This window comes from Microcaecilia unicolor, chromosome 1 (genome assembly GCF_901765095.1).
Source record: "Microcaecilia unicolor chromosome 1, aMicUni1.1, whole genome shotgun sequence".
NCBI lineage: Eukaryota > Metazoa > Chordata > Amphibia > Gymnophiona > Siphonopidae > Microcaecilia > Microcaecilia unicolor.
In genome coordinates this window covers 662,269,626-662,846,341 of record NC_044031.1, presented here as the reverse complement: position 1 = coordinate 662,846,341, position 576,716 = coordinate 662,269,626, and the positions used below count along the sequence as shown (strand labels likewise).

The window sequence follows — 576,716 nt, the reverse complement described above, 5'->3', positions numbered from 1 at the left end:
TCCCACCTATTTGCAGGCTCAATGTGGCTTACATAATACCGTCAAAGGTGTTTGCCCAGTCAGTTGATAACAAGTACAAGGTTGAAAAGTGATCGTATGAGGTATATGTGGAGGGTCGGGAGGGATGAAGATTGCGTGTTGTCCAGTATGGTCAAAGTCATGCTGTGTTGCTGGGTGAAGAGGTTTACGTGGGGTTGTTGGGGTAGGCCTTTTTGAAGAGGTTGGTTTTTAGTGATTTCCTGAAGTTCAGGTGGTCGTGGATTGTTTTCAGGGCTTTTGGGAGGCCATTCCGTAGTTGTGCACTTATGTAGGAGAAGTCAGATGTGTAAGTTGTTGGACCTACGGACAAGCCTAATACCTTTCCTGGTAGTCTCTTCCATCCCAGTTCCTGCCGAAGTCCTGACGGCCACCTGAACCTAGGGGCTCAACCTCTGGGGAATGGTGGTCATCACAGGTGAAGCCCTGGGCCGTTCTGACTGCCTGTTCTAGGATTAATTCCTCATCTTCGGGCCTGGTACCTTGCTCTAGGATCAGCATAAGGCTCACTTCCAGAGACTGTTCCCAGGAACTAGTGACTGACCGTGTGCCATTTACTGTCCCATTAAAAAAATGGGACAGTAAATGATCGTGTGCTAATATTAAAAGTAGCACATGGCTATTTACTGCCTGAGCCCTTACTGTCACCTATTTTCTTGGCAGCAAGGGCTCACACACTACTGGCAATGTGGCTGTGCTGCCGTTTACCACCGGAACACCATCTGCGGTAGAAAATAGAAAATTATTTTCTACTTTGGGAAACTGAGTGTGCTAACTTTGGAACTATTGCTGGGCGCCCGTGCTACACTAGTGGTAGGGTTGATTTGATGCATGCTACCCACAAGGTAGCCCTACTGCAGCTTAGTAATCAAGCAAAACCTTAAGCTGTTGCAGAAAATTTCTCCAGCACCTTCACCAAGAAGGTCTATAGTTGGAGGATATGGCAGGATCCAATAAAGGATGTTTCAACACTGCCTGCACCAAGTAATGCTTCCATTCTGAAGGCACTGATCCTGAATTCTGATATCATCAGCAAGAAAAATGGCAAAGACTGAGCCTAGGAAGTTTAAGTCACTGAGAGGGAATAGGGTCCATGGCACAGATAGTAATATATTATCCTGGACTGTAAGGGAAGCTGAAACGAATGCCAGTCCCAGCACTGAAAGCCATTCTCTGCAATCAACTCACCAGTTACTGGAGTGTTATGCTTAACAGAGCTACTATCTGACCCCTCCCCCTACAGCTGGGGTAACTGCCAGATATTTCCCTAAAGAGTGACCATAACTGTAGAAAAAGAGAGTCTCAGAGTAGCACTGTATGAACACGAGACACTAAGTCCATTATTGTTGGCCCGGAGAGTGCAGGTGTGTCAGAACGAGCATGCAAAAAGGGTGAAGCAATTGAAAACAACTTCTTAGCAGGATTGTCAATACGGTTAATCAAGGATGAAAAGTAAGTTCTTTTCACTTGCCGAAGCTGATCATCATAAAACTGCTGTTGTACCTTGACCAGATAATGAGCAGTTAGTGTACTGTACACCATTTATGCCAAAAAGCCATTCCAGTCATTAATAGCTTGAAAAGGGAAGCAAAGAGCCAGATGGTCAAATCTGCAAGTGACACAGGGGTCCTTTTTCCAAGGCGCACTGAAAAATGGCCTGCGCTAGTGTAGGTGCTTGTTTTGGACGTGCGCCGGTCCATTTTTCAGCGCGCCTGCAAAAAGGCCTTTTTTTGGGCCAAAAATGGATGTGCGGCAAAATAAAAATGGGTGCACATCCGTTTTGGGCCTGAGACCTTACTGCCACCCATTGACTTAGCGGTAAGGTCTCACGTGTTAACCGGGCAGTAATCATCAGTGCGTACACTTCCGATTACTGCCCGGTTAGTGCCATGCGGTAGAAAATAAAAAAATATTTTCTGGCACGCGTATAGGACACGCATAAAAAATAGAATTACCACCCGGGGCACACGGTAGCCAGGCGGTAGTTCCATATTGACGTGCGTTGGACGCGTGTAGGCACCTACGCACCTTAGTAAAAGGGCCCCATAATGTTTGATTCCCTATTAAAAGTTACTATTAAGCAAATGGACTTCGGAGTCATTGTGGACAGTGCTTTGAAATTCTCAGTTCAGTATGTGGTAATAAACATAAAGATAAAAAAGGAATAGAAAATAAAGAGAGAATATAATAATGCTCTCATATAAACGCATGGTACAATGTTCTTTCTGTTAGCACCAGAGCGAGGGAACAGTCCATAGAACTAACTTGTAGCAATTTTAAACAAATTCAAGAAAGTATGTTACAGTCTGCACATAGTTAAACTTTTGAATTTGCTACCAGAGAATGTGGTCAAAGCTAGCAATTTAAGTCAATATTGAAATCGATAAAACCGGCCAGAAACTGCTCCTAGTCCGTTAAATCAGCTGTTTGGGGCTAACTGCTAATTTTCAGTGGCACTTAACTAGTTAATACCACTGAGAATAACTGCTTAGAACCGAACTGAAAACCGGTGTTCTGGAATTTTCTGGCCTTTTCTTTTGGGTCTGCTTATTTCTGTTTGTGTTCCTGTAAGTTTCCACTGATAGTTACAAGACAGGAATTTCTGGCTGACCACAAACTGACAAAACCATTGCCATCACATCCCAACCAACTGTCTTGTTACAAACAAACTGACCAGACCCCCCCCCCCCCACCCAGTTATCATGACATCCCAACTGTTTGTTACTGAGCAGAGGTGTGGCAAGGACACTAAGGCCCTATCACAGGTCTCCTATGTACTTCAGGATTGCTGATTGGGTGATATATGAGGTGGTCCTTTGTGATGGGAAGGGTATATAAGTAGAAAAAAGGGGGGGATCCACTCCTTCCACAATAACGCAAGCAAAACAAACACAGGGTGGAAGAAAGCCAAGTCAAAGTGACCAGCCCAAACATAGAAGTAAGAGCTCCAAACAAAGTTAATTGGGACCCTACACATGCTTTGCTAGCACTCAAAGTCGCTTTGGTGTTTAGCAGAGGACTCATCAATTGACCCCTGAAGAAGGCTTTCCGCTGAAACACGGACCGTGTAGGGTCCCAATAAACTTTGTTTGGAGCTCTTACTTCTATGTTTGGGCTGGTCACTTGGACTTGGCTTTCTTCCACCCTGTGTTTGTTTTGCTAAGGGTATACAAGTAACTGCTCATTTAAAGAGACTCTGAAATAGTCCGGATGGCAAGAGAGTTTCATATCCTTGTCACAGTCTATTTCCAGGGGGGGTACTCTTCTCCCCCCTGATACAAATTAGTTCTCTATAGCTAAGATTCTCTCTTTCTCTCTGTTCTATGACCTTTGTAAGTTTGTATGACAGTGAGGAATAAAACTTTCCTTCCTATTGTTAGACTCTGTTCTGTAAAACTACTAATGCCAAGAGCCAATAGTATTTCTTGTGCTGTTGCTAGTGAGAAATAAAGATTCCTTTTCTTCTTCTAACTTAGCCTGAGCTTTTTATAAGAATAGCATGACCAAACGCATAGCCTAATACAAAACCAGTTATTTTGGGGGTGTTCTGGGGCCGGTTAAGTGCATTAGGCAGCTCTGGAAACCTGGAAATTCAATGCTGGTGCCCAGATATGACCTGGCTTTGAATTTCTGGATTTAACACCAGCAGCGGTCAGCAAAACACTGATCACCACTGGCTGAATGTTAGGCCCTTAGTTGATATTAAACAAGTTTCAAAGTGCAGACTCACCCCCTAATTCTATAACTGAGTTCCCATATTTATACGTCACTTGCATACATAAATGCACAGAATACTTGCACTTTAGCAGGTAAGTGAACACGTCCATGGGTACATGGCAGCAGATCAGGTAATTGCTATTCTGTACGGGTACATGTAAGTGGCATAGCATGTAAATTCAAGAGGGTATTCACATGGAAGGGGCATGGGTGATGCTGCCACTTACAAACGCAAATTTACAGATGCCCCCAGTTATGCAAGGTCTATCGTTGGTGTAATTGCAGACGCATAAATATTAGGCACGCAGATGCTGGGTTATACTAGTACTAGCCGTTAAACCCGTTAAAACGGGCGAGTATTGGTATGGGGGTTTTCAAGGCCCCCTCCCCCCACCTCGCTGCTGCAAGGCCCCCTGCCCTCCCTCCTTCCCTGCCAACTCCAAGGCCCCCCTCCATCCCTCCCTCCCAGCTCCAAGGCCCCCTGCCCTCCCTCCCAGCTCCAAGGGCCCCATTCCCTCCCAGCTCCAAGGGCCCCCCTCCCCCCAGCTCCAGGGGACCAGTGCACTGTGAGGGGGACCAGTGCACTACGAATGCTGGCTCCTCCCATGACCAAATGCCTTGGATTTGGTCATTTTTGAGATGGGCGCCCTCAGTTTCCATTATCGCCAAAAACCGGGGACAACCATCTCTAAGGTCAATTATCTCAACATTTAGGTCGACCATCTCTAAGGTCGACCTAAATGTTGAGATTTGGGTGTCCCCGACCGTATTATCGAAATGAAAGATGAACGCCCATCTTGTTTCGATAATATGGGTTTCCCCGCCCCTTCGCTGGGACGTCCTTAGAGATGGGTGCCCTTAGAGATGGTCGTCCCTGTTCGATTATGCCCCTCCACGTCACCCAGATTTGCGCCCGCTATATATACCTATCAGAATGGAAGGGAGATGTCTCTCTTAACCTGGAATATTGGTTGGTGTATTCTGCTGCTCTTTGACATCTCAGTACATGGTCAATCCTCATTCATTCTCTACATTTGTGGACTAGTGTACACTTTGGTGTTAGCTTATTTCTTTAGAAGATATTTGTCTGGTTTAAAAAAAAAAATTTGCCAAGGTTCTCTTTTCTGTAGCAAGTGTGATTAAAGTTAAAATTTCAATAAATATAAAGTAAATAAAAGCAAAAATCCTCATTCATTTTCAAACTACCAACTCTTGTGCCCTCACTTACCTCTCTATTGCCCCATTCTTCACCTAGTTAACTTCTGGTCCTCTCTCCCTAACACCTTCTTCACCACTCAAAGCACCTGCCTTCCCAATCCTCTCTTCACAGTCCCCAGTGTCATCATGCTTGGCCAGATGAGATAATGTACGTAAAATTATATAAAATTACATCAGACAGAATGGCATCCTCCTTATCTCCTTCACTGGATTCTGAAAGAAATTGGAAGATATGGGATAACTGCCAGGTCCCAAATAATAAAGAAGAGATGAGGCAGTTCTGGATTTTTAAAAAGCTACTCCTAATCAATATTTTTATAGCCATAGAAGGGGTATACAGATATATTTCCTGCTCTATGCAACTTGTAGTCTGACACTGCGGACAGATGGATACTGAGGTACGAATGATAGAGCTGCCTCAGTAGATTGAGGCTTATCTAAGATGTAAAGGAATGACCAGGTCAGGTTTAGGGAATAGAGTTAGGGAAGAGTGTGTGCAGGTAGGACCGTTTGCTCCTGCTAGTTCAGGTGAATTGCATGCAGAAATTGTTTCTATGGATAGAATGTAGTCAAGATGTTTCATAAGCATGCTTTTTCTTATTTCTTATTCCCATTACCCTTTAACAGATGGTTAGGTTGCAGTCGGATCTATATATAAAATCTGTGATAGAAACTTTTGTGAAATAATATCAGAGCAAAAATAACTGCAACTGGGGAGTAACTACTACAGTATTAAGGATAATACTTAAGACAAGGGTCATCACAGATGAGTTTCCCATTCCTGGGGATAGGGCTCACTTTAATGAGCAAAGGTCTCCACCCATCAAAATCTTTCATGAGAAAAATAACCTATGGGGTGGGAAGTCTATGAATACTAGTCACAACAGTTTAACAATTCACTTCCTTATCTGAAATAAACATTACAGCTATTAGACAGCAATCCCAAAAGCCTAAAGGGTCCTTTTACCAAGCTGCAGTAAGTACTAGTGAGTGCTTCCTGCAGCTTAAAAGGGCTTACCGCGGGGCATGCTCAGGATTCCTGTGGTAAGTTCTGGGTTAGCATGTGCACACCACGTGCTAAAGATCATTTTTACTGTGGAGGGGGCACGACAGGGTGCGGAGAGTGGATGTTTTTGTGGTAATCAGTTAGCACAACTACATGTCATGTACTGATTAGCGTGTGATTAGCACATGGGCCCTTACCATTTACAAAATAGGTGGTGGTAAGGGCTATGCGTTAATCTTTTTTAATGGCCATGCGCTATTGGCAGCATTAGTGGATGGCTATTAATACAAAAATCGGTCACTCTACTGCTGCGCTAAAAATAGCCTTAATGGGCGGGAATGACCCACATAAGGGTGTGCTAAGGCCACTTTTTAGTTCTGATTTGTAAAAGGGCCCCTAAAAGTTCAAGATTACAATGTCCAGCTGCAGATATCTCAGTCAAAGTGGCCAAAATCCCCGGAGTGACTCACCTGTTCCTTCTCATCTGGAATCAAATGGTCACCTACGCTTCATATATAAGCTTGTAAAGTGACTGGGCATTATCTTTCGATCTGATGCAGTCTTGTGTTTGTGAGTTCACCTTCATTCTGTGATCTTTATTTCCAGCTGACCACTGTTCCCTCTAAGGTGGGCGGGAGTCCTCCAACTGCATGGCTGCCAGTGGGGGGCGGTGCTTCAATATGGCGTCTTCCATCACTAGGGAAGGCAAGTTCCCTGGAGTCCTGCAAAGCTTACCTGTCTCTTATTATTGAAAATGTGATAGTGAAACAGCGCCCTATACTGGCGGGACTGTAGGTGGAGGACTCCCGCTCAGCTTAGAGGGAACAGTGCAACTGACCCATAAGCATTCCATATTCCATGGGCAGGACACTAACCCTGGGATTCTATATATGGTGACTAAAGTTGTGCGTGAAAATCAGTGCACTCTGCTGATTTGCACACGCAACTTGATTAATGAGCCAATCAGTGCCAATAATTGGCTGCTAACAGATTGCATTCTATAACGATCCATGTGTAAATCCTAGGATGAGTATTTTTCTTGGGGGGTGGCATTTTGGGGGTGTTCCTATGAATTACATGCATTTACACCTATTTTAAGCACTGGCATTTCTGCCTGTTTTCAGCAGGTGTAAGTGCAGGCGACTTACGTTAGGGGCGGATTTGGCACTTAAGCTCTATTCTACAAAGTGTGGGTATTCTTTATGGACTACCGCTTGGTGCATAATTTTTTCCATGCAATTTACTGACTCTAGTTCTAAGAGTGGTGCGAATATACCATAGAACTGCAACTGCAAGGAAAAGACAAGCACTCAAGGAAATACGACAAAAAAATGCAAGGACATGAAAAACTCTAGAATCTGAAGAAAAGGCAAAAACAATAAATCAGATTTGGAGCTATGGAAAGCCCATAAAGCAGCTGATTTTCAGAAGCCACGTCCCATTATGTTATCTGTCGATTTATTGCGGCTTCTAAGCCACTTCTTTTTATGTAGAATGTATTGGAGTCTGTGAGCTGGCATTGGCCTGAGAGTATAAAACTGACAGGATGCAGTAACCAAGTGTGAAAACTGTCAGCAAACCAGCAGCCTGTGAAATTAACATGATATCCAAAGCGTCAATGTTTATTTACTGAAAGGGGTTGGAATGCTGAGCTGGGAGGGAGGGGGGGAGGAGCTGGAGGGGTTGGCATGAACAAGATGAGTTCAGGGATCTGAGAAACTGCTTTATCAATCTCCAAGCCTTAAGGGATACTTTGAGCTAGACTTGGTTTTATGCTCCTGACCTTAAGCATTCTGATATTTTATTCTACCTACTTCATGCAAATAGAATGCTGGATGACAAAGCTCTGATTGTTACTTTTAATGCTTTAAAAATCGTATTTACTGCCAAGTGGCCTCAAGGTCACATCTAGGTGGTTTACAAAACATCCATAATTCAAATCACATTTTCTAAAAACATGCAACATAAAACTAGATTAGAAAAAGAAAACTATCCTGTGCAAAACACCCCTCCCATTTCAAAGCAATGGGAACAGCCAGGTATTCATCAATTTATGAAACCTCCCATAAATTCAGCTCCATCCTGATTTCTCATGGCAGACTGTTCCATCATGGTGGTCCTGTCACTGAGAACATTCTGTTAAGTAAGTGCACCTGTCTTACTTCCTTCATTTTTGGAACCACCAGGTGGTTCTTGTGACTACACCTTAAGCATCTACTTGGACAGCTAATATGGTCCAACACCAGTACCATAAATTTAATGCAGGGTTCTACTAGGAACCAATGCTGCTCTCTTAATAACAGTTAACTTTTTCCAATGATCATCCTTGCAACTGAGTTTTGTACCATTTGCAGCAGTCACAACAACATGCTATAATAATTAGCCAACAACATACTGTAATAATCAAGGACTGATTAGTGCCCTTTGAAAAGAAGACGTGAATGCAGCCTTAACGTTCATCTGTAATGTTCCCCAGACTCTCACAAAGAGCTACTATTGACCAGTCCCAAATACAACTTCTAGGACAATAAGACACGGAGAATCAATAAATAAACCATGATATGAACATCTCAAGGTTCAGGGAGAGGGGTAAAGAAACACCAACATTGGTTGGAATACACCAAGGCACCTGGAGAGGGCTAAAGTCTGGTGTTCATTGGATGATGGGGAGGGGTACGCTATCCTCATTGATTTGGCCTTTAGGATTGAGTGAGCAGGTCAGCATTCTAGATACCTTCAATACTCAAGGCATAGGTGTCTACATTTCAATATGATTGTGGGTGCCAAACACAATACAAATTATACCTCCATGGACACAATGAAGGAGCTTGCTCAATAAAGGGGTGCTGATCCTATGACTCGTGACATGAGGTACTTGAGTGCATTAAATATACTAACATTGGATAGCACTTAGTAATTGGAAGCTAGAAGGTACTGCAATCTTTTCCTCTAGGTACCAGGGAGGGAAGAAGACCCCAAGGCACCACAGAAACGGTAAACAACACCTGCAACTGTAGATCAAATACCAAAGACAACAAGAAATATGTAATGCAGGCAAAGGAAGAAAGATGACCATCTAAGTACAAAGACTCTGATCGCCCAGGATACAAACTGATGGCTTGGTTGGGAGGATCAGAATGTTGTAACACTTGGGTCATGTATAAGCAATGTTAGGAAAATGCAGTGATGGCAGAGAATGGATAAGAACAAAACATACTAGGAGAAATAATAAATCATCAATACCCCACCAATACATAATATATAATTAGATATTTTAAACAATAAATGAATCAAATATAAACTATGAAATAATAATGAACAAAACTATAGTGGATATAAACACAATACTGGTGTTAAGAAGTGCTCAGTCAGTTCACACGTCAATCATAAAAATAGTGACTGGCTGAGTAGAGAACCATCATTGCACCACTTACGTTCTCATATGTGCAGACTTTGTGTGACTGTTGCACTACATCAAAACAAAGAGTTCTACCTATAGCTTATGTGACCACATTCAAGCTCCTAAGGTGTTAATATAGGCAACAGTAAAAATCATAATGTCCAAAACTAGCATATATATGAGCATTCAAAATTATTTATGGTTTTTACCATTGCCCATATTAACATCTTAGGAGCTTGCAAGTGCATTGTGGTTATATAATCTAAATCAGTCTTTTCATAGTTCTCTTTTTTATATTTGTACCCCACGCTTTCCCACTCATGGCAGGCTCAATGTGGCTTACATGGGGCAATGGAGGGTTAAGTGACTTGCCCAGAGTCACAAGGAGCTGCCTGTGCCTGAAGTGGGAATTGAACTCAGTTCCTCAGGACCAAAGTCCACCACCCTAACCACTAGGCCACTCCTCAAGTTAGTACGCTGGTTTGTTTTCTATTGTAATAATCTCTACCAGAGAGTTAGTTGGGAATTATATCGACATAGGCGCCCCATATAAGAGGCTTGGGGAGGCTAAGCCTCCCCAGCCCAATCGTGGACTTCCGTTTGCGATGCAGCCCGCCCCACGCGTTTTGACCTTTTATTTCCATGGCAGCAAAGTCAATGAAGAAAAAGACTACAGGCTCGCCGCCAGCTTCTCCCTTCTCTCTGCACACTGTGTCCTGCCTTCTGCGGTGATACATTTCCTGTTTCCACGCGGGTGGGACACTGTGTGCAGAGAGAAGGGAGAAGCTGGCAGCGAGCCTTTAGTGTCTTTTTCTTCATTGACGTCGCTGCTACGGAGCGTATGGAAGTAAGCTCCGCCCCCTTTAGCCTCCCCAAACATTTGGGCTACCGACCATCTATGTATATCGAGTAGTCTGGGGAAACCTCAGCCAGTCAGGTGTTCAGGATATCCATAATGAATATGTATGGAATAGATTTGCATGCCAAGGAGGCAGTGCATGCAAATTGATCTCATGAATGTTCATTGTGGATATCCTTAAAACCTGACAGGCTGGGGCTCCCCCAGGACAGGTTTGGAATCACTGCCTTAGATGAACCTTCAGCTTTGAGTCCCCTTCAATTAACTTCCAGGCCCCTAAAGTCCCTAACCCAGAATTTGAACATAAAACAGAACAATCCTAATTCATCAGCATATCTCTCATGATGAACAAAACACTCAGTGGAAATAAGGCAGTGGCAGGCTGTTGATCAGCTGGGCAGCAGCAGCTAAAGTGGCATGAAAAGACCATGGCAATAAAATTGGGACAGCGCACCACTATCACCTGAATAGCCCAAGTAGGGCATAATGTTCTCTCTTTCTTTCTCTCTTTTTAATTCTTTGGTATTTTTTTTCTTTTTCCATTTTTTCTTTTTTTTGGGGGGACAAAACTCAATAGCAGGACAGCTAACAATACAGCAGGACAATGTCACTTAACCAAGTTAGACTGTTTCAAATTATACTTTTTGCAGCTAAATATTGACATCTTAAAATTCAGAACTAGATCAAGGGTTTTCTGATGGCTTAGAGGGCAATATTCAAGGCATTAAGTGCCTAGTTGCATTGGGGTGAAAGTCTGCCCCTCAACCCCCCTTTCATCACAAAAAGCATATATATTTAACTTCACAAATTCTTGGCAGTCCCAGAGGGATAATCAGGGGTAGGATACCCACAATAAATACTCATAAGATAGATTTTTATACAGTGAAGGTAGTGCATGTAAATCTATCTCATGCTTATTTATTGTGGACTTCCTGGAAGCCTAATTCGCCTGGTGTGTCCTGAGGACTGGATTGGGAACCCCTGCTAGACACAGAGACAGTTGGCTTAAATTTTCAGTCTCAACCTAATCATCTAGATTTAGGAGTACTCACTGAAAATGTATCCCTTACGGAATTTTGGTCCTCAAGGGCCAGAAATAGTTCAAGTTTTCAGGGCATCTCTAATTAATACGCATTTAAGAATATCAACAACTGTTGCAAATTATTCCAAAATCTTTATTAAATCTTTTTCTTTTAACATTACTACATATCCCTTGTTATCTGAAAATCCCCAATCACATTCAAACCCATTCACTCTAATCAACCACATACACCTTTTATATAAAATCATTCAATCCTATACCAAGAGTACTTTAACTCTGGATGGTTATGACATCCCCAAGACTTCCTATATGCATAACTATACAATTAAGCAACTAATACATTTATGATGTCCCACTCATTTCTTCACTGTGCGGATTTACATCTGTAGTCCTACATCACATAGGTTCCTTCCTCATATATATTCCTTTGTAAAATTTCATAGTTCTCAACGGCACGATCTTTTCAATTGCTTCTGACTCCACTAAGTCTATACAAATGCATATACCGTATTTTTCGGACTATAAGATGCACTTTTTTCCCCAAAAATTTGGGAGGAAAATGGGGGGTGCGTCTTATAGTCTGAAGGTAGCGATTCCGGATCGCCCTCCCCTACTCACGTCAGCGATGTTCCCTGGTGGTCTAGTGACATCGGGGCAGGAAAGAGCCCCCTCTTTCCTGCCCAGCGCGCTGCTCTCCGTCCTCCTCCGTCCTCCTGTATGCTGCCTGACGGTCTCGGCGAGATTCAAAATGGCCGCAGAGACTCTCGGGAACATCGCTGACGTGAGTAGGGGAGGGCGATCCCGAACTCGGACAAGACGCACCGGAGCACCTAGGTTTTAGAGGAGGGAAAAAGGAAAAAAATTTTTTTTCCTATTTTCCTCCTCTAAAACCTAGGTGCGTCTTATGGTCCGGTGCGTCTTATAGTCCGAAAAATACGGTAGTTACTGTTGGTGGAGATACGTATGAAGGCCTAGACCAAGCAGTTTCAGTACTGCTAAATATCTAATATTTTAAACGGGCCCGCTGTTCCAGTATGGGAGAGGAAGCTGCCTCCCATGAATAGCCAGACCTTCACAAAACTGCCACCAGGAAATACTTCAAAAACATTCCTTTATTTTCCAAATTCATAAACAAAACTTCACTCCAGAGTAGAGACTTGCCTCTCAGGCAGGGCTGTTCTGCCTTGCTTAGTATGTCAGCTAATTACACAAAGACTTTGCCCCCTTCCCTGAGGGGAATGCAATAGTCCTTTGGAAATCCCTGCTTTTTTGGTCCCAGTCAGTAGCAAACAAATAGTACTTGTCCCACAAGCAGGATTTCCCCTCAAGACAGTGTTAATCACCAAGCAGCCTTTACTTTCAGGAGGTTCAATACTTTTGGGACTTCCTTCCACCCAAGGTATTTCAGCCTGCTTCAGTTCTTTAGGGACCTGTCTTGCCCAAGGATTTTCAGCCTGCACTGCTCCTCTCCTCCTGAACTGAACCCCTCTTCCCACCAGGCAGCCCTCCTTCATAAACAAGCCTTCCAACTTCAGAGGTTCTCACAATAATCCGGTTTCAAAACAGGGTAGTACTTCCCCCACCACTCAGGGTTTCCCCAAAAGAAAACCAGGCTTCTCTACTTAAGCAGGGTTTAAACCAAAATAAATTCCCAAAACCATGTATGTTCCAAACCTTCAGGGGCTGCCTTCCTCAGCTCTCAAGCTCCCATTCCGTTCTGCTTTCTTCCCCTGCTCAGGCTGATTAATTCCCTCTTCCATCCAATCCTCCTCCTGCTTCTCAGCCCACCCCTCCCTATTACAGGTGGGCAGCATGATATACAGATTGCTGGTCCCGGGAACTGGCTCCTTCATTCACCCTCCCTCTTGTGGTCAGAGACGGTATATGGCCAGCTTGCCTATCCCCTGGGATCTCACTGCTAGGACTGGAAATGCATTCTGGGATATGTAGTTCATGGTTCTGCTGCTTCACTCTATACATCGGGGATGTAGCCTTGTCACAATATCTAAGAATTAGTCTACAGACCATAAGAATTGAAGACTTTTTATTTTCTGTGGATTATTAAGCTAGAAGGCCAGGTGGAGCAAGTACCCCACCTCCTCACTACCTCCCTCTGAGCAGGCAACTGAAAGACAATGAGTCATTGCCATTCACTGTTTACCAGAGTGTTCAATTAGCCTTTGAGAGACTTTTAGGTTGCAGAATGAAGTTCCAGGTGACAAGGGGGCGGGGCTGACAGAGGAGAGAGACAGAAATCCTGCAGTCAGGACAAGATAGGAAAATGCTATTGCGGGGGGGGGGGGGGGGGGGGGGGGGAAAGGAGTTCTGAATCCTTTGAAGTAAAGATTGCTTTTATTGAGGATGTGCTGAAGATGTAACTTTTAAGGAAATGCAATATTATTTTATTAATATTTTTTATTATTATTATTTGCAGCATTTATACCCCGCTCTTTCCTGCTTGAATAGCAGGTTCAGTGCGGCTTACAATGAATAGGTACAGGTATTACAGAGATAACACAATATATGGATACAATGTCTTACAGAGATAAGCAAATTGTACAGAAAATGATAAGATGACGAAATATGGGGGCAGGATTAAGGTATGGTTAATGTTAGTGGTGTGGATTAGTAGTGTGGTTTAGGTACTAAAATTAAGTTGGGTCATTCGGGTAGGCTCGTTGGAAGAGGTGTGTTTTCAGCAACTTTCGGAAGGGTAGAAGTTCGTTGGTTGCTTGTATGTGTCTTGGTATGGCGTTCCAGAGTTGACTGCCTATCACGGAGAAGTTGGAAGCATAGTAGGTTTTGTATTTGAGGCCTTTGCAATTGGGAAGGTGAAGGTTGAGATATGTTCGAAAGGATTTGGACCCGTTCCTGTCTGGGAGGTCAATTAGTTTGGTCATGTAGCTTGGAGATTCTCCGTGAAGGATCTTGTGGGTCAGTGTGTGTACTTTGAAGTGTATTCGCTTTTTGATAGGGAGCCAGTGTAATTTTTCGCGGAGTGGTATTGCACTTTCAAATCTTGATTTACCAAAAATGAGTCTGGCTGCCGTGTTTTGGGTAGTTTGGAGTTTTTTCAGGATTTGGGCTGTACAACCAATGAAGATGCTGTTGCAGTAATCGGCGTGGGTGAGTACTGTGGATTCTACCAAATTGCGGAAAGTTTTTTGGGGAAGGAATGGTTTTACTCTTTTCAGTACCCACATCATGTTGAACATCTTTTTCGTTATTTCTTTTACGTGAGTTTCTAGAGTTAGATGGTTGTCCAACGTTACTCCTAGGATTTTTAGATTGTCAGATATCAGGATTGTAACATCGGGAGTGATCAGAGTGGTTGGGAGCAGAGTGGAGTGTTTTGATGAGAGGATTAAGCATTGAGTTTTCTTTATTTAATTTCATTTTGAAGGCATTGGCCCAGGAGGCTAATATGTTCATGCCAGTAATTATTTTTTCAGAGATTTCTGCAAAGTTGGATTTGAAAGGGATGAACATGGTGACGTCATCTGCATAGATGAAGGGGTTTAGACCAGCTTTGGATAGGGATTTAGTCAGAGGAATCATCATAAGATTGAAGAGGATCGGGGATAAAGGCGATCCTTGGGGGACTCTGCATTGTGAGGACCACGCGGATGATATAGATGAGGTTGATTTGACTTGATAGGTTCTAGTGGTGATGAAACGTTTTATCCATTTAATGATGTTTCCGCCGATCCCTAGTTTGTCCAGTAGATTTGTGAGAATATCGTGGTTTACCATCTCAAATACGCTGGAAAGGTCAAACTGTAGAAGAAGTATGTTTTTCTCAAATGAAATTTCTTGCTTGAATTTGGTTATTAAGGTGAGTAGTACTGTTTCCGTGCTGTGTGCAGGTCGAAAACATATATTTTTATGTGCCTTTTGGGCAATTGTAAGAAACAAATGGCATATCTGCATGACGTATGATGTGTTCCTGGGAACCAGTTCTTTGTACTACAGCCTATATAACTGCCTGGTCTGGAAGACAAAGGGGAGTCGATGAAAATCTTCCTCAGTCTATCTCAATAGATTAAGGAATATGCGACCATCTCCATGGCTCCTCCATTTTTTATGTTTCTTCAATACCCTGCTTCTTATGTGCTACTCCTAACTTTCTATTATTTCTTATTTTTCATGTTCTTGGGTAAGAATAACACTTTGGTAAATGTGAGAAGCTTCTCTTGTTGTTTTTGGTACTTATCAAGCTGGAGGGTCTAAGAAATCAGTTGGGGGAATTTGTATGGGAAGGGTGTCGGGTTGCTGGTTCTGAGACCCAACACCAACAGGCCCAAACATTACTCAACCCACAGATGTAGAATGTACTTCAAATTATAAAATGACATTGGTCCATACTGGGGATACACGAAATTTTTCGCAATATGCCTCGGTTTGCGTTTTCTCGTGGCATTAATTTGGGAGAGCAATTAACCCATTGTAGCAATGGTGAGATCATGGGATCTGAAGATTGTGGCCATGTGAGATGTAATTACTGTGTGTACTGTGATTATGCTATGCAAGTAAAGGAAGTTGCAATCCCACATTCAGATAAAATATATCAACTACAAGGATGTACTAATTGTGACACCATGAATTGTGTATATGGGATTAAATGCCCGTGTGATTTATGGTATATTGGTCTAACCACCAGGAGAATTAAACTTAGAATAGTTCAACACTTGAGCAATCTTAGCACTAGTCGTTTGGAAGCACCTCTTGTTTCCCATTGGTTGGATCAAAAACATGAAATACGTGATCTTCAATTTGTCATTCTTAGTCAGATTAAACCTGAGAGGGGAGGCAACATACCTTTAATGTTATTAAAGAAAGAACAGCGTTTAATATTCCTCTGGAATACAGTGAGTCCAAATGGTTTAAATAAGGAAATTGAGTGGCTGAACGTGTAGGGTGGTATTTAAACCCTGTTATCCTGAAGCACGGTATGCGCATGTGTGGGCGTTCTTGGAGACGTCACCACCGGCACATCTGATGCTGTTGAGTGCTCGACAACCTGGCTGAGCCAGTAAATATTTTGTAGTTTGTTTTTATGGGGTGGTATTGGTTTAGAATGAGTATGAAGTTATATTGTTGTCTGTTGTAGATTTTTGACCCCTGAAGACGCTTTATAAGCGAAACACGATCGTGTAGGGTCTGAACAAGATTGCCTCAATGGACAAAGGAAAGGAGTTGTTGTAAGGGCGTGAAGTAGTGCCCTACAAAGACAAATTTATACGCAGAAATACAGAATATCTATTCCGAGATGAGTATGGATACCTAATGGGCATCCGCGTTCGATTGTGCCCCTCCATGTTACTCATGTTACTATAATGCTTTTGTATCACTCCATGGTGCGACTGCACCTTGAGTATTGTGTTTAGTTCTGGTCACTGTATCTCAAAAAGATATAGCAGAATTAGAAAAGGTTCAAAGAAGAGCAACCAAAATGATAAAAGAGATTGTACTCCTCTTGTAAGTAGAAAGGCTAAAGATGTTAGGGCTCTTCAGCTTGAAAAAGAGACAGATGAGGGGAGATATGATTGAGGTCTACAAAACCCTGAGTGGTGTAGAATGAGTAGAAGTAATTCGATTTTTTACTCATTCCAAAGGTACAGAGACTAGGGGACACTTAAGGAAGTTACATGGAAATACTTTTATTTTTTCACTCAGTGAATAGTTAAGCTCTGGAACTCTTTGCCGGATAATGTGGTAATGGTTAGCTCATCTGGGTTTAAAAAAGGTTTGGACAGGTTTCTGGAGGAAAAGTCCATAATCTGCTATTGAGACAGACACAGAGGGGCATAATCGAACGATGCCGGCCATCTATAGTAAAAAGGCCCGTTTCTGTCAGAAATGAAATGGGAGCTAGCAAGGTTTTCCTCGGAGTGTATGTTTGAGAGAGAGTGTGTGTGAGAGATGGAGAGTGTGATAGACAGAGAGTGTGTCAGAGAGAGTGTATGTGAGAGACAGAGAGTGAGTGTGTGCCCACTCCCCCCTCCCTTTATGGTCTGAGGTCCCCCTTCCACCTCCACCTCTCTAGTCTCAGGACCCCCCTCATCCCCTCCCTCCCTCCAGCCACCCATGTCCAGCGAACCTCCTCTCCCCCTGCCCCCCCTGCAGCCACCCATGTCCAGCGACCCTCCTCTCCCCCTGCCCACCCTGCAGCCACCCATGTCCAGCGACCCTCCTCTCCCCTGCCCCCCCTCCACCCACCCAGGCTGACGTCACTCACAGCTGATTCCCAGGCAAGGGGAGGAGTAGGGAAACACACAGAGCAAGTGGCAGGGAGCAGTGCATCAAACAACGACCCTCCTCTCCCCTGCCCCCCCTCCAGCCACCCATGTCATGTGACCCTCCTCTCCCCCTGCCCACCCTGCAGCCACCCATGTCCAGCGACCCTCCTCTCCCCTGCCCCCCCTCCACCCATCCAGGCTGATGTCACTCACAGCTGATTCCCAGGCAAGGGGAGGAGTAGGGAAACACACGGAGCAAGTGGCAAGGAGCGGTGCATCAAACAATGACCCTCCTCTCCCCTGCCCCACCTCCAGCCACCCATGTCATGTGACCCTCCTCTCCCCTTGCCCCCCTGCAGCCACCCATGTCCAGCGACCCTCCTCTCCCCTGCCCCCCTCCAGCCACCCATGTCCAATGACCCTGCTCTCTCACCTGCCCCTCCTTCATCCACCAGGTTGTGTAACCAATTCTGCGGGGCAGGCAGGAAAGATCCATCTCCACTTCCACCGAATTATGGAACACCTTGCCGAGAGCTGTTCAACAACAAACCAGAACCGTCTCATTTGTTGAGACCTGAGGGTCTAGATGTTTATTTTCCTTTAATGATCTCTGTGTTTTCACAAGTGTGTTGTTATTACAACTTGTATATTGTTTAAATAATAATAAATAAATAAATACATAAAAAAGCAAACTCAAACATATCACCATCATGGAGTACCGATTGCGGAATACCCCAGGGTTCACCTCTCTCACCCATATTATTTAATCTGATGATGATCTCCCGTGCTCATGCCCTATACAAGCATAATCTTAATCCTTTTCTGTATGCGGACAATGTCACCATTTACATACCATTCAACTCTAATCCAACAGAAATCACTGTTGCAATAAAGACTAGTTTAAGCTTAATGGATGCCTGGGCATTGGCATTCAAACTCAAACTCAACAAGGAAAAAACTCATTCTCCTCACCACAAAACAAACCTCCCTTCATCCATAAAAACCCCGGAGCATACTCTCCCAATATCGGACAAACTGAAGATCCCTGGAATTACTATTGACACCAATCTAACCCTGGAGAGCCAAGCCTCTGCCACCACAAAGAAAATGTTCCATGCAATGTGGAAACTCAAACGAATCAAACAATTCTTCCAAAGGGAAACTTTCCGTAACATAATTCAAACAATGGTACTATCACATGTTGACTACTGTAACGCTATTATCCCCTATGCTTTTCAATATTGCTTCAGAGCCTTTTTGGAAACCATTTTGTCTCAATCAACATGTACCTTCCAGTATATTAAATTCCTTACAAAATAACATTATTATTTCTTCTTCCTGTATTTGTCTTTTACAGTTAGACAAATTCATGGACATTCTGTATGATCTCAATATTTATTCAATGGTCTGGAATAATTCGACAATTTTAATAAATGAAAAACCAATACATTGGAAGGAATGGATGAATAGAGGAATTTGGTCCCTTGATCGAGTCTTGATTGATAATAAATTAAAATCATTCCCAATGCTACAAACACAATTTGGATTGTGTCCAAATCAACACTATCGGTGGATACAATTCCAGCACTTTATGGAGTTCATTATGGAGTTCATTATGTACTATCCAACCTTCCATATATCAATTTATTATCCCAGTTCACCAAAAAGGGCATGTGGCATCTCAACTTTATTCATTTCTAATACAATCCACTTTAAAAGAAAAGATAGGTCTGCGTTCAGTATGGGAATCTGACTTGCAATGTTCATTTACTAACCATTAATGGAATACCTTTTGGGCTAAAACAAGCAAACCCTTTGCTTCCTCAACCTTCCTTCAATCGCTTTTTTTTCTACATCATAGAGTCTTATGGACTCCTCAAAAAATGAAGGTTGCAGGTTTGTTGAAAGATAATTTATGTTGGTCATGTAATGAACATCAAAGTACTCTTCTCCATTTAATCTTTGAATGCTATGATACAAATCATTTTTGGTCCAAAGTATGGCAAATTATCTCATCTCTATTTAATTTCACTGAAATTCTAACCCCTACAAAGATAATACTTGGGTCAATAACATTGGCTCACTCTTTGGATGGGTATGATTCTAAACTCTTTGACATGTTGATAGCAATAACTCTCAAATATATTCTATCCAACTGGAAGAATAATTCACAACTTAACATACATTTTTGGTGAATAATGTTTTACTAATTCATAAATATTGTACAGCCTATACTGGTCATTTCCAGATGTCTAATAACAAAGTTTGGTTAACATTGCAGCAATATATTTGGAATCAAATACTGCTAGTTAGTCATCTGAGCACAATAATCTGATCCCCTTTTCCCCTTTCTTCCCTTTCTTAATTTTCCCCTCTGTCCTTAGTTTTTCCCTCCAAATTATCATTTATTTTTGTATCTCTTCCATTTTGAATACCTGTTGTATACTTAATTCAAATTTATGAACTATAACAGTAGTTATATGTTTGTTATCATATGGTTCTTCTTATGGAATGGAAGTTACATTGTATTTTGTAATGAATTTTGATGGATGTTACACTTAAAAACTAATAAAAATAATACAAATGAAAAAAAAGAGAAAAGAAAATGTTCCATGCAATGTGGAAACTCAAACGGATCAAACAATTCTTCCTAAGGGAAACTTTCCGTAACATAATTCAAACAATGGTACTATCACATGTTGACTACTGTAACACCGTATATGCGGGACGCAAAGAACAGATCTTAAGGAAATTCCAGACCGCGCAGAACACGGCAGCTAGACTCATTTTCAGAAAGACAAGATTTGAAAGTGCTAAACGGCTCCCAGACATAATAGACCATACAAAAAAAAAAAAAAAAAAACAACAAAAAACCCCAACAAAACAGACTAAAATCAAAACAGACCATGACAAAAAAACCCTCCCCAAAAAAACCCCACAACAAAACAACCCAAGACAAAGTAGACTCTTAATCAAGTTGGATTATATTTTCAAGCAGATTTATGGTTCTCACTAGATACCAAGTGTGGATAGTGAAGTCAAGCCGTAGGCAGGTGCTAGGACTTTCAAGTGACAAGCCGTGGACTTTCTCAGTAATTTATGGCTCCTCCACTTCTTTGTACCCTTCAAATTCGTACCATTCAAAAATAAATCTATTTCATCAGGCCCTTTTGTCAGGAGTCTATTTTGTCAGGGACTTTTATGTCGGGAACTTTTTTTGTTTGGAGCTTTTTTGTCTGGTTTCTTTTGTCTGGTTTCTTTTGACCAGGTGCCGTGCTAAACCCCTAAGCGAAATACTGCACTGGCTACCAATCAAGGAACGAATAGCCTTCAAAATTTGCAGTCTGGTCCACAAAATAATCCATGGTCTTGCCCCAACCTACATGACCGAACTTATCGACTTACCAACTAGTAACATCATCGAATCATCAAGAACGTTTCTAAACCTGCATTACCCAAACTGTAAAGGACTAAAATACAAATCAACATATGCATCCAGCTTTTCCTACATTTGCACCCAGCTCTGGAACGCATTACCTAGAAACATCAGAACTGTGAACACCCATCTAAAATTCTGAAAAGACCTCAAGACTCACCTCTTCCGGAAAGCCTACCCAGCAGACCCGAACTAATTCATGAACAATGCATCACCTCTATCAAACTAAGAAATGAACAATACCCCTTCCACATAATCCTATTACTTCAAACTGTACGAATTTTACCACTCCAGTTATAATTAAGTGTACTTCTACCCATATCCTACTCTGTATTGCTCACTAGAAGTTGTAGTCCCATCCCCGGAGACTTATCAGCCTCATTTTGACTACTTCTCTCTATATGCTACTATATATTCGTCCCAGATTTGTATTCTCTTTACCGGAAACTTATCAGCTTCCTTGCACCTACTGTTACTCTATTTTCCACTCTGTATATATTCTCGGAGTTGGTACTCTCCTCTCCGGAACCTGTAAGTCACATTGAGCCTACTGCTATGCGGGAAAATGTGGGATACAAATGTAATAAATAAAATTATAGGTTAGGTTGAGTGGAAGAGGATTAGAGGTTTTGGTGCTAGGATCAGTGATGTATTAGAAGGCAGAAGAAGCGGGTGAGTTGAAGATTGGTTTTGCCTTTTTCTAAGTACCGGGGGCAATGTTGACAGTTTTTTATTTTATTGTTGTAAAATGTCTCTACCTGGATTTCAGTTTTGGTTCTAAAAGCTTCTTTAAGCCAAACAGTTTCTGATAACAGTGAAATCCAATCTTAACCAGGTGGCTCCCGGTCATTAGGGACAGTTTGAGTCAGTCTGGGTTTTAAACTGACATACCACTGAGTTATGGAACTTGTAGCCTTGTATTTCTTAAGACAGTCATAACAAATCCCATAATTCACCAGGACAGACAGTAGAAAATAACACAAATTGGTATAAACCTGTCTCTGATGACCAGAAGCCATCTGGAAACACTGTTGCACAGCACAGAAGGATGCCTGGAGAAACCAGAGATAATAAAGAAGGAATGGTGAACTCCCAGTGCTCCCTGGATAGCACCAGGAAGTGGGTAAAAGGTTTTAATTGGCTGCGTCAATAAGGAAAAGCTTCTAAATTAAAGGAAATGATGCGTTTTCTCCCTAATGATCATGCAATTCATCCACTTGTGCAGCATCTGAACTGGATAAAAGTTTCTCTGAAATGATTTAATTTGTTTAGAGCAGCAGTCCATGTTGGCTGAAATTTCTTTCGGCTGGTTAGAACTCTTCCCCTGTGTACAGAGTACCACTATGCAGCAATACATATGCTAAACTAAGAATAACTTCAGGAAAATGCCCCAATAACTTCTATGGTTTGTTCCTGCCTTGTTCTTTACAGCACATGGCAATTACAGAGTATATAGTGGGCTCGGGCGTAGTTTGACTGATTCATTGAGGGGGGGAGGAGAAGGCAAGGCTTGGCACATTAGCATATCATTTGCATATACACATCTCGTACATATTCATTATGGTTATTCAAAACACATCAAGACAGAGACGAGCAAAGGCGGAGCGAAAGGACGCAAGACCAAGAAATGAGCACGGTAATTAACTTATCTAAATATGTTCTTTCTCAAAACCATTTGGAAGTATTAAATAAGGGGCTCTCTTTTGTCCCTTATTCGGCATACGATGCGTTTGACAACAGACAAGGACTTTATAATTTTTTTAGAGAGTTGAGACTGCGTTTATTTTTTGGTATTCCTCAGATTAATGAGGATGAGGGCAGGTTTTTGCCCCATACAGGAGTAAAATCTCGCTGGCTACCGCCGGGTCCCCCAGACCCCTCCATTATGGCATTTCAGAAACTGGTACTTAAAGAACTAGAAAGAATGGAGGCGGTTAAGGCGCCTCATAGATACAATCTTACGCTGGATCAATATTTGAGCATTCAACAGTTGGCTAATAATGAACAAATTGTGATAGTTCGGGCCGACAAGGGAGGGTCCACGGTGGTCTTAGATAAACAAAAATATATAGAGGAAGGGTTGCGCCAACTCCAGCAGGGGGAGTTTTATGATAGTTTAAATTATGATCCTACTAAATACCTTAAAGATTTAATTGTGGTTTATGTGGGGAGAGCGGTGATGGATGGAATACTCTCGGTAAAGGAACAGCGGTTCCTTTGCCATCCCAACCCGAAAATTCCTTATATATATTTTGTCCCGAAGGTTCACATGTCCATGGTGGACCCTCCGGGTCGGCCCATAGTGTGCACTAGGGATTCAGTATTGGAACCCCTTTCCAAATTTGTTGACAGATTTCTCCAGCCCTTGGTCAGTAAAGAGGCTTCATATGTCCGTGATTCTACGGACTTTATACATTCCCTGGAACAGATAAGGGACCTAGGTTTGATGATGGATGATATTCTCTTGGTAGGTCTGGATGTAGTAGCCTTGTACACAAATCTGCCCCAGGATGGGGTTATTGAGGTAGCCTGGTCTTTTCTGGAACAGTGTGATATCCCTAAGAATAAGAAATTGACTTTCCGTCAATTCTTAGTTTGGGTTATTGGGTTTAATTACTTTCAATTTGAGAAGACCTTTTACGTCCAAAAGAGAGGTATAGCCATGGGGGCTACGGTTGCGCCCTCATTGGCTTGCCTCTATATGACAGACTTTGAGGAGAAACACGTCTATTCCTCTCCATGGCATGATAATATCGTGCTTTGGCGTCGATATATAGACGATGTAATATTGTTATGGAAGGGCTCTGAAGAAGATTTGGGTGAATTCATAGGCGTCTTGAATAGGGTGGACCCATGTGTCAAGTTTACGGCATGTGTCTCCAGGGAGGCTATTGAATTTTTAGATATCAAGATCAGTAAAACAGATTTTGGTAATCTATCTACCTCCATTTATAGGAAAAGTACCAACAGGAACACCCTTTTACATTATTCAAGTTTTCATCATGCTGCTTTGAGAAGGGGTGTTCCTGTCGGACAATACCTGAGGTTGCGAAGGTTATGCTCCTCTCTGGAAGATTTTAAAAGGCAGGCGCAAAGTATGACAGAGAGATTTATTCAACGAGGGTATCCCCTATCGGTGCTAAGGCGGGCATATAAACGTGCCCGGTATGCCCAGAGGGACTGGCTTTTTGTCCCGAAACAGAAGTCAATGGTCAGACCACTTGTGTGTGTTCTTCCTTTTTCCCATCGTGCCCCGGCCATTGGGCAGGCGATTCACAAATTCTGGCATATCCTGAGTGTCCATCCAGTATTTAAAGAACACCCCAAAATGGCTTATAGCCGGAAATCTAATTTAGGGGAACTTTTGAAACGACCCAGGGAGATGAAATATGGGGGGCATCACTCCCCGTGTAATAATTGTGTATATTGTAAGCATGCTATTGCTACGAATGCTATAAAAATTCCTGGGTCCAATAGATTTTTTTATCTTCGTTCTCTAACTAACTGTAGTAGTGAATGTATTGTTTATTGCATAGTGTGTCCGTGCAATAAATACTATATTGGTCAAACCAGGAGGAAATTAAAGAACAGGCTAGCTGAACATATAAGCAATGTTAGGATTTTAAGGGGTGATGCCCCCTTGGTTGCTCACTGGGTTGAACACAAGCACACAATAGAAGATATTAAATGTGTAGTATTGGTACAGGTTCCTTTATCAGATCGGGGAGGGAATGTTAGTGAGGTTCTGTTTAATATCGAACAGCGCTTTATTTTCCAATGGAGAACCGTGGCGCCTTTAGGTTTAAATCTTGAGGTGGAATGGATTTATGTCTCTTACGTATCTAAGGGGTGTGGCTTGGTGGGCTATATTAGGTATGCCAGGATGAGTGGTTAAATGAGCGTCGTCATTTCCTGTCTACTTAGAGTTGGGAAACAGCCCGCTGGGTAAGTTGCCAATTGAATAAATATTATTAGTGGTTGATTAAAAGTGAGTTAAATGTGTTTAGAAGGAGTTGTAAGAAAGTTTGTTGGGGTTATGTTATATAGGAAATTATGTGTGTCTTTTTAGGTTGTTGGTTGCGGTTCTCCTGAGGAAGCCAAGAGCGAAATGCGGTCTCGCATTGAGAACCGAAAGTGAGAACATGTTTTGATTAAGGACACGCTGAAGGTGCTCTCAGTAGCTGGATCCCTTAATCACTGACGGTCTTAACACACAGAGGATTATATTCATGGAAGTTTAAAATTTGAAGCTCCTTAATATCGAGGAGGGTTGCCAGCAGTTGAAGTTTGTTGGAGCAGGCCTTCTGACTGACGTAGTACCATATTGGTTGCTATGTCGAATATTTAAAAGGACAGTCATCAAGGACAGTCACTTGAGCCTGGTGGTTATAGAATTTGGAATATGTAGCAGAAAATGTTTATGAAATCTGTATCTGCTTGTATCTAGTTGTGTATAATTTCACATCTGCTGGGATATGGTTTATGTATGAGTGTGAATGACCGGGATTAGGTGGGGGAGATCTTTAGGAATACTGTGGGTACTGTGGGGTTATATGTTTTATATTATTTATGTTGATATTTATATTTATATATTAAAGAAATTGAAATATTTTGGCAATGTAGGACTGATTGAACAACAGGGAGTACGTGGGATATTTGGTATTCAAAACACACACACACACAGACACAGACACAGACAGACAGACAGACACACACACACACACACACACACACACACATGTGTCAGACTAAAACCCTGAATATCAAAAGTCATGGGATAGGAGGTAGTGTCCTATTGTGGATTAAAAACTGAGTTAAATGGTCAGTATTCTCCATGGAGAAGGGTAGATAGTGAGGTTCCCCAGGGGTCTATGCTGGGACCACTGGTTTTTAACATATTTATAAATGATCTGGAGATGGGAGTAACTAGTGAAGTAATTAAATTTGCTGATGACACAAAGTTATTCAAAGTTGTTAAATCATGAGAGGATTGTGAAAAATTACAAGAGGACCTTACAAGACTAGGAGACTGGGCATCTTAAATGGCAGATGACGTTTAATGTGAACAAGTGCAGCAATGCACGTGGAAAGAGGAACTTGAATTATAGCTACGTAATGCAAAGTTCCACGTTAGGAGTCACCGACCAAGAAAGTTCTAGGCGTTGTCGTTGATGATACATTGAAACCTTCTGCTCAGTGTGCTGCGGCGGCTAAGAAAGCAAATAGAATGTTAGGTATTATTAAGAAAGGAATGGAAAACAAAAATGAGGATGTTATAAAGCCTTTGTATCGGTCCATGGTGCGACCGCACCTCAAATATTATGTTCAATTCTGGTCACCGCATCTGAAAAAAGATTTAGTGGAATTAGAAAGGTACAGCGAAGGGCGATGAAAATGATAAAGGGGATGGGACGACTCCCTATGAGGAAAGGCTAAAGCATCTAGGGCTCTTCAGTTTGAAGAAAACACGGCTGAGAGGAGATATGATAGAGGTTTATAGAATAATGAGTGAAGTGGAACGGGTAGACGTGAATCGTTTGTTTACTCTTTCCAAAAATACTAGCACTAGGGGGCATATGATGAAGCTACAAAGTAGCAAATTTAAAAAGAATCAGAGAAAGTTTTTCTTCACTCAACATGTAACTAAACTCTGGAATTCGCTGCCAGAGAGTATGGTAAAGTCGGTTAGCTTAGCGGGGTTTAAAAAAAGGTTTGGACGGCTTTCTAAAGGAAAAGTCCATAGACCATTATTAAAATGGACTTGGGGAAAATCCACTGCTTATTTCTGGGATAAGCAGCATAACATGTATTGAACTTTTTCGGGATCTTGCCAGGCATTTGTGACCTGGATTAGCCACTGTTGGAAACAGGATGCTGGGCTTGATGGACCTTTGGTCTGTCCCAGTGTGGCAATACTTATGTACTTATGTACTAAAAGAGTAAAGATACATTTGTTTGTTTGTTTTTTAACTGAAATGAGCCATCAGTATGGGAAATTTCTCTCATTATGCTCCCTCTCACATTCACACAAATTAGTAAGAGAAGAGTGCACTTTCCCTCTCTACTACTACTATTACTACTACTTAACATTTCTAGAGCGCTACTAGGGTTACGCAGCACTGTACAGTTTAACAAGAAGGATAGTACCTGCTCAAAGGAGCTTACTCTTTCTCCATAGGCCTGATACCAGAACCCTCCCTTTTTCTCCTTCTCCAAATCCCAGCTTTTTCTCTTTCCCTCTCTTCCTCCTTACCTGCAATTCCCCATACTATGCCATATGAATAAAAATATATCTCCCCTCCATCCACCACACCAAACAAGCAGCACTTTTTTCCTGGGGTCATCATCAGGCAGCAACCCCCCCCCCCCCCCCCCCCCATACACACACACCTTTCAGGCAGCACTTTTTTTTCTACCCTCCTCCCCCAGATGCAACACTTACCCCTCAGGCATAACTTTGTTCTTCTTGGCTCTCTGTACTGACGGCACATGCCCCAAGGGGTGGCTCACAGCAACCTGCTGACTGAGGTGAGGGATGAGGTGGCATCCCCCAGGCACCCAAAACAGGAAGAAGGGTGAGGAGGTCCCCTCATTCTAGTCAGGCAGTTGTCCCAAGAAAATAAAAAGTACAATTTATATTCCCAAGCTCTAAAAAAAAACCCAAAAAAACTGCCACCACTGATTATACTCAACAGAATTATTTCAGTTAAATTATGCTGCCTGCAATAATATATACATTGTCACAGGGTTAAATGCAAACATATATTCTGCAGCCATAGGAGCATTCCTCATGCAACAATGAGTGCAGAGCTGAACTAGAGTATTTCCCCATAGAATTCACCATACATAATAAAATCTGATTATGGCTTCATCTCAATATCACCAACATAATCCATTTCCATTAGCAGACATTTTGGGCCCGATATTCAGCTGGTGGCAGTCAGTGTTTTGCTGACCTCTGCCGGCTTTATTCCCAGGTATTCAATGCCAGGCCATGTCCAGGCACCAGCATTGAATATCCAGGCACACGGGGCCGATAAAACATAGCTGGTTATTTATTTATTTATTTATTGCATTTGTATCCCACATTTTCCCACTGGGGTTAAGTGTGATATTCAGCACTTAGCTGGCTAGGATGAACCGCATGACAATAGGATTGTGTTTTATTCAGTCCTATTTATGAGGTTACCCTAGATAGCTAAGGGGTCCTTTTACTGAGGTGCCCTAAAAAATGGCCTGTGGTAGTGTAGGCACGGGTTTTGGGCCCGCTCAGATCCATTTTTCAGCATGCCTGTAAAAAAAGGCCTTAAAAATGTTTTTTTGCTGAAAATGGACATGCGGCAAAATAAAAATTGGCGCACGTCCATTTTGAGTCTGAGACCTTACCGCCAGCCATTGACTTAGCAGTAAGGTCTCATGCGTTAACTGGGTGGTAATGACTTATGTGCGTCAAATGCCACTTGACGCGTGTAGCTGACACACACCAGAAAATAAAAATTATTTTTTGGCCGCGTGGCTAAAATGAAATTACCACAAAGTAACTCCAAATTGGCGTACATTGGGCGCCCATAGGTGCTTACGCAGCTTAGTAAAAGGGTCCCTAAGTGTTTTAACCCCTTTACAACTTACCATATACAAATACTAAAATTGTGATCATCACCTCAGGAACAGCATATGTTCGTTACACTGCTAGACGGTTGTTTAAAGCAGACGGGTTTTTGTTCGCATCATGACTCTACATACAAGATGTGATGAACACATTGAGCATCCTTATTTGTGTAACAACTATGGCCGCCAAACCAAAAGCCTGCTTTCAAATAGGGCCAGAAACTTTATGAAATAACACAAAACATTACAAAAAGACACTTAAAACCTATACAGAAAACTTAACACACCACAACAGCCCTAAAACCTATGAAGGACAGTGCTATAAATATTACCCTGCAACTGGGAAACTGAAACAAGCAGGGCTATTAACACATTCCTACACAGACACTGCATGCTTGCAGAATCCTTCACCTCAGTCGCACATGCAGAATATGGACAGACCCTCATGTGATACAAAATAGGGAACCACAAAAAACATGCAGATAAAAACTGAAATCAAGACCCCCAAGAAAGCCAGACTTTATAAGCAGTGCAAATACTGGTAAAAGAGAAACAGAAAAATATTTTCTCCTGTACTCTGCAAAATACAAAAATAGAAACAAAATGTACATTTCACAAAGCAGGCACATCTCAGTTCCTAAAAAGTATGAAATAAAAATAATTTTTTCCTTTTCTACCTTTGTCGTCTGAGTATTTTATTTTTCTAATTAGGCTGGTTCCAATTTCTTCTACTCTCCATGTGTCAGTCTTCTCCTAAATTCTTTTCCAGGTTGGCTTTTCCATTTCATCTCTTGCCTAGTCTTCTTCCATCCCTTCTCTACCTCTGTCTGGCACTGATCTATTTTATGTTTTTTTTTCCACTTTTCGCTTCTCTGTGTTTATCTCCCTTTCTCTCACCCTCTAATCCTTAGTCTCCATTTCATTTCTCATCTATCTACTGGCTTTTACTATTTCCCTCTCATTCCCTCTCCAGCACTCTCATTGCCACCTCTGTCTCTCCCTTCCCCGGTTTCTAACCCCTCCTCCCATCTTTCATCCCTTAGTCCTCATTCCCATCCTGTACTCTCCCTTTTAGCCCTCATCTACTCTCCACTGCATTTCATCATCCTATCAGTCCCAGCTCCATCCCTTTTTCTCTTTCCTTCCCTTGCTCCAAGGCTATTCTTATATCTCTTACCCTATATCCCATGTCCTATTGCCTCTCTTTCACCATCTTTTGACCCCATTTCCACCCTCACTCAACCCCTTCAGAAACTCATCCCATACCCCTCCGTAGTACCCCCATCCCTTTTCAATGTCTCTCATCCTTTCTCCAATCTTCCAGGTCATTCATTTTATGTCTCAGTCTTTCCCCACATGATCCCCTTTTCTTGCCCCTCTTCTCTTATTCCTCATTTTACACCCTCACTCGTTCTCCCAACCCATAAATATACCCCCACTGATACCTAAAACTGCCAAGTATTCACTATCCCTTCAAAATTCTCACTCCATCTCTCCTATCCATAATTCTCTGCTCCTCAAAACTCTCCCATTCTATCACTAAGTCCCACTGGCGTAGCGGCCCACCCAATAGTAGCATACCTACAATGGGGCTAGCAGGGGATCTCCAAGCCCCACCAGCCAATAACTCCCAACAAGTTTCCCTCCTGCGTACCTTTTAAATAGCAGATCTTCACAAGCAACAGCTTTCCCTCTAACACAACTTCTTGTTTTTGCATAGGCAGGAGTATGTCAGAGGGAAGGCTGTGGGGCCATCGCGAACAGTATGTATCAGTTGCTGCTCACTGCCAGCATATATCTTCTACTTAAAAAGTATGCTGGAAGGTAGGGTTTGAGAGACCATTGGGCTCATTTTTGAAAGAGAAGGGCACCCATCTTTCGACACAAATCGGGAGATGGGCGTCCTTCTCCGAGGGTCGCCCAAATCGGCATAATCAAAAGTCGATTTTGGGCGCCCTCAACTGCTTTCCGTTGTGGGGATGACCAAAATTCCAGGGGCGTGTCAGAAGCATAGCGAAGGCGGGACTGGGGCGTGTTTAACACATGGGTGTCCTCAGCTGATAATGGAAAAAAGAAGGGCGTCCCTGGTGAACACTTGGCTGACTTTACTTGGTCTTTTTTTTTACACCAAGCCACAAAAATGTGCCCTAAATGACCAGATGACCACCGGAGGTAATCGGGGTTGACCTCCCCCTACTTCCCCAGTGGTCACTAACCCCCCTCCCACCCTAAAAAAATGTAAAATATTTTTCCAGCCTCTATGCCAGCCTAAAATATCATACCCAGCTCCATGACAGCAGTATGCAGGTCCCTGGAGCAGTTTTAGTGGGTACTGCAGTGCACTTCAGGCAGGCGGACCCAGGCCCATCCTCCCCTACCTGTTAAACTTGTGGTGGTAAATGTGAGCCCTCCAAAGCCCACCCGAAACCCACTGTACCCACATCTAGGTGCCCCCCTTCATCCCTAAGGGCTATGGTGTCCTGGCATGTCAGGGGGACCAGTGCACTATGAATGGTGGCTCCTCCCACGACCAAAGGGCTTGAATTTGGTCGTCTCTGAGATGGGCGTCCTTGGGTTCCATTATAGCCGAAAATCGGGGACGACCATCTCTAAATTGTGCATGCAAATTGGCAACTTTTACAGAATTAGGGGGTTAGTGCATGACCTGCAATTTAATATTTTACCCCCCCCCCCACCCAAAAAAAATGCTGTGTTAACTCTGGGATTAGCACGTGGTAAAATTCCTCATTACCACAGTGTTAAACCCAAAGTCTAGCACATTTTAGTAAAAGGGCCCCTAAATTTAGTGTAAAAAGTAAGAAGCCATTATTCCCTAATGTTTATCAGAGTTGGGGAATATGGCTGCTGCTACTGAGGTGACCTCTGCTGAGCAAAGAGTAGTGCTGAAGGATAGTCTCAATGAAGCCTTTCCTCTCATGGTCGTCAAACATTCCAGATTTGTCTGCACTTACCATCTAGTGTTGAGGGATTCTTTTTATGAAAAAATAAGATGAGGTGTATTTGTACCATTGGTGTTATAGGAAAATAACCTTGATATATTTCCAGAAGCTATAATTTTGCACAGAATCTGGAAAATAAGACCATGGAACCTGTGAAATTTTTCATGTGCTGCACCTCTCTCACTCCCCAAATAGTTTGCTTGCTTGTTTTTCTTGTGCAAATGTTATTCATGTATTATTCACAATTGACATCAAAACCTTCTCTTTGGTTTGTATGTATTCTGCATTGTGCTTTTAAGCATGAGCTGTTACCTCATGGATTATTGCTGGTCCCTAGTCTTATTAACTTACACTTTTTCATATTGATATGTTTCAGCCACCTTCCAGCTCATAAGCCTACTGGCTTCTGAATTTGTTTACTCATGATTGCTTGGTTCCTTCATATTTCTGCTCAATCTGGATTGCATAAGCAAAGGTAACCCCCACCTTTAATGAGGTCACCCAGAACCTATGAGCATGACAAGCAGAGACAGACAAAATGCCCTTTCCCATTTTTCATTTGTCTTTGGGTAACAAGAAATGTAAGCAAAACATTTTCTTATTTGTTGTCTGGATGCCAATTTTGTTAAAAGCCTATAATTAATCTCTTCAGCTTTATTAGACTTTCACTGCAATTAACTCAACAGTCTTGTGTCGATCAAAATATGTTCCCTACAGAGAAAGGACAGTGGCCTAAGTTGTGCACTGACTATGAATTACATAAACATAGTTTAACTGCTACTTGCTGAAATCAATACTGGAATGAAAGACCAGTGGCTCAAAGAGATACAACCATGTAGATTCAAAATTCAAGATGGCTGCCAATAGGAGAAAAAACAAATATTACATTTCCAGTGAGATTGGAGAAACAGCATTTACATTAATACATATATTCAGTGCTGCTACACATTTAGACAAAGATGTTACATACACCTTATGAGAGGTGTTTTCCAGGGATCAGCGCTAGCAGCCATCCTTTATATGTCTGTATCTGTTCTGTATGTTCTTTTTTTTCATGAGTTGTAAATATTCTACTCAATTTATTTCGATTATATTATAATATTTTTCCAAGTAATAAGAAACTCAATATTTCACTCATGAGGATGAGAGATTGTATAATATGAGTGGTGCTGAATTTTTCAATTAAATACATTGGAGCCTTTGGGTTTGAATGCAGAACTCGAATGGTGGTCCCTGGTGTGATTGGTTATTTTGGTTTTGTGTTTTGACCAACTAGAGTTTATTTTGCTGATTACATAATTTTGATTTCAGTAGTGGTATAGACACTACTGCCGCCATTGCACTGCTGTGAGTAAGTGGAGTTACAGCATTGTGACAGTAAGTTTGTCTTCAATGGAGAAAATGTTTATGAAGAATTCATATGGTTTTGTGGAATCTGATTTTTGATTCTTTGGATTTTAGCGGACCTCTACCCTGACGAAGTGATCGAAACCAGGCCATGTAGGCAGAGGGTCTAATTTGTATCATTGAATGAAAATGTTTGCAAACTAAGGGACCCTTTTACAAAGGTGCGGTAGGGCTAACACGCGAGTAGCGCACGCCTAATCGGCACTACCACTGGGATAGTGCATGCGACCGGCAGTAATTCCGATTTTGGCATGCTCCGAATCCCGAGGTAGAAAATAATTTTCTATTTTCAAGCATAGAGGGCATTCCCGGCAGTAACCAGCAGCGCTCCCACGTTGGCGCATGTTGCATGGTTACTGAATGAGTAGCACATGAGCCCTTACTGCTATGTCAATGGGTGGCAGTAAGGGCTCAAGCTGTAAATAGGTACTCGCTAGATTTAATATGAGAGCAGGCCCATTTCCTGGCCCATTAAAAAATTGCCCTTATCTCAGCTGCATTAAAAAAATGGCCCAGCATGCGCCTCACAGACACGCCCACAAACCACAGTCCACTTTTTACCACGGCTTTGTAAAAGGACTCTACTATTTTAACAACTACTACAATAGTTTTATGTACTTTACATGAGAAGCAAGATTAAAGATATGAGTTTGATTGAAGATAAGGAGATAAAAAATGTAAAAAAAAACCTGAACCGATGAGGAATGGGCAACAATGCGTTTAAAGCCATTGATATGCATTTAGCTGACCGTGGTTCTGAGGTTCCAAAAACACTATATTAAAATAATTGTATTATATTGGTGACAGACATTGAGTATTTGGTTGCAGGAACTTATTTAGGAATTAGTAAATAGAATTTCGGAATTTATGCAGACATGCTAAGAGGTGGCCTGAACATGTGGGAAAATCACGCACTAAAAGTAGCACAGGCTACTTTTTAGCACGTCTTTTGTAAAAGGACTCCTTAGTTATGATATCCTGTGAAGCTTCTACAAATTAAGGGGCCCTTTCACTAAGCCACGGAAGGCACTAGAACGTGCTTACCACGTGCCATAAAGTACTGCCACGGGAGGTGCTGAGGCATCCCACGGTACTGTGCTGATCACCGTGCACTAATCTCACGGTAGCATGGGAGTCGTGTTTATCGGTGGAGTGTAGGCGTGCCTTCCGCTAATCAGATAGCACTGCCCGATTAGCATGGGAGCCCTTATTGCCTAGTAAATAGGTGGCAGTAAGGGTTCCCACACTCAGTGGCGTAGCTACGTGGAGCCATGGGGGCCTGGGCCCCCGTAGAGTTGGCCCTGGACCCCCCTGCCGATGACCCTCTCGACCCCCCCTCCCGCCGTCAACCCTCCCCCGCCGCCGCTGTTGCCGTGGGCTACCTTTGCTGGCGGGGGACCCCAACCCCCAACAGCCGAGGTCCTCTTCTTCCCGCGCAAGGCTTCGTTCTGTTTCTGACGTCCTGCACGTTATGTGCAGGACGTCAGAAACAGAATAAAGCCTTGCGCGGGAAGAAGAGGACCTCGGCTGGCGGGGATTGGGGTCCCCCGCCAGCAAAGGTAGGCTATGGCGGGGGAGGGTCGGTGGTAGGAGGGGGGTCGAGAGGGTCGTCGGCGGGGGGGGGGGTCAAAGTTTTTGTTGTTGGTGGTGGCGGCGGGTTGGCAATGGTGGGGGGGGTCGGCGGCGCTGGGGGGGGGGGGCTAAAATGTTCCCCCTAATCTTGGGCTCTGGACCCCCCTCCCGCCGAAGTCTGGCTACACCCTTGCCCACACTAATGGCCACATGCTAACTGGGAAATTAGTGAGTGGCTATTATGGGAAAAAAGACAAATGCAACCATTTTACAGCCACGCTAAAAGTGGCCTCATTGCATGGGAAACCCACATGCTAAAAGTAGCACGGGCCACTTTTTAGTGTAGCTTAGTAAAAGGGCCCCTAAGACATATCAAAACTATCAGGCGAGTTGGTTACATCCATTGCTTCCTTCTGATTCACCATCCTTGAGCTATGTGGCAAATAATAAAAATTACTAGTAACCAATGGCTCCATAGAAAATTGTAAACAATGTTTCAAGTACATTTTATCAAAATTACCATATAAAACAGTCCCAGCACTTTATATATTTTAGAGTATCTCCAAATATGTCACTGTATAGATATAACTTTTCTTTCTATAAATAGCTTTTTTTTGGATCCTCAGAAAACTTGGCATATACAATGCAACTCCATCTTTTTGTACAATCACAGCCCATTCGTCATCGGTCCAATCATTTTTTTATGCATTTTAAAATGCACTGTACTTTCAAAAACAGTCTCTTAAAAATTATTTTATAATACTTAGCTTAAAAATATTTCCATATAGATTATCAGGATGTTATCAAATTGGACCTACTGCCATCATGGCCAGGTTTCGAATTCTTCATCAGGGTAGAGGTCTGCTGAATCAGACATCAAAAATGTTTCACTAACAATCCAATAATATTGAAAATATAACAACTAATCTTCTATCAGTGACCACATACTCACAACAGAATAAGCATAGCACTGTTACAAGCAGCCAAAAGGGTGGCAGCATCTGACTGTCTCAATTAAAAGATATTTGTCACGTGATAGACATGGAGTATTTCTATTGGACCACCTCCATTTCAAAGGCCAACAAGGAAGTTTAAACCAGCAACACCATTCCAATTCAGAGTTAAGGCCATAGGGGTGCACAGGACGCAGCTGATAAATCCAGTGTTGCTCTTTATAATTGAGCATTTGTTCAGCAATCCCACCCAACAACAACAAACAAACATTTCTAAAGCGCTACTAGGGTTACGCAGCGCTGTACAATTCAAACATAGAAGGACAGTCCCTGCTCAAAGAGCTTACAATGTAAAAGACAAGAGAACAATCTAAAGACAAGTGAACAATCTAGAGGACGAGTGAACAGTTAATCTGATAGGGTGGATAGATTGGGGCATTTTATATTTCTCGAGCGGTTAGGCGCCGAAGGCAGCATTGAAGAGGTGAGTTTTAAGCAGAGATTTGAAGATGGGTAGGGAGGGGGCATGGCGTATGGGTAAAGGAAGATTATTCCAGGCATAGGGTTATACATAGGCACCCAGGCTGAACACATTTTAAGCGGCTCAAGGGGGCTAAATAATGTGTAACAGGAAAATGTAATAATCTAAGGTTCCTAGCTCTAGAAACATTTTCCATAACTTCCAACTACAAATGTAAAGCTAAGCTATCCTTGGTAGCAGACGTAGTCACTGCTTGCAGAGTTGTAATCCAAGTCATAATCTTATCTACTCATTACTTCATTGTAGGAATCCTTTTATCATGCTTTACCAATTTAACAGCTGCATCCTCAGTAAACCTACTCAGCTGCAGCAAATTGCCCTGTAAAACTTTCTCTATCCTTAGTACAGCAGACCAAACCTCTTTCAAGGAAATGCCTTCAGAAGAGGAAGAAGAAGCTATTGCAACCAAAGAATCATGAGTCAAGGAAACAGCTGATGTAAATTTAACTGGGATAGGCAAAGGAACTGTTCCTCCACTAGTTCCAGCTTCTAGGGGGGGGTTAATGTTCCTTCACAGATCCCTTGTAGCAGTAGGTTGGGAGGGGGGTGGTGGTTAGGTTCAAACACTTGATGAAGGTGAAACCTCGAGAGAGGAAAAAGTACTTGCTGGCCCCGATAGGGTACAGCCACCAATTTGGTGCACACATTGATCCATGAGTCTCTCCTCACCAGAGTTATTTTCATTACACTGGTCATTCTTCCCTTTTACTTCCCCATTTAATGAGGCAGAATAAAACGCTCCTCACTCCTTATGGCTCTGAAGGGGCTCCAAAAGGACGAGTCCTGCCACTTTGGTCCTGTCCCATCTTGCATGCACCCATGACCATACGCTCATAGCCTGCATTTGCGGTGGGGTCAGTCTGTTATAGTTGGAAAGAAAGCCATTGCTGTGATGTCACTAGCTGATACAGGTGATACAGCTGACCTCCAAGGTGCCTACAAACCCATACTTGTTTACAGCCTTCTGATGGCTCCTTGGTGTCCCTCAGTGGGATTAGCCAATTATAGTTGGAAAGAAAGCCCTTTTCTGTGATGTCACCAGCCAATATAACTGACCTCCAAAGTGCCTGAAAATCCACACTTGATCACAGCCCTCTGATGGCTCCCCAGAACACATACATAATTCATACATAATTCTAGGTGTAAGGCTGGTGTAAACTGTCATGCCTAGATATACATGTGTTCTCTGCCACTTGTGCTAGTATTCTGTAAAGAAAAGTACTGTAGTTGCATACTGTTCTTTTAGAGTAGGCTTAAAATAGGCACCATAACCATTTGCCTATAGAAGGCTCCCCGTTATAGAATTACCCCTTTATTTGCCACCCTTACTCCTGGATAATATTGAGGTGGCTAGACATACTTTCAGCCTGGTACTATGTGCATAGTTGCTGAAAATACTTACATATGATCCAGCTTTTACTCTGACGAGCTTTCTTATAAGTACGTCACTAGAAGTCAGATACTAGTAGATCTACATGTCTGTCTCTGTCTCTCTCCCACACAAATACACACTCAACATGTAATTAATCTCTGGAATTCGTTGCCAGAGAATGTGGTAAAGGCAGTTAGCTTAGCGGGGTTTAAGAAAGGTTTGGACAGCTTCCTAAAGGAAAAGTCCATAGACCATTATTAAAATGACTTAGGGGAAATCCACTGCTTATTTCTGGGATTTTTAGATTGTAAGCTCTATTGAGCAGGGACTGTCTCTCTGTGTCAGGTGTTCAGCGCTGCGTGCGTCTGGTAGCGCTATACAAATGCTAATAATAATAATAAGTAGCATTTATTTATTTATTTGTTACATTTGTATCCCACATTTTCCCACCTATTTGCAGGCTCAATGTGGCTTACATAGTACTGTAAAGGCGTTCGCCAGTTCTGGTATGAACAAATACAAAGTGATATTATGGTAGAAAAAGGTTCATCTGTGACAGACACATTAGAGAATCTTAGAGAGGAAGAGTTATTTTATGTCCATTACAAGCTTTGGTTTCGTTGTGTTGCAGGGATGCAGGCTCTTAAGTTAGGTCGGTGGGGTATGCCTTTTTGAACAGGTTTGTTTTTAGTGATTTCCGGAAGTTTAGATGGTCATAAAATATATTGAGCTTTTCTGGGATCTTGCCAGGTATTTGTGACCTGGATTGGCCACTGTTAGAAACAGGATGCTGTCTTGATGGACCTTTGGTGTGTCCCAGTGTGGCAACACTTATGTACTTATACACATGCTGTCATTACCAGTGTACTGCTGACATCTTTGGCTCTACTTTTTTTGAACTTGGAGCATTTCCTCAGTGCTACTGAATGATCCTCCATTTCTAGACCTGTCTGGTGATTTCTCTCTTTTTTTTTTTGATCCTAACATCTTCTGCTGCTTTCTTCTCTTTTCCCTAGATGATGGCTGTTCACAGCATGCATACACTTTCTATGGACAGAGTATCCTCATTCTCTCACTGAGAATGTAAAAAATTTGCTTTCATTTCTCAGGTCAGGGAATCTTCCTTCTTGTTTCACACCCCCCCCCCCCCCCTCACACTTCCCCCTCCATTCTCCTGTGTTTCCTCTTCCCTCCCCTTCCCCTCAGTCTCCCTTCCTCCTCCCCCCCCCCCCCCCCCCCCCCCCACTGACACTATTTACTAGGGAATGGCATTCATTTGAAATGAATGATATTTACCATTGAGAGCACAGACTATGCACTAGATTCTATATATATGGTGCCTGAAAAATTGGCGAACAAAATATTTCCACCTAGGTGTATTCTGTAAACTGCACCTAGATTTAGGCATGGTTTACAGAATACACCTAGTCGATTTATAGAAAATACCTAGCGGCCATGCCTGTGCCTAACTCTAGGCACGGTCCTTTGCGCCAAGTAAAACTTGGTGTAAATACCGGCACCTAAGTTAGGCACGAGCAGGTATATTCTATAACCATGCACGTAGATTTTCAGAATGTCCACAGTCCACGCATTCCACACCCATGGCCACACCCCTTTTTGGCAGTGCACAATAGAATTTACAAGCAACACGTTACAGAATATGCCTAGCAAGTTGATGCATTAATTCTACTTAATGCCGATTAGCATCAACAATTGCTTGTTAAGTGGCAATTATCAGCACTGATTGGCTTGTTAAGTAATTCAATTGCGAACACAAATCCAGAATATGACCAGATTTGCTTGTGCAATTTTGGTCACGCTGTATAGAATCCAGGGGTATACGCATAGAGGGGGAAATTCTATATATGGCGCTAAACATTAAGTGCTACTTTCATGCCAAATTTTAGGCATGAAAAAGCGTTCAGGGTCCCATGGCACCAATATTTTCTTCTGCTGTTGACCCTGTTCACCATCAGTTGATTGACCTTCTGTCTACCAAGCTGCTTCCTCATCCTTTCTTCTACTCTGCTTTTTGTATAGGTTTGTACATGCTTAATCTGCCTGTGTTTCATTTGTTACCCACTCCGATGATATAGAAATATGTATCCAAATAAAATGCTCTGATCATGCAAATCGGAATGCCTTGTTCACTTGGTCATAGGAGGGGCAATTTTTAAAGCTTTTTACTGAAATACAGAAAATGCCCTTCTTTCTACTCAACTAAAAGCATTTTTAGAGATGTTTTTTCTCATGGAGGAGAAGCCTAATGGTTAGTGCAGTGGCCTGAGAATCAAGAGAAACCAGGTTCAATTCCCACTGTAGCTCCTTATGACTCTGGGCAAGCCCTACCCACTTTTTTCTTATTATTTTTCTTTCAAAAGGATACCTTGTGCTTATTTTTTTAAGCTGGATTGAGTCAAATCCATCTCTTTTTAAGAATGACAGATTGCTGAATGAGAGCCGTTTTAGGTTTTAAAACAAAAGGATCAACTCTTCCTCCTTCTTTCCTCTTTGCTTTATAGGGTACATATAGACAAAAAGCTAAATTGTTTTAAGATTAACATACACAAGAAACTTTAGGGGATCTGTCTCGTTAGGCTATCAGTTCTGTCCATACAGGTAGAAGCCCATGAGCAGTGCCTGCAAGAGCTGGTTATTTAAAACAAACCTACAACATTGTATTTAGCAAAGTCATCTTTTTTTTTTTAATAGTGTTTGGGGTTTGGTTATGCAAAAAGGGGTGGGGTTTGAGTGGGGTAATATAAATAAGGCTGGGTTAAGGCAGATTCTTGTGGAACCTCTTTTTCATACCACTCCCACCGCTCATACAAAACTTGGCATCTTCCTGCTCATCTATATCCCTACCCCCTCATACAAGACCCAGCATCTCCCCTGCCCTTTCTTACCACCCCTACCGCTCTGAGGGTTGGGGATGGTATAGGAAAGGCAGGGAAGATGCAGGGCACAGGGCTTTGTATGAGGGTCCTCTCATACATAGCCCAGCATCTCTCCTGCCCTTCCATATCCCCTTCCCAGCCTGTCATCTCCCCTGCCCTTCTCTATACCCCCATATCCCAGCCTCTTATAACCCAGCATCAACCCTGCCCCTCTACTCCCCCATTTCCATATTAATTCTGCTTTTCTCTATCCTTCCCATCCCCACTGCCTTTCTTAAATCTCAATCCCCATCCCCAAAGCCCAACAATTCTAAAGTATAATTTTTTTTATTTTTTTTTAAACCTGGGCACTGTGGAGGAGACTGGAGAGGAGGCTTAAGGCAGTAACTAGCAGTGCCTGTGGGCCGTGGGGGAGGGGAGGCTTCAGCACCTGCGCAGCTCCTGAGCAAACTTAGCAAAAAAAAAAAAAAAAAAAAAAGAAACCCAGAGCAGCTGTTGATCTCTTGCCCTTCCTCTCCTGCCTTCCCCCCATGGCATGGTCTGTCAGTTCTCCTTCCTTTTAACCCCTATGGTCTGCCAGTTTTCTCCTTCTCCTTTCACTCTGTCCCCCCCCCCCCCCCCATAGTCTGTCAGCTCTCCCCTTTCCCTTTCCTACCTGCCCCCCATGGTCTGTAAGCTCTTCCTTTCCCCTTTCCCTCCTGCCCGCCCCATGGACTGTCAGCTCTCCTCTTTCCCTCCCCCTGCCCTCCATGGTCTGTTACCTGTCTCATTCCCTTCCCCTTCCTCCCTCATGGTCTTGCATCTCTTTCCTTCCTACACCACCGACGGTGTGGCAGTTCTTTTTCTCCCCCTCCCCCCTGCAGTTGCAGCACTTCTTGCTTCCTGCATCCTCTTTACTGTACTATTCACTGTCTTCCCGCTCTCTGCACCACTGACCTCTTTCAATTTTCCGGGTTGCCAGCAGCGTCAGTGAGGTAAGCACACTGCCTTCGGCAACCCTGGAAGCTTTTCCTCTGTTGCAGCATGATTCCGCGTATGCGGGACAGGAAATTGTGGCAGAGGGAAAGCTTCCAGGCGCCAAAGGCACTGTGCTTACCTCACTGACACTGCTGGCGACCTAGAAAATTGAAGGAGGGCAGTGATGCTGGGAGTGGGAAGGCAGCCACTAGTACCAGATCCTAGTTGCGACAACGGTGCTGTTGAGCAGTGCCTTTTTGATGTTGTTAGAAATTAGCAGTGACTGTTTTTGAACAGCAGACCCACAATTTGGATGGCTTTGTATTAAGTGAATCGAGCAGCTTAGGTGCTGAAACACAGCCCATGTCGGGTCTGATAATAAAGATTTACTTGCTATCCCAGCTGTGGAGGCCACCAGTGCTGTTTTGTTTTTTACTGTGTGCTCTGGTTTCCCTCTCTTTGCATGCTGCAAGGAAGGAAGCAAGAATACCAAAAAGACTAGGGGGTAGGGTCAGAGTATATAATTTGAGCTGAAGCCTGAACCTGGCAAGTCTCCCGGTGACTTGAAGAAATTGGTGACATGCAAAATTTGACCTATGAGAACAGGAGTTGCACTCAGACCCTACCCCCTAGTCTTTTTGGTATCCTTGCTTCCATCCTTGCAGCAAGAAGTTATTGGAAGCTTGACTTACATGTTACAATTACAAATACAAATGTAAACACGCGCACACAACTGGTAGGACAGAACACTGAATATTTTGCAGTTTTGTATTTGGTGATATGAAGTAGTTTCCTCTGGTGACTTTCCCCAGTGGTACCTACTATGAAAGAAATACATTCCACCTTCTGTTTGGTATCTGTCAGAAAACATTTCCTTTGTGTAGTGGACCTATAAGCTGCAATGTGGTGTCTGTGGCTAAAACTGCATTAAACTCCTCAAAATCCTTTTTCTAAGTGCTGGAATAAGAGTCCCCTGATAGTTGGCTGTAAAATTAGAACTAAGTCTCTGGCAGGCACACAACTCTCGCTTTGGAAAAGAAAGCAGGGAGGCTTTCACAGAGTATAAATAAAACTCTAATTTATTTGATCCTTCCCAAATGCCAAAATATATACAGTAAGAAGGTTATGAAAATGAGGAAGGAAACAGTCCATAATAATAAGGTAAGACTTGCAAAACTAATCAAAAATGCTCAGGGTCTCTTATTTATTTATTTTATTGCATTTGTATCCCACATTTTCCCACTTCTTTGCAGGCTCAATGTGGCTTACGATACATCTAGTGGAAATTTAATAGAAAAATAGGCATTTAGTGTTACAGAAAATTTTTGGTAACATGATAATGATAAGACATGATAATAGTATGACAAGCAGATATTATAAGACATTTCTAATTATGTGTGGAGATTTATGTATATTCACATTGGTTGATCTTCTGCTCTCGCCTCTGTTTGCGTGTATTTCTTTCATGCCTTATGAATGGATAGGTGTTGAACCCCTCTGCTCGTTTGTAATTGTCTCCTTACTCTTATGACTTTTATTAGCCTAATTTCAGCTTTATATAGGTTCTTATGAGGTAGTCAGTCTTTGGGGCATGGGATATACCCTGGTCTCTACTCCTTTTCACACTCCCTTCACACTCCTTACATACAGTGCGGTCTTTCAGTGCTCCAAGGATGTCTTTCTCTCCTCACTATGACTTGTTCCCAGTGCTTCATCTTAGGACTAGGCAGGTTAGGGTTTTACCCAGGACTTGGGCCCTACTTCTTATCTTATCTCCAGCTCTCACCTGAGCCACCCCCTCTCCAGCTTCAGTCCATTCCCCAACAGGACTGTGGGCTGGCTCCTTTTTCTGGATCCATATGGTAACCCTACCTCTCAAGCACCAGCAGTGTTTCACCTAACGTTACCCAAACCAGCTCTAGTGTCTTTCTTCTGCCGCACCTCTGTGGAAACAGGAAGTTACATCACAATGGAGCGGGGCATGGCAGAGGTAAAGCACCGGAGCTAGTGCAAGTAGCATTAGGTGAAACGCTGCTGGTGCTTGGGAGGAAACAGCTGCATTTAAAACTAGAATGGGTGTGTGTGTGTATGCCTGAGAGAGAAAGAGGGGTGCACGCAGATGGAGGGGAGGGGGCACCAAACCAAAAATTAGCTCAGGGTGCCATAGTCCCTTTAGCCGATTCTGATTTCCCCTGAATAGATCACTCCTTTATTAGTTCTGAAAGGAACTTGTCTGGAGAAGGGACCCATAATGTTCCTCCTGTTACTGCATAGGAAGGGCATGTGGAGGGCCTATATATATAGGCACCAAGAATGCACACAAATAGCCAGAATAGTGATATATACTCCATGTATATATCAGATAAACATAATTATGCATACATTCATAAACTCCAATATCATGGTTACACTCTATTCTATAAACAGGCATCTAAATGTGATGGCACATAGTTTGAAGGTGGGCATACACATGGGTGGAGTCTTGGTGAGATGTAAAATGGTAAATTATAGAATAATATAATGTATATACCTTTATTTGCATTGATGTACCGGTAGTATTTTAGGGGTTTGGTCTGGCATGTATTCAGAAATGTCTCTTCCAGCTCAGCCATAAAGAGGTTGGCATATTGGGGTGCTGTCCTGGTGCCCATCGCAGTGCCCATTATTTGTAGATAGATATCATTGTTAAAGCAGAAATAGTTGTGAGTTAAAATAAATTAGATTAGTTTTGTAATGGTTTCTGGTGAGTATTGATGGTCCATATACAAGAAACCCACAGACAAATGCAGCTACCTCCACAACTCCAGCTTCCACCCTTCACATACAAAAAGATCTATTATTTACAGCCAAGCCACAAGATACCACCGTATCTGCTCTGACCCAGGGGACAGAGACAGACACCTTGAAATCCTGACTGCATCCTTCGAACAGAAAGGCTACAACCCCAAAATAATCTCCAAGAATATTGCCTCCTCCCTCAAAACACCCAGGGAAAATCTGCTACAGTACAAAGAAAAAAAAGCCACAGACAGAATCCCCCTTTTAGTGACATACAACCCAGACCTGACAAAATTAAGAAAAATCATAAAAGATCTGCAGCCTCTACTCCAGGAGGATGAATTACTGAAAGAGATATTCCCATCCCCACCAGTGCTGGCCTTCCGACAGCCACCCAACTTAAAACACAAGCTAATTAGAAGTAAGCTCCCAACACAGACTCAAAAAGAAAAGAATGGCACACGTCCTTGCAATATATCCAGCTGCAAACTATGCTAAAACATTTCACAGGACCCCACGGTCATTCACAAAGGAAAAATATTCAACATTAAGGAATCTTTCACGTGCTCATATTACAATGTGGTATGTATCATTTATTGTAAAAAATGCAACGAAGGCTGCTACATTGGAGAAACAAGTCAGATGCTAAAGAAGAGATTTAATTTACATAGACACCACATGAAAAATGCTTGTACCAATGAAGATGTTACGCCTGTGGGGCAGCACTTTACAAAACCAGAACAGTGTACCAGTGATTTCCTGTCTCTCACCTATCCACCCCCATCCTGTTAGACTGTCACTGAAATGCTTTGATGTTTCACTTATATATACTGCCATCTACCAACATTTGCTTATTTCCAATCTGACGAAGAAGGGCAACCTTCGAAAGCTAATCAAGAAATGTATTAAGTTATGTCCAATAAAAAGGGTATCATCCTATTTTCTTTTCCATGTTTTATTTTGTTTTAGTTCTATAGAATATGGGGGTAAGCGCAAATTCTATAATGGCTGTTGTGTCTGCAACTGCTGTTAAGAACTTAAGAACAAAAGCGTTTGCCATACTGGGACAGACCGAAGGTCCATCAAGCCAGTATCCTGTTTCCAACAGTGGCCAACCCAGGTCACAAGTACCTGGCAAGATCCCAAAACAGTAGAATATATTTATGGTGCTTATCCTAGAAATAAGCAGTGGATTTTCCCCAAAGCCATGCTAATAATGGCTTATGGACTTTTCTTTTAGGAAGTTATCCAAACCTTTTTCAAACCCCACTAAGCTAACTGCTTTTACAACATTCTCTGGCAACGAATTCCAAAATTTAATTACACATTGAGTGAAGTAATATTTTAAAATTAGTACTTTGTAGCTTCATTGTATGCTCCCTAGTCCAAGTATTTTTGGACAGAGTAAGCAAGCGATTCACGTTTACCCATTCCACTCCACTCATTATTTTATAGACCTCTATTATAATTCCCCTCAGCCATCTTTTCTCCAAGCTGAACAGCCCTAGCTGCTTTTGCCTTTCCTCATAGGGGTACCCCATCCCCTTTATCATTTTTGTCACCCTTTTCTGTATCTTTTCTAGTTCCAATGTATCTTGTTTGAGATGTGGAGGGGCATAATCGAACGTCGCGGGCGAAATAGCTCGCCGGTGATCTATTTTGGCGGCGGTGCAACAGCTGGCCGGAACTGTATTATCAATAATATGGTTTAGCCCGGCCAAATGCCAGAGTTTGCCGGGTTTGAGATCTCTGGCTTTGTTTTTCAGTGATAATGGAAAAAAAATGCCGGCCATCTCAAACCCGGCGAAATCCAAGGCATTTGGTCGTGGGAGGAGCCAGCATTTGTAGTTCACTGGTCCCCCTGACATGCCAGGACACCAACCGGGCACCCTAGGGGGCACTGCAGTGGACTTCAGAAATTGATCTCAGGTACATAGCTCCCTTACCTTGGGTGCTGAGCCCCCACAACCCACTCCCCACAATTCTACACCATTACCATAGCCCTTATGGGTGAAGGAGGGCACCTACATGTGGGTACAGTGGGTTTTGGGGGGGGGTTTGGAAGGCTCAACACTTAGCACCACAAGCGTAACAGGTAGGGGGGGGTGGACCTGGGTCTGCCTGCCTGAAGTGCATTGCATCCATTAAAAACTGCTCCAGGGACTTGCATACTGCTGTCAGGGAGCTGAGTATGACATTTGAGGCTGGCATACAGGCTGGTCAAAAAAGGTTTTTATTTTTATTTTTTTAGTGTGGGAGGGGGTTGGTGACCACTGGGGGACTATGGGGAGGTCATCCCCCATTCCCTCTGGTGGTCATCTGATCAGTTGGGGCACATTTTTGAGGCTTGGTCGTGAAAATAAAAGGACCAAGTAAACCCGGCGAAATACTGCTTAACGCCGCTTTTTGTTTTTCCATTATCCGTGAGTCATGCCTATGCCCGCCCATGTCCTGCCTTCGCTAAGCTGCCAACACGCCCCCTTGAACTTTCACCGGCTCGGCGACAGGAAAGCGGCAATGGTGTCAAAAACGCTGCTTTCGATTATTCTGATTTCGCCGCTTTTGCGAGATCGCCAGCCATCTCCCGATATATGTCGGAAGGTCGCCGGCGATCACTTTCAAAAATAAGCCTGATAGTGACCAGAATTACACACAGTACTTGAGGTGCAATCGCACCATGGAGCAATATAAAGACATTATAAAATCCTAATTTTTGTTTACCATTCCTTTCCTAATAATACCGCAGAAGATATATCGTGGTGCTAATTCCCCTTACTGTCACTTCACCTGTGGGAAACTTGTCGGCATGGGAACCAAGCTGGAATTTGCCTGCATCCGAATAAGTACATTATGAAGCAGAATTGAAAAACCGGACAGAAAAGTGAGTGAAAAGCACTTTTTTAAATGGACATGCACATACTGCAATATTACCGCAGCCGCAGGATACCTCAGCACATCATGCAGTAAGCTTAGCACAGTTTTGTAAAAGGACCCCATATGGGGGTAATTCTATAACTGGGTGTCACATCTTAGGTCCCCCGATGGTGCGCACAGTTGTCATTATAAAATACGTGCATAACCCTGCATACCATGTAAAATGAGTTTATCTTGTTGGGCAGACTGGATGGACCGTACAGGTCTTTATCTGCCGTCATTTACTATGTTACTATGTACACAAAAAAATTAGGCACACTTAAACCAAATCAATAGCAGGCGTAACTGGGCACACTAACTGCTGCATAGCAAGTATATATATGTAGGGGCCCTTTTTGTAGCGCCATACCTTATGCTATGAGTTTCTTCTGTTGGGCAGACTGGATGGACTGTACTATATTAGTTTGAAAATGGGAGACACACCTATGTCCTGCCCGTGCTCTGCCTGTGTATACCCCCCCCCCCTGCAGTTATGCACACCTTTATAGCAGTCCTCAGGGGCCACCTGGCCATATCCACAATGAATTTGTACAACGGAGGTGACTCTATAAATGGTGCTCTCAATTTGGCACTGGAAAACAATTGGCGCTAAGCGCAATCGCCCTTTATAAAATCGTTCTTAGTACCGAATCCCGCACTTAACTTTGGGCGCTAGACTTACACCTGCTGAAACCTGGTGTAAATGTTGGCACCCAAGTTAGGTGAGCTGAGGCCCAGAAATGCCAAGTTATCCAGTTCCAGGCTGGAGATTCTGGGACAAGCCTGGATATCTGAGCAACCCATCTTGCTGCATTATGGGACTTGCAGCACTGATTTCAAGGGCATGATCAGGCACTACAAATTTCATAACTGCTCTGGGATCTTAGTTCAAAACCAGGACTATCCTAAAATCTCCAGCCTGGAACTGCGTAACTTGGCATCTGTGGAATACCTATTCCATAACTAGTTGCGTAGCTTTTCAGAATGCCACTGACATGCCATGGCCATGCCACCTTTCCAGTTACGTGCTAGCAGTGGCGTAGCCAAGGGTGAGCTTGATGGGCCCAGGTCCACCCACTTGGGGTTCAGGCCCACCCAGTAGCAGCATCCCTAAGATGTGGCTGGCAACGATCCCCAAGCCCCACCAGCTGAAAACTCCCAACAAGTGTCCCTCCTGCATACCTTGTAAGTAGCAGATCTTCGCCTGCAGTGAGCAGTGACATACATACTGCTCGCACCGGCCCCACAGCCTTCCCTCTGATGTATTTCTGCCTAGGTGGAAACAGGAAGTTGCATCAGAGGGAAGGGTGTGGGGCCAACGAGCAGTGTGTATTAGTTGCTGCTCGCTGCTGGTGAAAATCTGCTATTTAAAAGGTATACGGGAGAGGGGGGATGTTTGACAGACCATATGGCATTCAGGCGAGAGAAGGAGAGACCAAATCGCCTGTGGGACGGGGCGATGTTCTTCTGCCCACCCATCTTGGGCCCAGGCCCATCCAAAATTGGGTGTCTGGCTACGACCCTGCGTGCTAGTAGAGTTTGGTGACATGCCATATAGAATAGTGCACAGCCAGATGTAAAAGAGTAACATAGTAGATGAAGACAGATAAAGACCTGTCTGCCCAAAGAGATAAACTCATTATATAATTTATGAGGTGATAGAAGGTGATACATCATATGTATACCTGAACTTGATTTGTCCATGCTATTTTCAGGGCAAAGACTGTAGAAGTCTGCCTGGCACTGTCCTTGTTCAAAAACTTTTGAAGTTGTTATTGACGCCCTTGATAAGCTCCATCCCACATAAATTTTAATGAATGCCAATTAACATCAATAATTGGTTGTTAGCACACAATTATTGATAGTTAAATCCTCATCGTTCAATTGTGTGCACATCTTGGGTGTGCAATTCTGGGCTCCATATATAGAATCCAGGGAGAAATGTATTAGCCTGCAGTTCCTCCACTGCATGCAGATCTCTCTCATGCATATTTATTGTGGGTGTCCTGAAAACCTGACTGGCTAGGGCAAGTACTGGCAGAGTCTCCTTTTCACTTCTCAAATTCCTGGGTACTCTAATTGAAATGTAACAGAAGAATTGCACAGGGGGCTCCTTTAGCTGTTCTGTTCCTTCACACCAGAACCTGCTGTGCTCCCATCCATAGTAAAGAAATTGGAGAGGTAGGGAACATTGCTTCAGCTTTCTCTTTAATCACCAGGACAGGCAGTGTTAGGGCTTTCTGGCAGTTTTAGGCCATGCCATCTGTACATCCCTTTCTAGGTTTTGATTCACAGTTAGGTAATTAAGGTGCTTAGATTTGCAAAGGCATGGGCACATAATCCAGTGTACATTAGAAATTTAGGTTTTTAAAGACCATACACAAGCACAGAAGTACAGTTTTTATCCAGGTCCAATTTAGCAAGTGTGAACCTCACAAACCAAAAAGTTTTATACCCAACAGAAACCTGTGGGAGTCATGTAAGTGATGCTTTGAAGTTTCAGGGCTCCAGGGCTGATTTCCAACACCATATGGCATCATCACCGCCTTCTGAGAGTCAACACTAATTAAGTAGGAAAACGAATAATGACTTTTGTATTTTTCCCACATATTCTTTTCTGCAGTATGCAGAAGTAAATTCTTTAAACTCTTGGAAGAAGAAAGGGTATCAACTTTTCCTATTACCTTTAGCCAGGCTGCAAGAAAGGCTCAAAGCAGATTCTGGTCTTTCTAAACCTAGCTAAAGTTCAAGGATCCTCTTTTGCCCTTTCACGCCATCTGAAAGAGATCCCCAGCACTGTCAGTGACTTTAGGCTGGAAGGCTACAGAGGGAGAATGAATGATTCCTATAGGAATAGTTTTAGGGATGCACATGGGGTGAGGGAAGAGGATAGCAATCCCCTATTTTTTTTATACAGGTATCAATGTTGAATTGGTCTCCTCCCATCACTACCATACGACTTCTTTGCCCTTTGACACCCCCCTCCCAATGTCAGGAGGCAAATTACACCAATGGATGGGACACCCTTCTTCATTAATACAGAAGAGCAGGGACCAGTAACTCAGCTCCCAATCCAGTTTTGTAATTGCAATCCTGTCCTGATCCATAAAGGAGTGGAACCTACAAATTCATAAGAACATAAGTATTGCCGTACTGGGAAAGACCAAAGGTCCATCAAGCCCAGCATCCTGTTTCCAACAGTGGCCAATCCAGGTCAGAAATACCTGACAAGATCCCAAAAAAGTACAAAACATTCTATACCACTTATCCCAGAAATAGTGGATTTTCCCCGTCCTTTTAATAATGGTCTATGAACTTTTTCTTTAGGAAGCCATCCAAACCTTTTTTAAACTCCGCTAAGCTAACCGCCTTTACCACATTCTCTGGCAATGAATTCCAGAGTTTAATTACACGTTGAGTGAAGAAAACATTTCTCCGATTCGTTTTAAATTTACTACATTGTAGCTTCATCGCATGCCCCCTAGTCCTAGTATTTTTGGAAAGCGTAAACAGACGCTTCGCGTCTACCCGTTCAACTCCACTCATTATTTTATAGACCTCTTTCATATCTCCCCTCAGCCGCCTAATCTCCAAGCTGAAGGGCCCTAGCCGCTTTAGCCTTTCCTAAATTTACATGTGGAGCAAAATTATCCTATAATTATGCACGTAACTCACAACTATGCCCCCATCTGCCCTGAAACACCCATGACCCTCCCATTTCCATGCCCCTTTTTTTGGGCCACATGTAAATTGTATACATGGATCACATGCCTAACTTTAATTAAATCTAATTGGTGCTAATAATTGCTTGTTAAAAAGCCAATTATTGGTACTAATTGGCTCATTATTCTATTATTTTATTTTTTTTTTTAGTTACATTTGTACCCCGCGCTTTCCCACTCATGGCAGGCTCAATGCGGCTTACATATTATATACAGGTACTTATTTGTACCTGGGGCAATGGAGGGTTAAGTGACTTGCCCAGAGTCACAAGGAGCTGCCTGTGCCTGAAGTGGGAATTGAACTCAGTTCCCCAGTTCCCCAGGACCAGAGTCCACCACCCTAAGCACAAGGCCACTCCTCCACTTGTGCGTGTAAATTGGGGACACGCCTAAATTTGCATGTGTAATTTTTGGCAACTTTTATAAACGCAGGGTTTAGTGTGCATCGTCCAGATGCCTATCTTTAGGTGACCTGTAGAGAATTAGCCACCACGTGCCTTCTCATTAGCACTTCATTTAGCAACGTGCCAATTTACTGTACATTTGTTTTCAAAACTCTATATGGCTTAACCCCTGATTATATGCAACCTTTAATTGATCTCCCCCTTCACAATGCTCTCCCTGATTCAGTGGCGTAGCCAAGGGTGGGCCCAGGTGGGCCCAGGCTCACCCAATTTGAGCTCAGGCCCATCCAGTAGCAGCACACCTATGATGTTGCTGGCAGGGATCCCCAAGCCCCACCAGCCAAAAACCCCCAACAATTGCCCTCCTGAATACCTTGTAAATAGAAGATCTTGGCCTGCAGCGAGCAGTGACTGACACATACTGTTCACACCAGCCCCACAGCCTCCTCTTTGATGTATTCCTGCCTATGTGGAAACAGGAAGTTGCATCAGAGAGAAGGCTGTGGAGCCAACATGAGCAGTGCGTATTAGTTGCTGTTCGCTGCTGGTGAAAATCTGCTATTTAAAAGGTATGCAGGGAAGGTGGGATGTTTGAGAGACCATATCGCATGCAGGTGAGAGAGGGAAAGACCAAATCACTCGTGGGACAGGATGGAGTTCTGCCCACCTATCTTGGACCCAGGCCCACCCAAAATTGGGTGTCTGGCTACGCCCCTGCCCTGATTCAAGAGATTATGGAACCCTCCACTTTCCAGTTGCAAAAATGTGATCTACAAGTCAATCTACATGTCAGGATTTCCTTACCTCTGTACCAAATGGTGGAATTCCCTCCCAAAATTTATCAGATGGGAATCTAATTATTTGATATTCCGGAAATACCTAAAAGCCTCTGTTTAATCAATTTCTCATGGATGATCATAATTAATTTAGCCCCCTAATTGTACAGTTATTCAATTTCTCAGTTCCATTCTAATTGTTATTATACATGGATGACTATAAATTGTTACCTTTTTGCGTCTAGCATTCGTTTCCATATTACATATTGTAATCCTCATTTAAGGATCCTTTTACCAAACTGCGGTAAAAAAGGTAGCGGCAGGGGTCGTTTTTCCAGCGCGCCTGGACCCTTTTTACCACAGAAGCTAATAAGTCCCTAAAAAATGGCCATGCAGTAAGATTACTTTTACCGTGTGGCCATGTGGCGGGGAGCACTTCCCGCCACCCTTTGATGTGGCATTAAGAGCTCCCACGGTAACCCAGTGGTAACTAGACAGTGTGCAGCGCTGCCTAATTGCCGCTGGGTTAGCACCGTGGTAAAAATTACAAAATATTTTTCATTGTGACAGAAATGGCACCTTCTCAAGGCAGAGCTACCGTCGGAGGCCGCGTTGGGCCGGCGGTAGTTCCAGATTGCCATGCGGCAACCCTTTAGTACAAGGGCCCCTTACTTTGTTATTACAATAACTTGTTAGCCACATTGAACCTGATCTATTGGGATAATATGGCATATAAATGAAATAAATACATGAAGGGATCCTTTTACAGAGGTGTATTTTGGGAGCGCGCAGAATCATTTTTGAGCGCACGTGTAAAAAATGCCTTTTTTAAATTTGTGCTGAAAATGTATGTGCTGCAAAATGAAAATTGCCACGCGTCCATTTCAGGTCTGAGACCTTATTGCCAGCCATTGACCTAGCAGTAAAATCTCACGCAGTAACCGGGCGGTAATGACCTATGCGTGACAAATGTCACTTGGCGCACGTCTAATATGTGCATCCAAAAAATAAAAAATATTTTTTGGACGTGCATATCGGACTCACGCCAAAAATGAAATTACCGCAAGAGCCACGTGGTAGCCAGGTGGTAAGTCCATTTTGGCATGTGTTAGGCGTGCATAGACGCTTACGTGGCTTAGAGGGGCATAATCGACCAGAAACGCCTATCTCCATGGGCGTTAATCTCCGAGAACGGGTCCGTGAAGGGGCGGAGTGAACCGTATTTTTTAAAAAAAATAGACGCCCATGCTTTATTCGCCAAGGTGTGAGCTGGGCGTTTTTGCTTTTCACCGATAATGGAAAATGAAATCGCCCAGCTCAAAAACGAATAAATGCAAGGCATTTGTTCGTGGGAGGGGCCAGGATTCATAGTGCACTGGTCCCCCTCACATGCCAGGACACCAACCGGGCACCCTAGGGGGCACTTTTACAAAAACAAAAAAAAAGGTAAAAGAGCTCCCAGGTGCATAGCACCCTTCCCTTGGGTGTTGAGCCCCCCAAATCCCCCTCAAAACCCACTGCCCACAAGTCTACACCAGTACTATAGCCCTAAGCGGTGAAGGGGGGCACCTACATGTGGGTACAGGGGGTTTGGGGGGGGTTGGATGACTAGTAGCATTAAGCAGCACAATTGTAACAGGTAGGGGGGGGGATGGGCCTGGGTCCACCTGCCTGACGTCCACTGCACCCCCTAACAACTGTTCCAGGGACCTGCATACTGCTGCTTGGGAGGAGGGTATGACATTTGAGGGTGAAAGTAAAAAGTTGTGAAACATCATTTGTTGTGGTGGGAGGGGTTAGTGACCACTGGGGGAGTCAGGGGAGGTCATCCCCGACTCCCTCTGGGGGTCATCTGGTCATTTAGGGCACTTTTTGGGGCCTTATTCGTCAAAAAACAGGGTCCAGGAAAAGTGCCCTAAATTCTAGCTACAAACGCATCCATTATCGGCGAAGGGCGCCCATCTCTGTTCGGGTGATAACCACGCCCCAGTTCCGCCTTCACCACGCCTCCGACACTCCCCCGTCAACTTTGTCCGCATCCGCGACGGAGTGCAGTTGAAAGCGTCCAAAGTTCGGCTTTCGATTATGCCGCTTTATTTGTTTTTGTGAGAGGAACGCCCATCTCCCGATTTAGGTCGGAACTTGGGCGTTATTCTCGTTCGATTATAAGCAGGCTTGTAAACAGGCCCCAAAGTTAGTTGTGGTTTATACAATAATGCTTACACCTAGGAATTGGAGCTTAACTTTAGGTGCGGCCATTTGCACCAACTGAAACGTGGCATACACATTTAAACACACACACACACACACACACACACACACACACACACACACACACACACACACACATATTTGCTCTTAAGATACACATTAATCCTCTTTCTTCATCCCTTTCTCCTGGTGCTGTGCTGCTGTCATTCTTCAGATACACATTCAGTTTTGGGCTGACATTATCTTTCTTTTCTAGGAGCATCTAGTCACTATCCTGTAACCTGATGCTCCCAGGGAATCTCTCAAATAGGCTGGTGAATTAAAAACCTGACTCCCTCCCTCCCACCACCAGGAACATCCCCCTTGCAGTGTTGTCCAAGTTACTTTGTAAAAGTAATACATTACACTTACTATTCACTTGTTTAATTAAACGTATAAGTTAAATAACTGTGAAAAGTAATAAATTACAGGTACTTGTTACTTGTTTAATAAAAGTACTGTTAAGTTACTGTGACTATATAAAGTAATAAGAGAGATTATATTACTTGATAGTGGAAAAAGTAATGATTAGAGTCACTTTGACTACTGCAATGGGATTTACACTGGATGCAAAGAACACACCCTTAAGAAACTCCAGATGGCGCAAAATACGGCAGCGAGATTACTATTTGGTAAATCTCGGTTTGAAGCAGCGAAACCTCTGAGAGAGAAGCTCCACTGGCTCCCGATAAAGGAACGTATTGAATTCAAAATATGTGCTCTCACCCACAAGATCATATACGGGGATGCTTCAGTTTATATGTTCAGCCTGATTGACCTCCCTCCCTCCTAGAAATCCCATAAAGCCGTCTCACACTTATCTTAATCTCCACTATCCTAACTGCAGGAATCTCAGATACAAATTGCTCTTCGCCTCCATGTTTTGCTTTGTGAGCCCTCGTTTCTGGAATGCTCTACCATCATCATTAAAAGTGACTGCCGACCACACTCTTGTTTAAGAAATTCCTCAAGACTTTGTGACAGAGCCTACTCCACTGTTACTTAACTGCCTGCCGTCCCTCATTTGTTTCCCCTGTTGTTTTCCCCTCATGTTGATCACTATTCTCTGTTCCACCCTGAATTAGTATGTTGTTATTTCTTTAACTGTTGTTAGCCACATAGAGCCTGCTATGTTGGGAATATGTGGGATATAAATGTTCTAAATAAATAAATAAATAAATTCCATTATATTTTCATGAAAGTAATCATTACATTTGCTTGTTGCTTTTAAAAGTAATATATTACTGGTAATATATTATTTAGGGGTCCTTTTACTAAGGTGCACTGAAAAATGGCCTGCGATAGTGTAGGTGCATGTTTTGGATGCACGCAGATCCATTTTTCAGCGCATAAAAAAATGAAATTACCACTTGGGCCATGTGGTAGCCGGGTGGTAGTTACAAATTGGCTTAGTAAAAGGGCCCCTAAGTAATTTATTACTGCCCCCATGCAATATCCACTCACCTCCTTAAACCTGCCCCAGAACCTTCCAGGGGTCTCTATGATGTCTAGAGAAGGGAAGGGGGAGTGATCCCTGATTGCTCCTGCCCTGTTAGTGCCTGAGTTCAAAATGCACTGCTACTTGTCCTCTGGTACAGCCATTAGGGCTCAAGCTGTGCTCTTCCACTAAACACCAGTGAAACCCCCAGTACGTTTCAGGGGGAAGGGGGGGAGTGGATTGATACTGTGGCGAAAGGGTGTTCCTGCTGAGGAAGAGGGTCCAAAGGAAGGGGTACTCAATGAGTTATTTTCTTGCTGGTGAAGGATTGCATTTTGTAAAGGATATTAGATGCTGGGAAGATTTCTATTTCAGAAAATGTTTTAAGAGAGAGCACCTGATTTATGGCTCGCTCTTTTGTGTTGCTATGACCAGGATTGGGTGGTGTTCCTAGCTGTAGTATCACAAAAAGATTTTTACCATGTGAGTTATTAACCTGCAGTACTGAGGTACCACAGGTCAATGATTTGCATGGTTAATATCACCGTTCTAAATATAATATTTTACCACAGGTTTGTGACTGTCCCTGCTGCCATCCACAAGTTTATCTCCAAGTGCAGTCACTAGACAGGTTGTAGTCTTTGGAAGAAGCATGCTTTTCCCAACTGAAGGAGAAAGTGGACTGTTCTATTACCTTTTTCACTGGTTCTGGATAGCAGAAGTTTCTGAGAGAGCACTGTGGCCTATTTTTGTTTAAAGGGGAAAATACACATTTTTTGAAATAGCCAAGGAATTAGCAGTACATAATGGCTCAAAAGAAACAACTGCTAATTTTATGAAAGTGCATCAAATAATTCACACACTAGGTATGGAAACAGCTGAGAAGCATAACTTCAGATGGCACAAAGAACATGGCTTTATTAGGTTTATTAACAATAAATCAAAAATCTAAGCTTATGAAAACCAGTGCAGCAGCACTCCATTATTCATCAACACTTACATACAAGGAAAAACACAGATTTTCTGTCATGCAATTTGTTACTACCATGAATTACATTTGAAAATATGAGCTGAGTCATCACCAGTTGCAATATTTTTTTGGGAAGATTGAAGCCAAATTTGGTGATATGTTGTGGTACTGAGAAAGATTATGGTTAAGCCTCCTCAGAGAGTTACACCAATTCTTTTGAAACCTATCATGAAGAAAACAAATATATATATATATATATATATATATATATATATATATATATATATATATATATATATATATATGCAAGAAAAGTCAAAAGCAATGCCACAACCCTCACATCTTTGACAGACTGAACCATCCACTTGAATGTTCTTGTCCGTAAGCTCCAAAGGAAGAGGAAATGAGCATAAATGAACTGCTTTTGATGCAAAATCATTTGAAATCAAATTACACCTTTTAGAAACCAGTTAAGTGAAAACAATCTTTCACACTTCCTCTGGTGCAGAATCCTTTCAAATGATGTGACAGTTAAATTTAATTTTCCTTGGAAATGCTTTGTAGAATTGTTGTAAAATGAATTTCAAGATAGATTTGGTGATTTTCACAGCAATATACAATATGCAATGATTCTGATTATTTCAAAATCCTTCTGAAATGAACATTGAAGAATGCAATCTGCTGATTCAATTAGGCTTGATAGATTTGTAGGCAAATGATATATGTTCAAAGGGAAGCAGAGAAAAGACAATCTTGTTGAATTTCAGATACGAGGGTATTTGCCAGAGAAACAGTTTTGGTATTTGGTAATGGTTCTACTAGCAAAGAAATTTCTTGTGTGCTGGCTGTATGAGGACATGCTGGAATCACCCAACAGTTAGTACAGCTGCTTTGCACTTAATGCACATTCATTTTTACACAACTTTACCACACTTTAGTGAAAGGGCCTCATGGTGTTCAACTGCCATCAGACTCAACAGTATGTTTATGCCTTTCTATTAAAGGCATAAATTAATGATGACACTTCGGACTTTATTGAGCTAAACAGATGAAATGTGATGCAATCAGTGACATGGAAAAGTCAGGGGAGCAAAGAGTGTGAATCGAGTGGTCCTCAGATAAGAAAAGTAATTTTAAAAAAGACTGCCCTCGAGAATTACCTCGTAGCATTAGAAGTTCTTAATGAGTCATAAATCCATAAGTCTTTACTCAAGTGCTCCAGTCCAATGGCTGAGGCATCCATTCTCTCTCTAATTCTATAAAAGCCATTGTGTGCTTAAATCTGGGCATAAGTACATATATAAGTACATAAGTAATGCCACACTGGGAAAAGACCAAGGGTCCATCGAGCCCAGCATCCTGTCCACGACAGCGGCCAATCCAGGCCAAGGGCACCTGGCGAGCTTCCCAAACGTACAAACATTCTATACATGTTATTCCTGGAATTGTGGATTTTTCCCAAGTCCATTTAGTAGTGGTTTATGGACTTGTCCTTTAGGAAACCGTCTAACCCCTTTTTAAACTCTGCCAAGCTAACCGCCTTCACTACGTTCTCCGGCAATGAATTCCAGAGTTTAATTATGCGTTGGGTGAAGAAAACTTTTCTCTAATTTGTTTTAAATTTACTACACTGTAGTTCCATCGCATGCCCCCCTAGTCCTAGTATTTTTCGAAAGCGTGAACAGACGCTTCACATCCACCTGTTCCACTCCACTCATTATTTTATATACCTCTATCATGTCTCCCCTCAGCCGTCTCTTCTCCAAGCTGAAAAGCCCTAGCCTCCCCAGTTCTTCCTCATAGGGAAGTCGTCCCATCCCTGCCATCACCTTAGTCGCCCTTTCTCTGCACCTTTTCCAATTCTACCACATCTTTCTTGAGATGCGCGACCAGAATTGAATACAATACTCAAGGTGCAGTTGCACCATGGAGCGATACAATGGCATTATAACATCTTCACACCTTTTTTCCATACCTTTCCTAATAATACCCAACATTCTATTTGCTTTCCTAGCCGCAGCAGCACACTGAGCAGAAGGTTTCAGTGTATTATCGACGACGACACCCAGATCCCTTTCTTGGTCCGTAACTCCTAATGTGGAACCTTGCATGACGTAGCTATAATTACACACACATTTAATTAACCAGCTAATTAGTGCCAATAATTGGCTTGTTAACAAGCAATTATTGGCACTAATTAGATTTACACATGTAAATTTAGGCATGGGATCCACACCTAAATTTTATGTGTGAATAATTAAATGGGGCATGAAAATGGGAGGGTCATGGGTGGAATGGGGGCATTCCTAACATTTACGTGTGTTGTTATAGAGTAAAGGAGAATATGCGCCTAATTTAGGTGCTTACATTTTCACCACATTTCAGTTGGTGTAAATTGCTGTGCCAAAAGTTAGGCGAGATTCCCAGGCATAAGTGTTAGTCTATAAACCACGCCTAACTCTAGGCGCAGCTTACAAAACAACATTTTTTTCAGCACTGATTTCTGTGGTGCCATATAAAGAATTCACTCCTATTTGTGTATGCAAAATCTTTATAATTAAAGATAAGTTAGGGGGCAGTATTTAGATAACATTTATGAGATTGCAAAATCTTTATATACATTTCTTGATCATCATATGCTTTTATTGAATCCTTTCTCTCCGGCTGCTATATACTTTTAGTGTGTATGTTCACATTGTAAATGTTCAATATTTCTAGTCCACATTTTGTATTTTATCACCTGTTTGTTTTATATGTGATTTTATTTATTATTTTTTTAAAAATATTTATGTTTTTAGACTCCGGAGACAGGCCTGTGGCTGAAACACAGATCTGTGTCGAGTCTGTAAAATCTCCCTCATTTTGACCCAGCTGTCCCAGTCTACTACTACTACTATTTAGCATTTCTATAGCGCTACAAGGCATACGCAGCGCTGTACAAACATAGAAGAAAGACAGTCCCTGCTCAAAGAGCTTACAATCTAATAGACAAAAAATAAATAAAGTAAGCAAATCAAATCAATTAATGTGAACGGGAAGGAAGAGAGGAGGGTAGGTGGAGGCGAGTGGTTACAAGTGGTTACGAGTCAAAAGCAATGTTAAAGAGGTGGGTTTTCAGTCTAGATTTAAAGGTGGCCAAGGATGGGCAAGACGTAGGGGCTCAGGAAGTTTATTCCAGGCGTAGGGTGCAGCGAGATAGAAGGCGCGAAGTCTGGAGTTGGCAGTAGTGGAGAAGGGAACAGATAAGAAGGATTTATCCATGGAGCGGAGTGCACGGGAAGGGGTGTAGGGAAGGACGAGTGTGGAGAGATACTGGGGAGCAGCATAGTGAATACATTTATAGGTTAGTAGAAGAAGTTTGAACAGGATGCGAAAACGGATAGGGAGCCAGTGAAGGGTCTTGAGGAGAGGGGTAGTATGAGTAAAGCGACCCTGGCGGAAGATGAGACGGGCAGCAGAGTTTTGAACCGACTGGAGAGGGGAGAGGTGACTAAGTGGGAGGCCAGCAAGAAGCAGATTGCAGTAGTCTAAACGAGAGGTGACAAGGGTGTGGATGAGGGTTTTGGTAGAGTGCTCGGAAAGAAAGGGGCGGATTTTACGGATGTTGTAAAGAAAGAAACGACAGGTCTTGGCGGTCTGCTGGATATGAGCAGAGAAGGAGAGAGAAGAGTCAAAGATGACCCCAAGGTTTCGAGCTGAGGAGACAGGGAGAATGAGAGAGCCATCAACAGAAATAGAAAACGGGGGGAGCGGGGAGGTGGGTTTGGGGGGGGAAAATGAGAAGCTCGGTTTTGGTCATATTTAATTTCAGGTGGCGTTGAGACATCCAGGCAGCAATGTCAGACAAGCACGCTGAAACTTTGGTTTGGATGCAAGGTGAGATATCAGGGGTAGAAAGGTAGATTTGGGAGTCATCAGCATAGAGGTGGTAGGAAAAGCCATGGGATGAGATTAATGAACCAAGGGAAGAAGTGTAGATAGAAAAGAGGAGGGGACCAAGAACAGAACCCTGAGGTACACCGACAGGCAGAGGGATAGAAGTAGAAGAGGATCCACCAGAGTGAACACTAAAGGTGCGGAGGGAGAGGTAGGAAGAGAACCAGGAAAGGACAGAGCCCTGGAATCCAAGTGAGGACAGGGTATCGAGAAGTATGCTGTGATCGACAGTGTCAAAAGCAGCGGAAAGATCAAGAAGAATGAGGATGGAATATTGACCTCTGGATTTAGCCAGTAATAGGTCATTGGAGACTTTAGTAAGCGCAGTTTCAGTTGAGTGGAGAGGGCGAAAACCAGATTGTAATGGGTCAAGAATAGCATGTGAGGAGAGAAAATCAAGGCAGCGGCGGTGAACAGCACGCTCAAGTAATTTGGAGAGAAAAGGAAGGAGGGAGATGGGTCGGTAATTAGAGGGACAAGTGGGGTCAAGTGAAGGCTTCTTAAGGAGAGGTGTGACCACAGCATGTTTAAAGGAAGCAGGGACAGTCGCAGTGGAGAGTGAGAGGTTGAGAATGTGACAGATAAAAGGAATAAGAGTAGGAGAGATGGCATTAAGAAGGTGGGTGGGAATGGGATCAGAGGAACAGGTGGTACATTTTGAGGAAGAAAGGAGAAGTGTAGTTTCCTCAATAGTAACTTCAGGAAAGGAGGAAAGGGAATGAGGGGAAGGAGAGAGAGGGGAACGGACTAGTGGAGGAAGAGCTGGTGAGGTAGAGAAAGCAAGGTTTATCTTTTGAACCTTGTTGTGAAAGAATTCAGCAAGGGTCTGAGGAGATAATGAAGGGGGAGTTGGGGGAGGGGGCACCTTGAGGAGAGAGTTCAATGTGGTGAAGAGAAGTCGAGGATTAGAGCCAAGAGAGTTGGTCAGTTGGATATAATAATCCTGTTTGGCACGTAAGAGAGCAGATTGGAAGGAGGTCAGCATGAACTTAAAGTGTAAGAAATCAGCAAGGGCCCGAGATTTCCGCCAGAGGCGTTCGGCGGAGCGGGTACAGGAACGTAGGTAGCGGATATTAGAAGTCAGCCAAGGTTGGGGTTTTGTACGCCTTACAGGGCGGGTCATCAAAGGTGCAAGAGTGTCTAAGGCAGAGGATAGAGTATTGTTGTAAGAAGAAACAGCCTCGTTGACAGACGTGGATGGTGCCACAGTAGAGAGGAGGTTTGAAACATGGGAGGATAGAGATGAAGGGTCAATGTCGTGAAGATTCCTAGATAAATTAGATAGGATAGGACGGGACTGGGAGGGAGGAGATTTAAGTGTGAAAGTTATAAGATGGTGATCAGAGAGGGGAAGATCGGAGGCAAGGAAACTAGAGGGTGAACAGTTGGAGGAGAAGATGAGATCAAGACAGTGACCATTTTGATGAGTGGGGGAGGTGGAGCATAGTTGGAGATTAAAGGACGACGTTAAAGCGAGTAACTTGGAAATATAAGAGTTGGAAGGATCATTAGCAGGAATATTAAAGTCACCAAGGATGAGAGAGGGGGAGGAAGGATCATGGAAGAAGGCAAGCCAGGCATCAAAGTCACTGAGAAAGGATGAAAGGGACTTATCAGGGGGACGATAAATGACCGCTATTCGAAGAGGCAGAGGAGAGAAAAGGCGGATAGAGTGGACTTCAAAGGAGGAAAAACAGTGAGATTGAGGTGGAAGAAGGGGTTGAAATCTGGAGGAGGGAGAGAGAAGTAGTCCAACACCGCCCCCACGGCCAGCAGAGCGAGGAGTATGTGAAAATAGATAACCGCCATGGCACAGGGCTGCGACTGAAGCAGAGTCATCAGGGCAGAGCCAGGTTTCTGTTATGGCGAGCAGATGGAGGTGACGCGAGATAAAGAGGTCCTGGATATAGGGGAGTTTGTTACAGATAGAGCGGGCATTCCATAGGGCGCAAGAGAAGGGCAGAGAAGAGGAGGGGAGTAGAGGAATAGAGATGAGGTTAGAGAGGTCACGGTGAGATCTGTAGAGTTTGGATAATAGTTGGTGAGGAGGGCCAGGATTGGGATTGATGTCACCAGGTGAGAGTAAGAGAAGGAGTAAAAGAGAGCGGAGGAGAGTAGGAGAGGTGTGGCCACGAAGGCGTCGAAGGCGAGAGGTATTTAGGTGGAATGGGGAAGGCAAAATGGAGGGAAGAAAGAGACGGAGATTAAAAGCCAAGAGGGAGGAAGAGGGTAGGAGAGAAGGTGAGGTGATGAAGTCAATGGATGGGAAGTGAGTTCCTGTAGCGGAGAGAGGTAGGGGGTGAGGGAAAAGATTAGGAAGGGACAGAGCTAGGAAGAGAATGTGAATAGGGGCCATAAATGATTAAGGTACTTTAGCAACTGGAAAAAGATTAGATACAAAGAGAAAAATGCCCGGCGCGTGGCACCTAGAGCGGAGGCCCTGAGTGGATCGGGGTGGACCTGGGTGTCACCCCGGAGAAGGCTGTAAGGATATGCAGATGAGCTGCAAGTCCTCCACAGCACCTGAAAGGCAGCCGGTGGTAGAGGTGGGTACCTCTCAGCTGAGGAAAGGCTTACCAGGGGTTAGGCCGAAGCCAGCATTCCTCCCCCTGAGGGTCGCCTGATCCTAGCCAAAAAGCACCTGGGGAACTCTGGGCACTTGGAGAGAAGGCCCTGGGAAGATCGGGGTGGAACTGGAGTCACCCCGGATACAGCTATGAGGAAATGCAGAAGGGCTGCAAGTCCTCCACAGCACCTGGTGGGAGCGCTGGGCACCTAGAGCGGAGGCCCTGAGTGGATCGGGGTGGACCTGGGTGTCACCCCGGAGAAGGCTGTAAGGATATGCAGATGAGCTGCAAGTCCTCCACAGCACCTGAAAGGCAGCCGGTGGTAGAGGTGGGTACCTCTCAGCTGAGGAAAGGCTTACCAGGGGTTAGGCCGAAGCCAGCATTCCTCCCCCTGAGGGTCGCCTGATCCTAGCCAAAAAGCACCTGGGGAACTCTGGGCACTTGGAGAGAAGGCCCTGGGAAGATCGGGGTGGAACTGGAGTCACCCCGGATACAGCTATGAGGAAATGCAGAAGGGCTGCAAGTCCTCCACAGCACCTGGTGGGAGCGCTGGGCACCTAGAGCGGAGGCCCTGAGTGGATCGGGGTGGACCTGGGTGTCACCCCGGAGAAGGCTGTAAGGATATGCAGATGAGCTGCAAGTCCTCCACAGCACCTGAAAGGCAGCCGGTGGTAGAGGTGGGTACCTCTCAGCTGAGGAAAGGCTTACCAGGGGTTAGGCCGAAGCCAGCATTCCTCCCCCTGAGGGTCGCCTGATCCTTTTATGCTTCATTGTTCTTGTGGGACTTTGTTGTCCATCCACCTAGGTGAATTTTCTCTCCGAGGTAACCAAAGTTATTAATAAAAGTGTAATACAATTTGTATTCTTGAAACCAAGACAGATATAAAATTAGTGCACAGAAGCTTGAGGCAGGAGGCCCTTCTAGGGAGCACTTTTCAAACTGCCCACATTGAGACCAAACCCATAGGTACTTTCCTCCTGAATCCTATAGTGGTATCCACAGACCTTTGCACCTGTTTTGTGTTCAGTCCTGTGGTAATGAAAAATAATGCGTGTACATTTGAAAATGCAATCTACATCTTACTTTTCTGCCTTAGCCTAACCGTCCTCCTAAGGGAACACTGCCTCAAAGTGCAGCTAAAAGTAGTACATCTAAAGATTGCCCTCCCACACTGAGGGAAGGTAATCTTTAGATGGCTGATTAATATGAATAAAACAAGTTTTACCTCTATATATGTCTTTGCATATTGTTAGACAAATAGAGACTTCAGGATACCTGAAGGTCTCTCTCATGTTTATATTTATTCATTCTTGCTATAGCCTGACTGCAAAGCAGGTAACGAATATTAAAATAATGAGATAGAAAGGAATACCAACATTTAAAAGGGCAGGTACACCTAAGACATCTCCTGCCTGAGGGAAGAATGTTTAGTGTAACTGTCCCCTGGTCTCCAAGAGTTAAGACTAGCCCCATAGGGATATTTTATTAAGAGAAGGGGGAGGGGTGCTTTCAGGCCCTGTCTTTAGTTGTCAGCTATATCTTCAGTATACACTATTTCACAGAGCTTAACTTTCCACTAATCCCCAGCACACTGTGTGCTAAATGAAGGTAAACCTTTGAGATAAGCATCGACAAAAGTGGAGAAAATTGCTGAAAATAACTGGGATAGGCTGAAAATAGTGACTCTGTATCAACATGTGATAAAGAAACATTGACACTGTAAGTAATCAGAATTGCCATCAGTTTTGAGGGACTGAGCCAAAGCTAAACCCCACACAGCTCCATCTCCTTGGTGACTTTTTGAACCAAAGTGTTACAGAAAGGTTTAATAATATATATGAAGTCTTTATATCTGTGGCGACTTATAAGCTAGGAATGTTACAAGTGAGGCTTTACTGAATGTAAATCTTTATCATGATAATGGTTTTCTAAACCGTGGCTGTTCTAATCATGTTTTACTGCTTATCATGTAGCAAACTTAATATCCATTGTGACTCTCTAAGCCATGTGTACTGTTCTTTAAAACCGGTTATAGATCGAGTTGAATACACTTTTGAGGTTTTACCACATGCTGGAAACTATAAAATTACATGTTTTTCCCTGGAGGTTCTTGGATTTTTTTTCCCATCTCAGGAAATAATTTTTTCATTGAGACAACTGAGAAGCTGAATTTCTTGAGTTTTCTTCTGTCTAGTACATTTCATGATATATAATTCAGAAGGAAACACCCACAGAATAATCCACTTGAATGCTGATGATGTCAGGATCCCACTGTGGCACAAAGAAAACACAGCTGTAATACTGTACATAAGTACATAAGTATTGCCTTACTGGGACAGACCGAAGGTCCATCAAGACCAGTATCCGGTTTCCAACAGTGCCCAATCCAGGTGGAGGAGCATTTTTGAACAGGGACGACCATCTCTAAGGGCGCCCATCTCTAAGGACAGCGCTGTGAAGGGGCAGGGAATCCCGTATTATCGAAACAAGATGGGCGTCCATCTTTCGTTTCGATAATGTGGTCGGGGACGCCCAAATCTCAACATTTAGGTCGACCTAAGAGATGGTCAACCTAAATGTTGAGATCGTCGACCTTAGAGATGGGCGACCTCGGTTTTCGGTGATAATGGAAACCGAGGACGCCCATCTCAAAAACAACCAAATCCAAGCCCTTTGGTCATGGGAGGAGCCAGCATTTGTAGTGCACTGGTCCCCCTCACATGCCAGGACACCAACCGGGCACCCTAGGGGGTACTGCAGTGGACTTCAGAAATTGCTCCCAGGTGCTTAGCTCCCTTACGTTGTGTGCTGAGCCCCCCAACCCCCCCAAAACCCACTCCCCACAACTGTACACCACTACCATAGCCCTTAGGGATGAAGGGGGGCACCTAGATGTGGGTACAGTGGGTTTGTGGTGGGTTTTGGAGGGCTCACATTTACCACCACAAGTGTAACAGGTAAGGGGGGATGGGCCTGGGTCCACCTGCCTGAAGTGCACTGCACTCACTAAAAACTGCTCCAGGGACCTGCATTCTGCTGTCATGGAGCTGGGTATGACATTTGAGGCTGGCATAGAGGCTGGAAAATTTTTTTTTTATTTTTATTTTTTTGGGTGGGAGGGGGTTGGTGACCAATGGGAGAGTAAGGGGAGGTCATCCCTGATTCCCTCCGGTGGTCATCTGGCCATTTAGGCACTTTTTCGAGGCTTGGTCGTGAAAAAAATGGATCAAGTAAAGTCAGCCAAATGCTCATCAGGGATGCCCTTCTTTTTTCCATTATTGGCTGAGGACGCCCATCTCTTAAGCACACCCCCCGTCCTGCCTTTGGTACACTGCCAACACGCCCTCGGGAACTTTGGTCGTCCCCGCGACGGAAAGTAGTTGAGGATGCCCAAAATTGGCTTTCGATTATGCTGATTTGGGCGACCCTGAGAGAAGGACGCCCATCTCCCGATTTGTGTCGAAAGATGGGCACCCTTCTCTTTCGAAAATGCCCCTGCTAGACTTATAATTGTGATTGTTAAGTTTGTCAAGAAGATCAAAACTAGAAGTCCATGCATTAATTGGGTAATTGGCCTGGATTAGACTATTCCTTATGACTTAGAGTCAGGTAGACACTCTAGTAACATTCCATAAAAAACATTTGTGTCATCATTACAAAAGTGACACTTCTAGAATGTGTTAGGTGGAGTTCCAGGCTCTACCTCTCCAAAATGGTCTTCAAAATGATAAAGTTATGCTTGTCATATGCTGTTTGAATGTGAAATCCTTTTTTTCTTCTGGAAGAGCATCTCGACAGAGATACGAACCTTCAATTGAGGAGTGGCCTAGTGGTTAGGGTGGTGGATTTTGGTCCTGAGGAACTGGGTTCAATTCCCACTTCAGGCACAGGCAGCTCCTTGTGACCTTGGGCAAGTCACTTAACCCTCCATTGCCACATTGAGCCTGCCATGAGTGGGAAAGTGCAGGGTACAATTGTAACAACAACAAAAAAATAAAAATTTTAGTTTTCTCATAAGTCTACAACCCACTTTAAATTTACCTAAATACCAGGATACTTTATTTGATATTTTAATATCAATTACCATTCAACAAATTTTAAGCAAATAAAAGGACATATCATCTTTATATTCAGTTTTTTGATGGAATATGCTATGCTTTGCTTATAAATATGAAATAAAAGCATCTGGAAAAAAACCCCAAGAAAATATTTTAAGGAAATAAAACTATGGAAAGCTGTGGATGACAATCTTACTAATAACTTTAACTTTAATCCTTGACATCCCATTTGTATGCAATCTTCTTTTTGTTGGACTGACTTGGACTCCATTCATTTACTGTGTTTTCTTAAGAAGTTCTGTTTTTGTTGACTTATTCTGTGTGATTGTTTAAGCAAGAGTGATTTTTCTAATTGGCTTTGTTCACTGCAGATTGGCAAGGGAGGTTTTGGTGAGTTTATAAGTTGAAATCTATTAGAGGGTCTTTGCCTCCTTTCTGTCATATTGATAGTGGGAGAATAGGGTTCCTGAGACAGTGGGGTCCTTGGTGATGAGCAAGGTGTTGGACAAAGGAAAAGGGAAGGGCCTTTCACCAGTGTGGCATTTGCACGGGGAGAGAGGACTTACCACCAGAAGTATTTGTGGCAGCCTATGACCAATGTGGAGTTATACTGGGGGCAAAGACTTGGAGCTGGTGAGTTGGAAGCCTATGACCAATGATAAAGGTACCGTACTGGGGGAGAGGATATCTAGCAGTGCTTTTCTACATTCCAAAGGAGTTTTAGGGTAACACTGAGGAGTGTATTTGTGTTTTGGGGAAATTAATAGATTGTAGTCCCCATTGTCATAGCATCATCCAGGTCTTCTGCCTGCACAGATCATCTTCCCCTTAGGTTGAGCCTTCAGGTTGCTGACAGCAAGCAGGACCTACAATGGAACTAACCTGACTTACGGGACCCAATGAACCAATGAGACATCTTCCTAGGCAGGAAATGTAGGAATCTAGAATTGACTGACATAAATCAGAGGAGAAGAAATCCAGCATTGAAAATGTGGGCAACAACCAAGTCCTTGCAACTTGCAGTCTGAAAAATTAGAAACTGTGGGTCAATTTTTAAAGGGAGTAGAAGTAGCTCCTGCCTAGACAATTCTCACTGCCTAGGTCCATCCCAGATTTTCAGATATTCAGATACCTGAATAGTACTGAAAATCTGGACAGACCACCATGGCGCTATGGTATTTGATTAGTGCTGGGGCTGTCCAAGGGTGGAGTCAGGACAAATCCAGGACTTCTCCAGATATCTGGTTAACATAGGAAATAAAAAAGCACAAATTAATCAGATTTGGAAAAGATCTTTTTTCTGCATGTGACAATTAAGATTGATTAGATCCTATTTCCATAACTTTCATTTTATTCTCTTAGTCCAGATGTTTGTGTTATCTAATCTGGACTATTGTAACTCTTTATATTCCGGTTTGAGCAGTAAGCTATTACATAAATTACAACTATTACAGAACAAGGAAGTGTGGTTGATTTTTCGATTAAGAAAATATGATAGTGTTTCAATTACCTTTAAAGAGTCGTGCTCATACATGTATTATTTTTCAGATTACTTGTCTTGTTTTTCAGGTGTTGTATAGAAATACACCAGAATTGCTGATTCAATTTTTTCCCACTGCTTTTATATCTCTGCTTGAGTTTGAGATAGTCTGTTACAGAAATTTGCAGTCCATAAGAGCATACAGTTTAAACATCAGTTTAGCACCATGTTTTTCTTCCAGATGGTTGTTAGTTGGAATGAATTACCTGTTTCTATCCACTTGGAATCAGATTATATGTGATTGTGCAAGAAGTTGAAAATGTTCTTATTTGATAGGTTTTAATGGTTTTCCATTCCTGATTTTTAAAAAAAATTCTTTTCCTATATTGAATGTATGTTTTTATCGTTGTTATGCCTCAACTTTATGTGGGCTCTTTTATATTGTAAACCACCTAGAACCTCCTGCTGGTACCAGTGCAATCTATAATTCATAAATTAGATTAGATTAGATTAGACTGTCTTATGTTAATTGGGTAATGATACCCAGGTAATTCCTCATGGCTGCCCCAAACCCAGATATTTGGCACAGGTTGAGATTGGGTATAATTCAGCTAGGGGCAGCCAGTACTGAAAAATACACTGGCTTCCACCAGCTAAATATTGATTAGTATATATAATTTCCACTAATTCTCTGCAAACAGCTCATATAGACTTCCAAGCACCACTCTGTCTATCTTCTTCAATGGATTCCCTAAACTCATAAGATCCCAATAGGGAGTTCCTGCCTCCAACCAGCAGAAGACTCTGTGTGACTAATTGTTGGTCCTCTCACATTTGCTATTAGTCCTCCTAGCTCCCTGACCCACATTTCCGGCTGGTGGTCTTGTTACTGCATAAGATATATATCTTGTGAAATTTGTAATACAAATGTCTGCCATTAAAGGGAGGTGAGGTGGGGGGGGGGGGGGGGGGGGAGGAAGTGATGTCACGGTATCAAATGGAAGCCTGAGAAGCTAGCTCCCGCACTTCCCTGCTTTTATTAGCATCATCCACTGGCATTAACCCCTTTTTTTAATAGGTTTTTACCTACTTTGTGATACTACCTGTGAATTGGCTATTGAAATGAGCAAACTTCCATCGTTGCAGTGCAAAAAGGGAGAGTGCCATTCGGCGAGGCAGGTGGGAAAGGGCCTACCGTGCCACGTGTCTCCTGCCCCAGGGCGCTCCTGAGCTTATTGATAGATAATTTGGCCTTTACATTAGCCTCAATCTAGGCACCTAACAAAGCCCAGGGGAGGTTCTTTAACAAGCTTGTCGGGCATTTTGCATCTTGTCCCTCTGGTAAATTAATAGTAGGGGGGGATTTTAATGCTACATTTCATCCTGAATTGGATAGATCTGGCTCACCCTCCAGTGCGGACATTCAGATTTCCTCAGCTTTAAATAGGTTTGCTCTGGATCTCAGTATTTCTGATGTTTGGTGGGTGTCCTATCCTGTAGCCCGTGACTACTCTTTTTACTCACACTCTCATGACATTTATTCCCGAATTGATTATCTACTAGTAGATATATCTCTGACACATGCTGGGTGGGTTTCGGAAATTGGAGTTCTTACCTTATCTGATCATGCTGTGGTTTGGGTCTAGCTTCCCTCTCTTCGGGAGGAAGCTAAAGATAAGAGGTGGACTTTGAATACAAGTTTGCTAAAGGAGGAGGGGATTCTGGTGGGATATAGAACTATTTTGCAGGAGTACCTCAAAAATAACTTAAACTCTGGATCATCTCTGGGTGTTGTTTGGGGTGCCCTTAAGGCTGTCTCTAGGGGTTTCTTTTTGTAAAAAGCTAGCTTCTGGGCTAGGCAGCAGAGGGTAGAGGTGGCCAACTGCTTATCACAACTGACTCAGTTGGCTGAAAGCCATAAATCTACTCGCTCGGTTTCCACATTATGGGGTATTCAGGCTCTTCACTTGAAAATGGACCAGATATACTCCAATCAGTTACAATTTTTTCATGAACAACAGCAACAGAACCAATATATGTTTAGCAATAAACCAAGTCAGGCTTTAGCGGTTAAATTACGTCAACGTCAGGTGGATCACACAATTCTTAAGGTGAGGGATGGCAGAGGAAGCTCACTGACATCATCCTTACAGATTTGGCAGAGATTTCAGTCATTTTACCAAAATCTTTATACTTCTGACACTGCCACTACTCCGGAAGCGATAAACAACTATCTGTCTGCTTGCTCTTTCCCTACTGTAACAGCTGAACAAAAGGAGGTCCTTGATAGCCGGTTTTGGTGGTTGAGGTTAGTAAAGTCATCAAGCAACTCCCAGCTGGAAAGTCTCCTGGTTTGGATGGACTGCCTAATTACTACTACTACTACTATTTAGCAGGGACTGTCTTTCTTCTATGTTTGTGCAGCGCTGCGTACGCCTTGTAGCGCTATAGAAATGCTAAATAGTAGTAGTAGTAGTAGTTTAGCCTAATGATTTTTATAAAGCCTTTCATGGTCAGTTGGCGCCTATATTGACGGAGCTCCTTAATGAGGTTGTTGCAGGGGCAGACTTTTCTTCATCTATGATGGAGGCCTGGATTGCAGTTATTCCAAAACCTGGCAAGGACAAGACTGACTGTGTTTCTTACCATCCTATCTCGATACTAAACTCAGATGTTAAAATCTTGGCAAAAGTATTAGCTAATCGTTTGGCCAAAGACTTGCCTGATTTAATTCATCCAGACCAGACAGGTTTTATTCTTCATCGTCAGGCTATGGAAAATGTCCATCGTATGATCAATTTGATTCACGTATCGAGGAAGTGTGTGCTTCACATTTGTCTCCTGGGGTTGAATGCTGAAAAGGCATTTGATTGAGTTCATTGGCCTTTTAAGCACCAAGTGCTGGATGGCTTTGGATTTGGTCCATGCTTTCGTAGATGGGTACAAACTCTTTATGCCTCTCAGTGGGCTTGTGTTCGTATTAATGGCGGTAGCTCATCGATGTTTTCAATGTTTAGAGGCACCAGACAGGGTTGTCCACTTTCTCCAATGTTGTTTGCATTAGTTATGCAACCTCTTGTGGTTTCTCTGCGATCCGACCCCAATATCTCTGGAATCTTTGTAGGGACTAGAGAATATAAATTGGCTATGTTTGCCGATGATGTTCTTCTTTCTCTGACGAAACCGTTAATCTTCTTGCCTAACCTTATGAAACGTCTGTCTGCCTATTCCTTGGTCTCCGGCTTTAAACTAAATGTAAATAAGTTGGAGGCCTTAGCATTGGGAATTCCCTCACAGGTTTCGAGGTCCATTCAGCATTCTTTCTCTTTTAAATGGGTCTCTGGGGGTATCACTCACTTTGGGGTTACTATCACCCCTCTTCTTTCAGACTTGTTTTCTGCTAACTATTCTTCCCTATTGAAGGCCATATATAAGGGCCTGGAGCAGTGGGATACCTCAGATATATCCTGGTTTGGTAGTTTTGCAACGTTAAAAATGAACATATTGCCCCGTTTGATGTACCTAGATGGGTGTCTTTGGGTCTAACGACTCGAGGTCAATTATTTGATGAAGATCAATTGATCCCCTTTGATTCACTTGTAGATCAATATCCTATTCTACTACAGGAGGTTTTTGCCTACTCTCAGTTGAGACATTTCCTTTCGTCTGCGGCGGTCAAGGCTAAAATATTGCGGGAGGATTCTTTCATAGAGGATCTTTGTGAAGATTCAAAGACCACAAGGGATCTTATTACTTGTTTGTATGCTTACCAACATAAGCAAATGTGTCCATACCTTGCTCGTCGGGAGCGTTGGCATCATGAGCTGGGGGTGAATATTGATTTATGATGATTGGTCCTTTTTGGAGAATGGACTAATGAGTGTGTCTTTATCAGTTCCCTTCAAAGAAAGTGCAGTTAAAGTACTCTATAGATGGTACTTGACTCCTGTACGCTTACACCACATGTTTCCTAATGTATCACCATTGTGCTGGTGTGGATGTGGTCAGAGTGGTACCATGGGCCACATTTGGTGGTCCTGCCTTAAAGTGCAGGCCTACTGGAAAGCCATACAGCATAGACTGCAGAGTTGGTTTAGCAGACCTATTAAATGGTCTCCTGAATATTTCATATTCATCAAGAAACCCCCTGGTCTCACTCAGTCTCAGGCACTGTTGACCAGACATGCTATGTCTGCAGCAAGAGTAACATTGGCTATTCACTGGAAATCTTCAACTGTTCCTCCTTTGACTAAATGCTTAAACAAACTCTGGTACATTTGTGAAATGGAACGGCTGAGGGCAACTTGTTGTCGAACCCTGGCGAAATGGGAAGCTATATGGGAACCCTTTTTGAGACATTGCTCTTGTTAGAGGCGGGGGGGGGGGGGGGTGCGGGGGGGGGGGGAGTGTTTTTTTTTTTCCTTTTCTTTTCCTCTTAGGTTAGAGTTGGTCCTACAGTTATGGTGGGGTGGGCGAGTGGGACTATTTCACTATAAATCTAAAAGTGTGAAGTTAAAATGTGCTACCATGGGCCTTATTGAGGTCATTACATAATGTTGTTTATGAGGTGGTTAAGTTTAAGCTTCCTTGTACTTTTAGTGCGGGTAAATGAATATTCTTATTGCAGCTACCTATTTGTTCATTCTGCTGTTGTATTGTTACCTTCATGTTCAATAAAGACTTCTAAAATTTTTTTAAAAAAGGGAGGTGGGGCATGAAGGGGTGAGGGCAGAATGAGGGATATAAGTATGATGAAGAGATGATGGATGTTGGAAGAAAGGGTGCTAATTCAGATGGACATAGTAAGCTTACTTTGAGAGATAGACAAGGCAAATGAAAAATAAAGGAAAATGGGGAAAGCATGCAGAACATGACTTGTGTAAATTCTTTCCATTCCCTTTGCATCTATCTATCTATCTATCTATCTATCTATCTATCTATCTATCTATCTATCTATCTATCTATCTATCTATGCATGTTGTATTGTCTTTCTGTGTATCTCTGACCTTGAAGAGAGAGGGAAGGGACAGTTTGAATGGAGCAATATCTAAACATTTGGGTTGGAAAGAATAATAAAATGAAATCAAATATATCTAACCTTTAGCTATCACTGTCAAAAAGATTTTGAATGATAGATTTTACCATTTAACCACAGGGTGCCACTGTTCTATGACACAGGTATTGCTGTGCTTCTTCATCACTCATGATGAAGCTACGATAAAATGAGAAGAACGGTAAAAAAAAACTTAGAGGAGCGACTGAGAGGGTTAGAAACCTACAACAGGCATGGATGCTGCTCAAAAACACCGTCCTGGAGGCCCAGGCTAAACATATTCCACGTATCAGAAAAGGAGGATGGAAAACTAAATGACAGCAGGCATGGTTAAAAGATGAAGTAAAGGAGGCTATTGGAGCCAGTGGCGTAGGAAGGGGGGGGGGGGCGGTGGGGCGGTCCGCCCCGGGTGCACGCCGCTGGGGGGTGTCGGCGCCTCGCTGGTTCCTTGCTCTCTCTGCCCCAGAACAGGTTACTGCCTGTTCCGGGGCAGAGAGAGCAGGGAACCAGCGAGGCGCTGACACACCCCAGCGGCGTGCACTCGGCGGATTGGCTCTCCCGCCCGCCCCTCACCGCCTTCCAGGTATGTTCTCGGGGGGGGGGGGGTTGCGCTCCGGAGGGGGGAGGGTGCGCTGCGCTGCACCCGGGGGGGGGGGGGGGGCGCAGCAGCGACCCGCCCCGGGTGTCAGCTGCCCTCGCGACGCCACTGATTGGAGCTAATAAGGAATCCTTCAGAAAGTGGAAGAAGGAACCGAATGAAGAAAATAAGAAGCAGCATAAGGAATGTCAAGTCAGATGCAAAGTGCTGATAAGAAAGGCAAAGAGGGATTTTGAAAGAAAGATAGCGTTAGAGGCGAAAACTGATAGTAAAATTTTTTTTAGATACATTAAAAGCAGAAAGCCGGCAAAAGAATTGGTTGGCCCGCTGGATGACCGAGGTGTAAAAGGGGCAATCAAAGAAAACAAAGAAACAGCAGAAAAACTAAATGAGTTCTTTGCCTCGGTCTTCACCGAGGAAGATTTGGGAGGGTTACCGGTGCCAGACGGGGTATTCGAGGCTGACGAGTCGGAGAAACTTAATGAAATATCTGTAAACCTGGAAGACGTAATGGAGCAGTTCTGCAAACTGAAGAGTAGTAAATCTCCAGGACCGGATGAGCTGGCAGAGCTACTGTTAGTGATTTGTAATTTATCCTTAAGTAGAGGAGTGTGGTAGCCTTGGCAGCTTCCATCCTTCACATACAAAAAGATCCATCATTTACAGCCAAGCCACAAGATACCACCGTATCTGCTCTGACCCAGGGGACAGAGACAGACACCTTAAAAGCCTGACTGCATCCTTCAAACAGAAAGGCTACAACCCCAAAATAATCTCCAAGAATATTGCCTCCTCCCTCAAAACACCCAGGGAGAATCTGCTACAGTACAAGGAGAAAAAATCCACAGACAGAATCCCCCTTGTAGTGACATACAATCCAGAGCTGGAAAAACTGAGGAAAATCATAAGAGATCTACAACCTATACTCCAGGAGGATGAATTACTGAAAGAGATATTCCCATCCCCACCAGTACTGGCCTTCCGACAGCCACCCAACTTAAAACACAAGCTAATCAAAAGTAAACTTCCATCACAGACTGAAAAGGAAAAGAAGGGCACACGTCCCTGTAATTTATCCAGTTGCAAACTATGCCAAAATATTTCACAGGACCCCACAGTTATCCACAAAGGAAAGATATTCAACATAAAGGGATCTTTCACTTGCTCATCTTCCAATGTGGTATATATCATTCAGTGTAAAAAATGTAACGAAGGATGCTATATTGGAGAAACAGGCCAGATGCTTAAGACAAGATTCAATTTACATAGACATCACATGAACAATACAGCCAGTAGGGCCCCCACCCCGGTGGGACAGCACTTCACAGAACCAGGACACTGTACCAGTGATTTCACAGTGAGAATACTGAAAGGTAACTTTAAAACCATACAAGAACGTAAGACCTTTGAAGTCAGAATGATTGAATATTTTAACACCCAACAGAAAGGACTTAACAAGGATCTGGGGTTCCTAGCCCATTATAAACCATAAAGCTGTATGTCTCTGTTGATCACCCCACCCCTCACCTATCCACACCCATCCTGTTAGAATATCAATGATATGCTTTGATGTCCCCATGCATACCTCCTACCCACCCCCATCCTCCCACCCTGTCAGACTTGCATCATTGCACCTAAATGTTTGGCGTGGCTATTTATGCCGGGTCAATGTCAAGTTACATAGGCATGCCTAAGTATGCCATGCAATGCGTGCACCTTATACTTTTCCATTTTGTGCACATAAGTTGGAGATACACCCATGTCCCTCCCATGCTCCACCTACGTTATGCCCTCCATGCAGTTACATCCTATAGCACTTATATACTATCTTATTGAATAGTGCAAGGTGCATAGAACTGCATGCAACCAGTTACAGAACTACGTTTTAGGTGTCACTGTACATTGGCATCCATTGTGAAAGCTATATGGTTTAGTCACTAGGTTTCACAGTAGAATTTAAAACAAAGAAAATTAAATACACATCTGAATCACTAACAGCCTGATATTCAGCCGGTGGTGATTAACATTTTGAACACCGCCACCGGTGTTAAACCCAGAAATTCAATGCCAGCCCGGGCACCGGCATTGAATTTTCAGAGCCAGCTGACGCATAACCAGTTACGTGTAATTTTCAGCACTTAACTGGCTATGGATTACCGCATAAAGATAGGACTGACTTTTATGCGATCCTATTTATGCAGTTAACCTGGCTGGTTAAGTGCTAAATATCAGTACTTAACTGGCCAAGTGCTGACTCCATCCCTAGAACACCCCCAAAATAGCTGGTGATCAGTTCGGCAAAGAAAATGTTTATTTTCAGCAGCACTAACTAGGTAAGTGCCATTAAAAATTAATAGTTATTCACAAACAGGCAATCTAACCAGCCAGGAGCCATTTATGCACGGCTAAATCACTTTGAATATTGACCCCTATGAAACAGTTCAGTAAGAATAGGGGTATGGAAGAATTGGGGGGGGTGGGAAAACCTTTGTGAAACATGCCTTATAGAATTATTTCCAATTCCTTTTGCTTATATGTGTGTGTGTGTGTATTGCTTCTGCATATGTATTTTATGTCATCTTTCTTAGTCAGATCATGTAACAGCATATTTAAAGGATCATCACTGGTTTCCAATTAAGTTTCGTGTCCAGTTTAAAATTCTGATTCTAATGTTTCAAGCATTTCGTCAAGGTACTCCAGCTTATTTGTCTAGTTAGACGATTCCTTATTCTCCTGCACGAGTCGAGATCATTAAATGACCATGGCCTGGTGCTGCCAGGGCCCCGGAAAGCTCAGATGGTCATGCTGCTTTTTTCTGTGTTGCGCCATCGTTATGGAATTCTATGCCTCTGTCCCTGCGCAGTGAGACCTCTTTGAAAAAGTTTAAATCACTGCTAAAGACTTAGGGCCCTGTTTACTAAGACACGTTATAGGCGTATTAACATTTTTAATGTGCGTTAACCATGTACGTGCGTTAACTGTGTACACACCTACAATATCCCTATAGGCGCCTGCACGGTTAGTGCGCTCGCTAATTTTAGGTGCGTTAAAAATGTTAATGCGCCTTAGTAAACAGGGCCCTTAGTTATTTCAACAAGCATATTCAATTACAATTTGCTGAGCACAGGAATGTCCAATTTTGGCTCCTTTTTTACTGGAAGTATGTGTCTCCTTTGTTTTAACCCTATTATGTGTACTGCTTATGATTTTTTTTTTTTTTAGAATTTTGAACCACTTTGCCTTACTTGCCAGTTAAAGCGATATAGTAAGTTTGGAATAAATAAATAAAATAAATATGTCTGTGACCAGGAGAGTAAGAAATTAGAGTGAGTCAGTTTGGGAGGCGCAATTTTCTACTGTAACTCCTGTGTGCCAATGTATTGAAATTTATTTGCTAGAGAAGCTGGAACTACTTTTCTCATAGAAATGATTTGGGCCATATTTTTAGGGAGCTTACTTACCCGTGGGTGGGGTGGGGGTGCATCGGCGATCCACCCCGGGTGTCAGTCACCCTAGGAACGCCACTGATGTTCATCCACAAAGCATGCCAGAAATTTTCCGGCGCGCGGCGCTAACCGGGTGGTAATCACCATTACTGCCCGGTTAACGTGTGAGACTTTACCACTAGGTCAATTTTTATTTTGCCACACGTCCATTTTTGGCCCCCCAAAAAAGGCCTTTTTTGCAGGCACGCTGAAAAATGGACCCGCGCGCATCCAATACACGTATCTACAGCAGCGCAGGCCATTTTTAGGCGCACCTCAGTAAAAGGACCCCTTTGTCTCCTCATGACAGATTTGAATCAATAATTTTTGGGAGAGTGATTTTTTCCCTTAGACACACAACCATACATTCTTGACTTTTAAACATTTCTTTCTAACACCCATTGAGTTGGAAAGAATAAAAAAGAGGACAGAGAAGGTAAGGAGGTAATAGGAAATTTCCAGTGAGGCAATCAGTCTCACCAGGCCGCAGTCCCTCTCCCGTCTTTATATATTGTATGTGTTTTCAGTTGTTTTAGCAGCTGGTACTGTAGATTATCAAAATGCACTCCTGCTTCATATCTTTCTCCACTAAATATAATCTCCTACCCATTGGATTTGACCTTCATCTGGTTTTCTATTCTAATCAATCCTATTTTGTGATGTGCATACATACAGCCATCACCATATCAGAATACTGTATGTTGTAATTCATCTCGCACATTCACATCTTGGGCTCTGTTTCTCAAATCAGTCAGTAATGCTTGAAGAGTTTTCATAATTTTAATTTCCATTTTGAGGTCAGTGTAAAGTTGTGAGGCACATAATGAAATGGTACTGTGGGATGGCGAATTTTGTGCTGCTGCTGAGATTAAAACCCTAGTGCAGTGCAGAATCAAGAGATGCGCCTTAGAAGAAACAGCAACACGTGTGTGCACACGCACACACACGTCACCTGCACGATTGTGACCATGACACAGTTTCATGGGAGATCAGCCTCAAAGTGTACATATTAGTATTCTGTACATTCCTAGGGGGTTGTTTATTAACTGTTATCACACATTCGATTATTGTAATGCCTTATATGCTGGCTGTAAGGAGTACCTGTTGAAAAAAACTTCAAACAGCTCAAAACACTGCAGCCAGGTTCATATATAAAATCTCTCATTTTGAAAATGCCTCCCCTTTATTAATCAAATTACACTGGCTTCCCATCAAGGTGAGAATCACCTTCAAATTATGCAGCTTTATCTTTCAAATTTTCAATGGCACAGCTCCAGACTATATGGTACCATTAATAAACTTACTTCAAAGAAACACTTAATATGAGGCAAGAAACTATCTCAGACTACAACTCCCAAACTGCAAAAAAGTGATCTACAAAACTGTCCACTCTGCAGACTTCACTTACCTAGGAACCAAATGGTGGAACTCCTTACCGCTCAAAATAAGAAATGTACAGGAATATACTAGATTCCGCAAAATCCTCAAATCGTTCCTATTCAAACAAACCCTCACAAAAAAACAACCATATCTCAAACAATTAATTATTACCTGAATTAGTTATTACTCTATTTACCATTAACTTTCTCTTTGCTTCATGTACAATTTCTCATTCATAATAGATTTTCTAAATGTTAAACATCCATAGCTATCCCAGCATGTTTATGATATTGTATTGCAAAATTGGATTCTTACAGCAAATTACTTTCTTATGCATTATTCTTTGTTATGTATCCTATACTGTTTATTGTAAGCCACATTGAAAAACTTGTTTGGGATAATGTGAGATATAAATGTCACAAATAAATAAATAAATAAATAGATGGGTTGGTGAATAAGACTGAAAATACTATAATGCCTTTGTATCCCTCCATGGTGGGACGGCATCTTGAGTATTGCATTCAGTTCTGGTCGTCGTATCTCAAAAAAGATATAGCAGGATTAGAAAAGGTTCAAAGAAGAGCGACCAAAATGATAAAGGGGATGGCCGTCATCCTGCCCCTGTGAAATATGTTTTATGGGATCCTTCCCACTTGGTAGTCTTTCTGGCTATTAAGAGTGGGTGGGTGGGTGGGTGGGGGGGATCCCATGCATCCCTCTAGGAATTTCCAACATGTGAAGGGGGTAGTGCTTCAAATGCACTGCTAGTAATCATTTACATCCTTCTTCTTTGATCCTAAAAGTTTTTTTTTCCTCCTGAGGGATACTTTTTTTCCTTAATTCCTCCATGTGAATAGTATTGGAACTCCCCATTTTGGGGACTAGAGCTTGGAATATATGTATTTTTTCTTTCTTTCATTACCTTATAATTTGTCCTGATTGAAGGATAATTATGTATATTTTTTTTAGCTTTGATGTACAAGTTTAAAATTTTGCTTGATTGTAATTTTGAAATCTTATAAATAAAAACTTTAATAAGATTGTCCGTTAATACAAGTTATGGTCTCTAAAATGTAGATAGTACAGCCTAGTTCTGTGCATCCCCAAATACATGTGTATTAATAGTACATATTTATTTATTTATTTATTTATAACAGTTCTAGTCCGTACATCTACCATTCTGAGCGGAGAACAACTTACACTCATAATCATAATTCCACATACTATAAAATCACAAACAAACATAAAATCACACAAAACATAACAGAACTAAAAATTTCTGATTAACAAATAGTCAAAATAAAAATACCCACTAGGCAGAAATGTTAAATGCTTGCTGAAATAGAACAGTTTGTAATGCTTTTTCAAATTCATTCAAGCGTCTTAAAGCTCGAATCTCTTCAGGTTGAGAGTTCCATAGTATTGGGCCTGCAAAATAAAAAATCGAGTTTCTGTGTACCTCAAGCTAAACTTTCTTAAAAGATGGAACATCAAGTGCACTGGACAAAGCTGACCTCAAAGACCGAGATGGTTGGTGTAGATATAAACTAGCTGCAATCACAGGAGAGATTTTGTTAGTTATCTCTTTAAGGGGTATGTTTACTGAGGTGCGTTAGCATTTTTAATGTGCCTATAAATTTAAGGCACGTTATCGCTAACACGCCTATACATTTCAATGGGTGCACTAGTGTTTAACGCGCGTAAAGCATTTACGCGCATTAAAAACGCTAACGCGCCCATAGAACTGCTTAGTAAAGCTACCCCTAAATAATAATAGCAATATTTTATATTGCACCCTATACTCAGTCAAAGTACAATACAAATAAATAAGTGCAGGGGCAATGTGTTTGAATCATTTCAATCCTAAAAGGACACGAGCTGCTGTATTCTGTGCAATCTGTAGTGATCGTAGAGCATATTTTGGTAAACCAAGAAGCAAAGCCTTTGGTTGCAATTGTGAGGGTAGTAGACAAGTGTTCTGGGCAACAAAGGAGTGAGAAGCCCATCTCTGGTACTTCTTTTTGGTCAGAGAGAGGAGAAAACATGTCTAAAAAAAGTACCTCCAGGGGTTGCCAGGGAAGAGCATAACCAGCTTGTCTTACGTGGGATTTTGACATTAAACAGTACACAATATTCTCATTACTTCCATTACAACAATTATGGAAATGTACCTGCCAGTTGGCAGAGGAAGGCCTTTTGCTGGAAGATCACCAGGATGTGGTATTCTTGGAATATTTCCTGCCATCTCCCAGACATTCAGAGCAGTCTGCTGCTGTTCCAAACTGGCATCAGGCCACCGAATGAAACTTGACTTCAGCTGCTGCTGAAAAGGTGTGAAGCAAACCTATAAATTTATAAAAACCTAACTTTTAAAGAACAGAAGAGGGGTAATCACATCAGAGTCATTTAGTGGAACATAAAGGGGCACATGTGATAAAACTCACTATAAAATGATTTAGCATACAGCTCAGTATGTTCAGTAACATTTTTATATGCACATTACAACTCAATAAAAATTTCTGCATGCACATTTATTTTATGTATGTATTTATTTCAAATCATGTCTATTCCACAATCTTTAAATTAAAACAAGTAAAAACAAAGGAAAAGCGAACAAAAATGCATTGGCGTAGTTTGGGGCCTCCCCAAATGTTGAAGGTGCTAATTGCTGGACTGGTCCCCCTCCTCCACTGCCAATATGAATTCCTCATCCTTTGTGCAAGCCCTTCCCAAAATAAGGAGACAAACTGTCTCTATGCAAAAACATTATAAATAAAACGTTCTTTGAGACCTTCATTTTCAGTCACCCCCTCCTGGAAAAATAAGGACTTCACTTTTTCATGAAATAAGAATAATCGTTGATCAAAGCTCCAGGCGCACACCATTTCATAACATAGGCCTAGCTACAGAGAAGTCTCAGAAACGTCTCACTTAAATGTATGAAAAATATGAGGTTCAAGTGCTGCAAACCAATAATGCCAAAAACATAGGGGTCCTTTTACTATGGCACTGAAAAATGGTGCTGAAAAATGGCTTGTGGTACTGTAGGCGCAGGTTTTGGGCGCTCACTGATCCATTTTTTAGCGCACCTGTAAAAAAGGCCTTCTTTTGCTAAAAATGGACATGTGGCAAACTCAAAATTGATGCATGTCCATTTTGGGTCTGAGACCTTACCGCTAGCCTTTGACCTAGCAGTAAAGACTCATGTGGTAGCCGGGTGGTAACTCCATTGTGGCGTGCGTTGGGCACATGTAGACGCTTACGCGGCTTAGTAAAAGGGCCCCATAGAGTAGCATATATTGAGTCAGTATCTGTTTTTAGATTCTTTAATCAATTACAAGCAAGGGCCACAAACCTTTATGTAAGGAAAGTAAATAAAAGCAAGAGAAAAAGGAAACCGATATGGTTCTCCAAGCAAGTGGCTGAGAAAATAAAGGCTAAAGAGTTGGCGTTCCAGAAATACAAAAAAACTCAAGAAAAGGAACATGAGGAGGAATACCGGATGAAACTGAAAGAAGCCAAGAGAGAGCTATGTCTGGCGAAAGCGCAAACGGAAGAACAAATGGCTAGAAATGTAAGGAGGGGTGGCAAAATTTTCTTCAGGTATATTAGTGAAAGGAGAATGACTAAAAAGGGAATTGTGAGACTAAAAGATACTGCGAACCGCTATGTGGATAATAATGAAGAAAAAGCAAATTTGCTAAATAGATACTTCTGTTTTCACAGAAGAAAATCCTGGAGAAGGACCGCGATGGACTGGAAAAAGTACAAATGAGATTGAAGTGGATAGAGCACCGTTCACGGAAGAGAGTGTGTATGAACAACTTGAAAAGCTAAAGGTGGACAAAGCCATGGGACTGGATGGGATCCACCTTAGGATATTGAGGGAGCTCAGAGAGGTTCTGGCGGGTCCTCTTAAAGATTTGTTTAATATATCCTTGCAGACGGAAGAGGTTCCGAGTGGTGATAGGGAAGAAGCTGGAAACTACAGGCCGGTAAGCCTCACTTCGGTTATTGGAAAAGTAATGGAAGCGATGCTGAAGGAAAGGATAGTGAATTTCTTGGAAGCCAATAAGTAGCAAGATCCGAGACAACATGGTTTTACCAAAGGGAAATCGTGCCAAACGAATCTCATTGACTTCTTTGATTGGGTGACAGGAGAATTTAATCAGGGACAAGCTATGGACGTAATCTACTTAGATTTCAGCAAAGCTTTTGACACGGTTCCCCACAGGAGGCTCTTAAATAAACTGAATGGGCTGAAGATAGGACCCGAAGTGGTGAACTGGATTAGGAACTGGTTGACGGACAGACGCCAGAGGGTGGTGGTGAATGGAATTCACTCGGAGGAACGAAAGGTGAGTAGTGGAGTGCCTCAAGGATCGGTGCTGGGGCCGATTCTGTTCAATATATTTGTGAGTGACATTGCCGAAGAGTTAGAAGGTAAAGTTTGCCTATTTGCGGATGATACTAAGATCTGTAACTGAGTGGACACCCCGGAGGGAGTGGAAAACATGAAAAAGGACCTACGGAAGCTAGAAGAATGGTCTAAGGTTTGGCAATTAAAATTCAATGCAAAGAAATGCAAAGTGATGCACTTAGGGAGTAGAAATTCACGGGAGACGTATGTGTTAGGCGGGGAGAGTCTGATAGGTACAGATGGGGAGAGGGATCTTGGGGTGATAGTATCTGAGGATTTGAAGGCGATGAAACAGTGTGACAAGGCGGTGGCCCTAGCTAGAAGGCTGTTAGGCTGTATAGAGAGAGGTGTGACCAGCAGAAGAAAGGGGGTGTTGATGCCCCTGTATAAGTCGTTGGTGAGGCCCCACCTGGAGTATTGTGTTCAGTTTTAGAGGCCGTATCTTGTTAAGGATGTAAAAAGAATTGAAGCGGTGCAAAGAAAAGCTACGAGAATGGTATGGGATTTGCGTTACAAGATGTATGAGGAGAGACTTGCGGACCTGAACATGTATACTCTGGAGGAAAGGGGAAACAGGGGTGATATGATACAGACGTTCAAATATTTGAAAGGTATTAATCTGCAAACTAACCTTTTCCGGAGATGTGAAGGCAGTAGAACGAGAGGACATGAAATGAGATTGAAGGGGGGCAGACTCAAGAAAAATGTCAGGAAGTATTTTTTCACGGAGAGAGTAGTGGATGCTTGGAATGCCCTCCCGCGGGAGGTGGTGGAAACGAAAACGGTAACGGAATTCAAACATGCGTGGGATAAACATAAAGGAATCCTGCTCAGAAGGAATGGATCCTAAAGAGCTTAGACGAGATTGGGTGGCAAAGCTGGTGGCGGGAGACGGAGATGGTGCTGGGCAGACTTGTACGGTCTGTGCCAGAGCCGGTGGTGGGAGGCAGGATTGGTGGTTTGGAGGCGGGGATAGTGCTGGGCAGACTTACACGGTCTGTGCCAGAACCGGTGGTGGGAGGCGGGGCTGGTGGTTGGGAGGCGGGGATAGTGCTGGGCAGACTTATACGGTCTGTGCCCTGAAAAGGACAGGTACAAATCAAGGTAAGGTATTCACAAAAAGTAGCACATGTGAGTTTATCTTGTTGGGCAGACTGGATGGACCATGCAGGTCTTTTTCTGCCATCATCTACTATGTTACTATGTTAATAAAAAGTGGAAAAAATAAGTCTAAAACACTTCATATCATATTCAATATACCCAACATGTTTCAGCACCTAGTGCCTGCTTCAGGGGCAAATTCACAAGTATATATGGACAGACAATACGCTTAGGCAATCACCTAAAATGCTTATAGCTTATTTACCCCCTGGGAACCTGTTTTAAGTTTACATCAGGGGCTGGATACCCCTACTTGTGCAACATTATAAGTCCCTGAAACAGGAACTAAATGGAGTGGAGGAGTGGCCTAGTGGTTAGAGCACCAGTCTTGCAATCCAGAAGTGGCCATTTCAAATCCCACTGCTGCTCCTTGTGATCTTGGGCAAGTCACTTAACCCTTCATTGCCTCAGGTACAGGGCCGTGCCAACCCGGTAAGTGAGGTAAGCATGGTAGGGGGGCGCCGACCTCTGGAGGGCGCCGCCGCGCCATGCTTACCGCCACCACGTACCTCAGCTCCCGGACCCCGACAGCAGCGCTGGAGCCCGCCCACCCAACATCCCCTCGCATATCCTCCCCCGGGCAGTGGCGTAGCTAAAAATGGATTTAAAAAAAAAATGCAAGCAGGCACATTTTTTAAAATTTGTGCTTCCTCCCCTTCCTTTCCTCCCACCTACCGTTCCGCAACACGCCTCCCGAGTCCCAGCCCCTTCCCAAGCCTACCACCAACCACGTTCCGTTCTCCCTCTCATCCTCCCACCCCCGGGCCCCGACTGTCAAGTTTTCTCTTACTTTGTTGCAGCAATAAGAAGCTGATTTGAGCCCAGCCGGCGTCGGATCCTTCCCTCTGCTTTCGTCACTCACGAGTCCCACCCTTGCGCAAACAGGAAGTGTGTGAGCGAGAGCAGGACTCGGAGGAGTGAGGGAAGGATGTGGGCAGTGTGCTTTCGTCGTTGCTAAGGTAAAGTTTGACGGTCCGTGGAGGGAGGAGTGACAAAAGGGGCGCTGGACACAGGGGGAGAGAGAGGAGGGGGGGACAAAATGGCGCTGGACTTGGGGGAGAGAAAAAGGGGAAAACAAAGCGTTGGAGAGAGGGGGGAAACAGCGGTGCTCGGGGGGGGGGGGGGGTTGGAGAGAGGGAAAACAGCGATGCTGGACTGGGGGGGGGGGCTATCTAGACTTAACCCACAATGATAGTAAATGCTATTGAAAACAATAACAAAAAGATTAGAAATAAGGGACCGCCGATGTGTGGGTCCATCTGTAAGAAGGGAAGAGGAGATGTTAGACTATGGGGGAGGGAAGGGCAGGACTGTTCCCAACTATGAGTAGGTAGGAGAGCTGATGCTGAGCTATGGGGGAAGGGAAGGACAGGACTGATGTTGAGTTACAAGGAAGGGTGGGGAAAGGGGTAGGCAAGGGCAGGGCAGATGTTGGGGCATGAAGGGTAGGGAAGGGCAGAGCTGCAGAAATGCCAAGCTATTCAGTTCCAGGCTGGAGATTTTGGGGCAATCCTGGTTTTGAACTTATATCCCAAAACAGTGTGGGATTTATTTATTTATTTATTTTATTTTTGTTACATTTGTACCCCGTGCTTTCCCACTCATGGCAGGCTTCATTTGTAGTGCCCATTGAGTGCTTTGAGTCCCATAATGCAACAGCATAGAATGGGCAGAAATGCAGGACTGTCCCAAAATTTCCAGCCTGGAACTGGGTAACTGGAACTGTAAAGAGGCCCGGAGGGAGAGAAGAGAACGTGGCTGGAAACGGTAGGAGGAGAGAGAGAGGGAGAGCCAGAGAGGGAGAGAAAGAGGGGACATGGAAAAGAGCAGCAGAGAGCCAGGGACATGGAAAAAAAGCAGGCGAGAGCCAGAAAGAGAAGGGGAGAGAAAGAGGGGCCATGGAAAAGAGCAGGGGAGAGCCAGGGACATAGAAAAAAGCAGGGGAGAGCCAGGGACATGGAAAAAAAGCAGGGCAGAGCCAGAAAGAGATGGGGAGAGAAAGAGGGGCCATGGAAAAGAGCAGGGAAGAGCCAGGGACACAGAAAAAAGCAGGGGAGAGCCAGGGACATGGAAAAAAAGCAGGCGAGAGCCAGAAAGAGAAGGGGAGAGAAAGAGGGGCCATGGAAAAGAGCAGGGGAGAGCCAGGGACACAGAAAAAAGCAGGAGAGAGCCAGAAAGAGATGGGGAGAGAAAGAGGGGGCATGGAAAAGAACAGGGGAGAGCCAGGGACATGGAAAAGAGCAGGGGAGAGCTAGAGAGAAGATGCTGGATGGAAGGGGGTACAGAGAGAGAGAGAGAGAGAGAGAGAGAGAGAGAGAGAGAGAGAGAGAGAGATGAGTGGAAAGAGGGTACATGGGTAGGAGAGAGAGAGAAGCTGCTGGGGAGAAACTGGGGGAGACCCTAGCTGTCAGACTGAGAAAGGCTGGATGAAAGGAGGGAGAAAGGAAAAATGCTGGAATGAGGGGTCAGAATGAGGGAAGACGCTGGTAGGGAGGGAAAGAGGAAAGACACTGGAAGGATGGGGAGAGAGAGGACATGCTGAATGGAAAAGGGTCGAGAAAGAGAACTGTCTAGAAGGAAGGGGAGATAGAGGGAGACAATGGACGGAAGGATTGGGAGAGGGTAATGGGTGGAAGGATGGAGAGAGAAAGAGGGATGACACTGGATGGAAGGGTAGGAGAGAAAGAGGGAAGGTGCTGGACATGGGTGGATGGAGGGGAGGGCAGGTGGGAGAAGAGGGTTGCTGGACATGGATGGAGGGGAGGGAAGACAGGAAGGAGTTGCACATGGATGAAGGGGAGAAATTCTGGACATGGATGGAGGGGAAGGAAGACAGAGGAAGGCGATGCAGATGGATGGAGGGGAAGGGAGAGATAAGAAATGATCGACATGGATGGAGGGGAGGGAAGAGAGAGGAAGCAGATGAGATGAGGGAAAAGGGAGAAAACCTGCACATGGATGGAGAAAATAGGCAGAAGCTGGATCCACTGGACAATCAAGTCTGCAGAGGACCCAGCTTTTACTTACCAATGTAAGGCAAGAAAGGAGGAAAGTAAAGAAATAAATGGAAAGGAAGACCTGGAAATGGAGTTAAGAGGACAGATAGCAGCAGAATCAGGTACTGGGCCAGCATGATCAGAAAAACAAAGTCACCAGACAACAAAGGTAGAAAAAATCATTTTATTTTCATTATAGTGTTTGGAATATGTGCACTTTGATAATCAGGTTCTCAACGTTAAAAGTTTATATTTATTTATGGCATTTTATACTAGACGGGGGGGGGGGGGGGGGGGGGGGGCGCCAACTGATAGTCTGCAGGGGGGCACCAGAGACCCTAGGCACGGCCCTGCTCAGGTACAAACTTAGATTGTGAGCCCTCCTGGGACAGATAAATATCCAGTATACTTGAATGTAACTCACCTTGAGCTACTACTGAAAAAGGTGTGAGCAAAATCTAAATAATTAAATAGGTGCCAAAGCATACTGGACTTTGATATAAAGTGTTTTGGACTTATTTATTCCACTTTATATTAAGGTTGCTTTTAATTCCAAGTTTGGCATGCACCAAATCCTCTAGTAGAAATCATTTTCTACTTTTTACAACGGGGGCATTCCCGGCATTACTACTACTACTACTACTACTTATCATTTCTATAGCGCTACAAGGCATGCACAGCGCTGTACACCATACACAAAAAGACAGTCCCTGCTGTGCCCAAGTTGGTGTGTGCTGCATGGTTATCGTGTGGGTGTTGTGTGAGCCCTTACCGCTAGGTCAATGGGTGGAAGTAAGGGCTCAGGCCATAAATAGACGAGCAGTAGTTTTAATATTAACGCACGCCCATTTCCCGGCCCATTAAAAAATAGCCTTTTTCCCAGCTGCGGTAAAAAATGGCCCAGTGCGCGCCTAAAAGATGCACCCACACTACCGCAGGCTGCTTTTTACTGCAGCTTTGTAAAAGGACCCCTTAAAATCTAACCTCATTTTTATAGGAAGCCAGTTAAGTTTCACTAAACAAGGAATGGCCCTATCATACTTTAAGCCCCACCCCCAATCATCTTTGCAGCCACATTCTACTAGGGACCCTTTCACTAAAGGGTTGCTCGGCAACCCGGAACTACTGCCGACCCAACACGTGTACCAGCAGTAGTTCCACTCCCAGTGTGTTCCATTTCCGGTGCTAGCGAAAATATTTAACAGATATTTCCACAGGGGTTTACCCAGCAGTAATCAGGCAGCATCGCATGATGCCCGATTACGGTCAGGATAGTTCGGAAGCCCTTACTGCCACCTCAATGTGTGGCAGTAAGTCCTTCCCCCGACATGGCCACAGGGCAAGTGCAAAGTTACCACATAGCCATTTCTTTTTTCAGCCTTTTACCCACCGAAGTAAAAGGGGCCCTGCCACACAGCAAAAATGGCCACCACTACTAGATCGCCACTGTTACCACTCTTTGCTGACCAATGTGGTAACAGCGGTTAGCGTATCTGGGTTTAAAAAGGGTTTTGACAAATTCCTGGAGGAAATGTCCATAGTCTGCTATTGAGACAGACATGGGAAACAACTATTTGCCCTGGGATTTGTAGTATGGAGTGTTGCCACAATTTGGGATTCTGCCAGGTAATTGTGAACTGGCTTGGCCACTGTTTGGAAAACAGGATACTGGGCTAGATGGACCACTGGTCTAACCCAGTGTGGCTGCTCTTATGTTCTTATGAAATCCTGAAAACCAGGCTGGGCTGTGGACCTCAAGGACTAGATTTGAGGATGCTTGCCTTATTGTTTTCCTTGCTCTGCTTTTACATACAGTGGGGGAAATAAGTATTTGATCCCTTGCTGATTTTGTAAGTTTGCCCACTGACAAAGACATGAGCAGCCCATAATTGAAGGGTAGGTTATTGGTAACAGTGAGAGATAGCACATCACAAATTAAATCCGGAAAATCACATTGTGGAAAGTGTATGAATTTATTTGCATTCTGCAGAGGGAAATAAGTATTAATCCCTCTGGCAAACAAGACCTAATACTTGGTGGCAAAACCCTTGTTGGCAAGCACAGCGGTCAGACGTCTTCTGTAGTTGATGATGAGGTTTGCACACATGTCAGGAGGAATTTTGGTCCACTCCTCTTTGCAGATCATCTCTAAATCATTAAGAGTTCTGGGCTGTCGCTTGGCAACTCGCAGCTTCAGCTCCCTCCATAAGTTTTCAATGGGATTAAGGTCTGGTGACTGGCTAGGCCACTCCATGACCCTAATGTGCTTCTTCCTGAGCCACTCCTTTGTTGCCTTGGCTGTATGTTTTGGGTCATTGTCGTGCTGGAAGACCCAGCCACGACCCATTTTTAAGGCCCTGGCGGAGGGAAGGAGGTTGTCACTCAGAATTGTACGGTACATGGCCCCATCCATTCTCCCATTGATGCGGTGAAGTAGTCCTGTGCCCTTAGCAGAGAAACACCCCCAAAACATAACATTTCCACCTCCATGCTTGACAGTGGGGACGGTGTTCTTTGGGTCATAGGCAGCATTTCTCTTCCTCCAAACACGGCGAGTTGAGTTCATGCCAAAGAGCTCAATTTTTGTCTCATCTGACCACAGCACCTTCTCCCAGTCACTCTCGGCATCATCCAGGTGTTCACTGGCAAACTTCAGACGGGCCGTCACATGTGCCTTCCGGAGCAGGGGGACCTTGCGGGCACTGCAGGATTGCAATCCGTTATGTCGTAATGTGTTACCAATGGTTTTCGTGGTGACAGTGGTCCCAGCTGCCTTGAGATCATTGACAAGTTCCCCCCTTGTAGTTGTAGGCTGATTTCTAACCTTCCTCATGATCAAGGATACCCCACGAGGTGAGATTTTGCGTGGAGCCCCAGATCTTTGTCGATTGACAGTCATTTTGTACTTCTTCCATTTTCTTACTATGGCACCAACAGTTGTCTCCTTCTCGCCCAGCGTCTTACTGATGGTTTTGTAGCCCATTCCAGCCTTGTGCAGGTGTATGATCTTGTCCCTGACATCCTTAGACAGCTCCTTGCTCTTGGCCATTTTGTAGAGGTTAGAGTCTGACTGATTCACTGAGTCTGTGGACAGGTGTCTTTCATACAGGTGACCATTGCCGACAGCTGTCTGTCATGCAGGTAACGAGTTGATTTGGAGCATCTACCTGGTCTGTAGGGGCCAGATCTCTTACTGGTTGGTGGGGGATCAAATACTTATTTCCCTCTGCAGAATGCAAATAAATTCATATACTTTCCACAATGTGATTTTCCGGATTTAATTTGTGATGTGCTATCTCTCACTGTTACCAATAACCTACCCTTCAATTATGGGCTGCTCATGTCTTTGTCAGTGGGCAAACTTACAAAATCAGCAAGGGATCAAATACTTATTTCCCCCACTGTATTATATTCACCTTGGGAGAGCCCATTACATGAACATTTTTATACAGATCCTAATCAGCCTCCCTTAGAGATTTTTCCACTGCGTGAATATCCAGGGGATGATCAGCCCTCTGCCAGAGATCCTTTATCTTAGCTCTGCAGGGGAAAAGAATGGTAGAGGAAATTTTAAAGATATGTGGGCCACAGGCACTAATTAGGAGAACCTGTTTTGTAAGCTAAGCTCAGCACATGATTATTCAGTGACATCCACTCCTTCACCTTTGTGATAACAGTGCTTGCACCTTGCCCTGCAAACACTTGTGCTCTCTTCACTTTACCGTCACCCATTGAGGTGGCAGTAAGGGCTCCTGCATTAACCCAGCTGTAACCAGGCAGCATGCAGCACTGCCTGATTACTGCCGGGTACACTCCAGCATTACAAAATAAATACTTTTTGTAGCGACAGAAATGACGGCGCGCTAGGGGTGGGAAGTACCACCGGGCTGCTGCTGGTAGCCTGGCGGTACTTCCTGTATAGAGAGCGGTAAGCCCGCGTTGGGCTTACTGCCGCTTAGTAAAAGGAGCCTTGAATGTTCTTTTTCTTTAACATAAGCAGGAAGCAAGCAGCAGCATATGTTTAAAAGTTGTTGACTGGGCTCTGATTGGCCTGGAGTTTGAAATTGCCCAGTAGTGCTGACTGTTGCTTCAGTCATGGCCTGGAAGAAGAGGGAGACAGATCTCTTTGCTAAGGCTCTGTGAACAATTATATGTCCTGATCTTCCCAGGTGCTGTTTAGACAGTATATAGATGTTTAGTTAGTGTTATAATTGATCCATATTTCAATTACCTGCACATGTTTGTCCACTATTCCAAGTTCTGAGAATAAACACAATTGTTTGTTCGTTCTGCCTGTCTGAACTGATAAAGAATCCTGGTGGCTTGTGTGTTGGGTCTATGAGTGCTTTCTGGGAACCGTGGGACCACTGGGAATGTGGCCTTAGCAATCTAGAAATCACTGGGGATAATTTGAGCATGGGAGACTCACCCACAGTCGGTTGTGACCCAGTCAGTGGGAGGAGGTGGACCTGAGCTGTGCTGAGGATAGACCCTCTAAGTGGCTGCGGGTGGCCAGGCGTTTCGTCACACTCGCTATTCTGTAACACTGTGCACAACTTTTGTGAATGCCCATGACTCACCCATGCCCCCTTTTGAGTTACACGCAATCCAATTTAGGCACCCATTGTTACAGAGTAGCTCGTAACCAGATGGGTGCCCAAATCATAATTAGTGACAATTAAGTGCTTGTTAGCTCCAATAATTAATTAAATCATTGGAGCCCATTGACTAATTATTTTGGGCACCAATCTAGGATTTATGTCCAATTTTGAGTGCCAAAATTTGGGCAACCTTTATAGAATCCGGGGATAAGTGTGTAGGACTGTAGTCATTTGTCTTTGCTAGCTCAAAGCAGATTACTATGTGTGTGTTTTAACTCTGTGCCAGTGTCTTCATCAGCAGCAAGGCCTTTTACACTAACTAGTTTATTTATTTATTTATTAGGATTTATTTACCGCCTTTTTGAAGGAATTCACTCAAGGCAGTGTACAGTAAGAATAGATCAAACATGAGCAATAGGCAATTACAGCAGCAAAAATATTCAAATAACAATACAAAGTATGGCATAGTACACTACTTACAATGTCAATACAATACGTAATAGAACATTTTAACTGATAGTGAATGGTATATGCAAAGATGGAACATATAGATAGGTAAGAGAGTTAGCAGAATCAGAAAATAAGGTGACTAATTTAATGAAAAGTGCACATGAAGTCAGAGAGATGGTTAAATATCCCAGCTAGGATAGGAGTGGATAAACATGTCCTGCTGCAGTATGTGCAGCCCGTGTCACTCCATGTGTATGTGAGTGAGACTAACAAGTTAGTTACTTCTTCCATTAAAGGCCTGGTTGAACAGCAAAGCTTTCACCTGCTTCCTGAAGAAGAGATAATCTTGTGTTAAGGGAAGCCTTTCAGGCAGTGCATTCCAGACTGCGAGGGGGGGGGGGGGGGGGCTACACCAAAGAAGGCTGGCTTGCAGGTATCACATTGTGTAATGTCTTTTGGAGAGGGTGTGGTTAGTGATAGTCCTTGAGAGGACCTTAGTGTCATTGATAAGTCCTATATGTCCTTTTATGCCCTCCCTTATTTTAGAGTTGTTTATTAGTTTAAGGCAGACTCACCATTCTTTCTCTCACCACTCACAGAAAGCTAACATATTCATTTGGCAACCAAAATCAAAATCATATATTTTACATTTGAATTCCCCCTTTCCAGAGAACGTCAGGCTGAATAGAATTCTGCACTCACAGGTTTCTAATTTATGACCAGACTCTAGATTGTGTGATACTCGTTCACAGCTTCTGATCCATTATAGCAAATAATTCAGCTTTATGCATATCTCTCAGTAGTAATTATGACTGAAGCTGATTCCTTTCTTCCAGTTCTTCAGAGCAGATGTCTTCAAACAAAACAGCTTTGCTTTTATTAAACGTTTACTGCACTATAGCTTTATCACATCAGCTTTCAGTGCAGCACATTGAAATCAGTTTCCCAATCACAAAACTGGCTCAGCGACCAGGAAGTACAAGTGGGGAAAATAATGAAATAACCCCCTCCTTACAATTCCATTTGTTTCTTTCAAAAGTCCTCATTCAAATTCCAGCACAACTCAACACAACTAAGATGGCTGTACTTTTTAATATTTTTAAAAGTACTTGAATTCAACCTGTTTCACTGCTTATTAATACTGAACAGGTTTCAAATACTAACAATCCATTTTAATCTTATTCACATTTACTCTGTTCTTGTGAGGAATTTTCAAAGTACTGCAGATCCTTACCACTCACAAAAAAAAAACAAAAAAAAAATTCTTCTAATTTTTCTTTTTATTAGCTATTATATTCTGTCATCCATTTGTATTATATTTCTACTGAATTTCAACAAATTTCAATCAGTATTCAGTCAGGTTTCAAGACCTCACCAATCTGTATAAAAAAATAGTTTATCTCTCTCAAACTGACAGTTTTTATACATACAAGCACTGTCCATGCTTCTCACTCAAAAATCCCTCAAAATAGCTCAATTCTTATTTAGCCACCTCTCTCCTCTTCAATCTGTTCAAAATTCTGCTGCACGACTAATATTTCGCCAAAGTCGTTATGCCCATTTCAGCCCTCTCCTGAAGTCACTTCACTGGCTCCCTATCCGTTTCCATATAAAATTCAAGCTCCTCTTATTGACTTATAAGTGCATTCACTCTATAGCCCCTCACTACCTCTCCATCCTCATCTCTCCCTACACTCTTTCCCAGGAACCCGTTCACTAGGCAAATCTCTCCTAATTGCACCCTTCTCCTCCATCGCTAACTCCAGACTCCGTTCCTTTTATCTTGCCGCACCTTATGCCTGGAATAGGCTTCCTGAGCTGTTACATCTAGGTCCATCCCTGGCTGCCTTCAAATCCAGGCTTAAGGCCTACCTATTTGATGCTGTTTTTGACTCCTAACTTGTCACTTGCTCATAACCTTTATCTTGTCTTCCTCTCTTCAATAGTCCCTGTCCCTATGTGTCCTTCTGTCTGTCCTACCCTTATCCTTATTGGTCCTGTCTGTCTGTCTGTCCTGATTTAGATTGTAAGCTCTTTTGAGCAGGGGCTGTCTTTTCTTCATGTTCAATTGTGAAGCACTGCATACGACTGGTAGTGCTAGAAATGATTTATAGTAGTAGTATAGTAGTAGTAATTCAGAGGTCTCTCCGATTTAAAATAATAATAATAATAATAATAATTTTAAAAAATACCCACCTCTCTATCTTAGCTGCTTCCTCTGCTAAGCTGAGCTTCTAAGGGGTCCTTTTAATAAGCCGTGGTAGGGCTAATACACGGGTAGCGTGTGCCAAATCGACCTTACCGCCGGAGTAGTGTGGGCGCCCAGCGGTAATCCCAAAGTTGGTGCGTGCTATTTTCCGCTGTAATTTTCTACCATGGGTGGTGCGGGGTAATTGGTAGTGTGGCCACATTGGTGTGCGCTGCCTGATTACCGCATGAGTTGCGCATGAGCCCTTTCTGCCAAGTAAACAGGTGGTGTTAAGGGCTCAGGAAGTAAATAGCCGCATGCTACTTTTCATATTAGTGCACAGCCATTTACTGCCCCATTAAAAAAAAAAAGCCTTTTTCCCATCCATGGTAAAAAATGGCCCAGCACGTGCCAATATCACGCACCTAGGGTTACTATATGTCCGGATTTACCCAGACATGTCCTCTTTTTGAGAACATGTCCGGGCAACCGGGCGGGTTTTGCCAATCTGCCCGTTTGTCTGGATTTCTGGACAAACGGGCAGATTGCTAGCCTCCCCTCCCCTTAGTTACTACTGCCCTGGTGGTCTAGTGACCTCTTCCGCCTTCGGGGCAGGAAAGAACCCCCTCTTTCCTGCCCGGAGCACTGCCCTGCATGCATCCTTCCTATTGCTGATCTCAGTGCCGATTCAAAATGGCCGCCGAGAGTTGAAGTGACCTCGCGAGACGTCAACTCTCGGCGGCCATTTTGAATTGGCGCTGAGATCACCAACAGGAAGGATGCAGCGCTCCGGGCAGGAAAGAGGGGGCTCTTTCCTGCCCCGAAGAGGTCACTAGACCACCAGGGCAGTAGTAAGGTAAGGGGAGGGGGGTGACGGGGAGGGGGGGTGACAGGGTGTGTGACAGGGGGAGGGGAAATGTGACAGGAGGCGGAGCGAGGGCGTGAAAGGGGCGGAGAGAGGTGTGAAAAGGGGCGGGGCGGGTGTGTGGTGGGGGCGGGGATGTGTCCTCCTTTTGGGGAGACAAAATATGGTAACCCTACATGCACCCAAACTAGCACAGGCCACTTTTTACTGCAGCTTAGATAAAAAGGCCCCTAAATGATTTTCCCAGAACTGTGTCAGAGCTGTGCTGCTCGACACTCCACACGCATGAGCCTCTGCAGTTCCATCCACAGGCTGCAGCCACACAAACTATTCCTTCTTCACAGTTTCAGTACAAGTAAAAATATTCAGGTCGATACTCAAAACAACTTAACTGGCCAGAAACGGCTCAGGGCTAACAGATCATTTTCAGCAGCACATAACCACTGGAAATGTTCGGTTAGCTAAGGTAACCACATAAATAGTACTGCATAAAAGTCAGTCCTATCTTTAAGCGGTACCCCATAGTTGGTTACGTGATGAATATTGCACTTAACCAGCCGTGCTTTAGCTGGCTCCAAAAATCCGGAAATTTAACGCTGAAGCCCAGACATGGCCTGGCATTGAATTTCTGAACAGAACGCCGATGGTAGTTAGGAAAAAGCTGAGCACCACTGGCTAAATAGCACAACCCCAATGACCCATACTCATTCCACTCATACTCATTCCTTTATACACAATGGGCCCAATATTTTGGGATCTTGCCAGGTATTTGTGACCTGGATTGGCCACTGTTGGAAACAGGATGCTGGGCTTGATGGACCTTTGGTCTTTCCCAGTATGGCAATACTTATGCACTTATGTAATATTCATCTGGCAGTGGACAGCATGTTTGCTGTCCACTACCGGCTTTAAAACTGGATCTTCAATGCCAGGCCATATCCAGCAACCGGCATTGGATATCTGGGTTTATTTTGGCCTCTAAAAAGTTAACCGGCTATGCCAATATTCAACACTAATTTTTTTAGCAGTTAAAGATAGGCCTGCTATTTAAGCAGCCTATTTCACCACTCGACATAACCGGTTTAGCACTGAATATCCATGCCTTACCGGCTATGTCATGCAATATAGCCCTGGTGTACCTCAGGGCTCTGTCTTGGGATCTTTTCTTTTATGCATCTGTACTTCTCCCCTTAGTGCTCTGATCTCATCCCATGGTTTTCAGTATCACCTTTATTCTGATGACTCCCAGATTTACCTCTCCACACCAGAAATTTCAGCAGGAATCTAGGCCCAAATATCAGCTTGCCTGTCTGACATTGGTGCCTGGATGTCTCACTGCCATCAGTTACTAAACATGACCAAGACTGAGCTTCTTATCTTTCACCCTAAACCCACCTCTCCTCTTCCCCCATTCTCTGTCTCTATGGATAACATGTTCATCCTCTCTGTCTCATAAGCTCATAACAGGGGCGTAGCCAGACAACAGATTTTGGGTGGGCCTAGGCAAGAATTGGGTGGGCACCAAGTGTTCTGCCCCCCCCCCCCCCCCAAAAAAAAAAATTATCTCAGCTGGTGGGAAAACGCTTCTTTTCACCTTGGCAGCAGGCATGCACTGAAAATTGAGCATGCACAGGTGTCGGTGTCATGGAGAGTAGTGTTTTCGTTACCATCAGGGGGAAATCTTCAGCTGGCGGAGCTTGGGATTCCCACCAGTTACCACTAAACATGTGCTACTGTTGGGTGGGCCTGAGCCATAAATGGGTGGGCCCTGGCCCACCCAAGCCCACCTATGGCTACGCCACTGGCTCATAACCTTGGGGTCATCTTTGACTCCTCTCTCTCTCTCTATTTCTCTGCACATATCCAATAGGCTGCTAAAACCTGTCATTTCTTTCTCTATAATATCACCACAATTTGTCTCTTCCTTTCTGAACGCACTACCAAAACCCTTATCCACGCCAGGTGCATAGCTAGACCTCGGCGGGAGGGGGTCCAGAGCCCGAGGTGGGGGCACATTTTAGTCCGCCTCCCCCAGCCGCTGACCCTCCTCACTGCCACTGACCCTCCCCCGCCACTTTCGACCCCCCCCCCTCCCGCTGCTGCCACCGACCCTCCCCTGTCGCCGCCACCACCAGGTACCTTTGCTGGCGGGGGTCCCCAACCCCCGCCAGCCGAAGTCTTCTTTAGTGCCGGTCTCCGGCGTGTTTGCTGATCTGTTTCTTTGAGTCCTGATGTCTTGCACGTTACGTGTACACAGGATGTCGGGAGTCAGGACTCACAGAAAAAGATCAGCGAACGCGCCGGAGACCAGTGCTGAAGAAGACTTCGGCTGGTGGGGGTTGGAGACCCCCGCCAGCAAAGGTACCTGGCGGTGGTGGCGAAAAGGAAGAGACGAAAGTGGCAGGGGAGGGTTGGCAGCGGGGGGGGGGAGTCGAAAGTAGAGGGAGCCAGGGCTAAATCTGTGGGGGCCCATGCCCCCATGGCCCCACCTAGCTACGCCCCTGATCCATGCTCTTATCACCTCTCATTTAGACTACTGTAACCATCTCTCTACTCTTCAATTTGTTCAAAATTCTATTCAAAATTCTGCTGCATGACTTATATTCCACCAGTGTCGCTATGCTCATATTAGCCCTCTCCTCAAGTTACTTCATTGGCTCCTTATCCGTTTCTGCATACAGTTCAAACTTTTCTTATTGACTTACAAATGCATCCACTCTGCTGCTCCTCAGTACCTCTCCATTCTTATCTCTCCCTACACTTCTCCACAGGAATCTATTCATTGGGTAAATCTCTATTACCTGTACCCTTTCACCTCCACTGCCAACTCCAGACTCCGTTGGTTCATTTTATCTTGCTGCACCATACGCTTGGAATAGACTTCCTGAGTCAGTATGTTAAGCTCAAGCTCTGGCCATCTTCAAATCTAGGCTAAAGCCCACCTTTTTGATCCTGCTTTTAACTCTTAATCCCTATTCACTTGTTCAGTCTATTTTATCATTCCCACCTTAAGTATTTCCCTTATCCCTTATGTGTCCTGTTTATCTGTCCTGATTAGATTGTAAGCTCTATTTGTTTGGTTTTTTTTTGCTCTGACCTTGGGGTTTTTTTCAGGATTTTTTAGTATGCGGATGATGTACAGTTGTTTCTTCTTCTGGGGAATGACCCTGTAAGAGCTTTGAATAGGATGAATTTGGGTCTGTGAATAATATCGGAATGGTTTTCTGCCAACCTGCTTGTTCTTAATTTACAGAGGACTCAATTCCTCCATGTAGGGTGTCATGAACAGTCCTCTCATCACCTGAAATTTTGATTGGATTTGAGTTGTTTTCATTCCTCTCAATGTGTGAGAAAATTGGGATTTTAAATGAATGAAGATTAGTTTGGAATTACACATTTCACAGGTGTTGAGGACAGTTTATTGGTAGCTGAAAAATGGTTTGGTATAGTCCCTAATTATGCCACATCTTGATTTTTGTAACGGTCTTTATGTAAGTTTGGTGAAAAAAGAATCTGCAATGTCTACAAGCAGCAAAACAATTCTGATGCATGGATGATTCTGGAGTCTCATAATGGTGCTCTGCTAGCTCAGTTACCCTGGTTATCAATACTAGCATGGTCCCAATTCAAATTCACTACAGTGACTATGGTGTTCATTTTCAAAAGAGAAAAACATTTCAAAAGTGGCAGAAAACAGCAGATGGAAGTTTTTCTCACAAAAACATATAAGTCACGATTTTTGAAACTCAGAATTGGGATGTTGTACTCCTCAGTTCATCTACATTGCACGGGGGTGTGTCAGAGGCATGTTTTGGGCACGTCTTAGGTGGGCTTAAAATCTGGATGTTTTTTTAGTGATAATGGAACAGAAAAAACCATCCAGAACTACAAAGAAGTGCATTTTTTTTTTATCTAGACCAGTTTCAGTCATGAATAAGTCAGAAAAGGTGCCCTAACTGACCACTGGAGGGATAAAGGGATGACACCCATTAATCCCACAATGGTCACTGACTCCCCTCCCCCCCCACACCCCAATGATGTGAAAGTGATAGCAGATAACAGGCTGTATGACAGCTTCAGATACTATGACCATTCCTAAGAAGTCATCAAGCAAGAGGATGGCGTAGCTTAGTGGTTAGTGCAGTGGACAGTGAACAACAGGTCCCAGATTCAGTTTAACTCTTTTATTTCAGTACAGATATGTGAGCCCTCCTGGAACACAGAAATACCTCCCGTACCCAAATGTGTAAGTGACCTGCAAGCCTGAGGGCTTACTGGTGGACTGTTAAGTACTGTAGGTTTTCTCTGCCCCTGGATCCAACATTTCCTTTTTTCTCTCCTTCCCATCCTGTGGATCTCTCTATCCCTCTCCAGTGGTGTAGCAAGGGGGGCTGCCACCCGGGGTGGGGTGGTTCACCGTTGCACTCCCCCCAGATGCAGCACGATGACACCCCCCCTCCCGAACCAGTGCCTACCCTCCTCTGTCCAACCAGCTACCTACCTTTAAAAAAATATCAGAATCCGAGGCGAGGCGCAGCGCCTCGCACCTGCACATAAAAGAAATGTGGACCATCTCATCAGACCTTCTCTTGCTCTGTCTGTCCCGCCCTTGTGGAAATAGGAAGTTGTGTCAGTGGAGGGCGGGACAGATAGAGCGAGGGAAAGCCCGATGAGACGGTCCACATTTCTTTTACGTGCAGGTGCGAGGCGCTGTGCCTCGCCTTGGATTCCGATATTTTTTTAAAGGTAGGGAGCTGGTTGGACGGAGGAGGGTAGGCACTGGGTCGGGGGGAGGGGGTCGATGTGCCGAGGGGGGGTGTCATCGTGCTGCACCCGGGGGGGGGGGGAGCTGGCAGGAAGCACCCCCCCTGAGCTGACACCAGGGGCAGACCGCCCCTCCCGCCCCCCCTTGCTACGCCACTGTCCCTCTCTATACCTCTCTACTACTACTAATTATTTCTATAGCATTACTAGATGTATGCAGTGCTGTACACATTATATGTGGGCTCACAATCTAAGTTTTTTTTGTACCTGGGGCAATGGGGGAGTTAAGTGACTTGCCCAAGGTCACAAGGAGATGTAGTGGGAATTGAACCCAGGTTGCCTGGCTCAAAGTCTGCTGCACTAACCGTTAGCCTACTCCTCCCACCTCTCCCTGTCTGTCATTGTCCACCACCTCTCTCTGTCTCCCCCTCTCCCTTGTACCCAAGGTCCAATATCTCTCTCTCCCCATGCAGCATTTCTTCCTTTGCCCCCTCCCCTCCAACATTTCTCTCTCTCTGTCAAACACTCCCATACAACATATCTCCTTCCCTTCCGCTCACCCCTCTCTCCACTGCCATGACCAAAATTTCTTCCTCTCATATCCCCCTTCCCCCATGCAGAATCTCTCCCTCCCTCCCACCTGACCTCCCATGTCCAATTCTCCCTCTGTTTTCCCTTCCTCCTTCCCCAGCAGCAGATCTTCAGTCTGAACCTTCCCTCCACCTTAAAAGTGTCTCTCTTCAAAGGGTTTCCGGCAGCGGCAGTAGCAGTGATTCATACATGCTGCCTACAGCTGACCCAGAAGCCTTCCTTCTGCCACATCACTGCTGCTGAGTAGGCCTGTGCCCAAAGTGGGTGGTATTTACTCTGTCTTAGCTTCTTACATTCCTTTCTCTGTTTTAGCAAGTGGAAGGTTTTTATGGGGTCTGTTGTTATTGGACTTGGGCATATTGACTTTTATGGTGTATATTAGGGTGTGACAGGTCTCAGTGGGGTATATAAGTGGTTGTGTAACACGAGAGAGGGATACATTTCAGACTGTATTGGGTGTGGGGCTCCCTTTCTGAAGCATAATATAGCCAAATGCTTAAATGACGTTAATATCTATTGCTAACCATTTCCTTGGGCCTTAAAGTTCTCTGCTTTTTTTAATTCCAGCAGAAATAATAAACAGCAGCAGCAGCACCACAGTCCTTCCTCCTTCCTTTCCTCTCCCCACTCTTCCCTGCTCACATCGTCACAAATCGTTTATTAACATCTTTCTTTCTGTATGATTAAGCCTTATTTTTTTTTAGCTTTGATGAACTGCACATAAAATCCAAGGGATCAATATTCAAAGGATTTATGCTTCTGACTTTCAGAGTTATGCCCCTAAATTGGCCACTTTGAAAATTTACTAGGGCTGAGTGCCTAAATTTATGCTCAAAAGTTCACTAAACTCCTAAATTTAGGAGCATAAAAAGTGAGTGGCAACTGAGGCAAATTTAGGACAGTGTTTCTCAAATCTGTGCTGGGGCCTAGTGGACTGGTAGAGTAACTAGTGAGGTAGTTAAATTTGCTGACAACATAAAGTTATTCAAAGTTGTTAAATTGCAAGAGGATTGTGAAAAATGACAAGAGGACCTTACGAGACTGGGAGACTGGGCATCCAAATGGCAGATGACGTTAAATGTGAGCAACTGCAAAGTGATGCATGTGGGAAAGAGGAACCCAAACTATAGTTACGTGATGAAAGGTTCCACATTAGGAGACACCGACCAGGAAAGGAATCTAGGTGTCATCGTTGATGATACGTTGAAACCTTCTGCTCAGTGTTCGGCAGTGGCCAAGAAAGCAAATGGAATGTTAGATATTATTAGAAAAGGAATGGAAAACAAAAATGAGCACATTATAATGCTTTGTATCGCTCCATGGTATGACCACACCTCGAATACTGTGTGCAATTCTGGTTACCGCATCTCAAAAAAGATATAGTAGAATTAGAAAAGGTATAGAGAAGGGCAATGAAAATGATAAAAGGGATGGGAAGACTTCCCTATGAGGAAAGGCTAAAGTGGCTAGGGCTCTTCATCTTGGAGAAGAGATGGCTGAGGGGAGATGTGATAGAGGTCTATAAAATAATGAATGGAATGGAACGGGTAGACGTGAATTGATTGTTTACGCTTTCCAAAAATTTACATGTGTTGTTACGGAATACGCTTAGATTTCACTCGAACTCTAGGTGCACTATATGGGTAGTATATGACATCATTTGTAAACTATTGAAGACACATTCATGTGTGCAGGCATGGAGCTAATGTGTTTAAACTTTTTACTTTGACGCAAAATGTTTTATTTGAAATTGCAGAGACTACTTTTCTATGACTTATAATGGGGCTAATATGTTATGTTTTTAGTTGTATTTGTTTTGATTTGAATTTTATTTGTTATTACTTTGATTATGTATGTGATATTGTAATCTGCTTAGTTAGTTGTAGGCGGAATATAGAATCTGGCAGTCTGTGCACTGCATAATGCACTTAGGCATGCCATCTTACACCAGCCATAGATCGGACATTACTGGTCTCACCTAAATGAAGGCGTATCGATGCTGACATGCACTAATATTCAATAACAGAATCTTGGTACCAAGATGCCATTAGAAAATTGCTCAGCTGATGGTATCAAGTCAGCCATAACTTGAGGTGCCAAGTTCTAGAATTGCCTCCAGAGTGTGGTCACTGTGCTGGCTCTATCCATTTAGCGCCAAATTCTATAAATGGCGCCAAAAAATCAGCACTGAAAAAATAGCACTAAGTGCTATTCTATAAAGGGAGCTCAAATTTAGGCATTGTTCATAGAATAGTGAGTAGCACTGGGATCCATGACTTACTTTAGGCGTGAGGATTTACAGCAACTGAACTGTAGTGTAAATTCTCACTGCAAATCCCCCTTATTCTATAACAGTGCAGAAACGCCCATCTGCCCATGCCCCTCCCATGGCCACGCCCCTTTTATGAGCTGTGTGTAGAATTTACACGTGGATCCTGGAGTGTTAAACTAGGCGTAGAAATTTTAATTAATGACAATTGGCAATGATAATTGATAGGGCCCAATTACTAATGCTAATTGGCTCATTATTCAATTAAATTGCACATGCAAATTGGACAAATGCCCAAATTTATGTGCGCAACTTTATCGCCATTTATAGAATTCGAAGTTTAGCATAGTGCTGAGATTTAGCAGGTCTGAATTAAACAGATAGCAAATCCAGATAGCAGCAGCAGCAGCAGCATTTTGCCACTATCCACCCTCATTCTTCCCCTAACCCAGACCACAAATATACAGGCAGTATCTGGCTGTTTAGCTATTAAATGACCTGGTATTATGTGTATATTTAAAAAAATATATATATGGGTAACCTCCACCTACTCACTCACACAGCCAGTGGCTAGCACATAACTCCTTTTGAAAATGGGTCCATTTCTTTTTCTCTTTTTTTGAGTAAGACATACGGTCTATAATTAAAGTATCATCCAAATAGTAAATCAAACAAAATGAAAAAGAGAATGAATCTATGTTACAGTTTTCCATTTCTTTCTTTCATGGGGGGAAAATTACATAGCTGGGAAGAAAGTGGCACTGTGTGATCTGATGCCTTGTTTTTTGCCTTTCCCTTCTCCTTCTGGTTAATCAAACAGTGGAGTCACCAAAAAAAAAAAAGAAAAAAGATCTGGCTCACAAAGGCCCACAGATTAAAATGCCAGCAGGGAGAGTAATAAAAAGCACAGCTGGGGAGTGAGGGAGGAACAGAAAGCTTATGAACTTCAGTAAGGAAAGAATTGCAGCTAGACAGCCTGGCCTGTATCAATCTCTTTCCAGCTCTTTCTGTTTCACTCTGTTTCTCTTTTTCCTTTCTCTGTACCCTTCATTTGTACTCTTTCAAGTTTTCTGTTTTTCACCTTTTTGTCTTTTTTTTTCTCATTGCATTCCCACTTTTTTTTAAAGCACAAGGTTCCAGCCAGAGATGTAACAGCATTTTAGCACCTATGGCAGCACTTGTATATGTACTTTTCATGGCTTCCAACCTGACTCGCTATTCCTCTTTCCCTCTACCGTCTCCACTCTATTCCTCAGCCCTGTTTATTCTGTCCTGTCTGCACTCCAGTACCATAACTAGAATTGATGATTTTGGGCAGGGGGAGGGAAGACGCATGGTGAACCTGTAAGGGGATGTGGGGGAGAGTAGGTGGTGATGAACAGTAATCAAAGCAGCAGGATAGGTCAAGAAGGATGAGGATTGAGTACAGGCCTTGAATCTGACCATAATAGGTTACTGGAGACTTTAGCATGGGCTGTTTTTTTTGAATGGATAGGGCATAAACCAGATTGTACTAGATCAAGAATAGCTTGAGATGAAAGTCAAGACAATGATGGTTAACAGCACATTCAAGTAACTTGGATAAGAAAGGGAAGGACAATAGTTGGAAGCATGGGCATAGCCAGACCTCGCAGTGGTACAATTGATGGTACTAAGTCACCTGGACTACTGCAATGCACTTTACGCTGGATGTAAAGAATAGATTATCAAGAAACTCCAAACCACCCAAAACACCGCAGCCAGACTCATATTTGGAAAAACAAAATATGAAAGTGCAAAACCCCTAAGAGAGAAATTACACTGGCTCCCTCTTAAAGAACGTATCACGTTCAAGATTTGTGCGATAGTTCATAAAATCATTTACGGAGACATCCCGTCATAAATGCATGACCTAGTGGACCTCTCACCCAGAAATACCAAAAGATCTGCCCACACTTTTCTTCAACTACACTTCCCCAGTTGCAAAGGATTAAAATACAAACTAATCCATGCGTCCAGCTTTTCTTACATGAGCTCGCAGTTGTGGAATACACTACCAAAATACTTAAAAACAATTAATGAAATAACTAACTTTTGCAAATCGTTAAAAACCTATCTCTTCACTAAAGCTTACCACAAGAATCCATAACTAACCACAACATACCACCACGACTCCCTGACTATGACTGTCTTGTTTCTATAACTATTTGATTATATTGGCATGTTAACCTTGTTATTCTTGACAACTTTGTAACACCAATTGTAGATCTGTACCCTGAAATGGCTAAGAATTGTAAGCCACATTGAGCCTGCAAATAGGTGGGGAAATGTGGGATACAACAGTGGCGTAGCCAGACTGCCAATTTTGGGTGGGCCTGAACCCAAAGTGGGTGGGCACAAAATTTTCTCTCTACCCCCCTCCCCCAGCAAAATGTAGTCACACTCAAATACATTTGTCACACAGGGTAAAGTGCTGCTTTTCAGTGCATCAGATTTCAGACAATGTATTTAATAGCCTAATCCTTTTCAGTGAGCTTTCAGAGGCCAAAACCTCCTGCCTCAGGTCAGTATAATGCTGTTTACGGTATCCTCTCCTGACCTAAGGAAGGAAGTATTGGTCTCTGAAACTTTATTAACACCATATCACTTTATTCTAATTAAAAATACAATTATTTTCTTTACCTTTGTTGTATGGCCATTTACTTTTTCTCATTGTGTTGCTCCCAGTCTCTAGGTTCTGCTTTCCTTCGTTTTCGCTTAACTCTTCTGCCAGGGTTTCCTGGCCATTTGTCATTTTTCTCTCCTTTTTCTTTGCTTTCTTCAATATTTTTCTGCCTCTCTCTCTCTGTCCAGATTTAATTCATTCTTACTATCCATTCTTTAATTTCCTTCATCTACTTATGGCTATTCATCTTTTTCTCACCCTTGTTCTCCTCATGCCCCTTCCTCTTATTCTCCAGTCTTTCACTACTCTCCTTTTCCATCCAGCAGCTCTCTTCTTTCTCTCCCCCTCCTTCCAGTGTCTCCCCTCTCTCTCCCCATCCTTCCAGTAGTCTCCCCTCTTTCTTTCTGCATCCTTCCATCCAGTGTCACCTCTTTCTCCCTACCCTTCCATCCAGCGTCTTCCCTCTTTCTCTCCCCATCCTTCCACCCATCTACAGTGGTGGAAATAAGTATTTGCTCCCTTGCTGATTTTGTAAGTTTGTCCACTGACAAAGACATGAGCAGCCCATATTTGAAGGGTAGGTTATTGGTAACAGTGAGAGATAGCACATCACAAATTAAATCCGGAAAATCACATTGTGAAAGTATATGAATTTATTTGCATTCTGCAGAGGGAAATAAGTATTTGATCCCCCACCAACCAGTAAGAGATCTGGCCCCTACAGACCAGGTAGATGCTCCAAATCAACTCGTTACCTGCATGACAGACAGCTGTCGGCAATGGTCACCTGTATGAAAGACACCTGTCCACAGACTCAGTGAATCAGTCAGACTCTAACCTCTACAAAATGGCCAAGAGCAAGGAGCTGTCTAAGGATGTCAGGGACAAGATCATACACCTGCACAAGGCTGGAATGGGCTACAAAACCATCAGTAAGACGCTGGGCGAGAAGGAGACAACTGTTGGTGCCATAGTAAGAAAATGGAAGAAGTACAAAATGACTGTCAATCGACAAAGATCTGGGGGCTCCACGCAAATCTCACCTCGTGGGGTATCCTTGATCATGAGGAAGGTTAGAAATCAGCCTACAACTACAAGGGGGGAACTTGTCAATGATCTCAAGGCAGCTGGGACCACTGTCACCACGAAAAACCATTGGTAACACATTACGACATAACGGATTGCAATCCTGCAGTGCCCGCAAGGTCCCCCTGCTCCGGAAGGCACATGTGACGGCCCGTCTGAAGTTTGCCAGTGAACACCTGGATGATGCCGAGAGTGATTGGGAGAAGGTGCTGTGGTCAGATGAGACAAAAATTGAGCTCTTTGGCATGAACTCAACTCGCCGTGTTTGGAGGAAGAGAAATGCTGCCTATGACCCAAAGAACACCGTCCCCACTGTCAAGCATGGAGGTGGAAATGTTATGTTTTGGGGGTGTTTCTCTGCTAAGGGCACAGGACTACTTCACCGCATCAATGGAGAATGGATGGGGCCATGTACCGTACAATTCTGAGTGACAACCTCCTTCCCTCCGCCAGGGCCTTAAAAATGGGTCGTGGCTGGGTCTTCCAGCACGACAATGACCCAAAACATACAGCCAAGGCAACAAAGGAGTGGCTCAGGAAGAAGCACATTAGGGTCATGGAGTGGCCTAGCCAGTCACCAGACCTTAATCCCATTGAAAACTTATGGAGGGAGCTGAAGATGCGAGTTGCCAAGCGACAGCCCAGAACTCTTAATGATTTAGAGATGATCTGCAAAGAGGAGTGGACCAAAAATTCCTCCTGACATGTGTGCAAACCTCATCATCAACTACAGAAGACGTCTGACCGCTGTGCTTGCCAACAAGGGTTTTGCCACCAAGTATTAGGTCTTGTTGTGCCAGAGGGATAAATACTTATTTCCCTCTGCAGAATGCAAATAAATTCATATACTTTCCACAAGTGATTTTCCGGATTTAATTTGTGATGTGCTATCTCTCCACTGTACCAATAACCTACCTTCAATTATGGGCTGCCTCATGTCTTTGTCAGTGGGCAAACTTACAAAATCAGCAAGGGATCAAATACTTATTTACCACCACTGTTACCCTCTCTCCTGATCCTTCCATCTAATGCCTCTCTCTCCCCTCATTCCTAACCAGTGTCTATCTCTCTACCCTTTTCTGTTCAGTGTCCCTCTCTCTCCACATCCTTCCAGACTCGCCCCTTTCTCTCTGCATCCTTTCATCCATCTCCCCCTCTTTCTCTCCCCATCCTTCCATCCAGTGTCTCTCTTCCTATCCATCCGTTTTCCTCTTTCTCTGCCATCCTTCCATCCATTTTCCCTCCTTTCTCTGCCATCCTTCCGTCTGTTTTCCCTCTTCTCTCCTCCGATCCTTCCATTTCCCTCTTTCTCTGCATCCTCCCATCGTTTTTCCCTCTTTCTCTCCCCATCCTTCCGTTTTTCCCATCTTTCTCTGCCATCCTCCCATCCGTTTTTCCCCTCTTCTCTTCCCCATCTTCCGTTTTCCCTCTTTCTCTGCCATCCTCCCATCTGTTTTTCCCTCTTTCTCTCCCCATCCTTCCGTTTTTCCCTCTTTCTCTGCCATCCTCCCATACTGTTTTCCCTCTCTTCTCTCCCCATCCTTCTGTTTTTCCCTCTTTCTCCCCAGTCCCCATCCTGCCATCCGTTTTCCCTCTTTCTCTCCCCATCTTTCCGTTTTCCTTCTTTCTCCCCAGTCACCATCCTGCCATCGTTTTCCCTCTTTCTCCCCCAGTCCCCCATCCTGCCATCCGATTCAGGCCCCACCGATTCAGGCCCGCCAGCCCCAGCTACAAAGAAGAAGCGCTCAGCTGATTGAGCTGAGCGCCACACCAACGCTAAAGACGAGAAAAAATGTTTAAAAAAAAACGCGGCACCGCAAGCAGCCTCGAAGCATTGGCTGCTGGCTCTGCAGGCTCCTCCAGTCTCTTACGTCACTGGCCCTGTTTCGCTCCAGGGGCAGTGATGTAAGAGATGGGAGGAGCCTGCAGAGCCAGCAGCCAATGCTTCGAGGCTGCCTATGGTGCCGCGCTTTTTTTTTTTTTTTACATTTTTTTCTCGTTGTTAACGTTGGCGGGCGGCGCTCAGCATCAATCAGCTGAGCGCTTCTTCTTTTTGTAACGCCGGCCCTGCTGCTCAACAGGAAAAGCAGCAGTGGCCGGCAATGGGGGCAATGGGAGTGGGCGGGCCAGAGCTGAAATTGGGTGGGCCTGGGCCCACCCAGGCCCACCCGTAGCTATGCCCCTGGGATACAAGTGCAATAAATAATAATAATAATAATAGTATTTGTCTTTTTATCAGCTGTGACTCACTACGCTGAATTATCCTTGTGCCACTATAGATCCCTGGTCCATCCATACTTTGAATACTATGTGCAATTCTGGTCACCCTACCTCAAAAAGGATATATTGCAATTAGAAAAGGTCAAGAGAAGGACAATAAAAATGATAAACAGGATAGAACACCTCCATTATGAAAACAGGCTAAACAGTTTGGATATGGCCCAGTGAATTATGCACCAAAATTTCCAAAATTATGTGTCACCAAATTTAAAAATATACAAAATTCTCTGGGTTGCTTATAATGGTGTTGGTGTGCTGCAAAGGTTCTACCATTCCTGGGAGAAGTGTGATGTGCCTTTCCCTCTCTTGACCCCCCCCCCCCCCCCAAATCATAGTGGCCCAAGTGGACCCTTATACTTCCCGCCCCTTCCTTTGACCTCCTCCCCCTCAAAAACATCCATGGAGGTCCAAGTGACCTCCTTGCACCTAACCACCTTCAAAATGAAATCCGTGGTGGTTCAGTGGCTCCCTTGCATCTCCTGCATGTTTCTGAATTTGAGCTGACCGATGCCTGAGCTCTTGTGGGATCCTCATGGTCCTCAGAATATAGCAGAGGAGGTTTGAGCACCACATGGCACAAACTCACTGCAAGCCCTATGGAGCAAGAAGGAAATAAATAGCTCTTATGGAGGCAGTGCTAGGGGTAAGCACCCAGAGAAAATGGATGGGCAAGTGCCTCCTTGGGGGAAGAAAAGCAGGGAGTCACATTTAGAATTTATGGCAGCCCTACTGGCTTTTGGGTGTTACATTGAACAACACTACTATATTTTAGCCTGAGAATTGCTTGTCCTCTGGTAGCAGCTTAGAAAGACCAATAAAAAAAAATAAGCTCTCATTTGGTTTCTTATCTAAGGATTACATTGAAACTTTCCTTTCATATCAGAACTTTTATTTCTAGCCTGTCAGCCTGATCACTCCTGTGAACACATAAAGATTTAAGGTAGAAAATAACATGCTTGTTTTCTTTTGTGGTTTCTGCGGACCCAAATATTAATTTATTTTTCATTTAAATATCTTGGATTGGGGTCTCAGGTCTTTCCTACTTGCTTCATGTCATTCTCCTACAGTTGTGTTCTTTCTCTCCCCCCCCCCCCCCTCACCCTGGGTACTTAATTAAGTTCTTGCAGTACTGGGGAGATAGATTTTAGAAGTACGAAGAGGCTATAAACAGCGTCTCTTCCTGCAGGATGTGATTGGAAGATGCCGCAGTTATTAAGACTGAAGTATGTGATAGAATGCAAAAGAGAGCATCCTGTACTTGCACCTCTCAGCTACAGTGGAAATCAATTCTTTTAGAACTGGTTTTAAGACCTTTGGTGGATAGAGGGGAGGACATTTATAAAATGCATGTACTGCTGTGGACGCCACCAACATGCAAAAGAAAATGATGATTACAGACAACCAGGGAAATAAAAGAGAGCAAACTGAGAGACTTTATTGACTACCCAGAATGGTACTTGGTATGTGGAGGGTTGGGGAAACCTCTAGTATGACCATGAGTTTTAGGGGATCTCAACAGCCGAGTGGAGGAGTGGCCAAGTGGTTAGAACACCAATTTTGCAATCCAGAGGTGGCCAGTTCAAATCTCACTGCTGCTCCTTGTGATCTTGGGCAAGTCACTTAACTCTCCATTGCCTCAGGTACAAACTTAGATTGCGAGCCCTCCTGGGACAGAGGAATATCCAAAGTACCTGAATGTAACTCACCTTGAGCTACTAGTGCAAAAGGTGTGAGCAAAATCTAAATAAATAAACAAATTTTTGTCAAGCCCACTAGATCCTCACTAGTAATATGTATTGTACCATCAGTGGGTAGAAGTGAAGGTTTGGAGTTATTTTCATAATCCATCAGAACTGGGAAGGATTTTTCTAATAAAGAAACATTAGGATCACTAGGGGAATGAGGAAATAAAGGAGTTGCAGTATGTGACCAGGACAGGAAGCTGGCTTGAGCTGCATTTCTGAGAAGAATTGAGGAGGATGAAGATCAAGAACAGGAACAGGATCTACTGCGCTAGTGATCCATCCAAGAGAACTTGGTGTCAATGGCATACCAAGGGCAGGGCAGTGGAAGCAGTCCATCCTGGGTGCAGGCAATAAGGGGGTGCATGAATTGAACATGCACAAAAAGTGCACTGACAACTTCCCTGCCACTCAGATGGAATGAGGGGGAGGGGGACACTCAGGCAGAGGACTTCTTCCAGTGGCAGGACTTGGACATCCCTGCCAGTCAAGGTATTCATTTTAACATGGGGAAGGGCAGAGAGGGAAATTGTTTTGGTTGGTCTAAAAGGGTGTTAAAAAATGATCCAATCTAGGTGTCAAATATGCTAGGTATCCTACTGGTTGGTGTATCTGTATTTGCTGAGAAATCTGCAACAGTATGCAGAGAAGGATATCCACCCTACACTGGAGAATAGAAGAGCCAGACCAAGGAACTGTAGAGGTTTGTAGGTATTACAGGGAAAATCTGTAACAGAAAAAAAAACATCCTGTTTCTGCTCTCAGAGAAGTCCTTGGAAGACAAAAGAGGTCAAAGGGGCTTTAGGATCTCCAAGTACTGTATTTTGTATGCAAGGCAAATGCAAGGATGTTGGGTGCCCTAGGTGAACTTTCAGCCTTATGCCCCACCTATTCAATTAACTTTCAGGCCCCTAGCTTCCCCTCCCAAGATTGTACTAATTAAACTTAACAATCATGATCATCCAAACATGTCCCTCCCCTAACAATTCTATAAAAGCACAAAATTGGATGCCATATTTTCAAATATTAAAAACTTTGTTTTCTATTTTATGCATTTGGATTTAGTTCCCACTGTTTCGGACGTAGTGGAGGAGTGGCATAATGGTTAGGGCACCTGGTTTAAAACCTGGGGAACTGGGTTCAACTCCCACCACTACCTACTGAGTAGCAGTGGGTTAAGACTCCAGGGAACCAGGTTCAATTCCCTCTATAGCTCCATGTGATCCTAAACAAGTCACTTAGCCCTCCATTGCCCCAGATACAATATACTAGATTGTGAGCCCATTAGGGCAGTACCTGTAACAAATCCATTAGCGATAGTACTTGTAATGAAAAATTGTAAACTACTTAGGTCTAGGTAGTACTTAAAATAAATATTTCAAGAGAAGTTACATTTAGGTACAGTAGATTATTTCCCTGTCCCCAGAAGGCTCACAATCATAAATTTGTACCTGAGACAATAGAGGATTAAGAGACGTGTCCTAGATCACAAGGAACATCAGTGGGATCCAAACCCAGTGAGAGCCATTTTGAACCACTTTAAACATTCTGTACTACCTCTGGGACTTTGGTTACTCAATGTATATGTATGGTGGTGGTGATTGTATGTGAATGTACAGTATGACAGGTTGAACTGATCTAGGAGGATGGGCTGTGTTTGGGGGGAGGGAGAGTAAGGGGTGTATCATTTTTCAAGGGTTAATGTACATAAAGTGATTCTTCCTTTCCCGTGGTCTCAAGGTCCGCTATTGAGTTAGGTGTTGGTAGCTATTTACGTTTGGCAGTTTGATTTCTGTTAAATGCCCATTTGATATATTTATTAGCAAAGCAGCAATATATGGGGAACTGGGGAGGATGGGCATTTGCAACTGAGTTATGTGAACACTGAGGTAGATTCTGTTTAGGTCACCAGGATGATCCACACTAAGAGTGAATTCTATAAAGGCTGTTCCATACATTTTCATGCCTAATGTTTACACCTCAAACAAATCTGGTGTAAATGCTCGCTTGGTTAGGTGCTGAAATGGAAGTATTCTATAACTCCACATATAACTCCTGGGAATGTCCCTGACCTGCCTGTGCCCCTCCCTTGGCCATGTCCCCTTTGGAGTTGCACATGAGATATGCTGGGACCACTGCTTTTTAACATATTTGTAAATGATCTAGAGATTGGAGTAACTAGTGAGGTAATTAAATTTGCTGATGACACAAAGTTATTCAAAGTTGTTAAATCACAAGAGGATTGTGAAAAATTACAAAAGGACCTTACAAGACTGGGAGACTGGGCATCTAAATGGGAGATGACGTTTAATGTGAGCAACTGCAAAGTGATGCATGTGGGGAAAGAGGAACCTGAAATTTAGCTACGTCATGCAAGGTTCCACATTAGGAGTCACAATCCAAGAAAGGGATCTAGGAATCGTCGTTGATGATACATTCAAACCCTCTGTTCAGTATGTGGCGGCGGCTAAGAAAGCAAATAGAATGTTAGGTATTATTAGGAAAGGTATGGAAAACAAAAATGAGAATGTTATAATGCCTGTGTATCACTCCATGGTGTGACCACACCTCAAATATTGTGTTCAATTCCGGTCACCGCATGTCAAAAAAGATATAGTGGAATTAGTAAAAGTACAGAGAAGGGTGGCAAAAATGATAAAGGGGATTGGACAACTTCCTTATGAGGAAACCTTAAGCAATTAGGGCTCTTCAGTTTGGAGAAAAGACAGCTGAGGGGAGATATGATAGAAGTCTATAAAATAGTGGATTGGAACGAATAGATGTGAACCACTTGTTTACTGTTTCCAAAAATATTAGGACTAGGGGGCATGCAATGAAGCTACAAAGTAGTAAATTTAAAAAGAACTGGAGAAAATATTTCTTCACTCAATGTGTAATTAAACTCTGGAATTTGTTGCCAGAGAATGTAGTAAAAGTAGTTAACTTAGCGAGGTTTAAAAAATGTTTGGATAGCTTCCTTAAAGAAAAGTCCATAGACCGTTATTAAAATAGACTTGGGGAAAATCTACTGCTTATTTCTAGGATAAGCAGCATAAAATGTATTGTACTTTTTGGGATCTTGCCAGGTACTTGTGACCTGGATTGGCCACTGTACAGGATGCTGGGCTTGATGGACCTTTGGTCTGTCCCAGTATGGCAATACTTATGTACTTATGAGATAAATATAGCATGCAGATTATAGAATAGGTATGTCCTTGTTAAGATCAATTAATGATTGTTATCACCAATTTAGCCAATTACTTTAGGTGCAGATCTGCGATCAATGCCCTAAATTGCATTGCAGACTTTGGATGAACTATACAGAATTTTGTGTATGTCCAAGGTTCAATTTATTTGATATGCCGCTTCATGAGTACGCTTTCAGAGCAGTTCACAATATACAACATACAATATAAGTAACTTTGAAAGGAACTGCAATGGTTGACAGAATAGAGGAAAGTTAGGAAGAAGACTATGAACAGGGGCAGAGAGGAAAGCGAAGCAGGGGTGCAGCAGACCCAGCAACAAACCTACATAGCAGAGCTGCACCAATACCTCAAAACACTAAGCAGACTTGGACACAAAGGGCATGATACTCAGACTGCAGGAGTTAGTCTGGATAACTTCTGCAGTCGGTTCTCAGCCTGGATATGCAATGCTGGGCCATTTCCGGTGACAGGCATTGAATAACCGGTTTATTATTGGCTGGTTTGAACTTAACCAGCCAAGCCGATATTCAGCATTGGCTAGATATTCCACCTATTGACTCGGCCATATTTGGCCACCAAACATAGCTGGCCAGATGCTGAATATCGGTGGTGACCAGCTATGTCACTTAACATAGCCGGTCATCCAACTAGCCGCTGGGGGGGGGGGGGAGGATTCTATATATGGCACCTAAAAAATGTACATGGAAAACATTTCTGCCTAAGTGTATTCTATAAGTGGCACCTAGATTTAGGCACGACATATAGAATACACATAGTTGATATCCCTGCACCTAAAACTACGTGCCTCCATTTACACCAATGAAAACATGGCATAAATCTCAGAGTGTAGATTTAGGCGTAGAGGGCCATATTCTATAACTACGAACATAAATTTTGGAATGCCCATGAAACACCCATTTCCCCGCCCATAACCACGCTCCTTTTTGTTTGCGCACATTAGAAGGTAGGCAAAGTGTACGCTTAGCGAGTTGTGCATGTAAATTCTAATTATTGCCAATTAGTTCTCATTATTGATTCTTAAGTGCTGTTATCAATGCTAATTAGCATATTATGCTAATTAAGTTACGTGTGTTATAGAATCCACCTGGATTTCAGTGCGGATCTCTTGGCATGTTATATAGAATCCGGGAGTAAGTGTTGATATTCAGCTGAGATAGCCAACTATCTTGCGCTGAATATTAGCGCTTAGCTGGCTAAGTGCCATTTGACCGGCCAGGTTCCATTCCTGGCAAGTAAATTGGTTTTGAATATCGTGTGTGCGTGTGTGTGTGTGTGTGTGTGTGTGTGTGTGGTGTGTGTGTGTGTGTGTGGGTTAAGGTATCATTGAACAGAAAAGTCTTCATCCTATTTTGAAACTACCAACAGCACGTTCCAGGTGACCAAGGAATGAATGATGTTACTAAGTGCTAGTGTTCAGAAGGGATAACAAATGGGGTAAATCATATGGAATTTATAATAGCTAGACAGTATTTAACACAGTTTTTGACTGAAGATTGCCATTTGCAATCTTTTGAGGAGTTATGTAAAAAATATGGCCTTGCTTATCTAGACCTGGCTCATTACATGAGGAGTCTACCATGGGTGGCGGACCTATGTGAGGATGTACAGGAGACTATAAATGAAGCTCTTACATTAAGCTTTCAGAACCCAGTACCTCTGGCTTACCATCATAAATATTTACAAGTGACATCTGAAGATTTAAACTACTCCATAGTGGCGCAACAATGGACTCAAAACTTATCTGTGACATTTGCTCCAACTCATATCCAAAACTGTCTTCATTTGATTCAAAAACTCATTTGTAATGCCAGATTGTGGGAATTACAATACAAATTGACTCTCAGAGCATATATTTCTCCTCACAGAGCATATAAAGCAGTGTTCGCAGAAACCACGAGTTGCCCAAAGTGCCAGAAAACTCCAGAAACACCGGGACATATGTTCTGGCTATGTCCGGTAATCACATGCTTTTGGAAACACAACTTACAGTTTATAGACTCACAATGGACATATCAGCTAATTTTGTCCCCTCTGTTATTATTTGAGGATTACAAAATACCATCACCACGTCCTTCAGGTTTACTTGGATTTATATGGCGTGCAGTTCTGATAGTGAAAAATAACCATCCTACTATACTGGCGGGAGTCTTCATCTCCTATGCTATCTAACTGGAGATCTCAGATAATTATGCTTCTGGTATTGGAGTGCAAAGACATCACAGACATATCTTCAGCTCAGGGACAGAGTTTCCAAAGACAGTGGGAAAGATTCTGGACCACATTACAGCCCGCACTCCGTAGTAGAATACTAAATTAATGTTCCAGTGTTTTCCGTTCTTTACTTAAAGAGGGAGGGTTGGGAGTGTAGGGTGGGATGGGGTAGTTGGTGAGATTTTGCAGATTTTGTACTGTCTCTGTTCTCATTAATGTGACACTTTTGGGCAGGATGCCCATCTTTCAACATAAGTCAGAAGATGGACGTCCTTCTCACAGGGATATCCAAATCGGTATAATTGAGCTCGATTTAGGACGTCTCAAACTGCACTCCTTTGCAAGAATGGCCAAAGTTCAAGGGGGCGTGTTGGACGTGTAGCAAAGGCGGGACTTGGGCGTGCCTAACGGACGTCCTTGACCCATAATTGAAAAAAACAAGGACGTCCTTGATGAGAACTTGGACGTTTTCACCCGGTCATGTTTTTCTTACAACTAAGGCACAAAAGGTGCCAGAAATGACCGATGACCACCGGAAGGAATCGGGGATGACCTCCCCTTACTCCCCCAGTGGTCACTAACCTCCTCCCACTCTCAAAAAACATGTTTCAAAATATTACATGCCATTCTCATTGCCAGCCTCAAATGTCATAATCAGGTCCATGACAGCAGTATGCAGGTCCCAGGAGCAGTTTTAGTGGGTGCAGTGCACTTCAGACAGGTGGACCCAGCCCCATCCCCCCCTACCTGTTAGATTTGTGGAGGAAACAGCGAGCCCTCCAAAACCCACCAGAAACCCACTGTACTCACATCTAGGTGCCCCTTCACCTGTAAGGGCTATGGTAGTGGTGTACAGTTGGGGGTAGTGGGTTTTGGGGGGGGGGGTTGGGGGGCTCAGCACACAAGGTAAGGGAGCTATGTTCCTGGGAGCAATTTCTGAAGTCCACTGCAGTGCCCCCTAGGGTGCCCGGTTGGTGTCCTGGCATGACAGGGGGAACACTGCACTACAAATGCTGGCTCCTCCCATTACCAAATAGCTTTCATTTGGTTGTTTCTGACATGGACGTCTTTGGTTTCGAAGATTGCTGAAAATCAGAAACGTCCATGTCTAGGGACATCCAAATCTAGGGACGGCAAAATTTAAGGATTTGGACTTCCCTGATGGTATTTTCGAAATGAAAGATGGACGTCCATCTTGTTTCGAAAATACGGGTTTCCCCGCCCCTAGATTTCGCCATTTTGCAAGGACGTCCAAATCGAAACTTGGACGTCCCTTTCGAAAATGCCCCTCCACGATTCCTCATGCTTTTGTAATGTACTTTTACTCACTTAACTACTACTACTACTACTATTTAGCATTTCTATAGCGCTACAAGGCGTACGCAGCGCTGCAAACATAGAAGAAAGACAGTCCCTGCTCAAAGAGCTTACAATCTAATAGACAAGACCAATAAAAAAGATTTTCACAATAATAGCTAGCCTGGACTATGTTCAAGATAAATTCTTTAAACAACAAATTACTGTCTGATGTGACGCCCAAACCTTTGTGAATCAACTAATGAAATTTGAGTCCCAGACATAGAGATTGCAATCACAAAGGATGGTGGGTGTGTGTGACCAAAAACCATGAGCTTGACTTATCCGGATTGAGTTTAGCTTATGATTGTGTAGCCAGTCCATTACCTTATTTAATTTGACATTGAGATTATTCATTTCATGCTTACTGTTACTATGGAGAGTGCAAGCATCTGGATATCATCCACATAGATGAATGGGCTCAGGTCAAGCAATTGTATAATGGTCAAAAGAGGAGACAGGAAAATATTAAAGAGAGTAGGGGCAAGAATTACACCCCGAGGAACACCACATGTTAAGGAATAGGAGCTTGAAAGTTTATCTTTCCACTGGACTTTAAAGTGTCTGTCCAAGAGGTAGATCACCCATGGTTATCTCTAAGCATGAATGTATCACCTTGGTTATCAATGCTAATTCTGTCCAATAGTTATAGTCCAGGTGGATATTTAACTCTGTAGCATTGCCTGATCCAGAGTTCATTCAGCTACTATATAGCTGTACTCAGGAATTTTTATTTAGCTGAATGACAAAGGAGACCAACACTTTAGTGTGATCTAGAATGTCCATAAGGCACAGGGGAGCCTTATTTATCAGTTTCTCAGCTGATATGAACAAGCAAAGTTGAACAGCTCAGGCTTTTGGAGGCCTAGATGCATATCCTTGAATGTCAGCAGAAAAGAACTATAACTTAAAATTTAAGTACAATACTCTACTAAGCCAGCAGGGTCACCAGGACATCCTTTGTTATAATATGAAGTATTATTCAGGTTCCAATAAATCAGGTATATTGAAATCCCCTAATAGTAATACTTCCCCTTTTACAGCTATATTGTGGATATCTTTTGATTAAATCTTTGTCCACTTCTGCCTGTGAAGGAGGCCTGTATATCATTCCAATATAAATACATGCTCCATTCCTTCTTTCCAGATTAATCCACAGTGCATCATCCTTAACCCAGTAAGTCCTGTAATTCTGTTGCTTTAATATTAATAATGTCACTCCTCCTTTCTTTCTTCCTATCTTGACTTCCTGAATAGATTATAGCCTGGTATAACTATATCCCAGTCACGGTTCTCTGTAAACCACATCTCTGTGACCACCACTAGCTTGCTATACATACTGTATAGACCAATTCCTTATATCTTGATTAACTGTACAACAAATTTGCCTTTAGTTTAGCCACCCATTCATTTATCCCAACTGACTCTAAACCACACATCTATATATCTGCACTTGGCCCCTCAGCTATATGGTAAACTGTATTATAGAAAAGCATTAGTATCAAGCAAAGTCACTTAACCCTCCATTGCCTCAGGTACAAACTTAGATTGTGAGCCCTCCTGGGACAGAGAAATATCCAATGTATCTGAATGTAACTCACCTTGAGCTACTGCTGAAAAAGGTGTGAGCAAAATCTAAATAAATAAATGTTAATTGAATGTTCTAATTGTGTGCGTATTAGATATTCCATCACTATTATTTCTGTTATTTGAATTTCAGTGCTGTTAAATGTGTATATATATTTTTATCCTGTTTCATGGTATTCTTATTATTAGGTTTCAGTTTGCTGTTTTCAAGTTTCCTCTTTCATTGCATTTATGTTTATACTTGTACATTTTACTATTGTTATGCTGTTAACAGAATTGTAAGTTTGATGTTAAACTGTACCTATTGTATACCGCCTTGGGTGAATCTCTTCATAAAGGCAGCTAATAAATCCCAATAAATAAAAAATAATAAAAATAATAATAAATCTAAATCAGCCTCTAGATACCAAACTTTCCCATACTGCAGACATTAGTATATGTAGCTTTCCAGATCTTGCTCTTTTCCCTCTTGTTTCTATATAAGTATTTAAGTTTTACTTACCTGGAGGTTTTGTTCACCCATTCTCAACTATCCTAATTGAAAGCCCTTTTCAGTACAGTAGCCCATCTGCTGCAGGAGACACTTCATCCTTTCTTCAATAGGTGGTCATCATCTTTGTTCAGAGACCCTTTGCATATCATCCAAGGGTCCAGGAAGTTGAAACATTCTCGATGATACCACTAATGCAGCCATGTGTTCATCTCTACGATTACGAGCCTCTCTGCACTGGCCTTTATCTTCAGTAGGGAGGATCAATAAGAACACCACCTGTACACCTATATGATTCATCCTCTCTTCCAGAGCCATGAAGTCATGTTTGATACACCCAGGGAGATACCTATCAGTATTATTTGTGCCAGCATGGAAGAGCAGCATCATGTAATTGTCAGTATGCTTGATGAGTCATAATGGACAGGCTGCATGAATCTTGGTTTTGCCCTCCATTGTATATATGAACTTTATTTCCAGTTTTTCAAGAGTTATCATGAGGGTAAAGATAGCACTGACTGAGCATTTGTACAAACTGAAAAACACAAGTTAATGTTATTTTCTATGCAATCTCTTCTTAGCTCTCAGTTTTGAAATGGGAGGTGAACTGTGGGCTACGAATAAGATAGAAATTAAGATGAGTCACCATGTTTGCAGCTTGATATCTATAGAAACCTAGAAAACTAGCCCATCCAGGCCGTTTTCTCACCACCTGTATTAGGGATCTCAGCCTGGAATGGAGGAATAGCTTAGTGGTTAAGAAAGCAGGTTGTGAACCAGAGAATCTAGGGTCAAAATTTCATTTCTCCCACTGGAACTTTCTGTAACCTTGGGCAATCTACTTCATCCTCCATTGCCTCAGCTCCAGCCCTAAATTGTGAGTCCACTTAGACAGGGAGATAACTTGTGTACCTCAGTGTAACTTAGCTTGAGTGAAAACTGGGAAAAACCGAATTATAAAATTCAAATCTACCATGAAGGGATATTGGTCATACATACCTTGAAATCTTCGGCTTTCTCCAACACTTGATCATACAGCCTGATATTCAGAATGAGTTCAACAAAACAAAATAACATAAAACACACACTTGCTGGCACTAATCTAACCAATTCTATGGAAGGGCAGTCAGAAAATGTTATTTTTTTTCTTTTTCTTTAATTTTGAAATTAATGTTGTTAATAGTGCACTTTTTCTTAAAGTGCATGCTATATGCACATACCCACAGATTCTAGACATGGTGCTGAAATTTCTGCATGGTTCCATGATACATATGCAACTAACCCCCCTGTTTACTAAGCCGCACTAGCGGCAGCTGCGTGGCAATGCCGACACAGCCCATTGAAAGTGAATGGGCTGTGTTGGCATTAGCGCAAGGGGATAAATTAGTTCATGAGTCACTAACTATAAATTAACTGACCTTAACAATCAATTCTTAAAGTTAATTAGCACTCATTTGGATTTGCATATGCATTTGCCTAAGTATTCTATCATGTAACAAAGAGAGGGAATCAAGTACAAAAAAAGAAGACCAAGCAAAAAAACAGCACAAAGGGCCTTTAAAAACAAAAGGGAACACAGTTTTTTCATTAAAAAAAATCCTTTAATAGTGAACTTTGATTGAAGAGAGACCAGACACGGGCCGTATTTTGGTGCTACCACACCTGCGTCAGGGGTCTCCGGATAAGATGTAATGCGAAACTCACACAGCAGCAGCGTAAGTCATAATTAGTATTCTATCACACCAGGTGCCTATATTCCATAGCATGCAACTGAAAAGTTGGCATGGCCATGGGAGGGGCATAGTCAGGTCAGGAACATTCTGAAAATTTGTGTTCAGTGTTATGGAATTGGGCCATTTATGCCATGAGTCGGGTGCCAGCATTTACACCAGGTTTCAGCTGGCATAAATTCCGGCACTCAACTTTAGGCATGGGAATAAGCCAGTGGTTCCCAAACCTGGTCCTGGAGACACCCCAGCCAGTCAGGTTTTCAGAATACCCACAATGAATATTCATGAGAGAGATTTGCATGCACTTCCTCCACTGCAAGCAAATCTATCTCATGAATATTCATTGTGGATATACTGAAAACCTGAGTGGCTGGGATGCCTCCAGGACCAGGTTTGGGAACCACTGGAATAAGCTCTAAGTGCTATCCTTTAGGGCAGGGGTTTTCAACCCAGTCCTTGGGGCACATCTGTCCAGTCGAGATTTTCAGGATATTCCCATTAACTTCATTGGGGTTATCCTGAAAACCCTGACTGGCTGAGTGTGCCTCAAGGACTGGGTTGAAAATCTCTGCTTTAGGGGGCACTCATCTCAGAGCGCCCTTTATAGAATGGTGCTTAGCACCAATTTGTTCCAGCCTCGATTTTTGAGCGCCATTCATAGAATTCACTCCATAGTGTGCACTTTGCTTGACAGTGCACACGTGCACAAAACATAGAATACTTTGCCAAAATTGTCACAATCAATTTCTTAAAAGTTGTATTAAAGAATTTATAGAGACCTCAGCGGTACAACTCAAAAGACTTCTCAAATTTATCTCTTCAAGGATTATGCACTAAGGTCATCATCGGTGTTCTTGCTCCTGTATCTTTTAACTCTTACTACTATAAACATTCTTCTTAAAGCAAATAACTTGTAATAAAGAAGTGACTTGAAGGACAGTCCGACATGGCTCATGTTTCGCATAAATGCTGTTTCAAGGACATACCCCCATTTAATTTATCCACCTCCACTTGCTGACCAGCGTTACTCCATCTACAATGGTAGTTACTTACTAAAACAGGGGTGAAATCACAGGTAGGCAGGTAAACAGAATTAAGTGCTATTCTGTAACTTGGCTCTTTGTTGGCAAAGTGTTCTAGCATGTAACTGCAAGAGGGGCATTCACATGGGCAGACCATGGGTAGACCATGGGCGTGACACAAAGCAACACATACAACTTATAGAATGCTGTCACATTTAGATGCACACATTTACACCTGGTATCGACATGGCATATGTGAGTGCACCTAAACAGTGTGTGTAACTGCCAGCTTACACTAGTATAGTATAACAGATTTGCCATGAATTCTATAAAAATTCTATGTGCACATTTGCGCAGCACACAAGCTAATTAGTCCAAAAATTGGCTTGTTAACCACTGATTATTGGTGCTAATTAGATTTAATTGAAATATATGCATTTAAATTTAGGTGTAGGATCTGTGCCTAAATTTTACATGCAAGTTCAAAAAGGGAGCGCAGAAATGGGAGGGGCATGGGCGGTACAGTGGTTTTCCTAAGATTTACGCACATTGTTGTAGAATAAAGGGAGATACCTGCCTAATTTAGGTGCATACATTTGGCTTCATGTTTCAACTGGTGCAAATGGCCATACCTAAAGTTAGCTGCAATTCCCGGCATAAGCGCTATTCTATAAACCACACCTAACTTTAAACACAGTTTATAGAGTAGCGCATTTTCCGGTGCTGATTTTTTTTTTTGCGTCATATATACAATCCACCCCTTGGTGTGCAGAGCTATTGTTAGTAATATGTAATTTATCTTTAAAATCAAGCATGGTACCGGAAGATTGTAAGGTGGTCAATGTAATGACAATTTTTTAAAGGGTTCCAGAGGTGATCTGGGAAAAACCGGTGAGCCTGATGTCAGTGCCGGGTGAAATGGTAGAGACTATTGTAAAGAACAAAATTACAGAGCATATACATAAACACGGATTACTGAGAAAAAGCCAACATAGATTTAGTCAAGGGAAATCTTGCCTTACCAATCTACAACATTTCTTTGAAGGAGTGAATAAGCATGTGGATAAAGGTGAGCCAGTTGATATTGTGTATCTGGATTTTCAAAAGGTATTTGATAAAGTACCTCATGAAAGACTCCTGAATAAATTAGAAAGTCATGGGAAGGAGGTAATGTCCTATTGCACATTTAAAACTGGTTAAAAGATAGAAAACAGAAAGTAGGGATAAATGGTCAGTATTCTCAATGAAGAAGGGTAGATGGGTTCCCCAGGGGTCTGTGCTGAGACCGCTGCTTTTTCACATATTTATAAATGATCTAGAAATGGGAATAACTAATGAGGTAATTAAATTTGCTGATGACACAAAGTTATTCAAAGTTGTTAAATCACAAGAGGAATGTGAAAAATTGCAAGAGGACCTTATGAGACTGGGCATCCAAATGGCAAATGACTTTTAATGTGAGCAAGTGCAAAGTGATGCATGCGAGAAAGAGGAACCCAAACCATAGTTATGTGATGCAAGGTTCCACATTAGGAGTCACCACCCAGGAAAAGGATCTAGGTGTCGTTGATGATACGTTGAAACCCTCTGCTCAATGGCGGAAGCGGATAAGAAAGCAAATAGAATGTTAGGAATTGCTAGGAAAGGAATGGAAAACGAAACTGAGAATGTTATAATGCCTTTGGTGTCACCACACCTCGAATACTGTGTACAGTTCTGGTCACTGCATCTCAAAAAAATATATAGTGGAATTAGAAAAGGTACAGAGATGGGTGATGAAAATGATAAAGGGGATGGGATCACTTCACTTTGAGGAAAGGCTAATGCGGCTAGGGCTCTACAGCTTGGAGAAGAGATGGCTGAGGGGAGATATGATAGAGGTTTATAGAATACAGAGTGGAGTGTAACAGGTAGATGTGAATCGCTTGTTTACTCTTTCCAAAAATACTAGAACTAGGGGGCACACAATGAAGCTACTAAATTATAAATTTAAAATGAATCAGACAAAATATTTCTTCACTCAACGAGTAATTAAACTCTGGAATTTGTTGCCAGAGAATGTGGTAAAAACAGTTAGCTTAAAACTTCCTGTGCCCCTACGTCTTGCCCCATCCTTGGCCACCTTTAAATCTAGACTGAAAGCCCACCTCTTTAACATTGCTTTTGACTCGTAACCACTTGTAACCACTCGCCTCCACCTACCCTCCTCTCTTCCTTCCCGTTCACATTAATTGATTTGATTTGCTTACTTTATTTATTTTTTGTCTATTAGATTGTAAGCTCTTTGAGCAGGGACTGTCTTTCTTCTATGTTTGTGCAGCGCTGCGTACGCCTTGTAGCGCTATAGAAATGCTAAATAGTAGTAGTAGTAGTAGTAGCTTAGCAGGGCTTAAAAAAGGTTTGGATACGCCATTATTAAGATGGATTTGGGAAAATCCACTGCATATTCTAGGATAAGCATCATAAAATATGTTTTGCTGGGATCTTGCCAGGTATTTGGGCACTGTTGGAAACGGGTTACTGGGCTTGATGGACTTTTGATCTGTCCCAGTATGGCAATGCTTATGTTTTTATGTAGAATACTGGCTTAGTGCTCAGATTTTTGTTGCCTAACTTTTAATGCCCTTTAAAGAATTGCACTCTATATGCATATATGTTTCATTGACATTTCACACACAATTCATATCGCACTGTTACATTTCCAATAACACAATCAAAACATAAAAGACGTTTTTTGAACCATTCATCACAATCACTTTCATTTACCTCTAATATATTTGATTGGTTTGGTCCTAATTTGTGGAAATTCCATGTCAAAACCCACATTTTCATCATCTAGTTTATTTTCTTTCAAAATGGCACTCCAATTTCCTGTAATTACTTTTAAGTTTGATATTACGTTCTGAATTTCTAATGAACATTTCTTTACTTGCAACATTTTGTTTTAGTAATCTATTTCCATCAAAATCTTAAGCCAGATAGAGCACATAAGGACACATTAAAATGATTTCAAATATGTCTTCAGTCCATCAATTTCAAATCTGGTCTCAGCTGTAATGTTTAGACTTCCATTTCTTTAAGTGCGTTCAAAATACCTGGCAGATGTGCAGCTATAGGACATATGTTTTCAACTCTTGCTGACTAACAGGTATCAGATATTCTGTGTAATGACTCACTGTTGTTTTCATAAGTATTTCCCATCTTTGAGGACTTGAGCCGAATAGTGAATATAACTTTTTGATAACTCTGAAAAACATCATAATCTGAGGACTGCTTTCTGCTGTATGCTTTCCACAGAAATTTAGACTATGGCAAGCACAGGGTGAAAACTCAATCAACTGATTTATTCTTAATATGTGAACTTTATCAGCATTATAAACTCCTCTCATGTTGGTACCATTTTCATACACCTGCCCCCGACAATTGGAAACTGGAATCTTGTTTTCAGAGAACCTCAATAATTAGATTACTACTACTACTACTATTTAGCATTTCTATAGCGCTACAAAACGTACACAGCGCTGCACAAACATAGAAGAAAGACAGTCCCTGTTCAAAGAGCTTACAATCTAGTAGACAAAAAATAAAGCAAACAAATCAATTAATGTGTAGAGAAAAGAGGAGAGGAGGGTAGGTGGAGGCGAGTGGAAACTGTCTTGACCCGTCTTTTTACTGTTGTCTACAGACTCAAGAAATCTCTCTTCAATTTCATATAATCCAGTTTCCTCCTTCAAAAGAACATATCTTAAGATGAAACTAGTTTGTTCTAGGTGAGCAGAATTGGGAGTGGTATCAACAATAATAAAATAATATTTTGCCAAATATCTGTCCATTGAATTTTTTGTTCCTAACATGATCAGCACAGCACTCTAAAATTCATTCTAAATGTCAGCTGACAGACAGTGAACTTGCTTCCAAGAATGAGCTTCTTGTGATTCACTTTCTTGAGGTGATGCTCTAGAAAAAAAATCAAGTGACTTAACTTCAGAATGCCAAGAAAATTTCCATTTTTTGGATCTCCAATTAAATGACCATCTCCTCTAAATGCCAGACTTCTGTCTGCTAAGAAAAATATAACATCAATAAGTCTCAAACCTATCTGTTTCCAGAAATTTGTTTCACTCTCTATACCTTTCTGCAAATGATGCTCAATACTTCAACTAGTTTTCAGACCAGATTCTAGTGTATGCCACAACATAGCATCTTCTGTGTTCTAAACTTCCCTGATGTTCTAGAACATTCTCACATAAATTCTTTCATTTGAGATTTTTGTGGTAGACAGAAATTGATGACAATGTGGGACAAACATTTAGCCTGAGAGCTGATAAAATGCGACAAGGAAAACAGTACAATGTCTTCTTTGCTGGACTCCACACTAACCAGTTCTATGGTATAATTTCCTTATTTTATATCTTGCTTTCCAGGAGTGACATTGAAAATGGCTAATTTTATGAATCTCTAGGTATTAAGAAAGATGGGGGTGAGGCTGGGGACTTCTCTCTACTGCTTCTATTTCCTAGTTAGTGGGAATTTTTTTTGTAAGAGTTTCTGGATCAAACATGTTAATGCATATATTCGGTGGTATAGTGCTCCAGTTTGTCCTTCATCAACTAGACTTTGCAATTCACTTTCAAATGACAATTGAGTCTCTGTTTCTTCTCTTGCCTATATTGTTACTGATGTACATGAAGCACATGTTTGTCTATTTCTTGAACCTCCTTTATTGCAAATGAAAATCCTAAGCTCTGAAGACACTGCTGATCCTTTTTAGCTTCTTCGTTACATTTTTTATTCTCTTAATGTTTTTCACATCCTGATTTATGATGATAACTCATGTTGATACTGTAAGACTACCAATCTGGTACAACTTAATATTTTGGGCCATGAAAAATAGTTTGTACACTAAATTAAGAGGAGTTCAACTCAAAGTCTTCATGGAATACTATCATTAACTAATTTGTTCCCCTTAAAACTAATCACAGCACAGCACAAAACATTTCACTTCGAAATCGGAGGAAGAATTGAGCTTCAATGGTCAATGAAGAAATGACTTGACATGCTGCAAAATCATCGGTGACCGTCAGGTCAAATAATAAAATAAATGCAAACTACCCCAATGTGATAAAAGATGGATGCAGTACAATGGCCTCGATTCCAAGAAAGAAGCAAATTGAAAAAAAAAAAAAAAGCAAATCATATAAAAATCTCCTTTTCTCATAAGAAACTGTATGGACTATCTGGATTTCAATATGATTAGTTCATTTATCCTTGCAAAGGACTGCTAATCCTGCAGTAAAACCTTTCATTGAATTTCACTTTCTAAGAACCATTCAGGAACAATGTTTTCAACTCTCCAAATGTTCTGTTGTAGAATTTTTTTTGTTTACTATTTTAGCGGTGCTTCATTTAGTTGTCAACTGGGCCCCCTCTTGGAGGCGAAGCTCAGGAAATCTTGTCCCCCCTCCCCCACCTTTCTCATCGGGCCTGTCCAATGTTGTGGAATTCATTTCCTTCTGAATTCCAAGCTGAAATTTCTTTCACAAAATTAAAAACTGGTCTTTATTCACCTGAACCTTCATGCAGGATTAGCAGTCTGCAATGGTCCCACACAATCAACTTCAGCAAAAGAAACCCACCGCCTAAAAACTTTCAACTAAACTTTAAATGCAACAATTTTCAATAAGGCAGTTTTCAGTGAAACAATTCTCTCTAAATTATAGTCAATTTATAAATATATCTCTATATAATAAAAGGCACCTCCAACGTTCTGAAGCCTCAAGCTGGAAATTGAGGCACCAGAGATATCCGGTTTGCCCTGAGTGTCTGGCCTGCCCTCGCATCATAACGTCATGACGTCGAGGGCGGCGCTATGACAATCGGCCAAACGCCATCTCCCTGACCCTCGGCGGATATTTCCCACCTCCGGAGGGCTAATCGCCCGCACAACGTCGGAGAGAGGCAGGCGGGGACGCAAGCATCGGCGACACGCGATCTCACTCCCCTGTCCCCTCGGCAGCCATTTCCCAACTTCGCAGGACTCCCATCGCCCCGCACAAACTCGGAGACACGGAGGGAGCGACGCAGGCAGGCAGCCTGAACGTCGGACACACGCAGGGAGCCAGCCTGCCTGCCTGCCTGAACGTGCCAGGAAGGGAGACAGCTTCAGTCGGAGGGAGCGCCACAACCATGAAAGGCAGTGGAAGGGGGGGCACTCGAACCTCAACCTGCGAGGAGGGAAGAGGAAAGGGGGAGGGCAGGAAGGGGGGAGGGGGAAAAATGCCGGCAAACGGAGGGACCACCATCCTGAAAGCCCAAGGGAGGCGGGGACAACACCCTGAAGCTGGGATTCCCTCTCACACACACACTCACATTCTCACACAAACACACCACACACACTCTCTGTCACACTCATACATTCACTCTCTCTCACACACTCACTCTCACACACACTCTCTCAAACGTACACACTACGATACAGAAAAACGCCGCCACAGGGCCCACTGTCCTGCAGGCCGGGGGGGGGGGGCACGACCCTGAGGCTGGGAGGGGGGAGGGGGACAAGAAGGATATGGGAAAAGGAAACACAGGGGGGAGCGGGAAGGATGCCAACACACGCAGGGGGGACCCCTGTGGCACACTCTCTGTCTCGAACACACACTCTCACACAGACAGTCTCACTCTCTCACACACACACAGTCACAAATTTACTCTGTCTCTCACACACTCACTGTCAAACATACACACTTCCATGAAAACCTTGCTAGCGCCCGTTTCATTCCTCTCAGAAACGGGCCTTTTTTACTAGTATATATATAATTTATTTATTTTTTTGTAAATATTTTTGTATAGTAGACCTCAATGGCACTTAATGTGCAGTGGCGATTCATTTAAGAGCTAAAAATAACTCTTAACTCACCATTGCCTCTTAAACTGACCTCTTTAACTGATTTATCATATATAGATGGTCCCACACAAGCCAGATTGTTCGCCTGTTTTCCTCTATCTCTCTATTTATAGACCTCTATAGAGAGACTTGTATCTGTAACTACTCTGTTGTATCTTCTCTACTTTTCTATTTGAAAATGGTGTTCTTTTTTTGTTTCCAAATTAGCCTGCAAACCGTTTAGTTGTGGTAACACTGAAGGCGGTATAGCAAGTCTTCAACAAACAATAAACAATGTTGTCTGAATGCAGACCCAGGGAACTATCTTCCATTTCCTGCACCTCAGGAGTTACTGGGCACTTTGTCTAACATATTTCCATAACAACAACCAAAAATAGGTCAATGTCACAGAGCAGCACAGATAGGATGATGGCAGGGAAAAATCAGAGATGGAAAAAGAAACATAGAGACTTGCTGACCTGAACATGTATACCTTGGAGGAAAGGAGAAACAGGGGTGACATGATATAGACGTTCAAATATTTGAAAGGTATTAATCCGCAAACAAACATTTTCCGGAGATGGGAAGGTGGTAGAAGTAGAGGACATGAACTAAGGTTGAAGGGCGGCAGACTCAGGAGTAATGTCAGGAAGTATTTTTTCACAGAAAGGGAGGTAGATACGTGGAATGCCCTCCTGCGGGAGGTGGTGGAAATGAATACGGTAATGGAATTCAAACGTGCTTGGGATAAACACAAAGGAATCCTGTTTAGAAGGAATGGATCTACGGAATCTCAGTGGAGATTGTGTGGCAACACCAGTAATTGGGAAGCAAAACCAGTGCTGGGCAGACTTCTACAGTCTACGCCCTGATTGTAACTGAATAGATATGGAAAGTTCAAGAACAGTGCTGGGCAGATTTTTACGGTCTGTGCCCTGAGAAAGGCAAGGACAAATCAAACTGAGTATACTTATAAAGCATCACGTACCATGTAAAATGAGTTTATCTTGTTGGGCAGACTGGATGGACCATACAGGTCTTTATCTGCCATCATTTACGACAAGATGGAAAAACAAACAATGGGGTCCTTTTACAAAGGTGTGGTAAAAAATGGCCTGCGGTAGTGTAGGCACAGGTTTTGGGCACGCGCAGAATTATTTTTCAGCGCACCTACAAAAATTGCCTTTGAAAAATTTTTGCTGAAAATGGACATGCGGAAAAATCTAAATTGCCGCTTGTCCATTTTGGGTCTGAGACCTTACCGCCTGCCATAGACATAGTGGTAAAGAATTTGGGCGGTAATGACCTATGCGCGTCAGAGGCGACTTGGCGCGCGTCTGAATATGAAAAATATTTTTCAGTCGTGAGTAGCGGACGTGCACCAAAAATGAAATTACTGCAAGAGCCACGCGGTGGTCGGGCGGTAAGTCCATTTTGGCATGCGTTGGGTGCACGTTTAGCCTTACGTGGCTTAGTAAAAGGAGTCCAATGTGTTTTCCCCTCATCCTTCAGGCTCAGGAGGACAGGGCAGAGAGTTTTGCTGTGTATTGCATTTAGTCTCTGAGAAAAGCTTTGTTTTTCATTAAGCATCTTGTGACAAGGATGAGCCTGTATAGAAAGCCTTATGTAACTGTCTAGCAAGTTTCATTTTCTGCTGTTTAAACTTCACCTACCACACAAAATTGCTGAATTCTCCCTTCTTCACCCAGATTGCATTCTTGAAACTTGGAAAACAACAAGAAGTTAGCCAATTTATTGCAGCAGACTTTCTGCAAAATCTGATCCCTATCATTAGCAATCATTTCATAGCAAACAATTAACAGTGCCAAACAATCCATTACAGATTGATAAAGGGAGGCTGTATAAAATGCTTGTTTTGCTTCCAAAACTTCCTCACAAGAAACATTTACCAATTTCTTCCAGCTTTTCTACTTGCATCAGTAGGGTTCTTCACCCGTGTTTTCTGAAGCCTTTGTAAATCTCTTTCCTGTACTTTCAAAGTATCTGAAAACCAAAGTGTCTGTTTTGAAGCAGCAAAGAAAAGGAAATACACATCTCAATCATGAACTGGCCTAGCAGGCATGGGGGTATGGAAGTGATAGTGGTGGTGTCGGGTTCCTGGTGGGAAACGCACATGCAGCATGTCTCATAAAATAATTTCTAACAACTCTGCATACATGTAAATCTTTGTTCCTGTGTGTAAATATGTATCTATGTTTGTGTTGTCTGTGTATATGTGTCTATATTTCTTGTATATATGTTGGCGCATCTGTGTTGACTCTGTGTGTGTTTGTGACTAAGGGGGTCTTTTACAAATGTGTGTTAGTGTTTTTAGTGTGTGCTAAAAACGCTAGTGTGCCTTTGTAAAAGGATCCCTAAGAGAACAGAGGAGAGGGGAGGGGCAATTTCAAAGGAGTAATTCCCTAACTGCTCTGTTTCAATGTATCATAAGTACATAAGTATTGCCATACTGGGACAGACAGAAAGGCCATCAAGCCCAGCATCCTCTTTCCAATAGTGGCCAATCCAGGTCACAAGTTCTTAGCAAGATCCACAAAATGTGCAATATATTTTATGCTGCTTATCCTAGAAATAAGCAGTGGATTTTACCCAAGTCCATTTTAATAATGGTCTATGGAGCTGGCTACCCAGATATTGGTGGCTGGCAAGTTGGTGCTAGCAGCGGCATGGAAACAACAAACTCTGCCGGGACTCAGGACTGTTATAAGGAAACTGGACTACATTCACCTAATGTCTAAGCTAACGGCGATGCGACAAGGTCGCCTGGTAGTGTATCATCAAATATGGGACTCATATATTGAGTGGTCGGCGCAGCCGGACCCTGCCTTGCCAATTAACTAAGTGGGAGGAAGGGGGTAGAGGGAGGGGGAGGCGGTAAGGGGCATATAAGGGGATTACAGAGTAATAGAAACAAAACAAAAACTAATGTTGATGTAGCAGAGGGAAGTGGCGATACTGTTTGTTCACAATTATTTCTGTGCGATTTGTGTATGTTCAATAAATATAAATAAACATTAAAAAAAAAATAATGGTCTATGGGCTTTTCCTTTAGGAAGCCATCCAAACATTTTTTAAACACCACAAAGCTAACTGCTTTACTACATTCTCTGACAACGAATTCCAGATTTTAATTACACGTTGAGTGAAGAAACATTTTCTTCAATTTGTTTTAAATGTACTACTTTGTAGCTTCATTTCGTGCCCCCTAGTCCTAGTATTTTTGGAAAGAGTAAACAAACGATTCATGTCTACCCATTCCATTCCACTCATTATTTTATAGACCTCTCTCATATCTCCCCTCAGCTGTGTTTTCTCCAAGCTGAAGAGCCCTAGCCACTTTACCCTTTCCTCATAGGGAAGTCATCCCCTTCCCTTAATCATTTTCATCACCCTTCTCTGTACTTTTTCTAAGACTTATACGGTCTGTGCCGGGGCTGGTGGTTGGGCGGCGGGGATAGTGCTGGGCAGACTTATACGGTCTGTGTCAGAGCTGGTGGTGGGAGGCGGGACTGGTAGTTGGGAGGCAAGGATAGTGCTGGGCAGACTTATACAGTCTGTGCCAGAGCTGGTGGTGGGAGGCGGGGTTGGTGGTTGGGAGGTGGGGATAGGGCTGGCCAGATTTATACGGTCTGTGCCCTGAAGAGGACAGTACAAATAAAAAAGTAGCACATATGAATTTATCTTCTTGGGCAGACTGGATGGACCGTGCAGGTCTTTTTCTGCCGTCATCTACTATGTTACTATCCAGCTTATAATCGAACGAGAAAAACGCCCAAGTTCCGACCTAAATCGGGAGATGGGCGTTTATCTCACAAAAACGAATAACGCGGTATAATCAAAAGCCGAATTTGGGTCGCTTTCAACTGCACTCCGTCGCGGATGCGGACAAAGTGGACGGGGGCGTGTCGAAGGCGTGTCGAAGGCGGAACTGGGGCGTGGTTATCACCCGAACAGAGATGGGCGCCCTTCGCCGATAATGGATGCGTTTGTAGCTAGAATTTAGGGCACTTTTCCTGGACCCTGTTTTTTCACGAATAAGGCCCCAAAAAGTGCCCTAAATGACCAGATTACCCCCAGAGGGAATTGGGGATGACCTCCCCTGACTCCCCCAGTGGTCACTAACCCCCTCCCACCACAAAAAAATGATGTTTCACAACTTTTTATTTTCACCCTCAAATGTCATACCCTCCTCCCAGGCAGCAGTATGCAGGTCCCTGGAGCAGTTGTTAGGGGGTGCAGTGGACGTCAGGCAGGTGGACCCAGGCCCATCCCCCCTACCTGTTACAATTGTGCTGCTTAATGCTTATTAGTCGTCCAACCCCCCCAAACCCACTGTACCCACATGTAGGTGCCCCCCTTCACCCCTTAGGGCTATAGTAATGGTGTAGACTTGTGGGCAGTGGGTTTTGAGGGGGATTTGGGGGGGCTCAACACACAATGGAAGGGTGCTATGCACCTGGGAGCTCTTTTACCTGTTTTTTTGTTTTTGTAAAAGTGCCCCCTAGGGTGCCCGGTTGGTGTCCTGGCATGTGAGGGGGACCAGTGCACTACGAATCCTGGCCCCTCCCACGAACAAATGCCTTGGAGTTATTCGTTTTTGAGCTGGGCGCTTTCATTCTCCGTTATCGCTGAAAAGCAAAAACGCCCAGCTCACACATTGGCGAATAAAACATGGGCGTCTATTTTTTTCGTAAATACAGTTTGGTCCGCCCCTTCACGGACCCGTTCTCGGAGATTAACGCCCATGGAGATAGGCGTTTCTGTTCCATTATGCCCCTCTATGTAATTCCACTATATCTTTTTTAAGATACGGTGACCAGAATTGAACACAATATTCTGCTGTTGCTGGAAATTCATCTCTCATAGAAATGCATATTGCACCATTTTTTTTGAAACTTAGGGGGTCTTTTACAAAGCAGTGGTAAGCCCAACACGGGCTTACCTCACGCTAAATCAGAACTACCACTGGCCCAACGCGGCTGCTGGTGGTAGTTCCGGCTGGTGCGCGCACCATTTCTGACACTCTGGAAAATCTTTTCTCTACCGCAGTGCTAACCCTCAATGGGTAAGTGCTCCTTGCCACATGGTACAGATTATCTTACCGCATTGCCACTTTTTTTTTTTTGGGGGGGGGGGGGTGGCTTTCTACTCATTGCAGAAAAAAAGGCCCTGGCGTGCTGGAAAAATGGCCCCTGCTGCAGGGCCCTTTTTACTGCAGCTTAGTAACAGGATCCCTCAATTTTTCCTGGAATTTTCAGTCTGATTTATTTATTTTTTGTTACATTTGTACCCTGTGCTTTCCCACTCATGGCAGGCTCAATGTGGCTTACATATTATATACAGGTACTTATTTGTACCTGGGGCAATGGAGGGTTAAGTGACTTGCCAGAGTCACAAGGAGCTGCCTGTGCCTGAAGTGGGAATTGAACTCAGTTCTTCAGTTCCCCAGGACCAAGGTCCACCACCCTAACCACTAGGCCACTCCTCCATTCTTGAGCATGATTTGCCTTTGCACTGGTTTTCCTGTTACACCAAATTTATACCCATTCTATAAAGTTTTCAAAGAGTTATTTTGCTCCCAGAAAGGCAATTTTTGATCCCTTATGTATACTTTCTTTCCAGTCCATTGGGTTGGAAAAGTTAAAATATACCTGTAAGGTTCTGCATAAACCTGCTGATAAAAATGATATTATTAATAATAAAATAGAGCAGGAGAAAACAGCATACAGCAGGAGGTGCAGAGTAATGGAGAGACAGCATAGGAGTACATGAGAAACACAGGGAGAGGATTTATTATTATTATTATTATTTATTTATTAACATTTCAAGTACAGCTATCCAACATAATTAGTTATTTAATTCTGCTTAAACATTAAATATATCCATTAAGGTAACAACTCAAGTCCACAGCTATTGATCCAAGATTACACATAGTACAGTGAAAAGGACATTTTAAAAATAAGATTTAGCCCTGATATACTAGGAAAACCCCCTTTTTAAATTAGAACTATTTACCCCACGGTCTGTTTGCCTGCAAGAAAAACAGTGAGTTGGGAAGGATCAAAAAAGACATATTTTACATCTTGATGCCTAACTACACATTTACAGGGATATCACAAGTAAAATGTAGCTCCTATCTTAAGAACACCTGGTTTAAGTAAAAGAAATTGTCGATGTTTCTTTTGGGTTTCCTTTGTTACATCTGGGAAAATTTGAACTTTAAAACCCCAAAACGTTTTTTGTCTATTTTTGAAGAACAATTTCAACAGCCAGACTTTATCTGGCACAAGAGTAACAGTTACAAGCAATGTTGAAGGTGAAGTATTCTCGGTGTCCGAGGACTCCAGAATATCCGAAATATTCAAACGTGGATTATCCTGAACCAAGTCTTTTTGCTGACCCTCTAAAATTTTTCTTTTTTCTGGCAAGTAATACACTTGGGAAACAGAGGTATATTATCTTCAGAAACCCCTAAGATTTCTTTAATAAAACATTTTAACATCTCTCTAGGAGATATAGAAAAAATCTTTGGAAAATTCAAAATACGTACGTAAATTATTAGCTCTTGTTATGTTCCCCAATGTCTCTATCTTCCTACGGAAATCGATTGTATCTTTAATTATAACTTCTTGTATCTTCTGTATATTTAACTAAATAGTAGTTTTGTGGGGTGAGATACCCACGTCTGCCAACATGCACAACCGGTATATGGGGTTCTCTTAATAAACATAGTTGAACGGAAGTAAGCACATGAATGAAAGAAAGAAAATAGAAAATTGGACTGGTATGACAAATCTCATTCCTGTATTTTTCTTCCCATTGTAGATCCCTTTGGCCCGTGATCCTGAAGCAGAAACAGAGATTCGAAACGCTGGCCACCTTTGATCATGGTCAGGACCCTGGGAAGAACACAGAGACCTGTCAATTTAAGCTAAGTTTATTACTAAGCTAATTTCTTTACTCTGATAGCAGTAAGCAGTAAGCTACACAGAAGTTTTTGCCGATGATGAGGAAGTCCTGCTCCTTGAAGACATTTTAGAAGTCTAGGAGCTTCTCAAGGCTTTTCCTCCAGTAACAATCTGTGCGTCTTCTGTATATTTTACATTTCTTTCTCCTGTTTTTCAACTCGTCCCTTTAATTGCTTAAATTCAGAGTCAACTATTTCCAACTTTTTCTCTAGAGAGACAATTCATTTTTCTAATTTTTGAACTTGAGGGCATAGCTCCTTACCCAGGTTTACAGTTAGGACCCAAAGAGTGTCCAAGGTTACTTCAGCTGGTTTGCTAGTCAGAAAAGAAGAAAATTTTGAGGAAGGCATCAAGTCTTGTACCTGAGGACTTACTTCTTGCTCACTGTCTGCTGCAATCGGATCGCTCACATTAGATGAAATTCCTGCTGCATTAAGCTGTGGGTCCAGAAAAAACGTTGCTCCCTTATCCGACGCTGGCTGGTTAAGGGCCTCTCAGCGTCGGGTCTCCTCCATACTTCCTTGCAGTGAAGACCTTATCACTGACAGTGGCGAACTGCTGATTAGCTGCTGTGAGGGAGGAGCTCTACTGTCGGGGCTCAAGGTGACTTCCATCCCAGGAGACACCACTGGATATCTACTTTCTCCAGGCGTCTCAAGCAGGCTTCCTCCCGACCGAACTGGGTTTCCCGGCCTCACTACAAAGGACTGCATGGAAACGAAGACCTGCGGGGGCAGTCGCAGTGGGGCTCCAACCGCCGATTTTTCCCTATGGTAAAAAATTAGAATGAGGAGTAGTTATCAAGTTAGGTAAACATTGATCTAAACTACAAAAAGGTTTTAGAATATTTTAAATACAATGAATTAAACTCAGACCAATCAACCGGGGAAAAGGTGGACCAAAGTTGGTCTACTGGAATCTCAATCAGTTCTTCAGACTGTTTAACCTCATTAAGGGCCCCTTTTCCAAAGTGGCAGTAAGCCCAATGCAGGCTTACCGCTCGCTAAACAGGAAGTACCACCGGGCTAGCGCAGCAACCCATTGGTACTTCCCACCCCCAGTGCGTCATCATATCCGGCGCTACAAAAATATATTTATTTTTGTAGCACCGGGATATACTGGCAGTAATTGGGCAGTGCTACGTGCTTCCAGGTTACTGCCGGGTTAGCTTGGGAGCCCTTACCGCCACCTCAATGGGTGGCAGTAAGGGCTCCCCCCAGAAATGGCTGCACTGCAAGTACTTTACTTGCCACATGACTATTTCCTGCAGAAAGACCAGCCTTTTACCAGTTGAGGTAAAAGGGGACCTTGGCACGCATCAAAAACACACGCCGACACCAGCGCAAGCCTCCTTTTGCTGCAGCTTGGTAGAAGGGGCCCTAAAAGTCCTATTATTTGGAAATGAGATTCTCAGATTATTCAATTTAGACTGAAAATAAGGGAAGCAGTGGAAACATTAATCATAGAGGTACAAGAAGATTGAGAAGTATCTGTTAAAGTCCTAACAAAATGAAAAAGACACTTGGCATTCGAAACATAATTTTCTATATAAATAGAATAACAGGCTTTATGCTTAGCATTCAAGGAGATTTTATATTTGTGAATGGCAGGTTCCCACTCTTTATATACTACCATATCTACTGTTTGCTCCATTTCTGCTCTAAACTCCTACAATTCTGCTTCTGTGATAGTAATTAAGCATCTATACCTTAATAAAGAACATGCAGAGATACATCTTAACTCCAGAGACTTGGGGGGTCCTTTTACTTAGCTGCGGTAAGCACTAACGCATGCTTACCACAGCTAAAAATGCCTTATCATGGAGAATGCTCATAGTAATTTTGGGATTGGCTTGCGCTACCAATGCACTAAAAAATTTAAATGATTTTTTAGCACTGAGGGTGGGTCTAGGGGGCGGAGATTTGGCATACTCTGCACTAATCGGTTAGTGCAACTACATTGCCATGCACTAACCAATTAGTGCATGTTTAGCATGTGAGCTCCGCCTACCCAATAAGTGACAACAGAGGCTCACCTGCCAATGACTGTGCTAGCGATTCCCTTGCGGCAAATGAGAGGAGGCCAATAAGAATTGAATGGGTTTCTTCTCTTTTTCCGCACCGGGAATTGCTAGCGCAGCCTAGTAAAAGAGGCCCCTAGTGCATGGCCATTGATACAGAAAATAGAAAAAGCGGCCATTTTACCCCTGAGGTGAAAATGGCCTTAGCACATGGGGTTGACCTGCATAAGGATGTGCTAAGCCCACTTTTTTTTACTGCAGTTTGGTAAAAGGGCCCTTTGGAGAAGTTGACAGATAAATACCACAAGGTAATAGATTATGCTTTGGTTGTACACAAAAAGGTAGAGTTACCTGATGTGTGAAAAAAGTCACAAATATACTTATTTCACAAAGTACTGATCTTGAGGGGAGATCAGTCATGGCTATGTTAAACTGTCCTCATTTGGGTTCCAGGGTTCTGTCCTCTCCTGGTTCTCCTCCTATCTCTCCCACCGCACCTTCAGAGTACACTCTCATGGATCTTCCTCCACCCCCATCCCGTTCTCTGTTGGAGTCACCCAGGGATCTGTCCTTGGACCCCTTCTTTTTTCAATCTACACCTCTTCCCTGGGCTCACTGATCTCATCTCATGGTTTCCAGTATCATCTTTATGCTGATGACACCCAGCTATATCTCTCCACACCAGACATCACCGCGGAGACCCAGGCCAAGGTATCGGCCTGCTTATCTGACATTGCTGCATGGATGTCCAACCGCCACCTGAAACTGAACATGTCCAAGACCGAGCTTATCGTCTTTCCACCAAAACCCACTTCTCCTCTTCCTCCACTCTCTATCTCAGTTGATGGCACCCTCATCCTCCCCGTTTCATCTGCCCGCAACCTCTGAGTCATCTTCGACTCCTCCCTCTCCTTCTCTGCGCATATCCAGCAGATAGCCAAGACCTGTCGCTTCTTTCTCTTTAACATCAGCAAAATTCACCCTTTCCTCTCTGAACACACCACCCGTACTCTCGTCCACGCTCTCATTACCTCTCGCCTTGACTACTGCAACCTACTCCTTACTGGCCTCCCACTTAGAGGCATATTTTCAAAGCACTTTGGGAGGCTAAGTTCCATAGGTTTCTATGGAACTTTGGGAGGCTAAGTGCTTTGAAAATGAGCCTCATTTGCCATCTATCCCTCCTTCAATCTGTTCAGAACTCTGCTGCACGTCTTATATTCCGCCTGAACCGATATACTCATATCACCCCTCTTCTCAGGTCACTTCACTGGCTTCCAATCAGATACCGCATACAGTTCAAGCTTCTCCTTCTTACCTACAAATGCACTCAGTCTACAGCCCCTCATTACCTCTCTACCCTCATTTCCCCTTACGTTCCCGCCCGTAACCTCCGCTCACAGGACAAATCCCTCCTCTCAGTACCCTTCTCCACCACCGCCAACTCCAGGCTCCGCTCATTCTGCCTCGCCTCACCCTATGCTTGGAATAAACTTCCTGAGCCCTTATGCCATGCCCCCTCCCTGCCCATCTTCAAATCCTTGCTCAAAGCCCACCTCTTCAATGTTGCTTTCGGCACCTAACCTTTATACCTTTCAGGAAATCTAGACTGCCCCTATTTGACTGACTGTACATTTGTCCTTTAGATTGTGGGCTCCTTTGAGCAGGGACTGTCCTTCTGTGTTAGATTGTGCAGCGCTGCGTAACCCTAGTAGCGCTTTAGAAATGTCAAGTAGTAGTAGTAGTTGCTTAATGCCCCACAGAGGACTCACCTTCTTTCTATAAATCCATATCAGAACTAATTCTAGAAGATGGAGATACCCCTTTTGAAATGGGAGGTGATTTTTACTTAGTGCTAGACTTAATGTTAGATAAGACAAGATAGTCCAGATCTAGAGAGGTACCTGAATCTATCATAAAATAAACAGGGCAAGAAGACCACTGGAAACTGCAGCACCCAACGGACAGGTATAAGTGCCAACTCTGGGGTGCTAAATAAAACACAGATTATCCTTCCACGCACACAGTGAAGAAAGTTGCTCAGCGCCCACTGCACCCACAGAGCTGACACTTATGCGGACAGGGATTATACTAATAGACACTATTTAAAAGAATGACTGACTGGCAAGAGTGCATAACTAGCTATAAATATTTAGGAGTCCTTTCACTAAAGAGGGTTAGAATCTGGGCTTAGTGCATTTTAATGTGGGACTTTCCTGTGCACTAAGCACAGATTCAGTATAGCACTATTTTAAAACATTTTTCATTTTTTTTTGCAAGTTGTGTGCTAATATACCTCCCAATCCGCCCCTTACAAACTGTTAATGTGGACTACGCAATCTATAATCAATTGCACTATGCGCTCTGTATTCATTTACTCCAGAATCTGTAACCATCTCTCCAGAACCATGTAAGCCACATTGAACCTACCAATAGGTGGGAAAATGTGGGATAGAAATGTAATAAATAAATAAATATTGCCATTAGCATGTGGTACCTGCAAAAAGTTAATGCAGGAGCACGTTCCACCTCCTATTTAGGAGGTGGTATGCACTGTTCCCTCTAAGCTGAGCGGTAGTCCTCCAGTGTGTATGGGGGGGGAGGGGTTCACTATGACATTTTCAATAGTAAGTGACAGGCAAGCTCTGCAGGACTGTGGGGAACCTGCCTGACTCTAGTAAATGAAAACTCAATTTTGAAGCACCTCCGTCACTGGCTGCAATGCAGTTCAAGGACTCCTGCTCAGCTTAGAGGTAACAGTGATGGTAAGGACTCCTGTGTTGACTGTATTATCCAGCTGAATAACAATCCTATGTCCATTCTGTGTCCATGACACATCCCTCCAAATAAATAAATAAAAATAAAAGTACAGTGAGTGCACAGAAAAGGGGCTCATTGGGGTCATCTTTGACTTCTCTCTCTCCTTCTCTGCACATATTCAACAGACTGCTAATATCTCTCATTTCTATTTCTCTATAATATCACCAACATTTGTTATTTCCTTTCTGAGCACACTACCAGAGCCCTTTTCCACACTCTTTATCACTTTTCGCTTAGACTATTGCAACTTGCTTCTCACAGGTCTCCCACTTAGCCATCTCTCTCTTCTTCAATCTGTTCTGCTGCACGACTTATATTCTGCCAGTGTCGCTATGCTTATATTAGCCCTCTCCTCAAGTCACTTCACTGGCTCCCTATCCGTTTCTGCATACAGTTCAAACTCCTCTTATTGTCTTACAAGTGATTTAACTCTTCAGCTCCTCAGTACCTCTCCACTCTTATCTCTCCCTACATTCCTCCCCAGGAACTCCATTCATTGGGTAAATCTCTCTTATCTGCACCCTTCTCCTCCACTGCCAACTCCAGACTCTATTTCTTTTATCTTGCTGCACCATATGCCTAGAATAAACTTCCTGAGCCAGTACGTGAAGCTCCATCTCTGGCTGTCTTCAAATCTAAGCTAAAAGCCCACCTTTTTGATGCTGCTTTTAACTCCTAACCCTTACTCACTTGTTCAGTACCTATGTTTTTATCATCCCCACCTTAGTAATTCCTTTATCTCTTATTTGTCCTGTTTGTCTGTCCTAATTAGATTTTAAGCTCTGTCAAGCAGGGACTGTCTCTTTATGTCCAGTGTACAGCGCTGTGTACGACTAGTAGCGCTATAGAAATGATAAGTATTAGTAGTAGTGCTACAAAATTCTTTAAGACATTTTGCATTGAGTTTTCTTGTGCATTAAGGGATTCTTTTACTAAGTTGCATAAGCACTATCGCGTGCTTACCACAGGTTAAAAAAGTAATATTGTGAGGCGTGCTCAGGCATCCCACGGTAGTTTTAGGATCGGCGCACGCTACCCACACGCTAAAATATAGAACTTATTTTTTAGTGCTGGGTGTGTCTGGGGGTGAAGAGTAGGTGTGCTATACGCTATTTAGTTAGTGCAGCTACATCGCTGTGCACTAATTGATTAGCGCATGGTTAGTGCGTGAGCTCTTAACTGTCTACAAAATAAGTGTCAGTAAAGGTTCACGCGCTAATAGCCATTAATAGGAAAAATGGAAAATGGGGTCATTTTATCGCCACACTAAGAGTGGCCTCCTTAGGTGGGAAAGACCTTTGCTGGGGATAGCACTGCTTAGTAAAATTTATTTATTTATTTGTATCCCACATTTTCCCACCTATTTGTAGGCTCAATGTGGCTTACATAGTACTGGAGAGGCCTTTGCAGGCTCCGGTGTGAACAAATACAGGGTGATGTTGTGGTTAGATCCAGTTCATGTGGCACAGCCACATCAAGGAATCGGAGAACGGAGGAGTTGTGTTATGTCCATTACGTGCTTTAGTTTGGTTGTGTTGCAGAGATTAGGCATTTAAATTGGATCGGAGGGTATGCGTTTTTAAACAGTTTTAGTGATTTCCGGAAGTTTAGGTGGTTCTACGTTGTTTTCAAGGCTTTTGGTAATGCATTCCACAGTTGTGTGCTTATGTAGGAAAAACTAGATGCGTAAGTTGTTTTGTATTTAAGTCCTTTGCAGCTTGGGTAGTGCAGATTTAGATAAGATCGTGTTGATTCGGATGTATTTCTAATTGGTAAGTCGATCAAGTCTGTCATGTAACTCGGGGCTTCTCCGTAGATGATTTTGTGAACCAGGGTGCAGATTTTAGGGCATAACACCCTTTAGTAAAAGGGCTCCTTAATAAGGACCATCAGTCAATACACAAAGATAAAATGGCAGATGAATTTAAACTGATACACCAATGCTGTTAATCATGGGACATCACTTGGTCCTCCAAAAGCCCTCTGAGAATATAAACTTCTGTTTTTAGCACAACAACAAAAGTGCTAAATGAAGTCTTAAAAATGAAAACCGCGTATCTGCAATAGATGAATGGCACTCCCCTACTCAAGTCATTCAGACGTCAACAACTTAAAGGCTTCGGCGAACTTGCTGCTCACTTATGCAGTGCTTTAGAAACTCAAAAGCCTCAATAGGTCTACAGCAGGGATTATATCTGTACATACTATTCCCTACTTAACAATAAATATTTAAGAATAGACTTTACTGGCGTGCAAGAGCCTGATACCTAATATCTTAAGTACTGGCATTAGTTGCATTACATTCTCAGATCATGGGGCTATATCCTGCATAGTAGGAAGTCAAACTGGAAAAATGCCCCTGGGTCAGTGAAGGATAAATATATAGGCTTTTTGAGGGAGCTGGAATTGCAGCATGCAATTAGAGCTGCTACTGAGGCTTACTTTCAAGAAAACAATAATATTGATACATCTATCCTTAACTCATAGGATGCTTTCAAAGCCACAATAAGAGGAGTCACAATATCATAATCAATAGAGCATCATAGGAAACAGAATAGAAGATTACAACACATAGAAGCTGATATAAGACTCTTGGAGAAAACTCATGTACAACATAATGATAATACCTCCCTATTATAACTGCATAAGCTGAGGTAATGAGAGCCTAATTACTCAGTGCAGTTGTCAGCCCAGTATCAAAGGTTAAGGGAGAAAGACAATGCATTCAAACTATAACAGCGAAAGGAGGGCAATCAATATATACACGGTGTCTGGAAAAAAGCAGGACCCCTTGCATAGTTTCAAAGTACTTTGCAATTGTTTAAACATTTAATATGACCTCTGAAAACACATTAGGCCAACCTTTATTAGGAAACGCCCTTAGCAAATGCTTTGCACTGTATGCCTTATTTTTGTCCCATTTTTGCTAAAACGTATCTTAATGGGCACTTCCTGAATGTCATCATGTTGAAAACAGGGATCGTCCAGTTTTTACAGTAGCACCTGTCAATAAAAGTAATAACTTTTTAATAATCCTACATTTGTTTTTGGGTTATTTGGAAAAATGTTGGGGGGGGGTCCCGTTTTTTCCAGACACGGTATACAAGTACTGACATACTAGCGTGTTTTTGTAACTGCTACTCTGTATTATATGCAATAGTGACTGTCTAGATAGGGTTACCATATTTTGTCCCCCAAAAAGGAGGGCACATGCCCCACCCCACCACACCCCACCCACCCCCTTTCACGCCCTCGCTCCGCCCCCTGTCACATTTTCCCCTCTCCCCTGTCACACACCCTGTCACCCACTCCCCTTACCTTACTACTGCCCTGGTGGTCTAGTGGCCTCTTCGGGGCAGGAAAGAGCCCCCTCTTTCCTGCCCAGAGCACTGCCCTGCATGCATCCTTCCTGTTCCTGATCTCGGCGCCGATTCAAAGTGGCCGCCGAGTTGAAGTCTCGCGAGGTCACATCACCTCTTGGTGGCCATTTGAATCGGCGCCGAGATCAGGAACAGGAAGGATGCATGCAGGGCAGTGCTCCGGGCAGGAAAGAGGGGACTTTTTCCTGCCCCGAAGGCGGAAGAGGTCACTAGACCACCAGGGCAGTAGTAAGTAAGGGGAGGGGAGGCTAGCAATCTGCCCATTTGTCCGGATTTCTGGACAAACAGGCAGGCTGTCGGGCGGGCCGTCCTGGCCCACCCACCAGCCTGCCCGTTTGTCCAGAAATCCAGACAACAGGCAGATTGGCAAAACCCGCCCGGTTGCCCAGACATGTCCTCAAAAAGAGGACATATCTGGGTAAATCCGGACATATGGTAACCCTACGTCTAGAAAATATGTCCACATTTCTACAAAATGTACCTCATCCACTTCTATCTGAGGCTCAAAATACTGGACTAGAGGAGGGCCTTACAGCATAAGAAATCTTAACAGCAATTAAAGTGGTATGGAAATGGTAGACGTGACTCGCTTGTTTACTTTTTCCAAAAATACTAGGACTAGGGGACACACAATGAAGTTACAAAGTAGTAAGTTTAAAACAAATTGGAGAAAATGTTTCTTCACTCAACATGTAATTAAACTCTGGAATTCGTTGCCAGAGAATGTAGTAAAAGCCGTTAGCGGGGTTTAAAAAAGGTTTGGATAATTTCCTAAAAGAAATGCCCATAAACCATTATTAAGATGGACTTGGAGAAACTCCAGTGCTTATTTATAGGATAAGCAGCATAAATGTATTGTACTGTTTTGGGATCTTGCCAGGTACTTGTATCCTGGATTGGCCACAGTTGGAAACAGGATGCTGAGCTTGATGGACCTTCGGTCTGTGCCAGTATGGCAATGCTTATGTTCTTATGGATGAATTTCTAGTTCTATTTTATAGCATATTATCAAGTATGATTATTCCTAAATTCTTGCAACTATACAGTGCCTTAGATTAGAATACTTGGAAAAACTAAATGGTACATTTGCTGAGGCAGAAGTAGTGATCAATGGGAACTGAGCAAGGATCACTTATATTAAAAAAAAATGTATCGGACCAATTTCCTTCATAAATATAGACTGCAAAACAGGGCCATCGAGAGGGGGCGGGGGGGGGGGGGGGCAAGATTCCCCCATGCCTGGCCTCCAAAGTGGGGCCTGGTGCTAGGGTCTGTCTCTTTCCTGCTCCTGATGGGACCTGGGTGATCATGTCCCGACAGGAGCAGGAGACAGAAAACTCCAGTGCTGGGCCCCCCTTAGAGGCTGGGGAAGAGCACATACAGAGCTTTGGGGCCTCTGGTTTGGCTGGCAGGGATCCCCAAGCTCCATCAGCAGAAGGACTTCCTCCAGCGTTGTTCTCTGCCACATTGCCTGCCCTGCGGCTGCATTTCCCGACCCCCTCACATCGCGCATTGGGAAAGCAGCCGCAGGGCAGGCAATGCGGCAAAGAATAGCTCTGGAGGAAGGCTTTTGCTGGTGGGGTTTTGGGACCCCCGCAAGCCAAGGTATGTGGAGTTGCAGCAGGGGAAAGGGGCTTCCCCCCCCAATTTTTATGGTCTGGCTATGCAGCAGATATGGGGGGGGGGGGGGGGGAATCCAGCAGCGGTGGCCCTGCCCCGGGTCTGGCTCAGTCTCTCGGTGGCCCTGATGCAAAATGTACTCTAAGATCTTCACCTTGCTCCTTGCCAAAGTTTTACCAGCTATTTTAGGGAATGAACAAAAAAAAATCATCCTAAAGTGACTCTTGTCTGACAACACAGGATTGTTTGGCCCAGTGTGGAAAACAAACCAGCAGATCAGTATAATATCCCAAAAACTTTATTGAAGATACCGTATGTAAGATAATTGCCCAACATAGGCCGTGTTTCGCCCAACAATACGGCTGCGTCAGGGGCTAGTCTGTATCTTCCTTAAATAAGAACGGTCGTAAATTGCATATCAGGACAAGGATAAAAGGAAATTTCTTTACAAAAAACCAGCATGAACAGCACAAAACAGCATATCCTGTGATGTCGGCTAATGATCGGTCAATAGTCTGTTGTCAAAGGCAGATCGTCTGCCTTGTTGTTTTCTGGGACCCTCATTGTTTGGCCCAGTTACATAATATCATGGAGGTAGCATTCTCACTTGGGAGCCTTTTGAAAAATGTGCGGTAGGGCTACTGCACGGGGAGCGAGTGCCAAAACAGGGCTACTACAGGCTGTGTCCAGGTGCCCTGTGGTAGTTTTGTGTTTGCCATGTGGCGTTTCACACGCCAGAAAATATTTTTCGATTTTATAGCGCGGGGGCACGGTGCAGGTGTGCCCGGCAGTAATCAGCCATTACTATGCGCGCTCCGCTTACCACCAGGTTAGCGCATGAGCTCTTACTGCCTGCTAAATAGGTGGCAGTAAGGGCTCAGGCAGTAAATTGCAGCACGCCAATATTTTTATTTGTGCGGAACCATTTACAACTTCCATTTAAAATAATGGAAATTCTGGCTATGCTAAAAGTGGTATCTGCGTGCAGCAATTTCACACACCCACACTACTGCTGGCCACTTTTTACCGCAGCTTAGTAAAAGGCCCCTTGATGATGAAAAGGCTTTTGACAACATAGAAAAGGGAAATTTATTTAAGGCCTTAGAGTGGTTCAGAATTGTAGACCAATTTCTGCTTAAGATCAGAATTTTATACATGAGACCTATAGTCAAGATGTTAGTTAATGGATATTTGTCAGAGCCTGTTGTCTTACAGAAAAGGGATGCTCTCTATTCTTGCTGATCTGTAGTGTTGGCATTAAATCACTGATACGAACTGTTAAATCTATTCCAGCAGTATATGGTATCAAATATAAAGCAATAAAATAAAATTGATGTTTATGCACATAACTTCCTACTGTTGCATCCTGAAGCTCTTACAATTCGCCAATTTAGCACCTTCTCAGGATATAAGATGAATCTGATGAAATTAGAGGTGACGCCACTGAGTAAATATACTTACATCAACATAAAATATTTGAAATATTTGGTAGTCTGGTTGCCCCTATAGCTAGAAATGCAGATGCTTTCTGTGAAATCATTAAGGAAAAAACTGGGTTCTGGACACACCTATATATTTTATTTATTTATTTGTTGCATTTGTATCCCACATTTTCCTACCTTTTTGCAGGCTCAATCTGGCTTACAGTGTGCCGTAGTGGCGATCGCCATTTTCGGCATGAAAATACAATATGGAATTTGATTAAATACATAAATGATAAACAGCCTTATTTTCGAAAGTGATGGGCGCCCAGATTTCGACCCAAATCGGGAGATAGGTGCCCATCTCGCACAGGTGCCCAAATCGGTATAATCAAAAGACGATTTTGGGTGTCTTCAACTGCAATCTGTCGCGGAAACGGGCAAAGTTGACGGGGCGTGTTGGAGGCGTGGTGAAAGCGGGACTGGGACGTGTTTGTCGGCCAAGGAGAGATGGGCGCCTTCTGCTGATAATCGAAAAAAGAAAGGTGTTTTTAGAGCGAATTTGGGTCATTTTTTTGGACCCTTTTTTTCACGAACAAGTCCCAAAAAAGTGCCCAAAATGACCATATGACCACCGGAGGGAATCGGGGATGACCACCCCTGACTCCCCCAGTGGTTACTAACCCCCTCCCACCATAAAAAAACCCTCCATTGCCCCATGTAAGCCGCATTGAGCCTGCCATGAGTGGGAAAGCGTGGGATACAAATGTAACAAAAAAAAAACAAAACAACTTTAGCAACTTTTTTTTCCAGCCTGTATGCCAGCCTCAAATGCCATACCCAGCTCCATCACAGCAGTATGCAGGTCCCTGGAACAGTTGTTAGTGGGTTCAGTGGACTTCACCCAGGTGGACCCAGGCCCATCCCCCCTACCTGTTACACTTGTGGTGGTAAATGGGAGCCCTCCAAACCGCCCCCAAAACCCACTGTACCCACATGTAGGTGCCCCCCTTCAGCCATAAGGGCTATGGTAATGGTGTAGAGTTGTGGGCAGTGGGTTTTGAGGGGGATTTGAGGGGCTCAGAACCCAAGGCATGGGAGCTATGGATATGGGAGGTATTTAACTTTTTTTAAAATTGTTACAACTGCCTCCTAGGGTGCCCGGTTGGTGTCCTGGCATGTGAGGGGGACCAGTGCACTACGAATCCTGGCCCCTCCCACGACCCAATGCCTTCGATTTGTTCATTTTTGAGCTGGGTGCCTTCGGTTTCCATTATCGCTGAAAAACGAAACCGCCCAGCTCAAATCCGCACAAATCCAATGCATTTGCCGGGCACCAAGTATTATCGAAAAAAAAGATGGGTGCCCATTTCTTTCGAAAATATGGTCTGTCCCACCCCTTCACGTACCTGTTCTCGGACATAGACGCCCATGGAGATGGGTGTTCACGTTCGATTATGCCCCTCAAAGTAACTTATAGAGTAAGTTATATAATCAGATCATTTATGGCGTGTGAGATTCGTTGAAGAAACATTAATGTTCATTATTTACAGAGTGGTTTAAGCAATCAGGTATAGAGAGATCGGTTTTATGACTTGGTGGGGTCACTTAGGGGCCCTTTTTTATTAAGCAGTGGTAAAAAGTGGCCTGTGATAGTGTGGACGCATGAAATTGATGCGTGCTGACCCATTCTTTTACCGCAGCTGGAAAAAGGGGCTTTTTAAAATGGCAGTAAATGGCCTTGTGCTAAAATTAAAAGTAGCGGGCAGCTATTTACTGCCTGAGCACTTGCCGCCACTCATTGACCTATCAGTAAGGGCTCATGCGCTGCTCGCGTGGTAATCATGCAGCGTGCACTAATGTGGCCATGCTTCCAATTACCACCGGGAATGCCCCCTGCTGTAGAAATTAGAAAATTATTTTCTACTTCGGGAAACAGAGCACGCCAACTTCAGGATTACCACTGGGTGCCCGCACAACCCCGGCGCTAGTGCTGATTTGGTGCACGCTACCCGCGCATTAGCCCTACTGCTGCTTAGTAAAAGGGCCCCTTAGAGACAATAAAAATGGTTGTCCTTCTCAAGATATATAAATAAATCTTGAGAGTTCTCTAGTGGTCTGACTATAGCAAGTCTATGCTACAGGAGGAAAAAGCCTCACGAAGATCAAAAGTTGCTAAAAGCAATCAGAGCAGGAATGCTTCATCGTTGGCTTAAGAAGGGCATAAAAAAACCGCCTGGTAAACTCGAACTGTTTAATCCTACGTTGTGGGAGAGTACTTAGTTAAATAACTGCGGAAGTGTGTTAATCAGATCTCTATTCCGTAATAGTAGTGTGAAGAGTTACTTAGCTTCAAGCCAGTCTTCCTTGCTCCCCTCTTGTTCAAACTCTCAGACCATGACCTACGGTGGCCAGCGTTTCGTTGCCTGCTTCAGGGTTCACCGGTCAAGTTTAAAGTATATTATTATGGAATAGAGATTTGATTAACACACTTCCGCTGTTATTTAGCTAAGTACTCTCCCACAACGTAGGATTAAACAGTTCTAGTTTACCAGGTTTTTTATGCCCTTCTTAAGCCAGTGATGATGAAGCAGTCCTGCTCTGATTGCTTGTAGTGACTTTTGAGCTTCATGAGGCTTTTTCCTCCTGTAGCATAGATTTGCTATAGTCAGACCACTAGAGAACTCTCAAGATTTATTTATTCATATTGAATGTACACTACAGAGGGCTTTACCCTATTTTTTGGTTTAGTTTGTGTCCTTCTGAAGATGACATGTATTCTCCAAATTTTCCTAGTGTTTTTTTTTCCTGTAAGCACTTTATAAGCAGTTAGAAACTCTTTTTGTGTAAATTTTTATGGAAGGGTAAGTCTTCATGTGTAGGTGGCAATTTTAAAATTAGGCATAAATTAGATTCCTCTTTATGCAGGCAGCGAGTCTATTCTGTAACAGCACATGCTGTTATGCTAGTATTGCTAAAATTGTCATTATAACATACTAACATAAGTGCCTACATTTAGGCTGTAACATCGACATTAGGTCTATGGCTGGCATAAATATTAACATCTAAATGTGTTATTGAAGCAGGGCTACCAAGGTGGGGGGGGGGGGGGGGAATTATCTAGGCCCAGGCCTCCAAGGGGGGCCCAGCGATGGGGTTTCTCTCTCTCTCTCTCACGTTCCAAGTGAGCGGATCCCGACAAGAGCAGGAGAGAGAAAATTCCGGCGCCGCACCCCCCTTGGAGGCTGGGGAGGACCCAGAGTTTCCACAGAGCTACTTTTCTACCCATTGTTGAGCGGCTGCTTTTCCTCTCAGGCTCTCATGCTCGTTTGAAACCGAGCATGCCCTAAGAGGAAAACCAGCTGCAGGGGCAGGCAGTCAACGCTGGGGGAAGAAGATGTATTCTGCTGGCGGGACCTGGGATCCCCGCCAGCCAAGGTATTTCAGCAGCGGCAGTGATGGGGGGGGGGGGGGGGGCGGGCAGTAATGAACTGGGGGGGGGGGGGGAAGTAGCAGCAGTGATGGGGAGCGGCAGTGATTGGCAACTTGGGGGGGGCCGCAGTGGCTCTGCCCTGGGCCCAGTTCAGTCTTTCAGTGGCTCTGCATTGAAGTACGTAATTTATAGTGATCTAGAAGTTAAGCATGTAAATGTTGACCCTACCTCTACTCTGCTCATGCTCCGCCTCTGTGAATGTCCCTTATAAGCAAACAGTGTTTTACCACGTAATTATAAAATAGTGGTTGCGCACTCTACTGCCATTTACATGTGAAAATGCTAGTACTATATATACTCAAATATAAACTGAGCTTTTTTTGTCCCAAAATAAAGCTTAAAAATTGGGATCTCATTTTATATTTGAGTCTACTTCCCACTGGGTGACCTGCGTTTTACTCCTCCTCTCCACTCCGCTGTTACCAGCATTTCACTCCTCCTCTCCCTCCTTGTGGTGACTGGCATTGCTCTTACCTCTTTCAATAGCTGACACTGATGCTATGTGCTGTGCTGGTACGGGGCCTTGAGCATCTGCCAGTGACTCCTCTCTTGTAGGCTGACAGGCCTTGAGCATGTGTAGGTGCCCTGCTGTAGCTCTGGGTTTGCCGTGCACTGTTTCTCATGCTAGAAAAACTATTTTGTCTCCACGGCAAGTTTTTCTTCATAGTCTCTTTTAACCTTCTTTATCAATCCTTTTCATCTAGCTTGACACTGCTTATGTTGCTTATTTTCTTAATTCGGCTCCTTTTTCCATTATTTGACGGAGGTTCTTGCTGTAATAGCCTCTTTCACTTCACCTTATAACCATGTTGGCTGTCATTTTCTCTTTTCCACCTTTGTTAATTTATGGAATACATCTGGATTGGCCTTCCACGATGGTATTTTTAAATAACGTCCAGCCTGATTTAAGGTCCTAACCTTTGCAGCCGATCCTTGCAGCTTCTTTTTAATCATTTTCCTCATTTTATCATAGTTACCCTTTCGAAAATTGAATGCTGCTACAGTAGATTTCTTTAGTGACTTCATTCCAGATATTAGCTCAAATTTGATCATGTTATGATCACTGTTTCCTAGCAGATCCAACACCATGACCTCTTGTACCTTGCCTTGCATTCCACTAAGGACTAGATCTAAAATAGTTCTCCTTCTTGTCAGTTCTTGGACCAGTTTCTCCAAGAAGCAGTCATTTATTACATCTAAGAATTTTACCTCCCTAGCACTCCCTTATGTGGCATTTATCCAGTCAATATTGGAGTAATTGAAATCACCCATTATTATAATGTTGCCCAATTTGCCAGTTTTCTTATTTCTGTAAACATTTGTTCATCTGTTTGTTTGATCTGTCCTGGCAGACGGTAGTACAGCCCTACTAGTATACTCCTTCCCTTCACACATGGAATTTCTATCCACAAGGATTCCACACTGCTATCGGTTCCATGTAGAATATTTATTTTGCTTGAATCAATTCCCTCTTTAACATATAGCTCAACCTCCCCTCCAGTTTGATCCATTCTATCATTGCGATATAATTTGTACCCTGATAACACAGTGTCCCATTGATTGTTCTCCTTTCACCAGGTCTCTGGGTTGCCTATTCTATCTACCTCTTCATTTAGTGTTATATACTCCAACTCTCTTATTTTTTTAGGCTTCTAGCATTTGTACATAGACACTTCAAATTGTGTTTTTTCTATAGCTTCCTAGTCTCAGAAGGCCCTGCAAGCTCTATTATTACCCGCGGCCGAATACTTCAAGCCTGCAGTTCACCTCTGAGATCGGAGACAATTAAACTAACCTCACCTCCAAAGTCCTAGACCTTGGAGAGGAAAGAAAACTAAAAGGATTTTAGGACCCAGTAACCAGACAGATGGTAAGTACAAGTTACTAGTTGTTTATTTAAACCCAATTTGGGGTATGGAAAATGTGATATTGTTAACACATTAGGTTCTTTTGTTACATAAAAATATATTTAAATATAAACTAATAACAGAAATTTTCGTAACAGGTGCAGTGGTAGAACAACAACGAAACCAACAAATAAGTATTAACTAAAGTATCTTATTTGTTCTCTCTCAATCTATAAATTTCCTTTATAGTGTGTGTCTTAAGAATCAATTATTTTGAATTATGTGGAGGCATATTTTCAAAATGCTTAGACTTACAAAGTTCCACAATAACATATGTAACTTTGTAAGTCTAAGTGCTTTGAAAATGAGCCCCATTTGTCTTTTAGGTGTGAACACCCAGATTCAGTCTCTAGAACAGGTAAGTCAGATTAAACTCAGTGATCTTCTAATGTCCTTTTGCATAGGAGTGAAGACTTTTATCTTTGATCTTTCTTGGATTTTTTTTCTTTCTTCTCCTTGCTTGTATGTTGAAACTCAGGATCTTCTCTTCCAGTACAGGAACCTACTGCCTCACACTTTAAATGAAATCAACAACAAGAAAAAAAACTTCCTAACAGCAGGAATAGCACTAGCTGGGATTCAGGGATTACTGTGGCTTGCTAACTAACAAAATAAATAATAATTGCATAACCTTAAATAGTTTCTCTGTTCTTGTACTGAGTTCCCTAACTAAGGAAGGGCACTCTTCATTGGATCTTGCCCCACACCAACTTGGTCTCTCCAAACTCATGCAATCTTCCATACTAGTACACCAGCAGACCATGCAGAACACACATACTGCAAGCCCAACCTTAAGCTTGGAGACCAGTTTTCCTACTGGTTTAACTAGGATTAATCCACTTGATTAAACCAGTTTTACACAACCTTGCACAGGGTCTCTCCACCACAGTCTTAACTGCAAATTTTTTAAACAGCACAGAAACAAAAAAAAGTTTAGTTCTTTCTTTCTCTTGTTCAAACCCAACACCTTTCACCTTCAGCACACTTCACCTGCATTCAGTGTTTCAGCACTAAACACTGGCAGAGAAATTCCCTTTGAGATACTTAAACAGCACACACACACACACACACAAAAACATCAGTTTCAGAACTTTCTTTCTCTGCTCAAATCCAACACTTTTCACCTTCAACTCTCTTCACCTGCATTCAGGGATTCAAAGATCACAGAAAAAGTTACTTTCACATACTTTCTGTCTAGAAATCCTGTCATGCAGTCAGAGCTCTCATAAACACATCTTTCCTCTTCAGTGTCTTCAGCCCCTCCTCCACTTACTACTACTACTACTACTACTTAACATTCCTGGCAAGCAAGCTGTTGCCAAGGGAGATAGGGTCTCTGAGTCACCAGCTGATCTCTGCTAGCCAATAAGGTGTTAGAACACAGGGTGTTTCCCTCATGGACTCTAATTAACATTTTTTCACAGTCTCCATTTTGGAAAATAACTTTCCATAGAAAATAATAGAAAAGCTATATTTCAAGACAAAAACCCATCAAATTTCTACACAATCAGATCAAAATATCTTACAATCATTGGTGCCATCAAACTCTACATACAGTGCATTTTTTGTACATTTAAACACACATTTAAAGATATTTACAGACTTTTATTATAGATCTCTGTCAAAACTTCTATAAAACTAGAAATGTTCGGGGGGGGGGGGCGTGTCAAGATGGCGGCCTGAACACGCTTGCTCATCGATCTATATTGCTTGCTGGCATTTGCTTCAAAATTTTTCCTCTCAATATGCCTCATACCAAGAGAAAGGGGACAGTGAAGGGCCAAACGCCGTTGGCCAGAACTTCATCCCCGATTCAGCAGACAATAGATCGATATGCAATCGGAATCCCACTTACTGGACCCGAGCTGAGAGCCGAAAGAGGAGCGACGACTCTCTTGGGATTAGAAACATCATTATCATCTCCGGATAATAATCCTCCTCCGTGTCCAGCGCTTCTTGGGCAGAGAGCGGATGCCCAGGCTGAATCAAAAGTCAAAATCAGCCGGACCTCGAACAGCGCCGCACCCACCCAGACTGCCGGGGAAACGAACTTGGAGATTTTCTCTCCCACGGAGATTACTCTGGAGGCAATTTGGAAAGCTCTACAGGATTTAAACAAGGTGATCTTTAAAACTGCACAAAACACTTCTCAACTTGTAAGTAAAGTCGATTCTTTAACAATTTCATTAGAAAAGACTAAACAGGAATCATTAATGCAAACGGAACAAATGCAGCATGTGCTGAAAAATTTAAAAGCTACTACTGAGGTTTTGACAACTGATAAATCTATGATACATAGGAAGATAGAACAAATAGAGAACTTTAACAGATGTTTGAACCTGAGAATACTGAATTTTCCTTTTGTACTGGGAATGAGCTCAGTTGACCTTTTTAAAAACTACCTAGAGGAAATATTACTATATCCAGCTTCAGCTATACCTCCACTTAATAAGATGTATTACTTGCCGATACCTTTACAATCTGAAGTTAGGCCTAATGGTGCAGAACCAATATTCTCAAGGAATTTGCCTTTAAACCAACAAAATACACAAGGAATTCAGGATATTTCAGCACTACTAGAAGAATCAATTTCTGAAGTGGCACAACGTCGAACTTTAATAGTTTCATTTGTATTTGAACAAGACTTGAACTCTGTGATGAAGATATACTTCAAAAACTCTTTAAAAACATTTTGTGGTCAAAGAATTTGGATTTTCCCAGATGTTACTAAAACAACACAAGATAGAAGGAAAAAATTCTTGGCTCTTAGAGAAGAGACAAGGGTTTTGGGCATATCCCTGCAAGTGTCTAGTAAAATATATGGGTAATAAATATGTTTTTTTTAATCGGCCCATTTTAAAACATTCTTAGAAATGAAAAAGCTATCAATTAAACCAAAGGAGCAAGAGAAAGTCAACTGATTATTTAGAGAATGTAATGGGAATACAGGCCAGGCCATTTATTATTGTTGTTCTAGAATATTCTTATTTTGATCTCCTAGTCTATTTAATCACCCTCCTCACATTATTGTGGTCTAAAAAATTGAAAAAATTGATCTAAATATTACCTTGATATATTACTTTATTAAGTTGTACTCAATCTGTTCAATGTATTTCCATTGCATGTTTATCGTGTAAAGATTGTAAAACACATAAATAAAATAATAATTAAAAAAAACTAGAAATGTTCACTCAGATTAAATTCTGCATCACCCCACATACATGCCCAAGCGATGCCAACTCAAAAAAACCCAAATCCAATGCGGGGCAAACCGTAGACAGTGCAGCTCCACGCAGGAAGTCCAGAACCACTTCTGGAGTCACAGCACTGGCCACCAACAATCTCTGGGAGCCCGGAGCCTCCCCCGGACCCCAGGTAAAAATAAAAATTAAATAAATATAACCCACCGGGTTACATTTCCTTGCATCTACAAGCTGCTTTGAAGTTGACGTGGATAATTTGCATCCTTTACTCTGCTCTCCATTAAAGACTCCTGGCTTTCTTTCACCATTATTGAAACTTCTCTATTGGGGTTCCCTAAATGTCCTATTTCAATAGTATTATTCAAGGATACTCCACACTGAATCATGTGCTCCTGGGCAACTGTCAGCTCCCCCCACCCCCCATTTTAGTTTAAAAGCTGCTGTATCTTCTTTTTAAAAGTTAACACCAGCAGTCTGGCTCCTTACTGGACATAAACGTCCTAATTCTATAAAAAGCGCAAAAAATTATGCACACAAATTTGAGTGTATGCCCTATTTGTGTGCACAATTTAATTGAATAACAAGCAATTATTGGCACTAATTAGAACTAATTAAAGTGCACGTGCATAAGTTTAGGTGTGGAAATAGGAGGGTCATGGGTGGATTAGGACATTCCTTTCGGTGCCACCCAGGAAAGCTAAAAGATCATCCCGCACGTTCCTTAATCTTCACTTCCCCAGTTGCAAAGGCCTACAATATAAACTAACTCATGCGTCAAACCTTTCTTACCTGAATACACAGTTATGGAACGCACTGCCATGCAACTTAAAAACTATTTATATACTGTACTAACCAACTTTCATAAATCTCTGAAGACCCACCTCTTCAATAAGGCATACAACAAAGACCAACAAGTGTAAATGTAATACATCTCCACTTTATCTATAATCGGTACAATTCCTTTTCAGATATCTGCTTGTTTAATTCTTTATTATGTCATGTACCCTCTCGAAACACTGTCTACTTCCTGATCTATTATCCACTAAGCACGATACATTGTAAGATAGTTTAACTTTCTATTATGTAATGCTTGATCTTTATGTAACACTAATTGTCTATTTCTCTTCTATTATCCACCAAGAACAATACATTGTAAGCCACAATGAGCCTGCAAAAAGGTGGGAAAATGTGGGATACAAATACAATAAATAAATATAGAATAAGGTGGGATCAGTGCCTAATTTAGGCAAGAGAATTTGCACCACATTTCCATTGGTATAAATGTTTTTTTTAACCGGCCCATCTTAAAACATTCTTAGAAATGAAAAAGCTATCAATTAAACCAAAGGAGCAAGAGAAAGTCAACTGATTATTTAGAGAATGTAATGGGAATACAGGCCAGGCCATTTATTATTGTTGTTCTAGAATATTCTTATTTTGATCTCCTAGTCTATTTAATCACCCTCCTCACATTATTGTGGTCTAAAAAATTGAAAAAATTGATCTAAATATTACCTTGATATATTACTTTATTAAGTTGTACTCAATCTGTTCAATGTATTTCCATTGCATGTTTATCGTGTAAAGATTGTAAAACACATAAATAAAATAATAATTAAAAAAAAACTAGAAATGTTCACTCAGATTAAATTCTGCATCATCCCACATACATGCCCAAGCGATGCCCACTCAAAAAAAACCAAATCCAATTCTGTTCTATTATCCACCAAGAACAATACATTGTAAGCCACAATGAGCCTGCAAAAAGGTGGGAAAATGTGGGATACAAATACAATAAATAAATAAATATAGAATAAGGTGGGATCAGTGCCTAATTTAGGCAAGAGAATTTGCACCACATTTCCATTGGTATAAATGGTTGCACCTAGATGTAGTCGGGGTTCCTGGATATAAGCTCTATTCTGTAAACCATAAGCATGGTTTATAGAATATGGCTGAGCGTTTTTTTTTACCACCGATTTTTTTGGCACCATATATAGAATTTAGTCCAAAGTGGGCTATAAATGATAATATAGAATAGAAATGAGCAACCTATGTGAACAAATGAATGTTTAGTTGCTTCTGAACACCAGCAATGTTTCTACTTGGCAACATTCAAATGGCAAAGCATTCCTCAGTTGTGATCCGATTACCTGAAATGTGGAGGAATGGACATGGAGGTGGATTGTATGGTAGGATACATGGCCAAGGAGGTTTTTATCTGCTGAATGTAATGATCATGCTGGGTGGTAAAGATGCTGAGGATGCACTTTGTTGGTATGGGGATGAGTAAAGGGAAGATGCGGGATTTCCGTTCTGCATCTCAACTACAGACCTCTTACTTACAAGTGATATTACCCAAGCTTGTTCAGTGTGCTGCATTTCAGAATTTGCCCAAAGCCACTGAGGGTAGAGTAGGAACACCGGTCCCCATGGAGCTTGAAATATTATTGTCACTGGATGAAGCTTGGCCCCAGCTGCAGCATCTGAAGTAGTTCTGGAGTTGTAGACATAAACTAAAGATATCAAAAGGGAACTGGTTCCATCCAATAATCACACTTATATAATTACAGAGCACAGTTATCAATGTGTAAGCAAAAATCGTTCAAAAAAGGTGGAAAAACGCCTCAAGAAAAAACCCCTCCCACATATGTAAATGGGATAAGGGCTACTGTTTCATCATCATAGGCGATACAAAAAAACCTCCTCATTATTTTATTATTTTTTGAAAAATGTTTTTTTTATATTGCTGAACAAAAAATTGCTCTGCCAAATAGGCTATAAAGTTTTACTTAGCTTAGGCAGGCTAAAAGCTTTCTCCTCCCAGACCGTGATTAAACAGCAGCCCTTATCCCATTTACATATGTCGGAGGGGTTTTTTCTTGAGGCGTTTTTCCTCCTTTTTTTGAACGATTTTTGCTTACACATTGATAACTGTGTTCTGTAATTATATAAGTGTACTTCTGGAGTTGACAGAGCTGGCACGGTGTGCTTTGGAAAGTTAGCTTGCTACTCTCAGAGTGGAGCCCTTCTGTGTATCCAAAATCATTGGGATATCCCAAAATGGTGCAGTGGCACCAATTTTAGACACTGGTGGTCCTTTGAGTACATCTATTGGGGTTGGTTATGCTGTTAGTAGACCATAGAAATCTGCCCGGCATTAGTCTTATTTCCCATCCTCTGAAGCTGCCGTCAAAGCTCACTCCAGTTATGAGGTCATTTAAGTTTTGCTTTAATTGGATTACACCCTTTTTTTATATACTGATAATCTGTGTTTGTCCAATACATTCTTGAATTTTGTCACTTCTGTCTTCACAACCTCTTGTGGGAGGGCATTCCAGGCATTCTTCACCCTTTCTGTGAAAAAATATTTCCTCACATTGATCCTGTCTCCCATCCTGCGACCTCAAATCATGACCTCTAGTTCTACTGTTTGCCTATCTCTGAAAAAGATTAGTTTGCATATTAATACCTTTTAAGTGTATAAATGTCTGTATCATATTCCCCCTATTCCATCTTTCCTCTAGGGTATACAGATTGAAGTTTTCAAGTCTCTTCTCATATGTATTTGGCATAAACTCCTTATCATTTCTGTTGCCTTCTACTGAACCACCTCAAGACTTTTGATGTCCTTAGCAAGATTTGGCCTCCAAAATATATGTGTTACTTATCAAAAACTATAAGTTACAAGTGTATCTCCCAAATCTAAGGCAAAAAATGTATATCAACACTAAGGCTGGAGTTAAGTACACATGCTTAAGCACATATTCATGTTTATACCAAATTATGGGGTCCTTTTATAAAGGCACACTGAAAAATGGCTTGCGGTACTGTAGGCGTGGGTTTTGGGCATGCGCTGATCCATATTTTAGCGTGCCTGTAAAAAAAGGCCTTTTTATTTTTGCAAAGAATGGACGTCTGGCAAAATCAAAATTGCCGCGGGTCCATTTTGGGTCTGAGACCTTACCACCAGCCATTGACCTAGTGGTAAAGAATCTGGGTGGTAATGACCTACACGTGTCAAATGCCACTTGGCATGCATCCGTTATGTGTGGCCAAAAATAAAAAATATTTTTCAGATGCACGTATTGGACCCGCACCAAAAAAGAAATTGCCGCAAGAGCCACACGGTAGTTGAGCGGTAACTCCATTTTGGCGCACGTTGGGTGTGCATAGATGCTTACACGGCTTAGTAAAAGGGCCCTTATGTTAGCATTCTATAAAGGAAAGTAGGTGCTGATATGTGAATATGTGTGTGTTTGGGCTCTGAGGTGCTTGTGTTTGTGTGTTGCGTCATGTGGGGCTGGTTAGTTTTTTTTTTTCTTGTACGTTGGCTGGGGGTTTGCCTGCATCAGTGAATGATCAGATAGAAGAAAGGTAGCTAGTACATAAAAACAATACCCTCAGCAGTGAAAAAATGTCCTTCAGTAACGGTCATGTCTAAAGGATAAATGAGCAGTGGAAATTCAATGTGTTATAGAGTAGTTGCTACTCAATATAGTGCTTGTGGCAATAAAATTACCCTTAGAGAGAACAATCAAGGCTCAAAAATTAATTGTAGTGGTATTGCCATAATAGGAGGGATGCAAAAGTGTTCAGCTTTGAGTGTCTGCGGCAGTGAATAATTAGGCGGGTGGGAAGATCACGTCAAGAGTGCCTGTCTATTAGATTGTAAGCTCTTTGAGCAGGGACTGTCTTTCTTCTATGTTTGTGCAGCGCTGCGTATGCCTTGTAGCACTATAGAAATGCTAAATAGTAGTAGTAGTAGTAGTAGCTGCGCAGCATATGAGCTGTGTGATCGCTGGAGTAGATTTTAAATTTGGCCATCTGGCACTCTGGGCGGCTTGCGGAAGAACACTGTTTGGAGAAGAACACTTTGTTTTTTTCAGTAGTTTGGTGCTCCGATCAGCAAACTATTCATATTGTGGGGGGGGGGGGGGAAGACCTCTATATTCATAGTGTGTGAGGGAGGACCCCTATATTCATAGTGTGTATGGGAGGACCCTTATATTCATAGTGTAAGTGGGAGGACCCCTATATTCATAGTTGGGAGGGAGGACCCCCATATTCATAGCATATGGAGGAAGACCCCTATATTCATAGTGTGTAGGGGAGGATTCCTATATTCATAGTGTGAGTGAGAGGGCCCCTATATTCATAGTGTGTGTGAGAGGACCCCTATATTCATAGTGCTAGTGGGATGACCCCTATATTCATAGTGTGTGTGGGAGGACCCCTATATTCATAGTGTGATTGAGAGGACCCCTGTATTCATAGTGTGTGTGGGATGACCCCTATATTCATAGTGTGAGTGAGAGGACCCCTATATTCATAGTGAGTGGGGGAGAAGCCCTATATTCATAGTGTGTGTGTGGGAGGACCCCTATATTCATAGTGTGAGTGAGAGGATTCCTATATTCATAGTGTGTGGGGAAAGACCCCTATATTCATAGTGTGTGTGTGGGAGGATCCCTATATTCATAGTGTGAGTGAGAGGACCCCTATATTCATAGTGAGTGGGGGAGAACCCCTATATTCATAGTGAGTGGGAGAGGACTCCTATATTCATAGTGTGAGTGAGAGGACCCCTATATTCATAGTGAGTGGGGGAGAACCCCTATATTCATAGTGTGTGTGGGGGAGGACCCCTATATTCATAGTTTGAGTGAGAGGATTCCTATATTCAAGCATGTGGGGGAAGACCCCTATAGAATCAAGGAGGAGGTGATCCACCAAAGTGGATGAACACAAACTCCCACGAGAAATCAACAGATAGGGGGAAGTGGAAAGTGGACCAATGACTCAATGGAGATGGGATACTGTTGTACAAAGTACCACTTTATTCACAGACTCGACACAGACTCCTGAGGCAGGCCTGTGGCCGAAACACGGTACTGTGTCGAGTCTGTGAATAAAGTGGTACTTTGTACAACAGTATCCCGTCTCCCTGGAGTCATTGGTCCACTTCCCACTTCCCCCTATTGGAAGACCCCTATATTCATAGTGTGGATGGAAGGACCCCTGTATTCATAGTGTGTGGGGGAAGGGGGCAATAACCGATGCTGGAAATGGGAATCGTTTTCATTGTATTCAGCTAAAAGAGTACTGCTTGGACATCTGGTTAAGAGTCTCACATATTTTGAATTTGAATGAAAGCCTCCCTTTATAAAATTGCAATATGAGAAACAATTGAGTTGCTAACAATATTGTCGAAGGCAGGTGCACGTCTCATAGACTTGCTGATAAGAGTAGCTTTAAAATGAATTGTAAAGAAACAATGAATCAGTAGTGGAATATGTTTGCATTATAAATACAAAAGCAAGGCAGATGAGAAAAATAATTTAGGACTAGCAGTCAGTGAAGATGGGTAAAACATATCTATCTATCTATCTATCTATCTATCTATCTATCTATATCTACATATTTATATCTCTCTATATATCTCTGTATATCTATATCTATATATCTATCAGCATTGAGAAGTATATAACAAACTTTTAGACACTGTCTAAGACTATAGCCTATGTTATAATGCTTTGCGATTTATGTTGTTAGTGAAAAAACCTAATAAAGACATTTGAACCTAACATGAAATTATTTCTTTCTTATGCAAAACCCTTTCTTATAACAATCAGTATCTCAAATCACCTCTTGACACTACTGCTCTCTGATCAGTACCTCAATATTAACATCCTTGCCATAGGTTTTCATAATCACTTCTTTTAAATTGCAGCATTGAATTACAGTCATTCCTTTCAGCTTCTGGCAAATGATCCTTGCCAGTCAAAAATGCATTGAATTTTCAAAAGCTTCTGTGTTATCTCATTCCATAATCCTTTTAAGTAATAATACCAGCAAGGCTAACCAAGATGTCATTTGAAATGGGGACACAGGAATTTCCATGACTAGTGAAACTTCCATAATCATTAATGGAAAGAAAAGACACCTTTGGTGACATTTCAGATTTTCATGCAAAAGATCTTTTCAAATGTCAAGACATAATGTGTCACCCTCTATTGAAGTAATTTCCAGTCCATTATCAAAATTACTCATTTATCTGTTGTTAGCTAATCATGGCACTTGGATTTATCCTTTATAACCTCACCTGTATTTTAGAATAATTGACTCCTCGATGAAGCAGACAGTGAAACATGCTTGGGGACATTTTTTTTTAGACCTGCTTCTTTTTGTGTTATGCTTCTACACTTTCTATTTTAATATCAGGCAAAGATTAGCTTTTAAGAAAGCATGAACTCCGAGCCTCTTTCTACTGACTACTCAAACATGTTATTTTGATCTTTTATCTCAGCATTCTACCGTACTACAATATCTCCCATCGGTATATCAAGTGTCACAAGAACCTCCTTTGGTTAAGGAAGGAAATCATAGGAGCCAACTTTTTTAAATGATTGGGGTTGCTCAATTCATCACACATTACCATATCTGTATAAAGGAAAACAAATCATGACTCCAGGCTTCGTTCCTTTTCTCTCGCGGCACCTTATGCCTGGAATAGACTTCCTGGACCTATACGTCTAGCTTCATCTCTACCTGTTTTCAAATCTATGCTGAAAACCCACCTTTTCACTATTGCTTTTAGCTCCTAGCCACTACTCAAGTGCCCTCCCCCTTGTCCCTTCCTTCCTTCTCACCTTTACTTCCCTCACCCGTAACTGTCTCGTCTGTCTGTATTATTTAGATTATAAGCTCTTTTGAGCAGGGACTGTCTCTCTTTATGTCAGGTGTTCAGCGCTGCGTGTGTCTGGTAGCACTATACAAATGCTAATAATAATAATGATGCATTATGGACACAACTATCCAGGCTGTATTTAAGTATACAGCGCAGCAGGTACTGCACACATAGGGAGGACTTGTGCCAAAAAGAAATCTCACGCTGAGCGGAAGGCCACTGGACCTAAAGGCATGCATCAATATCAGTAGTAGTATACCTCACAGGCTTTTGTCAAAGCTAATTTGCATATTTTTGACAGGTGGCAATGCCCACTTCGGTTGTGTCAGCCAATCAGAAACGAGGACATGCCACATCTGCCCAAGCCCTGCTCTACCCCCTTTGATAATTTTACCAGATATGACATCATAGCCCCAACCATGCTCCACCCCTTTTGCATAAACCCAACCCTAGCCCAACTTTATTTGCATGGTCCTGCCCTGAACCCTGCCTCTTTTTGCATAACCCTGCCCTAAACTCTGCCCATTTCATTAACAATGCAGGATGTGATGTCTTAACCATGCCCCTTTTCTAAGATGGTGGTGAGCACTAGACACACTACATCACTTCCAATTTCACACTACTCGCCACCATCTTAGATGGGGTCATGTGACAGGAAGTGACATCAAACGCCTCCAACACCACCCTCTACAGCCTTGGAGGAATGTGTGCAGCTTAATTTTTTTTTCTCACATGAAAGAAAATAGTCTTTTTTTTTTGTTTTACTTTTAGCCTCAGACCACCTGAACATGGCCATACACACAGAAGTGAGTGTGATGTATTGGAACAGGTCTATACAATTCTTTAGGGTCATCACTCCACCCCCCCTCCATATTTCTTCTACTTCTACTTCCACAGCCCTCTCTGTCATTTTCGTAATTTCCTCTGTACAGGACATAGCCCTTTGGAAAACATACACATCCTGTGTGAAACAGGAAGTGACATGGTCAGTGCTTGCCACCATCTTGTAAAAGGGGTGTGGCTATGATGCCACCAAAAGGGGTGGGGTTATATAAGGGGTAGGGTTTAGGGCAGGGCCATGTACATAAAGCGGGGCTATGGGTAGGGTTATGCAAAAGGAATAGGATATGGGCGGGGCTACAAGGTCATATTTGGTGACATCATCAAAGGGGTAGGGGAGTGGGTGTGGCTTGGGTATATCATTGTTTCTGATTGGCTGACATGACCAGAAGTGGGCATGACCACCTGTCAAAAATATGCAAATTGGCTTTGATGAAAGCCGGTAAGGTATACTATTGATATCAATGCACTGTGTGCTAACCCCTGCTAAAGCTGTAATGATTTCATGGCTCAGCTGAGAAAGCTGGGTTAGGGCTGACTTTAGGCTAACCAGTGTTTTCTGCAAAAATGGAAACTGGCACCCTTTTGGTGGTGGCAGCTTTGGCACAATCTTCTCATCTTTACTATTAGTGGTGACTAGCACAATATCCGTTTTTCTCTCTCCTTTTACCAAACATCCCGTTCTTTGTCTTCCATTCTCTTCCAGCACCATTATCCCTACATTCCCCTCTTTTCCGAGTCCATATGATGTAAAAGGATATGGGGGTGGCACACCACTCTAGCAGTACCCCTTCATTCATGGTGCCCTGAAGAGCAAAATCTAGCCTACACTGAGTCAGCAGCAAAGAGTGGGAAGGAAAAGCCAGGGCATAGTAGCTGAGCTAGAAGGAAAACCAACCATGAAAACACAGTTTGGGAGCAGTGTAGCCTTTACCCACTTGCAGTGGCCACTTCTGACCAGTTAAATAGCATTGAATATCTGGGGGTTTATATCAGCAGATCCTTTTCTGAACTACTATGGAAATTGCACACATCCCAACATGGACATATCAATTCCAATGTCTACATTCTATCTAAAATGAAGCTGAACATATTTATGGATTAACATGCTAATAGTATTTATCCAGTACTGAAGCTCTTTTTTAAAAGCAGCGTTAGTAAGAACTTTAGTGTGTTGCTTGTTAAGCAGGGATGGGGTCATTAGTTTATAATAGTACTTAAGTAAAAAGTAAAAGTAGAAAGTCTTATCCAAAAAAATACTCAGTAAAAGTAATAAGGTAGAGCCTCTTAAAACTACTTTTTTTTATTACAAAGTAAGAAGTATTCTTAACAAGCTGGACACATAATTATTTTAGTCTTTATTTTATTTTTAATCAAATGCTGTCACCTTCCCCCCACAGTTCCCGGCCCGCAACCCAGCAGCTTTACTCTGTGCAGGTAGGTGTCTGAATCCTCTGGCATGTCATAGTTAAAGACTCACGTTGACCCTCTCAATGTCCATCCAACAGCTAAACAGTTTAGTGGCCACCAAGATTCTCTGTTGGAGCAGATTGACCTGTTGGTACCCTCTCCCTGATATTAACTGGATGAGTAACCCTCTTATATGCTCATTTATGCCCCTAGGTAACTCCCACACTTGTCCCAGCAACAGCAGCACCCTATCTTATCCTCCCAGGACCCCCGTCCCATGTATCTGCTGCACCCTCACCTCTCGTCCTGCACCTCTGTGAGTTGCTATAACTGGAAAATTTTGTTTAACCAGCAGCTGAGTCGGGGCAATACAGCATTGGACAGACCACAAAAATGACTACCTGCACAAACCAGATAGACACGGAGTAATACACCCTTAATGCACACATATCTAAAACCAAAAAACATGCAAATGGAAAGAGGGTATGGCATGGGTGTGTTTTGGGTGGGACTACAGCAAGCCTAAAAAATGAACATTTTTCCCCCATTTCAGAAGGGGAATGAACATCTATGTCCTAACAGACCAGCCTTTGGATTTATTCCTGCTACTGGATGTCTAAGTTTCATAAAAGTGCTTCTGTTCAGCAATGCTCCACTTACAGGGAATAGGGGAGGTCACCCCCTTAATCTCCCAGTGGTAGATGTCTCCCCTGACAGCCTCAGGACAAATTAACATTTATTTTTCTAAAGTTACTACAATAAATGGTTATGTTCAGGCACATAGGATTTATGTTGCAATGCCACAGCGTGAATGATTATGTACCTGTTTTGACTCATTGATATTAGTTTTTAATATGGTTGGTTCTTTTCACATGTAACCAGTGCATGAATGTCTATGTCACCATTTATTTTGGAACAGCTTCTATGTTGGCAGATTCTGTTCTAAAATACTAGTGACACTTGAGACATCCAACCTGGATATCTGAATTCTGATTTGCACACCCTTTCTAAAATACTTCTCTATCCTCCCCTGTTTACAAAGCTGTGCGGCAACACCAACACAGCCCATTCAAAGTAAATGAGCTATGTCAGCATTACAAAGCCAGAAGCTGCTAGCTTGGTTTTGTAAACAGGAGGGTATATGATTTTAGCATTTCAGCACATAGGCTCAAATGTATTGAAGATTGATATTTCATTTTAAAATACAAGCATGGCTGTATGACAACTGTTAACCTAGAATTATACAATGACAGATGTTTCCTCCTAACACAGTGATTTGGATTGGTACAAAGATATATCATTTATTACAATCACTCTTCTAATTAGCAGCTACCAGAACCTACCTATAATGCATTAGTCAATGCAGAGGCCATAAAAAGAAAACATGCTAATTAACACTCAGTTGTTCACATTTTTTCCTGCACTTTCTGTACCTGTGCTTGTCGGTTATATCATAAATTGTGATCCCTTTCGAATCGGGAGTTAGAGATTAGCACAAACGGAATGTTTAAAATTAGCATTAAGAAGACAGCCAATGTCTGGATAAAGATGCATTCACAACAGGGAAAGGAGAAAAAGACCTGTATTGCTCTCTTAGAAGGCAGCAAAAGGCAGAAACAGTAAGAACAAAGGAATTCACATTCAAAAAATAGAAGATTGCAAAGGTGTACTTCTCAGATGATATCATATGATATAATTTTTGAGTAGAGGAGTAGGGATCAGTGGCGTTCCTGGGGGGGCTGGCACCCGGGGCGGATCGCCGATGTGCCCCACCCCCCGGGTGCAGCGCCCCCCCCCAATGCAGCGCAGACCCCCCCACAGTGAAAGGACACCCCCGCGAAGGAACCCCCCCCGCCGGGTGCACGCCGCCGGGGGGTGCTGCGCGCGCCTGTCCTCTGTTATTCCATGCTTCTTCTCTGCCCTGGAACAGGAAGTAACCTGTTCCGGGGCAGAGAAGAAGCATGGAACAACGGAGGACAGGCGCGTGCGGCACCCCCCCCCCCCAGCGGCGTGCACCCGGGGCGGACCGCACCCACCGCCCCCCCCTAGGAACGCCACTGGTAGGGATGACAACAAGACTGATTTACTGTGGTATTCTATAACACTGCATGCAAATTTCTGGAACACCCCTGATCTACCCCAGTGGCATAGCTACATGGAGCCACAGGGACCTGGGTCCCCCCAAATTTCCTCTGGGCCCCTGATTTTGTTAGCGGGGGTCCCCAACCCATGCCAGCTGAAACCTTCTCCACCGCTGGTCTCTGGCGCCACTGCATTGCCTGCCCTGCTCTGTCTTCCCCTCACATCCAGCACGCTCCTTTTAGTGAAACTGAGCATGCTCAATTTCACTAAAAGGAGTGTGCAGGACATGAGGGGAAGACAGAGGAGAGCAAGCAATGTGGTGGCGCTGGAGACTGGTGCTGGACAAGGCTTCAGCTTGCTGGGGTTGGGAAAACCCGCCAGCCAAGGTATTTGCTGCAGCAGTGGGTGGGGAATCGCAGGGCAGCAGTGGGGGTGGGGGTGGGCAGCAGACCAAAATGTGCCCTCCCACCACGAGGTCTGGCTACGCCCCTGATCTACCCATGTCTGTCTCATGGCCACACCCCCTTTTGGGCATACAGTTTTATAGAATATTACATAGCAAGATGCACACACAAATCTAAATTGCTAACACCCAATTATTGATGTTAATTGGCTCATTACCAAATTTAGTTGCGTGCACATCTCAGAATCATGCACAAATTTGAGCATCCTTTACAGAATCTGGAGGTATAGCACATGCATGAGTCCTATGAAATAATGCTTAGAGTGCTTAATCACGTTAGTGCAACTTTTTGCACATGGACAGGGATAGGCCAATTATATGTAACTCACCTTGAACTACTAGTAACAAGTTGTGCAATAAATGTAAATTAAATAAATAGGCTGCTTACATCATACACACAACGTATTACAACAAAATTACAGACACTTAAGGTTATGTCTACTAAAGGGCGCTAGGAAATGGGCTTAACACATGAAAATGCGGGACTTGCCTACGCACTAAGGGTCCAATTCTATATATGGTGCCTAAAATTAACACTCGTTAGGCAGCCATGCCTAAGCGTGTTCTAAATACCAAGTGTAAATCTACATACCATATTTAGAATATGCTTAGGTGTAGTTTATGCGACTACATCTATGTGCATCCATTTACACTAACGAAAAGCTGGCGTAAATCCCTGCACATAGATTTACATGCACTGGCATATATTTTATAAAAATGCATGTAGATTTTGGAATGTCCATGAAATACCCATTTCCATGCCCCCTAACCACACCCTTTTTTGCCTGCATGAGTTAGAAATTACGCGCAGTACACTACAGAATACGCTTTTGTACTCATATAAATTCTAATTTTTGCCAATTAGTGCTCATTATTGCTTGTTAAGAGCTGTTAACAATGCTTAACAGCTTGTTAAAACAATTAATCTATGCACATAGTTATAGAATATGCTTAGATTTACATGCAGAACTGCACGCAACTCTATGTATGTTATATAGAATCAAGGGTTAAGCCCATTTCCATTGTGCACAGGAAGTAGGGCATTTTCAGGTATTTCTTTTCAGGTCATGCACTAATGTGTGCATAACCTGGAAAAAAATTGATGAGGGAGATCTTACCACTTCCTATTTAGGGGAAATAGGGGCTTCTGTGTTATGGACCCACTAACCACTTAGTACATAGAAATGTCAATGCACTAGCACTTTCATGCTCATTCTCTGCCCCCTTGACACTCCCACTCCAAAAAAATAAATACAAAATATAGATAATACATGCTTAGCATGTGCAAAAAGGTTACTTACCGAAAAATGCTTTAATGAGCTTTCTGGTAAGCATTTTCACATGTGCTAAGAGCTTCACATCCTTTGGTAGACATACCCTGTAGACAAACAAAACTAAAAACATATAACTAAAAGAAGAAATTAATATACAAAAGAATTCAAGTTCAGGAGAAAGGCATCCTATTAGCTTTTACAAAGCTAAGCTAGAAGCTGCCGTGTGGTAATGCCGACACAGTCCATTCACTTTGAATGGGATGTGTCGGCATTACCACACTGGCAGCTGCTAGCGTGGTTTTGTAAAAGTGGGGGGTGACAGTTTTAGAATATATGAGATTTTGGTTCCCATTTTCAAAGTAGATGGCCTCCCACTTAACCATCTATCCCCCCCCCTTCAATCAGTTCAGAACTCTGCTGCACGTCTTATCTTCCGCCTAGACCGATATGCTCATATCACCCCTCTCCTCAAGTCACTTCACTGGCTTCCGATCAGGTACCGCATACAGTTCAAGCTTCTCCTACTTACCTACAAATGCACTCAATCTGCAGCCCCTCATTACCTCTCTACCCTCATCTCCCCTTACACTCTTACCCGTAACCTCCGCTCACAGGACAAATCCCTCCTCTCAGTACCCTTCTCCACCACCGCCAACTCCAGGCTCCGCCCTTTCTGCCTCGCCTTACCCTATGCTTGGAATAAACTCCCTGAGCCCATTCGCCAAGCCCCCTCCCTGCCTATCTTCAAATCCTTGCTCAAAGCCTACCTCTTCAATGTCGCCTTCGGCACCTAACCATTATACTTCTATTCAGGAAATCTAGACTGCCCCAATTTGATTGACTGCACTTTTTGTCCTTTAGATTGTAAGCTCCTTTGAGCAGGGACTGTCCTCTGTGTTAAATTGTACAGCGCTGCGTAACCCTGGTAGCGCTTTAGAAATGTTAAGTAGTAGTATGGCTGTCTCAAATGGCTAAAAAGAAAAGTACATCTGCTGAAAACATCCAAATCACGATTTTCAAAAAGCAGAATTTAGATGTTTTACACTGAAGTTCATCCAAATTGTAAGGGGGTGTGTTGGAGGCACAATTTTTGGTAGGACTAGGGAGGACCTAAAATTAGGACATTTTTTTTAGCAATAATGGAATGGGAAGAAATGGCCAAGGCAAAAAAGAAGGACATTTTTATCTAGACCTGTTTCAATCACATCCAGGGTACAAAAAAGTGCCATGATTGAGGACCCCCCCCCCCAAGAAGTGAAAGTGACAATGGATACCAGGCTCTATGACAGCTTCAGATATTATGGCTACGATCACACTCTGTTTGCGGTTCTCCTCCAAAAGGTCTTTTATTAAGACCACTTTTTGTCAATGTCTTCTGGTAAATATGCTATTGGATGGTTTTATTCTCCAGATTGAATAGAAAGGAATCCTTAGGCAGTCCTTTTGGCCAAAACATAGTTCTATGTCGAGTCTCCTATCAATAAATATTCTATCAACAAATATTGTTTCATTAAAAATCTGGTCTGCTTGATTTGTCCGTGGAGTGCTTTGTCTTTTTCCCACTGTCCCTGTTGTCTTTAAGTCCAAATTAGTGCCAATTAACATCAATAATTGATTGTTAACAACTCATAAACTAATTAATTTGCACACACATCTGACCTGCATGCCCAAATTTTGGCTGACCTATATGAAATCAGGGTATTGTGCTTCTAGCACTTTTCTTTGTGAAGACACATATGCTGTGAATGCAAGTCTTGAAGAGGTTCATAATTTTTAACGGAAACACTAACTCAGCATCATTCACTGATCACAAGAGTTTAAATTGTATTCAAAACTGTACAGGAAGCCAGTGAAGATCTGACAGAACCATAATTATGTGGTTACATTTCCCAAGTCTTGTAATAACTTGAGTAATGGTGTTCAGTGACAATTGCAGGGGTTTAAGAGTTGCATCTGGAAGCCCAAAATAGATCAGATTACAATAATCTAAAACCTTGGCTTTCTGAGATTTCAGACTCAACTTCCTGTCTAGAATAACTTCCAAATAATACATTTCTTCATGATCAGCAGTTGGATGATTAGCCACTGTGATCCTTTCTGGAAGAGTGAAGGGCTGGTGAAACAGGAGTACAAGTGCTTCACTCTTCTTAAAGCCAACTGCTAAACCGTTTTCATCACACCAATCAAGAATGGGATGGAAATTGATAACAAGTTTTGTTGAACAAATGTTAGTTTGCATAGAAAAAGGAGAAAACAGCAACATGTCATTTCTATAGAGGTAGAATTCTATGTTCAACTCATGTGGTACCATATATATGTTAAATACAGTTGGGCCCGATATTCAGACCACGGGAGTTGGCCGGACCGACTCCCACAGTCGGTGCTGAACCGAGATATTCAATGCCGGGCCATTTCCTGTGACCACAGGATTAGACACCAGTCTCAACTTAACCAGCCAAGCTGATATTCAGTGCTGGCCTGTCAAGTTCAAACCAGACAAAGATAGGCCTGCTATTTCGGCAGCCAAATTTGGCCGCCAAACTCAGTCAGATATGCAATGAATATTAGCAGATAGCCAATTATATCATGTGATATAACTGATTATCCACTAAGCATTAACTGTCAATATTCAACGGAAGATAACCATCACTCTCCTGCTGAATATTGCTGGAAAGCTGGTAAAGTTCCATTTAACCGGCCAGGAGCCATTCCTGGCTGGTTAAATGGTTTTAAATACTGGAGACAGAACTGACCGTTGAGAAGCACTAAAATCTATTGAATACCAATGAGATGTCTTTTTCTCTACCCTTTTCTGCTGTTGCCTATCCTTTGAAAAAGGATACATAATTGCCCAACTATGGAACGGACTCCCAAGTACAGTGAGAACAATCCAGGACCACCTAAATATCAGAAAATCACTCAAGACTCATCTATTCAAAAAAGCCTATTCCAACGATCCAACATAAAACCCCAACACCCAGCAACACAACATAACTAATGATCGTACTGGACAATCTAATCTTCACCTCTTTTGACCCCATGATACTTGATCCAAACCCACCTCTTCTGTTCACAACATAACTTTGTATCTGTTACCAACCGAACCGGCAACAGCCTATACGGTACCATGTAAGCCACATTGAGCCTGCAAATAGGTGGGAAAATGTGGGATACAAATGTAACAAATAAATAAATAAATAAATAAATAAAAGAGTCACCTCAAAACTAGTGACCCTACTGGTGACTATTTTGCTGCAATGGCCCAATTTCACTGATGTGTAATAACATGACATAAAAGCTAAACACACATGAGCAGCAGGATGGGGTGGGTCACAGGACTATGGCCCCCACCAATATATTTTCCATATAGCCTCAGCAACTAAGGAGCCAACATATAGTTTGTTTGCCCCATCCAACCAAAAAGGTGCTCTGGGGGCTACATAAAGAACTTTGAGTAATATTTTATTACTGAGAACTGGATAATCTGAAAACAAACTGTACTGGCTGGGACTTCATTCAGCACTTCTGTAATTACTTCTAAATCTCCAGGGAACCTGGATGATGCATATTTCCAGGTCACCTAAAAATGTCCAAGGATGTAATTTTTGGAGGATGTTGTTACTGTGTCAGAGTTGTTAATGGAAGAACATTTACTGTGAAGTCTCCTGTCGATTTGATCCTGAAAATAACCTTAAACAGATTTTTGTCAGAGGTAGCTTTTATTATCTGGGGGTTGCTACCAACATAGAACTATTCTTACAGGTTTTTGAAGTCAGTTTCAAGCCTGAGCCTTACAGAACAAATAATTCCATCTACAGATGGGCCTGGTCAGGCCTGTGCAGTGAGTTTTTCAGTCAGTTGGTCCATGATCACATCTGATTGACCATGACTGTCAGGAACCCTAGAAGCCATGTTTAGCATTTGTCCCCAACAGGGTTACAAGTAGAAAAGTGACAAGTACCAAGTACTTCCTTATCCTTCATTACAATCGAAGTAAAGAAACCTAAAGGCAGACTACAATTCTAGAATTAATGAAGAACAGAGGGGCCAATCAGCTTCTACCATTCAGTCAATGCTTTTTTTTTTTTTTTTTTACATCACAAAGTGGTTTGAACTTCTCAAAAGATATCAGTTGCAGGTTTATCCTCTTCCAATATTTTCTGGTCCTGCAAAGGGTCTATAGGAACTTTTGTTGTGTAAACATGAAATTTTAGAATCAGATATGGAGGATAATTACCTAGATTTTAAAAAAAATTTCTGTTCCCTTATCTTTCAAGACTATTATTTTTGGCTCTTTAGCTTTGGAAATTACTCTGTCAAAAGTAGACACCAAATTTTTACATATCCTTTTGGCAACTGCAAAGAAACATTTTGCTTCATTGGAAGGACAACTCTGTTCTAAATGTGCATTTTTTTTGGTGGCACTCAAGATTACAAACACACAAATTTAAACTCTCATTGGCTGATAAATGGGGTACAGTCATTTAGGTCTCCAAAATGTGGTCTAGCTTAGGCAATTACATTTCAAATTCTTAAATGGCAATTTGTTACTCAATACCTACGTTATGTGCATACATTTATTTATTTATTTGTTACATTTGTATCCCACATTTTCCCACCTATTTGCAGGCTCAATGTGGCTTACAATAGTACCGTACAGGCAGTCGCCAATTCTGGTATAAACAATTACACAGTGATGATATGGTAGAATAGGGTTCATGTGGAACAAACAAACATATTAGGGAATCATATAGAGGAAGAGTTACGTTATGTCAATTACGTTCTTTGGTTTCATCGTGTTGCTGGGTTCAGGTATTAAGTAGGGTCGGTAGGGTATGCCTTTTTGAACAGGTCAGTTTTTAGTGATTTCCGGAAGTTTACGTTGTTTTCACGGCTTTTGGTAGTGCGTTCCAAATTTGTGTGCTTATGTAGGAAAAGCTGGATGCATAAGTTGATTTGTATTTGAGTCCTTTGCAGCTTGGGTAGTGGAGGTTTAGATATGTTTGTGTTGATCCGGTTGTATTTCTGATTGGTAGGTCGATGAGGTCTGTCATGTATCCCGGGGCCTCGCCGTAGATAGTCTTATGAACCAGGGTGCAGATTTTGAAAGCATAATTTATTTTCTGCTTGTGACTTTATGTCAGTATAATTGCTTTTACTGGGTTTTCTTATCCTGTTGTTTGCTTACTATATTTTAACAAATTTTACAATAAAATCTCTTGGATTAAAAAATAAAATAAAGAACAAAGGGCTCCTTTTACTAAATGGCGCTCATCCCAACACGGGCTTATTGCTCGCTATACAGGAAGTACCACTGGGCTACCGCAGCAGCCCTGTGGTACTTCCCATACCTAGCTTACCATCATTTCTGGCACTAGAAAAATGTATTTATTTGTGCAGCGCTGGAGTGAACCCAGCGGTAATCAGGCAGTGCCGTGCTGTGCAGTGCCAGCGGTAAAGGCTGCCCTAGAAATGGCCATGTGGCAACTGTTTTACTTGCCACACGGCCATTTCCTGTAGGAAAGCAAGACTTCCCTTTTACCATCTGTGCTAGAAGGGGACCTCGGTGCATGTGTAAAACACATGCCGATGCTAGCACAAGCCCCCTTTTGACACTGCTTGGTAAAAGTGGCCCAGAGTAATGTGATGAAGACTAGGAAAACATTGTGTAAGAATAATAACATAGTAACATAGTAGATGATGGCAGAAAAAGACCTGCATGGTCCATCCAGTCTGCCCAACAAGATAAACTCATATGTGCTACTTTTTGTGTATACCTTACCTTGATTTGTACCTGTCCTTTTCAGGGCACAGACCGTGTAAGTCTGCCCAGCACTATCCCCGCCTCCCAACCACCAGTCCCTCCTCCCACCACCGGCTCTGGCACAGACCGTATAAGTCTGCCCAGCATTATCCCCGCCTCCCAACCACCAGCCCCTCCTCCCACCACCGGCTCTGGCACAGACCGTATAAGTCTGCCCAGCACTATCCCCGCCTCCTGCCACCGGCTCTGCCACCCAATTTCGGCTAAGCTCCTTAGGATCCATTCCTTCTAAACAGGATTCCTTTATGTTTGTCCCACGCGTGTTTGAATTCTGTTACCGTTTTGATTTCCACCACCTCCCGCGGGAGGGCATTCCAAGCATCCACTACTCTCTCCGTGAAAAAATACTTCCTGACATTTTACCTTATTCTGGGACTTTGAAAGCATAGGAGACCTTCTTCTCTTTTTAAAATTCTAAACCATGGGGCTGGAACAAGTAGGTTGAGTGGATGCACATGTGAACAGCAGTATAATTTGCATCATTTCCGCTGATAGTGCCAGTTGCCAGAGGGAGAACTCCGGAGTTTGGATCACTCGTTGAGTTTGTCCTTTCCCGGTGAAGACCAACAAGTGTTTCTGAAGTCATATGTGTTAAGTGCAATGAAATGTGAAGGGTGGGAATTTTAATGTTGGACAGAGTGTTGAGAATGTTGTAGTTTAGTTTCCTGAGGACGCCAAGCTGTGAAATGTGACATTGCAAAGAGACTAAGACCTAAGGCAAAAATTGAAAATTACTGTGAGACTGAGCCAATACAATGGAATATTGCTTGTGCTGACATCAAGCCAGTCGTTTTCAGATGGATGTGACTGTGTGAAACTTGGGCTTTGGGTGACATCTTGCATTGGTATACTGCTTCCTAAGAAGGAGGTTGGAGCAACAATTGATATTTTATACATCGCACAAGCCTTGAAGATGAAAACTAGTATTTTGAGAAATTATTACATTGCAAGTGACATCGGACAAAATGTGTTGACATACTTTGGATTGTGATAATTGTGACTCAGTCAGCAGATAAGTAGAGAGTCTTAGAGCAGTGTTTGGTATGACTATTTAATAAAGATAAATTATGCTGAATAATTGTTCAATGATTAAGGGGGTCTTTTACTAAAGGTCAGCACATGCTATCTGCCACAGGACCCATTTTATTCCTGCATGCACTAATCTATAGTAAAATACCCTCTAAGTATTATTAAAATCTTTGTTTTGTGAACAAGCCCAGAGGGTATCTGTGAATTGTTTTTAATGTTGATACTGTATTGCACTGTACTTTTAGATCAGGGGCAGTAGAGCATCTTTTGGATTAGAGAAACCAAACAAACCTCCAGACCCATCTCCAAGTTCTCTAGATGTTGATGCTGAGTTGGACGAAATATCAGTTAGGCCATGGCCCCAGTGGCCCATCCCGTTCTGCTGCCTATAAATGTAGCAATGAGATTTTACACAGTGGATGTCAGTCGGCAAAACTGCTAACAGCTTTCATCTCTAAGGCACCAGGTTCACGTCAAGACAAATGAGAAGTAATTTTATAAAGACTAAAAGCTGATTTATGCATGTAAAAAGGCTTTTTATAAAATTACCTCAGGGATTACGTACATAAAAGTACACACAGTGAGAAGAAGGCACAGACTTTTATGCAACCTGCAACATAGGTGTGTTTAGGAATGGCATTTGGGCAGGGCACAGGCAGAGTCTTGATTTACACGTTATAAAATAGATGCATACACATAAACTGTAGATACGGATCCTGGTCCCAAGCATTTATCAATGTCCATGTCTTCAATCCAGGTGCAATTGCTGCTGGTTTAGCCCTATTATTTTTTTTAAGACAAATACATTGTAGACCCAATATAACACAGAAGATGGGGTGCAAAGATTTATAATATGTTTTAAGTAATTCCACTTTATATATACATTTTATGGTTATGTACTTTGATGCCCATAGGTGGACTGAGAGGCCATCAGGCTCATTTTTGAAAGAGAAGGACGCCCATCTTTCGACATAAATCGGAAGATAGACGTCCTTCTCCCAGGGTCGTCCAAATCAGCATAATCGAAAGCCGATTTTGAACATCCCTAACTGTTTTTCGTCGCAGGGATGGCCAAAGTTCACGGGGGCGTGTTGGAGGCATAACAAAGGCGGGATTTGGGCATGCCTAACACTTGGAAGTGCTTCACCCATAATCAAAAAAAAACAAGGACGTCGCTGACGAGCACTTGGACAACTTTACCTGGTCGTGTCTTTCTTACGACCAAGGCACAAAAAGGTGCCCAAAATGACCAGATGACCACCGGAGGGAATTGGGGATGACCTCCCCTTACTCCCCCAGTGGTCACTAACCCCCTCCCATCCTCAACAAACATCTTTAAAAATATTGATTGCCAACCTCTATGCCAGCCTCAGATGTCATACTCAGGTCCATCACAGCAGTATGCAGGTCCCTGGAGCAGTTTTAGTGGGTACTGCAGTGCACTTCAGGCAGGCAGACCCAGGCCCATCCCCCCCTACCTGTTACATTTGTGGAGGAAACAGTGAGCCCTCCAAAACCCACCACAAACCCACTGTACCCACATCTAGGTGCCCCCCTTCATCCGTAAGGGCTATTGTAGTGGTGTACAGTTGTGGGTAGTGAGTTTTTTTTGGTGGGGGGTACCTGGGAGCAATTTATGAAGTCCACTATAGTGCCCCCTAGGGTGCCCGGTTGGTGTACTGGCATATCCGGGGGACCAGTGCACTAGAAATGCTGGGTCCTCCCACGACCAAATGGCTTGCATTTGGCCATTTCTGAGATGGACGTCCTTGGTTTCGATTATCACTGAAAATCAGAAACGACCAAGTCTAGGGACGACCATCTCTAAGGACAACCAAATTTCAGGATTTGGGCGTCCCTGACCATATTATCAAAATGAAAGATGGATGTCCATCTTGTTTTGAAAATACAGGTTTCCCCGCCCCTGGATGGGGACGTTTTGCGAGGACGTCCTCATCAAAACTTGGATGTCCCTTTCGAAAATGTCCCTCCATGTGCTCTACCTCCTCGCATTTGCATCCACACCCGCACCCTTCCTCATCAAAACATATCTTTGCTGGTGAAGAGGTCTCCTGTGCGAGTCCCCCAAGCAGCCAGAGCAGTACTCAAGTTAGAGACTTTTAATATTTTGATGCTAATTAGTTTACATTTGAAACACATAGAACAAAAGCAAAAATTAGGATCCAAGCTCTGACTGTATTATAACCGATCCCGAATTCCTGCTCATCAACTTAGATCCCTTAATTCACACAGACTACTTATACCCAAACCCTAGGCATGTTAACATGAGGTTACTAGACACTCTGCCTTTTCTTGTTTGGCTTCTTCACTTTGGAATTGCCTCCCAATTGCTTTACGTTCTGAGATGTCATTTCAAAGATTTAAAGGCCTTCTAAAATTTTCAGCAAGCTTTTGACGTGGTTGTTGGTACACAGCTTGCAGATCTGAAGTGTGCATTGTCATTATGTATGGCCTTGTATGATTGGTCGTCTTCTGTCCTACGTATAATGGAGTTATTTTCAATCTTATTTTATTGTATGATTTTATTGTAAACTGCTTAGCTCCTTTTTTGTTATTTGGCGGTATATCAAGTTTTAATAACCATAAACATAAACTAATTTGTAGCATCATTACATACTCCCTAGTCCTAGTATTTTTGAAAAGAGTAAACAAGTGATTCACGTCTACCCATTCCATTCCACTCATTATTTTATAAACCTCTGTCATATCTCCCCTCAGCCGTCTTTTCTCCAAGCTGAAGAGCGCTAGCCACTTTAGCCTTTCCTCATAGGGAAGTCGTCCCATCCCCATTATCATTTTCATCGCCCTTCTCTGTAACTTTTCTAATTCCACTATATATGTGGCACATTAGTGAGTAACACAGTATTCTGTAAGCTACACGTATAAATGTTGGGCATCCATGCACCTCCCTTTGTGAATGCCACCTTGTGTTTATGCTCTAAACAAATGGTGCATTAAAGTTATGGAATACCGCTTAGGCCCCAACTAGTACAGTGCCCAGTGATGTGCCTCACCACAGTACTACTCATGGGCAGGCAGAGCCAGATATAGAAGACACAAGAGGCAGAGTACACTCAGTGGGAGTAAAGGGGGAGATTGACTGGAGCTGTATTTGTTTCACTCAGTGCATCTCATAAATAAACTTCTTTTCACAAGAGGCAGAGAACTCTGACAGTGTGGCTTGTCTCTTTCTTTCAACTTGTACAGACACTGCCAGACAGTGTCTAGTGGTGTGTTTGTCTGTCCACAGCATTACTCAGGAGAAGTGTGGCGGTGTGGCTCCACGGACAGGGCTGGAACTTTCTGAAATACAGCCACGCACAAGGGTTGTAAGTAAAACAACAGTTTTATTAAATTAATGATTTTCCAAGTCTGTTCTCTTCACAGGCTGGACACTTTAACCCAGTGGTGTGCTGGTAAATTTTTAACAACAGGCTCTCTCCCCGGTCCACTTCGGCGCCCCCCCCCCCATCCACCACTGTGCCCCACCATCCACCTCTGCGCCCCCCCCACCTTTCCCCCCCCCAAAATTGCAGAGCTGGCTATAGCCGGGGGGGGGGGGGGGGGAGGGGCAATGCATTACTCTCTCCAGGAAAAAAAATTAAATGATCCCAGGTTCCAATCCCATCCATGCCCAGCAATTCTCTCCCCTGCCCCCCTCTGCCCATCCATGCCCAGCAATTCTCTCCCCTGCCCCCCTCTGCCCATTCATGCCCAGCAATTCTCTCCCCTGCTTCCCTCTGCCCATCCATGCCCAGCAATTCTCTCCCCTGCCCCCCTCTGCCCATCCATGCCCAGCAATTCTCTCCCCTGCCTCCCTCTGCCCATCCATGCCCAGCAATTCTCCTCCCTCCCCTGCCCTCCAGCTCCCATCCATGTCTAGCGATGTCCTTCGCCCCCACCCTCCCCTCCCACTCCCATCCGTCAGTTTCAATTACCTCCCTCGAAGCGCCACATTATTTAAGGCCCTGCTACCCGTCTCCAGGTGCCTTCCCTGCTTGATTCTGAGGAGTTCACGCCCTTAGTCCCGCCATCGCGGAAAAAGGAAATGATGTCAGAATGACGTCAGAAGGCAGGACTAAGGGCGCAAACTCCTCAGAAGCAAGCAGGGAAGGCAGCTGGAGACGGGCAGCAGGGCTTTAAATAAGGCAGCGCTTCGAGGGAGGTAATTGAAACTGACGGGTGGGAGCGGCAGGGGAGGGTGGGGGCGAAGGACATCGCTAGACATGGATGGGAGTGGGAGGGGAAGTAAGCATGGCGCCCTCCTGCCATGCTTACCTTGTGCAATGGAGCTGGCTCGCCCCGAACAACAACCGGCTCGCAAGAGCTGTCAAAATTTAACAAGCGGCTCTTGCGAGCCGGTGCGAGCCGGTTCCAGCACACCACTGCTTTAACCAAACAATCACTTGAAGTTTTACTATAGTTCTTTTGAGACCTGTCCCTGACTGGCTCCACAGTTCAGTATACGCTACTTTCCCTCTTGCATCCGATCCCTGCAACCAGTCCCGGACATGGCTTTCACAGGTTCAATACACAGTCACTTCTCCTTAACTCCAAAATTCCTGTAGTCTCTCTCAGACACAGTTTCACAGGCTAGTCGACATTCACTCTCTCTTAAGGGTCTAAGGAAACTTGTCCTACAACAGTGAATCCTCTGCTTCTGGCAAACACACGGTAACGATCTCTGCTGAGGGCCACTCTTCTTCCCAAGGCTGTCCCCAGCTACTGCAGCCAACAGGAACTAGGGCCGCCAAGAGACTGGGCCGGGCCCGGGGCCCCGCTGACCCCCCCCTGAGGTCGTCGTCATTGCCACCCCCCTCCACCCGCCCCCCTCTGTCCACCACAGGGCCGAGCCCCCCAGAATTCAAATCATAGAGCCTCACCTTGACCTCGCTCCGTGTGAAAGAAGCGCAGCAGCGGCAGTCTGCAGGTCACCTACCTTCAGGCCTTCCCTCCCTGTGTCCCGCCCTCATGCAAGTTACATCAGACGAGGGCGGGACACAGGGAGGGAAGGCCCGAAGGGAGGCGATCTGCAGACTGCCACAGCTGCGTTTCTTTCACACGGAGCAAGGTCGAGGTGAGGCGCTATGATTTGAATTCAGGGGGGCCAGGCCCGGTGGTGGAGGGGGGCGGGTGGAGGGGACTGTGACGCCGGGTCCCCCTGCCTCTCCCCAATGGCGGCCCTGACAGGACCACCCTGGGAGTGGTTACATGCCGGCTGATATTCAGCCTGTGGGATGCAGGCTGGCTAGGTCCTACGATTGGCGCTGATCCTTGATATTCAATTCCGGGCTGTTCCCGGTGACCAGTATTGAATGTTCAGGTGTTTTTGACCAGTTTAAACTTAACAGGCCAAGTTAATATTCAGTGCTGGCCAGTTAAGTTTATAGCAGCCAAGGTAGGACTGCTATTTAGGTGGTCCTATTTGGCCGTTAAACTTAGCCGGCAATACGCTGAATATTCGTGGCTAGCCAATTATATTGTGCAATAAAGTCGGTTAGCTGCTATGAGCTAAGTGCTAATATTCAGCAGAGACAACCGGCTATGTCATGGTGAAATTAGCACTTAGCTAGTTAACTTTTATTTAACTGGCCAAGAGCTGTTCCTGGCTGGTTAAATAGCGCTGAATATTGGCCAGATGGTACACAGGTAAAATGATTGCTTTGGATGATGAGCCCCTGCAAGTTGTGGAGAATGTGGGTTTTAAGTGGTTGCACCATCTGTTCACCTCACATTACAAAGTGCCCAGCAGGAGAACATTTAGTAGGCAGGGGATCTCAACTCTGTTCACTGGGTGGGTACTGTGGGTGGGTACTGGTTGCTGCAGGACACTGGGTGAATAGTGGCAGCAGCAAGCTGGGCACTAGCAGCAGGCGTCAGGCAGAGCTCTGTGGCACCAGCAAACAGAAATTTCCATGAACGTCTGCCACAAATGTGCACCTTATTGAAAAAGATGCACACTCTGTTGAAAGAGTGCACGATCCTTCAAAAGATTGCACATTTTTAATGATATTGGCTTCTGAAATGAAAATGAAGGTAGATGAAACAAAACAAAACCAATAATGCTGCAAATGACAAGAGAAAAGAATCAAAATGAATATTTTCGGGCTGCCCATCCCTAGTAAGTGCCTACAGTGTTCACTGATCATAATATTTTTTTTTACACAAAACGAAAAATGCATGAAAGCAGTGGCAGAAGTTCAAATTTAGGGTCCTTCAAGAAAAACAAAAGAAAGGTCCCCCAGAGCAAAGGATTTCTACCTCAGAAGATTATAGGAGTGGTTATAAGTGGACTTCCTCCTTTGCGGGCACCCCCAACACTGCTTGGCAGTCCTTCTGTAGGCCTCTGGAGCCTCATTGTAGTTAATTATGAGTCTATAAGGATGAAATTGCTATATGCCGATCCCTTCAATTCTGATTGGCTGCTGCTTGGAAAACTTAATTCATCCTCTAACAACTGTCACATCCACTTCTGTTTCCGAGCTTGATTCTTCACTAGCTGTTCTCATTAGAATCCTAAACTTAAAAACTGGATTGATTTTTACTGTTTCGGCTCAGTTCTAGTAGTCATTATAATGCATGTTACCATAACCTTGCTAATAAATGTTGCTGGCTTCATAAATGCCTGCAGTTTATATGTACAGGAAGGACGTAGTCTGTTCTACATCAGAGGCAGTAGGCCATCATTTATTATAAGAATCAATGGTATAGTTTGCTTCCAGTCTGTGATTGCACAGTGCTATGTAGAATGGCATTCCATAATTTAAATTGTGTCATTGGGATTCACAGAACCATTTGAGCCTAGAGACTAGGATTATTTATTTTGTACTATCAAAGTTCAAAAGCACTGACCATTTTTACAAAAAGATAAGGAGCAATATTTTCAATTATTTTATTGACGTCTGTCATTATCTGGATAAATGGCTCAGTTAGGTCTCTTCACGGACATTTGGTGGCAATATACAAACTTAACTAAAAATTATCCAGACGATATTCAAAGCGGGTTAGCTAGTCGCTGACTGGTAAATCACTTGGTCACAGCTAGCCACTCACTTTCAGCTAAGTGCTGCTGAAATTTGCGGTTAGCGCCTAATTCAAAGCCGGCTATGTTGGGGGCTGATATTCAGTCCTTTAGCAGCCAGGTTTTGTGCATAAATGGGACCACATATAAGTCTATACTATATTTATGCGCTACTCCATGGCTGCTTAAGTGCTGAATTTATTTATTAGGATTTATTTACCTCCTTTTTTGAAGGAATTCACGCAAGACAGTGTGCAGTAAGAATAGATCAAACATGAGCAATAGGCAATTACAGCAGTAAAAATATTCAAATAACAATACAAAGAATGGCATGGTATACTACTTACAATGTCAACACAATATGTAATAGAACATTTTAATTGATAGTGAAGGGTAAAGCAAAGATGGAACATATAGATAGGTAAGAGAGTAAGAAGAGTTAGAAAGTAAGGTGACTAATTTAAAGAAAGTTGCATATGAGGTCAGAGAGATGGTATAACAAAACAGTGGGTAAAAAACCAGGATGTTCATGTTTCATGACATATGAATGCTCTAGCTGTTTTGTTCTTTATTTTCTCATTTGACATTTGCATAGTTTTCAGATTATATATGTATTATCATTTGTTTTTAGTGTTATATTCTTTTATATTTTGTTTATATATTGTTTTTATTTGTAGACTCCTGATGTAGGCCCTTTGGCCGAAACACAACGTTGTGTTGAGTCAATATACTGATCAATAAAGTTTGGTTCATCTTCACTCTGGAATTCCTGGTTTTTTACCTACTGTTTTGTTATATTGTGACTATCCGTGGGATTTCGTTGAGTTCTCCACGATCGTGGATTCTCTACTGGTCAGAGAGATGGTTACATATTATCTCAGCTAGGGTAGGAGTGGATAAACATGTCCTGCTGCAGTACGTACAGCCCATGTCACTCCTTGTGTGAGTGAGACTAACAATATCAACTTAAGGGGCTATGTGTTAACCAGCTCAAAAATAACTGGATATTCAAAGCTGAAGCCAGACAGGGCCTGGCTTTGAATATCCTGGAAACACTCACCACTGCCAGATGAATATTAGGTCCTATGGGATAAACATAAAGGAATCCTGTTCAGAAGGAATGGATCCTCAGAAGCTTAGCGGAGATTGGGTGGCAGAGCTGGTGGTGGGAGGTGGGGCTAGTGGTTGGGAGGCGGGGCTAGTGCTGGGCAGACTTCTACGGTCTGTGCCCTGAAAATGACAGATACAAATCAAGGTCAGGTATACACAAAAAGTAGCACATATGAGTTTATCTTGTTGGGCAGACTGGATGGACTGTGCAGGTCTTTCTCTGCCGTCATCTACTATGTTACTATCTTGCTTATTTTCGAAAGAGAAGGCCGGCCATCTTCTGACACAAATCGGGAGATAGCCGGCCAAATCAGTATAATCGAAAGCCAAGTTTGGCCGTCTTCAACTGCTTTCCGTTGCAGGGCCGGCCAAAGTTCAAGGGGGTGTGTTAGCAGTGAACTGAAGGCGGGACGGGGGCATGCTTACGAGATGACCGGCTTCAGCCGATAATGGAAAAAAGAAGGCCGGCTCTGACGAGCATTTGGTTGACTTTACTTGGTCCATTTATTTTTAGGACCAAGCCTCAAAAAGGTGCCCCAACTCACCAGATGACCACCGGAGAGAATCGGGAATGACCTCCCTGTACTCCCCCAGTGGTCACCAACCCCCTCCCACCCTAAAAAAAACCAAACATTTTTTGGCAGCCTCTATGCCAGCCTGAAATGTCATACCCAGCTCCATCACAGCAGTATGTAGGTCCCTGGAGCAGTTTTAGGGGGTACTGCAGTGCACTTCAGGCACATCCCCCTCCTACGTTTGGGGAGCGTGCCAGGTGCCCTTGACCTGGATTGGCCACTGTCGGTGACAGGATGCTGGGGTAGATGGACCTTTGGTCTTTCCCAGTATGGCACTACTTATGTACTTATGTACTTGTTACACTTGTGGTGGTAAGTGGGAGCCCTCCAAAACCCACCCGAAACCCACTGTACCCACATATAGGTGCCCCCCTTCACCCATAAGGGCTATGGTAGTGGTGTACAGTTGTGGGAAGTGGGTTTTAGGGGGGATTTGGGGGGGCTCAGCACCCAAGGGAAGGGAGCTATGTACCTGGGAGCAATTTATGAAGTCCACTGCAGTGCCCCCTAGGGTGCCTGGTTGGCGTCTTGGCATGTCAGGGGGGGCAGTGCACTATGAATGCTGGCCCCTCCCATGACCAAATGCCTTGGATTTGGCCAGGTTTGAGATGGCCAGCCTCGGTTTCCATTATCGGCGAAAAACGATGCTGGCCATCTCTGACATTTGGCCGGCCCCAATCGTATTATCGAAACAAAAGATGGCCGGCCATCTTTTTCGATAAAATGGTTGGTGACAGCTCTTTACAGCGCTGGCCATATAGATGGCCGCCCATATAGATGGCCGACCCCGTTCGATTATTCCCCTCTATGTTACTATGCTTATTGACTGCTTCAGCACTATGCCTCTCACTCTGCAATAGGTCATCTACATTTAAGTGCTTTTTATATGCTTAAATTAAGAGAATACTTCCATCCATGCAGATAAACGTACCTTTATTCATGTAAATGGCAGTAGCACACCCAAGCACTATTCAAGTCCACATTTTAGGAGTTTTGTTTAACATATTATGTCCTGGGAATCCCGGGTAAACTTGTTAAAAAAATGTTTCTGGATGATGAATAATTTAAGACGTATTTGGAAATACTTCACTTTAGAGTCATTTCAATTGGTAGTACAGGCTTTGGTTCTTACAAAACTTGATCATTGTAATATTATGTGTCTTGGTTGTACAAAGAATTTATTAAGGAGACTTAAGACCATTCAAAATACAGCAAGCCATCTTATATGTGGGTCAGGTAGATTTCATCGAGTCTCCCTATGTTATGAAAGACTTCACTAGTTCGCAGTAGAAGCAAAGGGGCCCTTATACTAAAGGGTTGGTGTGCAGCAACAGACTTGTTGCTCGCCAATCTGGAACAATTACCAGTGATCAAAGCATCAACTTCTAAGTACCGTACTCATCATTATTTAAATCTATTGTTCCTTCTTATAGAGGTTTGTGTTCAAAGAAATATTTTACAGCTTTATTCTCATACCAGGCCTCTCAGATTTGGAATTCTTTATCAATTTTGCTGAAATCTCAAACATGTTATTTAACTTTCTGTAAATTTTTAAAAACTAATCTATTTAGAAAATATGTGTTTTGTAGTTAGATATTGATGCTACGTTTGTTATCTTATGCTAATTAGTATTATTTTAAAATTGTGAGCTCCCAGTTTTCTAGACTGGTAATATTTTGTATTGCAAGGCACTCTGAACCTATTTCAATGTGTTGAGGGGAATATAACATTAATGTAGTGGGTAATTGTTAGACGGGCATTCACAGGGGAGGGGCATTTTTAAAATGTCAAATTTAGGTGCTTACATTTATGCAACCCATACAGCTGTCATAAATGTGCACATCTACATTTAAATGCAGTAATGCTGGGTTACGTCGACAGACATGGCCAGAAGGATGCTAGGCTGCATAGAGAGGGGTATAACCAGCAGAAGAAAGGAGGTGTTGATGCCCTTCTACAAGTCATTGGTGAGGCCCCACTTGGAGTATTGTGTTCAGTTTTGGAGGCCGAATCTTGCTAAAGATGAAAAAAGTCTGGAAGCGGTGCAAAGAAAAGCTACAAAAATGGTATGGGATTTGCATTGCAAACCGTATGAGGAGAGACTTGCCAACCTGAACATGTATACCTTGGAAGAAAGGAGAAACAGGGGTGACATGATACAGATGTTCAAATATTTAAAAGGTATTAATCCACAAACAAACCTTTTCCAGAGACGGGAAGGTGGTAGAACTAGAGGACATGAATTGAGGTTGAAGGGGGGCACACTCAGGAGTAATGTGAGGAAGTATTTTTTTCATGGAAAGGGTGGTGGATACATAGAATGCCCTCCTGCGGGAGATGAAAACGGTAATGGAATTCAAACATGCGTGGGATAAACACAAAGGAATCCTGTTTAGAAGGAATGGATCCACAGAATCTTAGCAGCGATTGGGTGGCAACACCGGTAATTGGGAAGCAAAACCAATGCTGGGCAGACTTCTACAGTCTACACCCTGATTGTGACTGAAAAGATATGCAAAACGTCCAAAGTCGGACTTAGACATTATATCTAAAATGCCCCTCCACATAACTTACTGGAGTTTCCCCTAGTCTTTGTATTTTTTTGTAAAAGTAATCAATTTGTGTTTACCCGTTTCACTCCACTCAGAATTTTCGAGACCTCCATCATATCCCCCCTCAGCTATCTCTTCTCTAAGATGAATTACCCTAACCTCTTTAGCCTTTCCTCATATGAGAGGAGTTCCATTCCCTTAATCATTTTGGTTGCCCTTCTTTGTACCTTCTCTAATTTGGCTTTATCTTTTTTGAGATGTGATGACCAGAACTGAACACAATACTTAAGATGAGGTCACAGCATGGAGTGATACAAAGGCATTTTAATATTCTTTGTTTTACTTTCTATTTATGTCCTAATAGTAACATATAGTAACATAGTAGATGATGGCAGAATAAGACCTGCACGGTGCATGCAGTCTGCCCAACAAGATAACTCATATGTGCTACTTTTTGTGTATACCCTACTTTGATTTGTACCTGTGCTCTTCAAGGCACAGACCGTATAAGTCTGCCCAGCACTATCCCCGCCTCCCAACCACCAGCCCCGCCTCCCGCCACCGGCTGTGGCACAGACCGTATAAGTCTGCCCAGCACTATCCCTGCCTCCCAACCACCAGCCCTGCCTCCCACCACCGGCTCTAATAATTCCTAACTTTCTATATGCTTTTTTGGCTACCACAGACTGAGCAAAACATTTCAAACCATTGTCCACAATGACACCTAAAACCTTTTCTTCTAAATCTTTCCTAGTGTAGAGCCTAGCATCAAGTACTTACAGTTTGAATTATTCTTCCCAATCACTTTGCATTTGTCCACATTAAATTTTATCTGCCATTTGGATGCCCAGTTTTCCAGTCATGTAAGGTCGTCTCTTGCAGTTTCTCACAGCCTATATATGATTTAACAACTTTGAATAGTTTTGTGTCACCTGCAAATCTGATCACCTCACTCATTGTTCCCATTTCCAGATCATTTATAAATATATTAAAAAGCGCTGATCCCAGGGAAGATCCCTATGGCAATCCATTATCATCCCACCAGGACCTTGCACTCTGCTGATAAAGGTCTTTTGGATATTCCTTCCTTTCAGCATATTAGATTGGATGAGTATCATGCAGCTCTTTTACGGTTTAACGGCCATCATTATGGAACGCATCACCACTGCAATCATGTTCTGGATCATTATTACTGTCTTTCCGTAAAAAACTACAGCTTATCTTTTCCAGCAAGTTTTCCCTATGAGATAAATTGGTGTATTTGTGATTGAGTTTAGCATGATGCTTTGATACACAGCAGATATTTTATAATAGTTTATGTTATTTAGCCTAGTTTGGCAGCATTTTTAAAATATAATATTTTAAGTTTTCTGGATTTTGTATTTTGATTTTGATTATACTAATACTACTAATGATTTCTATAGTGCTACTAGATGTATGCAGTGCTGTACACATTATATGCAGGTACTTTCTCTGTCCCTAGAGGGCTCACAATCTAAGTTTTGGTACTTGGGGCAATGGAGGGTTAAGGGGGTCTTTTAAACAGAACCACTACTAAGACAGCATCCCAAGTGGAAGAGTGGCCTAATGGTTAGTACTGCAGGTTTTGATCCTGGTAACCTGGGTTCAAGTCACACTGCAGCTCCTTGTGACACTGGGCAAGTCACAAGGGGCCTTTCACTAATTTTCTGTGACTATATTTAGTCATGGCTATTTATGCCAATGAAAACCTGGTGTAAATGCCAACGCCTAAATTACACGCAAAACGGGCAAATTCTATAACACTGCACGTAAATTGGCCATGCCCCTTTTCAGATCCACATCATAGAGTTTACGCACATCACTTTATAGAATATGCTTAGCCAGTTACGCGCATAAATTCTAATTAATGCCAATTAGTGTCAATAATTGCTTGTTAAGTGCAATCATCAGCACTGATTGCCTTGTTAAGCTAATTAAGTTGTGTGTGCAAATCCAGAATATGACCAGATTTGCACGCACAATTTAAGTCGCACTATATAGAATCCAGGGGTATGCACTAACCATGAATATTAATTAATTAATTAATTAATTAATTTGTTACATTTGTATCCCACATTTTCCCACCTATTTGCAGGCTCAATGTGGCTTACATAGTACCGGAGAGGCGTTTGCAGACTCCGGTGTGAACAAATACAAAGTGATGTTGTGGTAATGAAGAGTTCATGTGGAAGAGTCAGCGGAAGAGTTGTGTTATGTCCATTACGTACTTCACTTTTGTTGTGTTGCACAGATCAGGCATTTAGGTTGGATCGGTAGGGTTTGCCTTTTCAAACAGGTTAGTCTTTAGTAATTTCCGGAGGTTTAGGTGGTCGTATGTTGTTTTCAAGGCTTTTGGTAATGCGTTCCACAGTTGTGTGCTTATGTAGGAAAAACTGGATGCCTAAGTTGATTTATATTTAAGTCCTTTGCAGCTTGGGTAGTGCAGATTTAGATATGTTCGCCCCGCTGAATATTAGCAGTTAGCCGGTTAAATAGTGCTGGATATCAGCTGGACTGTGCACTAAAGTTAAAGAATACCACTTAACACCCAAATAGCTGTGTGTAAGTCATGTGTATAAGTGTGAGTATTCTAGAACTTACCTGCACACTTGACTTGTACATGTAGGGGCTAAGGTGTCCTTTTACTAAGGTGCGAAGAAAAGTGGCCTGCGGTGGTGTAGACAAGTGCATTAGACGCGCACAGGTTCATTTTTCAGGGCACTGCAAAACAGGCCTTTTTTTGACCGAAGATGGACGTGCGGCAAAATGAAAATTGGCGCGCGTCCATTTTGGGCCTGAGACCTTACCACCACCCATTCACTTAGCGGTAAGGTCTCACTCATTAACCGGGTCGTAATCGTCAGTGCACGTATGATGCCGATTACCGGCTGGTTAGCGCTGTGTGCTGGAAAATAAAATATATTTTCCGGCGTGCGTAATGGACGCATGTAAAAAATGAAATTACTGCCTAGGCCACGTGGTAGCTGGGAGGTAGTTCTGAATTGGCGCATATTGGGTGAGCCTAGGCGCCTACATGGCTTAGCAAAAGGGCCCCTTAATTATAGAATGAGGGGGGTTAGAGTATTTCTTTTAAAGGACACAATTTCTGGTCCTGGTAATTATCGTTTAAATGTATTTCCTTTCTCCTTACAAATTGCTTATTTTTAACAACCCCCGCCAGCCGAAGTCCCCTTCAGCACCGGTCTCCAAGTCCGGCTTGTTCGCTGATCTGGATTCTGTTTCTGTGAATCCTGATATCCTGCATGTTTCTACATGCAGGACGTCAGAACTCACAGAAACAGAATCCAGACCAGCAACGCGCCGGAGACCGGCGCTGAAGAGGACTTCGGCTGGCGGGGTTTCGGGACCCCCACCAGCAAAGGTACCTGACGGCGGTGGTGGGGGAGAGTTGGTGGCGGTGGGAGGGGGGATTGAATGTGGCGGGGGAGGGTCGGCGGTGGGGGGCTGAAAGCAGGGGGCCAGGGTTAAATCTGCGGGGGCCCATGCCCCCGTGGCCCCACCTAGCTGTGCCCCTGGTGTGTACGTGTGTGCCTCCGGCATATGGGCTTTTTTTTCTCCTCATTTTCTCTTCCTTGCCCCTTCACACTCTCTTCCTCAACCTCCCACCGTTTTGCACTCTCCTCTCCCATCTGCCTCCTCTTGCATTGTATTTTCTTGTCTATCATTCCCTCACCCTATTCCTTCTCCTCCTTGAACTCTTGCCATCCCTTCTCCCCTCCACTCTCATCCCTTTTATTCTCTCATCCACCTCCCTTTCTCCCATCCCTCTCAATCTCTCCCTTCTTTTCTCTTTCTCACTGCAATCTCTCTCCCCTCTCCACTCCCTCAGGCTCTCTCCTCTCCCCTTCTCTGTCCCCACACCACTCTCCTTATCTTTACGTGCTAGCCGGTGTTGGGATGATTCTGTCCCCACAACACTTCCCTTGTTTTTTTGCCAGAGGGGTTCAAAATTTCTAAGACACCAACCTTTCTACAACACCTACTTCTCTTCTGGTGGCGAGGTTTGACTTCTCCGCCATCCTGCTGATGTTTATTCCAAGCTCCTTCTGTCTCTTATTAGAATGTATAGGGCAAGGATGAACCCTCCCCAACAATTTTTTGCGTGAGTGAAATATATCTAATAGCACTCCCTTCTCTGATTATACAATGGGGTAAATATATAGCCAGTGCAGCCAGCGATGTTTGGCCACCGCCAATGCTATGCTCCAATATGTGTCGCTATGCTCATGTTAGCCCGTTCCTCAAGTCACTTCACTGGCTTCCTATCCATTTCCACATACAGTTCAAACTCCTCTTATTGACTTACAAGTGCATTCACTCTGCAGCTCCTCAGTACCTCTCCACTCTTATCTCTCCCTACACTCCTCTCAAGGAACTCCATTCACTGGGTAAATCTCTCTTATCTGCACCCTTCTCCTCCACTGCTAACTCCAGACTCCATTCATTTTATCTTGCTGCACCATGTGCCTGGAATAGACTTTCTAAGCCAGTACGTCAAGCTCCATCTCTGGCCGTCTTCAAATCTAGGCTAAAAGCCCACCTTTTTGATACTGCTTTTAACTCCTAACCCTTACTCACTTGTTCAGTATTCATGTTTTATCATTCCCACCTTAGTAATTCAGTTAGCTCTTATTTGTCCTGTTTGTCTGTCCTCATTAGATTGTAAGCTCTGTTGAGCAGGGACTGTTTCTTTATGTCCAGTGTACAGCGCTGCGTACATCTAGTAGTGCTATAGAAATGATAAGTAGTAGTAGTAGGGTTACCATATTTTGTCCCCCAAAAAGGAGAACACATGCCCTGCCCCAACCACACATCCCACCCCGCCCCTTTTACACCCTCACTCCACCCTCTGTCACATTTTCCCCTCCCCCCTGTCACATGCCCCGTCGTCCCCCTCCCTGTCACCCCCCTCCCCTTACCTTACTACTGCCCTGGTGGTCTAGTGACCTCTTCGAGGCAGGAAAGAGCCCCCTCTTTCCTACCCGGAGCGCTGCCTTGCATGCATCCTTCCTGTTGCTGATCCTTGGCGCTGATTCAAAATGGCCGCTGAGAGTTGAAGTCTCACGAGGTCACTTCAACTCTTGGCGGCCATTTTGAATTGGCGCCGAGGATCAGCAACAGGAAGAATGCATGCAGGGCAGCGCTCCGGGCAGGAAAGAGGGGGCTCTTTCCTGCCCCGAAGGCGGAAGAGGTCACTAGACCACCAGGGCACTAGTAAGTAAGGGGAGGGGAGGCTATCAATCTGCCCGTTTGTCCGGATTTCTGGACAAACGGGCAGGCTGGCGGGTGGGCCATCCTATGACGGCCCGCCCACCAGCCTGCCCGTTTGTCCAGAAATCCGGACAAATGGGCAGATTGGCAAAACCCACCCAGTTGCCCGGACATGCCCTCAAAAAGAGGACATGTCCGGGTAAATCCGGACATATGGTAACCCTAAGTAGTAGTGGTAGATATTCAGGGTCAGGACATGTCTGGGCACTGGCATTCAATATCTGGGTTTGTGCACCCACCTATCCCATCCTTTTAGGAGTGATATTCTGCACTTAACCACCTAAGTGAAACCGGATAAAGATAGGACTGAGTTTTATATGGTCCAATTTGTCTGGTTAACTTAAATGATTAAGTGCCGAGTATTGGCACTTAACCACATAAGGTACCAACTCTGCCCCCACCCACCCACCCACAAAGTAATCAATTATGGCATTAGTAACTAGTGGTGTGCAGCGCTGCATATGCCTTTTTAGCGCTATAGAAATGATAAGTAGTAGTAGTAGTAGTAGTGCTGATAGCCTGTAGCACTAACTGCACAGCCCCAAACAAGCAATTAAACCAGGAGCTTCCCCTTGCGGTTAAATTGCTTTGAATATTGACTTCAATATCACTAGTATGGGTAAGCTGCATCCAGTGGGGTGGTAGGTGCAGTCTGCCCCATGTGCAGTGAATAAGGTGACACATTGAGCAGTCAAGGAGCCACAGTCTACAGGCGCCCAGCTATCAGCTCTGCCCCCTCTGACATCAACTTCCTGTTCCAGGGCAGGGAGACTGAAAGAGCCAAAAAAACAGGTAAAAGTGGGATGTTTGAGCACGGAAATACAAATCCTGGAAACAAATGAGACTGAAAGAGCAGACATGCCCCCCTGAAATTTGGACAACCTGAAGAGAAAAATGTGTCAAATCTGAGTGTTGAAAATCACAACTTAGACACTTTTGCAAGAAAAACGTCCTTCTGCCGCTTTATGTTTTTCAGATGTTTTTCTCTTTTGAAAATGAGCACCCTAGGCTCCTAAGTTTGGCCAAAAAAGGGCTCAAATGTAGAAGCCTAAATCAGGAAGCTAAACTTAGGAGCTTAGCTTTTTTTGAAAATCATGCCTTAAAATATTAGCAGTTAGAGATCATCTAAGTGGCAGCAAAGTAATGACATTATTCCTTCTTTCTGTCATAAGAACATATATAAGAACATAAGAATAGCCATACTGGGTCAGACCAATGATTCATCTAGCCAGGTATCCTGCTTCCAGCAGTGGCCAAGCCAGGTCACAAATACCTGGCAGAAACCCAATTAGTAGTAACATTCCATGTAGAAACCCAAAGACTAGAAAGAGTCTGGAATCCTAAAGAGTAACCAGATTCTGGTATCCCAAGGAGTAGCAACATTCCATGCTACCAATCCCAGGGCAAGCAGTGGCTTACCCCATGTCTATCTCAATAACAGACTATGGACTTTTCCTCCAGGAACTTGTTCAAACCTTTTTTAAACCCAGATCTGCTAACCGCCGTTATCACATCCTCCAGCAATGAGTTCCAGAGCTTAACTATTCTTTGAGTGATAAAATATTTCCTCCTATTTGTTTTAAAAGTATTCCCATGCAATTTCATTGAGTGTCCCCTGGTCTTTGTACTTTTTGAATGAGTGAAAAATCGATTCGCCTCCACCTGCTCCACACCACTCAGAATTTTCTAGACCTCAGTCATATCCCCCTCAGTTGTCTCTTTTCCAAGCTGAAGAGCCCTAACTTCTTTAGCCATTCCTCATATGTGAGCAGTTCCATCCCCTGTAATACAAAAATATGGCAGCTGTTGGCAGATAAAACTTCTTACGTAAGTACATAAGTATTGCCACACTGGGACAGACCAAAGGTCAATTAAGCCCAGTATCCTGTTTCCAACACTGTCCAACCCAGGTCACAAATATCTGGCAAGATCCCTGAAAAGCTTCTTGATTCACCCAGTCTCTACAGCTGCCCTCACTCAACCAAGACCCTATTCAGTCTACAGTCATTCCATCAATTTCCCTTACCAATAGTTCTCCTACTTCTCCCAAATATACTACTACTACTACTACTTAACATTTCTAGAGCGCTACTAGGGTTACGCAGCGCTGTATAATTTAACAAAGAGAGACAGTCCCTGCTCAAAGAGCTTACAATCTAATAGACAAGTGAACGGTCGGTCCGATAGGGGCAGTCAAATTGGGGCAGTCTGGATTCACTGAATGGTAAGGGTTAGGTGCCGAACGCAGCATTGAAGAGGTGGGCTTTAAGCAAAGACTTGAAGACGGGCAGGGAGGGGGCTTGGCGTAAGAGTTCAGGAAGGTTGTTCCAAGCATAGGGTGAGGCGAGGCAGAATGAGCGGAGCCTGGAGTTGGCGGTGGTGGAGAAGGGTACTGAGAGGAGGGATTTATCCTGTGAACGGAGGTTACGGGCGGGAACGTAAGGGGAGATGAGGGTAGAAAGATAGTGAGGGGCAGCAGACCGAGTGCATTTGTAGGTAAGAAGGAGAAGCTTGAATTGAATGCGGTATCTGATCGGAAGCCAGTGAAGTGACCTGAGGAGAGGGGTGATATGAGTATATCGGTTCTGGCGGAATATGAGACGTGCAGCAGAGTTCTGAACAGATTGAAGGGGGGATAGATGCTTGGATTGACTAACTACACAGAAAAAGCAAAGTAGACCAATGTAATACACCAACAGGAAAGAATGCTCCCAGTTAAAGTTTGAAGAAATCATGGTAGCTTTCACCCAAAAATAATTCTTAATGCCCATGTGTTACACCTCACCTTGCAGATAGACACTACCTTATGGAATAGCACCTAGTGCACTGCGGTTCTTAACTGTGAATCAGTGGCACCTTTAATGTGCCTAAGTGATGCATAACTCTAAGCAGCAGCTTATAGAATTGCCTCCAGGGGAACAATGACCATTGAGACAAAAGGGCAGTGCCTGAGGGTCCACAGCAGTAGGGGGGCCCACTCCTCCCCTACCCTCCATCTATTTTAATAACTTTTGATAGGTAGGTAGAGGCCTATGACCCTTATTGCTTGGGGGCCCAGATCACTGTCAATCCATCCCTGATTGCCCCTATAGTATTCTATAAGTTACATGCATAAGTATGCGGCCTACCCATGTCCCTGTGTACACATATCTGTCAGAGGAGTGGCTTAGTGGTTAGAGCACTGGTCTTGACATCCAGAGGTGGCCGCTTCAAATCCCACTGCTACTCCTTGTGATCTTGGGCCAGTCACTTAACCCTCCATTGCCTCGGGTACAAACTTAGACTGTGAGCCCTCCAGGGACAGGGAAATACAGAGTGTACCTGAGCTACTACTGAAAAAGGTGAGAGCAAAATCTAAATAAATAAGCAAGACATGTGGATATGTACAGAATAGCACTCAGGTGGAATTTCAGTATCTGCGCATTTGTTCCACTATTCTAATGAAATGTGTACATAATTGGCAGATAATTGTGAGCATGTACAGAACTGACCTACTTATGCCCCACTTCTTCAGAATCATATATAAAGGAAATCCCCAAGAAAGGGAAACCCTACTTTCAAGGGGCAGATTGTCACTGTAAATGTGCTATCCCTTCAGACCATGTCCAAATGTATGACACAATCAAATTGATAGTCAGTGTCCTGTGAACAGCCTTTTGCTTAGACGCTCTCTGGCCAATATTCAGAACTATTTAACCAGGCAGGAATGGCTATGTGCTAATATTCAGTGTGAGATAACCAGTTATCTCTGCTAAATATTCAGTTAGCGCTTAGTGCCTAACCGGCTAGCCATGAATATTCATTACTTTGCCTGCTAACTTTAGCGGCCAAAGCAGACCGCCTAAATAGCTGTCCTATCTTTGGCTGCTATGAACTTAACCAGTCAGTGTTGAATATTGACATAGCTGGCAACCTGGATATTCAATGCCAGTCACTAGAAACAACCTGGCATTGAATATCTAGGCTCAGCACTGATTGCGGGACTTAGCCAGCCTGCCTCCCATGGGCTGAATATCAGACTATCAGCCCTTCTATGCAAACTAGTGCTTTTTATATTGAACATAAAAATATAAATGTTGCCATACTGGAACAGACCAAAGGTCCATCAAGCCCAGTATCCTGTTTCCAACAGTAGACAATACAATCACAAGTACCTGGCAAGATACCAGAACAGTAAAACAGATTTTATGCTGCTTATCCTATGAATAAGCAATGGATTTTCCCAAGTCCATCCTAATAATGGCTTATGGAATTTTCTTTTAGGAAATTAGCCAAACCTTTTTTAAATCCTGTAAGCTAACTGCTTTTACCACATTCTTTGATAACAAATTCCAAAGTTTAATTACATGTTGAATGAAGACACATTTTCTCTGTTTTGTTTTAAATTTACTACTTAGTAGCTTCCTTGTGTGCCCCCTAGTCCTAGTTTTTTTGGAAAGAGTAAACAAGCAATTCACGTCTACCCATTCCACTCCACTCAATATATATAGACCTGTATCATATCTCTCCTCCGCAGCCTTTGCATGGCTTTGATGTGTGGAATCTGAAGTGAGTCCTTTACATTTAGGTGTGAAGACTGTTTTTTATTTGTTAATGCTTTTATTCTTCTGCTCCTAGGTTGGTTCAGGCATCATCTCAATAGATGAGGTGACTGTGATGCAAGGAATTTTACCCTAGAGATGACTCATGTTTCTGAAGAACTGTGTTTGTGCCCAGTGAAAATTAATTTATAAACCCAAACTACTGTTGTTCTTATAGGTGCTGGAAAACAGGAGTTCTCCCCACTGCCTTTCTCTGGAAAGCCTCACCTTTGTGAGCTGTTTAACAAAAGATTCTAAAAACTTTTTGTTTTCCATATGCCTCCCTTTGTTGTGAAGCTTAGAACAAATTCCCAGTAATTCTGAAAGTTCAGCAATTAGCTGACAATGGGACCTCAGAGTCTTAGATGAGACCCTGGGCGCTTTCTTCTCTGGTAAATGGAATTTCTAAACTGCTTCCAAATGAACCTTTTCAATGCTGTAATGAGAGGCCTGACTGCACTAGACGGAGGAATCAATACGTATGTGGTTTTCTTTTCATTGTAATGCTGAAAATCAACAGCTAGAGCACAAAGGATTAGAATTCTCCTGCTGTTTAAAGTGACCACTACCAGTGATCAACAATCTGTCTATGCAATTCTGACTCATAATAACAAGATATATTCAGAGTTTCCTGTCTCTGCCATTGGACTTTAATAAGGGGGGAGGGGGAAAAGGGGGGGCGGAAGGGAAGCAAAGCAGGGGCATCCCATGGGAAGTGCAGAGGGAGGTGAAGCCACTGTAGAGACTCATGCGGAGGACTCATCCTTGTAAGTGAATAGGAGCTAAAATATGGGACAAAATGCGAGACCATATGCAAAAAATACAACGGTTCATTGGTAGGGCTGGCCTGAATTCAGATGAAAGCAGGCGCGTAGCCAGACCTCGCAGTGGGAGGGGGCCAGAGCCCGGGGTGGGGGGGTCACATTTTAGTTGGTGCCCCTCCACCACCTTGCTGCTCCACTGCTGCCTCACCGCTGCCCCCGCCACCCTGCTGCACCTCACAGCAGCAAATACCTTGGCTGGTGGGGGTCCCCAACTCTCGCCAGCTGAAGCCTTTTCCAGCACTGGTCTCTGGCACCACCTCATTCCCTGCCCTGCTCTCTCTTCCTCCTGACGTCCTGCACGTTCCTTTAAGTGAAACTGAGCATGCTCAATTTAACTGAAAGGAGCGTGCAGAACGTGAGGAGGGAGAGCAGGGCAAGGAACGCAGTGGTGCCAGAGACCAGCGCTGGACAAGGCTTCAGGTGTGTGTGTGTGGGGGGGAGGGGTTGGGGACCCCAGTCAGAAAAAAACAGATGAAATTTGGAGGGGCCCAGGCCCCCATGGCCCCACCTAGCTACGCCACTGGATGAAAGAGAGGAAGAGAGTCAGGAGGACAAGAAGGACAGAAGGGGTGATGGAGGAACAGGTGGGAATGGGAGATACTGAAAGAGAGGAGGATAGAGAAAGAAAAAGAGAGGGGAGTGTGTTAATAACAGGGTTGACAGAAGAAAATAAGAAATAGTGCTTGGAAAAACTGCGGGGGCAGGGAAGATGAAAAAAGGAATGAGGGTGATAAGAAGTTATCTAGATGATAAAAAGATAGAATCCTACTCAAATTTTTAACTCAGTTATGTTAAACATAAGCAATTTGTAAGGAGAAAGGAAATACATTTAAACGATAATTACCAGGACCAGCAATTGTGTCCTTAAAAAGAAATACTCTAACCCCCACCAGCAAAGGTACCTGGTGGTGGCGGGGGAGGGTTGGCAACGGCAAGAGGGGGGGGTCTAAATGGACGGGGAGGGGGGACTAAATGTGCCCCCTCACCTCAGGCTCTAGACTCCCCTTTTGCCGGTCTGGCTACACCCTTGGTACACACCCTGTTACACCCTGCCTCAAAATGAGTGGAGGAGTGGCCTAGTGGTTAGGGTGGTGGACTTTGGTCCTGGGGAACTGAGTTCGATTCCTGGCACAGGCAGCTCCTTGTGACTCTGGGCAAGTCACTTAACCCTCCATTGCCTGCCGCATTGAGCCTGCCATGAGTGGGAAAGTGTGGGGTACAAATGTAACTAAAATAAAAATAAAAACATGCCGCCACACCCTCTTACACACACACATCTCCAGTTCCTTCCAGCCAAAACTCAACCTCATTTCCAAAACCCTCCCACACACATATCTGTACAGATACACATCTATGTGCTCAGGATAGACACAAATATACAAACAATACACCCACACTCCTCATATAGCAACCACATAGTCACATAGGCCCTGCCACCCTTCTGAGACATTGATTTACACTGCTAATTAAAGGACCAGATTGTAAGCTCTTTTGAGCAGGGACTGTCTCTCTCCATGCTTGACTGTACAGCGCTGCGTAAGTCTGGTAGCGCTTTAGAAATGTTGAATAGTAGTAGCAGTAGTAGTTCCGGTTTTGAAGGCTCTGTTGCTTTGTATTGCTTGTTTTATGCTTTGTATCCCTCTCTATATTGCTGTGATTTACACTTTATTATGCACTTTTTAAAAAATAAGTACACACTTTTTAAAAAATAAGTACACACTTTTTAACTTGCATTTTTAGTTGCATTACTGTCTTTTTTTCTCACAGTATCAGTCATTACAGTCATCCATATATTTCTTTGGGCATCGCTAGCGTTTAGCATGCGGTAATGATTAGCACGTACTAAAACCACTAGCGCACCTTTGTAAAAGGACTCCTTTGTTTGTTGATGTATTTTATTATTTCATTATGGTTGGGGTTGTTCTTTTGGGAGTTTTTTTGTTTGTTTTTTCGGATTAAACTTTAAACTGTCTTGGATCTACTTCTTGGGGGGGGAGGGGGAATGTGCTAGATAAGCCTATAACTGAAACAGAATTTTGTATTAATGATAATAAGTTATGCAGACTTTGAGGTGGAAATGGACTTCCTGCTCATGTCTCCATTCATGTGAGGACTCAGGTAGCTTGCTTGAAAAGAGGTTTTTAGACTCAGGGCACGATGTAATAAAGTTCAAGAGACTTCGCACACAGCTTCTGCATACAAGGGTAAGACTATCCAATGCTAAAAAAAAGCTTTGAGCATGAGCAAATTCTACACAAACACACTTCCACTGACATCAATGCACAGCTCATTTAAATCCCACAGTAATAGCAGTATTAGCTATTAAACTGAGATACAACGAAATGGGTAAAAGCCATGAAGGCTACATACATGGTGGCCTCCCTCCTCTGTGTTCTGAGCATGGCTAGTCATCTCTTTATCTGGTCCAGATGAACAGGGTAAACATTAATGGGTCAATATTGAAAGTGATTTAAATAGCCAGGTCATTTAAATTGCTTATCCAGGGCTAACCACGGTTATTCAGCAGCAGTTAACCGGTTAGTACCACTGAATATCCACTGTTAGTGTCTAAACTAAAACTGGCTAATTTGTGGGCAGTCGAGAGCAGAGTTGGCACTTTTCTAGTTAAGTGCCAATATTCAACACTTAGCTGTAAGTGGCGGAGTGGCCTAATGGTTAGCGCAGCAGGCTTTGATCCTGGCAACCTGGGCTTGATTTCTACGTCAGCTCCTTGTGACCTTGACCAAGTCACTTAACCCTCCATTGCCCCAGGTTCTAAAAAACTTAGGGGCCCTTTAACTAAGCAGCATAAGCATCTACATGTGCCAAAATGGAGTTACTGTGAGGCTATTGCAGTAATTTCATTTTTGGTGCAAGTCCAAAAAATAATTTTTATTTTCGGACACGTGCCAAGTGGCATTTCATGTGTGAAGGTCATTACCGCTAGGTCAATGGCTGGCGGTAAGGTCTGAGACCCAAAATGGACATGTGACAATTTTCATTTTGCCACACATCCATTTTCGGCAAAAATGTTAAAAAGGCATTTTTTACACGAGTGCTGAAAAATAATTCTGCACGCTCCTAAAACACCCGTCTACACTACCGCAGACCATTTTTCTGCACACCTTAGTAAAAGGACCCCTTAGATTGTGAGCTCTCTAGGGATAGAGAAAGTATCTGCATATAATGTGTACAGCACTGCATACGTCTAGTAGCACTATAGAAATGATTAGTAGTAATAAGTACATAACTACTGCCATACTGGGACAGACCAAAGGTCCATCAAGCCCAGCATCCTGTTTCCAACAGTGGCCAATCCAGGTCACAAGTACCTGGCAAAAAACCCAAAAATATACAATACATTTTATGCTGCTTATCCTAGAAATAAACAGTGGATTTTCCCCAAGTCCATTTTAATACTACTACTACTACTATTTAGCATTTCTATAGCGCTACAAGGCGTACGCAGCGCTGCACAAACATAGAAGAAAGACAGTCCCTGCTCAAAGAGCTTACAATCTAACAGAAAAAAAAAAATAAAGTAAGCAAATCAAATCAATTAATGTGAACGGGAAGGAAGAGAGGAGGGTAGGTGGAGGCGAGTGGTTACAAGTGGTTACGAGTCAAAAGCAATGTTAAAGAGGTGGGCTTTCAGTCTAGATTTAAAGGTGGCCAAGGATGGGGCAAGATGTAGGGGCTCAGGAAGTTTATTCCATGCGTAGGGTGCAGCAAGACAGAAGGTGCGAAGTCTGGAGTTGGCAGTAGTGGAGAAGGCAGTAGTGGAGAAGGCTTCCATTAGGAAGCCATCCAAACATTTTTTAAACCCCGCTAAGCTAACTGCTTTTACTACATTCTCTGGCAACAAATTACAGAGTTTAATTACATGTTGAGTGAAGAAACATTTTCTCAGATTCATTTTAAATGTACTACTTTCCAGCTTAATTGCGTGCTCCCTAGTTCTAGTATTTTTCAAAAGAGTAAACAATCGATTCACGCCTACCTGTTCCACTCCACTCATCATTTTATAGACCTCTATCATAACTGCATAAAGGGGTCCTTTTACCAAACCTAGCTAAAAAGTGGCTGGCGCTGTTGTCAGCGCATGGGTTTTTCTGTGCGCTGCTGCCACTTTTAGTGCACTGGCTAAATGGCCGCATTTGTGGGGATTTTTGTAATGGCCTATTAGCGCTTGGCCATTACCACAGAAGCCCTTACCGCCACCTATTTAGGAGGCAGTAAGGGCACCCGTACTACTCCCATGCTAATCGGATAGCGCACAGTAGTGAGCCCATCTTACTCAATTAGCACAGGCATGCCTATTCTCCGCCCATGGGCACACCTCCCACACTGAAAAATAAAAAATATTTTCCAGTGCGGGATTAGCACGCATTAAGCACAACACTTCCACGGGATGCCTCAGCGCATCCCGCAGTAGTGCTCTTTTAGCGTGCAGTAGGCCCGCATTAGGCCTACTGTGCCTCAGTATTAGGGCCCTAAGCAGTCCTCTCCTTGGGGGTCTTTTACTAAGCAGCGGTAGCGTTTTAGCTCATGGTAGAAATCATCTGGCGGTAAAAGGGGTATCTCGGCATTTACCGCCAGCTGATATCTACTGCGAGCTAAAAACACTACTGCATCTTATTTATTATTTGTTATTAGGATTTATTTACCGCCTTTTTGAAGGAATTCACTCAAGGCGGTGTACTGTAAGAGTAGGTCAAACATGAGCAATAGGCAATTACAGCAGTAAAATTATTCAAATAACAATACAAAGTATGGTATGGTATATTACTTACAATGTCAACACAATACATAGTAATGTGGAGGGGAATAATCGAATGGCGCTGGCGAAATAGATTGCTGGCGATCTATTTTGATGGCGCTGCAAACAGCTGGCCGGAACCGTATTATCAAAAAAGATGGCCAGCCATCTTTTGTTTCGATAATACGGCTTGGACTGGCAAAATGTCAGAGGTCGTCGGGTTTGAGATGGCCGCTTTTGTTTTTCAGCGATAATGGAAACTAAAAGCGGCCATCTCAACCCCGGCTAAATTCAAGGCATTTGGTCATGGGAGGAGCCAGCATTTGTAGTGCACTGGTCCCCCTGACATGCCAGGATACCAACCGGGCACCCTAGGGGGCACTTCTAAAAATTAAAAAAATATATACAAATAGCTCCCAGGTGCATATCTCCCTTACCTTGGGTGCTGAGCCCCACAAATCCCCCCCAAAACCCACTCCCCACAACTCTACACCACTACCATAGCCCTTATGGGTGAAGGGGGCACCTACATGTGGGTAGAGTGGGTTTTGGGGGGGGGGGGTTTGGAGGACTCAACACTTACCACCACAAGTGTAACAGGTGGGGGGGGGGGATGGGCCTGGGTCCGCCTGCCTGATGTCCACTGCAACCATCAAAAACTGTTCCAGGCACCTGCATACTGCTGTCAGGGAGCTGGGTATGACATTTTGTCAGAGCTGGGTATGACATTTGAGACTGGCATACAGGCTGGCAAAAAAGGTTTTTATTTTAATTTTTTTTAGTGTGGGAGGGGGTTGGTTATCTGGTGAGTTGGAGCACCTTTTTGAGGCTTGGTCGTGAAAATAAAAGGACCAAGTAAAACCGGCGAAATACTCATTAACGCCGCTTTTGTTTTTTCCATTATGCACTGAAGCCGGCCATCTGTTAGCCACGCCCATGCCTGCCCATGTCCCGCCTTCGCTACGCCGCCAACACACCCCCTTGAACTTTCACCGGCTCGGCGACGGGAAAGCGGTGATTGTGTCAAAAAAGGGGGTTTCAATTATACCGATTTGGCCGCTTTTGCGAGATCGCCGGCCATCTCCCGATTTATGTCAGAAGATGCCCGGCAATCACTTTCGAAAATGAGCTGAATAGTAACATAGTAGATGAAGGCAGGAAAAGACCTGCACGGTCCATCCAGTCTGCCCAACAAGATAAACTCATATGTGCTACTTTCTGTGTATACCTTACCTTGATTTGTATTTGTCATTCTCAGGGCGCAGACCATAGAAGTCTGCCCAGCACTACCCCCACCTCCCAACCACCAGCCCCGCCTCCCACCACCGGCTCTGCCACCCAATCTCGGCTAAGATTCTGAGGATCCCTTCCTTCTGAACAGGATTCCTCTATGTTTATCCCACGCATGTTTGAACTCCGTTATCGTTTTCATCTCCACCACCTCCCGTGGGAGGATATTCTAAGCATCCACCACTCTCTCCGTGAAAAAATACTTCCTGACATTTTTCTTGAGTCTGCCCCCCCCTTCAATCTCATTTCATGCCCTCAGGAAAGAGGTACCCAATAGGGAAAATTAATACATAATTAATAGAGCATTATATTTGATAGTGAAGGGTAAAGCAAAGATGTAACATATAGATAGGTAAGAGAGTAAGAAAAGTTAGAAGGTAAGGTGACTGATTTAAAGAAAGTTGCACATGAGTATAGAGAGATGGTTTAATATTATCTCAGTTAGGGTAGGAGTAGATAAAAGAGTAAAGTAGTAAAAGAGCCCCTTTATGCAGTACTTTTACTACAGTATTTTTAATGGGAAATTTTCAAAGAGCCCACAGAGTTGCAAAGTATAAGCCTGATCTTTCATAGGTACATAAGTACATAAGCACCGCCATACTGGGAAAAGACCAAGGGTCCATCAAGCCCAGCATCCTGCCTCCGACAGCGGCCAATCCAGGCTTCAAGAACCCGGCAACCCCCCCCCCCCCCCCAAAAAAAAAAAATAATGTTCAATGGACTTTTCACCTCAGGAATCTGTCCAAACCCCCTTTAAATTCCGTAAGGCCAGCTGCTGTCACTACATTCTCCGGCAAGGAATTCCAGAGTCTAACTACACTCTGAGTAAAGAAAAATTTTCTCCTGTTTGTTTTAAATCTACCATATTCTAGCTTCATCTTGTGTCCCCTGGTTTTGTTGTTGTTTGAAAGTGTAAACGAACACTTCACATCTGTCCGCTCTACTCTGCTCATTATCTTGTAGACTTCTATCATATCACCCCTCAGCCGCCTTTTCTCCAAGCTGAAGAGCCCTAACCTTCTCAGCCAAAGGGGTGGTCCAATTTGGGATGGTCAACATTTGCAAGGTATTTTACTAAAGGCTTACTGAACCCACAGCCTTTTATAAAATACCTCTAAGATCACAGGAAATACACATGTAATTTGTGGCACATCATGTACTGGGGAACAGTCACTTTATAAAGAAAGCATATTCAGAAGTGCATCCCTGCTCGGGGCTTTGAAAGTATAAGCAGCAGCACATACACATGTAAAGGACTGCTTTTGCAGCCTGCATGGGTAAACGCCACACCTGTCACGCTCCCTTCAAAACTGTGCATACCATGGGTATATATGTATAAGTAGTGGGTTTTCTAAATTTGCTGCTTAGATAGGGCAATACACATATGTGAAGCCACTATTTATATATGCAAATGATGCATAACACCTCTCAAATGACCTCCTGTTTATGTGCGTTTACATGTGTTCTTGAAGATAATTTTCAAAGATAGACTGCCTGGGTTACTTCTCTGAAAATGAATTAGCCCCTGGTAGGCATGACGAAATTTTTATGTGTTTTGTACCTGCTATTTGTGTGGGCGGCTGGGGTAAAATAGTGCATGCGAATTTGCAAATCCCATACATGCCGTGTTTTCCTCCCTTGATCTAATCACATCTTTGTGAATATCTCTTTTAACCTAGCTAGCTGAATTTGCATTGTGGAAGCCTGGGTGCACTTTTAGCTAGCTACAGCCTGGACAATTTTCAGACAGGCCGATTTAGCTGGGTAAAAATTTGGCTTTGAGAATTAAGAGCGGTTTTATATCCTTTAAATCCACAGGAAAGAGGTGCCCAATAGGGAAAATTTAGCAAGCAGCAGGACCTTCCCAGTTATGGCTGAGTAAAAGCTTGCTATAGCCACAGCTAAACTGGATCCCTGTGATTCAACAATAGTGCCTCTAATAACTCAGTTTAAGACAGACTTCCCTATACCTATTCAGTAGGCTAGAGCTTCCTAAATTGTGAGGTCGGGGTCACAAACCTGCTTTTGGGGTCCTGGCCTAGGTGGGCTCTCCATAGGTACATCATTATTCAGTACCTCCATAGGGTCATACAATTTTATTTGGCCGCAATCGTGGGGTCACAGCCAGGCACAAAAAGATTGGGAAGCACTGTAGTAGGCATTAAATGAACTTATTTACTTGCAATTCTGACTTCATGCCACTAGAGGGAACTGAAGATTTTATAGAACATTCTGCATCTTCTGAAAATCCCCACTATATCTATTTAGAATTTGATCTTTTTTTCTGGTTTTAGATTGAATTGCTCGCCTTTCCATATCCAAGCTTGTGACAAATTACATATTGGCTACAATGGTCCCTTCCCTAGAGGGCTTACAATATATGCTTGTACCTGAGGCAATGGACAGTGAAGTGATTTGACCCCAATCAGAAGGAACGCTAGTAGGAAAAGCAGGATTTGAACCTTCTCAGCCTACTGTGTAGAGAAACAGCTAAGATGTTATCAGTTGTTCAATTATGATGCAATTAGACACAGATTGAAATATGTTAGATCAAAAATATACAGATGTTTACCTTATTAAGTGGTGATCTAGAAGAGAGTTTATAGTAAACATCCACACTCATCAACATACACATATATATACACATTTATACTATTTACAAATAGATAAGGTAAATTTGAAAAACTTTTTTTTTTGCCATATACAATGTAAACAGTCAAGTTCATATACCACCACAATGTCTTCATGGTCTTGCGGAAATAGGAAGTTACATCAGAGGAGGTCAGGACACAGTGAGGGAAGGCCCGACGACAAGGTGATCTGCTTCTTTCACAGGCAGATGCGAGGCACTGCAACACTGATTCTGAGATTTTTAAAATGTAGGGGGTCGGGTGGCAGAGAGAAGGGGGCTGTCGAGGGAGCTGAGGGTAGGCAAGTGGGGACTGGGTCGGGGGGGGGCTCAGATGGGAGAAGGGGGCTGGAGCTGGAACTAGGGACTGAGAAGGGGGCAGGAGAGAGAATGGGGCTATGCCTGGGGCAGGTGAGTCTGGGGCTGAAAAGGGGGGCAGATGAGAGAATAGGCAGGGGCTGAAAAGGGGGACCATATTGCATGGCAGGTGGATGAAGGGGACTGGAACTGGGGGCTGAAAAAGAAGGTAGGTGGGATAAGGGGGATAGTATTGGAACTGGGGGCTGAAAAGGGGCAGGGGCTGAAACTATGGAGACTAGGGGCTGAAAAGGGGACAGGGAGAAAGTGGCTGGGGCTGAAGCTGGGGACTGGTGGGAGAAAAGGGCTGGGGCTGAAACTAGGAGCTGAAACTGGGGACTGGTGGGATAGTGGGGCTGAAACTGGGGGCTGAAAAGAGGGGCAGGTGGGAGAAGTGGGCTGGGGCTGGAACTGGGGGCAGGCGGGATAATGGGGCTGGAACTGGGGGCTGAAAAGAGGGGGGACAGATCCTGGGTGGAAAGGAGAGAGGGGGAGGGCAGACCCTGGATGGGAGAGGGAGGGCAAACGGTGGATGGAAGGGGCAGAGAGAAAGGGCAGACAGTGGATGGAAGGGAGAGAAAGGGCAGACAGTGGATAGAAGGGAGAGAGAGAGCAGACAGTGGTTGGAAGGGGGAGAGAAAGAGGGAAGACAGGGGCAGATGGTGGATGGAAGGGGCAGAAATGGAGGGCAGACACTAGATGGAAGGGAGAGAGAGGTCAAATAGTGATTGGAAGGGGCAGAGAGAGAGGGCAGACAGTGGATGGAGGGGACAGGAGAGAGAGGACAGACACTGGATGGCAGGGGCAGGGAGAGAGAGAGAGAGAGAGAGAAGAAAAATACTGGACGGCAGGGAGACAGCGAAGGCTTCAGATCTCGCCACAGCATAGAAACTACACTTATCGCACTGATTGCCAACTTCAGAAGAAAAATCAGCCAGGGAAAGAATATACTACTACTGCAATTCTACATTTCCTCAGCCTTCGACAGGGTCGACCACTGCATCATAATCTGAATACTTGACAAAATCAGCATAAGTGGGGCTGTATTCAAATGGTTCAAGAGATTCCTGACCAAGAGATCTTACCAAGTCAAAATGAAAAATGAGCTTTCCTCTACCTGGATAGCAGAATCAGGAGTCCCACAGGGCTCCTCCATTTCTCTGATCCTATCCAACATCATGATGACCCCATTCTAAACTCATTCATCTACACTGACGATGTGACCATCTTTATTCCATTCGAAAATGACATCATAGTCATCACAGAGGAAATCAAAAAAGGCGTAAACACACTAGAAAACTGGGCCATCGCATTTAAGCTCAAACTCAACAGAGACAAGACCCAATTCCTCGTAGTAACTTCACCCTACAAACAAACTACCATACCCAATATAACCATAGACGGGACCACATACCCTCACTCAGACAGCCTAAAACTCCTGGGAGTGATCATCGATCAAAAACTAACTTTCGAACACCAGGTCACAAAGGTAGTATCAAACATCTTCCACACAATGTGGAAACTAAGGCGAATTAGAAACAATTTCCCCGCAAACGTAATCTAACTCATTGTACAATCCTTAGTTCTTACATACTTAGATTACTGCAATGCTATTTACTCAGGATGCAAGAAGCAACTCATAAAGAGACTCCAAATTGCCCAAAACACAATAGCCAGACTCATCTTTGGGAAGACACAATATGAAAGGGCCATCGCTCTACTACAAGCACTCCTCTGGCTCCCAATCAAAGCCCGAAAAACATTCAAACTCTGCACCATGGTCTGGCTCATAGTCCACAGCAAAGCACCTGAACACCTCTCATGCATGATAATCCTACCTCTCAAGAACACCCTGAAGGAGGCAAGGAATTAACTAACCCTTCACTATCCTATATGCCACAAGGTAATCTACAAGTCCGTTCACTCAGCGAACTTCCCCTACCAAAGCTCCAAAATGTGGAATGCCCTCCCCAAAGCACTACAGGATTCCTTTTACTAAGGTGCGCTGAAAAATGGACTGCGCTAGTGTAGGTGCGTGTTTTGGATGTGTGCAGATCCATTTTTCAGCGCACCTGTAAAAAAGGCCTTTTTTTGCTGAAAATGGACATGCGGCAAATTCAAAATTGGCGTGGTCCATTATGGGTCTGAGACATTACCGCCACCCATTCACTTAGCGGTAATGTCTCACACATTAACTGGATGGTAATCATCAATGCACATACAATGCCAATTACGCCAGGTTTTTGCCGTGCGCTGGAAAATATATATTCCGATGTGCGTAAAAAATGAAATTACTGCCTTGGCCACGCAGTAGCCGGGCGGTAACCCCAAATTGAAGCATGTTGTGCACGCATAGGCGCCAATGCGGCTTAGTAAAAGGGACCCTACAATCCTTAACTCCTCATACCAACTTTTGGAAACACCTCAAGACTTACTTGTTCAAAAAGTTTATATCCACAGAAAACAAAAACAAACAAGTTAGCTGACATTACCTCAACTCTCTCCAAGTCACCCATCTGCCCCCTCACTCCCTAAGACTTCCCATTCAATCCTCCATGCACCAATCTAGTCTCTCAATCTGAATTTCGATGGAACTCTATTAAAATCAGTGGTGTAGGAAGTGGGGGGGGGGGGCGGTGGGGCAGTCCGCCCCGGGTGCATGCCACTGGGGGCTGTCGGCGCCACTGGTTACCTGCTCTCTCTGCCCCGGAACAGGTTACTTCCTGTTCCGGGGCAGAGAGAGCAGGGAACCAACGGAGCCCACGCAGCTCCCAGTGACGACGTGCACTTGGCGGGGCGGAGCGCCAGTGGTAATAATGCACTCCGGGGGGGGGGGGGGTGCGCACACCAAGGGGGGGGGGGGGTGCGCAGCGACGACCCGCCCCGGGTGTCAGCCGCCCTCACTACGCCACTGATTAAAATGCAATTCTCTTGTTCCTATTCCCCCCTTTCCATCTTCTCAAAATCTATTTCTGTACCTGTACTAACTAAATTTGTAAGCCACATTGAAACAAACTTGTTCGGATTATGTGGAATATAAATACTGCTACACATAAAATAAATAAATATGGTATCTGATACTCGTCAGATGCCAATGTTTGGCCTTTAACAAAGGAGTCACATGATCCTATTTCCTTGTATGACAATTCAACCTGCTCTGACTGCACAAGTGATGGCATGTGGAAAACTGTGCAGTCCATGCCCATTCTCTGCCTGTAACCTGCCTTCTTCCTGCCCCTAACACCTAATGAAGTTAATTTGTGAATTAACGTTCACTGTCGTGCCAGTGAGGTAAAGGTTACTGCGCTCGTGCACTAACAACTAACTTGCACTAATTCACTAAGGGGCTCTTTTACTAATCGGTGGTAAAAGGGGGGGGGGGCTGTGCTAGCATCAGTGAGTGTTTTTGATGCGCGATGAGGCCCTTTTTACTGCAGCGGTTAAAAGGCTGTGTCTTATTTTTGAAAAGAAATGGCTGTGCGGTCTTACCGTTGACAAATATGACACTAGCACGTTCCATTTTTTCTTATATATGACAAAACGTGGTGATTTCTTTAGCCAGATACATTTCAAATTTGTAAGTTTGGAGCAACAAATTCCACCATTCCTGATGAGAAGCTAGATGTTGGAAACTATTCTGTATTATATGCATGAACTATTCTGTATGCTAACTATATCCTCAACTATACTCCCCCCTCCTTTTTTTCTTTTCTTTCTCTCCTTCTTCTCTCTTTCTCTCCCATAAACTCTTGTTCATGCACCTGACTACTTGTACTTTACTGCGTTATGTATTAGATCAGCATTGTTGCTTGTTGTTGCTTTCTCTTTTGTAACAAAATCAATAAACAAATATTTACAACAGGAAATGGCTGTGCGGTAAGTGAACCACTTACCATGGAACCATTTCAGGGGGAAGCACTTACTGCCGCCCATTGAGGTGGCGGTAAGGGCTTCTTTGCTAACCCAGCAGTAACTGGGTAGCGCACGGCACTGTCCGATTACCGCCGGGTAAACACCAGCGCTACAAAAATAGAAAATGGTGCGCGCTGGGGGTAGGAACTACCACTGGGCTGTTGCGCTAGTCCGGCAGTAGTTCCTGTTTGGTGCTCTGTAGGTTTGCGGTGGGTTTGCCGCTGCTTAGTAAAAGGACCCCTTACTGCTTAACATATTTTGGTTAAAAGTGTGCCTAAATGATCTGTCTTTAGGAGAGGGTAACACAGCGTGTAGCTTGGGCAGAACAAAGTACAAATTACCAGTAATTGCTTCAGTCTGCTCATCCCAGCAAGAGAAATATTTTATTTCGCATTTCTGATTGCACTGTGATTTTGTTTATTGAAAATTTAGAACACTGGAGAAATAAACCTTCTCAGCTAATGCATGGTTTTTTTCTGACAATGGAGTAAGAAAGTGCACCTGGGTTGATATTTAATGGCACTTGCGCAGTCGATGGTGGTGGGGGAGGGATGGGAGTTATGAAAGATCTGGGCCATCTGAGTGGATAATTTGGGCTGATTAAAAAGTTCTATGGCCAAATGTATCTGTCTGGAAAGAGAGCAGGATTTGGGGGCATTCTGGGGGCACCACTTAGGCATCTAACTTACACATCTAAGCAGTGATATTTGGCCACTAACCATATAAGCTAGACACTCGAGCAGCCTGCACAATTAGCAGGAATAGCTTTGATTATGTTTGACTTATTCTTGCTGTACACCGCCTTGAGTAAATTCCTTCAAAAAGGCAGTAAATAACTAAATAAATGTCTTATTCCTAGGGGCCATAGAGTGGAGGTGTAGCCTAGTGGTTAGTGCAGTGGCCTGAAAACCTGGAGAACTGGGTTGATTCCCACTGCAGCTTCTTGTGAGTCTGGGTACATCAAAATAAGTTCCTGTATATAATATTTGATTGTAACTACAAAAAGGCAGTGTATCAAGTCCCATCCTCACGTGGTACTTAATGCACACTAATGTCCATTAGTAAAAGGGCACATAATGTAGTCATATTTATTAAGTTTATATTTCCTTCTTTTTATTAGCTTTTTTTTTGCTTCTTTAATTCCATTGTATTTTCTTGTCACTTCTAATGATATGATTATATATTTGAAATTATAAACAAAGAATTTTTAAAAAATTAAAAGGCCCCTTAAATGGTTCAAGTTATATGAGTATATCCAGTGTCACTAGAGGTGTAGCTAGACATGATATTTTGGGTGGGCCTGAGTCAGAAGTGGGTGGGCATACAATTCCCTCCCTCCCGTACTTTCTGCCCCCACTACTGCTACTGCACCAGCAACCCACCAAAAATAAATACCTGAGCTGGTGGGGATCCCCAAGCTGCACCAGCTGCATAAGGTCCTCCGGTAGCCATAAGTACATAAGTATTGCCATACTGGGACGACCAAAGGTCCATCAAGCCCAGCATCCTGTTTCCAACAGTGGTCAATCCAGGTCACAAATACCTGGCAAGATCCCAAAAAAGTAAAAACATTTTATAATGCTTACCCCAGAAATAGTGGATTTTCTCCAAGTCCATTTAATAATGGTCTATGGACTTTTCCTTTAGGAAGCTGTCCAAACCTTTTTTAAACTCCGCTAAGCTAACCGCCTTTACCACATTCTCTGGCAATGAATTCCAGAGTTTAATTACATGGTGAGTCAAGAAATGTTTTCTCCGATTCGTTTTAAAGTTACTACATTGTAGCTTCATCGCATGCCCCCTAGTCCTAGTATTTTTGGAAAGCGGCATCCGGTGGCATTATCCACATATTGCCGCTGTGCCAGCTTTTCTTCTCCCGCACATGCTCAGTTTTTGCATATGCACAAATGCCAATTAAATCTAATTACTGCCAATAATTGCTTGTTAAAGTCAATTATTGGTGTTAATTAGCTTATTGTCTAATTAAATTGTGCATGTGAATTGGGCTTGTACAATTTTTGGCAATTTTTATAGAATTAGGGGGTAAGTCTGCATTATTCAGTTAGTCTGTGCTAATGCAAATGTGCCAGCTGGATAGCGTTTCCATGTCCATTTCCTGCCCATGATACACTCCCTCACAAAAATATTTTTTAAAATAATGCATGTGCAAACTGTCACTTTACTGCAAAACGCTTTAACGTATTTTGTGGAAAGCCTTTTTTCATGCACTAAATGCAAGTTAGAGCTTTAGTACAAGGGTCCCTAAAAAGAGTTCTTTTTAGAGAATGCGGATAGGGACCTGCAGTAACTGCCTGTGGGGAAGGTAACAAATCTTGTCCCCATGTCATTTTCTATGTTGAACTGGACTGCTATCTATGTTTGAATGATGCAGATGATGATATTTTGATTTTTTGGAAAAACAAGCAAACATGCTGGCCACAACTAGCAAAATTTGCGTGGGGGATCTTGTACATTCCTGCTACCAGCACATCTTCTAAGAAGACATTTTCTATTGTAGGAAGGACTGTGGAAGACAGGAGATATATACTGAATCCTAAGATTGTTGATGATGTATCCATCCACAGATTAAAAATAACTGTGCTTTATAGGCATATTTTTCTCCCACTAGGGCATACAAAAAGGTTGTATTTTGTACTCCTGGACATGTTAACATGGTGGATTAGGATTCCTTGGGGTAGTAGAATCAGCTATTGTTGGGGTTGGAAAGGTAAAGGGTGGTGGTGGGTTTATTATAGTTGCTCGTTGTTATTATTGTTTTCTATTTGTGATTTATAAACAAGAGTTGCATAGCATAGCTTCTGCAGTCAAGGACAGAGCCCATGGGGTTGTGACGGGGACAGGGACAGAATCTGCAAGGACAGGGCGGGGACAGAGACAGGGCCTGTGGGGACGGGACGGGGACGGAGATAGAATCTGCGGGGATGAGATGGGGACGGAGACAGAACCCACAGGGATGGGGTGGGAACGGGGAAACTTTGTCCCGTGTAATTCTCTCTTACTTGTCTTTTTGCTGCTATCCCCTCTTCCCCCTCCTCTTCAGCCGATACAACATGATAATGTCTAGCAAAGGTTTAATTTAAAATCAGGAACTTTTTCCTTTTGAATTTTCCTGTTCTGGGATCTCTAATTCCCTTTTATTGTGGTCTATTATTGGTAGTAGTCTTTTCCTTGAATTGTTTTTTTATTATATTACTAACGTTTCTGTATTTCTTTATTCACTTTGGGACCCTCTTACTAAGCTACATTAAAAAGTGGCCTTAGCATGTTCTTATGTGGGTGATTCTTCAGCACTACAGCCATTTTTTCCGTGTGGGTAAAATGGCTGATTTGTCTATTTCCAGCATTAATGGTGATGCATTAATTTTCCCATTAGTGTGTGAGTACTTAACTACAACTATTTTGCAGGTAGTAAGGGCTCACACAGTAACCACATGCTACTTGGTTAGCGCTACCACTAACATGCTACCGATTAGCATAGAACACACATACTCTCTGCTCCGATCAACCCCAGTCCTAAAAATAAATTTAATATTTAGAGAGTGGGAAGCATGTGCACAAGCAAAAATTACCATGGGATGCCTCAGCGCACCCCGCAGTAAGCACTTTTTTCCTGCAGCTTAGGAAAAGGGCCCCTTTATTAATATGATGTATTTAATCATTTGAAACTGAATAAAAATAAAAAAAAAATCAGAACCTGAAGGCTCATCAGAGTCAGGGTGAACCAGGGCCGCCGAGAGGGGGGGGGGGGGGGCAAAATTCCCCGGGCCCGGGCCTCCAAGAGGGACCCGGTGCCGGGGTCTCTCTCACCTGCTCCTGACAGGACCCGGGTGATCGTGTCCCAACAGGAGCAGGAGAGAGAAAACTCCAGTGCCAGGCCCCCCTTGGAGGTTGGAGAGGACCTAGAGGAAAAAACACAGCAGGCTGCTGTTCTTCACAGTCTGCCGCTTTGCCTTCCCCAGCGGCTGCTTTTCCCCTCAGGCCGCGCATGCGCAACCTGAGAGAAGCAGCCGCAGGGGAAGGCCATGCGGCAGAAGGAAGAAGAGCAGCGCTGGAGGTATGAACTCTTCTGCTGGCGGGGCCTTGGGATCCCCGCCAACCAAGGTATCTAGGGCGGGCAGCAGCAGCGATCGGGGAGGGTGGGGCAGCAGATCCTGGGGGGGCCGGCAGCGGCAATGATCATGGGGGTGCCCAGTGGCAGCAATGATGATGATGATCCTTGGGGGGGGGGGGGGCAATGGTGGCGGCCTTGCCCCGGGCCCAGCTCAGTCTCTTGGCGGCCCTGGGGTGAACAGAGAGAGATTCCTATAGAAATTACATTGTGAGAATCCAGTCTCATTTCCCAATGAAAACAGCTCAGCAAGGATCGTTCTACTGGCTCCATTTAAAGCATATTTCACTGGACTTAGAAAAAAGCAAGAGAAAAGCAACTGTGTTCACTGCCTTTTCTCCTTTAAAACACCTCTCCCATAATAAAAGCCACTTTACGAAAAATGGTCATTTTGGAGTCATAAAGGGGTCCTTCTCACTAAAGCTTAGGGGCCTTTTACAAAGGCACAGTAGGGCTACTGCGCAGGTAGCGTGTACCAATTCAGCCCTACCACCAGAGTAGCGTGTGAGCTCAACGGTAGTTCTGAAGTTGGCATGTACTGTTTCCCATGGTAGAAAATTATTTTCTATTTTCTACCATGGGGGACATTCCCGGCAGTAATTGGCAGTGCGGCCTCATTGCCGCACACTGCTCGATTACCACCGGGTTAGCGAGTGAGCTCTTACTGCCTTCTAAATAGGTGGCGGTAAAGGCCTCAGGCAGAAAATAGCCACGGGCTAATTTTAATGTTACCACACAGCCATTTACTGCCCCTTTTTAAAAAAGGCCTTCTTTCCACCATGCTAAAAAGCGGCCCAGCATGCGCCAATTTCACACGCCAAAACTAGCCCAGGACACTTTTTACCACAGTTTACTAAAAGTGCCCTTAGTGCGTGCTAATGTCCGTCAGCCTGTGCTGAGCTTTAGTGAAAGGGCCCCTACCTCACGTCCCTTGACCTTCTGGTCACAATATACCCTATAGATTTCCAAACCCTCCACTCTAGGGCTGTGACCTGCCCCAAGATACCCTCAACATCCTCTCCTTTCCAATTTCTGGGTGTCACGTGCTCTCGAGTTCCTCGGCATTCTTCTGAGCACTCACTGTAATTTAAAGGAAATATAGCACAGCTGCAGCATTGCTAGTAATCACTGAGATCATAGAAAATATCCCAGCAAAACCATCAGGGAAAGCAGGAACAGCTCAAGAGAAGCACATGCGGGGTGAGAGCAGGGTCAACATACGGAAAAAAAAAAACCTGATTTAATAAAATCAAACATACAAAAGAAAAACCCTCAGAGCGTTTTAGAAATCAGGATAGCATTAGAAAGGGAATAAAAGGCATGTGGGATTTTAAAATAAAAATCATTTTCCCTTCCTATCATCTTCAAGTACTGCAGCTGGAGTGCTGCACTGAATGGTACAGCATTAAAAGTTTGGCTTGCAGCCAGAATCAAATCTTTATTCTGCTCTTTCCCTTCCTTACTGATGGATAGAATGAGGAGTTAGTCTCAGGCTCCACCCAGCTTGCTTACCTTCAGTTGGACACCTTTAATAGTCAATGGTACCTGCTGCAGCGAACTCCTTTATGAATCTGTATGAAACTAGATCTGAAGTCCTATCTCTTATAAACAGAAGTGCCACTGGGTTTATTACCAGCAGAATATACCTGTTTGCGCTTCTTTTTTTTTTTTTTCTAATACTGATAAATGGATAGTAGGCTTCCTCCTGATATGAAGAAACTTTGAAAATAAAAAAATAGTATACTAACACAGGAAGCCTTCATTGAATAGCCTGAAAAGTGGTTATCCAAGAGGCTTTTTATCAAAGATAAAACAGAAAATGAGAAAATAAATCTATGTTGATGTGAGACCAGGAATCAGAAGTTGTTTTCGCATTCCAACCAACCGTAGCAAATTAGAAAACATTTTTTTTTCATTTTTTTTATTTCTGTTTTTTTTTCCATAAAAATCCACAAGTATTGAAACTGGTAAAGTTACAGAGTTCAGTTTTAACCCTGCTGCCGTCTGTTGTCATGGAATGCGCCTGATCTGCCCACCCATCTGTTCGTCAGCATCACATCCTGACAAAAGACAACATCCTGAAGAGGTCACCAGCATGTTATATCCCAGTACAAAGAAAGGGGAAAACAAAGTGATGGTGGGAAGGGAGCTTGAAAGGTGACGGGGAACAAGAGGTTAGTATGTTTGTATTCATTTTTTTAAAAAAATTATTATTTCTGTTTATTAATTGCTTCTGTTTACATCATTTTCATGTTGAATTTCCGAGGGGCATCAGCAGAGCTTATTCCTGCATCCGACTTGCGTGGAACATACTCAATTTCAATGTTGTGCTTTGTGTTACCTTTCCCCCTACTCCACAGAAACAGGAGCACCAAGCAGAACAACACTACCCCAAGGAATGAGATAAATCCCATGGTAGTGGCGATGATTAGAGTCTTGATGTCAAAGGGGAAAGGCACAGTGGCACGTGTACTGTTGGCATCACTTTCATTGGGTTGGTTGGACATGAAAGCAAAAGTTTTGTTTGGTTGGTGGGGCCAGTCTGGGGAGTAGCTTCGAACATGCAAGTGGGCAAGGACTGTATCATTTCCCCCAGCATTACTAGCAATGCATAGGTATGTGCCATGGTCTTGGATCTGGGCATAGCGCACCTCCAGGGTGCCATCAGGGAAGACAGTGAGGCGCCCATTGGTTTTGCTGGAGATTAGGTGCTTCCTTGGGGACTGCCACATGATAACAGGAGGTGGATCACCATCTGCCCGACAAACAAAATGCACTGTGTGCCCTTCATCCACATAGATCTGTTGTTGTTTTCGGTCTCGTATCTTCGCTCGGCGGCAGGTGAAATAGTTGGGAAGAAGCACATCAGGAAAATCTTTAAATTCTTTGCCCTGAACATACTCGGGGGTGTTACAGGTGGGCTGATGCTTGTTGAAGTTCAACCTCCAACGACGGCGGAAGACCCAAAGCAGTCGGCAATCACAGGCCAAGGGATTGTTATCCAAAATAAGTGTCTCAAGGTTTCCAACAGAATGGAAGGCTGACTCCTCTAAAGTGGTCAGGAGGTTACCTGACACATTAAGAATACGCAAGTGGTTAAGACCACGGAAGGCATAGGGCTCTACTGTAGTGAGCTGTCCACCAATTAGATGGATCTCCTGCAGTCTGAGCAGGTCATGTAGCATGGTTCCTTCAATGGTAATGATGGGATTATAGGACAAGTTAAGGAATCTGAGATATACTAAGTGCCTCATGGCCACATAAGGAATGGAAGTAAGATTACAATTGGCAATTGATAAGGAAGTCAGGTTGAGTCCATAAAGACAATTCGATGTCATGGTATCCAAATAGGGCCAGTGAGATATCTCAAGGATTTTAAGCCTGTACAGTCTCTTAAAGGAATAGTCCCTAATAGCATTAATGTTTAAATGGCGAAGCCTCAACACGATCAGACCATGCAAGTGAGACAGTGCCTCTGTTGGGATGGAGGTCAAGTTGCATTTCTCTAAGGTCAGCTGCTCCAAACTGTTGAGACCACTGAAGGCTCGCTGGGATATGTAGACCAGATCATTGTCTCCCACTTCCAAGGACTTCAGATTGTACAGATCCTGGAACATATAGTCCAAAAGTATAACAATCTTATTCTCACTAATGTCCAGCTTGGTAAGATTGCTCAGCCCAGTAAATACCCCCAGTGGGATCAGTTTGAGTCTGTTACTCCGCAGACCCAGAGTCCTAAGGTTAAGGAGATTGTAGAAAGCCCCAGGTTCAATGGTGCTGATGATGTTTTCATTCAGCTCCAACTCTTCCAAGTGAGGGTAGTTGGCAAATTCATCCTGGTTGAGAGTTTTGATCCGGTTTTTGCCCAAGTCCAATAGCCGTGTCTCAGTCGGAATGCCCTCAGGAACAGCCATAAATCTCTTTCGATGGCACAACACAGAACGCTCCTGGGCAGAGCACTCGCAACGTGGCGGGCAACCAGTGGCAGAACCCGATAGGATGGATCCCAGAACCAGAAGGAGGATAGGCTGCCAGCAGGCCAGGATTGGGTTATGCATGCTCACCTCTCCAGTGATCATCCTATATTTCACCTGCAGGTAAAACAAAAGCAGAGAAAAGACATATTAGTAACCCAAACATTAACAAGATGCTCGCTTTACTGAGAGAAACCAAGAATTATTAAATTGTCAAAGCTGCTACTGAATGAAAATGAAACGGGTGACCAAGATTAGACCTTTGTGGTCAACAAACCATTGTATGTACACTATCAAGCTTATTTTCGAAAGAGAAGGATGCCCATCTTTCGACACAAATCGGAAGATGGGCGTCCTTCTCCCAGGGTCGCCCAAATCGGCATAATCGAAAGCCGATTTTGAGCATCCCCAACTGCTTTTCATTGTGGGGTTGACCAAAGTTCCCGGGGGCATGTCAGAAGCGTAGCGAAGGCGGGACTGGGGCATGCTTAACACATGAGCGTCCTCAGCCGATAATGGAAAAAAGAAGGCCGTCCCTGACGAACACTTGGCCGACTTTACTTGGTCCATTTTTTCCTTGCAACCAACAGGCTTATTTTTGAAAGAGATCGCCGGCGATCTTCCGACACAAATCAGGAAATCGCCGGTGATCTCCTGAAACTGGCCAAATCGTATAATCGAAAGTCGATTTTGGCTGGCTTCAACTGCTTTCCGTCACAGAGCTGGCAAAATTTCAAGGGGGCGTGTCGGTAGGGTAGTGAAGGCAGGACAGGGGTGGGATGGGGCGTGCTCATGCAATGGCCCGCTTCGCCCGATAATGGAAAAAAAAGCCAGGCTTGATGAGTATTTCACCGCCTTTACTTGGTCCATTTTTTTTTCATGACCAAGCTTCAAAAAGGAGCCCCAAATGACCACAGGAGGGAATGGGGGATGACCTCCTGGGAGCAATTTTGAAGTCCCATGCAGTGCCCCCTAGGGTGCCCAGTTGGTGTCCTGGCATGTCAGGGGGACCAGTGCACTACAAATGCTGGCTCCTCCCACGACCAAATGGCTTGGATTTGTTCGTTTCTGAGATGAGCGTCCTCGGTTTCCATTATCGCTGAAAACCGGAGACGACCATCTCTAAGGACGACCATCTCTAAGGTTGACCTAAATGTTAAGATTTGGGTATCCCCAACTGCATTATTGAAATGAAAGATGGACGCCCATCTTGCTTCAATAATAGGGGTTTCCCCGCCTCTTCCCGTGGACGTCCTGCGAGGACACCCTCAGGAAAACTTGGGCGCCCCATTCGATTATGCCCCTCTATGTATTACTAGTAGCTAGCATTGGCATCCAGCCAGTGCATTAGTACTACAGGAGTAACATAACTCACATAGATGCATGCATTTAAATTAAGGACTGAACACATTTCTAGAGGGAAATACATTTATGGAAGACACAACAGAGCAGTGACTGTATTCTAGTATACCCTGGCCTTGGATAATTGTGAAATGTGAGACATGCCCAGCAGATTCCAAACTACCAGTTATTATGGAACAAAAACCAACAAATCTCTTTCTTACAGTCAGATTACAGTCAGAAACCAACCCTTTTGTGGAAAAATATGGGAACAAATGGAACTTTAGCTGTCAAAGAAGAAGACTTTTAAAATCTCTCAACAGAGACAATTGTCTCCCCCCCCCCCCCCCCAAGTATCACAGAGGCTTAAAAACAGAAACATGAAAACATTCATGGGTATCTGAAGTACTTTCAATGAGTGTTTTCCCTCAAGCACTGCAGGGACCATTCACCTTCACTGATGCAGTATCTTCTGATCACTCATGGGAATGTGCCAGTTTCATTATTTAAGGGTTTGCTCTCACACTCCACAATCCATGGACACTATATTTAGTGAATTGTTTAATCCAGGACTCCTTTAGAAAGACAGACTTTATCAATAGCCTTATGCTAGCCAGCAGCAAATATTCTAAACTGGAACTCCTTTAAGGAACTTAACCACTAGCTTGGATTTCTCTAAAGATGTGATTTCACTATAATCTTATAAGATATAATGCAGCCTAATGTTTAGTAAAATGTTTCCGCAGGGCAAACAAATCAAATGAAATCATATCTTGCAAAGCTTCCTTCATTCAGGAGAGACTTGATGACACCAGCTGCTTTCTTTGGCATAAACCCGTCCTGATCCAAGTGCCCTGAGAGATCTGGCTTTGGGGCACTGCTTATGCTAACAGGTTATTTAGCAGTCTGCTCAGATGCTGAGAAGGGAGCAGGTTCAACTTAACAAGGCTGGAGCTTGGAAGTGAGGTGCATACCAAAGAAAACCAGCCCGCAGCCTGACCAATGCAGAGCCTTAATGAGGTGCACAGGAAAGCAGAGTGCTCACACCGGCAAATGCATGCTCCAGAAGGATGGCAAACATCCCTGGCATCCCCAAGAGTGAATAAATTTCAGAGACTCAGAGGAGGAGGGAGGGAGAGTCAGAGGGAAGGCAGTGATTTAGGGAGAGAAATAAACATATATCGAGACTCAAACAGAGCAAGAGAGAAGACACACACACACACAAATTCAGAGTGAGAACAAAGGATTCACAGGGCAGTAGAAAGAAAATAAAATAGAGACAATTAGCAAAGGAAACGAGGACTTCCATTGCAGTTCAGCTAGCAAAGATCTGGGATTTCTGCCAGGCGAAGCTGCCCTAACACCAGCAACCTTGTAGAGAAAAATGAAAATTTCTATGTTCAGCTCCATTCAATTACTGAAGCTTTGCCACTTCATCATAACAAATAGCCATTATAGTTGGGGGCCGGTTGGCAAAGTGTCCACCAGTGTCTTTCCCTCTGTTGGAACTCTGTTCCTAGCAGCTGGTAGATAGATGACATGCATCTTCCATCAGCCCATGGGACATCTTCCCCTCTATCAGCAAACGATTGTGGTACAGAAATAAATTGGCATTTGTTTCTAGTTGTTATTTACACCTTCCTCATATTGCAATGTTCCTGTCACTTGTGTTTCCACTCCTCATTTTTTCAATTATTTCATGCACTTTTGGGTTTCTCAATTATCCATCCAAGCTGTGTCTCACCTCAGTCTTAGGAGAAGCGTAATTTGATTTTAATGTATGTTTTAACAGTGCAATTTATGTTTATGCAAGTAATTAATTTAAATCTGAAAATGTCTCTCATACCAAAGAGGACAAAATCAAACAGTCGCTCATGTATTGCTAGTAGCATAAAATAAATGTTTCCTAATTTTTGGTTCATTTTTTAGTGCTTTTAGGACCATGAAAGGCTGCAGATTGATAGCACTTGAAAATGCAAATCTTCTATTTGTCCAGAGAGCAGCTACATTTTGGGTGGCTTAGCTTCGCCAGCACTGTCTTGGAATAGACTAGACACAGGGTAAAACTCCCTATTCAGTAAACAAGACCATTCATTTCTAGGCCCTGCCACAGAAAGCATCTAGGCTGATATCAGAAAGGATATACAAACTAGAACTGAGATGTCCAGATCTGGACTTCTCAAGTTCTGCCATAAGTACATAAGTAATGCCATACTGGGAAAAGACCAAAGGTCCATCGAGCCCAGCATCCTGTCCCCGACAGCGGCCAATCCAGGTCAAGGGCATCTGGCAAGCTACCCAAACGTACAAACATTTTATACAAGTTATTCCCCAAATTGTGGATTTTTCCCAAGTCCATTTAGTAGCGGTCTATGGACTTGTCCTTTAGAAAACCGTCCAACCCCTTTTTAAACTCTGCCAAGCTAACCGCTTTCACTACGTTCCCCGGCAATGAATTCCAGAGTTTAATTATGCGTTGGGTGAAGAAAAAATTTCTCCTATTTGTTTTAAATTTACTACACTGTAGTTTCATCGCATGCCCCCTAGTCCTAGTATTTTTGGAAAGCGTGAACAGACGCTTCACATCCACCTGTTCCACTCATTTATTTATTGGGATTTATTAACTGCCTTTATGAAGAGATTCGTGCAACTTAGAGCCTATTCTAAAATACATGCCGGACGATTATCAACCAGCAGCGGCTGGCTAGGGGGCCCTTTTACTAAAGGGTTGCCGCGCGGTAACCCAGAACTACCACGAGTCTAACGTGACCGTTGATGATAGTTCCGCCTCTAGCGAGCACCATTTCCGGTGCTGCTGGATTAAACAAAAAAATACACTGCAGTGGGTTACCTAGCGGTAATCGGGCAGCGGTTACCGCCGGGGGTAGCAGGGGAGCCCTTACCGCCACCTCAGTGGGGGGTAAGTACTCCCCCTGCATGGCCACATGGAAGATGCAAGCTTACCGCATGGCCATGTGTTTTTTCAAGCTTTTTACCCACTGCTGTAAAAAGGGCCCTAGTGTGCAGCAAAAACAGCCATCACCACTACCTCAAAGCCCTTTTTAACCACAGCTTGGTAAAAGGGCCCCTAGATTAGCCCCCAATATTCAGTGCCAGGCCACGTCCGGGCACCGGCACTGAATATTGAGAGCTAATTTTAGGTGGGCTGGCCAATGGAGCTTATGTGGGCTCAGCTGAAATTCAGCCGGGGACGCATAAGACAGATATGCAGACCCTTGCTGAATACTGTCCTATATTTGGCTGCTTAGCTATGTTGGCAGCTGCATAATCCGGGATCCTCCATAACACTGCTCCCTATACTACCCTTGACCTCCCCTCTTTTTTTTGCAATGATCAGAGGCGATATTCAGCGGAACTGGCTGCTTTAGTGCTGCTGAATACTGGGGGTGATGACAGGTAATTTAAGAGGGCAGGAGCCTCTCCTGCTCTGAATATCAGCTGGATGGAGAAAAGGACAATTATCACCAGCTATATGTAACAGGACTATGCATTTTAGTATCATAAACATCTAAAATATCAATAGGTACAAATGGGCACTTAAACACCAATTGGGCTCATTTTTGAAAGAGAAGGACGCCCATCTTTCGACACAAATCAGAAGATGGGCGTCCTTCTCCCAGGGTCGTCCAAATCGGTATAATCGAAAGCAGATTTTGGACGTCCCCAACTGCTTTCCATTGCAGGGACGGCCAAAGTTCAAGGGGGAGTATTGGAGGCGTAGCAAAGTCGGGACTTGGGCGTGCCTAACACATGGACGTCCTCGACCCATAATGAGAAAAAAAGGGCGTCCCTGACGAGCATTTGGACAACTTTACCTGGTCGTGTTTTTCTCACCACCAAAGCACAAAAAGGTGGCTGAAATGACCAGATGACCACCGGAGAGAATCAGGGATGACCTCCCCTTACTCCCCCAGTGGTCACTAACCCCCTCCCACCCTCAAAAAATATCTTTCAAAATATTTTTTGCCAGCCTCAGATGTCATACTCAGGTCCATCACAGCAGTATGCAGGCCCCTGGACCAGTTTTAGTGGGTGCAGTGCACTTCAGGCAGGTGGACCCAGGCCCACCCCCCCCCCACCTTGTGGTGGTAAATGTGAGCCCTTCAAAACCCACCAGAAACCCACTGTACCCACATGTAGGTGCCTCCCTTCACCCCTGAGGGCTATGGTAGTGGTGTACAGTTGTGGGGAGCGGGTTTTGGGGGGGCTCAGCACACAAGGTAAGGGAGCTATGCCCGGTTGGTGTCTTGGCATGTCAGGGGGACCAGTGCACTACGAATGCTAGCTCCTCCCATGACAAAATGGCTTGGATTTAGTCGTTTCTGAGATGAGCATCCTCGGTTTCCATTATCGTTGAAAATTGGGGACGACCATGTCTAAGGACGACCATCTCTAAGGTCGACCTAAATTTCACGATTTGGGCGTCCCTGACCGTATTATGGAAACAAAAGATGGATGTCCATCTTGTTTCGATACTATGGATTCCCCGCCCCCTCGCCGGGACGTCCTGCGAGGACGTCCTCAGGAAAACTTGGCCGCCCCTCCACGTGACTGTTACTATGTCCCACCCGAAATATGCCTAGACCACACCCCCTTGCCAGATACATGTTTTTAAAATTGTAGACATGTATATGCTGGCTGTATATAATTGGAATTTATGCATGTCTAAAACCTGAATAGCGCTTCTAAAATAAGTACCATAGACTGATTGAAAAGTTTTAGTAGAGAAGCATTGCTCATAAGAGCAAAAATCTGTTTTAACCAAAATCTGCCTTGGATTTTGGATGTTTTATACAAAGCTACTTATACAGATGGATAATAATTTAACATCTAGGTGCAAAGCAACACAGTCAGGAATAAACTCCTAGAGCCTGATTCACTAATCTTTTACCCATAGATACAGAATGGGAGTAATGCCTCAGTGAATCAGGCCTTTGCTTAGCAAAAGAAAAACCAGCAGGAATCTTGGTGATTGGAATCAGAAAGAAAAGAAAGGCTTGCAGCGAAATAAAAAAAAAAATTGCAGTTGATGCTGAATAGGAAGGGAACATGATATGAACCAAGAAAATGGTAATTTGCTTATCATAAACATCATTCAACTACAGTTGTTTGCCCTCAACAACTCGTGCTTGTGTTTTGTAGGATTTTTTTTTTACTTTTTACATTTTTTACCAATTTTTAATAGAAATGTGAAAAGGCAGTCATTGAATGAATATAGTGGGAAATGGCATTGATCGGTGTGAATAAGAAACCATGCAAAGATTCTTGAAATCTAGCTTAGAATCCAAACTCCAGGATTCGAGATGTCTGCAACTACTGCTTCTGAGAATCCCCTACAGCCGCAAGGTCAATTGAAAAAACAAACAATTCCATGGGTAAAATATTGCTTTTATTTATTTGTTACATTTGTATCCCACATTTTCCCACCTATTTGCAGGCTCAATATGGCTTGCATGGTACCGTAATGGCGTTCGCCAGTTCCGGTATGAACAAATAACAAGGTGTTATTGTGGTAGAATAAGGTTCATGTATGGCTGATGTATTTGGGAACGTACGAAGGAAGAGGGAGGTTGGGGTGTGTCCATTACGATCTTTAGTTTTGTTCTGTTGCAGGTACTCTGGGTTTTATGTTGGGTCGGTGGGATATACTCACCTTATATGTTGGTAAATGAGGGATCCTTTTACTAAGCTGCAGTAAAAGGGGGCCTGTGCTAGTATCAGTGCATGTTTATGATGTGTGCGCCCCCTTTTACCACAGTGGGTAAAAGGCTGTCTTTTTCTGATGAAAAGAAATAGCCATGCGGTAAGTGAAACACTTACTGCGCAGCCATTTCGGGGCGGAGTCCTTACTGCCACCCATTGAGATGGCGGTAAGGGCTCCTGTGCTAACCCAGCGGTAACTGGGCGATTACCGTCAGTTAAGTTCCAGCGCTACAAAAATAGGATGTAGTTTTGTAGTTCTGGAAATGGCACCCACTAGGGGTGGGAACTACCACTAGGCTCCTGCGGTAGCCCGGATTGACAAATGGTAAGCCCATGGTGGGCTTACCGTGGCTTAGTAAAAAGGCCCCTAAATGTATACTGTTCATTCATGCACACTTCTACCCACTGTAGGGTGAGGTGTTCCCAAGTGGTGGGATTTGGAATGACATACAGTTTTATATTTTTAAAACTTAACCCTTCCAAGTATCAGAATGCAAACTTTTTCAGCCATGAGGGCAGTTAGAAAATGATTTTATCCCCTAAATCGTTGGTGTAGTTTGCCTACTTGGGTGGGGAGTGGGGGGAGGGCAAAAAGTGGTAAGGAAGTCATACAAGCAGTAGAAGAAGGGGACCGTTCACATCAACTACACGCTCACCCCAAACTACATATATGTCCCACATAATGAATCACAAACGTTTGACACAAGTAGGACTGCCTTCCAAAGGTCCATCAAGCCCAGCATCCTATTTCCAACAGTGGCCAATCCAGGTCATAAATACCTGGCAAGATCCCAAAAAAGTTCAATACATTTTATGCTGCTTATCCCAGAAATAAGCAATGAATTTTCCCCTAGTCATTTTAATAACGGTTTATGGACTTTTCCTTTAGGAAACCGTCCAAACCTTTTTTAAACCCCGCTAAGCTAACCACCTTTACCACATTCTCTGACAACGAATTCCAGAGTTTAATTACATATTGAGTGAAGAAAAAGTTTCTCTCATTTGTTTTAAATCTACTACTTTGTAGCTTCATTGCATGCCCCCTAGTCCTAGTAGTTTTGGAAAGAATAAACAAATGATTCATGTGGGAGTTAGACTTTGTCAAACAGAAGGGTTTTCAGTTTTTTGCAGAGACACATATAGTTCAATTTAGATCTGATCTTGTCAGGAAGAGAGTTCCATTCAGAGATGGCACGAAAGGAGAACATGGAGTTTGTTTGACGTTTATATTTTAAGTTTTTTACTTGAAGGAACTTCAGTAGCATTCTGTCTTTGATTCTAGTGGAATTGTACTGGCAGAATGAGATGAGTTGGGTCAGTAGTTCAGATGTGTTTCCGTAGAGTGCTTGAAAGACTAGGCAGATTGATTTGAAAGTGACAGAAGCTCTGACTTTTAACCAGTGTAGTTCTCTTAGATGGCCGGAGATGCTGTCAAATTTTCTTAGTCAAAATACCAGCCACACTGCTGTGTTCTGGATAAGTTGGAGCTTTCATAGTAGTTTGTTATTCAGATCAATGTATAAAGAGTTGCAATAGTCAAGGTTAGATAAGACTAGCATCTGGACTAATACTGAGAAGTGTGAGCGTTAGAAGTAGGATCTAAGCAACCGTAGTTGGCACAATTTGAAGAAGGATTTTTTTCATTGAGTGGAGGAGTGGCCTAGAGGTTAGAGCACAAGTCTTGCAATCCAGCGGTGGCCAGTTCAAATCCCACTGCTGCTCCTTGTGATCTTGGTCAAGTCACTTAACCCTCCATTGCCTCAGGTGCAAACTTAGATTGTGAGCCCTCCTGCGACAAAGAAATATCCAGTGTAACTCACCTTGAGCTACTACTGAAAAAGGTATGAGCAAAATCTAAATAAATAAAAACTGTCTGGTTAATTTTTGCTTCTAAGGTTAGTGAGGAGTCCAAGATGAAGCATAGAACTCTTGATTCTTTGGATACATTGAGATTCCATTGCGCAGTTTCAGGTTGGGTGGTATAATCGTAGTGTTATTGGAGAATGAGGGGAGGTTGGTTTTACTTCGGTTTAGTTAGAGCTTGGGCTCTGTGGACCAGATAGAAACTTTGTTCATTGCTTGGTGGAACTTACTGGGACCAGCATCAGTATATCATCTGCATATGAGAATATGTGTTTTCCGTCATTCCCTGACATTACTCCTGAGTCTGCACCCCTTCAACCTCAACTCATGTCCTCTAGTTCTACCACCTTCCCGTCTCTGGAAAAGGTTCGCTTGCGGATTAATATCTTTCAAATATTTGAACATCTGTATCATATCACCCCTGTTTCTCCTTTCCTCCAGGGTATACATGTTCAGGTCAGCAAGTCTCTCCTCATACGTCTTGTAACGTAAATCCCATACCATTTTTGTAGCTTTTCTTTGCACCGCTTCAATTCTTTTTACATCCTTAGCAAGATACGGCCTCCAAAACTGAACACAATACTCCAGGTGGGGCCTCACCAACGACTTGTACAGGGTCATCAACACCTCCTTTCTTCTGCTGGTTACACCTCTCTCTATACAGCCTAGCAACCTTCTGGCCACTGCCTTGTCACACTGTTTCGTTGCCTTCAGATTCTCAGATACTATCACCCCAAGATCCCTCTCCCTGTCTGTACATATCAGACTCTCACCGCCTAACACAAATATCTCCCGTGGATTTCTACTCCCTAAGTGCATCACAGTTGTTCACAAGTGTGAATAGATTTTTTGTATCTACTGATTCAGATCCTATCTCTGCGGAGTAATATGTCCTTTTTGCCTCGGTGCAATGGAATTTGTAGGATTGATGTGCTTCTTTCCAATTGGACAGTGGATGAGCCTCTTAATTTTCTCCAAGCTCATTCTAAGCACCTACATGACATCTTTAAGGCCCTCAGGAAATCCGTGAACCACAGGTTGGGTTTTGTGGATCTGACCGTTTGCAATTCCATTGACAGCTATGGTGTATATTACTCAGAAAAATGGCAAAAAACTTATTCAGACACCTGTAGTATGAAAACTAAACCTTCTCCCAGGTGTCCAGCCACATATATACGCAATACAACTTAAATAGAGGATTACCATTCAATGATATTTTATTCCTTTCATCAATTGACCTCAGCGATGTTCATTGCCAACAACAACTGTCTCATATGGCAATGTTAACAACATCCATCATCTTCCACAAGTCAGCTATAACATATTTTAGCTTTCATAATCACTTTGAGGCATATTTTCAAAGCACTTAGCCTCCCAAAGTTCCATAGAAACCTATGGAACTTAGCCTCCCAAAGTGCTTTGAAAATAAGCCTGTTTGTAACTTAATTATTTAACTTATCTTTTTTAATTCCATTTATCATCGAACCCAGGGGTTATGTTGTCCGACATATGTTTCACTCAAACCTGAGCTGCCTCAAGGACAATCCCCCTGAGAACTTTTTTAGCGCCAGCTCTGCTCTAACTCTTGAGCGAAACATATGTGGCTGGACACCTGGGAGAAGGTTTAGCTATGGTGAATAGGCACCTTTCAGTGACTGAATATCATTCGGCTTTCATCGATTGAGGATCCTTGAGTTGTGTACTGATCTCATCTGTGACTAGGTTCAACAACCTGGTGCAATCTATTCTACCCCTTGTGTTTATGGTGGTCCTTCCTTTTTTTAAATGTTTTTAAAGGTCATGCTGATGTGGATGTTGAAGTGGTCAAGATAGTGATCAGACCATGGAATGGCAGTCCAGTTGACATCCGAAAGAAGAGACGAGGGGTAGGTGGTAACTATGTCCAGGGTGTGACTCTTTTCATGTGTGGTAGTTGTTCGACCAAGGCATAGGTTTGCAGATGTTAGGAAGGATTTGAATCGGATGACCTTGGGGTCATCTTCTAGTTCGAGAGGTAAATTTAGGTCACTTACCATTAGCAGTCTGGGGAAATGTGTGAGGCAAGAGCTCAGTAGTTTGAATAGTTTTGCTTCTGTGTTGTGCCAGGGGCTTGGTGGTCTGTAGATTAATAGGAACCCAACAGTGTAGTGTGGAGAGACAGAGTCATCTTGAAGTTTACATAGAAGGTATTCTAGACTGGGGGTAGTGTTAGAGTCTATCCAAACTAAATTAAAGAAGCTTTTGTAGATTATAGCTAGGCATCCTCCTGGTCTATCAATCCTGGGGAAGTGGAGGGCCTTGTACCCAGGGGGCATAGATGCGGAAGTTCAGGGCTGTTTTGTTCTTTCAGCAAGGTCTCCATTAGAAGGACAAAGTTGAAGTCTGTAGTACAAAGGTTAGAACCCGCCTCATGTTTCTATAATTGGAGTAAAGCTTGGGATGGGCAAGCTGAAGATAGGCTCATATATAGTATCATAGTCTAATCTCATAGTCTAATTCTTCTCCTTTTTCTATTGTTTTCTATTTTCTTCTTCTCTTCAGGACAGTTTTCTTCTGTGCCTTATTATGCTTGGTTTTTTTTATCACTTATTTCTATGGTTGTAAAATTTTTAAATAGAAAATGAATGTTAAACAAGTAGGGAAAGCTTGAAGAACATGGATCAAGCAATTCTTTCTAACCTTTCTACATGTGTGTGTAACTGAGTTGTCTCCATGTTTGTCTCTGACCTGGAGAAGAGATGGGAGGGGCACTACCCAAACATGCTGTGGGTTGAAAAGAATAATCTGTTAATAGATTTCAAAGGATGGATTTCACAGTTTAAACATAAGATGCTATTATACCAAGGCAAGTGCTTCTCAACCACTGGTTAGCAATACGCACAACAGTGGAGGAGACCAAACAAAAGGGTTATTACAACAATGGTGTTCAAGAAAAGTATTTTATTGAAGCCTTCACAAATGACCTGATACGAATCGTGTTTCGGCCAGGTTGGCCTGCCTCAGGGGTTTAAACAGTGAGCAGTGTGGAAGTAATACCTTGCCAAACACTTATAGGTAAAGTCCAAAAAACAAGCAGTGTCTACACCAATATTGCTGCTCCACCAACAGTGCAGCTCCAAAAGAAACACTCCACTCTGTAGCAAAACAAAGATGTAAAGGGTAAGGTCCAGGCAAAGTTTTATATACACTAACAACAAGCACTGTTACAAAAAAGTAAATGTGACCATGTTGGATAAAACCATTTAGAACAGGGGTGATCAACCTCGACCCTTGCCCGGTCAAGTTTTCAGGATTTCTACAATGAATATGCATGAGATCTATTTGCATAGAATAAAGGTAGTGCATGCAAATAGATCTCATGTATATTCATTGGGGAAATCGTGAAAACCCAACTGGGTTGTGGCCCTTGAGAACCGAGGTTCGACACCCCTGATTTAGAGCAATGCAAGTGCTGAGAAGAGTATGAACAGTGAATCTGAGTGAATGAGGCAATGTCCAACGTACCCTGGTATAGGGATGAAGTTCATTCCTGTCATGTATAAATTTAAACAGAACCTCACACTGGCTGTGTAAAAACTCCTGTGAGGCACCACACACTGTATACCTTCTGGTCAGTCTTATAGATGGAGAAAAAAATCTTCAGTTTCACCACCCAGCCAGCCCCACGTAACAGGCTATAAGGCTTAAGTACGGCGTGTCATCATCTAGCTTAAAAACAAACTCCATCAGACTGACTGACCACTTCCTAACTGGCATTTGTGTGTGTCTAAACCAACTAATAAAACAGTTTCTTGTGCACTCCTAATTCCAAATTCCCACTAGTGCTTATGGTGCTTATATGAGATATAGCCAGGGACCCCGCAAGGAATCACTTAGCTTTTTCCAACTGCTGTCGTGTTCCGCTCATTTCGGTGGTCTCCGCTCTTCAACCCGACAGGGAGCCCCCGTATCACGAATGCTGCATCAGGGGTTATACTTCTATCTCGTATCCACAACTCAAAGCCTGTCTTCGCTCTGCTGCTTCCAAGAAACACTGCTAGCAGACACAAATGCCAGTTAGGAAGTGGTCAGTCAGTCTGATGGAGTTTCTTTTGAAGCTAGATGATGACACGCCGTACTTAAGCCTTATAGCCTGATACGTGGGGCTGGCTGGGTGGCGAAACCAGTGGCGCCTGAGGGGGCCGGGGCCCCCGCAGATTCACCCCAGGACCCCCCTCCCGGCGAACCCGCCTCCGCTGCTGCCTACCTTTACTTTTGCTGGCGGGGGATCCCACTCCCTGCCAGCCGACGTCTTCTCAGTCCTTCCTGCTCTTCAATTTGTTTGCTGACGTCCTGCACGTAATTGTACGTGCAGGACGTCAGACTCAGAGAACAGTTCTGTTCTCTGAGTCTGATGTCCTGCAGGACGTCAGCAAACAAATTGAAGATCAGAAAGTGACTGAGAAGAAAACGTCGGCTGGCGGGGACTGGGATCCCCCGCCAGCAAAAGTAAAGGTAGGCTGCGGCGGCGGCGGCGGGTTTGCGGCGGGAGGGCGGCAATGTCAGCGGTGGGGGGGCGGCACCGGGGGGAGGGCTAAAATGTGCCCCCTCCCCCTGGGCTCTGGACCCCTCCCCCATGGAAGGCTGGCTACGCCCCTGGGCGAAACTGAAGCTTTTTTTCTCCATCTATAAGACTGACCAGAAGGTATACAGTGTATGGTGCCTCACAGGAGGTTTTACACAGCCAGTGTGAGGTTGTGTTTGGATTTTCAGTTTAAATAAATTAAAGCTTGAATGTATAAATTTAACCCATTTGGAGATATTCCCCTTTGAGGAACTAGTAGCAGGCTGGCAGTATTGCAAAATATCAATGCAGTGTGTGCTAGAACAACAACAACAACAAAAAAAAAATTAAAAGGAGGTGAATGCACCCAGAATTGCAGTTCACATTCAATATAGCTTAATAAAGGTAGACTAAACCAGTTATTTAGTGACCTGGAGATATGAATTTACTTTAGAGTCACGAGGAGGTTTGTGAATGTGACATCTGCATCAGTTTGGTTAGCATCCATGCTTCCAGCTGTCATCAGGGACATCTGGTGCTCTGTCACTTTGTGGCTGAGTTAGAGCTGCTATACTTACAGCTCATTGGAAATCATCACGATTTCTTAGGATGTTAGCCATCTTCTTGTCATGCCTCCAAGTGTGATTGTGGCAATAGGATAATCACATACCTGTTAACAGAAGTTGACATGTTTAAGCTCATTTATTGTTGTTGTTTTAAAGGTTAAAGCACCTCTAAACCAGGTGAGAAATCTGGTATATTTTGGATGTTTTAAATCAAAATGGATTCTTTTCAAATTTATTAGGCTCTCTGTCTCACTTCCTTTACAGCACTCTTCTTGAAGCAAGCTACAAGCTAACGTAGTCTCTGGCTATGTTTATTCACCTTTCCAGGGCAGTAGTGGTGATGGGAGCTGCAGGTGCAGTCAGCACTGCGGCAGGATGAAGAGCTATGGCAGACAGACAGCCAAGGGCCACTGGGATTAGAGCTTCTGCACCTGAGGGAACTCTGCTGCATGGATCTTGTGACAGCGGGAGGATTGCAGCACTGAAGGCTGCCACAAACTACAGCCAACAGGAGCAGCCCAGGAGGATGCCACAGCAGAAAACTACCACAGGAGTGGAAGCAGCCATGCTCTGATGCTCCAGAAGGCTGCAGGGGAAGTTGGACTGCATTAGTGACTGGAGTTGAATCTGCTCCTGCAGGGAAGAAAGTTGCAGGGCCAGCGGAGAAAATGGAGCAGGAGAAGGCAACTGCAGCAGCATCGGAGGCAGAAGCCGCCATAATGGGTAGCCTGAACCCACAGGAAAGAAGAAGTCCAGCTGCTTAAAGAAGTCCCCTCCCCCTCCCAACCTCAGTGAAGAGGCAGTGCGTTAGAGCGTCTGTACCTAGCAAGCCCAGGAGAGGGATAGAGAAAAGTTCTCCTGGAAAAGCCAGGAAGAGGACCTGCGGAGCAGATCAATGGAAGAAAGATGAAAAGAAGCTCAAGTGCCAAGAAAGCAGCTGGAGAACAGAAGAAGTGGGATTGGAGATGACAGGAGACCCCTGAAGCACAAAAAGTCAGCCAGTCACCATGGAGCTGCAGAGCTGAGAAGCTGCAGAAGGACTGATGCATAAGAGCAGAGGTTCTCAACCTATAGTAGTCCTTGGGCCACACCAAGCCAGTCTGGGTTTTAAGATATCTACAATGAATATGCATGAGATAAATTTGCATGCATTGCCCCTATTGTTTGCAAATCTACCTCATGCACATTCTTTGTGGGTTTCCTGAAAACCTGATTGGCTGAGTGTAGCCCAAGAACTTGGTTGAGAACCCCACGTTAGAGAGCTGTGCACTGACGGCTGAGTGCATAAAATGCAAATATAATAACAACATTTGGTTTCCTGATGCAATAATTATCACACCAGACCAGGGGTTTCCAAGCCAGTCCTGGGGACCAACCAAGCCAATCTAGTTTTCAAGATAACCACAATGAATAAGCATGAGATAGGTTTGCGTACAATGGAAGCAGGACATGCAAGTTTATCTCATACATATTCATGTTGGGTATCCTGAAAACCTGACTGGCTGGGTGTGTCTCAAGGACTGGGTTGAGAACTCCAGGGAAGATACTATAGTGAACATGTCCAAGCAAAAAAAAAAAAAGAAGTATCAGCACACATCTGTCCAGGTGCTGGAATGCTACTCAACGTAGAAATATCACCATCCCAAAAACTGTTGTGAAATTTTTGCGATACTGATATTTATTTATGTGCAGAATAACATTATAGTATTTGCCCAGATGCAATTTTTTTTCTGCTCAGATTTATGCACAGAACAGTCACCCCCTCCCTTCCACTTTCATTTCATTCTGTCTTAAACAGCTGCAGGGCTGTTATGCTCACACCAAAAAAAAAGAAAAGAAAAAAAAGAAAGAGCTATTAAAACCTCACAGACACTGCTGTAGAAGAGGGAGCTAACCCTTCTATGCCTCCTCAGACCTGGCATTCAGGTTCCTGTATTGTGCTCACCTTAAAGTCGTCTGTGTACTTCGTTGCATCATGGCGGAATAGCTAATAGCCTCATTACCATTCATTTTAATATGCTGCGTGCTGGTTTCTAATGCGAGGTTTTGTTCTGGGTTAACTTCTGCACAAAACCTTTTTCTGAATTGTGCATCCTGAAAACCGTGTTTAGACATTGCACTAACCACGCACTTCTATCTGCCCTGGCTTTCTGTGTTGACCCGAGTGGAGAGCTCCAAAATGGGCCAAGCCTGAAAAAATACCCAGCCAGAGTAAGGAGCCTGACAGGGTGACCAGAACTGTGGTGACAGGCTCCGCCAATTAAGCTGCTAGATTTGAGCAGGGAAAGAAAGCCGGCAGCAGAAGTAGACAGCAAACCCACTGGGAAGTGCACTTATATCCCCAGTGTGGTATGGCACTTGTAGTCCCTGATTCTACCCATGGAAGTCACTGCTGCAGATCCACAAAGCACCAGGAGAGGATTGTCAGAAACGCAACACTGAACTAAAATGTCCCTACTGGAAGTGGGTAAGTTGGTAGGTTTGAAATACATAAACGCCTGGGTCATAAGACATGACCAGTTCATGATTTTAACATGTCTGCAGAAACATTTAAAACTTGAAAATATTAATCATCTTCCTTGCATATGACAATGTAATTTCTCTCAAGCTTAACTCTAAATAGCATTGCTTTTACCTGGAAAACTTTACTACCAAGATTGCGAGCTAACCTACTTAATTACATGAGAAAAGACATGCAAGGTCAGTGAAACCTTAAGAGTGTGCTCTGATGTTAGTGAGATTAGATCCAGTAAGAGGCGAACCCTAGAGAGTGGCCAGAGCTGAAGAAGAGGCAAAAGACAGTCAGTGAGACGTGAAGCCAGACCTCAGATTTCTTGGGGGAGGTGGGGGGCCTAAGCCCAAGGTGAAGGAGGTACAAAATGTGCCCCACCCACATCCCTGAGCTGGCAGGGGTCCCCAAGCCCCGCCAGAGGAAGCCCTCCTCCTCGGCCAAACCTTCCTGCCCCCCCGCCCAGGCACAGACTTGCATTTTGGGAAACTGAGCATGTGCGTATGAGGCAAAAACTGAGCATGCACAGGAAGCGGGTTTCCCTCGTGGATTCTCAATGTCACTAAAACCAAGCATGTGCCTCTAACTGCCTGGCTTTGCAAGGAGGAGGGCTTCTACTGGTGGGCCTTGGGAACTCCTGCCAGGTCAAACAAGCACACGCACCTCAATTTTTTTTGGGGGGGGGGGAAGTCAGTGGTCCAGGCCCCTAAGGCCCCCAGTGGCTATGCCACTGATGTGAGAGTGAACCAGAGACAGCTTAAGAGATGCTGTGGAAGGAGAGAGTCCAGAGCCAGGGACCAGACCTCAGTCAGATTGATCATATGTGATTGTCTTTGTGAAAATGTTGAGAATGACCGATTTTTCATGTCATACATCTATAAGCAGTCTAAAAAAGTTATGTGCTTGAACTTCTGTAACTTTTTAATATTTTCACATAATAGGATGGGGTTTAGACTGCTGCATTACAAATTGCTCTAACAGAATTCATTAATATGTCATTTTTAGTTTCTGGTGACTTTAGTTATCTTTTGCCATATAACTTCAATAAAAAATCCCTATCAAAACTTGTCACCAACATCACTATGATAGTTGCATAAGATCCACCTTGAACGTCACATTTTCCTCATCCAACAAATCGATAGTCTTATCTCTTTCAACTATAGGCATTCCTCAGTTCTTCCCAGGTAGACAGTAAATGTGCACAAGAGCAGGTATCTTTCCTAAAGGTAGCGTAACCACTTCTGTGAGATATTTCTGTAGTATAGCCCACACTGAAACATTCAATTCATGTGGAAAGTTCAAGAGTCAAAGGTTAACAGATTGATCAGCTTTCTCTCTCCTATAAAGATTCCATCAAAGTCCGTCAACTCATCTTCAACACTCAAATCAAGGCCATTCTTCATTCTATGCCCTTCATCTTATTTGCTTTGTTTGCTCCTTTCTCCCATCCTCCACTATTTGTACTCTCCTCCTTGCCCTGGTTATCACACATCTGGACTACTGCAACTCTCTCTACCCTGGCTTGCCACTATGCTCCATTAAATGCTTTCTATTTGTATAGTCTACAGCCATACGATTACTTCATAACGCTCACCTGTTCGACCATAATACTCCACTCCTTCACTTTGAACACTGTCTGCATTGCTCCTCTTGTATTCAGTTCAAACTTTTGACCCTCACTAACAAAGGCTGCTTTCCCAATGTCCCTGACTATTTACAACATCTACTTATTCCCTATGTTCCCCCTCGCACACTCTGATCTCCTCTTCCTACCTCTTCCTTCTGTCATTCGTCTGGATATCACTCATGTCTCTGCTTTCAGTTATATTGGTCCTATGCTCTAGAACTCACTCCCCCTGCAGATCTGCTCTGAACCCTCTTTTGATACTTTCAAAACTGCACTCAAAACTCATCTATTCAAACTGGCTTTTCCACCTTTTAGTTAGTTGTCTTCCTGTCTCTTTCCCTTATTTCATATCTTTCTTATCTATCTTTTTCTAGCTATCCATTGTTTTAGATTGTACCCCACTTACGGTGTATCAAATTAATAAATAATGATGATGATGATAACACTCCAAATCACATTTCCATAATTTCCAACTTAAAATGAACTGCATTCATATCAGACATTAAGGTGTGTGTGGGGGGGGGGGGGGGGATTTATCAGGTGAATTAGGGCTTTAAGTTGAATTACTTGGCCCTTAACGATACTTAAACAGCCCTGTTGCCACAGGTTATACTGTTACGAGATGCAAAAAAATCAAATACATGTTTTGCACCTCATTACTATGCAAATACCCTAATGCAACTTGCGGTAATATTCTGGAAGTCACATTAGGGCCCCAAACTCAAATTTTACCAACCAGGAGCATCAGGCTGGAAAAGCCAAGGCCCAATGCTCCTAGGCACTGCCCCCCTCAATGATTTAAGTATGCCTCCCCAACAAAGCCCACCCATTCTCCATAGGGGCTACATTTAAATATCATCAAGGTTCCGAGGGGTCTGGGGGGATCTTCAGGCAGGAGCAATACCAAGTCACTCCTGCCCAGTCCATACACTAGCCTCAAAATGGCATCCCTAGTGACACTCTTGTGCGACTACTGCTAGAGATGCCATTTTGAATCTGTACATAGACTGGGCAGAAGCGACTGGGCACTACTCCTGCATCAAGACCCCCCTCCGGGCTCCTGGAGAACTCCCCCTGGATCTACGAAGACCGCTCTGGACCACCAATGATTTTTAAAGGTAGCTCCTATGAGAGATGGACAGGTCTTGTGTGTGTGTGGGGGGGCCTAAATTGAAGGGGGGGCTTAAGCCTAGAGGAACACACATCTTCAGTCCTAGGAGCATTGGGCTGCAGCTTTGCAGCCCGATGCTCCCAGGCCAATGGGAATAATGCTACTTGTAAGGTGGCTCACGAGCAGCATTATTCTCTTACCCTGGGATTCAATAACTTGCAGTACCGGGATCCCACAAGTTGCTGAATCCTATGGGGAATCAAGGTGTTGTAAAGGCGAACTTTTACCACACCTTGAAGAATTCCCCTCTAAAGCAGTCTGAATAGTTTGTATCTGTTAAATAAAAGAGGTCACTCTTGCAACTTTGGTATTGTAATGCAAACATTTAATCCCTCAAGTGTGAGCATATGGTTCAATGATTTACACATTTATATTCCACTTTACCCAAGGTGGAGTACAAGAAAACACACATAATCCGCATACTAAAACAAAACAAATTAAAACCACAACAAGGCTCAAAATAAAATATTAAAACAAAATTTAATTAAAATCATCAAGAAAACAGTATCTGGTTATGTCAGAGAAAGGGGGAGGGAGGGGGGAAGAGACAGAGAATGATTGCCCAGACACTAATGAACCCAGCTAGTGCCAGAAAGCCATAATCAAAGGATAGTGCCTGACTGAAATACCAGGGCCAGCTAGGTCAGTGACATTTTCTGTTTGAGATCCACCTTTAAGGGCTGTTGAATTTCATGACACCCTCACAAAACAAATGATACAATAAACTTACCCAACCAAAACACATCTCAACTCCCAATTTTCAAGAACTTTGTCCTGTTTTATAATACGAATACGCAAAGCACGGATGCCTCGGATTTTAAACATCAGAATCAAGACCGATTGTGAAAGATGGTGAACTCTGGTTCCAGAGTGCTGTAAATAGGCCTGGCATTTATGATACGCAAAATATACAGTATCATCTGTATTCAAATATATATAGCTGGAATATTCACTAGGGAAACCTGCATTCTTGCTAGTTGGGAAAGCCTCTTCTCTGGTCAACATCAACTATGTGGGTTTAATGAAAACCACATGGTTTGTCTGCCTTTCCAACATCAGGAATTGAAAAAATAAAGGTAGTTTTGAAATAAACCCACAGAAATAAACTAGAGGTGAGTTAAAATAACTTGAATCAAATTAAGACCGACTCTTTGAAGGGGAACAGATAAATGATGCTGTCTTTTAAATTGCAGTAACATTTCAAGGTAATAAATATTTCAAGGACAGAGCAAACTTTAACGTTGCTAGCTGGGTTTCACTGACCTTACATGTCTGTTTTCATGTAATTAAGTAGGTCAGCTTGCAATCTTGGTTGTACAGTTTTCCAGGTAAAAGCAATGCTATTTAGAGTTAAGCTTGAGAAAAATTACATTTGCCACATGCAAAGAGGTGATTAAATATGTTCAAGTTTTAAATGTTTTTGCAGAAATGTTAAATTATGAACTGGTTATGTTTTATGATCTAGGCGTTTATGTATTCCGGAGGGAATTGGGGATCACCTCCCCTTACTCCCCCAGTGGTCACCAACCCCCCCACCCCCCAAAGAAAATTATAAACATTTTTATGCCAGCCTGAAATGTCATACCCAGCTCCATGACAGCACTATGCAGGTCCCTGGAACAGTTTTTATTGGGTACTGCAGTAGACTTCAGGCAGGCAGACCTAGGCCCATCCCTCCCTACATGTTACACTTGTGGTGGTAAATGGGAGCCCTCCAACCCCCCCAAAACCCACTGTACCCACATGTAGATGCCCCCCTTCACCCATAAGGGCTATGGTAGTGTTGTACAATTGTGGGGAGTGGGTTTGGGAGGGGTTTGGGTGGCTCAGCACACAAGGTAAGGGAGCTATGCACCTGGGAGCAATTTGTGAAGTCCACTGCAGCACCCCCTAGGGTGCCCGGTTGGTGTCCTGGCATGTGAGGGGACTACTGCACTATAAATGCTAGCTCCTCCCACGACCAAATGCCTTGGATTTGGCTGGGTTTGAGATGGCCGCCATTAGTTTCCATTATTGGCGGGAAACCAATGGCGGCGATCTCTAACGCCGGCCCAAATGTTGAGATTTGGCCAGCCCTGACAGTATTATCGAAACGAAAGATGGCCGGTCATCTTGTTTCGATAATACGGTCAGGTATGCCGCTTTATGGGGCCGGCCTTAGAGATGGCCGCCCATATAGATGGCCAGCCCCATTCGATTATGCCCCTCTATGCCACCTCAGTAAGGCCAACACACAATCTCTCCACTGCAAAACACTGTACACAAACTTGTGCAAAAACACACTCAGAACCTTACCATAATAGCGCTAACTTCCAGGACCCAAAGAGCTACAGCCTCATGTGTGAAAAGGAAGCACTATAAATATAACAAAAAAAGAAGAAAGGGCTAGATCAATGGTTCCAACAAAGGATATTTATTTTAAAAAATCTGCAAAATGACAATGATTCAAAATTCAGCAACATGACAATGACTTGAGTCATTATCATTTTACTGATTTTTAATAAATAACCTTCGTTGGAACCACTGGTCCACACCCTTCTTCTTTTCTGATTGTGTTTTGAGCTTTTTGACTAAGGTTTTTTTCCCCCTTTTCCTTTGAGCACTATAAATATTACATCAGGTCCAAAAACACCAATACACTACCTAGTGGAAAAAAAAGTAAAACAGGACTGCAACCAGATTTCTAGCAGAATATCACACCTTGGTCACACATGAAAAACACATGACTCAACAATGTGACAGATGGAACCAGAAACCTCAAGAAGTCAGACTTGGCATACAGCAATACAAGAAAAATTTAAACTGAAATGCAGAATATCATAGATGCACATTTTCTAAAGCTGACATATTCCAATTAATAAATTCAGAATAAAATACTTTTTTCTACCTTTGTTGTCTTGAATATTTTATTTTTCACTTTGGTCCCAGTGTCTCTTTTCTGCATTTCTGTTTTTTTTTTCTTGTCTTTGCAATGTCTCCTGTCAATTTGACATTTCTTCTTTCTCCATGTCAACCATTTTTCTTCTGCATCCTTATCCATCCTGTCCAACATCTCCCCTCTGTGTCTCTGTTCCTATCCTTCCTCTTGTTTCAGCATCTGCTCTTTGATTGCCTTGATCCAGCCCTTGTATTCAGCATGTCCCCTCTGTATGTCTATTTTGCCCTCTCCTGCATTCCCCTCTCTGTATCCCTCTCCCTGTGTCCAGCATAGCCCCTCTGTGTCCCTATTCCCATGTGTCCAGCAAGCCCCACCCCCTGTCCAGCATTGCCTCTCTGTGTCCATATCCTTTCTCCCTCCATGCCCAGCACCTCTTCTCTGTCTCCCTGTCCCTCCCCTCTCTCTTCCCTTCTTCCCACACCTCCCACCCTGGGACCAGTATCACTCCCTCTCTATTCTTCCCCTCACAGTTCAGTATGGCTCCCACCTGGGTCTCCAGTGTCTCTCCCTCTTTCTTCCATCCAGCATCTTTACCACTTTCTTCCTCTCCCCCAGAGGCATCGCAGTGATTGAAAGGAGTTGCCACACTTCTTTTCTGTGACACATCCTGCCCATGCGGAGCAGGAAGTTGCATCACAGGGGAGAACCTCGTTTAGAGGGTAAGAATGCGCCTATTTTAGAGACACACACATACCTCTGTGCCTTTATAAAATACTGCTGGTAAATCAGCATAAACTGTGGCTAGATTGAAGCTGTACACATTTATGCAGGCTCAAGAGCAGGCATAAATGCCAATATGTAAAGTGCATGCATCCTAAAGAAACTCAAGTAGAATCCACCCGCCACCACACTTTCTTTTTTACAGCTCCTGCACAATGGAAAACCCTTCTGTTGCCGATATGTTCTGAACTTTCCTTTAAGAACTTGCTTTGAAAACCTAGGTTTTCGAACAGGCTTTTCCTGGTTCTTGTTCTAAATACTGTCTCTCTCTCCTTTCCCTTTTTTCCTCTGTTTACCTTTCACCTTTGATGGATTGTGCTACTGTTGGGTGACACTGTCTGTCCTGTCAAATATTGAAGTTCTTTTCTGAATTTTTCTATTTTTAGCCTGTAAACCAGTCAGATCTGCAAGTTAGCTAGGGCGGGATTGTACGTGTAAATAAACTAAAAACTACACATACATATGTCTTTTACAAACAATCCCCCTGATTCTATAAATATCGCAAAAAATGATGCACACAATTTAATTGAATAATGAGGAAATTAGTGCCAATAATTGGCTTTTTACCAAGCAATTATTAGCACTAATTAGATTTAATTGGCATTTATGCAAGTAAATTTAGAAGCGGGATCCACATCTAAATTTTACATTCAATTTGAAAAAGGGGGCGCGGAAATGGGAGGCTCATGGGTGTAATGGGGTGTTCCTAAAATGTACGTGCATTGTTATAGAATAATGGGGATACATGCTTAATATAGGTGCAAACGTTTGCACTGAGTTTTACTTGATGCAAATGTCCATGCCTAAAATTAGGCACCACTCCTGGGCATAAGTGATATTCTATAAACCACAACTAACTTTAAGCGAGGCTTATTTTTTAGTACTTAAATGATAATGTCCATTTTATGTAATTGCTCTCTACGTGCGTTAATCACAACTGTGGCCGTCCTCTACTACTGAAAAGGTGTGAGCAAAATCCAAATCCAAATAAATCCAGACTCCACCCCAGGACATGTCTACTCACATAAAAGCATACGCTCTCTTGTCACCCTGGGCTAATTTTATAAAAAAAATTTAAAGGGAAGTTCTGTACATGGTACCGAATGTTAGGCTTTACTTCTGCACCAAATTTAAGCATTCTAATAGATGCAAGGCACTGAAATGAGACAAAACAGCAGATCTGCATGAAAACACCTTTCCATGCCCATTTATAGAACAGCACTTAAGTGTTTGCATGCAGATTTGCAAAGGGGAGCGGGCATGGGTGGGCTGGGGTGTTCCTTTAAAATGCACGCAGTGTTATAGAATTCGGGGTATCCATGCCCAACTTGTACACCAAGTTGGGCATGGATATTTTGGGCACAAGGAGTTAGTGTAACTCCTTGTAACCAAAGTTGAGTGCAAATCCTGCGCCATTCTATACAGGGTGCCGATCCTGGAATGCTCGTTATCAAATACCAATTTTTTTTTGCTCCGAATTTTGAGCACCATTTATAGAATTTCCCCCTTTATGTTTATAAAAAGGCGCCTTTAGGAAAGAAGAAAAAAAAACTTATTATATTTGAACCCTCTGCTTCTATCCTGATCTCTGCTCTGTTTTCCATTTGCCCCCTCAACAGTGATCTCCAGTTCTTTTTTCTCCTTTTTTCACTTTCTCCCCTTTTCCTTCCCAAACTAGTGGTGCCCTTCCCGTTGTTTCATCTATTGCAAACTCTCACTTGCATTTCAGTCATTTTTCTGCCCTAGGTGGCTGTTCATCTTGCCCCCCAATCCTGGGATTTGGTTGGCACTGAGTCTAGTTATTTTCTTGTGATGTAACAAAGTATTTCTCTTGATCATGCAGTCAAAGCTAGAACTGTGATACAAGTTACTGAAGCATTAAAGTGTCTGTTCTGTAGAGCACATTTAGGCTATGCTGATGCTGCAAGTTCTATAAACTACACGAAAAATATCATCACAGAATTCCAAAGTAAGCAAATAAGGACACCTGGTGATCATGAATTACAATCCTCCCTCTAGCAATGTTGTGCAAAGTGCCAGCAGGTGTCATCTTTGTTACCTGGTTTAGATGATCTCAGTAAGAAATTAAAAAATAAAATTGGAAATGTCAAACTTGTTAATAGTCTTGGTTTACTTTATTTTGCATGCAGGAGTCACGCAGTATAACACTGTAGAACACCAAGCTTTATTATACACCTAGACAATTCTTTTGTATGGCTTAGAGAGGCAACATATTGTGGAAGTACAAATTCCGACACTATACTGCACAGTGCAATGTGGTTCCTTTTGCACATGAAGTACAATGAAGCTGATGGGCTTATTGATATGTATTTTTATGTTATGTTTGATACTTTTGTTCAAATGTTGTAAATTTTTATATGATTTTTTTCCATTGGGAGTTGACTTATCCATGTTTTTGTGATTAGAGTCATTGATAAGTAATAGATTTCAAGGGAGGTAGTTGATTTTTCCCAATGAGAGTAGAGGCAGAAATTAGCCAGTCAATATTCAGTTGTCAGCGATCAGTATTTTTTTTTAGTGCTGATCAGCACCAACTAAATTAGACGCAGATATTCAATGCAGCCATGTCCAGGCTTATGCTGGCCGCCAGCAGTTAGGCAGGTCCCGGATGATATTTACACCACTTTCCCAACATCCTGTTCTGATTCCTCAACTCCTCTGTTCTAATACCCCTTCACCTCTCTTATTCCAATTGCCCTCAATCCCATCTGACCCCTCTTACTTCCCCATTACCTCTCCTCAGTTCCTCTCTCCACCCCATACCTCCCCTCCAGTTCTCATCCCTCTAATCCCTCCCCCACTCTCTTGGCTCATCTCTGGCAATCCCCTAGTGGTAGTACCACAAGACTACTTCTAGGGGGTCAGCATCAACATTTTGAACCAGGAGCCAGGCAGGGCAGGAGTGAAAGGAGACTGCTCCTGCCTCAACTCACTTGATTACCATGGATCACCTCTGGGTAAGTCCATGGCTAGGGATCTGAGGGGGTGAGAAAGGGTCTGATAGGTGGGACTGGGAGACTGGAACTGTGAGGTATTTATATTTATTTGCAGAGACTTGATATACCACCAATTACAATACAATGCTGCTAAGTGGTTTACACACACACACACACACATGAAAAAAAATAGAGGCAAAGAGAGGGAGAAAAAAAGAAGCTAGGGATGAAAGTGAAACAATAGGTAAGAGTGAAAGGGTGCAGAGGCAGGACACTTCACTGGGAAAGGGGAATAAAGGTTACTTACTGGTTCCATAGGTTTGCTGAAAAGTCAGGTTTTAATCAGTTTTTTGGAATTTGGGTAAGACGATTTGAGCCTGATATCCAGCAGCAGAGAGATCCACAAATGAGGACACGCATAACTAAAAGTAGTGTCATATGAGATGTCGAGTGAAAGGTATGGAGTGGATGTCCCAAAAAACAACAAGGCAAATGATCTGCAAAATCCAATATGGGAAAGAAAGCCAACAGATCAATGTCACAACAAAAAGATTTTATTGAAGATACCGTGTATGAACAAATCGCGATTTGTTCATACACGGTATCTTCAATAAAATCTTTTTGTTGTGACATTGATCTGCTGGCTTTCTTTCCCACAAGGTATGGAGTGGAGACAGAACTGGGGGAGAAGGTATGGAGGGATAGTGGAACTGGGGAGTGAGAATGAAACGGGGAATTGGATGAGTGGTATGGAGGGATTGAAAAGAGGGGAGAATGGAGGGGGGATCAGAATGGGGAGATCAAGAAGATTGGGGGTGGTGGGAATCAGATCGGCAACCAAGTAGCCGCAACCCAAAAGTTATGTGGGTGCTGGCTGATATTCAGTGCCATAACTATGTGGCAAAAGATAGGACAACATTTTCTGCAGTTCTCTCTGGCCACTTAGCTATATGGACACTGGCACTGAATGTGAACTGTGCCCCTACCATAAAAAGAAAATAAAAACCAACGCAGCACAATATGGAAGAACTATTCACACGCTTGAACAGGGAATTACGCTCAACTCTCTGCCATACCAAACCAGTTACCCTGAGACAGAGCTTGAATTTCAGAGGACAGTCCCTGATCACTTAAAAAAATTCCACCACTTAGAGGTGTATGGGACACCCCCTCACATAATTTTTAAAATTGCATCTTGCATATGTGTTTAGTGCTACTTTGAAATATAAAACCCCTAGGAATGCTATTTTATGTTATAAGTATTATATAAAAGGCACAGTACTCAACTTACAAACCAAACAAAGGTGGAAGTCACCAAAAACAGGAATGTCCAAGACTGTAAATTGAAGTCAATAGGCTAATAATAATAGTTTCCATCAAATTTATTCATCCATTTAATCATCATGAATGAATGTATTTCCATTCGTGTTTTTGGTGACTGCCGCCTTTGTTTGGTTTGTCTTTTGACTCCTTGTGGAAAATTTTTGTTTTTTTTTATGTGTGTGTGGTTAATACTCATCAAGCTTTTGATAAAATACGTTTGCAGTTTTAAATGGGTGGTCTTGGACATCCTGTTTAACTACCTAGCTGACGTTTACAAAGGTATTTTCACTGGCTCTAGCATGTGTATTAATCCCATTTTATAAGATACAGTTTGTGTTGGTAGAATTAAAATGTATCCACATATAAAAGAGGAAACAACACATGCAAATTAGACCCTAGTGGGCACATAGTAAAGCTCTCCTCCATCCAATAAAGGTAAACATTTAACACCAGCCTTGGTGCATACTCTTGAAGGGGGCACAGTTATCAGCAAGCACTGGGGATTACAAATAAAGCTGATATACAAGAGATGGCAATGTGTTTACACAAAGACCTTTGAACTACAACACATCTTCCTCCTGTCATGCCCCTTACCTGCTTCCAGACGTTTTCTAGGGTCCAGCAGCCTCCCGGGCCTGAAGAATCATTTCTAATTCCTGAACTCTGCACTTCCTTTTTATAGCCCTGCAAGATGGCGCTGACTGATGACATCACGTCCTGCCTATGTATTTAAGGAAGGTCTCTACACTCAACCACTGCCTCGACAACAGGTTTCCTGCAGACTTCTGTGTGCGTTGCCTTGTTCCAGTGTTCCTACCCTATGTAGCTCTAGCATTCCTGCCAGCCTGTGCCTGCCCTGCCTTGCTCAAACATTCCTGCCAGTCTGTGCCTGTCCTGCCTTTCTCCAGCATTCCTGCCAGTCTGTTCCTGTCCTGCCTTGCTCCAGCATTCCTGCCTGCCTATTCCCAACTTTGCTTGCTTGTAATCTACCTAAAACTTTGGTCTGTTCCAGACCTCATCTGTCTGCTATGGAGTATGACCCTTGCCACTCCTAGCTTGGGTTCACTGCAGCGCCCACTAGTGTCCTGGACTTTTGTCAAGCATCTATATCAGCAGCCATCAGTGAGGACCTATGCTGTACTTGTGCCGCACAGGTGGAGCCAACCTTGCTATGGCCCAAGGTCTCACTTTTCTCGAATTATGACACTACTACTACTACTTATCATTTCTATAGCACTACTAGACGTACACAGCACTTCTCTTTGGAAAACAAAAACAACACAGGGTAATTTTTAAGTTTCTACACAAGTGCACATTAACAGGCTTATTTTCGAAAGAGAAGGACGCCCATCTTTCGACACAAATCAGAAGATGGGCGTCCTTCTCCCAGGGTCGCCCAAATCGGCATAATCAAAAGTCAGTTTTGGGCATCCCCAACTGCTTTCCATTGCAGGGACAACCAAAGTTCTCGGGGGCATGTCAGAGGTGTAGCGATGGAGGGACTTGGGTGTGCCTAAAACATGGGCGTCCTCGACCCATAATTGAAAAAAAGGGCATCCCTGACAAGCACTTGGTCGACTTTACTTGGTCCTTTTTTTGTTACGACCCAAGCCACGAAAAGCTGCCCGAACTGACCAGATGACTACCGGACGGAATCGGGGATGACCTCCCCTTACTCCCCCAGTGGTCACTAACCTCCTCCCACCCTCAAAAAATAGTTTAAAAATATTTTGTGCCAGCCTCAAATGTCATACTCAGGTCCATCGCAGCAGTCTGCAGGTACCTGGAACAGTTTTATTGGGTGCAGTGCACTTCAGGCAGGCGGACCCAGGCCCATCCCCCCACCTGTTACACTTGTGGTGGTAAATGTGAGCCCTCCTAAACCGCCAGAAACCCACTATACCCACATCTAGGTGCCCCCTTCACCCGTAAGAGCTATGATAGTGGTGTACAGTTGTCGGTAGTGGGTTTTGGTTTTTTTTTGAGGAGGCTCAGCACACAAGGTAAGGGAGCTATGTACCTGGGAGCAATTTATGAAGTCCACTGCAGTGCCCCCTAGGGTGCCTGGTTGGTGTCCTGGCATGTCAGGGGGACCAGTACACTATGAATGCTGGCTCCTTCCATGACCAAAGGGCTTGCATCTGGTCATTTCTGAGATGGGCGTCCTTAGTTTCCATTATCGCTGAAAATCAGAAATGACCAAGTCTAAGGATGGCCATCTCTAGGGACGACCTAAATATCAAGAATTGGGTGTCCCTGACTGTATTATCAAAACAAAAGATGGGCACCCTTGTTTCGATAGTACGGGTTTCCACGCCTCTTCGCCGGGACGTCCTGCGATGATGTCCTCAGGAAAACTTGGGCACCCCTTTCGATTATGCCCTCTTAGTTGCACCACAAAAATGGCTTTTCAAAGAAAATGGTAACACATTACAACTGGGGTTCAAACACTGTACACTCCACTATGGAGATGATTTTGCAGACTAAGCATGAAGACTTCCTTGAGTGCTGACACTCTCTCCTCCTAATTTTATAAACGTGTGCACTCAAATTTCTAACTAGAATAGAAATTATAATAATTCACTAATTGGCTGTTAATTGGAGTTAACAGCCAATTATTGGCTATACTTAGACATAATTAGCACTAATTGGCACCAATTAACAGATACATATCTAACTGCTCTTAGTCACTATTCTATAAGTTGCATGCTCAAATTCCAGAGCACGCATCTTCAAGAGGGACGTAGACTTCTGAGGGGCTTGGGCAGGTCAGGCAGTTAAGTCATACAGATATTCTATTCTGCAGTTACCAAATTTTGGTTCAATGCAGATTACAATAAGAGAACTGGAAATAACAACCCAGGAGATTATAAGTCTTCAGATTCCAATCCTAGTTGCATATAAAAAGCCTAACAACAGCAATTCTAGATATCAAATGCAAACAATAATCCTAAATTTTGCCATATATACCATTGTACACTAATTTATAGATGTTAAGTATTTAGAAAACAAAAAAGTCTTAAGAGTCTCTCGGAAAACCAAATAATTAGCGTATGGATCTCCAATGGCAATTAATTCCATACTGAGACAGCTTGATAATACAGAGAAGAGTCAAATAATCTTCGCATAGGTTATAGAAATACTATCATTTACATGCCTAGCTACCTACAGATAGGCGTGAGTATTTATGTCAGCCATTCAGCATCTCACATTAGGCGCATAACTGTGGGCTTACACTAGTATTCTATAATGGCAGTTGCATGCACAACTGCCATTATACAATTTGTGCATAGCGCACATTATCCTGGTGCTTACATTTTGGCAACCTTTTGAGAATGTGTGCCCCTTTGTATGACTGCAGAGCTGCTAGATTCTTCTGGCCTGGGTCTTTCCTTCATTTACCACTAGGGCACAGGCTCCTACTGCATCTATATCTCCCCAGTACTTTTGCAGCCTTGTAGCAGCCATTTTCCATAACAATGCCTTCAGATTACCAATTCCAGGATACTATCAGGGCAAAGGATGCACCCACCCTCAATCCTATGGGCTGCTCATGGAGAGAAGATGGAATGCCAGCATACGCCAGATTCAGAGCTGGAAGATTTCCCCACTGGAAGGAATGTAATGGGACTGGGGAAGTTTGAGGGTTACAGATGGAATTATGGGGGGAATGGGGTAAAGGACAGGGTGACAGAGAACACTTTAAAATAAATTTGCATGTATTTGCACAACACAAATGAATTTCCGAGTATCCAATTCTCTATGCTGTAATATGCTTCAATATATACAAGGTGCACTGCTGCCAAGGATCAAAATAAAGGGTCATTACCATAGCTGTTTCACAGTATGTGATCATTGTTCTGCATGGTCTACTGCTGAGAGGATTCTCTCTACCTTAGACAGTTTCAAATAATAAGTATATCCGGTGATGCATAGCTAGAAATGTCTAAGTTGGATGTTTCAAATTATACCTGTGTGCATCTAGACATATATAGCCCAATATTCAAAAGCACTTTACTGAATAATGGCAGCTGCTATCTGTTAAGCTATCCAAGCTCTAAGCATGAAAGTTCAGTGGAAGTGAACATTCTTACAGACCATCCTGGCACTACCCAGATAGTGCTGGGGAAGTTTGGGCGATTCACCTAACTCTACGATAGCTGGTGATATTCAGCCACAATCGTCATAGTAATGAGGATAAAATATGGACAGCAAAAAAGACATTCTAATTTAAACTGCATATCCAGACAGTGAATCTTGCTGCAGATCCATACAGCTAGTGATGATCACTGCTTGAATATATTTATTCAGCACCACTGAATCTGTGGACAGCAGCACTGAATATATATGGGAACTTAACCAACATGGCTGAAGTTTAAAAAGAAACGCTGGCCGTGGTGCTTAAATGTTGACTCAATAGCCTGAACATTTACCCCCAAATATACAAATGGTGTTCAAAACTGCGTGCACAAATTTGGGTGTGCCCTAATTTGCAAACAGAATTTAATTGAATAATTATCCTATTAATGCCAATTATTGGATGCTAATAAATAATTATTGGTGCTAATAGGCAACAATTTGAATTTACATGAGCATCATGCTGGGCACTATTCTATAAAGATGCATGCGTAAATGTTTAGTGTGCAATTGAAAAAGGACATGGCATCTCTCCCCTTCCTTCCTCAACCCCCTTCCCCAAGTTTACCTTCTTTTTCCATTTCTAAAAGGCGGCAGCAGTGATTCCCATACGCTGCCCTGCTGCCAGCACTGGCCTCGTTTCTACTGTGGCTCACCTCTGAGGAAACAGGAAGTTACACCAGACAGACAGGATTAAGGGGGGGGGGGTCATGTCTTAATCCATCCAGTGGTCAGCTGGTCAGATAGGGCACCTTTTTTGTGACTTAGTTGTGGTTGAAACAGGGCCAGATAAAAACATCCCAATTTTTTGCACTAAACATTTTTATCTTTGTTCCATTATCTCAGAAGAAATGTCCAAATTCTGGGCCCACCCAAACATGCCCCTAACATGCCCCCTTGCGATTTAGACAAACTGTGGAGAAATCCATCCCAGTTGTGAGTTTCAAAAATTGCAACTTGAGCATTTTACCAAGAAAAATATCCATCTTGTGCTTTGTGCTATTTTTGAGGTGTTTTTCTCTTTTGAATATGAGCACCATAGGTACTTAGTTGATTTTATAACTAGGTACCTATCCAGCTTCCCAACAACCAACCTATTATAAAATTACCCTCTTAGAGCTAGATTCTATATATGGCACCATAAAAATCAGCGCCAACAAAAGCATTATTCTATAAACCACGCTTATAGCAAGGTGCAGTTTATAGAACAGCGCTTATGCCCAGGAATTGCTACTAAACTTTAGGCATGGCCATTTGTATTAACTGAAACATGGTACAAATATACATGCCAACATTAAGCACGCACCCTATCATTCTATAACAATGCGTGGTAATTTTAGGAATGCCCTTGTTACATCCATGACCCTCCCACTTCCGCGCCCCCGTTTTCAGATCACACATAAATTTTAGATGCAGATCCTGTGCCTAAATGTATGCACATAAATTCCAATTAAATCTTATTAGCACCAATAATTGCTTGTTAAAAAACAATTATTAGAGCTAATTAGCTCTTTATTCAATTAAATTGGATGCACAAATTGGGCACACATAGAAAATTGGCATGCATAGGTTTGGCAACTCTTATATAATTAGGGGGTTAGTGGCTGACTATTGAGTTTTCAGATCAACATTCAAAGGGAACTATCCAGATAACTGTGGATATTCAATAACACTATCCAGATAGTGTCGGTACATATCATCACAGGCTACCTTGGCAGAATGGTACCAGGTGGTGCATGCGCAGAACAAGCATAACTATTCAAATAATGTTAGACCAAAAACTCTCAGTCCTAACTGGAGAGTGGCTTGAATACTGCAACTATCCAGAGAGCTGCACTGTAAATTAGTGAATAATTTAAATGCCACAGCTGGCGTTTAATATAATTTCTGACTGTAGAGTTTAAATGTTTATGGATTTTTGGACAATAATTTTGGGTGTGTAACAATTTATACCTCCAAACTTATCCATTCCATTGGCTTAGTTAAAAAAATGCACTCACTTATGTGATGAGCTCCCTGACTGCAGAAATGTTTTTGAATATCAATCCCATAATTTCAGGTTTATGCTAATTCATTTTACAGTATGAAAATACACTCCAGATAGGAAAGGCAGCAAAACACAAATACGTTCCCTTGTTTCTGGCACAATAAGACAGAAAACTCATTTAGGTCAATACTGAGACTCCAAGGTCAGATTTTCAATTAAACACCAGCCATAGCATTGGAAGTTAGAGCCAGATATGCAGCACTAGCTGATATCCAGATATCGGAAATTATCATCCAGGAATGGTGATGATCATTGCCAGTGCCAAGGTAATGGTGATATTCAGTGCCACTATCCTGATATGAATCCAGATAATGTAGGCACAAAGAAACAACAGGGCAATGTGGTGGTAAGATCCAATGTAGTGGAAGAAAACAGCAGATCAGACAGGATCCTAAAAATAATTGCCACTCAAGAGTTAAAATATCAGCTAAAATTACTTTAAAAGTGGTGTAAAGATGATTAAACAGCAGCTTAGCTCTAGATAACAAAAGCAAACATTAACTTAAACCACTAAGAGGAGCATAATCGTAAGGGGCAGCCCATCTCTAAGGGCGCCCATCTCTGGGAACGGCTACGGGAAGGGGCAGTCCCAACCGTATTATCAAAAAAAGATGGGTGACCATCTTTTCTTTCGATAATACGGTTGGGGCAGGCCAAATGCCTAGGATTTGGGCGGATTTGAGATGGCCGGCCTCGGTTTTTGACGATAATGGAAACGGAAGGTGGCCATCTCAAAAACGAACACATCCAAGGCATTTGGTCGTGGGAGGGGCCAGGATTCATAGTGCACTGGTCCCCCTCACATGCCAGGACACCAACTGAGCACCCTAGGGGGCACTTTTAAAAACAAAACATTAAAATACCTCCCAGGTGCATAGCTCCCTTACCTTGGGTGCTGAGCCCTCCAAATCCTCCCCAAAACCCACTCCCCACAACTCTACACCATTACCATAGCACATATGGGTGAAGGGGAGCACCTAGATGTGGGTACAGTGGGTTTTGGGGCGGGGTTTGGAGGGCTCCCATTTACCACCACAAGTGTAACAGGTAAGGGGGGGGGGTTGGGCCTGGGTCCACCTGCCTGAAGTGCACTGCACCCACTAAAAACTGCTCCAGGGACCTGCATACTGTTGTGATGGAGCTGGGTATGATATTTGAGGCTGGCATACAGGCTGGCAAAAAAAGTTTTTAAAATTGTTTTTTTTGTGGGAGGGGGTTGGTGACCACTGGGGGAGTCAGGGGATGTCATCCCCGATTCCCTCCGGTGGTCATCTGGGGAGTTCGGGCACTTTTTTGGGACTTGGTCGTGAAAAAAAAAGGTCCAAAAAAAGTGGACCAAATTTTTGCTACAGCTGCCATTCTTTTTTTGATTATGGCCGAGGGCGGCCATCTCTTAAGCACGCCCCGGCACGCCCCTGTCCCACCTTCGCTACCCTTCTGACCCGCCTCCGGGAACTTTGTTCGTCTCTGCAACGGACTGCAGTTGGGGGCGCCCAAAATTGGCTTTTGATTATACCGATTTGGGTGCCCACAGGAGAAGGGCGGCCATCTCCCGATTTGGGTCGGAATATGGCCGCCCTTCTCTTTCGAAAATAAGCCTGTAAGTCTAAACAGGTCATGATACAAAATAATTAAGTTTCACTTTACTGTTTTCAAGTTTTACCTCATTTATTGTATTTATGTTTATTCTTGGTTATTTTACTATTGTTATGCTGTTAACAAAATTATAAGTTTTATGTTAAACTGTACTTACTGTACACCGACTTGGGTGAATCTCTTCATGAAGGAATTTAATAAATTCCAGTAAATAAATAAATAAATAAAAGCCTCAAACCACAAGGTACAGGCAAGTAATAAGTTAACCAACGGATAACACCAGCCATCATTCTAGTGTAGATCACCCTGGCTGCAATTCTACAGTAACAGTGCTCTCAGGGCTGCTGGTTAATACAGCTCCAATGGAATTCAAAGGTCTCTCATGTCAGTTTAAAAAAACTACCCTTATTTCACCGCATAGATGATTTAAAAAGTATCACAGGAATTCTGATAAATCTGTATCCGTATTTAAACAGGACACCAAATTTGAAAATAAGCATTTGTTCTGATATATACTAACATGTTTTTATTTTATTATTAGTTATTTTTGAGCCACTGATGCAGCCCTTGCATGGGCGAAACATGGCCTGTGTCGGGCTTTTCTGTTTGTATTCTATATATTATAGATTTCCTGTCTATCTGCTGTCTTCTACCTATAGATAATGTAGGACAGCTTTTTCCTTCTCTGAAGGGGCTCTGTTACTAAGGCGCGGTAAAAGGGCACTACCGCATGACATGCTGAGGTGTCAGTTTGGCCATCAGCACACACTACTCCCGTGTTTAAAATATTTTTTATTTTTTCTGCGGGAGGCGTGTCCAGGAGCAGAGAGTAGTTGTGCCTGCACTGATCGGAAGCGTGGCCACATTACTGCATGCTACCTGATTAGTGCAGGAATAGCATGGCAGCCCTTATCACCTCCTAAATTAATTAAACTCTGGAATTTGTTGCCAGAGAACTTTGTAAAAGCAGTTAGCTTAGCGGGATTTAAAAAAAGGTTTGGACAACTTCCTAAAAGAAAAGTCCATAAGCCACTATTAACATGGCCTTAGGGAAAATGCACTGCTTATTTCTAGGATAAGTAGCATAAAATGTATTGTACTGTTTTGGGATCTTGCCAGGTACTTACGACCGGGGTGGGCCACTGTTGGAAACAGGATACTGGGCTTGCTGGACCTTTGGTCTGTCCCAGCATGGCAAACGCTCTTATGTGGCCACAAAAAAAAAAACCCGACCATGGCCATTTTAAAGCCGTGCTACGAAGTGACTGCAGAGTGTAAAAAATCCACGTGCTAATTGAAGCACCAGCCACTTTCTACCATGACTTGGTAAAAGGACCCCTACGTTATACATATACCCTCAGATTCTATATAGGTTACCCATATTTGTGTGCGGATCCCAGATCTGCATGTAAACTAACCAATAATTGGTGTTAACAAGCCCTTAATTAGCAGTATTTAGGAGTTATGCGCAGATCTACCCTATATCCAATTCTATAACATATGCACCTACATTTCATAGTGTACAGCTCAAAAGGGGTGTGGCCATAGGAGGGGCATGGGTGGGTCTTGGTCATTCCTAGAAATTAAGAATATTACAGAATATCTGCATTTGCATGCCTAACTGCCATTAGTTGGGCATTAGGATTTACACCAGCCTTTGGCAGGTGGAAATACTCATGCCCAAAATTAGGTAAGAAAAGCTTACTAAGGGGTCCTTTTACTGAGCACGCTACCAGAACCCTCACCCACACTCTCATCACCTCTCGCTTAGACTACTGCAACTTGCTTCTCACAGGTCTTCCACTCAGTGCGAATTTGGGTCACTTTTTTTGGACCCTTTTTTGTCATGAACAAGTCCCAAAAAAGTGCCCTAAATGACCAGATGACCACCGGAGGGAATCGGGGATGACCACCCCTTACTCCCCCAGTGGTCACTAACCTCCTCCCACCCAAAACAAACAACTTTAAAAACTTTTTTTTTCCAGCCTGTATGCCAGCCTCAAATGTCATACCCAGCTCCATCACAGCAGTATGCAGGTCCCTGGAGCAGTTGTTAGTGGGTGCAGTGGACTTCAGGCAGGTAGACCCAGGCCCATCCCCCCCGACCTGTCACACTTGTGGTGGTAAATGGGAGCGCTCCAAACCGCCCCCAAAACCCACTGTACCCACATCCCCCCTTCAGCCATAAGTGCTATGGTAATGGTGTAGAGTTGTGGGGAGTGGGTTTTGGGGGGGATTTGGGGGGCTCAGCACCCAAAGGAAGGGAGCTATGGACTTCAAAGGTAGTTAACTCTTTTTTAATTGTTACAAGTGCCCCATAGGGTGTCCTGTTGGTGTCCTGGCATGTGAGGGGGACCAGTGCACTACAAATCCTGGCCCCTCCCACGACCCAATGCCTTGGATTTCTTCATTTTTGAGCTGGGTGCCTTCGGTTTCCATTATCGCTGAAAAACGATACCGCCCAGCTCAAATCCGCACAAATCCAATGCATTTGGCTGGCACAAACCGTATTATCGGAAAAAAGATGGACGCCCATTTTTTTTGAAAATACGGTTTGTCCTGCCCCTTCACGTACCCGTTCTCAGAGATAGACACCCATGGAGATGGGCGTTCGCGTTTGATTATGCCCCTCCACGTATTGCTGGAAGGACTGTGGAAGACAGAAGAGCTAGACTGAATCCTGAGATTGTTGATGACTTCTTATTCATCCACAGATTTAAAAAAATCATAACTGTGCTTCATAGGGCATATTTCTGCTCTCTAGGGCATACAGAATGGGTTGTATTTTATATCCCTAAACATTTTAACATGGTGTGGGCTAGGATTTCTCGGGGTAGTAGAAATCAGCTATTGTTGGGGTTGGAAGGGTAGAGGGTGGTGGTGAGGAGGGTTATTATAGCTGCTCACTGTTATTATTGTTTTCTATTTGTAATTTATAAACAACAGTTGCACAGCATATTGTTTCTTTTTATTCTTTAATAAAAACATTTAAACATAAAATCATAATTGTTCGAAGCTTCTGCAAATGAGGACTGAGCCCATGGGGATATGGCAGGGACAGGGACAGGACCTGTGGGGATTGGGTGGGGATGGAGACAGGGCCTGCGGGGATGGGGTGGGGACGAAGACAGAACCCACAGAAACGGGGCGGGGACGGGGACAAACTTTGTCCCCGTGTCATTCTCTAATTTGGTGTTTCCAAGACACTAGCTTTGTCAGATATAAACTGACACTTAATATTTATTATTTGTTTCTATTTTCAACAACTTTCTACGCTGCCTTTCAGGCAAACAAGCCCAGTTTATGTATGTGGATTAAGAATCCTATCACCTTATTTGATATGTTTGGCAAAATGGATATAGGACTAGAATTTTGGACAGGAGGGATCTCTGTTAAGCTTTTCTAATACGATAACCATATTAATAAAGTTGTCATTAGTGGTGAGAATTTTGCTGAATGTTTTGTAGAACTCAACAGGCATTCCATCTGGGCCTGGGGTTTTGATATCTAGTCTAGTAATAGGATCTCCTAAGTCCTTTCTTCCTCAGATAATTTGGGTCATCAAATTATCTATGAAACTCTTTTTTATTGTAAAGAGGGAATTCAGTTGTATTAAGACTCACTAATACTCTCTACATTGTTCTATTTGTCTGTATCCTTGGTTATCATAAAATGTTCACAGTTTTAATTGCTAAGATCCTATTTCTAGATTTCCTATGCCTAAAATAATTTGCTAGGATCCCACCTCCTTTGTTATTTTCTGAATAATACTTGACCTTATGAAGGAAAATTGATTTCCTAGCTCTTTGACTTGGGGGTTTTATTTCAGCCTCAGCAATTGTGTTAAAAGGTTTAAATTCTTACTATGAACATGGGCTTTGTGAACCTATTTTCTTTTTCAAACCACTATAATTCTTTTTTCCACTCTTTATTTCTTGTAGCACAGAAACTAATTATTTCATCATGTACGGTCGCCTTAAAAGCATTGGAGACTGTGACATATGAAATATTCTCAGTTTCACTCTGCAGAAACCTCTCTGTGGGGCATGCTGGATCAGATAATGGTAGGGAGAATGAGCTGTGAATCGGGATGCGGAAAAGATTGCTTTAAGCCAGTTGCTATTGTTATTTGATTGGGCATTTCTGGTAAGGTATCTAACTGCAAACAAATAAATAAATGACTTTAATCACTGAATTCACATTTTTTTTTAATACAGAGAAATTACATCTCCAAAGATGGGTTTTAACATGTGGTTGGACAATTGCATCTGAAGCAAAATAGCTGCGTGATCTGAAATGAAAATCGGATGAATCTTGACTTCAAGAATAAAGGGTATGGTATTACTGGAAACTAAAAAAATAATCTATTCTGGAATAAGCATAGTGAGGAAATAAAGTATAATCTTTATCTTCGAAATGGAATATTATCCATGCATCAGACAATTCACCATTACTCATGAGACTAATTAGTTTTGATTTAATAATTTACATTGGGATTGTATGCCAAGAAGATAATCTACAACTGGTTAAACTCACCTCCTATTAGTAAAAGAATTATAACCTAGTATGATGGAAATGATTTTACAATAGGCTACCCTACCTAAGACATAAGACATAAGCATCGCCACACTGGGACAGACCAAAGGTCCATCTAGCCCAGCACCCTGTTTCCAACAGTGGCCAATCCAGGACACAATCACCCGACAAGATCCATGGAGCAAAGCATTTTGTACTGCTTGTCCCAGGAATCGTGGATTTTTCCCTATGTTCCTTTAATAACATTCTATGGCCTTTACCTTTTTATTTTTTTAGCACTGTGGGCGTGTTGGGGGGGGGGGTGAAGAGTAGGCGTGTCCAGCGTTAAACATTGCCGCACGCCAACCAATTACCATACAGTGAGTGAGCTCTTTCCACCTAGTAAATAGGTGGTGGTAAGGTGGTCATTAATACAGAAAATTTTACAACTGTGCTAAAAGTGGCCTCAGCACACAGGAAAATCCACGCGCAAGTCATTGCACAGGCCATTTTTTAGTGTAGCTTATTTAAAAGGCCCCTCATTTGTTATTATTTGTGGAGCCTAACTCCAGGTACAAAGTAAGGGGTCCTTTTACAAAGCTGCTGCAAAGAACAAGGCACACCCATTAAGGGAGGCCACCCACAACCACCGAGCTGAAGGCCAGCGAAGACAGGGGAGGGGGGAGGGAGGAGAAAGAGGAGGAGGGAGAAGTGAGAGGGGCACGAGGGAGGCATTTCGAATCAGGAGACAGGAGAGGAGCAGCTAGGCTACAATGGTTACGCACAGACAGCAATGGGTACCAGCAGCTTGACAGCTAACAGTTACAAGTGTTGAAGTAACTACTGCTGCATAATGAGTTGTGTGGAAAGTTATAATGTTGATATTAATGTGGGGCTTGCAAGCTAGCAGCCTTATAATAAGCAAGCAACGTGGGCACAGCTTGTCACCTGGCTTAGACGGCTGGGGGGCCTAGAGCGTGGCCTTTCAACGGGAGGCATCCAAATGACAACGGGAGCCACAGGGGCTTGGGACGGCCGGACCTGTGGCTCAGAAGATGAAACTACGTTTAAGAGCTGTGTCTGTGTACCCGGGTAGAAATGTAGCCAAATGTTTATTTGAAGATGTAATGTATGGCGTTTAATTTGTAATGTTCAATGTTCCTGGCTGCGGCCAAAAAAATTCCAAATCGAACAAAGACATGGCGTACAGTCTAATATTGGGGGGGGGGGGGCACGGGATGGTATGTCTGAGTGTGTGCCGAATGCCCGCGTTGTAGGGGGCCTGCGCTGGCATCGGCGCATGTTTTTGATGTGTGCTGAGGCCCCCTTTTACCACAGCAGGTAAAAAGTAGATCTTTGGGTTTTTTCATGAAATGGCAGTGCAGCAAGTGAAGCACTTGCCGTGTGGCCATTTATTTTTTTTTGGGGGGGGGGGGGCACTTGAGGTGGCGGTAAGGGCTCCGGAGCTAACCCAGCGGTAACCAGGCAGTGGACGGCACTGCCCGATTACTTCCAGGTACACACCAACACTACAAAAATTGACATATTTTTTGCAGTGTGGGAAATAGCACGCGCTGGGGGAGGGAACTACTGCCGGGCTGCTGTGGTAGCCTGGCGGTACTTCCCTTTTAGCGAGCAGTAAATCCACGTTGGGCTTACCACCGCTTCGTAAAAGGGTCCCCAAGTCCCTTATTTTGTTTTCCTGTAGGAATTTGTGAATAGTTTAAATATGCTGAAAAGAACATTTAGATAAGTACATACGTACATAAGTATTGTCACACTGAGACAGACCAAAGGTCCATCAAACCCAGCATCCTGTTTCCAACAGTGGCCAATCCTGGTCACAAATACTTTGCAAGATCCCGAAAAAGTTCAATACATTTTATGTTGCTTATCCCAGAAATAGCAGTGGATTTTCCCCAAGTCCATTTTTATAATGGTCTATGGACTTTTCCTTTAGGAAGCCAGCCAGACCTTTTTTAAACCCTGCTAAGCTAACTGCCTTTACCATATTCTCTGGCAACGAATTCCAGAGTTTAATTACACATTGAGTGAAGAAATATTTTCTCCAGTTCGTATTAAATTTACTACTTTGTAGCTCCATCGCATTCCCCCTAGTCCTAGTATTTTTGGAAATGCATTGGGACCACGAGAAACCCTAGTTAGATTTTTCTATCATTTGTGTACAGTTTTCACAGTATTTTACTACAGCACAGTACACCAGTATTAGTGCATCAAACTGCATCAGAAGAACTTTATACCATCAAGTCATTTGATTTCACATGAGCAGTTTTTCTACCAATGACCTAGAAGCACAATTTTCCAATTGCACACTTTTTCCTCTTGCCTCTCTCCCCCCAACATGATGTACCTGCCTCTGTGGATACAGATAAACACATCTTTTCTGTTCATTACTATCTGAAACATTAAACGTAATGGTGGTAATATTCAGCCCATGGAGGTAAGCAGCTTGTAAGCCACTTCTAGACGTGGGTTGAATTTACCCTGGATATTCAATGATGGATGCGCAGGTATTAACTGAGACCTCTCGCCCAGAACATTTTGTGATATATAGTTTGAAAAGTCGTGGGTTATGCCTGTAGACTGTTATCTGAAGAAGTCTAGCAGTCCTCCTAAGACCCTTCTTCTCCACAGGAAAGGATAAAGGCTCCATCAAAGATCTCTGCACTGATTTTATCAGAGAAATAGCACCATTCCTTTTAATCTGGAGAAGAAGGCAGAGTCCAGGGCAGAAATGTTGGCCATCCTCCAATTTCTCAGCTTCGCTAAAAGAAAAGGTATGACAGGCATGAAGATCCCAAGTCATCAGGTGAGGGATAAAGTTGCACTAACATTGATATGATGACCTAAATCCTCTGGGTGTGGGGCAAAGAAAAATCAAGGGGCCTTTTTACTATGCCGCGTAGGCACCCACGTGCACCCAATGCGCACCAAATTGGAGTTACCGCCCGGGTTACCGCGTGGCCATTCTGGTTATTTCAATTTTGGCGCGGTTCATTACTCGCGTCTGAAAAATATTTTGTATTTTTTGATGTGTGGCAGCTACGAGCGTCAAGTGGAATTTGATGCGCATAGACAATTACTGCCTGGTTTCTGGGTGAGACCTTACCGCTAGATCAATGGCTTGCGGTAAGGTCTCATGCCCAAAATGGACCAGCGGCAATTTTCATTTTGCTGCATGTCCGTTTTCGGCAAAATTTTTTAAAAAAAGGCATTCCTTTGTAGGTGCGCTAAAAAAACAATTATGTGCACGCCCAAAACACGCGTCTATACTACCGCAAGCCATTTTCAATGCACCTTAGTAAAAGGAGCCTCAACAGAGTTAGCTCAGGATCTGAGTATTGCAGAAAAACGAACCTATTTCAGGAATGCATGAAGGAGTAATTGGGTATCCCCATATACAAGTTTACCCAGGAGAAAGTGACGGCAAGTGTTGCGTGCTGCTTGCCCCAAAACAGTAATGCCAAACACCACCCCGTCTCCTCCTTAGTGACTTGCGTATATTGCCATCCCTTGTCTGCCATCTCAGTGGAGGCATAGGCTGTGTTCTCAGCTTGGGAAATAGATTCCCTCTTTTCTGTAGAAGTCCTGCCTCTGCTAGCTGCAGTGCAAAATGGAGCACCCCCTCTTAAACCTAGCTCTAAAGGGTATGTCACTGTTTGAAAAACGGCCCATTAGCTTTCCTCTGCTAATGGACTTCTGACATTACATGCATTCTACATAATACACAGATCCCTCAAGCACTTTAAAATGCTTCCACACTTCTGATTATTTACAGGACTTCTCAGCTTTCTCAGACACTGCTGCTATAGCTGGAAGTGGTACTGAGAACAAACAGGAAGATTAAAGTTGAGGTATCCTTTACTTGCTATATCTGTGGAATTTTGTTGGCCTTACCAGTCACATGCTACAACTGGGTTCTTCATACCCTCCTCAGCTACAAAACCTTCCTTTAAAAAAAAAAAATAATGTATTAAGTTAATCCAATAAAAAAAGATATAATCTTACTTTCTTTTCTTTGTTTTATTTCTATTTATTACCTTTTTATTATTCAAAATCCCTCACGTGAAGATTCATCAGCTCCTATATCTGCCAAAACCCTTGCCATGCATTTCTGAGCAGGAAACAGGTTGCTTCTGCTACCTTACACTTTCCCTGCTGTTGGCCTCATGCCCCCCACTGATCTAAGCTGCCTATGCCTTCTTTTCCACTCTGTAAAGAAGGGAGCAGACAAATGGTCTTTCATATTTCCTCTGGAAGCTGCAGTTGTTAGTACTCTCCTCTTAAAAAAAAAATCTCTCTTCAGCTTGGCTGGTGGACTATAGGGTTTGGAGACCCTTACCATACCCTTAACCTACCTTAACCCTTAACATACCTCAATCATCATCTTCCCAATTGCAAAGGCCTCAAATACAAAACCTACTATGCATCCAACTTCTCCGTTATAGGCAGCCAACTCTGGAACGCAATACCTCGACACATCCGATCAACTTATGAACACCTACCCTTCCGAAAGCTGCTGAAAACTTACCTCTTCAAACAAGCCTACCCAAACAATCCAACTTAATTCTCAAACTAAACCCACAGCACTAGCACTACCCATACTCCAATCCTCTCCCCCACACCTCTTCCTATAGTCCTACTCTCTATAACTGGGTCATCTCTGTCTTACTTTGTACCATGCTTTGTGTTATCTCTGTGATACATTGTACCATACCTTGTAAGCCGCACTGAACCTGCTATCGAGCAGGAAAGAGCGGGGTATAAATTCTATAAATAAATAAATAAACTCTGTTGCTTTCCACTAGTGCTGCGGCTGGCCCAGGAACTCTTAAGAGCATCAACTCCCTCCTCTCTTCTTCTTCTACCACCATTTCCACATCTACCCCCTCCAAGAATTGTAGTCAATAAGAAGGGATTGTAAAATCTATGGCTCAACGATTGTGTACTTTAGAAATGATCTGGCCAGCAGTAGTCAGCATTTTTTAAATGCTGATTGTCACCGGCTAGATTAATCCCCAGTAATCAGTGCTGAGCCCTGTCCGGGGACCAGCACTGAATATTGGGGGCTAATTTTACATGGGTTGGCCACTGGAACTTATGTGGCGGACATTTGGTACCGGCAGTCGCAAGGGACAAGAGCAAGAGGGCTTTGCTCCTGCTCCCAACGCTCCCACTGGATCACCAGCCAGCTTATAATTGAAAAAGAAAAACGCCTATATTGCAACCCAAATCGGGAGATAGACGTTTATCTCACAAAAATGAATAAAGCGGTATACTCGAAAGCCGAATTTGGACGTTTTCAACTGCACTCCGTTGCAGATGCGGACAAAGTTGATGGGGGCGTGTCGAAGGCGTGTCGAAGGCGTGGTGAAGGCGGAACTGGGGCATGGTTATCGGGTGATCAGAGATGGGCGCCTTTCGCCGATAATGGAAGAAAAATATGCGTTTTTAGCGAGAATTTAGGGCACTTTTCCTGGACCCTGTTTTTCCACGAATAAGGCCCCAAAAAGTGCCCCAAATGACCAGATGACCACCGGAGGGAATCGGGGATGACCTCCCCTGACTCCCCCAGTGGTCACAAACCCCGTCCCACCACAAAATATGCCGTTTCACAACTTTTTATTTTCACCCTCAAATGTCATACCCACCTCCCTGGCAGCAGTATGCAGGTCACTGGAGAAGTTATTAGGGGGTGCAGTGGACTTCAGGCAGGTGGACCCAGGCCCATCCCCCCTCCACCTGTTACACTTGTGCTGGTAAATGGGAGCCCTCCAAACCCACTGTACCCACATGTAGGTGCCCCCCTTCACCCCTTAGGGCTATAGTAATGGTGTAGACTTGTGGGCGGTGGGTTTTGAGGGGGATTTGGGGGGCTCAACACCCAAGGGAAGGATGCTATGCACCTGGGAGCGCTTTTACCTTTTTATTTGTTTTTGTAAAAGTGCCCCCTAGGGTGCCCAGTTGGTGTCCTGGCATGTGAGGGGGACCAGTGCACTACGACTCCTGGCCCCTCCCACGAACAAATGCCTTGGATTTATTCGTTTTTGAGCTGGGCGCTTTCATTTTCCATTATCACTGAAAAACAAAAACGCCCAGCTCACAAATTGTCGAATAAAACATGGACGTCTATTTTTTTTCGAAAATACGGTTCGGTCCGCCCCTTCACGGACCCGTTCTCGGAGATAAACGCCCATGGAGATAGACGTTTTTGTTCAATTATGCCCCTCCAGGTAGCCTGGAGGGGACCTACCTAGACTACGGGGGGGGGGGGGGGGGGGGGGGGGGGGGGGTTGAGGGGAATGTCTGTTCTGGGGGGGATCTTCTTCAAGGTGCGAGTTGGGGTAAGGGGGGAAACAGGGGGCTTTGATGAGGGGCTGGGAGGGGGATTGAAGGACGTTTTTGAAGGTACAAAAAGTTATGCGGGTGCTGGCTAATATTCAGTGCCGGCACCCACATAGATAAACACTCAGTGTGTGTACTAGAGCATGACAGAGGGACAAAGTTTGTCCCCACCCCTGCCCTGTCCCAGTGGGTTCTGTTTCAGTCCATATCCCATCCCCACAGGCCCAGTCTCGGTCCCCGCAGGTTCTGTCCACATCCCTGTGGGTTCTGTTCTGCAGAAGCCTCGAACATTTATGATTTTATATTTAAATCTTTTTATTAAAGTATAAAAAGGAACAATATGCTGTGCAACTGTTGTGTATAAATTACAAATAGAAAACAATAATAACAATGAGCAGCTATAATAAACTCTCCCACCACCACCACCCTCTACCCTTCCAACCCCAACAATAGCTGATTTCTACTACCCCAAGGAATCCTAATCCACCCTGTTAAAACGTCCAGGGGTACAAAATACAACTCGTTCTGTATACCCTAGAGTTGAGAATTATGCCCTATGAAGCACTGTTATAATTTTTTAATCTGTGGATGAATAAGAAGTCATCAACAATCTCAGGATTCAGTCTAGTTCTGCTGTCTTCCACAGTCTTTCCTACAAAAGAAAATGTCTTCATAGAAGATGTGCTGGTAGCAGTAATGTACAGGATGCCCCATGCAAATTTTGCTAGTTGAGGTCAGCGTGTTTGCTTGTTTTTGCAAAAAAAATCAAAATATCGTTGCAGGTATCACTCAAACATAAGTAAAAGTCCAGTTCAGTAACAGGCTTCAAAGCAGAAAATGACATGGGGACAAAATTTGTCCCCATGGGCTCTGTCCCCATCCTCACGCCGTCCACATCCCCACCCCGGCTCTGCAAGTTCTGTCCTCGGCCCCGTCCCTATCCCTATGGTTACTGCAGGTCCACATCCCTGTGTCATTCTCTAGTTTGTACTCTACAAATATACCAATGAAACATACAAAACACACACATAACATGAGAATTCCATCCCTGCTCTGCCGAATGTATGCCCCTGGGAAAGCCTAAGCGCAGAGGGCTAGATTCTACATATGGCGTCTGAAAATTCTGCAAGGGGGAAAAAATATGCCTAGGTGTATTCTGTAAAGTGCACCTAAATTTTATAGAATAGGCTTAAATTCCTACATGGTATATAGAATAACGTTGCGGCCATTTATGCCATGTTTTACTTGGAGTAAATCCCGACACCTAAATTAGGCACAGAGCAGGTTTAATCTACAACAACACGCATAGATTTTAGAAATGTCCACGCCCTGCCCATGGCCATGCCCCCTTTTCAACTATGCGACTTAGAATTTAGGCACACCATGTTACAGAATATGCTTAGTGAGTTGTGCGCATAAATCTTAATTAATTCTAATTAATGCTGATAATTGCTTGTTAACATCCAATTATTAGCAGCACTTACAAGATAGTTCCTGGTTATCAGTGACACTGTGGCTTGTGGTGAAACAGTCCAGGGGCAGAGTCAGGGTGGACCCGGAAAGTAACTGGGTGCTGCCAGTTTTTAATGCTGGTACCCAGATAACCAGCTGGGCAAGAAGGACCACATAAAATGTAGTTTTAACTATGTCTGCTTAGTTATCTGGATACAGCCACTGAATTTTGGCGCACCTAGGTGACTTCAAGGAGCTGCCCACACCTGGATAAGGGCCCCACAAGGCTTCCCTATCCCCTGCCCGTTCCCCCAACCCCTTCCAACAGTCATAACAGTCTGATCACTAAAAACCAACCTGTTCAAAAAGGCATACCACAATGATGGATCCTAAATTCTAGATAACAAAACTTACACCAGAACTGGACAAAACTGAACCCTCGATGATTGCTTAATTTACTGTCACCATTGAACTTTAACGCAATACCACTTTATTTCTCAGTCCGGAAATGAACTCTCTATACCTGACTGCTTAAAGTACTCTGTCACTTACAAACTTTAATGCAATACCACTCTGTATTTCTCATTCCGATAATGGCGATTGCCACTACGGCATAATGTAAGCCACATTGAGCCTGCAAATAGGTGGGGAAATGTGGGATACAAATGCAACAAATAAATAAATAAAATTAACAGCTCTGATTATCTAGTTAACCAATTAAGTAATGTGCATTGTTATCGAATATGCTTCAATTTCCGTGAGATTGTGTAAATATAGATGCGCTCTTCAATGCAACTACTATTTCCACATTTATATGTCTGCAGTTTTACATGTACCTATTTCTGCACGTAAAACAAGCTTTAATGCAGAAAATAGTTGATAAATTACCCCCGTAGAGGGTAATTTTGTAACCACGCACCTAGGTTAATAGGGCAGGGAGCCACCTACTTTTAGCCTATTTTATACAGGCACATAGGCGCCCAATATTTAAAGCCCAGTTAAATCACCTGTGGTTGCCTAAGTGTTGATATTCAATGGCACTTATCTGGAAAGTGCTGCTGAATATCACAAGCTGCCCCTGCACTGTTGGGGTGTTCTATAGGTGGGGCTTTGGCAGAGCTTGAGAGGAGCTAGTACTTAGTGGTGATATACAGAACACTAACCAGTTAAGTGGCTAAAGTTAGGACAACAAAAAGGCCGCCCTAAGTTTAGCTTGCCAGCTAATCGGGCACCGAATATTGGCTGATACCTGGTTAACTTCTGGGTAGTATCACTGGAGCTTTTGGTCCCCTTCTCCTCCTCCTCCGTCCCAATCCCCCCCTCCTTCCTGTCCCTTGGGGACCGAAGCCCCAGCCTGAGGCCTCATTCCTTCCCTACCCTCCCATAGGCTCTCCCAGGCCTACCTCAGATGTCTCTGGTGGTCTATGTGTAGGGTATATGTGTCTTTATAAAATACTAATGTAAATCCTGCAGAAATAGTGTCTAGATTGTGGGTGTTGTAATGTCCACCTTCTCAAGAGCAGGCCAAAATCTTAGTGTGTAAAATGTGTGTGTAAATCACAACACTTAACCATGCTCTGTCCAAAATCCTCTCCTGAATGCACCCACTCTGCTAGTATGGGCTTACCTGCACCACAAGTACTTTTAGGCATAACCTAATTTTATAAGAGGCCTTTTAACTGTTAGAAAAGTTTATAAAATTACCTCCATAATGTTCAATTATGCACTTTTATAGAATAATGTTAGAAGGATTGATATTGGGGCAATCATGATTGTTGAGTTTCATTATCAAAAGCTCAGGAGCCTGAAAGATAATGGGTTGGAAGGAAGGGGTACAAGGTTGAACATACTCCTAGTGTGCCCAATACCCTTACACTGATCCTGCTCCTTACCTCTCTCCTTGTCATTTCTCCACATCTTATTGACTCTCACTTTTACCTCTATCCCTCTAGTGCTCCTTTTCATCTCTCCACTACCTGCCAGTTTTCTATCTCCCAATCACAACCTCCTTCCCAGCATTTCCCTTATCTATTGTTTCCTCCCCAGTACCCCAATTTCCATATTCTTACTCCTTCCTCAGATTCTTGCTTTCTTCTTGTACATTGTATTAACTACTGTCTTCCTAGTCCCCCACCTGCATCCTCTCTACTCATTCCCCCCACCTTATCTCTAATCCTTATGTATTTTCTTCTGCATCTTGTTTTACCAGGATAAGCTTCTTCCCTGTTTCTCATCTTCTACATCAATTCCAGTCCATTCTTCTAACATCCTGGGTCTTCTCTCTCTCATCCTCACATCCCTAATCTCCTCTCCAGCTGTCTACATCCCAATGTCCTCTCATTCTTTGCTCTTTTCTCCACAGATTTGGTCTGTCTCACACCTGATGCCCTGAACTTTCTCAATCACCCCTTCACCCAAATTGTGGGCCTGGCCTCCTTTTGCCCCAACAGCTTCTAGCCCTCTCCCACTTCCCATTTCTAGCCCTTTATAAATTTGTGGTCCTCTCTTCCTCTCTCCTTTCCTACCCTAGCTCTTTTTCCTTTATCCCAGCGTCTATCTTCTACTTCATTTATTTGTTTATTTATTTGTTACATTTGTATCCCACATTTTCCCACCTATTTGCAGGTTCATGCCCTGTCTTCTCCTTTCTTCTTTTCTCTACCCCTATACCAATTTACCCTGCTTCATCCCAATACAATTTCACTCACCTGCCCCACATTCCTATATATATATAGTTTCCCCTTCTCTGACCCATCATCCCACACAGTCTTCCTCTGCCTATTCTTCCCACCCCATATGATGTAAGTCTTCCTCTCTCTGCTCTTCCCCAATCTATATGATGCAGGTCTCTCTCTTCTTGTCCATTTTCCACCATCTCAAGTAGGTCTTCTTCTCCTTGCCCTATCTCAACTTTCAATAGGAATCCTTTCCACTTGATTTCCAGCACTTTCAATCTTCTTCTTAACCCCCTGGTGGTTATATTCCCAGCTCCTCTTTGTCCCCCTCCCTTGCAATTGGCAAGAATGACACTTAATGACATGTCAGCTTTCTCTTTTGCACAGGAGCCGTCTCATGGAATAAGATGTGAGACTCCAAAATCTTGCAGCACATACCAGAGGACTCCAGAACCTTGAGACTCATTTGATAAGACCGGCTCTGTGTAGCAGAGGAAGCTCACCTGGTATTAAGTGCTGCTCCTCCTGTCAGCCACATGTGCGACAGAGGTGATATGAAGGTAGACGACCTACCAGGCTTTGAGGTGGCTTAACTTCCTCAAATCTCTTATACTGGGCAGCTGTGATCACCACTATTGTCTGAATCACTGGCTGAACATGGATACTCCCATTTTATAACACCCTAAATAACTGCCCAGCTTACCCTGTCCACAGGCCCTAGGGGTGGATCAGATGTAAAACCAAAAGGATACTAGGTGGCATAATCATGGGCATGCATTCAGGGACTATATTTAATCCCCCTCCCCCCCCCCCCCCCCCCCCCCACAATAGCCCTCTGAAGATCCTCAGAGATCCTGTGTCTTGCAAATTTGACAGGTACTACATCTGTTCTTCCCAGGATTTTCAGAGTTTAGCTTCAGAAAATAATGGATTATAATCATTTTTTGACACATGTATTCACTACTGTCTTTTGCAGGTTTTTAAAAATTACTTTATATTATGTTATGTTTTCTATCCTGTTTTACCACCTTTATTTTTATTTTATCTGTCTAACATGTAGGGCCAGATTCTATATATATGGTGCCTAAAAAATCCACGCTGTAAATATTTCCACCTAAGCATATTCTGTAAGTGGTGCCTAGATTTAGGCACGGTGTAGAATACGCTTAAGTTGATATCCTAGTTCCTATAACTACGCGCGTCCATTTGGGCCAATGAAAATGTGACCTACATCCCTGCACGTAGATTTACGCACACTGGTCCATATTCTATAACTATGTGCATACATTTTGGAATGCCCACATAATGCCCATTTCCCCACCCATAGCCATGCCCCTTTTGAATTGCACACTTTAGAATTTAGGCACAGTGCACTACAGAATACGCTTAGGGAATTGTGTGCATAAATTCTAATTTTTACCAATTAGTGCGCATTATTGCAAGTTAAGTGCCATTATCAATGGTGATTAGCTTGTTAAGCCAGTTAAGCTATGTGTGTAATTACAGAATATGCCTAGATTTTTGCATGGATCTCTAGGCATGCTATATAGAATCGGGGGGGGGGGGGGGGGGGTAAAGGGTAAATCTATAAGACGACACATATCAAAGGCATTATTTTAAGCCTATTCTACAAAGAAAAGTAGTCGCTTCCTTTTCTTTAAGGAATACTAGTGCAAGTGGCCAAAAGCACTCATATATTTAAGGTGTGACAACTTATACCAGCCCTATAGCTGGTGTAAATGTCCACACCTAGTGTGAACTAGATTGTGTGTATAGTATTCTATAACTTACATGTATATTTATATGTTCTGCCCAAACTCCATCCATGTGCACGCCCATCAGCATTAAATCATAGTGCATATATTTCCACTAGTCAGTATTCTATAAGAGACCACTTCCATGCAGCGGCGTAGCAAGGGCGGGGTGGTGCGGGTGCGCGGTCCACCCCGGGTGCACACTGCTGGAGGGTGCAGAGAGCAGCCGCGCGCCTGTCAGCTCTGCTGGTTCCCTTCTCCCTCTGCCCCGGAACAGGTTACTTCCTGTTCCGGGGCAGAGGGAGCCAGTGGAGCTAACAGGCGCGCGGCTGCTCTCTGCACCCTCCAGCAGGCAAGAATGCACCCGGGGGGGGGGGGGGGGCTTGATGCACCGGGGGGGGGGGGTGTCATTGCGCCGGGGGGGGGGGGTTGATGCGCCGGGGAGAGGGGTGTCGTGCTGCACCCTGGGGGGACGGATGCCGCTGCACCCGGGGCGGGTGCGCAGCGGCGATTCACCCCAGGTGGCACCCGACCTAGGATCGCCGGTGCTTCCATGCATAAATGACTAAAGCAATGCCATTAATATGCCTTCTTGCTGCTTATAACTAAGTGGCTTCTTATAGAACTTTACCTCCACAATAGTACTGGCAGTGTTTAAAATTTAATAAGGAGATCACGTGATGCTTTGAGCGGAGCAGACAAGTTGCTGCTACGCTCTGGAGGCCCCCCTCTTTAAAAGCATTTTTTCAGTGATTTAACCTGCATAGACGAGCATCAATTTGGCGGCAGTAGTTGTGCTACTGCATGGACAGATATATTACTACTTCCCGCAGCACTATGGCCTGTAAAACAACAAGAAAGATACAAACAAGTCCCATGGCTTAGAAGAGAAAATGGCGGAGTCGGCTAGTCCTGCATTGGCTGTTTTTACAGAAGACCAATTACAGCATCTTACTTTAGTATTATCCCCGGTGTTGAAGCCTCAATTAAGTAAGCTCTCCGGTCAATTTCAGCATGTAGAGGCTTTGTTGGCAGAAACAAACCTTCAGACTGAAGAGCTTGAACAGCAGGTGTCTAACATGGAGGATGTTTTAGCATCTAGGGAGGCCCAAGTAACGCACTTACAGGAACAGTTGTGGGAACAGGCTTTAATGTCCGATTTGTGGGCCTACCTGAAAGTATGGCAAGCAAGCCAAACCACCACAAGGATGGAGGTACACAAATTCCTATGAAAAGTAGAATCTGAGGAAAGGGGGAGTAGGAGGAGTAGGCTCTTGAACAACACTAGTAGGCGATGTAGGTTAGGAACAATCTCTTTATTTAAATAAAGAGATTGTTCCTAACCTACGTCGTCTACTAGTGTTGTTCAAGAGCCTACTCCTCCTACTCCCCCTTTCCTCAGATCCTACCTGAAAGTATCCCAGAGACTCAACATGTAATTAGACTCTGAAATTCATTGCCAGAGAATGTGGTAAAGGCGGTTAGCTTAGCAGAGTTTAAAAAAAGGTTTGGACGGCTTCCTAAAGGAAAAGTTCATAGACTGTTATTAAATGGACTTGGGGAAAATCCACTATTTCTGGGATAAGCAGTATAAAATGTTTTGCACTTTTTTGGGAACTTGCTAGGTATTTGTGATCTGGATTGGCCACTGTTGGAAACAGGATGCTGGGTTTATTGGACCTTTGGTCTTTCCCAGTATGGCAATACTTATGTACTTATGACTACTCTCCCGTGTTGCCTGGAAAGATTGCTTACATCTAAATTTCCTCAACTATCGGATCTGGGGCAGTTGCTACTGGAATGGGCACATGGGATTAGGGTTACCATATTTGCGGAGACAAAAAAGAGGACAGAAAAAATAAAAATGGTTGCTACCTTTGCTAAAGAAATATTTATTTGTAATTAGTAAACACACATCAAAGTAACTGTACAGCAGTAGACATTATACATTTCAAGAACTTCTGGATTTGAGTTCGACTGAGCCTAAGCGTACATATCATAAGAGTGCATATCTCTTTGTCTGGCTTCTGTGATATGTATGAAAGTCTTTGCATGACATATGCTTAAAATTGTGTTGCACAAACAAAATTCCTTTGACAATTCAACCAGCAGGGGAGAAGACAGGTGATCAGCAATGTCTTTTTCTCTCTTTAGCACCCCCATATGTCTAGACTGACTAATAAGACAGAGATGGTTTCTCTCATTATGTGGGTAGGTGTGTTGGTCATAGGCACATAAAAGAAAAAGAGGACATTTCCCTAAAAATTAAAAATCCTGTAGGACATATCTGAAGATGTCCAAAAAGAAGACATGTCCTCTTAAAAGAGGTCATATGGTAACCCTACACAGGATAGGCTGCAAGAGGGATGAAGCCATGCAGCCCTGTGTAGTAGTGGCATGTCTCCTGAACTTTGCCCATAAAGTGGAACTCCTGCGTCTCTATAAACAAAACAAAGATCAACTTGTGTATGAGGGAGATACTATCCTGTTGTTCCAAGATTACTCGCCTGCTCTATTGGAATGCAATCGTCAATTTTCACCTTTGTGTACTGCCCTCTATGTCCGCAAGACGCAGTTCTTATTTTTATGCCCAGCAGTGCTGAAAGTTTATTCTGTGGGCCAATGGTGGGTGTTTGACTCACTGGCTGAGGCCCAGGATTTTGTTAATCAGCTGCCAGGCCCGAATACTTGACTGCTGGCGCCATGGACTTGTTTTGTTTCTGGGAATCTTATCCATACTTCTTTAGATTGTTGGTGTAGCTGGTTACTGCAAATGAAGTGGATGGATGAGGGATGTATGCTCTTGTTGTTCATTGCCTTGGGGTGGCGGCTGGGCACCTCGAGGTTTGTGATACAAGTATTTCTTTGGAAAGCTGTTACAGTACTGTGCCTCTGAGTAAGACCTTGGGATGTCCCATTCGCATTCTTTTGTGGAACGTATGTGGGGGTCACTTCTCCAGTCAAACGTACTACTGCTTTAAAATGGAACAAAGCAGATATAGTATGCCTTCAAGAGATGAGGCTCTCTATGGAAGAGCATCTTTAATTATGGTGATACTAGGTAGGAGAGGTTCACTGTTCCCCAACAACAAGGCACTGAGGTGGAGTAGAATTGTTAATTAGTACATCTTTAGCAGTTTTTGCCCGTTGGCACACTTTAGGGATCTATTACATTAATCAACTCCTGAATGAGAATGGTAACCTGACATTTTTTGTAGACCTACAGAGGGAGTACTTATTGCCACCCACTGACTGCTTTGCATATATTCAATTGGCTCATTACATTTGCAACCTTGGGTGGGTCAATCTTAGCAAGGATGTGCAAGACACTCTTCATACAGCGCTCACCTTGGGATCGCAGACTCCAGTTCCAGTTCACTACCATCATCGTTATTTGTAGGACACAACAGAAGATCTAGATTATAATAAATCGGCTATTGTTTGGTCAACTGATCTGGCTATAGCAGTGACACCTACCCAGGTGGCCTTTGTATTGGGAGTCCAGCGCCTATCTACAAATGATTTATTATGGGAATTACAATATAAGTTTGCCCTGAGATGGTACATTTCCCCGTTTTCGGCTTATAAATTTCTAACTGATTCTCGAGGGCCTGCCCTAAAAGTCACCAGGAGCCAGCACCTTTGAGTCATATGTTCTGGGCTTGCCCTCAGGTTGCCCACTTTTGATCTCAGGTGTTTCAATCGATATCAGCTCAGTGGGCTCGAAGAATCATTTCTATGCCATTGGTACTCATTGATGTGTTTACAGTCTCATCTCCAATGCCACTAGGACTCAAAAACTTCCTCTGGAGAGCCTTATTAAACCCTTTAGTGTCCAATGTTCCCATCAATCTGTTCCCATATGGCTTATTACGGGAGCATTGGGCAATAAAGGGTTAATTGGTAATAAAGTTATTCTGCTGTGCTGATGGGAACCTGCAGCCTCGACTCTTGTGCTATGGCACACACACATGATCACTTTGTTAGCTGTGGAACATATAGACACGGCAGGTATTTCCTCGGTGCGAGATGAAAGATTTCAACGCATCTGGGAGTGATTTTGGGCTACTCTGCAGTCAGCTGCATGCAACAGAATTTTCAGTCAGTAATAATTGCTATGGATGCTGTTTATTCTCTTTATTCAGATGTCTTCAGCAGTGAGGGGTGGGTAGGGAGGAGAAGTGGGAAGATAGTTGTGGGGGGTTGTTACTGTATGTTAACATTTTTATATTGGCTCAGTGATTGCTTTGTGCCAAAGTCTGATGTTCATGTCGGTTTTTCATTTGTGTAATGTTTTGGCTACCTTGTTTGTTCAATAAAGATGATGTAAATATAAAAAACTGAATAAACCACAAGCAAATAAATTATTATGTGGGGCAACTGCATGTATATATTAGTGGATTATGAGGATTCCCCCAAATATAGGCCATCATAATCCTCATGGACCCACTGAAATTTTGGCATGAATAGGCCACGAAATGAGAAAGCTCTTGACAGGAGTAGATTTTTCAATATATGGTGTAGGCATGTGTTTGTGGGCAGACACCTGAGTGGGTCAGCACTTGTTCTAGCTCATTAGTTGCTACTGAGCACTGCTACGGCTGTTAATCTTCCTTATCACTTTCTAAATATCACATACAAAAGTTGTTTGTATGCTTATGTGTGGGAGAGAGGGGTGGGCAGGGGCAGCTGGCTGCCCATATGTCTAAGGGTGGTATAAATACACTGTGGGTTATTAGTGGGAAACAGATTCACAGAGAAGGTAATCGCTTAAACCTCCCTCCCTTTGGAAAGTAGAATATAAAGAATAAACTTTCTTCCTTATCCCACTTCCTTCAACCCAGTGAAGTAGCACTTTGATGTATAAAATACATTTTTGGATTACCAAGATTCTCATGGAGAAAATTTTCTCTTTTGCCCATTATGCCAACTCTAAGTGGTACTCTCTAAGACCTAAAAGGAAACCATAAAGACCAGACACCGCTAAGTGCCTTTTAAAAACTGTTAAGGGAGAATGTGATGGATGTGGTGAATGTCCTGCCGGACTTCCAGAACCCTCTGTATTCTTTCCTCTTGAATTGTTCATTCACTGTCAAACACATCACAATGAAAATTGCCTTCTCTTCCAGTACCCCACTGATCCACAGGAGTCTGCCATGTAGTTCTCTCCTTTGGCTCTTTCGTTAATTTTAAATTTTTTTTACTTTTAAGCCCACAAGCCTTCCCCTGTCCCCACCTGGGAGGATCAACACCTGCAATCACAACTCTGCAGCAAACCTGCACCGGGAGAAGTGGGTGAGGAGACAGGTCGGAGGAGGCGTGAAACCCACTGCAGAACAGAAGGAGCCAGAGTAGAGGTGCTAATTGAATTAGGAATTGCACTTGACACACTCTGAAGCCTGGAAAGTTTTCAAACCTTGGAATTCTACTTTTCTCTTCCCCTTCTATTTCTATCCACTAATATTTTCACTGTGGTGTTAATTTTTCAGATATTGTCCAGGGCCCATTAGTACCCTCAAGGAATCAAGAATATTCAAGTGCACTAATTCTTACTGCGAAATGAATCGATTTACCAGGCTGAAAATTGCCCATCCTTGACCTGGCTTAATGTAGTCATGGGGTTCCATAAGGCTGGTATTTTTAGGAAGTCATTCACAAGGGTGTGTTTCGGTCAGAGAAGGAAACTGATGCTTGTTGATTTTATTTTTTATTCTATATTAGCTGCTTCCTATAGACAGGGTACCTGGGGGAGGGGGCAGGTGCAAATATCTGCATGTGCTTCGTAGCCATGGTAATTATCAAAGTCCTTGCATACTTTCCCTTCTGAAAATTAGTGCAAAGACTGTGAGCAAAAAATACCCTTGGACAATGCAGCAATGTGAGCGGATTTGAAAATTGCCCCCTCATTTTGTTTTATTTATATGAGTTTTTATACACAGCCTATTAATAGAAATCAAACAAAATTACATGGAAAAGAAAATAAGATGCTACCTTTTTTATTGGACATAACTTAATACATTTCTTGATTAGCTTTCGAAGGTTGCCCTTCTTCCTCAGATTGGAAATAAGCAAATGAGGTAGCAGATAGTATATATGAGAGAAACATCAAAGCATTACTTTGACTGTCTGACAGAGTGGGAGGGTGGGGTATGCATGGGGACATCAAAGCATTTCATTGATATTCTAGCAGAATGGGTGTTGGTAAGTGAGAGGAGGGTAATAAACAGAGAAATAAACAGAGAAATACAGCTTTATGTTTTATAATGAGTTAGAAAACCCAGACCTTTATTAAGTCCTGTTTGTTGGGTGTTGAAATATTCAATCATTCTTATTTCAAAGGTCTTACGTTCCTGTATTGTTTTAAAATTACCTTTCAGTATTCTTACTGTGAAATCACTGGTGCAGTGTTCTGGTCTTGTGAAGTGTTGGCCCACAGGGGTGGGGGCCTGACTGGCACCGGCTATTTTCATGTGATGTCTGTGTAGATTGAATCTTGTCTTAAGCATATGGCCTGTTTCTCCAATGTAGCATCCTTCGTTACATTTCTTATACTGAATGATATATACCACATTGGAAGATGAGCATGTAAAATAGTCCTTTATGTTGAATATTTTTCCTTTGTGAATGACTGTGGGGTCTTGTGAAATGTTTTGGCATAGTTTGCAGCTGGCTGTGTTACACGGGAACGTGCCCTTTTCTTTTTCTGTCTGTGTTGGAAGTTTACTTCTGATCAGCTTGTGTTTTAAATTTGGTGGCTGTCGGAAGGCCAGCACTGGTGGGGATGGGAATATCTCTTTCAGTAATTCATCTTCCTGAAGTAGTGGCTGTAGGTCTCTTATGATTTTCCTCAGTTTCTCCAGCTCTGGGTTGTATGTCACTACAAGGGGAATTCTGTCGTTGGCTTTTTTTTCTTTGTACTATAGCAGATTTTCCCTGGGTGTTTTGAGGGAGGAGGCAATATTCTTGGAGATTATTTTGGGGTTGTAGCCTTTCTGTTTAAAGGATGCAATCAGGCTTTTAAGGTGTTTGTCTCTGTCCCCTGGGTCAGAGCAGATACGGTGGTATCTTGTGGCTTGGCTATAAATGATGGATCTTTTTGTATGTGAAGGATGGAAGCTGGAGTTGTGGAGGTAGCTGCATCTGTCTGTGGGTTTCTTGTATATAGATGTTTGTATACAGCCATCACTGATTGAGACTGTGGTGTCCAAAAAATTGACTTTTTCTGGGGAGTAGTCAATTTTGAATCTGATTGTAGGATGGTGTGTATTGAAGGAATAGTAAAATTGTTTCAGAGTTTCTTCCCCCTCCGTCCAAATCATAAAAATGTCATCGATGTACCGGTAGTATTTTAGAGGTTTGGTCTGGTATGTATTCAGAAATGTCTCTTCCAGCTCAGCCATAAAAAGGTTGGCATATTGGGGTGCTGTCCTGGTGCCCATTGCAGTGCCCATTATTTGTAGATAGATATCATTGTTAAAGTGGAAGTAGTTGTGAGTTAAAATGAATTTGATTAATTTTGTAATAGTTTCTGGTGAGTATTGATGGTCCAGTGTGTTTTATTTTGTTTGATTTCTATTGATAACCTTTAAGAGTGGACTAACACGGCTACCACACCTCTCTACTTATATACAGCCTACATATTAATGAAACAATTGAAATGTTTCACAAATTTGCTTTACTTTACTTATCTTTACCTGGGATTTATATTCCACTCTCACCTGTAGAGGTTCAGAGCGGAATGCATTTTAAGAGATTGGTTACAGCAACTTATGGCAAGATACATTGTAAGAGATCAGTTTTATCAGCTTAGGATTGTATTTTCAATATGAATTCTAAGTCTGATATTGGAAATTTTGCACAAAATGTCCAAAATCCGAATAAGAAAGAAGGTCATTTTTGAAAAAGGGGAAAGGGAAAGGGACTTGATATACTGCCTTTCTGTGCTTTTTGCAACTACACTCAAAGTGGTTTACCTGGAGGGGCATAATCGAACGGCGCCGGCCAAAGAGATAGCCGGCCATCTTCAGGGCCGGCTCCGCAAAGGGGCGGAGCAAACTGTATGATCGAAAAAGATGGCCGGCCATCTTTTCTTTCGATAATACAATTGGGGCCGGCTAAATCTCAACATTTAGGTCAAATGTTGAGATCGCCGGGTTTAGAGATGGCCGGCTTCAGTTTTCGGCCATAATGGAAACCGGGCCAGCCATCTCAAACCCTGCGAAATGCAAGGTATTTGGTCGTGGGAGGAGCCAGCATTTGTAGTGCACTGGTCCCCCTGACATGCCAACCGGGCACCCTAGCTCCCTTACCTTGGGTGCTGAGCCCCCCAAATCCCCCCAAATCCCACTCCCCACAACTCTAGGCCACTACCATAGCCCTAATGTGATTTTCCGGATTTAATTTGTGATGTGCTATCTCTCACTGTTACCAATAACCTACCCTTCAATTATGGGCTGCTCATGTCTTTGTCAGTGGGCAAACTTACAAAATCAGCAAGGGATCAAATACTTATTTCCACCACTGTATGTCATGCATAGAGTACAGAGAAAAAGCTTATTATGAGAGAGCATATTTCCTGAACAAAATGTTTTTTTATAGCTTTGTGGAACTGAGCATAATAAGTAATGCAAGTCACAGATTTTGGCAACATGTTCCAGATAAGAGGATAGGCATGTAAAGATTCTCTTTAAGTGGAATCCTTTAAAAGATGGAAAAGATAATTTGGAGAGATTTCTTGTGCCGTGTCCCAAGTTTAAAACTACGATTAAAGGGAACATAAAGAAACTACAAACGGCGCAAAATACAGCAGCAAGACATATACGGAAAAAACAAATTCGAAAGTGCAAGACCTCTACTCCAAAAACTTCACTGGCTACCTATCAAAGCACGCATATCCTTCAAGATCTGCACACTAACCTACAGAATAATCTTCGGCTTCACCCCGGCTTAAATGACAGACCTACTAATACTACCACAACGCAACACAAACAAGAACAGAAGATCCTACCTTACACTCCACTTCCCTAAATGCCAAGGCCTAAAATACAAACCCTCATACGCAACAAGTTTCACCTACATATGCACCAAAAACTGGACCTCCCTCCCAAGAGACCTGAAATACAAGAACTACCTACAATTCAGAAAACACCTGAAAGCCCACTTCTACAAAACAGCCTACCCTCTTGACGATCCCACAACCACGCAACCACTCGGACAATACCTCCATAGTCATGAACCTCAAAACAACAAAAAGAAGAATGGAAAAAAAGAAAGGAGAAGTGAAACCAGTCCTGACACAATCATACCGGAAGACTCAGAACACTTGATCCCCCTAAAGAAAACACACCTCATCCCTTCAGTCTAAGCCTTAGAACCTACAAACTGCTATTCTCTTTAATATCTGTAAGCCATAATGAACCTACCACTAGGAAGGAAAATGTGGAGTACAAATGCAATAAATAAACATGTAGGATGGACCGGATCCCTGTAGGATTTAAAAAAAAAACAAAAAAAAAAAACACAGTTTGAAAATAATCCTTGCCTGCATGGGTAACCAGTGGAACTGAATGTACAGAGGATGAAATCACCATTCAAAACCTTCATTTCCTGGTTGCAAACATTTTGCCCTAATTCCTGACCTCTTTTGACTTAATCCCTTATTAGTATCAAACAGTACATGAAAACTCCCAAAATCTAGCCCAGTATATCCATTATTATGACATTATGGATAAAGCCAAGTTTTAGTGCTTTACAAAAAGATCTGCAATGGTCCAGCAGGTGTAACTCAGGAGGCATTTTGTTCCACAGCGTAGGCTCCACTGATGAGAATGCTCTAGAACTCCATCGAGCACACCACAAGATTTGCAACGATGACACTTCTGATAAACCCCTTTGGCTAGAGCGCAGATTGCATTTTGGAGCATAGGGCACTATGTCTGGGCCAGATATCTAGGGGAATCAGCATGAACAACTCTAAGGGCCCTGTTTACTAAGCCGTGATAAGGGCACACTAATGTTTTTAGCGTGCGCTGATTAGCACACGGTAAATACTAAGTCGCCCATAGGAATATATGGGTGACTCTAGTGTTTAGCGTGCGCTAAAAACACTAGCGCACCTTAGTAAACAAGGCCCTAAATATCATACACAGATCATGAATTGTAATTTTCTCTTGGGAGAAACGAGCTTGAGTTCTCTCTCTCTCTCTCTTTTTTTTGCATAGTTGTTTAGAGTTGGAGCAGAGATTCTCAACTTAGACCTCGAGACATACACAGCCATTCAGGCTTTCAGGATATCCACAATGAATATGCATGAGATACATTTGCATACCAGGGAGGAAGTGTATGAAAATTTATCTCATGCATATTCATTGACCACCGGACTGGTTTTGGTGTGTCCCAAGGGCTAGGTTGAAAACCCCTGGTTTAGAGCAAAAGCAAAATGTGGGGTCAATATTCAAAGCTACAGCCGCTGCCTAAAGATTAGCAGATTACTTATCTGCTTATCTTTGTGCCTGATAGGTGTGTGCAAAACACATCTCAATTAGTCTTTCTTTAATACCAAGGGCTCGATATGGCGTTAAATCATCTGTCCAGGGCTAACCCGGCATTTTCAGTGGCACTTAACTAGATAGTGTCACTGAAAATGCCCAGTTGGCACTCAAGCCTTGGGGGCCAATCTCTAGCACTTTTACTAAGCTATGGGACAAAGGGCCCTGTGGTAGTGGCAGGCAGTGGCATAGCTACGTGGGGCCTGGGGGGTCTGGGCCCCCATAAATTTGGCACTGGACCCCCCTGATGACGACTCGCCCGAACCCCCCTCCCGCCGCCAACCCGCCATCGCTGTCGTCTGCCTTTGCTGGTGGGGGACCCCAACCCCCGCCAGCCAAAGTCCTCTTCTTCTCGCAAAAGGCTTCCTTCTGTTTCTGACATCCTGCAAGTACAAGGTGCAGGACTTCAGAAACAGAAGGAAGCCTTTTGCGAGAAGAAGAGGACCTCTGCTGGCGGGGGTTGGGGTCCCCCAACAGCAAAGGTAGGTGACGGCGGGTTGGCGGCGGGAGGGGGGGTCGAGAGGGTCGGCGGCAGGGTGGGAGCAAAGTCGGCAATGGCGGGGGGGGGGGGGCGGCAGCACCGGGGGGGGGGGGGGGTAAATGTGTCCCTCATCTCAGGCTCTGGACCTCCCTCCCGCCGAAGTCTGGCTACGCCCCTGGTGGCAGGGGCTGTTTTTCCCATTTGCCAGAGCCCTTTTTACTGCAGTGGGTAAAAAGCCCCTGATAAAATGGCCATGCAGCAAGATAACTCTTACTACATGGCCAATTACTTCTACCCATTAAGGTGGTGGTAAGGGCTCCTACAGTAACCAGGCAGTAACCAGGCAGTGCGCAGCAATGCCCAATTACGACTGGGTTAATGTCACTCTACACAAGGTTTTTTTTTACGGCACGCCGGAAATGGTGCACACTCAAGCCAGAACTACTGCTGGTGGCCGTGTTGGGCCAGTGACAGTTCTGGGATAACGTGCAGTAAGCCCGTGTTGAGCTTACCACCGCTTTATAAATGGGCCCCTTAACCAGCCCAGTATCTGTTTTGCAGGACCTACTCTATTGATTCTATTTAATTCTCATATATTTTATTTCTTATTTCCTTGTCCCTCATTGTACCCATTGACCCCTACCTTATCTGATCCTTTTTTCTAATTATATTTGTTTATAACTCACAGTACTTGGCGTCCACCATTACGGTATTTTGTAAGCCACATTGAGCCTGCTAATGTGTGGGAAAATGCAGGATACAAATGTTACAAATAAATAAACAAGTAAAACATAGTCCTATCTTTATGCGGTTCTTCATAGCCGGTTAAATGCTGAATATCACACTTAACCAACTCTGTTTTCCCTCCGTAAATCTGAAAATTGAATGCTAGAGTCCTGACATTGCCCGGCACTGAAATTCTGGGTATAATGCTGGAGGCGGCCATTGTAGGTTTTTAACATAGTAACATAGTAGATGACGGCAGAAAAAGACCTGCACGGTCCATCCAGTCTGCCCAACAAGATAACTCATATTTGCTGCTTTTTCTGTATACCCTACTTTGATTTGTACCTATGCTCTTCAGGGCACAGACCGTATAAGTCTGCCCCGCACTATCCCCGCCTCCCAACCACCAGCCCCACCTCCCAACCACCGGCTCTGGCACAGGCACAGACCGTATAAGTCTGCCCAGCACTATCCTCATCTCCCCAGCCCTGCCTCCCAACCCCGGCTCTGGCACAGACCGTACAAGTCTGTCCAGCACTATCCCCGCCTCCCAACCACCAGTCCCGCTTCCCACCACCGGCTCTGGCACAGACCGTATAAGTCTGCCCAGCCCTATCCCCGCCTCCCAAACCACCAGCCCCGCCTCCCGATCTTGACTAAGCTCCTGAGGATCCATTCCTTCGGCACAGGATTCCTTTATGCTTATCCCACGCATGTTTGAATTCCGTTACCGTTTTCATTTCCACCACCTCCCGCGGGAGGGCATTCCAAGCATCCACTACTCTCTCCGTGAAAAAAATACTTCCTGACATTTTTCTTGAGTCTGCCCCCCTTCAATCTCATTTCATGTCCTCTCGTTCTACCACCTTCCCATCTCCGGAAAAGATTCGTTTGCGGATTAATACCTTTCAAATATTTGAACGTCTGTATCATATCACCCCTGTTTCTCCTTTCCTCCAGAATATACATGTTTAGTTCAGCAAGTCTCTCCTCATACGTCTTGTAACGCAAATCCCATACCATTCTTGTAGCTTTTCTTTGCACCGCTTCAATTCTTTTTACATCCTTAACAAGATACGGCCTCCAAAACTGAACACAATACTCCAGGTGGGGCCTCACCAATGACTTATACAGGGGCATCAACACCCCCTTTCTTCTGCTGGTCACACCTCTCTTTATACAGCCTAACAACCTTCTAGCTACAGCCTAACAACCTTCTAGCTACTGCCACCGCCTTGTCACACTGTTTCGTCGCCTTCAAATCCTCAGATACTATCACCCCAAGATCCCTCTCTCCGCCCGTACCTATCAGACTCTCCCCGCCTAACACATACGTCTCCCTTGGATTTCTACTTCCTAAGTGCATCACTTTGCATTTCTTCGCATTGAATTTTAATTGCCAAACCTTAGACCATTCTTCTAGCTTCCGTATGTCCTTTTTCATGTTTTCCACTCCCTCCGGGGTGTCCACTCTGTTACAGATCTTAGTGTCATCCGCAAATAGGCAAACTTTACCTTCTAACCCTTCGGCAATGTCACTCACAAATATATTGAACAGAATCGGCCCCAGCACCGATCCTTGAGGCACTCCACTACTTTCACAGGTATACATGTGCACAAGCAATTTGCACGAAAGACATTTGTCAAGCACCCATATGAACCAAATAATCTACAAATAAAGCACATCTCTAAAGTGGCTTTATCTGTTTAGTTAAAACTTAACTGACCAACATCAGTTTCAGGTTAGGACTGCCATCTCAGAGCATGCAATGGGTCACGCAAGCAACACCAACCTGAAAGGAATCTCTACTTATACATTAGAACCAGTCTGTGTGACCAAATGGAAGTGCTGTTCAAATTTTCCTTCTGGTTTGTCCCTGACGCAGCCTCATTAGGGCGAAACATGGCCACGTCGGGCACCAATAACATTTCTTTGAACTTCTACGCATCGTTTGACTTTGTGATCTGCTGTTGCTAGACATTGCTAATAACATCATTCTCACATGTTCCCCCTCAAAATCACTACTGTAATAGTAGAGCTGCCAAGTTACCCATTCCAGGAAGGAGACTTTTTGGCCAGTCCTGATTCTAAACTTACATCCCAAACCAGTGTAGTATTTGAAGTCCATGATTCTATCCATTGAAATCAGTGCTGCAGGTCCCATAATGCACCAGGATGAAGCTGGCAGAAATCCAGGACTGGCCAAAAAGTCTCCCTCCTGGAATGGGCAACTTGTCAGCTCTGTAATAGACAGCAGTGTGATGTAATATTTAAAAAGCTTGAACAGGTAGGCCCCTACAGTTAAAAAGATGAGTCATGTTTTGAATAAGCAGACCCATCCACTTTTTGACCCATTGAACCCACTGACCCCATGACCGGTTGGCCCATTGCTTGTTTTGTAATTTATACAATTCTCCAAAATATATAAATGTATCTGGATAGCTGCTGAATATTACTGCTATCAAGATAAATTTTAGCTCCACCCCAAAACTCCACAGCCTCTCTTAAATGTAAATAGCTAAATTCTAGCTGGCTATCAAGCTGTCCTGGAAAAATGAAACTCTAGCCAGGCCCAATCAATGTCAAAAAAGCTCTATGATTAGTACCTGAAGCAGACCGCATAAATGATTTTGAGTACCCACCAGCATATTTTCTTCTGAATTTCTGTATCTATTTTTTTTCCTAGTTTGGCACAGTGGAAGTATGCAAAAGTAACCTCTGGAAACTGTTAAAATTAGACGCTATTTATTTTTCCAGTAATTTTTCTCCCTTTCCTTTTCTATAAATAAGAAAAATGATAAACTCCAATAAATCCCTTTGAAATTTAGTACTTTGCTGAACTCTGGAATGAGCCGTCTGGTCCAGGTGAGGTCTCATTGTAAACAACTGGATTTCTGGCATTCTAAAGTTTAAATGTCAGGAGAGCGGGGTCTCTTAATGCTGCACAATGTTATTAACAAGATACTGATTCCCAGAAGCAGTCTAGACCTCTGCTCCATTACCTCACACACACCTGGCCAGATTCCCTACAGGGTTGCACGTCAGTATACGGGGAAGAGGTCCAACGCCTATTGCATTCAAACAAAGGAGGTGAAATGAGTGCAGGGTGTTCCTGAGGAGGAACAACCTGATCCCCAAACTCAGTGAACCTCAGATGTTTACTAAAGAGGTAGGGGACCTGGAGGAGGAGAACAGAATTAAGTCTAAGTCTATCAATTTTTGATATACCGCCTTCTATTGAAGCAGTGGCGTACCAAGGGGGGGGGGGCGGTTACTTCCTGTTCCGGGGCAGACTCAGAGGGAGCAGTGAACACATGCGAATTGCGAACTTTCTCGGAGACAGGGCAACAGGCGTGCGCCGCAGCACCCCCCCCCCCCCAGCGGCGTGCGCCGGGGGGGGGGGGGATCGCGCTGCACCCGGGGGGGGGGGGCGCCTTGGCAATCCACCCCGGGTGTCAGCTAGGGTCGGAACGCCACTGTATTGAAGCACAAATCAAGGCGGTTTACATATATAAGTATTCAGATACTTGCTAACTCTTCTGCTACCTCTTTACTTTTTGCACTGTGTGGTTGTTCTGTACCATCTTTAACATTTGGATGGGAGCATAACAGAAACTCCTGAGTAACAACAAATTGAAAAGATAGCAGGCTGCACTTTAATCCCCTTTTTCCACTGAGATTTGAACATCTGTCCATGACAACCTTTTTTTTTGTGAAGGGATCAGAGTCAGACCCATTCCCTGGCTAGTCACAAAAACAAGAAGCCTCTCATGCAGGAAGGTTCCCCCACTGCCTCCAGTCCTTCCCTTCTCCACTCATTCAGTATGAAAAGAAAGGGCCGATATGTGTCCCTGCGATTTGTATGAGGTGGTCTGGGAGAAGGTATGACCCCTGAGGGATCTGATGTCATTACACCTTTTTTGCATTTATTATATTGGCTTCTAGTCCAATTTCAAATCAAATTTAAGATTCTCTGTCTCACGTTTAAAGCTTACCACCTGAACATTCCACCTATCTATTTGCAGTATTCATTCCATATAGGTCTCTTCGTTCTTTAGATTCCCACAGACTAGGCTTACCCTCACCTAAACAAGCCCGTTTTGAACTCACTAAGAATTCAGCATTTATTTTTCATTGCACCAAAATTATGGAACTCACTTCTACCATATATACGATCTGAGTCCTCCTTTTCTAAATTTAAGACGCCTCTCAAAACTTATTTTTTTGAAAGAGCCTATGGCCTACCTTTAGTATAATTGGTGGTGTTTGTTACCCCTGGTTGACAGAATAGTCTTGGTCCCTGTCCTTCAGTTCTCTAGCCCTCTTATAGTTTTGTACGATTGTGTATTACTATCCTGTCAAACGTTTGACATTCTTTTCTGTACCTGACCGTTTTAGTATTGTTAGCCGCAGTGACCTGCTTGTTCAAACATTGCGATATATCAAGAAATTGTGAAAAACAAACAGAAACATTCTTGCAGAGGGAGGTTGAGGAGGAAGAATGCCCTTGAAGGACTCATGGAGGTAGAGGATTGGCACAGTAGTTATGGGGGGGGGGGGGGGGGGATACTCCTTCTGATAAGTAGTTTCTTCACTGGGGATCTCAAGACTTTCTAAGTTCAGAATGGGTCCATTGATTTATAATTAGATTATTGATATACCAACTATCTGTAATACAACCAAACTTGTTCACATGTTACCTACTGGTACTTCCTCTGCCCTTGTGGGTTCACAATCTAAGTTTTGTAGCTGGGGCAATGGAGGGTTGAATGACTTGTCCAGGGTCACAAGGAGCCACATCAGAAACTGAATCCTGTTCCCCTGGTTCTCAGCCCACTGCACTAATCATTAAGATACTCAGCATATCACACTCTTTCCTGTAGACCTGGTAAAGGCTCGTTTGTATGTCACATCAGCTTATTTACATGTGAGGGCATACTCATGTTTGTGCAGCCTTGCTAATGGCTTCAGAGAGCACCTGAATGTACATGTTAAGGCTTTACTGTATAGCACACCCTTAAGGTACATATTAAAACTTTATTGCATAGATAGACTCCTTTGTGCCATGAACTGACTTGACACAAGTCAGGCTACTGAACCACATGAAAGGACAGTAATATCATAGCTGAGCATACTGGGAATTGGTACACACTACAGATCTTGCCTAATTGTGACATCATTTTCTACTGCTAAATGTTGTATGAATAGCAGTATGAATAGTATGCTAAATGCATAAGGCTGGCCAGGCTTATACTAATGTTTGTTAAACAAAAGCAATACTTTTATCTGACAGCAATCCAAGCTACTAAAAATAAGGCTTTGTTTAACAAACAATAGTAAAACTGGAGCCGGCATTCCATACTATGATAGCTCACTGAGTGCAGGCCAAACTGCAGCAGAAAAGGTTTCTGACAGGGTTTGTGAAGGATGCATGATGGACTGTGTGCAGAAGTAGACCGGAGGTGGGAAGGAGCCAGACTTTGGAACCTCAGAAGAGTTCAGGAGGTTATGAGCTAGAAATAAGAGCTGTATGGAAACCTAATCCATGAACAGTAGCAGGGGGTGCAGTAGGTCAGGACTGAGATGAAATGGGTGCAGGTTAATGGATGCACAGGCATCCTCACACTGCACAAGTCATTTTGGGGGGACTGACTGGAAGTTTGTTGACAGGAATCTGAACTACATCCTCAGGACAGCAGCAAAAGGGCAGGGTGAGAAGATTAATGTACAGTATTTTTAGTCTCGAAATCTGGAAGCTTTTTCTTCTTTCTGTTCTAGTAGAGGAGGGAAAAGTAGTTTAAAGGAGAGTCTGAGGGAGTCTTGGCTTGAGAAATACTTCCCCAACCTAATGTCGACCTCTGTGACTTTCTGACACCTAAGACTACTCTTGTCACAAAATATTGTTGACATACTTCAAACTATCAAGGATATACCCCTTAAAAAAAGGAAATACGTACTAGAAAAAACAAAATCAACCAATCAAATTCAGCTTTTTCCAGTACAGAAATTCTTCCTCCCTGGGGCATACGTGTATTTATGCTTACGTTTGATCATTTCATTATTTTTATGCTGTGAACAAAATTATAAATTTTATACTAAGCTGTACCTGCAGTATAGTATCTTGGGTGAATCTTTTCATAAAGGCAGTTAATAAATCCAAACTCAGAACTAATACACACTTTGGTCTGCATGAATGCCCCATAATATGTTTTGTATATATTAATTGGACTTCCCATGGATGTAGATATAGGCACACAGGGCTTGTGCTCTGACAGCAAAGCTGAATAAGAATTTTGGATTTGCACTTTAGATTTAATTATTTGCTTTTTCCAAGTCCAAGCTGAAAGTGAGCTACAATCACTTGCACAAGTTGTTTACCTGTAACAGATGTTTTCTGAGGACAGCAGGATACTCAGTTCTCACATATAGGTTATGTCATCTCTTTCCCTCTTTCAAATCCGGATCCAGGATTAACACCCCCCCCCCCCCCACCACACACATACATGATCCTACCTCAGCATCTTTCCAATGTAGCAGCAAAGCACCTTTGTTGCCTGCGCCGGCCTCGCAGGCTTCCCTCTTCCATGTCCAAGAAACAGGAAATGATGTCAGCGAGGGCACGATGCAGCAGAGGGAATCCTGCAAGGCTGTTGCAGGCAGCGGAGGTGTATCACTGCTGCACCAACAAAGATGCTGAGGTACATCAGAGAAGGAGGGGGCAGCTGCTGGACCACAGAAGGGGAATGCCAGATCCAGGGGTGGGAGTGGCTGTCACTGAAAAATTTTTGGTGGGTCATTCAGGATGTGCCTGAGATAAGAATGGGAGGGTCTGTGCACACCTAAGCCCACTTGTAGCTATTCCACTGTGCCAAACTGCCAATGTGACATCATCCTCTCTCACATAGTGGCTCGAGATTCAGGGCGCTGTCAAGAAGGTTTTTTGAAGCCATGCAAGATAACTGCCCTAATATGGGTGATGTCATACAACGGAGCAAGCGCTGTAGATGTCCATTTCATGCTTTGAAGTTTCCCAGTTTGGCATATAGCTATTCAGTCAGCACAACCAATATGAAGACAGTGCAAGTTGCATAAACTTCAGCCTTAAGGACACTTTCTACAGGCAGGCAGGCTAGAGAAGGTTGAGATCAGCCAGAGGCAAAGCTGGGGCTTAGCCTAGTTGCTCGAGTTTTTATTTCACTTTGACTTCTTCTACCACTGACCCCAGCAGCTGCAGGGAGCGAGGGAAAAGCCAGTTGCTAGAAATGTGCAATGCCTTTCCCTTTTGGCTAATGGTGAGTACTGTCTGATCGCTCTTTTATTTACAAGCGAAAAATGCCTTTCCTGCAGCTTTCTTTTTTTTTCAGGGGAAGTTGTTTAAAAATGCATTTTTGGGGGAGCTGAGCTGGATTTAAAATATCCGTATATCTGTGTGTGTTCCGTTTCTATAATACGGTGGGATTACAAACCGGTTTTCAAACTGGAACCCAGGAAGTGTGTTTATTGCGCTTTAATCCAAAGGTGTGTTGAGGGGTCTATTCCTGTTTCCTTCACTAGACGGAAGGAGAGTTTGGAGGGTGGGGGTCGGCGGCTTGTTTGACAAGGAGTTTCTCAGCAGTTGCAAAGTTACAAAAGTCTGAAAGGCACATGTAGTTTGAAAAAGTACAACTGCACATAATATTGGGGGGCTGTTAGGGTAGAAGTGATCTTTGTGCGTGAGCGAGCCATAGTGTCGTGAAGGAAGAGACTGTAGTTGTTAGGCGCCTTTGTCCTCTCCTCATGCTGCGATCCCCATGGGAATCCTGCATGGACCGTTCCGTCCCCGCGGCACTCCCGCTGACCGGGGTTCCATTCCCGCGGCACTCCCGCTGACCAGGGGGGGAAACCCGCGGGATTCCCACAAACCCTGTTCCCATGCAGACCTCTAAGTGCAACTGTTGCTATAGCTATGTGGCCTGCATCAGCCAGTCAGCTAGCCCAACTAACCCAGACAGACAGCCACCCAGCCAGTGAGCCCAGCCTAGGATGAGTGAAGCTGGGAGACAGCACTAAGGGAGGGTAAGTAAGATTGGAGGAGGGGGAGTGAAAGAGCACTTGAAAAGGATGAATGAGGCTGGGATGGGGGGAGCATTGGGGGAGGATAAAGGGAGAAAAGAAGGGGCAAGAGCCAGGGAGATGGAGGTTCAAGACTGAAAGAGAAAATGGAAGGCTATAAGTTAATGATGAAAGATGGGTTAGATCGGGGGCAGAGGGGGTAGATGCTGAAGGACAGAAGTGAAGAAGCACTAAGTGAGACGTGAGGTGAGCGAAGAACATTGGTAAGAGATGGGAACGGAGAGATGTACCTGGAATCAGGAGCTGCCTCTGTTCTTGTACACTGCTGCCTGAGTCATGACAATTCTGATAAGCTGGTGCACCGACAGGTACAAGAGAGATTCATTCTGACCCAAGGAGCTACAGGTTTTTGGAGGAGATCACTCATCCCCTCCAGAGGTAAGATTAGCAGATTTTGGGTGGGCGAGTTTGAAATCCATGCACCCCATATTGTCAGTAGTGAGTGAGCTGGTCATTTATCAGTTGAAAGAAAGGAGGGAAAAGAGAGGATCTATCTAGGAAATATACTATCAAAAATACATGATAACCTCAGGGGCTGCTATTCAAAAGCACTTATGCACTCAACACATGGTGCTAGCTGCATATGTGCATTTTAAAAATACTTCTAGGGCACTTCAACAAAGAACTTGTTTTTTTAATCTTTATTTATACATGCGTTAGATCATGACAAAATATTATTCAAGAACCATTTTTTAACATTTTACAACTATCATTCCTAACTCTCAACATGTCGGATAATCTATTCATCTTGCCCCCCCCCCCCCTTTACCCTCCTCCCCCCCTAACTTCTTCAAATTGTATCCCACCATTTCTGCATTCTAACACAGTTATACAAGCTGGAGGGCAGAATCAGAAGTTATAGGAATAGCGTCTGGCTAAATATTCCCCTCAGTTTTTTATCGGACAATAAAAATGTTCAACTTTTGCTGTATCAGGCTTAATTTTATTGTTTATAGTCAGAAACTTGATTAGATCCTTTAGGTACCAATACAGAGACTTTTCAAGAAGGGGGTATCCCTAAAGCAGGGATTCTCAACCCGGTCCTCAGGACACAGCCAGCCAGTCTGGTCTTCAAGAGATGCACAGTGAACATGCATGAGATATGTTTGCATGCACTGCCTCCACTGTATGCAAATCTATGCCATGAATATTCATTAGGGTATCCTAAAAACCTGACTGGCTGGGGTTGAGAACCTCTGTGCTATGGAGGATACATTCAGGGAGCTGGGAGCAAAGACTTCCCCAGTGCTCCAATTCAAAGTGTGTCTCTCTCTGGGGTCCTATTTATTCTTTCCTGTTTTGAAGTTGAGAGCAAAGGATTCCCCAGTGCACCAAATGTCTATGTTTATTAAATCTTTTGATATATCGTGATTTCCAGCATGAGGATCAAAATGGTTCACAACACATAAAATAACAATCAAATAAATAATAGAAAGGAATGCCACCATAAAAGTAGGACAGAAGACAAATTAAAAAGTTTAAAACAACTATAAGAGCAAGAAAGGAATTTTCATCAGTCTCCAGAGTAACAACTATGACATACTGAAAGCATGTTTACATGACTATAAATTATTTACTGTATTTTGGATTTTGTTCTCTTCTGGGTGCAATACCCAGGAAAATCATTCATCTGATGTTTTAATAAAATATTTAATTTCAGTGTGAATATTGGATTTTTATCTATATGCCCCCTGACATTCAGCCCACGGTGGTCAGCAGTTTTAAAGGTAACTGCACAAAGGGGCAAGGGTTTATTTAAACTAGGTGCATCAGTGGTGTACGCACCCCCTGTCAGAGCCAGCCCCCTACCCCCACCTTAAAATCATTTCTACAGTGTTCATCCAGGCAGTTGGCACTCATAGGCTGTCCATGGCCTGAAACGAGACTTCCTCCCTGAACCATCCCACCTCTGGGACAATTCAGGGAGAAAGTCTTGGTGCAAGCTGCTACCACTGCCTGGCAGGGGCGCAGCCAGACACCCAGCTTTGGGTGGGCCTGGGCCCAACATGGGTGGGCAGAAGAACTCTGCCCTGTCCCACAAGTAATTTAGTATCTCTCTCTCTCACCTGCCTACCATGTGGTCTCTCAAACACCCCCCCCCCCCCCCATATACCTTTTAAGTAGCAGATTTTCACCAGCAGCGAGCAGCAACTAATAAACACTGCTCATGTTGGCCCCACAGCCTTCCCTCTGATGCAACTTCCTGTTTCTGCATAGGCGGGAATACATCAGAGGGAAGGCTGAGGGGGCCGGTACAAACAGTATGTATCAGTTGCTGCTTGCTGCAGGCGAAGATCTGCTATTTACAAGGTATGCAGGAGGGACAGTTATTGGGAGTTTTTGGCTGGTTGGGCTTGAGGATCCACCCTGCCAGCCACATCATAGGTGTGCTGCTACTTGGTGGGCTTGAGCCCAAAGTGGATGGGCCTGGGCTCATCCGGGTCCATCCTTGGCTACGCCACTGCTGCCCAGGTGAAGACTGTAGAGAGCATTTTAAGGTAGGGGGTGGGGGAGACACCTCCCCCCCTGTAAAAATGGTCTGGCTATGCTCTTGAAAAGGGAATATTCAGTGGTACTATGCAGTTAAGTGCTGCTGAAATAGGGACAGCCTGCTGATCTGGGTTTAAGCGAGCAGGGGCCTCTCCTGTCCACTTAAACCCATTGAAAATCTACCCTTTGGCATCTGGGTCCTATCTCTGTGAATCTCAAAGCTAGTCACTACCCTGTAGCAATCAAATGTGTCCCTTTGCAGAGAGTTCCTAAATAGATGTAGGAGTCCATTTAATTAGACTATCTTGGGATTCAGGTCTCAAATGAACTTTGATCTCATGACTTATGTCACAGAATCTCCTCACTACACTTGAAAGTGTTATTATGAACAGTTGCTTCTTTTTCAAATATAGTTCAGTTGCTTTTACTATAATTAGCATATTTTACTATCCTATATTCTCTGGGCATATTTTCAATGACTTTTACAAATATTCTTATAGACTATATGACAGCTAATATGGTTTCCACTAATGTGATATTACAGTAATGCAGATGGCCCCAACAAATGTGCCAAACAGATTGTGCTAATATTTGCAATCAACAGAATTTCAAAAGGTCCCTAAAAATAAAAGACATGAAGCCTCCGGGCCCACTACTTATGATTCATAGTGAAATTCACATATTACTGTGAATGTAATCAGCATCAGAACCAGTGGAAATCGGGAAGTACTGTAGCGATTGACGGGGACAGAATGAGCAGGTGAAAGGGAGAAAGGAATGGAAGGAAGACTCCGGAACAGAAGCTGACGAAGAGAAAAAGAGGCAAAGAGAAAGAGATTAAGGTCAGTACAAGAATATTAGGCACCCTGGGTGAACCTTCAATATTGCACCCTCCTTCTCCATCCAGCATCTTCCCTCCAAACCCTTTCACCCAATGCTCTTACCACTACCATTGCTGCCACTTCTGCCCAGCCAACAATGACCATAAAAAAGAAAGGAGGCCAATGTAAGGCCTTTAACCCATCCATGCTCTGAATACCCATCCTCATCTAGCCCCCTCTAATGCAGTCTTCCCGTTTGCATGGAGGTGGGACGTGGCTGGACTTTCAGAGTATAGCGTGGAGATGTTCAGAGGGCCCATGCTGCACTTATTCTTGCCACTGCAGATGATACAGGTGTAATGGATATATGGCAGAGGTGCAGCTGTCGTAGTGGTAGTGGTGGTGGTGAGGAGGTGACTGGGTTGGAAGGCAAATCGGAAGCTATCACTGCAGATCATTTTCAGGAAACACTTTATGTCATCCTCCTTCCCCAAAGTTTGGTGTTCTAAGTGACCGCCTACTTCACCAGAGGTGGAAAGAGGCAGTTCCAGACACAGGCCAGAGTGAACCAGGCAGCCCCCTTAACACTGGGCCTGGCTTTGTCCCTCGGTGGTCCCAAATATTTTCAGTAACATAGCAATATTGTCATATAGTAAATGATGGCAGAGAAAAACCAACACTACCCATTCAGTCTGCCCAGGAAATGTGTTGGGTTGTATCTGTCATGCAGTGCAGAGAGTGCAGGTTACTTTCCCGATGACTTCTTCGAACTGCAAAGTCATTAAAATAGTTGAAGTGCTCTAAGCTTAATCTACATCCTCTTGCCTTTTAGGGATTCACTGTGTATATCCTTCTCTTTTTCTAATTCTAGCACAATTTTTGTTTCTACCACCTCTTTCAGTAGGGAATTCTGGGCATTCAATATCATTTTCATGAAAAAATATTTCCTGATGTTGCTTTTGATGTCTGTCTGTAGATTCATACCATGTCCTCCCTCTTGGCTTCACCCCCAGACCATCCCAGTACTATCCAGCTAGTGCCAAGGCAGTCAGTAAAGACTCAGCAGTAATATCTGGGTAATCCCTCTGCAAACCAGTGGTTGGCCTCAGTGAGCAGAACTTCTCATGGCAGGAGCCGCTTCTACTTGGAAAAATCTTGCTAAGTGTCAGCCACTAGATTTTAGGTGGGAGGAATGATGGTAGAACAAAATTCTCAGCTCATATCTACATTTTAAAGTGTACACAGTGCTCTCCTTGGTGTTATTTTAATTAGAATTACACATAGATTTATAATTGCAATAATGTCTTCCATGTCAGGCTGTTCTAAGTCACACAAGAACCTGTTGGGGTAAATGTTTCACTATATCACTGAGGCTACATCTGTCAGACAATAGTTCTTCAGGATAGACATCACTACTTTATTAATTTCCTATATGTCATGTGGGTTATCCATTTACCAAACCATCTGTCTAAGCCATGTCCTATCACCTAGTGATATATATTTTTAATCGTTTCATTATTTTTACACTGTTGTGAGCCACAACTCAAGTTGACAACACCTCTAATGAAAATTAAACTTGAACAAAATTTTCCTCTGCTTTGGTGGTTTCAAAAATGATAAAGTAAGTGTGAGCTGAAGCGAAACGGGTGCCTGACTCAGAAGTCCCTTCCAGTGTTGTCTGTTTCCTTATTCTAGTAGTTCCTACTGTGGGTTGAGATTCCAAATGAGATCAAGTTATCAGCAGACGAGTCACAGAAACAGGGCTGCTCCCCTCCGTCTGGACTCCTACTGTGATCTCAGAGAGATCCTGGGGGTCCTCTGAAAGATGTATTTAATAGATCCTTGGAGGCAGGAGAGGTCCCACAAGCCTGCAAAAGAATTGATGTGGTACCTATTCACATAATGGGGACAGAGAAGAAGTGGGAAACTACTTTGGTGGTAGGAAAAATAATGGAGGCACTGCTGAATGAAAGGATAGTGAGCTTCCTGGAATCTAATGGATTACAAGATCTGAGACAACATGGTATTACCAAAAGAAAATCCTAGTAAATGAATCTGATTGATTTCTTTGATTGGGAGACTAGAGAACTGGATCAAGGACATGGGCAAATGTAGTCTACTTGGATTTTAGTAAAGCCTTTGGTACGGTTCCTCAAAGGAGGCTCATGAATAAGTTGAGTAAGTTGAAGTTAGGACACAAATTGTATAACCAGCAGAAAAAAGGAGGTGTTAATGCCTCTGGGCAAGTTGTCAGTGAGGCCTCGCTTGGAGTATTGTGTTCAATTTTAGAGAACATATCTCACAAAGAAAGTTCAGAGGTAGTTCCAAGAGAGGCGATGAAAATGGTATGGGGATTGCGCCAAAAGTGATATGAGAACAGACTGGTACACTTGAATATGTATATCCTAAAGGAAAGAAGGAATAAGGGAGATATGATACAGACAAGAAAGCGGCAGAACTACAGAACATGAATTGAAGTTGCTGGGTGGTAGGAGTAACAACAAGAAATCGTTTTTCACAGAGACAGTAGTGGATGACTGGAATATCCTCCTTGTGGAGAAGAAAATTGTGACAGAATTAAGAAATGCATAGAATATACACAGAAATGTTAAGTAGTAGTAGAATGGAATCTAAAAAAAAAAAATTAATGGTGATTAAACAGGAACTCCAGTAGTTGTGAAGTATGGCCAGTGCTGCACAGACCCATGATCTATATCCCAAATATAACAAGACAGGGCAAATGTTTACAGTTTGTGTCTTGAATATGGCGAGACAGATCTGGAAGGGCTGCAGTGGGCTTTGATGTAACTCAAGTAATTGGAAAATAAGGCTAGAACCAGGCAGATTTCTATGGTCTGTGTCCTGAAAATGTTAAAGCCAAATCAGAATCAAATTTGCATATTTTGTATCACATTCATATCATATGCTATGAGTGTGGCTGCTGTATATTTCAGAGGGAGAAAGAAAGACATCTTCAGGTTGAAATTAGTAAGTAAAATGTTGTTAGCTAGCAACATTGTTGGACTGTTGGTTTAATCATGCATTGACAATGAATGTAACTACGCTGCCTTTAAGTGACTTGCATGTTGGTGAATTGCCGACTTGTATGGAGTGGTGGGGACCATCTTGTTGAGCGGAATAGGACACGCAAGCCTTTATTTGCTGTCATTGATGGGCCGATGATCAGAAGCAAACGCAGGTGCTAGAGGCTGTTAGTGCCATACTAGCACCTGCATTTGCTACCGCCCCATGATCAGAGCCCCGAGCATGTGAAACAACACGCTCACGGGCTCTGAACACAACTAGCATGCAAATGCATGCAAAACAGGGCTGTTAGCGCAAGTAGCATTTTCCCCAGAGCAGCAGCCCCCCGCAGGAATCCCAACTTGACGCCCCCCAGCGACAGGGGTCTAGAAGTCCGGCAGACCTCTGGTCCCCCAACCCCCCCAACACAGGTTCGGGGGGGGGCTGGAGATCCGATGGGTCTCCAGCCCCCCAACCCCCCCCCCCCCAGCATCCCCTCAGATGTCCCTGGTGGTCCAGTGGGCCGCAGGTCAATAACCCCCACCTGATGGTCTAGCAGCCCTTCCCCACCCACCTACCTTCAGTTGGAGGAGGGAGGTGGCCTCCCTCCTCTTTCATTGGTGCCGCCTGGAAGAGGAGCTAGGCCACTTCCCTCCTTCAACTGAAGGTAGGTGGGTGGGGAAGGGCTGCTAGACAATCAGGTGGGGTGGATTGACCTGTGGCCCAGTGGGCCACCAGGGACATCTGAGGGGATGCTGGGGGGGGGGGGGGGTTAGGGGGGATGGGGACCCCCTGGATCTCCAGCTCCCCTGAACGTGTGACGGGGGGGGGAGGGTCGGGGAGACTGGAGGTCTCTGATCATAGGGGTGGTAAAGCCCTGCGCTATTCCAGTGCTGTTTTTAGAGTGCTGTTTGGAACAGTGCGGGGCTTTCAATCATCTGCCCATTACTGTGTTAGTATCTAAGGCTAGTAATGGCAGTCAGTCTGGCACCTGTGAGCAGGACGTCAGACTCAGAAACAGCACGAAGGAAGAAGAGGACCTCGGCTGGCGGGGGTTGGGGTCCCCCGCCAGCATAGGTAGGTGACGGCGGGGGAGGGTTGATGGTGGGAGTGGGGGGTCGAGAGGTTCGTCAGCAGGGGGGGGGTCAAAATTGGTGGTGGTGGCGGCAGGGAGGGGGGTCGGCAATGGCGGGGGGAGGGGCTAAAATGTGCCCCCTCACCTCGGGCTCTGGACCCCCCTCCCGCCGAAGTCTGGCTACGCCCCTGCCTGTGAGTCAATGAATATTCACAGGCCTTGTCCCCCTCTTCCTGTGTGGGCCATTAGACTGGAATCTCATGCACAGTACTGGGAATGGTGAGCATATATTGATACATAGGATCTTGTGCTCACTGCTACTCTTCTGTACCACCATCACTGCTGCTGCTGTCTTCATGCTTTGGATAAGTTAAGGGAGAAGGATGTGGATTAAGGAGAGGAGTGGAGGGTAACAGAGGTCCACTATTTAGCTTTCATTACCAGCTGGGGTATAGTGAATTTTCAGTGTTAAAATGGGGCCACACAGGATAAATGTTTAAGAAGTACTGCCTTATTCCCTTGCAGCAACACCTTAGATGTGTATGCGGTGGAGGGAGGAAGAGGGAGCCCAAGGCCTTCTGAACAACATCAGTACTGAGTGTGATTGTCTCATAATATTCCCTTCCTTTAAAACATTTTGGCTGGAAATGAGATTCATATACCAGGTGCAGGATCCTCAGATGAAAATGATACCATTTCTTAAAGCACTTCAGAAACCATTTTAGGAAAAATGTTCAATAAATAGGTCACCTAACTGGAAAGCTGTGCACATACTTTTAAGCCTACAGAAAACACAAGGTACTGTGTTCTTTATGATTCAGTATTGGATTCTTATGCAGTCTGGACTATGCACATGCTTCGGAATAGTGGCATATGTTAGCTGCATTAGCATTTTACCTACAGAGCATCGGCTTTGGGGGAAAATCAGCATACATGTAGTTTCTAAACATACCTGGAAATGCCCCTTTTCTATATAGCCAAAAGTATGCATGTTAGTAAAGTACAAAAGAACATAAGTGGGTCAGACCAATGGTCCATCTAGCCCAGTATCCTGCTTCCAACAGTGGCCAATCCAGGTCACAAGTACCAGGTAGAAACCATTCCTTGCCACCAGTACCAGAGCAAGCAGTGACTTCCCCAAGTCCATCTCAATATCAGACTATGGACTTTTCCTCCAGGAACTTGTCCAAATCTTTTTTAAACCCAGATACCCTAACCTCTGTTACCACATCCTCTGGCAATGAGTTCCAAGCTTAACTATTCTTTGAGTGAAAAAATATGTCTTCCTATTTGATGTAAACATATTTACATGTAATTTCATTGAGTATCCCCTGGTCTTTGTACTTTTTGAAAGAGTGAAAAATTGATTCACTTTTACCCATTCTGCAACACTCAGGATTTTGTAGACCTCAACCATATCTCCCTTCAGCCGTCTTTTTTCCAAGCTGAAGAGCTCTCACCTCTTTAACCTTTCCTCATATGGGAGCAATTCCATCCCCTTTATCATTTTGGTTGCTCTTCTTTGAACTGTTAAATCCCTATCAGTTAATAGTTTCTCAAAATACAGGACCTTATTCAAAAAGACTTTTCTCTATGCCATGACTTTCGAAGAAATCCTTTCTATAACTGCCATTGACTGTGGAAAGGTGGATGGCCCGTTGTCTACATTTTCTAGTTGAAGACTTAGAGAAGGTGTGATTTGCACACAGGGTGGTATTTCAGACACATGGGGGATGTCCTTAGCTACAGAAGTATGAGAAGACTTAACCAGAAATACTGGATGGAAGAAAATAATCTGGCACTAGCAACTATCTGGTCATGAATTAGTCCTGGATATTTGGTGCTGGCACCTATCCAGGTACTGGCACTGAATATCCGTGGGGTTTGGCAGTGCCCGAAGCTATCTGGGATTAGCCGAAATCTAGTGCTGGTTATATGCGGCCCATCATGACTGGTTAGCTATCCGGGCATTGGCATGGAATATCCGTGGGGTTTGGCAGTGCTCGAAGCTATCTGGGATTAGCCGAAATCTAGTGCTGGTTATATGCGGCCCAACATGACTGGTTAGCTATCCGGGCATTGGCATGGAATATCCGTGGGGTTTGGCAGTGCTCGAAGCTATCTGGGATTAGCTGAAATCTAGTGCTGGTTATATGCGGCCCAACATGACTGGTTAGCTATCCGGGCATTGGCATGGAATATCTGTGGTGCCCACATAACCAGTGAGCCTGCCCCGACTGCCCCAAACCACCCCAGCACTGACTGAAGAGTCTCAAAAATACCTGAGGGCGATACAAGTAATCAATACAAATAAATAGTAAACTTTGCAAAAAAAAATAGCAATAAATATAGAATAGTGAAAGTGAAAGTGCTCAGAATATAAAATGCTGAATGCTGAACTGGCACTATTAAAAACATCATGGAGGAGTAGCCTACTGGTTAGTTCAGTGGCCTGACATCCAGGGAACCAGGGATCAATTCCCACTGCAGCTCCTTGTGATTCTAGGCAAATCACTTAACCCTCCATTGCGCCAGGTGCAAAATAAGTGCCTGTATATAATATGAAAACAGTTTTGATTGTAACCACAGAAAGATAGTATATCAAATCTCATTCCCTTATCACTGCATCATCGCAACTCACAGTTCTAGGACAGTACAAATAAAAAAGTAGCACATATGAATTTATCTTCTTGGGCAGACCGGATGGACCATGCAGGTCTTTTTCTGCCGTCATCTACTATGTTACTATGACATCCAGAAAGGAAAGTACAAAATGCTTATCTTGCAATGATGAATGACAATGTTCAGTAAGTGCAGGAGTGCCGTTCAGCTGAAGTGTCCCCAAAAAGAATATATAATTCTCCTTTGAAGCTCCCTCAACCCCAGACTGTGTTTCACTGCCCATCTTGAGATAAGAACATAAGCATTTGCTATACTGGGACAGACTGAAGGTTGATCAAGCCCAGTATCCTGTTTCCAACAGTGGACAATCCAGGTCACAAGTACCTGGCAAGATCCCAAAACAGCAGAATACATTTTATGGTGCTTATCCTAGAAATAAGCAGTGGATTTTCTCCAAGGCCATGATAATAATAGATTATGGACTTTTCTTTTAGGAAGTTATCCAAACCTTTTTTTTAAACCCCACTAAGCTAACTGCTTTTACAACATTCTCTGTCAACAAATTTCAGAGTTTAATTACACATTGAGTGAAGAAATAGTTTCTCCGATTTGTTTTAGAATTACTACTTTGTAGCTTCATTGTGTGCCCCCTAGTCCTATTGTTTTTGAAAATGTAAACAAGCGATTCACATCTACCCGTTCCACTCCAGTCATTATTTAATAGACCTCTATCATATCTGCCCTCAGCCGTCTTTTCTCCAAGCTGAGTAGCCCTAGTCGCTTTAGCCTTTCCTCATAGGGAAGTCGTCTCATCTCCTTTATCATTTTTGTTGCCTTTCATGGTGAAACACAGTCTGGTGATGAGGGAGCTTCAAAGGATTAAAAGGTCAATATTCGCAATGGAGAAGGGTAGTTAGTAGGGTCCCTCAGGGATCAGTGCTGGGACCTCTGCTTTTTAACATATTCATAAATGACCTAGAGATGGGGGTTACTAGTGAGGTAATCAAATTTGCCGATGACACAAAGTTATTCAAAGTTGTCAAATCGCGGGAAGATTGTGAAAAACTACAAGAGGACCTTACGAGACTGGGAGACTGGGTGTCTAAATGGCAGATGACGTTTGATGTGAACAAGTGCAAAGTGATGCATGTGGGAAAGAGGAACCCAAACTATAACTACGTCATGCAAGGTTCAGCGTTGGGAGTCACGGACCGAGAAAGGGATCTAGGTGTCATCATTGATGATACGTTGAAAACTTCTGCTCAATGTGCTGCTGCGGCTAGGAAAGCAAATAGAATGTTGGGTATCATTAGGAAAGGGATTGAAAACAAAAATAAGGATATTATTCTGCCATTGTATCGCTCCATAGTGCGACCGCACCTCGAGTATTGTGTTCAATTTTGGTCGCTGCACCTCAAAAAAGATATAGTGGAATTGGAAAAGGTGCAGAGAAGGGCGACAAAGATGATACAGGGGATGGGATGACTTCCCTATGAGGAAAGGCTGAAGAGGCTGGGGCCCTTCAACTTGGAGAAAAGGCGGCTGAGGGGAGATATGATATAGGTCTATAAGATAATGAGTGGAATGGAACGGGTAGATGTGGAGCGTCTGTTTACACTTTCCAAAAACATTAGGGGCATGCTATGAAGCTGCAGTATGGTAAATTTAAAACAAATTGGAGGAAATTTTTCTTCACTCAATCCGTAGTTAAACTCTGGAATTCGCTGCTAGAAAAAGTGGTTAAGGTGGTTAACTTAGCGGACTTCAAATAAAGGTTGGACGACTTCCTGGAGGAAAAGGCCATGAAATGTTACTGAATGGATGAGGGAATAATACACTATTTATAGGATGGGTGGGACAAATTGCTTGTTCTTTTGGCCACTGTCGGTGACAGGGTGCTGGGCTCGATGGACCCTTGGTCTGTCCCAGCATGGTGATGCTTATGTACTTATGTATACATTCTTTATAGGGACATTTTGACTGAATGGCACTCCTGCACTTACTGAAGCTGGTCACTCCTCTTTGAAAAAAAAAGTACCCTGTTTACTAAGGTGCACTAGTGTTTTTAGCACGTGTTAAAATTAGTGCACGCTAACCGTGTACATGCCCACAGAAATATTATGGGCATCTACATGGTTAGCGAGCATTAAAAACGCTAACACGCCTCTAGCATGGCTTAGTAAACAAGGTCATAAGTGTTTGGCACTTTCCTTTTTCTGGATATTATGTCATAGAACTGTGAGCTGTGATGATGCAGTTATGTTTTTAATAGTGCCTGTTCAGCACTGAGGGACCCTTTTACAAAGGCACGCTGAAAAATGGTTTGCAGTAGTGTAGATGCGGGTTTTGGGCACGCAGAGAGTCATTTATCAGCTCACCTGTAAAAAATGTCTTCTTAAATTTTTTTCCGAAAATGGACGCACAGCAAAGTGAAAATTGCCGCGCGTCCATTTTGAGTCTGAGACCTCATCGCCTAGTGGTAAGGTCTCACGTCGTAACCGGGCAGTAATGGTCTATGCAGGGCCCATAGGAATAAAATGGGCCCTGCCGATTACTGTCTGCGCGCCAGAAAATAAAAATATTTTCAGCTGCGCGTAGCAGATGCATGTCAAAAATGAAATTACTGCAAGGGCCACATGGTAGCTGGGCGGTAACTCAAAATTGACATGCATTGGGCACGCGTAGGCACCTACGCAGCTTAGTGAAAGGGCCCCCCAAGTACTTTATAGTCTGAGCACTTTCACTTTCACCATTCAGTATTTTTTGCTATTTTTTGCAAATTTTATTTATATAGATTACTTGTATCATGGTTATTGATTCTACAGGATTTACTCCCATTTTTGTTGGATTTTTGGTTTGTATAACTAACTGGAGTGTCATGGGGGTCAGTGCTAATATTCGGCAGCCCTGTCTGGTTAAGTGCAATTGAATATTAGTGGTTGGGCAGGAGTTTCTATACTATACTATACCACAGTCGTTCTTAAAGGATTCAGGGGCCCTTTTACTAAAGCGTGCAGGAGCCTACGCGGGTACATCGTGCGTCAAATTAGAACTACCACCTGGTTACCGCATGTCCCGGGCGGTAATTCAAATTTTTACGCGCATCCGCTACGCACACCAGAAAATATTTTTTATTTTCTGCCATGTGGCGGTAATCGGCAGTGTACGTGTGTGCTGATGATCACTGCCTGGTTAACGTGTGAGACCTTACCACTAAGTGAATGGGTGGCGATAAGGTCTCAGGCCCAAAATGAACATGCGCCAATTTTTATTTTGCCACAGGTCCATTTTCGGCCCCCAAAAAGTCTTTTATGCAGGCATGTTGAAAAATGGATCTGCCCGTGTCCAAAAGACACACCTACACTAGCGCAGGCCATTTTTCAATGCACCTTAGTAAAAGGACCCCTCAGGGCAGTTTATGATTTTTTAAAACAATTCCAATAATAAAGGAGAAAATAACAGAAAAACATAATATCAAATATAGAAACATATAAAACTAAGGGATAAAAGCAAAATTATTATTATAAGTAAGTCTTCATCAGTTTCCTAAAAGAGAAAAAAGAAGATACACAGAGGAAGCTTATTCCATAATCTAGCCCCAGCAAATGGGAATGAGGCTTCTAAAATAGATTTAAACCAAAATTTTTTAAAAGAAAGGAAACCCAACTTCAAGGTTCTCGAGACGCCCAAAGTCCTCTCTGCATATGGAAAAGCCAATAACTCAGTCAAACCCTCGCAGTTCAAATCAGAGACTGATTTAAAAATCAAGCATAAAATTTTAAATTCAATCCCTTTACTTATCTCTAGCCAGTAAAAAATCTCGATAGATGACAGACACACTTTCAAAGCGCCCAGTCCCACCAACCAATCTAATAGCTTCTCCTGCCTGGTTAAATCATTTGGAAAAATCTATCCCTATGATACTATTCTATTTTCAAACTGAATCAAGCAAATCTAAATCCTGATACTTAGATTGAGATCTTGCTTTCAACGAGACACCACCATTTCTTGCTGCGTTAAAGAGAAGCTAGGCCCCCTCTCAGCATTTAGGGAGTCTTTTACTAAAGCTTAGCTTGAGTTATCTGCAGCAGGGCCCATAGGAATAAAATGGGCCCTGCTACAGATAACTCGAGCTAAGTTTAAGTAAAAACCCCCTTAGTAAACTAGATTAAGCTGAAATCAAAGTCAAGTCAACCATCTGTTTCCTACAAGCTTATTCAATGTCACTCGCCTCAAGCTACCGAAAGGCATGCACTAAATCTAACCAAACATACAAATTAATTAATAAAACAAATTGAGCAAAAGAAAAAAGGTCACGTGACTTCTGGTAGAGGAGCATACCTTAGAACCTTTCTGCACAGTATTTAGTCAGCAAAATTGGCATTTTGTTTGAACACTATGGCAGCCAATATAAATCCAGATGTTCAGAACCAAGATCTGAATTGCAGTTAGAACTGAATATCTGGGCGTACGTACAGATTAAAAAGTGTATGTGTGAAAAGCTATCTGACAAATGTGAGTTGAGAAGAAGAATAAAATGGCCAATATAAAGAATAATGACAAAGAGAAGGAAATGAAGGAAGACAGAAAAGGGGAGAGAAAAAAAAGGCAAAAAGCAGAATAAGTATGTAAGTACATATAAGAATATAAGTATTGTCATATTGTTTCCAACAGTGGCCAATCCAGGTGACAAGTACCTGGCAAGATCCCAAAACAGTACAATATATTTTATGCTGCTTATCCTAGAAATAAGTAGTGGATTTTCCCCATGTCCATTTTAATAATGATCAATGGACTTTTCCTTTAGGAAGCCATCCAAACCTTTTTTTAAATCCAGCTAAGCTAACCACTTTTACTGTGTTCCCTGGCAATGAATTCCAGAGTTTAATTACACATTGAGTGAAGCAATATTTTCTCCGATTTGTTTTTAAAATTACTACTTTGCAGCTTCATTGCGTGTCCCCTAGTCCTAATATTTTTGGAAAGAGTAAACAAATGATTCACGTCTACCCATTCCACTTCATTCATTATTTTATAGACCTGTATCATATCTCATGGAGAGGGTGGTCAATGACTGGAATGCCCTCCCTAAGGAGGTGGTAGGGACAAAAACAGTGACGGAATTCAAAAAGGTGTGGTATGAACACACAGGAACCCTATTTAGAAAATAGATGGTAGAAAACAAAAACATTAAATGGCTGCAGTGACACTTGAATGGCTACTCTGGCTGTGAAGAACTAAGGCCAGTGCCAAGTAGACTTTGTAGGTCTGTGTCTGTATACGGCAATCCAGTTTAGGATAGGCTGGAAAGGGCTTCAATGGCAAATTTAGTAGCTGGAACAGAGAACAGTGCTGGGCAGACTTTTACGGTCTGGTTCCCGCAAATGACAAGACAGATTTGGATAAGATGGAGTGAGCTTTGACGGCAACTCCAGTAGGTGGAACATATGGACAGATAGGCTGGAGTGAGCTTTGATGGCACTTCCAGTAGGTGGAACATAAGGACAGAGCTGGGCAGACTTCTATGGTGTATGTCCCAGAAACGCCATAAGACTTGTGATAAAGTATATAATATCACATTCATTGCTGATTTAATCATGAATTGATAATGAGTGTGATTGTTGGGCAGACTGGACGGACCATTCAGGTCTTTATCTGCCATCATTTACTATCCAGCTTATTTTCGAAAGAGATCGCCGGTAAATGGAAGCCCTCCAACCCCCCCCCCCCCCAAACTCACTGTACCCACATCTAGATGCCTCCTTCACCCATAAGGGCTATGGTAATGGTGTAGAGTTGTAGGGAGTGGGTTTTGGGGGGCTCAGCACCCAAGGTAAGGGAGCTATGCACCTGGTAGCTATTTTAATTTTTTTTTTTTTAGAAGTGCCACCTAAGGTGTCCAGTTGGTGTCCTGGCATGTCAGGGGGACCAGTGCACTACAAATGCTGCCTCCTCCCACGACCAAATGCTTTGGATTTGGCCGGGTTTGAGATGGCCGGCATTAGTTTCCATTATGGGCGAAAACCAATGCCAGCCATCTCAAACCCGGCCATCTTTGACATTTGGCCAGCCCCAACCGTATTATCGAAACGAAAGATGGCCGGCCATCTTTTTCGATAATACGGTTCGGTACCGCTTTTTGCAGCGCCGGTCATCTAGATGGCCGGCACCGTTCGATTATGCCCCTCCATGTTACATGTAATAGCCCTAACATGATGTACTTATATAACTTGATAAACTCATATTACACAGTTTTGTCATTTTGTTGGGTGTCCTTGTTCCTTTGGATCAATAAAAATATTTTGCCTGAATTACATAGCAAGAGGATAAGGCAAATACGTGGGGGATCACTTCATTCAAATCTGTGACTTAGAAAAATGTATTACCCAAAAGATAGCCGAACAGTTTAACAAATGTATCCAGTGTTAGAAAGAGCAAGGTCTAGAGGCCCTGTGTGTTTTGGAAAAATATGTGCATATCTCTGATATATATTTTTAGGATGACCCACACTGACTCATGCACCATTAAAATATGCATGAGCCCCAGCATACTTTTCAGTATTGCTTAATTGGCAGTGTCTTGACATGGAGAGCTGAAAGTGCTCTGAGCATGCTCTGACCACAAAGTCAACACAAACTATGGACAAGAAACTCAAACATCTTTCCCATGCTCCAGCCTTTTCATTTCTTCATCTCAAACTATTTATGCCACTGGACTCCATAAGAATCAATGGGGACATAGAAATAATTTCATTAATTTATCAAATTCTCCCCTCCTCCTAACACTTTTATCTCTATCTAGATAATTTGGTGTGGTTAGATATAGATATAGCACATAACAAATGCTTCTATAGAGGATACAGAGAATTTTCTCATGGTAATATCAAGAAAAGAATTTAAAAAGCTCTCATATTTATTGCATGCAGACTGGTAGGAGTTAGCTACAGCCAGTCGGGGCAATGCACTTAGTAGCTACCTGATGGACTGATAGACAATATTATAACACTTATTCAAAGCAAACATATAGGTATCAGTCAGGTCAAGAGATTACCAGCACATGACAAGTAGGCCATGATTTTATTTAATTTTTTACATCACATATCCCACACAACACAGTATATGACTCATTCTCTTCCACACTTACTCACTAGAACTCTATCTCAAGAATCAAAATTACAAATGTACTCAAATACAGTACACAGAAAACTTGGCCATCCTATACAGTAACAAACATAGAGGGTCGTTTTCGACATGACGTCTAAGTCCAACTTTGGACGTTTTGCTATAAATGTCCAAAATTCAAGCGGAGAATGCAGCCATTTTCAAAACAGAAAAATGTCTTTTTGTTTTGTCTTTTTTTTAATGGCTATGTTTTTGTGCTCTGTACATTTATCTTTTTGGTCCATTTAAAAAAAAAAAAAATGTCCAAGTGAAAGATGCACAAAATCAAGTCATTGGGATGTAGGAGGAGCCAGCATTCTTAGTAGACTGGCCACACAGATATCCCAGGAGAGCAATGGGGCACTGCAGTGGACTTCAGGTACATATCTCACCATTGCTCCCTTATCTTGTCTGTTGAGACCCCCAAAACCCACTACCCCCAACTGTATACCACTACAATAGCCCTTATGGGTAAAGGGGGCAACTATATGTGGGTACAGTGGGTCTCTGGTGAGTTTTAGAGAGCTCACAGTTTTCACTGCAAGTGTAAAAGGTGTGTGTGTGTGGGGGGGGGGGGGAGGTTTGGGCCTGGGTCTACCTGTCTGCAGTGCAGTGCACCCACTACTAGACTACTCCAGGGACATGCATGTTGCTCTAATAGACCTGAGTATAACATCTGAGGCTGGCCTAGAGGCTGGTAAGTAATGTTTTGAATCACACGTTTTGTGAGTGGGATGGGGTTAGTGACCACTGAGGGAGTAAGAGGAGGTTATCTCTGATTCCCTCCAGAGGTCATCTGGTCATTTAGGGCATTTGTTTGTGGCTTATTCATTAATAAAACAGGTCTAGACCAAAGCGTCCAACTTATAGCCTGAATGTTTTTGTTTTGTTCCATTAAGGCAGAAAAACGTCCAAGTGATAGAAATGCCCAGATCCTGCCCTTAACATGCCCCTGACACACCTCCTTGTGATATGAACATACTTCTGATGGAAGTCATAGAAAAATGTCTAATAATTGGTTTCAAAAATACCAATTTGGACATTTTTGTCAGAAAAACGTCCAAATGCAGATTTATGCCACTTTTTGGACATTTTTCTATTTTGAAAATGAGCCCCATAGTAATGAAAGTAAATGATGACAGATAACAACCAGCAAGGCCCATCCAGTCTGCCCAGAAAGGTGGCCAGAGTTGTATCTGCATCTTTAAGGTTGTAATTGATGCCTAGTGGCGTCTACCCCACGGAATACTTCTTCTTTTGTTTTTTTATTCTTTAAAGCGTGAAAGTTAAGTTACACTCTGAGTAAAAATGCTCAGTACATTTATTTCATTTTCATGCTCTGTCTTTATCCCACCACTTTTTGAATTCTGTCACTGTTCGATACCACCATTTCCCAAGGAAGAGCATTCCAGACATCTATCACCTTCTCTGTAACAAAAGTATTTCCTGATGTTGCTTTAAAGTTTCCCCAATTGCAAACCATTTCATGTCTTCTAGTTCTATAATCTGTCTGTTTTTGGAAAAGCTTGTTTTGTTCATTACTAATTTCAAGAATTTAGATATCTGTACAATATCTCCCCACCCCTCCTCTTCTCTAGAGTGTTCTATACTTATATTATATGTTTTCTGATATTTTCTGTGTTGTATGGAAAAAGGCTTTGAGTCAGAGTTAATTGCTCGTGTGATTGAGAAATACGTGGAGGGGCATTTTCAAAAGAAACGCCTAAGTTTGGATTTGAACGTCTTTGTAAAACGTCCAAATCCAGAGGTGGGAAAACTGTATTTTCGAAAAAAGATGGACGTACATCTTTCGTTTCGAAAATACTGTCAAAGACGTCCCTAGATTTGGACATCCTTGGATTTGAATGTCTTTGACTTTCAGCCATTTTCGAACACAAAGACGTCCAAATGCAAGACATCCAAAACAGAGGAGGAGTGGCTTAATGGTAAGTGTAGTGGGCTTTCATCTTGGCAATATGGGTTCAATTCCCACTGCTGCTCCTTGTGACCTTGGGCAAGTCAAATGCAAGAGGGGTATTTTTGGATATGAAATCTAAGTCTGAATTTGGACTTTTTTTTGTAAAATGTCCAAAATCAGAACAGGAAAGGTCATTTTCTACAAAAAAAGTATATCTTTTTCCTTTTGAAAGTGCTTTGGAAAAATGTTTTGTGATTTCGGGGAGGAAGGGGAGATGATCCCCGAGTCCCTCAGGTGGACATCTGGTCATTTGGGGCACCTCTTGTGTGGAGTAGAGGAGTAATCTAGTGGTTAGTGCAGCAGACTTTGATCCTGGGGAAATTAGTTCAATCCTTACTGCAGCTATTTGTTATAAAAACAAGTCTAGCTCAAAAATATCTAAGTTTTAGTCTTGGACGTCTTTGTTTTGTTCCATTATCGCTGAAAGACGTCCATGTCTTAGAAACACCTAAGTCCCGCCTTGAACACCCAAGTCCTGCCTGGCACACCCCCTTGAGATTTGGGCATCCTTCTGACGGACTGCAGTTGGAAACGTCCAAAAAAAGGTTTTGATAATACTGATTTGGGCATTTCTGTGAGATAAATGACAAATGCTGACATGTCACTTTTTGGACGTCTATCTCTTTTGAAAATGAGCCTGTTAGTAACATAATAGATGGCAGCAGATAAAGATCTGTACAGTCCATCTTGTCTGTCCAACAAGATAAACTCATAGCATACTATTTATGCATGCTTGATCGTGATTCACCCTTGCCATTTTCAGGGCAGTATATACCACTACTACCTAGTGTTCTAAGTAGTCAGTATGAATGAGCCCTGCTTGTCAGTAAGGCAGAGCAGTATGCCAATATTTTATGTACCTCTTAATATCCCTATAGACCCCCTAGGATCCATGAGCCAATGGAGTTATGTTGTGTATATGTGCAAAAGGATTTCCATGAATATATGCTGCATCAGGAGAGCAAATGTGAATTTATAAAGTTTGAAAGAGTAAGAGAAAGACAGGAACACCGTGACTGCAAAGAAAAACAAGCTCTGACTACAAAAAGAGAAATTGCATGTATATTACATAAAGTAATATAATATGTTAAGATAGACCTGTCATCAAAAGTGGCACTGGCCATTTAAAAGCATCATTTACATTTCAGAGATGAGGAAGAAATAAAACTGGAGGGCATGCATTGAGGTTGCAGGGTGGTAGACTTAGGAATGACATCAGGAAATGTTTTATTTTTTCACAGAGAGTTATTGCCGGGTTAGCATGGGAGCCCTTACTGCCACCTCAGTGGGCGGTGGTAAGTGCTCCATCCCAAAATGGCCGCTTGGGAAGTGGCTCACTTACACACGGCCATTTCTTTTCAAGAAATAAAAACAGCCTTTTACCTGCTGCGGTAAAAGGGGGCCTCAGTGCGCATCAAAAACACACGCTGATGCTAGCGTAGGCCCTCTTTTACTGCAGCTTAGTAAAAGGACCCCTTAGGGAATTCCATTTAGGTGGTTTACAAAACACAAATTAATAAGGAGGGCAGAAAGGAACTACAAATTAAAGAGAAAAGTCAGAGGGAGAGTAAAGAGAAGGCTGGGAAGGGGGAGGATATTAATCTGGAGAGTAGCGAAGAAAGACGCTACTATTGGACCCCCGTCATCTCAGTGACCGTTGTTGTGCAGCTGGGATCGAAGGCTGTGGAAAACAGATGTGCTCTGAGTTGGGCTTTACAAATTGATATCAGTGGTTCATTGCGGAGTGACAGGGGAAGGGCATTCCAGAATGTGGATGCTAGGAATTATTATGAAAGAGATGATGAATAAGACTGAAAATACTACAATGCCTTTGTATCGCTCCTTGGTGCATCTGCACCTTGAGTATTGCGTTCAGTTCTGGTTGCTGTATCTCAAAAAAGATATAGTGGAATTAGAAAAGGTTCAAGGAAGAGTGGCCAAAATGATAAAGGGAATGGAACTCCTCTCGTTTGAGGAAAGGCTAAAGAGGTTAGGACTATTCAGCTTGGAAAAGAGACGGATGAGGGGAGATATGATTGAGGTCTACAAAATCCTGAGTGGTGTAGAATGAGCAGAAGTAAATCGATTTTTTACTTGTTCCAAAAGTACAAAGACTACGGGACACTCAAGGAAGTTACATGGAAATACTTTTCAAATAGGAGGAAAATGTTTTTCACTCAACGAATAGTTAAGCTTTGGAACTCTTTGCCAGAGGATGTGGTAACAGCGGTTAGTGTATCTGGGTTTAAAAAAGGTTTAGACAAATTCCTGGAGAAAAAGTCCATAGTCTGCTATTGAGACAGACATGGGAAGCAACTGCTTGCCTTGAGATTTGTAGTATGGAGTGTTGCCATGATTTGGGTTTCTACCAGGTACTTGTGACCTGGCTTGGCCACTGTTTTGGAAAACAGGATATTGGGCTAGATGGACCATTGGTCTGACCCAGTATGGCTACTCTCATGTTCTTATTGAATGTCCTGGCACGTACTGAGGAAAGGTGGGTGGCGTGTAGTGAGGGGACTTGGAGTAGGTGGTTCTGTGAGGACTGGAGGGGTCTGGAAGGCTGATAAGGAGCTAGTACTAGAGTAGATATGTAGGGTGGCGATTGCCTGGAATGCCCACACAGTGGAGGTGGTAGGTCAAAAACAGTGATGAATTCAAAAACATATGGAATAAACACAGTAGATCCCTATATAGAAAGAGGGTGGGAACAAAGCAATGCTTAAACAACCTTCACACTTTAAAAAGGGCACAGAGAGGCACATGTACAACTCTCGCTTGTCTTGTTGGGCAGACTGGATGGATCAAACAGGTCTTTATCTGCTGTCATTTACTATGCTACTATGTTTCTATAGTGCCTGATAATAGGGAAAGGCTTTAAAATCAGTTCTATGTTGTCCTTTGCTAGAGCAAAAAGAGAGGTTGGCTGCAGCTAGCATTTCCTAGGTTTACTGAAGAGTGAAAAAAAAAAGCTTTAAATATGTCACAATGGCTTACTTATTAACCATGATAAAACAGTGCATTTTTGCTCAGTGCCACAGTTCAGTAAATCCCAACTCCCACAGGACATTTTTTTTGTTCAAATATTTTATTATTTTAAGAAGAAATAATACACAATAACCAGACCGCCAGTAACATACAGCTAATGAACTATTCCGAGCCACAATCCAAACCCTGGTGACCCATCACAATAAAACAGAATTACCTTTATTCCCCCTCACCTTCCTACCCACAGGATCCAGCACTTGCTACAGGAGTGACCAAAGTGTTCCAGTACAAGTGATTTCATCACAAAGTCTAGCCATAAGCTGACTAATGCTTCCACATTTTAATTAGTGACAATTAGCCTCAATAGTTGGTCATTGGCACCCAATTGACATTAGTTTGTGTGCATATCTGGGCGCCTGTCCAAATTTTGGCTCCCAACTTTGGGCAGCCTATATAGAGTAAAAGGACATGACATTGGTAGAGAATGGGTGTGGAAGCATTAGTCAGCTTATGCGCTACATTTACAGTATGATGATTAGCTAACGCACTTAACGTGGGAGCACTTACCACCTCTGAAATAGAAAACACAAAATACTTCTGTGTTAACCTCAGCCAGGTACGGCGCACTCATTTGTATTTTAACACAGGGCCAGAATAAAAATATTCTGGGTCAGTACCTATTAGGTGCCATGTAAACTCACAGGTACCGCAGGGTATAACCCTGCATTAAGCTGCAGTAACTACATATTTTAGTACAGTTTAGTAAACGGGTCCCTTTATTTTTTATGATTTATAATCTCCAGAGAATAATGGGCTATTATAAGTAAATGTAATATTTGGGAGAGATGTTTTGACAGAGCTTTGTTATGATACTGCTCACGGTTTTGCTGGATTAGTTTATAAGAGCTGTGTGTTATGCATTTCAGCTAAAACTCAATAAAGAAAAAAACACGTCTCATCCTCTCATCCCAACACAGCGCAGACAACCCCACAACTATCAACACCCCAGACAGCCTGAAAATCCTTGGTGTTACAATAGACCATAACTTAACGCTAGAGAGCCAAGTGGCATCCACAACAAAGAAAATGTTCCACTCAATGTGGAAACTCAAACACTTGAAACAATTCTTCCCATGGGATACATTTCGCAACCTGGTACAATCAATGGTACTAAGCCACTTAGACTACTGCAATGGAATTTACGCAGGATGCAAGGAACAGACCTTAAAGAAGCTTCAGACCGCTCAGAACATGGCAGCTAGGCTTATATTTGGAAAAACTTGATATGAAAGCGCAAAACCTCTCCGCGAAGAACTACACTGGCTCCCAATCAAAGAACACATTGCCTTCAAAATCTGCACCCTGGTTCACAAAATAATCTACGGTGAAGCCCCTGGATACATGACAGACTTGATCGACTTACCAACTAGAAACACATCAGAATCAACATGAACATATCTAAATCTGCACTACCCAAGCTGCAAGGCCTCAAATACAAATAAACTCACGCATCCAGCTTTTCCTAGATAAGCATACAACTCTAGAACACATTACCAAAAGCCTTGAAAACGATGTACGACCACCTAAACTTCCGGAAATCACTAAAAACTTAGCTATTCAAAAAGACATACCCTGCCGATCCAACCTAAATGCCTGATCTCTGCGACACAACAAAACTAAAGTACGTAATGGACATAACTCAACTCTTCCGCTGTACGTTTCCCTAAATGTGACTGTGCCACATGAACTTTATCCTACCACAACATCACTTTGTATTTGTTCTCACCGGAGCCGGCAAACGCCCTCCGGTACTATGTAAGCCACATTGAGCCTACAAATATGTGGGAAAATGTGGGATACAAGTGTAACAAATAAAATAAAATAAAACTATGAACCTTTATAACAGAGGTTACAGTGACACCCCCCCTCCTCCCCCCAGTAGGGATGTGCATTCATTTGAAATGACATGGGAAACGTGAAAATTATTGTGGGTTCCTTTTCCTGTGTTATAAATAATGTACAGTATTTTTCCGAACAGTGAACACCGCTGATATTGCCACTGGAACAAACTAGTTTTTTAATTTGAATGGGTAGCATAAAGTGCTCCTGTGCTAACTTTCTACAAGTACCATGTGCTAATGAAACCTGCAAATTAAAAAAAAAGGAAAGAAAAAGTCCTAAAAAGCACAGCATTCAAATCTGGACTTAGCACGTGGTAAAGTCATGTACTATAATGCATAAAACCCCCAAATTTGATAAATGGCACTCACAATTGTGAACACAAACTTGGGTGCGTGCCCAGTTTGCAAGTGCAATTTAACAGAGTAATGAGGCAATTTGCACCAATAATTGGGCGCTAACAATTAATTATTGGTGCTAACTGGCAACAATTTAAATTTGCGTGCTCATCTTACGAGGAACTATTCTATAAAAATGTGCATGGAAAATTTTAGTATGCGAGTGAAAAGGGGGCATGGGCTTGGAAGGGGGGCTCAGGGGTGTTCACTTAAGTTGCGTGCTGTAGAATACAGGAGATACGCACCTAATTTAGGCATGAGAATTTACACCAGGTTTCAGTTGGAGAAAATCCTCATGCCCAAAACTGGTCACTGATCCCAGTGCTAATTGTTATTGTAAGAACGATGTCTAACACAGAGTGCCATTTTTAGAATAGTGCTCAGTTTTTTCCGGTGCCCATATTTGAGTGCCATTTACTGAATCCAGCCCAAAGCCCAGATTTTACCACACTTTAGTAAAAGGGCCTGTAAGTGAAAAAAAAACCTGATGTGGAGGGGCATTTTCAATATGACATCAACATTCAACTTTTGACGTTTTGTGGAAAACGTCCAAAACTCCAGTAGTGAACATGACTATTTTTGAACGTTGTTGTGCTCAGTGCATCTAAGTTTTTTGACTATTTTCGAAAAAAAGTCCAAGTGAAAAATGCAGAAAATCAAGCCACTATGATGTAGAAAGAGCCAGCATTCTTAGTAGAGTGGCTACACAGACATCCCAGCAGAGCAGGGCAGTGGACTTCACATAAAAGGTCCTAGATATACATCTCACCCTCCCCCCCTTATATTGTATTATGAGCCCTCCAAAACTCACCCAAAGCCTACTATACCCATCTGTACACCACTACAATAGCCCTTATGCCTGCAAGTGTCACCTATATGTGGATACAGTAGCTTTTGGGTGGGTTTTGGAGGGCTTACGCTTTCCACCAGAAGTGTAACAGTTACAGTGGGTTATGGGCCTGGATCCCCTTCTTTACAGTGCACTTCACCGACCAGTAGGCTATTCCAGGGACCTGCTTGCTGCTCTAATAGGATTGGCCATAACATCTGAAGCTGTCGTAGAGCCTGGTATGTATTCTTTCCTTTACATCTCTTTACATAGAGGGAGTAAGAGGGTCATGCCGTAACCTCTCCAATGGTCATCTGGACATTTAGGGCACCTTATTGTGACTTAGTCATGATAGGGCAGCAGAGCCCCTGGATCTGATTGTTGACGATAAATTATATTAATCGGGTGTACCAATGACGAAGTTTGCGTTATTGATACTGCCATATTAACATGTTTTTGGCAGTAAACGCTACTGAGGTCCCCTAAAAAAGTGAATTTAGTTGTGGTAATACGAAGAAGAGGGAATGAGTGATGCTGAATTTGTCATTTAAAAGAACATATGAGTAAGAAGCTGGGTCCCAAAAAACAAAAAATTGTTCTTTATCTGTATGATAGTGGGACTGCTGAAGATTTGTTTTTTGACATAGCCACTGAATAGGTGTTTAGTCATGATTGAAACATGTCTAGACCAAAATGCCTAACTTTTAGCCCTGGACGTTTTTGCCTTGTTCCATTATGGCAGAAAAATGTCCAAGTGCTGGGAATGCCCAAATCCCACTTCCAACCAGTGGCGTAGCTACGTGGGGCTGGGGGGGCCTGGGCCCCTAGATTTGGCCCTGGACCCCCCTGCCGACGACTCACCCGACCCCCCTCCCATTGACAACCCGCCATTGGATGTCAGAAACAGAAGGAAGCCTTTTGAAAGAAGAAGAGGACCTCGGCTGGTGGGGGTTGGGGTCCCCCGCCAGCAAAAGCAGGCGACGGCGGGTTGGCGGCAGGAGGGGGGTCAAGAGGGTCGGCGGCAGGGGGTGGCAAAGTCGGCAATGGCGGGGGCAGGGGGGTCGGAGGCGTCGGGGGGGCTAAAATATGCCCCCTCATCTTGGGCTCTGGACCCCCCTCCCGCCGAAGTCTGGCTACGCCCCTGCTTCCAACATACCCCCAACATGCCTCTTTGTGATTTGGATGTACTGCAGACAAACTGCACAGAAAAACATCTAAAAAAAGTGTTTCAAAAATAATGATTTGGACATTTTTGCAAGAAAAATGTCCAAATGCCACTTTGTGCTGTTTTTTGGACATTTTTCTGTTTTGAAAATGAGCCCCGTAGCCAATCATGCTCAGCAGAAAAGAAAAGCTTTTTTGGCTTTAAAACCTAGGGTATTACCCTGAGGAGCAACTTTCTTTCTAAAATTTCCTGCAAATGACTGATTACTTATGGAAATAATCATTACATAGTTACTGATCAAGTATATTTGGAAAACTTTCTTTCTGAATGGTCAGCTACAGGTTAGATTTGGTTTTTACTCTTCTTCCTGAGTTAGTGGCTGATTTAAGTGCATTTTTTAAATATCTGTTATTGTGGCTGATTCTCTCTATATTAGGAGTGGCCTAGTGGTTAGGGTGGTGGACTTTGGTCCTGGGGAACTGAGAAACTGAGTTCAATTCCAGGCACAGGCAGCTCCTTGTGACTCTAGGCAAGTCACTTAACCCACCATTGCCTGCCACATTGAGCCTGCCATCAGTGGTAAAGCATGGGGTACAAATGTAACAAAATAAATGAAATATTAGATATGTCACTCTCATAATGTGGACTTGTGATAACTGACATGGAGTTGCTTGAATGTATTTCTATTTTGACATAATATTCATTATTTTCTTGTATTAGTACTTCCTGTATTGATTATATATGCTAATTTGAAAAATCTGCACCCCTAGTTGCTATCAGTAGAGGGATCCTAAGGCAATCTGGTTAGGTCCCAATATATTACCACAACTGGGATTTGTAGTTCATCTTTTCACTAGGGGAAAGAGAAGGTATACAGAATTACGAGATAACAGAGACCTCACAATGGCTGTCCTTTAGATAAAAGGCTGTGTTGCACCTATTATGACAGAGGAGATATGTTTCTGTGAATCATGAGTGGTGAGGATACGAGTTAGTTATGAAAACTCCACCCTTCATGAATAAACAGTAAAATGAAACCATGCATCTTATAGACAACCAGTATTTATTTGTTTATGCAGTACAGAACTGCTATTTTGTTTATAAATGAGAAATTAACTCCTAATGTGGTTGCTTGAGGCTATTTTGGTTTGCAAGGGTCTGCCAGTGTCTTTGTGATCTGCCACTTGGAAAGCAGCTGATTGTGACATCAATCACATCTTATTGGTCAGAGGTGATCTCTTCCATTGCTACATTCCAATTCCAGCATCGGGGCTTGACTTTTATAAATACTTTTAAAATGAATGTTATCTAATGTAAGGCTTCAGCAAAGGGTATTTAATGGTGGCTCCAATAAAGATTTTTATAGGGTAGTTAATGATTCCACAAACATGGTATTAATAGCAGCAGTAACTATACTAGCAATTTAGATTTATAAACCACCGCTTGCCAGCTTGAATCCCAATAGGCTTTTACAGTTAAGTAAACTAGGACATGTTCACTCTGTCCCCTAGTGATCTGCAGTTGCTTTGTATAGTATTGATCTATCTTTTTCTGTTATTGTATTTTCATTGTATTGAGGCTAATTTGGTTGACTGTTACTGTATTGCCAAAATTCTACCTAAGTGCTACTCTGTAAATATGCAAATACCTTACATAGGGGACTTTTTACCAAGCAGGACTAAAACGCGAGTCTTCCCGTGTGTTGAGGCCACTTTTAGCGATGCCGGAAAAAAAGCAGATTTTACTATTTTTTTGCAAAAATGACCACACCCCCTTATCACCACCTATTTTGTAAGCTGACTGATGAGCCCTAATCCTGTGCTAATCAGTCAGCTTTGCCGTGCCCACTCTCCACTCCCAAATACATCCCCAGCACTAAAATGTTTTTATTTTTTAGTACGTGGGTAACGCATGCACATGCAAAAACTACCTTGGGATGCCTGAGCCCACCCCATGGTAGTGCATTTTAACCTGAGGTAAGCATGCATTAATGCTTACTGCAGCTTAGTAAAAGGATGCCGTTTGTATTATTTTACAGACAGAAATACAGGAGGAGTCTGGGCAGCAGGGGCGTAGCCAGACTTCGGCAAGAGGGGGGTCCAGAGCCCGACATGAGGGGGCACATTTTAGCCCCCCCTGCGCCGCCAACCCTCCCCGTCATTGCCGACCCCCCCCCCCCCCCGCCGCCACCACCAACTTTGACCCCTCCCGCTGACGACTCTCTCGAAAACACCTCCCACTGCCAACCCTCCCCCGCCCCCACCTACCTTTGCTGGCAGGGGACCCCAATCCCCGCCAGCTGAGGTCCTCTTCTTCTGGCGCAAGGTTTCGTTCTGTTTCTGAGTCTGACATCCTGCACGTTCGTGCAGGACGTCAGACTCAGAAGCAGAATGAAGCCTTGACCCGGAAGAAAAAATCGTCAGCTGGCGGGGATTGGGGTCCCCTGCCAGCAAAGGTAGGCAGCGGCGGCGGGGGAGGATTGTCGGCGGGAGGGGGGGTCGAGAGGGTTGTCAGCAGGGGGGTCCCAGGCCCCCGTGGCCCCACGTAGCTACACCACTGCTGGGCAGGATTCACACCTACACAGGTAACTTACATAAGTGCCTGTATGTAATATGTAAATCACCTTGGCTGCACCACAGAAAGGTTGGTATATCAAGAATATAATAATAATAATATTTCACGTTGAGAACTGTAGGAGCTGGCCGTGTGTCCCAATTTAGGATTACCCAAATACGCTCTCAAAAAACTTCAGACGCTGCAAAACTCTGCTATTCTTCTATTATGTAATTTGAAGAAATCAGATCATATCAGCCAATCTTTGAAACATCTTCACTGTTTACCCATTGAATTTCGTATTATTTTTAAACCTCTCCTTTTAACTTTTAAGGTTTTTAGTACTAGCAATCCTAATTATCTGGCGCTACTTACTGTTCCCTATTCTCCTAGATGTATTCTTCAATTTTCTAATGGCCATCGTTTGGTCTTTCCGGGTCCTCATGTCACTCAATTGGAATTTACACGTCAGATTGTTTTTTTCTTTAAAGCTCCTGCTGTATTGATTTATATGATCACTTATCTCCTCATTCTGTATAGTGTGCTGAAAGATACACCAACCACGTGCCTAACTTTAGATGCTAAAATGGCAGCTAGGTGAAAAATCGAGGGTGAAATGATAGTTAGGTGACTAAGAAGAACATGTTCGATATGATGTGTAAGCCCGACTTTAGACGTTTTGCTCAAAATGTCCAGAATCCAAATAGCAAACATAACGATTTTTGAAACAGCAAAATGTTTATCTTTTTTAGATGTTTTTGTGCTCCATGTGTTTATCTTTTTGGTTCATTTTTTGAAAAAAAAAAAAAAAAAGTTCCAAGTGGAAAACACATAAAATCAAGCCATTGGGATGTAGGAGGAGTTGGCATTCTTATTAGACTGGCACACAGACATCCCAGCAGAGCAGTGGGGCACACTAGGGGGCACTGCAGTGGACTTCATCTAAAAGCTCCCAGGTACACATCTCACCATTGCTCCCTTATATTGTATAGTGAGCCTCCAAAACCCACCACAAACCTACTGTACCCAACTGTACACCAGTACAATAGACCTAATGGCTGCAGGTGTCACCTATATGTGAGTACATTAGGTTTTAGGTGGGATTTGGAGGGCTCACACTTTCCACTACAAGTGTAACAGTTAGAGTGGATTATTGGCCTGGGTTCCCTTCTCCACAGTGCACTGCACTGACCACTAGGCTATTCCAGCTGCTCTAATAGGACTGGCTATAACATCTGAGGCTGTCGTAGAGGCTGGTATGTACTGTTCCTGTCATAGCTTTGGGGGTTGAGAAGGAGTCAGTGACCACTGGGGGAATAAGGGGGGGGGGGGGTCATTTGTTTATTCCTCCAGTGGTCATCTGGTCATTTAGAGCACTTTGTTGTGCCTTATTCATTCTAAAAGCAGGTCTAGCTCAAAACATCTTAGTTTTAGTCCTGGACATTTTTTCGTTTTGTTCCTAGGAATGCCCAGATATCACCTTTAACAGGCCCCCAATATGCCCCCTTGAGATTTGGATGCATTGCAGATGAACAGCATACAAAAAAATATCTGGAAAATGGGTTTCACAAATACCAATTTGGACATTTTAGAGAGAAACATGTCCAAATGCTTGATTTTATGCGTTTTTCTCTTGGACAAGTTTTGTTGTTTTTTTTTAATGGACCAAAAACATAAACACACAGAGCACAAAAACATCTAGCAAGTGGCCATTTTGAAAAAAAAAAGATAAACATTTTGCTGTTTTGAAAATCTTCTTTTCTTTTTACTGATTTTCTTAAGAAATTGATTTTTCTTTCTATTGCTCTTTTTAATGTAGTCCCTCTGTTATTCCACTTCAACCTTACATCCTCTTAAGGTGCTTCTTCATTTTGCCATTGGCCGATTTAAAATCCAGGACTTTAACTTCTGTGTGACTCCTCTTTGTCAAATTATACTGTCTGATGATCACAGGGAAGTATGTGGGCTCCTTCTTGCATGTTACATAAAAATGGTTTTTTGGCTTCCGTGGAGGTTACATTGAATGCCATCTGGAAGGCGCTTTGGGACCTGACGGTGGTAGTAAATAACTTTGTTTCAGATATAGTCTTATTGGAGAGCTACATGGACAATTTGACTGAACCCTTTGAGAGTGAAAAAGTTCTACACAAGCTAGAAGTAGTTATGATCCTGAAAATGATGGACCAGAAACTTTGAATGATAAGATGGATGTTTTTGTGGATGATTAATGTCAAGATTATTGTTTTTCCCAGAGTTCCAGGTATGACTCCTAAAGTTTTCCTCAGAAATATTTCCTTAATTATTACTTCGAAAGGAGTGAAGCCTGTGAAAACTGGGATTGCTTTAATCAGTGGGATTTCAATTAGAGACTTAAGTATATGTATTGTTAAATAATTTCTGGTTTTTAAAAGAGAGAGAATGTAATCAGATGTATTATTTCTAACTAAAATGTGGACAATAAGTATTTTCTCAATGAAATGAATAGACTATACACCGTATTTGGTCTTGAAGAAGCCAACCAGATGATCAATGTGGAATAATGAATTAGATGAGTAATATCTGGGGATAATCAGGTTAATACCATGTTTTCTTTTTTCTGTTTAATTGATCTCCTTGTCTTATCTCACTCTCCCTATTTTTCTTCACTTTGTGGTCTAAGAAAGAGAAAGATTGTATATAATCCATATATCTAGTTGGGATTGTTGTCTTCTTATCTTATATTAATGTGCAGTCATCTCTGTATTACTATTTGCAAGTGACCCTTGTAAAATGAAAAATTATAAATAAATGATTAAAAAAAAATGGTTTTGTGTGTCTCAGGTTCATTATTGCCTTTTCTCTCCTGAGTTTTATAACCATTTGTCTGAGGAGAGCTCCTTAAAAAGAGTCCAGATTTTCTCAGCCACTAACTCACTCCAATTTACCAAGAAAGATAGGTTTTCCTAGTCCTGTTTCTCAGCATTATGGGATCATCTGTCTAAGTTTGTCTGTTTAGAATATAGTACTGCAAATCTCAAATGGCTTTTAAATGCAGTGTAGAAACACAATTAAATCAACTCGTGCTTAAGTGACCATGAAGAAATATGATCATTTTACAACTACTGATGTTCTGTTTTATTAAGAACATAAGACATGACATGTTGAGTTGTGACCAAGGTCCACTGATTCCAACATCCTGTCTCCAACAATGGCCAGTCCAGGTCACAAAAACCTAGCAGATCCCAAAAAGTAGATCAGTTTCTCATAGCTCATTTCAAGGAATAAGTGATGGCTTTTCCAAGTCTACTTAGCTAATAATTTTTATGGACTTCTTCCAGGAACTTGTCAAAACCTACTTTAAACCCCACAGTGTTAGGCACCTTGACCTCAACTTCTAGTGATAGATTCCATAGTTTAATTATGAAATACTTGAAAAAATATATACTATGATTTGTTTTCAGTCTACTGGGCTAGTTTCACTGAAAAAAACTGTTTTTAAAAAAAATAAAAATAGGAGACACACGTTTGCCCAGTTGTTCATGGAATGTCGTCTTTTTTTTTTTTTAGTGTTTGAAAGGTTTGACTGCTGTTCCCTATTTAACATTCTACACCACTCATATTTTATAAACTTCTATCATATCCCCTCTGAGCTGTCTTTTTTTCCAAGCTGAACTGCCCCAACCTGTTTAGTTTTTCCCTCATAAAGGAGGTATTCTATCCCCTTTATCATCTTCGTCACCCTTCTCTGAACCTTTTCTGGTTCTGCTATATCCTTTATACAGAAGCATAGCCAGGTTGTGACGCCAAGAGGAGCAGAGAGTGGAGTGCGTAGGTGTGCGTGCATGCACTACATAGGCATGATGGACTGCTGAAAAATAGGCGCCGGCGTAGTCGGAAGTCCATTTGGGGGAGTGGTCGCTCCCCTGGCGCCCCACCAAGTTACACCTCTGCCTTTATGAGGTGACCAGAATTTCACACAATACTCAAAGTGCAGAGGCATCATGATATTCTAAGTATTGTTCTCTATTCTTTTTCACCCATGGCTAGAAATTTCAATATATTATCCACAATGACTCTAAGTTCTTTTTCTGGGTGGTGACTCATACGTTCTCTTTCTGGTTGGTGACTCATATATTCACCACCAGCAATGATCATCACTTCGCACTTGTCCAAATTGAATTCCATCTGCCATTTAGGTGCCCACTCTCCCGGTCTCAGAAGACCCTTCTGAATTCCAAACAACTCTTTTCTGTTTTAATGACTCCCCCCCCCCCCAAGTAATTTTATGTCATCTGCAAATCTGATGACCATATTTGTTACTCTATTCTTCAGATCTTCTATGAACACATTGAACAGAACAGGGCCTAGTACAAGCTGGTACCACAGGAGAATGGATGGATCTTCATTGTTTCACTCAAAGCTGTAGGTCTCCTTTAAAGAACAAAAGGATCACAAGACTCACAAAATACTAAGGCAATTTTATATTTTCATTTTAGGTTCCAAAAAGGGGCAGGCTTAGCGGGAAATTTTATATATGGCACTTAATGTTAGGTGCTGCTTCTGCACTGAACTTTTAGCACAGAAAAGCGTTCTAACAGATGCAGGGTGTTCAAACGGGGCAGAAATGGCAGGTCCATGTGGAAACATACTGACACACCCATTTACAGAATAGCACCTAAGTGTTTCCATGTGGATCTGCAAAGGGGGTGTGGCCATGGGCGGGTCAGGGGTGTTCCCTTAAAATGCACACAGTGTTGTAGAATTCGAGGAATCCATGTCCAACTTGTGTGCTTTATACCTGGTTTCAGTTGGTGTAACTCCTCATGCCCAAAGTTCAGCATGGATCCCAGTGCTACATGCTATTCTATAAAGGGTGCCGATCTCGGAACACCCATTATAGAATACCATTCAGCGCCAATTTTTGGCACTGAATTTTGAGCACCATTTACTGAATCTGTACATTACAAAAGATTACAAAAAATTAAAACTGTGAAATTAAATAAAACCCCACAACCAGTACATTAAGAATCCTATAACTTCTGAAAATGCCAGAATTTCAATTGACTAGCACCTTTTCCATTTGACTGTTTAGTGCTTTCACAGTGTTTGTTAATCCCTTCCACAGTATGTAAATGAATTGCAATAGACTCACAATCTATACAAAACTTCAGTTTAACTTTCAGTGCAATGCCTGCTAGTAGCCTTGAAAGCCTGCATCTTAAAGTATCCATTAACCTCAAAGCAACTGATTTTTTTTTGTCACCCATTTGAGACTAGAGGAGCTTCATATTGCATGGTTGCTGTTCAGTCTTGGATGAACACTATCAAATCAATCACCAAAACTGTAATACTTCACTATAAACACTGTGTTTCCAACCTCCCTACTTTCATTCAAACTATTTTTAATTAACATACTCCAAAAAAACTTTCATTTAAATTGTACTTAGCTTCTCAGCTTAGTTTCTTGTCATCCCTGACGTTGGCCACTGTTTCGCAGTTAACCAACTGCTGCATTGGGGGGTTAAGACCATTTCCAAATCCAAACTCTGGACTAGAGGAGTAGCCTAGTGGTTAGTGCAGTGGACTTTGATCCTGGGGAACTGGAATATGTTTTTTTTAGGATGGAGGTTTGAGAGATGGCTGTTTAAGCAATTGAAAAAGCTTTCTATAGTGTGGATTTTTGACATCTGATTGGCTAGGAAAGTTTTTTAATGCCCAACCATGTATACTGAGTAGCCATTTTGAAAGTGCTCAGTTTGGAGACAGAACTTCAAGAGCAGTAAGTGTGTCTACACTGGTGAAAGTTTGTTGTTTTTACTATGTTTTTCTAATAATATGCTTTGGTTTTTCAGCAGTTTGAATTTGGAAATGGTCTTAACCCAGTGATGCAGCAGTTGGTTAACCGCAAAACAGTGGCCAGCGTCGGGGATACCATGAAACTAAGCTGAGAAGCTAAATACAACTTAAATGTTTTTTTGGAACATGTTAATTAAAAATAAAGTTCGAGTGAAAGTAGGAAGGTTGGAAGGTTTTTATGCCTTTGATGAATATATGAACGGCTAGAAAATATAAAGGCACCCGTCAGAAGTCTGAGGCTTTTCCTTCCTATTTTTCATATATAAATATATATAACTTTTTGGAGTATGTAAGACTGAACACAGTGTTTATAGTGAAATATTAAGTGCACACTCACACAAGTAAATGCACAGCAACTAAGTGCTATTCTGTAAGGGTGCGCGTAAGTGATAGGGAATGTTTACATCGGTTGAGTACAGGAGAAACATGGGTGGTGCTACCACTGTAATCAATGCTTGAAAACAAAATCTCCCTTTAAAAAATCACCAGTAAAGGATTTTCCTGCCTTGAAGCAACTGTTATCCTTGATATCTCTGGGGGATGAGCAACCAAGCGCACTTTCTTCATTGAACTGGGGGTATATATGACATCACTGTATGGCTCCTATACCACTAACAGGTGGGTTACCCCCACTCAAAGCCTACTGAGGTTATAGGATAATTAGACCAGCGTCTAAACTGTTCTGTCAACATGTTTTTCTTCCTCCTCCTTCTTTCATACAGCATGGCTTTGCATTCTTTGCCAGATGGCCTGAGCGAACAGAAGCTGCTAGCAATTTACAAGCAGTGCAGCCAGGCAGTGCTTCAAGATGTAAAACCTCGGGCTTTGAAGTCATCTTGTGCATCAGCAGTCTGCTCAGATCTTGCATCTTATTAAGTGTTGGTTCTATGTTGTGACATCACATTAACTAGGGGCAACCCAAGTGGCAGCAGGGATGAGATGCCGCCCGCTGCCCATCCCCACCCCCACTCTAGCATCTCCCCCCTTCCCCGTGTTTACGTTATTTTTTTTCCAAAAGATGGCAGCAGCAGCAATTCCCATTGGCTGCCCTGCCGCTGGCACCAGCCTTTTCGCTACTGTGGAATCTTTCTCTCTGCAACATCTCCCTATAATAGAAAATTGTAGCAGAGAGAAAGCTTCTGGGGCCAGCTAAAGGCAATGTGCTTTCATTGCTGACACTACTGGCAGCCTGGAAGACTGAAGACCTGCAGCTGAGAGGGGGGCAGGAAGGGAGAGAGAAAGCAGACCCTGCAGGGAGTGGAAGGAGAGAGAGAGATGCTGTACTGTGGCTAGTGGGGGGGGGGGGGGGGGGGGGGGGGGGAGGAAATGGGAAAAGAGATGTCATATGGTTATACAGGGGAGGGAGGAGGTAGGGAGAGAGATGGCACCAGATCACAGGGAGGGGGCAAAGCCGGACCCATGGGAAGAAAGAGAGATGCTGGGATGGGGGGGGGGGATGAGAGGCATTGAAATGGATGGAGATATTAGGGATGGGGCTCTGAAGGGGTTGAATGAGGGTGGAAATGGGGTTAAAAAGATGAAGGAGAGGCAATAGGACATGGAATATAGGGTAAAAGAGAGAAATGGCCTGGAGGCGAAGGAAGGAAAGCGAGATAGGGATGGATCTGGGACTGGAGAGGAGATGAGAGGCTGTGGGAAGGTAAATGAGGGCTAAGAGGATGGGTAGAGAGGATGGAAATAGAGGACTAGGAAGTGGGTAAAAATTGGGGTGAGGAATAGGAGACTAGGGGAGGACAAAAGCTGAGAGAGCAATGGGAATGAGAGGGAGATGGGAAAAGCCAGTAGGTAGATGAAAAGTGAAACAGAGACTAAGAACTAGAGGATGATAGAAAAGGAGAAAGAGAGTATAATCAAATGGGTGGATATAAATGCAGAGAAGAGAAAAGTGGGGGAAAAACATAAAATAAAAGATCAGCACCAGACAGATGTAAAGAAGGAAAGGAAGAAGACAGAAGGAGAGAGAAACGGAAAGACCAACCTCACAACCCATAATCTCTCTCTCTCTCTCTCTCTCATATGCATTCCCTGCCTTCACCCATTCTCTCTTTCTATGTACCTTCACCCATTCCCTCTCTCTCATATGCCTTCATCCATATTCTCTCTCTCCCTCTCTCTGTCTGTCTCTCATATATATCCCCCCCTACCATCACCCATTCTCTCTGTGTACCCTGTGCCTTATAAAAGTACTAAAATACGTAAGTATTGCCACACTGGGACAGACCAAAGGTCCATCAAGCCCAGCATCCTGTTTCCAACAGTGGCCAATCCAGGTCACAAATACCTGGAAAGATCCCAGAAAAGCTCAATACATTTTATGCTGATTTTCCCCAAGTCAATGCCTTCACCAGTTCTCTTTCTCTCATATGTGCCCCCTGCCTTCAGCTACATTTCTCTCTCTCTCTCTCGCTCTCATATGTATACCACTGCTTTCACCCATTCCCTCTCTTTTTCTCTCATATGTAGCCCACCCTGCCTTCATAGACAGGGCCCAACTTAGAATTAACAGTATTGAATATAACTCTTCAAACCAGCACCAGATGACTTCTTTCAAAATATATTAGATTTTTTTTAAATGTCGATGTGAACAGAAAAGAGTAATGAACACTAGAAAAGAAATTAGTTTAAAAGAGATAACTAATCTTACAGCTGCTTTAGCACTAATACAGACTTACCTCTCATAGGTCCCCCCCCCCCCCCCCCCCCGTGCCTTCACACATTCTCTCTCTTATTTCATTATATCGAATAGGAAAAAAAAAGGTGAAAAAAATGAAGAATCCCCTTCTTCCTTCCCCTGACTCTTCCAATCACGGGACTTGAAACCATGGGACCAACCTGAACTATTGAAAACTGGCTCAAGTGTATTATTTAGCAGCCCATAAACACATTGTCGTATCAATAAAGATTTTGGAATTTGAATAAAAATAGAATTTATCTTGTTGGGCAGACTGGATGGACCATACATGTCTTTATCTTCTGTCATCTACTATGTTACTATTTATTTAATTGGTGCATTTGATATACCGTTGAGGCCTTCACATAGGCATACAGCGGTTAACAGTACAATTTTCTATACAAGTACTAGTACTGGAGCAGCCTATTGGTTAGAGTACCAGTCTTGATATCCAGAGGTGCCCGATTCAAATCCCACTGCTGCTCCTTGTGATCTTGGGTACGTCACTTAACCTTCCATTGCCTCAGGTACAAAATTAGATTCTGAGCCCTCCAGGGACAAGGAAATACGTGGAGGGACATGATCGAATGGGAATGACCATCTCTAAGTGCGCCCATCTCTAAGGATGTCCCGTATTATTGAAACCCGTATTATTGAAACAAGATGGGCGTCCATCTTTCGTTTTGATAATACGGTCGGGGACGCACAAATCCCAACATTTAGATCGACCTTAGAGATGGTCGTCCCCGGTTTTCAGTGATAATGAAAACCGAGGACGCCCATCTCAGAAACTACCAAATTCAAGCCATTTGGTTGTGGGAGGAGCCAGCATTCGTAGTGCACTAGTCCCCCTCACATGCCAGGACACCAACCAGGCACCCTAGGGGGCACTGCAGTGGACTTCAGAAATTGCTCCCAAGTGCATAGCTCCCTTACCTTGGGTGCTGAGCCCCCCCCCCCCCACAAAACCCACTCCCCACAACTGTAAAACACTACCATTGCCCTAAGGAGTGAAGGGGGGCACCTATATGCGGGTACAGTGGGTTTTGGGTGTGTTTGAAGGGCTCACATTTACCACCACAAGTGTAACAGGTAGGGAGGGATGGGCCTTGGTCCGCCTGGCTGAAGTGCACTGCACCCACTAAAACTGTTCCACGTACCTGGATACTGCTGTCAGGGAGCTGGGTATGACATTTGAGGCTGGCAAAAAAAAAATTAAGATTTTTTTTGTTAGGGTGGGAGGGTGCTGGTGACCACTGGGGAAGTAAGGGGAGGTCATCCCCGATTCCCTCCACTGTTCATCTGGTCAGTTAGGGCACCTTTTTGAGGCTTGGTTGTGAAAAAAAATGGACCAAGTAAAGTCAGCCAAGTGCTCATCAGGGACACCCTTCTTTTTTCCATTATCGTCCGAGGACGCCCATCTGTTAAGCACGACCCAGTCCCGCCTTTGCTAAGCCTCCGACACACCCCAGGAACTTTGGTCATCCCCACAACAGAAAGCAGTTGAGGGTGCCCAAAATCGGCTTTCAATTATGCTGATTTGGGCGACCCTGAGAGAAGGACGCCCATCTCCCGATTTGTGTCGGAAGATGGGCGCCCTTCTGTTTCAAAAATAAGCCTGCCAATGTACCTGAATGTAACTCACCTTGAGCTACTACTGAAAAAGATGTGAGCAAAATCCAAATAAATAAATAATCTAAGTAGTTTATATTATACCTGGGGCAGTGGAGGGCTAAGGGGTCCTTTTACCAAGCTGTGGTAAAAAGTGCCCTGCAGTAGCAGCGGGAGCTGTTTTTGCCATGCAACAGGGCCCTTTTTACCACACTGGGTAAAAAGCCCCTAAAAAAAGACATGTCCATGCGGTAAGATTATTCTCACTGCGTGGTCATGAGGGGAGAAGCACTTACCGCCACCCACTGAGGTGGCTGTAAGGGCTCTCACGGTAACCGGGCAGCGATTACTACCGGGTTAGCGCTGGACTAGAAATTATGGAGGTATTTTTTGTAGTGCCGAAAATAGAGCGCGCTCAAGGCAGAACTACCACCGGCAGCTAAGTTCTGGGTTGATGCGCGGCAACCTTTTAGCAAAAGTGCCCTTAAGTGATTTGCCCAAGGTCACATGGAGCTGCAGAGGGAACTGAACCAGGTTCCCCAGGATCTCAACTCACTGCTGTGAAGCAGCTGAGGCCAGAACTACGGGTCCCAGAAGTCCTTGGTAAAAGGAGAAAGGGGAGTAGTCCTGAAAAGAGGGAATGGATTCCCAGCCCCAGCAGGGGGAGCCCAGGCTGGAGGCAGAGTGAGCCTGTTACTCTCTTCGCCACTAGGAGGAGAGGCAAGGTTGAAGCTCAGTTTCCCTGGCTTCGCCATCAGTATACAATTCCCCCCAGCTGTGGGAAGGGGGGAGCTGAGTTCCTGGAGGCTCTCCGTCCCCAGGAGAGAGGAGATATGAGGAGAGAGAGGGAGATTCCATGAAGTATGTGGAGGAAGGCAGGAGCCTGCCACTAGAGCTGCCCAAGGGAGAGGAATCAGCTACCATGGAGTGGGAGGATTCAAAGGTTGCCCTGCCCAGCACATGAAGGCAGTGGAGGAGGCCACACCGGAGGTGGTACTGAGAAGTGGGAGAAACTGCCAACTCTGCTCCTCACAGGGTTTCCTCAGGACTGTGTAAAAGGCAGGTGATAGGTGATATTGGGGGCTGTGCAAAGACTGTGAATGAAGAGTTTTCTGCTTTATTGGGCTATAGTAAAAGTATGCTGGACTCTGACTAAGCCCTCCTGAAGGAGGGGGAAGGGAAACTGAGCGGGTGCTAAAGGGATTTTGGAATCGGGATTGTACCTTTTTCTTTTCTTTCCTTTCCTTTTGGAGATGATTGTATAAGGACTGTATCTTTACTCCTTTGGAAGACTATGTTAGGCAGGCTGTACCTTTTGTTTTGAAGAAGATGTTATGATTCTGGCTGGGAAATTGCCTGGATAATAAAAGGCTTTTGGCCCCGAGTTCCCGTATCCGCAGTATTCTGTCTCGGGCCCCGAAGTGCCCTGTTGGCCGGCTGCCCCCCCCCCCACCCCAGAGGAGGAAGCAGCCCCCTTTACAGTATGCATAAAAATGAGAATAAAGTAAACGGAAGACTGGGAAAACAAACAAAAGAAAGCAATAAGTGTGACTGATTGCATCTCACACTCATGATAACAATATGATAGCATAATTTCCAACACCTATTCATTATGCTGGGATTGTTAATTAAATATGGAAATGGTTTGTCATGCTGTACTTTGATACTCATATTATGTAAAAGATACATGCTCAAATAGTTTAAAGGCTGGAAGATTTATTTATTTTGGTATTTTAACACTCACTGTGGCAACACTATCAGCTCCATATTAGGTAAAACGCCAAAATCAGAATTGAGACTTCTGAGTCAGGATATGTGCAATTTCAATAGCATTTTATTAAAAAATCTGCCAATATAGATTCTCTTCTAAAATACATGCAGGAATGCACATGTATCATAGTAACATAGTAACTGACAGCAGAAAAATATCCGAACGGTCTATCCAGTCCGCCCAACAGTCACATTCATTATCAATTCAAGATTAAATCAACACAGCGGCGTAGCAAGGGCGGGGCGGTGGGGGTGGTCTGCCTCGGATGCATGCCGCTGTTGATGGCTCTCTCATTCTCCCTGTCTCCTCAGCTCGAAACCTTGGGGTTATCTTTGACTCTTCTCTCTCCTTCTCTGCTCATATCCAGCAAACCGCCAAGACCTGTCGATTCTTTCTTTACAACAGCCGTAAAATCCGCCCCTTTCTTTCTGAGCACTCTACCAAAACCCTCATCCACACCCTTGTCACCTCTCGTTTGGACTACTGCAATCTGCTTCTTGCTGGCCTCCCACTTAGTCACCTCTCCCCTCTCCAGTTGGTTCAAAACTCTGCTGCCTGTCTTGTCTTCCGCCAGGGTCGCTTTACTCATACTACCCCTCTCCTCAAGTCACTTCACTGGCTCCCTATCCGTTTTCGAATCCTGTTCAAACTTCTTCTACTAACCTATAAATGTACTCACTCTGCTGCTCTCTGCTGCTCCCCAGTATCTCTCCACACTCGTCCTTCCCTACACCCCTTCCCGTGCACTCCGTTCCCTGGATAAATCCTTCTTATCTGTTCCCTTCTCCGCTACTGCCAACTCCAGACTTCGCTCCTTCTGTCTTGCTGCGCCCTATGCCTGGAATAGACTTCCTGAGCCCCTACGTCTTGCCCCATCCTTGACCATCTTTAAATCTAGATTGAAAGCCCACCTCTTTAACATTGCTTTTGACTCGTAACCACTTGTATCCACTCGCCTCCACCTACCCTCCTCTCCTCTTTCCTCTACACATTAATTGATTTGTTTGCTTTATTTTTTTGTCTACTAGATTGTAAGCTCTTTGAGCAGGGACTGCCTTTCTTCTATGTTTGTGCAGCGCTGTGTACGCTTTGTAGCGCTATAGAAATGCTAAATAGTACTAGTAGTAGCAGCTGCACACCTGTTGGCTCCGCTGTTTCCCTGCTCCCTCTGCCCCGGAACAGGTTACTTCCTGTTCCAGAGCAGGGAGCCAGCGGAGCCGAGAGTGCATGGCTGCTCCCAGCAGCCAAGAATGCGCTGGTGTGTGTGTTGTACTGCACCGGGGGGGAGGGGGGGGGGGTTGCGCATTGGCGATCCGCCCCGGGTGGCAGCCGACCTAGGATCGTCACTGAATCAACAATGAACATATCATCATGGTCTTTCTTTGTTGTTTCTGGGACATAGACCATAGACGTCCCCCGGCTCTGACCTTATGTTCCAACTACTGGAGCTTTCTGTCAAAGACCACTCCAGCCTATCCGAATCTGTCTTGTCATTGTGGGACACAGACTATAAAATTCTGTGTCCTGATACGTGTTCCAGCTACGTGTGACAGGAGCAGCCATATTACATATGTCAATGTTAAAAAAAAAACCTCAACAGAGGCAACTCGACAGCATACATGAGTTAGCACTTACATGTATAAGTCAGTATTTGTCACGGTTGTGCCCATGTTTCGTGCTCTCCTTCTCGCCACCTGGTGGCCAGACCTGGTGGCTGCAATGGACTGTCTGGTTATTGTCGCCCGTTCCAGATTTCAGCCCAGTCCGGTCCGGATTGTCCAGGATGCCAGACTTGCTTGCTTGGATTGAACCTACACAGCACCCGTAGTTGCCTGGTGATTGCTGTAGCTGAGCCTCAGCTGCTGCTGGGCTTATTAGCTAGTTTGAAACCTTTCTGCCTTGCCTATGCATTGCTTAAGGCCCTGAGGTTTGTTGGGGTGCTGTTTGCACTTCTGCTCAGTCTGGTTCCTTGCCTTGATTCTTGTCTGTTTTAGTTAGTCAGTGGGTAGTTAGATTAGGTTGTTGTTTGTTTGCTAGTCCTGTCTCTGGGTTTTAGTTTTGTGTTTAGTCTTTGTCTGTTCATGTCTTTGTGGCTGGTCTGCAGCTTTCAGTTCTGTGTCTTGTTATTCAGTGTTTTGTTTCCTGTTTTAGTGGCTGCTTGCAACTTCCTGCCCTGTCCTTTAGCTTCCTTTCCCTGCCTTGCTGTCCCTGTATATTCCTTTCCCCTCTGACCCTCAGTCCCTGTGCTGCCTTGTTGGGATCCTGTTCCTGCCTTGCCCAGTAAGTCCTGCTGGCCACCTGCAGTCAGGGGCTCAACTCCTGGTGAACGGCGGCCAAGTGCAGGTGAAGTTTAAGTGTGCCTGCTCTGCTTATTCCTGCTTGTTTGTCTCTGCTGCAACTCCATTCCGGGGCTCCAGTCCTGTTCTGCCTAGTCTCCGGTGTGGGGTGGTTTTGCCTGCCACTGCCGCTCCTCGGCAGTGGCCCAAGGGCTCACAAACCTAGTTCCAGCTTTGAAAACGTGACAGTATTTCAGAACCTAGAAAGGGGTATTTTCGATAGGATGCCCAAGCCAGAATAGTGACATAGAAATCATAACATTTTCGATCCGGAAATACAGCAAGATTTCCTGTTTGAAAATACATGAAATGGCCATTTAACATGCTGGAAACATCCAGTACAAACATCCGCTTTACAAACTGGAACATACAAATTATGAACAGGGGAAAACAAGGGATGGACATCTGTATGGCATCAATCTTTGAAAAATGGCCACATAGACATCAATGCAGAGAAGAAAGGCAAATCCTACTCTAACTCTTTGCGTGGGTTAAACAGAAAGGAATCCTGTATGGATCCATAGAAACCTGGTGGAGATTGGGTGGCAACACCGGTAATTGGGAAGCAAAGCTAGTGCTGGGCAGACTTCTACTGTCTTTGCCCTGAAAATAGCAAGAACAAATCAAGGTTAGCTATACGTATAAAGTAGCACATACAACAAGTTTATCATGTTGGGCAGACTGGATGGACCATACAGGTCTTTATCTGCCATCATCTGTTATGTTATTATGTTACTATAATACCTGAAGCTGTAATAGAGCCTAGTATCCCCTCTCAGTTTCACTGAAGAGGGAAAGGGACAGCAGTCACTGGGGGATTAAGGAGATGTCATGCCTTTTAATCCCTCCAGTGGACAGCTGCTCATTCAGGGCACCTTTCCTGGATGTGCATGCAACAGGTCTAAATAAAGATGTCCTTATTTTTAGACATGGGCATTTATTCCCCTTCTGTAATCACTGTTGGATGTTCAGATTTCAGGCCCTCCCTAAACCCACCCAAAACATGCACACAACACGCTCCCTTGCTATTTAGATGTACTGCAGTGTCTTTCCTGCCATTGCAGAATTGGTACTTGGACGTTTCAAGCACATGGATGTCTATTTCGGTCTTTTGAGATGTACCTATGCTTCGAAAATAAGTGCTATATATATAAGTCTATCGTTTTGGAAGCCTACATGTCGAAATGCTCCCAATTAAATACAGCAGCTGCAATCATTTAGCACTATTGATTTTGGAGGTTAAGGGGGCAACCTTCCATAACTCCTTTTGTACAGCACTGCCCAAAATGAGCACTTTTACAACACCTGTACATAGCCAGGAGCAGTTCTAAATCCTGATAATGATCTCTGAGATCACAGATGTGCATTCCCCTTCTGAAATGAGAAATATATATGTATTTTTGGTCCTGCCCAAACCATGTCCCCTTGACATATGCATGTAGTTCAGATTTATATGTGTAAATCTTGGCTTTTTTGGGCTTTCTACATTTACTCGGGGTATGCATTTCAATGCTGATATTTACATTTACAAGTCATAGTGCTTCTAAACTAAGGGCCTACATTTTCAAAGAATAATCTTTTGATGTTAAGGGATCTGTGGACTTACATCTGCAAGCGGCAAAGATGCCAGAGTCAATACCTATTTCTAATGTGAGTCCTTTTTCACCGTTAGACATTTCCTTTTCATCAAGGGGTTGAACCCCACCCCTACAACCTGTAACGAGTAGAAAGTTGGATCGCACCCCAGAGCGGCATGTCCACCCCAAAGGATTTTCCAGAAAGCGGTAATTCTTCTCTCTTATCCACTAATAAGGAAGCCAAAGGATGTTCTCAATGTAAGGTACTGGCTACTGTTCCATTTACTTTCAACTCTTTAGCCTCTTCAATACTGATTCAAGATATATCCTTAAAAGATGTTTACCTGGCTATTACTAAGATGGATAAGAAGATGCAGGATAATCTCTCATTATAAAATAAATTTACTGAAGAAACTGTTGCTAAGGTTAATGAACAGGACACCAGGATTCTGTCCATTGAGAATAAATTGGGGAAAATTGAATCACAAGTTAGGACCTGTCAGTCTGCTTTGGCTGCTTCAGGCAAAGATAGCCTGATGATCCATCTTCAAATGTAAACCTTGGAAAATGCTACCAGGGTTCTTAATTTAAGACTTTAAAATTTTCCTGTTACTCGTTATTTGTCTCCTCTTGAATTCTTTAAAGTATATGTTAAGGAGATGTTACAATTGTCCTTCAGTGATACTGATGTCACAAATGTGTACTATCTTCCTAGAGGATTAGGATGATTAATCAGGAGGGGGAGATAGATAATTTTAATTCTCCTGACAGTTCAGAACCCTTATTTTAGCATCCTCACTTTAATATTCCCTTATCTCTTGTTTGTCCTGTTTGTCTGTCCTAATTAGAATGTAAGCTCTGTCGAGCAGGGTCTGTCTCTTCATGTTCAAGTGTACAGCGCTGTGTACGTCTAGTAGCGCTTTAGAAATGTTAAGTAGTAGTAGTAGTAGTAGTGGGGACTAGATTTAAGGATTTTACTTTTTTAGCTTGTGTTGTGGAGTGGGTGGAGACCGGCTTCAGCCTTGTGACATCATGCCGTCTCCTGTTATCAAACCTCCTTACTCACTATGCTACCTCTAGGTGCCTAGTTACAGAACTGTCTCCTATTTGGGCAAATACATCTGACATTTATTCAGTATGGACATCCTGAAATCAGATCTGTCTGAATAGCTGCTAACTTACCCAATTCCAGTAGAGTCATTATAGGGCAGTCCTAGTTTTCAACTTACATCCTCGATGCAATATGGTACTTGCAGTTCCTGATTCTATCCATTGAAATCAGTGCCGCTAGTCTCACTATGCATGAGGATAAGATAATCAGAAATCCAGGACTGGTCTAAATATCCCTATTTGAATTGTGCATATCTGAGGCTATGGTGGCAACTCTATATTGTGATATCCCCCTTCTCACTCAGGGTGACCTGGTTCTCAATACGCAGATCATATGCAAATTAGTATGCTACCCCTTCTTGCTCAGGGTGACCTGGTTCCCACTCAGCAAATTAAACAGGTCTCACCAACTGCTTATTTCTCAGGCAACTCTTTATTCCAGCCCCTGGGCACACTTCTTCTAGCTTAATACTTTATGCTTTCATAGATCTTCACACTGAGCCTCCCCACACAGATACATGGGCTCAGTACTACACCAATATTTTGGGGACTCTCAACCCCAGGCTTTGCAGCCTGCCTCTCTCAGTACTTTGGACACACTGTCCTTTCTTCTTTGGGCACACAGTCCTGGACACACATTCCCCTCTTTGAACACACAGTTCTGGACACAAAGTCCTTTCTTCTTTGGACACACAGTCCCCTCTTTGAACACACAGTTCTGGACACACAGTCCCCCCTCTTTGAACACACAGTTCTTTCACTGAACACACAGTTCCTATAAGTACTGAGGACACACAGTCAAACACTAATGCTTTAGGGACTTCTTACCCCAGGATTTTCAGCCTGCTGATCTCCTTTGGACACCCAGTCCACCACAAGTCCTTAGGGTTAGCCAGTATCTTCCAGGGGCTCTCTCTTCTTCTGCAGCTAGCTCACTTCTCTTCCTTTCACAACTCAGGTGGGGTATAAAGTGGTTAATTAGCTACACAGGGCCCAGTCCATAACCTCCCACACCTGTGGACATCCCAGGGCTCTCCCCGGTCCTAGCGACCTCCACCTATTCTCCTACTAGCGCGCTCTAGTGGCCTACCCCGGATAGGACACCCTCTTATCACAATATAAATTGGCACAATAAATTAGGCACCTCAAAAAGTTGTGCTTAGCTACAATGGTGCTTAGGCGCCTAAGCTGTTAATAGAATACATATGATCAAAATAAAGTAGCCGGCACTCTTATTTCAAAGATCAGGGGGATAATAATAAACTCACTTTAAATTTTCTCCCTCTGAATATAGCAGAATTTCCACGGTATATTGGACTTCAGTAGCAGTACTCAGACACTATACAAGTCACAATTGTCATTAGTCCAAAATGATCATACTCATTAGTTTCAAAGTTTTGAAATTTACAAACACTATATATTCATAACTCTTTTAAAGGAGTTTTATTTGTATATAAATAGACTTAAACAAGTACTGGAATACTCACCTTATTGTTGGTCTTGGGGACCCCGACAATAAATCATGTTTCGCTAATGACTAATGAAGATTATGGCCTGGGATGTCTCAGCAATAACCTGTATGTTATCTGAGTACTGCCACTAAAGTCCAATATACAATGGAAAACCTGCTATATTCAGGGGAGGATGAATTAAAGTGAGTTAATAGAATACAGGCATATGGTGGCATTGGCGCATCAAACTATAGGAACAGAAAATGAATGGTATAAAACTGAAAATTAAACGGTTGCATAAGTGGTGCTTAGATGGCAACTCTGGTGCTGGGCTGGCTTGAACGATCTGAGACCCACATATAGCAATCCGGTTTAAGATTGGATGTGGAGAGCATCAACAGAAACTCCAGTAATTTGGAACTTGAGGATAGTGCCGGACAGACTTTTAAGGTCTGTGTCCCGCAAATGACAAGACAGACTCGGATAGGCTGGAATGGGCTTTGACAGCAACTCCAGTAGTTGAAGCAAAAGGACAGAGCCGGGCAGACTTCTACAGTCTGTGTCCCAGAAACAGAAAAGAAAGACCATGATCAAGTATATAATATCACATTCATTGTTGATTTAATCTTGAATTGAGAATGAATGTGACTGTTGGGCAGACTGGATGGACCATTCAAGTCTATATCTGCCATCACTTACTGAGGGGTCCTTTAGGCTCTATGTGCGTGCAGTGTGTGCCCAAATGAGACTACCGCCAGACCAGTGCACTCCCCTGGTGGAAATTTCAGATTTGGCACATGCCCATAATGCCTGGATGAATTATTTATTTATTTTCTCCCACACATGCCATTTCCGGTGGTAATCAGCAGTCGGTGCATGCTGGCTGGTCACCGCATGTGTAGCGCGTGAGCCCTTACCATTAGATCAACGGGTAGCATTAAGGGCTCAGGCCGGTTGTAGATGCGTGCTGGTTTCAGCTTTACCGTATGCCCTTTTCCCATCACATAAAAAAAAAAAAACACCTTTTTTTACAGATGCAGTAAAAACTGGCCCAGTACACACTTAATACACATGCCTACTCTGCCGCAGGCCACTTTTTACCATGGCTTAGTAAAAGGGCCCCTATGTTATTATAGTAGCCACTTATATCCAGAGGCATAGCTAAGTGGGGCCATGGGGGCATGGGCCCCCACAGATTTAGCCCTGGCCCCCTCTACTTTCGATCCACCCTCCCGCCGCCGCCAGGTACTTTTTCTGGCGGGTGTCCCCAACCCCCGCCAGCTGAAGTCTTCTTCAGCGCCGGTCTCCGGCACCTTCGCTGATCTGTTTCTGACTCCTGACGTCCTGCGTGCACATCCTGTATGTAGCCCTGTGCTACATACAGAACTTCGGCTGGCGGGGGTTGGGGATGGGGGAGGGTCGGTGGCGGGAGGGGGGTCAAAAGTGGCAGGGGGGGGTCAGCGGCAGCAGGGGGGTCGACGGCTGAGAGAGGCGGGCTAAACTGTGCCCCCCCACCTTGGGCTCTGGACCCCCCTCCCGCCGAAGTCTGGCTATGCCCTTGCTTATATCAACTCAATGTCAAGCATAAATGGTTATGACATGCGTGCAACTTATATTATTCTATAAATCATGTATGTCACTAGGCAAAACACTCATGACACTCCCATGCTCCATCCATTTTAATGCCCCTCCTCCTATGCAGTTGTGGGCTAAGGGGGGAGTCCTATAAATGGCACTCAAAATTCCGGAACAAAATCACTACTAAGCGTGATTCTATAAAGGGCATGAATCCTTTACAGAACTGTGCTTAGTGCTGATTCCCATGCCTAACTTTTGGTGCCAAACTTACACTTGCTGAAACTTGATGTAAATAATGGTTTCCAAGTTAGGCATGCTGAGGTAGTATTGTGAAACAATGCACGTAACTTTTTGGAATACCCCTGACATTTCCATGCCCCTACATGGCCACCCTCCCCCCTTTTCAGTTACGCGCTATTAGAGTTAGGCGCCATGTCTTATAGAATAGTGCAAAGTCAGATGCACATACAAATTTTAATGGGTGCCAATTAATGTCAAAAATTGGTTGTTAATACCCAATTATTGATGTTAATTGGCTCATTAGTCAACTAATTTGTGTGCGCATCTTGGGTGCCATATATAGAATCCAGGGGTAAGGGACTTAAAAACACGTTTTATGGACTAGATCCAAACACTTACACACATACCCAGAGGCATAACCAGATTCTGATGCCAGGTGGAGCAGACTTTTGTAAAGTAGGCACCGGTTGGTGCTGGCTAGGTGGCAGTGTCGGTGTTGTTGCTTTGGCAATGATTTAACACAGGCTGCCTCTGCTGTGTCCTGCCTATGAGGAAAACAGGAAGTTACATCAGGAGGCAGTATGCAGCAGAGGTCCCAGAACTGGCCAGATCAGGCAGCCTGTCTTCTTAACTACAAGTAAAAATATTCAAATTGTGACCATCACCTCAGGGTTAGCACAACCACTCCTTTCACTGCTAGACACTTTTTAAAATCAGATGGGCTTTTGCTTGTATAGTGACTCTACAGGATGTGGAGACCACTAGTCCCGAGCATTTTTACTTTGGGTAACAAGGGCTGCCAACCTCAGGGCCTACTTTCAAATAGGGCCAGAAACTTTGTGAAATAACCCCAAACCCTGCAAGAAAACACGCAAAACCTATACAGAAAATTTACCACATCATAACAGCCCTATCCCACCTATGAAAAGACAGTGACAAGTATTATATTGAGCCATAGAGCACCCAATATAATACAGATTCTTGCACAGACACTACATGCTAGCGCAGTGGTGGGCAACCCAGTAGAGTTGTCAGGATTTACCCAATGAATATGAATGAGATCATTCATTGGCGAAATCCTGAAAACTCGACTTGGTTGAGGCCCTCGAGGACTGAGGTTGCCCACCCTTGTGCTGGCAGAATCCTTCACCTCAGAATATGGAAAGTGTTTCACCTGATACAAAATAGGGGCCCACATAAAGCATGCAGACAAAATCTGAAATGGAGACCCTCAATAAAGCAGAAATGGGACTTGATATACTGCCTTTCTGAGGTTTTTGCAACTACATATATTCAGGTACTTATTTTTTTTGTTCCAGGGGCAATGGAGGGTTAAGTAACTTGCCCAGAGTCACAAGGAGCTGCATTGGAATCAAACTCAGTTCCCCAGAATCAAAGTCCACTGCACTAACCACTAGGCTACTCCTCCACTCCACTTTAAGCAGGGAAGTTTTGGAAAAAGAGAAAGGAAATTAAATTTCCTTATATTTTGTAAAATAAAAATAGAAAAAAAATGTACATTTAACAAAGCAGGTATATCTCAGTCCTTAAATGTCTGGCACTGATCTTTCATTTTGTTTTATTTCCCCCACTCTTCTCTGCGTTTATATCCACCCATTTGATTTCACTCTCATTCTCTCTTTCTCTCACCTTCTAGTCCTTAGTCTGCCTTTCACAGATTTGTCTCATCTATCAACTGGCTTTTCCCATCTCCCTCATTCCCTCTGCAGCAGTCCCTTTACCTATCTGTATCTCTCCTTTCTCAGTCTCCTATTCCCCCATCTTTCCCCCACTTCTTTACTCACTCATTCCCATCCCCTGTACTCACCCTCAACGCTCATCTACCCTCCACTACCAATCATTCTCTCACCGGCCCCAGCTCCATACCTGTTTCTCCTTCCTTCTCTTGTCTCCAGGTTATACTTCCATCTCTTATCTTGGTACTTCTCTTTCACCATCTTTTTAACCCCATCTCTACCCTCATTCAACCCCTTCAGAGACCCATCCCCTTCCTCACATACTGGTAACCATAAAATGATTTGACTATCAATGTTTTTAATAGATTGCCTTATGGCCACCAGGTTTCAGATTGCTGCCTTTTAGTTTATCTCCTCTCTCTCTCCATCCACCATGCAGTTCTCCCCCCTCCCCCCACCCTCTCTCTCTCCCCATCTGCCATGCAGGACAACCTCCCCCCTTCTCCATCTGCCATGCAAGACTCCTCCCCCCTCTCTATCTGCTATGCAGAACTCTCCCTTCTCCATCTGCCATGCAGGACTCCCCCCCCCCTCCCCCCCTCAGCCATCCAGGATTTCTTCTCTCTCTCTCATGCTCTATTCAGAGGACTCAAAAACATATTAAATAATTGGGGTAATAAAGGTGAACCTTGGGGAACTCCACATATTACAGCCAAAAAGCAGATTCCTTCTTATTCTTTACAACACTATGGGGTCCTTTTACTAAACTGCATAAGTGTCTACACGTGCCCAATGTGCGCCAAAATGGAGTTACCGCCCAGCTACCACGTCCAATATGCGAGTCTGGAAAATATTTTTTATTTTCAGACGTGCTTAGCGGACGTGCGCCAAGTGGCATTTGACGTGCATAGGTCATTACCGCCCGGTTACCGCATGAGTCTTTACTGCTGGCGGTAAGGTCTCATGACAATTTTCATTTTGCTGCACATCCATTTTTGGCAAAAAGTTTACAAAGGCTTTTTTTACAGGTGTGCTGAAAATGGATCGGCGTGCACCCAAAACCCACGCCTACACTACCACAAGCCGTTTTTTAGTGCGCCTTTGTAAAAAGACCCCAATAACTTCAGTTTTTCAAAAAATGTCAACCCCCCCCCCCCAACAAAAAAAAAAAACACTCAATTATATACGTTTCCTGCAATTCCCAACTTGCTTAACCTGCAACAGAATGAAGATCTTTCCCAAGGCTAAGGATTTCTTGATTTCTATAACCAATGCATTCAGTATTATGTACTGGGCGGAATCCATGTTGTGACTGATGACGAAATGATGTTGATACAAGAAAACCTGAGAATTGAATGTTTACAATAAATTCCAGAAGCTTAGCTGTCCATAGGATACAAGCTATGGATAGCAGAAGCTGGCATTTTAAAAAATACTGCCTGTGGAATTTAAATATTGATGCTTATTTGTGCAAATATAGTAACAATGCAACAAACGACGGATAAAGACCAGTGTGCCAGTGTGGTCCATCTAGTTGGCCCAGTAAGTTGGTGGCTAAAGTTGTACCTGCCGCTCCTTGTAGAAAAGAGCAGGTTACCCCTCTATGTTTTTGTTTAGGGTTGTACCTGCTTCTCCATGCACACCAGGCCCCCTATGTCTGTTTTGAAGTGTGAACGTTATTTAAGTTTTGCTTTGCTGCCATCCTCTAGCTATACAGGGATCCTCTGTGTGTATCCCACAACTTTTTCAATTCTGTCACTGCTTTTATCCCCACTATCTCCTCCGGAAGGATATTCAAGGCATCCACCACCCTTTCCATGAAAAGTATGTCCTGATGTTGCTTTTAAGTTTATTCCAAGCAGTTTCATTTCATGACCTATCTATAGCTCCCTTGCCTTTGAAAATGATTTATTTGATCATTAATACCTTCTATGATTTAAATGTTTGTATCACATCTTTCCTATCCTTCCTTTTCTTTCGGGCAGGGGTTCTCAACCCCATCCTCAGAACACACTAAGCCAGTCTGGTTTTTATGATATCCACAGTGAATAGGCATGAGATAAATTTGCATGCACTGCCTCTATTGTATGCAAATTTATCTCATGTATATTTATTGTGGAAATCATGAAAACCTGACTGACTAGATGTGACCCGAGGACTGGGTTGAGAACCTCTGCATTAGGGTATACACATCAGGTCTTTAAGTCTCTTCTCATATCTCCTCTAGTACAGGCCTCATACCATTTTGGTCACCTTCCTCTGAACTGGTTCAACTTGAACGGAGAATGTCAAGTGGGGCCTGACCTCCTCCCTTCTGCTGCGTATACTTCTACTACTACTACTACTACTGTAAATCACTTCTACAGTGCTACCAGTCATACGCAGCACTTTACAATTGAACATGAAGAAGACAGTCCCTGCTCAAAAGAGCTTACAATCTAAATCAGGACAAACAGACAGGACCAAAAAGGAGAAGGGAAGGACAGACAGAAGGACACATAAGGATAAAATAAAAGTTACAAGTCAGGAGTCGAAAGCAGCATCAAACAGGTAGGCCTTTAGCCCGGATTTGAAGGCAGCCAGGGATGGAGCTAGACGTAATGGCTCAGGAAGCCTATTCCAGGCATAAGGTGTGGCGAAAGTACACTCCTTTATATAGAAAGTATACTCCTTTCTATGCAGCCTAGCACACTTCTGGCTTTGGCCACCACCTTGTTACGATCTTTTGCCACCTTGAGGTCCTCAGACACCATCACCTCCAGGGCCTTCGCTGGTCTGTACACATCAGCCCATATCTATTTATCATTCAATCACATGACAGATGTATATATATTTTCACAGAATAATTTAGGGAAAAAAATCTCTGTAGTAACTTTTAAAATATAAGTTCTTACCAACACAAACTGGTTGGGTAAACAGGAATGGGGAAAAGAGGAGAGATGGAATAAGAGATAAGAAGACTGAGGAAATTAGGAAAACAGTAGAATGATTGGGAAACTACCAGAAAAAAAACCCAGCTTTCTGGCAGTAAAATAAGAATTAATAAACCACAGAAAAACTCTATCTGAAAAGCTGTCAGTATTTAATTCCAGATACTCCACAGGGGTTATGAAGGGAAGCAAGGAGATGAGTTGAGAAAATAGCTGGGCTTCTTTGCTTGAAAGGCTGCCTTATAGACCAGCAGATAAAAGAAGACATCAAATAGAGAGTTTATTCAGACCCACGCCAGCTGAAAATTAAAATTAATATATTTTCCACGGATGAAGGGAGAAAATGTTGCAAATTCTGGAGATCAGAAGACAGGGAGCCTTATAAAGTTCCAGGCTGTACAGCTTGATTATGGTTTGACATCCCTACTTCGGGCAAATGGCAAGGAGCGGGGAGGAGTATTAAGGAAACAAGTTTGGAAGAGAAGTCTATTTACCAATAAGTTCTGTAAATTCCAGAACTCATGAGATAACCGGCTTATATAAGGGGTAAATTTATAAAGCTTTTTCTGATAGTAAAGTATGTTCTACATGCAGAAAATAGCTTTTATAAAATTACACAGAAAATGTAAGTGCACCAAAAGACTGTGTCTACTTCTAGATGATCTGCATGTGGGCATGTCCTGGGACATAGCTGCGTGGAAATGGGCAAAGTTGCAATGCATGTGTAGATACCCTAGGATCCTGCTTTATGGGTGCCCACAGTGACACCTAGAGGCTCTAGAAAACTAATGCTTTTATCTTCTAGTTTCAATAAGGGAGGAGGTTTACCTTGCCCATCATTACCATAAGGGGAAGGAACAGATTTTGAAGGGAACTCACCAAAGGCATAAAACCCTGAGCAAAAGCCCATTTCTTGTCTTTGGCTCCTGCCTCCCTGCCCATTGACCTGCATGAGAAGGGAGCGTCCTTCCAGCCCAAATGTCCTAGCTATCTAAGCCCAAGCAAACATTCAGAAACCTGGCTGCCTTGGTCAGTACAAGCTACAAGGGGAAACCTAGGAACCTCTAGCAGTTACAGCAGCTGTTTAAGCTCTGTGCTGTCACCAGGACAGTGGGATCAAGGAACCTACTGTACCAACTCCTGGGGAAGAGGAGAAGGAGAAAAGCTTGGCACAGTTGATATTTCTAGCAGGGCAACCAGGACCAATTTGTATGAGATCCTGGAGCAGCTCCAGAGGCTGAACAGACAAGAACTTATAGCCTGGATTTCCTAGGAACTATCTCACATCTAACTAGGACCACAATACCTACAGCGCTGCTTTGAAGCCTCAATATTCTTACCAGAGAGACCAAACTATTCAATATTCTTGCTGGGGAGACCAAACCTTTCAAACAACCATCCAGATATTATCTGCTGGAGGTGCATAGCCCTCATCACATTAAGGCCCTTGGGGCAAGACCCCAAAGGTGAGGCTGAAAAAGGGGGTTTCAGTTGGGATTTAAATTTGAGGTAGGAGAGCTCAGTTCTTAGAAATTGGGGTAAACTGTTTCAAAGCTTAGGGGCAATGAAGAGAAAAAAACAGAGTGTCTCGTAGACTGAAAGTGAGTTTCTTTGGGGGAAGGAAAAACCAATCGGTGAGAATCCAGTGAGCGGAGGGAGTGTGAGGAGGTATAAGGGATAAACATAGCCCCAAGGTACAAGACAGCAGAGGAATGGAGGGCTTTCTGGGCAAGATAGTGTTTGACTACTGTCTCTGCTTTATTTGCTGCTTTGATACTGTTATTCTTCAAGTTATATGCTTAAGAGACTTTGAAAAATGTACTGTGTCAGAATACAAACCTGGAATAATCTACCTTTTTGATGAAAAGTTACAGCCTCTCAGTTTCTGCCCGTCCTGGCCCTGGTCCCAAATCAATAAATTATCTTATGTATGCAGTCCCCTTACAATATCTGGGCATACATAGGGACCACCCCTTCAACACATGTAAAGCATGGAGTACATGAATAGATTTACACTTGCTTGGTAGGGGTTTAAATTTGTGCAAAAGCAAGTGTGTGCTACTGAGGGTTATTGTGTGATTTTGGGAATTTTTATAGGTGCCTTATTATAAAATTACCCCATTTTGTCCAAAAGGAGCTCTCCATAGTTCGCCATGTTCTTCCCCTTCAGTTTGCATTTTTCTTGTAAAAATGTGTATAGCACTGCTGTCTTATTGCCATAATATTAACAAATGACTGCCAGATTGAGTGCTAAGTCCAGGGGGTTGCAGCAGCTGTGCTAAGTTACAGCTCATAAAATTTATAAATCATCACCGCGATATTCCAAGTTAGTGTCCTAAATTCATAGCATTATCTGTTTTATGTATTTATTTACCAAATTTATATACCACATTATCTAAGGGCCCAATATTCAAAGCTATTTAACCAGCCAGGTATGGTTCCTGGCTGGTAAATAGTGTTTTAGTGTCTACCCATGGATATTGAGCAGGAGATAACCAGTTATCATGCGTGGATAGTCAGATCCAAACCGGCTATGTTTAGCAGTTAAAATAGGCCGCATAAATAGAAGGCCTATCTTTAACTGCTAAAGGGGGTATTCTCTATATAACAAGTATAAAATCCACAAGGAAAACATTTTTGCCTAAGCTTATTCTATAGCGGTGCCTAGATTTAGTCGCAGTATATAGAATACGCTTAGTTGATATACCAGCGCCTAAAACTATGCACATCCATTTACACCAACGATAATATGGCGTAAATCCTGGTGCATAGATTTAGGCACACTGGGCCATATTCTATAACTACACGTGTAAATTTTGGAACGCCCATGAAATGCCCATGTCCCTGCTCATAACCACACCCCCCTTTTTGGCTGCGCACATTAGAAGTTAGGTGCACTGCGTTACAGAATATGTGCGTGTATATTCTAATTAGTGCTCATTATTGCTTGTTAAGTGCTGTTATCAACGCTGATTGGTTTGTTAAGCCAATTAAGTTACATACATGGATTTTGGCCAGATCTCTAGGTGCGCTATATAGAATTTGGGAGTAAGCACTTAACTGGTTAGCACTGAATATTGGGTTAACCAGTTAAGTTGCCGCAATCAAAAATGAAACTGGATATTCAATGCCAGTCGCCGGAAACAGCCCAGCATTGAATGTCAGGGTTTAACGCCACTGGTGGACAGCAAAAGCGCTGCCCATTGCTGGCTGAATATTGGGAGTAAAGTCTAAACAGGGTACAAAAATACATCCATAATAAATAAAACATACATAAAAATTACGACAAAATCAACATAATAGCTAAATACATTCAAATAAAACTCCGTTTAAGACCGCAGTAAAACCTGTACACATGCAGATTAACCAAGTTCAAAAGCCTGTTTATACAAAGAAGGCTTAAAACGTTTGTGAAAAACTAACAATGATGTAACCTTTCATAATCCTCATGGTAGTAATTTATACAACAAAGGCCAAGTAACTGCAAACATTCTTTGGCAGAAGTTATCATCTCAAATCAAATGAAAAGAGGGTACATCTTATATCCAGAATTCATAGTTATCAATATTTTGAGATGGGGTTTATAAATTTTTATATACTCCAGAGTTTGACACTAAAGTGTACCGGATCAAAAGAAAAAGGGTAGACCATAGCACCTTTCATTCAAACAGAATCCAAATATGCTTTACGGTTTCTGACTGTGCTGTCCACAGACCTGCTTATAAAGACTGATTCGTCCATATATGCCTTTTATTTGCCTGTAGCAGCCCTCAGAATCAAATACTGTATATTAACTTTTGCTTGAGGCTGGTCTTAGTCTGGGCCAAAGTACTGATACAGCTCTGCAGCTCCTGATATTCCTATGTGATTTTAACATTGTAAAACCCTTTTATATTTGTATATAGCTGGAACAAATCCTCTTCTTTTATGTATTTATTTATATAAAAGCATTTGATGTAGCACCATATTAATAGCATAGTACAGAATGATGGTTTATAGTGCATGTACAATAGGTAAGAGATGTCGAAAAGAGAGAACCAGGAAGAAGAGGAAGGAAAAAGTGGGAGGGCTGCAAGAGGAAAAAAAAGAAAAATAGTCATGTAGATGCCTTCAGCAACATCAACCAAAGGCCGGTTCAAAAAGCCAAGTTCTAGCAGACAATTTTACGGAAAACATTAAGGGCTTCTTTTATCAAGGGTTTCCACGTGGCAATGCCGATGGAGCCCATTCAAAGTGAGTGGGCTTTGTCAACATTGCCACACCCACTTAGGAGGAAAGTTATCAACGTGGGCCACCATTAAGACATGTTATTTTACTGTTAACCCCAATTATTAGTAACTAAGTTTTATTGCATAAAATTGGACCCTAGCATGTTAGTGGTTAAATAACCCATCTTAACTGTAGCTCACATTGATAACTATGCTCCTCGATGTTTATTATTTGGAAAGGTATCATGCATATTACAGACTATTCCTAATCGAGCACTCTCATATATTGTCAAACAATATATACATTATTAAATATGACACTTTCACAATGACAACTGACAGTACTACAGAGCTTAGAGATCTCCAGCCATGACTGATATACATAAATCACTTACACTCCTCCTTCACATAATTCACGCACAATTCAAGTGATAGGTCAACATTATATGGGGTCCTTTTACTAAGCCACGTAAGCATCCATGTGCGCCCAACATGTGCTAAAATGGAGTTACTGCATGGCTACCGTGTGGTCCTTGTGGTAATTTTATTTTTGACATGCGTCCACTACGCGCGCCCCAAAAATATTTTTTTATTTTCTGGCACGTGTCACCTATACCACCCAGTTATCACCTGAGACCTTACCACTAGGTCAATGGTGGCGGTAAGGTCTCAGTCCCAAAATGGATGCGCGGCAATTTTCATTTTGTAGCACATCCATATTTCGGCAAAAATTTTAAAAATCACGCACCTACACTATCGCAGGCCATTTTTCAGTGCACCTTAGTAAAAGGACCCCTATATTTTTTGCTATACACAGTGCTAAAGATCTCAGTGCAAGTAATGGGATCTTTTTTTCCACACAATTTACAACGCATATCCAGTGCAGGATATTTATCCAGGTAAAAGGAGTTTCTGAAAAGTTCCCCTGTGTGTGGGTAAAAATATACACATTGGGGTAAATTCCATATAAGTTGCTAAAAGTTAAGTGCTAAAAAACTGGGTACTAAGCGGTATTCTATAATGGCGGATTTGTGCACCAAATCTGCTATAGAATACTAGCATAAGGCCATAGTTAGACGCCAAACTCTAGGCATGATCACTATTGCCATGTGGCTGGCGTAAGTGGTGGCACCTAATTATGACAGTTGGGCATATAAATGCAACATACGGCCACCTAAACTTCCGGAAATTACTAAAGACTAACCTGTTCGAAAAGGCATACCCTACCGACCCAACCTAAATGCTTGATCCCTGCAACTCAACAAAAGTAAAGAACGTTTTGGTCATAACACAACTCTTCCACTGACTGTTCCACATGAACTCTTCATTACCACAACATCACTTTGTATTTGTTCACACCGGAGTCTGCGAACGCCTCTCCGGTACTATGTAAGCCACATTGAGCCTGCAAATAGGTGGGAAAATGTGGGACACAAATGTAATAAATAAATAAAATAAAGTGCACGCAAGAATAGTTGGAATGCCCCTCCCATGTTAACACCCTGTGATACCATGGTTGAAGGACAGGCATGGACAGCTCACAGGCAGAGTTTAGTATAAAGTCAAAAGAAAATTTTATTGGTGGAAAATGATTAAGGGAAGATAGTCTGCTCTCATAGGTTCAATACTTGCAGCATAAATGCTCTGGGCTGTAGGATGAAGGTGAAAGAGGATAGACTCAGAAGCAATACTTCTTCATGGAAAGCATGGTGAATTCGTGGAACAGCCTCCTGGTGGAAGTGGTGGAGACAAAAACAGTATCTGAATTCAACTGAGCTTGGGACAAGTAATTAGGATCTCTAAAGAAGTGATAGGGATAGCACTAAAGACAGACCTGTTCAGAAGAGCATACCCCACCAACCCAACATAAAAATACCTGGACACTTGCGACACAATATAACCAAAGACCGTAACGAATATTACCTGTCTCTTCTTCCCCCCTTTTCTCTCTAAGTTCCCCCCAACTGTACCTACCTTACATGTACCTCATTCTACTACAATATCACTTTGTATTCATTCATACCATGTATTTGTTCAGACCGTAATCGGCTAACGCCGTTAACGGTTATATGTAAGCCACATTGAGCCTGCAAAAAGTGGGATAATGTGGGATATAAATGTAACAAATAATAATAATAATAATAATAGATGGCATGAGTGGGCAGACTGGAAAGGCCATATGGTCTTTATCTGCCTACATTTTTATATGTTTCTATTACTCATAACAATGGTTCAGTAACCAAGGGATTCTGAGCCTACATTGGCACTCTTCTCGCTTCCAAGCACTCAACCCTGGCATTCTTCCAAGCACAAATTCCAGACTTCTTCTCACTCAGCATACAAGATCTGAGCTAGGGCCACCCTTCTTCCCTGGAACTCTATCAGGTACTATAGCCTAAGACAGATCACCTTGTGAGGATCCTTACCCTCAGGACCTCTCCTGGGGACCTCTTGCCTCCAGGCCTCACTAATCCACTCTGCTCCAAGGCACTGAGCCACCTCTCGGTCTGAGTCCCGTCTCTCTGACTCAGTCTCTAACATGGCAGTTTAGTGCCACCTGCCATAAAGTGGCTAAACCGCAAACTCAGTGAGGGACTGTTCCTAGGGACACCTGCCACTAAGTTTGGCAGCCAAAATAGGCCTCCAAAGTAGCAAGCCTATCTTTGGCCAGTTTCACCTTAACTCCTTCACATGCTCCCTTTGCATATGAAAGAAATTAGGCGTGCTGTTAATAGAATAGGGGTGTAAGTCTGTATGGAGCCCTTTTACTAAAGTGTTGGCACGCAGCAACAGGCTTGCCATGCGCCAATCTGGAACTACCGCAGGAGCTCAGTGGTGGTTCCCACCCCCAGCGTGCACCATTTCTGGCACTACAAAAATATTTTCTATTTTTGTAGCGCCGGTGCTTACCTGGCAGTAATTGGTGCTGCCCAGGCATTGCTGGGTTAGTGCGGGAGCCCTTACTGTCACCTTTAAAGGTGGCGGCAAATGCTCCCCTCCAGAAATGGCAGCAGGATAAGTGGTTCACTTACCGCATTGCTATTACATTTTGAGAAAAACACAGTATTTTACCCGCTGCGATAAAATAGGGCCTCGGCATGCATCAAAAACACACACTGATGCTAGTGCAGGCCCCCTTTTTACTGCAGCTTAGTAAAAGGACCCCTACATGCGCAATTTATTTATTTATTTATTTATTTGTTACATTTGTAGCCCACATTTTCCCACCTATTTGTAGGCTCAATGTGGCTTACATAGTACCGGAGAGGCGTTTGCGGACTCCGGTGAGAACAAATACAAAGTGATGTTGTGGTAAGATGAAGTTCATGTGGCACAGCCACATTAGGGAAATGTACATTGGAAGAGTTGCATCTGTCCATTATGTACTTTAGTTTTGCTGTGTTACAGGGATCAGGCATTTAAGTTGGATCGGTGGGGTATGCCTTTTTGAACAGGTTAGTTTTTACTGATTTCCGGAAGTTTAGGTGGTCGTACATCGATTTCAAGGCTTTTGGCAATGCGTTCCATAGTTGTGTGCTTATGTAGGAGAAGCTGGATGCGTAAGTTGATTTGTATTTAAGTCCTTTGCAGCTTGGGTAGTGCAGATTTAGATATGATTGTGTTGATTCTGACGCGTTTCTAGTTGGTAAGTCGATCAAGTCTGTCATATATCCCGGGGCTTCACCATAGATACTGTAATCTTGTGGACCAGGGTACAGATTTTGAAGGTAATGAGTTCTTTGATTGGGAGCCAGTACAGTTTTTCGCGGAGGGGTTTTGCGCTTTCAAATTGTGTTTTTCCGAATATAAGCCTAGCTTCCGTGTTTTGAGCGGTCTGGAGTTTCTTTAGGGTTTGTTCTTTGCACCCTGCATAAATTCCATTGCAGTAGTCTAAGTGGCTTAGCACCATTGATTGTATTAGATTGTAGAATGTTTCCTTCGGGAAGAATTGTTTCAGGCGTTGAGTTTCCACATTGAGTGGAACATTTTCTTTGTTGTGGATGTCGCTTGGCTCTCTAATGTTAAGTTGCAGTCTATTGTAATGCCGAGGATTTTCAGGCTGTCTGATATAGGAAGGGTGTAGTCTGGGGTGCTGATACTTGTGGGATTGTCCGCGCTGTGTTGGGATGAGAGGATGAGACAATGAGTCTTTTCTTTATTGAGTTTTAATTGAAATGTATTTGCCCATGAGTCCATGATGTTCAAGCTGAGCTTGATTTCGTTGGTGATTTCTGTCAGTTTGGTATTGTATGGACTGTATATTATGACATTGTCTGCATATATGGAAGGGTTGAGGCCTTGGTTGGATAAGGCTTTTGCTAGTGGAGTCATCATTAGATTGAAGAGTATCAGTGATAGCGGTGATCCTTGCGGTACTCCACAGTCTGCTTTCCATGGTGGTGATATACTTGGCAAATTAGTACCAGTTAGTGTTTGTTAATGCCAATTATTGGTGTCAATTAGTTAATTATGTTACACATGTAACTGATCCTATTCAATAACTGTGTGTGCAATTGCGCGCTTAACGTTGGGCAGCTTTTATTGTGAAGGTGTTCCTGCAGCAGGGATTGGCTGGGCAAGCCAATAATATATTTTCAAAACCATGCATGTTGCATTGGCCGATAAAAAAATACCCTCAGTAAAAACAGGTACACATTTTTGTGGGTACTTTCTTCAGGGTGAAATGTGCTTATTTTGAAAACTGATGCAACATCCACAAGTACACATGGACTTTACAGCTGCCCACACAGTTGAGAAAACTGTCTAATAAGGACTGAAAAGCAAGAATGCAAAAAGATATATTCTAAGAAATATAAAGTGGGTCAACATGCTGTTAAAATCACTGCTGTAAAAATAAACCAGTTGATGTACATAGACTAATCACTGATTCACTTCATACCACATTGTATCTCAGAAGGAGAAAATACCAAAGCCCTGTATAAAAAAAAAACATTCTTCAGTCAGGAGAAAAAAAAAAAGGGATCTTTTTACTAAGCTGCGCTAAAAGGTGGCCTACAGTATGACTAGTGCGTGGGTTTCCCACATGCTGAGGCCACTTTTAACACAGCAGTAAAATGGCTGCATTTTCTATTTCCCTCCATTAATGGCCACGCTTTAATTTCCCAATTATCGTGTGACCATTAATGTGTGAGTCCTCACTGCCACCTATTTACAAGGTGGTAAGGGCTCATGCGCTAACCACGGGCTGATCTGATAATACGTATCAATGCAGCTGTGCTAACCGATTAGCGCTGGGCATGCCTACTATCTACCAGAGGGTGGTGGTGAATGGAGTTCGCTCGGAGGAGGGAAAGGTGAGTAGTGGAGTGCCTCAGGGATCGGTGCTGGGGCCAATTCTGTTCAATATATTTGTGAGTGACATTGCCGAAGGGTTACAAGGTAAAGTTTGCCTTTTTGCGGATGACACCAAGATTTCCAACAGAGTGGACACCCCGGAGGGTGTGGAAAACATGAAAAAAGATCTGAAGAAGCTAGAAGAATGGTCTAACGTTTGGCAATTAAAATTCAATGCGAAGAAATGCAAAGTGATGCACTTGGGGAGTAGAAATCCAAGGGAGACGTATGTGTTAGGCGGGGAGAGTCTGATAGGCACGGACTGGGAGAGAGATCTTGGGGTGATAGTATCTGAGGACCTGAAGGCAACGAAACAGTGCGACAAGGCGGTGGCAGTAGCTAGAAGATTGCTAGGCTGCACAGAGAGAGGAGTGACCAGCAGAAGAAAGGAGGTTTTAATGCCCCTGTATAAGACGTTGGTGAGGCCCCACCTGGAGTATTGTGTTCAGTTTTGGAGGCCGTATCTTGCGAAGGATGTTAAAAAAATGGAAGCGGTGCAAAGAAAAGCTACGAGGATGGTATGGGATTTACGTTCCAAGACGTATGAAGAGAGGCTTGCTGACCTGAACATGTACACCCTGGAGGAAAGGAGGAACAGGGGTGATATGATACAGACGTTCAAATATTTGAAGGGTATTAATCCGCAAACGAATCTTTTCCGGAGATGGGAAGGCGGTAGAATGAGAGGACATGAAATGAGATTGAAGGGGTGCAGACTCAGGAAAGATATCAGGAAGTATTTTTTCACGGAGAGGGTGGTAGACGCTTGGAATGCCCTCCCGCGGGAGGTGGTGGAGATGAAAACGGTAACGGAGTTCAAACATGCGTGGGATATGCATAGAGGAATCCTGTGCAGAAGGAATGGATCCTCAGAAGCTTAGCTGAATTTGGGTGGCGGAGCAGTTGGGGGGGAAGAGGGGGTGGTGGTTGGGAGGCGAGGATAGGGGAGGGCAGACTTATACGGTCTGTACCAGAGCCGGTGATGGGAGGCGGGACTGGTGGTTGGGAGGCGGGAAATACTGCTGGGCAGACTTATATGGTCTGTGCCCTGAAAAGGACAGGTAGAAATTCAAGGTAAGGTATACACATATGAGTTTGTCTTGGGCAGACTGGATGGACCATGCAGGTCTTTTTCTGCCGTCATCTACTATGTTACTATGTTACCCCTGAACATGCCCCCAGTGCTAAAAAATATTTTCTATTTTTTAGTGTGTGGGAAGCACACGCCAGTCCGAAAACTACTGCAGGATACCCGAGTGTGCCCCGGTGGTAGTGGATTTTAACCTGCAGTAAGCGCTCGTTAGTGCTTACTGCAGCTTAGTAAAAGGATCCCTAACTTTTATAGTTTGTCAGGACAAATAAAACAGTTCAAAAGTAGGCTCAAATAATGCCACAACGGAATAACAGCGGCAGTTACAGCTGTCCAGCTAAAGCCGATGGCACAGTCTCTCTCATGAATACTCATTGTGGGTATCCTGAAACCCTGACTGGCTGGGGTGCCTCCAGGCCCAGGTTTGGGAACCACTGTATTACTCTGTAAGTTAGGGACCAATTAGACAACTAACTGTAGGCCTGATAATGGTGGTTAAGCACCAACATGGAAGCGAGATAGGAGTTGGGTGTAAAAGTGCACTTAGTGGCCCTTTTACAGAGCAGCGAAGCTCAATGCGGGTTTACCGCTCGTTCTTCCGGGACTACCGCCAGCCTAAAGTGGGCACCGGCGGTAGTCCTGACCCGAGAACGCGCCATTTCTGAGGGGAAAAGAAAACCCCCCAGAAATGGCTTGTATGGCGGTAACCCAGCAGTAATTGGGCATCGCCGCACACTGCCCGGTTACTTCCGGGTTAGCGCAGGAGCCCTTATTGCCACCTCAATGAGTGGCGGTAAGGGATCTCTGCCGTATGGCCATGCGATAAGAGTTCTCTTAACGCATGGTCATGTGTTTCTGGGGTCTTTTTGCCCACTGTGGCAAAAAGGGCCCTGGCACACGGGAAAAACGACCCCCCACCACCACCACACCGCTAGCGCAGGACCCTTTTTCCCACAGCTTGGTTAAGGGACTACTTTGGTACTATTCTATAATTGGGCATCTAAGTGTTCTCACGCATTAACTGCAAAGGAGGTGTTCACCTGGAAGAGGCATGAGTGGGACATAGGCAGTCCCATAACTTTTGGCCACATTCATAGAATTCTTGCATTTATGAATGCAACCGACTCATTTACGGGTGACCGTTTACACCAGCCATAGGTGATTGTGCTTAAAGTTAGGAGCATAACTAAGTACTGAAATCTTCTGACTGGTGTGTAGTGGTAGCCATAAAAGCAAACAGATGCTGGGAATGATTAGGAAAGGGATGCACAAATAAGACCAAGAATATTATAATGACTCTGTCTCGCGCCATGGGGCAACCTCACCTTGAGTATTGCACTCAGTTCTGGTCACCATATTTGAAAAGAATTAGAAAACGTTCTCTGGATCTGGTTAAGTGCCATTAAGTTTCTAAAGGTCGGCAAACACTAAAGTGATGGGTACAGTGTAGCATTCTGTTAAAAATGTATGTTACAACTGGTCTTCATCTTAGCTAGGGTGTTTTGATGCATAATTGTGTAATGCCCCATAGGAGCGTTCCTGGATTGGGAGGGAGGGGGGACTGAGCTCACAGCAGGAGCCCCCGGGGCCAGCTCCATCAGTCTTCTCTCTATATAGCATCTGGTGCTTCCACTTGAAGTAAAAAGATATTAATGGGCAAGATTTTCTCCCATTTTCCTCAGGAAATTATCACAAAATCCATGTGAATTAAACTCTCTTAAAGTCTCTCACACCTCTCTCATCTGTGTTGTGCCCTCACTGACAGCTTCCACAGAACCCTCCCCCTGAGCAGAGAAAACACTGACATTTTCCTTCCTCAGAAAGCTCCTCTCCCTTCTCTATAGCACTAGTTGTCAAAGAGAAGGGAAAATAATACATTTTCTGACAGCCTGTTCTAGTTACACACGTGTCATCATTAAAAACTGACAGAAAAAAAAAAAATCTCACAGATCAAAATGCCAGCCTGATTAAAACACAAATGATATTTTATCAAAACCCAGTTTCTAAATGGGTCATACTTGTGTATGGTATACTTCCCAGGGCAATGCATCAAACCATAAGCACTGTAATAACTATTTCTCACTACTTTTAACTCTGCCACACCCCAAACTCCATCTAACTCCAAAAAGTTATCAGCATAAAATGTATCTGCTTGCCGTCACAAAATTTTAGCACCGATGATTTATGTAGTTAAGTTTAAAGTTAATCTCATTAATCATTCTGAATGTCAACCAAAGAAGTGTTGAGACTCAGGGAAGAGGTGAATCTAGAGGACAGCGTGAGGAAGGAGGGAAAGGGGAGAAAGTGGTGCAGAATGCTGAGGGAAATTGGTAGAGATGGAAGAGGTTCAGAGATTGGTGTTTTGGGAGGGTTGAAAAGAGGTTGATAATCACTATCTGGGGGAAGGGAAAATGATGGAAATGGAGGGGGGTTAGACAGTAGAGAAAAACGACTGGTGAGGAGCAAAATTGATAGGGTTGTGGGCTGAGAAAAACTGGTGGGGATTAACTGGGGGATAAGGAAGAATGGTGGGGTTGGGAAAAAGGAAAAGGGGGCTGTTTCAGAGCAATAACTAATGTTCTTCTACCATGTTGTGAGCAAAACATTTTGAAAGCCACTGACCGAGTAGTCTAGAGGTTAGAGCACTAAACAACCAAGAAAACACAGTTGAAATCACAGTGCAGCTCCTTGTGATCTTGGGCAAGTCACTTAACCCTCCATTGTCTCAGATACAAATATAGATTGTAAACCTTTCAGCGACAGGGAAGATACGTAGCATACGTGAATGTAACTCACCTCGGGACACTATTGGAAAAGATGTGAGCAAAATACACAGCAATGCATGTTCAGTCACCTCCACAGTGGATACCCTAGTAACCAGTTTTTGACTCACAGTTGGATAATTTTCAGAGATTATAAATCAAGAACAATTTTCTGCAGGCTACGCAAGTGGAAAAGCTCAAGTGATCTGCACAGGGTCAAGGCAGGAATCGGTCATTCAAGTTTTCTAACTCATAACTATAATTCTGTGCTCTAAAGTTCAGACTGCTCTGCTGTCTTGGGGAGGAGATGCAGCCTTGGTGAACAGTACAGATGCATGAAATCTGAAAACACAGATATAATTTTAATCCACTCTGTTTCTAGCCTAGTGGTTAGTGCAGTGGACTTTGATCCTGGGGAACTGAGTTTGATTCCCACTGTAGCTCCTTGTGACTCTGGGCAAGTCACTTAATCCTCCAATGCCCCTGGTACAAAATAAGTACCTGAATATATGTAAACCGCTTTGAATGTAGTTGTAAAAAACCTCAGAAAGGCGGTATATCAAGTCCCATTTCCATTTCCCTTATGCAGGTCTGTGCCTCATTCTACAAAATGTGAATTGGAGAATAACGGAAATATCTGTATTGTTCCTTCTGCCCTTCGTAAGTCATTTCTCTAGACATATACTGCAATACTGTCCACCCAAAGCTAGCTGCATTTATTATACAGTCACCAAGTACAATTGAATCCTATGTGAATCAAACACAATATATAACCAGGAATGTTTTGCAACAGTATACTTGGGAATTTTCCAGCTGACTGCTTTGAAGACACAGTGGTCATGAGTAGCAAACCTGAGACTAATTATTATTTTGTGCTTCAAAATTGTAGTGTGCTTGCACTGAAGAGTCAACAAAACTAGTTATCACATCCAATCATCTCAAGTTCCTCTACAGTGTGAGCCCCTCTAGTGACTGAGGTCCAAAAGGGAAATAAATGCTATTAACAGCAGCTCTGCAACCAGCTGTGATTCTCCTTCCAGCCTGACTAGTACACACAGTGTTTTTGTTGCTGGTTCTTGTCTCATTTAGGCCAGAACTGGAATTCCTGGAACCCAGGTGCTCACTTGCTAATGCAGGGAAGCAGGATTGGCTCTGCCACTAGGTGGGAGTGGCAGAATTTGGAGGGAGGAGTGGTGGCAGTGCAGCTCTTGTGTGCATGACTGCCTTCACCCTGTCACAGACACTGCCCCTATATCCTTTAATACTAGCCCTAAAGCTTAAAGAGAAGTGAGCACTGCTTAAGTTCTCTAGGTACAGAACTTTTTCCACCTCCCTCTGAGCCAGACTCCCTGTCAGAAGGGGACAGGACATGGCAGCACTTCAGTGCAGGCAGCTATTGAAAGGGCACATGTGATGCTCTCTCTTCTTTAAACTTGGAGCTGGTTTGGAAGGAGGTAGGGGGTTGGCAGCAGGCCCTGAAGCAGGGAGGGGAGTAGATGCTGGACATGGGGTGAGGTCAGAAAAGGAAAGGAGAGATGAGATGCTTGTCAACCTGGGGTGAGAAGTTGAGTGGAAGGAAAAATGATGGCCACCTTGGGTGGAAAGGGGAGGATGAGTACAGAAGGGCCGAGGAGATGCTGACCACCTGGGGAGGCATAGGGAGAAGAAGGGGAGATGCTAAAATAGAGGGGGGATAGGGCTTTGAACCACTCCTGGGGAGCGGGGACGTAACTGAGGGTTCTCCCTGTAGGGAAGCAAGATGTAGTGGTGCAGTTTGCACTAGAATAACTTATGTTACTGTGAACAACTGTCCATATTTGACTATGCCACATGTTGATGATTCATCAGAGACTACTTTCCTCCCTCCGTAGCCTAAATCCAGAACTCTCCTCCTTTTCTTCCTCCCCAACATCCTGACCTCATCTGACATGATATAACCTGAGAACCCTTATTTATTTTTGTTACATTTGTACCCCGCGCTTTCCCACTCATGGCAGGCTCAATGTGGCTTACATGGGGCAATGGAGGGTTAAGTGACTTGCCCAGAGTCACAAGGAGCTGCCTGTGCTGGGAATTGAATTCAATTCCTCAGTTCCCCAGGACCAAAGTCCACCACCCTAACCACTAGGCCACTCCTCCACTCCCTCCTATCCTCAAGTCCAGCCTTAAAATTCTCAGCTTTTCTTCTCAGCTCTACTCAAGCACTCTACTTCCTCTCCACCCCCGCTTGACCTGATAACTCTCATCCCTTTATCTCTTTCCTTCCCAGAACTGGTGACCAGAACTGAATATCTGGTTTATTTTTGGCCGGTTCCAACTTAACTGGACAAGATGATATTCAGTGCTAGCCAGTTAAATTAGAACTGGCCAAAGATAGGCCTGCTATTCACATGGCCAAATTTGGCCATCAAACTTAGCTGGCAATGCGCACAAAATCGGCAAATAGCCGGTTATATCACCCAATATAACAGACTATCTACTAGGCATTAACCAGCGATATTCAGCAGTTGACAGCCAGCTTATCTCTCGCTGAATATTACCGGATAGCCAGCTAAGTACCATTTAACTGGCCAGGTGACATTCCTGGCCAGTTAAATGGTGTTGAATACTGGGGGGATTGTATTTTTTAGCGCTGAGGGTATGTTTGAGGTGGCGACATGCTGAGGGTGTGTTTGGGGGAACAGAGAGTAGGCATTCCCCGCGCTAATCTGTAAGCGCAGCTACACTGTCATGCACCAACTGATTAGCGCATGGTTAGTGTGGGAGTCCTTACCACCTAGTAAATAGATGGCAGTAAAGACTCCCACGCTAATGGCCACATGGTAATTAGGAAATTAGTACATGGCCATTAATTTAAAAAATGGAAACTTAGCCATTTTCCACCATGCTAAAAGTGGCCTCAGCACATGTGGAAACCCATGTGCTAGTCATACTTAGCACAGCTTAGTAAAAGGGTCCCTTAGTGAGGCAAATATTCATAATTACATAAGTACAATATACAAGCATTGTTATACTGGGACAAACCAAAGGTCCACTACGTCTAGTATCCTGTTTCCCATAGTGGCCAATTCAGGTCACAAGTGAAGTCAAGTTAAGACTCTAGCCCCAATAGGGTACACCCTCTGTTGATCAGTTAGTCCCAGAAGTGCTGTGGTGGCCATGGCTCGGTCAGAAGTATCCATCAGGATCCCAGAAGAGTAAAGAGATTCTATACTGCTTGTTCCAGGAATAAGCAGTGGATTTCCCCCATCCACCTTAATAATGACTTAAGGACTTTCATCCAGGAACATGTCCAAACCGTTTTTAAACATTTTGCTACAGTAATGGCTTTTACCACATTCTCTGGGAATGCACTCTAGAGCTTAATTCTACGTTCAGTGAAAAAATATTTTCTTCCATTTGTTTTAAATATACTACTTAAGCTGGGGTGGGGGGGGGGGGGGGGTTGGGTTGGGTCAGGTACATAAGTACATCATTATTGCCACACTGGGATAGACCAAAGGTCCATCAAGCCCAGCATCCTGTTTCCAACAGTGGCCAATCCAGGTCACAAATACCTGGCAAGATCCCAAAAAACTCAATACATTTTATAATGCTTATCCTAGAAATAAGCAGTGGATTTTCCCCAAGTCAATTTAATAATGGTCTATGGACTTTTCCTTTAGGAAGCCATCCAGACCCTTTTTAAACCCTGCTAAGCTAACAGCCTTTACCACATTCTCTGGCAACGAAGAATTCCAGAGTTTAATCACACGTTGAGTGACAGTTCTATGTGGTTTCTTGGGGTGCAGTAAACTCTTATTGGTTGTGGTGGGTTTTTTTTCTTTTTTCACAGTTTTTGTTCAAAGGTTTCCCTTTAATGGGTAGCAAGAGGGGAGTTGGGATTTGAGATGCCATTGTCAAACATTGTATATAACGAACCTAGGTCTACAAAATGCAATCACGGAGGGAGTAAACAAGCTCACAACAGGGTCAACACGCTCACAACAGGGTCAACATGCATATATACGTAATTATAATTTTACTGTATATATATGTGTGAAAGCAAAGTGGTCTCAGACTATAAACTCACCCATATGAGACTATCTGTCTCTAAGGGTGGACAAGCTTCTCAATAATTGAACCACTTCACTCTAGTTTAAATATTTTATAATGTGAGCAAAACCCTCCAGTGCTCAAATAAATAAACTTATCTAAAACATTATATATATATATATATATATATATATATATATATATATATATATATATATATATATGTGTGTGTGTGTGTGTGTGTGTGTGTGTGTGTGTGCTCCATTGACTCATTCACAACCTCCGTGATGACTCATAGGAGCACCTGATGCTATATCCTATGGAGGTATATACTCCTATCAATCTGTCTCCAAAAATTGTCCACTTTCAAATAACGTGGAGGGGCATAATCGAACGTCGCCGGACAAATAGATTGCCAGCGATCACTTTCGATTATAAGCTGGATAGGCACTTAGCTTATATGGTGGTACACATATATATACAATAAAATTATAATTACGTGTATATGCGTGTTGACCCTGTTGAGAGCTTGTTCACTCCCTCCGTGATTGCATTTTTTAGACCTAGGTTCGTTATATAGATTGTACATAGGTTTACCTATGGTCATTTTGGGGAATTAGTATTTTGTTGAGCTGGATTGTCAAACATTGAACATTGCATTTGTTTGCTTGTATTCACATCAATTTATTCCACTCCACTCATTATTTTATAGACCTCTATCCTATCTCCCCTCTGCTGACTCTTCTCTAAGCTGAAAAGCTCTAGCCTCTTCATAGGGATGACATTCCACTCTTTTTATTATTTTGGATACCCTTCTTCATACTTTTCTAATTCAGCCTTGTGGTTACTGTTTAACTGTGGTGTTGCTGAAAATTTCTTCTCTAATTTTTAAATCCAGTAGCTGAATATTATCATTTAGCCAAATCAATTTTGTTGTCAAACCCATTTTTAAACAGATAACTTTGGCTGTATAGGGCACTGTTTATTAAGGCGTGCTAGTGTTTTTTTAGCGTGTGCTGATGCTAGAGACACCCATATATTCCTATGGGTGTCTCTAGTGAGAGCGCATGCTAAAAACATTAGCGCTCCTACAGCGCGGCTTAGTAAACAGGGCCCTTAGTGATATAAATGGTCAAAGTTATCCATTCATATGGCCCTTATTTTTGGTACTCGGTCAAAATAGCCCTGACAAAAAAGCTCCCGACATAATAGCCCCTGACATAACAGCCACTGTCAAAATGACCTGCTCACAATATAACCCTTGACAAGTTAGTCCCCTGACAAAAGGGCCCAATCAGGCTGCCCAGAATATGGGACTGCATTTCTTTCCCTAATAATCTTACCTTGCCAAACAGGATAAGGTTGGTAAGACTATGAAAATGATGACAATATTGTTTCGTTTTGTTTTTTAAATTAGCATATTGATGGAAGAATAGTTTCCTTAAACAGCAGAACAGATCATGAATACCAGTTGGTAGCTATAGAATTTTGTTTATTTACATATGCTTTATACAATGCAATGCTGGTAGGAGCCTTTATCAGTGAAGATTTCACTTGTAGTTTATCATCTTTTTTTTTGTGATGTGTTATTTTTTTCTAGGGGGCTATTTTGTCTAGGGGCTATTTTGTCAAGGGTTATTTTGTTACAAGGCTGTTTTGTTGGGGCTTTTTTGTCAGGGCTATTATGTCGGGGTGCACATATTTTTAAATAAAAGATTTAAGTGGTTGACACCACCTCTGTCAACTGCATAAATGCTTTTAAACACTGACCGTCTCCTGTGACACTGTGGCATGTCCAGTATCCCCAGCTGTACTCTGCAGCAGTTAGCAGAATTATGGCTACAGGAGGTAGAGGTTATTGAGTCTGTCATACATCATGACTATGCTCTGACTTTTGGTTGTCTCACACCCGTTCCATCAAATGCCAGGATTATGTCTGGTTTCAAAGGGAAAAGAAAAGCAGAATCCCCCATAGTTTCAGGCACATGAGATGCTCAATGGCTTTTAGTAGAAGCCCTTCATTTAAAAGAAAAGCTATGATTTTAAATAAAAACCCTTAGGCCTCTGAATGCACCATATCTGATCTCTGCACAAAGGCGAGCTTAAAAAGGAAAACAAACTGAATTCTGAAGCACTGAAACACTCCAGGAGGGTCTGCTTCTCTTTTCACAACACACTTAGGCTCCTGTACTAGAATAAAGCTTCCCCTTTATGACCTAGGTCTGCACCAGAGTCTCTGCGTTTACAAACTTGACTCTGGGTCTCTTGGAGAAATACCAGGATCTTGGTGCCCTGTAGTCAACAGTGCAACTGCAGGAAGAGCAGGAAACATGGCAGTCCAGGGCCAGCTAGGAATTCAACTTGGGGAGGCAGCATGGAGTGGGGGGTACAGCAAATAGCTGCATTTCAAAGAATACCCCTAGGTCAGTGCTTCCCGATCTTCTTGTGGCTGTGACCCCATGATTGTGGCCAAACAGAACTGTGTGACCCAATGGAGGTGCAGAATAATGATGCATCTTTGGAGAGCCCATCTAGGTGGTTATTCCATTTGGGGTCCCGATCAATAGTTTGGGAAGCTCTGCCATATGTCCTGACAACCAAACAAACTCACAGAAGAAGAAGGCACATTTCTTTACTAATACTAATCATTTCTATAGTGCTACTAGATGTATGCAGCACTGGACACATTATATACAGGTACTTTCTTTGTCCCTAGGGGGCTCACAATCTAAGTTTTTTGTACCTGGGGCAATGGAGGGTTAAGTGACTTGCCCAAGGAATCAAACCCAGGTTGCCAGGATGAAACTCCACTGCACTAACCATTAGGCTACTCCTCTAGAGAGGCTGGAAATTTTTTAAATACCCCATTTACCCAGGTAAATAACCCTTTATCTGGGTAAATTGCCGTTATATATTAACCTGATATTCACATTTTCGATATGACGTCTAAGTCGGACTTCGGACATTTTGCGCTAAACATCCCAAATCTGAATAGCAAAACATCTTTTTTTTTTTTGACAATACCATTTGTAAGAAGGTTTTGTGCTCTGTGCGTTTATCTTTTCAGGCCATTTTGGGGGAAAAAAAAACCCGCACAAGTGAAAAACAGAGAAAATCAAGCCATTGGGATATAGGAGGGGCAGCATTTTTAGCAGACTGGTGGTCTTTCAGACATCCCAGGAGAGCAATGGGGCACTCTAGGGGGCACTGACGTAAACTTCATATAAATGCTCACAGGTGTACATCTCACCATTGCTCCCTTATATTACCTGCTGAGCCCTCCAAAATCAAAATATAGCACTAGAGCTCTTGGACTATAATCAAGTCAAATTACACACTCTAAACAAATGTCCAAGACAGATCAGAAGTGATGTGATGTAGTATAGTTTTTTTTATTTTTTTACGGAGGAAAAGCCTCAAATCAAAAGAGAGCACTCTGTCGTTGATCATTCAACATAAAGGAGGTCCCTTTAATCATCACGGGCAAAAAACCTCCTGGCAAAGAGTTGAGCTGATTAGAACCTATTCAATTCTTAACGGTTCTACCAGGGTACACTTATCTCTCAATCCTGCAGTCACTTAAACATCTCCCACGGCCCGACTTCGGCCCAAGTTTCGAACTCTGCTTCAGGGTCCGTGGTGTCCAACCAGGAGAATATCTGTAAAGAGACTTGGGCCGAAGTCGGGCCGTGGGAGGTGTTTAATTGACTGCAGGATTGAGAGATAAGTGTACCCTGGTAGAACCATTAAGAATTGAATAGGTTCTAATCAGCTCAACTCTTCACTAGGAGGTTTTTTGCCCGCAATGTTTAAAGGGACCTCCTTTATGTTGAATGATCAACGACGGAGTGCTCTCTTTTGATTTGAGGCTTTTCCTCCATAAAAAAATAAAAAAAACTATACTACATCACATCCCTCCAAAATCAAATCAAATCAAATTAGGTCTTCTATACCGCTAAAATCCACTTTACAGGTTTTGGTGTGGTTTACATGGATAAATTACATGGCTTACAGCAACAATGGCCTTACATTCAATAAAACAGTGCAAGAGAGAATGAGGCTAGTAACAGTCAAAGGAAATAGAGAGAGTCAGTGGTCTTGTATACTACAGAGAGAAGAGGAACAGTTGATCTCTTAGGCGTTTGGATTGGGTGAGACATAGTGATGATATATTAATCAGCAGACCGGATATGTGATGCTACATATAATGTGATAGATTAAGCAAACATCTTCGAATTTGATTCTTTCAGCTAAGGGGAGCCAGTGTGGATTAGCCAGATATAGTGATATGCTGTTGCATCTGTTTAATTTGAAGATTAGTCTTACAGCAGTATTCTGTATTATTTGAAGTTTCTTAGGTATTGAGGAATTCCATCTCCTTTATCATTTTGGTTGCTCTTCTTTGATTCTTTTCCAATTCTTCTACATCTTTTCTGAGATACAGTGACCAGAACTGAACGCAATACTCAAAGTGTGGTCACACCATGGAGGGATACAAAGGTATTATAGTATTTTCAGTCTTATTTACCATCCCTTTCCAAATAATTCATAGCATCCTGTTTGCTTTTTGGCCACCGCCGAACACTGAGCAGAAGATTTCAGCGTATTATCAAAAAACTACTCATGATAATTTACTTCCTCCCCCTAATCCACCACGCATTGACCACTTCCAATCTAAACAACAACTTACCCACAATACATAAACCCTATATACAATCCATCAACAACACACCAAACCAAAAGAATAACAACCAACTAATAGGAAAAATAAATGCATACGAAAATAACCAACAGAAAGGGAAAAAAGGAAACAACAAAACCAAATACCAAGAAAACAGACAACTAATAAAAATTAACACATCCATGGCCCGGAACGAACCATATCATCTAATCCAACTGGAATACGCAAATGCCAGGTCAGTAGTAACCAAAACAGACATTATAACAGACTGGACCTCCTATTCATCACTGAAACCTGGCTCCATGACCTTAAGGATCCCATAAGCCTAGATTTATGCCCACCAGGATACAAAATTACCCACTGGACAAGAAACGGGAAAAGAGGAGGTGGCATAGCCATAATATACAAATCCAAGTTCACCATCACAACCACAGCTGAATCTATCATACCTCAACTTGAAATTGCTTCGATAAGAATCAATCACCCAAACCTACAAGACCACCTTAACGCAATCCTATTCTACAGGCCGCCAGGTACCTGGCAAGACTCTCAAACACACCTCATGGACTTCATCTCAAACACATGTATCTCTACTTCAAACCTTATCATATTAGGTGACATTAATCTGCACTTGGAAGATCCTACCTCAACAAGCACCCAAGAATGCAAAGAGTTCCTACAATTATGGGATCTTCAAGTACCAAATGCACAACCAACACACACCAAAGGACACACACTAGACATCATCGCATATAAATTCGATCCAAACCTAAACCTTATACTAGCAGATACAAAATGGACACGCACACTGTGGTCAGATCACTACAGAGCATACATCTCCCTCCAATGGCGAACGAAAACTACACTCAAAAAACAAGTATGAAAAACCTACACCACGAGAGGAAAAATAGACCCGACAACATTCTGGGAACAGATCTACTATAACGGATGGACAATAAAGGCAGACACAACCAAATTCCTACTAGATTGGGACGATAGATGCAGAACAATATTATACAACATCGCCCCAATTCAAACTAGAACCTCACACAGAAATAACTCAATACTGTGGTTCAACGATGATCTGAAAAAACTCAAAACACAAGTTAGGAAATTAGAACGTGCATGGAGGAAAAAGAAAGACGATCCCACATTTAATGCTTGGAAACAACTCCGTAGAAAATATAAATACACCATAAGACAAACCAAAAGACTATACTACAAAACTGAAATTGGACCAAATTATAAGGACACACACAAACTCTTCCAACTCATGAACAAACTACTAGACACCACAACAATCACGAACAACAACAAAGACACACCAGGAGCTGAAAACCTCGCGAAGTACTTCAAAGAAAAAATAATACAACTGCGACTTAAAATACCGGCCAGCCCCATTGAATACACTGCACTCCTAGACTGCCTAGACCCAGACCCTGGAGTATACCCAGCAGATGGATCTGGACTGAATTCGAGGTAATATCGGAAGATCTCATTGCTTAAAAGATTCTCCAAAGCTTATTGCAAACTAGATATATGCCCAAATAACCTTATGAAATCAGCCCCCAACACTTTATAACAGATCTAATGGAACACGTGAATTTTATGCTACAAAATGGACTCTTCCCAAAGGAGAAAGGAAACATTCTACTCACCCCCATACCCAAAGATGCAAAGAAAAACGCGAGTGAACTAACCAACTATAGACCAGTAGCATCCATTCTCTTAATAACCAAAATAACAGAAGGGGTGGTAACCAAACAACTCACAGACTATCTAAACAAGTTCTCAATACTACACAACTCCCAATCAGGATTTCGTTCTAATCACAGTACAGAAACAGAACTAGTTACGCTCATGACTAAATTCAAACAAACGACTGCAACCGGCAAGAATATACTACTACTAGAATTCGACATGTCAAGCGCCTTCGACATGGTTGACCATGACACATACTTGAATACTTCGGTATCGGAGGCAATGTTCTTAATTGGTTTAAAGGTTTCCTAACCACACGCTCATATCAAGTGACATCAAATTCGATTACATCAGCCGCATGGACACCTGAATGCGGAGTTCCACAGGGATCTCCCCTCTCACTGACCATATTCAACCTAATTATGACACCCTTGGCAAAACTACTATCAAACCAAAACCTCAACCCATACATCTACGCTGATGATGTAACGATCTACATCCCATTCAAACAAGACCTAAAAGAAATTTCCAATGATATCAACCAAAGCCTACATATCATGCACTCCTGGGCAGACGCCTTTCACTTAAAACTCAACGCAGAAAAAACCCAATGCCTAATACTCACCTCTCAACACAGCATGAACAAATTCACCACCATCAAAACACCAGAACTAAATCTACCAATCTCAGAAACCCTGAAAATACTTGGAGTCACCATTGATTGGCACCTAACACTTGAGAATCACGCAAAAAACACAACCAAAAAGATGTTCCACTCAATGTGGAAATTAAAAAGAGTAAGACCATTCTTCCCAAGAAACGTCTTCCGTAACCTGGTACAATCTTTAGTACTTAGTCATCTAGACTATTGCAATGCACTCTACGCTGACTGGAGGTTTTTGAGTATTTGTTCCTTGCAAACAGCCCAGAACACGGCGGCCAGACTCATTTTTGGAAAATCGAAATACGAAAGTGCAAACCCCTTATGAGAGAAGCTACACTGGCTCCCACTCAAAGAACGTATCACGTTCAAAATATGTACTCTAGTACACAAAATCATCCATGGTGATGCCCCTGCCTACATGTCAGACTTGATAGACCTACCACCCAGGAATGCTAAAACATCATCTCGCACATTCCTTAATCTTTATTTCCCTAACTGCAAAGGTCTAAAATACAAATTAATGCATTCATCAACCTTTTCCTATATGAGCTCCCAATTCTTGAATGCATTGCCACGCATCCTAAAAGCGACCTATGAACTGACCAACTTCTGCAAACTACTAAAGACCCATCTCTTCGACAAGACATACAACTAAGACCAAATCATGTGAAACTCCTACTTATTTCCAGAAATGTTAATAATGCCTTCTATTATATTACTATCATGTATTCCATTACCATGCAATTCATCATTCTTCTGTAACAAAGTGCCTATTCTCTTCTCATTTCCATCATCCATGATGTTTTGTAAGCCACATTGCGCCTGCAAAGAGGTGGGAAAATGCAGGATACAAGTGCAATAAAATAAATAAATAACGACACCTAGATCTTTTTCTTGGGTGCTGACCCCCCCCCCCCCCCCAGGTGGACCCTAGCATCAGGTAACTACGAATTGGATCACTTTACATTTCTCCACATTAAATTTCATCTGCCATTTGGATGCCCAGTCTTCCAATTTCCTAAGGTCTTCCTGCATTTTTTTTACAGTCCCCATGTGTTTTAACAACCTTGAATAGTTTTCTGTCATCTGCAAATGTAATTATCTCACTGGTTGTTCCAATTTCTATATCATTTGGACAGAGACCAGGCAGAGTGTGGGCAGAGTTCACAGCTTGCAATAAATTATAAAAGACTATAATTTACTTGGGTGTACTAGCAATTTAGGTTGATTTCATACCAGCTCTATGCCTAAATTATAGGCACATATTTTACTTGTTAAGCTAGGTGCCAAGCTATAGACAAATTATTATAGAATTGCTCTGTATGGGGTCAATATTCAAAGTGATTTAATCGTTCAGAAGCGGCTCCTGGCCAGTTAAATTGCCTGTTTGGGGCTAGCTGCTAATTGTCAGTGGCACTTAACTGGTTAGTACCGCAGAAAATAACTGGTTAGTGTCGATCTCCAAAAGAGCTATTTTAGGGTCGTTCGGGAAGCAGAGTTGACACTTGGCCGGTTAAATGCCAATATTCAGAACTTAACTGGCTGGGTTAACCACATAAATAGGACTGCATAAAAGGCTGGTTTATCTTTATGTGGTAAACCATAGCTGGTTAAGTACTGATCATCATATATGCATTAACCAGCTCTGCAAAACTGGATATTCAATGCCTGGCACTGAAATCTGAGGTTTAACACTGCTGGTTGCTGCTGGCTGAATATCAACTCTATATGTACAGCTAGCACTGCTAGATATAGTTGTTTAAGTCACACATATCATTTTTTATACACATATACACTGATGCACTGAATACCAGGGGCATCTACATATAAGCGATACGCAGAAGGTACCAAATATCAGCACTGTCACCCTAACTCTATAAACCTTTACGTAAAATTTGATGCTTACTGTGCAAACTTGTGTGCACAAGGTATACATTAGTGGCAGTTATGCATGTAACTTAATTGTTAGATTCGCTGCCAATTGACCTTAACCAATAATTGACTATGATGGTGTGAATTGGCACTAAGTTAAATGCCTGATCTCTGCAACACAACAAAACTAAAGCACGTAATGGACATAACACAACTCTTCTGCTGTATGACTCCCTAATGTGGCTGTGCCACATGAACTTTACCTACCACAACATCACTTTGTATTTGTTCACACCGGTGTCAGCAAACACCTCTCCGGTACTATGTAAGCCAAATTGAGCCTACAAATAGGTAGGAAAATGTGGGATACAAATGTAACAAATAAATAAAATACTTTGCATTTACATGCATAACTGCTCTTAGTTGGTATTCTACAAAGTGAGACTGCAAAATTTACATTTTAAAATGCTCTTATTTTTCTTGTGAACATTTTAGGATTATACTGCAGTTATCCATCCTTCCCTTATTGGACTATGGCAATTCTTTGTATGTGGGACTTACTATTAAACAAATTACTAGATTGCAGATGATACAGGACTCAGCAGCTAGATTGATATTTTGATGCTCGAAGTATGATAGAGTTTCTCCATTGTTGGCCAGGCTGCACTGGTTACCCGTTCTAATTAGAATTAAATTAAATGTCGGGGGCAAACAAAGCTCATATGAAAACAACCTTGTGCTTAAATTTCACTTACAAACTTTTGGAAGTGAATTTTAAGCACTGAATTGTTATCATACAAGCTTTGTTTGCCCCCGCTGTGTTTATTTTGTATCGGACTGTTAATTTTGATTTATCACATTGTATTTAAACATCTTCATGGCTTTTGTTCCATTGATCCTGTCTACAGCTTTAAGCTGTTAAAAAGCTCAGTACTATCAAGGACATGTAACTGTTTCATGTTGGTTTTTTCATCTGTTAAAAGGAATTTATTCTAAAGTTTTATTTTCTATATCTTTTTTTATTTTCTGCAGTTCGTTTGTGGAATGATATACCCTCAGAGCTGCGTTCTCTATCAAATTTGTTTTTAGAAAGGCCTTAAAAACATTTGTTTCCTAAAAAAATTAGTTGTGTTTTTACTAATATTATTTTTTTTCAAAATTTATTGTAACATCCTGGTGATTTGCATCAGTACTTCTCAAATTCAGTAATAAGATTTGGCAGGCTACAAGTCCCATATAACATAGCACATAGCGCACAACTGCAGGGGGTTGTGGACCTGGGAGGGAAATAGGTGGGTAAGGGGTTTGCCTAGAACTTATACATGCATTGAATATCTGGTTTCATTTTTGATCGCAGCAACTTAACCAATTAAGCCAATATTAGCGCGAACCAGTTAAGTGCATACCCCCGATTCCATATTGCATGCCTATAGATCCGTGCCAAAATCCAGGCAGATTCTATAACAATGCATGTAAGTTAATTGGCTTAGCAAGTTAATTAGCATTGATAACAGCACTTAAACAATAATGAGCACTAATTGCAATAATTAGAATTTTACATGCACAACTCACTAAGCATATTCTGTAATGCACTGCGTCTAACTTCTCACGTAAGCAGACAAAAAGTGGCGTGGTTATGGGCAGGGAAATGGACATTTCGTGGGCATTCTGATAGAACACGGCCCTCTACACCTAAATCTACACACTGGGATTTACGCCATATTTTCATTGGTGTAAATGGATGCGCATAATTTTAGGAGCTGAGATATCAACTAAGCGTATTCTTTATATCGTACCTAAATCTAAGCTCCGCTTATAGAATACATTTAGGTGAAATTTTTTTCCGCAAGAATTGTTTTAGGTGTCATATATAGAATCACCCCTTAGCAGTTAAAGATAAGCCTGCTATCTTAGCCGGTTTGGTGCTGAATATCAACATCTAATCCGCCATGTCACCTGATATCTCTTGCTAAATATTCATGATTAGGAGCTAAAATGCTATTTAACCAGATAGGAGCCGGTCCTGGCCAGATAAATAGTTTTGAATATTGAACCCATAAGTTTAACATTTGGCTTAGACACCCCAAGTTATATCTGTTTTTTTTTTCCTCTGGGTCAAACATATACCCACAAATTCTTTAAATGGTGCCTACAGTAGGGCACGCAAATTTGTACCCAGTTATAGAATAGGGTCAGTTACACGTTTAATATAATTAGCTCATTGGCACTAATTTGGCACTTAATTGGAGGTAAGCACCAATAATTGGCCTTAAGCACTACGTGACACTAATTAGCAGTTGTGCATGTAACTGACTTACACTCCTATTCTGTAAACTGAGTGCCTAACTTCTCTCGCGAGCAAATCCAAAGGAGCATGGCAAAGGGAGGAGCATGGTTGAGTCATGGGCATTTCCAGGATTTAGGCGTGGAGTTACAGAATACTTCCATTTCCACGACTAATTGAAAGCAGTTAGGCACAAATATTTACACCAGCTTTTGGCACAAAATTGACTTAAGCTAGTATTCTATAAAAACAGTTCTATGCAGAATTGCCTTTATAGAATTCACATGCATCATCCCGGTGCTTATATTTGGGCACCATTTACTGAATCTACCCCATAATGTATACATGTGTAAAAGGAACCAGACGGTAATTGAACACAAAAGTCCCACGAGAGAAATAGGCAACTACCAAAATGTTGGAAACGAAGGAAGGCTGGACGAAAAAAGTTTATTACTGCAATATGTAAAAAGCAATGCATAACACAAAATAACTACTCAAGACTCGACAAGGCATGGCATTTTGTTTCAATGAGGAGACCTGCACGTACGCACACCTTATTTCTGTTTTTACCGGAGTATTTGGCACTATATTACACTAGTGTTTTGAATAGTGCATCATTTGTGTATGCACTGTCTAAAGACCACTCCATCATTTCCACTCCACTGCACAACCTCATTTTTACTTTCATTTTATCAGACTCCTGAGGCAGGCACATCTGTGCCAAAACATGGTGCCGTGTCGAGTTTTATTTTGTGTTATTGTGCATTGCCAGTAGTAAACTTTTTTGTTGATCCTGAGGATTGTGCAGCCTTCCTTCGTTTCCCACTTTTTGGTGGTTACAAGTGTAAAAGGCCTCATATCAAATTAGGTAACACCAGAAGTATGCATGGTGCAGGTTGGCATGTATTTCTAGTGTAAGCATGTTCAGGGACAGAATTTGAGCAGAAAGTGGGTGGAGTTATGATTCATGTGCATATTTTAGCAAATACACATACTTATTCAGATGGCATGTTGGGCTGGATCCTTGAAATTGTTAATGTCTCTTTTGGGCTCATTTTCAAAAGAGAAGGGCGCCCATCTTTCGACACAAATCGGGAGATGGGTGTCCTTCTCACAGGGTCGCCCAAATCGGCATAATTGAAAGCCAATTTTGGGCGCCCTCAACTGCTTTCCGTCATGGGGATGACCAAAGTTCCCGGGGTCGTGTTGGAAGCATAGCGAAGGTGAAACTGGGGCATGCTTAACACATGGGCGACCTTGGCTGATACTGGAAAAAAGAAGGGCGTCCCTGACGAACACTTGGCCGATTTTACTTGGTCCTGTTTTTTTTTTTATGACCAAGCCACAAAAATGTGCCCTAAATGACCAGATGACCACCAGAGGGAATCGGGGATCACCTCCCCCTATTCCCCCAGTGGTCACTAACCCCCTCCCATCCTAACAAAAAATGTTAAAATATTTTTCCACCCTCTATGCCAGCCTCAAATTTCATACCCAGCTCCATGACAGTACTATGCAGGTCCCTGGAGCAGTTTTATTTTTTTTAATTTTTTGTTACATTTGTACCCTGCGCTTTCCCACTCATGGCAGGCTCAATGTGGCTTACATATTGTATACAGGTACTTATTTGTACCTGGGGCAATGGAGGGTTAAATGACTTGCCCAGAGTCACAAGGAGCTGCCTGTGCCTGAAGTGGGAATCGAACTCAGTTCCTCAGTTCCCCAGGGTACTGCAGTGCACTTCAGACAGGCGGACCCAGTCCCATCCCCCCCACCTGTTAAACTTTTGGTGTAAATGTGAGCCCTCCAAAACCCACTGTACCCACATCTAGGTGCCCCCCTTCATCCCTAATGGCTATGGTAGTGGTGTACAGTTGTGGGGAGTGGGTTTGCGGGGCTCAGGACACAAAGTAAGGGGGCTATGCACCTGGGAGCTTTTTCTGAAGTCCACTGCAGTGCCCCCTAGGGTGACCGGTTGGTGTGCTGGCATGTCAGGGGGACCAGTGCACTATGAATGCTGGCTCCTCCCACGACCAAAGGGCTTGGATTTGGTCGTTTCTGAGATGGGCATCCTCAGGTTCCATTATCACCGAAGATCGGGGATGACTATCTCTAGGGACGACCATCTTCAAGGTCGACCTAAATGTGGAGATTTGGGTGTCCCCAACAGTATTATCGAAATGAAAGATGGCCACCCATCTTGTTTCGATAATACGGGTTTCCCCGCCCCTTTGCGGGGACGTCCTGCGAGGACGCCCTCAGGAAAACTTGGGCGCCCCATTCGATTATGCCCCTCCAAGTCTCCGGTTAAAAAAAGCAGTATTAACACCGATCCTAAAGAAGGAAAAGTTAGATGAGAAGGTTTATGCAAACTTTAGGACTATCTCTAACCTTCTGAGGTTAGCTAATTCAATACAAAAGGAAGCGGTTTATCAAGTAGAAGGTGTTTTAGAGGATAACGATCTACTAGATATTGCCCAAGCTGGATTTCAGTTGGGGAGTGACAATGAGATAATGTTGATGGCAATGTTAGACCAGGCTTATTACCATCTAATGAGGAGGCTCCTGTTTTGCTTTTGGCATCAAATTTATTAACAGGCTTTTTAATTAGTGGCACCATTCTTAATGGTGGAAAGATGTGAGGATTTGGGGATTACGGTTACAGTAATCAATAGAAATAAAATAAAACATAGTTTTATGTTTTATTTTATTTCTATTGATTACCTTTAAAAGTGGACTAACCCGGCTACCACATCACTCTACTCGGGTTTAGTAATGAAGTGAATTGCCTCCTTTCTGGGAGGGTACAATTTCTTAGCATGGTCTGGAGATGCTGCTGAAGGAAAGGAAAGTGAACTTATTAGAATCCAAGATCTGAGGAAACATGGTTTTATCAAAAGAAAATCATGCCAAATGAATCTGATTGATTTCTTTGACTTGCGTGGCCAGAGAACTGGGTAAAGTACATACACTAAACATAATCCTCTTAGATTTCAGCAAAGCTTTTGATGTGGTTCCTCATGGAAGGCTCCTGAATAAAAGCTGAGTGGGCTGAAATTACGACTGGAAACTGGTTTGCTGACAGATGAAAGAGGGTGGTGGTGGTGAATGCTTGAAGGAAAATAAATGAAAGTAAGTAGTAGAGTACCTAAGGGATTGGTACTGGGATCAATTCTATTTAATATATTTGTGATTCAACTTGACAAAAGGTTATTAGGAAAGATTAGTGGTTTTTTAGGATGGCATGAAGATGTCCAATAGAGTGATCACTACAGAGGGAGTGGAAAACAATAGAAGAGACCTACAAAAAATTAGGAAGAATAGTCTAAGGTCTAGCAGTTAAAATTTAATATGAAGAACTAGTGAAGCACTAGGGTATAGAAATCCAAATGAGTTATACATGATAGGGAACTAGAGACTGATAAGCACAGTTCAGGAGAAAGACTTTGAGTTGACACTATCTGAGGAGCTCAAAATGATAATACAATGTGACAAGGTCATAGCCAGAAGGATGCTAGGCTATGACCTTGCTAGGCTAGAGAGAGAGGTATAACCAGCAGAAGAAAAGAGGTGTTAATGCCTCTGTACAAGTCATTGTTGAGGCTCCACTTGGAGTATCATGTTCAGTTTTCATGGTTGTATCTCGCAAAGGGAGAAAACAGAAAAGGGGTGGGGAAAATAGGCTTTATTCAAACAATGGGGGAGACGTATGGATTAGTTAAAACAATGATATTTATTATGAAGAGGTGACTCAACACAGCCGTGTTTCGGCGCCGTAGCACCTTCCTCAGGAGTCTTCCGGAACTGTTTCAGTCTTTAAGGTGATTGGCACACTGGGGAAAAAACACTAAGGAATACACAATCCTCTCTTCCAAAGGAGTATTCAATGGTTAGATGGATAACACTCAGGAAGATAATAGCATAAAGGAATGCACAGTTCCTCCTTAAGAGCGAGCAAGTGGCGATGCAAAAATCACGAGAATATTTGCATTAAAAAAACGTAAAGCAGTTCACAGAACAGATACAAAAATGGTATAGAATTTACACCAAAAGACATATGAGAAGATAGAATTTACACCAAAAGACATATGAGAAGATACTTGATTACCTTCGTATGTATACCCTAGAGGAAAGGAGGGATAAGGGAGATATGATACAGATATTTAAATACTTGAAAGATATTAATTTAGAAACAAATCTTTTCTAGAGATGGGGAAGCTGTAGAACTAGAGGCCATGAATTGAAGCTACAGGGTGGCTTACTTAGGAGTAACTTCAGGAAGTACTTTTTCATGGAGAGAGTAGTGGATGCCTATAGTGCCTTCCCGGAGTACTTGATGGATATAAAAATAGTGATGGAATTCAAAATTGTGTAGGATAAACACAAAGGACTACTCAGATAGCAACTCCAGTAGTTGAAAAATAAGGCCAGTGCTGGACAGACTTCTAAGGTCTATGCCCAAATATGGCAAAACAGGATAGACTTCTATGGTCTATGTCCTAATTATGTAAAGACTGATCTGGATGGACTGGAGTGGGCTTCAATGGCAACTCCAGCAGTTAAGAAGTAAGGCCAGTGCAGGGTAGACTTCTATGGACTGTGTCCCAAAAGGTGCAAGGACAGATCATTAACAAGTATGGATATTTTACATCACATTCATATCTTATGCTGAGTGTATCTCAGAGGGGGATGGGAAGACACTTTAAGGTGGATAGCGAGTAAAATGTCAATTTGCAACATTATTGGATTGTTGGCTTAATCAAGTATTGACAATGAGTGTTGTCTCCTACAAGATTATGTCAAATATAACTGCCAATATGTGGCTGGCATTGTGGACTGTCTTATATGTGATAACAGCATTTGATCACGAAAGAGTGTAACCTACACAGAGTGGCAGGTGCAGCTATGACCACATTATTTGAGAAACTGATTGGACCATGGGTCCTTATTTGTTGTCATTTATTATGTTACTTTAGAAATGGGGAGTCCTTCGGGGCTCCCTACTCCCAGTGTGTTGTTGTTGTTGTTGTTGTTGTTTTAATATTTATCTGCAACCTTTGGGAAGTCTGGTCAGGAAACATAATATTATGTCTATGCAGATGATATAAAGCTGATGTTGGCACTCACTGGAGATAGAAGTCAAACTGTAGATAGTTTGAATGTTTGTGTGGCAGAGATTGGGAGCTGGTTGACAAATAGTTGCCTAGTGAATAATACAGCCAAACCCCCCCTGTTTGGGGCTGGAAGGTACTAGAAAGACTGAATTGCTAGGTTTACCTAGGTTGGATCAGGATCTTCCCTGGATGCAGTCAATCCTCGAAGGCTGCTCTGGAACATGAGGGACTTGGAAAAGAGCAGGTGACCTCAGTTACTAAAAATGCATACTTTAAGTTACAGTTTATTTGCCAGTTAAAGCCTTTTTTTTAGATTGAAAAGCATAACTTTCTGTTGTTCAATATTTATTCTTAAGACCATTAGATTAGTATAATTTTTATATGTAGGTTTACTGGCAAAACATACAAAAGAAATTTCAAATTATTCAAAATGCAGCAACTAGGCTGATTTTGGGCGGGAAGCAATGCGAGAGCGCCCATCCATTGTTGTGTAAACTGCATTGAGTTCCAGTAAACGAGAAATGTTTGTTTAAATCATTGGTTCTGATCTTTTAAATGTTAAATACTTTAACATTTAAAAGATCAGAACCAATAATTTAAACAATACTTGGAATATTTGAAAGATAAATCGTAAGAACCTAAGCATTCATTGAGATCATCACAGGGTAATCGTTTGGAGATATCAGGCATGGAAAGTTTTAAGAAAATAGCCTGGAGCAGGGGAATAGCCAGAATTAGATTTTTTTTTTTGGGTGGGCGGTTAAAAGTGCATTGGGGAAGCCAAGCATTTCCTTTCAATCCCCCCTCCTGCCCCTGTCATCCCCCCCCCTCCCAACATATTTTTGCTGGCGAGGATACTGAAGCCCCATCAGCCAAAGACATTCTCTGCCGATGCCCGGGGCTGTGCTGCCTGAGAGGTAAGGAAGCAAACAGGCTGCTCCAGGTTCTAATGCCAGCAGTTCCACAGGATACTACTAACAATGTCAACACAATATATAATAAAACATTTTATTAGACAGCGTAGAGTATTACCTTTTAAGCTTGTAAACCATTTTGAATGAATATGATTCAGTAAAATGGTATATAACATCTGAAAAGAAACATATAAGCACCTATGCGTTTTTATAAAACCAGCTAAAATAGGTACCTCCCTGCCCTATTAGCCTAGGCACCCTATTTTAAATCACCCTCATACAGGTCAAATATTAGCACTTATATGCATAATCTATGTATATATGTGGACCCACCCCAGAATGCCCCAATCCTGCCCTCTCTGCTCTACATATAGCATTAAACGTAGAATGGAATATTCACATAACACTATGGGCCCCTTTTACTAAGCCGCATAAGTGTCTAGGCACGCCCAATGCACACCAAAATGGACTTACTGCCTGACTACCGCGTGGCTCTTGCAGTAATTTCATTTTTGGTACGCGTCTGGAAAAAAATTCTTATTTTCTGGAGCGCGTAGTGGACGCGCGCCAAGTTCATCTGACACATGTAGGTCATTACTGCACAAATTCTTTACCGCTAGGTCTATGGCTGGTGGTAAGGTCTGAGACCCAAAATGGACGCACAGCAATTTTGATTTTGCCACGTGTCCATTTTCGGGGAAATAAAGAGGTCTTTTTTTACAGGCGCGCTGAAAAATAATTCTGTGCATGCCCATAATCCGTGCCTACACTACCGCAGACCCCTATACCCTGTATATATAGGAAGCATTTTTATAACAGTGCACTTACATCTAAGGTGGTCTGATTTTTATGCATGTATTGCTGCTTAACTGAAGCAGAAAAAGAGAGAATTTTGGAAAAAAAAGATGCTTGAGGAAATATCTTGATGCTTACACTTTACACACTTCCACTGCTTTTACGAAATTATCAATTGTTAGTAGTAAAAAAGCTTATTTTGATCAAAACATTCATACAGCATCATCAAACTCAAAAGAGTTGGTCTCTATTATTCACCCATTGACTACTCCTAAACAATTAGGTTGTAGAGATATTACAAATGGTCAATTTGCCTGCTGTTTTCAGGAGAAAGTTCTGAAAATTGTTAATTCTGTAGTAGTAGATTAGTTAATTCTCTAGGCGTTTGATGCTTCTTTGAATAATAAACAAGAAACTTTATGGATGGAGTTTGCTCCTGTAAGTAGTCGGCAGGTGTCAGAGGTGATTCAGCCTATGAATAATTTATCTAGTGCCCTGAATCTTTCTACATCAGCTTTTAAGGCCTTGAAGGAATATTTAGTTCTTCCTATTATGTGATGGCTAATAAATCCTTTGTAGAAGGTTTTGTTCCTGGTTCATTAAAGAGAGTGGCTGTTAGGCCATTATTGAAGAAGGGCACTTTGGGTAACCTCAATGCTGAGAATTTTTGTCGTATTTCATCATTGTCTTTCCTTGCAAAAAGTTATGGAAAAATTAGCATCACAGTAGCTACTAGATTTTGAAGAGCCCAATGATTTATTAAATACCTATCAGTTTGGGTTCAGATCAAAGCATAATACACAGATTATATTGATATCTACGCTTGGTGAAATCCATTTAGAATTTGATAGAGGAGAAAGATTTGTGATAGTGCTATTAGATATAGCAGCTGACTAACAATGTAAACTATTTTATGTTGATTGGTCGTTTAAGATCGTATGGGTCTGCGGGACAGGTTTTATCCTGGTTTGAATCATTTCTCACTGTCATTTTCAAGTTGTTATGGGGAATTCTAAGTCAGAGTGGAAGAGGATTGATCAGGTGTGCCCAGGGATCATCATGGTCAGTATTGTTATTTAATTTATGTTCCTAGTACATGTTATTAGTTACTGATAATGATACTAATACACACTTATATTCCACAACGACCTTTAAGTTCAGTGTGGATTACATAAATTAAGAAATTCAGACAAACCTGAAGAATTTAATAAGCCACAAATGGTATAATAGTACTCTCAACATATATAATCAGCCCTACTAATAAAAATATTTATTAAAAATAAACATTTTTAACTGTTTCCTAAATACCATATAATCTGGAATAGTTCTAATCTTAGACAGAAGAGAATTCCAAACTTGTGCAGCCAGATATTGAAAAGTAGCTGAAAAAATTTGTTTAGAACGAATACCTCGTGGACTTGGAAACTGTAAAACAAAGGGCTTCTTGAAGAGGTATTCCTAGATCAAGAGAACAAACTTATTTAAATCTCTCATATAAAGAGGAACATCTTCATAAAGTATTTTAAACACAAGAATACACAATTTAAAATGAAACAAGGCCTCTACCGAAAGCCAGTGCAATCTAAACACCAATGAAGAGGCTCTTTCAAACTTAAGATACCGAATAGATAAGACGAGCTGTTGTGTTTTGAAATGTTTGAATTTTTTTCCAATTTTATTTTTTAACTTATTTTATTGAGCAACTGTAACTGTAACATTAGCAGGTCTTGCTGTAGGTTAATGATTATATGCTGCTGAGCTCCAGTTTTTTTCTCCCAGTTTACAAATCCGTTGAAACTGCATTTGCACTTCTAGAGCTCTACATCAAGACCATTCGTACTTGGATGACGGTCAACTGTTTATCTTTAAACATATCCAAAACCCACCTCTTTTGGTTATCGAGGATTTGGGGTGTCCTAGAAGTTTTCAGTTTGAAGATTCAGTTGTACAAGATGAAAGCTTAGGAGTGCTGCTAGATTTATTCATCTCCTTTAAAGCCCAGGTCTGACAGTTTACCAGGATAGTCTTTTTCAAAATTAGAATGGTGTCTAAGATAAAGAACTACTTATCTCCAGGGAATCTTTGTAGTGTAATGCTTTATCTTGTGGTTTGCCTCAAACCTGAGATCCCTTCAAGTGGCGCAGAACGCTGCTGCCCATGTGATGGAGGGTATCTAGATTACTCCACAATTGTTGAAACTTCATTGACTTCCATTTGTTTGGAAGGCTCACCCAACAGCAGCATACGTGGTTGGTGTTGCTAGCAGGGCTTGTGCGTCCTTGTCAGCTGAAGATAACTTTGCCTGAGCCCCCATGCTGTCTGAGCAACAGAGAAGTTAGCAGTGCACTTCCATTTGGTGGTTTCTCAATCGATGGTGTTTCACTACGTATACGTACAAGTTTGCATTCATATCTACTTTGGGAGACATACACACAGTAAGAAGCCTGCTTTGACAGTGCTCCTTTTTTATGTTTTTAAATACACTTTGGACCCCTGAGGCAGGCGTTCCTACACCGAAATATGGCCCGTGCCGGTTCTTTCAGAAATAAAGGACTCCTGAAGTCTCGGTTTTGAAGGGCCAGCTGTGCTTTTTTCTTTGGTTGTCTGTATTTGTCTACTTTTTTTACCCTCTCTCTTGCCACTTTGCGCCTTTGAGTACTGCAATAAATTTTAAACTATATCACCCGACTAGAGCACTGAGATTCCAGGATTTGCTGGCTGTTCCCTTTTCATCAAATTCAACTAGGTACCCTTTTAGGAAAGGGTGCTGAGTGGTAACGGGCTTACCGTGCAGCAACCCAGAACTAACACTGGCCCAACGCAGCTGCTGGTGGTAGTTCCGCCTCAAGCACACGCCACCTCCGGCGCATGGGAACATATTTTTCTTATTTTTACTGCAGCAATACCCAGTGTTAATTGGGCACTGCCCGGTTACTGCCCAGTTACCGCTGAAGCCTTTACCACCACCTCAGTGGATGGCGGTAAATGCTCCCCGCCACATGGCCACACAGTAAGAGTAACTGCACTGCCATTTTATTTTTAGGGGCTTTTTACCCACTTTGGTAAAAAGGGCCCCCGCAGCAGGGCCCTTTTTAGTGCAGCTTGGTAAAAAGACCCCCTAGAGAGGATTGGGTACATATGTTCTTTATTGCAGGACCAGCTATGTGGAACAGTCTTGATCTGGAATTAAGGCAGATGACTTCCTTGCGTTCTTTCAGGAAGCATTCGAAAGCCCATTTATTTCAGTAAGTCTTTGGATGATTTTTTATGAAATTGTGTTTTATTAAGTTTTGGGACCCTCTTGAAAGCTATTGGATAATGGCAACCAGGCTGTTTTTACAGTGTATCTGATTAATTGTGCGTAATATCTTGTATATGATTTTAATTTTAAGGATGCTGGTTTGTAACCCGCTTAGATTTTGTAGGTAATGTGGGATAGACATTTGATAAATAAATAAAAAAAACAAACTCAGATACATTAAGTCAGCGGTTCCCAAAGCTGATGTGGGGACCCCAGCCACTCAGGATTTCAGGCTATCCACAATGAATATGCATAAGGAACGGCAGTACATGCAAATCCATCTCATAAATATTTATTGCAGATATCCTGAACACCTAGCCTGCTGTGGGTCCTCGAGAAAAGATTTGAGAACCACTGCATTAGGTGAACTTTCAGGCACTGACCATTCAGCAGACTCTAAAAATATGTATAAGGTCCAATATTCAAAGGATTTATGCTCCTAACTTTCAGAGTTATGCTCATAAATTGGCCTCTTTGAAAATGTACAAGGGCTGAGTGCATACATTTTTATTTAAAATGTCACTAAACTTTTAAATTTAGGGGCATAAAAATTGTGTGGCAAAAAGAGTGGATTCAGGGCAGGGAAAAGAAATTAGGAGCTTAGCACTGATTTTCAGCACTAGGGTTTACAAATTAGGTTCAAAAATCTAGGCAAATGAATGGCAGGCCTAAATGTATGAGCATAATTATTAAGCTTCTACATTGGGATAAATATTTTAGCTGAAAATTTATACTCCTAAATTTGGCTTAAAATAGGAAACAAATTTAGGAGCCTAATTTAAGAGAATACATTTAGGAGCTCAGCTGTTTTTGAATCTCAGGCCTACAGATTCTAAAAACAGTGAAGGCAATACTAGCAGCTTGGTGGAAGCAACTTTGGAAGGCTAAGTGCTTTGAAAATATGCCTCAATATGAACTAACCCTCTCCCAATTTCATGTGCAGGGCTGAGGGGATAATCTCTCTGATATCCTGTCTTCGTGCCTCCCAAACTGTTCTCAGCTTGTCTGATATTTTGGAATAATCGGCTGTGTATGACAAAGAGTCTACTGAGCCCAGCATCTTGCATCTTGTCTCTGATGGTGGCCAATGCAGTCACTAGGAGGTACCTGACAGATCCCAACCATTCCCTGTGCTCATTGCTGGAGATAGTGGTTTTCCCTATCCCTACCTGACTAATATTTATTTATTGCACTTGTATCCCACATTTTCCCACCTATTTGCAGGCTCAATGTGGCTTACAAAGACCTGTTATGGCATCACCATTCCAGGGTAAAAATGCAGTTGGTGTTACAAAGATATCAAGAAAGACAAGAAGATCTAATCAAGCAGTTATAGAAAGAAGACATTCGGGATAAGGGTGGAGTGGTGTTGTGTTATAGTTATTTATGGATTCTCATGGTAGGCTTTGTTAAAGCGATAGGTTATGAGCTTTTCCTCCAGGAATCTTTCCTAACCCTTTCTGAACCCAACTAGGCTAATGCTTTGACCACATCCTCAGGCAATAAAATCCACTAATTAATTCTGCACCGAATACAAGACCAGCATATGGCCCTCTTATACTCAGAAGACTAATCACGTGAACTGTACTGATATGCAAACTGCAAAATGAAGCGAAGCACTCACGACATCAATACAACAAGCTCGAGATCTCTCATGGTAAGAGAACCTCAGAGTTCTCAATGTGTCATAACAAACAGCACTGACAATTCTGCAGATCTTACTCTTTCTTATCGATGGTTGATTGTAAAAATCCTGTGATAGAAATATAGATACAGTCACAAGATTAAGGGACACAGGCAGACTGACCTTTCAGGTGACTGGGCATCCCCTGATGGGCCAGTCATTCAGGCAGTGGCAATTCTGACCAGTATTTTACAGGATACAAGATACTCCATGGGTAATTCTAGAAGGAGGTACCTATTATTCGATGCCAAGAATGTGCCTATTTGGTATAAATCCTATAAAGAAAGGTAACTGCCTTTTCTTTATAGAATATTAGTATAGCTGAGTGGAGGAGTAGCCCAAGGGTTAGTGTTGTGGCCTGAGAACCAAGGGGACTGGGTTTAATTCCCACTCCAGCTCCTTGTAGCTCTGGGCAAGTCACTTACCTTCTATTGCCCCAGGTACAACATAAGTCCCTGTATATAATGTGTAAACCAGTTTGATTGTAATTGTAGAAAGACAGTAAATCAACTCCTATCTGCCTAGATTGTTAAAGGATATGCATAAATTATAATATGCTCTATAAATGACTACTAATCATTTCTATAGTGCTACTGGACATATGCAGTGCTGTACACATTATATGCATGTACTTTCTCTGTTTCTAGAGGACTCACAATCTAAGTTTCTATACCAGGGGCAATGGAAGGTTAAGTGTACTTGCCCAAAGTCAAGGAGCTGCAGTGAGAATCAAACCCAGGTTGCCAGGATCAAAACCCACCACCAGGGGCGTAGCCAGACACACAATTTTGGGTGGGCCTGGGCCCAAGATGGGTGGGCAGAAGAACTCCATTTTGTCCCACAAGTGATTTGGTCTCTCTCTTTCTCACCTGCATACCATATGGTCTGTCATACATTCTTCCTCCCCTCCCCCACATACCTTTTAAACAGCAGATTTTCACCGGCAGCGAGCAGCAACTAATACACACTGCTCATGTTGGCCCCATACCCTTCCCTCTGATGCAACTACCTATTTCCGCATAGACGAGAATACATCAGAGGGAAGGTTGTGGGGCTGGTGTCAGCAGTATGTATTAGTCCCTGCTCGCTGCAGGTGAAGATCTGCTATTTACAAGGCATGCAGGAGGGAGTTTTTGGCTGATGGGGCTTGGGGATCCCTGCCAGCCACATCATAGGTGTGCTACTACTGGGTGGGCCTGAGCTCAAAGTGGGTGGGCCTGGGCCCACCCGGGCTCACTCTTGGCTACGCCACTGCCCACCACACTAACCATAAGGCCACATAAATATGTGTCCTGTTCACACTCTGCCCAAATTTCACAAACGTGAATGCCCAACTTACAGAATACTGTGTAGCCAGAAAATGGCCATATATGCAAATGAATGACTAAAATATAACATTTATGGTCACTTTTGCTACCTAAATGTAAGCAGCTCCATATAGAATTTCCCCCTCTGGTCCAGCCCTTAAGATCATATGGGTTTGCAGGCCAGCAACATGGGAATCAATACATGATCAACTAAGCTTTTAAGGGGTAGACTCAAACCAGATGCACCACGATGATGGGCTGTGGCCAATGTATTGAGGCCCAGGCTGCAGCCTGGAGCAGCAGTAGCCAATGCAGGGAGGCCAAGGTCGGGGGCTGGAGCTGCAGGGTCCAGCACAACATCAAAGTTCAGATGGGAAAGAAAGGTGGGCGAGAGCAGGCAAGAATAGAGACTGGAGATGGAGTAGGAGGAAAGAAAGAAGCTGTGAGTGGATGGGAGGTAGGGATAAAGCCCCCCTAGCCCTTTGCTCTGGGTCAATCTTTTCAACAATGTGCCCCAGATATTGTCATTCCACTTAGTAACCCCAGAAACTGCTCGTTTCTTCTTCCTATAAATTTTAGACTGAGCCTCTCTTTTCCAGAAATTCATCCTGTGTATGCTGGATGCCCTTTCTACCAGTACCAGACTCACTTGGACCCAGGGCATATCTGGGAGGGGAGGGGAGGGGAGGAAAGGGGTGGTGCATAATTTTCAGGAAGCCTTCTTAGCTGCAAAGTCACCTTATAACCAATGGTGCTGGTTTCCTTTTAAAATTTGCCTGAAAGGTCTGTGGACTACAGGCACCAGTGGACTTCTGCACCTGCTTTCTCTAGGAGTCAAAATTTGCAGGGAAACAGCATGCAGAGATTTTAAAATAATATGTACATAGGTTGATTCTCTACCTAACCCTTTCCCCACCCCTGGGAACGCCTCTCTTCAGTCTGGATATGTCTGCTCACCGGGGAAGTCTGCACATACTTTTAGCCAGGCTGACTAAGGGAAATTTTCAGACAGGCCAATTTACTCAGGTAATTCCACTTTTTACCTGGGTAAATGTCACCCTTTTTACTTTTTTTTTCCTGCTTCCTTAAACCATTGTCCTAATGTTAGATCGAAGGTGGATCTCCCAGAATCCAGCATCTGCCATACTATCTCCTTCAGACCCCCCAGCTTCCAGGAATCATTGACCCAGTGCCTCAGATCTCAGAATCTGTAATCCGTTCCGTGTCACTAATCCCAGCCAGAAAACTCATCTCCTCCAATGTGCAGTGCTCAGATTTTACCGTTTAGCAGCATCGCCTTATTTTCAGCACACTGGAGTTGAACAGACGCATCGTCCTCGGTAAACTAGGGCAGGAGACAAACGAGGGAAAAGAAAACCACTCGTCTTTGCATGAATGGAAACCCGGTATCCGAGAGTCTCCAGAATCACAACGCAACGAGGGAAACAAGCCACAGACTGTGGCTACTAAACTATAGCTCTCATTAGCCCAATTGGTAGCAAGGCAGGGTAGGTGCTGAGGAAATGCTCCTATGTGGGGGGTTCTCTGCCAATAGGGAACAAGGATTGGTATAGCAAGAGTTGGTTAGAACAGCAGCAGCAGCAGAACGATCAAGCCGAAAAACAAGCCAGTATTAATTCAACACTGAAAAAGGAAAAGAAAAACGAACATTTCATAAGATATAATACACATGTCCTTGCACAGCAACAAACCCACCTGGCGACACAGATGAAAGATCCAGAACAGATCCAGGGTACCTAGGAACCTCTATATAGCAGTAACATGGGTGGGGGGGGGGGGGGGGGGGGGGGGTAAAAATATTATTCTACACCCTTTTCAGCCTGGTTGCAGTAAGATCTCCGAATCTGAATACACATATCACCTTATACACAAGAGCATCTAAAAATAAAGGGTGGATTGGGATTAAAGCACCCCTCGTATCCAGATCAAGGTGTGCATGCAGCTGCCCTAGAGGGGAGGCGAAGAGGTGGGAAGGAGGGGGTTTGGCAAAGGTGGGGGAACGGGGACTGGCTCGACATACTTTAAGCATGCACATACCATGCATACATACAGATATATAAAGACAAAGAGAGAGAGAGAGAGATCTGACATTATGGAAAATCAGACTAAAAATCCATTGTCTTACCTGCATCTCATTCTTGCAACCTGTCTAGTTCTAATCGAATTCACATCCCCAAATCCACCTGCAGTAATGCAGCTCCCCCACCCTCTTGCACACATACACACAAGCAAAGAAAAAAAAGGAAAGGGTAGCGGATCGCCTTCTCCTATTCAGGAAAGCCTTGTCTTCCTTTCTCGGCTCTCGTGTCTTTTCTTCCCCTCCTCCTCCCCTGCCTGGCACCAGGAGTTCATGAAACCCAAAATGTCCAAGAAAAAACAGCCAGCGAGCCTGGAGATCTCTCAAGAAGGACCACTTGCCCTGAGCTGCTTGTGGCTTCGCACAGATCCCAAGCTCTCGCTGCCTTCAGAAGGCAGGTGGAAAGCAGGGGGAGGAGAGGGAAGGTGGGCTGGAGCCTTTGGCAGGAAGGGGGAGGCTGCTTCTGGCATGAAACAAAAAACGGAGGGGGAGAGTGGAGAGAAAGAGAAAGCATGAGACAGACAGAGACACACATGCAGAGAGAAAGACAGACATAAACACGCGCATAGAGGCTGAGATAAATAATGAAAAAAAGAAGACAGAGACACACACGGGGGGGAGGGGGTTGTGCCCAGCACAGCTCTCACGCTGCAGCAGCCTCACTCAGAAATTGCTCATCCGCAAATTTGCAGTGCCTAATCAAAAAGGAGAATAAAAGGACATTTGCTCATTTATGTCAGATCCACTTTGGATAAACAAAGCCCCGCAGGGTCAAATCTCCTGCCAGAAAGGACAGATCACCAATGAGCATAAACTGTTATTCTTGTTTTATTTGTATTTATTATCATCAAGGTAAAGCAGGAAGCATTTTCACATAGTCTGCTATCTTTTCTTCTTAGTTAGCTTTATCTCTGTCTGTCTGTCTGTCTGTCTGTCTCTCTCTTTTTTTCCCGGAGACAGTTCGGAAGCTGGGGGAGCCAGCAATGTCTAGAAGAGCCAAAGTGTTAGAAGGGCTCTGTGAGGTTGAATGTATGCCTGGGATCCATGCCAGTTTCTCTCCTTCACCTCTCAGGAGCTAGAAAGGGCCAGAGAAGCAGGCAAAAAGAACTGGGGAGGGGGGGGGGGGAGGAGACCAAGCAAGTACCCTTAGAATAAAAGCTAAGACGCTATTTAGTGAACTCCCTGAGTCTCCTGAATCCAGGGGGGAGGGGAGGGAGACCAAACAAGTACCCTTAGAATAAAAGCTAAGAAGCTATTTAGTGAACTCCCTGAGTCTCCTGAATCCAGGGGGGAGGGGAGGGAGACCAAACAAGTACCCTTAGAATAAAAGCTAAGAAGCTATTTAGTGAACTCCCTGAGACTCCTGAATCCAGGGGGACATTCATTTCCCCTTCTGTGATCATCATTTGCAGCCTAGAACAAGACCAGTGATGGTCTTCTCTTTGGCTGAATGCCAAATCACATGGTAGAGCTAGAGGAAGGGACTCGATATACCGCCTTTTTTGCAACTACATTCAAAGCAGTTTACATAGTATATACAGGTACTTATTTGTACCCGGGGCAATGAAGGGTTAAGTGACTTGCCCAGAGTCACAAGGAGCTGCAGTGGGAATCGAACCCAGTCTTTAATAAAGGTCTGTAGTCACTGATAACTTGGAGGGGCATAATCGAAAGGGGCGCCCAAGTTTTCCCGAGGACATCCTTGCAGGACGTCCTGGTGAAGGGGCGGGGAAACCCATATTATTGAAACAAGATGGGCGTCCATCTTTCGTTTCGATAATACGGTCGGGGATGCCCAAATCTTGACATTTAGGTAATCCCTAGAGATGGTCATCCTTAGACTTGGTCGTTTCTGATTTTTGGCGATAATGGAAACTAAGGGCGCCCATCTCAGAAATGACCAAATGCAAGCTCTTTGGTCGTGGGAGGAGCCATCATTCATAGTGCACTGGTCCCCCTGACATGCCAGGACATCAACCGGGCACCCTAGGGGGCACTGCAGTGGACTTCAGAAATTGCTCCCAGGAACATAGCTCCCTTACCTTGTGTGCTGAGCCCCCCAAAACCCACTACCCACCACTGTTCACCACTACCATAGCCCTTACGGGTGAAGGGGGGCACCTAAATGTAGGTACAGTGGGTTTCTGGTGGGTTTTGGAGGGCTCACATTTACCAGCACAAGTGTAACAGGTAGGGGGGGATGGGCCTGGGTCTGCCTGCCTGAAGTGCACTGCACCCACTAAACTGCTCCAGGGACCTGCATATTGCTGCGATGGACCTGAGTATGACATTTGAGGCTGGCATAGAGGCTGGTACAAAATATTTTTAAAGTTGTTTGTTGAGGGTGGAAGGGGGTTAGTGACCACTGGGGGAGTAAGGGGAGGTGATCCCCGATTCCCTCCGGTGGTCATCTGGTCAGTTCGGGCACCTTTTTGTGCCTTGGTCGTAAGAAAAACAGGACCAGGTAAAGTAGTCCAAATGCTCATCAGGGATGCCCTTTTTTTCCATTATGGGTCGAGGACGCCCATGTGTTAGGCATGCCTAAGTCCCGCCTTCGCTACACCTTCGACTCGCCCCCGGGAACTTTGGTTGTCCTCGCAACTGAAAGCAGTTGGGGACGCCCAAAATCGGCTTTCGATTATGCCGATTTGGGCGACCCTGTGAGAAGGACGCCCATCCTACGATTTTTGTCAAAAGATGGGCATCCTTCTCTTTCGAAAATAAGCCTGTTAGTGACAGGGCAAAAGGTTGCTCCATGATATATCTCCAGCCCTATATACTCAGGGTAAACTCGTTTCCTGCCTTTACCCTTAGTTCCTCTCTTGTTTCCTACACCCTCCACCACACGGATTGGAAATGTGGCACATCCACAATTTTTGTCTGATGCGATCTGATAGCAATGGAAGAAAAAAAACGCGTAGATACCGTTCAGACCGATAGAAAGAGGTAGACAGCGGCAGAACAGGTCTCCATCCTATATAAATGCATCCAGTGCAACTATTTCCCTGATTAACTGATTTCTAGGCAAAGTAGTGATGGGCAAAAATATTGTATGCAGGCATTCAAGATCATATTTTTGACTATATCTAATGTAAACTACAATTTACCTGATTACATTCAAATAAATACAGTCTGTAACAATATGTCAAAAATAATTACAGTCTGTGCGATGCACATGAGATTGCAGTACTGTATTCAAAAGGCCCTGTGCTAATTCCAAAATCCACTACTTCCAGAATTTCTGCATCCATATTATTATACACACTATATCCAGCATTTCTAGACCTGCATAAAGCATATCCATAACCCAGTACATTATCCATAGTACTACTCCCACTGCATAAAACATATATCTGCATTGACATTAATATACCCAGTATAGAAACATAGAAAATGATGTCAAATAAAGACCATATTAACATAGTAACATAGTAGATGACGGCAGAAAAAGACCTGCACGGTCCATCCAGTCTGCCCAACAAGATAAACTCATATGTGCCACTTTTTGTGTATTCCTTACCTTGATTTGTACCTGTCTTTTTCAGGACACAGACCGTATAAGTCTGCCCAGCACTATCCCCGCCCCATATTACCTATCCAGTCTGCCCATCCATGCCATTCACTATCCCTTCCTCTCCCTTAGAGATCCTGTGTGCTTTTACCATGCTTCCTTGAATTCAGATACCCTCTTCATCTTTGCCACCTCCACCAGGAGGCCATTCCATGCATCCACCACCCTTTCTGTAAAAGAGTGTTTCCTCAGATTACTCCTATGTCTATCCTCCTTCACCAAAATCCTATGTCCCCTCATTTCAGGGCTTCCTTTCAAATGAAAGAGACTGGTCTCCTGTGCATGTATGTCACAGAGGTATTTAAATGTCTCTATTGTATCTCTTCTCTCCCACTTTTCTTCCATCTTTAAGTCTTTCGCCTTACATCTTATGACGAAGACCACTGACCATTTTAATAGCCACCTTCTGGAATGACTCCACTGTGTGCTTATCTTTTTGAAGGTGGGGTTTCCAGAACTTTACACAGTACTCCAAATGAGATCTCACCAGAGACATACAGAGACCTTATCACCTCCTTTTTCCTGCTGGCCATTCCCTATGCACTCAAACATCCTTCTGGTTTTTGCTGCCACTTTTTCTAACTGTTTAGCCACCTTAAGATAATCAGATATGACCACCTCCCATGCCCTTCTCTTTTGTGATGCACACATGTACTTCGCCTCTTGTGCTGTACTGCTCTCTCCAGTTTTTGCAGTCCAAATATATGACTCTGCATTTTTTAAAGCATTAAATCTTAGCTGGCAAATTCCAGACTGTTCTTCAGGCTTCACTATGTCCTTCCTCATGTTATTCACACCATCAGGGTGCCTACCCTATTGCAGATTTCAGTATCATCTGCAAAGAGGCAAGCCTTACCAGACAGCCCTTCGGCAATCTTGCTTACAAAAATGTTAAAAAGGACTGGCCCAAGAACCAAACCTTGTGGCACACCACTGCTAATGTCCCTTTCTTTAGAGTGAGCTCATAAGTACATAGGTTTTGCCATACTGGGACAGACCAAAGGTCCATCAAGCCCAGAATCCTGTTTCCAGCAGTGGCCAATCCCGGTCACAAATACCTGGCAAGATCCCGAAAAAGTTCAATATATTTTATGCTGCTTATCCCAGAAATAGCAGTGGATTTTCCCCAAGTCAATTTAATAATGGTCTGTGGACTTTTCCTTTAGGAAGCCGTCCAGCCCTTTTTTTAAACCCCACTAAGCTAACTGCCTTTACCACTACCCTCTGTCACCTACCATTCAACCAATTTCTAATCCAGTCATTCACTTTAGGGCCAGTACCAAGAGCACTTCAAACAGGCGGTAAATAAATCCTAATAAATACATAAATAAATCTGGCACCCACTACTACTACTACTTATCACTTCTATAGCGCTACAAGGCATACGCAGCGTTGTACACCATACATGAAAAGACAGTCCCTGCTCAAAGAGCTCACAATCTAAATAAGACAGGCAAACAGACAGAACAACTAAGAGGTGAGGGAATTAAAGAGGTGGTGATAAAGGGCACAGGGCAAGTGAGTAGCGGTTAGGAGTCAAAAGCAGCGTTAAAGAGGTGGGCTTTTAGCCTGGATTTGAAAATGGCCAAAGATGGGGCTAGACGTACAGGCTCGTGAAGTCTATTCCAGGCGTGAGGTGCAGCGAGATAAAAGGAACGGAGTCTGGAATTAGCAGTAGAGGAGAAGGGGACAGACAAGAGAGATTTATTCACAGAACGGAGTACCCGAGGGGGGGCATAAGGAGAGACAAGAGTGGAGAGGTACTGTGGAGCGGTAGAGTGAATGTACTTATAGGTCAGTAAGAGAAGTTTGAATTGAATGTGGAAACGGATAGGGAGCCAGTGAAGTGACTTGAGGAGAGGCCTAATGTGAACATAGCAACTCTGTCGGAAAATGAGTCACGCAGCAGAGTTTTGGACTGATTGACCCACTAAATTACTAAGGTCACACTACTAAAGCCACTACATAAAACACATTTGCGTTTACAAAACTGTACCCAGTACATCACCGACATTACTACATGCACTACATCTAACATATCTATATCCACATAACTATACCCAGTACAACATCCACATTATTAAACTCACTACACAGAGAGGGGCTTTTTTGATAAAATGTGTAAGTCTGATTTTTGGACGTTTTGCTAAAAACAGCTATTTTTTTAAACTGAAAAATATCTATCTTTTTGGTTTGAAAATCACCTTTTTCTAGACATTTTTTCCTAAGTGTGTGTTTTCTTTTGGGAGTCCAAAAAGAAAAAGTCCAAGAGAAAAACACCCATATACCAGCCATTAGGATGTCTGGAGGCCATCATTCTTAATAGACTGGCCACACAGACATCCAGCAGAGTAGTGGGGCAGTTTAGGGGGCACTGCAGTGAACTTTACATAAAAGGTCCCAGGTACAAATCTTATCTCACCAAAACCCCCTTATAATGTATGGTGATCGTTCCAGAAACAGAGGAAAACCTTCACTGTACACCACTACAATAGCCCTTATGCCTTCAGGTGTCACTTCTATGTAGGTACAGTAGGCATTTGGTGGTTTTTGGAGGGCTCATACATTCTACAACAAGTGTACCAGTTAGAGTGGGATAAGGGCCTGGGTCCCGTTCTCTATAGTCCACTGAACTGTTAAGCTGTTGATAAAGATTCCAGAGGAAATTGGAGAGTCATGGGATAGGAGGTAGTGTCCTATTGTGGAATAAAAACTGGTTAAAAGATAGAAAACAGAGAGTAGGGTTAAATGGTCAGTATTCTCAATGGAGAAGGGTAGTTAGTGGGATTCCCCAAGGGTCTGTGCTCAGACCGCTGCTTTTTAACATATTTATAAATCACCTAGAGATGGGAGTAACTAGAGAGGTAATTAAATTTGCTGATGACGAAAAGTTATTCAAAGTCGTTAAAATGCGGGAGGATTGTGAAAAATTACAAGAGGACCTTACGAGACTGGGTGCCTGGGCGTCTAAATGGCAAATGATGTTTAATGTGAGCAAGTGCAAAGTGATGCATGTGGGAAAGAGGAACCTGGCCTAATGGTTAGGGTGGTGGACTCTGGTCCTGGGGAACTGAGGAACTGAGTTCAATTCCCACTTCAGGCACAGCTCCTTGTGACTCTGGGCAAGTCACTTAACCCTCCATTGCCCCAGGTACAAATAAGTACCTGTATATGTAAGCCTCATTGAGCCTGCCATGAGTGGGAAAGCGCGGGGTACAAATGTAACTAAAATAAAAAAATAATAAATAGCTACATCATGCAAGTTTCCACGTTAAGAGTCACAGACCAAGAAAGGGATCAAGGTGTCGTCGTCGATGATACATTGAAACCTTCTGCTCAGTGTGCTGCTGCGGCTAAGAAAGCAAATAGAATGTTAGGTAAAGGAATGGAAAACCAAAATGAGGATGTTATAATGCCTTTGTATCGCTCCATGGTGTGATGGCACCTCGAATACTGTGTTCAATTCTGGTCACCGCATCTCAAAAAAGGTATAGTGGAATTAGAAAAGATGCAGAGAAGGGCGACAAAAATGATAAAGGGGATGGGACGACTTCCCTATGAAGAAAGGCTAAAGTGTCTAGGGCTCTTCAGCCTGGAGAAGAGACGGCTGAGGGGAGATATGATAGAAGTCTATAAAATAATGAGTGGAATTGAAAGGGTAGATGTGAAGCGTCTGTTTATGCTTTCCAAAAATACTAGGACTAAGGGGCATGCAATGAAGCTACAAAGTAGTAAATTTAAAACGAATCTGAGAAAATATTTCTACACTCAACGTGTAATTAAACTCTGGAATTCGTTGCCAGAGAATGTGGTAAAGGCAGTTAGCTTAGTGGAGTTTAAAAAAGGTTTGGATAGCTTCCTATAGGAAAAGTCCATAGACCATTATTAAATGGACTTGGGGAAAATCCACTATTTCTGGGCTAAGCAGTATAAAATGTTTTGTACGTTTTTGGGATCTTGCCAGGTATTTGTGACCTGGATTGGCCACTGTTGGAAACAGGATGCTGGGCTTGATAGACCTTTGGTCTGTCCCAATATGGCAATACTTATGTACTTACGTAAGCTACTCCTGGGACCTGTTTGTTGCTCTAACAAGAATGGCTATCATATCTGAAGCTGTCATAGAGCCTGCTTTGTACTGACACTGACACATCTTAGGGGAGGTGAGAAGGGGCCTGTCACTACTGGGGGAGTAAGTGGGGGTTATGCCTTAATTCCTACAGTGGTTATTTAAGGCACCTTTTGGTCACTTATTGATGATTGAAACAGCTGTAGCCAAAAACATCTTATTTTGGCACGAGATATTTTCGTTTTATTTCATTATTGCAGAAAAATTGCTGCCACTCTTGTGGCCCCTCTGAAATTTGGACAAACTGTGAAGAAGAAACGTCTTAAAATTGGAGTATCAAAAATCACAAATTGGACGTTTTTGAGAGAAAAACATCCTTCTACATTCCTTATGACATTTTGGGGATTTGTTTTTGTTTTGTTTTGAAAATGAGCCCTAGAGAGTGTATCAACTTGCACATTACTTTACCCACCGCATGCAAAATATTGTCATTCATATTGCTATATCCAGGATAATTATACTGTATGCAAATATATGAATAATAGAGGAAATTCTATAAATTGTACTCAAAAAAGGGTGCCAGAAAAGATTGGCGCTAAGCATGATTATATAAAACGTGCGTATCCCTTATAGAATCGCACTTAACGTCAATTCTTTTGCCCAATCTTTGGGCCTAATGAAACGTGGAGGGGCATTATCGAACGTCGCCAGTGAAATAGTTTGCTGGCGATCTATTTTGGCAGCGGCGCAACAGCTGGCCAGAACCATATTATCGAAAAAGATGGCTGGCCATCTTTTTTTTGATAATACGGTTTAGCCCGGCCAAATGCCTTGGATTTCGCCGGGTTTGAGATCACCGGTTTTGGTTTTCAGCGATAATGGAAAAAAATGCCGGCCATCTCAAACCCGGCAAAATCCAAGGCATTTGGTCATGGGAGGAGCCAGCATTTGTAGTGCACTGGTCTCCCTGACATGCCAGGACAGCAACCGGGCACCCTAGGGGGCACTTCTAAAAATGTTTACAAAATATACAAATAGCTTCAAGGTGCTTAGCTCCCTTACCTTGGGTGCTGAGCCCCCCAAATCCCCCCCAAACCCACTCCCCACAACTCTACACCATTACCATAGCCCTTATGGGTGAAGGGGGCACCTACATATGGGTACAGTGGGTTTTGGGGGGGTTTGGAGGGCTCAACGCTTAGCACCACAAGTGTAACAGGTAAAGGGGGAGTGGGCCTGGGTCCACCTGCCTGAAGTACACTGCAACCAACATAAACTGTTCCAGGGACCTCCATGCTGCTGTCAGGGATCTGGGTATGACATTTGAGGCTGGCATAGAGGCTGGTAAAAAAAGGTTTTTATTTGTATATTTTTAGTGTGGGAGGGGGTTGGTGACCACTGGGGGACTACGTGGAGGTCATCCCCCATTCCCTCCGGTGGTCATCTGATCAGTTGGGGTACCTTTTTGAGGCTTGGTCGTGAAAATAAAAGGACCAAGTAAACCCAGCGAAATACTGATTAATGCCGCTTTTTTTTCCATTATCTGCGAAAGCCGGCCATCTGGTAGCCACCCTTGTCCCGCCTTCGCTACACCGCCGACACGCCCCCTTGAACTTTAGCCGGTGAGGCGATGGGAAAGCGGCGATGCTGTCAAAAAAGCCGCTTTCGATTATACTGATTTTGCCGCTTTTGAGAGATCGCCGGCCATCTCCCGATTTATGTCGGAAAATGGCCGGCGATCACTTTCGAAAATAAGCCTGATAGTGTAAATTCTGGAGCCCAGGTTGGGTGCGCTGACACCATATTTTATTAGTATGTGCACAAGTTTGTGGCATTCCGCACCGAAAGGATTTTCAAAAGTGTTCAATTTGGCCAGCACTTTACAGAAGGGGTTAAGGGAGGTATCCTTCTTAATTTCCCATTATGCATTTCCCTCTCCTAATGAAAACTAATGAGCCCAATATTTAACCCAGGTTGGTAAGTAGTTCCAGCTGCAGGGCTGAACTAATCCCAGATATTCAGTGTTGGGGAACGTGCAGCTTCCAGCATTGAATATCTGGGTATGTGCACTGACCTGGAAGTTAACCAGGCACCAGCTAGTATTCAGACCAGGGCTGCCGAGAGACAAAGCTGGGCCCAGGGCAACCAATCTTAAGGGCCCCTCCCTCACATCACCTCCCACACCCCACAACACCCTGCAGCCCCCTGCATCACCCTGCAGCCCCCGAATCCCCCTGCATCTCCCTCCTGTATCATCCCGCTGCCCCCACATCATCTGTCAGAAGTAAATTTTGAAAACAGCAATTCCTCACAAATTATATTAGTTGGTTAAATTCAGAGCTCTGCTGCTTATTTACTGAGGCAGTAGTAGTGGTACAAGTGCAAATGAAGTTCTTTGAAGTCAGAGATGTTAAGAAGACAGTAAGTAGACTGTGTCACTGAAGACTTAAGTTCACCACTACGCCACTGATGACCAACCTAAAATGAGCCTGCCAGTAGGCAACAACCCAGCACCAGCACAAACTCTGCTCTGTGTTAAACAGCATGTCTGCTCCCTTGGTCTGTCTTCTATCTTCTGCTTGTGTGTACCAGGATCCAGTTTAATGCATTAAATCTTTTTCCTGCTTCATCATCCAGCCTACACAGGCAGAGGTGGGACAAGGCAGGAAGAAGGTCTTGTGGCAGCAGAGCAGAGTTTTATGCAATGAAACCCTATGTTAAATTAACCCAACTTGTGATAAAATAACACCACTCCACAGCGCCCGCACCCATGGACCACAGATCACGCCCCAGGACCCCCAGAAGTTTAAAAAAAAAATCTCTCGAGTTACATATGGGAAGCTTTCAAATTAAAAAACCCACACATATGCAGTCATAAACCTCACACGTTTGCTATTGGTTTAAATAGCATCTGCAAATGTTTGGGGTCACAACAATATGGCAGCAAGCTCCGCCCACTGATTTCAGCCCACAGAATGGGCCAGATAGACTCAAGCCGCCTTGTGCCATACCGTGTTACATATATAAGTCTTGGCAATTACACGTGTGGGTTGCTGAGTTTCCTGCACTGATTTTTCCAAATTTATAAATGAAAAGGCTGCTCCCACCGCACGTCCTGAAACATACATGTGTACTCCTGTATGTATTTTTAGAAAAGACTCTACAACTTCCCTTCCTGGAAGTATCAATTCCGATTTCTGTGTCCTATCTAAAATAGGCCTTTGCATCAATATAGGGTACATTAATTTTTTAGAGGCATACTAACCAACTCAACGTGTTCTAATGAATGTACATCCTTAGTTCTTAATGTGCCTTCCAGAAGGTTCCCATGAATGAATGAATGCATCCTGCATGATCAGCTCCCATATAATGTTAGCCCAAACATCAGCTCCATTTGTTTTGGAGTGATGAGGAAAGTAGACCTTATTGCTGAAGCATACATTTTCTCAACACTGCTTGAGGAAACCCAGTGAATGAATACAGAGAGGCTGAACCTCCCGTCTTGTCTCCAGAGTGTATGGAGTACATGAAACCAAAGCCTTAATGACCAGGAAGGCTTCTGCTTTTATCTACTATGACCTATGAGGAACTGAACAATTGTCACTGGATGTGGCAAAAACAAATAAACAGAGCTCCAAAGGCTGTGTATTTGCTCAGTCTTCAAGTTTTTAATTCCAAACAGTTGGAAAGATTTGATTTTATTACCTGCAAACTATCCCCAAGGTACTGCGGGGGAGGAGGGATTCAATAAACTAGGTACAGATGAAGCTGTATTTCTTGGCATATATGCACTGATATACAGTACTGTAGTAAAGTATGTTATAGTGAAATTCTGCTACACTAACACATTGAAAGTCTACTGTAATGAACTCCCTGTGTGCTCTAGTCAGATCGGTTATGATAAAATTCAATACAGTGAATTCTACTGCAGAAAAAAGCTTGCATACTAACCCCCTAATTCTATAGCTGGGGGCTCACATTTATATGCACCTTGCACACATAAATATACAGAATATTAGCGGTAGTCGGGTGCCCAAGCATGTGTGTCATAGTCTGTGCATTTTTTCTAGCAAAAAAGGTGCCAGTACTCAAATGCTAGGCCACTCTTCAGGGGTGGGGCGATCACTGAGGGACTCATCCCACAATAACCAGACCCCTGCAACCAGTCACAGAATCTATGACAAGGCAGAACTCTTTCATTAAAATGTGAGGTCCATGGGTCAATTTTAGCAAACAATGGAAAAGGTGCCGGTACTCAGTACCCCCAAGTACCCCCTCAAAAAAGCCCTGGTCATAGTGCATAACTGCATAGGGGCATTCACATGGGCAGATCATGGGAGAGGCATGGACGGGGCTCCCACTTATGTGCTTAACTTACAGAATACTGTAAGTTTCAGATGCCTTTTTGCCACATTTACCTGACCACAGTTATGCCAGGTCTAACTGTGGGTGCTTGAATGTTCTTTAATGGAATCTGGGTGCTTTGATAGAATTGTCTCTCGTCAGGCAGCATCATGGCACCTGAATGGGGGTGCCCAGTTATAGAACTGCCTCCTGTATGAACTATTAAAGGGTAAGGTTTGGATACTGGACTTTGCCATGGTATAATCCTGGCTTGACTATGGTTACGACTTGCAGTTCAGGAAACTCATGCATGAATCAGGCTTGAGCACATTGCGGAGAGATCTGTGTGCTTCTGAAGGGGAGACAACCTGGCACAAAAGCAGCATAGAAGGGGTTAAGTGTCAGACAAGAGTTTCCTGTCAGCTAGGAATAACCTGCACTAGTGGGGCAGGCCTGGGGAGGGGGGGCGGGATGTAGGGAACATGGAGAAATCCACCTTCTTTCTTCCAAACATAAGGGCAGATAGTAAGAATGTCATCAAAGTATTACTCTTAGGGATCGATATTCAAAGCGATTTAACTGGCTGGAAATGGCCCCTGGCCAGTTAAATCACTTGTTCAGGGCTAACCGGTCATATTCAGAGGCGCTTAATCAGTGCCACTGAAAATGTCTGGTTAACACCCAACTCAAAACCATCTGTTTTGGGGGCATTCTGGTGGCGGAGTCACACTTGGCTGGTTAAGTGCCAATATTTAGCACTTAACCGGACAAGGCCACCAAATATAAGTCAGTCCTATCTTTATTCGGCTCACTATAGCCAGTTAATTGCTGAACACACTTGGCCGGCTATAGTTTCCCTGGCTCTGTAAACTCAGAAATTCTATGCTGGAGCCCAATTTCAGGGTATTACGCCAGCAGGGGTCAGCAAAACGCTGAGCACCACAGGCTGAATATCAACTCTTATCCGGATTGGCCACTGTTGGAAACAGGATGCTGGGCTTGATGGACCTTTGGTCTGTCCCAATATGGCAATACTTATGTACTTATATACACTCTTTAGAGTTCATAGTTTGCATTTATTTAATATACCGCAAATCAATAATACATCTAAGTGCTTTACAATGATCAGTTGAAAGGTGGGAAGCAGACAGATAGACAAGATAGGAGGAGAGGAAGGAGGACTGTTAGAACATGAATTCAATTTTATGTGTACATTTTCATTAACTTAAAAACCAAATTGATACAAATAGGTAAGTGGGAACATGGGAGAATGGGAGACGCCATGCCATATTGACAAATAAAGGAGCCAATAAAAGAGGGTGTATACAGTATCAAAGTGTAATATGCAAAGGGGTTTATTCGTCAGCTCTTTCATTTCAGCCACACTCATCAGTAATATTGACCAACTACTGGCAATATGTCCATTCTGGCAAGTACACTAAGATCTTCATTTGGGTGCCCTCCTGAAAGAGGTGGTGGAGATGGGGGTGGTAACGGAATTCATAAATGTGTGGGGTAAACACAAAAGAATCCTATTTAGAAGGAATAGATCCATAGAAGCTTAGCGGAGATTCAAAGGCAACACTGGTAATTGGGAAGCAAAGCCAGTACTAGGCAAGCTTTTACGGTCTAGTTCTGATCATGGCTGGACAGATTCAGCTACAGCTTCAGAAGTTGGAGAACAAGACCAGTGCTGGGCAAACCTCTACAGGCTATGCCTTGACCATGGCTGAATAGATTTGCATGGGCTGGATTGGAGCTTTTCAGAGGCTTCAATGTTAAATTCAGAAATCTTAAAATACTAGTAAAAAAGGCCCATTTCTGACTCAAATGAAACAGGCGCTAGCAAGGTTTTCCTCGTAGTGTGTATGTTTGAGAGAGTGTGTGTGAGAGTGACTGTGTGTGAGAGAGAGAGAGTGAATGTGCAAGTTTGTCTGTGTGACATAGAGTGAGACTGTCTGTGTGAGAGTATGTGTGTGAGAATGAGAGTGTGTGTGTGAGAATGAGAGTGTGAGGCGGCAGGGCCCCCTCCCCTTACACCCCTCCCTCCCCTCCCTCTTCCCCCCTCAGTTCCAGGGTCTCTCCCCCTCTCTACGCCTTTCAGGGTCGTCGTCCCCCTCTCCCTCCGCCTTTCAGGGTCGTCGTCCCCCTCTCCCTCTGCCTTTCAGGGTCGTTGTCCCCCTCCCTCCGCCTTTCAGGGTCATTGTCCCCCCCTCCCATGTTCAGGGTCCCTCCCTTTCTTCCACCCCCCCATCCCTTCCTTCCACCCCCATCCCTTCCTTCCACCCCCCCTCATCCCTTCCTTCCACCCCCATCCCTTCCTTTTAAAATGGTTGCTGTGACTGGAGCCTTCATCCAAAAAAATAAATAGTTCTGAAAACGAAGGCGCAAGAGATTTTGAACCATGGTCTCCTAAACTGAATATTCCCGTCATATGCATATTATAAAGCTCGATCCTTATAACGCCTACTTGCTAACGCCGCTCCTCGTGCTCCACATTGTCCTCGCGGAGCTCCTTCAGCAGCGGCGGGAGCCGCAAATGTTCTCTCTCGCCGCTGCTACCATTGTCTTCACGACCGGAGTGCCCACCCTGCAGCCATTTAGGCTGTGTCTTTGGAGCTCCGAGTGTCTCGGTCGTTCCCTCCCTCCCCTCTTCCAAATGCTCCCTTCTGCCTTTCTTTCTTTTCGGCCGGCACCCTGTTCCTTTTGCCCCTCCTCCTCCGTCTCTGGCGTTGTACGTGACGTCCGCCTGGGAGGGGGGGCGACGCATGCGCAGAACAGCTGAGCTACAGAACCTAGCAGACCAAGACCAAGGAGCCACGGTCTTAGCCAGCAAGATGAATGGAACATTGGAGGTGCATTTTATTATATAGGAAGGGCAGTGCTAGGCAGATTTATACTGTCAATGCCCTAAAAATGGCAAGGACAAATCAAGACCAGGTATACATATGAAGTATCACATCATACCTTATGCTATGAGTTTATCTTGTTGGGCAGACTGGATGGACCATACAGGTCTTTTTCTGCCGTCATCTACTATGTTAGTATATTTACAGGTAAGTCAAACAAGAACCCGAGTTTTACCATTTTTAGTCGGCCTTCAGCACCTCGTTGTACATGCCATCTGCCAGTGTAATGTCAGAATACAAAGAATGATATCATCAAGTGTACATTGAAGTGCTCCAGCTATGAGAAGATGGAGCATCTTTAATTCATGGATAAAACACGGGTCTTCTGTCTATCCATGTACAAAACTGATCTGCAGTATAGATCTCTTTAGCCTTCCCTCAGATTAGTTTGAAATTTATTTTAAACTCCATTCCAAGTGCAAGAAGTGATATATTCAAATACCTCAAATTAGAATGTTGCACAGGGACAGAAATTTCACCCATCCTTTCCCGTCCCTGCTGGAAAGTAACTCATCCCCACAAGTAATCTACTCCATCCTCGCCCATCCCCACAAGTAATCTCCTCCATCCCTGCCCCTCTCCACAAATAATCTCCTCCATCCTCGCCCATCCCCTGTACTAAAATAACCCAACTTGTGACAAAATAGCTTAACTTAACAGTAGCCCATGTTGATAACTTCCCCATTCAGTGCTTATGGGGATTTCAATGCTATCAACCAATATCCATTAATTTTTTTAGTGCTATTATAATTGCCATGGCATAAGGAAAGGAAAGGAAAGGTAGGCAGGCCTGGTACTGCACTTCTGTGGAAACCCCTCAGAACCAGCATCCTTCTCCGCGGGATCCTTACAGGACCTGCATCCATCCTTGTAAAATCCCCACAGGGACCTGCGACCATCCCCGTGGGACAACTCTCTACCTCAAATATTCTTGAAATGCAAATGGACAAAGCATTTCACATTTTTCAGAAGACTGAACTGTGCACACTGCAATGACTGTAGATAGAGCCTTCTAGGACTTCAAAAGCTACCAACCAAATTATGCAGAATAAAGGAAAGCATCTAAATAAATGCATAATTCAACATAATTCTTTCCTTAAAGACATGGAGGGTAATTCTGTAAAGTATGTGCATAAATCTTTAGAATAATGGCATATGTATGCCTATGTGTGCACATACGCATGCACATGTCAAAATTCTGACCAAGCATTACTCTGGAAATATGAACGTATCTTATATAACATGTATTTTACAGGTAGGTGTATACATACGTGGAGTGTGGGCAAGACTAAAGCATATAACTTGCAGAACCCTGATTCTATAAAGGTTACCAAAAAATTGTGCATGCAAATTTAGGCATGTTCCCAATTTGCACGTGCAATTTCATAGAATAATGAGCCAATTAGTGCTTTTTAACAACAACTAGGGGACATTCAAGGAAGTTAAATGGAAATACTTTTTAAAACAAATAGGAGGAAATATTTTTTCACTCAACGAATAGTTAAGCTCTGGAACTCCTCTTTGTCGGAGGATGTGGTAACAGTGGTTAGCATATCTGGGTTTAGAAAAGGTTTGGAGAGGTTCCTCAAGGAAACGTCCATAGTCTGTTATTGAGACGGACATGGGGGAAGCTACTGCTTGCCCCAGGATTGGTAGCATGGTATATTGCTACTCTTTGGGATTTTGCTATGTACTTGTGACCTGGATTGGCCACTGTTGGAAGCAGGAAACTAGGCTAGATGGACCCTTGGTCTGACCCAGTATGGTTGTTCTTATGTTCTTACATAATTATTGGCACTAAGATTTAATTGGGACTTACTCATGTAAGGTTATGCATGGGTTCCCCCCCTCCATGTGGTCCATGAGTTATATGTGTAATTGTAGAAAAATGGTGCTCCACGTGTAAATTTAGGCGTGGGCATTTGCACCATGTGTTTGTTGGTGCAAATGGCCGTGCCTAAATTTACGTGAGACCTCTCTGCTTAAGTGTTAATTCTGTAAACTACACCAAATTTTTGGTGCAGCTTATAGAATACCACTTATGCAGGGGTTTTTTGTGCCAATTTTTTAGGCACTATCCCCAGGATTCTATATAACACAAATTAAATTGCGCACGCAAATGCAGTCGTATTCTGAATTTGCGCATGCAACTCACCTGCTTAATTTCGAAGGAGAAGGGCGCCCATCTTCCGACACAAATTGGGAGATGGGCATCCTTCTCCTAAGGTCACCCAAATCGGCATAATCGAAAGCCGATTTTGGGCGTCCTCAACTGCTTTCCGTCGCAGGGATGACCAAAGTTCAAGGGGGCGTGTCGACAGTGTACCGAAGGTGGGATGGGGCGTGGTTAAGAGATGGGTGTCCTTGGCCGATAATGGAAAAAAGAAGGGCGTCCCTGAAGAGCATTTGGCCGACTTTACTTGGTCCCTTTTTTTTCAAGACCAAGCCTCAAAAAGGTGCCCGAACTGACCAGATGACCACCGGAGGAAAATGGGGATGACCTCCCCTTACTCCCCCAGTGGTCACCAACCCCCTCCCACCCAAAAAAAAACAAAACACATTTTTTCCAGTCTCTATGCCAGCCTCAAATGTCATACCCAGCTCCATGACAGCAGTATGCAGGTCCCTGGAACAATTTTTAGTGGGTGCAGTGCACTTCAGACAGGCGGACCCAGGCCCATCCCCCCCTACCTGTTACACTTGTGGTGGTAAATGGGAGCCCTCCAAAACCCACTGTACCCACATGTAGGTGCCCCCCTTCATCCCTAAGAGCTATGGTAGTGGTGTAGAGTTGTGGGTAGTGGGTTTTGGGTGGCTCAGCACCCAAGGTAAGGGAGCTATGCACCTGGGAGCAATTTCTGAAGTCCACTGCAGTGCCCCCTAGGGTGCCCAGTTGGTGTCCTGACATGTGAGGGGGACTAGTGCACTATGAATGCTGGCTCCTCCCATGACCAAATGCCTTGGATTTGGTTGTTTTTGAGATGGGCATCCTCGGTTTCCATTATCGCCGAAAACCGAGGTCGCCCATCGCTAAGGTCGACCTAAATGTCAAGATGGTCGACCTAAATGTCAAGATTTGGGCGTCCCCGACCATATTATCGAAATGAAAGATGGACGTCCGTCTTTGCTGGGGCATCTTTAGAGATGGGCGCCCTTAAAGATGGGTGCCCAGTTCGATTATGCCCCTCTTTATTATTTAACAAGTCAATCAGTGCCGATAATTGCTACTTAACAAGCAATTATTGACAGTAAGTTGTATTAATTAGAATTTACATGCAGAACTGTCTAAGCATATTCTATAATGTGATACGTGTAAATTCTAAGTCGCATAGTTGAAAAGGGGGCATGGCCGTGGGCGTAGAATGAGTGGGTCATGGGCATTTCTAAAATCTATTTGCATTGTTATAGAATACACCCAGTCTACATCTAATTTAGGCATTGGCATTTACACCAAGTTTTACTTGGCGTAATTGCTCGCAACTAAATTTAGTTGTGCAGACAGGCACTCGGCTTATTCTAAAAACTGCTTGGAAATTTAGGTTTATTCTGTAAAGTATGCCTAAATTTAGGGATACTTTATTGAATACACCTAGGCATATTTTGTTTCAGTGCAGATTTTTTTAGGCGGGATATATGGAATCTAGTCCTAACTATAGAACCTAGCCCTATGTGTATATCAGCAGAACTTAGGCACAAATACTTATAGGTACATATTTTTGCTATTGGGAGGAAGAGGAGGAGGGGAGCTGGAGGGAAGAGAGTGACCTACTGGAACAGCACAAGGTGGGGGGAGAGACGGGAAACAGAGATGCCAGACCAAGGAGATGAAGGAAAAGGGGATCAAGTACTGAACCTACAGCGGTAGGGAGGGAGGTTGGTCAGGCAAGCAGGCAATCAAGCAAGCAAACCAGATGCTGAGGGGGGGGGGGGGGGGGGAGTGAGAGGGAGAGAAGCTGGATGGGGTAGAGTCAGAGAGGAGAGAGATATATATTGGCATGGGGGAGGAACAGAGAGGAGAAGCTAGACAGGGAAGTATAGGGACACAGAGAAAGGAAGATACTGGAGGAAGATAGAGGCACAGAGATGGAAGAAGATGGATAGTGGACATGGAGAGAGAAGAAATATCAAATGGACAGGAGACCTTGGTGAGTAAATTAAGAGAAGTTAGAGGGAAGTAGAAACCAGAACCTGAAACCAACATGATTTGAAAAGTAAAATGACCAGATAAGAAAAAGAAAAAAAAATGTCTATTTTATGATTAGAATATGTCAGATTTGAAATGAACATCCTGCCAGAGCTGGTGTTAGATATGGCTGGGGCCCCAGGCAGAAATCTGGAAGGGAACCCAAAGCTTACTAACAGGCTGCACCTTCTTCAGCTTCCGGCTGGTCTGGGGTTCTCTCTGGCTAAGGAGCCAAGGGCAGTTGCCCTAGTTGTACCCACTATCACTATCTCTGGCATGTGCTATCATTATATTTTGTACAGTGTAGGAGAAAATGCATCTCTTTGAAATTCTCTGTGCTGTGCTATATGCAAGGTCTGGCTTCTTGGGATTTCAATTTAATTTGTTTATGGTTTGTGTTCACTTATTAACAATATTGGCCCAAAACTGTGGAACCAGCTTCACTCTTTCTGCATTTAAGATAACATTTAAATCCCACCTGTTTACTCAAGTCTTTGCTTCAGATTGTCACTAGGTTGTTGTTGGTTTTTTTTTTTTCTTCTCTCCATCTTCTCTTCTCTCATTTTATTGTATTGTAAATCACTTTGAAGCCTAGAACAGTCCATATGACGGTATATGAAGCAGAAATAAATAAATAAATAAATAATTTGGCTTGTTCAGTTTTCTTGATAGATGTACAGTAGGGCCCCACTGTAATATTTAGGGCATATTTGGGGGAAGCATATGTCTGTTGGAGGACCGTGGCTCAGTGGAGGATGAAAAGTGCACCCTCTTGTATTTCCCCTAGCTCCTACTGAAGCCAACACTGCTACCCCCATTGAAATTATTGGGAGTGAGGTAGGAGCAGGGGCAGGGCATGGGTATATCAGGTGGCAGGTGTTTATCTAGTGCCCACCCATCCAACCTCTTGACCCACCCCAAAATTGCCTTCTGGCTATGCCATTGTATTCTATAAAGGAAATGAGGTCCCTGTGTTCCTTTACAGAATAGGCTCTTACCATTTTATAGGCACCCAGTTATAGAATTGCCCCTACTGTGCCAAATATGCAATATATGTCTCAAGACCTTCCTTTTTGGCAGAGCATTTACCACGAGTCCTGCAGGAGCTGCAGCCTTTTAGCCCACAGCTCACTTTGTGATACCCAATCACCCACCCTCTCTTCCATTCCCTCATCAGACTTCTCTTTCCCCCTCCTGTGACCCTTCCACTGTACTTTGTGCTATTGTGCTATGGTTTGTTTATTAACTATTGTACGCCACATTGAGCTTGCCCATGGGCGGGAATATTGTGGGATATAAATGTTGTAAATAAAAAATAGATATACAGTACATCCCAGAGAGTTTCTCATATACAGTACAAGTTCAGACATCTGGATGCCAGAAATCTAGACCACCCGAGAATCCGCACTCTTTTCTGGTAAATGCAGCTGTAAAGATGCAGGCACTGGACCCTTTTCCTGTGCGCATTGCTCCTAGGTCTGATGCAGGAAGTTTATGTCATGGGGGTGGGGGGTGGGACTAGCAAACCTAGCAGTGGCCTAGTGGTTAGAGCACTGGTCTTGCAATCCAGAGTTGGCTGGTTCAAATCCCACTGCTGCTCCTTGTGATCTTGGGCAAGTCACTTAATCCTTCATTGCTTCAAGTATTGTGAGCCCTCCTGGGACACAGAAATGTCCAGTGTACCTGAATGTAAGTCACCTTGAGCTACTACTGAAAAAGGTGTGAGCAAAATCTAAATAAATACCTGTGTCTTTATAGCTGTGTTGATGGAGCTGATTGAGGACAGCAGCAAGAGGATAAATGGGAGTGAGGGAAAATACTGCAGAGAGGACGTTGAAATTGAGATGCAGAAAAGTACTCTGAATCTGTGCTATTAAGGCTGGGAATGCTTGGAATCTTGAGTAGAAGTTGAACAAATAGGCTCTAAAGGAGGGGGCAAGCAGTTTCGTTGAGGCCAGCAAAGTGATATGACAATCAGTATAAGTCAGATTTCTCTGGAAAGAGACAAGCCATAATGGATGGGGAGAAATGAGAGAGACAAGGTGATGGTGGATGGGGAAGAGAGACAGAGATTTTAAAAGTACTGCCTGACTCGACCCCGAGCAGTCTAGATGTTTGCATTTGTACTATACATCTTCTCTGTTGTCATCCCTCGTCCTACAAAATGATTATAGAAACCGCTAAAGACTACTGACTATTTATTTATTTATTACATCTGTATCCTGCACTTTCACACTAAAAGCAGGCTCAATGCGGCTTACATAGTAATAGGTAACAGAATTTTGTTATGTAAAGTAGGAAATTAAGTATAACAGTAATAGGATGGATGGGTAGTAATAGGATGGATGGGTAGGTAGAGACAGGTGATAGAGAGGAAGGTAAGGTGGGAGATAGAGTCTGGGTCAATGTCGTTTTCTCTTCGGTATATGTAAGGTAGATGGGTTCATAAGATTAATCTGGGTCCTTTGGGTAGGCTTGCTTGAATAAATGGGTTTCTAGTGCTTTCCTGAATGGTAGGTGGTCATGGATTGCTCGGGTAGGTCTAGGGAGAGCATTCCAGAGTTGGCTGCCCAGGAAGGAGAAATTGGATCCATAATAAGTTTTGTACTTGAGACCTTTACAGTTGGGGTAGTGCAGGTTGAGGTAGTTTCTCGAGGATACAGACATGTTTCTTGCTGGGAGGTCGATCAGATTTATCATATAGTCCGGAGATTCTATGTGTATTATCTTGTGGATTAAAGTCTAGGCTTTGAAGTTGATACGTTCTTTGATTGGGACTAGGTAGAACCAAGGCATAAATAAATAGAAAATCATACCTAATATGACGCGGACTGACTGAAGCTGTCAGAAGGCAGAGCAAGACAAATAAGGCATATGGGGGACAATTCTATAACTTGGCCCCTCAAGATAGGTGTCATGATGCTGCACATGAGTGCCTACTTTTGTAACTGTATCCTGGTTTCAAGATTCCATTATAGAATACTAGCATGACGCATCTTCACGTACGCAAGATCTATGGTTGTTGTAAGTTGATACATCTAAGTGTACCATGCAGTGCACACAACTTATCATATTTATTTATTTCCAGTGCTTGATATACTGCAAATGATCCATGGAGGTGACTATGCAGTTAAGAATATAAAAGCAAATGGGGAATAGATACATGAGGTAAGGGGAGACAGAGCTCTGGGGAGGAGCCAAAACACTCAGTAAACAGATGGGTCTTGAGTAATATTTTTAATTTGGGGTGGGAGGGTTCTGAATGGATGCCGGGTGTTAAGGAGTTGTAGAAATAGAAAGACAGTCCTAGAAGCTGAAACTGGCCTCATGGGAAATTAAAAAACGACAAGAGGGAAGGTAAGGAATAGCGAGAAGGTTGCCAGAAGCAGCTCGAAGATAGCGTGAGGGAATATAAAAGGAGAGGAGAGAGGACAAAGGTGTGTGACTAAGTAGGCTCCTGCTACAAATTAAGTTATTTCTTATACACACAATATATATGCTTTTCTGTCTAGAAGACTTAAGAAGCTGTTGTTCACATTTTGAAGTAAAAAATTATTTTTGGAGGTTTTTAAGACCAATGATAGAAAACTGTGAGCTGCTTGGATATTACAAGATATCTACCTGACCACAAGTTTATGTAGTGTCCGTCAGACAAGATAATCACAGCCAACTGAGAGCTTTTGTCCTCCTTTTTGAAGAATTGATGAAAATATAAATAACTAAAAATAAATGTAACACCTAACATAAGGAATATTATGAATTGTGTGTGTTTATTACATGTTTTATATTCTGGAGTGTGATTTATCCACTCTTCATTTTTGGTGTGTTCACTTTTTCAGTGGTTCTCCTTTTTGGTTTGTTCATTTTGGAAGAACAAACATAAAATTCCAAAATCTTCTACTTTGAAAAGTAAGAGAGAGAAAATACCTCTACAAATCTTAATAAATTTACAAAATAAGCCTCAATTGCCTCGGGTAAGTCATAGAGGGACCCTTTTACTAAGCTGCGTAAGCACCTACGCATGCTCAACATGCATTAATTTGGAGTTACTGTCCAGCTACCAAGTGGCCCTTGCGGTAATTTCATTTTTGACGTGCGTCTCCTATGCGCGCCAGAAAATATATTTTATTTTCTGGCGTACGGTGAAAATTGGGCAGTAACTCTGACTTGACGCGCTTAGGTGATTACCACATGGTTAACGCGAGAGACCTTACCACTAAGTCAATGGCTGGTGGTAAGGTCTCAGACCCAAAATGGCCACGCGCCAATCTTTATTTTGCCACACGTTCATTTTTGGCAAAAATTTTAAAAAGGCCTTTTTTACAGATGCACTGAAAAATGGATCTGCATGCATCCATAACATGCGCCTGCACTACCGCAGCCCATTTTCAAAGCGCCTTTGTTAAAGGACCCCGGACTTTTTATAACAACCCTAAAGGGCTTACTCTCATCGGCTTATATAGCGCTGTAAAAGCAGTAATGGAAAAGAACTCTACTGAAAAAAACAAGAGAAAAAAAACACTACTGAAAAAAGCAGCCTACCGCTTAAACTTCTCTAAATAAATGGTGTTCTCTCTACTTAATTTTGAACTGATAGCATTCAATAAAACAGTTCCATAGGATAGAGCCTGGTATGCCAAAAAACGTTCCATTTATCTTGTAGCGTAATGTACAACTTCACAGCTTTGATGGCATCATGACTATCTACACCAAACTGTCTAGAATTCAAGATGCCACAAGGCTCAATTCCACTTTATTAAGATTTATAGAGGTGTTTTCTCTTTCTTACTTTTCAGAGCAGAAGATTTTGGAATTTTGTTTACCTATTTTTCAGTGCCACTTACTGAATCTGGCTGTGGAGTGCTTTTACACACTCCCTTATAGAGTAGTATACACCGCCTTGAGTGAATTCCTTCAAAAAGACGGTAAATAAATGTTTAATAGTAGTGGTAGTAGTAATAAATCCTACTAAATAAATAAATAGTGCAAATGTGCATGTAAGTTTCAATTAAGTGCCATTTCCCTTTCTTGACCCCCCCCCCCCCCCCTTGTGCCTGGAACAAACACACCTTTATTCGACCACAATATCACCTGTATTTGTTTCTCTACTGGTCTTGGCAAACGCCTTACGGTACTATGTAAGCCACATTGAGCCTGCAAATAGGTGGGAAAATGTGGGATACAAATGCAATAAATAAATAAATAAGCAAATACGTAGTTAAAGAATTGCCCTGATGGTTTGTAATAGGTTAATTGGAACATGGTGTAAGGCTGTGCTTCCCAATCTTCTTGTACCAGTGACCAAATACACTTGTGTGACCCCCCCCCCCCCCCCCGGAGGTGTGACCACAAAAAGCAGGTTTTGTGACCCCATTTGAAGTTCCAACACAGAGTGTGGGAAACTCTGATGTAAGGACACCCAGGAAGATATGGCAGGGTTGGCAGCCAGCGATCTGGATCTGGACAGAGGCAGAGAGGACAGTCACAGAAAAAGAGAAAGACCAAACTGATATGTCTACAGCAGGAGTTCTCAACCCAGTTCTCGGGACACATATGTTAGTCAGTCAGGTTTTCAGGATACCCACAATGAAAATGCATGAATAGATTTGCATACAATGGAGGTAGTGCATGCAAATTTATCTCATGCATATTCATTGTGGATATCCTGCAAGTCTGACTGGCTGGGTGTGTCCTGAGGACCAGGTTGAGAACCCCAGCTCTACAGTATAATGTACGTGTGCTCTGATTTAAGCCCAAGTGTATTTGTAGATATTCAGCATACATACACAAATTCAAAGGTTGCACTGATGTGTCTAAGAAAGAGATTCTTTGAATTACAATACATTACATTCTAACATTTGTAACCTGCCACATAACTCTGCAAAGTTCAGTGAGGCTAACCAAAGAAGAACTAGGAGTTTCTAGGCATATACAATCAACTAACTTTCGCAAATCTCTGAAGACACATCTCTTCAACAAGGCCTACAAAGAGAACCCATAACCTACAAAACCACGCGCCAATCTACCCAGTTATTAAAACACACCTCCTAAACTATCCTGCCTAACACCTTCCTTCTCTCCTCCCTTACTTAATCTTTGTACATTACTAATTGTATCTGATATCCTAGAATGACTATGTCATAACCAAACTCTGTAAGCCACATTGAGCCTGCAAATAGATGGGAAAATGTGGGATACAAATGCAATAACTAATAATAATAATAATAATAATAATAATAATAAACTAAGTCAATAAAGCATCAGTTAATTTTTAAGTAATACAAATTTCTGAAACAAATACATTTTCAGTTGTTTCTGGAACAACTTATAATGCCCTATTATTATAATCTTAATAGGCAAATCATTCCACCACATCACTGCTTGTTATGCTAATGTTAATGAAAAATAGCAGTTTTATAAACCACTTTTTTTTCTCACTGTTTTCTTCCTGAATTGAGTGACCATTATTTGTTCCACAAGGGGAATAAATGAGGTTTGGAGATTCTGGCCTGTTATTTAAGACCTCTGGCAGAAGATGGATTCAGTACACCTCCACACACACTCCAGCATAAGTCAAAGCATATAAAAAAGATGCTGCAGGGGGAGGCTTTAGGCACGGGGAAGCAACTCTGGACCTCACGTGTCACAAGCCAGTCCAGTTTCAAGATATTTATACCAACTTGCATAAGATGCTTTGCTAAGCACTGCCTCCATTATACAAAACACTTGTTCCCCCAGATTCTGGCGTCCAAACTTCCGAACTGAAATGTGGTCACTTGCACAAGTTGTACACAGAAGTTAATTGAATAACAAGTCAATCAGCACCAATAATTGGGCACTAGCAATCAATTATTAGTGCAAATTGGCAACAATTTTAATTTACACGAGCATCCTGCTATGTGCTATTCTATACAGATGTGATACAAATGCTTTAGCACGCAACTGAAAAGGGGGGCGTGGAGATGGGAGACCTAAGTACATAGGTTTTACTATACTAGGACAGAAAGAAGGTCCATCAAGCTCAGCATCCTGTTTCCAACAGTGGGCAATCCAGGTCATAATTACCTGGCAGGATCCCAAAAAAGTACAATATATTTTATGCTGCTTAATAAGCAGTGGATTTTCCCCAAGTCCATTTTAATAATGGTTTATGGACTTTTCCTTTAGGAAGCCATCCAAACCTTTTTAAAACCCCGTTAAGCTAACTGCTTTTACTACATTCTCTGGCAACGAATTCCAGAGTATAATTACACTTTGAGTGAAGAAAACATTTTCTACAATTCGTTTTAAATTTACTACTTTGTAGCTTCATTGCATGCCCTCTAGTCCTAGTATTTTTGGAACGAGTAAATAAGTGATTCACATCTACTTGTTCTACTCCACTCATTATTTTATAGACCTCTATCATATCTCCCCTCAGCCGTCTTTTCTCCAAGCTGAAGAGCCCTAGCCGCTTTAGCCTTTTCTCAAAGGGAAGTCATCCCATCCCATTTATCATTTTCATCGCCCTTCTCTGTACCTTTTCTAATTCCATTATATCTTTTTTGAGATGCGGTGACCAAAATTGCACACAGTATTCGAGGTGCGGTTGCACCATGGAGCAATACAATGGTACTATAACATCATTTTTATTTTCCATTCCTTTCCTAATTATACCTAACATTCTATTTGCTTTCTTAGCTGCCGCCACACATGTGGGTGGGTCAGGGCATTCATTAAAGATCCACACAGTATTATAGAATTCGGGAACTTATGTGTAAATCACTTCTTGGGTCATGGTGATTGGGGAGGGTAAATATTTATTGCCATGAATTGTTGTAGTTTGTGATTCAGTTTATTTCAGATCAGTCTGTATAGTACTAGGGATCTTGTACTCCATTTTACTGTATGTTTTTTTTTAAGTTAAACTCTATAAACCACTTTGAGTGATTTTTTTGAGACAAGGTGGCAGAGAACATAGTAACATAGTAGATGACGGCAGAAGAAGACCTGCACGGTCCATCCAGTCTGCCCAACAAGACAACTCATGTGTGCTACTTTTGTGCATACCCTACTTTGATTTGTACCTGTGCTCTTCAGGGCACAGACCGTATGAAATAAAATAGTTATTGTGGATATCTTGAAGACACGTGTAGATTAGGACTTTTGAGGATGAGGGTTGCTTACCCCTGCTTTAGAGGATAGGGTGGGGAAGAGAAAGGCATAGAGGAAGCTGGGATGCAGTTACAGAACACTAGAAGGGAGCATGAAAGAGCTCTTTCAGAGAGAAAAAAGTAAAGCAGACCATGTACAAAGTACATTTTTGCTACTGGTAAATGAGTTCTTTAATACTGTCATTATATTAATACTGTGGCATTAATTTAGCTGCAGGGTCACTGCTTACAATGGCCCTCACCTTTTGTCTACAAAAGAAGAAATAAGGGAGAAATTGACAGTAATGGCCAGCTTTTACATTTGTCAATGCAGGCTAAAATGGTGAGAAGGGGAATAAATGATAGGGTGTCTTTTGCCAGATGAGGCAAAACCAAAGATATTGTGCTTGTAGTGAACTGATGGCAGTCATTTTGATGTCTCCCAAGCCTGATGCCACTGCTATGGTTTTCTTCTGATTCAGTGATCCTTTGGTCAGAGCATGGAAAAAGATCATTTACAATCCTGTCTTTTTGATGTAAAGATTGAGGCAGCCCACTAGGTGGCAGCATTGAAGAATAGAACTGTTTCATGCAGATGGTTAGCCTTTGCCATTCACAATTGACCATGGAGTACTCAAGAAGTTTTATTCATCATCATAACCCAAATTAAGGTGCTGTGCTGGTGGTAGTCAGATCATAGTGGTCTTTTTTCAACATAGGACCCAGAAACCACTCGGTTTATATTACACAGTTACAGAGTCATAAGTACATAAGTATTGCCACACTGGGACAGACCAAAGGTCTATCAAACCCAGCATCCTGTTTCCAATAGTGGCCAATCCAGGTCACAAATACCTGGCAAGATCCCAGAAAAGTTCAATACATTTTATGCTGCTTATCCCAGAAATAAGCAATGGATTTTCCCCCAAGTCATTTTAATAAAGGTCTATGGGCTTAAGAAGCAGTCCAAACCTTTTTAAAAACCCGCTAAGCTAATCGCCTTTCTCACATTTTCTGGCAACGAATTCCAGAATTTAATTACACGTTGAGTGAAGAAAAATTTCTCCAATGTGTTTTAAATTTACTACTTTGTAGCTCCTTCGCATTCCCCCTAGTCCTAGTATTTTTTGGAAATAGTAAACAAACGATTCACATCTACCTATTCCACTCCACTCATTATTTTATAGACCTCTATCATATCTCCCCTCAGTCATCTTTTTTCCAAGTTGAAGAGCCCTAGCCGCTTTAGCCTTTCCTCATAGGGAAGTCGCCCCACCCCCTTTTCATTTTCATCACCCTTCTCTGTACCTTTTCTAATTCCACTATATCTTTTTTGAGTCATGCTCAATCTTGATCTGTTCACAATCTTCTGCCATTCCAATGCTGGGAAACCTAGTCAAGCCTGCTCATTACACCTTCTGCAATTGTCATACCAGACCTCACACACAGCTGCGACAATGCTGACCCGCAGCTCCTTATTACTCCAGTACTTGGACCCCAAACTATCAAAGCACCTGACTTCAAGTTTCCAAGTTTATGCATATTTGATATACCGGTACTTTGTGGTTTACAAAATTTAAATAAAAAGTCAAGAAAGAGTTAAAAGAGAATGCATAGAACTCAGAAAATCAGGAGCACAGATAAAGATAAAGATTTTAAAAGGCTGAGAAGGTGGAACTGTCAAAAGGTTTTGATATAGAGATTGCAATGGTCTAGAGGGAGAGTAGGGTATAAGCAAGCAGGAGAGAAAGGAGGGGACATCTGAATAGTAGGTTCAATTACCAGAACTAATAATTTAAAAGGGATTATGTACAAAATTGGTAGCCATGGCTCATTTATAAAAGGAGTGACATGATCATATTTCCACACTCTGGTTATAAGTTTAACAGCGACATTCATCATACACATCGCTGACAAAGGAGGGGACATCTGAATAGTAGGTTCAGTTACCAGAACTAATAATTTAAAAGGGATTATGTACAAAATTGATAGCCATTGCTCATTTATAAAAGGAGTGACATGATCATATTTCCACACTCTGGTTATAGGTTTAACAGCGACATTCATCGTACACATCGCTTCGACCACTGGCTCCCCATCTCTGCCTTCATCCACTTCAAGTTCCTTTTGTTACTTTTCAAATATCGTGTCCAACTGCTCCAATGTACTTAAATAAACTGCTTATCCTTCACTGCCCCCCACGCAGCCTTCGCTTCTCCGCAGACAACCTTCACTGTGTCCCGTCACTTTCAGCTTTGCACTTTTCTCTTTCTCATGATACTGCCTTTAGGGGCCCTTTTTCAAAGGCACGGTAGGCTCTACGCAAATGCAGCGTGCACCAAAACAAGACTACCGCCAGCCTAGCGCACCCTGGTGGTAATTTTGGATTTGGCGTGCACCCATACCACCGGGACAAATTATTTTTGTATTTCCTACCATGCATGGCATTTTTGGCATTAATTGGCAGTTGGCACGTGCTGCCCGGTCAACGCGAATGTTGCGCATGAGCCCTTACCACTAGATCAGTGGGTGGCATTAAGGTCTCAGGCTGTAAATAGGTGTGTGGATGCGGTAAAAAGTGGCCCGGCGCACACCAAAAACCACACACCAAAAACCAAAAACACTACTGCAGGCCACTTTTTGCCGCGGCTTAGTAAAAGTAGTCCTTAATTATTTAGGTCCCAAACTTTGGCATTCCCTTTCCCATGCACTCAGATTGCCAATGTCTCTACAGTTTTTCAAAGCCCAGCTGAAAGTTTTTCTTTTTCTCTGCTTCCTTTGACTCTGTTGTTTAACCATCTCTATGTCTGCCCTCCCTATTCTGCTTTTTCCTCCCCTCCTTTCAGCAATAACTAAGGGCTTTTTTTGACGATTTAGCGATTCCTGCACGGCAAATGAGAGGAAGGCCATTGAATTCCTTTGGGTTTCCTCCCATTTGCTGTACGGGAATGCCTAGTGCGGCTTTGTAAAAGATGCCTTCAGATTTTATTTTGTTGTGTTAAGCACTTAAAGGGCCTTTCACTAAGGTGTGTAGGTGCCTACGCATGTCCAATACGTGCCAAATTAGAACTACTGCCTGGCTACTGTGTGCCCCAGGCGGCACTTCCATTTTTGATGCGACCCACGTGGCGCTTACCTGGCGGTAATCAGTAGTTTACGTGCATTGAACGCTTACCGCCCAGTTAGCACATGAGACCTTATCGCTAAGTCAATGGGTGGCAGTAAGGTCTCAGGCCAAAAATGGATGCGTGCTGGTTTTCATTTTGCCGCACGTCCATTTTCAGCCACAAAAAATGCCTTTTTTCCCAAGCTCGCTGAAAAATTGATCTGTGCACATCCAAAAACACACGCCTACATCAGCACAGGCCACTTTTAGGTGTGCCTTAGTAAACAGCCCCCTAGTTTATTTATTTATGTATTTATTTGTTGCTTTTGTATCCCACATTTTCCCACCTATTTGCAGGCTCAATGTGGCTTACACATTACCGTTAGCGGCGTTAGCCGATTCCGGTCAGAACAAACACATGGTATGAATGAATACAAAATGATAATGTGATGGAATGAGGTACAAGTAATGTTCAATTGCGGTCTTTGGTTACATTGTGTCGCGAATGTCCAGGTTTTTTATATTGGGTTGGTGGGGTATGCTCTTCTAAACAGTTTCGTCTTTAGTGCTTTCCAGAAGTTTAGATGGTCGAAAGTAGTTACCTATCCAGGATCAAGTTGCGGTATAAGAAGTGTACCAAATAAATAAAATATATAAATTTGGGATCAACTGGAGATGTCTAATATCTGTCACACAGAGATCTGGAAATAGAGCACCACTGCAAAAAGCTAAATTACTGATAACCAAAGCGTGAAGGAGAATTCTGAGAGCTTTCTTAATTAAAAGGGCCAGACTGCACGAATCACTGTAAGCTTAAAAAAGCACTTTGTCATAAAGGCGAGAAAATATGGCTGGAAGCTCACATCAGTTGCATTAATACCTGGGAACCTGGGTGCTTTTAATTTCTTCCAAGGGTGAGCGGGATGCAATTTTGAGGAGAAGAGAGCACCATACATATAGTTTTAGCTTTTAAAACGTTATAGGACATGGATCCAAGGTATATAAAGGAGAAGCTGGTGCAAATCTCAAGCCAAACTCAACTCATTAATTGCCATGACTCCCAGCACCCACGCGTGGGAATGTTTGAGTTTCATTCAGCCTAAGATTAGCAAGGGCAAAAGACGAGTGATCATATTTTTGCAGTTAGCAATGTATCAAAATTCTGTAAATAAAAATAACCTTAAATAAATAAGCCATGTAGGAACTGTGATATGATGGTTGGTTTCCACAAAACCACTAGGGAAGTAACTGAAATAAATTTAATTTTGTTCGTTCAAGGGGAGAAAAGGAGGGGATTTTTTTGTTTTTGTTTATTTTGTTTTAATTGGAAAATACTGGTGTAGGGACTATTGTAATCTGCTTCTCACATGTCTCTCTCACTAAATCATCTCTCTCCACTCCAATCTATCCAAAATTCAGCTGTGACTTATCTTTTACCAGTATCATTATACTCAGTGTTGTTTTTCTAGGAAAAAAGGTGTCGGTACTCAAATGCTAGGCCACCCTTCAGGAGTGGGGTGATCACTGAGGGACCCACCCCAAAATAGCCAGGCCCCCTGCAACCAGTCACAGAATCTATGACAAGGTAGAATTGGTGTGTAGAACCTGAGCTCTTTCATTAAAACTTGGGGTCCATGGTTCAATTTTGGCAGACAATGGAAAAGGCGCCGGTACTCAGTACCCCCAAGTAGCCCCTCAAAAAAAGCCCTGACTATACTCATATAACCCTTCTTCTGAAGTCACTTCACTGCTTGCCTATCTGTTTCCATATACAGTTCAAACTCCTCTTACTGACTTATAAGTGCATTTAGTCTTCAGCTCCTAAGTCTCTCTCCACTCTTATCTCTCCTAACAACCCTCCTGGGAACTCCGCTCATCAGGTAAGTCAGTCTTATCTGCACCCTCCTCACTGCCAACTCACGACTGCTTGATTTCCACCCAGCTGCACCACACCTTGAAATAGACTTGACTTCTCAGGTCAGTGGTTAGAGCACCAGTCTTGCAATCCAGAGGTGGCTGGTTCAAATCCCACTGCTGCTCCTTGTGATCTTGGGCAAGTCACTTCACTCTCCATTGCCTCAGGTACAAACTTAGATTGTGAGCCCTCCTGGGACAGAGACACATCCAGTGTACGTGAATGTTATGTAACTCACCTTGAAAAAGGTGTGCGCAAAATCTAACTAAATATACTCAAATCCAGGCTAAAAATCTACTTTTTGGGGCTGCTTGCAATTTGTAACCCCTGATTCACTAGCTCATATCATTGCTTTCAAACTTTTTTTTTTTTTAATCCTTTAGTGTCCAGTCTTCCTATCAATCTGTTCCCATATGGCTTATTACAGGAACATTGGACACTAAAGGGTTACAAATGACTTTGCAATTTCTCCTTAGTCTCTGCTCAGTAAAGCTTACAATCTAATCAAGGCAAACATACAGGACAATCTCTTATTTTTAATTGTGCTTTAGAAATGATAAGTAGTAGCAGCCAGGAAAGGTGATTTTTATTAATTTCCTCTAGCCTGTCAACAATGGGGGCCCCTACTAATGGGGTGTAGAAAGTTTGATCATATTACCCCTTGCTTCATTGCTTTACCTTAATTACATACTAGTTGCTTTTACTCATTTTGTATGCTTTACATTCAGTGATACCCAATATTCTCTACTCAAATAAGCCTTATTCCAACCTACTGATTGACCTGTGTGATAAAGTGCCTGGAGTAAGCCCAGGGAGCCTGATATTCTCCCAGCAGAAATCAGAATTTTTCTGACAGCCTCCGGCTTTAAACCCAGAATTGCCAGGCATTGAATTTCGGCTTCGCAGAGCCATCTAACACTTAACCAGCTATGGGTTACCGCACAATGATAGGATGATTCTAGTCACAGTATCTCAAAAAAGATATAGCAGAATTTGAAAAGGTTCAAAGAAGAGCGACTAAAATGATAAAGGGGATGGAACTCCTCTCGTATAAGGAAAGGCTAAAGAAGTTAGGGCTCTTCAGCTTGGAAAAAAGACGGCTGAGGAGAGATATGACTGAGGTCTACAAAATCCTGAGTGGTGTAGAATGAGTAGAAGTAAATTGAGTTTTTACTCGTTTGAAAAGTACAAAGACTAGGGGATGCTCGAGGAAGTTACATAGAAATACTTTTAAAACAAATAGGAGGAAATATGTTTTCAATCAACGAGTAGTTAAGCTCTGGAACTCTTTGCCGGACGATGTACAGAAGCCAAAAAAAAAAAAGCTTGGATGAGTTGCGAGGTTCTCCTTGACTGGTATGACACTTGTTTCATACCGGAGGTGAAAAGATTTCAGCTTCATACAGGAAAAGATGGAAATGTCATTTTATTGTTAGACAATGCACCTTTACGTCCTACAGTAGAAAGCCTAGAGTGAGAGGAAGGTAGATTCAAAGTGCTTCTTTTGCCACCAAATGTGACATCTATAATACAGAGCCAAAGGAGCAGGAGAGGCCTCCACGAAAAATAAAGCAAATCACCAAAAGTAGAGGCTGACTAATGGACAGACCAACTCGGGAGATGATGTTGAAGACGTTTAATGAAACAACTTTCACAAAGGACCCAACACGGTCCGTGTTTCGGCACCAGAAGTGCCTGTCTCAGGGGTCACATAAAATTCAAACCACTTGCTAGCTGGGAAAATCCCTCTGAACATATGCGTCAGAAAATAAAGAGCAAACAAACTTTCCCTCTGAATGTGGTCTCAGGGGAGAATACAAGCACAGCGTTCCGTTGAAAAAACCATCAACTGTGACAACCAATGGATCAAAGAGTTATTATTTCATTGAAATGACTTTACAGGAAACAACTGCTACAAAAACTTATTTTGGCTGACATAGAAACATGTTAACCCCTGATGCAGCCTTATTGGTGAAACGTGGCCATGTTAGGATTTGCTTGAAGACTTGTTTTGGACTTTACAGTGTCTGCTTCGGTTTTGTTCTGTTTTGTTGCTGCACATACAGTGGTGTGCTGGTAAATGTTTAACAACAGGCTCTCTCCCCAGTCCCCCTCTGTGCCCCCCCCCCCAAATTGCAGAGCTGGCTATAGCCGGGGAGACAGCCTGGGGGGCAATGCATTACTCCAGGAAAAAAAATTTAAATGATCCCAGGTTCCAATCTAATTCTTGTTTAATGTGCGATAAAATGCCATAAATAAGTAAATAAATATAAACTTTTAATGTTGAGCACCTGATTCTCAAAGTGAACATATTCCAAACACTATAACGAAAATTAAATGATTTTTTTCTACCTTTGTTGGCTGGTGACCGTTTTTCTGATCATGCTGGCCCAGAATCCGATTCTGCTGCTATCTGTTCTCTTAACTCCATTTCCAGGGCTTCCTTTCCATTTATTTCTTTCCTTTCCTCCTTTCTTCTTCATTTCTGATCCTCAGCTTCTGCCTATTTTCTTCATCCATCTGCAGTTTTTTCTCCTTTCTTCCTTTTCCCTCATCTCCTTCCTCACTCTTCCCTCCCCTCCATCCATGTCCAGCATTTCTTCTCTCTCCCCTCTTCTCCCCTGCCCTCCATCCACCCATGTCCAGCAGTGACCCTCCTCTCCCCTGCCCTGCATGCACCCATACCCAGTGACCCTCCTCTCCCCTGCCCTCCATCCACCCATGTCCAGCAGTGACCTTCCTCTCCCCTGCCCTCCATCCACCCATGTCCAGCAGTGACCCTCATCTCCTCTTCCCTGCCCTGCATGCACCCATACCCAGCATGACTTTTAGTTCTCTCCCCTCCCTCCACCCATGCCCAGCGACTCCCTTCTCTCCCCTGCCACCCCCTCCCGAGTTGTCAGCAAATTCTCCTCCCTCCCTCCCTCCCTCCCCCCTCCCTCCCTCCGGATCCAGTCCCTCACCAACTCCTTGTTCTTCTAATTCTTCGGGGCAGGCAGTCTTGCCTGCCCACAGCCAGCTGACTCTCGTCTCTCACCCGCTGCCGATTTGCGTTTCAAAATGGCCACCGAGACTTCAGCAGAAGTCTCGCGAGGCCGCCTCTGGAAGTCTCAGCGGCCATTTTTAAAGCGTGAATCGGCAGCAGGGGAGAGCCAGCTGGCAGCAGGCAGGCAAGACTGCCTGCCCTGAAGAATTAGAAGAACAAGGAATCGGTGAGCGGGACCGGATCCAGAGGGAGGGAGGAGGGAGGGAGGAGAGCCAGAGCCGGCTTGCGATATTTAACAACCGGTTCGCAAGTCGGTAGAAAGATTAACAACTGGCTCTTGCGAGCCGGTGTGAGCCGGCTCCAGCACACCACTGTGCACATACCTAGTGCTTCTTTTTTTGTTTGCCATAGAAACTGAATGTGGCATGATCCAATTCATAAGAGAACTGAACATAAAAGATTGTTCCTACATGGTTGCTGATGCTTGGAATTATGTTAAAAACAAAAACCTGAAAAATGTATGGAACATAATTCTAACCAATAGAAAGACATGGAGAGGGAGAAGAAGAAGATGATGTCCTTGAAAACATTGCCAAAGATCTTCTACAGGTTCCTGGTTGCTCTGGTTGTGATGCTGAGAATGTCAGTGAGTGGATATACAGAGGAGCATAATAGAAAGGGACGCCCAAGTTTTGCTGAGGACGTCCTCGCAAAACATCCCAGTGGAGGGGCGGGGAAACCTGTATTATCGAAACAAGATGGACGTCCATCTTTCGTTTCGATAATACAGTGGGGGACACCCAAATCTTGACATTTAGGTCATCCATAGAGATGGTCGTCCCTAGACTTGGTCGTTTCTGATTTTTGGCAAGAATGTAAACCAAGGATGCCCATCTCAGAAACGACCAAATGTAAGCCCTTTGGTCGTGGGAGGAGCCAGTATTCGTAGTGCACTGGTCCCCCTGACATGCCAGGACACCAACCGGGCACCCTAGGGGGCACTGCAGTGGACTTCATAAATTGCTCCCAGGTACATTGCTCCCTTACCTTGTGTGCTGAGCCCCCCAACCCCCCCCCCCAAGAAAAAACCACTCCCCACAACTGTACACCACTACCATAGCCCTTATGGGTGAAGGGAGCACCTAGATGTGGGTTTCTGGTGGGTTTTGGAGGGCTCACATTAACCACCAAGGCACAATTCTCCCACAGAAACTGTTTGACAGATTCAGGCTGTCAAAAAGAAAAAGCCCAGACCTCCCAGTAACTGGAACCATAGCCAAACCACATTCATGGACTTTATATCAAATGCATGCGTCAACATCTCCAACATACTACTACTAGGGGACCTAAACCTCCATTTAGAAGACTCCAACTCTACCCACACCCGGGACTTCCTCCAATTATGTGATTTCAATCTCCCTCCAATAGTACCAACCCACCATAAAGGCCACTCACTTGATAGCATCACACTCAAACATTCTACAGATCAAAACTGCCTCCTATCAGACATCCACTGGGATGCTTCTCCCTGGTCCGACCACCACAAAGCAACCCTAGCTGTATAATGGCGGTAAAAAGACCAATCCAAACCACCGGAACCCACAACAATTAAAACCAGAGGACGAATCGAAAAAGATACCTTCTGGTAACTCATCTACGACAACAATTGGACGATAGACCCAAACACAAACCACTTCCTTACAGATTGGGACCACAGATGCAAACTCATTCTAGATGAAATTGTGCCACTACACTCCAAAACCCTACACACAAAGAAAAAAACCATCTCCATGGTTCAACGAAGAACTAAAAAAACTAAAGAAAAAAACCAGAAAACTAGAAAAAACTTGGAGAAAATCAAAAGATGTTCTCACCCTGAGTATGTGGAAACAAACTAAAAAAAAAAAATACAAGAATGAAATTAAGCGTGCCAAAAGAACATACTACACAAAACAAATCACAGCCACCGGAACAGACACAAAAAAACCAATACAAAATCATGATCTTCTTAACACAAACCCAGTAACAACTTCACCCTCAAACTGTCCATCTGCCGACCAGCTGGCCAAATACTTCCATGACAAAATCACCAATCTGTGCAACACAATTCCCCATGATGATTTCAATATTGACACTTTCCTTGATGAACTGGACCCCAACTCTGAAGAGATCCCAGTAGATCGCTACTGGACAAATTTCACCCCCCCCCCCCCCCTCAACACTAAGGAAATCTCCTCAGCACTATCCAAACTCTCCAAGTCTCACTGCCACCTGGACCCATGCCCCAATTATCTTATGAAAAATGCCCCAGAACGGTTCATCACAGAACTCACCACCCACTTAAATTTCCTACTTCAACAAGGCTCCTTCCCCTCAGAACACGGTAGTATTCTACTTACACCAATACCAAAAAACCCCAAGAAACCAGAGAATGACATCACTAATTATCAACCGGTGGCCTCCATCCCTCTTCTAATCAAACTGATGGAAAATAGAGTGACCCCCAACTTAACGAATTCACTCAAAAGTTCTCCATATTACATGAATCACAATCGGGTTTTCGATCTGCACACAGCACAGAAACAGTACTGCTCACCCTGATATCCAGTTTCAAACAGGAAATATCAATTGGCAACAAAATACTTCTTCTGCAGTTCGACTTATCCAGTGCATTTGACATGGTAGACCACAATATTCTCACAAAATTGCTGGACAAAGTAGGGATCGGCAGAAATATCATTAAATGGATAAAAAGTTTTATCACCACCAGATCATATCAGGTCAAATCAACATCATCAATATTGCCTACATGGTCATCAAAATGTGGAGTCCCCCAAGGCTCACCTGTATCCCCGATCCTCTTGAACCTCATGATGATTCCTCTGGCCAAATCCCTAGCCAAATCCGGCCTCAACCCCTTCATCTACACTGATGACATCACAATATTCATCCCTTTCCAATCCAACCTTACAGAAATCTTGGAGAAAATAATCACTGCCATGAACATTCTAACATCCTGGGCCAACAACGTGAATTTGATGATGAGAGAGGTGAGTTTGAAACTTGATGGCTCGCAGCTCCAGGAGATTGATACTGTATGATGTCTCTTCGTAAGTCCAAAGACCTTGTGTCTTGTAAGAGTTCATGTGTGCTCCCCATCCCTGTTTGGATGCATCGGTGGTTAGGTAAGTTGAAGGTAGAGGAGGCCGAAACAGCATACCTCGAAGGAGATGTGGGGTGTGAGTCCACCATTGCAGAGACGTTTTCAGATTGTGGGGAAGTCCTATCTTTGTTGACATAGGATGAAGAGCTTGGATCCATCGGCCCCTCAGGTGCCACTGTAAAGGCCTCATATGTAGTCTTGCTAAAGGTACTACTGGTATAGCAGCTGCCATATGATCCAGAAGGACTAATAATTTCCGAGCCGTGGTGAACGATACATGATTCAGGTGAGAAATGAGAATGTGAATTTGCGTGGTTCTGCTGAGAGGCAAGTATGCTAGCATCTGAGGTGTATGAAGAACTACTCCTATGAACTCGAGTCGTTGAACTGGAAGGAGTTGAGATTTTTCCGAGTTGATGAGGAACCCAAGAATCTTGAAGAGAGAGGTGACCTTCTGCAGTGTTTGGAGAGCGTCTTGAGCAGTTGGTGACGAGATGAGCCAATCATCTAGATAAGGGAAAATCATTATTCTCTGTTGACGAAGATGGGCTATGATCGTGATCACACATTTTGTGAACACCCTTGGCGCTGAAGAGAGGCCGAACGGGAGAACTCAAAATTGGTAATGATGAGAATCCACTTGAAAACGAAGATACCTTCTGGACAAATGGTGAATAGGAATGTGTAACTATGCGTCTTGAAGGTCGAGAGACACCAGCCAGGCATTTTGATCTAGAAGTCAGAGAATCATTTGGAGAGTTGTTCATTCTTTTGAGAAATTTGTTTAGGGATCTTAAATCCAAAATAGAGCATAGACCGCCGTTCTTTTTCGGAATAAGAAAGAATCTGGAATAAAATCCTGTGTTCCAGTGAGATTCCTGTACCGGTTTGATTGCATTGATTTGCGGGAGACGGGAGATTTCTTCCTGAAGGAGATGAAGGTGACAGGAAGGAACCTGAGAGGTGACAATGTGCGTGTGAGGCGGAGGATTCGCAAAGTGAAGACAGTATCCCTGGTGTACAATCGAAAAGGACCCATTTGTCTGAAGTGATAAGGGACCACTGAGGAGCAAAAAATTGAAGACGGCCTCCAACTGGTAGGTCTATGGCAACTGCCGGGTCAAAAAGAAGATAAGGGTTTGGGCACCATAGTGGGCACTGGCTTAGGTGTTCTCCTTTCTCTATATGACTTCTTTGACTGCTGAGGCCTAATTGGCTTATTGTTGTATTTGTAGTTAGAGTTGTACCTATTGAAAGGGTATGGTTTACGAGAATTCTATCTCCTTTTAGAAGTGACATATGATGAACGTTGAAAAGAAGATCTAGGCTGGTTGAGATTGTCATCTTCTAAAGTATCTACAGTTGTGCAATCCTGTTTGATGTTATCGGTAATGTCTTTAACCCTATCACCAAAGAGACTGTCCCCTGTACAAGGAGCATCAGCTACCTGGTTGTGAACATCTTCGCGGAGACCTGACGCTTTTAACCAAGCCAAACGTCTTGTGGAAATGCCCACCGCAGCACCTCTAACTGAAGTGTCATAAGAATCGTGGGCGTCTCTGATTAAATTAGTTGCACATTCTTCCAGGTTTTGGAGTAATGGTCGCAGTTGAGGTTGCATTGTAGCTGGGAGAGAATCAACCGCTTTAGACAAACTGTCCAGTATGGTGATTTGATAGTCAGTATAATGAAAAATATGAAGCCCTATCCGGGCATTGAGCATGGCACTTTGATACATTTTCTTGCTTCATTTCCTTAGTTGGTGGAAAATTAGAATGGTCCCGTGAGTTCTTATGCTTACACATGGCTGAATGAACTACTATAGATTGATGAGATAGGTGCGGCTTACCAAATCCCAAAGTGTCCTGGACCTTGTATTTTTTATCTAGACTCTTTTTTTGTAGGCATAAATGTGAAGGGAGTAGACTAAACAAGTTTATGTTGATCTGTGAGGACATCGTGTAATGGCAATGCTATTATTTCCTTCGGTGCTTCCTTGTAGCAAAAAGCTTGTAGCTTCTTTGATCGTGGATCATCTTGAGAAGTTGAATGAATGTCCAAAGCTGATGCCAACTTGAGGAGAAAATTGGGATAAGAAGTATCCTCAGGTTGAGATGACTTAGATGGTTGCGGAGGAGAGGGGTCAGAAGGTAAACCCGGAGTGCCCGCATTGTGATCAGAATGGTTATCAGGAGAAGAACACCTAGAGTGACCCTGAGAATGTAGAGGAGAAGATTCATAGTTGAAAAAATTTCTGCTGCCATGGATTCTGATGTAGACATTGACCATGAACGTTTTCTATGAGATGAAGAAGGAGCAGAATGTGAGAAGGCAGCTGCCGAGTCTGAAGGTGCCTGAGAAGTTGGGCGCTGCTGGTGAGACTGCTGGTTCTGATTTTTTAATAAAAAATCACGAAGGAGATGGAGAATATCTTGATTAGATTGTGACACTTGAAAAGAAGAGGAGATATTGTCGGTAGGCATTGTGCCTAAAACCGCTGAGTTATGCTTAGGAGACACCACTTGATTATTTAAATCCTGTCTGCATTGTGGAGAGAGAGATGGTATCTGATTTGGAGTGGTTTGAGTATGAGAAGGAGAAGAGGAGCCATAAAACTGCTGAGAGGAAGCATTGTGCTGGTGAGAAGGGGAGGAGCTAGATCAGTTCCAATGAGAAGGGAAGGAGCTCACTTGATGATGATGAGAGTGGGAAGAGCCAGCTCGATGATGAGAATGGGAGGAACTCTGTCGGTGCCGACAAGTAGGAGAAGAGCTCCTTTGGTGCAGAGAATGATGGTGCTGACGAGAGTGAGCTCTGTGATGATGAGGCAGTGAAGAGTCAGATCGGTGCCGATGAGAGTGAGAAGATTCGGTGCCATGCTGAAGATCAGTGAGCATTTTAGCTTGTTTAGCAGGAGATTTTGTCAGCCCAGATGGAGGAAATATAGGGGGGCGTGTCCTGAATCTGAGTCTCAGCACCGATAACAGAAGTAGTAAGTTGTGGTGGTAGAGACTGAGGAGAAATCAACAGGTGTTGAACAGTCTCCTGATTCATGATAAAAACTGCACCCTCCAAACTTTTACCAGGCAGAGGTTCGTCGGAGTGTGTTCTTTTGCTTGTAGCTTTCTTATCAAGCTGTTTAGAGTATGTCTGATGAGGTAACTTGTCGACGACGGCTCTCATTTTAAGATCTCTAATTTTTCGTGTTCGAGGGAGCATGTTAGCACACTTGTCACAGTTGGAATCTAAGTGTGCTTTCCCCAGACAGCGAACACACTGATCGTGAGGATCTAAGTTAGACATTTTATTATTACAGTCTTTGCAGCGTTTGAAGCCCTGTTTCTTTGCCGACATGACAGGGAAGAGAAAAACTGCCAAATTGAATTCCTTAACGAAGCAGTAAAATTATGGAGAAGAAAACAAAAATTAAAGAAAAAAACAAAAAAATATAATTGCAAGAAAACTGCACTGGAGAGTATTGAGTTAGCGGGTCTGACCGTCAGCGCGGAAAGAAATAAAATGAAAAGGGGCGGTTCTTGCCTGATGGTATATAGTGTAGACTAGAGCAGGAATCTACACATGCACATATTGTGATAGCTTTTTAAGCTTAATGCTTTGGTATTGGTCCGGGTCAGTGATGTCACGGGAGAGTCACTTCATTTGTGAGGCTGCAAGGTACTCTGTCCAAGGAGAAGTAGAATCTTCTAGTAAAACAGTAACATCCAGACTCCGTTGTGTATTACGTGGAGCACTTCCTCTGCTTCCAGTCTGGCCTCCAGTTGGGTAAAAAAAAAAAACTATTATAATTGGTGTCTCATTCTGAATTTTCAACACTTTCTTATAATAATTTTTTTCAGCACAGCTAAAGGTGGTAGCACTTTAGATCTAATCTCAAGTTCAATCTCTTAGTATAGTTTTCAAAAACTTCTTATATTCTCATTATCCCTTCCAAGTAATTCATCAGAGTAAGTTCACATTTCTCCACCTTCTCCATATATTTAATTAGAGAGTCTCTAGTTGTCTTAACGCCTTCCAGATGTTTCTGAACTTCCTTCCCCTGGGTCTGCACTGACAACATAGGGGCTAAGATGTTATCCGTCCTTTAGATTGTAAGCGCCTTTGAGCAGGGACTGTCCTTCTTTATTAAATTGTACAGCGCTGCGTAACCCTAGTAGCGCTCTAGAAATGTTAAGTAGTAGTAGTTATCCATATGTTTCATCAGGGATGCCTCCAGCCTCACCAGTCCCATAAGGCATCCATTGTCACAGTTTTAGGTTTAGGAGATAGTGCACTTACTTGAGTTGGCACTACAAGTTTTAATGCTGCCACCACTCTCTCGGCCACTAATCCAGAACTAGTAGGACAAATGCTTTCTTGTCCTTCGTAGTTGTTGACCCCAGCTGAGAGCGTAGTCCTGGCACTCAAGTTCAGCCCCACAACCAGGAGATCAACCTGTTCAGGAACGATTGAGCTGGCCTGAGACACAAGAGGGCTTATGTGCAAGACTTGCTTTAATGGAGGAGCTAGGCAGACTGGACTTGGCAAAGAAGATTCTCCACTGTTGAAAGGAATGACCTCAACTCAGTGTCCATGGACAAGTTTTTCACTAGAGGCATTCTGTTGGTTACAGCATAGCAGGAAACATTGGTCTGCACTATTTGGGTGGTCCATGGGACAGGAATCGAAGAAGCAGCACCGTGAGAGTCCTTCTGCTTCCCCATCACAGATACATGCAGAGCTCACCAGCACACAGCTCACAGCTCAGTGGCCATATTGGTTCTTTCTTCACACCTCAGCCCAGAGTCTTTCTTGATGGCACTTTCTTCTGGTCTCCTTACTGGAGGCTGGACATCTTCTTCAACTGGCTTGACATCCAGAAAACCCCTTATTTTATATCAGCTGTTCTCAATCCAGTCCTTAGGATACACCCAGCCAGTCAGGTTTTCAGGATACTCACAATGGATATGCATGAAATAGATTTGCATACAATGGAGGCAGTGCATGCACATTTATCACATTCATTTTCATTGTAGATATCTGGAAGCAAGACTGGCTTGGTGTGTCCTGAGGACTGGATTGAGAACCCCTATTTTATAGAGTTTTGGTTCCTAGACTATATTGCCCTTTGTCATTGGTTGTAGACAGGTGAGATTAGGCACAGTGCCTTACCAGTACTTCATGACTGGTCCTTCCATTAAAGACATAGGGGCTGGGCTAACTCCTGTGGTCAGTGCTAAACCCAGATATTCAATGCTGAGCTGTTTCTGCTGACCGGCATTGAATATCCGGTTTCTTTTTGGCCAGTTTGAAAATAACCGGCTAAGTCGATATTCAGACTTAGCCAGTTATGTTCAAACCAGCCAAAGATATCCCATGTATTCACATGGCCAAATATAGCCACTAAAGTGGGGGTGAAAATCTGTGGATAGCCAGTTATATCGCCCAACATAACCGGCTAGCTGCTAGCTGCTAACTGGGATATTCAATGGAAGATAGCTGGCTATCCCCCGCTGAATATTGCCAGATAGCTGATTATGAGGCATTTGATCCTGGTCAATTAAATGCTTTTGAATATTGGGGGGGGATAATGGTTTGACCTTATTATGACTCAGCACCTGCTGTTATTGGCAAGGCCAGTGCACATATGTGAAGAGTGCAGCTTATCACAAGCCATCTCCTGAATCATATAGTAGATGACGGCAGAAAAAGACCTGCATGGTCCTTCCAGTCTGCCCAACAAGATAAACTCGTATGTGCTACTTTTTGTGTATACCTTACCTTGATTTGTACCTGTCCTTTTCAGGGCACAGACCATGTAAGTCTGCCCAGCACTATCCCCGCCTCCCAACCACCGGCTCTGGGACAGACCATATAAGTCTGCCCAGCACTATGAATCTTGACATTAGTTGTTTACTTGCCGAGCTGGCTAGGAAATTGCTGTAAGCAAACTTAAGGGCCCCAATATTTAAAAATAAATGTTGAGCTCCTAAGTTATGTTCCTAAATTCATGCCCTATTTTCAGCCAAAATTATGAGCAAAAGTTTTCAGCTGAAAATCCATCTTTAATTTAAGAACTTAAAAGTTATACTTATAAATTTAGGCCTGACTTTCATTTGCTTAGATATCTATATAAATAATTCTCACCTCCAAGGTTCTGAAGCTCACTGTGTGGCAAGGAAACACTGAAGCCCTGTACTGTTGGTAGGCTAGGCTGTCAGCACCACTCACTCACTCACACTCACTCACTCATAGACCCGCCCTCAGCCACACCCCATCCAGCCATAATTCACAACCCCAGCGTTCTAATGAAGCCTCCACAAGTCCCAACGTTCTAAATTTATGGTGGTGTAGATCGAAATTTGCCCATGAGTGTTTGCCCCGCCCTCGCGTCAAACGTGATGACGTCGAGGGCGGAGCAATGGCACTCAACCAATCACATCGCTCCGCCCTCGACGTCATCACGTTTGATGCGAGGGCGTGGCAGACATCGATCTACACCACTAAGAGCCAGCCCCTCTCTGTCCTACATCAGCTCACGCCCCCCCAAAGTCAACGCCCCTCACCCCTACAACCCCCCCAAGTTGCCACCACTACCACCCTCCACCCCCCCACATGTTGCCATCGCTCCACCCCTCCACCCATCCCCCGAGGTTGCAACACCAAATGTGCCACACTCCCCCCCCCCACAGTCGCCCCAGCCACTGCTCCACCCTCCCCCCCAAACAGGTCGCCGCCGCTAACCCCCCTCTGTCCTACATCAGCGCAGCGCCGGTACCCCCCACCCGTCCAATACACAAAAAAAATAACCTGCAAAAATACTTTTAAAAAGGAAGCGGTGCACCGCAGGCAGCCATCGGCTGTCAGCTGTGCATCCGCTCCTCCTCTCACCTCTGATGTCGCTGCGCAGTGTGCTCCTTCAGGGTTCTTCTCCAGGGGCAGTGACGTCAAAGGTGAGAAGAGGAGCGGATGCACAGCTGAGAGCCAATGGCTGCCTGCGGTGCCCCACTTCCTTTTTAAAAGCATTTTGGAAGACGCCAGCAGACAGCCGCAATGTCACAGATAGCGCCGATGATAGGTAAAATGGGCAAGGTGCCGGCAGAGAGCCGCAAAGCAGCGGACATGCCACCAACAGGAAGACTGATGGCCCCGAGGTATGCCACTGAGGTAAGGCGGCATGACAGCGCAAGGTCCGTCCCCCTCCCCTCCCCTCTCCCCCTTCCTGCCGCAAGCTTTACTTTTCAGGGTCTCATGCAGCTTCCTCAACTTTAAAAAGGAGCTGTGTGGAATCCATCTCTGAACTGGACCCTCTCTCTCTCTGGGAGGGAGGGAGGCAGGCAGGCAGCCTCAACATGGGAGGGGAGGGAGGCAGGCAGGCTGGCAGGCAGCCTGAGGGAGAGAGGGAGAGAGGGAGGAAGCCAGCCATCCACCCTGAACATGGGAGTGGGAGGGAGGGGGACCCACGACCCTGACAGGCGGAGGGGGCCCACGACCCTGACAGGTGGAGGGGGCCCATGATCCTGACAGGCGGAGGGAGGGGGGACCACGACCCTGACAGGCGGAGGGAGGGGGCCCACGACCCTCATAGGCAGATGGAGGGAGGGCCCACGACCCTGAAGCTGGGATGGGGGGACCCTGCCGCACACCCTCATTCTTTCTCACGCACACACACTCTTATTGTCACACAGACAGTCTCACTCTATGTCACACACTCTCTGTCTCACACACACACTCTCTGTCTCACACACACACTCTCTCTCTGTCACACACTCACTCATTCGCACACACACACACTCGCACATTCACTCTCTCACACAGTCACTCTCACACATACTCTCTCAAGCAAACACACTCCCAGGAAAACCTTGTTAGCACCCGTTTCATTTGTGTCAGAAACGGGCCTTTTTTACTAGTCTCTATATAAAATGTACCTCCAACGTTCTAATGAAGCCAGAAGCCAGAAGCTAGAAGTAGTGTGTAGTTGTGTAGATCGCTGTTTGCCCATGAGTGTCTGCCCCGCCCTCACATCACAACGTGATGACATCGAGGGCGGAGCAATGATGCTCACCCTACGCACATCACACGCAACAGCTGACCAACCACAGGTGGGAGAGCGGCATAGGCGCCCGGTATAAGAGGCTTGGGGAGGCTAAGCCTCCCCAGCCAGAAGTGCAGCAAGGGCGGGATGGGGCGGACCGCCCAGGGTGCAGTTCCCGCTGCCTTAAACATCTCCCCCCGACTGGTGCGTGCGATCTTTACCCTCCCCCCCGACTACCTCGATATCGCTCTCCCCCTCCACTCCTGTCCTGTCACGTCATCTTTGAACTTCGAGGATTCCTTCCGGTAGCAGCAGTAGCATCGGCAATGATGTAAGCGCTGCTTTCAGCCTGCCCCGGAAGCCTTCTCTAGACAGCGTCCCTCCTACGCAGGAAACTGTACAGAGAGTGCTTCCGGGGCAGGCTGAAAGCAGCGCTTACATCATTGCCGATGCTGCTGCTGCTACCGGAAGGAAGCCTCGAAGTTCAAAGGCATGACAGGAGCGGAGGGGGAGAGCAATACCGAACTAGTCCCGGGGGGGGGGGCGAGGGGAGGAGCGATGCATCATGCCGGCCAGCTGCCAGACCAAAGGGAAAGGGGGGGGAGAGGATGTGAGGTGCCACATCTAAGGGGAAGAGGGAGGAAGGAAAGCAATGGTAGGGAATGGGAAAAGGGGGAGTGGAGAAAGGAGTGAGAGTGATGGAAGCAAGAAGGGGAGGGAAGAGAAAGGTGGGATGCATGAGGGAGAGGAGAGATGCATGAGGACGCTGGAGGAGAGAGAGAGAAAGTGGAAAAGTGCAGGGGAGAGCCAGGGACATGCAAAAGAGCAGGGGAGAGTCAGAGAGAGATGGGGAGAGAAAGAGGGGACATGGAAGAGAGCAGGGGAGAGCCAGAGAGAGATGGGGACAGAAAGAGGGGACATGAAAGAGAGCAAGGGAGAGCCAGAGAGAAGATGCTGGATGGAAGAGGGGTACAGAGAGAGAGAGAGAGAATTAGTGGAAAGATGGGGAGAGAAAGATGGGACATGGGCAGGAGAGAGAGAGAAGCTGCTGGAGAGAAACTGGGGGAGATCCTAGCTGTCAGACGGAGAAATGCTGAATGAAAGGAGGGAGAAAGAGGGAAAATGCTGGAAGGAGGGGCAGAAACAGGGAAGACACTGGGCGTAAGGGTAGGGAGGGAAAGAGGAAAGTCACTGGAAGGATGGGGATAGAGAGGACATGCTGAATGGAAAAGGGTCAAGAGAAAGAACTGTTTAGAAGGAAGGGGAGATAGAGGGAGACAATGGCTGGAGGGAGACAATAGATGGAAGAATTGGGAGAGGGTAATGGGTAGAAGGATGGAGAGAGAAAGAGGGATGACACTGGATGGAAGGGAAAGAGAAAGAGGGAAGGTGCTGGACATGGATGGAGGGGAGGGAAGAGAGGAGAAATCTGGACATGGATGGAGTGGAGGGCAGGGAAGAGAGGAGAAATGTAGGACAAGGATGGAGGGAAGGAAAGACAAAGGAAGGAGATGCACACGGATGGAGTGGAAGGGAGAGAGGAGAAATGCTGGATATGGATGGAGGGAAAATTGCTGAATTTAATGGCTGGATTGGAACACTTTGAGGGCAGATGCTGAAACTGGAGAAAGGATAGGGACAGGGCTAAAGATGGTAGATAGGACGCATAAGGACACAGGAGGATGGTGGATATGTTGAGAGAAAAAAATATCAAATGGAAAGAAGACACTGGGACCAAAGCGAATAGAAAAACTAAATGATCAGACAACAAAGGTAGAAAAAAGTATTTTATTCAGAATTTATTAACTGGAATATGTCAGCTTTTGGAAATGTGCATCTGTGATATTTTGCATGTAAGTTTCAATTTTTCTAGTATTGCTGCATGCTGAGTCTGACTTCTTCAGGTAACTTTCCATTTCAATATTTTGCCTTCATATTATTTTTATTTCTAGTTCCTTGTGTCATATCTGTTGTCATGTGTTTTTCATGTGTGATCAAGGTGCAGTATTCTGCTAGTGTGTAGTATTTGCAGCCCTTTTTTTTGTTGTTTCTTTCACTAGGTTGTGTACTGGTATTTTAGAGCCCGGTGTAATTACAGTGCTGCTTTTCCACGCATAAGGTTGTAGCTCGTTCTGTCCTTGGAATTAGTGCTGTTATGGTTTGCTAAGGTTATGAGTGTGTTTTTGCACAAGTTTGTGTATAGTGTTTTGCAGTGGAGAGATTGTGTATTGGCCTTACTGAGGTGGCACCAAATCATCAGAAAGGGTTTTAGAGCCTAAATCATGACACACTACCTCTTGAAGGATCTACATATAGTTGTTATTAAAAGGAGCTCATTGTGAACACTATCCACCCTAAAAGGGTGTTTTGTGGCTCTACATGAGAATTGTTACATTTGTACCCCGCGCTTTCCCACTCATGATATTATGATCCCTTGTTTCATATTGTTGATGGTCTGCATTTTCCATATGGGTGGTATATTGGTGTATTAGGGTCTGCCTAGTGTTATGGTACAGTAAGATTCTGAGTGTGTTTTTGCACAAATTTGTGCATAGTGTTTTACAGTTGAGCGATTGTGATTAGTATATGCTTTGAGCAACCACTTTATTCTTTGACATATGATACATATCTAATATCTAAATTTAATAAAAGGTATTAATTGTGACTATTTTATTTTTACTTATTTTTTTCTGTGTTAATTGTGGCTATAAGCTCTGCCCCTGGCTCCACCCCTAACCCCGCCCCGTTTAGCCTCCCCAAACAGTTGGGCCACCGACCGCCTATGGAGAGCGGGTGCACAGCGGCTAATCGATGGGGCAGGGGAGATAGGAGATTCACCGGGTGCCTGGAAGGGGGCCACGGCCCAGGAAGAGAAGAGCATCGGTGGGAGTAAGGGAAAACGGAGAATCGTTGGGTGGCTGGAGGGGGGAGCCGGGGAGCAGGGGACAGAGGAGACTCGCAGGGTGGCGGGAGGGGGGCAGGGGAGAAAAGAGCATCCCTGGGTGGATACGGGGAGGGGGGCAAGAAAAAAGGATAATCGTTGGGTGGCTGCAGGGGGAGCCGGGGAGAGAGGAGAATCACTGGGTGGCTGCAGGGGGGGGGGGGGCAGAGCAGACACACTCGCACCCAGCAGTCTCACTCTGTCACAAACACATTCACTCTCTCACACACACAGTCACTCTCACACACACTGTCAAACATACACACTCTGACAAAAACCTTTGCTAGCGCCCGTGTCATTTGTGTCAGAAACGGGCCTCATTTACTAATATGACCCTAATTTATAAACCTAGTGCTGAAAATCAGTTCTTAACATCTTTTCCCCTCCATAAATTAATCCCTCTTACTAAAGTTTTGCTCGATTGCTATATTCCTTAACGACACCTTGATTGTCTCGCATAACTCTTCACAATGTAATCCATAACCAAGTTGTAACAAATTGTATTTCCATCATTCATCTTATATTGTAAGCCACACTGAGCCCGCAAAAAGGTGGGAAAATGTGGGATACAAATGCAATAAAATAAAAATCCACTTTTTATGTGCCTAAATTTAGGAGTTTTGACAAATCTTTTGTGCGACCAATTTAATGTGCAAAACTTATTTGAATAACAACCCAATCAATGCGGATAATTGGTGATAACACTAATTGGCCATAATTAGGATTTATGCATATAACAATCTGTGCATAAATTCTAGTGCATGTAACTATATGGGGATGTGGCTAGGGGCATTGTGGAGGTGTTCCTAAATTGTATGTGCATACATATAGAACCACACCTACAACTAGGCAGATCCATTTTTCAGTGCGCATGCAAAAATGCCTTTTTAAAAAAAAATTCCAAAAATGGAAGTGTGGCAAAATAAAAATTGTTGCGCATTCATTTTGGGTCTGAGATCTGACCGCCGGCCATTGACCTAGCGGTAAGGTCTCTTGTGTTAACCATGCAGTAATCGCCTATGCACGTCAAGTCAAAATTACCGCCCGATTTTTGCCGCATGCCAGAAAATATAATATATTTTCAGCGTGTGTAAAAAATTAAAATTTACTGCATGAGGTAGCTGGGCGGCAACTCCGAACTGGCGCACACTAGGCGCACGTAGGTGCCTATGCAGCTTAGTAAAAGGACTCCTGTGTTTGCTGAGCAAGTCACATTGGTGTTTTATTATAATGTGTAAGACTGTGTATTAATTGTCTTTTAATCATTTAATATTTTATGTATGTTTATTTTGTACACCACCTAGAGCTGTGGATAGTGCAGTTAACAAATATTTTAAACTAATAAATAAATACACTTGAATATTTGTGATCGTGTGGCAGCAGCTTTCTGCACTACAGTGAAGGAGCAGCTTAGTGATTAGAGAACAAGGTTGATCACCAGACAAGTCAAATTCAAATCCCACTGCTGCTCCTTGTGATCTTGGGCAAGTCACTTAACCCTCCATTGCCTCAGGTAGAAGCTCACAAGGCAATTCTGTAACTTGGTGCCTACACTTGGACAACATTTGCATGCATCAGAGGCATCAAAATTAGCATTTAAGCGTGTAAGTCCACTCCACAATATTCTACAGGATAGCATGTAAATGAAAGGGGAGGGGGAAATACACATGGACAAGGCATGAGTGTGTCTCAAGCCTACAAATATAACTTATAGAATGCTATGCATAAATAAAGGGGAAGGAAGAGGAAGAAATGTTACATGTGGATGGAGGGGAAGAGAAGAGAGAGAGGGGTAAATGTACATTGAAGGAAAGGAAGAAAGTGGGAAATGTTGCACATGTAGGTGAGAGAAAGAGTAAAGAGGAGCTGATGTGTGTGGATGGAGGAAGGGAAGAAAAGGAGTAGATGCTATGCATGGATGGGGGAGAAGGGAAGGGAAGAGGGGAAATGCTGTACATGGAAGGAAGGGAAGAGAGAGGCAGAGATGCTGCACATGGATAGAAGAGAAGGGAAGAGGAAGAGTTTGCTGCACATGGATGAAGGGGAAGGAGAAAATGGGAAAACTAAACAGATTTGAAAAGGAGGTAGAAAAATACAAGAAAATTGAAAATGAAAGTGTCACAGATGGATGTAAAGCAGGGAGTAAAGAAGAAAGGAGAAGAGAAAAGAAATAGCAAATGGACAGGAGGTCCTTGAAAACAGAGTTAAGAGCACAAGCAGGGGGTAGAACTAGAGCCTGGGAACAAAATGATTTGACAAAGAAAAAATCAAATCATCAGACAACAAAGGTAGAAAAATGATTTTATTTTTAGTTTAGTGATGCCAGTTTTAAGAATTTACTCCTGCTGTCTTTATATTTCGCACTGTTTAGGAGGAAATACATTTTTTTCTTTTTTCTCTAGTGTTGTGCTGCCTGCAGAGTCTGGGAGTTAGCAGTTCAGTTGAATTTCTGTCTACATTAGTACATTAATACACTTATGACGCATTAGAAGAGGAACTGTGTTCTTCATGTGTGACTGAAGCCAGGTGTTCTGGTAAGATGGATGTTGGCATCAGCTCTCTTTCAGCCTTTTTGGACCCAAAGCAGCCTTGGCTTAAAAATTAACAAAGACTACAGATATAGTGGTATGTAGAATTAGCAAGTATGTGTTGCAGGATGTGTGAGGGGTGGGGGTATACGAGAATCAGGATGTATGGGAGTAAGAGTGGTATTGGTGAGGAAAAGTTGTTATATGTATATGTGGGTTTAGTAAGTGCGTTACGTTTGTGGGTGTATATGTGGATGTGTGGTGAGGGAGTGTGTGCAGTGTGGGCATGGGAAGCATGTAGATGGAGATGTTTCTTCTGTGAGGTACATGCTGTTATGAGTATTGTTCTAAGAAAACTGCTGACACTTGAGAACGATATATGTGCCTAGTTAGACATCAGTGAATTAATCACTAATTTCATAAACAGGAACGCACAAAAAGCTAAGTGGATGTAATCGTTTGTAAAATCTTTTAATTAAATAGTAGCATTGTGTAAACAAACAGAGTTGGTAAAGGAGTTTTCAGAAAAGGGGTGTGCGTGACCTGCTGTTAATATTACTGAGAGAAGAGGATGCCGATTTATAGGGTGCAGGGAGGCTCCAGAAACCCTTGCGCCGGCCCTGGCTGGAGGAGCTATTGGAATGCTGCGGTGATCAGCCTGCTGCAGCTTCCATAGAAAATACTGGTGGTAGTGGTGGAGGGAGTAGGGGTTTTTGAGGCCTACTTAATACTGGTGCAATGTTTCTGGTTTTCTGTCTCATTTCAAGTATACTCCTTTTCTTTCTGCTTGTCAGACTTGGTAAACTTCTGTCCCCTCTTGAAAGAGTTATTGGACTAATCTTCCGCATGAAACAGAAAGTCATTGATCCCTTTTATCTAATTCTTTTTACAATTGCATTTGTTGGAAAACATTTTAAAAAGGACAGAACACAGCCTTATATTTTAGGTAAAGTGTGTAAAGTATGGTTATTCTGTAACATTTGTTGTGAACCAGTTTGGCTTTAATTAGAAAGATAGCATATAAAAATGTTTTTCAATAAATAATGAAGACATAGACCCTCCAAACTATGGAAAATAAAAGTCTGATGTATGAATCAATGAAGAAATATAAACAGGACTTTTCCTTAGGAAGATCTGCCGTAGTCCTTCCCTCAGAAAACGGCTCTGAGAGAGGCACATTTTCAGGGGCATTTTCAAAAGAGAAGGGCGCCCATCTTCCGACACAAATCGGGAGATGGGCGTCCTTCTCTCAGGGTCGCCCAAATCGACATAATGGAAAGCCGAATTTGGGTGTCCTCAACTGCTTTCCATTGTGGGGACGACCAAAGTTCCCGGGGGTGTGTTGGCAGCGTACCGAAAGCGGGACGACGGCGTGCTTAAGAGATGGGTGTCCTCTGCCGATAATGGAAAAAAGAAGGGCGTCCTTGACAAGCATTTGGCCGACTGTACTTGGTCCATTTTTTTTCAAGACCAAGCCTCAAAAAGGTGCGCAAACTGACCAGATGACTACCGGAGGGAATCGGGGATGACCTTCCCCAATCAGGGATGACGTCCCCTGACTCCCCCAGTGGTCACTAACCACCTCCCAACCCGAAAAAAAATCAACTTTAAAAATTGTTGTCTTTTTTTTTTAGAGTATGGTTGAAGGATGTCCTTCGCTATGCCTCCATCCCCCAATGGCAGTCGAGGACGTCCAAAATGTGATGTTTCTGTGAGGAGGATGTCCATGCCTGGATGTTTCTATGAGAAGGACATCTGTGCTTGCTATGCCTCTGACACCCCCTTTATTTATTTTGATTTTGGATCACAAGTAGCAGTAGTGGGATTTGAATTGGCCACTTCTGGATTGCAAGACCAGTGCTCTAACCACTAGGCCACTCCTCCATTCTGCTCCACTCCCTTGAAATTTGGCTGTCCCTGTGGGGGGGCAGTATGCAGGTCCGGGGGGGGGGGGGAAGGTATGTATGTGTCAGTGGAGGCATAATGAAGGCGTGGACATCCTTCTTTCAAACATTTTGGACGTCCTCAACTGTCCCTCCCCCCCCAGGAACAGCCAAATTTCAAGGGAGTGGAGTGGAAGAGTGGCCTACTGGTTAGAGCACTGGTCTTGCAATCCAGAGGTGGCCAGTTTAAATCCCACTGCTGCTACTTGTGATCCAAAATTCAAATAAATAAAGGGGGTGTCAGAGGCATAGCAGACATGGACATCCTTCTCACAGAAACATCACATCTTGGACATCCTCAACTGCCATTGCAGAGACAGAGGCATAGCAAAGGACATCCTTCACCCATACTCTAAAAAAAAAAAAAAAAAAAAAAGACATCCCTGACAAGCACTTGGACATTTTCACCTGGAGTTGTATTTTTCTAAGGTTGTAGATGGCAATTTATTTAAGGTTGTAGACAGCTATTATACACGCAGCTTGTCTGCATGTATGAAGCCATCTTTGGCACTAGCTTCCTCTCCTTAGGAAGTAAATCATGTGCAAATCAGCTAACAGCGAGCAGCTCATTTGCATGCGATTTCCTTCATGCATGCCTGTTCCTTTCCAAATCACTAAGGGATCAGTAAGGGAAGGGCTTTTTCCATTCAGATAGTGCATCAGTTAGTCCACTGCAGTGCCCCCTACGGTGCCTGGTTGCTGTCCTGGCATGTCAGGGGGACCAGTGCACTACGAATGCTGGCTCCTCCAATGACCAAATTACTTGGATTTGGTCGTTTTTGAGATGGGCGTCCTCAGTTTTCATTATGGCCGAAAACCAGGGACGACCATCTCTAAGGTTGACCTAAATGTTGAGATTTGGGCATCCCCGACCGTATTATCGAAACGAAAGATGGACGCCCATCTTGTTTCGATAATACGGGTTTCCCCGTCCCTTCGCCGGGACGTCCTTAGAGATGGTTGTCCCCGTTCGATTATGCCCCTCCACGTGTAACTTTGGGTATGTGGAGGTGTGTGGCGGCCTCTGCTTTTTTTCAGTCTGAGATCAAGGCATATGCGACCTGACAGTAACCATGTTAATATCTATCATTTCCTCCTCTACATCCATTATTTCAAGGTTCGTGCTTTGAGAGCAGCGACAGTATCATGTTTATGGGTGTGGGGGTGGGAAAGCTGCCTTGTGTTTGACTAACTTCATTCCAAGCATATATTTACAGCTGGCAGCTCTCTTTAGAAGTAAGTCTATCTTAAAAAAAAAAAATTCTTTGTTGGCTAAAATAATGATGATCTACTTTCTATTTCCTAGAACAGATCGTTTCCATGCACTTAAAGATACCTGCCGTTGTTCTCTGACCAAATCCCTGTCTTTCACTCATTAGTCTGCTTGTGCATTTGATCTAGGGTTCACTTTTTTGTTTGTGGGGGTAACTTCATCCTAGAAACCACATGCTAGCTAAACTTGTCTATTATAACATGGACCCTCCGGTCACCTCATTCTTCACCCATTTGAAAACTGTAATAAAATTACAGAGCAGGAGCACAATCCAAAGTTGTGATCTTACTTTCCAACTATAGTCCATTTGAAATTGGCAACATAAATATAGCATAGGGTCCAAAATACATCTGGAAGGGTTGTTTTGAGAGAGGGAAGCCTACTATAACCATGAGGAGTGGCCTAGTGGTTAGAGCACCAGTCTTGCAATCCAGAGGTGGCCGGTTCAAATCCCGCTGCTGCTCCTTGTGAAGTCACTTAACCCTCCATTGCCTCAGGTACAAACTTAGATTGTGAGCCCTCCTGGGACAGAGAAGTATCCAAAGTACCTGAATGTAACTCACCTTGAGCTATTACTGAAAAAGGTGTGAGCAAAATCAAAATAAATAAAATGGAAAGTAATATTGAAAAGCCAGGACTGGCACAAAGTCTCCCTCCAGAGTCAGGGTCAGCTCTAAGATGTACTGCAGGCCAGAGAACGTGGTGAAGACAGTTAGCTTAGCAGAGTTTAAAAAGGGGTTAGACAGTTTCCTAAAGAACAAGTCCATAAACCACTACTAAATAGACTTGGGAAAAATCCACAATTCCAAGAATAACATGTATAGAATGTTTGTACATTTGGGAAGCTCGCCAGGTGCCCTTGGCCTGGATTGGCCGCTGTTGTGGACAGGATGCTGGGCTCGATGGACCATTGGTCTTTTCCCAGTGTAGCATTACTTATGTACTTATGCATGTGTAGATTTATAAAACCATTACTTCTGCTTGACTCTCAAGAAGATACACGTGTATTACACAGTATCCATATCAGTATTTTTTTTTTTGTTACATTTGTACCCCACACTTTCCCACTCATGGCGGGCTCTATGCAGCAGGCAATGGAGGGTTAAGTGACTTGCACAGAGTCACAAGGAGCTGCCTGTAGCAGGAATCAAACTCAGTTCCCCAGGACCAAAGTCCACCACCCTAACCACTAGGCCACTCCTCCACTTTTTACAAAAGGCTCTGCATTTGGTGAGACCCTTTTTAGGTGCATTTTCTAAATCCTCAGTGCTTCTTGGGGAGGATCTATCCATATGAACAGATGCCTAACTCAAGACTGCCTCTTCTTCAGGAAGCAGGTGAAAGCTGGTTCTTCTCCCAGGCCTTTAATAAATGTGATGACTATCTACTCACTCCACATCTGAACTAGCTTGCCACATACCTTGTAACTAAGATCAGATCTACATACCTTATTCAACTGCACATATACCCCCCCCCCCCCCCCCCCCGGATTCTATATAGTGCAACTAAAGTTCCATGCACAAATACAGCATATTCTGTATTTGCGCATGCAACTTAATTAATTAACAAGTCAATCAGCATTGATAATTGCCACTTAACAATTAAGAATTGTTTTATAAGCTCTGTCGAGCAGGGACTGTCTCTTCATGTTCAAGTGTACAGTGCTGCGTACATCTAGTAGCGCTATAGAAATGATTAGTAGTAATTGTTCAAACCAACTCAATATAGTATCTGCTATTCCTATGTCTGTGCATAAGTGACACCTTATTCCTGTATTCTGTAACAGCCCTTACCCATGTAAATGGCGCTTGGTGCCATTCGTGGTGCCCTGTTGGTCGCCCTTTACTGAACTGCCCCCTTAGTGAATTGCAGGTATTGGCAGGAGCCTGACAGAAAGCCTCTAGGAAATTCTTTTGAACAATTACATTGGCCAAAGTAAAACTCTTGGTGCAGCTCTAAGCTACAGTATCCCAAAAGAGGGGATCCCTCTTGCACAAACACACACAGAACTCAAAGACCGTTTCATCTATAAGCATTCAACAGCAAATCTCTATTAAGTCAATAAACACATCAAATAACAAGTGAATTTTTTTTTCATTTTCTCATCTAGATATGTGAGAAATTTAGTGTTTCATGAAAGTGTAAAATTATTCTAGCCTGGAGGCATGTGTGGGTAGACATTATTCTCATGCATGAAAATGAATCACAGTCTTCGCCTGCAGCCCAGTGCCCCACTCTGTAGAATAAGACTCACATGCCACGCTGCCAGAACCCTTCAGTCTTACCCAGCAACCCCTCTGCTGTTCCAGTAATACGGCATATTCCTCTCTGCAAGTCCACCTTATCCCACAGCATCCCCTGCTGATCAAGTAATGAGCCTCACTTTTCACTTTGCAAGGGCCCCTCAGTCTTAATCTGCAGCACCCCTTGCTGTTCCAGTAGGGACATGCTTCATGCTGTCAGTGTCCCCTCAGTCTTAACTTGCTGCTTCAGAATGACATGGGAACAGGGACACACAGTTAACCGCAAGGACTGGGACAGATCAAGGCTTTAATCCTTTTCTATATGCGGATGATGTCACAATATACATACCTTTCAAATCGAACCTTCCAGAAATCACCAATATAATAAAAAACAGCCTAAGCCTAATGGATACCTGGGCGATGACATTCAAACTAAATCTCAATAAAGAAAAAACACACTGGCTTATTCTTTCATCTCAACATTTTACAAATTACCCCACCGCCATACCTACCTTGGAACACACTCTTCCAATCTCAGATAACCTAAAAATCCTCGGCATTATTATTGACAGCAACCTAACGCTAAAGAACCAAGCCACCGGCATTACAAAGAAAATGTTCCACACAATGTGGAAACTCAAATGGGTAAAACAATTCTTCTTGAGGGAAACTTTTCGTAACATGATTCAGACAATGGTATTAACACATGTCGATTACTGCAATGGAGTATATGCAGGTTGCAGGGAACAAATCCTAAGGAAACTACAGACTGCTCAGAATACGGCAGCCAGGCTTACCTATGGAATATTTAAATTTGAAAGCGCAAAACCCCTCCGGGAAAAACTACACTGGCTACCAATCAAGGAACGTATCGCTTTCAAGATGTGCACCTTTGTTCACAGATTTATATATGGACTAGCTCCGAGTTATATGTCTGAACTAATCGACTTACCAATTAGAAATACAATTGAATCAGCCAGAATGTTCTTAACTCTTCACTTTCCAAGTTGTAAAAGCCTGAAGTATAAATCAACATACACATCAAGTTTCTCTTACATATGCACAGAGCTCTGGAATTCTCTACCAAAATGCCTGAAATCTACGAATAATCATCTAGAATTCCGAAAAAACCTAAAAACTCACCTGTTCAAGAAAGCATACCCCACAGTATCTGACATAAACACCGAAAAATGAAATATGGCAGGGCAGAGAACACGTTAGTGAGGCAGAGAAATAAGCGGGAGGGGGGGAGGAGGGAGGTGCTTTCAGCAAGGAGGAAAGTTTTTTTCCAATAGCAAATTGCTCTGATGCTAGCTCCACCTTTCTCCTGCACCTTCTTCCTGCAGCTTACTTGCCTTCCCTCAGGCTGCCCTCAGTGATTTTTGCTTGGGAATCTCCTCTTTGCTGAAAGCCCCCTCCCCAGCTGACATCATAGGGGCTTTCCCCCAGCCGACTGGCTGTCTGCTTGTTTTTCCGCCCCCTTCCAGCTGACATCATAGGGGCAGACAACCAATCGGCTGGAAGAAAGCACTTAAGATGCCAGCTGTGGTGGCTTTCAGCAAGTAGGAGATTCCCAAGCAAAAATCATTGGGGGCAGCCTGAGGGAAGGCAAGTAAGCTGCAGGACGAAGGTGCAGGACGAAGGTGGAGCAAGAGCATTGCAGGGGAAAGAAGACAGGGGGGACAATGGAACCAGCGAGCACTGCAGGGGAAAGGAGAGAGTACAGCAGCAGGATTCCTGGGCATGTGCACAACATGGACACTTACCGAGAAACTGTCCTGCGCATGTGCTACGTGCTTTCCCTACTGAGATGTTTGCTAAATTTATGTGAATCTCAATTGCATGCGATTTACTTTGAGCATCGTTCACTATTTCAAAATCAGTAACTTCTACCGTGGATCTAAACAGACACAATTTTTAATGGCGAATTTTGAGCATTGGCCCCCAAGCTGTATTTTGTTAGGGTGTGAGTAATGGCATTGCACAGGGGTGGGCAACATGCAGCCTGCAGGGTTAGTGCAGCCTGCCATTAAATGTTATATGGCCTGTGAGTCCATGGGAAGTATAAACAGAAAATGTCATTAACCATTACATTTTGGCAATTCTAAATATTGTATTTTATTTATTTATTTATTTGCTGCATTTGTATCCCACATTTTCCCAGCTCTTTGCAGGCTCAATGTGGCTTACATTATGCCACAATGACAATCGTCATTAACCATGTGAGAAGAGCAAAGTATTAATACAATTAATACAATTACTACAATTTTGCAAATATTTTTAGAATATCCCCTCTTGCAGTTTGTTTTCAGCAAACAAACCAAAGTACGCAATAATGAATGGACATCCTTAGTTCCATAATGAGACTCACAGTCAGCTCTATCAGTGTAACTCATTCTTACTCCACAGCACCTCCTGCTGTTCCGGTAATGAGACTCACAGACAACTCTTTTAGTGTACCTCAGTCTTATTCCACAGCATGAGCTGCTGTTCCAGCAAGGAGAGTGCTCAGCTTTTGAAAGGTATTTTATATAGAGGTTGAAATAGAAAAGAGGAGGGGTACTCTACCCCCACTATATTCCTGTCTTAGCAAATTTTTCTTTCAAATTCTTTTTGTCTCTCCCCCTTCTGATTCAAGGCTTAATTTAGTTTGAATCTCCTGGCACAGGCAGCCTTCATGCTGTTCTCAAGGTACCCTGTAGGAATAGCGAGAGAGCTGCCAATGCTCCGCAACACAGACTCAGGAATCTGAGTTGTGTGCCAGAAGAGAGTCATCAGTTTATTTCTTTATCTCTTTTGTTCATAAACTTAGTTTGTATTCAAAATAATTTATTTATATACAGTTTGAACAAAACAACAACAACTTGTCTAGGGGAATGGCACCACCAGGCCACATAACACAGTTTATTTATAAAACATCACTTTGATATCAGCAACCGAGAGACACAACATCTTTTGAACTATCTGCAGTTGAATTCTCCCAGAAAAATACTGTGAATTGTAATATCACTTTACAACAAACCCCGTGAGTTGCTTTTAAACCTGCACTGGTTATTAAGTCCTTCTTCCCATATTCTGTACTTTCTCTAAAAGACCTTCCTTCCAATAAACACAGTGATCTAATACTGTGAGGTCTCTGCAATAAAATGCTTGCATAAAATCAAAGGGGTCAGTATTCAGTCTGTGGCGATCAGCGTTTTCTAGGCCGCTCGCTCGACAATGCAGAGAGCAATGGGGGACCTGTTACACTCTAGGTGAGGAGGTCGAGGGCAAGACAGGAGTTCCCCATGAGAGCAGACAACTGACAAGAGTGCTCTTTATAATCACCTGTCTTCTGTGTCAATAAGGATTTCCAAGAGTGGTATGAACGGATGTAGCTGAGGACAAAACAGAACAAGCAAGAGGGAGACCCAGGAATCAGTCTGGCTACTGTGACTCAGAAGGGCACTTGTATGGCCACCCACAGCTGAACTACACAGTCTGCTATCTTAAATCATATAAAAATGAACTCCACATTCAGATCAAAACAAGTGGTCAGGTCAAAACAGCTTCTGAAGCTCAGACAGCAGGTCAACTTCAATGTCTACTGTGATCATTGGCCAGAATAGCAATGTGAAAGACAGCAAAGGCCTGTGTTCTCTGGTGAACTATTGCTTGCAAATTCATTCACCTAGTGTAAAAAAGGCAGTTTTATTTTGAAAGCGTTAAATGCGTTTCACCATCATTTGTTTCCTCTCCTCCATACCCCCCTTTCTTTTCACACTGTAAAGGAGGGAAGGATTGGGGAAGGCCTGCTGGCTTATCAACTCTGGAATGAGGCCTCTTGCTTTTGTGGCTAGTCAAGAGGTTGGGTTCAGCCCTCCATTAAATCTATTACAGTCTCTGAATGCTTGCAGTGCTCACTGGACTAACTACTTTAATTATACCAATACTCTGGAGCCTGTCCATTTCCACATTATAAAGAAACTTTTGAGCCTTGAATATTGTACGGTGCGGAGCAATGCTTGAAAAGCTTATACGACATGTCACTGTTTGATTTAAGAGATTTTTATGCCATACATTTGTGTTTGTACGTACAAATTTGATTAAAAAAAAAAACAGAAGCCTGTGTGTCAGCTGTATTTTATTTGGGCTAAAAGAAGTGTGGTTGAATGTATTTATCCCTGAAGGCCTCTGAGTACAGTTTTCCAGTGTCATCTCCTGTCCAAAGTCTTCATTTTCAGAGTCCTTGTGTGTAGTTAGCTGGGCCCCCTCTATAGTATCTATGAAAGTAAATTGTAACCAGACCACAGCAGGTGTTACATAGCATTCATTTAGTAAGTAATTGGTACATAGCTTGGAGAATGAACAAGCCCATATTAAACCCTCACTGATACTGGGTGTACATGCACGTTTTAGCATTCTCATGTCCACATCTCTCTGGACCTGTTAAACATGCATGATAAGGTCTTCCTGCACAGCACACTATTTTAAACAAACACACAAAGGTCTTATGGGCTACTTCTAAAATTGGTGCCTCAGTTTCGGCACTCCAATGCCATGTGCTTAGTGCCAAATCTGTAATGGCATCTTCACACCAAGATTTTGTTATAGAATACTAGGGTATTCAGCATTGGCATAACCATGTTTAAACATGCTTTTGTACCCCATGTCAGTGACAGACATAAGCTGGCATGCCTAAGTGTGTGATTTATAGCGCTCTATAAAGAGTCAGTGTTTTTATGTCTGCTGCCAGCTGTATTCTTAGATATTCAATGTTGGGGCCGTGTTCAGACACCGACATTGAATTTCTAGTTCTAGGTTGGCTGCAGGTCTGCAAAGATGGGGGGTGGGGGGTGGCATGGGGGGGGGGGAATTCCCCAGGCACAGGCCTCCAAGGGGGGATTGGCGCTGGGGTCTCTCTCTCTCTCCCCGCTCCTGACAGGACCCGGGTGATCGTGTCCCGACAGGAGCAGGAGAGAGAAAACTCTGGTGCTGGACCCCCCTTGGAGGCTAGAGAGGACCCGCAAATGCAGACACTGCAGGACTTCGGCCCTCCCCTGCCGCCGCCGTTGGGTACCTTTGCTGGTGGGACTCCCCAACTCCCACCAGCCAAAGTCCTCTTCTCCGGCATGGCTGCGTTGCTGATCTGCAAGAGCAGGCTTCTGTTTCTGTGAGTCTGACATCCTGCATGATCATCGCTGCTGCTGCCCCCCCCCCACTGAGGATCGCAGCCACAATTGTGAGTACCTTAGCTGGCAGGGATCCCGAGGTCCCGCCAGCAGAAGAGGTCTTTCTCCAGCGCTATTCTTCACTCTGCCATATTTCTTGCCCCTGAGCCTGCTTTTCCCCTCAGGCCATGCATGCTCGGTTTTAAAACTGAGCATGCATGACGTGAGAGAAAAATCAGCCACAGGGGCAAGCAATATGGCAGAGTGAAGAATAGCGCTGGAGAAAGACCTCTTCTGCTGGCGGGACCTCGGGATCCCTGCCAGCTAAGGTACTCGCAATTGTGGCTGCGATCCTCAGTGGGGGGGGGGGGGGGGGGCGGCAGCAGCGATGATTATGCAGGATGTCAGACTCACAGAAACAGAAGCCTGCTCTTGCAGATCAGCAACGCAGCCATGCCGGAGAAGAGGACTTTGGCTGGTGGGAGTTGGGGAGTCCCACCAGCAAAGGTACCCGACGGCAGCGGCGGCGGTGGCAGGGGAGGGTTGGCGGTGGGAGGGGGGTCGAAGGGGTTGGCGGCAGGGAGGCCAGGGCCAAATCTATGGGGGCCCATGCCCCCATGGCCCCACATAGCTACACCCCTGGTGCTTACCGCAGGTTAATATCTACTACTGCTGGGTGTCCTCAGGCGTCCCGCGGTAGGTTTTGGATCTGCACGCGCGTCCCACACACTAAAAAAATACTTTTTTTTTTTTTAGTGTTAGGTGCATTCGGGGGGTGGAGAGTAGGTGTGACCAGCACTAATCAGGTAACACAGCTATGCTAACCGATATAGTGCATGGTTAATGTGGGAGCCCTTTCCGCCTAGGAAGTAGGTGTCATCGAGGGCTTCCATCTCTTTGAAAAAATCTATCAAAAAGATCAAAGCACATGAAGTCCACACACACAGTTGGCAATGCATCAACACATTCTCTTAATACTCTTATCCCCGTAATTCTACTACACCCAGCCTTTTTCTCTTCTCCATTGTTCTCTCCCCCTTATCGATACCTGGACATTGTTTTAACTCTACTCCTCACAATGTAACTATAATCATGTTATAACTTATTGTACTTCCATCGTTACAATGTATTGTAAGCCACACTGAGCCCGCAAATAGGTGGGAAAATGTGGGATACAAAAGCAATAAAATAAATAAATAAATAAATAAAATAATGGCCACACAATAATTGGGAAATTAGCGCGTGGCCATTAATAGAGAAAATCCATAAAAGTGGCCTCAGTGCACAGGAAACCAACATGTTAGTCATAGCGCAGGTCACTTTTTAGCACACCTTAGTAAAAGGCCCCTAACTTTCCAGTCCTATGTATCCCAGACATGTTTCTACATTTTTTTCTCATCCACTGTAAATATCCATCATTGCATTTAATCCTATTCCATCATTTTAACTAAAATATCATATTCATGTGCTATACCATTCCCCTTTGTCACATCTCTGAATCAATTCAATACTAGTTTCCAGAACAAATATATGTACAAATATTGGAAACTTTATATTAAGACTGTACAGTACCATTCCTCTCAGGTGTCAGAATGTTGTTACATCTCAGGATATAACATGATATTTGTTATGTATTTCAAAATCTTCAAGCTTAAACTTGCAGACTCCCCAGCGCTATTCCTCCTTATTATTCTTTCCAGACCAATAGATGTGAAAAACCTTATAAACAAGGGCTGAAGAACATCTAGCTGTCTGTCTGGGGGCAAATAATTCTCCCAAAATTTAAGGGAACAGAGCTAAACTTGGCATGAGGGAAACACTATTGAAACTGTGCTACATTAGGCCGAGGCTTTCAGAGAAATTAACTCTCCCCCCCCCCCCCCCCCCACACACACACAAAAAATGGTCTTCTATCGGAGAAACAGTTCCAGTTTCTGCAGCAGAAATGCTCTGATACAGTGAAACAGAGCAGTCAGAGAACTGATCCTTTCAAACTGCCTCTTATTTTATTATTTATTTATCCCCCCAATTGTCTACTCACCCTGGTCACAGAGAAACCGAGCCACCCACTTTCCCCTCCACAAACACACACAAACCTAGACAAACACATGGCCCAGATCTACACAAAAGGTTCGTAAAGGTGGAGGAATGCAGAAATCCCACGAAGAACGCAAAGGTACAAGAACAGTGGAAAATGGACCAGGCTCTCCAAGGACAAATCACAGAAACGTCAAGTTCTTAATCGCACCAATTTTATTTGATAGAAGACTCAGCACGGCACTGTGTTTCGGTCTAGGGCCTGCCTCAGGATTCTTTTGTATAAAATCTGTGGAGTAAAACCATTCAATGGGAAATCTGCCAATCAGCAATGAAAACAAGCAGTCTTAAAAAAGACCTTTGGTGAAAACACGAGTAAAAATAGTGCTCTCAAGTTGAATGGTGGATTGCCTGTCAAAGCTGATGCACCCAACACACACATACAGATATACAGACACCAAAACCACACAATACAGATCCATACTTATACACAATGGGGTTGATTTTCAGCCAGTGGCGGCAAGCATTTTTTTAGCCACTGCTGGCTGTTATTCCCGGATATTCAATACTGGGCCATGTCCAGGCATCAGCACTGAAAATCCAGGTTTATGCATCCGTCTATCTCTTATGCACTTAAGTGCAAAATTCAGCCTGTCAAAGGTGCCATTAATTGTCACTTAGGCACCTATGTACACTAGGTGCTATTCTATAAGTTAGCACCTAAGTGCCATAGTACTTAACTGCAAGGGGTCGTACACATGGGCAGTGCGTGGATAGGCCACAGACGTGTCTCCCAATTACATGTTTAGTTTATAGCATGCTATAAATTATGCATGTTACTTGACGCACTTAAGCACACCAGCTTATGCCGTCCATTGTTATGTCGTGCGAGAGCGTGCCTAAACACGGGCTTGCCAAAGCCGACATATACCAGTATTTTATAGTGCCAAGATACCTAAACTGAGGTGCCAATTTACATAATTCTCCGAATGCACTTTGAAAAGTGCCATATTTGTGTAAAATATGTATGATATTAACCAGTGTGCATATTTTATACATTTAGAGAAGTATTTTCACTGGGGAGCAGTGGCATAGCTATGGGGGACCATGGGGGCCGGGGCCCCCCAAAATGGATCCAGGGCCCCAGTTTTGGCTGGCAGGGGTCCACAACCCCCACCAGCTGAAGCGCTTGTCCAGCGCTGATCTCCTTTCATTGGCTGCTCTGCTTCCCTCTCGTCGAATGCATGTTCGGTTTTAGTAAAACTGAGCATGTGCGACACTTCAGGCATGCTGAATTTCATTAAAACTGAGCATGTGCAACGTGAGGGGAAGAAGGGAAGACAATGTAGCAGTGCTGGAGAAATTCTTCAGTTGGCAGGGTTTGGGGACCCCCACCTGCCAAGGTATGTGGCGTTGTAGCAGTGGAGGGAGGAGCAGCGGGGAGGTGGGCTAAAATGTGCCCCCCCATGGGCTCTGCACCCCCACTTCGAGGTCTGGCCATGCCCCTGCTGGGGAAGGATAGTAGGCATGGAGATTGCAATTTCAAAATTGCACATACCTTTTTCACATACAGCACATATTTTGGATCTGCTACCATACGAAAGTGCTTGAATTGGTTGTCATTTTATAAAGGGGTTTCAGCTGTAATGGCTGCTTTATATGTGGAAAGGCCTTTTATAAAATTATCCCAAGGAACATACATCCCGATTTCACAATGTATCCATGCATTGTTTATCCAAAAGAAGAGTTGCTTTCTTAATTTTCAACTGTTTATTGCAAATAAGTGAAACAGATAACTTACAAGGCATACCACAAAGATCAACAAATGTAAACTCCACACAGATAACCAGAATTGTCTTATAACATTTGCTTGTTACACTACTATCATGTTTTATCATCATCATGTTACCCAAGATCCTTCTATAATACTAAATGTCTATTTTCTTATATATTTCCACCATTCATAATGTATTGTAAGCCACATTGAACCTGCAAAGAGGTGGGGAAAATGTGGGATACAAATGCAATAAATAAAAATAATAATAAATACAGCATGTAGATAGTTGAAAAACAAGAACTTTACCCAGGCAGGATGAGTCCTTGAAGATGGATATTGTTTCACTGGATGACTGCCTGCTAGACTGAAGGAGCGGATATGGAGTGACTAGAGAAATGGATTTGTAATTACCGCAGAGGTGAAAGTTAAACATTAGTGGAAAAAGGGATGTCTGCCCATTGGCTAGATAGAAAGATGCAGGAAGGACATTGGGTTTTGTATAAGGATGTTGGTCTCTTTTGGATCTTACAAAAGGATATTGACCTTTTTGGAAAGACGTTGGCCAATTTGATGAAAAACAGGGTGCTTTCTAGTCCCACTGCAATTCCATCAAGAACCTGGGTGTTGTGGATCCTATATTTGCTCAATAGATGTCACTACTGAGCAGTGATTGTGATTTCTATCTACCTGAGTCTGTGGCTGCTGCCTCTGCCAACTCAAAGTGATCAAGAGCCATGCAGAGCTGTGATTGGGCAGCTACAGCTTCTGGTGGAACTAAACAGGGCTCTGATTCTGCTTGCCTTAGGGCTGTGCTCTATAATCTCCCTCCCCATTGCTCTTCAGTCCTAGGTGTGGGTGCTGCTAACATCTTAATTCCAGCCTTGTACCCTGATCATCCTGCTCTAGTTCTGGCCTTGCTATGAGAAGATTGTGAAGCATGGACAGGCCCAGTTGTCACATTAAACATAGGTGAATCTCAGTCTGATCTTGTTCCTTTACTCCATTGCCCCAGGTACAAATAAGTACCTGTATATAATATGTAAGCCGCATTGAGCCTGCCATGAGTGGGAAAGCGTGGGGTACAAATGTAACTAAAATAAGTAAATACATTGTTTTACCATATTTATTGTATGCCCTGTTTATAATTAATTACAAGTATCATATATACAGACAGCTAGGGGTCTGCTTCATTGAGGGTTGCAGAGACGTCTAGTGCCTCTACTAATGTACTGAACTTTGACCTGTAAATACCACTAGAACTTCTGGCACAAGGGGTGGGCTCTCCTGATCATTGAAGTAATGGCAGTAGGACACATCTCTTGGAGGCAAGCTGTGGCTGATATAAAACCCAGTCACTTTTATAGTAGATGACGGCAGAAAAAGACCTGCACGGTCCATCCAGTCAGCCCAACAAGATAACTCATATTTGCTGCTTTTTGTGTATACCCTACTTTGATTTGTACCTGTGCTCTTCAGGGCACAGACCATATAAGTCTGCCTAGCACTATCCCCGCCTCCCAACCACCTGCCCCTCCTCCCAACCACCGGCTCTGGCACAGACCGTATAAGTCTGCCCAGCACTATCCTCACCACCCAACCACCAGCCCTGCCTCCCAACCATCGGCTGTGGCACAGACCGTACAAGTCTGTCCAGCACTATCCCCACCTCCCAACCACCATTCCCGCTGCCCACCACCGGCTCTGGCACAGACCATACAAGTCTGTCCAGCACAATCCCCGCCTCCCAACCACCAGCCCCGCCTCCCGATCTTGACTAAGCTCCTGAGGATCCATTCCTTCGGCACAGGATTCCTTTATGCTTATCCCACGCATGTTTGAATTCCGTTACCGTTTTCATTTCCACCACCTCCCGCGGGAGGGCATTCCAAGCATCCACTACTCTCTCCGTGAAAAAATACTTCCTGACATTTTTCTTGAGTCTGCCCCCCTTCAATCTCATTTCATGTCCTCTCGTTCTACCACCTTCCCATCTCCGGAAAAGGTTCGTTTGCGGATTAATACCTTTCAAATATTTGAACGTCTGTATCATATCACCCCTGTTTCTCCTTTCCTCCAGAGTATACATGTTTAGTTCAGCAAGTCTCTCCTCATACGTCTTGTAACGCAAATCCCATACCATTCTCGTAGCTTTTCTTTGCACCGCTTCAATTCTTGAAGAAGCAAGGAGTGGATGGCAGTGACAGAGATGCTGAGGCTGCTGCACTAGCCCTTCGATGCAGGCTGGATTGGGAACCAGCCCACCACCATATCCTGCATAGAAGGATAAAGGAGAAACAGAAAACTGAAGTAGTACAGAAGATCCATGTCTCAAAAGCAGGAGGGGATAAGACAGAAGTCCCAGAGATCTGCCAATAAATGTACAGACAAGCTCCCATTTAGGAAATAACCCCACAGATGAGGGAATTGCAACTAAAGACTTTCTTAGGAGTCTTCAAGTATTTGAGAATGCAAAAGAAACTGAAAGAGATTGTAAGTGATAGATACTATATTTTTAATTACTGCCTCTGCTTGTAAAAACTGTTTGGAAGAGAATAGTGTCCCTATTTTACTTATAAACTTAAATTTTGAGTACACCCTTTTGTTCAGAACACCAAATTCTAGTCTAAACGGACTTTATGTGTCTGAAGAGTGAGGAGCAATTTGATTACTAGGCCCAACAGCCTCCCAGTGAATGCTGGTCCAAAAGTGACTAACCAACAAAGCTTAATATTTCAAAAAGTAACCTGCCCATGCTATCTGGGCAGGTTACACATATGTCTTAGTTTAGTTATTATTTGAAGTAGATAAATTTGGCTGCCTTTCATCTTTATTTTAGGAAAACTGAAGTTAAATGCCATTCTCGATTGACCCATGTATTTCATTGTCCTCCTCCCTATTTTCTTCTAAGATACATGAGGGAGATAATTTTTTTTTGTTTTGTAATGTGGGCTGTGGTGGCCTGATTCATTACAGTCTTGTCCCCTAGACAAAGAATGAGGGGAAAAGCCTTAATGAGTCAGATCCTATCTGAATGGCACCCTCAGCCCACCAGCAATACCAAAATGACATCAACAAATTAAACCAAGTCATTTCTTTCTGTGAAAATTTTCTTTACAGTTTTTAAAAAATTGATTTATTTGTAATTTGACCCGATGACTTTCTAAAAATGGAAAGTTATAGGAAAGGAAGCTTTGGTGAAATTGTAGTATAACATAGTAAGTGATGGCAGATAAAGACCTGAACAGTCCATCCAGTCTGCTCAACTGTCACACTCATTGTCAATTCATGATTAAATCAACAATGAATGGGATGTAAAATACTTGATCGTGGTCTTTCTTTGGTGTTTCTGGGACATAGACTGTAGAAGTCCGCCCGGCCTTGTCCTTACGTTCCAACTACTGGAGTTGCTGTCGAAGCCCACTCCACCCCCATCTATCTTATCATTTGTGGGACACAGACTGTAAAAGTCTGCCCAACACTGTAGTTGCTGTTGAAACCCTTTCCAGCCCATCCTAAACCAGATTGCCATATATGGGACACAGACCGTACATGACTGCCCAGCACCAGCTCAAGTTTATCACAGCTGGAGTCACAATCTAAGCATCACTTGACACATCCACATATATGCAGCCATTTAAGTTTAGGGTTTTTTTTTATACTATCCATTTTCTAATTAGTGATCCTCTGTGTTCATCCCAAGCCATAGGTGCCCGGTATCGGAGGCTTGGGGAGGCTAAGCCTCCCCAGCCGAAGATCGGATCTTGATGACGACGACGACGCTCGTCCCAACTGCCCGCCCTCTTTCCCCCAAGATCCGTTTCCTTTTTTAAAAAATTTACCTCCAGTCCGGCAGCGCAGCGACAGACAGCATCAGTGAAAGCGCTCCCAGTAAAAGCTCTTCTCTTCGCTCAGTGCCCCACCTTCTTCTGACGTCATGACGTCAGAAGAAGGCGGGTCACTGAGCGAAGAGAAGCTCTTTTACTGGGAGCGCTTTCACTGATGCTGTCTGTCGCTGCGCTGCCGGACTGGAGGTAAATTTGAAAGAAAAAAATAAGTAAAGGGATCTTGGGGGGAGAATAGGGTGGGCAGTTGGGGCAGGGGAGAGAGTGAGATGAATGGGATGGCAGGGCTCAGGGAAAGAGGGGAATTGCTGAATATGGGTTGATAGAGGGGGCAGGGGAGAGAGGAGCATGGATGGGATGGCAGGGCTCATGGAAAGAGGGGAATTGCTGAATATGGGTGAATGGAGGGGGGCAGGGGAGAGAGAAGCATGGATGGGAGGAATGGGCCCAGGGAGAGAGGAGAAATTGCTGGACATAGAGGGGAGGGGAGCAGTGGCGTTCCTAGGGGAGTGGACACCGGGGGTGGCGCCCCGCCCCCGGGTGCAGCACCCCCCCCCCCCCGATGCAGCGCGGACCCCCCCAGGTGCACGCCGCTGGGGGAGGTGCCGCAACGCGCGCCTGCCCAGAGTTCTCTGACTTCGCGCGTTCGCTGCAGCTCCCTCTGACCCGGAACAGGAAGTAATCTGTTCCAGGGCAGAGCAGAGGGAGCTGCAGCGAACGCGCGAAGTCAGCGAGCTCAGAGCAGGCACGCGCCGTGGCACCCCCCAGTGGCGTGCACCCGGGGCGGACCGCCCCCACCGTCCCCCCCCCCTTGGTATGCCACTGGAGGGGAGGGAAGAGAGAGGAAGGAGATGAGATGAGGGAAAAGGAAAAGAGAAGAAAAACTGCACATGGATGGAGAAAATAGGCAGAAGCTGGATCCACTGGACAGTCAAGTCTGCGGAGGACCCAGCTTTTACTTACAGATGTAGGACAAGAAACGAAGAAGAAAGGCGGAAAGTAAAGAAATAAATGGAAAGGAAGCCCTGGAAATGGAGTTAAGAGGACAGATAGCAGCAGAATCGGATACTGGGCCAGCATGATCAGAAAAACAAAGTCACCAGACAACAAAGGTAGAAAAGATAATTTTATTTTCATTATAGTGTTTGGAATATGTCCACTTTGAGAATCAGGTGCTCAACATTAAAAGTTTATATTTATTTACTTATTTATGGCATTTTATCCCACATTAAACATGAATTAGGGTGTTTTGTGGCTGTACATGAGAATTGTGATATTATGATCCCTTGTTTCATATTGTTGACAGTCTGCATTTTCCGTATGGGTGGTATATTACTACTACTACTACTTAACATTTCTAGAGCGCTACTAGGGTTACGCAGCGCTGTACAATTTAACAAAGAGAGACAGTCCCTGCTCAAAGAGCTTACAATCTAATAGACAAGTGAACGGTCGGTCCGATAGGGGCAGTCAAATTGGGGCAGTCTGGATTCACTGAACGGTAAGGGTTAGGTGCCGAACGCAGCATTGAAGAGGTGGGCTTTAAGCAAAGACTTATTATCTTGGGAAAATCACTTAATCCTCCACTGCCTCAAGTACAAACCCATGTTGCAAGTCCTATGAGGAGAGAAAAGTACCTAATATACCTGAATGCAACTTGCCTTGAACTACTGAGATAGGCACAAGCTAAATCCAAATTCCAGTCTCCTTTTTATTCCCCAGGTTACTCCCCCTAGACACTACAACTTTCCACCAATTCTAGTCACAAACTCATCACGTTGTTTCATTACCCTGAAAGTAGAGAGGTGTGGTAGCCGTGTTAGTCCACTCTTAAAGGTTATCAATAGAAATCAAACAAAATAAAACATGGAAAAGAAAATAAGATGATACCTTTTTTATTGGACCCAGTGTAATATTTATGGTACAGTAAGGTTCTGAGTGTGTTTTTGTACAAAGTTGTGCATAGTGTTTTGCAGTTGAGTGACTGTGGTTAGTATATGCTTTGAGCAACCACTTTATTCTTTCACATATGACACATATCTAATATCTAAATTTAATAAAAGGTATTAATTGTGACTTTTATTTTTATTTTTTTTCTGTGTGTTATCAGATAATTATGGATTTAAGCTCCACCCCTGGCCCCACCCCTAACCCCGCCCCCTTTAGCCTCCCCAAACAGTTGGGCCACCGACCGCCTATGTCCCAAGCCATTTTGAATTCTGGCATCATTTTTTGTCTCTAACCCCTCCTTGGATGGGCATTCCAGGCTTCGAGCACCCTCTCTGTGAAAAGAATTTCCTAATATTACTCCTAAGTCTCCTGCCCCGCAACCTCAACCTGTATGGTCCAGCCAGTCTGGCCAACAAGGCAGTTAGAGTTATACCTGCTGCTCTGTGCAACATGAATTGCATGTTCTGGTTGCCCATTTCTTTATTTACTTAACTTCTCTTCTGAATTAAATAATTTGCATAAAGCCAGTTCTGTTGTGGTTAGATAACAGACATGAATAATTATGTAAATTCCTGCATACTGATTGGCTGTTTACATTCTCCTATTGCTAAAAAAATTTATTTCAAGGCACATTCAAGTCATTGGGTCTTCCTTAGCAGAATGTGAGGTTAATGTTGTCATTCCCAGGCGTGGTAATTACATAGCAAGAGGCAACTAAAGCCAATCAAACGGTTCAAATTAAGCAAATTCCATTTGCTAATGGAACAGCAGTGATCAGCTCTCTGCAGGTTTAACACGTTTATTCTTACAGCTGGCTGCTTAGAACCTAATCTTTTCAACCTTCAGCATATGAAAACTGGAGAGAAGAGATGTAATGAGGAGGGAGCCGTTTGTCCCCCTCGCCTTAAACACCGCTTTTCTAATGTCCCCAGTGGCAGCTGCAAGTGCGGGATGTTTGCACAGCCCCTGCTGTAAGTCCTTGGCAAGCTTCCAGAAAGGATTAAATGCAGGGAGTGAGACACATAAAAAGCCTACGTAATTATGTGCAAAAAGCTCCTTAATAATTTATTGAGTGAGAGAGTAAATATCATTGCGTGTTATTCAAGTGTAACTCATTGTCCTACATCGGCTAATACAGCCAGTGTAACGCATGGTGAGGCTTCCTCTTGCCAGCCTGCTCCACTCTCCCTTCCCATTTAATAAATTATCGACTGCATAGAGAGCAGAATAGGTGTCATGTTTCTGCTTTAAACAGCTTGTTAGTTAAAGCTAACGAAGGGGTGGGAAAAGTAGTTTCTGCTTGTGCATTATTTTTAATGCAGTACCCCCTTCATAATTATTTCTGATTATAGCAGTGAGACAGGCCAGGGTTACAGTTTTGTTAAATAATTCAGTGGAAAGCCAGAACAAAACACTTTAACCATCTCAATTTTTTTGTTATAGTTTCTGTCCCATCCCAGAGGCCAAATAACTGGAGTTTTTGCAGGTTCCGTTTGGTGTCTATTTGGGTGAATCCTAAGGATTCACCCAAAGTGGTGTTGTATGTGATGTTCTGAGGCCACCTAGGTACCTTGTTTAGATTAAGGGTCCTTTTACTAAGGTGCACTGAAAAATGGCCTGCGGTAGTGTAGATGCATGTTTTAGGCATGCGCAGAATCATTTTTCAGTGCACCTGCAAAAAATACCTTTTTACAATTTTTGCCAAAAATGGATGTGCGTCAAAATGAAAATTGCTGCATGTCCATTTTGGGTCTGAGATCTTACTGCCAGCCATTGACCTAGATGTAAAGTCTCACGCAGTAACCGGGCGGTAATGACCTAAGTACATAAGTAATGCAACACTGGGAAAAGACCAAGGGTCTATTGAGTCCAGCATCCTGTCCACGACAGCAGCCAATCCAGGCCAAGGGCACCTGGCGAGCTTCCCAAACGTACAAACATTCTATACATGTTATTCCTGGAATTGTGGATTTTTCCCAAATCCATTTAGTAGTGGTTTATGGACTTGTCCTTTAGGAAACCATCTAACCTACACGCTTCAAATGCCACTTGGTGCACATAGTTAATGCCCGCCAGAAAAAAAAATATTTTTCGGATGTGCATAGCAGACTCACGCCAAAAATGAAATTACCACAAGGGCTACATGGTAGCTGGGTGGTAACTCAGATTTGGCGCATGTTGGGCGTGCATAAGCACTTATGTGGCTTAGTAAAAGGGCCCCTAAGACTGCTATCTCTTTGGATAACCTGACCTATGTGGTCTTGAAAGCTCATATTACACAACACTATTTTTTCTGCGTTCAATCTTTTTATTGAGTTAGAAGATTAATAATACAAAGCCAATCCATACGTGATTCATGAGCCAACCAACCAAAAAAACATTATCTTGTGAAGACAAAAATGATGACAAAATTCAAGAATGCATGGGATAACATAGAGGATCCCCATATAGAAAAAGGATGGCATCAAATGAAAACAAAACTTAAATGACCTCAGAAATGGAGTGCACTTTGACAGCAGTTCCAAACGTTGTAAAGTAAGACAAATGCCTGGCAGACTTCTGTGGTCTGTGCCCCAAAATTGGCAGGAACAGATAGAGATTAAGTAAGCATATATCACATCACATTCAAAGTATATGTTATGATTTCAGGTGCTGTGTATCTCTATGGGGAGGAAGTATAGAATCGTAATGTTGATATTAGTGAACAATTGATGCTAGTTAGCAGTGGGGGAGGGGAAGGCATTCTTGTTGATGAAATCAACGGTATCATGGTATTATTTTCCAAGATTGCATCGTGTGACTACCTATATGAGGTTGGCAAGGAGGCATGTTGCCAACTGCTCTGTTTATTATGCCATGAAGAAATGGAACATGCGAGAGTGCCAGATACAATTCCGTGCACTTTGTTGGGCAGACTGGATGGACAGTACAGGCCTTTATCTGCCGACATCTACAACGTTACTATGGGTAGTCTCCTATGCTTAATTCGAGTAACTTGTAAAAAAAAAAAACACAACCCACGTTACTGGTCTCAGGGTATATTCCGTCAATGGCTGCTATATTCTACTAACTTGGATGAAATGATTAGATTTCCCTGCTGCAATCAGTTCATATTGATGCACCATAAACATTGTGTTCCTCCAGTAATGTGCATTAAGCAAACTAGCATCCTTTCAATTTTGGAGGACCAGCTGCAAGGCTAGAGAGATTAAGATATCAAATAGCTGTTGCTGCAATTTGGCTAAGACATCTGCCAGAATTGAGGATTTAAGATAATCACCAAATAAGAAAGTTCCAGTTTAATATGCAACACCTTGATTATGAGGTCCCATATCTGCTTCCAGAACATAGAAAGAATAGGGCAAAGAGTGAATGTATTAGAGTTCCTTGTTCTCTCTAGCAGTGCCAACAACTGGATGACTGAGCTCTGATTATCTCCACCTTAACCACCATCCAAACAGCCCAATGCATGAGAAAATACAAAGATTGTGATACGCTCACAGACAACCAGATTCATTCTTAATCAGAACCAATTCCATTCTAAATCGTCCTCTCTAACACAGATATCTTACTTCTAAACTTGCTGTAGCCCAATTGGAGCATTAACCCTGTGGTAACCAGTTAACATGCTCTAATGGTTCATGTTAACTGGTTACCGTTTCCATGCCCATTCCCACCCATTCTCTGTCCCCTCAAAAACATTACAAAATATAAATAAATATAGCATGCTTAGAGGGTGCAAATGCCAAATTTAAAGCAAGATTCTTTAGCGCATCTTGGATTAGGCCATTTTTCCTGTATTAAGTGCGTGTTAGCACCTAACACGGCTTAGTAAAAGGGCCCCTTAATTTATTCAGAATATGACTGGATTCTTTACTGGGTATAATGCCTTTTGCGTGACCAATATGAGAATTATCTGCAGAGGATGGTGATATGCATGAGCTGTTGAGACCACATGTCCCATCTGAGGTCATCTTGGAAGATGGGACCTCTGTACAGTACCTTTGGTTTATTTGTACATTGATTCAATAAAATCTATTACAAAGAATCTAGTTTTCTCTAGGACCAATATGGCTGCTGGAACTTGGCAGTGCAGAATTTAATATAAGACAAAACAGATTTGCTTCCATATTTCAGACCTGTTTTCTTTTAAATCATTTAAGATCAAGGACAAAAAGTTTTCTCTTGCATTTTTCAAAGCCAGTTTCACTTGTGCTGCTTCTGTACCTAGGAAAGACTTCTGAAGCTCAGAGGTACATAGAGCCGGGCCCAGAAGTCAGCTTTCTACCTCCCCAAGTAACACGCTTAGGGGCCCTTTTACTAAGCTAAATGCTAATGCACACTTTAATGCAGGAAAATGGCCTAACACAGGATGTACTAACGCATTCTGCATTTGAATTGTCACTTGTGCACACTAATCCCCAAATTCTATAAATGGCATGCACATTTCACATGCAAAATTGCAAGCTATTCTGAGATGTGCGTGCAACTAAATTGGCTAAATAGCCAATTGCTGCCAGTAAATGGGCGCTAGCAATCATTTTTTGGTGTTAATTGGAAACAATTTGGATTTGTGCTTGCATCCTGCTAAGTGCAATTCTATAAAGATCTGCATGAAATTTTTTTACTGCACAACTCAAAAGTGGACGTGACCATAGGAGTGGCAAGGGTAGGTCAGGGGTGTTCAGTAAAGATGCACGCAGTATTATCGAATACCGGAGATCCGTGCCTAACTTCGTGCTCAATGTTTGGTGTGGAAATCGGCTCTAAGTGCTATTCTGTAAATGGTACACAACTCAGAGCACTGTTTATAGACTAGCATAACATGCAGATTTTTTTTTGGCACCCAAATTTGTGCACCATTTAGTGAATCTAGTCCTAAGCATGCAGATTTGGGTTTTTTTTTTGGAGGGGGCATGTTAATGGTGGAGAATGCAAGATGCAACACAAAGTAGAGGGTGGGTCATGACTCTCAGAATGGGAGTAGTAGATGAGCAGTCTTTATTAAGCACCTGTTATGATTCTGTTAGAATTCTGCTAGTCAGACAGGGGAATGCTTGGAATTGCTCCTGATTGGTCCGTCAGGTGCTGAGCTGATGTCAGTCTGATCTACTTAAGCTTACCTTTCCCTACAACCCCTGCTTTGGCGTTACTCCAATTCTTCTGAAGCCTTACCTTTGCTCTGTCTGAGCTATTAGCTCTGTGCTTGTGTGGAGTTGTTACTCCTATCTTTGCTTGTAGTTTCTGTTGCTCTGTCTCTGTCTGCCGGCTGCTGCCTGCGTGTGTCTAATTGCCTCTCTACTCTGCACCTAGGACTCTCTCTCTGCTTGGCTGTGGTGCTGTGTGGTGAGTTCCTTCCTTGTCCTGTTCCAGTTTGTTTTGCTTCCCCTTCCTTCCAAGTTCCCTTTGTGCTGTGTTTGTTTTTTGCATGGCAGGTCCTGCCCTTGTAGCAGACTCTGGACTCTTTGTTTCTCTCCATGGGGGTTGTTTGTTTACTCTTTCATTGTTCTCCCGATTAACCTGTTATGTGCAGTGTTCCCTGCCTCTGGTTGCTGTGTGTGTGTTGAGCTTAGCTAACCCTTTGCCTGCAGAGTTTCTCTGCTTCTGGCAGTTGTCTGTTTCCTGTTTCAGTCTTTTCTTTGCTGTAACTACCTCCTGTATTACAGAGCGCTGTCCCTTTCTGTGCTGGGTGTGTGTGTTAGGCTCCACACTCCATTTTGTGGACTTTTCCCTTCCCTGTCTGCTGAGGGTCTCTGCCTACAGTACCTTTATTCTGCAGCCCCTCACTTTCTTTGTGTGTAGTGGGGTACTGCTTGACATGTTTCTTTGTATGCTTCCCTTTCTTTATGATTGCCAGCACCGAGGGTGTTGCTGGTGCTCCGATCCCCATGGGGGACCCCTCGTTTAGTCTCTTTCTCCCCTCCCTACGTATGAGTCGGTTCCGGTTTGGCCGTGAGGCCCGCATATTTGAATTCTGAGTAAATAGGTTCCTGATAGGCTGTGAGGCCCGCCTGATTGCCCTATCTTCCTTTTTCTGGAGGTGCAAGTTGGTTGCTGCATGTGTGTACAGGGCTTGGTAGCTGGGGTAGTGTGTAGTGCCTGCTTGGCCCACCCTCGGCCTTGGCCTAACACCTATACTAGGCCTCGGCTGGGCCTCAAGGGCTCACAACTAGACTAACTAATACTACTACTACTACTTATCATTTCTAAAAGACCTGACCCCTTAGGCAGGTGGCAAGGCAGACGGCAAGTCAGCCAAAACTTGTGTCTGGTCTTACTTTAGTGCCTTAATAAAGACTGTTCATCTACTACTTCCGTCTTGAGAGTCGTGAGTCATCCTCTACTTTGTGTTGCTTCTTATGATCTCCGTAAAGGTTTTCTCCTGTTTTCCTTGTGGATTAAGGATGGAGAATGGGCATGGAAGTACAATTCAGCTAGTGCACTGACATTACTGGTGTACTAACTGGTTAGCACCTCCTAAATAGGAGGCCATAAGTGCATGGCCAAAAATTCAACTATTTTGCAACTGGCCTAGAAATGGGCTTAGCGTGTGGGAAAGTTCTGAGTTAGAGTGAGCTAAGCCCATTTACTAGTGCGATTTCGGTAGTTATCTGGCCCTTTTCCTAACAGTTCAAGGGACGTTTTAAATGGCATTTCTGCAAGAAAAAAAAAACAGTGTTCTACACCTAGAAACAGGTATTCATAAAATTACCCTCACAATATGCAGGAAACGATCCCCCAGATTCTATATATGGTGACTAAAGTTATGCACGCAAATTTGTCAATGCAGCCAGATTGCACATGCAATATGTTTAACAAGCCAATCAGTGCCAATAATTGGCCAATAATGAGAAACTATTAGCAATAATTAGAATTTAAGTGTATTATGTAAAGTGGTACGCGTAAATTCTAATACATGGATCTCAAAAGGGGGTGTGGCCATGGATGGATCGTGGGCATACCTACAAATTAGATCCACTCTTATAGAATATGCCTGATCTGCACCCAAGTTAGGTGTGGGCATTTCTACCAGGTTTTAGTTGGTGTAAATGGTTGCACCTAAATTTAGTCACAGGTCCAGGCACTATGCGTATTCTATAAACCATGCCTAACTTAGGTGTGGGTTATAGAATAGCGCTAAGCGTGTTTTTGTTCTACGCTAATTATTTTGGCGCCATATGTACAGTATAACCTAGCCCTATATGCACATAGAGACGAATGGAGGCATTTATGGGGGCAGGGGCTATCATTTACATGCATACTTTAGAAAAACAAGTGCATGTGCGAATAAATTAACCCAGGAAATTTGCACATGTCAAACAGCAGATGTAAATAAATGCATAAACAGTTCTCTCTCAAAGCAGATGTGCATAGTTTCATTTTAAAATTCCCCTATACCCAGAGGAAAGTATGTGTGTTTTATTTTTATGCATTTGCCTGGTTACAAATTTACCTCCTTAATGTGACATACTAGAGAGTAAATATGCAGCTGGTGGCAGTCAGTGATTTTTTCACTGCTGCTGCCTTTATGCCTGGTTATTCAATGCTGGGTCATGTCAGGCCACTAGTATTGAATATTTGAATATGTGTGGCCACCCGACACTTAACCAGTTGAGGGGCCCTCTTTCTAAGCAGCGTTAAGCCCACCACAGGCTTACCGTGCGCCAATCCTGAACTACTATAGGATCCTTTGTGCACCATTTCCAATGCTACAAAAATATGTTCTATTTTTGTAGCACTGGAACTTAACCGGCAGTAATAGGGCAGTGCTGTGCGCTGCCCGGTTACTGCTGGGTTAGACTGGGAGCCCTTACCACTATTTCAATGAGTGGTGGTAATGGCTTCCCACCGAAAAGATCGTGCGGTAAATGGTTCACTTACTATGCAGCCATTTCTTTTTCCCCAAAATGGACAGCCTTTAACCCGCTGCGGTACAAGGGGGGGCCTCAGCGCATGTCAGAAACTTGCACTGACACTAACGCAGGCCCCCTTTTACTGCAGCTTAGGTAAAAGACCCCTAAGTGCTGATATTCAGCCTTACTTAGCTGGTTAAGCTAAACAGGCCAAAGGTATGATTGCTATTTATGTGGTCCTACTTAGCCAGTTACCTTAATAGGTTAAGGACTAAATATTGGAACTTAACTGATTAAGTGCCAGCTCTGCCCCTGAACTGTCCACTGATATTTCGGTTTATGTGGTTGCTGAATATCAGCAGCACCATCCAGTTAAGCTTTTCCTGCCTGGATAAATTGCTTTAAATATTGACCCCACTGTATCCATCCTAAATCTCCTCTACCACAACTTAAGCATATGAAGGGCATAATTTTTAAACATGTTGCTTAATTTAAAAGGGTAAAAAGATGCCCATTTGTGACCTTCTCTGGAAAATATGACTAAAGTCACCAGAGATTGTCATATTTTATAAACATATAAAGGCACACATGCGTTTTTATACGATACTAGGAGTAAGCAGGCAGAAATCGTGTTAGATTGAAGTTGGTAGACTTATCTCTTCGACAAAATATATCATAAAGAACAACATGCGTAACTCCACCCTCTTCAAGATATCCAGGAATGTTCTTTAATGTCTTTTGCTCTCACACCTTCTTGTACCTAATGCCTTTGACTCTAACAATATCATGTACTTCACCATTATGTAACCAAAACTTCTGCTAAAACAAATGCTTACTCTTTTCTATTCCCAATGTTATGTATTTCACCATCATGTACCCAAAACTTGCTGTAAATCCAAATGTACTTTCTTTTCTATTTCCAGTATCCACGATGAATTGTAAGCCACATTGAGCCTGCAAAAAGGTGGCATAATGTGGGATACAAATGTAACAATAATAATAATAATAATAATGTTCATTCTGCAAAACCACATATGTTTTTTACAGAATACATGCATTTGTGACTTCACTCTTGCTCCACCGAAACTCTGGCCCAGAATATATCTACATAGATGATGCGTAAAACTACTCAATATTTTGTCACCGTACACACCTTTAAGTGCACAACACCTAGGGTATTTTCACAAAAGCCATTTTAAGAATAATTCTAGAACAGTGTGCGTAGATCTTGATAGACACATATTCAATAAAGCAGGAGTTTTCAACCCAATCCTCAGGACACACCTAGCCAGTCTGTTTTTTTTCAAGATATCCACAATGAATATGTATAAGATAAATTTACATGCACTTGCCAGAGACATTGTTAGAGCAGGCATTGAGGGGCAGCAGTGGCAGAGGCTGTATAACCTGCTTGTATGGTGCCCTGATCTCCTTTGGCACACTGATAGTATACTATGTTAATTGATGGAAGATGGATATGGGAACTATTTTTGAAAGAAGACAGTGGGAAATAAGCGTCTGATATTTACTGAAGGCATCTATAGCTACCTACTTAGTAGAAAACAGATATAAACTCTTGTATAGGTGGCATTACACTCCCCAAAGGCTGGGGCAGACCAAAAGTCCATCAAGTCCAGTATCCTGTTTCCAACTGTGGCCAATCCAAGTCACAAGTACCTGGCATGATCACAAAACAGTACAGTACTTTGTATGCTACTTATCCTAGAAATAAGGTGGATTATCTCACCTTTTAAAAAAATTTCAATTAACAATACATTTACATCCAATAAATGCAAACAGGAAAAAACTTCAAGTCCACATCAAGGAAAGGGTGAATCAAAACCTTTTTTAAACCCTGGTAAGCTAACTGCTTTTACCACAATCACTGGCCATAAATGTTGAGTGAAGAAACACTTTCTCCAATTTATTTATTTAGTAGCTTCATTGTGTGCCCCCCTAGTCCTAGTATTTTTGGAAAGAGTAAACAAGTAATTCACCTTTCCCCGGTCCACTCCACTCAGTATTTTATTGACCTCTATCATATTTCCTCTCAGCCATCTGTTCTTCAAGCTGAAGAGTCCTAGCCACTTTAGCCTTTCCATATAGGGAATTTGTCCCGTCCCCTTTATCATTTTCATCACCCTTCTCTGTACCTTTTCTAATTCCGATATATCTTTTTTTTGAGATGCGGTGACCAGACTTGTGTGTGCAGGTCCTGGGTTCGCCCCTGACCCACCCATTCCCCTTCCCAGACCATGCCCTCCTTGTAGTTGCGTGCTATGAATTTTGTGTGCTCAGTTTATAGAATACTAAGGCCAATTATGCACCTGTCAATTAGATCCACTTAGCATCAACTAATGCCAATTATAGGAAATTATTGATTATTAAAGCCAATTAGCATCTAATTATACATGTTAGGCACACAATTGAACTTGTTCTATAATTTGCACATATAACTTTGTGTTTTACACCTCAATTTGGGTGTGCAAATGTATAAAATGTATAGGCTACATGAACAATCTGATTGACCTTCCAACTAGGAACGGTTCTAGATCTTCTTGAACTTATCTAAATTTTACATCTTCCCAACTGTAAAGGAATCAAGTACAAAACATATTATGCATCCAACTTCTCTGTCATAGGCAGCCAACTCTGGAACGCATTACCAAGATCTATTCGAATAGTCAATGACCACTTACCCTTCCGGAAGCTGCTAAAAACTTTATCCTTTTTGAATTCTTCCCTCTTCCTACCTTCATTATACATTCTTCCTCAATTAACAACACGCTATCCCAATATACACCCTCTTCCCTCTCCCTACTTCTACCACCCTCCTCCCTTACCCATCTTACTTACCCACATCTAATTGTTCACCTCTTTACACACTATATTATAGCTGTTATCCATTCTATGTTATCTTGTAAACCTGTTATATTATGTAAGCCGCACTGAACCTGCTAATATGTGGGAAAGTGCGGGGTATAAGTGTTACAAATAAATAAATACAATAAATAAAATGAGGGGGTCGGTGGGCTCAGGGGCAGACTTTGGATGAAATGTGTAAAGTATACACTAACACTTATACCTGCTCCCAGCCCGGTGTAATATCTGTGCCTTCTACAAGATCTGTGCTAATATTTTATACAAACACATAGATGCTTGTGCTTTTATAAATTAGGCCAAAATTAAGGGCCTTCCTGGTCTCCTAAAGTTACCCTCATTAAACAGAACTGATATTCAGACCGCAGGAGGCAGCCCACATAAGTGCTTTGATCGGCGTTGACCCCAGATAATCAATGCAGGGCTGTTTCCGGTGACTGGCACTGAATATCCGTTTTTTGTTTTGTTTTTTGGTGGACTAATATCCGCAAATATTCAGCACTGGCTGGTTAAGTTTATAGTGACCAAAGATAGAACTGCTATTTTGGCAATCTGATTTGGTGACTAAACTTAGCCAGCTAGTACTTAAATATTCATGGACAGCTAGCTATATCACGTGATATAAACGGTTTGTTGCTAGGCGCTAACCGCAAATATTCAGCGGAGATAACCGGCTATCTCCCACTGAATATTAGCGGTTAGCCAGCTAAAAACTATTTTACTGGCCAGGAATCCTGGCCAGTTAAATAGTGCTCAATATCGGCCAGAACATGTCTATTCCTAAATAAAAGTGGAGAGAAAACCTAATTGTCTCTCTTTATTGTCTCTTTATATATCAGAATAAAGTCACATTTCTGTCTTCTTTTTTCCAGGCTAAATATATTCAACCTCTTCAAGCTATCCTCATAGATTACATTATCTAATCCTCTAGCAATTATTTCTGCTCTTCTCTGAGCTTTTCTTCTCTGTATTCTTCTCAAAATGTTGGGCCCAAATCTGGACACAAGACTCCAACAATGACCTCACTAGCGGGAAAATACTTTATGCAGAGCTGCCTCGGGGTCCCAATTTTAGAGAGGGAGATTTTATTGCATGCTCTAGCCCCGCCCCACTTTACCTTGGTTACACCCACTCTACATGGCTCTGCTCCCTGGCACACCTCAAACCACAGCCATTTCAGAAAATGTTTTATTTAATAGCCTAATACCCTTTTCAATTAGCTTTCAGAGGCCAAAACCTCCTGCCTCAGGTCAGTATAATGCTGGTTTTTTTTTTTTTGTTTTTTTTATTTATAACCATTTAAATGTTTACAAGCGATAAAACAACTTGCATGAAATACAGAGAAAGTAATATGTAGGAATTATTTCAGTCAGGTAATTCTATTCTCTTCCTTAGACCACTAAATAGGGAGAGAGAAACAAGATAAGGAGATCAATTAAACAGTAAACAGAAAAAAAAAAAAACAACCGTGGTATTAACCTGATTATCCCCAGATATTACTGGTCCAATTCATTATTCCACATTGATCATCTGGTTGGCTTCTTCAAGGCCAATATGGTGTATAGTCAAATCATTTCATTGAAAACATACTTATTATCCAATGTTAGAAATAATACATCTGATTACATTCTTTCTCTTTTAAAAACCAGAAGTATAATGCTGTTATAGTATCCTCTCCTGACCTGAGGAAGGAAATGTTGGTTTCTGAAAGCTAATCAAAAATGTTTTAAAATCAGTGAAGGTATCACTTTATTTTCTATTTTGTGTTTTATTTGCATTTATTAAACTTTATTAGCACATCTACCACATTACTTTATCTTAAATTAAGAATACAAATCTTTTCTTTATCTTTGTTGTCTGGCCATTTACTTTTTCTAATTGTGTTGCTCCCAGTCTCTTGATTCTGCTTTCCTTCATCTTCTCTTAACTCTAGCAGGGCTTCCTGTCCATTTGTCATTTTATTTCCTTTTTCTTTATTTTCTTCAATATTTTTCTGCCTCTCTCTGTCCAGATTTAATTCATTTCTACTATCCATTCCTTAATTTCCTTCTTTTTACTTCATTTACCTATGGCTTTTCATCTTTTCTTCACCCTTGTTCTCCCCATGCCCCTTCGTCTTATTCTCCAGTCTTTCACTACTCTGTCCTCTCCCCCTTTCCATCCAGCAACTCCCCTCTTTCTCTCCCCATCCTTCCAGTGTCTCTCCTCTTTCTTTCTGCATCCTTCCATCCAGTGTCTCCTCTCTTCAGTGGTGTGCTGGTAAATGTTGAACAACAGGCTCTCTCCCCCGGTCCACTTCTGCACCCCTCGTCAACCTCTGCGCACCCCTCGTCAACCTCTGCGCCCCCCTGTCCACCTCTACACCCCCCCCCCCAAATTGCAGAGCTGGCTATAGTCGGGAAGAGTCGGGGGGGGGGGGGCACAATGCATTACTCCAAGAAAAAAAATTAAATGATCCCAGGTTCCAATCTAATTTATGTTTAATGTGGGATAAAATGTCATAAATAAGTAAATAAATATAAACTTTTAATGTTGAGCACCTGATTCTCAAAGTGGACATATTCTAAACACTATAATGAAAATAAAATGATTTTTTCTACCTTTGTTGTCTGGTGACTTTGTTTTTCTGATCAGGTCCAGTATCTGATTCTGCTGCTATCTGTCGTCTTAACTCCGTTTCCAGGGCTTCCTTTCCATTTATTTCTTTACTTTCCACCTTTCTTCTTCATTTCTTGCCCTACATCCGTAAATAAAAGCTGGGTCCTCCGCAGACTTGACTGTCCAGTGGATCCAGCTTCTGCCTATTTTCTTCATTCATGTGCAGTTTTTCTCCTCTCTTCCTTTTCCCGCATCTCATCTCCTTCCTCACTCTTCCCTCCCCTCCATCCATGTCCAGCATATCTTCTCTCTCCCTTCCCGCTCCTCCATCCATGTCCAGCAACCCTCCTCTCCCCTGCCCTCCCCTCCATCCATATCCAGCAACTCTCCTCTCCCCTGCCCCCACCATCCATCCATACCCAGCGAGTCTCTTCTCGCCCCTGCCCCCCTCCAGCCACCCATACCCAGCGATTCTCTTCTCTCCCCTGCCCCCCTCCAGCCACCCATACCCAGCGATTCTCTTCTCTCCCCTGCCCCCCCCCTCTAGCCACCCATACCCACCGATTCTTCTCTCTCCCCTGATTACCTCCATCGAAGCGGCTGTGTTATTGAAAGCCCTGCCCGTCTTTAGCCTTCCCTTCGAGCTCATTCCCTCAGAGTCCTGCCCTCGCGGAAAGAGGAAATGATGTCAGAAGGCGGGACTCGGAGGGAACAAACTCACAAAGGGAAGGCTAGAGATGGGCAGGGCTTTCAATGACGTGGCCGCTTCGAAGGAGGTAATCAGGGGAGAAAGTAGAATCGCTGGGTGGCACAGGCAAACGAGGGCGGCGCAAGCAAACGAGGGCAGTGGTGGGAGGTGAGGTAAGCGAGGTAAGCATGGCTTGTGGCACCCTCCTGCCATGCTTACCTCGTTTACTGAAGCTGGCTCACCGTGCTGAACAACCGGCTTGCAAGATCTTTAAAAAATTAACAACCGGCTTTTGTGAGCCGGTGCAAGCAGGCTCCAGCACACCACTGCCTCTCTTTCTCCCTACCCTTCCATCCAGTGTCTTCTCTCTTTCTCTCCCTCATCCTTCCACCCATCTACCCTCTCTCCTGATCTTTCCATCTAGTGTGTGTCTCTCTCTCCCCTCCTTCTATCCAATGTCTCTCTATCTCTCTACCCTTTTCTGTTCAGTGTCCCCTCTCTCTCTCTCTCTCTCTCTCTCTCTCCACATCCTTCCAGTCTCTCCCCTTTCTCTCTGCATCCTTTCATCCATCTCCCCTCTTTTTCTCCCTATCCTTCCATCCAGTGTCTTTCTATCCCCATCCTTCCATTCATTTCCCCTCTTTCTCTCCCCACCCTTCCATCCATCTACCCCCTCAACTGATCCTTCCAGTGTCTCTCTCTCTCTCTACCCTTTTCCATTCATCATGTCCTCCCTCTCTCTCCCCACCCTTCAATGTCTCTCCTGTATCTCTCCCTACCCTTCCTTCCATCATCTTCCCTCTTTCTGCTCTCAGTCAGGATCCCCCCCTTTCTCCCCATCCTTAGCTCCAGCAGCTTCTCTTTTTCTCCAGCCCTTCTCCAAGTCCTCTCCTTCTCTCCCCATCTTTCCACTCTCTCCATTCTACCTCCTGCCTCCTGCTCCCCCTTCCACCCAATATTCATTTCCTGGCCACTGCTGCTTCTTCTGTTGAGCAGCAGCTGTGTGCCCCCCCCCCCCCCAAAAAAAAAAGCTAACAAAAAAATTTAAAAAGCAAGCATGGTGCCGCAGCAGCCTTCAGGCATGGGCTGTCGGCTCTGCAGCCGGTCCTGGGAGGAAGTGTGCCGGAAGGGTTGGAGACAATACCTGAGAGTTTAAAAGACAGGGCCATGCTGAGGTTAAGGAGGCCCAGGGAAGGAAGAACTGAAGACCCAGTATACACCTTTACTGAACACTTCTAGCTGCTGTGATCTGGCTGAGGTAAGCCAAACTTTTATTTGAAGAATTGTGAGCCTTGTTCTGAGGTCTGGCTGGAACCAGACTGGAAATACAAATACAGAAACAGAGAAACTGCAAACTGTTTTACGGCGTGGCTGTCACAGGCCATAGACTGTGTTTTGGACCCTGTTGTCCCCAGGCCCAAGTAAATCCCCCCCCCCCCCCCCCCCGAAGATAAGAGACTTTACCTTAGTTCTAGGCCTGTGAAGGAACAGGCCTCAGATTTAAGTTAATAAAGCACTTATTTCATGTTTACAATCTTGTCCAGCTGTGTATTAACAGGGCCACCCCATAACCCTCGTCCGGGGTCTCACAGTGGCTTAAGTAAAATAAATGTTAATACGTCATAGGATGGTGTTGAATGCTTTCATAATTGGGGTTTTGAAAATTCATTCAACCTCTCGTGGTAGGAAGGAGAAGGGATGAAAATGAAAGAGAAATGAAAAAGATGAGAGAAAGAGAAGAAAAGGACTTCACATGAGTAGGCTGGGTGTGAAGAAGGAGGAGGAGGGCTAGGGATGGATGAAGGAGGAGAGTGGACTGGACTACAGTGACTTTGGATATGCATACATCAGGCAAAGAATGAAATCATTACATGTCCCCATTGTACCCACCCCAAAACATTTATTGGGGGTAAGGGAGAATACAAGGCGAGCACATTGCATGTCCAAAGAGTAAGTCCTGGAGGAATTTTCAAATCCCTTTTTATAAGAATATTACCTTGTTTATGTACACTCAACTGTGATTCACTGCCTATATTTGTGTTTTAGAATTTCTCTTGTTTCCATATATTTGTCCATGTTATATTACATTTTATTTCTAGTACCCTAAAATGTCAAGATTATTTTGTACTTCTGTCCTGTTCCATGGTGCAGACAGCTCCTTTGAACTCGGTGTCATCTGCAAGTTTGTTCAGTTATTCTCTAGACAGTCATTCAAATGTATTTTTATTCTTTGAAGCAATGATGAGTAATAGTGAATATAAATTTAAAAATGTACCAGAAACAATGATGAACCTACCAGGCTCAGCAGAAAAATTCTGTACACGAAAGTCTAATATTCCGCCAAGGTTTCAAACCAGCTCTGGGGGTGATTTTACAGCGGTCCTGTAACAGGTCTGTTGATTGTTATCCCTGCCGGAGAAAACAGCACAATGTAAAATTAACCAATGAGGGTAAATCATAATGCAGAGTGACTGATCTGCTTAATTCTAAAGAAGTTACTGACTTTTCAGTTTCAAATACAACAGTGCTGAGCAGCTTGGGCAGAGTGCTAGATAAACAAAACATACCATTCTATGAAAAACCTGATGAGGTAAAAAAAAACTTGATAGCTATGAATACCCCAATAGCGTCTCACTTTCTAGGGCTCTGGATACTTCAGAGGCAGTTCCAATAGCGTGGCTGCGCCACAATGATGTAAGAACAGTGTTGTAATAAGCAGTTTGAATGTTGTTGGCTGATATTTGGGCGTCAAGCCTCTGATTCAATAAAGATATTTTCAAAAAAAAAATAATTGGATCCCCTTGCTCAAATGGCAAGAACCAGCAAATATAGGGGCCCTTTTACTAAGCTGCGGCATAAAATGGACTTAGCGCAGTGGTTCCCAAACCCAGTTCTGGAGGCACCCCAGCCAGTCAGGTTTTCAGGTTATCCACAATGAATATTCATGAGAGAGATCTGCATGCAATGGAGGCAGAGCATGCAGATCTCTGTCATTAATATTCATTGTGGATATCCTGAAAACCTGACTGGTTGGGGTGCCTTAAGGACCGGGTTTGGGAACCACTGCCTTAGCACATCCTAACATAGGACTTTCCCCGCGTGCGAAACCCATTGTTATATCTATTTCATTCAAAAATAACATAGCACTCACCGATTGAAACACTGATTGAGTTGTATTGAGTCCTTACAAACCCATTGTTACAGCAGCTATAAAATATGCCTTTTTCTTTTTGGGACCCACATTAATTTTTCCATTAGTGGACGGGACCTGCAAAAATATTAATGCAAGAGCACTTAGGAGGTGGTAAATGCTCCCACATTAACCCTATGTTAACCAGTTAGCGTACGCTAATGTGAATGCTCTAGCTGGTTAGCACTTCCATGTCCTTTCCCTACCCATGCCACGCCCCCTCCCAAAATTAATTTAAAAAAATAGCACGATCAGTGCAACCTGGGAATTAACTGCAGGACACTTCAACGCATCCTGTGGTAAACCTTTTCAGCATGCTAAGCTCGCATTAGGGTTTAGTGCACCTTAGTAAAAGGGCCTACGGTTAAGAACGCTTTATAAAAGATCCTGGAAATAACGCCAACTAACAATATTCTTCCCCAAGATTGGAGTTTCTACTTACCAAACTCCAAATATTAAACACAGAGTAAGGACACTTCTTACAGATTAGATTTAATATTCTTTTATGAGTAAGAAAAACATGTTCTAAAGAGGCAAAGCCCACACGTTACAAATACATTAGTATTGACCTTTGTATTTTGATTCTGATAAAGAGGAGGTTCTGCAGAGAAACGCTTTGTCTCTGCGACACAGAATATTAATGTTTCCAGACATCTCTAAATCATGTCAGACAAGAAGAAGGTTTTTGTGCTGTCAAAATGATGTGGTTGCAATTAAATGCTGAATTTTCTGTGCTCTGCCCTTGTAAATGTCGGATTAGATTTAAGGGAAAGGTAAAATTTGTTCTTTCATCCAGATCAGTTCATTCTGCTTATTCAAATTTAAATCTAAGTCTTAGGAGAAGGAAGTGTTACAGGAAGTTGAGCTGTGCAGGACCAAAATTCTACTTCCTCTGACATAGTGAATGATAGTTCTTTAATTATCACGATATCATGCTAGCACGACTGGCAGAAACAGGTATCAGTGGAACAGTACTTGCCTGGTTCAGATCCTATTTATCAGACAATCAACAGTCCATACTGTTCAGCAGCACCTCATCACCACCATGGGCACTGGCCTTTGGGGTACCACAAGGATCAATACTGTCTCAGTTGTGCATGCCATAACAGCAAGACTGTAATGCACTCTACACTGGTATGATAACAAAGGGTCTGCACCAGCTCCAATTAATTCAGAATGCTGAAAGCTTGGCTTTTCAACCAGGCCTTTAATGGAAGAAGTAACTAACTTGCTAGTTACACACACAAGGAATGATGCCAGCTGCACATACTACAGCAGGACATGTTTATCCACTCCTACCCTAGCTAAGAATATTCAAGCACCTTTCTGACCTCATTTGTAACTTTCTTTAAATTTGTACCTTTTTCTTACTCTTGTTACTCTATCTATATGTTCCACCTTTGCTTACACCCTATTCTGTCTATTAAAGCGATTTATTGCACATTGTGTTGACATTGTGATGTAGCATACTATGCCATACTTTGTATTTGTTGTTTGAATATTTTACTGCTGTAATTGTCTATTGCTTATGTTTGACTTATTCTTGCTGTACACCACCTTGAGTGAATTCCTTCAAAAAGGCGATAAATAAATCATAATAAATAAATAAATACATTATGTGGAAAAAAATCTCTAGATGTAAGAATATAAATTATGACTGGGGTGCTGAATGTGATTAGTAGAGATTATAGATTGCACAGGTTCTTTGACTACTGGTCAACTGTTTCAAATGCCTAAATGACAAGAGATACAAAAAGGCAATTCTATAAGTGGGTGCCAATATTTACGCACCACTCATGCATATAAATAATGCACAGAATAACAGCCCTTTCACAGTAACATAGTAAATGCCAGCAGATAAAGACCTGCACGGTTCATCCAGTCTACCCAACATGGTGGCACCTAACCCTTACCGTTCAGTGAATCCAGACTGCCCCAATTTGACTGCCCCTATCGGACCGACCGTTCACTTGTCTATTAGATTGTAAGCTCTTTGAGCAGGGACTGTCTCTCTTTGTTAAATTGTACAGCGCTGCGTAACCCTAGTAGCGCTCTAGAAATGTTAAGTAGTAGTAGTAGTAGAAGTAGAGTTGAATCTGGCACTCTGCACAGGTTCCACTTCTTTATGAATAAACATTGGTATACTTAATCTCTGTCTCTCCCTGACAATTTTGGGGCACAGACTGTAGAAGCCTGCCCAGTACCTGTCCTTCTTCCCAAATATTGGAGTTGCCATCAAAGCCCACTCCAACCTTGATCCTGATCTGTATCCAGCCTTGATCCAGACTGTAAAAGTCTGTTTGGCATTGGTCTTTCTTCCTAACTTCTGAAGCTGCCATCAAAGCTCACTCCAGCTATGAGGCCATTTAAGTTTGCTTTAATTGGATTCTATCCTTTTTCTATATAGGGTTCCTCTGTATTTATCCCATGTATTCTTGAATTCTGTCACCATGTTTATCTTCACAACCTCCCCCAGGAGGCATTCCAGGCATCTACCACCTTTTCTGTGAAAAAATGTTTACCGATATTGCTCCTAAGTCTCCCCCCACCCCCACAACCTCAACTCATGACCTCTACGCAAGTAAGTGGCAGCAAAGTGACTAAGAGCTGTTCCATAAGGGTGCACATAATTAGTGTTGCAAGGGGGGGGGGGGTCACATGTGTGGGGGATGGAAAGGGCCTGGGTAGTTATGCTTTTATTTTATAATGGATTCTGGGCAACCAGTTACCATTATAGAACAGACTTTCATCCACACGGCATTGGGGTATCTAAAAGGAGGTGCCCACTTACAGAATTGCCGCCTAACCCCCTAACTCTATAAAAGTCACCAAAAATTGCATGCACAAATTTGGGCATGCGTGCAATTCAATTGAATAATGAGCTAATTAGTGCTAATAACTGGCTTAACAAGTGATTATTGGCACTAATTAGATGTAATTGGAATTTACGCATGTAAATTTAGGCATGGAATCCGCGCCTATATTTTATGTGTGAGTAAAGAGGTGTGGTAGCCGTGTTAGTCCACTTTTAAAGGTAATCAATAGAAATAAAACAAAATAAAACATAGAAAAGAAAATTAAGATTGGCACACATCCTTGCAATATATCCAGCTGCAAACTATGCCAAAAAACATTTCACAGGACCCCATGGCCATTCACAAAGAAAAAATGTTCAACATTAAGGAATCTTTCATGTGCTCATCTTTCAATGTGGTATATATATCATTCAATGTAGAAAGTGTGACAAAGGGTGCTATATTAGAGAAACCAGTGAGATGCTAACGAAGAGATTTAATTTACATAGACACCATATGAAAAATGCCACTACTAATAAAGATGTCACGCCTGTGGGGCAGCACTTTACAAAACCAGAACCCTGTACCAGTGACTTCATGGTAAAAATCTTAAAAGGGAACTTTAAAACAATACAGGAATGTAAGACCTTTGAAGTCAGAATGATTAAATATTTTGACACCCACCAGACAGGACTTAACAAAGATCTGGGTTTTCTAACCCATTATAAACCATAAAATTGTAGTGGTTTGAAAATTGTACTGCTTTGTCACCATCCTGTCTCCATGCATATCCCCCTGTCCCTCTTTCTGTCTCTCACCTACCCACCCCCATCCTATTAGACTGTCACTGGACTGCTTTGATGTTTAACTTATTTATACTGTCATCTACCAACATTTGCTTATTTCCGATCTGACGAAGAAGGGCAACCTTTGAAAGCTAATCAAGAAATGTATTAAGTTATGTCCGATAAAAAAGGCATCATCTTATTTTCTTTTCCATGTTTTATATGTGTGAATAAAAAAGGGGCACAGAGATGGGAGGGTCATGGGCAGAAAAGGAGCATTCCTAGCATTTATGCACATTATTATAACATAATGGTGATAGGTGTCTAATTTAGGCGCATACATTTGCATCACTTTTCAGTTGGTGCAAATGGCTATGCCTAAAGTTAGGCATGATTCCTGAGAATAATTGCTATTCTATAAACTGTGCCTAACTTTAAGCATACCTTATAGCTTGGTGCCAATTTCTTTTGGCGCCATATTTTACTGCCTTTTTGAAGGAAATCACTCAAGGCGGTGTACAGTAGAATCTAGCCCTAAATGTTTACTATTTAAATTACAGATTTTCAATGTAATACTATCTGATATGTCCACCCTTTCTCTATAGTAATATAAGAGGGTGTATTGAGTAAGTTTAAAAAACCTTTGGTTTCACCCCTGTTTTACAGAATTGTTTATCCAAGTAAGAGTTTTATATGAGCATGATTTTTTTGTGATTTGCTGCCTAATCTCCTTTACTAGTAGGAAAACCCATTAAAAAATGATAGGCTACACCGACCTCCGTCCTAGTCAGCCATGCCAACTGCCTCATCATAACCCTCTCTTCCCAGAACCTCCCATGAAAGCAAAGTGCACCTATGGTTCCAGAACCTTGTTCCCACCAGCCACTTTTCAAAAATCATGGTCCCCCCTATCCTTCACCTGGCACCCCTTATCCCATGGATGTGACAGTAAAGATGACATCAATGACTTTTAGTCTCAATTCACTGGAGGAACTTAGACTGTGCTACTTGTAAAGACAGCAGGGCCATTTCACAATTAGCATGCGCTAGTTCCGTTCATTGCATGCACAGACCATGTCAAAGGTACATGACTGTACATCAACAAACTGCCTTACACATACTTAGGGATAACTTCATTTGAATGCAAGATATAATATGGGCTATATTCTGGTATATTACTTCTTTATTTCTTAGTGGAATATGGTATTATAACAGAATCTAAACATGATTAGAATAAATTTAGAGGGCAATGGCAGGAACAGTCTTAAGAGGTCATGGGAAGTTCTTGTTGGTTTTTATATGGGAATTTATATGCTCTTCTTCCCAAAATAATATTGAACCAGAGAAGGACAGTTGGACTGAAAGGATAGGCCAACTGGTCCATATCTACAAACAGCGTGTTCAAGTAGTTCAAATGTTAAAGGGAGGAAGAAAATGGGAATGGCAGTTAGCAGGACAGGTGGTGTGATCACAAAGTATTTGAAGGTAGCAGGAACGGTTTGCAATGGAAAGTAATAGAGTGAGGATGTGATGACAGCAAAGGAGACAAAACCGAAGGGCTGGGTGTGGAGTCCTCGGAACAAACAGGGAGCTTGGAGGAGAAGGGAAGATGGCAAAAAATGGAGCAGAACAGACAAAAATAGTTCAAAATGAGCTTCTTAATGGTTAACAATCAAACAATGCCTGATGGGGGCCATGTTTCGCCCACACATGGGCTGCATCAGGGGCAAACAGTGCTGAAAACTGGACACATCTGAACGTGGAGTACACAAAGAGTATCTCTACCACAATACAGCAGCACAAGCAACATGATGGCTTGATTTGCAAGCTCTGTGCTGTTTTTTATTCTTTTCAACTCAATGGAAATTGGAAAAAATGATATAGAAGTTTTCTAGAATGTCTACTTGTCCATCTGTTTGCTGGAGGCAAAGTAGCTCTCTGAAAATTTAATGGGATGGAATGAAACTTAGCATAGGGGGAAAAATCAGTAAAAATGTAGGCACGCAGTTAACTTGTGCATGCAATTTAATTGAATAAAGAACCAATTAGTGCTGATAACTAGGCACTGATAATCAATTATTGCTGCTAATTGGCTACAATTTGAATATACACGTATAGCTTCCTAGTTGGTGTTCTATAAAGATGCGCTCTTAAATTTTTAAGTGTGGATCAAAAAGGGGTACATAAGTACATAAGTAGTGCCATACTGGGAAAGACCAAAGGTCCATCTAGCCCAGCATCCTGTCACCGACAGTGGCCAATCCAGGTCAAGGGCACCTGGCACGCTCCCCAAACGTAAAAACATTCCAGACAAGTTATACCTAAAAATGCGGAATTTTTCCAAGTCCATTTAATAGCGGTCTATGGACTTGTCCTTTAGGAATCTATCTAACCCCTTTTTAAACTCCGTCAAGCTAACCGCCCGTACCACGTTCTCCGGCAATGAATTCCAGAGTCTAATTACACGTTGGGTGAAGAAAAATTTTCTCCGATTCGTTTTAAATTTACCACACTGTAGCTTCAACTCATGCCCTCTAGTCCTAGTATTTTTGGATAGCGTGAACAGTCGCTTCACATCCACCCGATCCATTCCACTCATTATTTTATACACTTCTATCATATCTCCCCTCAGCCGTCTCTTCTCCAAGCTGAAAAGCCCTAGCCTTCTCAGCCTCTCTTCATAGGAAAGTCGTCCCATCCCCACTATCATTTTCGTCGCCCTTCGCTGTACCTTTTCCAATTCTACTATATCTTTTTTGAGATACGGAGACCAGTACTGAACACAATACTCCAGGTGCGGTCGCACCATGGAGCGATACAACGGCATTATAACATCCGCACACCTGGACTCCATACCCTTCCTAATAACACCCAACATTCTATTCGCTTTCCTAGCCGCAGCAGCACACTGAGCAGAAGGTTTCAGCGTATCATCGACGACGACACCCAGATCCCTTTCTTGATCCGTAACTCCTAACGCGGAACCTTGCAAGACGTAGCTATAATTCGGGTTCCTCTTACCCACATGCATCACTTTGCACTTGTCAACATTGAACTTCATCTGCCACTTGCACGCCCATTCTCCCAGTCTCGCAAGGTCCTCCTGTAATCGTTCACATTCCTCCTGCGACTTGACGACCCTGAATAATTTTGTGTCATCGGCGAATTTAATTACCTCACTAGTTATTCCCATCTCTAGGTCATTTATAAATACATTAAAAAGCAACGGACCCAGCACAGACCCCTGCGGGACCCCACTAACTACCCTCCTCCACTGAGAATACTGGCCACGCAATCCTACTCTCTGCTTCCTATCTTTCAACCAGTTCTTAATCCATAATAATACCCTACCTCCGATTCCATGACTCTGCAATTTCTTCAGGAGTCTTTCGTGCGGCACTTTGTCAAACGCCTTCTGAAAATCCAGATATACAATATCAACCGGCTCCCCATTGTCCACATGTTTGCTTACCCCCTCAAAAAAATGCATTAGATTGGTGAGGCAAGACTTCCCTTCACTAAATCCGTGCTGACTTTGTCTCATCAGTCCATGTTTTTGTATATGCTCTGCAATTTTATTCTTAATAATAGCCTCCACCATCTTGCCCGGCACCGACGTCAGACTCACCGGTCTATAATTTCCCGGATCTCCTCTGGAACCTTTCTTAAAAATCGGAGTAACATTGGCTACCCTCCAGTCTTCCGGTATTACACTCGATTTTAGGGACAGATTGCATATTTCTAACAGTAGCTCCGCAAGTTCATTTTTTAGTTCTATTAATACTCTGGGATGAATACCATCAGGTCCCGGTGATTTACTACTCTTCAGCTTGCTGAACTGACCCATTACATCCTCCAAGGTTACAGAGAATTTGTTTAGTTTCTCCGACTCCCCCGCTTCAAATATTCTTTCCGGCACCGGTGTCCCCCCCAAATCCTCCTCGGTGAAGACCGAAGCAAAGAATTCATTTAATTTCTCCGCTACGGCTTTGTCCTCCTTGATCGCCCCTTTAACACCATTTTCGTCCAGCGGCCCAACCGACTCTTTGGCCGGTTTCCTGCTTTTAATGTATCTAAAAAAGTTTTTACTATGTATTTTTGCTTCCAACGCTAATTTCTTCTCAAAGTCCTTTTTTGCCCTCCTTATCTCCGCTTTGCATTTGGCTTGGCATTCCTTATGATCTATCCTGTTACTTTCAGTTGGTTCTCTTCTCCACTTTCTGAAGGATTGTTTTTTGGCTCTAATGATTTCCTTTATCTTACTGTTTAGCCACGCCGGCTGACGTTTAGTCTTTTTTCCCTTTTTTCTAATACGTGGAATATATTTGTCCTGAACCTCCAGGATGGTGTTTTTAAACAGCATCCACGCCTGATGCAAGTTTTTTACTCTGCGAGCTGCTCCTTTCAGTCTTTTTTTCACCATTTTTCTCATTTTGTCGTAATCACCTTTTCTATAGTTAAACGCTAGCGTACTTGATTTCCTAGTTTCACTTCCTTCAATGCCAATATCAAAACCGATCATATTATGATCACTGTTATCAAGCGGCCCTCGTATCGTTACCCCCTGCACTAGATCATGAGCACCACTAAGGACTAAGTCTAGTATTTTTCCTTCTCTTGTCGGCTCCTGAACTAGCTGTTCCATGAAGCTGTCCTTGATTTCATCAAGAAATCTTATGTCCCTTACGTGTACAGATGTTACATTAACCCAGTCTATATGCGGGTAATTGAAATCCCCCATTATTATTGTGTTGCCCAGTTTGTTTGCGTCCCTGATTTCCTTTAACATTTCCGCATCCGTCTGTTCGTCCTGGCCAGGCGGACGGTAGTACACTCCTATCACTATCCTTTTCCCCTTTGCACATGGAATTTCAATCCACAGTGATTCCAAGGAGTGTTTTGCTTCCTGCAGAATTTTCAATCTATTTGATTCAAGGCTCTCGTTAATATACAATGCTACCCCTCCACCAATCCGATTTACCCTATCACTACGATATAATTTGTACCCCGGTATGACAGTGTCCCACTGGTTATCCTCCTTCCACCAGGTCTCAGAGATGCCTATTATATCTAATTTTTCATTTAGTGCAATATATTCTAACTCCCCCATCTTATTTCTTAGGCTCCTGGCATTCGCATATAGACATTTCAAACTATGTTTGTTGTTCCTAAGTACATCATGCTTAGTACTTGACAGTATTAACTGGCAATCTTTTGTCTGATTTTTATTGTTATTTAAAGATACCCGATCTACTACAATCTCTTTTGCAACCTCACTATCAGGATACTCTATCTTCCCTGTTATGGTGATATCTTTGAAAGATACCTTATCCCGAACCATGCTCTTTTGAGCGACTGTCGGCCTTCCCCCCACATCATGGTCATGGGAAGGGTATGGGCAGGTCAGGGGCGTTCCAATAATTTGCATGAAGTGTTATAAAACATGGCAGATCCAGGTTTCAGCTGGTGTAAATCTTTATGCCCAAACCTGGAGGTGGATCCCTGCGCTAAGTGCCCAAGTCTGAGTGCTATTTATAGAATAGTGCTTATTATTATTATTTTTTGGAATCCACATTTGGGCACTATTTACTGAATTTATCCCTATATGCAGGTACTTTCTCTGTCCCTAGTGGGCACACAACTAAGTTTTTGTACCTGGGACATGTGACTTCTCCAGGGTCCCAAGGAGCTGCAGTGGGATTTAAACTCAGTTCCCCAGGACCTCAGCCCACTGGCCTAACCATTAGACTACTCCTCTAGAGAGGTCTGATGGGGCATTGCTTTTTTTGGATCAACCTTTATAAAATAAGGCTTTTATGGCATGTCCTTAGTTGCCCTGTTACAAAATTGACCCCCCCCCCCCCCCTTCCCCTTCATGTATGGCATTCTCTTGAGATTAACTTATATGAACTGATTCTACAGAGGCTTTGGAGTAGGAATTTTCCTCACGTGCAAATAAATCAAATAAAAACATGAACATGGAAAATGAGAACCTAAACTATTTTTGTCTTTTTTAAATATCAACTGAATCACCTAAAAGAAATGTTGATACAGCAGCTGCAAAACAGGGTTTCATCTCTTTGTTCTGCCCCGGTTTTCCAATTTAGTAAAAATAAAGTCCCAGGAAGGCTGGACAATAATAAAAATGGATTTTGCTGATCTTTAATCGATGGCTTTTCTGCTATGGGCTAGTGTTTGAATTACAGCCCTGAGATGTTGCACAGATTCCTGAGGAGGTTCAGAGCCAAAGGCAGAAAGGGTCTGGGAGAGAAATGACTATTGGTAATCAATGTATTTTTTCAAACATGTAGGCTTAATGAAGTGGTCTAAAGCAGGTTTAACTATGCAAACCATTAATGATGAGTAGTTTTCTAAATCCCATACGTCACTCAATCTACAGCTGACTAGATGGGAAATACAGTGTAGTTAGTGACATATAATCCCTGTCAGATCAGCCTGTGCAATCAATGGAGTCCTTTTACTAAGCCACGGCAAAAAGTGGCCTGCAGTAGTGAGGGCATGTATTTTTGGAATGCGCTGGGACAGATTTAAATGCGTCTTGGAAAAAGGGCTTTTTTTCAGTGGGCAAGGAATAGGGCCATGTGGTAAAATTGAAACCATTTCAAAATCCAAGCTGTGAGAGCTAGAGACTGGAGATTGGGATATAGAAGTGACCCCTTGTTCTGCGTGATGAAGGTCAGAAAACACTCTAGTCTCCAAGTTTCTTTGGAGGATAATTCCAGAAGAAGAGGGGATCATATCTGCCGCTGCCAGTGCAGTGCGATCAGAATCATGGTTCCGTGGTCTTGCCCGAGTTTCAATGAAATTTTTCCCACTAGAGGTATTGGAGGATACACATACAGAAGACCTGTACCCCAATTGAGGAGGAAGGCATCTGACGCTAATCTGTCATGGGCCTGAAGCCTGGAAAAGAACTGAGGGACCTTGTGATTGATCTGAGTGGCAAAAAGATCCACCAAGGGGGTACCCCATGCTCGGATGATCTTGCTGGTTATGCCCATATTGAGAGACCACTCGTGAAGTTGCAATATCCTGCTCAGTCTATCAGCCAGGGTATTGTTTTTGCCCACCAGATAAGTGGCTCAAAGGAACATGCCAAATTGGCAAGCCCAATGTCACATCCAGACAGCCTCCTGACACAGAGGGCATGATCCGGTGCCCCCACCCTGCTTGTTGGGGTAATACATTACAACCTGATTGTCTGTTTGGATGAGAATAATTTGGTGAGATAGCCGATCTCTGAATGCCTTTAGAACATTCCAGATCACTCAAAGCTCTAGGAGGTTGATCTAAAGATTAATTTCCTGGGAGGACCAAACACCTTGAGTGTGAAGCCCATCTACATGAGCTCCCCATCCCAGGAGAGATGCATCATTGTCAGCACATTTTGTGGCTGAGAAATTTGGAATGGAAGTCCCAGAGTCAAATTGGATCAAACTGTCCATCACTGAAGAGAGCATACAAGCTCTGGGGGACACTTGGATGACATCTTCTAGACTTCCCGTGGCTTGGTAACACTGAGAAACCAGGGTCTATTGAGCAGATCTCATGTGAAGATGTGTCATGGGTGTAACATACACTGTGGAAGCCATGTGGCCCAGCAATCTCAACATCTGCTGAGCTGTGACCCACTGAGAAGCACGAACCTTGAACGTGAGTGAAACAAGATTGTCCACTCTCGTCTCCAGGAGGTAGGCTCGAACCCTCTGTGTGTCAAGCAGGGCTCCTATGAACTCCAGTCACTGGACAGGGTTGATATGTGACTCAGGGTAGTTTAAAGTGAACCCTAGTAGCTCGAGCACCTGAATAGTCATCCGCATAGACTCCTGAGCACCCTCCTCCGAGGTGCTCTTCACCAGCCATTCATCGACATACCGGAACACATGGACTCCAAGTCTGCATATCGATGTTGTAACTACCACTAGACACTTGGTTAAGATGCTGGGAGCTGATGCAAGGCCAAAAAACAACACACGGTACAGAAAGTGAGGTGTTTGCAGCCGAAATCAAAGATACTTCTGGAAGTATCAGGATGTGAGTATATGCATCTTTTAAGTCCAGAGAGCATATCCAATCATTTTTCTGAATCATTGGGAGAAGGGTGCCCAAGGAAACCATCCTGAACTATTCTGGAACTAGAAATTTGTTCAGGCCCTTAGGTCTAGGATGTGACACATCTCCTTGTCTTCTTCTGCACAAGGAAGTACCTGGAATAGAATCCCTGCCCTTCTTCCCCTGGTGGAACGAGTTTGACTGCATGAGCCTTCAGAAGGGTGGGGAGTTCCTCTGCAAATACCTGCCAGTGCTGAGAGCTGAATAAATGGGCTCTTAGTGGGCAATTTGGAGGTTTGAAATGCCAATTGAGGGCATATCTGAGACAGAGTATTTGAATACCCCACCAGTCGGAGGTTTAAGAGGCCACGTTTGGTGAAAAAATGTTAACTTCTCCCTGACCGGCAAAAATCTTCCTAGCTGAGGAGGTTGATGCAGAAGGCGCCTGGTGAGAGACAGAAGAAATGGTATCAGGGTGTCTTTTGATCTGGTCAGCGACCTCTTCAACCTTCTCTCCAAAAAGGTTATTTCCCCAGCATGGGGCATTCACCAACCTCTGCTGAACAGATTGCTACAAGTCAGAAACATGCAGCCATGAGAGTCTGCACACTGCTATACTTTGAGCAAAGATCCTGGATACCACATCAAAAGTGTCATAAGTGCCCCTGGCCAAGAACCTTTGACATGCCTTCTGCTGCTTGATCAACTGGCGAAAAGGCTCGGTCTGCTCAGGAGGAAGTGCATCAACCAAGTCCAACAGCTGGCACACTGAGTTTCGCAAGTACACTCTCGTGAAGAGCTGGTAAGATTGTATACGGGAAATGAGCATTGAAGCCTGGTACATCTTCCTCACAAAAGAATCCAGGGTTCTAGCTTCTCTGCCTGGGGGCACCGAGGCATAGTATCTGGAACTCCTGGCTCTTGAGTGGATTCCACCACCATGGGATTGTGAGGCAACTGAGGCCTATCAAAACCAGGTGCATTGTGGAGCCGGTACTGGGTGTCAATCTTCTTGGGCATGACAGGGACTGACAGAGGGGTCTCCCAGTTCCCAACAAGGACTTCCCTGAGTACCTCGTGGAGAGGGGCAGTCATAGCCTCCTTATTAGGAGATGTAGTCCAGGACCTTGAGCATCTAGGCCCTGGGCTCATCCTCCATTTCGAAAGGAAATAAAATGGCATCAGCCATTTCCTTTACAAAAGATAGAACTGAAAGGCTGTCCGGAGGAGACTTTCTTCTTTCAGGTGGAGGGGAGGGTTCAGAGGGAATCCCATAGGACTCAACCGAAGAAAAGTACCTGGGATCCTCTTCTAAATCCATTGAGCACTTCTCTACGGTGTCAGACAATATCTCTCGATGGGATTGTCAAGACCAAACTTGCCTTGATGCCGAGGACCCATATCCTCGAGAGCGGTGTAGAGAAGTCGACTCTCGCCTGGACTCGAGTGAAGCTTCCTCCACTGACATCGAGGGAGTGCTGGCTTAGTTGGCAGTGAACATTGGTGCTGCAAGTGGTGCTGGCGTTGGAGGCCTCATTTTAGGCTGAAGGCCAGGCAGGGTCACATGGGAAGCAGGGTAGATGCAAGCACCCTCAATGCCGATGAACACCATTGCATAAGGCCATCCAGCTGCTCAGGGAGCAAGGCCCAGATACGCTTATCGAAGGCTGATACCTGTAAAAGCTGGGGTACCAGCTGAGCTGCAGGTTGCAAAAGAGCTGGAGTTGATGGGGGAGCTGATTCTCTGCTGCTAGGAGGCAGGCACGTCGGTACCTCCTGCATGAAGGGGGAATGATCCTCCTGGCGCCGACGCTTCTCGGGTGCCGAATCCTTCGACACCCCAGAGCTCCCGGCAGCATGTGTCAAGGGTGACTGATGATGATGCTTCTTGGCCTTGACTTTGCCTGAAGCATGTCACAAAGGCTCTTCCTGTTCTATGTTTTATTTATTTCTATTTATTACCTATAAATCAAAAGAAAGCTGGAATTGCTGTTTCATCTATAGCTTTTTCAGCTTGCCTCTTACAGGGTTGCAACCTGAGCTGATCCTAACATTAGTACCCTTCAGAGCAAATGTGGGAAGATAGCAGCAGGGAGGTAGCTGTGGATCTGGGCATCCCCATGGGAGATTACAGCCGTTATTTCATCACACCCAACAGACTGTCAAAGAAAGTAAAAAAAAAAAAAAAAAAGTAAAAGCAACAGAAACCAGATGAAGAATTGTGTGCAATCCAAGCGTTTCAGCACTGGTAATTTCCCCTGAGAAGACACTGACCCACTTTTTGTAAGCTCTTCTTTCACCCACATTTTTGAAGCTGCTGTTCTACACATGTCGAGATGCAGGGTCAGTGCTGGAAGAGGCATTTTGCTGTCGTATGTGGAATTCCGCAGAGAGGGTTGAGACGTTCTTAGAGATCTCATAAACAGGCAAAGGATAAACATTGGTCCCTAAGGCCCAAGAGGATAATGGAAAGCAGAGCTATTTCTGCACACGCTGCCTGTTAATTTATGCATGGCCTTCCAGGGTCTGCATGCTCACCAGACACAAGTCTTTCTCAATGCTGCCTATATACAGCATTAAACCACTACAACTGTCACGTTGGAGCCTGCATTTCAAAGAAGGCTATGAGAGAGTTTTTTATTCAGCAGGATGTTTAATCTTCTCTCTCTAGCAGGAGTTGTTAGATCATCATTGCTATATGGTTAGGTGCTGCTAAATAACATGATGGGACCTGGTCTGCAGGAGTTCACCAGGAGCAGCCACTCCTGTTGAATATGATCCCTTATTCTGCATTTATACTAATGGATTTATTTTACACAAAAAGAAGAGAGTACAACTACCTATGTAAAAACAGCACACAAATAAAGATGATTGATATTCAAAGCGATTTAAGTATAATTTAACTCTGGAATCTGTTGCAAGAGAATGTGGTAAAAGCATTTAGCTTAGCAGGTTTTAAAAAAGGTGTGGATAATTACTTAAAAGAAAAGTTCCTAAGCCATTATTAAGATGGACTTTTTTTCTAGGCCAAGCAGCATAAAACTGTTTTACTCTTTTGGGATCTTGTCAAGTACTTGTGACCTGGATTTGCCACTGGGCTTGATGGAGCTTTTTTTCTGTCCCAGTATGTCAAGGCTTATGTTCTTATGTAAGTGGGCAGGAGAGGATCCTACCCACTTAAATTGCACTCAGCGGGCCAACTGCCAATATTCATCAGCACTTACTTACTGGGCAGTGCCTCTGAATATCAGCTCTGACTGGCCATTTTTGAAGTGGATCGGAAAGAGGGGCATTCTGAGGGCAGAGTCAGAGAGGAGCTGGCAGCTGTAAGAGTGCCAGTGCCTGCATAGCTAGGCAATCAAATAGGATCACTTAAATAGCAGTCCTAATTTTGGTCATTTAGATCTGCATGTCAGCTGGCACCTGCCTGAAGTATGCCAATACCCTTCCTTCCCTCCTCCACTGAACAACCATAAAGCCCCTTTTTATCCCCTTCCATTCCCCGAGCAACCACCAAACCCTTCCAATTCCCCTCTCTCTTCCATGAGCATCCACACAGCCCTTTCCGATCTTCCCTCTGAACATTCACAAAGCCAGTTCCTATCCCTTTCTCCCTCTGAACATCCAATACCCCCCCCCCCCCCCCCCCCCAGATCTCTTCAGGACTACCTACTTGATCCCTGGTAGTCTAGCAGGGGAAGGAGCAGGAGTGATATCCACTCTTTCATACCCATCACCTCACAGCTGAATCTTCAGGCTAAATATCTACCAGCCAGTCTTTTGAGTAAATACCAATTACTTTAAGTACATAAGTATTGCCATACTGGGAAAGACCAAAGGTCTATTAAGCCTAGCATCGTGTTTCCAACATTGGCCAATCCAGGTCACAAGTACTTAGCAAGATCCCCCCAAAATACAATATATTTTATGCTTCTTATTTTAGAAATAAGAAATGGATTTTAATCAAGTCTATATTAATAATGGTCTATGAACTTTTCCTTTAGGAAGCCATCCAAACCTTTTTTAAACCCCACTAAGCTAACTACTTTTACCACATTCTCTGGCAACGAATTCCAGAGTTTAATTACATGTTGAGTAAAGAAACATTTTCTCCGATTCATTTTAAATTTACTACTTTGTAGCTTCATTGCGTGCCCCCTAGTCCTAATGTTTTTGGAAACAGTAAACAAGCAATTCACGTCTACCCATTCCACTCATTATTTTATAGACCTCTATCATATCTCCCCTTAGCCGCCTTTTCTCCAAGCTGAAGAGCCCTAGCCACTTTAGCCTTTCCTCATAGGGAAGGCGTTCCATCCCCTTTATTATTTTCATCACCCTTCTCTGTACCTTTTCTAATTCCACTATATCTTTTTTGAGATACGGCAACCAGAATTGATCACAATATTCGAGGTGCGGTCGCACCATGGAGCGATACAAAGGCATTATAAGGTCCTCATTTTTGTTTTCCATTCCTTTCCTAATAATACCTAACATTCTATTTGCTTTCTTAGGCACTGCTGCACTCTGAGCAAAGGGTTTCAACATATCATCAACAATGATGCCTAGATCCCTTTCCTGGTCAATAACATTAAACGTCACCTGCCATTTAGATGCCCAGTCTTCCAGTCTCGGAAGGTCCTCTTGTAATTTTTCACAATCCTCTTGCAATTTAACATAGTAACATAGTAGATGACGGCAGAAAAAGACCTGCACGGCCCATCTAGTCTGCCCAACAAGATAAACTCATATGTGCTACTTCTTGTGTATACCTTACCTTGATTTGTATCTGCCATTTTCAGGACATAGACCGTAGAAGTCTGCCCAGCACTAGCCCCACCTCCCAATCTCGGCTAAGCTTCTGAGGATCCATTCCTTCTAACAGGATTCCTTTATGTTTATCCCAAGCATGCTTGAATTCCGCTACCGTTTTCATCTCCACCACCTCCCACAGGAGGGCATTCCAAGTCAGTGTGTAGCTAGACACTGAAGGAGAAGGACATACTACAGGAGGCTCTGTGGTTGGAGGAAGGGAGGGGAGCAAGGCCTACTCCCTTCCCAGCCATGAGGCAGGGCTCTGGGGAGCACTCCTCAGGGCAGGGCCCGGCTCGGGAAACGGCCGGGCCCAGCTACCAGGAGAGACGGAGAAGCAGCTCTCAGCCGAGCCTGGCCCCTGGGAGAAGAGAGCGGAGTCCCCTGGACCGTGGAGCCTCAAGGTCCAGGGGGGACAGTAGACCCAGCACCCCTCCCATGACCCAGCGGTTACCGGGTAAGGAGCACGAAGAGCATGGGAGGGGGAGGCAGAGGGTGAGGGTCCCGCAGGCCCAGAAAGTGGCAGAACAGAGGATGGAAGAGGGTCAGGAGCTTCAGCCAGGTGCTGGACCCGTTGTATAGTGAGGATGAGTGGTCTGAGGAAGAGGAGGAGGAGGGGGTAGGGCAGCTGGGAAGCAGCAGCCCAGATTCTGCAGCCAGAGGTATCGTGGACAGGGTGAGGAGGATTAAAGCCCTGGGGAAGGAGGTGGAAGTGCTGGGGAAAAAACTAAACAGGGCTAGAACCCTGCAGAAGTTGGCCCCAGCAGCACAGAAGAGTCTGTATGGAAAGGAAGAAGCTCGTTTGAGAAAGCAGCTTTGCCTGAAAAGAAAGGTGTTGGACTCCCTGAAGAAGGGCTCTGATAACCCTTTAAGGGAACTCTATATTACCAGGGAAAGATTTCAACCCAGGACAGTGCCAAACCAGAATCAGCCAGAGGAAACAGGAGAGTTGGTATCTGAAGATTGTTTTACAAAACACCAGGTTGCAGTAGATAATGTGGTGGGGACAAGCAGTCAAGACACTTTACAATTTATGAAGAATCTAGCAACTCAGAACCCTGCAAACCTTACCTTAGAAGCAGCTGCCAGGGAAGAGAGGGAAGGAGTTGAAGAGACCTCAGTTGGTGCTGCAGAGACTATGGCTGAAAACACAATGGAGTTGGAACTCAGTCAGCCTACACATTCTGCTGTCTTTGAAACTGAGGACAGTGACTTGGGGTTGTGTGTTATTTCACAAAAAGTGCCTGCACTACCCAACACTGATGCAGGCAACAGTTTGACAGGGAAGGTGAACACTGGAAAGCAAGCTGGAAAGCATACTGACATTGGGAGTGTGGAGACTAATGAACAGCAGGTCTTAGGGTTGCAGACACAGGTGAGCTTAGTTAGCTCCCTGATTGAGGCACCAGGTTTTCAGCCACAAGTGGTGGATTCAGCAGCACAGCCAGGCTCAGGGAATCCCCAGCACAGAAGGGAAGATGAGATAAACTCTGGCTCTGTAAAAACTGTAAGCAGCCTCACTCGGGACCTGCTGGTGCAGGGAGAACAGAGCTCTCCTCAGAGTGTGTCAGCAGTCTCTGACAGAAGATATTGCTGGGGGATCGGCAGCCCAGGCAGAGGGAGCTCACTCCTAGGGAAGCATTGGGAAAGTTAAGGACTGTTCAGAACTGGTTATAGATTCCAGGGGGCTCAGTTCTCTGGGCACTGACTGTGGGCAGGGGGGAGGGGGAGGAGATGATGTTCAGGATACGTTGATTTGTGATGTGAGGGAGGGGGGGAAGGGGCAGAGGGTTTGGGGAACTGTTCTGTTGGTGAAAAGGTTGGTGAACGGGTTGCTGTTCCAGTTTATGGAAGGGGGGAGGGGGTTGATGGGGAGATGGTAAGGGAAGGTAAAGGGGGTGGGCAGGATCAGCAGGGGGGGAGGGAAGGGATCTTCAGGCAAGGAAGGGATAAGCTCAGGGAGGAGGGGAAGTCAGTGGAGGCAGGGTCAGCCCTCCTTTGCAGATGTGGTTAATAGGGAAGGAGGAAGAGGAAAGGGGCAGTTTTCCTTTAGTAATGACACAGATGCTGGGTTCGGGGGAGGTAGGGGTTATGGGCAACCGCCCAAGAGAAGGAATGTGGTCCAAATCAAGTGGGTGGGGGAGGGGGGAATGCCTTCATGTGATACAGTGTTGAAGCTAGTTTTGGGGTTAGGGTTTGTCCCAGAAGACCTCTATGCCTGTATTCATCCAGTTAATCTCCCAGAATACGATGTCAGTTTTCTGACCCAGAGAGGCATGGAGGTCTTCTGGGAAAAGTATGAGGGGGTAAGAGGAAGGGGGGATTGGAAATGTTATAGGGTAGTTCCCATCAGTCGGCCAGATCTGGTGCAGGTGACTCTGCTAGTTCGTAACGAGTCCATCTCAGGGGCAGACTTGGCCTTTTGGCTGCACAGGTATGCCGAGTTGAGGACTCCATTGACCAAGCTCCCGGATCCAAGTAGAGTCTGGGGGGGGGGGGGGGCTTTGGTTAAACTTCACCAGGTAGGGCAGGTAGTACAACACATTCCTTCAGCGGCTTTTATTGGAAGGGACAGAATCCTGTGTTTTTACAAGGGACAGCCAAGACAATGTTTTCGGTGTGGGTCTTTCCACCATTTTAGCATGTCCTGCCCAGTACAGCAATGTGCTAAGTGCGGCTTGAAAGATCATCCCACCGAAGAGTGTTCTTCGATCAGGTGCAATCTTTGTGGTGGTCTGGGGCATGCCTTCCGGGACTGCCCTAGGGCGTCGCATAATGGGGGGAGGGAAGAGGAGGTGCAGGAGGAGGGGGTGGGGGGAGGGGGGGTTCAGGGTCGGGATCAGGGGGCAAGGGGGGCACAGAGGGAGGTCGTGGAGGTGGGGGTTCCAGAGGCAGCAGCACAGGTGGGGAAACAGGGTCAAGGGCTGGAAGGGGTAGATGAGTGGGCCCAGGTCCCCAAGAAGCAGAGGGGGGTGAAGGGGAAGGGTAGAGGGATTTCAGGGGGGTCAGGAGAGGGGGCTTGGCAAGAGAGGGAGACAGGAAACCAGTTTCAGGTTTTGGCATAGGAAGAGGAGGTGGTGGAAGAAGAAGGGGTCGGTGGGGTTGTGGGGGGAGGGGAGGAAGGAAAGAGGAAATTTAGAGGGGGTGGAGGGAGAGGGGTAAGCGTAAGAAGAAGGGGGAAGGTTAGGAGGATGGAGATTAGTGTGGAGGGTGGGGGCGGGTTGGACAGGGAGGGGGGAATAGGGGGGGCAGGAGAAGGGGAGAAACTTATGAGGCAATCGGATAGAATTCGAGCTCTACAGGGGAAGGATCACGGGAGTGAGAGGGGGAAGGTTCAGGGGGTGGGAGGGGATCAGAGGGGGGAGGGGGGCAAATAGAGGAAGGAGGGCGGGGGGGTTTGTCTTTGTCTGAAGAGGAGGGGGGTTGGATGAGTCTAAGAAGAAGAAGGGAAGGAAGAAGGGAGGTTTTGAAGCCGGGGTTAGGGATTGGGTGGAGGAAGAAGTGGTTGAAGAAGGGGTCTGGGCTCTAGGTAGGGGTGATGTCAAGGAAGCAGTTCGGCAGGAAGAGGTTGGGAGACAGTCATCTTTCCCTACATAATGGCAGGTATTATATTATTATTTGCCACTCTGAATGTGGCGAGTGTGGCCTCCCAGAGGGCACAATGTTTGGCCTTTGAGGGCCTCTCCACGATCCAGGCAGACTGTTTCCTAATCCAGGAGACATGCTTGCAAACTATGGAGGCGATCAGGCGTGCGAGGAGGGCCTGGAGATGGGGGCCTTCGGTTTGGAGCTTGGCAGGGGACAGATAGGGGGGGGGGTAGGGATATTATTTAAAACACATAAGGTACAGATTCAAAGGGTGATGGAATTAGGAGTAGGGAGGTGTTTGGTGGTGGATGTTTTGTGGCACGGGGTGGCTTCCCGGATTATTAATGTTTATGGGCCACAAAGTAAGAGGGAACGTTCATGGTTATTTGGTAAAATTAAACCCTATTATACACGGCACGTCAGGTGGTTTGGGGGGGGGGATTTTAACACCATTTTGAGGAAACAGCATAGTGGAGGAAGGGCAGCGCAGGTGAGGTATGATGGGATACGGCTAGCTGGGATAATGAAAGGGGCAGGGTTGGTAGATGTGCGCCTTGAATTTTCACCAGAGGTGGAGGGTTTCACATTTGCACGGGGACAGTGTAGGAGCAGGATAGACAGATTTTTGGTCCGGGAAGGGGCATGCGTTCGGGGGCCCAGGTTGGTGGACGTGGACTTCTCGGACCATAAACTGGTGTTGGTGGAGGTGGGGGGTTGGGCGGGACATAGGCCGGGGAGGGGGTTATGGCGGCTTAACCTTAAATGGGTTACCGATGAGAAGGTCAAGGAGGAATATCGGGCCTTTTTGGGTGACCAGCTTTCGATCCAGGGTATTTTTCCCTCCATTGGAGAGTGGTGGGAGTTAGTGAAGAGGTGGACGAGGTTTTTTTTCACCCGTCAAGCTCGGAGAGAAGGAAGGGAGAGAACTCGGCTGGGGACTGCCATTAAGAAACGAAGGGACTATCTACTCTCCAATGGAGGGAGAAAGGAGGATATTCTGGATTTGCAGGAGCAACTTGAAAAGGTCCAGTATGATCGATATGCCTCCTTGGTCTATGAACGGGACTTTGGGAAATTGGTCAGCCCAGACCCGTTTATGTGTTGCAAGGAGCGGAGGGAGCATAGGATTGTGGGGGGTTTAAGGGACATGGGAGGGGTAGTTCAGGTGTCGAAGGAGGGGATTCTAAAGGTGGTGGAAGAGCACTTTGCACGATTTTTTTCAGATAAGCAAGTGGATAAGGAAGTGATGGGTCACTATATTGCGGGGACACCGGGGGTGGGAAGGGGGGGCGTCTCTTCAGGCCCTGTTGCGCCCATGGTCGCTGGGGGAGGTAGAAGAGGCCATTGGGGCCTTAAGGAGGAAGACAGCACAAGGGCCAGATGGACTCACAACAGAGTACTATCAGGCATGTAAGCACCTTCTGGCCCCAATCCTGCTGCAAGTCTGGGAGGCTGCACATCAGCAGGGGGTTTTACCCCAATCCCTGACCAAGGCGGCGTTGATTCTTTTGAGTAAGGGAAAAGATCCAGAGTCTTTGGCCAACTGGCGTCCGATTGCCCTGCTCAATGGTGATCGGAAGATATTTGCGCATATGCTTCTGAATAGGATGAAGGAGGTGGGGGGGGGGGGGGGGGGGGGGGGTGTTGGCAAGTTCACAGGCCTGTGGGATTAAGGGGAGGGGGTTCTGGAGGCAGCGGCTTGGGTAAGGGAAGGTGTGGAACATAGTCGGGGGGAAGGAAGACTAATGGTGGCATTAGATCAGGATAAGGCTTTTGACATGGTACAGTGGACGTTTCTTTGGCAGGTTTTAGAGCACTATGGGTTTCCTAGGGATTGGGTGGCTCAATTACGTTTATTGTACATGAGGGCACAGTGTTTTCCCTTGGTGAATGGCTGGAAAGGGAATAGGTTCGGGGTGACAGCAGGGGTGTGGCAGGGATGTCCTTTAAGCCCGGTACTTTATGCTTTTGCAATTGATCCCTTTGTTAGGCGGTTAGAGCAGGGAGGGAAGGAGGGACTTCGGGGGGTGGAGGTGTGTACAGGGTCTCAATTAAGGGTGGTGGCTTACGCTGATGATGTCACGGTGTGGGTGGCGGACACAACAGAGGGGGAGAAATTGAAAGGGGTCATTTCTGGGTACTCACAGGCTACAGGGGCTTTGATAAACTTCCAGAAAAGTCAGAGTCTGTGGGTGGGTCCTCCAGGGGGCTCTTTTGATTTGGGAGGGGAGTTTCCGGAGGCCATTAGCAGACTGCAGGTATTAGGGGTATATTTTGAACAGGGGGATTATGCAACCTTTAATTGGCAACGGTGCATACAGGGAGCTAAGGAAAAGGTTGACAGATGGAAAGGGTGGAGGATGTCCATGACTGACCGGGTTCAGCTGATTAAATCTCACCTGGTGCCTATGTTTTTGTTTGTCAGTTATATTTGTTTGTTGCCAGTGCATTGTTATACCACCCTATATAGTGTTTTTTTTCAGATGTTGTGGGGGAATCGGCTGAACCCGGTCAAGCGTAACATCACATACTTGGCCCGGGAAGAGGGGGGGGGTAGGGAAGGTAAACCCTGTACTTTTCTTTAGCTCCCTGTTTATTCAGTTTAACCTGGGACGGGCACTGGACAGAGATCCGCCAGGATGGGCAGGTAGCGTCTTGGTGGGAGAGATTCTGGCTCCCGTGGAAGTTGGGAAGGAGGGTGGGGGTGGTAAGGAAGGGGGCTCCGGATCAGGTTGGGTACTATAGGCCCTTAGTTCGGCTGGTACGAGTTTGGGGAATTTTGGCAGAGGAAATAAAGACAGGGAGGAGGGAGGTATGGGTGGAACGGGTGAGGTCCCAAACATTCTCATCGCCCCTGGTACTGAAGGATGCACCTGGTCCAGTGCTGAGGCAGGGCTTGCGGTTGGTGGCCTCACGGAGGATCCCGCCAAAATATAGAGACATTGCTTGGCTGTCTTTTCACGGGAAATTGTATGTCAGAGGGAATATTAACTACAGGAATGTGCAGGAACGGGATTGGCCAAGGGGGGAGTGCGTGGGGAGGGAGGAAACGATGGAACATTTTTTACGGGAATGCCCTTTTACACGAATGGTATGTGGCAGGGTAGCAGCATTATTACACATCCCGAGTTTTAATTCATATTCATATGCAGATTGGGTTTACGGGCGGCAGAGGGGAGGTGGGTGGTTAGATCCGGTGACGGAGTTCCTCATCTCGGTGATACTCCGGTTTAGCCTCTGGATGGCTCGGTGTGGGGTCTCCTTGCACCAGGACTACCGATCAGCCGACAGCGTTAGTTGGGAGGTGGTTCGGGCGGTCCAGGGGGTAGCCCAGTGGGAACGGGTGGCGGAGGGGATAGCAAGAACCAATGTTTGGTGGAGGCATGTGCACTTGAAACCTCCATAGAGGGGTTGGACAGTTTATTTTGAATTGGCTTCGAGTTTTATTTGAATTTTATGTTCATTTAATTTCATTTTAGGATGGGTGGGGGTTGACAGTGTATATAGGTAGATAGGTGGATTTAAGGTGGGGGACTTGTTTGTATATATTTGGTTTGGGGTTATATGCTTCTGTATGGCTTTGCGTTTCTTTTTTAATAAAAGAGTTCTCCAAGTATCTACCACTCTCTCCTTGAAAAAATACTTCCTGACATTTTTCTTGAGTCTGCCGCCCTTCAATCTCATATCATGTCCTCTAGTTCTACCGCCTTCCCATCTATGAAAAAGGTTCGTTTGCGGATTAATACTTTTCAAATATTTGAACGTCTGTATCATATTACCCCTGTTTCTCCTTTCCTCCAGGGTATACATGTGAATGCAGTGTGCAATTCTCATCAACACATCATGGGGTGGGTTATTGAACATTGCAGGCACTGTATCTATCACTGGAAGGTGTTCTAAAAACAGTGATTTTTATGAGCCCAGCTAACCGGGGTGGGACAGGGGACCAGCAGAGCTGACAGCTGCATGAGTGCTCAGTGCACCCCCCTTGCTCCGAGAAGGGGGGCTGCTCCACCCCCGGAAGCAACTATGGTAGGTATGCCACTGGTGGTGTGGAACATCTTTGAAAAACTTTGTGTCATCAGCAAATTTAATTAGTCTGTTCTAAAAATATATGGGAAATGGATGTCCGAGTGCTGGATACGTCCAGGATAAGCATCCATTTTACGAACTGAAAAGTCCAAACTATGAACAGGTCAAAGCAAGAGACATAGACATCTGTGTGGCAGCAGAGAAATGCCCATATTATGAAATGTCCACATAGATAGCCAGGTGGGGACGTAGCCTAATGGTTAGAGACATCCTGCAGGGAATTAGGGCAGAGAGCCAATGGTTGTTGATTCACATCCCACTGCAGTTTCTCATAATTATGTTTTTAATTGTGAACCCTACATGGACAGAGAAGTACCTGCTGTGACTTCCCTTACACCATTGAAGTGGAGAAATACTCAGTTGGAGCAACTTTCTGTAGCCTGGACATACTAAGTTCCAGGTCTAAATATTTTTTATTTATTTGTTCTTGTATCTCACTATTATCTAAAAGCAAGTTTTGGTTCAAAGTGGCTTATAAATGTCCATCTTTTTGGACATGGACCTCCCTTCCCCCTTCTGCAATTGGAGTTGGCGCCCATCTTTTGGCCCCTCCCTAGCCCCACCAAAAATATGCCTAGACCATGCCCACTTGCCATATGGACATACAGCAGTTTTAGTTGTCCATATCCTGGCGTAATAGAATCAGGATTTCAATGTCCAAGCATGATGAACGTCTAAATGGCAATTTTCAGACATCGAAAACATGAATAGAGCGTCTAAAATAACCACCTATGTATCTTTATAAAATAGGCTTACAATAGATGCCTACTTGGCCTCCCAACCTAGGGGCCCGATACTAAGAAGCAAATGCAGGTGGTAGAAGCAATTAGCGCTGGACTAGCACCCAAATGCACCATGCACAGAGGCAAACAATGCTGGAAACAACACACACACTAAGGAACAGCATAAATGACATTCAAATATATACAGATGAAGGAATTTCCTATTCCCTCTAATGCACAAAGAACAATGCATCTTGTAAAGGCACCCTTACTGCTGTAGAACCTACGCCAGCTCCGAGCTGGCGTTAGGTGTCTGCATTGGCTCTCACAACAGATCAGTTCTGAGAAACACTCCCTTGTGAACTGTTTTTAAGGTGCATAGGCAAACTTAACCTTCTAGCAGGCTGCAGACACTAATGCTGTGCCATGGTAAAATGGAGTTAAAAGCTCCCTGAAATGTCTGGCGATAAAGCCCCCCCCCCCCCCCCCCCGAATACACACTGCAATGAGAAGAAGAGTCATCTGAGGAGGCTTGTTGCCAGTTTAACAAGCATGTTGACGTGGATGTGACTCCTTTCTGTGCTGCCTCCTTTCTATCAAAACTGTTAAGAGAATTCCTGGGTCACCACAAAGTACCTTGTTGAAGACTATCCCAACTGGCAGTTCGTCCTCCTCCTTCTCTCCTCCACCTCTGGTGGAGACGCATGCGCTCAAGAGCTAACAGGCACCATCCTCCCGCTGTCACAACAGTGTCAAGGAATTACTTCCTCGTGTTCGAAGCTAATAGCACACAGATCATTTGTATACTATTAGCTTCAAGCATGAGGAAGTAATTCCTTTTGCGCTGTTGTTACAGTATTTTCTGGCGCTGTTTAAATACAGCGCTGGAGTTTTGAGCATCAAGGACTAGATGACCTATTAAAAAATTAATCTAATTGTGTGCAGAATTTACATGTTAATGGTGCAGAATCCTCCCAGGTATAGAATATTGGCAGAAATCAAATGAAGAAGGTGTGTTACTTATTAAAATCTAGAGGTGTTGCAATTACTGTGTTTAACAGCAAAAAAACTGATGCTCAGTAAGGTCAAAGGTCATGTGCTAACTGGTGGTGGTGTGGCCAGCACATCCTCTGTAGTTACCTCATGGAAATGTCCTTTACTGCATATTATTTATTTGCAATTAGTACAGATGCACTTAACCCCAAGTGAACCTATGCTAACTGCTTGTGGTACTTACCACAAGCTGCCATGTGGGGTTGTGGCAGCCATTTTACAGAAGCGCCGCAAGGGGCAGGAGCAAGGGAGCTGCATTCCTTGCTCTAACAACCCCACTGGACCACCATGAATGTTCACGGGTGAGGGGAGGTGGGGTCTTAATGCGGGCTGGGGGGAGGGAAGGAGGGAACAAGCAGTTATATATATATATATATATATATATATATATATATATATATATATATTATAATGCAGGAAGTTTCTCTGTCCTTAGTGGGTTCACATTCTGAGTTTTGTACCAGAGGCAAGTGACTTGACCAGGGTTACAAGGAGTTGCAGTGGGAATTGAATCCAGTTCTCCAGGTTCTTAGCTCACTGCAATAGCCATTAGGCTGCTCCACCACTCAAACAGAACAATCTAGAGATACACTGTCTATCTGGACATATCAATACTTCTAACAAAACAAACTATTAGAAATAGAACCATACAAATTATTCAACCAGAATAATATATATTAATCATGCCTAGATACATTTTGATTTTCTCATTCCCCCCTCCCCTTCGGCCCTAATTACACATACAGTTTTAGAACCAATCACATGTTATTTCTTCCCCGTAACTGATTCTTCCTCCTCAAGCCCCTTACCAGATCTCACCATTTTAGTCTAGTAATGCTTTCTTGCTCTGTCCTCTCATTTAATTAATATTTGAGACTTGTAAATATAACTATCTAAATCACTTGGCTTCTTCAGGCCTCACTGCATAATGATGATTATTAAAGTCACAGAAAAATACAACTGACAGAGATCACAAGAGGTCAGTTAGCCCATCTTCTGCTTCTAGGCTCGTCCCTCTACTTATATCATGCCAGACAAATGCTAGACTATCCTGCGCTTAAAAAAACTCTAAGAATAAAGATTTACCCTTCATCATTAAGGCGATTTATTCAAGTGCTTAACTATCCTTAGAGTTGGAAAGTTCATCCTAATATCTACGCTAATCTTCCCTGGTGTAAATTAATCTAATTGCTTCTTGTCTTGTCCTCAGTACAGCCGGAGAACAATTGATCGCTATCCTCATTGTTGCCTCCTTTATATATCTGAAGACCGCTGTCAAGTTACCTGTTTTGGCTTTTTCCGGCTATATAAATACAATTGATTCAACCTCTCTTATTAACTAGGCCATTAAATATTCCTATGACTCTGTCCTCTGCTTTCTATGTGTTCATATTGTTACTATTAGTTCATTTCTGTGATGCTATTCTCCCGTGTTCTGTATGTAACTCAGGGGTCCTTTTACTAAGCTGCAGTACAAGGTAGCCATTTTTGAGGAAAAGACATGGCTTTGCAGTAAGTGAACCACTTACCGCATGGCCATTTCAGTGGGGAGCCCTTACCACCACCAATTGAGATGTCAGTAAGGGCTCCCGTGCTAACCCAGCGGCAACTGGGCAGCATGTGGCACTGCTCGATTATCGCCGGTTAAGTTCCAGTGCTACAAAAATCCAAAAAATTACTGTAGTGCTGGAATTGGCACACTCTGGGGAAGGGAACTACCGCTGTGCTCCTGCAGTAGCCCAGCCATAGTTCCAGATTGGCACACGGAAAACTCGTTACCACAAACCAATCCTTTAGTAAAAGGGTCTCTCAACGAGAGATACCTACATCAGACCTAAATGCATTCTTTCCAAATCTTTTCAAGACCATCCTGAAGATTTTCAGGAAGTTTTGTTGTAGACTCATATCAGCTACATTGGCCCTTAGGGATTTATAATGCTGCAGATGGAAACAAACTTCAGAAAGACTGCAAACTTTTATAAGCCGTGTTAGGCGGTGAGAGTCTGATATGCATAGGCAGGGAGAGGGATCTTGGGGTGATAGTATCTGATGATCTGAAGGCGACAAAACAGTGTGACAAGGCGGTGGTCGTAGTAAGATGGATGCTGGGCTGTATAGAGAGAGGTGTAAACAGCAGAAGAAGGGAGGTGTTGATGTCCCTGTACAAGTCGCTGGTGAGGCCCCACCTGGAGTACTGTGTTCAATTTTGGAGGCCTTATCTTGCTAAGGATTTAAAAAGACTTGAAGCAGTGCAAAGAAAAGCTACAAAATTACAAGACGTACGAGGAGACACTTACAGGCTTATTTTCGAAAGAGAAGGGCGCCCATCTTTCGACACAAATCGGGAGATGGGCGTCCTTCTCTCGGGGTCGCCCAAATCGGCATAATCGAAAGCCGATTTTGGGCGTCCTCAACTGTTTTCTGTCGCGGGGACGACCAAAGTTCACGGGGGCGTGTCAGAAGCATAGCGAAGGCGGGACTGGGGCGTGCTTAACACATGGGCGTCCTCGGCCAATAAAGGAAAAAGAAGGTCGTCCCTGACAAGCACTTGGCTGACTTTACTTGGTCCATTTTTTCTTGCAACCAAGCCTCAAAAAGGTGCCCGAACTGACCAGATGACCACCGGAGGGAATTGGGGATGACCTCCCCTTACTCCTCCAGTGGTCACTAACTCCCTCCCACCCTCAAAAAAACCTTTTAAAATATTTTTTGCCAGCCTCTATGCCAGCCTCAAATGTCATACCCAGCTCCCTGACAGCAGTATGTAGGTCCGTGGAACAGTTTTAGTGGGTGCAGAGATGTCAAGATTGCTGGACGTACTTTAATATGAAACCAGTTTCTGACTTCTGATAACTCCCCCCCCCCCTCCCTCAGGAATCCCGGAGGATGGCAGATGGACCAAATGGTGCCCAGCTGCCTGCTAGCCCTTTTGTTTCTCAAGCACCCCTACTTAACATACCTTTGTCCTCTCTGGGCATCTGGGACTAGGGCTCTCTGAGAACAATAAGAGGCTCCAAAACTAGGGACTTCAAAGACTAAAACCTGTGAAAATGCTCACCTTCCTTACATCAGGAAATTAAACTGGAGGTTGCAAAGGAAATAACTGATAACAAAGGTCAGGAAAGAAAGAAGTTATTTGATCCCTCTCTGTTCCTGTTAGATATATATAAATCAGAGCACATGGCTCTGCCTGTTTTCCCTTTCTCTCTCAGAGAACATAGCTCTGCTTTCTTAGCTTCCATTCTCTTTCTCTGCTCCCCCCTTCTTCTTTTTTTTTTTTTTGTTACATTTGTACCCTGCACTTTCTCACTCATGGCAGGCTCAATGCGGCTTACATGGGGCAATGGAGGGTTACGTGACTTGCCCAGAGTCACAAGGAGCTGCCTGTGCCTGAAGTGGGAATCAAACTCAGTTCCCCAGGACCAAAGTCCACCACCCTAACTGCTAGGCCACTCTTCCACTACCCCAAGTCCAAAGTGGTTAGGGTGGTGGACCAAAGTCCACCACCCTAACCACTAGGCCACTCTTCAGCCCTACCCCAAGGTTTCTCTCTTTCTCTGCACCCCACCCATCCTTACCTTTCTCTCATTGATTCCCATCTAAACCACATACAGATACAGCAGTATAATATTTACCTGTACTAAGTGCTGTGAGCCTATATATGTAAATATAATATACTTTCTATATATATCCAAACCCGTGTGGATTGTGTATTCTTGGGAACCCACTGCCTCTATGAACCCACTGCCTCTGCGAAGTGGACCTGGGGCCATACCTAGACAACGAATGCTGACACACTGCACTTCAGGCAGGCGGACCCAGGCCCATTCCCCCCCCCCTACCTGTTACACTTGTGGTGGTAAATGCCCTTCAAAACCCACCACAAACCCACTGTACCCACATGGGAGCAATTTGTAAAGTCAACTGCAGTACCCCCTAGGGTGCCCGGTTGGTGTTCTGGCATGTGAGGCGGACCAGTGCACTACGAATGCTGGCTCCTCCCATGACCAAAGGGCTTGGATTTGGTCATTTCTGAGATGGGCATCCTCGGTTTCCATTATCGCTGAAAACCGAGGACGACCATCTCTAAGGTCGACCTAAATGTTGAGATTTGGGCGTCCCCAACCGTATTATCGAAATGAAAGATGGCCAGCCATCTTTTTCGATAATACGGTTCGGGACTGCTCTTTGCAGGGCCGGCCATCTATTTGGCATAACCTCCCTTACCCCCCCCCCCCCCCCCCCCAGTGTTCACTGACCCGCCCAGCCCCCCTAAGATGTGACAGCTTTACATATGATGGCCATTTCTATTAGAGCAGCAAGCAGGTCCCAGAAGTAGCCTAGTGGTCAGTACAGTGGACTGTAGACAATGAGACCCAGGCCCATATTCCACTATAACTGGTACACTTGTGGTGGAAGGTGTGAGTCTGTCAAAAAACAGTAAATATCTCTGTACCCACATATAGGTGACACCTGCAGGCATAAGAGCTTTTGTAGTGGTGTACAGTTGGGTATACTAGATTTCTAGTTGGTTTTGGAGATCTCACTATACAATATAAGGGGATAATGGTGAGATGTGTACCTGGGACCTTTTATGTGAAGTCCACAGCAGTGTCCCTAGGGAGTCTCACTGCTCAGCTAGGATTACTGTGTGGACAGTCTACTAAGAATGCTGCCCCCCACCCCATACATCCCAATGGCTTGCTTTTGTGCATTTTTTCCTTGGACTCCCCTGCCTCCCCCCCCCCCCCCCCCCGAAAATGGTCCTAAAAGATAGATGCACTGAGCACAACAAAGTCTAGCAAATCAGTTCTTGATCTGGTTCTTTTTAACATTTTTTTTGTAAGTGATATTGTGGAAGGGCTGTCTGTTAAAGTTTGCTTGTTTGTGGATGATGTCAAAATCTGCAATAGACACCTCTGGAGGTAGGGCTAACATGAGGTGGGATCAAGCAAAGCTTGAGGAACGGTCTAGAATTTGACAGCTACAATTTAATGCTAAAAATGCAAGGGTTATGCATTTGAGCTGAAAAAACTTGAAGGAGTGTTACAGTGTAGGAGATGAAATATTTCTGCGAATGAAAGAAAAGCAGGACTTGGATGTGATCATATGTGATGATCTTAAGATAGCTAAATGCTATAAACGATGACAGCTAAAGCCAAGAGTACGCTTAGGTGCATACTGAAATGAATGGCCAGCAGGATAAGGAGGTAATAATGTCTCTTCATAAGTCTCTGGTGAGACCTCATACAGAGCATTTTGTAGATATCTGGTGATCGTACCTTCAAAACCATATAAGCAGGATGGAGTCAGTACAGAGGGCAACTACTGAAATGATTAGTGGTCTTCATCAAAAAGTGTATGGGGACAGACTTAAATAATATCTCAATATGTATACTTCGTAAGAAAAAGGACAACCAGCAAAGGTGGAAGAGGGAATGTTCTGTATGACCAAGGCAAACAGCTGAGTAAGAGTGTTCAAAAGTTTATTGCAAAAGGTAAACTGACCCAAAGAAAAGACCCAAAATGGGCTGTGTTTCAGCTAAAAGGAGCCTTCTGCAGTGGTCCGTTATATCCAAACTATGCATTAATGAATTGTTTACTCAATCACAGCTCACAGTCTACTGTTGTTTCAACCTCAGTTATTGTTCACAACAAAATATACAGTATATGTGAATGCAAAGAAATTTAACAACACTTACATAAATAGAATTGAAGCAGTACAAAGAAAAACTACGAGAATGGTATGGGATTTGCGTTACAAGACGTATGAGGAGAGACTTGCTGACCTGAACATGTATACTCTGGAGGAAAGGAGAAACAGGGGTGATATGATATTTGAAAGGTATTAATCTGCAAACGAACCTTTTCCGGAGATGTGAAGGCGGTAGAATGAGAGGATATGAAAAGAGATTGAAGGGGGGGCAGACTCAAGAAAAATGTCAGGAAGTATTTTTTCACAAAGAGGTTGGTGGATGCTTGGAATGCCCTCCCGCGGGAGGTGGTGGAGATGAAAATGGTAACTGAATTCAAAAATGCGTGGGATAAACACAAAGGAATCCTGTTCATAAGGAATGGATCCACATAAGCTTAGCAACACCGGTAATTGGGAAGCAAAGCTAGTACGGGGCAGACTTCTATGGTCTGTGCTCTGAAAATGGCAAGGACAAATGACTTTGTATACCTGACTTTGAAGGACAAATCAAAGTTAGGTATTCATATTAAATAGAACATAAAATAAAGTAGCACAAACAATGAGTTTATCTTGTTGGGCAGACTGGATGGACTATACAGTGTCATCATCTACTATGTTACTATCCTGCTGATTTTCGAAGGAGAAGGGCACCCATCTTCCCACACAAATCGGGAAATGGGCGGTCTTCTCCTAAGGGTGCCCAAATCAGCATAATCGAAAGCCGATTTTGGGCATCCTCAACTGCTTTCCATCAAAGGGCCGGCCAAAGTTCAAGGGGGCATGTCGGTAGTGTACCGAAGGCGGGATGGGGGTGTGGTTAACAGATGGGCGTCCTCGGCCAATAATGGAAAAAATAAGGGCGTCCCTGACGAGCATTTGGCCGACTTTACTTGGTCCCTTTTTTTTACGACCAAGCCTCGAAAAGGTGCCCGAACTGACCAGATGACCACCGGATTGAATGGGGGATGACCTCCCCTTACTCCCCCAGTGGTCACCAACCCCATCCCACCCAAAAAAAACAAATTAAAAAACATTTTTTCCAGCCTCTATGCCATGCCGCAAATGTCATACCCAGCTCCATCACAGTAGTATGCAGGTCCCTGGAGCAGTTTTTAGTGGGTACTGCAGTGCACTTCAGGCAGGCGGACCCAGGCCCATCCCCCCCTACCTGTTACACTTGTGGTGGTAAATGGGAGCCCTCCAAAACCCACCCAAAACCCACTGTACCCACATCTAGGTGCCCCCCGTTACCCTTTAAGGGCTATGGTAGTGTTGTACAGTTGTGGGTAGTGGATTTTTTTGTGGGGGGGCTTAGCACCCAAGGTAAGGGAGCTATGCACCTGGGATCAATTTGTGAAGTCCACTGCAGTGCCCCTTAGGGTGCCCTGGCATGTGAGAGGGTACCAGTACACTACGAATGTTGGCTCCTCCAATGACCAAATGGCTTGGATTTGGTCGTTTTTGAGATGGCTGTCCTCGGTTTCCATTATATGCGAAAACCGAGGTCGGCCATCTCTAAGGTCGGAGATCTCAACATTTTGGTCAACCTAAATGTTGAGATTTGGCCGTCCCCGACCGTATTATCGAAACGAAAGATGGACGCCCATCTTGTTTCGATATTATGGGATGCCCTGCCCCTTCGCCGGGGCGCCCTTAAAGATAGGCGCCCGGTTTGATTATGCCCCTCTATGTTACTATGTAAGCCAGCTCTGTAGGTCCTGTACTGAAATTGAAAAAAGAATGAGGGAGATTTCTATAATTTGGCGCCAAGGAGTAGATGGGGTGTGCTAAGCTCCAATTCTATAAAGTCACTTAGGGAGACCTAAATTGTTGTAGAATACTAGCACACATGTTTTACTGTGTATTGGGGAGGATTCTATATATGGCGCCTAAAAAATCCACAGGACCAAGTTTCCGCCTAAGCGTATTCTATAAGCGGCGCTTAGATCTAGGTGCAGTATATAGAATACGTTTAGTTGATATCTCAGCACCTACAACTACATGCATCCATTTACACCAAGGAAATTATGGCATAAAAAATGAAACTTAGTTTAGTCGCAGAGGGGCATATTCTCTAACAGTGTACATAAATTTTGGAACGCCATGAAACACCCATTTGCCCGCTCATAACCATGCCCCTTTTTGGCTGTGTGCATTAGAATTTAGGTGCTCTGCACTACAGAATACACTTAGCGTGTTGGGTTTGTAAATTCTAATTATTGCTAATTGGTGCTCATTATTGCTTGTTAAAAGCTGTTAAAAATGCTGATTGGCTTGTCAAGCCAATTAAGTTACATGCGTTGTTATAGAATACGCTTGGATTTTGGAATGGAATGCTGGGCGTTCTATATAGAATCCGGGGGGAAGTGCTGACATTGTAATGTAGCATGCTATGCTATAACTTGTATTGTTATTTGAATATTTGTCCTGCTGTAATTGTCTGTTACCTATATTTTACTTATTCCTGCTGTACACCGCCTTGAGTGAATTTCTTCAAAAGCCAGTAAATAAAGCTAAATAAATAAACTCACTTTGGTGGGCCAAAAGATAGGTGCGATCACTTATGCCAGGTCAATGGCTGGTGTAGGTAGGCACTCCAAGGTGCGCCAATCAATATGCGCAGCTGATGATATTCTATAAATTGTGCAAGTTGTTTGGCAACACAACCATGGCCTGCCCATTCTCTGCCCATGTGCAGGCCCCCTTGCAGTCACATACTATAGCACTTAGGAGCTACCTTACTGAATAGCGTCTAGTGCATATAGGGGCCCTTTTACTAAAGAATTGGCATGTGGCAACAGGCTTGCTGCGTGGCGAATTTGTAACTACACCGGGCTACTGCAGGAGGCTGGTGGTATTTCTCACTCCCAGCGCTGGGGTTTATCCGGTGGTAATCGTTACTATCGGGTTAGTGCATGAGCCCCTACCACCATCTCAATGGGTGGTGGCAAGGGCTACCCCTGAAATGGTCATTTCTTTTCCTCCAAAAAAGAAGCTTTATACCCTCTGTGGTACAAGGGCCCCATAAGTTTTTCACTGCCTATTATTGGCACCAATGTGGAATGTACTTCGAAGCGCCTATTTATAGAATTGCCCAGAATATGTTAAACAAATTCTACAAATATACAGAGAAAACAATTGTTGTGTTAGGAAGGTCCCTTGTAATCCTACTTGGTGGCACACTCTATCAATATTCCTTCAGTATGGAGGAACTCTTTGGTGTAGACTGGTTATTAAGCTATGTCCTTTCTTGAATATTCAAGCATTTAAAGATGTGATACATGTTTCTGCTTTGTCCTGCTTAGATCATTTTAACAGCCTGTCGACTAGTTTACCAGAAAAGCTGTTGCAGAAATTTGCAAAAAAATTTTAATGTGGTCCTTTGTTTGCTTTTTCAACAGCCTAGAAAATTGGAAGTTGAGCCTTTAACATAGGCACTGCATTGGTTGCCTCTCCACGACTGAGCACAGTTGAAAATTTTCCCTCACTTGCAAAATATTGTAGGGGTATCCCTGAGTTTTTGTTGGGGGGGGGGGGGGACAAATGGAGGTCTAATATCTAGTCAAGCAAGGTTATTAATGATCTGTTTCTGGAAGGTGAGGAAGTCAATTGTCAGACAATGAGCATTTAGGGAACTCATCCTGATCTTGTTGAACGCTTTGCTATTTGCATATAAGAAAGGAGGCAAATAAAGTGCTCCTTAGAAAGCGGGTACAAGCAGACTATTTATGGTAACTTTTTTTAGGCTGGTGAAATTGTAATTTTAAATTTATCACCTGGAAGCTGCCTGGCTAAATTGTTTTAAATATTGCACTGGCCTTCGAAATTGAGCATATTATAATGCAATTATATTTGTATCTACTGAGGCTGGATAAGTTGGAATGCCACAGCAAGGACTCGTTGTATATAATAATGGCATATCAACATCCTGATCTAAAATTAATTTTAAAACTGTCAGTGTCAAGGTGTGCATAGATTTTGCAGTTTAATAATAATCTGACAGATGATTCAAGGTGAACATTTCTACTGTGATTATACCTGATTAGGCAAGATTAAGATCATGGAATAAAAGATTATGCATGTGTGTATTCACTAAAAAAAATTGCTGGTTATAAAATGTTGCCAATACAAAAGATTTTATGAACTATTTCTCCAAAATTTATATTAAAATTTTTTCCATGAGTCTTTTGGACCAATGAGGAAGTGACCCATTAAGCTTCTTAAGTGACTATGTTTAAGGGCTGTCTGAGGATCCATTTAAACTCATATATAAATGGTTATGAAAGCGAATAGAATGTTGGGTATTATTAGGAAAAGAATGGAAAACAAAAGTGAGAACATTATAATGCCTTTGTATTGGTCCATGGTGCGACCGCACCTCAAATATTGTATTCAATTCTCATCACCGCATCTCAAAAAAGATATAGTGAAATTGGAAAAGGTACAGAGAAGGGCGACAAAAATGATAAAGGGGATGGGACGACTTCCCTATGAGGAAAGGCTAAAGTGTCTAGGGCTTTTCAGCCTGGAGAAGAGACGGCTGAGGGGAGATATGATAGAGATCTATAAAATAATGAGTGGAGTGTATCGGGTAGACGTGAATCGTTTGTTTACTCTTTCCAAAAATACTAGGACTAGGGGGCATGTGATGAAGCTACAAAGTAGTAAATTTAATACGAATCGAAGAAAATTTCTTCACTCAACTTGTAATTACAGTGGTGGAAATAAGTATTTGATCCCTTGCTGATTTTGTAAGTTTGCCCACTGACAAAGACATGAGCAGCCCATAATTGAAGGGTAGGTTATTGGTAACAGTGAGAGATAGCACATCACAAATTAAATCCGGAAAATCACATTGTGGAAAGTATATGAATTTATTTGCATTCTGCAGAGGGAAATAAGTATTTGATCCCCCACCAACCAGTAAGAGATCTGGCCCCTACAGACCAGGTAGATGCTCCAAATCAACTCGTTACCTGCATGACAGACAGCTGTCGGCAATGGTCACCTGTATGAAAGACACCTGTCCACAGACTCAGTGAATCAGTCAGACTCTAACCTCTACAAAATGGCCAAGAGCAAGGAGCTGTCTAAGGATGTCAGGGACAAGATCATACACCTGCACAAGGCTGGAATGGGCTACAAAACCATCAGTAAGACGCTGGGCGAGAAGGAGACAACTGTTGGTGCCATAGTAAGAAAATGGAAGAAGTACAAAATGACTGTCAATCGACAAAGATCTGGGGCTCCACGCAAAATCTCACCTCGTGGGGTATCCTTGATCATGAGGAAGGTTAGAAATCAGCCTACAACTACAAGGGGGGAACTTGTCAATGATCTCAAGGCAGCTGGGACCACTGTCACCACGAAAACCATTGGTAACACATTACGACATAACGGATTGCAATCCTGCAGTGCCCGCAAGGTCCCCCTGCTCCGGAAGGCACATGTGACGGCCCGTCTGAAGTTTGCCAGTGAACACCTGGATGATGCCGAGAGTGATTGGGAGAAGGTGCTGTGGTCAGATGAGACAAAAATTGAGCTCTTTGGCATGAACTCAACTCGCCGTGTTTGGAGGAAGAGAAATGCTGCCTATGACCCAAAGAACACCGTCCCCACTGTCAAGCATGGAGGTGGAAATGTTATGTTTTGGGGGTGTTTCTCTGCTAAGGGCACAGGACTACTTCACCGCATCAATGGGAGAATGGATGGGGCCATGTACCGTACAATTCTGAGTGACAACCTCCTTCCCTCCGCCAGGGCCTTAAAAATGGGTCGTGGCTGGGTCTTCCAGCACGACAATGACCCAAAACATACAGCCAAGGCAACAAAGGAGTGGCTCAGGAAGAAGCACATTAGGGTCATGGAGTGGCCTAGCCAGTCACCAGACCTTAATCCCATTGAAACCTTATGGAGGGAGCTGAAGCTGCGAGTTGCCAAGCGACAGCCCAGAACTCTTAATGATTTAGAGATGATCTGCAAAGAGGAGTGGACCAAAATTCCTCCTGACATGTGTGCAAACCTCATCATCAACTACAGAAGACGTCTGACCGCTGTGCTTGCCAACAAGGGTTTTGCCACCAAGTATTAGGTCTTGTTTGCCAGAGGGATTAAATACTTATTTCCCTCTGCAGAATGCAAATAAATTCATATACTTTCCACAATGTGATTTTCCGGATTTAATTTGTGATGTGCTATCTCTCACTGTTACCAATAACCTACCCTTCAATTATGGGCTGCTCATGTCTTTGTCAGTGGGCAAACTTACAAAATCAGCAAGGGATCAAATACTTATTTCCACCACTGTAAACTCTGGAATTCATTGCCAGAGAATGTGGTAAAGGCGGTTAACAGCGGGGTTTAAAAAGGGTCTGGATGGCTTCCTATAGGAAAAGCTAAAAATAATAGAACTAGAGCTACAGGTGATCTAATAATACATAGAAAATTGCTCAAAAATGGGAAAGACACCTGAATGTAGTGCCTAGATATGAAACCTTCTGTTGAATATAGAGGAAAAGCCTCAATCCTGGCATGTACTCCTTCTGTTATGCAACATTAGGGAGCACTGCCTGATCATCACTGGCTCAAAAACCTCTGTCAAACACCCTTCGTGTGCTCTCTTTCTTTATAAATTTTTGTTATCAAATATTTTCAAAAATTACTTAGCTTTACTGCTAGAAACATTTCTTAAGCAGTCACGTCCTAAATCACAGTCTTATACATCCCATATGAGTGCAGTGAACAGACTATGAAGCATTTCCTTTTGTGCCATCTAGCAAGGCTTTCTTACAGTTTTCAAAGTTTGGAAACCCTGATTTGGAATCTTAAATTAGTGAAAGACCTGTATAAGCAGAAATCTCTGTTTCAGATATAAGAGATGGAACATAGACTCTACTCAGTACTATAAGATGAGATGGACATGGGTTTGTTTACTGCAGATTGTTCAGATCTAATGAAAAGGCTCTTATTTCTTTGTTGCATGGTCTTATCCTAATACTATTAGGAGATTATATAGATTTTTGGAGCATAGAAACACAGTCATTAAGGCCATTCAATAATGCCTGCAAGGAGTTCTGTCTTAGAATTTTTTCTGTGTGATGAGAACGTTCAGAAGAGTAGAAAAAGTCAGGTATTAGCAGCTCAGTAATGTCACCCTCTCCTGGAGTTTTCAGGATGATGACCACAATGAATATGCATGAGATATTTATTTAAAAGCATGCATCCATGCAGTTGGTTAATAAAAGTAGATATTTCCCTTACAGCTTTATCAAGCACCCAGTCTTAATTGTTTTTTTTTTTTTTTATGTATAGATCTGTATTAAACATTTATTAATGGTGAATTTCCTCAATTGTCCTTTTACTATAGTTACTGTTTTTTAAGTAGCAGGTGGTATTTGGTCACTTCATAAATATGAGACCTTGGTGGATACCTGAAAATAAGTTGTGACCTGAGGGCAAAATCTAATGTTTCTGGTAGATGTCTATTTTGAAATATCAGATGAGTACTCAATTACATAACAGGCACATGTGGAGAAACTCAAGGATCACGTTTTTATAAAACATTGTTGGTGTTTTGAGACTTTCTGTGTTCTATAAGCTAATTAGTTAAGCTGGTACTAAACTGTTCTAGCCACACATTTTTGGTATATTAAATTATACCATCATGGCAGTAGCATTGTAACTTTGATTTTAATTGGATGCTATCCAATTTAGAAATCTGCTGCTGCTACCAAGAGATTGTGGTGGCTTTAGTTGCAAGCTAATTGTCCCAGGTAGAGAAAAAAAATTGACAAGAGCCCTTGTTTAATGTGTGTGAATGTGCAGTATGTCTTATTTTACTTAGTATTGTCTTATATCACCTGGGGGACTCATTTTCAAAACAAAAAAAAGTCCCAAAAATGTCATACGGTGGTAGAAGGACATTGTTCTCTCAAAAACATCCAAGTTGCGATTTTCAACAACCTGATTTTAAATGTTTTGCTTCACAGTTTGGCCCAATTTGAAGGGGGCATGTTAGGAGCGTGGTTTGGGCGGGACATAAGCAGCACCAAATGATAGACGTTTTTCTGCAATAATGGAACAAAATGAAAATGACTAGGGCCATAATTAAGAACTTTTTGGCTAGACCTGTTTCAATCATGACTATCCAGCTTATTTTCGAAAGAGATCGCCAGCCATCTTCCGACACAAATCGGGAGATGGCCGGCCATCTCCTGAAGCTGGCGAAATCGGTATAATGGAAAGCCGATTTTGGCTGGCTCCAACTGCTTTCCGTTGCAGAGCCGGCCAAAGTTAAAGGGGGCATTTTGGAAGGGTATGGAAGTCGGGACGGGGGTGTAGTTATGAGATGGGCGGCTTCGGCCGATAATGGAAAAACGATGGCCGGCTCTGACAAGCATTTCGCCAGCTTCACTTGGTCCATTTATTTTTACGACCAAGCCTCAAAAAAGTGCCCCAATTGACCAGATGACCACCGGAGGGAATGGGGACCACCTCCCCTTACTCCCCCAGTGGTCACCAACCCCCTCCCACCCTAAAAAAAATTTTAAAAAAACAATTTTTTTGCCAGCCTCTAAGCCAGCCTGAAATGTCATACCCAGCTCCTTGACAGCAGTATGCAGGTCCCTGGAGCAGATTTTTGTGGGTGCAGTTCACTTCAGGCAGGTGGACCCAGGCCCATCCCCCCTACCTGTTACACTTGTGGTGATAAATGTTAAGCCCTCCAAAACCCCCAAAACCCACTGTACCCACATGTAGGTGCCCCCCTTCATCCCTAAGGGCTATGGTAGTGGTGTACAGTTGTGGGGAGTGGGTTTTGGGGGGGGCTGGGGGGGCTCAGCACATAAGGTAAGGGAATGCCCCTGCCCCTATCGGACCGACCGTTCACTTGTCTATTAGATTGTAAGCTCTTTGAGCAGGGACTGTCTCTCTTTGTTAAATTGTACAGCGCTGCGTAACCCTAGTAGCGCTCTAGAAATGTTAAGTAGTAGTAGTAGTAGCTATACACCTGAGAGCTATTTTTGAAGTCCACTGCAGTGCCCCCTAGGGTGCCCAGTTGGTGTCCTGGCATGTCAGGGGGACCAGTGCACTACAAATGCTGGCTCCTCCTATGACCAAATGCCTAGGATTTGGCCAGGTTTGAGATGGCCGGCATTAGTTTCCATTATTGGCAAAAACCGATGCCGGCCATCTCAAACCCGGCCATCTCACATTTGGACGGCCCCAACCGTATTATTGAAATGAAAGATAGCCAGCCATCTTTTTCGATAATACGGTTCGGGACTGCTGTTTGCGGGGTCAGCCATCTATTTGGCACAACCTCCCTTACCCCCCCCCCCCCTAGTGTTCACTGACCGCCCAGCCCCCTAAGATGTGACAGCTTTACATATGATGGACATTTCTATTAGAGCAGCAAGCAGATCCCAGAAGTAGCCTAGTGGTCAGTGCAGTGGACTGTAGAGAATGAGACCCAGGCCCATATTCCACTATAACTGGTACACTTGTGGTGGAAGGTGTGAGTCCGTCAAAAAACAGTAAATATCTCTGTACCCACATATAGGTGACACCTGCAGGCATAAGAGCGTTTGTAGTGGTGTACAGTTGGGTATAGTAGATTTCTAGTTGGTTTTGGAGAGCTCACTATACAATATAAGGGGATAATGGTGAGATGTGTACCTGGGACCTTTTATGTGAAGTCCACAGCAGTGTCCCTAGGGAGTCTCACTGTTCAGCTGGGATGACTGTGTGGACAGTCTACTAAGAATGCTGCCCCCACCCCATACATCCCAATGGCTTGCTTTTGTGCATTTTTTCCTTGGACTCCCCTCCCTCCCCCCAAAAATGGTCCTAAAAGATAGATGCACTGAGCACAACAAAGTCTAGCAAATCAGTTCTTGATCTGGTTCTTTTTAACATTTTTTTTGTAAGTGATATTGTGGAAGGGCTGTCTGTTAAGGTTTGCTTGTTTGCGGATTATGTCAAAATCTGCAATAGACACCTCTGGAGGTAGGGATAACATGAGGTGGGATCAAGCAAAGCTTGAGGAACGGTCTAGAATTTGACAGCTACAATTTAATGCTAAAGATGCAGGGTTATACATGTGAGCTGCAAAAACTTGAGGGAGTGTTACAGTGTAGTAGATGAAATATTTCTGCGAATGAAAGAAAAGCAGGACTTGGATGCGATCATATGTGATGATCTTAAGATAGCTAAATGCTATAAACTATGACAGCTATAGCCAAGAGTACGCTTAGGTGCATACTGAAATGAATGACCAGCAGGAAAAGGAGGCAATAATGTCTCTTCATAAGTCTCTGGTGAGACCTCATACAGAGCATTTTGTACAAATCTGGTGATCGCACCTTCAAAACCATATAAGCAGGATGGAGTCAGTACAGAGGGCAACTACTGAAATGATTAGTGGTCTTCATCAAAAAGTGTATGGGGACAGACTTAAATAATATCTCAATATGTATACTTCGTAAGAAAAAGGACAACCAGCAAAGGTGGAAGAGGGAATGTTCCGTATAACCAAGGCAAACAGCTGAGTAAGAGTGTTCAAAAGTTTATTGCAAAAGGTAAACTGACCCAAAGAAAAGACCCAAAATGGGCTGTGTTTCAGCTAAAAGGAGCCTTCCGCAGTGGTCAGCTATATCCAAACTATGCATTAATGAATTGTTTACTCAATCACAGCTCACAGTCTACTGTTGTTTCAACCTCAGTTATTGTTCACAACAAAATATACAGTATATGTGAATGCAAAGAAATTTAACAACACTTACATAAATAGAATTGAAGCGGTACAAAGAAAAACTACGAGAATGGTATGGGATTTGCGTTACAAGACGTATGAGGAGAGACTTGCTGACCTGAACATGTATACTCTGGAGGAAAGGAGAAACAGGGGTGATATGATACAGACGTTCAAATATTTGAAAGGTATTAATCCGCAAACGAACCTTTTCCAGAGATGTGAAGGCGGTAGAACGAGAGGATATGAAAAGAGATTGAAGGGGGGACAGACTCAAGAAAAATGTCAGGAAGTATTTTTTCACGGAGAGAGTGGTGGATGCTTGGAAAATTCGTTTATTAATGGAAACGGAAAACCAAATACATAAAAGCTAAAAGGTACATAAATACCCCTCAATCCCCTATTTACAAAGACAGACCAAACCCCCTACCCCCCCAACACAGTCAAATAAATTCAAACAAATTCAAGGTGGCTTCAATCGCACATGTTTCCACCATTTGCAAAATGTACCCCTCCCTACTTCTACCCGCTCCCAACGTGCCACTTCCCACACAGCTCCAACAATATCCCAGCTAACCCGTTCTACTGACCTGAACTCCTGGCGCAGGGAGACTCCGCACCGTGCCATCCAAAGATAGAAACGGACAATGACCGAGATCAAGAACTCCATCCCTGGGTCCAAGCCCCCCGACCCCTGCCCACGCCCATACACCCAATCCGCATAAGAGTAGGTGCAAAAGCTGGGGATATGAAGCAGGGAGGCCACACGTTTACATACCAGAATCGAAAATGGACATTCCCTAAGGAAATGATCCATCGTCTCAGTACAACCAACACATTCCCCCCTTGGGCAATCACGATCTTGTACGTTCCTATAATTCAAGTTTGCTCTCACATACAGTTTCCCGTGTAGGGACAGCCAGGCAATGTCACGATATTTGTGTGGAATCCGCTTTGATGCCACAAACTGCAAGCCTTGTTGCAGAACTGGCTCTGGAGCGTCCCGAAGTGCCAAAGGAGAGGAGAATCGCTGCATCCGCACTCTCTCTACCCATACCTCCCTCCTTCCCTCTTTAACCTCCTCCACCGTAATCCCCCACAACCGCACCAGTTTAGTCAATGTCCTGTAATACCCAACGCTTCCCGGGAAACCCCTCCGTCGGCCCACCACTTTCCCCCCTTCCAACCACGGACCCCAAAACTCCTCCCACCACTGCACAACACTACACGCCCATCCCGGAGCATCTCGCCCCACCGCCTTCCCCAAATTAAACTGGATAAAGAAAGAACTGAACGTAAGAACTGGATTAACCATCCCAACCCCCCCCTTTCCCCGTGGCAGATATGTAATATTCCTCTTTACAGGGTTCATTCGGTTCCCCCAGAGTAACTGAAAAAAAACACTATAAAGCCCTGCATAACAACATTCCGGCAACAAACAAATATAACTAAGAAACAAAAACATGGGCACCACCTGCATTTTCAGTAATCTCACCCGGTCAGTCATCGACATCCTCCACCCTTTCCACCTCTCTACCTTAGCCTTGGCCTCCAAAATCTTCCGTTCCCAGTTCCACTGTCCATAATCCCCCCCCCCCCCAAAGTAAACCCCTAGAACCCGCATCATTTCCACCCCTGGCGGAAACCCTCCCCCTAACTCAAAACGAGCCCCTTCCGGACCTACCCACAAGGAAGTACACTTTTGCAGGTTAATCCTGGATCCTGTCGCCCGAGAGTACTCCGCAATCTTCCTGTGCAAAATTTCCCCTTCCCCTTGATCCGCCACCCAAACTGTTATGTCATCTGCGTATGCCACCACACGCAGAGACACCCCCGTACACACTTCTATCCCTCTAAGCCCATCCACTCCCCCCCACTCTAACCGGCGCACCAGGGGATCAATCGCGAAAGTGCACAGCAGGGGGCTCAACGGGCACCCCTGCCGCACCCCAGCCGTGATGTCAAATTCCCTTCCTTTCCACCCATTAACTAATGGAAAGCAGCGAACACCGATGTACAACAACTGGAGCTGCTCAACCCAAGCCCTCGGAAAACCATAGTACCGCAAACTCTCCCAAAGAACCCTCCACTGCACCCGGTCGAAGGCCTTATCCTGGTCCAAGGCCACTACTAGACGACCCTCCTGCCCCCCCCGGCTCCGCTCCACCCCCTCCCGAACCCAGGCCACTGCTGCCAACACCCCCCTCCCTGGGACCCCACACCCCTGAGACACCGCCAACTCCCTCCCTGCCACCTGCCGCATACGTGCCAACAACATGTGAGCAAAGATCTTACGGTCACTGTTCAATAAGGCAATAGGCCTCCAATTTACTATATCTCGAGCATCTTTCCCCTTACTGAGAAGAACCAAGGCCGATTTCCCAAAGGACTCTGGCAGAGAACCTCCCTTCCGGGCCTCCTCCCATACCTCCAACAAGATAGGTGCCAACTGAACTTTAAATCGTTGATAGAACTCTGCCGGGAGACCGTCGGTGCCGTCTTGCACCGCAGAGCCTCAATGGCCGCCTCCACCTCCCTGACTGTCCAAGGCTGCAGCAAGGCCTGAAGATGGGGCCCCCCCTGTCCCACCTCCGGAGTCCCTTCCACATACCTCCGTATGTCTTCCTCATCCAAATGTAGATCGGAGAAGAAATGTCCAAAATGCTCCTCCACCACCCGCAAAATCCCTTCCCTCGAATCCTGAACAACCCCGTCACTGTCCATTAACCCTTCCATGACCCTACGTTCCCTTCTTTCCTTACAGCACTCAAACGGGTCCGGACTCAATAATTTGCCAAAATCCCTCTCATAAACTAATGAGGAGTACCGGTCATACTGAACTCGCTCAATTTCCACTTGTATAGCCTCTATATCCTCCCTCTTCCCTCCCCTGGAAATTAAATTATCCCTCCTCTTTTTTAATGCTATTCCCAACCGTGTCGCCTCCCTCCCCTCCTGCCTTGCCTGTCTAAGAAAAACCCCCTTCGTGCGTTGTTTCACCGCTTCCCACCACCTCCCTACCGAGGGGAAGATGCCTAAGATAGTCTGCTGATCCCCCAAAAACTCCACATACTCTCTATGCACCTCCCCCTCCTTTAACCATTTCAAATTTAATCTCCACATCCCCTTTCCTGGCCTATGGACCCCCGACCCCCCTACTTCTATCCGCACCGCCCTGTGGTCCGAAAACTCTACCACCACCAACTCGGGAGCCTGTACGCAGGTCCCTCTCCTAACCAAAAACCGGTCGATCCGACTTCTACAATTCCCTCTAAAAAAAGTAAAACCCCCTTGCCCACCCCCGTGCTCCAAGTAGACATCCACTAACCCTGCCCCCCTCATTATCCCCACTAAACGAACTCCGTCATACTTCACCTGTGCACACCTGCCCCCACTGTCCTCCTTCCTCAGAATCGTGTTAAAATCGCCCCCCCACACTAACTGACGTGAAGAATACAAATAGGGTTTGATTTTCCCAAATAACTGTGACCTCCCCTTCTTAGTTTGTGGCCCATACACATTTATCACCCTTAACGCCACCCCGTGCAACACAACATCCACCACCAAACACCTCCCTACCCCTAACTCCACCACCCGTTGAATCACCGCTTTGTGAGATTTAAACAAAATTCCCACCCCCCCATACTTCTCCCCTGCCAACCCCCACACTGAGGGTCCCCATCTCCAAGCCTGCTTTGCTCTTCTCACATCGGCCAAAGACTGCAGCCTGGTCTCCTGCAGGAGAAAACAATCAGCCGACATGGAGGAAAGGCCCTCAAAGGCCAGACACCTCGCCCTTGTGGAGGCAATACTTGCCACGTTCAGCGTGATGAACGCCAACAAGGAACCTGCCATCATTATCAATTAGAAAACCGCCTCCCCTGGCCCTGCCTCCCCATCCTTCCTTCTCTCTGCTCCAGACCTCCCTTTGAAGGCCCAGCTTCTTCCTCCACCTCTTCCTCCGCCCAGTCCCTAACCCCAAACTCAAAGGTCCCCCCTTCCATCCTTCCCTGGTCCTTGCTTTCTTCCTCCCCTTCTTCTTCCTCTCCTCCCCCCCTCCCCCTTCACCGGAAAAACCCCTGTCTCTCCCCCTTCCCCCACCCCCTCCCCCCCCATCCCACCCTCCATCCCCCCTCCCTCCCCTCCATCTTCCTCCCCCCTCTCTACCCCCTGCTCCCCCTGAACCTTTCCTAATTTCCTCTTCTCCCCTTCTCCCCCACCTACCTCTGCTCTCCCTCCCTCCTCCTGCACGTCCATACCATCTCCTATCTCCAACCTCCCCATCCTCCCCCTTCCCCTCCTCGTACCCTTCCCTCCCCCCTCTGTCCCTATCTCCCCCTCTTCACCTACCCCCTGCCATGCCTCACTGTCCTCTCTTCCGTTCTCCTCTCCATACTCTTCCCCCCGTCCCTCATCTTCGAGGACCCGAAATCTATTCTCCACTGCTATTCCCTGCCCTAACTTCCTTCCAGCCTCCACCAGAAGTCCTCCCCCCTTCCTCCTCCTAGAGACTCGCGTCCACCCTTCCCCCTCCCCTCCTTGCCTCTTCTCACCCTTCCGAACGTTCGCCCCCTGCTCCCCCAACTCTTCCTCTACCCTCCCCCCCTTCCAATCACTTCTACTGCCCACCCCAAACCTCCACCCCTCCCCCCAGCACGATCTCCCCTTTCATCACCCTGCCCTCCACCTTCCTCCCCCTCCCCCCCCCCATTATGAAAGGCTTGCGGGCAAGCCCGAAAGGCGTGCCCCAGATCCCCGCACAAATTACACCGGATGGAGGTACAATGTTCTGCCACGTGCTCCCTCGCCCCACACTTTGCACACTGAACCACTGGGCATGACATACTATAATGCCGGAAGGAACCACACTTAAAACATTGCCTAGGCTGTCCCTTATAAAAACACAAGATCCGATCTCTTCCGATGAAAGCCGCTGAAGGAATGTGTTGGGTGACGTGCCCCACCTGGTATAACCTCACCGTCGCCCCCCACCCCCCTGCCCATACCCTACTAGGGTCTGGAAGCTTGACCAGAGGAGTCCTTAACTCTGCATACCTCTGCAGCCAGTAGGTCAAATCCGCCCCCGAGATTGACTCATTCCGCACTAACAGAGTCACCTGCACCAGGTCAGGTTTACTAATAGGCACAACTCAAAAATTTCTCCAGTCCCCCCCCCCCCCCCCCCCCCTTTAACCTCCCCGTATTTCTCCCAAAAAATCTCCATTCCCCGTTGGGTCAAAAAACTGACATCATACTCTGGAATGTTCGCCGGGTGAATGCAAGCATACAGATCTTCCGGGAGAAATCCTAACCCTAGAACCATTTTTAACACCACATCCCTACTTGGCATCCCCCCCTCCCCCACCCACCTCAATTGAACCACATTCCGGCGTTTGGTAACAGACCCCCCAGACCACCCCTCACCCCCCCCGTGCCCCCCTCCGCTACCCAAATCCCCCCCTTCCACTCCCCATACCAACCACCGCGGCAAAAGAAGGAGCCCCCCGCCCCCCCACCCTTGATGCTCGAGGCTTCCTGCCCTGCACACCCCAAACCCCCCTTTACAAAACCCTTCTGGCCCCCTCCATCCCCTTCCATGATCCTATCATCCCCCCCTCCCTTCCCCCCTTCTCCAACCTGGACCTTATCCCCCGGACCCCCCACACCTGCTAACCTATTCCCCTCAACAGGAGGAGACATGTCAATCACATCCCCCCCATTCCGCAATCCCTGCCCCCCTCCCCCTTCCTGCAAACCAAGCCTCCCCCCATCGTCCTTGCCCAAACATGGAACAGAGTCAACAGTCGGACACAAACCCTCACAGTTCAACACTCCCCCCACTTGAGTCACAGCAATGTCAGGAAAAGTGTTCAGCAACTTATCTGCCGTCTGTTGTAAAGCTGGCTCAACATGCCGCTCCTCAGCCGACAGATCCTGCGCAAGACGAACAGGGAGTTCTGTTTCAGTCAGTTCCTTCTTCTGATCCAAAGTCCCTGTTGCCTGCCTGCCAACGACCAGCAAGTTTCGTCCTTCTCCTGCTGCCTGCTTGACCAGAGTCTCCTGGTGCTCCGTGTCAGGTGGGTGGGGCCTCTCCAATCCAGCAATCGCCGCCACTCGCCCCTCTGTACCGTCTGAAATGTCACCATCCAGTAATGAACTGCCAGCCTTTCCCGGTGCCTCTGGAAACCGTTCTCTGCCGGGGACAGCGCATCCACCACCCGACTCACTGTTTGCCAGCTCTCCCTCCAGAAGACTGCCGTTGTGCACCCCGGACGCTGTGCGGGGGCAGGGCTTCTCCAAACATAGAGGCAGAGATGTAGCTGCAGATAAAGACACCTGCTTCTGCTGCAATCCTTCCGGCTTTGCTTCCGCTGCTGCAATCTTTCTTTCTGGAGGTTCTAATATTGGTAAGTCACCATCTCCTTCACTGGACACCTCTGCCACTACTTCTGTAGAAAAAAGCCGACAGCCTGAAGCTCCCTCCTCTGTCTCCACAATCTGGAAGGTCTTAACCAGCTTTTTAATTACTTTCTCTCAGTGGCGTAGCCAGACTGCCAATTTTGGGTGGGCCTGAACCCAAAGTGGGTGGGCACAAAATTTTCTCTCTACCCCCCCCCCCCCCGCCCCAGCAAAATGTAGTCACACTCAGATGCATTTGTCACACAGGGTAAAGTGCTGCTTTTCAGTGCATCAGATTTCAGACAATTTATTTAATAGCCTAATCCTTTTCAGTGAGCTTTCAGAGGCCAAAACCTCCTGCCTCAGGTCAGTATAATGCTGTTACGGTATCCTCTCCTGACCTAAGGAAGGAAGTATTGGTCTCTGAAACTTTATTAACACCATATTACTTTATCCTAAATTAAAAATAAAATTATTTTCTTTACCTTTGTTGTATGGCCATTTACTTTTTCTCATTGTGTTGCTCCCAGTCTCTAGATTCTGCTTTCCTTCGTTTTCGTTTAACTCTTCTGCCAGGGTTTCCTGGCCATTTGTCATTTTTCTCTCCTTTTTCTTTGCTTTCTTCAATATTTTTCTGCCTCTCTCTGTGTCCAGATTTAATTCATTCTTACTATCCATTCTTTAATTTCCTTCATCTACTTATGGCTTTTCATCTTTTTATCACCCTTATTCTCCCCATGCCCCTTCCTCTTATTCTCCGGTCTTTCACTACTCCCCCTTTCCATGCAGCAGCTCTCCTCTTTCTCTCCCCATCCTCCCATCTGTTGTCCCTCTTTCTCTCCCCATCCTTCCGTTTTCCCTCTTTCTCTGCCATCCTGCCATCTGTTTTCCCTCTTTCTCTCCCCATCCTCCATTTTTCCTCTTTCTCTGCCATCCTCCCATCTGTTTTCCCTCTTTCTCTCCCCATCCTTCCATTTTCCCTCTTTCTCCCCATCCTCCCATCTGTTGTCCCTCTTTCTCTCCCCATCCTTCTGTTTTCCCTCTTTCTCTGCCATCCTCCCATGTGTTTTCCCTCTTTCTCTCCCCATCCTTCCGTTTTCCCTCTTTCTCTGCCATCCTGCCATCTGTTTTCCCTCTTTCTCTCCCCATCCTCCATTTTCCCTCTTTCTCTGCCATCCTCCCATCTGTTTTCCCTCTTTCTCTCCCCATCCTTCCATTTTCCCTCTTTCTCCCCATCCTCCCATCTGTTGTCCCTCTTTCTCTCCCCATCCTTCTGTTTTCCCTCTTTCTCTGCCATCCTCCCATCTGTTTTCCCTCTTTCTCTCCCCATCCTTCCGTTTTCCCTCTTTCTCTGCCATCTGTTTTCCCTCTTTCTCTCCCTATCCTTCTATTTTCCCTCTTTCTCCCCATCCTGCTATCCATTTTCCCTCTCCCATTCAGGCCCACAAGCCCCAGCTCCCATTGCCGGCCACTGCTGCTTTTCCTGATGAGCAGCAGGGCCGGCGCTACAAAAAGAAGAAGCGCTCAGCTGACTGAGCTGAGCGCCGCCGCCAACGCTAACCCGCCGAGAAAAAATGTTTTTAAAAAAACGCAGCACTGCAGGCAGCCTCGAAGCATTGGCTGCTGGCTCTGCAGGCTCCTCCCGTCTCTTACATCACTGCCCCTGTAGCGAAGCAGGGCCAGTGACGTAAGAGACGGAAGGAGCCTGTAGAGCCAGCAGCCAATGCTTCGAGGCTGCGTGCAGTGCCGCATTTTTTTAAACATTTTTTCTCGGCGGGTTAGCGTTGGCGGCGGCGCTCAGCTCAGTCAGCTGAGCGCTTCTTCTTTTTGTAGCGCCGGCCCTGCTGCTCATCAGGAAAAGCAGCAGTGGCCGGCAATGGGAGCTGGCGCTGGCGCTGGGCGGGCCTGGACTGAAATTGGGTGGGCCTGGGCCCACCCAGGCCCACCCGTAGCTACGCCCCTGCTTTCTCTTCTCCAACAGGTGCAGTCACCAACCCTGCCCCCGAACCACATCCTGCTGCTGCCTCCCTGCAGTCTGCCTGCTTAGTAAGTCCCCTGGACTGAGTTGCCAGGTTTTTCATAAATGCTAAAGTGGATGTACTAGCAGAGTCTGGCAAGTCTTCTGGTTTAGACAAATCCTGAGACAAGGAGGCTAGACCCGATGTCCGCAGTTCTGTTTCCCTGGGACCTGCAGACTCTTGCTGGGACACAGTTCTCCCTTGACCTGAAGACTGTGACCTTAAAGCCATACGTTCTTGATTACAATATAGTTCTCTTAAAGGGTTCTCAGGTCCCTTTTTTAAACCCCTCAGCAACAGTTCTTTCTTTTGTATCAGTTTTCTCAAACGGGCTTCCTCCTTCACATAACCTTTCTTGTGCTCTGCTGGAGCAAGTTTACTCATAACTTTTGTCATTTTCACACGCTTTCCCAAATCAACCAGTTCTTTCTCCACACGTTTAATTCTTCGCACTGTACAGATCAAACTACGTGCCGGGTCCTCAGGGTCATAAGGAATATCTAGGAATTCCTCCTCTTCCTCCTCTGAAGACCCACTCTCTTCACTTTCTGCCTCATCAAATGCAGGAAAAAATTCTGAGCTAACTTCCATAGCTTCATCTTCCTTTCTCTGCTTAGGGTGCCCTTCCAGGCCCTCCACCAGCTTTCTCCCCTCCCCACAATCTTCACTCTCACCTCCCAGATGTTGCTGGAGCGTGGGGGGGTTACTGGACTGGCTTCCACCCTTGGGCCTCCGCTCTCTGCGATCAACAGGACTCCTCTCCCTCCTGTCAGAAGCTCGACCGGAAAGAGAGCTGCTTCTCCCGGCCTTCTGGTCCCTGGCCCCAGAAGGCCCCATGGCCTGGGCCTTTCCTGAGGACCGCTCCCCAGGGACCCTCCGCATCCTCAAGGAAGGAGCTAGGCCTCACTCCCTTCCCTGGAACCTGCAGAGCTTCCGGCTGCACCTCCTCCTCCTTCCAAGTCTGAACAGCAACTAACTTGGAATGCCCTCCCGTGGGAGGTGGTGGAGATGAAAACGGTAGCAGAATTCAAACATGCGTGGGATAAACATAAAGGAATCCTGTTCAGAAGGAAGGGATCCTCAGGAACTTAACCGAGAATGGGTGGCAGAGCCGGTAGTGGGAGGCGGGGATAGTGCTAGGCAGACTTATACGGTCTGTGCCAGAGCCAGTGGTGGGAGGCGGGGCTGGTGGTTGGGGGGCGGGGATAGTGCTGGGCAGACTTATATGGTCTGTGCCCTGAAAAAGACAGGTACAAATCAAGGTAAGGTATACACAAAAAGTGGCACATATGAATTTATCTTGTTGGGCAGACTGGATGGACCGTGCAGGTCTTTTTCTGCCGTCATCTACTATGTTACCGTGTATTTCAGTTAAAATAATCCAATAGAGATGTTTGTTTAAGACAGTCAGTTCTCTCAGAGCACAACCGCTGTGTCAATCTCTTATATACATGGTTCAGCGAAGCCTTGGGACTGTGTAAAATAGTCTCCTATAATCGGAAGTCTACTATAATAGAGTCCACTATAACCAAAATGAAATATATGGGATGTCCTATTCTCTCAGCTGGGACTAAAAATTAAGTCCACTATATCCGAGTGTCCCTTATATCAGGGTCCCTTATAATGAAGTTCTACTGTATTTTCTCCTGCATGTTTAAAATTTACTACTTTGTTGCCCCCTAGTCCTAGTATTTTTGGAAAGTAAACAAGTGATTCACATTTACCTGTTTCACTCCACTCAGTATTTTATAGACCTCTATCATATCTCCCCTCAGCCGTCTCTTCTTCAAGCTGAATGGCCCTAGCCGCTTTAACCTTTCCTCATAGGGAAGTCATCCCTTCCCCTTAATCTTTTTTATCACCCTTCTCTATATCTTTTTTTTTGTTACATTTGTACCCCGCGCTTTCCCACTTATGGCAGGCTCAATGCGGCTTACATTGACCAGAATTGCACACAGTATTTGAGAAGCGGTTGCAACATGGAGTGATACAAAGCATTATAACATTCTCATTCTTGCTTTCCGTTCTTTCCCTAATAATTCCTAACATTCTATTTGCTTTCTTAGCTGCCGCCACCACATACTGAGCAGAGGGTTTCAATGTATCATTAGCAATGACACCTAGATCCTTTTCCTGGGCTGTGGCTCCTAATGTGGAACCTTGCATCATGTAGCTATAGTTTGAGTTCTTCTTTCCCACATGCATCACTTTGCACTTGCTCACATTAAATGTCATTTGACATTTGGATGCCCAGTCTCATAAGGTCCTCTTGCAATTTTTCACAATCCTTTTGAGATTTAACAACTTTGAATAACTTTGTCTCATCAGCAAATTTAATTATCTCACTAGTTATTCCCATCTCTAGATCATTTATAAATATGTTAACAAGCAGCGGTCCCAGCACAGACAAGTCAACCAGCGCTGATATTTGCCAATTAACAAGCAATTATTGACAATAATTGGCATTAATTGGAATTTATATGCACAGCTGTCTACACATTCTGTAAAGTAATGCGTGTAAATTCCTAATGTGCGTAGTTGAAAAGGGTGCGTGGCCATGGGTGTGGAATGGGCAGGTCATCGGTATTTCTAAAAACTATGTGCTTTGTTATAGAATACACCTGGTCTGCGCCTAATTTAGGCATAGGCATTTACACCAGGTTTTACTTGACGTAACACCCTGTAACTACATTTAATAGCATGGCGTATTAAAGTGGTGAAGAAACAGGCTTTTAACATGAAAAATTATATATAAAAAAAAAAAGTAAATAAAACAATGTCACAATTGCATTACAGATTGGAGGTTTTTGACCGATGAAAGAGAGCTATAAATCGAAATGAGCCATCTATTGTGACAAAAGCTGAGATCCTTTCCTCCATTTAATCAATTATTAATTTTGAAGAAGAAAAGTTCTATAATTGCAGTACTTTGCAGTTTGTTGGGTTAAGTGTAAGTCTCATCCATGTTCTGCCCTTACCCAGGTGTACACCTACCTTTAAATTATACACTATATATGATACTAGTAAAGGTAATGACCTTCTGCCATTAATGTTCTCCCCCCTCCCCCCTCATCTCAGGACCCCCCATCATCTCAGGACCCCCCTGTCATCACAGCACCCCCTCCCCTCCTCTCTCTCGTCTCAGCCCCCCCCCTCATCTCAGAACCCCCCTCTATCCGGGCCCCCCCTCTTCTCTGATGTCCGCACCCCCTCCTCCCATTTCCATCGGCCAGCGCCTCCCTCCCTCTGTTTCTGTGGCCTCCGACAGCAAGGAGGACGTGTGCGGGTGCCCCAGCCCTTCGTACGTGGCAGCTGCTGTTTAAAAAGTTTTACCTCCTGCTCGTCCGGCAACACTGAAGTGCAGCAGGTACAGACGCTGCTTGCTTCAGCTGTTCCTCTGGTCCCGCCCTCATTTCCTGTTTGCAGAAGGGCGGGACCAGAGGAACTGCAGAAACAGAAGTGAAACCACAGAGTTCCCTCGAGGGCGGGGCAATTACAAACCCTACGAACACTACACGGCTTCACTGCCACGCTGCCACGGAGTCAGCTTCAGAACGTTGGAGGTGCAAATTATTATATTAAATGTGCACATTTACAGGATAGTGCTTAGACCGAATTTTGGCATTTATGCACATATGTGAAAACATAAGCATGTATATGCCATTATTTTAATGATTTTCAGACATAATCAGTGTGCATACATTATAGAATTATCCCCCCTCCCCAAATATGGGCAATGTGATGATGTACTGTCATATATAACACAGGTTACTTCAAGCTTACTTTCTAGTGTGCAGCTGCAGTTGGCCAGTGCCAGGGTGGCAGCATTAGCAAAGAGGTTGGAAGGATATGGAGAAGGAATTATATTTTGCCTCTGAGTCTGGCTCTGTGGAAATGGATAAGACACGTCAGTGGGAAAGTGTGTTGGTGGTTTACAGTGGCACTTTGTGCTGTAAATCTGACCTCCATTGAATATCATTAAATTTTCTAGAAAAATGAATCAGCAAAATGTGGTAGAGGACATGACTATCATGCAATTCCATAGAGCCTTCATATTCTAATAGACATTTATGAGTTCTTATTTTTTATGCAAAATCTTAATTAGTTGAAAACCAATTATAATTATTTACTTTATGAGTAAAGAGTGCAAGAGCTCGAGGTAGAAGGAGGAATTAAGAAATATTGCAAGGAACTGTATCAGACTACAAAATTGACTGAAAAATGTAGGGGTCAGTAATTAAAGGTAGTTATCTCATAGCTACTGTTATTTGGATAACCACTGCTCACTGGGCTCAGGCAACGATATTCAGCAGTACTATCTGGATAATTTGATGAGTACGAATTCATATGTATATAGTAAACCAGTCTTACAAGTAAGCATAAGAACCTTAATTCTTAGGAGGAAAATGCCTCTTACTGCTGTACTGCAGAAGGGAGGCTAGGACTTCTACATCACAGTCGAAAAAACCTCCTAGTCTATCGCTTATTTATAGTCTTTTTTCAAAGGAATGCAACCCGCTGTATGTCTTACATTAACTTTAAGCATAAGTACTTAGCTTGAAGGTGTATGCTTTCCTTCCGTCCTTAAATGTCATGGTCAGAGTGAAAATGACTAGTTAGTACCGAATTTAAAAGCGACTAATGGCATTCCAGGGGTGGAGTCAGGTTACTTGCCGATATTCAGCACTCACCACATAAGTAAACTGTTTAAATCAGGCTGCAAAAATAGCAGTCCTATTTTTAAATGGTTTGGCTTATGCGGTGAGCAGGGGCGTATCTGCTATGGGGCCACAGGGGCCTGACCCCGTAGATTTGCCCCTGGACCCCCCTACCGACGACAATCTCAACCCCCCTCCTCCCACCGTCACTCCGCCGTTGCGCCTCACCTCCCTTTGCTGGCGGGGGACCGCCCAACCCCCGCCAGCCGAAGTCTCCTTCCTTCGTTTGGGTTTGGTATCTGACATCCTGCACGCACGTACAACGTGCAGGACGTCAGAAACCAAACCCAAACGAAGGAAGGAAGGAAGGAGACTTCGGCTGGCGGGGGTTGGGGTCCCCCGCCAGCAAAGGGAGGTGAGGCACGACAGCGGAGAGATGGCGGGAGGGGGAGGTTCAAAGTAGTTGGAGCCAGGTGGTGGTGTCGTCGTCAGGCGGGCGGACGGGCGGGTGGTGGTGTCGTCGTCGTCTTCGGCGAGAGGGGGGGGGTTAAAGTAGTTGGAGGTGGTGGTGGTGGTGTTGGCGGCGGGCAGAGGGGTGGTGGTGGTGGTGTTGTCGTCTTCAGCGGGGGGGGTTCAGCGGCGCCGGGGGGGGCTAAAATGTGCCCCCTCACCTCGGCTCTGGCCCCCCCTACCGTTGAAGTTCAGATACGCCCCTGTGGGAGGATAAGTATTGGCTTAACTTAGGGTTACCATATGTCCGGATTTACCCGGACATGTCCTCTTTTTGAGGACATGTTCGGGCAACTGGGCAGGTTTTGCCAATCTGCCCATTTATCCGGATTTTTGGACAAACGGGCAGGCTGGTGGGTGTCCAACGGCCCGCCAGCCTGCCCGTTTGTCCAGAAATCCAGACAAACAGGCAGATTGCTAGCCTCCCCTCTGCTTACTTACTAATGCCCTGGTGGTCTAGTGACCTCTTCCACCTTAGGGGCAGGAAAGAGCCCCCTCTTTCCTGCCCAGAGCGCTGCCCTGCACGCATCCTTCCTGTTGGTGATCTCGGCACCGACTTCAACTCTCGGCAGCCATTTTGAATTGGTGCCGAGATCACCAACAGGAAGGATGCATGCAGGGCAGCGCTCCAGGCAGGAAAGAGGGGGCTCTTTCCTGCCCTGAAGAGGTCATTAGACTACCAGGGCAGTAGTACGGTAAGGGGAGGGGGGTGACGGGGTGTGTGACGGGGGAAGGGAAAATGTGACAGGGGGCAGAGAGAGGGCATGAAAGGGGGCGGAGCGGGGTGTGAAAGGGGTGGGGTGGGGTGTGTGGTGGGGGCGGGGCATGTGTCCTCCTTTTTAGGGGACAAAATATGGTAACCCTAGCTTAACTAGCTATCCTCCGTGTTACCTGGCTCAACCCCCCCCCCCCCCCAGATATTCAATGCCAAAGCCCAGACAAGGCCCGGCACTGAAGGTCATCAAAATGTTCACCGCCGGCAGCTGAATTGGCCGAAGAGTTTTTTAAACGTGCCTGAATTTCTATCTAGGTATTGGGCTGAATATCTTCAGTATTCAGATAACTTCTGGCAGTTGTTGAATATCAGATATTCAGCACTGGTATCTAGGTATAACCTGGCACTGAATATTATCCAGGTATAGAAAGCCCAGTAGCAGCCAACATATAATAAATGCTGACCACTGTAAATTAAATTACCCCGGTTCTTTATTTCTAGTCTATAAGACAGATTAATAGTATTTTTTACCCTTCGGGTTAATGCGTTGAGCCCTTACCGCCACCTCAATGGGAGGCAGTAAGGGCTCCCCCCCCAAATGGCCACGCGGCAAATGCTTTTCTTGTCGCATGGCCATTTCCTGCAGTAAGGCGCAACTTCTCTTTTATCAGCTGCGGTAAAAGGAGGCCTCGGCATGCATGTAAAACATGTGCCGATGGCAGCTCTGGCCCCCTTTTTGGGATGGGAGGGGGTCCGTGGCCACTGGGGAAGTAAGGGGGTCATCTCTGAATCGCTCCAGTGGTCATCTGGTCATTTAGGGCATCTTTATGTGTCTTATTCATTAGAAAAATAGGTCTAGAACAAAACATTGACGTTTTTGCCCTAGATATTTCGGTTTTGTTCCACTACAGCTGTAAAACGTCCAAGTGTTAGGCATGTCATAATCCCGCCTTTGAAATGCCCCCACATGACCCCCTTGTGATTTGCATGCACTGCAGATGAATTGCATAGATAAACGTCTGCAAAATAGGTTTCGAAAATACTGATTTGGATATTTTGTGAAGATATTCGTCCAAATGCTGCTTTATGACACTTTATCGGCGAAAACCAAGGTCGTCCATCTCTAAGGTCGACCATTTCAACATTTAGGTTGACCATCTCTTAGGTCGACCTAAATGTTGAGATTTGGGCGTCCCCGACCGTATTATCTAAACGAAGGATGGACGCCCATCTTATTTCAATAATACGGGATGCCCCGCCCCTTCACGGGGATGTCCTCAGAGATGGGCGTCCCCCTTCAAAAATGCCCCTCCACGTCTGCCCAGCAAGATGGTTAGAGTTGTATCTACCACACTGTGCAGAGCAGGTTACCTTCTCTGGGGCCCTTTTACTAAGCCACGTAGGCACCTATGTGCACCCAACATGCGCCAAATTGGAGTTACCACCCAGTTACTGCATGGCCCTTGTGGTAATTTCAATTTTGGCATGCGTCCACTATGCATGTCTGAAAAATATTTTTTATTTTCTGGCACACAGCAGCTATGCGCGTCAAGTGGCATTTGATGCATGTAGACCATTACCGCCTGGTTACCACGTGAGACCTTACCGCTAGGTCAATGGCTTGTGGTAAGGTCTCAGACCGAAAATGGACATGTGGCAATTTTCATTTTGCCGCATGTTTTTTCTGCAAAAAAAGGCATTTTTTGTAGGTGCACTAAAAAATAATTCTGCACGCAACCAAAACACGCATCTACACCACCGCAGGCCATTTTTCAGTGCACCTTAGTAAAAGGACCCTTCTATGCCTTTGTTTAGGATTATATCTGACTTTCCATGTAGGTCACACCCTGTGTATCATTTGTTTTCCTTTGATCCTATAAAGTTGCTAGATAGGGACTGTTTTTGTTCTAACCACTTTCACCAGGAGTGCATTCCAGGCTTCTATCACCCTTTCCGTGAAACGTATTTCCTGATGTTGCTTATAAGCTTACCTCCTAACAGTTTCATTTTATGTCCTCTTGATCTATTGCTTCTGTGTCTTTGAAAAAAGATTTGTTTACTCATTAATATCTTTCAAGTATTTAAATATGCGTATCATATCATTGCTGTCTCTTCTCTCCTCTAGAGTATACATATTCAGGGGCCCTTTTACTAAGGCGCACCTAAAGGTGGCCTGCGCTGCTGTAGGTGTGTGATTTGAATGTGTGCTGGTCCATTTCCTCAGCGTGCCTGGAAAAAAGGCCTTTTTTTGTGCCGGATAATGGACATGCAGCAAAATTAAAACCAGCGCACGTCCATTTTTGGCCTGAGACCTTACTGCCACCCACTGACTTAGCGGTAAGGTCTCGCACGCTAACCATGAGGTAAGCATTCAATGTGCGTCAATTGCTGATTACCTTTGGGTAAATTCCACGTGGTAGAAAATATTTGCAGTAGTGCCAATTTGATGCACGTTGGACACGCATAGCTGCTTATGCGCCTTAGTAAAAGGGACCCTCAGCATTTCAAGTCTCTTCTCATATGTCTTCTGATGTAGACACCGTACTGTTTTGGTCCCCTTCCTCTGAACTGCTTCTAATCTTTTTATATCCTTTGCAGAATATATGGTCTCCAATACTGAATATTGAACTTCAATTGGGACCACCAATGACTTGTACAGGAGCATTTCACAGCTAACACATTCTACAGATATTAAGTTGTTTAAGCCCACCCACCCCAGGGTTGACACTTCTTACATAGTTTTTCTAAATACATTATCACCAATTAACTCTATCCAAATTACAGCTGTTTCTGAGAAGTAAACCATTCATTATGGCAGTAAATCCCCAGCCTTCTGCTTGGTATCAGGTGCCGTTTCTGCTTTACATAAAAAGGATCTCTGTTAACATATCCACTAGTTGTTACTCTCTATATATCACTAATAAAAGGATATTAATTTACCTTCTCTCTCCCTTAAACTATTTATCAGCCTTCTGGCACTCTTAGCAGTAGCAGTGTTGGAAGGATAATCAAGAAATCATTGTCAACTAGTAAAAAAGGCCCATTTCTGACACAAATGAAACGGGCGCTAGCAAGGTTTTCCTCGGAGTGTGTATGTTTGGGAGAGTGTATGTGAGAGTGACTGTTTGAGAGTCGGAGTGAAAGTGTGATTGTGTGAGAGAGAGCGTGAGTCTGGGTGTGAGTGTGTTTGTGAGAGTGTGTGTGTGTGAGAATGAGAGTGTGTGCAAGTGTGTATGTGAGACACAGTGTGAGTGAGAGTGTGTGTGTGTGGGCGAGAGAGAGAGTGTGTGTGAGACACAGATTCTCTGTTTCAGTGAGTGTATGAGACCAAGCGAGTGTGTGAGTGACTGTGTGGCACATAGAGAGTGAATGTGATACAGTGTGAGACAGAGTGTGTGAGAGTGAGAAAGACATTGTATATGAGAGAGAGAGTGTGAGCCGTGCCCTCCCAATCCATGGCCATCTGTCCCCTGCCCCCTCCATTCATCCTTTTCCAGCAATTCCCCTCTGTCCGTGAGCCCTGCCCTCCCAATCCATGGCCATCCATGTTTGTCTGTCACCTGCCCCCTCCATTCATCCCTATCCAGCATTTCCCCTCTCTGCTTGAGGCCTGCCCTGCAATCCATATCCATCCATGCCCATCTGTCCCCTCCATTCATCCCTATGCAGCAATTCCCCTCTCCCTGAGTCCTGCCCTTCCAATCCATGCCCATCCATGCTCCTCTGTCACCTGGCCCCTCCATTTTTCCCTATCCAGCATTTCCCCTCTCTGCCTGAGGCCTGCCCTGCAATCCATATCCATCCATTGCCCATCTGTCCCCTCCATTCATCCCTATGCAGCAATTCCCCTCTCCCTGAGTCCTGCCCTTCCAATCCATGCCCATCCATGCTCCTCTGTCACCTGGCCCCTCCATTTTTCCCTATCCAGCATTTCCCCTCTCTGCCTGAGGCCTGCTCTGTAATCCATATCCATCCATGCCCATCTGTCCCCTCCATTCATCCCTATCCAGCAATTCCCCTCTCCCTGAGTCCTGCCCTTCCAATCCATGCCCATCTGTCACCTGGCCCCTCCATTTTTCCCTATCCAGCATTTCCCCTCTCTGCCTGAGGCCTGCTCTGTAATCCATGCTCCTCTGTCCCCTGCCGCCTCCATTCATCCTTTTCCAACAAGTCCCCTCTCGCCCTTCCATGACCCCCCCCCCCCCCGCATCCATGCTACGCTCTCTCCCATGTCCCAGCCTGGCCCGCCCTCTTCTTCCCCCCCCCCTTCGCATCCATGCCCCCCCTTCGCATCCATGCCTCGCATCCATGCCCCCCCCTCCGTGGCGGTTCGTGCAGCGAAGCGTCAGGGAAGGAGGCGGCGCTCCCGACGTCTAGCTTTCCCTTCGCTGTGTTCCGCCTTGTTTTGAAGGCGGAACACAGCGAAGGGAAGGCTAGACGTCGGGAGCGCCGCCTCCTTCCCTGACGTTTCGCTTACGGATTTGTTTGTTTTGTCGCGAGGGCGGGGCAGAGACGGCTGGCTGGCTTGAAGGCTTCACACCACGAATCCCCGAACCCTTCAGCCTCAGCCTGGGAGTGACGTCAGATGGCTTCAAGGCTTCAAGGCTTCAGGCTTCAAGGCTTCAGACTTCCGGCTTCAAGCTTCCGGCTTCACAGAACGTTGTCTTCAGAACGTTCACGGTGCGTTTTATTATATTAGATTAGCTGATACCCATAGATTGAGATCAGTTTTATTCTGGGTCTCTGTAAGATTAACCCATTGAATTAGGCCTACAACCAAACATATATCAGGGGAAGAAAAGAAAAAAAAAATCCTATTCCCTGAGAGAAAAAGCTAAATCACTGAACCCCAAATAGGTAAGGAAGTACAGGTTCTCATATCTTACACTAAAACTACCTACTTCCTATATCCCACAGAACAGCTGTAGGAAAAAATTAGGACTGGTACTTTGACAGGCCATTTTTTTTTATTTCACAAGTACAACAGCCCCTACACTTGGAACTATGGTAAAGAAACAAAGAACCCCTAAAGCTACTGCTTTCATTACAGCTTCTGCCTCTGTCCAGATCAATTGCTTGGACCAAGACAAGATTTTGGTTTCTTGTGATAAATGTATGTACATTGAATCCCTCATAAAGGAAATACAAGAACTAAGAGAAGAAGTGGCAAGACTAAGAAACATCTGGTACAACTGGGAATTTGTCAAAGAGATGAATGTCAGAACATTGGGGACTTTCAGAAAAGGGAGAGAAGATCTTGAGCAGAGAGAACACAGCTGGACGCAGGTCACCAGATCCTGCAACATCAACCTTCCAACTCCATCTTCTGTTGAACTAAAGAATCAGTTCACAGCTCTGAAGGTAGAAGAGCTAGAAACATCTAAAAAAAACAGGAGAAAATGACCAAAAATGTCGACACCACTGGAAAAGTGTCCAAAAAGAAGTGAAATGTTGTGATGGTTGGAGATTCACTTCTGAGGGGTACTGAAGCACCCATCTGCCAACTGGACATGTTGTCCAGGGAGGTCTGATGTCTGCATGGTGCTAAGATTCGTGATGTTGTGGAAAGATTGCCTAGACTCATCAAGCCTATTGACCACTCTCCTATGCTACTCATCCATGTTGGCACAAATGATACTGCTAATTATCCTACTGAACATATCATATGAGACTTCATGGCTTTGGGTCAGAGGGTGAAGCACATATCCTCCCTGTCGAAGGTCAAGGCCGAAAGAGAGAAGCTCAGATCCTGGAGATAAATGAGTGGCTGCATGGATGGTGCCAACGAGAGTGCTTTGGTTTCCTAGACCATGGGGTGACTTTCCAAGAGCTACTGAGCGGTGATGGTATTCATCTATCAAGGAAAGGATGGAGTGTCTTCAGCAACAGACTAGCTAAAGTACTAAAGAGGACTTTAAACTAAAATTCATGGGGATGGGTAAAAAAAGCCACAAAGACATAAATAAGCCCATGGAAGGTAGGACATCAAATGCCCCTATAAAAGAGGGAAAAAAAGAGTAACACCTGGAGAGCCTTGTATACCAATGCCCATAGTATGGGAAACAAACTTCTAGTTCTAGAGGCTACAATGATGGAAGCAGACTTGGATTTAGTGGCAGTCACGGAGAACCATGACTGAGATATTGCTATGAGAAACAAAACAGCGAAGATGACTAACCAAAACAAAAAACAAACAAACAAAAAAATATGTATTAAAAACGTCAAAATTTGAAATTAATCATAAAATATGTATTTTAAAAATGTATTAAAAAAAATAAATCCATCAAAATCAAAAATTACATAGAAAAGACGACACTTTGGATGTAAAAATGAAGAATCAACTTTATTAGCCAAACGGTAGCAGGGAGAAAGGGACTTGACACAGCTGTGTTTCGGCCATACTGGCCTGCGTCAGGAGTCTTCTCTGCCGTATGTTGATTATTAATTCTATCCAAATGTGAAAACAATATGTTTGTCAATAAATTGAAGCTATAGCGCTCAATTACACTGGAAACAGAGTTGAGCGGAGAAAATTGGAGCAGCGTCTCTGATCTGTGCTATCAAACCGAACTGTGTCGAGTCCCTTTCTCCCTGCTACCGTTTGGCTAATAAAGTTGATTCTTCATTTTTACATCCAAAGTGTCGTCTTTTCTATGTAATTTTTGATTTTGATGGATTTATTTTTTTTAATACATTTTTAAAAATACATATTTTATGATTAATTTCAAATTTTGACGTTTTTAATATATATTTTTTATTTTTATTTTTTGTTTTGGTTAGTCATCTTCGCTGTTTTGTTTCTTGTTGATTTCCTTGCAAAGACTGGTTTCTTCTGTTTTTTGTACTACGTGAGATATTGCTATACCTGGCTATAATCTATTCAGGAAGGACAGAGTAGGAAAAAAGGGTGGAGGAGTGGCATTATATGCTAAGAATGATATTAAAGTGATGAAACTGCAGGACACGTTCGGAAGAAGCACTGTGGATTAAACTAGAAAGAAGGAAAGGAAAATATATCTATATCAGAGTATTATGCAGGCCACCCTCACAGTTGGAAGAAATGGACAGAGACTTAATTGAAGACATCCACAAGACAGTTAGGAAAGGGGAAGTTCTACTGATAGATGACTTCAATATGCCAGATGTCAATTGGGATATCCCTGCTGCAGAGTTATCTAGAAGCAAAGAGATCTTCGATTCCCTACAAGAAGAATTGTTTCAGCAGTGGTTAACGGAACCGACGCGGGATGGAGCTATTCTGGACCTGGTGCTTGCAAATGGAGAGAATGTTTCTGACGTCAAAGTGGGAGACCATTTGGCATCTAGTGATCACTGAATAGTGTTGTTCAATATTAAAACAGTGGAGAGGGCTCATTCAAGATTGAAGGTCCTGGATTTCAAAAGAACTAACTGCTGAGATGGGGGGATTTGTCAAGGAAGAGTTAGCAGGATGGGAACAGATGAAAGAAGTAGAACAGCAATGGAGAAGACTGAAAGGAGCTATATTAAAAGCATATGATGAAGTTAAGAGGGAATAGACTTAGGAGTAATCTAAGAAAGTATTATTTCACAGAAAGGGTAGTGGAAGCATGGAATGGCTTCCCGGTGGAGGTTGTGGAGTCGAGGACTGTGCCAGAATTTAAGAAGGCATGGGATAAGCATGTGGGATCGCTTAGGAAAAGGAGGAGTTAGGGGTTATAGAGGATGGGCAGACTAGATGGGCCATTTGGCCTTTATCTGCCATCATGTTTCTATGTTTCTATTGTCACCTCCTCCCTTCTGCTAGTTGTGCCTTTCTCTTTGCAGCCTAGCAGCCTTCTGGCTTTGGCTACTGCCATGTCACATTGTTTTTCCACCTTGAGATTCTCAGACACCATCGCCCCGAGGTCCCTCTCCTGTTCCATGCACACCAGCCTCTATCCTCCTACCATATACAGCTCCTTCAGATTTCTGTACTCAAACTGCATTTCCTTACATTAAAATTTAACTGCCAACCTTTGTCTCACACTTCTAATTTTTATAGATCACTTCACATGTTGTCTACTCCTTCCAGGGTGTGCACTTTGTTGCGAATCTTTGTGTCATCCACAATGATTTTAACTTTTCCTCCTTTCCTATTGCTCATAAAGATATTGAACCGAATCGGTCCAAGGACTACACACCTTTCTTCCAAGGAATTCCATTTAAAACCACCTTCTGTAGTCTACTAGTTTCTGATAAACTACAGAAGGTGGTGGTGGTCAACTAGTTTCTGATCAAGTTCACCATCTTGGGACCCACCCCAGGACACTCAGTTTACTTATAAGCCTCCTATGAGGAACAGTATCAAGTCTAATTAATAAAATCTAAGTAGACCACATTCAATGAATGTCCTTGATCTATTTCTTTGGTCACCCAGTCAAATAAATCAATCAGATTCCTTTGGTAAAACCAGTGGCATTCCTAGGGGGGGCGGTGGGTGCGGTCCACCCCGGGTGCACGCCGCTGGTGGGGTGCCGCGCGCCTGTCCGCTACGTTCGTTCTGTGCTCACTCTGCCTCGGAACAGGTTACTTCCTGTTCCGGGGCAGAGGGAGCATGGAAACAAACGAAGTGGACAGGCGCGCGGCACCCCCCCCCAGCGGCGTGCACCCGGGGGGGGTTCCTTTGCCGGGGGGAGGGTCGCGTTGCACCCGGGGGGGGGGGGGCGCTGCACTTGGGGGGCGGAGCGCATCAGCGATCTGCCCCAGGTGTCAGCCCCCCTAGGAACGCCACTGGGTAAAACCATGTTGCCTTGTACTTTGCAACCAATTTGATTCTACAAAGTTCACTATCCTTTCTTTCAGCAGCATCTCCACCTCCACTAACCTTAATTTAAGTTCAAGGCAAATTCCAGCACTTTTTCCCTTTCCAAGGCTTATAATCTAAATGATCCAAAATCATAATTGAAGGAATGGAGGATGAAGTGACTTGTCCAAGGCCACAAGGAGTGTTAGTGGAAGAAGTGAAAATTGAACTCTAGGTTCCCTGGTTCTCAGCCTGCTTTTCTAACCATCAGGCTGCTCCAGCAGAACTTTATAAAACAGTGAGGGCCACTTTGTGAGCATAATTCCATTTTATCTGCTGAAAAGAATTATTTCTTTTTTAAGGAAAAGTATAACAAGCTTTCCTCACCTACAGCTATTGAAAAAGACATCATTAGCTGTCACTCAGACAGAAAGCATAAATTCCCCACTGCATGTAATATGAACATCTTTGGAATAAAATGAAAATCCTGTTTGAATAGGTTATTGGTGAAGTAGATTGTATCATTATCTGAACATTTCAGATAACCACAGAAGGAACAACTGGAATATGTAACATCTCCTCATACTGAGGTGGGATATCCATATTTTAGATCTTAGCTATGTCTTTCTCTAATGTATGTACGGTCTTAACCAAAACTAAAGACCACCCGTATGGATGAGGATTTTTTATTAATACTTATTCCCTGTTCCATTTTTACACTTTTTTTTTTAATTTACCTCTGCCTGTAAACCTGATATGCTAGGAAACTGTACTTACTGGTTTTGCAATCTGGCCAGTGTTTTTTGTTGGACATAGGATAACTAAACTGGTGTTGCTGGAGAATGTCAAATAATACGTGAGAGTATGGAAAATGAATGTATCCTTACACTATCTTGTAGTATCTTTCTACACGATCTAGAGTTGGTTGTATGTCTGCAGTTGCCATTCCCTTAGTCTTACATGAAGTACAGTAGCTACTCTTAACCATGAAAATGGGTTTGACCATCTGTTATCACCACTAGATGGTTGTGCTCTTGTCAGTCCTCCCTGTCAAGGGTAATGGTTGAAGCAGAGAAGCTCACATCCTGGAGATGAATGTGTGTCTGTGTGGATGGTGTCATCAAAATCATTTTGGCTTCCTGGACCATGGGTTAATTTTCCATGGGTTGCTTAGCATAGAAGGTGTCGATCTATCAAAAAAGAGACTTAAAGTGTCTTCTGCAGCAGATTTGCTAATCTACTGAAGAGGGCTTTAAACTAAAATTGTTGAGAATAAATAAACAATGTCCCTGGGTAATTAAATCCCACAGGTAAAAAAATAAAAAGCACCCCTACAGAAATGGAAAAAAGGACAATATCTAGAAATCTCTATAAACTAAAGCTCACAGTATGGGAAATAAGGTTCTAGATTTAGTGGTGATTACAGAAATGTGATTCATGGAGAACCATGAATAGGAGATGGTTATACTTTGCTATAATCTATTCAGGGAGGACAAAGTAGGATGAAAGGGTGAGGTAGTAGCATTATATATTAAAGATAATATTAAAGCAACAGAACTGCAGAACTTAACTGGTAAAGAAGAGGCACTATGGGTTGAAAAATGGAAATCATATTGGTGTGATATATAGGCTTCCTTCACAGCAGAAAAAGTGGACAGACATTTAATTGAAAATATTCACGATATAGCTATGAAAAGGGAAGTACTACTAATAGGTGATTTCAATATGTTGGATATTGACTGGGGCCATCTAGAAGTAGGGAGATCTTGGATTCTCTACAGGGATAACTGTTCCAGCAGCTGGTAATGGAACCAACGGAAGATGGGACCATATTGATGGTGCTCATGAATGAAGAGAGTGTTTCTAATGTTATAGTGGGTGATCATCTGGGCCCTAATGATCACTGGATGGGTTGGTTAAATATTAAGGTACACATGGAGAGGGTTTACTTTTGTTTCTGTTTTATCTTATTGTTTGTACATTAAGCTCAAGTTTTGAACTAAAAAAGATGTAGGTCCTCAGCTTTAAAATAACTAAGGGGCCCTTTTACTAAGCCGCGTAAACGTCTACATGCGCCCAACGCACGCCAAAATGGAGTTACCGCATGGCTACTGCGTGGGGCTTGTGGTAATCAAGTGGCATTCAGCATGCGTAGGTTATTACCGCCCAGTTACCACGTGAGACTTTACTGCTAGGTCAATGGCTGGCAGTAAGGTCTCAGACCCAAATGGACATGTGGCAATTTTAATTTTGCTGCACGTCCATTTTTGGGAAAAATTTTTAAAAGACTACTACTACTACTACTACTACTACTATTTAGCATTTCTATAGCGCTACAAGGCATATGCAGCGCTGCACAAACATAGAAGAAAGACAGTCCCTGCTCAAAGAGCTTACAATCTAATAGACCTTTTTTACAGGTGCGTTGAAAAATGATTCTGCGCATGCCCAAAACCCACGCCTACACTACCGCAAGCCATTTTCAGCACATCTTAGTAAAAGTATCCCTAACTTTGTCAAGATGGAGAATACCTTAAGGAGTTGTTAGCTGGATGTGAAAATCTAGGGAAGTAGAAAAGCTATTTTGAGAGCTATGCTGACCACCATAGGCAGAATTAGGCCCAGTTATTTAATGCCGGGTCACGTCGAGGCACCGGCATTGAATATCTGGGGACATGCTGACATGTGCTGACTGATATTTATTTATTTATTTGTAGTATTTATACCCCGCTCTTTCCCGATATTCAGCTAGGACCCACATAAGATATTTATGAAGGCCCCAACTGAATATTAGCTGGCATCCTCATAAGATGAGACAGGTACCCTCTCCCCATATGATTCCTCCCTCCCTGCCTCTCTTTCCCCAAAGACAAATAAAGTCCCCATAACAGGCCCACACTTCCCACCATCTGTAGCCACTCATTGTGGCTCCAACCTGAAAATGGCCACTGTAACCTAGTGGCAGCCTCATGGAGGTGGGAGAGGTATGGACCTCTTTGAGAGGTTCAACTTGTCTTCAGGAGGTAGGGGAGGGAGGGGGATTGAGATCAGTGGGAGAGAGAGAGAGCAACCATAAATTAACTAGGCAGTGGCACCAGCTGGTATTCAGACTGGTGCATTGTTAGCTTGACAGCTACAGTTAGTACAGCCTTTTTACTGTCCTAACTTTAGCTACTTATTTAACTGGTTAGTGGTTTATCCAGACAGTGCAGGGGCAGTTTGTCCTGATATACAGCAGTACTGAACAGTTCAAGTGCCACTGAAAATCAGCAGATAGGCAAGCACAAGTGATTTAACCAGGCAGGAGACTCTCCTAACCAGTTAAATAATTTTAGATATTGACCCATATATGCTCAGATGGCTTCTTTTAAATGGAAGGCCATGGCAGGAGATGTGGAGATTAGATAAAGTTTAGGTATAAATCCCTTAGTGAAGAGGGATGTGTTTGTCATTTGCTTTTTTTCTATCATTCCTGTAGAAGGTAGAGAATTCAGAAGAGGAGATCATAGCCTAATGGGAGGGTTCTGAATAACAAATAGGTTGAAGAAGAAAGGAAAAAGAGGAATGTGTTTCCTTCTTCTCCACCAAAGTGAGGTTTGGAACTCAGTTGGAGTTGCCAGATTCTCGGGTGTGACAACTTATGGTTAGGAGGCCACTCATGTGAAGTAGAAGCCCAAGGAGTTTGGGGGAAGAGCATCTGGTTCTGAAAACTTTCCTGATTAGTGTCAGCAATCAAGGTCAGAGTGACTGGACTAACATAATAGGGGTCTGTCAGTGAGCGTGACTGCAGGGTTAAAGAGCCCGAGAATAGAAGAGTTGAGATTTTTGAGACCTTTTATGAAGCATTTGTCTCACCACCCCTATCATTTAAGGGAGACAAAGATGAAAAGGGAATTTTGGGGATCTGCCTGCATGGATAACCCTATTGGGTTCTAAGAACCTGATGGAATAACAGTAGGATGGTGTTGAAAATAGTTTGGGAATTTGTGAAGTGTCTTGCAGGCCTAGAAGCTGGAGCAACTGGATGAGAGATCAGGAAGAAGGAGGAGAAGAGTCCTGTCTTTCTAATAAATGTCCTTATTAACAACTTTGGAAAAGAACGTGAAGGAAAAATATACTTGTTTGCAGATAACAAATCTGTAATGGTGCAGACACAATGGGAGGACATGAAATAAAAACTGGAAGCGTGACCAAGCGTTTGGAAAGAAAATGAACTTCAGTGCTAAAAAGTAGAAAACAATTAATTTGGGGTCCAAAATGCCACTAAATACATATAATTTGATGAACAAGAACTGCAAACTGTTAAAAAGAGGTCTAGAAGTAATCACCTTAAATGATCTTCCAGTAGCTAGCCAATGTAATGAAGCAACAAAATCCAAATGGTTGGATTCAGGCCAAGGGAGTGCAGGGTTCAAGAAGGACCTTGGTGCATGGTCTCTAGAGTGGTCGAATGAATGTTACTTTCCTATCAACTTATTGTAGTTCTTTGTCTCACTTTTTACTATTGTTTTTAAATTGTACACCGCCTAGATCTATCTATTAGTTATGGCAGTATATTAAGTTCACTAAAATAAATAAATAAATAAATAAATAAATAAATAAATAAATAAATAAGAACTATTTCCAAAATGACTAGGTTTATTGAGTTGGGATAGGGATAAGAAATAGAGGAAAAACCCAAGGCAATAGTCGCAAACAAAGACTCATGGCACAATAGCCAGCAAAGGCTAACTGATGGTGCTGAGTGCCTAAAGGAGCAGAAGAAAAATGATGAGGGAACAAAAGAGAAGACAACAGAAATTGACTTGGATAAGCTGTGAAATCTCGGAAGGGGTCAGTCTTCTATAATTGATATCTGTGTTATGTTCTTAGTAGTACAGACCAAGATAACTGCATGGACTAGAGGGTCAACCAGTCTTTATCTTCTGGTATTGATTGTGTTATAATGTAGGAATAAAGGGCTGGATTCAGTACATGGTACCCACAGTTAGGTGCTGCTAAGATCTACTCTAACCTAACATTCTGTAACAGGCACTCTATGCAGATCAACATTTACAGAATACTAGCATAGTGCACTTCCCACACCTAACTTTGGGAGCAAGGACTTACACCTGCAGAAATCTGGTGTAAACTCTCATGCCCAACTGATAGCATTTAGGGGTGCACCTAATTTCTAAGAATGTCCCTGACCCTCCCATAGCCACACCCCGTTTAAAGTTGCACACTATAAAATTTAGACAAATATGTTATAAAATAAAGCATAGGGCAGATCCGCGCATAAGTCCTAATTATGTGCCAATCTATATCCATTATTTTTTTTAGTTGAAATATTTCTGAGGTCTTTGGTTTTGTCGATCAAGAAACAAAATAGCTGTTTAATGCATGAACATTGCCTCTGTTATTCCCTCTATTTGCACACACAATTTAGTCGCCGGGCTGTGTAATACATTTAAAATTCTATCAGAGAGATTTAGACAGGGAAAAAGCTCCCTCAAAATACCAGAAGTTTAAGGCAGAGTGAAAGCTATCCCTTTGATGGAAATAACAAGCTTCTCCAGACACTCCGTTCCATAATTTAACGCTCCTCTTGGTAATGTAATGACTGGTCAGAATACCAAGTATGTCAGCTGCACGTGCACTGAAGTCAAATACAGGAACCATCAACATCAGCAGGGACTGCAGATAGACAAGCAGGATACTCACATTTTCCACTGCCAGTTATTATAGAACAGTGCTTCTCAAACCAGTCCATCAGGCACACTTTGTCCCATAGGTTATCAGGAAATCCACAATGAATATGCATGAGATAAACTTGAATGCATTGCCTCCATTGTGTGCAAGTCTATTTCACACATGTTCATTGAGAACCACTGAGCTAAGGGTGTGCATTAATTAGTGCATGCAAAATTGGTTTAAAGCTCACAAACCTACAAATAGATGCATGTAAAAATTGATTTATACACGTTAAAAAGTTTTAACATATGCTACCATTTTGATTACAATGAATGTCAGAAACAAATTATAAAATCCACCAGAAAATCTGGGACGCACTTCAAAAATGGAATTACTGCCCAGGGCACGCGGTAGCTGGGTGGTAGTTCCAATTTGGTGCGTGTTGGACACACGTAGGTGCCTACATGCCTTAGTAAAAAAGGCCCCTAAGTGTTGTATTCAGCATCGGCTATGGGTGATTGCATTCAGGGGTCCTTTTACTAAGGTGCACCGAAAAATGGCCGGTGCTGTTGTAGACGTGGGTATTGGACATGCGCAGGTCCATTTTCAGCGTGCCTGCAAAAAAGGCGCTTTTTTTGGGCCGAAAATAGACGTGTGGCAAAATGAAAATTAGCGTGCGGCCATTTTGGGCCTGAGATCTTACTGCCACCCATTGACCTAGCAATAAGGTCTCACACGTTAACCGGGCGGTAATGGTCTATGCTCGTAGAATGCCGATTAGCGCCCGGTTAGTGCCGCATCCCGGAAAATAAAAAATATTTTACAGTGTGCCTGGTGGGCACGCATAGAAAATGAAATTACCACCCGGGACATGCGGTAGCCGGGTGGTAGTTCAATATTTGCACATGTAGGAGGCACTTACGTGCCAATGTGGCTTAGTAAAAGGGCCCCAAAGATAAAACTGACTTTTATGTGGTCCTATTTATGCAGTTAACCTAGGAGGATAATTTCTGAATATCAACACTTAACTGACCAAGTGCTGACTCCACCCCCAGAACGCCCCCAAAATTGCTGGTTTTGAGTTTGGTGCTAACTGGACATTTTCATAGGCACTAACTGAACAAGTGATTTAACCAGTCAGGAACCATTTCTGGTTGGTTAAATTGCTTTGAATTTTGACCTCAAAGTAGAAGTTACTTATTTTCATGCCCTGCCTTTTGGCCTTGAAAATGTACAGAATAAAAATACATGCAATACAAATCAAATATAAACTAAATATACATGCAACTGAAATTAAAAGCTCAGTCATATATTAAATGTCACTGAGGGAGGGGCCTATGAAAGAAAAAAGCGCCTAGGGCTTCGAAAGTCATAATGCAGTCCTGGTTACAGTGTTATGGATTTTGGAAGGGCTTTCACAGACAGTCCTCAAGGGAATGTTATACTCAAAATTCATGATGTATTGTCCAGTCAGCTTAAAGTACCCCCCACTCCCAGGTATAGGATAGATTCAATGGCCAGCAGATTCCAAGCTGACTTTCTTGAAATAGAAGTCTTTACTGTTTGGGGGAATATTTTGTGCCACCAGCCGGGCAATCAATGATGCCACACAGTGCTTTATTTTCTACCATGGAAGGAATGCATTTCTAATATTACTGCTGTTCAGCAGCTAGTACAAGATGTACGCTGGCAGCAGCCAGTGAAAGCCTTGTGTAGGGTAAGCCAGGTCACAGTCCTCTGGAGTCTAAAATGTCTGCTCAGCCAGTGGGGTGCTTTCTCCTGACTGGAGGATAAACCTCTCTGTGATTTCCAAGCACAGCATTCCCCTTCAAGAGCAATTTCATATAGATCTATTAAATAGGAGGATGCTTTTAAGGGAGCAGTTTAAGGGACAAAGTCTACAGGTACCTTTACTCACAGGCTTGACACTGATTTCCAAAGAGAAAATGTGTGAAACCTGCCAACCAGCCTGTTTTGCTTCCTTCCAGTGCAGGTAGTTTGTCCATGGGAAATACAGTTCTTGCCCCCTCATTCTATTACAGGGCACCTAACATTAGGTGTCATTTGTGCTCATATGTCATAGAATACCAGTACATACATGTGTATTTTGTACACATATGTGTGGAAGTGGAAGCCCTGTACACACAGTGGTGTTCTATAACATATGAACACAACTCATTAGTGTGTAAATGCAAGGGTGGCATACACATGGGCGGGGCATGGGTGTGTCTTCCACTTACACGCACAACTGCCCATTTCTGTCTGCCACAGACCTAGTGTAAGTGGGTGTGCCTAAATGCACGCACATTTCCACTAGCTTAATGGCGCACAGATGCCATTATTTATTTGGATTTTGCTCACACCTTTTCAGTAGTAGCTCAAGGTGAGTTACATTCAGGTACTCTGGATATTTCTCTGTCCCAGGAGGGCTCACAATCTAAGTTTGTACCTGAGGAAATGGAGGGTTAAGTGACTTGCTCAAGATCACAAGTAGCAGCAGTGGGATTTGAACCGGCCACCTCTGGATTGCAAGACCAGTGCTCTAACCACTAGGCCACTCCTCCACGAATGAAGCTTGCAATGCCCAGAGAGACAGTCAGAACAGCAGACTGAGGCTTGGAACACTCATTGGTTAAACAGTGAATAGAACCCAAAAAAAAAACGTCAGAGGCTGTTGGGGTCAAGACAAAATGGAGGGATGTGAGAGAGTAAATAATAACGTTGATTCTTGCAGAACACGTGGGGATGGAGGAGATTAATTGTGGGGATAAAATGGATCTTAGCGGGTTCCAGTGATGCATCCAGGCACCTAAATAGAAGTGCCCTGTTAAAGAATTGCCCCTATAGCAGGGTGACCATTACAGACACTGGTTGTGGTGCCTATTTTAAGCCTATATAATAAAGAAAAGAGGCACCTGTGTTTCTATATAAGATACTAGCATAAATGGTTAAAACATGCATAAATTAAGGTGTGGCAGCCTTATAGTTGGTGTACATGGCCATGACTAGATGTTAGCACACATGTGCATATATAATAGAATTCTACAATTTATGAGCATATTTCCACCTATGCTTTTTCCAAACTCCACCCCTGTGAATGCCCTCCGGCAAAGTACACACCATCAAATCATGGAAATATAGAAACATGACAGCATAAGGGCCAAATGGCCCATCCAGTCTGCCCTTCCTCAGTAACTACTAACTCCTCCTTTTCCTAAGGGATCCCACGTGTCTGTACACGTTTTCTTAAATTCAGACACAGTCCTTGTATCCAAGACCTCCACCAGGAGGCCATTTCACATATCCACCACCCTTTCTGTGAAAGAGTATTTTCTTAGATTCCTCCTAAGCCTATTTTCTCTTAACGACATCCTATGCTTTCTCATTCCAGAGTTTTCCTCCATTTGAAAAAGGCTTACCTCCTGTACATTAACGCCACTGAGGTATTTAAATGTCTCTATCATATCCACTCTCTCCCGCCTCTCTTCTAGCATATTCATGTTAAGGTTCAGAAGCCTGTCCCTATGTTTTATGACAGGGACCACTTACCAAATTTGTAGCCGTCCTCTGGACTGACTTCAATCAGTTTATATCTTTCCATAGGTGCGGTCTCCAAAATTGCACGCAGTACTCTAAATGAGGCCTCACCAGAGACTTATACAAGGACACTATCATCTCTTTTTTCTGCTGGTCATCCCTCTCCTTATGCAGCCAAGCATCTTTCTGGATTTGACCATCGCCTTTTCTGCCTGTTTGGTCACTTTAAGGTCATCAGATACAATCACCCCTAAGTCCTGTTCTTCTTTCGTACACAGAAGCACTTCACCCCCTATACTGTTCCGTTCCCTTGGATTCTTGTAACCCAAGTGCATGACCCTGCATTTATTAGCATTAAATCTTAGTTGCCAATTATCAAACCATTCTTCAAGCTTCACTAGATCCTTCCTCATGCCATCCACACTCTCTGGGGTGTCCACCCTATTACAGATTTTGGTATCATCTGCAAAGAGGCAAACTTTATCAGACCGCCGTTCCGCAATATCACTCACAAAGATGTTAAAAAGAGCTGGCCCGAGGACCGAATCCTGCGGCACACCACTCATAACATCCCTTTCCTCAGAGCAAATTCCATTTACCACTACTCTCTGTCTCCTTCCATTTAACCAGTTTTTAACCCAGTCAGTCACTTTAGGCCCCATACCGAGTGCACTTAAGAACATAAGCACTGCCATACTGGGAAAAGGGTCCATCAAGGGTCCATCGAGCCCAGCATCCCATCTCCGACAGTGGCCAATCCAGGCCTCAAGAACCCGGCAAAAACCCAAAAACAAAACAAAAATTTAAATTAATAATGTTCAATGGACTTTTCCTTCAGGAATCTATCCAAACCCCCTTTAAACTCAGCAATGTCAACTGCTGTCACTACATTTTCTGGCAACGAGTTCCAGAGTCTAACTACGCGCTGAGTAAAGAAAAACTTTCTCCTATTTGTTTTAAATCTACCACATTCAAGCTTCATCTTATGTCCCCTGGTTCTATCACACATATAAATGGCGAGTGACCGTACTCACCCGCAAATGCGCAGTAGAGACTTCCCTCTCTGTCCCACCCCGTGTCAATACGTGATGACGGGGGCGGGACAGAGAGGGAAACTGTGCGAAGGGGAGGGAGGGAACCGCTGACGTTGCTACCACTCCCCTCCCCAAGGTCGCCGCTACCGCTCCCCCCACCCGGAGTCGCCGCCACCACTCCACCTGGCCCAAGCACTCTCTTCGGTATTGAACTTACATCGCCGACACACAGCAGGCAGATCAGCTGAGCTCCCGTTGGCCTTCCTTCCCTGCCTGTGTCCTGCCCTCGCCAACGTTACGTCACACGAGGGTGGGACACAGGCAGAGAAGGAAGGCCGACGGGAGCTCTGCTGAGCTGCGTGCTGCGTTTCGGCAATGTAAGTTCAATAGCGAAGAGAGGGCCCGGGCTGGGTGGAGGGGTGGTGGCGGCGACTCCGGGGGGGGGGACCAGTAGCGGTGACCTCGGGGGGGGGGAGGGGCCTGCAGCAGCGAGGGAAGGGGGCCTTGTAAAAACCCCATACTAGCCCATTTTAACGGGCTCAACGGCTAGTTATTGTTAGAAAGTGTAAACAAACGCTTCACATCTGTCCGCTCCATTCCACTCATTATCTTGTAGACTTCTATTATATCACCTCTCAGCCGCCTCTTCTCCAAGCTGAAGAGCCCTAACCATCTTAGCCTTTCCTCATATGGATGTCCTCCCATCCCTTTTACCATTTACGTCGCCCTTTTCTGCATCTTCTCCAATTCCTTTATATCTTTTTTGAGGTGCGGTGACCAGAACTGAACACAATACTCGAGGTGCGGTCTCACCATGGAGCGATACAACGACATTATAACATCTGCGTGTTTGTTTTCCATCCCTTTCCTAATAACTGTGTTAAAGGTTTTGCTAAAATCCAAATACACTACATCTAGCACCCCTCCCATGTCTAACTGTTTTGTCACCCAGTCAAAGAAGTCAATCAGATTTGTCTGACATGACCTGTCTCTAGTAAAGCCATGCAGTCCATTCAATTCGAGAAATTTCACAATCCTCAGATTTAGGAGCGTTATTAGTTTACTCACCACGAGGTCAGACTGACAAGTCTGTAATTACCAACCTCCTCCTTACTACCACTTTTGGGCAGAGGGACTATATACGCCCTTCTCCAGTCCTCGGAAACCACTCCAGACTCTAAGGAAACACTGAAGAGGTCAGACAGTGGAGCCGCCAGAACCTCTTCAAGCTCCTTGAGTACCCTCAGATGTATCCTATCAGGCCCCATTGTGTTGTCTACTTTTAGTTCCTCACAAACACAGTCTTCTGAGAATCAGTCCTAGTCTACCATCCATCCATCCCCATTAGCATTTGTTTCCTGTGGTCCTACCCCTGGCCTTTCATCCTGTAATGGAAGTGAATTTTAAAGATTATTTTTCATCTCTGTCTTGACCGACCAGTGCACTTGGGGTCTGTATTGTTGATTAGAAGTAATTCTGTTTAATTTTGATTGTGTGAAAACAAGTTGGAATGTGGAAGATAAGATACAGCTCTAATTAATTTGTTATGTGAAGGGAAAGATGGCTCTTGTTTTCGGAAGTTCAGCCTGGCCACCTGGACTTGGGAAAACATCTGACCATGTTCCCACAGTATGCCTTGTTTACCTAAACAGAGAAGCATTCTGTAATTTTCCTTAGAAGCATTCTGTAACTTTCCATTAGCTCTGAACATGAGTTCTGAGTCTAATAAAAAGGGGTGTTTCTTTCAGTGAAATCGGGAGTTCATCTGTGAGTAACGTACGTACTGTGCAGAGGATATGTTCCTGGTCTAAAAAGCTCCTGGCTTTCGCTGTAACAGCCCCCCCCCCAGTTGATGATAAGAGCCTGGATGATGTAAGGACCGGTGATGATTGAATGCGTTAGTGTATGTATTGCTTCTTTTGCTGGTCTAAGAACTCTTGGCATTTTTTAGATGTAGAGACCAGTGATGTAATGATTGTTTAGCTAATCATTGTGTGTATAGAGCTAATCGTTATATATGTGCTAACCATTGTATATATCTTAATCACTGTAGAATTTAGCTCCTCTAATAAAGGTTTCATTTATCTAATAAGAATTCAAACGAATCCACAGTAATTACTGAGTAGTCTGTGTCAGTGAGACAGGCTGTAAAGCCATAGCAGTACACATCCGTGAACACAGAACAGAAATAATTATTAAGCTGTTCAGCTTTATCCTTATTGGCTTCTACATATTCCTCCCCCTCAGTTTTGAGCCTCACAGTGCTCTTATGGCACTTCCTCCTGTCACTTACATATCTGAAAAATGTCTTATCCCCCAATTTTACTGTATTGGCTATCTTTTCTTCCATTTGCCTCTTTGCTTTCCTGACAGCTTTTTCATCTTCTCTTAGATTTTCTAGGTAGTTCTGCCTGCCTTCCTCTTTCCGAGTCCTCTTGGAACATATGAATGCTAACCTTCTTTTCCTTACCTTTTCTGCTACTACATTTGAGAACCAGAGCAGCTTTCTTTTCCTCTTACTTTTGTGTAATTTTCTAACATAAAGATTTGTCGCCTGTAAATTAGCTCCTTTCAATTTTACCCACTGATGTTCTACTTCCTTTAGCTGTTCCCATCCAACTTATCCATCTCGGCAAAGTTAGGTGATATTCTAGAAATGGCCACTTACATATATAATTGACCAGAATGCCACCATTTACCCCTTGCCTCCCAAAACTAGGTGGCCCTTTATAGACTTACGTCCCTAGTGCTGAAAATGCAGTTTAGACACATTATTTACCTCCTATGACCTAAACACACTGCTGGGAATGTCTTATCTAAATGTGGCTGTGCACAGATGCATTGCAGAACAATGTACCTACTTTTAGCCAATCTTAAGGAAGACAATTTTCAGACAAACAACCTATGCGTGTAAATTGCTGTTAACTCGCATACATGGCTTTGACAAGTGTCCCCTTGCTGAACAAGCCAGCCTTAAAAACATTACAAACCCCCTGCGCCTGTACTAAGTGGAAAGATGACCAGTAGGAATGAAAGCATCACAGCTAGAAGCACTGAATGCAATTTATAGTGCAGGGAAACCAGCTTATACATCTTGTCAGAAGGAAAGAAAAAGTCTGTTTATCTGTTTCTGCTGTACAAGACACAGGAAAAAAAAAGCCACAGGCTTGGTAAATTATAATGGCAGCCAATTGTCTTTGATTCCTGCCCTGCTGCAAAAATCATTAGCAATTATCAAATTACATTCTCCCTGAACTGATTTCCCTTGGGGGTCAGTCTGGTAGTGTCAGTGAGATAACGAAAAAGTGAGTGAGTAATCAGTAAAAGAGTAGAAGTAGTCATTTTTGTTTTGTGTGTGTGTGCTGATGTAATTCTTGCTGGTGGTGAAGGTACAAATTCAGCCTTGGTTACTGGGATTATTAGAATAAGGCCCTAAGCGCCAATTCTATAAAAGTCACTTAACGCTAAGCAACGTTTATAGAATAGTGCTTAGCACGGATTCCCACACCTAACTTTGGGCGCGAGGACTTATGCTTGCAGAAACCTGGTGTAAATCCTCACGCCCAACTGGTGGCAGTTGGACGCATAAATACAAGTATTCTACAACATTGCGCCTAATTTCTGGTAACACACCTGACCCACCCATGCCCCCTTTTTAATTGCACGCTATGAAATTTACGTGTGCATTTTATAGAATAGGACATAAGGCAGATGCATGTGTAACCCCTAATTACTGCCAATTAAGGGCCAATTAACTCCAATTCAATAAGCATCTAATTGACTAATTAGTTTATGTGTGCATCTGAAATCTACACCCAAGTTTGGGTGACCTGTACAGAATTACCAGCAGAAAGAGCAGGTAAAGTCTCTATGGATACCTTTTCCTTGGACAAGTTTCAAGAGGAAAGTTGTTCATGCTTTCTTTTTGATGCAAAGTTCATGGGAAAACATCCTTGCAAACTTTGCCCCTGCTTACACAGTTCTGAAAATTTTCCTATTCGTGATACAAAAGAGTCGGATATTCAAGTGATTTTTACAAGTCACTTGATCAAAGCTTTGTTATTATAAATTTCTTCCTTCTGACCACCTAAATTTTGGTGGCCAAACTTTATTCAATAAAAGAGGTAGTTGGTTTGGGTATTTTGAGGGCATAAGTTCAGTTGTGCCAGATAGTTAATTCATTCAAACTTCAGCTGTATGACAAATTCCGGCAAAAAGGGGTAGGAATGACAAATGTGATGAGCCAAGTTAAAAGCAGAAGTCTTTTATTAGCATTTACTTGAAGACAACACATCAATAAAAAGCAGCAAGCTTTGCTTTACAGTGGACTCCACATGCTCTGTGTTTCGGCCTATGCCTTCATCAGGAATCCAGAGGCTTGGCCAAAATGTGCTGAAAAAAGGCAACAGCGCCAAAGACTTGGCTTAAATCCCTTTAAAACGTGTGTCCTCCTAATTATAGCTTTTGTGTTGGCCAAGCTCTGGACTCCCGATGAATGCTAATAAAAGACTTTTGTGGGACTGTTTGGTTTTCCATTTATTGCATAACAAGTTCTACCAGTGTTTTTACACTTACATAACCTCTTTTCTCAAATCACTTCATTGGCTGCCTACAAAATTAAGAGAGCAGGAAGGCACCTATTTCTAGTCTGTTTGATTAAAGACACAGAGACACACAAAAAAGGAATACCAGCACAAATCCTGTAGAAATTGTACCTAAAATGAAACTGTGGACATTTATACTTGCTAGGAAGCAGGCATAAATATTCATGTGTAAAGTATGCATGGATATGCATATTTTAGAAAACGGGGGTAAATTGATCTTTTTGTAATTGGAGGGGCAGGATATAAATTATATTACATATATAAATAATCCTGCCCTTTCTCCCCCCCCCCCCCCAATAACTCCATCTCAGAGCACATCTACACTAATATTGCATACAAATATGTGTATTTTTGGCATTGCTTGTACTTGACTGCACATAATAATTTCTATAGGATGCATTTTACAAATATATATATATATATATATATATGCAATTTATTTATTTATTAGGATATATTTACCGCCTTTTTGAAGGAATTCACTCAAGGCGGTGTACAGTAATTTAATTGAGTAACAAGCCAATTAGCGGCAATAATTGGATGCTAACAATCTTGCTAAGCGCTATTCTATAAAGAAGTGCATGTAAATTTATTAGCATGCAACTGAGAGGGGGCATGGCTATGGGAGGAGTATAGGCAGGTCAGTGGCATTCACTGAAGATGCATGCACTATTATAGATTTGGGGGGATCTGCACCTAATTCACATGGAGGATTTACACCGGGTTTTAGTTTAATGCTCAGTGCTCATTTCTTTGGGCACCTAAATTTGGGTGCCATGTACTGAATCTAGTCCTTACTGGCATACACATGTATGAAAATGACTTTATAAAAATACCTTCTATCTGTTTCTACATACAGTTCAAGTTTGTCTATGTCGAGACCCGCAGGCACTATTCCCTCTAAGCTGAGCAGGAGTCCTCCAACTTCATCGCTGCCAGTGGGGGGAAAGCATTCAATATTGTGTTTTAAATCACTAGGGATAGGCATGTTCCCTGGAGTCCTGCAGAGCTTGCCTGTCCCTAGCTATTGAAAATATGATGGTGAAACAGTACCCCTCACTGGCAGCAGTGTACGTGGAGGACTGCCGCTCAGCTCTGAGAACATCGCCCCCAGGTGGACCCCTTTTCAAGTGATGGGTCTGGTGAGGCAGAGGAAAGAATTCTCTGCATGGCCCTCACTCCTGAATTTCCTTGTGTCTGATTCCTGTATCGGGACCTTCTCACTAGGGATGTTCCCAGAGTCCACTCCAAACAATAACTCCAAAAGTAATAGCAATCCATCAAAGGCTAAATGTCAGAAACAGTCATTAATGAAGATGAATAGTAGCAAAAGGAACTCGAGGTAGTTATAATTTCTTCTATAGATTTACAGAGTATATGCAATAGTTTTACTCTCCTCTCTGGGCAGAAGACTGGATTCTCTCACTCAACCTAGCTCTGAAGCTGGTAGAGGATACCCTTGTCTCATGAATTGCAGGAATATCTCTTGGAGACTGAGTCTGTCTGAAGCTCTAGTGCTACTTCCCCTATTCCATTTAGGTATAAAGGAGACCTGCAAGCTCACTCAAGTGGAGGAGTGGCCTAGTGGTTAGGGTGGTGGACTTTGGTCCTGGGGAACTGAGGAACTGAGTTTGATTCCCACTTCAGGCACAGGCAGTTCCTTGTGACTCTGGGCAAGTCACTTAACCCTCCATTGCCCCATGTAAGCTGCATTGAGCCTGCCATGAGTGGGAAAAGTGCGGGGTACAAATGTAACAAAAAAAAAAGCTGTAATTCTAATTTAACTTAGTGCTAAAAGTAGTGATCTAAAACATCAAATGCACTCTATAAAATGAATCACTTGGTTCCCTCTACTTAGTAAGCAATTAAGAGCAGCTTCTTGTGACTCTAGGCAAGTCACTTAACCATCCATTGCCCCGGGTACAAAAGAAAAAACAAACAAACAAAAAAACTTAGATTGTGAGCCCACTATGGATAGAGAAAGTACCTGCATATAATGTGTACAGCTCTGCGTACGTCTGGTAGTGCTATAGAAATTATAAGTAGTAGTAGTAGAAGTTTAGAGATGTCATTGTCTTGTGCTTCTCCAGTGTTCAGAGCAGCTTGGTGGAATGGAACCCATCAACATGGCTGCTTCCACACTGTACCTGGAGTTATCACTGAACCAGATGTGAGAGCTGAGTCTGAGCTTCCAGGTCAGATTCCGGAAGTAAGTAACCTACTGTTCTCTTCTTTCTGTTTTCGGAACAGAGTGTATCACTATTCCCAAGCTCTGCTATTTGGGTGGGATACACAAGGTAGGTTTTCGTGGATGGAAAACCTTCAGGCTGTCAGAGTTCTAGAAAAAGATAATTTCCTTCCAAAACAAGAATTATATATCATCTCAATAACTATCCTCCCAGTCCTTCCCATAGAGACGAGCTTCATAGCTGCTCTGTAGAAGATTACTAGATATGATTCCAGGGCACAGACTTCACTATAACATCCTACACGTCCAAAGCTAGAGGCTAACACCAGGTTTTACTGACACCTGGGTCACACCTACAAGTGTATTCATTTTGTAGTTCAAAGAAGTAACAGAAATAGAAAAGAAAAAAAACCTCATGAGGTCTTCTGGGAACTAGAATAGTGAAGAAATATACCAAAAATGCAAGGCCTTGTGCTCTAAAGGGAGCCTTTATTGAATAAAATCCAAATGAAACACACGGGTGGATGGCAACAGGGATCAGACTTGACACGGTCATGCAATGACGCCTGTGTCAGGAGTCAAATAATCCAAGAGTGATAACCTTCAGAGTTTGTAATCAACCTTTGTTTACAATGTTGTAAACAGCAAACAACAATAAAGCAATGCCTCAGCTAACAGCACAAACCCAGTCATGCTGTTTTTATTGTTGTTTGCTGTTTGTAACTTTGGAAACAAAGGTTGATTACAAGGTCTGAAGATTATCACTCTTGCATCCTGATGCAGCTAAACTTAACTGGATGACTACTACTACTACTTTTAGCATTTCTATAGCGCTACAAAGCGTACATAGCGCTGCACAAACATAGAAGAAAGATAGTCCCTGCTCAAAGAGCTTACAATCTAATAGACAAAAATAAATGACTCTGGTCAATGCAGAGATCTTTTCGCACATTATCCAGACATATATACCATTCCCCTTAATTTTATAAACTTGCATGCAGAATTTTACATATAGGAGGAAATTCTATAAAACATGCTCAAAAATGAGCTCCAGAAAAGCTCATGCTAAGCCCGATTCTATAAAAGGTACACACCCTTTATAGAATCACGCTTAGTGTTGATTTCCATGCCCAAACTTTGGGTGCCAGACTTATGCCTGCTGAAACCTGGTGTACATGTTGGCGCCAAGTTGGGTGCACCAGCCCCGTATTATATAAGGTGTAAGGGGTTGGAAAAAAGCCTGACTAAAAGAGGGCTGAGGCAGGGGCTCGAGGAAGAGGTGTTCTTAAGGAAGAGAAAGTTTCACTCACAGGTTCCTAGTAGACATGAGATTCGCCCCCTAGTAGCCAAGAGGCCAGTCAGAATATTGACTAGGGGTAGGAACTGCCATCTCCAGAATCCATCACTTCCTATGCAAGACTCTCAGGAATTGGAGGGCGGGGGAGATGATTGCGAAATGGTCTCTGATCAGGGTGATGAGAAGCAGCTGGGGGAACCCTGTGGGGAGGAGGCTATGGAATATGATAAAATGGAGGCAGCTGAGGGGCTGGGAGAGGAGAGTATGGATATTTCAGCATTAGCCCGGACCCAAGGGGGTAAAGTAAAAGGTTTTCTGGCTACTACAATATCTAAACTATTTAAGATTGGGGAAAGAAGGCTGATGCAGTTGGGAAGGAACCTGTGGAGGAGGCTAGCCTGGTAAATTACCCAAGGAGGCCAAAGGGAGTGCTATGAAGGGATGAGCTATGAGGAAGAAATGAAATGAAATTGTGTTGAGCAATGACATGAGACTGGGTTGATGAAATGAAATGATGGTGAAAAGCTAAAGGAACTGACACATTGCTGGAAAGTATAAAGCGGTGTCAGAAGAAGCTGGACAATAATTAAATCTTCCTGAGGAAGGAAGCTGGAACTGTCTTGGGGAAAGTGGAATCAATGTGTGAAGTAAAAGTTGTGAACTGTGTGACTAAAGATTATGCAAATAAAACCCCTAACTTATAAGTATTGGAGTTGCTGCACATTTTTTGGTGAACACTATCGTAAAGATAACTGGGGTGGCAGCCATTTGAGAGAAGTGTCGGAACCGGAGGGTGCAAAGCAAGGACAGGACCGTGGTTGGCGCCTCCTAGCCAACAGTGAATCTGGAGAAGCTAAGTTGTGTCAGCCCTGGCTGGTCGGTGGAAGAGGGAGCAGCCAAAAAAGGACATAGGCAACTTTTTGGAATGCCCCTGACAAACCTGTGCCCCTCCCTTCACTACACCCCTTTTTCAGATATACACTATCCCCCCGGATTCTATGTAGCACACCTAGAGATCCGCACTGAAATCTAGGCATATTTTATAACAATGTGTGTTTAACTTAATTGGCTTAACAAACTAATCAGCATTGTTAACAGCACTTAACAAACAATAATGAACACTAATTGGCAATAATTAGAATTTACATGTGCAACTCGCTATGCATATTCTGTGATGAACTGTGCATAAATTCTAAGGTGTACAGTTCAAAAGGGGCATGGCTATGAGCAGGGAAATGGGCATTTTGTGGGCGTTCCAAAATTTACGCGCACAGTTATAGAATATGGCCCAGTATGCGTAAATCTACACGCAGAGATTTGGGTCACGTTTTTGTTGGTGTAAATGGATGCACATAGTTTTAGGCACTAGGATTTTTCTCCTAAGCTTATGCTGCATACCATGCCTAAATCTAGGCACCACTTGTAGAATACACAGCCTAAAAAATCCGCACAGTAAAGATTTCCGGCTATTACACTTAGCCGGAAATCTTTACTGTGCAGATTTTTTAGGCACCATATATAGAATCTGGTCCTATGGGAGTTATGCACCCTGCCTTATAGGATAGCATGTAGCCAGATGTGCGTGGAAATTCTAAAGGGTGTTAATTAACCTCAATAATTGGTTGTTAGCACCCAATTATTGATGGTTCAGAGCTCATTATTCAATTAATTTGCCCACCTCTTTGATTTTATGATTGAAAGGCAGTTTAGCAAGAACACAGTAAACTAAACTAAACACATGAATCTCAGGAGTGCACATGCAAATCTGAGCACCATATACAGAATCCAGGGGTTAGTGTGCAAAGTTGCACCTGCAAGTTATAAAATATTGTTAGTTACATGCATAACTTGGTTAACAGCTGTTACTGGCATAAACAACCAATTATTGGCTATAATTGGAGTTAATTAGTACCAATTATCAGTTACGCACATAACTACCCTAAAGGGCCGATGATCAGAAGCAAATGCTGGTGCTAGAGGCTTTTAGCACTGTACTAGCGCTCATGTTTGCTCCTGCCAGAAGATCAGAGCTGGCGAGCATGTGAAACAATGAGCTCGCTGGCATGCAAAACAGGGCATTACCTATTCCTCCCCAATGCTCAACGGGCAGCATGCCAAACATTGGTGCTGCCCCTGTGGCAAACCCTATGCCAGCTTGGAGCTAACATTAGGGTTTGCAGAGCTTTGGAGAGAAATGGGGAGCCCTGTCTAGCATGTATTTGCATGCTTACAGGGCCTCCCTACACCACCTCCAGGGGCTGGAGGTCCAGTGGACAAGTTTCCCTGGTGGCCTAGTGGCCTTCTCCCTCTCCCTCCCCCACTCCCAGAAATGGGGGGCTGGACCTCTAGCCCCTCCTAACTCACCCGACACAAACTGTCCTTGGTGGCCCAATGGGCAACCCTACCCCCACCTGCCCTGGTGTCCTAGTGTCCCCCCAAGTTCCCCAATACCTTTATAAGGGAGGAAGGAGTAGCACTCCCTCCTTCTGGGCACCACCTTCAAAATAGCGACACCCTGCCCTGCCTGGTGCATCCTAGGTGGGGCTTCAAAATTCCCTCCTCTCTTCTAAAAGTTCCGAGGATGTTTTGCAGGGGGCACTAGACCACCAGGGTGGGTGAAGGATGGGGTAGGGTTGCCCACTGGACCACCAGGGACATTTTATTGTGTCAGGGGGGTAAGTTCTGTGGAAGGATTGTGCCTTGGGCTCATGCCCAGGAACAATCCTCCTGCAGAAGTACCTCAATGGTCAGAGCTAATAGCGTGCCTTAATTTACATGCTATTAGCTCTGATGATCAGGGCTTTATTTCCCCGTGCTGTTCTGCAGCTATTTTACAGCGCTGTTTGACAGCGAGGGGAAATTGATCATTGGGGCCTAAGTTAGTATTCTATACACTGTGCATGCAAAATCTACAGCGCCTACGTGCAAAGGTGGTGTACACCTGAGAGGGTCATGGGTGGGTCAGGTGTGTGCCCAGCACTTGTATGTATGCTTAAGTGCCCTTGCTTACAGTTAGCTGCTAACATGAACTTAAGGTAATATCCTATAATGGTAATTGCATTTAGAGTACATCATTCCAGCACATAACATTAGAGGATCCTTTTACTAAGCTGCAGTTAGAACAGTCACCCAAATTCTATATATCGCACCTTCATTTCCGTGCGGAAATTGGAGCATATTCTATAACAATTTGTGTAACTTAACTGGTTAACTAGCTTATCAGCGCTGTTAATTGGAAGTTAACAAGCAATTAACAGCACTAATTGGTATTAAGATTTACACGCATAACTCGCTAACCATATTCTGTAATGTGGTGCACCTAAATTCTAAGTTGCATAGTTAGACAAGGGGGCATGGCCATGGGCAGGGTGTTGGCATTTCTAAAATATATAAGCATTATTATAGAATATGTCCTTTCTCCCCCAGATTTCATATAACGCACCTAGAGATCGTCACAGAAATTGGCATGGATTCTATAACAATGCGTATAATTTAACAAGCTTAACAAGCTAATGAGCGTTGATAGCAGCACTTAAGCAATAATGAGTACTAATTGACACTGATTAGAATTTACATGTACAACTCGCTAAGCATGTAACAATGTGTGCCAATTTCTAATGCGTGCAGGCAAAAGGGGGCATGATTATAAGTAGGGAAATGGTCATTTCATGGACGTTCTGAAATTTATGCCTCTAGTTATAGAATATAGCCCAGTGTGCTTACATCTATGCACTGGGATTTATGTCATGTTTTCATTGGTGTAAATGGCCTAAATGGGTTTTGTTAATTATTATTTATAGTTTACAATAATATTTCAAGCATTCACTCTTGAAAGAAAGTGATACATATAAAGAAAATTTTAATTACATCATTTAAATATCATAAATTATCACTCAAGTTCTCCATTTAAAGGATTCCAAAATCAAAGTGAGGAACAAAAAAGGAAGAAGAAAGATGCCGAGGGCGTGTCAAGATGGCGGATTGACTGGAGGATGCCTTTCTAGCTTCTGAACCTTTCCTTGGTGCAACTTGTTTTTTGACTTAGAACAAAATTCCGCATTTATAATGCCGCACACCAAACGGAAAGGAGTGGTTAAGAGCTTACCGTCAGTAGCTTTGGAAACCGCTCTGCTTCAGACGATGCTCGATAGGTATGCCACCAGTACTCCATGATTAGCCAGTTTGAGTGGAATTCCCATTGTGGGAGACGTAGGTGGAACGCCACTCTCACAGGGAAGTGTAACAACGCTATCATCGCCGGAACTTAATCCCATGCCTTGCCCAGCAGGTCTCAGAAGTGAGCTAGACTCCCTGGTAACGTCCGACGTTGGCGCGAAGGGAGATCTTTCTGCCGGAACTCCAACTGAAACGCTGGGAGAAAGTATTAACATCGAGCTGCAAGCTCCCGAGGCGGTAACTTTAGATACTATCTGGGCTGCGATACAAACACTTACACCTACAGTTGCTCCGATTGTGAGTAAATTAGACTCATTAACTTTTGCGTTTGAGACTTTTAAGAAGGACTCGGAAAAAGTGAATACAGCTGCCCAAACGGACATCTCTGATCTAAAAGTTAAAACTGATATGCTTATAAAGGACAAATTGATGATACACCGAAAGATTGAACAATTCAAAAATTATAATAGGCGTTTGAATTTACACCTTTTGAACTTTCCAAGATCTGTAGAACTAAATGTGATTGCAATGTTTAAAAAAATATTTAGTCGAAGTCCTTCAATACTCCTCAGATTTAATACCACCTGTTAGTAAAGCTTACTATCTACCTGATCAAAAACGTGGAGAAAGATTGAAGGAAGTTAAAGATCTACAAAATTTGACTGATTTCCTTGAACAATCTAATACTACAGTTATGGAAAGAAAAACTTTAGTTGTCTCGATGGTGTTTGAACAAGACTTAAATTCGCTATTGAAAATATTCTTTAGAAATTCAACAAAATTGTTTCTTGGTGATAGAATTTGGATCTATCCGGACTTGGTGATAGATGTAAAGCTTTCTTGATGCTTAGAGAAGAGACACAAAATTTGGGTGCTAGATTTCTTCTTTTATATCCTTGTAAATGTTTAGTAAATTACTTAGATAAAAAATACGTTTTCTTTGAACCTGAACAGCTGAAAGAATTTTTGCAAATGAAAAAAGTAGCTAGATAGTTATCTGAATGTTAAGAAAATCTGGAGTAATGGTTTAAAATGTGAAGTATCTCCAGGCCTTCTATGTTTTCATTTTTTCCTTTTCTTATATAATACCACCAATGTTTACCTAACACCCCTACTCTTTTTCTGATTAGGTGGTCTAAGAAAGAGTTAGTTATTTTTCCTTTTAAAATTTGATGTATTTCTTATAAAATACGGTCACAAGATGTAAATGCTTGTACTTTAAGTGTGAAATTCAAATTTAAAAAAAAAATGGAAGAAGAAAAAAAAAGTAGGAAATAGCATTTGCGAAGATATTGGTGTTATATTTTCATAAAGCTCCAGAGGTTCTCTTGGTAGCTATGAGTGTTGAAAGCTGAGACGGATCCATAAAAGTATATTTAATCGTACCAAACCTTACTATACACTTGCAGGGGTATCTCAAAAAAAAAGATACTGCCTGCTTGCAATACTGCTGGTTTCAGTATGAGAAATTGTTTCCTTCGTCTTTGTGTCTCTCTTGAGAAATCTGGAAATATGTAAACCCAAAAATGGTTTTTCCTTATGTTTAAGAAACATCTGGAATATCCATTGTTTATCTGGAGGTAAAGCCACGGTTGTGACCAAAGTCGCAGCTGTAGCTAATTCAGTTTCTGATGTCTCTAAGAAAGCAATATCTAAACTTTCCCCCTTCTGTTGTTGTTGTCGTTCCGTTGGTTTTTTAGGTAAATAAAATACCCTTGTGAAGGGTGGTAAATTCGACTCTGGTGTACATAAGTTTTCTAATAGATATCTTTTTAACAGTAAATGCCTAAATGTAAATGCCTAAATCTAGGCACCGATTATAGAATAAGCTTAGTCGGCACTGATTTCAGCACCAATTTTTTTAGGCGCCATATATAGAATCTCCCCTTCTGTGCCTAATTAAGGTGCTTGGATTTATGCCAAGTAAAACATGGCCTAAATGAATGCGACCAAATTTGGTCATATAGAAAGGCGTTTGGCGTAATCTGTATACCGCGCAGAAATGTAAGCCTATTTTATAAAATGTAGGCATACTTTAGAGATACAGCTAGGCAGTTTTTTACCACGTGGATTTTTCAGGTGCCATATATAGAATCTTACTGCAGCTTAAAATGCCTTACCATGGGGCGTGCTTAGGCATCCTGCGGTAATTTTGGCATCTGCTCACACTTCTCAAGTGCTAAGAAATAGGTTTTATTTTTTAGCGCTGGAGGCAGGCCTGTATTGCACTAATTGGTTAGCGCAGTTACATCACCACATGCCTATAAAATAGGTGGTGGTAGCGGCTCATGCACTAATGACCATGTGATAGTGGGAAATTAGAGCGTGGCAATTAATTTAAAAATAGAAAACTCGGCAATTTTACCCATGCAGGAAAAATGGCCTTAGCGTGGGAATGACCCATGTAAGCATCCACTAAAGCCACTTTTTACCACAGTTTGGTAAACAGGCCCCTAGGTGATCTATAGAAAATTACCCGTTATACCTAATCATTCTACTGAATGGAGGTTGATTTTATTTTATTGGTAGAATACGGAATAGTGAAAGAGTGAGAAGTGAAAATGCATGATATTAGCTTAGGGTATATTTCTATCTATTTTGTTTTAATGAATTTAATTGCATGCTGTTTATGATTCATGTTTGGTGTTGTAAATTCCCATGGGTTATTTGTAGAAAAAAACGATATAAAAATTAACAATAATATCAGCCCCTAAAGTGTTTCATTGAATGGCACAGAGGTGGTAATAGGAAGCTGGTAATAGTGTGAATCCTGAGATAACAGATGGGTAGCAAATCATGGACAGGACACCAAACAGCTTTGCCAATTCATGACTCATGTGCATGTCACTTGAATGTAGTAATGGGAATGAATAGAATGACTGTTTTAGTTATATGAGTTAAAAAAATCTAATTGTTCTTTGGGGATGGAAAATTTACAAAGCGTAAAATGCAAAAAGTGTTTTCTTTTTTTTAAGTATTATTACCAAAGCAAGCCAGAAGAAAGGATTCCTCCTTCTGTCCCAAGGGGGATAATATAATTAGGCAGAGAAACCTTGTTTGAGATCTGAAGATCTCAGGCAAAGCAAACCCTTTTTGGGCTTTTCTTTTTGAATTTTCTCTGTAAATCCATGATAAAAAAGCTAGCGTGAGTAAGGATGCTGTGATATATAGGTAATCAAATTCAATTTCACCCAGCAGCAGGAAATAATGAAGTGATTGAAGAGTGGAGGAAGGGGGAGAGGAGAAGATTTGAAGAAAAGATGGGAGACCAGCTATATTCTTGGTGTTTCTTTCCTTCCTTCCCCCCACCCAACTCATTACTCTGTTGATACTTTTCTGCTAGGGTAATTTTATAACAGTGGGGTCGATATTTAGCTGGCAGTGCATAGTATTTTGCTAACCGCTGCCGGCATTATGCCCAAAAATTTAACGTCGGGCCACATCTGGGCTTCAGCACTGGATTTCCAGGTTTACAGAGCCAGCTACTCTATAGCCAATTTAGTGCAATATTCAGCATTTAACCGGCTATGTGGCACTGCATAAAGATAGGATTGATTTGTATGCAGTCCTGTTTATTTGGTGACCTTGGCCGGTTAAATGCTGAATGTCGGCACTTAACTGTCCAAGTGCTGAGTCTGCTCCCAGAACGCCATCAAAGTAGCTGGTTTTTCGTTGGGTGCTAACTGGTTATTTTCAGTGGCACTAGCTGGTTAAGCACTGTTGAAAATGAGTAGTTATCCCTCAGAAAGTGGTTCAGCCAGCCAGGACCCATTTCTGGCCAGTTAAATTGCTTTGAATATCAACCAGAGAGTGCCTAGTTTAAGAGAGCATCTAAGTAGGCACCAGTTTATAAACACATTAAGGTGCCCTGGTATCTCTGCAGAATACTAGGGTAAGTGGCAGAAATCTCACCTACATTGCAAGCATGCCTAGATTATTTAAGTGCATGTGCAAATTAGTATATTTTTTCATCTATGCATTTACTTATGAACTCCACCCACACACCACCCCTATACATGCCTACTGGCAAGGTATGTGCCATCATGTCTATATGCATACTTTTAGACCAGTAGAGGAGTAGCCTAATGGTTAGTGCAGCAGGCTGTGACCCTGCGGAACTGGGTTCAATTCCCACTGCAGCTCCTTGTGATACTGGGCAAGTCAGTTAACCCTCCCATTGCCCCAGGTGCAAAACTTAGATTGTGAGCCCAGGCAGAATAATAGGCCATTTGCTCTATGAAAATGTCTATGGGGACAATCCTATAAGGTGGGACCTAAATGTAGGTGAAATAAAGAAGCTTGTTTGGTGCTAGTTCTTTAATGGCATTGAAGGGCACATAACCTGTTTGTGGTACCTTGACCGAGGGTTGCGGATGACCCTGCAAATTAACCAAGCCAGATATGGTATGTAAATGAGAAAATAACTGCTTCATTAACTGAGCCCTGGGACATAAGGAAAAATCTCTGTGGTTCGGTAAACACAGTCTTAAGCACCTCTGGCAGGTGTCTCAAATAGTCTGTGGGTGGTGGGCTGCCATGACCCAAATACAAGGTTCTCAGTTCTTCTCTTAGTGCCAGGTTTGGCTCCATCCAGACCTCACACAAGGCTTACAAGTAGTCCAGTAGCAAAAGTGACTTACCTCAGGTTCTGGTAGTTTACACATCAGCTAAGGAGCCCTTACGCTACAGGGTGGCCAAATTGCACATGCAATTTAATTGTTTTCAAGCCAATCGGCGCCAATAATGAGCAGGTTACCTGGAATGGCGCTCTGTTAAAATTATGGATTGGGGAGTCCCGCAGTGCTCTCCATTGTCACCCATCTTTTTAAAATGTTTAAGTGAATTACATCAGTTACTTAGTTTAAGATCACATTTTTCTTATGCTGATGACATTACCTTGTGGTGGTACAAAACATTCAGGAGATTGCTGAACTGATGACTAGTATATTGGATAGAATTTCCCAGTGGATGCTTATGAAAGATTTGAAAATCAATCCTGCAAAACAAATATTTTACGGGTGGGGTGAAAAGATGTAGAGATACCATGGGCTACAATAAAATTGGCGGCTGCTGAGATATTGCTTCAGACTAACATTAAAATTTTAGGAGTTATTTTAGATTCTGCTTTGTTTATGGAAAGACACATAAATGAAGTTGGTAGAAAATTTTTTTTTTTAATTAAGCTACTTCATAGAATAAAATCATTTTTGGAACTTTCACAATTAAGGACTGTGTTGCAGGCTGCAATCTTAAGTCAACTTGACTATTGTAATGTAGTTTTATTTGTACATGCCTAATGTACAAATTCCAAATTTAGAACATGTTCAAAATGCCGTGGCTAAGTTGATTCTAGGAGGTAGATCTGTTTATTATGCCAGTTCATTTTTGGTTAAGCTGCACTGGTTGCCGGTTTTGATCAAGAGTGCAATTTTAGGCATTGTTTGTTTTTAAATTTTGATATGGTTTAGTCGCTAATTACCTTTTTAATATGCTCTTTCTGTTTTCATTTACTAGAGTTTTGCATTCAAATCATGAGGTGAGGCTGAATGTTCCTTTAACTGTGGTGAAGATGACCAGGAGGCATACATCTCTTAATATGAAGTGGTCCAGAGTTATTTATTTATTTATGCATTCTTGTATCCCACTGTTATCCTAAAACAGGCTTTGGTTCAAATTGGCTTACAATTTACATTTTGGTGAAGTTACAATCGTTTTTTACAGTTAGAACATGGAAGACATCATTAAAACTCTTCAAACAATATTTGCAGGTCCCTTCTGTATGAAGTAAGGTGTCTGTTGATTGTAAGTCTACTGAAGGATATTTGTAATACCATGGGGTTTTGTCTCATTGTGTTCCTTATTATTGTTATCCACCTAGAGCCATTTAGGTGAAGCAGACTAGAAATGTCCATATTAGAGTAGAATTATTGGTACTAAATAGAATTTAAACGCACAATTTTCTAACGCCTATGTTTACTAAGCGGCGCTATGAGCGCATTAGCATTTTTAACTCATGTAAATGGTTTACGCGCATACATCTAGTAGTGCTATAAATGATTATTAGTAGTAGTAGAATTAGCTATCTGCTCTCACTCTGTGTTATCTCTCCTTGTGCCTCTGGGAACCAGTTTAAATTTTGTAGGGGTATTTCCTGCTGTTCATCTTTAACTGTGAATCAATCTCATAGATAACGGAAATATCTCTTTAGTGCAAACAAGGATTCAGGTTGAGAGAATTAACAATGAAGGAGACCACAGAAAAAGATGGACAACAGGTGTGGAGGAATAGCCAAGTGATAAGAAAAAGGGAAAGGAATGGGACTTGATATACCGCCTTTCTGTGGTTTTTATGTAACTACATTCAAAGCGGTTTACATAGTATATACCGGTACTTATTTTTTGTACCTGGGGCAATGGAGGGCTAAGTGACTTGTCCAGATTAAACAGTTTGGCATCACCATACTGGGGCAGGCTCAAAGGACAGTAATTAGTACAGCCTGAGAAAGGAACATCTTGACTCCCACTTATAATCCGTGGTACTCCTAGGGTTATCAATCCAGGGTTGATATTCAAAATGATTTAGCTGGACAGAAACAGTCACTGACTGGTTCAGTCGCTTGTCCGGGGCTATTCACTAATTTTCAGCAGCTCGTAACCAGTTATTGCTGCTGAAAATGAGCATTTAGGGCTAGATTCGATATATGGCACCTTGATTTTTACACAGAAATCAAAGTGTATATTCTATAACGTATGCCTAAATTAAAGTGTACGTTATAGAATACGCTGACTGCTGCTCCAAGCAACCACATTTAGTCGCAGTCTATTACGCCAGCTAAAACTTGGTGTAAATCCCAATGTGTAAATTCGGCGTGGAGTGGGTGTATTCTATAACAATGTGCATAGATTTTAGAAATGCCCATGACCCGCCCATTCTACTCCCATAACCATGCCCAATTTTCAACTATGTAACTTAGAATTTACGTGCACCATGTTACAGAATACACTTAGCGAGTTGTGCGTATAAATCTTAATGCCAATTAGTGCTGATAATTGCTTGTTAATATCCAATTAACAGTACTGATTAGCTAGTTAAGCAATTAAGTTACATGCGTTATAGAATACACATTGATTTCCATGCAGAAATTAAGGCGCCATATATAGAATCTTGGAGTTAGTGCCTAAGTGAAAACTGGATATTTTGGGAGTATTCTGGGGGTGAAGTCCACACCTGGTGTCACGTCTGTGGCCGTGACCACCCTCTTACTTACCCTGTTTCTGGGAGTCAGTGGCTGTGCTGGCTTCTGCTTGTCTCTGTGTCTGTCTTAGTTTCTCTCTGGCTCTGTGTGCTGATTGCCTTACTGAACCTCACCTGTGTGGGCTTTGCCTCTTCCAAGATGGCTGCCGCTTCCTCCTCCTTGCCAGTATCCAAGATGGCTCCCGCTGTTCCTTCCTATGGGATGACTGCTTTGTGTGTCAAGCCTCTGGTTGCAAGGTGATTGCTGCACCTGTGGCTCTGGTGTTGAAGGGCTTTATTAGTGACTTGAAGACTACAGTCCTGGCCTTTGCATTGCCATTTCCTCCGCAGTGCCTTAGGTCCCGAGGTTAGTGTGCTGTTAGCACCGTTTGCTTTCCTTGTCTTTTGCTCTGTGGGTTTTCAGCCCTTCTGTGTTTATTGCTTTGTGGGTTTCCAGCCCTTCTGTGTTTATTGCTCTGTGGGTTTTCAGCCCTTCTGTGTTTATTGCTTTGTGGGTTTCCAGCCCTTCTGTGTTTTTTGCTCTGTGGGCTTCCTACCCTTCTGTGTTATTTGCTCTGTGGGTTTTCTGCCCTTCTGTGTTTATTGCTCTGTGGGTTTCCTACCCTTCTGTGTTTTTTGCTCTGTGGGTTTTCAGCCCTTCTGTGTTTATTGCTTTGTGGGTTTCCAGCCCTTCTGTGTTTATTGCTCTGTGGGTTTTCAGCCCTTCTGTGTTTATCGCTTTGTGGGTTTCCAGCCCATCTGTGTTTATTGCTCTGTGGGTTTTCTGCCCTTCTGTGTTTATCGCTTTGTGGGTTTCCAGCCCATCTGTGTTTATTGCTCTGTGGGTTTTCTGCCCTTCTGTGTTTATTGCTTGGTGGGTTTCCTGCCCTTCTGTGTTATTGCTCTGTGGGTCTCCAGCCCTTCTGTGACCATTGCTTTGAACCTGCCTACTGCCAGAACCCGGACATTCCCTGCCTGTCTGCCTTGCCATCGCCCAGGGGCCAGGGGGCACTCCTGGACCTTCATTCCGGCGGTTCCTGTAAGTCCTACCGGCTGCCAGAACCTGAGGGCTCAACCCGAGGGGGAAGGCAGTCAAGTGTAGGTGAAGCCTAGGTCCAGGGGGTTCCAGTTCCGCGGGTTCCGCTCCTGTGTGTTCCAGTCCAGCGGGCCCCACTCCAGTGCGCACCCGTCCGGTGCATTCCAGTTCCGAGTGTCCCGGTGTAGAACTCCAGTCCGGAGTTCCGGTCCTGTCTTGTCTCATCTCTACCTTGTAGGTGGTCTTGCCTGCCACTGCCGCTCCACGGTAGTGGTCCAAGGACTCACGAAACCAGTGCTCCCGGGGAAGAAGCCTGACAGTGTGCCAAGGTCCTCGTGCACGCGACAGAATGCAAAGGCCATGAGTCCGGCAAGATCATCACTCCCAGTGGGCTGCCTGCCCATGAGTTCGTTCCCTGTGGACAATCCGGGTGCAGTTTCTGATTTTGACTCTGATCCTTATGTCAGCCCAGTTTCTTTTTTGGGTCCTTTTATGACGCTTCGGGAGTACCGAGATAAACTTTTGTCTGATCCAGCCCTGAAGGCTACTCCTGAAGCAGCAGCTGAAAGAAAGCGTCTCTGGTGGCGTCTGGTCCGCCATAGCCCAGTTTCTGACATGAATCCTGCTATCTCGCTCTGTGAGTACCGCCTCAGACTTCTGGAGGAGCCAGCTCTGCGGGATACTCCTGAAGCTGAGGCCGAAAGAAGACGCCGGGGAATCCCTCCGCTCAGGTCTCCTCAGCAGAGCAGCCTGCGGTACCATAGCGGGTTAGTTCCTATTCGGGATTCCAGTCCACCGGCGCTGAGTCCAGTCCAAGGAGAGTTTCAAGTGGAGTCTTCAAATCCTGTTCGAGTGAAGCCGCCAGTTAAGCCTCTGAGTTCGTTCCGAGGGACGGTCCTGACCAGGTCTCTGAGGTCAGGCCGAGTGAGGCGTCGGACCAAGCCCCTGACCCCAGTTCAAGTAGCGCTGCCTCCTAAGTCACTGAGTCCAGTCCAGGGGATGCTTCATACTGAACCTCCAATTGCAGTCCAAGTAACGAGGAAGCTTAAGTCTCCGAGGCCAGTCCGAGGAAGGCGTTTGATGGAGCCTCAGATTCCTATGCAAGTGGCGCTCCAGGTCGAGCCTCCAGTCCTCGTTCAAGTGGCATGCCCTTTGAAGTCTCCGAGTCCAGTCCGAGGGAGGCTTTCGATGGAGCCTCAGATTCCTATGCAAGTGGCGCTCCAGGTCGAGCCTCCAGTCCTCGTTCAAGTGGCACGCCCTTTGAAGTCTCCGAGTCCAGTCCGAGGGAAGCCTTCGATGGAGCCTCAGATTCCTGTGCAAGGGTCAAGTCTCCGGTTCTTGTTCAAGTGACCCGTCCAGTCAAGCCACTGAGTCCAGTTCGAGGGGGGCTTCTAACCAAGCCTCCGATGCCAGTCCACAGGGTGGTTCAGGTGGCACCTCTGCTTCCAGTCTGGAGGGTACCTCCAATCAAGCTCCGAAGGCCAGTTCGAGTGGCGCTTCCGCTCGAGCCTCCGATCCCTGTCCAAAGGGTGTGTTCTGCCAAGCCTCAGTTAAAGTCCAGTTCGCGGGGCGCTCCCAGCCAAGCTCCTGAGTCCAGTTTGAGGGGCCCTGCCAGTCAAGCTTCTGATTCCAGTCCGGGTTCCAGTCCCGGTTCAACTCCTGTTCAGAATTCCTGTTCCAGTCAAGACTCTGATTCCAGTCCGGGTCCCAG

At 43.5% G+C, this 576,716-nt stretch overlaps 1 protein-coding gene across 7 annotated transcripts; it reads right to left on the bottom strand.

The window, feature by feature from the left end:
• Positions 1–218,088: 218,088 nt before the first annotated feature.
• LINGO1 (leucine rich repeat and Ig domain containing 1) lies at positions 218,089–496,375 on the bottom strand. Of its 7 annotated transcripts, XM_030186881.1 has the most exons (5): positions 496,335–496,375; positions 477,905–478,017; positions 341,400–341,545; positions 234,156–234,247; positions 218,089–220,223 (listed from the first exon to the last, which is right to left on the bottom strand). In XM_030186881.1, the coding sequence occupies exon 5, from the start codon at positions 220,209–220,211 to the stop codon at positions 218,370–218,372; it is 1,842 nt and encodes a 613-aa protein (XP_030042741.1). In that variant the 5' UTR covers positions 220,212–220,223; positions 234,156–234,247; positions 341,400–341,545; positions 477,905–478,017; positions 496,335–496,375; the 3' UTR covers positions 218,089–218,369. The 7 variants fall into 7 exon arrangements, with proteins under 7 accessions (XP_030042741.1, XP_030042735.1, XP_030042761.1 ...); XM_030186875.1 differs by lacking the exon at positions 341,400–341,545; XM_030186901.1 differs by lacking the exons at positions 234,156–234,247; positions 341,400–341,545.
• Between the last annotated feature and the right edge of the window lie 80,341 nt (positions 496,376–576,716).